Raw genomic sequence first — 547,479 nt, 5'->3', positions numbered from 1 at the left:
AATTCAGCCCTGCTCAAAAGTCCAGTAAGACATCTACCCATTATTTAATTGGTACTATACAGACCTTTCCTGTCCTCTTGTGCAGGGTGAATTTAATTTCTAGGGTATCATATATTCAGTCATTTATCTCACCACATGCAACAGCTTATGATAAGCTTCACTTCAAATAACTCTCCTGGCTTTCCATCGTGCTGGGTGGAGCATGGTCAAAGATGGAAGTCAGTGCAGGGGGAACAATATAGAAAACACTGATCAGGATGAGTTGTGGAAAACATGCAGAAATATTCAATTTATTCTAGTTTTGGGTCTTAAAGTGGTCTCTAGGTATTTAGCAAAATATTTATCATGTTGCTTGAAAATTACAAGTGGGATGACATCCTTGAAAGAATCACATTTAAAAAGCCAGGATTTCAGATATAGTCTCCAGAGAGAGATAATGAAAGCTGAAATTTTCATCTGCTGGGGAAGTCTGAGGAATCATTCTGGATTTGCTTTTAAATTCACTTCAAAATTTAACTTTTTGTTGGGGCTGTTCAGCCTGAGGAAGGAAAGGCTGCAGGGAGACCTCAGAGCACCTTCCAGTACCTAAAGAGAGCTTACAAGAGAGCTGGAGAGGGACTTTTTACAAGGGCCTGTTGTGACAGGACAAGGGATGCTGGCTTCAGACTGGAAAAGGGTGAGTGTAGATTAGATACAAAGAAGACATTCTTCACTGTGAAAGTGGTGGGACCCTGGCACATGTTGCCCATAGTGGTTTTGGGTGCCCGATGCCACTGATATAAAAGCCATGGAAATTCAACACCAGCATTTCTGTTAGTTTCATTGATATCAGATGATGTTTGGAAAAAAGATAAATATTTTGCTAAAAAACTTTAGAATCTGCCCTTTCTCCAGACAAAGGGTATAAATTGCTTTAAGAAAGCTATATACCATTACTATTTCCTTTACAAATCTGCATGAATATTGTGTTCTGCAAGTTGCAAACCATCCACTGATAGCTGTACTTACCTTCTGAGCTTTTTCTGGGACACACCAAAAGCTTTAAAGCAAAAGTACATTGCCAGGGTAAAGATAATACTATCTGAATGCTTCAGCTAAATGCAATTGAGCTGATACTTACATACAACCGTTTATGCCAAGTACAGATTTTTAAGAATTTATAATCTTTATTAACACAAGGATTATTCAATTAAAATGCTATTAGTTACTAGTAATTATGAGACTGCTTTCTCATTTAATGTCATCATTGTGGGAGAAGTGTTCACCCCCAACCTTAGGAAGATGCACAAAACAGACCAAAAATAAAAAAAAAAAAGGCATGCTTTTTGGCATTCTTTCAGCTTTCTGGCAATTCTTTCAGCTCATGGAGTGCAAGTTGTGCTATGAATCATTCCTTTTTAAAAGAAGTTTATGCTGCAATAAATATTTTGTTTATGTAGAGGCATCTTCCTATAAAAAATAAATAACTTGCTGTAAATACATAATGCTCTTTTTATTACTTGCATTTTATTTGTGCTAGTTAATCATGCTAAATCATGCACTGTTAAATTCCATTCAAACATGCACCATTAGAAGATATGGGAAGTACTACTGAGAATTATCGAAACAAGCAATTACTAAAATCTGAATTTGTGTGCCTTAAAACCATCATGCTGCTAACTTATAAAGACATTTTCATTGTGTAATAATGAAAATCATGCCATACTAGGCAGACATTGTATGACTATAAACAGACATAAGCTTCATATGCAAGAACCATATGAAAGCTTACCTTAGATGACAATATACATTCAAAATTCCTTACTGTGTAACTAAGGGAGAGAGAGAAAGAGAAGTAACAATTTAATTGCAAACACAAAAGTGGAGAGAAAATGTTGAGTGAAATTATTACAATTATGTCAAAGTGATAATTTAATCCTTAGTCATGTAAAATATGTGGGAATAGAAGCACATGAAGAGTAAAAGGTAGGGATCCAGTTCCACTTCAAAATTATCATTAATATGTAAAATCTAGATTAATAGGTACAAGTAACTATAAAAACTTCTAATTAGTCTCAAGTATAGATTGGAACCAAATTATATTTATGATAAAAGTGTCCAAATGTAGCTTCAAAGAAGCTACACACACACACACACACACACACATATATATATATATATAGTATTTTCCACTGGGGTAATTAAAAAAGGCACACACATAACACTGAAGAATATATATATATATATGTTGAAACTCTGTAAGGCAAAATAATCAAGTACAGACTAATTATATACCTGTGCATTATAGTATGTACTTGGTCATATATCCATATTTACATTACTAAAGCATGCTGTTTACTCTGTAGGAGCCCTTACGTTTAATTAAACATTTTGACTCTATAAAACACCCATTCATATACACTTATCTATGTGTATGTCTATAAAAGCACTGAACCTTTTATGTATTTGTAGCCTTTTAAGAAAAATACCTCAGTAGTTCAAAAAGCTGCAGAAACATTATGCAGTCTGGTTTCCTAGCATGTTTTAGGATTGAAATCATAAGTCTGGATGCATAATACAATGCAGACCAGTTCTGGGCATCTGTAATTTTAAAACTGCACTGTTAATATTCTGAATCTGGGCAAGATTGCAAGCAAAAGACATTTCTATAGAAGGAGTCAAATTTTCTGAGTCCAAATGAACTTGAATAAAATAAGCTCTAGAAGAAATGAAATAAATTAAGCAAAATTTTCTTCTTGTAAGTAATTGAATCAAGATTTCATCCTTAAAATTGGTTGATTAAGTTCAAGCTTGGATAATCATTCTGAGCACTAATTTGTAACCAAAGAGTAATCTGCTATAAAGAATACCTTTTAAGTGCTGCAAATGACTTTATGATACTGCTGGTCTTTCAGTAATTCTACAAACTAACTGAGAGCTGGTGTATTTGAAATGCATATTTCTCCTGGAAAGAACTAAGTGTTGTGGTCTAACATGTTCACAGTAATTAAATATATTCTTTATAGATACATCTACTTTTATGAAATTTGTCTAAAACTTTGGTAATTCTGATATTAAATACCCATATGATTGGATATTTTCTTGATTAATTTGGCCTTCTTTTCTCATGTGACATAGACAATGTATGCCATGAGACTCCAGCTAGTGTAACCTAAAAAAAGCAAAGAAATACACACTTTGCATGCAGAAAGTGTGTTTGCATGTGGAAAGAGAGGGTGGGAATGAAATGGAATGTCCAGAGGAGTACGCGCATTATAAACCTGATTATCCCCCGCCAAGCTGAGTGGTTCTCCTGGGTTAATTACTCCATGATAGATCACTGCAGAATTAGAATATTTATAGTGGTATTTATTTGCATTTGAAAATTTTCCCAGTTGATCTTAGCACCTTTTAAAAATAAAATTTCTTATACAGCAACTTTGCTATCACCAACCTATTATTAGAGTGATCACCAACCTTTATTTCACTTCTAAGATAAAGGTTCTCCAAAGCTGCTTCTTCCATTATAAAAGAGGCACAGCACCTTATCTAATTCTTTCCATTGCCCTCAGTGAATCTGATAAGGAATCAGTTTTTTAGTGCTTGTAATGGGATATTTAGAGCCAAATTTAGAGATCTACTTCAACAAACTCAAAATATACATACAGTATTTTATGTAATGAGATTCTGCATATGTTATTATCTTTTAAGATAGATGAGAAAGAGTCATCTATAACATAACTTTTTACACAAACACACTTAAAAAACAAAGCCACTAAATGTGTAATTGTACTGAGTAGGTCACGTAACTTCCATCTTTAAATTCACTCAGCAAAACTTAAAACCAAAGAACAAAAGTTGTATTTCTGAAATAACATTAGCACATGAAAAACCTCTTATGAGGGCAGAATAAGTTTTTATTCTTTTAATTGTGCTTATATGTATCACTAAAACATTTTCAGGGAATGAGCATTTTATTTACCAACATGGGGGGTTAATTTTACACCTAAAATAGTGTAAGAAAATGGCTAAAAGGTATAAAATTGTAGCATACTGATTATATTCATAGCCAGAATATTCCAATATTACACACACTCTGAAATTCTAGGCTCTTCAGATGCTTTTGGGGCTGAGCATTTATATAAGCATGGTAAATTTAAGTTCTCTGATATGTCAGAGATGGACGGCTAAAAGTAATTCTAGCCAGCATAAGGAAACATAGCTTGCTACAATAAATACTCTTGCATGGCATAGAGCTCTCTAGCATGACTTACTAGTAAGTCAAACCTACTATATGTAGTAATAGCACCATAGCTTTTATGTTCACCAGATAGGCAGCAGAGCCTTGAGCTTGTTATTCTTATTCAGACAACATTCAATTTTATCTCATCATTTTACAAATACAGAGTTGGTAGTCTGAATTGCTGGAATAAAGCTGAACCAGTTTAAAGCTGTACCTAAGAAAGCAAACACACACACACACTGCAATTAATTTCCAGTGAGTCAGAAATCTGCAGGTCTCTGCTCTGCATCAGCATGGTGAGCGGTCATCTGGGGAGCCCTCCTAAATGAACAAACAGTCTGGGAAACTTAAGAGGATGATAAATCAACATGTAGGTCAGGAGAAGAGAGAAAGAAGTAATGATGTCTTTGTACTCTGGCTGTTTAAGAGTAATTTGCTATATTTGCCTAGAGCAAACGCTGAGCCTGTCCTGGTTTGCTAAGCTTCAGCTGCTGTGTTCACTTAGCAACATAACTTGGCTTTTCAGTATAAAAACAAAGACAAAGCAACCTTCTCAGGTGATGAAGTTTTCTGTTATGCTGTGAAATAGAAAGTTTGATTGTGATTAAAGAAAGGAATCTTACTTCCAGGAAGAAGATATCACCTTTTAAAGACAGTATCTTAAAACTAAATCTAAAAAATACATTATTCATATTTTCATTACATTACATTATTTAAGTGTTCAACTTAACATAAACCAAACATCTATTGAAATGTCTTCTTGCAGGCAGATCTGAGCTGGGGACAAGATACATCAGAAAATACAGAAAATGGAAACTGAAATGCAAAATAAACACAATGGAATCCATAAAAAATTTAAATGTGGTTTTCATTATAGACTAAAATGATGGAGGTAATGTAATTAAAGCCATATTGATGTCACCTAAATTCCCTCAGAATTTCTTAGTTAGACACTTCCCATCAGCTGGCTTTAGGAAGCTTTCCTTACTTATAACCTTATAAAAATTTTTTTGAGAAACACTTAGTTTATTCCACAGTTGAAAGGAAGACTGGTGGGAATTATTCCAGCTAAATATTAACCAAATCATCTCCTAGGAAGTAATTTTCTGAAAAATATGGTCCTGAGATTATTCATTAGTCATCCTATCCAGCCATTCATGGTATCCCAGTTAATTCTAAACTACCTGAAATTTATAAAATTTTTCTATTAATGGAAACAAACCAAAATAAAGTAACCAGTATTATTTTGCCCTAACAGTTCTATTGATTTAATCCAGGAAAGTTGAACTCCCTTTTGCACTTGCCTTGCATCCTTTCATCTCTGTAGACACTGCTCAGGCAAAAGAGGGTGTTTGCAATGTTTTAAAGCCATTACCTCTTACTTCCAGTTTGCAGTCCACTTCTGCCTCTCCCAGCTCATTGACTGCTCGGCAGGTGTAAGTGCCTCCATCGTAGGGGCTGGGTTTGCGGATCTCCAAGGTACAGACACCTTGGTTGCTGAACATCCGGTACCTTGGGTCATTCATTATGAGCACTTTGTTTTTCATCCACGTTATTTTGGGCTGTGGTAAAAAAAAAAACAAACAACAAAACAACAAAAACCACAACAAACCAAAAAAGCCACAACCAAACAACAACAACAACAACAACAACAACAACAAAAAGAAAGTCCAAATGCACAATCCTGAACTGAAATATTTTATCCCCTATTTTGTGGTGTTCAATTAAAGCTGAGTAATCCAGAAATGATAAAAAACAGATGAAGTAGTGATAGAAAGGAAACTAAATCTTAAAAATAAGCATTGTCTGCATCATACATCTGATTTTTAGCGCTTTTTTTTCAGTGCAGACCTTATCACCTAATTAAAGTCATAAGTACAAGCCTGTTATAAGTACAAGAACTGTGTAATTATACCAAACAGCTGACGATTAGCTTTTGACATCCAATTACTCTAAGACAATAGGAAAAACATATTTTTCCACGGTAATTTGCGCAGTCAGAAACTGTGAAGGTGAAGAGTGAACAGCAGTCCAGATTTCTCATTTTACCAGGCCAGTTCAGTTTCTCACACCAGAAAAAAAGATCTCAAAAAGACACAAGTCAAAAGAAAGTGCAAGGTACATCATGCAGTGGGTCTGAGAAACAACGTAGCACCCAGAGCATTCCTACAGGGTGCTTACTTAGAGAATAATTAGCTCTTTGTAAAATAAGTATGGCTTTATTTTATTAACAATTTTAACTGATATATTAACTGTACAGCTGTTGTCAGTGAGAGTTCCAGCAAAGCCCAGCCTTTTCCTGAGGTTCTGCCCCTTCACTGAATTACCTGTGCATTTACTATTGTAGTGCCTGTAGCACAGGTTAGCAGCTCCTTTGTTTTTGTACTTTAGAACCCACACCTGTCTGTTAGCCTTCAGCCTGGCTCATGAGTTAAATGGTGAAAGTGGCACGTAATTTTCATTGTCAGGTTAAATTCTCTGGTGTTTTAAGCTCTGCTGTCAGAGCTGTGCTGTACCTTGGGGTTGCCCCGGACGCTGCAGTTCAGGGTGGCATTGTAACCAGCGACAGCAAACGTGTTCACCAGGGGCTGAGTGAACAGCGGCCGCTCGCTGAAGTCAAAGTCATCGTAAACTGGGTATTTGTAGACTTTACCTACAAAGGGAAAATGAAACATTTATAAAAAGAGCATTGGCAGGTAGCTAAACACCCAAGTGCATTAAATGGCTACAGAGAGTCAGCTCTGATCTGCACTGCTTTAGGTACCAACGTGACTCCAGTAGCTGCACTTGCATGGGAGGCTGGAGGTGGGTCTGCACAGTCACTGTAGCCCTCGGTCACAGTCTGGCATTGATGTCTGCGAGCTTCTCTTTGATTCCTGTGCAGGTGGCACACAAATCATGTTCATTCTGTGTCTGTATGCCCTGCTAAACAGCAGGATCCTAACCCATGTACTGCAGGATACCTGTCTTTGGCAAGCCTTATTCACTCTGCCAATTATTTTTTCAGTTTGTTCTGATTATAAATGGTCCCCATACCGGAAAATCTATTTTTTGTTCTGCTCTAAACAGTGCACTGACAACAGATACCTAAATGGATGCAGTTTCTGAATAAGAAAAACATGGTAGTAAAATGTATTTTTTCACTGCCAGTTTATCTTCACTCTGCAAGAGATTACCACCAACAAATCCTCTTCAGCCAAACATTCATCTGGCATTTAAGGTAGCCAGACAGACATCTATTCCTGTGCACAGGTATCATTACACAGCTTTGCTTCACTTAAAGCTGATTCAAGCTCTAATACTAACTTCAGTGCAGCTTAGGCCTGATACTTGCTCACATGAGAAGGGCAAGTAAGCAGTGCTGAAAAAGAATTCCTAGAGCTATTTTCTTGTTCATGACTCCAGAGTCTTTCAATCTGGCTGTGTGGGCTCTACAGGTTTTCTGTCCTCTGCATCGTGTACTCCTTCCTTTCAGGCAAACTGCTTTGATTTTCTTCCTGTAAGCTATTTGTTTTTAGAATTTCCTTTCCATAGGCAAGTTTTGTGGGTGTAAGTTTACAGTACCATTTCCAGCTGACATCATCTGAAATGTCAGGATTTTTGACTGCAGAATCAGAATTTGCCCAACCCCACCCTCAAGAGATGTGAAGCAGGGCATATGTTTTTCTGTTGCATCCTGCCTGAAGAGGAGGGAGTGCCTGCACAGCTGATGCCAAGTCTCCAGAGGAGGGCAGTGACCCACTGCTTCTAACAGAGCAGCTGCTTTACTCCTCTCCAGCTCTTGTCAATGCATATGTGCCAGTGGTAACCTGAGTCTGAGATCCAAGACCATAGAAAGTGTCAGATCAAAGGAGAAATGTCCCAGTCCTGATTAAAAGCAGTGACTCTGAGCTATGTGGACAAACCAAGACATCTCAATAGGAAATGCCTTTGCTGTTGGACCTCAGCTTGGGGCTGGGAGTGCCTCTGAATGTTTAGAGATACGGCCTTTACCTCCAGTCACCTTCCAGCCTCTGAGCACCCCCCTCCCCCTTGACGAGGCGTGGGTAGTTAACTAACCATCCTTTGCAATCAGAGCACTCTCTTTGGTCATGGTCGCATCCTCGCTGAGGCCGCACATGTTCTCAGCAAAGACCCTGAAGTAGTACTCGTTGCCTATGACCAGCTCGTTGATGGTGGCGCTGGTGCGGTGGTAGTGCTCGATCACGGTGAACCACTCCTGAAAGGCACAGACATGGGGCAGCAGCTCCCTGGCCACAGAGAGCAGGCACAGCCTTTCCCAGGCATTTTCCTGGGGAAGGCTGTGAGAAAAGCAGAGAAAAGAATGAGAAACAATTCTTATCTCCACTTGCTGCACCTGCTGTTGTGTGCATGTGGAATGTGTCATGGAGTTTACCAAAGGGTGATTTCTTGATTAGACACTAGATAGTGTTTAGATGGATTAACCAATTAGGTCAAGGCCGTATCAGAGTAGCAGTAAGGGTTACTGAGTTTCTTAATGAGTATAGCATAATAATATAGCAAAAAATAATAGAATAAAACAACTGATCAACCTTCTACAATCATAGAGCAAATGCTAATTATTACCCAGCTGAGGATCTGTGGCAACACAGACACACAGGGTGAGTTCCCCCCAGCACCCTGTGCTGCCCAGACATCCACTGGAAGGATCATCAAGCGTCTGGCAGTAGGTTCTTCTTTGAATAGAATGCAGCTAGCAATAATTAATAATGAAATGAGTGATGATGGCAGTACAGCAGAGCTCACTGCTGAACAGTGAAGGCTGAAGAGAAGGTGAGCCCTAGTGAATTGTTAGAGCTGGAAGGGTTCATTTTAGGAACTGCAGTATTACAAAGGTTGTGTGGTGTGAGCAGGGTAGGCTCCCTCATTCCTAATCCCCACTGCTGACAGAGAAGGCACAGTTGCAGATAACAAAACTACATTCCTGTGGGGAAGGCAGTAGCATGTGCTGTTCTGCAGTAATATGCACTCACAAGAGGCCACTGCACTAACCTGCCCTCTCTATCACAGGCGGAGTTTTTATGAGAAATGTAGTTCTGTGCTCTTGGTGCTCTGATATCTAAATGCCAAGATGGGCAAAGTGGCTTTTAGTGCTTTAATCTTGCAGCAGTAACAGGATGTGTGAATTCTGTCTTACACAATAACTAAACAACAGTCTGAGATGAAAAAGGTTAATGCTAAAAATGCAATTAATATAAAGTGCAATATGACCACAGCAAAGTTTTTGCTTTTCTTTACTCTGCCCTAAATAGTTTTCTTGCTTTTCTAAAGATGAACTTGTGCTGAGTACCCTGTACCACAGTTTGCATTAATATTTGGTCAGCTTTAAGAGCTAAAGTTCCTTTGGGAAAACAGTTTTTTGTAGAAGACTAGCTGTGCCAAAATTGCAAAATGCACCACCACAGATACGGTGACCTGAAGGAAAAGTGACCTGAATGATCCATTTCACAGTGAACACTAGATGCTGCTTGCTGTTGTTACTTTCTCCTTATCACAGTAATTTAGAGGGGACATTGTTCTGGTCACTGTACCAGAGACCATATCTTCTTACAGTCTCAAGAGAAAGAGAAGAAAAAAAAAAACAACCAAAAAAAGGATGGGAGGGAGAATAGTGGCATAAGAATGAATTGATCAGACCATGATGGAGATCAAAATATTAATGTGGGGGTTAGGAGAGGACAGCAAGTGAATTTCTTGGAGAAGGCATCTCCCTAAATATTGTCCTAGATTTTCAGTGTTTGAATTTGCAGTAATTATTATATCTGATTACCATCTTTTAAAAAAGTGTACAATTTCTGTTAGTTTAATGAAAATAATAAGTATTTCTGTATTGCAGTTTTCATCTGTAAATCTCAGAGCAGTTACAGGACTGTACTGTTTTGCCATGGGTAGTAAGGAATGGCAATAACTTACACAGTGTGACATTGCAGGTTTGAAAACAGCAGCAATGGAACACTTTTGTTCTGGTAGCAGCCTACTGAATTCAGAATTAGTATTTTAAGGTTTTATTTTCTCTCCTGAGGCACAGGGAAAATGCAGAATTACTTCTCTTAAATACACCTATCCTTCCCATTTTTAGTCCTCCTCTTTGGAATAATTGGAAAATATTTCTACTTCTAGGCTTAGTGAAGAAGAGATTTTTTAGAGCTTTTAGAGGATCCTGTAGAGATTTTTCAAATGCTGATAAATCAGTGCTTTGTCCACCTACATCCTTTTAAGCATGTAAAGCTTTCTGGTTTTAAAAGGGAGAATTCATGAGTACATCCAGCTTTTAAACATCTCCTTCTTACTTACCATACTCTTCTTATCTGCCTTTTGAATAGTGTACCCAGTAATGGCAGCATTGCCATCATCTTTTGGTGGCTTCCATGATAAATTCACATTCTCTCCCCAGACATCCTCAATCGTCACAACCTCTGGTGGGCCTGGGCGATCTGCAACAAAAAATGACTTATTTTACTGTTTGCTTTCTCTATCTTTTTCCCACACACATCTTACAATTAGTTTGATTTCTCTCTCTTTCTTAACAAAAAAAAAAAAAAAAAAAAAAAAAAAAAAAAAAAACCCAAACAAAACAAAAAAAAAGCCAAAAGAAAGATGTGGTTGCAAAATAAAACTTTCCAAAGAGAAGGCATGTCAGAATTACAGTACATTTAATAAAGTTGTGCTGCCAGTTTTGCCTATTATGGATGGTAAAAATGAAAAATAAATGTGTTTTCTTGTCTTTCCTCCCTTTCCTGCTTTCAGTATTTAGGATTTCTTCCACGCTGCATTTGTGACAAACTTACTATGAATTTGGTACCATTACTGTCTATGAGTACCACTCAACAGGAAAAATCTTGCAACCTGGATAGACAAGAACATGAGGGGCTGAACAGAGAAAAAATGAGGCTGACACATTCCAACAATGTATGGTGTATGGAGGTTTCCTGAGAGACCACAAATCTACAGCCAAGTAATTGGACATGGAGAGATATCACTGCCAAGAAAGATGTAGGCGTTCCCATTTTCCTGTAGCCTTGGAACAGCTGGATTTATTTTCATTTCTCCAAACATACCAACGATCTGAATATCTATCGTAGCTTTGTCCACCAAGTTCTCCACCTCCACTTTCATGTCATACTCCCCGGAGTGCCCCCGCTCTGCCTTTCGGATGAAGATGATGGTGTCCTGCTCCGTGTTGCGGATGTTGATGTCGTTCTTGTCAATTGGAGAACCGTTTTTCTCCCAAGATACTTTTGCCCTTGGTTTTCCCTGCAAGGAGCCAGGAAACAATTTTTGTATGATTTTTTTGGAGAGAAAAGGGAAGAGAAGGAAACAGGTTTATTTTGCATTTTTCCCAGACAGGAAATAAAAATTGTCCTGAAAGAAATAGAATTATTTTTTTAATTATATACCATTTAGAGATGCAATCATACAAATTCACCTAAAATTCACCTTTCCCTTTTTTTTTTTTTTTTTTTTGCTCAGGAGACTGAAAATATTTGCAATTTCTGGCTATATTGGACATTTGTCTCTCTGGCTAAATTTGACAAATAATTTCCTGTTTTCTGAAAGAAAAGGGATAAAAAAATAACCCACAGAAAATATAGAAAAAAGTATTTCACTCTCTGGAAGTGCTTGCATTCTCTACAGTGCCAGTGAAAGAGGAAAGTAATAGATTCAACCTCCAGGGATCCTAAAATCTCTCCTTTCATTGCAAAAGAAGTTGTAATAGCTGCTAGGAAGGCTGGATTGATCTCTTTTGTGTGCCATTTTTTGTGTGTCTAAGTGCCCAATATAGGTACTTAAATTAGAGTGAATTTCACCCGCTTTGCCATGGGATTTGCCTTTCACAGGCAAACAGTTTGCAGATGCTGTCTGAAAAGGGTTATCTCACACCATTTTGAACACCTTATCTTAGAGAATAACCATAAAATATTCCTTTAATTTCTCAAGAGAAATATATCTTGCAGTGTACTGCTGATCAAGCTTTTATGAGGCTTTTAACAGCCTCTGTGAAGCTGAGTTATGCCCACCCAGTATCTTAAAATGTGCAGACTTGAAAGAGAAATGAATTCTGCCGTAATTCTTTTATTCCGAAGAAGGACCCCACAAAGAGAGAGGCAGCTTCAGTTTAAAAGGTGTGGGAATGAAGGTTAACACAAAGCTGTGGGAAAACATGCTATGTATTATAAAACTAGTCATATTACAGTTGTGATCTCAGGGATTTAACAGTTGCAGTCTGCCCGCTCTTCCCCTCATTTTTCTTCTCATGACAAGGAAGTTATTAAATACTGCTGTTCCACTCTTGATACCTATATTTAACTGCTTTCAGTGCAACCCCTTTGCATTGTGCAATTGTCTCATGTGCAATGCCTACTGTGAAGATTTCTAAGTGTCTTTTGGATGACAGATGACCTATCATTCTGTCTGAGTGAGTTACCCAATTCATTACTTGGCTGAAAAGAATTTATTTGAGACATTGAACCAAAAACTTTCAAGCACCTCTGTACTTCAGAGTGCTTCCACATGTGCTTAACTTAGCTCACTGGCCAAAATTACAGAGGAATCACTTAAAAAGAGAAGTATCAAGAAAAAATTTTAAGAAAGGAAAAAAAAAGGCAAAAATAATTTTTCTGTCATTGTTTTTAATTCTTACCTGGAAAGGAATAACAAGATTCACAGTTTCTCCAACTCTTCGAGTATATGTTTGTTTTAAGTGTCTTGGTAGACGAATCTTTGGAGGTTCTGAACGAAACAAAAGTTTGTGTTGAGTACTTATCTTCCTTTCTAACCAAGGCAGCATGGTGTGCATCAGTATAAAAAGGAGACAGTGTGGTCTAAAATTCCCAGAAGTGACTAATGAGTGAGGTGTCTTACATTTCTTGGTTCCCCAGCATTGCATCCACTACACCATCAGCTTTTATAACATCAAATGCTACAATGGTAGGATTTGGTGGGAAGCATAAAAGAACTAAAAAAAACCTACCATCAGGTTCAAGTTCTGCAGAAAAAAAAAAGCCCTGAAAAACTGAGAAATAAAAGCTCAGAAATGAAACAAAATTATGAAATTTTTTAAAGACAGTTTCTTGATTTCTAGCCACCACACAATGGCTTTGTAAGGCCATATCATCAGTTACCAATAACAAGTATTAGCCTCAAAAAAAACCCCAGGTATTAGTATGGAAACAGGATATATTTGTGGGTAAGTGTAGGCAGCGGGATCTTACCTATCACTTCCTTGACTAAAATAGGCTGTGGGTGGTACTTGGGCTCACTTTCACCAGCAGCATTCACAGCTTTTACTCTCACAAGGATCTTTGAGCCAGTTGGAAGGCCATTGATGGTAAACTTTGTTTTGTCTGTCAGCTCTGGGTTAGCCACGATCCATTCATCAGCTGGTTTAGGGAAGTGAGGGGAAGAGGACAAATGCAAAGAATAGGGAATTATAAATACATCCACAGCATGGATGAGGAAAATTACAGAACAGTAGTAGATTAGTTAGATTCTTATTACTAGCTATATTTTGTTTTTCTAATTATGCTGTAACACAATGTAGATGCATTTTCATATGTAGGGAGAATGTTTCAAACTGTAAAGGGTTTCTGCTGATTATATATTTGTATATTCATATATTTTTATATCTTTATATAATTATACAAATGTTATTAGAATATGTCTATAATTTAAGTGTACCAGAGAGAAAACTTGTTAGAGTTTTTAATTCAGCTAGAATAAAACAAGAGGGACAAGGAATATATTTCCAAAAGCACTCATCATTGCTTTAACAGCTTCCCTGAAGAGAAATGTGTTTTGCAATTAATTTCAATCAGTACTGAGTACCCTTGAAAGTATAACTGAGAGATAAGATAAACAGAGACTATTTATACATTGCAATGAAATGCCATCTCTCCTCACACCTTAAAAAAAAGGAAGGCTGTGTCAGAATTGTTCACATAATTACAGCATTCTCAGATTTTTAATCCTACCCCCAGGTAGTTGCATGAAATTCGTAGAGTGATCATAACAGCACAGTCTTTTGAACAGCTTCAATTACAAACCAGACTTTCTTATCCACCCCATCCTCCCAGCACAGACTGCCCTAACACTGCTGTGCTGAGCACCTGGGCACAGGAGTGCAAGACAAGAGAACTGTTATGAACTGGAGAGCCCTGCAGAACTAGAGCGTAGTGCTGTGGTACATTTTCTTGCTTTTAGATATTAAGTTTTCATTCAAGCTTCCAGCAGAAAAGGATTTCAATCATTGACTGTTTCCCAAATATCTCCCCCTCCCCTTTACATCTATACTACAGAAAATTCTGTAGATTGTTGCCCCTAAAATTCACTGTCAGGAATTTATCTTTACTTTTATGAAGAGAGTTTTTCCTTCATTAAAGAAGACTTATATCCTTTGTGGAATACTGTACCTTCCAGGTTAAAAGGTGGCTCCCCCAAGTCCTCAGACAGATCTGTCGATATACCTTGAGAGAATCCATCTTTAAAATTAATCAGAGACACCCACTTTCACACAGATGGAGAATTTTGTCAGTGGTTAGCAATTCCTGTTAGTAAGTATGCAAAGATAGTTGCTGGGCTTTACAGATTTAGAGAACCTATATTTAGGGAGACTGCAGGGAGAAAAGAGATGGAAAGAGGGCATCTAGATACAGAACAGTTATATTTGATGCCCACAGGAAAGATAAAGGATGAAAGAAGAGGAGGATATAAAGTTCTGTGAGTTTTTGGGCTCCAGAATAGCCCTAGAAATATGAAAAGAAAGAGACAAAAGGAACACTTGGAAGAGAGAAATGAAACAAAATGATGATGAGAAAAAGTGAAGAAGGAGAAGAAAACACATCATAGAAGAGTTAAAAAAATCAGAGATAAATTCTGAGTAAGAGAGACAGAAAAAAAGGTCTTGGAAAAAACTTGGAGGAAACAGAGGAAAAGAACACATTTAGCTGAAGGAACATAGATAGAAGATTAAAGAAGACCAGACCCATGGATGATGACAGATATGATGTAAACCCTAAGGCTTTACTTCCTGAACAAAGTTACCGCTGCCCTGGATTTCCTGTAATCCTGGAGCTGGCTATTTTTGGGATAATAAAAATACTATTCTAGTATTTTTGCATGGTCCTGGATGAGTATACTGGCAAAGATTTCAGCCAACAGAAACTCTCTGAAGTACTTATTTACCGGCTATAAAAATAGATCATCTGCAGGTACAACAGCCTGTTACAGGCAGATAAACATTTTGTCATGGGGAGCATTCAGGCTGTGCTCCCCAGGCTGCCCTCCAAATGCCCCACAAGAACTGGTCAGCAGCACAATTTACTGGGGACTGACTTCTCCTGTGTCAACAGGATTCAGTCTGCTCCACATCTCCACAGCAGGAGGGCCAAAGTTGGATATTGTAAACTAGGCCTCTCTCTCTCTCTCTCTCTCTCTCTCTCTCTCTCTCTCTCTCTATATATATATATATATATATATATATATATATATATTCAATATTCATGTTATTCACACCTATGCAATGCTGGATCAAGATACTCATGATGAGGCTCCATTTTAGTAACATGTATGAAATAGTGCATAGTTAAGGACTCCAAGAATTCACCACATTGATCAAGTTATGTGGTTCTGACTAAAGGGAATTGCCAATATTGCAAAACCAAACCAAAGTTTATGATACATTATTTTTCAATATTATCTTCATATATTTTTTTTGCCTTCCTATTGTCAGCTTGTGTTTTCTCCTAATGATTGCTATGTTAAGGAAGACTCTAAACACCCCTCTTGTAAACTACTTCAGTGACAACAATGAAAGAATGGAGGATGTAAATATAGATGAGTTTACAAACAGATAACTAAGAGAAAAAAGCAGCAGAATGAATATAGACAGTCATAAAAAGTATCTTGAAATTAACAAGAGTTATTAAACATTACATAAAAAAATTAGTTTGAGTCAGAACAGGGCTGAGAAAAAAGAGGCACTAAGATATTGAAAGAAAGGGAAAAAAACAACTCAACAGAAAGAAAAAGATGAATAATCCAATAACATGACTTTAAAAATCGGTATTTTAAAATTGTCATTTTAAAATTGGTATTTTCTACTTATCTTGCTGCTTCCAAAGCATCTTCATAACATATATACATAATGTCAATTGTGTATATACAGATGTATATGCATATATAGGAGGTATATATGGATATACATAAACACTCCAAACTCTGTAAAATACATTGTACCCATTGTATTTTAACTGAGGTGGGTAACAGTAAAATGACAGACTTGGCTGTCATTTTGTTGTATCTTCATGTTTAAAACCTATCTGGAAAAAAAAGTAAAGAATTTGTTCCATTTAATAGGTATTTATTGTTCTTCTGTATAATAGCCCTTTAAAGACAGATTTAGAAGATTCCTTTTCAAAGCTATACTTTGAATTAACCTGTCTGTATTTCTCATCCTCTCTTATCACCTAATTTGCATATCACATACTCCAATGTGAAGCACCTTTTAACTTTTCCCTTCTATTCTACCCAGTGCTACACAAAGCATAATATACAGCATACACTGAAGTCCTCACATTGACAGTCCCCTTAATATTCCCCTACACCTGGCCTGTGCAGTAGAAACAAAATAAGTACACTGTCTTGATGGAAGACTGCATGCTTACTCACTCTGAGCTGTTCCCACAGCTCCCTCCCAATATACAAGGAAAACCCTTCCTACCATTCCAGCTGAGTCTGCCTTCAGGTACTCTTCTCCGGGTCTCGGAGCCTCTTGCAGTCCTGCTCCTTAAAGATATTCATCTCAATACTACAAGATGCTGAGTGCTCCTGAGAAAAGCCAGTGGTTCTTCTTCACACCCTCTCCCACTTGCCTGAGACAGAGTTGAGTGCTGTCGCACCTGACCACGTTTATGACCTACTGTTTTCTTGGATTTTCTGAATCTGAAACATGTGACAGCATGAGTGACAGATTCTGTCCTCTACCTTTTGTCTCCAGGCTATTCATAAAAAGCTTTAATTGAAATAATGCCTCTGTGGAAAAGGTGTTCAGCCCCTCACTTGATTTACAGCACCATTAAGAGCAACAGCAGTTGTTCTGCAGGAACACAAGGAGCAGCGGCTGAAGATAACTGTGTCCCCTTCATCCACGTCCACAACATTGCTGCAGTTGATATGTTGGTCCACAGAGGCTGGGTATTGCACATACCACTCCAGGCTATTTGATACTTACCCAGGTGCTGGCGGATTTATTTTTTGAAAATAGGCTTCATTTGATGTAAGTTCAGGAGAGAATGTGCTGGAAAATACTAAGTTTCTGCTGCTTGATCACCAAAGACTCTTAGTTGTAAAATATAATTTCTATTTCCCTGTTCCTTCTTATTTTACTCTCAAAAGTTAATTCAGTCTCTTTATCTTCCTCCTTCAGTTCTTATATAATTTTGTCTTAGATGGACATAGTTAAAGATCCTCAAAACTGCACTGAAATGTTGGAGAAATTAAAGATCTAGACATGGACTTTGCATGCCTAGATGACTTCTACAGGAGTTATTGGAGAGGCTGTTCTCAGTGTTGGCAGCTGGCACTTGAAGCAGCTAGTTAGTAACTTGGCAACACAGAGATTACCACACTGAGAACCTCCTGTCCCTAAAACCCAGACAGAATGAACTGGGGCCACACCTTTAGCCATTCATTATTTCCAATGCCTTTATCCACCAATGAACTCTTTACTGCCCTGACTCTCATTTAGTGTCTGAAAAAGGGGAGTTATTAGCACAGTACTTGGTACACTACAGCAGATTGAATGGCTTTGGATTTGGACTTCAAATCAAGTGCAAGAAAAGTTGAACCATAGTCAGTGGGTGACATCTGGAATACAAACCAAAGGAAGCCTGAACAAAACCCTGCTCCTTGAGGTTTTCTGCCTGATTAGTGTCTGCCTGACAGCCAGAGCACCTGATACCTGTAGAGAAAAAATGAAGAAAGTCTCACCCACTTTCCCTGTGAGTCAGGTACCCTGGGTGTTCTCACTTACTTCCTTCAAAGCAGTATTCCACCACGTAGCCGTCCAACCCCGCCGCCCCAATCTGGTCTGGTGGCCTCCACTTCATCGTCACCGAGGTGTCAGTCACACTGTCCACTGCCAGCATGGTTGGGGGGCTGGTAACAGCTGGAGCAAGCGGGGAGAAGGTCGAACACTGTTACCACTAAAGGCTTACGTTTATGGTCTGTATTGCTCTAGCTCAGTATCCCAGGTTGTTAGCGTTCAGGAGCACACTTAATCACGGGATATGATTATCTGCAGGTGCTTTTATTGAGAGCTCTGGGAATCAGGGGTCTGGACCCAAATCTGACTCCGACATGGCTTTCGAGCTGAATGTATTTAATATTCTATCGTTATATAACACATATTAATTATTAAACTATTGTATAGTTCTATTGTATACATTGACTTTATTCAAGCACAAGTTTCTCGTGATCTTTCTTAGGCCCCTGACCACAGTTTCTCATGATTATTCTTATGATTAAACAGTAATTATATTTAATTACTAAACAATCATCACATCTAACAATTATATCGTTTATCATGTACTAGCTACACAGGTGCAGTTCAAGGTACAAGGCCTTCATGTACCTAGGGTATTTATTTTTTTAGGGTTTACTAAGCTTAATTTTCCTTTTAACCCTAAATCCCCATGATTTTAAAACCCTTTTACTATCAAGGTGACAGGCTATCCTGCCGGCCAGGATGATTTCCTATCATCCCTGGCACGTCTTTCCCAATTAGGACCATGCTAGGAAAAAGCAGCTATCTCACCTCATCTCATATCTGCTCACAGCCTGACCCAGGGAAAATAAATTCCTCTTGCTGAGGAGACAGAAGGACAAGCAGCTGTGGCTGGTAGAGCAGAGAAGCTGTGAGCAGTGTATTCTACCTCAGCAAGTACGTCTGGCAAGAAGGGAGCATGCTGGAGCTGTAACAGCCCCCTCCTTCCTCCTCCTCTGCATTCTTGGGGTGCTGCTGAGCCAGGGGGGAATGTTTGTTGATCTACAGAACAGGAGACCTTTCTTTTACAGGGAGTTGTGGTTGTCACAATAGTTTGAAAATCTGTTTCTTTATATGAAAAGGCCACTGAGTTAGCCCGTCACTGTTGGAATGACAAAGCCTTCTAGCTGTCACACTAATAAAAAAATATAATTAGGTGATTTTAATAACATATTAATGGTTACTTTCTAAATGCATACCTATCTCTGCTCTTGTTTACTTACCTAAAGGAACAAAGGACTTGGAAGGCATGCTTGGCTTGGACATGCCGATGGCATTGACAGCAAACACACGGACCTCATAAGCAACACCTTCAATCATTTTCTTTGGCTCAAAAGTTGTTTCCTTACACAGTTCAAAATTCAGCCTCATCCACCTGGAGCTTTGTTTCTTTTTCCTCTCAATGAAATATCCTTTTGACCAGAAAAGATTTTATGATAATAAGTGATGGCATAAAGGCCAGTAATAAAAGGTCTATTTTTTGACTGCCCAGTGACAATTTTTTACCTGGATACATCTCAATATTCCCTTCTAGCTTCAGAGTGATAATTTTCATTATTGCAAGCTATCTGATGGCCACCTATTTGCTTTCATAGCCATATATGAGCTTTTTTTTTGACTTTACTTAGAAGACTGCTGTGTTTAGTGAAAAGGGTCTGGTTCTACTGACATCTGGGCCCCTCTGACTTTCCTCTTTGTTTGGTGTATTAAAAGATATACCATTTTATCCAGTAAATTGTTTCTGAAATTTCTTCCAACATTCAAACAGATTACTAAAAATGCCAAGTTTGGTTTTATAAGAGGTTGTCTTTCAAGTAGGGGACATGATAATGTAACAACATAGAAAATGAAAATTCTCAGAGCATTAGAAAAACAGGTATCTGATAAAGTCAGAATAGGTAGAACATTCTAGCTACTGGATATTCCAAGTGCCACTTTCCAGGGCCTGATCTAAACTCTGATCCTATTCAGTGTTTGCTTCTTTTGTCTGTATTAGACAGTCACCACCAAAAAAAAAATAGTATGTACCTAAAATGGGTGATCCACCATCATTTGCTGGAGGTTCCCAGGTCATAATACACCAGTCTTCACCCACCTCAGTCACATTTGGTGCCTGAGGAGGATCAGGAACATCTGTTGTAAACAAATTAAATATTATTAAAAAAAAAAAATCTTTCTTTTTTTTCTTTTTTTTTAAGTTGAAATTAAAAATGCCAAATAAGAAACAAATTTAAATAGTATTTGAGGTGCAGCAGGAATTCCTAATGAGGAGAGAGAGCGGGAAAAAGAAATTTAGTGGATTGTGGCTGGTGGCTCAGAATGGATGAATGCCAAGGTCTTCTGCACGGTTGAGACACTTGAGAGGCTCTCAAGGGCATGTGCCAAGACAGAGCCCATAGCCACAGGGGGAGTGGAGGACCAGGAGTGATAAGGGCAGCCTGAGGCAATCAGAGAATTTGGCCCCTAGCAGCAGCAATAATCAACTCCCACTTAAATGCCTTCCAAGCTCCTATTCCCTTCAGTAACACCCAGCTTTCGTACCCTTGCATCCCAGTTCCACACCAGGCAATGGGGACAAATAGGAAAATGGAAGTTTCCTGAGTTCCTTCCACAGTGATGAAAGACATGGCTCATGGGCACTGTTTCACATGACTTACCAACCACTTTAATGTTGATTAGAGCTGTGTCCTCTCCAGCCTCATTCTTTAAAGTGATTCTGAAAGGACCTGAGTCCTCCCTCTCAGCTGCATCAATGACCAGGCAGCTACTGTCTGGGTATGATTCTGCCCGTATTCTTCCACTGTCTGTGACCATCTAGGAACCACAGAGAGCAGAGGGAAAAGTCATATTTTCCAGATTTGAGAGTCACAATATTCAAAAATCAAAATTTGAAAGTAGTACAGGTCTCTTCAACAAAAATATTAAAGCAACTGTAAGAAAAACCACACCAAAGCTCAGCATTTTAGTCATCTAATGAGAAAACTGACAAAATAACTAAAATAAGTAAAACATAGCACCTACTATTTTACTACTACTAATAACTACTAGTTTACTACTCAATTAAGCCATTGCATCACAAAGGATGAGGCATTAGGCTTCTCCTTTGAGGTGGAGCACACTTTTGCCAACACGACATATTATTAATTTGATGGAAAAAGAATAGTTGATTCTTCCAAAAGTCAGATCAAAAGTAAGTAATTCACTTTAAAGGTCAGAGTGATTGTAATGATAAGTAGTTTCTCCTCATGGATTTCAAATGCTGTCACATATTTTGGAATATGTGTAGGAGCTCTCCTAGAATAATTCCCTGTTTGGACAGGACCACAGTGGTGACACTACAATTAATATTTGAAAAATAGAGGTCACAGATTTGACCAGATAAGTTTGATATGAGCAGTGGTGGCAAAATGTCCCAGCTTCTACATTGCACAATGAAAATTTAAATGTGAAAAAGTGACTATTTTGGTATTTACAGAGCCAGGGATTGATCTAAGCAAAATTTTTGCATTAAGACACCAGATGCAAGACCCCCATTGCCTATTGTTTCATTTGAGACTTCAACTCCATTAAAATGTATCATTCATTTTCCAAAACCAGACCATATCATGGCTTCCTCCCAAAACCTGGCAGCCATTCTGGGCATGGAATGTATAGAAGAAATAGCCATTTGGCAAATTCTCACAGCTGTTCTTCTGCATCCCATATATCCTTCTCCTTTACTATTTTTTTAATAGTAAACTCATTTTTTTCCTTCTTATTTTCAGACTTTTCTTAAAAAGATCCAAAAAATACTAAATAATATTTATCCGTTTTACCCTTCTTTTTTGAGCAATAGGGCATCTCCCCCTTATTTTCTGCCATTAAAATCTATGTCTTCAAAAGGCTAAAGATTATGTTTTTGAAAGGAAAAGGCTCCTTATTCAGCTGAAGAAACCTCTACAATGACAATGTACCTTGTCCCCTCTACTCCAAAAGACTTTTGGAGGTGGTTCACCAGTGATGGGGATCTCAAGTCGTAGTTTGTTTCCTGCCACTACTGTCACAGTGTTATTTTCCCCAAGACCATCCAGGTGAAGCTTAGGAGGATCTGAAAAAGGAGAGAGTGTCCAAGTTAGACATGTAGCTACTGCTCTGAGAGCTCAGTGACCTGGCACAGGTCTGCAACACACAGAAACATGCTCTATGTTTTATTTTCTTGGTATTTTTAAGCAACTGAATTTTGTTTTAAAGAAAACTTGTGAAGAAAAATCTATTTAAAGAATAGTTCCCTGATGAAAAAGAAATCATGGCACCATAGACATTTTGGAATAATAAGACCATATGAAAAAACCAACAACTGTTTCCCTGAGGCAGAATTATGTATATTCAGGTAACTTCTGAGAGCGTTTTCCTCTAAGTGGCTCTGGGGAATTTCAGTTGTAGGCTTTTTTATGGCACATCTAACCATGATTCATCCTTCACTGTCCTTGCAGTTTAAAAATTTATAAACTCTAATCCTTTCCTGGAAACAAGAAACTTCACTTTTGTTATGCACTCTGTGTATGGAGAACAACTGATTAATATCCTCTTGTTACTTTTTTTAACATATTAGAAATGTAACAGTGGTCATTCCCCTTTAGTACCACTTCCCTTTTGATTCTCCCTAAATCCCACCAATAGTTTTTGTAATACACATATCCCACATCTCTCAGGTTAAATTAAAAACCACGTTTTCTAAAACTTTGGTCATTTATACTGTTGTTCTTTTGACCTCCAAGCTGCTGGTTGGAGTTAGAAGTGGTGAGGTATTGCTGTGGGAATAGTCAATGCCCTGTTTTATTTTTGTTTGGAGGGCTGGGATCACTAACAAGCCTCCTGCTTTGCCAGATGAATCAAAGCTAGGCAGAAGAATTTTTCCTTCGAGACAGCATTTAATGGATAGGTAAATATGTGCTCATTCTACTACTCTCTTATCAAACTAAATCACATTTTGCAATGTTAGCAAGCCAGTTCTTGAACTCTTTATAGTGGTTTAGCTTTAGGAACTCAGCCTCAAGAAGCCTCCCCCAGGAGCTCCCCCCAGCACATAAACTATGAGCAGATCCTGAGCACAGGCAGAGAACTCTCCCAGCAGCTCAACTGCACTTTGCTAAAGCTGCAGGTCTGTTTTCTCTGGTGGATGCCCGCTCAGAGGATACAAAGTGGTTTTGATCAGGGGTATTTCACACTGCATTTAATTTCCAAAGGTCAGAGAAAGATGTTCCATACAGATCACTGTGCAGTATACTTACCCACAATATGTACTTTGCATGGAATATTAATGTTGTAGGCATCTGGCACAAACATGTATTCCCCCTCATCATCAACAGCAGAAACTGGTATAACAAATCTGTGGATTCTGTAAAAGAATTGAGAAAGAAATCTGTGTAAATTATTTTTGAACACTGCTTGAAGCTATAAGGAAAAATCTGTGAAAATTTTAGGAGCTCTGTGCAAGTGAAAAAAATTACTGACTAAAAATCCTGTGCTTGTTGCTTAGTAGTAGTTTAGGCAATTAAATACCGTGTACTTTGTACAAAATATTATTGAGACAACCACCAAATAAAGTAACCAATTCTAATATTGTTTATTTGAACACAGAACAAGGAAAATACAGGAGTGTAATCTCTTTTACACAGGGATTCTATGCTGCTGCCATTAAATTACAATTTGGTTGCTCAAGAAAAAGTATGTAGGTGATCCCATTGTGGGAATATTCTGACTTTTTTTGGACTATCTTTATCAGTTGATAAAACAGGAGCTATGAGAAGAAGAGGTATAGAAAGGAAAGAGAAAAAGAGTTGTATATTTTTAGTAATGTCTAACAATAATTTTATTCTTCTGCTTAAAATCCCATACCAACAGCAACAGCAATGGAAAGAAGAATCAGTAGCTTGAACTTAGGTGGATCAAGGATTTGATTATTGTCCTCCACAGCCAAAATACACAAGATTAAAGGAAGCAAGAAGACATGGCTTTTAAAATTACGAAAATAAATATGTCTTGAGAGACAGAGGTTAGGCTTGATTAGCAGATAATTTTTAGTGAGGTAACCACATACTGGCACAACTCCACAGTGTCATTCCACCAAAAGCCAAGCCAATACACAACGGGCTTACCTTCCTTTGTGATAAAGCTTTACACGGTCACTAGCTTCAATCAGCTGTCCATTTTTGTACCATTTCCCTTCCACATTCTCAGATATCTCACACTTCAAGTGGATTTCCTGTCCCAGCCTCACAGTCTGGTCTTCTAGTGCAAGTGATATCTTCAGAGGTCTCACTTAGGAACACAGAAGCAGATGTATTAAAGAAAGATGATGGAGTTCAGTAGCCATGGGGGGGTAGTTTCCAACTTAATAATAAATCAGCATGAATTGGTCAGGGTGCCAGTTTGTACCAAATGCCCAGAGCAGCATGAGTATTACAAATAAAAATGTACATTTATGCATAATGCAAGATAACTTCAGAGGATGGATCAGATGCATTTTCTTTAAAGACATAAGCACTTTAAAGAGATATTGCACAACCAAAGCTGAGAGGACTACACAGTCATGTGCTTGTTCCTAGCTTTGGCCTTCCTGTGAAAACCTGAAAGGTCTGAAGGAAAGCAGATACTTCCCTTGAAAGTTCACCTTGTTAATCTATTTTACCTTTGGATGGATCGGTTTGTTTTCTGTCTTAATGGAGTGACAGGAAGTTAACAAGCAGGCTGGAAACAGCGTCTGAAGGCAGGTCACTCTTCTGGAGATTCACAGCAAAAAAATTGCTATGGAAATTAAGTCTCCTTCTCAACCCCCAGAGAAAGGCAAGAAAATTGTTCATTTCTGTATGCCAGCACACTGTGGCATATGAATTTGAGAGCAAGGTAGAGGATACTCACAGTCAACTGAAAGCTTGGCTTCTGATTGCCCTCCAGTTGTCATTACTGAGTAAGTTGCAGTGTCATTTTTGGCAGCCTCCTCTATGACCAAAGTGTGCTTCTTACCCTCAACCTTAATCCGATACCGAGATTTAGGATCATTGGAAAGTTCTACACCATTTCTAAACCTAAGGGAAAGGAAAGAATTTTTATTTTCCAAAGGAAGTCCTATGCAAGACTTCCATAGACTGAAATTCCCAGAGAAGACTTTACAAGACTATAAGGCACTAGAAAAGGTTAAACAAACTCATCCATTAATGTATAAGGGTATTTTTGGTGTTGCTACATTTTTGAATAAGGTTTTATTGAGATTTTCTTAACAATTTTCAGGTTTATTTGTTTAGGAAAAGCTGCCCACAATTTTGTCCACAATTAAAAGCTTCTGGGTTTTATTTTCATGGAAGTTGTTCAAAGTGTGTCTTACCATTTCACGTTTGCATCATCCTCAGACACTTCACAGCTCAGCTCTACTCGTTCACCAACATAGGTGCTGGTATCTTCCAGGCCTTTGGTCACCAAAATCGGAGGATCTTTGGAAAGAAAAAATTACAGATTTACAATCTGAGAAGGAAAACCAAGAGAAAGAGATTTTCTAAATCATCTAGAAGGCAGCATTACTTTCAAGTTCTAATATGAGTATCAGTGCAGCCTTTTCTGCCTTAAATCAGAAAAGTTCTTGCTCCTTAGAATGCTAGTAGAAAATTTGCTCAATAAAAGTGACATTTGTTCATATTTATACCTGTTTTTCTTTGATAATCAACACCATGGGAGCAAAGAGAGTTGAAGAAGCCTGACCTGAGGGCACCTGGACAATATCAGAGTCCTCAGGAACCAAGTGTGGTGTTAGGGGAAGCCAGTGCTTTGACACCAAAATGGCTTAAAATTTTGAAGGGCACCACAGCCCCACTAGATCCAATGCACAGTACCAAGCTGACTGTATCCCCATTTCAGGCTTTTCACTAAGCTGCTAACTACAGGATGAAAAAAAAATAATGGCCAGGGATCACAGAAATACCAAGTGATCCTAACAGCTGCTAATGCAAATTCAAAAATATACCAAACCAGATGCTCCCTGATCTTTTCTGTTGCAGCCAAAGAAGCCCCGTAAATTTAAGGCAGGTGAAACAGCATTAAGCTGACATAGTTACCTCTCACAAACAGTTCTGTGGAGCATTTCTCATCTCCAGCTGTTACGTAATAGCGAGCATCGTCTGTCATCGTGCAGTTATTGATGAATAAAATTCGCTGGTTACCTTTGTGCTCAAAAATGTATCTGTTTGGATAGGAATGCAGCAAAGACACATTAGCAAAACTTCTGGACCCCTTTTGTTTTATGTATAAAGTGCTGTAGGGATTTTTAGACGCAAAACCTCTGGGGTATGTGTAGTACTGGGAAAATTGTCCTTGGAAGCAAGTTCTGAGTTTCAACAGAGCTGTCATAGACTCATAGCAAAAAATGAGCTATGGTGTAGAGTGATAATGAGCTGCTTTTGGCTTGTTCCAAGATCCCAGGTCTGGGTGCTATGAAAAGAAGAAATTAAAAAAAAAGAAACTGGAGTCAAATGATGGCAAATAAAATGGAGTCTGAAACTCTAGATGAGTAAAGCTGAAAATAACCAGTAAGAGGACACCATCACTCATTCCAACATTTTTGTGAAGTATAATAATAGCCAGAGTTAAGAGGTTAATATTATTGGTAAGCCAGATGGCACAAGATACCAGTAATGGGATATGGAGTTTTGGTAATGGGATATGGAGCCTTTCACCTTTATGTCACCAGTTTAGATCTGCTCCAGGTTTGTAATGACCAAAGCTCATTAGCATCTGACAGCTGCTTCAGCAGCCTGGTAGAAATGCACTGCAGCACTCAATCCAGCCCCTCCTGCTGGAGAGGAATCCATAGAGCTGCTTGCAAAACACCTCTGAATTGCTCATGCCAGATATAGGGGCTAAACAGAAGGTACTCCATTATCCATTTTTTTGTCAATCATGAATTTTAACCAAAATCCTTTATTGATTTCAACAGAATGAAGGAAATCTGCCTCATTTTTTAAAAAGGCCTTTTGTTAATTATTATATTTTTTAACTAGTCAGAAGAAAAATTGTCTAGGACTTCGTGCTGCTGAGAAACCTTTGAGGAACATTACATTGTTATACACATCTTCCTCAGGGATGGAATGGGGTTTTCTACTGGTTGTGCCCACAAAAAGGACTAGGCTCAACTTCCAGGCCCTGCTCTATATGTCTGCACCTGCACTTCCTCTAGGAAAAGCCAGAGAATAAACCAATGTGCAGGTGGTACAGGTGAAGAAGCTTGTGTACACTAGACCTGTTGCTCATGACTGATGGTGCAGACTGTTGACTTCAGGGTATTAGCAGAGTAGTGGAAGATGAGATAAAACTCAAACCCCTTTTCCCGGGGTTTATGAGCTGGCTGGGTAAGTGTGTGATGTCAACATCTCTGCTCTTAACACAAAATTATTGTAGAAAGATTGTGTCCACCTCCAGACACAGGACCAAGGACAAGTGATTTATTTACTGGCAGTGCTTCCTCATTTTTGAAAACTACTGAGTAGAAAATGGCACCACATTTTTTTGAGGATCTCCAAGACTTTTGTCTTGAGACAAAGGAGACAATCTATATTACATTTAGCCTACAGTGCACTTTACTGGGACCTTAGCAACACAGCATCATTTGCGTACTCTTCACATCTCATGAAATTCATCAGTAAAATTGGTGCAGCCTGAGCAAAGAGATAGATCTAGGCACCACATTTATCAAGGGAGTAGATGTGTATCCATTTTATTGCTCACATATGCTAAAATCACTTACTTTGCACTTGGTCGTATTTCTTGGCCATTTTTATACCACTTGAGTTCCACTGTTGGATCTGCTAGCTCCACCATGAATCTTACTTTGCCTCCTTTGTCCACCTGGTATGCAGGATCGAGGCCTTTGGCAAAAGCTGTTGTGGAAGTCAAATGTTGTTTTAACATGAGATCAGAAAACAAGAACATGGATGCTGAAATGACATTGCATAAATCTCATCAAACCTGTCAAAATACATGAACACAATGAATACATGCATCACAAGATATTCTCACACTGGTCTGCATGGAATCATCTAGAAACACTAGAATAAGCACAAAGCTGTACACATCTGGTTATCTTGACTGAGATCAAGCTAGCATCTCTTCATGACTTTGCAGTGTAGCTGTATTCCAAATAGGACTGGCTAGATGCATTGAATGAAATAAATTTAAAAAATGAATGTGTAGTACCATAACATATGTTATGATGTAAGGTAATGGATGAGGAGAGAGGGTGTATCAGGCAGCTGGATTACAGCTGGATTTGTGGAGGACTTCACCCACATAACAAGGATGCCTCCAGGAAACTAGTGACACAGCAAAAGGATAAACTGCATCCAGCTCTGAAATGCTGTCCAGGAACAAGCAGATGCCATAATAGTATAATGGACAGTGCATTGTATTTATATGTGTGTGCAAACATATTCTGTGGCGTATACATGTGTTTTATACACATGTGTATATATATATTTCTGTATGTTATTACAACTCTCAAACTATTCAGTAGGGTGGATGGGGAAAGACAGGCCTGAATGTCCTCACCCAGTGCAGGGTCTGGTACAGCTAGGATTTCTGAGCAATGGAGATTAAGTGCAAAATGAGATTATGGAGAGCAGACAACACATGTGCTTGGAGTGACCTCTCTTTAGAGAAGAAGATATTGATGGTAACACAAGGTCTAATTTCTGTATTGTTTGATCAGGTAACCCTTTTCCATACACCTGGGGGACATTTCTCCAGATAGAACCAGTGTTTGTCTGAGGAAGGATGCTTTAGGAAAGCACTGAGTTGGATAAGGTGTTTACTCTTCCACCAAGGACCAAAGCTGCCCCTTCATAAACTCCCTGCAGGAATGACTTGTAGTGCCAATGTTCCCTTGTGTGGAAGTGAAGCATATTTGGGTTTTTAAGGTGTAGTGTTGCATGTGACTAACGAGCACAGGAACGTTCAGCCCCATCCGTACCTGCACTCTTCTTCACCTCCCTGCGCATGCGCTTCAGCCGCTTCAGCATCCCCCTCAGGTCGGTGATGCCGTACTGGAAAGCAATCTTCTCATACTCGCTGGGATTCGCGTTCTTCAGGAGATCCCACACGTCCACCTCAGGCTCTTCCTCTTGCTGCTTCACCTCCCTGACATTAGCGAAATAAAATTATGGGAGAAGAGGTAGTGAGGTTTTATCACACTGTAAAAAATAGGTGAAGCTGAATCTATGGTGAGGCTAGAAATGTTTTGACCAAAATTTGAAGGCTGCCATCATATTTTTTTCTATTTCACTCAGTATGAGTGGAGTAGCTCAGAATGGCATTCACTCCTTACTTTACACTTCTTCAAGGCAGAATTTGAATGCAAGTTTTAATTTGTCCGTTTCTTATACAATCAGTTATAAGAATTTTTATATTGCTTCAATGTTTCAAAAAAAATACAGTTTGAAAATGTAATAGTATACGGGCTAATCCCACTTAAATCAGTTTTATCTGCTGCAACTTCAGTGGAATTAATCACAATTTATGATGGCACAACTGAGCCTAATCTGTAAATTTCAAAATAATGTAAAAATGTTTTCAAACCCTGAGTCCCTGTAACAGCTACTGGGGATGACTGGTGACAGGACATTGAAATTCAGGGGAATTTGTGTCTGTTTATAGTTACACTAGTGTTTCTCAGCATTACTTAAAATAGTTATATGAATAGGAACTGGAGATTTCCACACCGACTTGGACTTGAAGGATGAATCTGTTCGCTTCCATGTGTATCTCAGTCTTAAGAGCAGGAAATATGTTCAGAGGCCTGTGTGAGGAATCACCTTTACACAGAAATTTCAATACTGTATTTACTATCTGCAACTCCAGGCTAAGACAACCAATAAAGATAAGCATAATTATTTTCTGAATGATAGCCACTAAATGATAGAAAAATGAAAGCATCCTAAACAAAATAATATTTTTTCAGATTGACAATATCAGTACTTTTGAGAACAGAGCAAGAAAATAAACTTTTGCGAAAAAAAAGGCACTGTTAGAGTTGAGCTTTATGGAGTCAAAGAGAGGATTTTCTTTGACATATACAGAAATTGCACTAAAGATCCTTGGGATGGTTGGATGAGGAACTATGGAAACCACTTTGCTCTTTAGTCTGTGAAGTTTATTAATTTTCATAATATGTCTGTAATTTTAGAAAGGAAGAGAGGTTCTCTCTGAGTAGTCTTTCGAAAACAGTAATTCTGAGACAGCAATGTAAGTTAGACAATCTCAGGTATGTAATTTTATAATTTGTTCCTTTTATCCATGTTCATGATTTTCTGAGGGTGACTGTACAGCGAATGCTGCCATTTCAGTGAGATTCCTTCTGCATGGGGGCAGGTGGAGACCAGCCAGCCCTCAAACACTTGTAAAAGCTGAGCCACCCCTGGGGCAGCACTGTTCTCTTCCAGGCAGTGTCTGCCCATGCCAAGGAGCTGTGCACTCAGTGGGAATCCAAATACAGCTCCCCTTTAAATCAGGCAGCAGTTGAGAATGAGAATCCTGACTTTCAACCAGACTGAAAGATTCAATTTCAGGCTCATTTTCCTCTTGCATAACTGGAGAACGAATTTTGATGCGTAGAGTAAGCCAACTTTGTTCTGAGACCTCAGTAGTTTGAGTTGAGGCCAGAGGCCAAACTGACCTCTGACCTTGCCATGAAATCACTTTCAGATATCTTCCCTAAATATGTGCATTTTGTTGCAAGATGTAATTAAAAACAAAACAAAAAACCCAACAAAACCAAAAACAAACCCCCAAAAATGACAAAACAAGGACCTAAATATTTGAGTGGTTTTTAGACCTTGTGCCTCTTGGAATGTCATGCTGCTACTGGCCCACTGCATTGACAAAGCGGCGTATCCAGTATTGGTGTGGCTTAATGAGAAAAGACTTGATATATCTGCCTGCCAACCAGCAGAAAATTAGAAAATAGACAGTATATTGATTGTATGCATTTAGGTTTGTTTTGTTTTGTTTTTTTTAAAAAAAAAACATGTGTCAAATAGTATGAACCAAAAGGGAAAAGTTCTAGGTCTTTCCTTGGTCATACAACCTTAAAAAAAAGAGAAAGAATGCAATTCCAACATTACCTGTTGTAAAGATTGAAATAAAGCCATGAATTTGTCTTTGTAATAATGGATGTTAATATCCATACACATGGATATTAATATCCACACTGTGGCTTAATTAAGAATTTCATTCAATTAAGCTCAGAAATATGAGGTTGCATTTCAGGGCCTGAAGCAAGGTGAACCAATTTGACCAAAGTCAAATAATGGTGTCTAAAAATGAAATATTTGCTTTATCCATTAAACATACAACAGGTATTCCATGTTTATAAGGCTGTACAATATTTATCTCACAAATGTTAAGAGTTAAATGTTAGTAAAGTGATAATGTCTCATAAATCACATTTATCTTTCCACAAAAACACCAAGAACTCTCACATGCATCTCTCATGTTACTACTGAAACACCAGGTGATCATGAGAACCGGCATGTCAAGTTTGATTAGCAGGATGAAAAGACAAACTGAAGGTCCTAATTAGGGATGAGAAGTTTGAAAAACCAAAGACCTGGTGGACTGGAATTGGTCTGGGTAATTCTTTGTCTACTTTCAGCTTCAGCTTTTCCTGTGTGTTTTAGTTGCTTAAATGCTATCCTCACCCTCATAGCCAATGAGCCCTTTGTGACCTTTTAATGTAATTAATATTACAGATTTTCCTCTTTCAGAGTAAGTGGTAGATGAGATAAAGGATGTAAATCCTTTTCCAGTTCCCTGTGATCAGCTGCTATTGATTTCAATGGCATATAGAATTTCTCTGCTTGATTTTGAAAGATGATGGATTAACTATCTTGTCTTAATCAGGTGAAAGACTAAACTGGGTTTAAGATCTGAGATAACCAGAGACATAACTATCATAACCAGATTTTCAAGGCAAATCAGAGAAACATGTACCCCAATTTTTTTCCATCAAAACCTTTGAGTTAAATAAAACATGACTGAATAATTGTGTGTACATATTAAAAAAAAAAAAAGCTACAAAGAATTATACCAATATCTATGACTTGAAAACATGATACATGTTTTTTTTTTATATCAGTATGCTTATAAAATCAAGTGAGCATGTACCCACAGAAATAAATTTAATCTTTGCAGTTTTCTTACTGTTGCACCAGACTCAATTTTCTGTACTGCTCATCCCTGTGTAGGAAATATCCCCCCCTGCCTTCCATGCAAACACCAAAGAAGTAGCAAGTGAACTAAATATTATTGGCCTCTTTAGGCTGAGGCTCACTTTTCACAGCGCACTCTAATCTGAGCTTTCTTTTCTGCACACTTAGAGGTAAGATTAACAGAACATTTGCATATTATACTATGAGAATAAAAAACAGTTAGAAACATTCAAAAGTTGAAAGGTCATGAAATTCTTAAGGAGTTAATAATGCTACCCCTGACTGTTTCTGTGTGTGAACCTAATGGTTTGCAATCCACACCTGCTCACTTCATCACTTGGTTCTCACCTACGTTTCAGGAGACCACTAAAGTCAAGTTCTCCTGCATCCTCTTGTCCTTCACCACTGTTATTAACAGAAAAAGATCAAATCTTTGTTTAATACAGGAAGACTTAGACAACACTCTTTGCAAATGCTCTACACTTCTCATACATTCAACACTGTGCAGAAACACAAATAATTGTATAAAATCAACACAAACTTGTTTGCTTTTTCACACAGGTTATGTTTCTGTAGGCACTTGTGAAAAATAACGCAAAGGTTTGTATTGCTCCTTCTTATACTTTGATGGCAAATTTTTGTAACTGAGTACATAAATTTGCCAATGCTTGTGTTAGATTTAAGTAACACAAACAAATGGCAGCTAGTCAACACAACCAGCTTTGTTTTTCATTTCTGTAGCGGACAAAACAAAGGGCTTGTGCTGATCTCTTGCTGTGAATACAAAACAAAGATTTGCATGGCTGGGTGATGCTTTTAATAATGCATAGCTCTGTCAAATACTGATTGAAAAGTACTTAACCTTAAAGATTTTACCTTGCTCTAAATGAAGGGAGAAAACAGTTATAAAAAAGAATAAAACAGTGCATTGTCCATTTTTACAGATAGAACCACAGTCCTATCAAGGTGCATTTCTTTCTATGATGTGATCTTTAGCAGGATTACCTTATCATAGAGCACATACAGACAAAAGAAATGTGCTAAATGTTTAATCAAGATTTTACACGCAAGATATTACTTAGAAAAACAGAAAATACTGAGACATCATCATCTACTCAGGCAGAGTATTTACTGCATTTTTTAAAATGTGCTAAAGAAAGAAATGCACCCTGAATGTAATATGTTTTATATTTATCTTTGAATTAAAGCCCCCTAAATAAAAGTGGTTATCTCTGAATTACAGATTTACTTGTAAATTAACAAACTGCATTCATTGTCTGTTTGTAAAGCATTTTCATTCTATATATTTTTAATATATTTAATCTCAAAAAGATTACACCTATACCGGTTAGAATTGCTACTTTATCAGAAAGTAACAAACCTTAAGACACAGTGCTTTATCTTACATTCCCTGTAGTATACTATTTGTTATTTTTCTTACTGATGGTATTTACTGTTCACTATAACATAACAAAGCCAGATCCTGTCTTCTTGAAATCAGTGTGAATTTTCTCTCTACTTTTAATCTGTGCAGATTGGGACCAGTTTTCAGGAAACATGCAGTACTGAATGAAAATAAATTTTTAAAATCCTCCAAAGCTACATATATTTAATTGACTTAAATATTCAATCTTCCTTTAAATTGATGACACTTGTCATTTCACAGTAAGGGTACTTAATATCATATATACTATCTATGTTTTCTAACTATTTCATTCTAGGCACCACCAATTACTCTAAATCCCACTTCTTTAATCTATATTTACAAAACCAGTTTTATAAAGTACTTGATACAATTGTTGACACAAGTTCTGTGCAGGCTATTAATGTCCATTACTGAGGAGCTGGATAGGATAACTGAGGTTACCTTCTTTTGAAAGCAGATCTGATGTCAATGGATGGAGCAGCTTGGGAAGATTCTATGAAATAATGGCAACACAGGAATTAAAAACATAATTTGGATCATTTATGTAATCAGTGTGATTGGGAATATGAAATTTGTTCAGTTTCCTACTGAATGACCAGCATTTGTGCTTCCCCTTTGGCATTAGGTTCTGGTATCTGCAAAGATGCTCAGTGCTAAGTGTACCATTTCTCTCAAGTTCTTTCTGCAGTTCTGCATAGGAGACCTGTTCCTCTGATGTTTCTCTCCATTCCCCTGCCTGCCTTATTCACAGGCTCTGGCCTTTTTGCCTTCTCACTTCCTATGCTTTCTCCCCTGCTGGCATCTTGTGCTCTCTCAGTAGGCTCAGCGTCAGAAGAAGGAGAGAGTCAGTCACCTCTACAGCTACAGACTCACATTTATTGTCAGGGCAAGGAGGAATCCCTCTCGTGTGAATTACCCCTTTGAGACAGCCTGGATCAGATTAAATTGTTCTGATCCACAGACAGTGAATGGATGGAGCCAGGCTAGCCCCCATCTTGCTGACCTCTAAGCACACACACAAAGCCCTGTGTTTTGTGTGCCAGAGCCTAATTTGAGTTCAATAATGGCTTTACCTGCCAGCTTTTCTAATGTTTGGATAAATGTCTCTCATGGTATTTATTCCAATGTTCATTTAGACAATAAATTACAGATGCAAGAAAATTCTCTTAACTCTATGCTAAAAACATTCACTTTAAGTACTATTTCATCTAAAGGGTCTGAACAAAATGAAGTGTCATTGCAAATTAAAAAAAGAAAGAAAGAAAGAAAGAAAGAAAGAAAGAAAGAAAGAAAGGAAGAAAGAAAGAAAGAAAGAAAGAAAGAAATCCTTATAAATCTTTACAGATACAAATGGAACCTTACCAGTGACTTCAAGGTCAAAAGAGCAGCTATCAAATTTGTCCTTGTAAGACACTTCACAGCGATAGTTCCCTGCATAGTTTTCCTTAGCTTTGATGATCTGCATCTCAAATGTGTGAATCTAAAAATCAAGCATAGTCGTTCGTTAATGTGGGAAATGCATTTGCACAAAGCAGAAGTTAAAACATGAGTCTTTCAGACATGTACCAGAAACAAGGAAGAACTCAAATAATGGGTTCTGAAAAGAAAGTGGAACCCAGAAATGGCATCAGAAAATTTCGATTTCCCCACCATTACTTGTCCTGAGCTGGGAGAGCAGAAAATCTGCTTCTGCAGAGGGTCAGAGACCACCACTGAAATCTGTATGGGGAAGCGAGGGATAGACTCCACTGCTCTTGACCTTCTGCCTGTTGTCTTAAACTGATCCTCAAGCTCTCTTTGCAGCTTTGCCCCCATAAGAAGGAAAAGTGAAGACACACCTTAGTGTGACGCTCGAAGGACTCCTTCAGCTGCAGGTGCTTCCCCGCTTTACTGGCCAGATCCATCCATTTTCCTTTAAACCACTTAACATTTGGCTTTCGGAGAAGATCTTTGGCTTCTACTTTGGCTATAAATGTAATATTCCCACCTTTCAGAAAGAGAAAAGAATAATGCAGCTGTTGAGGAGCATGTGGTTGGTCAGTTGCATCTCTACAAGTTCCTTTTACTTCTGCTCCATTCAGCTGCCATGTGTTCTACCACAAAATTAAGAGTCAGATGGAGTCACACAGACTGTGAAAGTACTGCAGCGGTACAGAGGTTAGTGATTTTGGGCCTGGAAGCTTTCTGCTTGATATCTTGAGCTTGATCTGCTTGATCTTCTTGATATATCAATAACAGTACAGTCAACAGTATCAAAATAACCAGCTTTCTTCCCCAGAAACTTTAAATCTTAAAATTATGCTCAGTAAATGATTAGATTTTGAGCTTGTCTTGAATTAAACAATTGGGGTTTGCTTCTCTGAGTACAGTGCTTTTGCCTTCAGAGTGGAGTTCACATCCAGCTAAAACCAGAGACAGTACTTGCAGCTGAGGGCAGAACCTGAGTGCCACAGCATCTGCACACTCCATTCCCAGCTCAGCCTCTGTCTCTGGGAGTGGCTCTTGGCTTTGTTCCCAGGCACTTACCAACACTCACTGTCCCACTCTGAGGTTTCTCGACGAATAAAGTGGATCTTTGGGAGTCATCACGTTTTTCTGACTCTTCTGGAGCTCCTTCTCCAAGAGACCATACTGAGATGCAGAGAGAGGGGGAAATATCAATCATCTGAGGGTGTTTTTCTCCCTCCAAAGTACACTTACCTGAGCTTCCTAAACTCTCTAGCCCTAGAACCTTTCTCTTCAGATGTCCTGAAAGACACATGAGCTTTTGTTCACACTGACATCCATTGCTTGGCTGTCACACTGTGTGCAGCTCCTGCAAGAACACTACCTCTGTGGTGACAAAAAATGAAACTAGGGAGGAAGCGAGGGGAACCTGATCAGCCAGGATGGGCACTGAGCAACTTGAAGGGCACCAGCATTCAACCATGAGTGCTTTACAGAAGCGATGCACAAAATCAGCTCTTTGTTTTTCAGAAGAGATGGAGGCTCTGAAAACACAAACAGCTAGAAGCACAAAAGTCCCTACATCAACAGTTTCAGTGACTCTCAACCCAAACCAAGTCCATTGTACAAGCTGGTTCATCCTTTATGTCTGCAAACTAGGGCAGGAATGAAGCTCACTTGTGGACTTTCTTCTTTTCTGCCATGACAAAAGTAGAGAATTTGGGGATCTGTCATTGTCATGTCCTGCCAAGTGAATTTTATGAGGTATTTTATGGAAAAAGTAATTTGTCAGATGGAAATGATTGTGAAATATGTTCAGACACAGCAGCTTCTCTTCTGGAAACTGGGACTTTGGAAGTGAAAAGGAACAAGAGTACTGAGAGAAGCAGCAAATGAGTGTTCCTTCCAGGGCAGAGCACTGTACCAGGACAGCTGTGTGTTTCTGGTCTCTGTTTATCTGGACAGCCCTGGCTTTGTGCTATGCCATTACATCTTGTGTAAAACCATGGTCAAAACTGATTCCTAGCAGAAAGTGCAAGGAGAGAAAGGTAGTGAATGCCTCTCTGTTTTCTGCTCACTTTCTGCAGAGAGGCAAAGCTTGTATCTTATATTCCAATCTGAAGTTCAAATGCCACATCTCCATTTTTTGAGGAGTTATTGCCAGTACAGAGGGGAAACTAATTAAAGTTAGAGGTCAGAATAGTCTTTCTGATATGTAGTGATTACTGCTGTGGGAACCTTTTCAACGAATGAAAATTTCTACCACCCACAAATGGGACACAGCTCATGGCAACCATGGGAAAATGCAAACAAATTTGTTTTATTATCCTAAAGCCTATTATGAATTTTTAAAAGGTATCAAAATGCTACATAGCTTTGCTACAAAGTCTTAGGGTTTCAGTCAATTGTGGGTGGTGTGCCTAGCACCTCTGTATATGCCTGCTTGTACAATATTTCTCACAGGTAAAGACATTCACATATATACACACACATATGTACACATATATACACACATACATGAAATGATTTACACAGACACAAATGAATGCAAATATATATAGATACATATCTATATATACTCTCCAAAATCTAAATGTTTAGATTATACCTCTAACATGGCATTATATGGAAACAACATGAGAACAAGTGAAGGTTATTGGTGGGAAGAGAATGAAGTGATGATAGCACAGGATCTGGCCACATGCAGCAACAAACCTAAATGCCATGGGGTGAAATGGAAAAAGGATATTAATAAATGGAAAAAAGCTTACACAGAGTCGTTAATTTGGTACCACATAAAGGAACACCACCTCTAGATATTAACACTTTCCTATTTATTAAACAAAGAGAACGGGAGGTGCATTTGACACGGGCTGGCATAGGCGGCTATGCCAGGTCCATAGCCATGGTTGAAGTACCAGCTGCTCATTTTGTTCCAGAGGCTGCAAATCCTGAAACCACAAGAGTGGGTGCAGTGTGCGTTACCTGCCAGGGTAGGAAGAAAGAGGTTATGATGATTTTACTAAGTTTTCCCCACCGTCCTTTGAGGTGTGAGAAGAAGCCATTCTCCTACAGTCTTCTGGGACCTGTGTGTGGGATTGGGGTGAGACTGAATGTAGGAATGGAATTCCTGTAGGCTGAGGAGGAATGGAACAGCTATGTATCTATCTATACAGAAACAGATATAGATAGATAGGTATGTATGTATGTGTCAAATACATGTCCTGTTCTGTGCAGCACAGCCGTCTCTCACTCCTAGTTTAGCTGCTAGAAACCTATTTGCCCTGGTACTTTGATAATTCAGCAGCTATAGTTTGTTGCTGTCTAAACAATGAAAATAAAGTATTATCCTTGAAAGATAAAGTCTAAACAGTATTTTTATTATGTAATTTTGGGAGTGTTTTGTCGTGTTTCTCAGGAGGTCTCACCTGAATCTTTTCTTTCCGCTGGTTTAGACATCCCATCTGAAAGGGAAGAGCAATTTAGATGACACCAGCTCAGAGATCACAGCTTAACTGATCTCAGATCACTGGCATTTTAAGAACATTGATTCTTCATACAGGAGGATTATACTAAATATATGGGACTGTATCCTTGAGGAAGTACTTGAATAACAGATAAAAGTGAACAGCTAAAAAAAACCCCAGAAATCTTCCCCACTTTTCTCTAGAAAAACCTAAATTAGTTTAATTCTGCTGAAGAGTTTCTTTAGAAAGGTTACATGAGGCTGATGTTTTTTCTATGACTTGTGTAGTTCCAGGTAACAGGGGAATTTCCATTCCTCAGTATTTGTCTGAGGGACAGTATTTTGATTATTCAAACAGTATACTTATTTATTTGGCGTTGCTTTTGGATGTACTAACCAATATTTTACCTTCCACTGGGAGATCTACTCCAGAGCTCAAGACAGGACTGGAAAGGGACTTAGCTGATATAAGGGTCTTGTACCTCTGAACAGAGATTAATAAAATATAGGGCACTTTGAAAATTTTTCTAAGTCATATCTTTTGAGTTCATTCTGCTGGTTTGGACTCTTTCTTCATTAATATTCAAGAGAAAAATACATACATACATACACACTCAAAGCATTATCACAGTCCTAACCTGCTGGTGGAGTACTAACTGAGGTGTCATCTTCATCTGTGAAAAGAAATACAAATGAAAAAGCACATGAAGAAACTGAAAGCACAGGCGATCATCTGCTATAAAACAACTACATGAAAATGTAAAACCTGCAAAAAAAAGGAAAATAAATTGCAATATTCAGGAGCATTCATAATGGAAGATTCAAACTGGTGAGGAAAGCTTTGCATAATTCAGTAGCTGAAATGGTAAACCTTGATGTTTCAAGCAAGTAAAAAACAAAATGAGATGTGGACTGTGATCTATGATTAAATCATGAGTTTATATGAGAGCTGCAGAGTGATTCTGTTTGTTAGAGATGTAATCCACAGTAATTACAATAAGAAAGCCACAATGAAATGAAGGAGAATCACATATCTAACCTGAGGAAGATGTCATTTCTCTGATGACCACGTCTGCAATTAAAATATGCACCACATATGCATTCAGCATTATTAAATCAAGATATGAAAAAGTTAAAACTAGTCCCTTCTATTTATACTTTGTAATTTCTATACCATAATATTAAGTTAAAATGCAAGGAATACAAAACTCAGTTTTCCCTCATGCTAACAGGAGAATAATTATAAATAAGGAAAGAACTATTATCACCATGCTGGATTTTCCTTTTGATCACACTAAAAGTTGACTGCCATGAGGTATTAAATTGCTACAAACAATTATTACTCAGATATTTTAAAATGTTTAATCATATAGAATATGTTGAGGCTTATATTCATAAAAATCAAAAGGCTGAGAAAAACATGAAACTGGCATTAAATATAACTACAGTAATCATGATTAAGAATAAGGTAAAGACAATCTTTACAAGAGTCTCTTTGAAATTTAAATGTTGACTAGAAACGTCAAAGATCAGCTTTGATAAAAATAAGCAAAAAGGTCTTAATGTCTTAAAAGCCTAATGGTAAAAAAGTAAGGAAATAACCAAAATATCATTCGAAAGATAAAAATAAACTAGATATATTTAGGATTTTATATATAGGTTATATGAAGATAACATGTTTTTATACAGGATCAGAAAATAATTCATAAAACACTTCAAAATGGAGAACAAAGTTAAACAAGAACAACATTGGAAAAATATTAACCCACATCTTTGAAGATAGCAGTTTTGGGGGTTGGATTGTTTTTATCTCTTGCATTTGTGTTTCCGTAATGAAATTTTAAATCTGAAGTTATCCTTTGATTTTGACCTTAAAGTTATAATTTATCTATATTTTTTTCAAGGATAAATGTCATAATTATGACAAAAGCACATATGAAATAACGTTGCATTTTCATAAACACTGGCAGATTGATTTTTTGGGCTTGCTTAACCACTTAATGCTAATTAAAAGTCTGTTAAGAGAATTTGTCTGCTTCACCATAATGTTTTACTCATTCCTTTTTAATGATTCATCAAACTTTGTTTTAAAGATCCCTTGGGAGGGGAATGAGTTGTAAAAGGTCTGCTTACACAAGAAGGATTAATGTGTTATCTTGCAAATATCTTTTCTTATTGATAGAAAAAATAAAGAGTAATGGAAGGGTTCTCATGAGATCTGCATCATCCAATGCCATAAGCAGCTGTTGAGAATGCTGATTTTCAGTAAAAGCACAGTAATGATTAAGTCCTGTCCGATGTTTTAACATACTGCATTAGCAACTAAATGGATGCAAGGCTACGTGCTTCCACTGCAAATATTTCTCCATATTTCATGAAAGCATTAAGTGTACTTTCAGCTCTTTTTGTCAATGATGTCACCATTGTCATTGATGATGGCTCAAAGATCCATTTGACTGAAGAAAAATAATTAAGACCAACGTAAAACATCTGATGTGATGAATCCTACATGATGATGTATGATAATCGAGTTACGAAAGGACCACTCAGATTTCTCTTTCATTTAATCATTTGAAAAACTAAAAACCCAAAAAGAAGTTATTTGTTTTGCAGGAGGATTGCTGGGGTTTCCCCAGGGTAATCTCTAATTTTACAAACAAAATGTTAACATCAAAGACAAAAGAAACAAACAAACATGTCAGAAGTATAAGGATGAAAGCCCAATTGAATATTTTAGAAATGCAAAGAGTATGAAAGGAGTATATGCTGGAGGGATTGTTTTGATAAATGGGTAATTATCAATCCATCACTCCTTCTATCTCAGGCTTCTAGGACAGAATCGTTCAGCAGCTACAGCCAATTCAGTTTCTCTATGAATGATTGTTTATACTAAAATAAAGTCTATTTGAAGATAACAAAAATAGAAAAAATATTCTCAGTAAAACTATGATCATTAATTCACTACCCTTATCTTCTGCAAATAAACTTTTAATGAAATATGTTTTTCAATCTGTTGCATGACAAGAGTTTGGTATGGGGAAATCAATTGATTAATTTGACAGTAGGCTTATAAGATGCATTACTCCATAGAAATCTTTATTCTTTGTCTGTGGCACACTCTTATTAACATGTAGGTATTATTTATGTTTCTTTTCCTTGTTTATAAATTATAACATTAACTATGGAGCAGGCTGAACTATATCAGGAATAGATTCTTATTGGATGAAAGAACTCTCCATAACTCCAAAGAAGTTAATCTAAACACACTTGGTGTAACCTTACCATTAAAATTTATGACTGCTGGCACAGAAAATGTAGAAATAGATGTCAAAAATAAAGTAATTACCGATTTATATATAAGCTGCTGGTATCAAGAATTTTAGACCTCCTTTCCCCAATCTGAAACATCCCGCACAAAATGGAAGCTGCCATTCTGCCATCAGCTGCACTGTTGACAAACTTAACATTGGGTAGGAGTGCCAAAAACCTATTAATTGTATATTATTTTATTAAAACCTATTAATTGTATATTATTTTATTTTTCTATCTTACTTTTTTTTGCTGAAATTACAGAGCACAGCAAGACTGAGTTTCCAATTTAGTTGTCTTCAATTACCAATCTGATTTTCAAAGGGAGTCCAGCAGTCCCATCAAGGGGACTTGGTACTTTGGAAATGGTAAATGAAGTACATACCCACAGAGGGGAAGTTTTAGTAGGGAGATGAATGGATAAGTGAAACCTGGGAAAATACAAGGATGACACATGCAGTGAACATTTTAGTAGATGGTTGGAAGAAACCTAGAGGAAAGGTATCAGTAAAATATACAGGTAGCTCTCTGAATGGATGAATGTGACCTAAAAAAAGGAATGAGCAAATTGATATTAAAATGTTACTATTATTCCAGCAAGTGGGAACAAAATTATAACTTATTCAATGTGTAAGGTAATACTGAAATTAAAAATGAGACACAAGAATTTAAATTGAATGAATATAAGACAATGTAGTAAATTTGGAGGATTTGTGCTGATTCACTTTTTTTCTCTGAAAATAAAATGGACGATCACATATATCCTGAATTTTTACATTATTATAGATCTTTTAAAACTGGTTTATTTTATGAAAGAAAATTTTATGTTTACTGCTCTGAGCTACTAATTTACAGAAAATAACCATGAGATACAACGAATTTACCACACTGCTTTTCATTTCATAACTTTACAGTGAACACAAAGGAATATAAATATGTAATTTCACACAGACAGTAAGTACTAAAAAGAAATAGAACAGTAAAACAGACACACAGATAGGTATACTCTATCTTCCTAATATCTGTTGCTAATATTTTCTAAGGATGGGGGTGAAAATGATGGACTATGGGATTTACATGGACTACCAAGATTTCTTTCCTAGATGTCAGGTTCCAGCACAGTCCCATTTCAGGTTCCTACAGTGTCTACAGTCTATCTCAGAAATTATCAGCAAACAAGTCACAACTGTTGGCACACAAGTATTGCATAATTGCTGTGGAATTCAGATATTAAATGTTTCCCATTTTGTTTCCATTCAGGAAAATACCCAAATCTGCTACTTATGAAGCTGCAGAAAGTCTTTTACATATAGCTTATATAAAACCTAACATCTGGCTGGTTCTGTCATAGTTTCCTTGCTGAACTGTTCATTTTCAAGTGCAAATGATTTTGGACAGGTTGGAAGAATGGAACCTGTTCCCTTTTTGTGAATTATGCTCACAATTTTTTTTTTCTGGCACAGAAACCTGAAGGAACAAGTCTATGAAAATATGTTTTCACTTGTTCGGTGATATTCTGCAATAAAACAAGAGCTGACAGAAACAACTGCACTTAACTAATTTTTAGAGGTATTACTACAGAGTGTCTGGCAATGACATCTACTTTGCTTTGCAGAGGTGATAGTTTCACTGGAGCATGGCAGGTCATCTATCTATTAATATTCAGAATTTCACTGGAATTTTTACAGAGGCAACAGCTGCCACAAGGAGCTGAAACTGGGAAAATTCTCCATAGGAGGATCTCAAACAATATTTTTTGGTAGTAAAATCCTCCTGGCACTGAAAGGTTTCTCTTAGGATCATTTTTCCTCCTGGAAAGCACTTGTCTCCTTCACTAAATTCAAAACAGAAACATAATAATGTATAAGAAGATAACAGGAGTATTGGATAAGTTACCTACCATGTTTTTATTTTTATTCAGTGAGATGTAGGCTTGTAAGCAGTGAGGAAATCACCATTCATGTTCAGTTTGGGAACAAACATTTTTCTCATATCCAAATTAAAGCAAGCAGAACTAACTGTTGGAATAGCTTGAGGCAAGACTTTCATATCTTTTCCTATCATTAGGCATGCAAATTATTTCTGAATTGCATTTCCATTACCAAGTTGACAGATTTGATTACTCACACAAAATTTTGTGTGTGTCAAAATAATTGTTCAATGCAAGGATAACTGGCAAAGTAGCATGCACTGAAGCCTGGTTCAGCATTCTTATTTTCAAAAGGGTACTTGACTCACACATTCTTAGTGTTTATATTTTGACTCTTTTGAGAAAAATAGCCATGCATGCCTTTGCCAAATAAATCTGCAAGTATCAAGTATACACCCAGTCTGTCTAAAAGAGGATTTTGTTTGGAAGCCACCAAAAGCCAGAATACATTTCCAAGCAAGCCATTTCTTGATTTGCCATGAAAAAGCATAACCATGCCAGATGAAAAGCAAGCATTGCATCAGTTGTAAGCATATCTTGGTCTGCTTTAGCCTTTGATCAGAATTAAGCTTAAAAAAAGAGATTATTATTTTCAAAATAACCTGATAGGGTGTTTGATTTCTATTTTGGCAGGGCTCCTACAAAAAGCAGGAGAATTTGGCCCAGTTCCCTCAAAATGTATTCTCCTAACCAGAAGAATTGTCAACAGAGCTAGAATCTAATCTCAGCAGCACAAAAATACATATTAAAACTGGAGCTGATTTTTGCACACATTGCTGGTGGAACAGTTATCTATTTGTTCACAGCAGACAGTCCTCATGCACACTTTTCAGAACCTGTAAAGTGCTCATCTGAGCTCCCAATGAGGACTGAAAGATGAAGGTGAGATTGTTAACTTCAGATGAAAAAAATCTATGGGGCTTTCTGAAAGGTAAAATATCAAGTTTCTGTGGTAGAACAGAAACAGCTTAGAATGACAGTAGGACATTGTCCACTTTATTCAACAGCAACAAATGTACACAGTATCTGAGTTTTAGCAAGCTTGGTCAGGGGCAACAGCCAGGCTCATTTAAACACAGCTTTCTTTTCATGCAAATCACTTGTAATTTGATCCATTAATTGAACTGTCAATATAAATACTGTTGCTAAAGTATCAGTCTGGTTTGCATGATTTTTGAAGATATTCATGAGTATCATAATTTCCTTGGGCTGGCTAAGTCATGCAGAAAAAGGATCTAAGAAGCCTCATATCACACTTCTGAAATTTAGCACGAAAGTTCTGAATTAAAGCTCAAACAACCCAGCATCAGAACAGCATTTAGTTTTCTTTACTGCCCATTTTTAAAGTATGGTTTCAGACTTACCTTTACCCTTTTCATTTCCACCCTCCTGTGGTGTTTTTTGTTCTGTGTAGGAAGTACAAGTATAGTTTTGAGAGGATCTTAAAGTAAAAAGAAAGACTTACACAGCATTAAAAAATGCAGGTTCTGCTAGTATTGGAAAAACAACATTAAAGAATGATTGATATATGCGTATATGTAATATACAGTTGCAATCCCATAAAACATTTTACAACCTGTGAATATCAATGCAATTTCTATATTTTGAACAAGTCATGTAAGATTGAAGTTCCTGGACTCAGTGGAAAAAAAAAGCTGTTTTTTTTAGAAGCAGCAGTTGTTAGTCTCTTGTTCTTGGGCTAATTTGCAAAAGCTTTTGAAATGAGTTACATATCAATGTTAATTGGAAAGAAATTGGATCAGACAGGAGTTACTGCCACTCAGTTGATCCTTAAGAAAAGGTACCGAGGGAGTGTATTGAGGATATTCTTTAATTCTTTATCATCATCTTTATCATTATCAACATGATCTTGCCAAGACTACTTGTATTTAGTTTTCTTGATCAGAACTGCCAGCCTGTCCTCTGCTCCAAGCAGGTGAATGTGAATTATTTTTGACCTCATCTGTATGAGAAAACTTGGACTGTGTTTTAAACAAAACAATTTCCTCGCTTTCTCTATTTCAGGATTTGATAGGATTTCTATTAAATTTTTGGTTTCCTTTTGGTTTCCTACTTCATTTAATCTAGAATCTTGTCAAATCATGTGAAGTGAGCTGTCTTCAAGGTATAAACACTCAATATCTTATTGCCTGTGAGCAATGGCATTCTTTGGCAAACTTACCTGTCAACTGCCTGACAGAACATGGCTTTGGGTGATTGTCAATAGACTAACATTGTCAGGGTGGAATTAAGATAATTTTTTTCCACAGAGAAAACATCTGCAAGAGCCAGTTGATACTCTGATTATCCTGATTTCTTTTTCACATGTGTGCATCCACAGTAACTATGAAAATTAAAGCTGAAACTTAAAAGGAAACTCCACATCCTGGTAGTGTGACAGTCTCTTGGATGCTTCTGTCGGGATTCCCTAAATTCCCAAACTCCAATTGTCAGGTTGTCCATCTTGGCCAGATGTTCCTTTTTAATGGGACTTTTGCTACAGTAACATTTTCTTTTTCCAGTAGGATCTGGGATCAGGAGATTTCACTCCTGATCTTGGCAGATGGTAGCATGTCTACATGTTATTTGAAAACTTGATCAGTCAAAGTGCTCCACACTTGTGCCTTGACATTGAGATCTGGAAAGACCTATCACAATGACTTCCCAAAAAATTCCTGGTGCAGTTCAAGATGCTTGGTTATGTTCAATAATCTATTTGTAAGTTATAAAATTTGGATTCTTGAGACCAGCTTCCCTCTTTGTGTATTGGCACTTGATAATCCAAGATGACAGCATGTTGAATCAGGCAGAAGGAAGCCAGAAGTGAGAAGGAAGCCAAAACTGGGGTGTTTTTAAGCTGACATGTCCAGCTTAGAAATATCCCTGTTTGGTCTGTGCCTTACCTAATGGCCTAATGACACCCTACTTATTTTTCAGGAGAAAAACAGGTAAGGAAAAAAGAAAGGAGAAGTGTTTTTTTTTATTTAATCCTGTGCTTTAAATAGAAAGGAAGATGGTAATTTTTTGAAAATGTTAATAGATATTTTTAATGTAATGTTTCAAAGATGCTATTCTTTTCTGTGTATAAAAAGCTGTTTCTCATTTCTATTCTACTTGATAGTTAAGATTGATAAAAACTTGAATTCAAGTACAAAGTATATCAGGTAAGACCCTAAGGGTGAAATTAATTAGTTTAATATTAACTGTACAAATTTTATGGTTGAGTAAAATATCATTAATTAAAAACCAATTAACTTTCCTTACAAATTTATGCAATATGAAAGAGTTCATCACATAAAAATAATATGTGGATAATTTAACCGTGAAACTCCTTGTGGCAAATGATACTTTTGTCATTTTTTAATCAAAGTGTGTATTGTTGAAACAAAGACATCTTGAATCAGACTTGTAAAATGCCAGTTATGAAGACAGTGAGTAAAGGCAGATTTAACACTTGTAGGGTGTTTGTTCTGTTTGGAATTGCTATTTAGGTCGCTATACAGAGAATACTCACCAAAAGGTTAAATTAGACATACATATTGTAGATATATGTATTATATATCAGCATTGTCTATCTATCTAGATATACCTATATATAGATATCTACATCTATTGATGTAGATATCTATATATAAGTATCTCTACATTATCTGAGAAAATAGCTGAAGATACTCAATGGTACAAGGCAAAGGCTAGTCCATTTTTCCAGCTCCCACTAAAGAGAACTCTTGTTCTTTGCAAAGTTGCAGCTTTACCAGAAGCCCTCATGCTTAAGAGTGAGTTTCACCTCACCTAACTTTGTCTTCCTGCAACTCAGCCATTCCATTCTAGACAATTAATCAGACTCCTCAGGGCAATTGCCTGCACATGGATATCTAGTGACATTTTAGATAGGATACCTAGGAAATGCCCATTGATGAGCATGTGCAACCCAGGATATGCTCCACTGGTCAGAGATGGAGCTTTTGAACTACTTAGACATGATACATAATTTTCAAAGGGCTACAAGTAAGTGAAATTATTCCCACGCTTGATTCAATTTTATTCACAATCTACTTTTGAGGTGAAATGAAGGGGAATATTTTGGTAATTAGATGCTGCCCAGCATCAAAGAGGACAGCGAAATTTATCCACATAATTTAAGCAGCTATGATTCACCTGTATTCTGAAGGACATGTGCAATATTAAGCAAACAACTAGTCATTCACAAACAAAAACTGAGTCTGAAAAATCAGTATTCAGGCAAAGTGAAGTGAGGATATCTTACTTGAGCAGTTTTTTTAACTTTTCTTGCTGTCCTCTTATTTTTGAAGAGAAAATGAACACAAATCATATTATGGCTATGCAGTATTCAGTCTCATGCAACTGTTGTTAGTGTCACAGCTCAAATCAGCATTTTTTACACTAACCTGGAGGTGGCGGTGCACTTTCATTTTCAGTTTCTGAAAAATGAGGAAAGAAGGCAGATATTGAGCTTCAAATACAAGCAAATATTTTTAATACATTTGGTATACGTTTGTTGGCTTTGAGCTCTTTAAGATTTAAATGCAATTGTGAAATTTATTTTGCTTTCACACACTCAACATGTGACAATTTCAGAGTGACAAGGTCAGGGATCTAAAGCTCTTGTTCTGCAAAAAGAAGTTAGAAATTGTTTAGTGTGGAAATAAATAATATTCATAGAAACGTAGAATCATTCAGATTGGAAAAGATCTTTAATATCATTAAGTCCAACCACCAACCCAGCACTGTCAAGTCTATCCCCAAGAACCACATCTACACATCTTTAAAATTTCTGCAGGGATGCAGAGTGCAGTTATCTAGGCAGCCTGCTCCAGTGCTCAACAACCCTTCCAGTGATGAAATTTTTCCTAATATCTCATCACAACCTCCCCTGGTGCAATTTGAGGCCATTTCCTCTTGTGCTGTCACTTGTTATTTGGGAGAAGAGGCTGAGCTCTACTTGTCTACAGCTTCCTTTCAGGTAGTTTTAGAGAGTGATAAGGTCTCTCACTCATGTGCAAAATTAAGTAAAATTTCCACCAACTGAGATAATATCAGATATGATTTTAACTGTGAAGTGTAATGGATCTATTAATTAAGGGGAATTACGCAGAGTGAATCCAGAGACCTTCATCTCATTTTCAACCACACCATAAGATCTAGAGTTCAATGTTCTGTGCAAGCAGAAAGTAAAAAAAAAAAACAAAAACAAAAAAAGCAACCACAGTTCAGTTGCTCTGAGTAGGACCTGCAGTATGTTTGGGTTTTCTTTCTTTCAGTTATGATTTTTAATGTCAATCACTTGCCTTTCCAATGTGTGATACAGAAACCAGGTTTTTAATCCTATTTAAATACTATCCTTTTGGTATTACATGCTCTCCCATCTAAAAAACATAAGAACAAATTGACTAGCTAAAATATATTTTTAAAGCAGAAAAGGAAGCTTATTTTCAACTTTTAAAAGCTTTAGGAGTCTAGACAGGTTGAAAACAGCAATATTTTTTGGCACTAGCATTGACTTACAGTTTAACTATTTATAAAAAGCAAAGATTTAAAAGTTTGAAACCCTGAATTGTAAAAGTAGATGGCTCTTACTAACCTTTGTCATGTTATGGACATTAACCCTTGGGACCCCACCTCAGGTCGGATTCAGGAAAAAAATTTCAATCTCCATCACACAGAAATGCTGGGAAGGCTATTCCTTTACACAGTTCTAGATATAACTAAAACACAATTCTCATTCTTAATAAATCCATTTAATGTTTAAAAGGGAGGAATATGTTTAGTGCAAATATAATTTTAAGCTGAGTGTGTGAATTTGATATGGTTCAGAAACTTCCAGTCACATATACAGACACAACAGCAAATCCTTGTAGAGGTTCCAAAGAGAATACCTTGCTACAAGGAAAGAGCTTGTGTTGTATGTTCTGATAACAGCACCCACCACACAGAGTGGAAGGAAGTATATTTTCAGAGTATGAAAATAATGAAATATCTTTACATAGGTTCAAAGCAATTTTTTTTTTTTCTGGTCTAATTACTGACATACTAAATTTTGTTTTTTAGCCTAGAAAAATATGAAAAATTTTCATATGAAAACATGAAAGTTGTACCACAAAGAGTATGTCTTGGAACCTATTTGCTTTGCTACCATGATATTTCTCACTGTTTCTGCTGAGACATCATTGTGGCATGGAAGTATGTCTCTTGCATGGAAAAGTAATAGGAGGAAATTATTGATTGTATAATTTTCCTTGTGAAATTTAATAGCTTGGAACAGGGAGTATTCTTGTGACACTGCATTAGAAAATCCTCTCTGGCTCACCAGTAAGAGTTGCAAACTTATAATTAAAAACTCAACAAATATAGCACTTTCCACTCTCACATGAAGGGCTTATGAGACTTTTGAGGGATTTGCCTTGAATTTTTCTTTCATTTTGAGAGGTATTCCGTGGCTTCATCAACACTGTAATGCTGCTCAGCAGTCACACATCTTACAAGTCCTGCATCACCCAGCACAGATATTAGCCAAAGTCTATGGCACAGACCAGACCTGAAACATTATTTTTATAGTCTAAACCTTGTCTCATGCATGCAGTCTACAAAAGGAGACATTCAAAACCTGAGCACTCTCACAGGCAGCCTACTCTATTGGACCCTGTTCCTAGCAGAGAGCTTGGACTAGACTATCTCCAAAGGTCCTTTTCAACCTCAGCTATTCTGCAATTCTGTGATGGGATGATGACTGAAGCCAGACCAAGAAGTGAGTGGTTTGTTTTCTCAACCATAATTCAAGGTTGTTCAGATTGCTGCTGAGAAAACTGCGGCAATGGAGCTCAACCTGAAGTATAATGTGGGAAGAAAACACAGGCACTGTGGGTGTCAGAGACATGGGAGATACTTCAACATAATCTTTTGGCCATGTGCAACCCCTTTCATGGTCATGCCTGGCTTACAGTTCCATCACTGAGGACAGCCAGGAAAAAAACCATTAATAGCTCTGAGTTGTTTCCACCTCCCTAAAGAATGATAGCCCTCTCTGGCTGACCTCTGCAGCAGGCTTGTCAGCCAGGACAGGACTCTGTGCTCTCAACCAGCAGCTTATGGTTGTGCTCCTTCCTTAGGAGGCATGCTCCCTGGAGTCCCCACATGCCATTCCCCATAGTCTGTTGCCTAATATGGTGCTCTGTCCAGGCATTGTCAGGGCACTGCTGGTGGAGAAAGTCTCCAGCAGGCAATCCTCAATCCCTTTGGAAAAGTGCAGTTCATTGCACTGGGGTTGCAATGATGCCTCTTGAGCTAAAAGGGAATGAGGTTGTTGAGGGTCCAGTTACCACTGAATTGACACCATAATGTCAAGTGCACCTTCTACAGAATAAATAAAGTTAACTTCTGGTCAGAGTTTCTGAAACAAAAGGTCTCTTTTTTGCAGTTCTCTATGTGAGAACTGAGAATGTTGTATTTCAGTGGGTTGTGTTGTGCTAAACACAGACCTTGGGATAGTCATTGGCTGTGAAACTGGTAATGCACCTGCCCAGATGTAATTCTACAGCAAGGACAGGAATGAACTTAGCAGACTTCTCTGCATGGCTACTCAGAAAAGGTAGTGCATTAAGTGTAGTTAGCAAATAAAATGAAAGCACAACTGCCACTTAGATATCATCTCCAGAAATGCTTTCATGCCTCAGCCACATCATGAGATGCATTCAGGATCCAGTTTGACACGGGATATGAGCACTTAGAGCCAAGACATTTTTATTTGTGATTTATAATTATATATGCACACATACACACTTTAAAATCAGCAGGAGATGCAACTTGACCCATTACCAACAATTTTCCATCTCTTTTCCATATTTATAGCGTTCAGTTTTTCAGGTAAAATAAGACTTAAAATCTCTTGCTGTGTATATAGATAACTAAGCTTAAAGTTCCATGATTTTAATTGATGTGCTAAAGTTACGAAAATACTTCAGAACCATGTTAAATTGAGGCTGTCATTATTTAAATATTCAATTCCATTTTAGGTCTGATTGCACTGGCATCTGACCTGCAACAGCCAGAAGAAGCTTTGGCATGGAACAGACATAGGGATGTCAGTTTGTGTGTGTTGACCAGTTCTCAAGGGCTCTGGATTCCCACTTCCACTGGCTTTTCTGGCAGCACACAACATAGAGACTCCCTGACACCACATATATTGCCTTTCACAACGGAGTGCAATCATAATGAGGCATGATGATGGTTCTAAAACAGTCTCCAGGTCCTGCTCTGTTGCTGTGCTGAAAGCAAAGTATCCTGGAGACCTGCAGTTCAGAGCATTCAAGAACTACAACCTGTCAGCAAGCATACTAGGAATGAGGTCTGGCTGGATAGTCCTGCCTACCATTCAGCTCTGTACTCAACCAGCTTTGTTTTGGGTAGGCATAAGAACTTTCAGTAATTTTGGAAAATGAATGGTGAGTGGGGTTTTTTTGGTTTTGTTTTATTTTTTACCTTAGGTAACAGGGCTTGCAGAAAGCCTAAAGATAGCATTTCACTGACATTGGACTGGAACATTCACATTAATTTCTCCCTGCAGTTCTATACAGATCAGTTACAACCCAGAAAAGAATATCCAAGGGATTCAGAATTTCACCCAGTCTGAGCAGAGGATTTATCCCCCATTTACCCAGAAAGGAAAGCAGGACTATGGCTGCACCATCATGGACACAGGTATGATATCTGTCTTTGCAACAGCAACATATTAAAGAGATTCTCATATGTCAAATAACATGAGGAGAGTCACTCAGGGCTTTTTGTCAAAGACCTGTCACCATCAACTTGTGTCAGATTTAAGTAGGTGGATTCATCTTGTGGACCCAGCCTCAAGGGATCAGACCAATATAACTGTTATGTAGGCATTGCTAAAGGGCTGACTCTGCTTGTCAGACAAAAATAGACAAAATGCTGGTTTGGGGAGAGAGCAGGGCTCACCCCAGCCCCTGAGCAGTTGTCATGTGTAAGGATTGTCCCCTGTGCCCAGCCCCAGTAGGACACAGGAACTGTCCTGGTGGCACCAGGCTTTCTCCCGAGGTAGAGGCTCCACTGAAATAGATGGACAGGGAAGGACTAAGGATGTGGAACAGTTGCTTGACACACCTCATGTCCAGATCAGCAGCAGACAAAAGCAGTGAAGCTTATTCCTTTCATTTCTTATATTCCCAGAAGAAAAGGTGCTCCGAAGAAGAGAAATGGCTCAAAATGGTTGGACAATTTTTGTGACACTTCAGCCAAATCACAGTGGCATCAGTGATGTGGGTAAAAGGCATAGCCTCAGCTTTTGAGAGACAGGAATTTACTCAACAAACGATAGATATTACCAGAATATAAGGAGCATTTCATTGGGAAACAGTACTGTTAGCAGACCCCAGAAAACAAGCTGGAAAAGAGAGGACTTGGTTCAAAGTAATTTCTAATCAATAAAAGTGTATTCAAGTGGACTTAAACGGAAGTAAATATTGAAGTAATTATTACTAATTAAAAAAAAAAGAAGAGAATAATGTTTCACATTTGGCAAAACCTGAGCACAGTCATGCACGCAGGGTCTGCCTGGTGCCTCATGAGCCTGTTCTCCACTGAGAAATGATCTGATTTGTGTGCAACTTCCACAGACAATTTCCAGTCTGAGCAGAAGCAAGAAACTACAATACCAGCTGAAATCATTACCTTATTTTATGAATTTCCATGGGTATTGTTATTTTTAAAATATACCTAGAGAAACTGTTCTAAACAGTCATTGGTCCTAAATCCTGAAAGCAGATTTGTTCTAAAGGACTGAAGTAAATAAGCTCTGGTGGCTTATTGGTGCTTAGTTGGCTGGCCAAATGACTATTATTGTGGCCAATAGTGTGATAGAGCCAAACTGATGCATTTATAATGTATCTCTAGTTTCTGTTTCCACTTCTAGTGGTGACTTGTACAAGATAAACTACCAGGTTTGACTTGTGACAGTGTTTAAAGGTGAAAACAGCAACCTTCTGTTAAAGACTCCTTATTGTAACAATGTGAACAAATCAGCATGTTCACTGAAGAATAAGTTATTTTATATTCCAACAGCTAAAAGTGCCACAGTCCAGCAACACGTGTTTAGGTAGAAACTGAAGAAGAAGGAAAATTAACAAAAAGTTTGCTTAAAAATTTATTTTGGCATATGATTAAAATTCAAAAAGCCTGAGGATAATAACTAGTCCCAGCATGTAAACTCGCTTAGAGTAGTCCCATTTCAGGACTAATCTAAATGCTTTCCATTGTAAAGGATTTTATGGGCCACCAGAGCCAATCAAACTGTCACATGCTAAGTGTAAGAATGTTCTTTGAGTTGAGGGCTGAAAAACTGAATGAACAATTGGAACAAAAGTCTTGTAATAGGGAATTCTGTGGAATGGACTAGACACCAAAAAAGTAGTTTACAGATTCACAGACAGAGCTGCAATGTAATTGTTGAGTTCAGATTTTTCCTTCACAGTTCATTCATAGTTATAGAAGTGCATAAAACAATCATTGCTTATTTAGTGTTTTCCTTGTGGTTTCCACTTTTCTGAAATGATGCTGTTAAAACAAACCTGACTGTATATAAGCATCCATTCATTTCTTATGCTTTCACATAGGAATTAATCTCTAAAAAACACTGTAACCGTGACCTTGAACAAAAGTAATTTAATAAAATATATATTTATATGTCTATAATCTTCTAAGTATCTTCTTTTTCAGCCTCAAAATTTCATGTGCACTATAACAGGGATCTAGAAAGCTGCCAAGCACTGACAGTATTTAAGATGGATAGGTAAAGTTTAGTAGCTATAGTCTAGTTATCAAGTTCCCATGCATTCTTAAACTCATTTTTAGCCTACTCAGTCCACAAGGCACCAGCATAGAGTAATTTAATTCCATTCTATTTATGTAATATCTTTCTTCTCTTACTTTATATCAAAGAAAATAACCCATAAAAGTTAGTTCCTGAGCACTTTTGAAAAAATTAGTATCAATGCTGGTATATCACATATCACAGACTAGCAGTAGACCACAATTTGAGTGCCAAATGTTGTTGCACTTTTTGACTAAACTTTTTTTCACTGAGTGTTTTTCAATCACAGTTTTCTAATTTATTTCATCATTAAAACCATACCAAACCAAAAATCTCAATTTTTGGGCTTTTTTGACTTCCGAGACTAAAAGTTTGTGATGCTATCTAGAGTGCAAAATCTTGTAGATAAAGTTCTGCTTGTTATCCACTTACCAGACAGAGGAGTTTTGCTGAAATGTGTTACAGTCCTTAGCAATTTGAAGAAATTCAGTTTACAGTCATTACTACACCTTCATGAGAAGGCTTTGTCAGCACAACTATACTTGCAGAGCCTGAGACTATTCATGGTGACATTGATTTATCATTTATTCCACATTCTTATGTGTTAAATTTTATTTCCACATTTCGAAATACGAACATTCTATTTTGAAATGTCACTGCAAAACTTGTTATACAATGAGGTATATGCAATACTGAATGTTGCTGAAAAAAGTTCTTACGCATTTTTCTCAGATGTATGTAGTGAAAATTGTGGAAATCCCACACAAAATCAGCTTCTTCCTACAAATTATAGAGAGCCTCAAATTTTCCTCTATTATGGCATCATCTTAGTTTCTATACCACCAACTTAATGTGAGCCTGAGATGATTCCCAACTCCTGAAATTCTGCATTCCTCACCTACCAGTTTTCAGTCACCAGAGCTATTCTTTAGCACTGCTTCACATGATGCACTGCACGATTCTGACTCCAGAAAAGAGAAAACTCCTTTTGCAAATATTGCCAACGAGATGGGTGCTTATGTCTAAAGGACAGTAGCAGCATTCCTGTTTTTACATTGCAAAGCCAAAAAACAAATAAACAAACAAAAAACCCCCCCAAAAACCCCCACAACAAACCAAGAAAACAAACAAACAAAAGCAGTCCTGAAACCCCAGTGGTGGACTTGAGAAGCTCACAGGTTTACCCCTGCAGTGCCATACCTGAAAGCCCTTGCTTTTCTCAGTCTGAGGAGGTAGTACAGACTCCTGGAGGGGCAGCAGGTGGGAGCTTTGCAGAGCTCCTGTTCTGCAGCCCAGCTGGGATTATTTACTACTCCTTTTTGTATTCAAAAAGCTGCGTTTAGGTCTGTGAAAAGAGCCCCCCACCCTGACCTGGGGCTGGGCTCCTACCCTGCAGTGGGTGATTGGATCCCTGCCCTGGGGAAAACCAGGGATCCGCTTGTCCCAGGGGACATTCAGCCCTTTAGGACCTGCAGGGACATGGGACAGCCTAGCCACAGTGAGCCAGGTGAGTTCCTGTGCTCAGGAACTGCACTGAGTAAACAGAAAATGCAGGAGCTTGGCGTAGTTCAGGTTTGTTTCTTTCCATTCCTACTCAGGCCGTGGGAAATTCTTCTTTTAAATAACCCAAGTCTAATTGATCTTTGTTATGTATGTACCAAAATAAATTAATTCATTCATCAGAATAGTCTGATCCCACTTTAAAAGTATGACAATATCCAGTTTCCTATCCTTCCTTGCAATAAGTCCTTAATAATTTTTCTCTAGAGGCAAATATTTTCATTTATCTCAAGACACTCCCAGGGGCAAATTGATAGCAAAATACCACTGTGTGTTACCAGAGATAGAAGTACAGTGACTAATGTTAACATCCTTCTTGAAAGCTTCGAAAAGTAATAATGTAGACAAGGTTATTGGATAAAAAAATTTCATAAACCACAGAACTGCTGCTCAGGAATGAAAGTAATCTATTCTTCAAATTTAACAATACACTTTTAATGGCAGTTGCGCTTCTAATTACAGGATAAAAGTCAGCAACAACATTGAAAGATCATTTATTTCAAGAGATGAGTACTTAACTAGTAATGGACTTTCTTTCAGATTGCCAGATAATTTCCCAACAAGCTGAGGAAGCATTTCACCAGTTTGGAAAAATGCCTTTAAGTCTTGCTCAACCCAAAACACAACGCGATTATTTTGCTGAGCTCTCCTGAAATATTTCACTGTGAATAAAGAAAATAATTTGCAGTATTTTTTTATGGAAGTCACATTATGACCTGATGCTTTACATAATTGCAGTGAGTTCCACAAATGACTGTCTCCTATTGTTCAGTGCACCCAGAGTTATCCTCAGAGTCCTGTGGTTGTGTGCAGACAGTGGGAAATCATTCCACGCAGGGAGATTGACCCTTAGGGAAAATGATGACATCGACATAAGGCGTGGTGGCATGAATTCATGCAATCTATCTTCTTTCAGTCAGCTACAAGGGAACATTTGAGACATGCTGATGGGTTTCATCTTCAATAAAATTCAGACTAAAACATTTCAGTGATTTAAAATGGAATCCTGCTGGTTTTCCCATTCCGTGATTTTTGATCACAGACTTTTCTGTGACGTTCAGGGCAAAAGCAGACACTCACATGCTGGGATTTGCCAAGGATTTAGTGTATCAGCTTGTTATGAGCTCTTTGTCAGAGTAATATATGTCAGAGTAATATATAACTGGGTCTAAACATTGTCACGACCGTATCCAAATACCAAATGAGAAAAACATTTGCTAAACTCTATTTGACAGTGGGTGACAGATAATCTGATACTCCATGATCTTTTCAAGAAGGAAGAGTCTTCTCAGACTTCCTTCAGATAAGAGCACTCTCCTGTCATCTGCACTTCAGCCCCCAGCCTCCTCTGGAGAGGCAGAGCCGTACAGAAGGGGATTGTAACAGGAGCCCGGGCTCAGGGCTGTCAGGCGCCTACGTGATTAGGGATTGTTCCAAGTCGTTAATCACTAATAATCCATCACTTGTTCCACCCTGAATTTTCTACCCAGTGCTTGTTTTCAGTCATCACACTTGTGGAAAACGCCTCACTCAAGATGAAAAAGAAGGTAGTGGCACCCACTTTTGGTTTGCTAAGGGTAGCTCAAACCTATGGACTACAAAATTCAGAGGCTACTACTTTTTGTGAGTTTCAATATCCCAGTAGATACTAAGCGAAGTGGATTTATAATTAAGTTTGGAGAAGAATTAAAAAAAAAATAGCCTAAACTGGCAATACAGGAAAGCTTTGTATCAGAGCTGCAGTGTTGCTGGTAGTAAGCACTAAAAGAATCAGATAGTGACTTTAAACTCAGAAACTTACTTCTTTCTTGGGATTTTTGTGTACTGACTTACAGAGTTCTCTCTTTTTGTAAGCTTGTTGGTATGTAAATATTTATTGTTGCTTAGATTCCAGGGATTCATTATTGTTTTGAGAAACCTTTAGAAGTATTTTGCACATGTGGAAAGAAAGGACCCTTTCTATGGGTGAAAATTTAGGAGACCTACATGAAATCATGTATGTCCTTTTGTGGGTGCTCACACATGAAATTACAAACATCCCTCAGTGTTTCTACTGTTAATGTTTTCTACCCCTCAATCTCATCCTGCATCAATGGAGATAACTGTGACAACTATATGCCTTCACTTTAAAAAAACCTAAACACTTAGCTCTGCCTTTTGGGAATGTTTGCACACAGCAGGATGTTTGCAGACAAGCTGTGAGGGTTTGCATCAGTAAATCAGTAAGTGATATGTATGAGAGAAAGCTCTTACAAAGCCTGACAGCAAAATGCATTTAAGATGCTGTTATGAATTACACTCACAGCTCACGGCATATGGTTTCTCTCCAGCTAAAAAAGCTGTTGGGTAAGCGGGAAAACTTCACTGCAAAACATGGAAATGCAAAACAAGGGCAAAGAAAAAGGGGCACAGGACAGAGGTCAGATTTCCCCTTTAAAAATAGGGCTAAGGAAAGCTTAGATGAAAGATTAGTAAGGCTGGAGGGAATGCCATGGAAAAAATGTCATCAGGCATCTGACCCTCTGTGCCTTCAGTGAAGTCTGCATCTGTGGGGGAGTGGCAGCCACAGTCTCCCTTGGAATTACACTCTTCTTTGGGTCTAAAATAATGTTTTTGACCTAGATACTATGTTCTTATAAAAACACAAGATACCAAACGTGCTACAGTGTGTCTATGTATATCTCTATCTACATGAGTATCACAGGATGAGACTCAGAAGATATTAATTGTAAATGATTCCATTCTGCATGGCATTTCTCACGTGGTTGTTCCTAGATATCTCAAGCCACAGATATTCTCCACATCACCAGGAGCAAGGGTTTCTGTAATTTTTACAGGAACAATGATTTAATGGCACTGGAAATGAAGAAAATTGTTGCAAAAGGATGGACATGCAATGCTGCGCACATCGAAGTGTGCAAATGGTTTGAGATATTTAATTTCAGTCCAGAAAACAGTGAAAGGTCCCACCACACACACTCAATCAGCTCAGATCAATTAGAGGAAGTTTTTCTTCCTTTTAATGCTGTTGGAACTGGTTCTGGGGGCCATAGCTGGTGCATTTCTTCTCCACAGGAAAGATCTTGTGGCAGAAAGCTATAAAAATAAACACAAAAATACCTGGAAATTGGAATTCAACAGCTGTTCAGGAGTTGTTTTTCTGCTTTTTCTAGTCCACTAACACACTGGAGCAGGTGAGTATCAAGGAGTAAGACGACTCCCACCAGCTAATATAATAAACTTTTCATTTGTGGTCTCTTTCAGTTTTAACTACATTTGTATTCAGCTAATTTTGTCACAGCTTCTGGCCTTTGAGAGAAGGAAAAATCTGGAATAGGCTTTTGGACCAGATTTGCAAGCTGGTTGAAGAAAGTATGACTCCCCTTGGAGGAGAAAGTAATTATGCTGTAGTGTGAGTTACTTTTGCTCAATCACTGCCCATCATATTCCATCCTGTCCGTTCAGAACATGTGTCTGCAGTTACTGTCTATATATACAGAGCTAAGAGTTTTACAGAAATCTGTAGGAAAAGAGAATCTTCATCTTTGTCTATGGTTGACAACAACCTCTTCTTAGCACTTATGACCAAAATTAGGGAGTTATTCTGGGCCAGCAAAGACATGATGAGCGTATTTTAATACAGATCCATCTCAGGAAGCATCATGCTACTACTGAACAATGCTTTCAATGCTTCCTAAAACCACCATTTGAGCCTACAGAGAATTAAATTAGAACAGAACTTTTTGTAATAATCACCTGATCAAAATAACTTGCTGAAGCCATCACATATAAGGACAGCTGCTCTAGGAAGTAGATCACATGCTATTTTCAATTAGTAACAGGCCAGGGAGAGGAAATTATGTAAGAACTATTTCTTAATCTCCAGGGAAGGGAGAGCAGTGACTGTCTTGATCATTGCTGTAAGATACAGCAGGACTCCCTTCTTACTGTGTAGTCTGTACACTTTTGGGACCATGGAGGAGCTCTAAACTCTGGAATGAGTTACCCAACCATGCTCCCACCTTCTGGCAGAAAAAACACTTGCACTGACCAACTTACAAGTCATCATATTTGTGACAGTCCATGAAGCAATTTTTTAGGATGGTGGGGGTTTTTTTTGTTTTCATTTTTGAACTTTTCTGAGACCCTGTCATCTTTGACTTTCTGTTCAGCAGCCCTTCAACATTACTTGAGGAGGTCTAATGTCCTGAATTAGCCTCCGCCTAGCACTAAGAGAAAGCAGGGCATGCAATATCTCAGTATTATGACATCTAACACCATAATGGCTAAGTGCAGCAGAAACCACAGGTTATATTGTCACTTTGAACCAAAAATACACATAAAGACACTTGGCCAACCAGCAGAGGGGGCTGTGGGTGTGACTGGTCTTCAGAAGAGACTGTTCTAAGCCATGTGGGTGTAAATCATCCCCTATCACCTTAGTCTAGGTTCCACTGACTCCTGTGAAGATGCTGGTAGCAATACAGGCACAGGTAATGGATGAAGGAAGTCAGAGAGGAACCACTCCCTTTGGTGTAGGCTGCTTATTTTAGGGTCTGAGAGGTTTCTGAGCAGAAATTTATCTTCAGACTTCTTGAATGCAAAGTAACTTTCTGTCCCTCCAGCAGCCCAGGAAGTGGTGAAGGTTAACAGAAATTTTCAGAAAAGCATGTGTGCTAGAATGGCTTCCTAGGACATCACATCCTGTTGGACACAGAACTGGATTTTTACTTTAATTCACTCTCTTCTCTAAGCTGCTTCATCCTGGCTGAACATCTGGTAATTCAGTGAGCTCTAGGAACTAAGACTACACCAAAATATTAAGGGTAAATTCCAGAAAAGGGAATTATTGGAGTTTTCTAAATCTATATTTGTTTTGTTGAACACTTTGTAAAATATTCAGAAACTTTTTTGCCCATAGGTATAAATATCACTGATGCAACCAATCATTCATCTAACAGCATGAAGCTGCTGGAGGAAGTGAGAGTAAGCTTGTATAAAAAGGAAGAAGATTAATTACTATTGATTTGAACAGGAGTGCAGCTTTCTGTTTTCTCTCATTAAAGGAGTGCAACAATTTAATTCTGAGTTGATTAAAACACTCAGCCATGAAAGAAAACATATTGATGCCTTCTTATAAAAATAAAACAAGTAAAAGCATCAGATTCTTAAAAATAACAAAAGAATGGCACTAGAACCTTTTTTCATTGGTATTATTTTATTTTTATCAATGCATGAAGCAGATTATAGACTACAGAAAGGTGCACTCCTCTGCTCAAGGTAATCTGAGCCTAATGTACTCCCTTATTTTTGGGGAAGAGCATCTGAGTATCACATGCAAATAATAATGGAATGTAAGTCTCTCCTTGTCTTCTTACAAAACTACCCACTGCATAAAACCCTTAAACCCTCCTTCAGCAAATTGAACTAATTGTACAATAGCCCTGCATTCTTATTATGGTGCTCAGAAAAAGGGAAGCACATGAGTGTGTTTATGATGTGAGCTGGGAGTCCAAGCTGCCATTATAATGGATGGAATTAGATTTTTATTCACTGTAAAATACTTGTTTATGGCTCAATTTGCATATACACAGGGGATCAAGGCCATTCAGATCCTGTAGGGTGGCCATCTGTTTCCTAGCTGCTATTCCATGGTGTTGCAGGCTTCCCACGGGTCCTGGGTCATATCTGCCAGCCCAAGATGGGTGTTCTGTGTATCTCAGGGCATCTTATGTGGCAGTAGGGCACCTATGTTTGGCAACTGCTGGCTGGTCAGCTGAGTAGCAGCAGACTGGGCACCTCTGACTTCTATGAGCGGCTGACACCGCTGGGAGTGGGAACACCGAGTTCACTGACACATCCTTCCAGCTGGGTATCTGCTTCCTAACCCAGAGATCTTCTGTGACAGTGTAAAGACCATTAGGATCTTTGTAGGGTTGCAAAGTTACCAACACTTTCAATGGACTAACATGGACATTCATCTCAGGCGACTCCTCTCGTCCCTAACACTTAAAACACCAGCAACTGTTCAAAGCAAAAGAGCAAAACTCCTGGTATCATAAAGTGAATGATGGTGGAATGATGGAAAAATGGCTTCAACTAATGATTCTCTAACAGCAGTGAAAAAGAGAAACCCTTGTTTGAAGTCTTCAGAAATAGCACTTCATTTGTGGCTGAGAGCAAGAGAGAGAGTGGTCTGGGTGGGACGAGAAGGGGCTGTTTTTCAGTCACACTGTTCCTCAAACTCAAGAGATAAAACTGCTTGAAGTGGATGTGAGAAAACTAATTACAACTGAAGTTAACAATCCTATTCGGTTTTCTTGTCCTTCATTTTATGGATATTTACATTCAGGACAAAGTCACTTTAGTGTCTGTATAAGAACAATCCTTTTTTTTTTTTTTTTATTTTTTTTTTTTTATTTCCATTCTAGAGCAATTCTTAAATTAGGACCTCTAATTTACTGTAACCTCTGCATTCCTATGAATCTAGTATTCATCCCTATCCCTTGGGAAGTTTCCCCAGGTAATTTAGTTTTCAAACTTGATTTGCTCTTCCCCTTTAAGGAACGCTCTGCATATCCCCTGATGAAACATGGAATACATTCCATGACTTATTTTCCAAGGATTGTTGATGTGTTAGGCAGCTACAAATGTTTTCACAGCTGAAGTCCCCCCAGATCTCTCTGCTATTGTTTGGTTATACAGCCACCTTGTTTGGTAGTCCCCTGAAAGTAATATTGAAAAACTCATTCAGTTTTTCATGGAACAGAGGAGTACTGTAGCATGGTTGGTTTTTTTAGAGCTCTCTTAAAGTGATATATTTAGGAGGTATGAGGGGAAAGAACTGGGTAGGCCTTTATTTATCTTCCCAACAGGTGCAGTATAGGGAGGCACAAAGACAGTGTTTGCTAAATTCAGTTTTGCCAAGTACAAGGCGCTCTCTTATCTGCTGAAAGGCTGTTCCATGCTTTCCTCCTAAGCTGAATGAGCTTCACATTTTAGTGTGACAATATTAAATATCTTATTCTTGTGCACAGATGCGCTGTTTTTCACACAGGATGGATAAGCTTTTCAACTCAAGAACAACAGCAAGTAAGCCAGATCAATTTTTCATTATCCTCCTTCAGCAGTATTGAAGTCAACGCATTGTATAAAAAACAAAAGTTAGTGTAGTGCCTTCAATTTATGCCATAATAAATGAAAACATAATATCCCAAAGATAAATTATGGTGAATTTTCAGTCAAAATTAATTTGATCGAAACAGCAACGATGGAGGCGGAAGGTCAAAGCTTAAATCTGAGATGCTCTGGTATCTCAGAAGGAAGGGTGGGAGCCACACTTAGGAGTTGGCAATGGGAGGGCAAAGGCAACCTAGGAACAATCAGCTCCCAACGTACCACACCGTCTGAGCAGGAGGAGCTGCTCCGTGGGGCACACGGCGAGAGCGCAGCCCACCCCCAGGGATCTGATTACAGCTCTGAGGCGTAAGTTTGCTTTCATTTGTGGAGGGCTTAACATTTATTAGCTGGAGGTGATGAAGAGAAACTTTCTAAAGAATTGAGAGGGAAAATAAAATAAGGGGTTAGGGTTTCACTCTTTCATCTCCACCAAAACTCGTTTACCTGTGATTTGAATACCGAGCTTTGCAAATGATACACTGGGGCCTGACTTTGAGTGTGGTTTGGCTCCGAGACTGAGAATGAAGGAAGTTAAAAATAATGGGAGTGCATTCTACAGTCAATGCTGCAGGGGAACACTGATGATAGCAGAAGATGGATGTCTGTATGCTTTTCTTTTGCATCACCATGCAGTGAGGAGAGAGCAGCTGCACTACCCAATGTGGTGCCATATGGAATGGTTATACAGGTCCAGTCTTCTGCATGGAAAGCACCAAACAATGTTAAAAAATGTTCATATGCTGGGATCTTGAATTTTCAGGAAAATTTTCCATCAATAGTTTTAATTTGACACAAGCTAAATCTGTATAATGAAGCAGAATTCCCATTCAGCTTCTTTTTCACGTATGAAAAATTGTTTAACCTTGAAAATACAGTATTAAAAGACATCTAACTTTAATTACGTCTTAACTGTCATGCTTAGATTATTTTCTCACTGGAATGCTGCTCTACATATCTACTTATATGATTTATATGACTAAGTGACTTGTTTGACAGTGACTGTTATCTTGATACACCCAACAGTTGTATTATTTAGAATATTGTACATATAATGCAAATAAAATTATAGAAAAAAACTCACAATGAAAAAAATCTAATTCTGTTTAAAAGCAAATAGAAGTAAAGTCTGTTTCCACTGTTTGTCTTCATGAAGAGCAATGTTACCATATCTCCAAAGCAGTCTGCAGTGGTATTTATGTCTGTTTGCCTCCTTTCACAAATTGCTTCGTATTTTACAGATTGTTCTTCTAAGAAACAGTATATGCAAGTAGTTTTCTTCGCAAGTTTTGCATCTATGCTATTTGTAGTTTGAATAAAATTTTACTGAAACTGTCTAAATTTTGATTCCTTGCCAAAATGTGGAAGCTCCAGGCAGCATCATTCAAGCAGAGCTTGCAAACACTTAGAAAATGGAGTTGGCAGAGAGTCGATAAATGCTTTGGCTCAAAATTTAGAATGGTCGCTTAATTCATGGCCATGCATTATTTCCTATACTGTGGAGAATAAATAAAGCAAATTTACAGAGCTGCCTACTGGGGACAGACTTGCACCTGTCTCTGTGGGATGATGCCCACAAATAGTTTGAAAAGGTTGCTCTTGAGGGACTTGGCACTTTTGCAAAAGCGTGTCCAAATGCCATGGCCTGTGACAGCTTAAGAGGGCACCTAATTAATGAGCAGCTCTTATTAAGAGTATTGGTTAAAGGAAAGGGGGGAGAGGAAAGATGGACTGAGTGATTGCAATAAATTGTAGGAAGTAATTATATGAGGGAGGGTTATTTTATTAGTCACCAGGAAAGCTAAAGGCTGTTAAATTTAAATGCACTGGTTAAGGCATTTGGCAACTCAGTCACACCCCAGCCATCCACTGAGATAAGTTAACCCATGGATGTAAACTTCACTTTGCACATATATTTTGAGCCAGATAAGACAAAACTGTCCTACAACCAGTGACCATCTACTACAAAGAGGCTACAGCTGATCTTATATATAAGATTTGACTATTTAAGAGTACCATAAAGGCCTTAAATAATTAGTCATGGAAGCCTGTTTCTACAGTGACAAATTCCATCAGGCTGAGGTCCTCCAGCAACCTTCTCTAAGCTGAGTGGTGCATTTAATTTGGTGATCCTATTTGTTAAGAGTGCTTTGTGAGGCTACACTGTCACCAAGTCAGGAATTTTCTCACTTTGTTAATCTAATAATCTTAGAATAGCACAAAGAGAATTTGGCCTGAAAAAAAGCCTGGGAGCTTGTTACAGCACTGTCTTTGAAGAATTAAGCTATGTACTTCAGGGACTGCAGTGATAAAAACCCACAAATCTGAGATTTTCTAAACATTCAAGCCAGGTTTTGATTTCTCAATTACTTGCTTGTGTGTGTTGTTTTTAATTTGCAGGATCCATGCAAATGAGGGGTATGGGAAAATTCAAGCAGCTTGCTTCTGTTGAAAATGTCAGAAGAACTGTGTTTAGGTGCCCATGTGATGCAGAAATCTTAAGCATTTCCCCCCAGCTCTGTTTTCTATTGTAGTCCTTCAACAGGCTCACCAAAGTTTTCTCAGACAGTCCTTCCAGTGGTAATTCCCAGAATTACTTAGTCCAAGATTCACCTTTATGGATTAATTTTCTTCACCCCTTGACGCTTTGGAAATTACTATGAGAACAGGCCTGTGATGATCATATGAGGTTCTGAATTTTTATTGGTAGAGCTGGTACGAGTAGAGCTTGTATGAGTAGCACTATTGTACTGTCAATGGTAGCAAATTCTCCTGCCGCTAACATAGTAGGTACTCACACTTACAATGCAAGTATTTGTCAATAGCTCGGGGGATTTCTTGATCAACAAAAAAATCTTTGGAAAGTAGCTAATCCCTGCAGTACAATAATATAAACCTGCTACTCCCCCGACTTCCTGGCTGCAAAGAAACTGGGTGCAATAAGGAACAACTAGTGTACAACCCAATCCTATCACTTCTCCAGAGCTCACTACTCCTTGTGAATTCTGTTAAGGCAGAATGCTTCAATAATTTTTAGGTCCTGAATATTGACTCACTAAAAATCACATTTGATCCATTGTCAATATAATGTTGTTCAGAGCTGCTACACTTATTTTGTAACACAAACATGGAGCTGCATTAGTAAACACTGCACTGTCAGAATATCTTTGAAACAATCTAATTTTAAACAAAATAAGAAACATGAGCCTCCAAGCTAATTTTCTTCAAAGCACATATCTTTTGAAAGTGCATAAATATTTTAGGGTTGGGTTTTCTTTTGAGTTGACAGGCACAGAATGCATTCTGATTAAAGTGTATAATACCCAGTCAAATAACAGATCAAATAAAAGGGACACTTAATACATGTGTAAATAATTTGAATTACAAATAAGACACTCTAGAAGGGGCTTGGCTCTATGTTTGATATGGAGGATTAGGCTCTTGTATTAATACGTGCACTTGGTGTAACTATTTTCAGAAGGATACTTCATCTATCATTGTCCTCGAGCACTGGGAAGGGCCAGCAAGTAAAGTGATCACTTTGGTCAATACTGCTTACTTAAGACCCAGTTGTGCAAAAAAGTTTAGTTTTCAGGCGTCCCCAGCTGAAGAAATTGCCAAAAATGAGTAATGTTCCTGACAGTTACTCTGCTCTTGCCTTCCACAAAACCAGAAAATATTTCAAAAAAATCTTGTAAAATGTTCATAAACTTGTTAAAAGCCAATACTACTGATAAGTCAGTGTTAAATAAAACAAACCTATTCAAGCTACACACATGAGCCTGGAAGATCTTTCAGGACTGATGGAAAATAAATGCTATATATAATGAATTCTATACTTTCCATACCTTAAATATTACCTTAAAGATTAAATTCAGTTTTGCATTTGGAAATGCATAAGGGAAGCTGTGTGTATAACTTTCATTCACCAATATTTGAAAAGCACATACAGTCTGCATATTATGGCTCTGCAAGAGCTCTTTATAAGTCAATGTCAAAAAATAATCAACAAAAATTCTTACCAAAACTTACAGATTTGAAAGAAAAACACAAGAAGAACTACAGAAATATTATAAATAGAAGATGCTTATTTAGGTTAAATTTTCAAAATGGTAGAAAAATCAAGATTAGCTTTTAAATAAATAATTAAACAATAGACCCTCAATATTTTTAATCTTTTTTCTCAGTCTCCAACAGACAATTCAGTCTCTCAGTAGCTGACTACATACTCAGTTTCTTTGCTATGAACTTAATAGTACCACAGAAGGGGCCAATATTACTGACTGTAACTATCCTTCTGAAACATAAAATAAAAATTTCTGCAATGTGGCAAAATGCATTATTCCAGTTAGAGCTGTACAGAATAACTTACTACATTCTTCACTTATGCATTTAGATGTATAGAATATATATTCACCAGAACCATAAAACTGTTTCACAAACACATCCTTCCCATTCAATAACTATTAGAAAACTGCATGAAAAACATATCCATGTCCTGACTCTTTAAATCATAAGAAATGTTTTTTGTCTCTTCCAGAGATTAGATAGCTTAGAAGAGAGAAACCACAAATTGCACTACAGAAATCCTGTAGTCTAAAATATGAATACAGCATTTGCCCAATCAAGTAACTTCTCAATATCCATTCAAAGTCATAGTTTATTGTTTAAAACGGTTTGTGCTATAGCCCTGCCTGAAAGTTGTTTCTTAGTCTAAAAAGATCAGTGATCTCTAAAGATTTAGTGATGTTACGTGGCTATTGTTCCTAATATGATCTGTGGCTGATATCTGCAAGATGGTCTAAAAGTGGTTTCGTATGTGCACGTACTCATCATTCCTGTAATTAAGAAACTCTCAGGTAATGTTTTGTTAAGCTTACCATCTTTCTTGGTGGGTTCTGGCATTGTTACAAGGATTCTTTATTCCCAGAGAGTTTCAGTCTTTCAGATGCAGCAAGTAGTAGCCCCAAGTCCAGCGGAGAGTGTGAGATCAGTGTGACAAGCAGAGGGTAAGAAGAATTCCTCTGCTTTATATACTGCAGCTGAAATATCAATCAAAATAGCACCTCCTCTCTTTTCAATGCAAACATTTTGAAAATTGACAGTTATGGGAAACCCTTCACATCTGTTGTCTGCAGCTTCTGCTCCCTTGGCTTTTGGAAGGAATCTCTGCTGCATTACATGGGGCTGGATGAGAACATCTATAACTTTCTAAATTCAGCCGCACAGCTTGCTCTCTGCGTCCCTCTCTGTGACTTGCAGACACGTATACACACGCAGACAGAGGCTGAAAAAGTGACTGCCATGCTATTAAAGAGCCCATCCTGTCTGCAAAACCTGTAGGAAATGCCTGTATACATTTATGCCTCTTCTCACATAAAAGTGACAAGTAGGCACAAACAGCATGCCTGCAGTGTAACATCATTTTTTTCCTTCAAGAGAACATGGTGTGCAAAGACAGAGTGAGAAGTAGAGTGTTTCTCAGTATTAATGAAAAGTATTATTGTACTCCTGATTTTAGCAGTGAAGATACTCTGTATTTCCCTTCTGTTTACATATGGTACACTTTCTTGGGTCCTTTCCCTGTAGGCACTCTCATTTTGGCATTGGTAGAGACTATAATATTCTTTTCAGCATAAATAATTAATTAACTGGGGAGATTGCTGCTGAGAGTTGAGATATTCTCTTCTCCACTCATCCAGGAGATCCAACACTGCTTTCCTTTGCCAAGCCAGGAAACCAGACAGAAGGAATGGAAATCCTATCTGTAGCACACACACAGAGCCACTAAACTGAGCCACTGGGTTGCCCTCCTCTTAGTCTCCCACTTAAACTACAGACATGTAGGCAGAGAAAGGCAGGTCAGAGTGATTCACAAAGTGAAGCAGAGGGTACCAGGATTTACTTTCTTATGCTCTTTTAGGATTTTGAGACAAAAGTGTAATAATTAGCACAATAGATTAAGTGATTCTCAAAGGTTTTGTGCTATTGAAGCACATGTTCATACCATTAATCAGGTATCAATAAGAAATAAGCTATGAGAAAGACTGCTCAGTGTATGAATGGAGCCAAATGTTACATAAATCCTATCCTACATCTTTGAATAGGATTTGAAGATGTAATAGCAGTCATGTGCCTGGTTATTCTATGGCCAATGCATGAGGGTTTTCTCTGCAAACTGTTTTTTTCTGGCTATTTAACCTTTTTATAGACATCTTATAAAGGATGGGCATTTTGTTCCTTTTTTTAAAGACTATAATCTGATTTTTTCTGCTCTACTCAATGTGGTGCTTATCATTTGACCAATTCATATGCCTGTAAAATACAGAGATAGGCAAGATTTCTGCCTACAACAACTTAAACAAGGAGTATTAAAGCTATCTTCCTCCTTTATTTCACACCACTATCAAAGTAAAGCTGCTCATATCACTGAGATAATTCCTGTCCTTGGCAAGGAAAGAACTGCCCTGGAAAGATAACAGGGGGTTTTGTCCCTCTGGGGGAGTGGGCTGGCATGAACAGTGGTATGAACAGTCCTAATAACGTGGCAGAGATCACTTTTTATTGTTCCCCTTTCTTCTGCCAGCATCCAGACACCCAACTCTGTGATGAACCAGAGCAGGATGAGGAGCAGCTGCTGATGCTCCCAGCCTGGTGTTTCCTCAATGGCCTTTTGTAGATACAAAGATATTTTGCTTTGCATTCCACCCATCATGTGCTAAGAAGTGCTGAGAACTATGCTTCTGGAGATTCCTATTAATACAAACAGGATTAAACTGTGGTCACACTCCAGTAGTGATGGGTAAGAGAGGACCTCCACTGCAATATCGCAGTGAGAAAGGATTGGTGGCAGGTGCTTATCCTTACAGCCTTTAAAGGCTTCCTTTACAGCAAGAGGAAGAAGTATATCCAGGAAGACAGAATCTTGTTCTTAGTCTTCCTTTAAGCTACTAAATAAATCAATACTGAGATCACATTTGCTGGAACAAGTGAAAGTGTGTTGTTCTCATCTGCACAGCAAAACTTCCTCTCCATCCTTAAATCGTGAGACTTCAGACAAAATCTGTACAGGGAATGGTTATTGGATGTGCCTAAGTTGTGGTTAGCTGTAGGTGGGAGAATGTTGGCTGGTCCAAAATGGTACAAGGGAGCATCTAACCATCCCCCAGGGTTATAATCAGAGGACAACACATGAAACCACACCCTAGCACCCTAGCCCTGCTTTATTTACAGGTAAAGGCATAGGCAGAAAAATTAAATTTGCTCTATAACCTCTGGTAGGCAGGAAGGGAGGAAGATTGGTTATGAGTAGAAAAAATAGTGAAATACTATATTTGCCTTTGTAGCCAATGGAAAGATCTGTGCTTCTACAGGTCTGTTTTGTAAGGGCTAGCTGTGAGTGCAGGGAAAAGGCTCTTCAGCTGCATGATGTAAATTGAAACTGTGGACCAGCAGCCATCTGAAAATTTTCTCATCCTTTCATTCTTTCCTACACTTACATTATATTTGCCTAATTAATTACATTTCATGTAATGTTCTCATTTACTCTGATAAAACATTCCTGTGCTGCAAGTTTCCTGTAATGCAAATTTTAGTGGTACTGTAGAAGGTGCTGCTGGGGTAGATTTAGACTGTGATACCTCAGTGTTCCTCAGCACTAGCAGTGACAGTGAATGTAGATAATTTCCTAAGAAAGTAATCCATGTTTTCAGCCTAATTCCCAGCTGAGTCCTTGCTTCAAGCACCTACAGGTATTTCACACTCTAATCTAAGACATCCTAATAATATAAGTTTATTTTTCACAAATACAACCACAACTGTGACCCCATCTTCGTTGTGCAACAATTAGTACTTTGGTGCTACTGGGACTTCCATTCTTATACTTCTTCTCCACATTGGCAGAGTGCATGATACTCATCAAGCTTGCCTTATCACTGCATGGAAATGATGAGTTGGTTTTGGCTATCCATTGTCCAGGTTGCTTTAAGACTGCCAAAAAAAAAAAAAAAATAGAGAGAAATACTGAACAGAAAGAAATGCCTGGTGGTCATTTCTAAGCTTATGCTTCTTTGATCACAGAGATGTCTAAACATGCTTATAATTATCCATCCACACAACCTGTACCTTCTCTGTTACTAAGTGAATTTCTCTATTCATTTAAAGAAGTTTAAGTTTTTACCATTTTTTCTTGCCATCCTGCTCTGCTTCCCTATACATAGCAACCACTCACCTGATTTGATCTCAACTCACCTTGTGAAGGAGGTGAACCAGAAGAGGAAGCAGTTAACTCCTCTGTGCTGAGCACATGGTTTCTGAGCAAGTGAGAGGGCCATGAACCACATCCGGACTCAGCTACAAGCCTATTTACCAAATGGCTGAGCCAGGCCCTCACAAAAATTCTGAGGTAGAAAGAGCTGAGCTCCACTTTGTTTCTAGACCATCACTTGTTTCTGTACCACAGGAGCGAGAACTAAAGGGTCTTGCATCCCCAGCCATCCTTTCATTGATAAAGCACCCCTGCTTGCACAGGCTGCCTCACGTCTCTGGATGGAAATGTCCCTTCTCATAATTTGCTCTTCTCCCTGCACGCATTGCCTTGTGTCCTTGTGTTTTTCCTGTCCCAAAAAGTTAATGTCTCCTGAACAAAATTTATCCTCAGCACAGTGTGGCTTTTGTGTACCACCATAAGCCCTCTTCCTTCGGGGGCCAAACATGTGAAACTCTCTGAGCCTTTCCCTTCCATGCCTGCCTCAATTAATCTTCTGTGGTCTCTTTCCAAAGCATGACTATCCTATTTTAACTCTCTTCAGCTCCTTGAGCACTTTCCAAATGGCTGCTAATCAGGGTGTCATATAATTAAATCATTCTCTTCTGTCTGTTTTTAATAAATTCCCTTGCTCAAACACCAGAGCTGTATTTGCAGTTGCAGCTGCTAGATCTGCATCAATAACTTCATATTTGCTGCTATTTCAAGGACTGAACTCTCTCACTTACTTCAGCCTCTATTCCATTATGTGCCTGTCTGCTTGTTGTCAGAGAAAAATTTTCGTCTTGTCACTGAGTCAAAGGATCAGAACACTCTCAGAAGTCCTGAGAGACAAATCTTTCACCAGAGTATTTAACCAAATGGTATCCATATAATTTAGTTTTAGGTAGTTCTATGAGGAACAGGGAGTTGAACCTTGTGATCCTTATGGATCCCTTCCAACTTGAGATTCTCAATTTAAAATTTTTCCATTTAGAAGTTTTGTTGATATTGAGAAAAGCTGATCAGTTGAAATAGGAATGCCAGGGAAAAATTATCAATGTAGATGAGAACAGGAAAGAATTCCCAGTTCATTAATATGTGTTTATATTAAAACAAAACAAAACAAAACACCACAGCATCTTGAGTTTGTTCTTAATAAAGAGTGCAGAGTTTTGAAGTCTAAAATAACATAAAACAATTCTTCATCAGCTGTGATATCTGGAGCTTTGGAGCCTTTGGGAAACAGAGCCCAAGAATGAAGGATGAAGGACAAAAAGCAGTAGCAGATAAGCTTCTCCTCCCATCAGGAGGAACATATAAACACATTTATCCAGAGAGACACTGGAATAAGTTTTGACAGTGCCCAAGCCCTATCCCAGTCCCAGATTCTCTCCTGTGAGGCAAAAGGATGGTAAGAATGGAAAGTTTCCTCCATGTCTGCAGCAGAATTGCATCATAGTGATGACATTTTCTGCTCCAATTCTGCCTTTGCCACATGGGCTCTCTGCAATCATATGTAAGACATTATAGATTTTGGTGAATTTATTTATTGCTATTAGTAGTATTTGATATTTGCTGATAATTTTTTTTCCTTTCTTCCACAAAAAATGAAAAATACACTATTTAAATTTGTACCATGATGGCTAAAAGTGAAAAGCTAAAAGAGTTCAACCAAAAACTGTGCAACAAAAAAAAAAAGAACTTCTATTTTTGCAAGGGAAGAATGCTGCATTTTAGAACATGTCACTTTTTAAGTCTCTATCTAATTTGTGAAGGCATTTCTTTTTGTCTGGTATCTCAGCTGAACTTCCTAGTGTTGATGAAAGACACCTGGATTTACCTGGCCAGCTCAATTTAATCACAGCCTTGCACTGTAGACTTGCCAGGAATAAAACTCTCCTACCCTGTCATGCACTCTACTTTTCTTCCATGTAAATGAGACATGACCTTTGTTAAGAAATACTTTCTATATTGATGTAGCATCCACAAATGGGGCCTTACTCTATCTAGCAAGATGAGGGAAGATTAAGCTCTAAAGCCTACACTGGATTTTTTTTCCCAAGGCAGTCGGCTTGGAGACACTTCAAGGCATGTACAAGATGTCGTTGACAGATAAACACCACTTGCCAGCTTTACCTTCTGCCTTACAACGACCCAGAGGGTGACATTACTGTGTAAGCAACACATGCCCCGTGGTGTCCTGTAGCAGTCAGAGTGTTTCCTTTCTGACAGTAAATCCCAGAGCTCAGAGGCACTCGGCACCAAAGTCAAGAGCTGGTCCCTAGGTCAGGGCAGCAGGAGGAGGAAGGAGAACAGCTCCTTTCTGTCAACTTCTTGGCTGGATCAGTCAGAAAATGTTAGGATAAGGATTGATAAGAAAGGAAAAGCGATGGGAACTTTGCCACTGCTCTTCAAGAGAGGCAGACCTTATTTCACACTGTTTTTAGGAGGAAATCTGAAAGACAACCATGCAGCCAGGAGAGGAGGGGGACTTTGTAGCCCAGGCTTTTGTTCTTGCTTCCACAGGTGAAACTGGGAGCAGCTCCTCACCTGACCTATACCTGGGTAAGCAAGACCCATGATGGGTTTACAAGCTCCAGTTTATTGGAATCTGTCTGATTGGGAATGCCTAATGCAGGATATCAAGCAGAGGTTTCTTTGGCCCTGCTTTGACCTCTTCATTAAGCATGTGAAGCTACCTCAGCAGCTTACAAGGAGCACATGGTTGGACACAGCATATTATGGTGTCCCACACTATGGGACAGTGTGTCCAGCACTGGCCAGTGAAGCCTGGGGTGAGGTAAACATCATTCACCATTGAAAACCAATGGCTACTCTCTCAGAATTGCAATTTTTTTTGTTGTTTTCTGATATGCATACAGCATTTCACCATGAAGATGGTGTATTAATTTTAAATTATTTTCAGTTCACTTCATCTGTCTTATTAGTAATCTGAAAAATATCAAAAACATGGTTGAAGCCCTAAAAAGTCCTGAAATCCATAACTAGCTTAGCAATAGCACAGACTTTCCCAAATTCTTTTTCCCAGGTCTATTTTCCTACTGGTTACTTTTAACATGTTCCAGTTCCAATATTCTGCAGGTACTTGTACCCAAATATGTACACCCTCCATGTTGTGAAAGTGGCTGTTCTTGTTCAGATTACCACCATCTCAGGTAACCCTTGCATTATAAATAATCCTATGAAAGCACTTAACAGAAATATATTCAGTTCCCAGGTGTCTAAAAGATCCTAAGCAACTTTCTTAACTGGGTCATACCTTAATTCTGTCTTGGGAGACTGGGGCTGATATCCCATTCTTTAAGCCCCCAGCTCTCATCACACTTTCTTTGCTTCCTTTGGGAACTTATGGAGTGTTCATCAGTTCCACTTTGCACAGTGGAACCCTAATCTTATTGCTGCCATGATATATTATTGCTATCTGCATTGCCTGAAAGATATTGCTGCACATGAACAGATGGAATAAAAGGTGCCAAGTGCTGGGGCTGGTATTATCTTCTTTCTATTAAAACACTTGTTCTTAGCATAACTGCAGTATAGTTATAACAGTATAATACCCTTGGCTAATTTTTTTGACATATTCATTGTACAGTTTCCTGATACACACCACCCAGTGCTGCTGTGGGCTGCTGCAGTCAGGATGGGCCCATGCTCCTTTCCCTTTCCTTTCTCCTACTTCAGGCAGGAGGCCTCCTGCCCCTCTTTGTGCTGGAGTTGTGCAGGATGAAGTCAGTTCTGCTAACTGGTCTGAGTGGATCCTGCTCTTCTGGAGCAGGAGGCACTTTATTTCTGCTGGCTGAGCCTGCTGAAGCAATTCCTCTATCAGCCCTGTGATCACTAGACGTGAGGAAAAGGGAGCACACGGCAGGAGAGTGGGACTATCTCTCCTAGCTGCAACCTACACACACATAGTGCTAAGTTTAACAGGAAATTATATCCTCATTGTGTCCAAGGTCCACAGTTTATAAACATCCACTTCCTATTCTGGAATATAATAGAGATACATGTGAATTATTATGTACTGGTCTCTTAATTCCAAAAACATCTGTTTCATGGAGATGTTTTCTTTATTTATCCAGATCTTTTTTTCCTTTGTAACAGATAAAAGAAGTCAAATTCCTTTCAAACTTCAGTGAATCGCTGGGGGGTCCTATTGGCTCACTGAGGAGAGTGAGCACAGCCTGCAGGAACTTGACTGGAAAGGCAGAACTCAAAGCAAACCTGCAACAATCAGCCACGAAGCTCTGCCTTGGTGGAGGCTTTCACCTTCTCACTAAAAGCCAAAGTTTATTCAGTTTTTTTCATTTGTTCTGTGAGCCTGGCCAACCCTCAGAACTTTGTAGCTCCCCCTGAGCTTGACAGATGCTGGTGATTTACCTTCTTCCTAAGTACATTATGTGATGAAAGGAACAACATACCCCCCTTCTGCACTGACGAATGTCATCTTTTGTGTGACACACTTAATCTGAATGGCTGAAAGACAGGAACGTGGTGGCAGCACCCTAGATGCATTTATGATCATTTTTTGGCTTTAACATGAACACAGTCTCTTTCTGCACTAGTGTTTCCAAAGTCTTTGTAACCTCTTTACTCTGAGTCAGCACTAGGCTGCATATTAATGATGTCTTTTAAATAAGTGATAAGGAGATTTCCTTGGGGGAAACCCTGTGTATAAAGGATTCTGACTCAAAGGTTTTGGACATCATCCAGCATTAATGTTAAAGATAGGCTATAACTAAAAAAGTTACATGCATTGGTAATACTGAAAATTAGAAAAGACTGTTAGAATCAGTTAGTAAGGATTTACTGCATTAACTAAGCTTCACAAACAGCCTGGTGAAAATAGGCTAAACAGCCCAGTTAAAATAGTCTAGAAAGAATATTTTATATACAAATGAATAAACACAGATAAGTAATGGTATTTGAAGATCCATGTGAGGTACTGGATCAAAGGCAGGAGCCCAGAGATGTGATTTTTGATCTTTGTCCTTGACTCCTAGTCTGAGGCTGCTTCCTGGGTCTTTAAAACCCGGAAAAGAAATCCCAGGGGGATAGATTTCACTTTTGCCCTGGGTTGCCCATATGACATTCAGAACGAGCACTTGTTTTGGCCTTTGGGGTGAGATCTCTTGTACTTAAGTTTTACTGAGCGCAGTGCCAGCTTCTGCATCTGAACTCATCTTTCCCAGCCATGGAGTCAGTGGAGTTCTGGTCACAGGTCTCAGTTCAGCTGCTTAGGGATGATCTCACACAGGCATCTGAGAGTGCCCTCTGCTATCCACCACAGCCTTCCACTGCCCCTGCAGGCTGCTTGGGTCCTCAGTGCCAAATCCATCTCTGTCAGATGACTTAACAACTGCAGGCACCCCTGGTGGCACTAAACACCTATCTTGAGGCACCACCACTTATCAGATGGGGTTTACAGGGCAGTGCAGAGGGAATTTTAGGATAAGGTAGGTCATATTTTGCAATCTGATGGTGGTAACCCTTTAAAGTGACCAACCCACATGTCAGTGCTCCAGTGCAGACACCCAGAGAGCACTTCCCAATGCATCTTTCACAGGGATTAATGATTATGAGAATTTTTTAGGTTCGTAACTGCAACAATACATTGGATACCCAAAAGTAAGGCCTCTCATGTGTTATTCCCCTCAGGGGAATAATGAGGATCTCCTCTCAGCTGCGTCATGTGTACCAAACCCCAGTGCTTGTGCAGATTCTCTCTGAGCAGCCACAGCAGCTCAGCCCAGTCTGCTGTTTCAACCTGGCTGTGACTGTGAACCCCCAGAACTATGTGTGAGCCAAAGTCTTTCATCTGTGCAGACTTGAGCCACTCAGCTCCATCTCTTCTCCTCCTCCTGGACACTGCACTGTTGTCAGTGCAGTGCATCTCAGTGTCCAGAGTGTCCAGACTTTACAGTCTTGGGTCTGACTATTCCTTTTTCAAAGACGTAATGATGTGTTGGGGCAACTTTTAAATCTAATTTGTATGCTTTATTAAAAAAAAAAAAATGGTATTGCAGGCACTCTTCTATGGGAAAAATTTCTCTTCCAAAAATAAATCCTCCTGCTCAAGTTAGAGCCTGAGGCTTAGGGTATTAGCAGTCTGGAACCATAACAATACAAACACACGAGAAGCCCAAAAGGGTTGAAGAACATTTGTGCACTATGCCATCACTGCTTTCTTATTACCAGCTAAATTACCCTTCTGGGATTTCTTCAATAGGATTTTTTTCCCTGATCATGAACTGCATAAGACTGTGTGATATCTACAGGCATCTTAACATTCATGACAAACTTTTTTTTTCTCAAGAGTTAAATTTTTTTAAAAAATTGCTGTTGCTTGAAATATATCAGCAGTAAACTGATCATTTAGATGGTTGAAAATGTGTTTTTGTGCAAACTTCCCAGGCAGACAATGGCAGTCCAGCTCTTTTCCTGCCCAAAAGGCACCAGCCAGAGTCCCAGACTGTTTGGTGCAAATGTTTCTTCCTCGTTAGTCTTCCTCATCAACCACTTCTATGGGCATTTTGGCCAGTTCAGCTGGGCAGTGCTCAGCACTGAAATGGACTGAAAATAAGCAGGTATGCCAAGAGAGCTTATACTGCTCAATAGTGAATATGAAGTGCAGAATTTCTAATTCTGTCCTCTGTCATTGTCACCCTGAAGAATCCAGTCTCTGCTGTAATGTTCGTACCTACAGAGCTGAGTAAAATGTCTGAAAATTTCTATTTCCATTTGTCAGTGATAATGTAAATAATTTAACTAGGAGAAGTTTGCCTCTGGCTTCCTCATCACTTAAAGATATTAAGCCTAACAACTGGAATAGACATGGCATCCTCGTGAACAGAGCAGTTTATACAATGGCTTAGAAAGTCAACATCCTGTGTTCTTCTCCCTGTTGCCACACCAGTCTGTGGCACACCACACAAGTCAGTTTTATCCTGATTTGGGAGTTGTATCATTCTCAGGATGACAGCCTTTGTCCTGATAGTCAGTTGTCTGTAAGATGCCTGTGTGTACTGGCACACACAGCCTTAATTCAGAGAGAATTAATCTTTTCAGGATAGTAAGCACTTAAAGAAGATTTTAAACAAGAAGATGAAAGACTTATGAACTGCAACTAAGATGTAATTCTGTTTCTTTAAAAGCTCTCAGAAAAAGAGAGAGTCGTGAAAGAAAACACTTGGGTGTTGTGATAGGTAGGATGAAACAGATGCAAGCAAAGAAAGTGAAGTCTGGTTTATGGCACCTTCAGGGTTTGGGAGAGAGAGAACATGAATTGGCAATTTGCCATGAAGAAGGAGCAAATAGTGAAAAATTCAAAGCAACATAAAGTTCCAGATATTGGAGGGGTTTTGTTGATAACTTAAGCCCCTCTGGGTTATGAGGTTAAAGCATAAGGAAATATTTAGCCTGAAGACCATATGAATGACTGAATAAGTGAAACAGCTCCACTGTAAGCAGCATGATACAACCATCAAGTTCAGTCAGCCACAGTCATCACACAGTTCTGGTGTATGAGCACACATTTGCACACGGGTGTGCTCCTTCCCAGGAACTGATCCCACTGAAACCAGCAGTGCTCCCTGGTGCAGGTCCTGCTGGGAAGGGAGAAAGAAGCCCTCTGGGAATTCAAAGAGAATGCAAAAATCCATCATACTCCAAAGAAATTCTTCTACCCTCCAGGTAAGGGTATAATTTCCTAGCACTTGAAGAAGGAAGGGCAAGGGTGACCAGCTCTTGATTCTTACAAAGGAAGAAAAAGTTCTGTCAAACAAACAAACAAAAAAAAATCTGCTGTCTCTGAAGGTGCCCAGTTCCCCGAAGTCTAAATAGTTCCATCCACAATTACACCAAAAAATAAGTGTGTATCAGCCACTGTGTTTCCAGATGTTAAGGAACATCCAGCTGCCCATAGTTAACCAGAAAATTACTTTAAAATATTTTAACCCTTTGTCTGGTTAATTATTTAAATATTAAACAACATTTTAACATTCTGTCTGTGGGAACTCATAGTAGCAAACATTGCAGACCAAGTGGGCTCTGACATGACACAAGGTTCTTGTATACTTATAAAGCTGGTTTCTAATCCTGTCCTAGACACTAAATTAACCTTTCTGCCCTTAGCATTTTGCATGGAAAAACTGATGAACCTATTGAGGAAAGGTCTACTGTAAATAATACTAGCACTTAATTTTGTCACTATTCAGTAAATGGTGCTACCAGGAGCCAGCAAGCTCACACTAAGTCCTATTTAGTTACTCAGCAACTAAGAGCATATCAAAGCGCAAAGTGTGCTTACTAAGATGATTGAGGGGATCAAAATGTGCTCTCTCTCCTCCATAATAACAACATAAAACCTAAATTTGTAGTAATCCCTATCTGGGATACCCTTTGGACATTTGCATATTTATCTCAGATTACATTTATTGAGTCGCTTAACTGGTTGCCCATACCATTTGATAAAAGCTTATAATGCCAAGAACTGAACAATTATTTTACAAAACCTCATTGCTTTCTGATATTTTCTCTATAACAAAGAGTACTGGATTATGCCTTTAGATTTTGATGGGTTTAATTCCCTACATGCTGTTCTGTTATTGATGGAATAATCCATCACAGCTGCTTTTTAAACTTTCCTTCTCTTTTTTTTTTGTTGAAGCAAAAAAGTCTCCATCTCAGAATCTGCAACCTTGCATGTGCAGCCCACAACTTTAATGCAGTTCATATGTCTCACTTTCCCAATCCCCACAGATTCCTCTTTCACAACATTTTAGGCAGTGAAGCTGCTGGAAGGAGGCACTGGAGGATGCATCTCTGAGTCAGTGACACCCTTCAAACCCGCTGATTCTGCTACGAGCGGACCTGCACGTCCTCAAGCGCATTCTCCAGTGAACACTGTGCTGCAGATACGGTCTGCTCATGCAGCTGGGGAAGCTGATAGTGCCTAACCCCGCTGAACAGGTTTAAACCTAGCAACTTCCCTTCTGGGGGATGTAGCTCCTTTCTCAAGATCTGTCAGTGAGGCATATTTTGGCTCAACCTTTCCAGACACCTCCTCTTCACTGACATTGCCTTCCTCACTGGAGCTATCAGGGAGGTTGTATTGCACTGGCAGTATCCCTTGGCACAGTGTCAGTCTGACTCATCTTCCATTTCATTACAGGGTCTGAAAACAGCTGCAGCTGTCAGAGGTTTGCTGTTACTTTGAAGCATCACGATAAAACTGTGCTTGCTAAATTATTCTGGTAAACACAGCTTCTATGGTGTCAGAAGAAAGGTACAAAAAATGAAGGGGGCATTATGGGCACAATTCCCCAGTCTCGTTCAACTTTGAGCAATTGCCCAGGAACTCAAAACCACAAAATAAAGCAATAATACCCTGTTTACAGGGCAAAAAGCAAAACACTTTTGACAGAAAATATAACAGAACCAGAAAATATTGACATGGCGTAATGCAGACATCTTTACAACTTAATCTTTTACTATTACTAGAATTTATTTTTCTGTGCAATGGGAGCATTTCATGAGTATAGTATTTTTCCTCTAGTTTGTAGTATTTTTCTTAAGAGTACAATAACAGACAATACTTCTTACTTCAGCATTATTCCTGAAAGCCTTAACATCCCAGTTTTATGCATGGTAAGTACACTTTTTCATATTACTCAAATTTGCAGATATGCACATGCAAGCTCTGCAAAATTCTGTCTTTGTCCATGTCTTAAAAAGAGCCCCAAGCACAATATCAGCACCAAGTGAACACGTCAAGTGTGTGAATAACTTGGTTTGCAAGAATAGGTCCACTAACTTCAACACAAGAACTTGCACTCTAGTGAGGAGTGCACTGTAGGTCCTGCCATGTAAACTTACCTTTTTAAAGGACACCTACCTGTATTTACACTGGATAGTGGTAGCAGATTTAGCTGTGGCAGGCAGGAATAGAATACAGGCTGCAAAAGCTATACAAGGGTTAGCTAGATATTTGGAGAGGTTTTGCAGGCTGTACAGAGCTCTGTGGTACAATGGCTATACTGTAATCAATCCTCAAAATAGTTCTCTTAAAACTGACAGCCACACATTCAGACTTAATCTCTGAATCTGGAGGCTCAGCTCTAATCTGCTGTTTCAGAATTGTCCTGAGAACAGCCACAAGTCTGTTTCCACCACCTCAGCCAGGAACTGAAGAAAAGGAATAGGTATATTGTCAGTGCTAGAACACAGGTTATGCCTACTTAAGATACAACTTTTAAAACTTCAGTTTTCCTAAGTTGACCCTTTAAAATTAACAGTATTTTTCAGGAACATTTTATGCAATTTCTAACTAGGATAATTATGGTGTATCAAATATGTGTTTCTGTGAAAAGAATTCACCTTTTACAAAAATTTTGAAGTCATTACAGAAAAATAGTAACTCTTTGTTGAAGAATACAAACATTCCTATTTAATTTTCATATTTCTATACATTTTTTTGTCAAAGATAGTTCTGTCATTCAAGAATAGCCATGGGTTCCCTTTCCCTTTGATGTCAACACAAAGATTGAATCTTACTTTTTTTATAAACCATTTTCCTCAAAACGAAACTGTCTCAAGACACTCACTGCAGTGAAGGAGGAAACAGAATTTAGTATTTTTTGTTTAGGACCATTTTCTCAGACAGAATTCTGAGACAAATGAATAGGGCTTTATGCCAACAACCAGGACCAGCACAAGCAATGTGAAACTGGCTGGCACCAAGAGTTAAAATGTACGGAAAATCCTCCTAGCAGTGTGAAAGAGAAGGTAGCACAAGAAATAAAGAGCTAATTTGCTTTTAACTATTACTTGCATTGCAATATTTTACTTCTGTTTAATTTTTTAAAGATACCAGCACTTCATCTGGCCCAGAACGGAGCCGGAGGCTTGGGGCAGTGCCGTGTTCTCCCAGTGCCAGTTGACATTTATGTTGTTTCAGAGTAATATATCACAAGGAGAACGAGCAGTTGCTGTTCCTGATGATGTCAAGGTGATGGCACGATGGAAGTCTTCATACTATCCCTGGAATCACTAGGCAGGAGGCACCCACTGTCTGGGCAGCCGCAGGCAAGGGCTACTTTGCATAGTAGTCACTGTGCTCTTGGAAATCAGAGAGTCAGATATCTAAAGTCAGATAAAACAGGAATGGGTCCAAGCTTTTGCAACAGCCCTAGGCTTTCCCACATGCTGTTTTAAAGGTCTCTTTAATTTGTGTTTATCTCTTTATTCCCCACTGCTAACTATGGCCAGAGCTCTGGAGGAAGGACAGCTGCTCATTTGCTAGAAATCAGAAGCACACATTGTACCAAAAACACAGGATTTCTATTTAATGAGAGGTTTCATGACAACTCCAGCCAAGAGGCTCTGACAAGACTTGAATAATCACTGCAGCTTTGGCACTTATTAAAAGTATAACTAGGCACTTCTCTACAGAGTAAGTTTCAGAGGAAGAAGAAGCGTTTTGCACACAGCAGGGGCAGTTGTGTTCGTGGATTCGGGGAGCAGCCTTTGGTAGGGCCAGCTTGGAGCTGGGGAGGAAGAGACAGGCAGTGGTTGGCTCTGCCCCCTCACCACAGCCTGTCCTGCAGAGTGGCTAAGCTAGCATGAGAAAGCAGATTAGTGACAGATTACTTTCCCTCTTCCCTGTAACTCTTGGAAGCAAGGGTGATGCAAGGAGGATCCCTCTGCTCAGAGGTTTGCCTCCGACTCAGAGCTCAGCTCACTCCTGTCTCAGCTGAGCTCATCTCTCACCTTCTCCGAAGAGCTCTGCATAAAAGCTGCATCCTAGTCCTCTTACACCAGAAAAAGAGAAAGGAAGAAAAAAGGTGGAAACTCTAACTTTGTAGAGAAGGACAGCACAGCACAGCAGTGATGCAAGAGGATAACAGCAAGAGATTTAGAATTCGACAACTCTTAATTCTTACAAGAGTATAATAACAAAAAAAGAAGCCTAGGCTATTGTTGAAGAGAAGATAGCATAAAATTATTCTAACAACACTGACAGTTCTGTACATGTTCAGAAGAAAGCCTAAGCTTCTGTAAATATCAAAAGTTGGAAAAGAGACAAAGGGAAAGAAGAGAAATGTTATGATTGTTAAACAAATCAGAAAGAAAACTGGGTAACTCTAGATCTGGTGGTCTGACTTCAGTTCCAGGTAGAATATTAGCAAAACCTGAGAGGAGCATCTATTTTTACTTGGATAAAGCAGACAAACATATTGGCTGAAAGCCAAAGGGGATTTGTGAATGAGACAATGCCAAAGAAATCTGATAGCCTGTTTTAATATGGTATCTGAGTAGGTGGGATTTTATAAAAAAGACCTGTGCTCTATGGAAACAGTTTAAATAATGCCTGGATAATAATTCAATACAGTGACAAGCTAACACTTTACAAACAAAATGTGTTCTTACAGAAAATTCTTGTGCTTCTTTGAAGGGTATCTTTTTGCCCAGGTGTTTTCTTCATAACAAGGCAGAATAAATTTTGATCAACATAATTCAGAAAGTAAACATAGGATAGACATAATAAAAGAGAGTAGATTCCCCTGCTTGACATTTCTATTTCTTTCTTTCTTTTCCTCTCCTGTCTCTCTCTTCCTTCCATCCTTCTCTTTCATCTGTTCTCTCTTTTTCTCATTTTCTCTTTCTATTTCTCCTTTTCTTCCTCTCTCCCCTATTTGCCCTCTCTCATACAAGCTTTGCATATAAACTCATGCTTTCATGCTTCCTTCCATTTTGTTGTAATGCTGACCACGAGCTGCTGAGATGAGCTACACTGAAGCTTAGAAGAACTTTAAAGAAAGAGAAAAACTCAATATTCAGTGTCTCAAGAGGTGGAATCCGTGCTTAATTTACTAATGAATTATACCCATGGATTATTATGTTCACACTAAACTTTTTACTGGGACAAATCCTTGGCAGTACTGAAGTGAATCAAAACTGCATCAGAACAGACCTACTTCACTCCACTATGTATGGGATGGGCTTGTCGGAAAGCAACAAGCAAAATTTTGGCAAAATCAGGAAATTATCTGGACAGAGCCTGTATAACCTACCTGGACAGAGCTACAGCAAGTTTGTTTTCCCTTTCCTTGTGCATGGGTTTTGAATTCACAATGAGAACCAGACATGGTTGTTCTTGTGTGGGATCAAAAGAAATTCTTCTTTCTTTTCACAAGCCAATAAAGCAATGGAATGGCATGGTAATGTCTCCTCTTCTTTTTTTCTTTTTTTTTTTTTTTTTCTTTTTTTTTTCTTTTATTTTATTAGAAGTTGCATGCCAGGAAAATTCAATTGAAAAGGAATGTTCTGGTCTCAGCTGCTGCCATAGCTCAGCCATGGGCTGGCTGCTCTCCCTTCCCCACTCTCCTCAAGCAAAATGCTATCTGTGTGCCATGGCACAGCTTCATTCCCCACACACAGCAAGGCAGCAGCCACTGGCAGGTTCCCTCCTCTCTGCTGTGCTCTGCTTTGCTTTCTCTCTCCTGGCAATGCAAGGCCACTGCACTTGCATTTGATCGAGATCCAATAAATTTTATCAACTCTTCCTAAACCGCTGAGCTTCTCACATATCTACAGTTTCTCTGACACAACTTATTTGTTCTAATAATTTTTCACAGATGGATCCTGAGAGCTTTATATATTTCTCTAGGATTTCTGGATGCCTCTAATGGCTGGATGGATGGGACCACAGGCAAAATTTCAGAGCAGCAATGTTGTTATAGTTCATGTACTCATGTCTCCATTAGCATACACAGCAGATACAGAGAGAAAGGTTATGGAAATTCTAGAAAACCCCTTGAAATGTCATCATTGCTTATGAATTTGTATATGGAAATCTAATACATAGAGACTGCCTGGTCAGGCATAGTTTCGTGCCTAACTTCTGCCTATCAATGTCTTTGCCCTTTAGGATCTAAGAATGGGGGAAAAAAAGAAGAAAAATTGAAGGGTGAAGTTCTAAAATTGTCTGTGTCTGGCACAGAGAATTTACTCCCTGCTAGCTCTGCAAAATTTATTCTGTCCTTTCTCTGAGCACAGTGTAGAACTGCAGAGAGCTCTGACAATGAGTCCTCCTGGAAGCATGCTCACCCAGGCTGTTTCAAGTGCCAGTTTTACTTCCTTGAGGACAATCCTGTGGAAAATTGGCTTTAATGACTCTCCATGGGAAGGAGTATGTTGACTGGAGCAACTGTTTGCAGGGTAGTTCTCCCTGCCTTGTGCTTAATGCAGGACCCAGTGTGAGAAGCTGTCACAGCTGTAACATGTGCAATGGTATATGAAGGAAAGGTCGTGCTCCCTGCTCTGGAGTGAACGTACAATTGCCTTCTTTGCTTAGCAGTTTCAGAGCAAGACTTGCCACTCAGTCAAAACTGAGAGTCACAGTTCAGGCTAGAGGCGGAGATGAGCACTGAATAACTCTCCATGCATGGGGATTTTGTTGCAGAAATTGTGAGTGAAGCCAAGGAAGTTCTTTCCCCTTCTAGAAAATCTTGCAAACACTTGAATGAGAAAGAATTGTGAACCACACAGGTATGTTGCATTTCCCCTCTCCACCAAGGCTCACCTAATAATTTTTGAGCATCAGAATCATTCATTCAGAGCACCCAATCACTTCCAGAGACCAATGGTGGAAATTAAATTCTCAAATTCAAGTAGGATCTGTTAACTTTCTGAGCTTCAGCCCAGAAATGCCTTCCAAATGCTCGAGGTTTCATCCCCAGCTGATTCCCAACTGTGCCTAAGCCAGACTCAGGGCAGCCTTCTCCTGCATGTACTGCACAGCCAGGCAGAGCAGGGCCTTAGCATATTGTGAGGACAGAACCTATATTACTCAAAAATTCTTTCCTCCAGCCTCTGGTCTGAGAAGTTCATCCCAAAGGTGGTATTCAGTACCTATGTTCATACACCTATGCCCTTACACCCAGTCCAAATAAAGATCCCAATCCACATGTACATGTGTCGTGTGAATATTTACACTTATGTATCAATGGGTGCTCAGAGGTAAACAGAAGCACCACTAAGTTTCTAATGTTCCTCTCAGAATTTTATTTCAGTTTCCTTGAGCTGGACTTAATTAAATGTTAATTAAATATGCTACAGTAGTAATTTATTTAATCCTTTCAATAAGTTTCGACACATTTTCTCTTGTATTTACAGGTTTCAATGTTTATCGACTGCTCCTACCCTGCAGTTATAACTTAATATTATTTATTACTCCTATAAATTATTTGCAACAGCAAATTCTGCAACATAAAATTGCAAAAAAAAAAAAAAAATAGGGCTAAAAGGAATTTTAAAAGATTGTTTCATGCAGTCCCTATCCTAAGGCAAAATCACCCACCATTGCATGATTCCTGGGGATTTTTCCTAACCACAAACACCTCCAGGGCAGAAGGATGTGTACCTTCCCTGGAGATTTCCTGCATTGCTTCACTGCCCTCACACTCACTCAGTTTTTCATAAAAACTGAATTGAATCCTGCTTTTTAATTTACCTGCTACCATAGTGGCAAATGCTGAGTTTTATGTGGCAGAAGAAATGTTTTCAGGGAAATATACAGAGAAACTATGTAAGAAAGTAATGGACTCTTTATCTTAGCATTTGTGAAATTCCTTTTATATAATTTTTGTACCTGGAGAAAAAGCCTGAAACTTTCATGAGGATTGCCTTTTCTGAAGTTTATGTTACCACCAGTGACATTTAATGATAAGGTTGCAACAATCTAAGTTGCACAAGGAAATTTAAAAGAAATTAATGCAATTTTTCAAATTTATTTATGAGCCATCATCTGTTTTATTCCTGCAGGATTTTTAGTAGTTATTGTTATTACAGATGAGACCTTGATACTCCTAATAACACCAAATGTTATTTTGGGCATCCATTCACATAATACTTCTGTAAGAAAGAGTTATGCCAGCTTACCAGTGGGGTGTGATTTGATATGAGCAACTTATCAAGAACTGACATCAGTGTTTCTATTTTCATTGCTGAAAAATTTCTATACAAAGCTATAAAACATTCATGTCTTGCAAGAGGAAACAGATGAGGTGTGCCTTACACACAGATATGTGGTGCAGTTACTGGAAAAGGGAAATGCTGATCTGGTAGCATTGCTAGCACACTGAGCATGGAGTTGTTCTGGATCAAAGGCATGCTAAAATTTTCCCTAGGTCCATCCAATGTCAGACATGAGCCCATCCCATTGAAGGCTGGTAGACAGTGAGGCTAGAAGCTTTTGAAAGGACTGCAGAGAAGGACCATTAGCAAGTACTGGCTGATAGGAATGAGGGACTAAAAAGGGCCAAAATGTGGAGATGACTAGAGAGGAGGGAAAAGGATGGAGGAAAAGGTGTTAGGAATTATGTTAACAGTACACTGAGCTGAGCTCACACTGGCCTAAGGTTCCTTACACAAATGCCACATACATGAGCTCATGGACACAGTTAGAACAATGCCACAATTGCTTTACACCAAAAGGGGAATCTTTCCTTCCCATAGATATTTGTATTCCCAAACCTCTGAAATGAAGCTTTAGCAAATCTGAGGAGCTTAATTTGCATCCTATCTGTCCTTCCTACTGAAAATGCAATAAACCCAAGGTCCCTGGACAATGGCTCCTAATGGAGTCTCAGCTCCCTACGAACAAAACTTGTCAATTAGCTGGCATCTCACATTTTTCCTGAAGAGGATAGCAGAGCAAATTCTTCTATACGTGTCAGTAAACCCATCTTTTAAAGCTAAATCTTAAATGGCATACAAAGACTATGAAAGGAATATTAACAGATCTACTGTGATCTAATTTATGCCCTTTATTTGCAGCAGCAATTCAGCAATTCATTCTGGCAATCAAAAGGTCATCAACTTTTAAAAAATGAAGCTTTAACCAAAAGGATTTAAAGGGATTTAGTGCTGAATTTTACAGACCTTGCCAAAGTGTAATCTGAAGTCTCACATTTTTGTTCCCATCTTCAACATGCCAAAGCTTGAATCATAAAGCCAGCACTCAGCATCTTGGCTGTGGGTCAAGATCAACTGAAGTCACATGCAGGGTAAAGTGGTGAAGGTGACATTGCTTCTACCTGGCCCAGACAAAAAAAAGTACTGATCTCTGCAGCAACTTGTGAAGGACTTCAGCTCTTCAGCTCATGAGTTTGTGACAAAGGCTCTGATTCCAGTTTTTTCACATCTGAATACTCTGTTTAGTATCCAGAGTAAGAAAATGTCAGAAAAGACTGGATGTAAATTCATCACTGACCTGGGACATACAGTGCTGAGCCTTTTGATCATATGATTGACAACTGGCAAGAGCCTGCATTGTTTCTCTGTTACCTAGTGAGTATATTTGCAAGGTATTAGGAGCATGACATGTGGTGGTACTGGGCAAGAGAGAAAAAGGCTGAAAACCAGAGAGCAATAAATACTCCTATCCGAAAGAGTGCTTCCTGAGAGCATTAAGCTGAAGAAACAATCAAATGCAAACACCAATTTTTAATAAACCGCATTCACATGGAGCTGGGTCTGAGCACAGACTTTCCAATGTACTTGTCCCTAAATGGAGCAGACAATTTCCAATGCCTTTTGGAATTTGAAACATTGATTTTGTGACTCCTAAGCCAGACTAGTCATAACAAGATAATTAATTATCTGGGAGTATTCAGATCATGATCAAAGCAGTATATGAAGCCTTTGCATGCTTCTTTTTTGAAATGCTCTGATTAAACACTTGCGACTCCTCTGGGAGTGGGTAAGAGCTCCAACCCTCCTGCAATGCTGCAGCTACCAAATAGCACCCAAGAAGTGGTGTCCCTGCAAGGCACGTTATCCTCACCATCAAACTCTGACAGCCTTTCCTCCACCTTTCCCCAGATCCTGTGCAACACAGGTAAATTATAATAAAAAAAAAAATTAAAATAAACTCAAAGGGCAGCACAGTATGAAAATTATTTTCATGAGCTACAGTTCACCTATCTGATAAACCACTAACACAAACAGTTGAACAGCAACAAATAGATAGCATATTAAAGGGGTAGAAAGGGCTCAAATAACCCATGCCTCTCTCTCTTTCAGTTTCAATCTATACAGAAAATCTATTTATTCACCATTTTGGTGTCCAAGAATCACACATAAACTTTGATGTGCATGCATATGTACTGTCTTAATCAACATAAATGATGTGCATATATAAAAACTTTAAACACTTCACTTTGAGTGCTTGAGTTAGGCACATATGTATGCCCCAATTGTTTGAAAATCCACATGAATAAATGTCATATTTGGTCACGTAATCATATAAATTGCATATTTCTTGACCTCCCGACCAGCTGGATTGCATTTAGCCAGTGGGTCTCCCCTGTACAAGCCCATGCCTAGAAGGACTTACATGGATTTTCTACCATACAAAATTAAGATTTACAGATGGAAATCCCTGTAGGACTGAAGTTTAATCTACCTTCCTGGGAAGTACTGTTGCATTCCAGGCCTCTGAATATCTTTTAACAGCTGCTATTGAAAAGTTAACCAGGACACAGTAGGATGAAGGCACATGTTCCTGTCCAGTCCAAGTGCAGGCATTCATGGCCTTGGCAGACTGTGGCTCTCAAATGAGGGCTCCTCTGCTCCCAAAAGGTTCTGGCCCAAGTCTCAGGCTGATGAGTCATTTCTCTGACCCAAATCTAACATCTGTATCTAGAAGCATAAAAAAACATGAGTGGCAGAGCTTTGTCACTAGAAAGTAAGAAATTAACCTTCCTCATGGTAGATTAGTTTTCTTCCTTCCAGTCTTATTAAAATATCATTATTATAAGAGCTTAAGGTTTTAAGCACTTTTAAAGGTGTAATTTTTTTCAAGTGAACTGGTTGTTATTTTTTCTTGCCATTAAAATGAATTGAGAGATTTATGGCAGGTGGCAACACCTTTCACACCTTATGCTGGAGGGTCAGGTTTCATTGATATTTGACTTCAGCCAAGTAGAGGGTGGCAAAAGTAGAAATCTCAGCAAAGGGGAAGATTAATGTGGATACCCTGGAACACATGCTGCTGAAGCCATTAGTGCTTGGGACACTCTCCTGACTACTCTGAAGATGGTGTGAACTGTCCTCCTGCTCTTTGCAGAAGGAGAATCAGGCCCTTACTGAACAAGATTAATAGGAGCAGGTCTGCCATCGATTGTGTGCTGCTGTCCTCACCATGTCAGAGGGCAGGCTAAGGGCTGAATTACAGCTACCCAGGGACTCCAAAATATGAGAAGAAATCCAACTGGCAGGTACACAATGGAAATTAAAGCCTGCTGTATCTGAGAGAAATCAATACAGAAATCAGAAAGACTTATGTTGCCAGTTACTTGCAGCCTGCAACAGTCCAAATCCTGCAGAGCTGTTCCATTAAAACATTTCTTTAGATTTCCTGCCACTTTGACCACCGTCAGTATACTCATATAATGCTTATTACAGAGAAATGTGGATTTCTCAGAGACCTACAAGGAATAAGAACTCACACAAGAAGGAAAAATACTGATGTAACAACAGGGGTTAAAATTTAAAGTTTGGCAAATAGTTCAGCTCTGTAGGCAGGAGCTATGTACAAAGTGACTTTTTTGCACAGAGATCAGAGAAGGAATGAAATTATTCCCATATGCCAAAAAAAGCCCCAGAGAAGCAATTTTTTATCCCTCTCTGCAAGTCAATAACCCCTTGTAGTGGATAAGTTTGCCTCATTATGAAGCATGTTTGATGCCTGTGTAGAAGACAGAGTTCTTCTCACTATTCTGCATCTCTTCAAATGTGCTGCTTTTCCAGCAATCTCATATCTGCCAAGTTGGCTCCTTTTTGCAGAGTGTTAGCCTCAACATTTCTGGGTACAGATTGTAAACATAAAATTTAAAAACTTAAAAACTAGAAGACAAGCCACCTAATTCTATACTATAATAATAATAATAATAATAATAATAATAATAATAATAATAACAGTTTTTAAGCCATCTTCTGTGTTTTCTGGATCTCAGGGTGACTAGAGAGGTTAGCCATACCTGTAAAGAATTGTGTCTTGTGATTGTGATTGAATTATTGTACCCTAATGAGGCAAAAAAGTCAACCTAGATCCTCAGACTACTACATACTGCTAGTACTCTAAATAGATTTGCTGAGTTTTCAGTTCCTCTGAAAGAAAATCTTGTATGGCTTCACCATCACTCTGCTTGGAGATCCTACTGTAATGATTAGCTACATTCCACTTTGAACTGTTATTGATATTCCCCATATGTAATGAAAGCCTCTAATTCTACACAGAGATATCCTGACAAACAAGCAGCTGTCTGTCTTTTTTATTTCATTGTGTTTCTTAAACTCTTGGCTCAGGTTATGTGTTTCTGGAATGTCAAATAAGGAATTTACTTTTCCGTCCATCAGTTTACACTCTGCGTGCAGTTTGATGGCATCTTGCTAATACAGCCTGGTTGCACTGTAATTCACCTTATAATCCATTGTATCAACACTGACTGTTCAATGTGTGACTTCCTAACAAGATAGCTGGTGCCTCATAGATGCTGGGTTGCCTTGGGAGAGTTGTATTTTAAAATGTATGCCCAGTATCAAAACTTCCTGGCCTGGAGTTCCCAACTATCATAATTAGATATAACTTCCTTCACTAGAAAAAGCAAAAGAAATGCTCTGCACAGGCAAAAAAGTGTCCATAGGACAAGAGGAAATGGCCTCAAGCTGTTCCAGAGAATGTTTTGACTGGATATTATGAAATATTTTTTCTCTGACAGGGTTGCCAAGCACTGGACCATGCTGCCCAGGGAATGGATGAGCCACCATCTCTGGAGGTGTTTAAAAGGTGTTTGGATGTGGTGCTTAGGGACAAGGTTTTGTGGTGGATGTGGCAGTGCTGGGTTGGATCTAAACGTTCTTTTCCAACAATCCTACCATTCTATGATCCCACCTTTCCAATCTCATGTGAGCTGTTGAGTTACACAAAAAGCCTGTGCTGCCTCCAGGTGAGCTGCATGAGTCAGTGGGGCACTGCTCGCTCCTCTTTTGGACACTTTCAGTGTGTGGATTGGATTCTGTCAATTATTTGACTTATTTGTTTTGATGCCTCAGAAAGAGCAGGAAATTGGATCAGCACATGGCAGGCCTCACTGCTGGCTGCAGGACAGGCTCTGGATGATGGAATTCTCCTCACCTGCCACTGATCCATGCACATCTGACCGTGCCTCATGCGTGCCCTGTGCTACCTGAAGATACCATGGGAATATCAGGATTTTTACAGGGCCCTTTGAAATCTACCAGTGAAGGTGAAGGTGATGCAAAAAAAGATGGGAAAATACTGTAAGATAGGCACTGGGCTGCTGGTTGATGCACATTTATAAGCCATGGATGAGTTCACAGGCACTGCTGCCAGTTTTCGGTCCAAATTATGCCACAAGAAATTCACAGCAAGTCAGCGGGTAAGACAGCTAAAGGCTGGGTAAAATAAGATCTAGAATGGGGGTAGATTTCAGCAGAGGTCCTCACACAGGTGGAAGTGAAGCATCACTTGCAGGAGGCCTGCTGCTAACTCACAGGGAACTCTGCTGGACCTAAGAAACCCAAGAAAACGATGCCTCTCGGTAAACGCCCTCTGCTGTCACTACCAACAAGGGCTTTTTCTGCACAGTGCCCTCACTGTTCAGTTTGCCAGGTTTCCTGTAATATATGTGAGACCTTAACCACAATGTTTAAAGGAATAGTACAGAAAATATTTCAGTCTGAAATGCAGAGTGAAAGAAAAACTGAAGATCGTTGTCAAAAAAAGAAAAAAAAAATCTAAAATGCAAATTTTGTTTTCTGATCCCAGACTCTGTCCAGGTTCTTGATGGAATCTGTTCATGCAGACAGCAGCAGACACACACAATCTCATTGCCCTCATCTTCATCATGGATGTAGGAATCTGTTCCTGTAGTTTAGAGACAATGTGGGCTTTTGCCTTGACTTTTTCCATAGAAAAAATTTGGAAAGTAGGAAAATTACCTAATGGAATATAACTAGAAAATAGTCTGAACAGCCAGCTTGAGCTTCAGTGTTACCTTGATACAGCAGTGAGTGTTTGCAGTCAGTCATCTATTAGCAATTAATCTATGAATGTTTAGATGTTACCAAGAATGAAGGGGCAGCTCTCGCTAACCAAACAAAAAAGAAAGAAAGAAAAAAAAAAAAGAATAATACACAGTTTGATTTATATGTGGCACTTAGGATGCTTCAACCATCCATGGGGCAGTTTCTTGGGGAAAAAAAAGCTAACTGCTGTTTGTAGTATTTTTCATTCTTTTACATTCACTAAGCAATGCACTAATGGTCAACCCACGCATGCAGGTCTGTGATGTGACAGAAGATGTCAGATTGTAAGTAGTGTGGATTGGCCAAACTAAATGAAATCAAATTATTTTTCATCTGGAAGCTAAGTATCTCACCTGCTTTTGGTCTACTGAACAGCACACACATATCTAAGGGTTGTATAGGCCAGGCAAAATGGGGTAGTAAAATATGTTGCTGAAGTGCTCTAGTTCTGCCTCCTTCACAGAGTCTGTAAGGCTTTTGATGTCATTTTTTCTTGCAAGAATCATGAACTCTAAATCAGAAAGATTAGCTTTATTTCTTCCTCACGCATCACCCTCAGCATGCCAGATTTATTTTGGAGAAGACACTGAGCTTCAGCTGTAGAAGTGACCACTGTCCAGGGCAGTCAGCACAGAGCCGTGATCTGCTGCCATAATTTATCTGCTTTAGTTTGTGGGTTTCGTGTCACCATTGTGTCACAACACTCCTGTGTCCGCCACAGCTGGAACTGGACAAGTGGTGATTTCCAAAGGCACAGTGCTGCTTCTGCAGCATCTGCAGGAAGATGAAAAAACTGAACATGGTGGGGAAGTCAAAAAACCTAAAGGGACATTGGGAGAACAAATGACCTGGAGTCCTGCAAGGGCCACAGCCCCGGTGTGAAAAGCTGTCCACTGGTGCCATCTTGTGGGTCCGGAGCCACCGCCCATGCCAGAAGCAGAGCTCGCTCCACCGAGGTCCAAGCCCCCGATTTAAGTCTGAGTCCCTTTTGAGTGCTGTTGAACGTGCTTCATATTTCTAAGAGCAAACATTTTTCGTCTTACCGAAGTACCAACTCTAAACCTTGGATTTTTCTCAGGCAGAGTGCATTGCATTGTATCTACCACATAAAATTACAGCCCTGTACAAGTAAACAGGACTCAGAGCAAAGGGAAACTATCATAGTCAGTGGGTTTCATCAAACATATCAGCCCACCATTTATACCTCTCCACAGAAATTATTTTTGTCTTTATTAATATCCAGACCTGCAAAATGAAGAACTTGGAACTGAACAGAATTGAATGGAAGTATTTCAGTACAAAAGACAACTCACATGGAGACACAAGCTGATCAGGTAACAGCAGTATGAGAAAAAGTAGGTTTATAGATATTATCCTGACATAAGGGTCCGCTACTCTCTTTTTGCCTAAATTTAGTTCTTCTTCCCCAGGAAGAGAGTGTAAAATTACTGAGCCTTTCAGCTACATTCCCATTTAGAAAAAGAGCTGGAGAAGTGAAATTTTATTTATAAAGTTATGACATCTAAAACAAATGGCAAAGCTATGTTTTTTAGATCAGTACAGAACTGCTGGATAAAAGTGGAGCTCCTCATATTAATGGGGGAAGAACATGCAAAACTTAATGAAAAATTAATCAAAAGCACAATCCTTTAGTAATTCTCTCATGGTCCCAATGAATCCACTGCCAACAGTAAAATGTACACCTGGCAATCCTAATACCCCATGTCAGGATCTGTGCTAAGACGTGTTAATTTAAGTGATTAAGGACTAACAACTTGGTCAACAGGTGCACCCTCATGTGGACTCTATCACTCAGCCAGGCATTCAACTCAGAAAATGTACTTTTATAAAGAACACTGGTGAAAAAAGCAGACAGTAGCTTCATGCAGTTGGCAAATCTCTTCCCTTTCTAGCTTAGGGATGCAGCAACCATGGTACAACATTAACTAAATTCTGATTGCAGATATGCATGAAACTTCCAGTGAGTGTTGTCACAATGGGATCTTTGATGTCCACTAACAGACAAAAGCCTTGATCCTATTCTTGAATATATAATCTTGAAACTACAATAATTCCTTTGATTAGCATCATGCAGAACAGAATGTGTTCTATAGCTGCTAGATTTCTTCAACAGGCAATGACTGTATATCACTAACTTCAAAAGGAAAAAAACTAGGCCAATATAATTTTTGACCCTTCCTCTTCATGTGTTTGTATGAGATCTTAAAGGAAAAGCTATATGGAGGGAAGAGTTTCTGTGCTGGAAAGTATTGCTGGATAACAAAGGCCTGTTCATGTGACAGGTAAGTCTAGCTGTTAGCATGCTGTAATGCATAACCATTGTTGTACATGTAATTATTGTAACTGGTCCAGTCATCTGTACACTGATATTCTTGATTAGACTGAATGTAGGGATGATAAATTGTTTCTTTTCCCAAGAAATAAGATGGAGCAAGTCTCTTTAAAACAACAGCACTGAACTGGTACGTCAGCTTCCTACGGATCTTAATGATTTCACCTGTTCTTCCATAATTCCTCAGTGCTCTGGCCATTTTCTGGTAAGTCATGATCTTGCGGTTTCCCTTTCTTTCTCCCCACAGTTCTGCAAGTTTCTCCTTGTTTTTGGAGACAAACTGGAAGACACCATTTGGCTTATCCACCCATTGGATGCAGCTTGCCATAGCTGGATCATAGAGAGTCTCATGGAGGTATTCAAATAGTCGAAGCTTTTTTCTACCTATTAAGAAATAAATCACAAAAGGTCAAAACAGAACTCGGTCTTCTTTTAAAAGATGAGCAGTTGTCTTTTTCCTGGAAAGGGTCTTACAGGCAAAAGCATAGCTAAACCTAGTATGCTGTTCCAAATGAAAAGATCACTATAAACTGTTCAGTGGAAAACCAGCAACAGCAAATGGGATCACAGAGATGTGAGCAACACAGAATCACAGGATAGTCTGAGTGGGAAGGGACCCAGAAGGATCATCAATTCCAACTCTTAAGTGAATGGCTCATACAGAGATCAAATCCACAACCTTGACATTATCAGTACCACACTCTGGTTCTGAAGGGTGTACAGATCTGTGGTGACAGAAGGGGATTTGGTCATTACCACATCAAGAGCAGGTTATGTGGGGATCATGACAAATATCTGGTGACTTCACTGTGTGGTAGGTCTCAGAAGTATCAGTCTCTAGACACATGCTGTGCAGATGCACACTCAAGGAACTCACATTAGGAAATTACATCCTCAGAGAGGGCAGGAAAGACGTTCTGGACAGCCAGTCTGAATGTTTTTGAATAAATGGCTTCCCTGTTTATTCAAAACTCAGAGATTTTGAGATGGCTTAGTTTTGTTTGCTTTGTTTCAGGGATGTTTTGGGGATGCAAGGTAGTCTCTGATATAAAAAAGGGTAAGTAGGTGAGCAGGAAAAACAGGTTAGTTTTTAACCAGAAACTTCATGTAGTCAAGAAGAAGCTAGATCTTCTGGTACCCTGTGATAAAAATCTGTAGAAGTTCCAGTTTGCATTCCCATGCAGAAAAAAACAAGCTTGGTTCTTAAGTATTTGCCACTTATCTAAGTGCTTCTCTCCACAGGCTCAGTTCTTAAACTTCAGTTTCCTAGTGAGGCTTATTTAGTTTCACATAGATCTGGTGGATTCTCCTCTATGAAGTATTTCTAGTTCCCTTCCCAAAGCCAAGGGTGATCAAGCAGCTGCTGTAAGGAGGAAGAATTTAAGATTATCAGACAAAGAGGAACATTTTGCAGAAGAGAGAATCTATGCAGAAGAACATCTTCCACTTTAACCGAAGTGGAAATAAGCAGCTGCACCTAAAGTTCATAAAGTCTTGTCTTGTGTGGCTATTTTAAACTAGGAACAGGGGAAAAGTGACAGTTGCTAAGGAACACTGAGGTCAAGCTAAGACATCTGTCAGGGATGACAGTAACTCTGTATCTGGTGATAAGGAAAGAGGAGAGAAGTAACAGTCAGACTGGGAAGAAGAAGAGCCTGAAATCAGAGGTACTTTCCAAAAAAATTAATAAAGTTTCATAATCTAAGTAAAAATGGGCCTGTGGCTGGAAGTACATATTCTACTAGAAATACATATAGATCACTAAGAAGTTCAAAAGGAAACAGTGAAGGACACTGCCTTGTCACAGTGGACACATGTTAGTAGGTGACCCCCTTAGGCCCCCTCCAACATGAAATGTCCTACAAACTGATAGCACAACAAATAAGACCAAGGGAAAATCCATGGACTACTATGGACTAAATTTCTGCTGGAAAAGGATAATGTAGCCACGTCTGCAGCAGCACTTGATTTAGTGCTCTTTGGCCTCTTAGTTCATTGGTCATTTCTGCTCAAGTTTCTTGTGAGGTGATTGGAGACAAGCAGGTTCCTCCAGAAGGTGTTTTGGAGCATCTACATTAGATTTCAGTGCTGAATGGTCCTGAAGCCACCTAATTGCCTCAGGGAAATGCATCCAATTAAATTCTGAAGTGCCTCTCTTGACTGCCTCCACCCCACTGATCATTAGTTCAGCTCATGGAATGGTTTTGTCGTGACTGAACTGGACTCTTTTCAGAGGAAGCCTGTCTCAAAAGCTGCTTTCCAAAAGCATATCTACATCAGTGTACCCTTCAGAACTTATGACCAGCCTAAAGATTGCCCTAAGTAAAATTTTGTGAAACACTTTGAACACAGGATTTGGGCCCTCAGTGCTGATGGTTTTATCTACAGATCTATTCCTAAAAAGGCACACTGCTCGTTAGTGTACAGAAAACCTCTTATGTCTCAACAAGAAACTAGGAGGACTAAATTAATTTAGTATAGTGAAAATAGTCTCCCAAATCATAGTTTCTGGCAGGAATATCACCATGGGCACAAGGAAGTCTGTAAAAGGACACAAAATGACCCGATAAGAATAGTTAATCACTCTGCAAATATGTGCAGGTTGTCTTCTGGAAAAAAAGATTAATGGTAGAGTAAAAGAAATAGGAAACAGGAAATGAAGTTTAACAGTACAGAAATTACTGAAGGTCAAAGCAGATACTGACATGTAGAATTCCCCAATGCAACACTGGATAAGACTTGGAAAAGCAACATTTCTGTATTTGAAAGGTTTTCATTTGCAATGGTGTATTTCAGATATCTGAAGTAGAAAACTGAGAAACAGAGGCTACTCTTCCCACCATCCCAAAGAGTCTATGGTAGCAATAGCAGTAGTATAGTAGCAGTAGCAGTAGCAGCAGCAGTAGTAGTATTAGTAGTAGTAGTAGTAGTAGTAGTAGCAGCTATTAAGCAACAGAGACCACAATGTTCAGCATCAATGGGCAGAGACAACATCAAAACCTGACACCATGTGGTTAAAGCTGAGAAAAGGGATTTCAAAAAACCAGCTAAATCAGGAAGCTTCTTGAAAAGGCCTCATGGTCAAAAGTAGGTACAACAGCTCAGAGCTGAAGCTGTGAAAATCTCATCCAGCAGTCACAGAAAGGATGCTGAGTCCCTCACCACTAAAAACCCAAATAATGAATGCAATAAAAAAATGGAGTACTGCAATGACAATGTCACACGACCAATTCTTGCAAAATAGATATCAATTCAAGTAAAGTCAAGCAGAAGGATCAGAAAAATAGCCATAAAACTGCACACTGGAAGTGACAAAACCTGAAAGGTGATTTGAAAAGCAAACTAAGAAAGGCATAAAGTCTGGTGTGCAAGAATATTCATGTATGTAAAAAACCTTTAAGAAAATCACTGCTTGTTGGGCTGCATGAAATAAAATAAGTGGTATAAATAGATGAAGATGTTATTGATAGCTAGATTTACTTCACTGCATCAGACTTCATCCTAAATTATTTGAAGTGAAACATATCTCTGGCTTCAGTTGTGTCCTAGTCACTAGTAAATGTTCACTTTTTTTTTCCTGTTGAAACTTTAAAAAAAATAGGCAAAGGAGAAAGCATGATTTGCCAAGAGATTTTTTTAAAGTAACATGAATTACACATCAAGATATGATCCCTTTACAGACCTTTCCCTGCTTTTGGCTGGCCAGGAGCAGCATGCATCGCTTGACTTTCTGGAGCATTCTGCAGTGTATGGTAGACAGTCTCATCTGCATAAAAATCCGCTGTACTGTTCTTCAAGAATTAAGACAATAAAAAGTTACTAATAGAGTACATTCTCTGAATAAAAAGAAACTTGTGGTAATTAATTGCCTGAAACCTTCAAAATGCAACTTTTCACCACCTTACCCATGGAAGACTTTTCTCAGCCATGAAGGCACTCAAGTGTTGTGAACCACTAACAAGCAGCACTAATTCTTGTCCAGGGGCAAGAGCTGCCTACCAGAGGAAAAGCTGAAAGGGAAAACAGCTTAACTGCTTCACCCTGGACCTTCAACCCTTTTGTTGGAACCAGAGCAGGAGCAACTTTCAGAGCTAGGAAAAGACAAGGGCCACCTGGACAGTAGCCTCTACAGACTGTAGTTCACATGCTGTGTTGTTGTTAATCTGCTGGGTAAAAATGGGCTTTTGTGGGGTCTGTTTCTCTGAAATTATCTCCCTTGTAATATTAATTTTCCATCACTCCTGGAGACCACACTACCAGTGCTTTTAAGAGTGCATATGGACTCTAAAGACTGAGGCTGTCCTCAGATAATGCTGGTCTTTCCAGAAATTTTAGAACAAACTGCTGTTGGAGAAATCAAAATCATGGTTCTTTCTCACAGTGGCAGAAGCTACATCAGATTTTGGAAGCTGCTGTTCTATGCCTGTTCACAGGTAACACAAAGAAGCGTTTTGTCTTATAACTAATTCTCTAGTAGGTTTGCTTGTTAGTTGTCATGTCATGTGATGAACCACAGAAGACCATCAGAAGCAAACTGGCTCCTGAAAAGACATTATTAATCACATTTTGCAAATATTTCCCAAGGCAGTTTCATCTGAATCATGCCTGGCCAGACTAAATTTCTGTTAGTGTTAGCATAATAATTTGTATCAGAAATCCCAAATAAGCAACCAGTCTCCCAGTTATGTCTGACTGTTATTGGAAATGAGTTCACTCACAATCATGTTTCTCCAGCTATACCCTTGCTCCTCCACAGATGGTGCTGGACAGTAACTGGGACTTGCTCGGAGGTGGTGGTGGTGATTGATCACAGTTAGGCAGTTTTTATAACCTGGGAATTAGGAGGAGGGAGCAAAAACCAAGTGAGCAAAAAAAAAAGAAGGAAAAAAGAAGGAAAAAAAGAAAGAAGGAAAAGAGAAGAAGGAAAAAAGAAAGCTATAACAGCAAATAATTTGACATGGTGCTGGGCCTGTCAAAAAGCATTTATCCTGTGGCTGCCTTCTAGATAATAAAGTGTCCAGAGCCAAAATGTTCCAAATCAGGAGGTTATCCAGCAAAATCTGTACTGCTGCTGCTGCACACACCCTTGGGCTGGTTTTGTTAGCCCTCAAAATGGAAAGCAATTTTTTAAAGATAAAATGTCAGATATTTTGTAGCATCATTAAAGTCTTTGGTTGCTGGATAACAGAGGGCCATACAGACCATGAGACATAGTGAATTGGATAAATATAGACTATAAAAATACACCTAGAAAGGAAAAGGGACTGTCAGGCAGTTCTGCAGGCCATCAGTACAATGCAAGTTGGAGTCTCCAATGGTAAATGAAGTAAAGGAGCATCAGAACATCTGCAGTGCCTGAAAGAAGGACACAGAAGGAACCCAAGAACTTGTGATGCTTAAAAGGAGAGTACAACACCAGACTAAAGACATTTGAAAAAATTACCCACTGCAGGTTATCAGAAGAAGATATTGGAGGGCATGGGTACATCTGTTGCAAGTGGAAATGTGGGTGCAGCTGGGGGCAGACTAAACACTGCAAGGGTTTAATAACTCCACCAGCCCTAACAATATATATATAAAGAAGAAGATTACAAGTAGTTTTATATAATGAATCCTTCAGCATGTGTAAATTACAAATGCAGTGGAGCCAAAATATTGTTAACAACAGCTGAAGATACTGCCCTACTGGTCTTATTTACATTTCATTTTATAATAGATAATATGTAAATCAACTTCCTGATATGAAAGGCATTTCACACAAAAGACAGCAGGTATTTTTTTCTGGGCTTAGAGGGTTTGTGATGTAGCCTCCTATTTTCCTTTCCTTGCATTTCTGCTTACAGTGTAAAAACAAAAGCATAAATTTAAAATTTTATAGCAATTTAGTAACCAAAATCTTGCCAAAACTAGAACAATTTACAGCTTCCTTGCATTGTAGGTTTTGTAAAGTATACAACTCTTGAAGTCAAGAAAAACAGTTTTCTATTAATTATCCAGACTCAAACAATCCTTTTTGCATTAAAATATTTAAGGTTCATATATTAGTGCTCAAAAAAATTAAATGAGGAAATTAATTTTGCTTGCTGGTCTTTTTTTCTTTTTTTTTTTCTTTTGCATTGGGATTCAGGGCATAACAGAAGGGCATTTTGAGGTTAAAAACATTTAAACTGGAAAAGGCTGTTGCACAACAGTCATGTATCCTCTGACTATAAGAAAAGTAAGCTCAATACACCTGGGCTGCCGCTGGGAAGAGGGTAAATAGGGCCAGTCCAACAGTTTCCCTGTGCTGTGACCTGGAAGATATTCACCACACTGGGCAGTTCTCATGAGCAGGTGGAAACCCTCCAAATAATTTTCCTCCTTTTCATCCTCACAAGATATCCCATTAATCCACTTCTGGGGAATCAGTCCTCCACCTGTATGTTTCAAAAGGTGCTTTCCTGTAAAAAAGGAGCTGGGAAACAAAAAAGGGTGTTTGTTACCTGGTGGACACTGCATTTCTCTGTCAGAGTGCTGCTGCAGCACTTCTAGAGCATCTTCGAAAGCCTGGCCCAGCACGTCGTGGTCAGGAAAGCTCTGCAAGAACATTTTGCTGTCAAGACTCAGAAAAGACCAGGCTGGTTCTTTCAACGTTGTTAATCAGCTCATCCTAAATAAATACAGTGATGCTATAGAGTACACCTCTTCCTGGCACAGATTTTGGCAGGCACCAAGGGATCACCATAACCTTTTACTATTATGAGAAAGTTCTCACTCTTTGGAGGTCAGTGGGACAATTCACACAGGCAACATAACTCACTCTATCAAATGTTTCAAGGTTCATTTCCTTAATTTACAGAAGGTGTTTACATAAAGGGTGTTACTGCTGGTGGAGAGTATTATAGTCTGTAATACAGAGATGTTTGTATCAACTGTGCAATATTGTTTATGAAGCCAGAGATATCTTTAAATAACATTGACATGACAAAAATAATGACACATAATTTCTGAAGCAGTTATGCAGAGAAAATGCTACACTATGCCATTATAGGAAACAATTGTAGATTTTCAGAAAACTGTTCATTATGATTTTAGAACACATTGTAAAAAGCAAAAGACACCCACAAATTTGAGTTTGACAGAGCCTTCTGCAGCATATTTGAAACACTCAACAATGAAAGGGAATATAGGTGTTGTAGACTTACCATTGTTTAGATATTGAGACTTGAATCCTGTTTAAAAGAACCAATATTTTTAATATTGTATGTTTCAAAACAAATAATAATTCTCTGAGCATTAATTAAAATAACTAAATGAAACAACCCCGTATTGTTTCTAGTTACAGAGTAAAATATTTTTAATAACACAGATAAAATGGATTTATTATTAGAAGATTATATTTAAATTAAATTAAATACTTGTGACATTGTAGTTTTTAAAATACAAGTTAGTTTTTGTTAATAAGTTTACAGTTTCCTTAATGCTACACCTTTATATTATTATCTACACAATTGCAAATACATTTTTAAAGACAGTATAAAGTAAAAATGTGTTATTTTAGACATTGAGTCTTAGTCAACATAATTTCTAATTTGCCCAAGAAAATACTGACCTACATTAAATGCATGTGTTTAAGTCCCTTTGGTTCACAACCAGTTGAAACAAGTTTAGAGTTTTTTTCTAATATAGATTAGCATATGACTGTATATGAACATACATAAATGCTCAGCCTAATTGTGAGTCCCAGAAGAAAATATGGGACTGTTTAATAAACAGTGTAAATTTACACATTTTCAGCCAGTTTAACATGAACAATATCACTCAGAAACATATCTTTAGTACCTCCTCTTTAATTTATATTTCTTAAAGAAAACCATAATCAGGTTTTGTTGCCTTGCAGATTTTTGTCCCCCATTATAATTTACATTATTATTTCAAAGCTGTAGACATGATAATCAATATACCAGTATTTTACATATTAAATACTTGATTATTGTGCATTATGTTTCAAAATACAAAGGAGAGATAAGATACATAAATATTACTGAGGAAGAATTTTATCCAACATTAACCATAGACATTCCAAACTGGGAATTTTGCCTCAGGTAAGTATGTTATAGGGTACAGTCAAAATTTGCAGAAGTGTTTTTAAATCTTGACAACTATATGGTGGAAAATCTTAGCAACTCACTGAAATCAGTGGAATATTTCTCTCTGAGTACAGTGCAATAAGTATTTGAATCATCAGATCCAAATCTAATCTAAAATCAGAATGGGCAATGTCAATCCTTTAGTTGCAATGGTGGCCACAGATTCCTGGGGCACAGGGCTATAGAAATTAAAGACAGGAATCTGCTTTGTAAAGATCCCCACATATTTTCCCCATAATGTTAAGTAATTCCCTTCCCTTAAAGTGATTTTTTCTAACTCAGACTCCAAACTGATATCTTGACAGAACATCTACAGCCACCTCAATGCTTTGCAACATCTAAAAAGCACAAGTATAGGCAAGCCACTGTTGAATGGTCATACCATTTGCACCAATGAATTCATGCCAAAGAAGAAAAAGGCACACCTTAAGTAATCTTCAAAAAATAAAAACAACAAAAAAAACCCCAAAAACTGGACACTTACCTAGAAATTCAGTTCCACACACAAGACAAGAATCTGTCTGGTTTTGGAAATGAAAGAAAGACTGAGTTCCCACAGCAAAGGACTGGCAAAGGGGCTGCATTAAATAGCTGATTTTAGGGAAGTGTTTTGCCTAGGGATTTTTTTGAGAGTATAGGTATAGTAAACTGCTGGCATGTCCCTTCATTCTGCACAAAAGAGGGTGATTTGTATGGATTTAAATAAAATTAAATGTTTTAAATATTGTCCAAAACGTGTTTTTTAAGCATTGGGAGAGATTCCTTTTGTCTATGGCACCTTCTAACAAATCTGTCACTGGTATCTTGGTAGGGTCAATCTAAGGCAAAACCCTACATCCCTCATCTGTCCCACATGGACTGCAGTGGATGTTGAGCTTTTATCTGAACCTTCTTGTTAGTTCAGTGTAAGAAGTGGACCAGACTAGATCTAAAAAGAAGAGTTTGAAGGAATTTCAGAGTTTTGCTTCAAAGCTCAGGTTTGTAACCCATGCCTAGCTCTAAAACATTGACTGCAGCATTCATTCAGTACAGACTCAGACAAGCTGTAGTTGATGATCTGCCAAACACTTTTTGAGCTGCTCCAAGACATGCTGTTGCATCCTACAAGAGCAGAACTCTCTGGTTTTCAACTCAGTGCTTCTTATTGCTGACAAAATCTAGTCTGTGCCGTAGCTCTTTCCAGCCAAGTCTTTCAGAAGTACATTTTGAAGAATTTCCTCAGCAAATGCCACAAAACTGATGTAAAAAAGTAATTACCTCTTAAATTATTTGTTTATATTCTCTCAACCAAGAACCTAGTCAAGAACTAGCCTGGTTATGAAAGCTCAATGAAACGTCAATTAAAGCAATTTGAATCCATCAACCATTTCTGCTGCCAATTTGCACCAAAAAGTTTCAGGATATCTTTTTTTTTTTTTTTTTTTTTTTTGTGAAATACATTAATATATGTACATCTTTTTTTGAACTTCAGGTTCTATTTTGCACCACTTCTCTGGTCTGACTTGGGCCTATAACAGAGGGGACAAGGGGGGAATGTGACAAGGAGAGAAATAAGGGAATGAGGGAACAGCAAAGCCAGAGGTCTTGGAGGTTCTCCATAACTGAGCAGCCACAACACTAAAGAGATTGTGGCCTCCAGAGTGACCATAGTAGAGTAGAGGAAATTAGTAAGAAGGAAGCAGCCATGGAAGAAAAGGGTGAGAAACAAGGAGCAGCAGAGAGAAACCACAATGTCTTGACCCCAAACCCCTATGCCACTTATTGCCTCACTAAAGGAACTGAGTATAACCTGTGGAGATAACAAGAGGGGAGGAGATGTGTCTGGAGTGCAGTTGAGCCTGGGAAAGGGGAAGGAAAAAGGTTTTAATGTTTATCTTCTTTGCTTCCCAATACCCAAATCAGAAACACAATATATTATAGCAGTAAGTTAAGTTAAATTACCAAGGTGCACAAGCAGTGCTGAGGGTGTGTAGCTGCTGGCTGGGCACAGTAAAAGAGGATGAAGGTCAAGAGAGGAAAGCTAATGGTTTTACCACCACTAAAATGATCCATCTTACCAAATCAAATTGCTCTGTCAGAAAGTTCTTGTTTCATATGAGAGGCTACACCAGAAGGCAGGCCAGCAAAAGGTTTGTTTTCAGAGGAAATGGGAGAGTGCCATACATGTCACAAACACACAGCATAAGAACAAGAGCCAATGTTGCCTTGTAGGGGAGTCAATGCCCATTTGTGCATTGACTCTTTGGCCCAACACAGCCTCAGAGCAAGAGCCCAGCCCACCTCCCTGTAAGTGTTCAGAAGAGGCAGAGGAAGGTGCAGCTGAGGACTGAGTGTCAGCTGACATTCACTGCTCACTCCTCAACACATCACAGGGCAGCCAAGACTGGCAGCACGAGGACCTCTACTAAGTCATACTATTAGAGGAGAAAGCCTCGTTTGATTTCTGCATTGAATGGGAGGATGGATTCCAGATAGAAGTCTGAGAAAGAGACTTACTCTTCACATCTTAATGTCTCAAACAATTGATGTGCCTGATAAAAAAATTTAAGTATCTGTTAGAAACCACAACATCAAGCTATTCTCCTTCCTCCATGTTTTAAAAATAAACTTCAAAGAACAGAATTATTGTTTAAGTTTTAGAACTTTCTTCTATCTCTGCTTGTCTTAAAGGATACCTCACTGTGATGGTACAGTAGAAGCATTTTCACACCTGAATAAAACCCAGAACTAAATAGTGGACTACAGCACCTATCAGAGAGTTTGAGAAAGCATAAAGATTCTTGAATGAGGCATTGTTCATATACAGACTAAAAACAAGTCTTGTCCTTCCTAAAGAAATTTAAAACTTGAAATGGCAAGTTTTCTCACCCAGCATTTGTAGATTGCTTGAAGTTTTTTCAACATCAGGAAATTTTTAACTGCCCAAATAGACCCCTCAAAACAGAGAGCACTTCATAAAAAATATCCTGAATGTGACAGCCACAGAGATTTTCTGTGTTTCCATACTTGTTCTGGCCCTTGTCAGATGCCTTTGCCACAGCTCTTCCGGTCAAGCAGCTCTGTAACAATCTTTGCCTTGAATCCACATGTAGATTTACAATAATTACACCACCACAGATATTGTCTCCCTGCAAGTGGAAAAGTTGAGGGATCACATGGCTGTGCTACCTCCTGAGTCTAACCATGCTGACCAGTGAACTTCAAAATCTCTGCCATTATGCTCCATTCAAGGCTCACAAGAAACTGGAAAGTTTCTTGCAGCAAGGATGAAGCCTTTGCTCTATGCAGGAAGAACAGGGATCAACACATGGAGAGGCCTCTTTTTTTACATGTAGTATGCAATGATAATCTAGGCATTAATACCTCACAGTGAATGAGTCTGCAGTCTGAACTTGAAATTTGTGAACTCAGAAAATCCCTGAATTCACATTCCCAGCCCTGGAATATGAAGAAAACTTGCCTTTAAAAATATCGAACAAAACAACTAGAATCAAACCTCCAAACAAACACAAAAAAGGAAATAAATGCAGATTTTTACTAGCCTCGGTACTATTGTTTACCATGATTTTGGTCAGATAATTTAGTATGGAACATATACATGCAAACACATACAAAAATACCCCAAACAAACTGAAAGGGAAACATAAAAACCAACAAAAAACAATTATAGCGTTATATCATATTAGCAAATCAGATTATGAAACTGACTTTAAAAGTCTCCCGTTTGTGTTGGAAAAGTTCAGTCTATACATAAAATCACATAGGTTTTTTATTATTTCAAATACCAAAAGATGAGGATGTATCATAATTTCAAAGTTTCACTTGCCTTACAAATAATACTACAAATGGGAAACTCTCTGCAATGCAAAATATAGACTTTTATTGTAATTGATGGAGTTGTAGTATTATTTCTTTAGCCGGTGGAAATTGGTATAGATACACCAAAGCCAAAGGATCAGTGACGATTTCTGCAAACAGAGGATGACACCACTATTATGTTCACTACAGTAAGGGGAAACTTGCAGTGCCAGCCTTAATGCTGCACATACTTCCCTGGATTCCTGATTTGGTTTAATTTTTTGTCTACCTTATAAAACATTGCAGTTGGTTACCAAAAGAATGTCATTTTGGCATTTAAATTCCCGTAAGAGCTCTTTATAGTAATTTACTGGGCCTCATTATTTCAAAGAGATTTGCCTAAAAATTATCACCAAGTATATCTCATGTGTGAATCTTTTTACCTTAAAATAGACAAAAGATATTGAAAATATTTGACAAATTTAATTTTAAGCCTAAAATGAGAGATTATCTCCATCAGACTCACTTCCTTACCACTAAATATGAAACATTTGCATATCCCATTGGAGGCCAACTCAATGTGGATTGTAAGTTATGATCCAACCTTAATATTTATTTATTTGGGTAGCATTAGATCTGTAATAGATTTCACTAAGAACCATTGAGTAATTACAGTCATAAAATTAGACATTTGGATAAATAATTGCAGATGTTTATTCAAAGCATGGAATTACCTCTTCTAGGACTTAAAATGAGAAGAGCAGCATGGAAGCTGAAGTTGCATGAGTGGGCAGATCAGCTTTACAATGGAAAAACCACTTCTAAAGCTAGACCATCTTACAACTAGAACCAGTGTATTGGTCCAAATGCTCATGTCAGCAAGGCTTCTCAGGGAGCTTCTTCTTTGGCTTCATTTAACCAAAGGAAGTGAATTTCTGATGGGGAACTCCGTTGAGATATAAAACCAGAAACCACAACAGAAGCACAAGGAACTAATAACAAAAAGTGCATTGGGGAAAAAAAACAAGAACCAGCCCTAACTAAAAGAAGACTCTGAAGTAAAATATGAACAAATAATTTTGATTAATTTACAGGTATAGTGAGGTACTGTCAAATATTGGGATAAATAAGACACAATAATACTTCAGCAGAAAACTATCAGAGCAAGATGGGAATAATATGACAGTATTTCATAAAACTAACAATGAATAATGGGAAGAGTTCTACTCTAGCTCTTTCCAACCCAAACCATTCTATGATTTGATGATTAGGAGGTGAGCCTGATAAAGGATAAAACTGAAAGTCTTTTCCTGAAAAAGAAAGCAGATGGAAAGAACACAGTTTTTAAATAACCCTTAATAATGAAACTGGGGAAGCCAAATAGAAACTAACAATTTTCCAAGTAACTGAGCTATTTGTGGAAGAAACATGCTTTCAGATTCGATGGGCACTTAAAATCACACAGGATTAATTCAACACTCCATTTAAATTCCATTCCCCCTAAACCATAAAGCTGAGAGTTGAAAAATGTTAAGTCTAGGTGACAGAGCCCTTTCAGCTACAAAGAATGGAAGGAAGTAATTGTGTTAGTTTCTGGAAAAGCTGGAAAGAGAGACATATAATAACTGCTGTAACATCTGCAACTATTTAGAATTAAAGACCTGTAGTAGACATATAGAAACAAATAGAATAAATGTAACAGAGTTCTAACATTTTTAAGACAACATACATCCCAAGTTCAGGCACACAGACCACATAAGCATCTATTCAAGCACTGCATCTGTTGATGCACAAGCACTTCCTGTTGAACAGGAAGAAAAATCAACTTTAATCATTAAGCAGGTCCTAAATTATCTTTAAATCCCCTGGAAATTACCAGCAATGGAGGAATATGCCCATAAGAAAAAGTGGTGGAAGTAAATCAACGGGCCAGCCTGAGATCCCCAAGTCCATTGAGGATTGAAATAAAAAGTACTATCAATGAAAATACTGACATTATGAATTAAAATAATACAATATTACTTTTAGAATACAAACTGACCTCCACCTGAAATGAAATTCAACAATCTACAGGATTATAGCATAAGGCCTATGAAGTGTGTTTATTTCACTTATAGCTTCAAAATAAGCAGAAATTGTGTGAAACAGTATAAAAGGAATAAATTTTCACTTTAAAAAGTAGGAAATGATAAGTTTTCTGCATCATCTTTTACAGAAAATTAATGATTTCATCAGAAGAACAAGAATTAGAAAAACCAACTGTATATTGGCATTAACCTCTTCAAAATTATAAAGAGAAAATATTTAGGGCTTTTGACCAAAGCATGAAATATTACATAGGAGTTTTTCTACAGCTATTCCTGCTGCAGGTACTTTTGTATTAAATAATTATAAATAGGGTACCCTGGCAGGCTGGACCAAATTCTGGCACAGGCAACAGGAAGGTCAGCTGCCCTTCCCAGGCAGATCCACTGCAAAGCAGATTTTTTTTCTCCTATTTTTCCCAATTTTTTTTCCTATTTTTTCTCTTAAAGGAAAATGTGGAATCACGTTTTCACATCACCTCCATGGAAGTTTCTACCATACTACATGACTGGTACCACAAAGTTAAGAAAAGATTTAAGCATGCAACTAAAAGCAGAGCTGTTTGAGCCTCTGACAGAATCTCCATTTTCAAGGACAGACATTTACATTTACTCCCACCAGAGAGTTGGGCAGATCTTCCCACACAGGGCTGAAATGAAAAATATTAGTCAAGACTTGAAAGCAGGTCAGCTAGAATGAAGGAAGCTGTAAAGCTGTGAGAAAGATGGTAATAAATAGTTGTGAGAGCTAACCAGTTGACAAAGTTCACTTGTGAATGTAAAAATATATCATATGCTCTCGAGTCAAAGTAGTTAGAATACAAAAACTATTAATAGCCATTTTTGGTGTTGTAATTGTTATATAACAAAAAACAAAACAAAACAAGAACCCAGCATATTCTGTCTTTGAAGGAGTAGAATGATGTCAGATTTCTGCCAGAATTGTAGAATAAAAAAAAAAACCTTAAGGAACTGCAGAACAGCAAAGGAAATTCTTTAGAAATAGAATTCCTGTCACTACTAAACTCTGAATGTGACTGAAAAACAGCTGTCCCAAATAATGGGTTTTTATGCTTTGATGAGACAAACAGTGATGTGGGCATAAAGTGCTATGACTAGCAAATTATGCTTCCTATATTATCAGGAAAAGGCTGAAGAAGTACTTAGACTTTGGGGATTTTTACAAACTGATGATAAAGAAATCCTGTATCTTGACAGTAAGGTGGAAGACATGTCAGTAAAACAGTTTCCTGGCCTGGAACTTTTTTTGAAAGAGGATTTTCCAAAGCTGAGTGGTTTTTAATTTTAAATTTCAAATGAAACTGTCATTTAGCAATGGCTTCACACGCTTTTCCAATGCCATTTGAGGTTCCTGCATTTTAAATTATCATTGGATTCAACAAAAAAAGCAAGAGGCCTGGAAGTTACACCACACCTTGTCTTAGGTATGTCCTGAAAATGTCCTCCATGGAATTCCCCAAAACCACATCTACGTGATCTCAGTGAGTTTAGCTCACTTGCGTTTTATGGGATGTATCTACTAAAGGCAGATACACAAGAAAATTTAAAATAATTTAAAAATCAAGACAAGGAATCCTTGAGAAGCTAAGGATCATGACTTGTTATTAAGCTGTTAGGCAGTCAAGTGCATAATTCAGTCATACATGAAAATCTTCAATACAGGAAGGAGAGGTTTTGATTTATAGAGACTTTTTTAAAGATCACTTCAAAAATATTTAGAGCAAGGTACCGAGTTCTAGAAAACATTCAGCTATAATCTTAAATTCACATGTAATTGGAAGCATATTTTAACTTAAAACTGATCAGGTGCTTAACATGCCTGGGCAAGCTGAGCTCCTGATTAATGAGTGGTAAGAGGAAATGCTTTGCATTATAGCTCCCCAAAAAGATGTCAAGCACCTTCCAGAAAAAAAATATAAACAGGATTCCAGACAATGCAGCCTGCAAGTTACATTGTTAACACAATACCTCACAGGAGAATGACAAACATGCCACATCAATCTTCAAATCAAATTATATTTCTCACCTGCCATACTTATCTAATTTTAAGCCAAGCTCTTAGCATTACCTCTTTAAAAATGTATTGAACAACTTTCAGATTCAGGGAATACAGCACCTATTCAGTAAAATTAAGTGCAACACCAGCATTACATATTTCACATGCACACCCTAAGAGGTCAAACTTTACTCCACCCCTCATCAGGGACTTATAACAACTTGGGTTTATTCTAAATATACATTGAAAAAGGTCTGTAAACACAAATAATGACAGAAATAATGGAGTAGGTGTTATGTTTTTATGCCACTGCGTGTCTCACATTAAACATTTGCTCAGTGTTAACTTAAATGCATGGGAAGTAGAATGTCCTTTTCCTAAAAAACATCTTCTTTAAGACTCTCTATTTATGCTGTTGCTTGGATGCAGGAAATGTCTTGGTCACAGTACAGTTAAAGAAACACTCGCAGTTCACTCATAGTTCAAGAACTTGGTTTTTTTCTGCTCTTTCAGATCAACTTTATCTTCTACTGACACCTGGACAGTGCTGAAACCTCACAGGATGAGTTTGACTGGAACACAGGCAGGAGAAGGGATAAATCTGGGAGAAAGCAGTGCCAGAACAGTAGCAAGGATTGCTGTGTAGGACACCCAGAAGGAAACTGCAACTGATAATGAGAGAAGCAGGAGATGCTGGGAATTAAGGCTGAGGTCATTGTAATTGGGAGGTGACTGCACAGACACTGGCTCTGAACTCAAGTGCTCAGTGGAATCGTGGGGAAATGTGGCAGAAGGTGATTTAACCAGGATTTGAGAAGAGAGGATTGGTGCCTGTTTGACAAGAAGATAAAATAAAGGCTGAGATTCATATAGGAATCAGCACTAATTTTGTGAGGCCTGACTGAAGAGCATGGGATTGGGGATGAGAAGCTTGGACCAATATATCTTGAATTGAGGGGGCAAGAAGAATAGAAGCCAAACACAGTGGAAAAGAAGACTGAACTTTGAAAGATAAGTGAAGAAGGGAGTAAATGGAGGGGGAAGGACTAATGCCATCTTTCCACTCCCAATCTCCCAAGACTACAGTGAAAGCCAAGATTTTATCTGGACTCAGAATATTTCCCTGCTGCAGCAAATATTGGTGAAATTCTTCAGTGAAGCAAGAGGACAGCAATCTCCTATTGCTATCACCTCAGCAGTTAACTCAAATGGTGGAGGTGCAGGTGGCAGACTGAAGGGAATTTTTTTTTTATGTTAGGTTTTTTCCAAATGTTATTTTTGTTAACTAAAGCATCTGAAAGTGAGGCATGAGGGATCCTCTTCCAGGAGAATATGGGGATACTCAAAAGGCAGAAAATATCAAATCAAAACATAATAATCTCCCTTTCCTCCTCCATGGCTTTATATTTTAACATTTTCCTTTGAAGGCCCTTATTTTTTAATGTACATGGAATAAATTTTGCCCTAATAGTGAGTGGTTCTGCTCAGTAAATGAGACTATCACACGCAGAAACCCTGTTGCATCTGTTGCAGAAGTTATAAACTGTCTGGTGAACAAGGAAGGGCGAGGATGCTCTCAAAGTTAGAGCAGCTGAATGCTACCCTGGAGAAGTGGGTTTGGGTTCTGAGCCTGCTTCTACCACAGAGTTCCCAAATGATGAGAGGCAAGTCCCTTTGAGCAAACTTTCACAGGTGGTCTCTTACTGTGGGTTCCTCATTTATGGGACTTCTGACTCGAGACCCCACCATCAAGTTTGCAGAAATGCTGAGCAGGACCAGCTGCAAGTATAGTCACAGAGCGCTGGCCTGACCCCACAAACTGTCCACAAATGCTGAACTCTCCAAAACAGAGTTCTTGGGTATAATAGATCAAATACACAAAATTAGTGGGTATTTTCCAATTTAATCTCATTGTGCCATCATCCCTGTAAAGTAAGGATAAAAATTGTCTTCACATCACAATGCACTTATAAATGTTTTAGTCCTTATGTAGCATTCACACATTGTAAGGGAGGAAGTATAGAAAAATCTATAAAGAGGTTAACAATTCTGTCTTGAAAGAAGTATTTGACTATGTAGTGGATAAGGCTTGGGGATGCAGTCAGGATTGAAATCCCACTGGCTGATTAGTCACTCAGAGAGCACTGCCTTTTTATGTACTGAATGAAAGAAAGAACCTTGTAGCAGAAACTGCTGGTTATCATGTCATAATAGCACCACAATGCAAATTAAAGTTCTACAGTCAACTTAATTTGGCCATGTTGTAATTAACTTTTGTTGCAATTAACTTTTTGATTACTTTATTTGCAATCTTAATATCCTTTTGAAGAAGATTTCATGTGTGCCAAGACATAAGGACTGGAGATTTTTACTAGTCTGTTACTGTAGAATATAGTTTCATCTTCCTTTAAAAAAAAAAATCAGGGGCTTCACCAGAGGTGCTTTAAAAGCAGCAATATTTTTTCCCCAAAAATATTTTGAAGACTTTTGAATCTGAATATATTCATATAAAACAACATTTAAAAAATTGTAATGAACTAAAAATTCCTTTCCCTCAGTTCTTAGATATTCAATATTCATCTCTAAAAATGACTAATACAACAAAATCTCTGAATAATTAGAAGCAAAGAACACATAGAGCATAATCCAGAAAGCTGTAGGAAGGGGAATCTTTGGGAAACAACAAATACATTGCTAGTGTTCCATTTGCAAAATGGTCTGGGCTGATCTTGCTTTGTGGAAACTCCAGCTGGTTATGGGATGCAGGTGGAGCTTGAAAGATGCCTGTGGCTAAGAAGCCAGAGAGTTGGTACATCTGCTTTCCATATTTCATGTTTTCATTCATTTTCAGCAGCCCTGTGACTTCTGACACAAACATAACATAAAATATCTTGATATGTGTAGTGCAAGATCAAGCAATAATTTATATACTGATGAAGAAAAAGAGAAATAAGGTATTTTTCTTTTAATAAGCAAAATTAAAAGCAGAAAATCCAGATGTCTGTATTTCCCTCTGTGTGTCATTTCAGAGTAACCAGACTCTCACTCATTACTATATACCTACAGTTAAATATTAGGCATCAGTGATAATAAATCCAACAAGTGGCCTGTCAGACTTCTTTCTTCTGCTTTCTAAGAACACAAAGACTGATATAAAAAACCCATTTGCTTGAGAAAATTACACAGACCAGTAATAACTTGGAAACTGAAAGGCACCAAATGAAAGGAAAATAAGCCTGAAAAAACATCATCAGCTTTGATTAAAATAATCACTGTTGCAAGTACAGAATTCCCATGAGAATGCTTGGAAATTGTAAATCATAAATCTACTTTTAGAAGACTTATATGACTCAATATAATGCTTATTGCAAATCAGTTCCTCTTTTTTTTTTTTTTTTTAATGGAGTTTAAATTTGCTAACATACAGTAACATGATTCTTGCAGAACAAAAGCAGTATTTCCACTGCTACATTTCAGTAGTGTCCTGGTTCAGGGCAAATTTGGGGGAAGAGCCCCAAAAGGGTTCCTTCAGGAAAGTAGATTCAATTGGTCCCTCCCCACAACCAGTTCGGGAAAGATACCTCTTTGGAGAAAAAGTGGAAAAAAAAAACCCTGTTTATTAAACAAGCAAATTTAAACAATATTAAACAATAAAACTTCTTGCCACTCCAAGAGAGAGACAAACTCAGAGAGATCCCCTGGGTTGCAGCTGGGCTCGCTCAGTCTCTGATCAGTCCCTCCGGCACTGGAAATGCCACGGCCCAGGCACGGCCGCTGGGCCACCGGCGCTGCTGCTCTCCTGGTGTTCATCCAGAGCAGCTCCAGAGAAAGGGAAAAAAACACAGTCCAGGGAACTTCTTTGCCTCAGCTAGCTAAAACTAACTAGGAAAAGAAGGAGAGCTCTGTCTCGTTGTCTGTCCATCAGCAGACACTCAGTCCAGGAGCAGGAATGTGGAGGAGGGAGTGCAGTTCTTGAAAACAAACTCCGCGCTTCTTCCCCCCGTCTTTCACTCCTGGAACAAGTCTTAAAGGTGTAGAACTTATTATTCAACATAAACAGGGCAGATGATTGGGGATAAAGGCATCATACAGTCAACCTAGAACAAGTAGACATATTACTTTTATTTTGAGAGTCTTTTGAAGGTGTTACACCAAAAATACACAGAAAGTATTTTTATACAGAAATTATAAGATACTACATAGGTAGATTGCCCTTGTGTGACAAAAGGGTTAAAAAAGGGCTAAAAGCAATTCAGCTGACAGCCATGCTTGTCATGCTTGCTCTGTGTCCATGTAGAACACTTACCTTGCACAGATCTACCACTGATAATTTATATTAACCAGACTATCTTACTAGCTGGATGGGTACCCAGGAAAAAAAAAAAAAAAATAATAACAACAAACCTCTTTCACGTCTCATCATTCAACAAAAAAGACCAAAAATGCAGAAGACTTCTCTGAAATTATGCTTTTTTTTTCCTACACCAGCAGTGAACAGTGTGTAAGAGATCATATTGGCTTTGGTCCTACTGGAAGCACTATTCTGCAGAATGTCCTTTATCTGATGAATATCTCCGAATAAACTCCCATTTCACTTCTACACTTCCAGTTAAACTATACACTCTTGAGTATAATGTGCTCCAAGAGTGGTCTCCCTTTACCAAGCCTCTGTTTGAATTGTTAATCTTAGGCAGATATTTAAGACAACATGTACATCCAGTACATTGTTGCAAGAAGCTTTTGAAAGCAGCTGATTGTTGCTTGCTTTTGATGAAATCCTTTGCTCCTCCTGTTTATCCCGTGCCACCACAAATAGCTGCTGCTGGTCTCCAAATCAATACATGGTGACATCCTGGGTGATGTGTCAGTGCACGAACATTTATGAATTTAGCTGATGAACACAGAGAAAAGAAAATTAACTCATAGAAGAAAAAGCCACAAGACAACCTTGGGAGTTTTCACTGCAACAAGGAAGTTTCAACGAAAAGTAGGGATTAGCAGCTGGAAAATAAAGCTGGAAGTTTCTGATTTCTTGCAAAAGCAGTTTTAAGTTGGGTTTTTTTTTTGTTTTTTTTTTTTCCCAATCAGTTTAACCTTATAAAAATGACAACCATCTAGCCATAATATAGCAAGGGTTTTTTGAGCTACTACGTGCAGACATAGCATTTTCATTCATAAGTATTGCCTGATATCATGAACATATCTCTTCATAGAGCTGATAGAGGTTAATCCTTACCAATGGAATTTCATATTTTGTCCAGCAGAGGATGAAACACCACATGATGAGGGCAACTTTTGTATTGTTGCTAATTGCAGTGCAGAATGAAATGTGACAGGATTCAGTAACTGTCCTGGTCCCTGACAAGTTACTTTTTATTTTTTACTCCCAAGAAACTTTGAAAAAACTTTGAAAAACAGTTAAGTTAGGTCTGAAATGTTAGGTCTGCATGCATGATAAGCAAATCATACAAAGATAAGCGGTTTGGTGGCAACTCCTACGTTAATGAAAATAGAGTTGATGTTCACTATCTGTCAACAGGGAGGTCACTCCCACCTGAAAGTGGAATGCTTAAAGGAAGAATTAACAGACACATTGAGATTCAGTTTGTTAAAACTGTAGATAATACAGACAGTGGATAATACAGTAGCAAATGCAGGAAAAACTGCTGCAAGATCAGCAATAGGCTTCTGACTTCGGCCAATTTACTGCTCATTTGAGGATCACTGTAGATTTAAAGAGGCTTCTTAAGATGTTTCTGAAAGGTTGAGAAAGCCAGTGTACAAGATTATGGGTATATGTGAACACATTATCTTTTTGAGAGTATGAAAAAGAACAAAAGCATAAGGCTTACACAATAAACAGACATTTACAGTGGCACAAGCAATAAAATGTTCAACAGAATAAGACTAGAAGTGTGCCAGTGACAAATAACAGCATCATTAACTGTAGAGTGAATTTTCAGCCCCAATTTTTTTTTATTTTCACAAGCAAGACCTCTTGAAACTTATCTAATTAACCAAACTGTATGCAACACAATTTTTTGCATATTATATTAGGCTGGTTTATTATTATAAAACAGACAATTCGTCCTAGATGCTGCCCAGACTATGTGCTTGCCTGTGAAAATATATGTTTACATTTGTATCCTGAGGCAAGAGCAAAAAATGAGGATTTATCCTGCTCTTTGCAGAGTCTGCAAGATCCCTGGGACAGCCAACAGCCCCACAGTCTGGTGCTTTTCACATACTGCAACAGAACTGAGTTTCCTGTTACTTGCTTTCAAGTTGTGGGTGCATGTGTTACCTGTGGGATGGCTGATTTTTAGGTTAACATGACACTAGGAGACTCTTGGGATGGTAGCTGTAAGGTCCATATGCTGTCAATTAGTACAGATTTCAGAAACACTAGCTGTAGGTGAAGAAATTAGAGAAGTACACAGAAATAATAGGTTGATGGAACTGATTACAAGTATACAAGACCAAAGACTGCATGGCCTTCGTATACAAGACCAAAGACTGCATGGCCTTCAAATAAAACAATCAAAACAAATCTGAGCAAAGACCAAATTAAATGTGGAATCCCAACATATCAATTATTTGGAATAAAATTTTACCCATTTTGATGAAGGTGGATGGGACACCTGTATTTAACCCAGAAAAGGAACATATATAAATTATATGTGTTTGATGAACAGCAAATACAAGCCATAATAAACCAGCCAGTTGCAGACAAAAGAATGGAAAGTTTAGCTGTGTTTAACTATGTTGCCAGACCATCAGTGGGACAACAACTAACCCTCAATTGTGTGTTTAAATGTAGGTTGACAGGCAACCAAAAACAGCTGCAAGCAAACATATCACACTTCTGTCTTCTTCTGCCCATTTTCTTTACATCTCCCACAACAGACAATACAAAGCCAGGAGTTTCACCATGCTAGCTGGAAGGAAGACTGAAATACGTGGATGGGGTGGGAAGTGGAGGCATCATGCACCTAGCAACAATGGATGTTTTAAAGATGCATATGAAAATTCACAGGAAAATCATTAAATTACTACATTTTGAATATTGATGCAAACAAGATTAAGAAATGATGCCACAGTTCAAATTAACACAACTATCCATAAATTGTTCCTAAAAATAAAGATGTCAGTCTAATGACTGACATCTGCTAATTTCTAAAGTAAAGTTTTCATAGCGCAATACATCAGATTTTAACAAAGGTGGCTCACTAAAATTGCAGTACCTAAAGTCCCACAGTTATGAAAACCCCATGTGGTCTGAGTTCAGCAGCTGTTTAGAAGCTTTAGGAACTGCTTAGAGGGAGTTTATTTCAGGACCAATGTGCACAGCAGTCATTACTGCAGGTAGAGCAGCTCATATGCAATTATGCTACAATGACATTTAAGAAAACAGCCTTACCTTTAATTACAGTATTTGAGAGATGAAGAGGAGCCACTTTCCTTAGGTGCCCTTCATGGCTAATGGCAGTTAATTTTATAAATTAAAATTGACTTTTCTGTTAGCTGATAATTCTTCTTCTGAAGAAGAAAGTACAATTTTGCTTATATATAATTCATAGGTGGGGAAGTTGTATCAAATCAAAGGGGTACTTTTATTCTTCCTGAGGAACATGCCACAAAACAAGCTACAAGAAACTTGTGTGAGAAAGAATAATTTATGATTTATTTTGGGTATGAATTCAGACTTGGGAAGGTGCTGTAATTCAAAGGCATCTCTGCAAACCCTCTCTCTGCATCAATCATTGCTTGTTTTCATACTTTTACTTTTGTTCTCCATGAGAAAGAGACAGAGTTATAGCTCTACTCCACAGCCTCAAAAAAACTCACTCAGGAGTTCCTGCAGAGCAGGAACAGCCATGTGAACTTCCCTGTGATACACATGCCAACATTTTGGAATGAATTGCAATGGTGTAAAGCTACCTGAAATCACCCCTCCAACCCTGATCTTACACTGCTCTTCTTTCTTGGTACTCCTCTCTACATAATGTTGACATTGGCATAGTCATTCATACCAATTTTATCATTAAAAAATCACCATATTTCTGCCAAATGAATGGGGTTTTTTAGATGCATGAGGAAAGAAACTCTGAAAGGAAGATACAATTGAAACAGCTACCTGGACTGTACAGTGATGTTGGGACAGATCTTTAAGATGTAAAAAGTTGGGAACTGGCTTGATAGGATGGATTTTGGGTCAGAAAAAGTAAATAGATGCTAGGGAGAATTAGAGTTATTGAGTACAATGCTGCTTCAATGTTTTTTATGCTAAAGTGTTCCCTGAGTTTTGGTTCAGTCAAGATATCTCCCACTGATGGGGCACTTATCTAATGCATCTATCCAGTAATTTAAGACCATTAGACAAAACAGCAAAATAAGGAGGCTTCCACCCATATTCTCTTTCAGTGATGAAACAGCTGGATTTGGGTTTGGACCAGATGACCTCCTATGGCCTCTTTCCACCTCAACTGTTCTGTGATACTGTCAATCACTATCAGTGGTGTGTGATCTCTCTCTTTAAAGTGCCTTACCACCAGGTGACCGTCAGTGACAAATGTGACCATCTGCAGGTCTGCCCCTCAAGGAAAGACTGTCTTAAGGAAGAAAGGATGACAAAGACACTCCAATCTACGGAATTACTTCCACAGAACATGTGACTCTCCAGCCTCTCATGTTGTCTCCTAAACATTTGTTGATGGCCTGTCACAGGCAAGCTACAGATAGATCTCTGTGAAAGAGTACCTGTACTCTGGCTGAGTAGAGCTGGTTTTCCATTCAGTGCACTTTTCTAGATTCTACTTTTTGTCATTTCCTTCCTGATCTCACAGGGCAAGCAGGAAGTAAGATGAGGCAAGGGGAAAGGCACAACTAGACTGGCAAAAGAAGAAAGGAGACAGGACTCTTGTTCGATGAGAACCACCATCAGTGAGAGTCCCCATGGCTTCCACTGCTAGTCTGACTGAAATGATGGCACTTTAGCATCATTGTTCTGCCACCATTTAAAGCATGCTTCTGAGTGACTGTTGTTTTAAATTTGGTCCCTATATGTCCAATTTAATAAACCACAAGATTTAAAATTTAGCAGCAATTTTAATTGAGGCATAAAATAATAATGCAATCAAATATAATTCAGTAGTTACAAAAAGAAATTTGGCAGTGGTGTGGATAAAGCATAAGCAAAACTGACCAGGGTACAGGGAGGACTTTCTACCCTGCCTCCCATACGAAGGATCCAAACACAACGTATATACTGTGTGCTAATACATATTCATCAATAGTTCCATAAATCTCCTCCCATTTTTCATTCTTGAAATCTACATCACTCTACTGCACAGCGCGTGCTCCCATTGTTGCTATGGGGTCTTTTGGTCTCTTCAGGGCTCTTCTAGGAGGAAGGCTGAAGGTCTTCCTCACATGTCCTCTGGGATAACCTGGCAGGTGGCACATGCACATTAATCTTGGTGTTATACAAGTAAGCACTATGTTCCAATTAAACCTCATTTATTTCATAGATAAGACCACTATTTTAGACTCCCTGTCTGGAATGGTCCCAGCTTTATTCATATTCAAGGTCAATCTTGCTCTGGGAGTTGTCTTTTAACTTCAGTTTATGCCAGTTTTGGTTTGGGAGTCAGTTCCTGACTTCCTCCATTTCCAATGCCAAATCCAACTCCTGCACCCTATTTCCCACATGTATTCCCATCTGCTTCATAACACTAATCACATATACTTTTCCAATTATTTTCCCAAATTTATTGATATAATTACGATTTTGTTAGCACAGATCACAACCATTTATAACACTGTGATGCAGAACCAGGAGTGTCAAAACGACCCAGGAAAAGGCACTTAATTAAAAGAAGGGCACCCTTCTAAGGAGTCTGTGACTTCCCAGAGGATGAGGACATTGCTTGGCCGCACTGGTGCCATGGCTGCTGTGCAGGCAGAAGCAGTGGTGTACCACCGTGTAGCAGGTGCCACTACGAGCACTGCAAGCAGGGCAGGGCAGTGTGCCTACACGTGTGACCATGACCGAGCTTTTAATTTAGATGTTGAAAGAAGCGTGAGAGCAGCCGTCACGATGTATCGTCAGGAAAGTGGCACAGGTCAGAAACCTTAACTGAGATGTTTTTGACGGCAGAATTCACACACCAGCCTTCTCCCTGTAACTTAAGGTTAAATCACCTGGCTGATGCTCCATTCATCCCTGGGTCCGCTTTTTCCTATAGGGAATGTGTGACCACCCAGCTGCCATCCCTTTTTGGTGACATGTGATTGAACACGGTCAATACATCCTGAAAGCCAGGCACAGGAGGGAGGAGCAGGGCCGGGTGCCGCTGTCCGTGCGCCGCATCACCCACAGCAAGGCGCTCCCCGGCGGGGGCAGAGCGAACGCCCCGGGCCGAGGCGGTCCCGCTCCTCTCGGGCTCTTTCACTTTCGTTTCCGTTTCCGTCGCTTTCCCGGGAGGCGCTTCCCGGCCATGGCGCTGGCGGTGCAGGCGCTGCGGGTGCTGTGCGCTAGCGGCGGCTGCCTGGAGCAGGGCGAGCTGCGGCGGCGGCTGCCGGCGCGGCCCTCGGCCGAGCAGCTGGCGGCCGTGCTGCGGGACGCGCAGCGCTTCACGCTGGTGCGCCGGCCCGGCCGGGCGGCGGCCGCGGCCGAGGCCGAGGTGGCCGTGGTGGTGGCCACCAGCCCCGTGCGGCTGTGCCCGGAGCACGTCGCGGGCTGCCCGGGGCAGTGCGGGCAGCTGCACATCTGCAAGTACCACCTGAAGGGCTTCTGCCGCAACCAGCTGGCCAGGTGAGGGGCGGGCGCGGCCGCCATGGCGGGGGCTCGGCCTTGGGCAGGGCGTGGAGCGATCAGGAGAGGCCTTTCCGCGTGGAAATGCTCGCTGGCCGTGAGCACCCCAATTTATTTGTGCGTGTGTTGTTGCAAAGGAGGCAGACACAGGCGGTTGTTTCATAGCTTTGGGTCGCAGCACTTCCTCCCTGGCTCGTCACCCTGGCGCTTCCTTGTCCGTGGGCAGGGCTGTGCCAGGGGAAAGCTGAGTGTCCCCCCGCACATCCCTGAGCTGCGGGACCCTGGGTGATGTGCTAAAGCTGAGTGTCCCCGCACATCCCTGTGCTGCGGGACCCTGGGCAGTGTGCTAAAGCTGAGTGTCCCTGCACATCCCTGAGCTGCGGGACCCTGGGTGATGTGCTAAAGCTGAGTGTCCCCGCACATCCCTGAGCTGCGGGATCCTGGGTGATGTGCTAAAGCTGAGTGTCCCCGCACATCCCTGTGCTGCGGGACCCTGGGTGATGTGCTAAAGCTGAGTGTCCCCGCACATCCCTGAGCTGCGGGACCCTGGGCAGTGTGCTAAAGCTGAGTGTCCCTGCACATCCCTGAGCTGCGGGACCCTGGGCAGTGTGCTAAAGCTGAGTGTCCCCCCGCACATCCCTGTGCTGCGGGACCCTGGGTGATGCACTCAGGGGCTGAGAGGGGATGATGCTCTGGAGCTTTGGTGGTTTTGTGGTTGTGAGCTGCAGGTCCAAAATGCCGATATTGTCAGAGTGCACTAAGGCTATAATGACTGTGAATCAGAAGCAGCGTGGCAATTATCCTCAGAATAATTATGTAATCTGCTTTGCAAATTACATAATGGCTTTATAGAAGAGCAATGTGGGTTTTTCTGAAACGAGCTAATTTGGTGTGCTTTTCCAGCTTTCAGTGTAATGCCCATGGGGTGTCAAAATATGCCAGTCATTTTGCTGTTCGGTTTCTTGAGTTCTAGGAAGGGATGCAGGTTTGTTCACAGCTTCCACTCAGACCACAATCTCCGTGTTCTAAAGCAATATGGACTTGAGAATTTAAACCATGATGAACTTTGCCAGCTTCTGCTTCAAAATGACCCTTCCCTCTTACCAGAGGTGAGTATTACTGTAACAGCTTCTTAGCCTTGTGTTTCAGTGGGCATGACAATATGGAAGAGGCTTTACAGAGATGGAGATATTGAGTGTCAATTTAGTTAGCTTAATGCAAATCTAAAAATAAATCTGCATCCTCTGTTCTCACCTGTGGTGGATTGACCCTAGCTGGCAGCTAAGCTCTTGAACAGACCCTCACCCACTCCTCACTCCCCCACCACAAGCAGAGGAGATGAGCATTAACTAGAAGAAAAAAAGTGGCAAAACCTGTGAATGGAGATAAAGACATTGTAGCAAGGGGAGGAAAGCAGGGAGAAGTGTTGCAAAAGAGAACTTCTGCTTCACCACCTCAGAGCCCAACAAGTCTCTGAGCAAGTGCTACCTTGTAAGAAGGACCCATCTCCCCCTTCTTTCACCTTCCCTCTGTCCCTTTCCTCACTATTTTTTTTTTTTTTTTTGAGGATGACATTATGTGGCATGGAATATCCCTCTGGCCAATTTGGACTATTTCCTAGTTTTGGCTGGAATACAGTTAATTTTCTTTCTAGTAGCTGGTACAATGCTGTGTTTTGAATTCAGGATGAGAACAATGTTGATAACACTCATGTTTTTGGTTTTGCTGAGCAGTGCTTGCTCTAAGTCAAGGACTTTTCAGCTTTTCATACTGCCCTGCTAGCCAGTAGACTGGGAGTGCACAAGAAGCTGGAAGGGAATGCAGCCAAGAGAGCTGACCCAAACTGGACAGAAGGATATTCTATACCATATGAAATAATTCTGAACAGTGAAACTGAGGGGAGGTGGCCCAGGGATGGTGGTACATTGAGGGGTCCGGCTGGGCTTTGGTCAGTGAGTGGTGAGCAGTTTCATTGTGCATCACTTGTTTTGTCTATTGTTTTATCATTATTATCTCCTCTTCCTTTTATGCCATATAAACTGTTTACCTCAACCCTGGAGGGCGGGAGTGAGAGGCTGTGTGGTGTTTATTTGTTCTGGTTTCAGTTAAGGTAGAGTTAATTTTCTTACTGGTATCATGAACAGGGCTGTATTTTGGATTTAACCCACTGAGTGCTTACTTTCAGTCAAGGCCTTTTCAGCTTCCCATGCTCTGCTAGTGAGGAGGTGCACGAGGAGCCAGGAGGGAGCATGGCCAGGACAACTGACCCAAACAGACCAAACCAATACTGTTTTGGTCACAAACCCAAAACATAGTGTGGTATGGTCTGCTATGAAGAAAGTTAACTCCATCCCAGCCATATCCAGTATGTCTTACCATCAAGTTGGGATGAAAAAGATTCCAAAACTATTCCAAAACTAGAAAATCGAAGAAGTGTGACTTAGCACTAAGTTCCATCTTGAGAATGTCTGTAAGAATGTTTCTAAACATTAGCAGGGCAAAGGAAAAGCTATCAAGCAGTCATTTGGAAAACAAGAAGAAAGAAGAAATGTTTCTGTCAAAAGCAAATGTATGCACATTGTAGCCAAATAATGGATTCAAATAGTCTAAATAAGCACATTGTACTTTGATGTTTAAATTCTTTTTTTCTTCTCCTTCCCAAGGTCTGCTTGCATTATAACAAAGGTGATGGACTTCATGGATCTTGTTCCTTTAAAACATCTTGCACCAAACTTCATGTTTGCCAGTACTTTTTGCGGGGTCAGTGCAGATTTGGCAGCAGCTGCAAACGGTCCCATGACTTATTAAATCCAGAATGTTTTGAGAAACTGGAGAGACAGGGGATGAGCTCAGACATTATTAAGAAACTACCTTCCACTTATAGAAACATGTATGACATAAAAAATGGCAACAGAAACATGTATGACATAGAAGATGTCAAATCTTCACCATGCAAAGGTAAATAACATGATCTTTTGAATTCATCAGAAGAGTCATGGTAGTGAATTTAATATTTTTGCTGGTGTCATTAAGAAAACTGAATTTACATTTTGGTTTGTACCTATCTCACTGACAAAGGTCTTTGTCTTGACAAATGAAATCAAGAGTGGTTCCTGAGAAATAGAGTGCTGATGTTAATGAAATTCTTAAACTTGGGATTAAAAAAGAGTAACAGGAACTGGAAATAGGGAGCGCTATAATTTTGGAGTTTTTTAGGTAAAATACATAAAGGTAGAGACCTGTTTAAGAATAGGAGTGGTGGTTGTCTGATTATGAGCTATTTAATTCTTTGTCTTTAATGTAGTGATTGTCTAGCACAAGAATTCACAAACAGCACTATCCTAGTTATTTCTCAGAAGTGTAATATTTTGTTTGCACTTTTCTTTTGAAGTTTTTTAGAATTGTAAGTTAAGTATAATTTAGCAGGCAAAAAAAAGGGTTAACAGAATGGAGAAGTCAAGTGTGTATGCTCATCTATCTCTTTTATTCTGCCTGCAGTTCCTTCTTCCTTTGCTTAATGTGCTTTAATTTACAGAGTATCAGATTTTGAAACTTTGCATTTTATAGCTGCCAGTGTGATCAGCTGTGTGCAATGCACAATTAGCTCAAGTCCATCTAGAAGCATAAAGGCGTTGGATTCCATTCTTGTTTTGTGGTGATAGCTAAAAACTGTATCTGAGGAATTCAGCAGTTACAGGGAAGTCAAGTTCAGAAAGGGTGGATACAGGGAGGGACTTTGAATATATTAGTTTATTAAAGGCTTCCTTGTCTTTCTGGAGCTGAGTGCAGTTAGGTAGTTACAGACATTGCCTTTAGGCTTCTTCTCTAGGGATAGGAGCACTTTGAAGAAGCACTGTTGATATTAAGTGTATTAATAGTTGCAATTCCCCCCTCTAGATGGAAAACCCAGCACTAGACGGGATTCCTCATCTTCAAAGGAGGATGAATCAGAACAGATATGCTTACATCATCTGTACAGAAGTTGTGGCTTTAAAGGTAGGTTGTCTCAAGTATCAATATTTGTCAAGTCCAGCCTGTTTTTCTGTTGTCATAAAGAGGAAATGGTAGACATCTTTCACAGAAAGGGGAAACTTTCTGTGAGTTTATGCTTCTGTTTAGTTAAATCTCACTGCTATCTTGACTGCTGTAGGAAAGTGTTTGACCTGGCATACCAAACAAAGGAGATGTTTTGTTTTGCTCTGGAATCTGCTTTTGCTGAATATTGGCTACTCCACCTGTGTTTACCTAAGAGATTGCTCAATGATAGGAGTCATATTTCCAAATAGGAAAGATATGAAAGATACTCTGAATTCTACATTATCCATTGTTTCTTCTAGTACTCTTCTGTTCCACCTGTCTTAGCTGTCTCCCTTTCAAAATGTTCCCAGGTGTCCAGGAACAAGGCTGCTTTGCCAGTGTTTTTGTTGATTTTGTCATTCTTTTTTTTTTTCTTGATGTTCTTGACCCGTGTACCAAACACGTCCTCATTTGAACTGCGTGGTGCAGTTTCTCCTTGACTTTCCCTGTATTTAAGTTTCCTTTTGTTCTGCTCTGGAAATTTGCCTTGGGTTTACGCACATGTGATGTCACCTTCACTCCAGTTGAGGAGTGACTGCACACTGACACTTTGAACTCTGAGTAACATTTGTGATACCTGGCTCACTGCTACATTGCTCTAATTTGTGGAGCCTGGATCTCTTGGAGACTTACTGAAGGGCAAAGGACTTTGAGACTAAAGGAATGATGTCTGTGTATTTATCAAAAGAGGGGAAAGGTGATGGTTGTTAACTGGGTTGTATTGGAAGGTATGGACTTAGACATGGTGTAAATAGTATGGAATAAGTGGTGGATACATCCCTGCTTTCAGCTGGGACAGAGTTAATTTTCTTCCTATAAGCCAGTACAGTGCTGTGTTTTGGATTTAGGATGAGAATAACATTGGTATCACACTTGTGCTTTAGTTGTTGCTAAGTAGCACTTACCCAAAATCAAGAATTTTTCAGCTGCCTGTGTTTTGCCAATGAGGAGGTGCTCAAGAAGATGGGAAGGAGCATGGCCAGGACAGCTGACCTGAACTTGTCAAAGGGCAATTCCATACCATTAGAACATCATCCTCAGCATATAAATTGTGGGAGTTGGCTGGGAGGGGCTGTTTGCTGCTTGGGAAGGGGCTGGGCATCAGTCAGTGGTGGGTGGGCAATTGTAGTGTGCAACACTTGTATTTCTTGGGCTTTATTCTTTTCTTACTTTTTGTTAGCTTCATTTTGGTTATATGAGAGTGTGTGTGTGTGTGTGTATATATATATATATATATATACATATATATATATATATATATATGTATGTATGTACATATACTTACATTTACTATATTGTATTTTGTTTCAATTACTAAACTGTTCTGATTTCAGCCCACAGATTTACATTTTTCCTGTTCTCCCCATCTCACTGAAAGAAATGGAAGTAAATGGCTGTGTTGTACTTACTTACCATCTGAAATTAAACAATGGCAGTCCTTCTCCTGTCTTAAAACTAAGCACTTCTGTGCTTTGGATTTGTCCTCAGTAATGCCACTTTGTGATTTAGTGGTTAATCATAAATACACTTTTTTTCAATTTATTAAATAATAGCCTTGTAGGAGCCGGTGATCATTTTTTGTCTCTGAAACTGAGAATGATCTGTGCAATTTTAGTGTGCAAAGAGAGTCTAATACTCACAGAACCTGAACTTCTACTTAAGCCCAAAAATTCAAGTTTTGCTTGCTTATGCTGAAAACTTTTGAACTTCTGCTTGTAATGGTGCCATAGGTGAACACTTTCTGTAGCTATCCTTTTGATGATTTCACCAGCTGGGTACACAGCCCTGAAATGTTGGAGTTCTCTCATAGCCTGTCAAATTAATGCATCTCCTACTTCCTTTTTTTTTTTTAAACTTTTACAGAAAAGTGTATCAGAACCCATTTTCACTTGCCGTATAGATGGCAGTACTCTGAGGGTAATACCTGGAAGGACTTCATAAATATGGAAGAAATAGAAGAAGCATATTGTGACCCAAAAAACGCCAGGTATAAACTCTTATAAAAAATTATAATTGTAGTTTGTTGTATTGTACCAGAGCCTTAGTGGCTATAAATTGTTGCAATTCTAATGTAGTCATTACATAAGTAGTTTTATCTGACATTCTTCTGCTGACCTCACTTTGCATGAGATTTGCCCCTCCCTTCCCCTTTTACCACAGTCCATATCATGGAACTTGCAGAATACCTGGAGAAAGGGACCAGAGCACATAAAGAATATAGAAATACCTTTCAGAGTTTGGAACTGGTTATATATTACAAAGAGAGTATTGGAAGGGGCTCATACCAGTATGCCACATCCCATGCTGGAAAATTACCTGTTCCTCTTATGTTACAGGCTCTTTGAAGCCCTTCTTAAGTTATGTCAATGTTCTCTTTAGAATATAGCTGGTCAGCAAGAAGGCAGCAATGCCTGTTTTCCATTGTTCCTGTTCATCTTATGTAACTTACTTATTTAGGAGTGGGTTATGATTATTGCCCACAGTATCAATGTGAGACATAATACTGTTAATGTATTATATTAATACATTATACTATTAATGTATTATATTAATACATTAATGTATTATATTTATTATATTATATTAATTACAATGTATTATTTTAATGTATTATATTAATACATTATGCAAAATATGTACAAACACGAAATAGAGCTAGCATACAGGGTTGTGAAAAGTGCAAGTTGCAAAGTACACATTGTAGTGAAAAGTGCACCTTTGTGTTCTGCTTTTGGGTGAGATTGACTTAATTTGCAAATTTGTAGTGGGCTTCTGAATCTATGAGTAAAGCTTCACAAACAGTTGATTTTCTTCCCTCCTTTTTTTTTAATAGATTTGACTATGCTTTTACTGAAGGGCTTTTTGTCCCGTTCAGTATCTGTTTTCGTGACATGTGCTGTGAGTTCCAAAAAGTCAGACGTCTTTCTACAGCTTCCTCTGTGACCAAACCTCCTCACTTCATTCTTACAACAGAATGGATTTGGTACTGGAAAGATGAATATGGCATGTGGCAGGAGTATGGAAAACAAGTAAGTGTGGAGAAATGGAGAGACTCCTAACTCTGTGTGAGAAGTGCAGAACTACAGAAAAGTACACAGTGCTTACATCTTCCCCCCCTTTTGTCACCCTCTTCCTCTCATACTGTACAGATGGACATTAAAGGCCTAATGTGGTCTTTTCCCTGTGATTTTGATTAGTTCAGGTAGGGGACTGATGTGAGTCACAAGTATTATCAACAGGTAACTATTCAGTCAGTCCTGTCAGATAGGATCACAGTAATAATAGATTTCCATTGGTTCTAAGAAAAGCCTCCTTCTATAAAGATCCAGTAGTACTCTGCCATCTTTCTTGATCTAGTTGGTGGATGTGTCACTCTAAATCAAGGATTTCTCACATGCTGATACATCCTGCAGCCACGATACTTAGGAGAGTTGTTGGTTTTTAGACTTGCTTGTCTATAAAAAACCAGGAGAAACTTTTTTTTCTCTCTTTTTTTGCCATGACAGGATGGTCTTCATGAGGTTGCTACTGTCTCCAGTGATGACCTGGAGAAAGCTTACTTGTATGACAGTTCTCCAAAGATGACTTTCAAAGCTGGAAGACATGAATATGAAATAAATTTTGTGTGTAGGTTGCATTTTCTTTGTTTTTCTGTTTTGTCCCTCCCTCCCACATCTCTTGTGGTTCTGACCTACCTTATTACAGGAGATAGAAGAGAGAAATTTGGACTTTGAATTGCAGTGCTTACAAAGACAGAGTTTCTATCAAAATTCTCAGGATAAGAGCTGTTCACATAAGCAGAGTGACATTCTATTCTTTCAAAGCGTTTATTTTTGAGTTCTTGTGCTAGGTTTCAAAATGTCTGCCAGAAAGTCCAAGTATGACACTGATGCTGGCATCAACACAAATAGTGAGGAACTTCTAGAAGACTTGACAAGCTAGCTTCTGCTCTACTTTAATAACTAGTGTCCAGAAAAATAAACACTTGGACAAGGTGTAGGGTCCAGACAATCCTTAGCATTACAAGATTTTTGCACATATTTTCTTTTCATCCTGTCTGGAAAGGCTGAGAGAATACTTTGACTATGTCAAAGTAGGAAGAAGTGTTTCCCAAGAGTTCAGGAAATACAAGCCACTTGTGATGGCACTGTCCTCTCTGAGCTGTTGCCTTTCCTGGCATCCTTTTCAAAAATTATGCAGAACAGTGGTAGGAATCAGCCTGCCTGGACTGTCAATTTGGTGTAGTTATCTTTGATCCAGCTTTTCATTACTATCTCATTCTGCATGGAAAAAAGCCAAACACAAGAACCCCAAACTAAAAAAACCAGAAAGAGCATGTTATCTGTTGTTTGTGATTCAATCAAAAGCAGTTCTGGGAAAAATTGTCTGGCTTAGAAGTGAAAATTGCACAGTGAATCAATCCTTTCTCTAAGGTTTGGGCTTTTTTAGTAACTTAGGCAAATATATGCAGTGTAGGTGTCTTTTAGAACTTAATTTCTAGGCCTGCTGGTGTCAATAGGTATTTTTTTTTGTTTGTTTTCCTGTGTATCTTGCTCTGAAGATGAGGCCCCATTGTCCTGGCTGGTAGCGACTCTTAATTGTTAGTATGTTGTCACAATAGCTGCAGAATTTCCAAGAAGGAATGGTTCTAAAATTCAGGTTACTGTAACTTGTTTCTCTTGGTGGTCAGTAAAAATAAATGGTTGGTGATAGATGTTGGGTTCTCTTTACAGGGTTTGAAATCTACATCTAAATGTAGGAAAAAAGTGTCTGAGTTACAAAATGAGGAGGAGGGAGTATTTTTGTCAATGTTTTTGACAAAACAACTTAGTGACAAATATGTCTGTAGTTTGTCAAAACCGTCTTTGATTGTTCATGGGATTTTGTTTGGTTGTTTTTTTTCCCCAGCCATGCTGCAGAAAAACATTTGCTACAAAACAGAGAGGAAGATTTGCAGAAGACCTAAATTTGTCTCTCAGGAAGAGGTGGAAAAGATAAAAGACAGGTAAACCACAACTGTTCATTTTGAGGTGATGGGTTTGGTGCTTTGTGAATGCTGAATCCTCCATGGGTGCAAGTAGGGTGAAGAAGTAGCTATTGAGGCAATTGTGAAAGACATGAAAAGGGAGAGGGACATACCTTTCCTACAACCATGTCTAGCCAGGGCAGTGTTGCAGGCTGACCAGCAGTTTTCACCTCAGGAACCTCTGTGGTGAAGACAATTTGGGCTTGGCCACAGGAAGTGTGGAAACATAGGAAATAATTCAACATGTAGCAGTGCGTTTATGTGTACTAGCTCTTTCTGAGATGAGTAATTTTCAAAGCTAAGTGTAAGTTCAGAACAATTATTTTGAGAGCAGACAGACAATCTGAAAGGAAAGCAGTAGTTGTTACAGGTAGAGCAAAAGGTGAGAGCCTGCAAGGAGATAGAGTTGCATGTAACAGCCAATTTTTGCACATTCCCTTGCAGCACACAGTACTTGCTTAAACACTGAAAAGAGCAGCTAATTAAAATTGGGGTGGAAGTACAGGGGAGGGTTGTATCTATCCTGTTTCTGTCATACTGATGGGATACTGGATGCATTTCTGTTTACCTCCCCTGGTGCAGCAGAGCTTTTATATATACTTTCAACTCTGCAAGAGAAATCCTTATGTGTTTAGTTTAGAGTATATATATATATTTTTTTCTTGTTTGGATTTTGCTTTCTGACATAAGTCTTGACACAATGACTTGGAACAAATATTTTCATTTGCTGAACAGAAATCACAGTTTTGATATATTTTTGAATATGTTCAGTTGCCTATATTCTCCCTAAGCTTGACAAAAATGTTTAGTATAATATGTACATAAAATGTCATATTTAGTTTTTATTTTAATTGTCTATTTGTAATGTCTTATAATCTACAGGGGCGTTAAACATACAGAAGGGTTTAAGAACATTCCAGCTCACTGGGACAAATCTGCCCTGCCTGAACTGGGATTCAAGGTTTGGAGCTTTTTAGTTTTATCTTTCTGTCAGTTTTGTCATGTAAGGTTTGTTCCATTGCAAGTTCATTGTTTTTTCTGGCTTTGTAAATGACTGTTTCTGTGTAGCATAATACAGAAGTATTGGTAAATTTAAACCTGATACCACACTGGGCAGACCTGGAGCTGAAACTAGACCCAGATTTAAACAAATGGTAGCAGTAAAACTGTGGCAGCAGGGACTTCCACTGCTACTATTAATCCCTTGGCTTGGCAAATTTGCTGAGTTAACAAGACTGGTACTGGTGCCCAAAATACACAGTTTTGAAGTTCCAACATGTGCTGAAAGCATCAGAGGTAAATGATGCCTCTGAACTTCAGAGTAGCCATTCCCTTAGCTGTAGGCTGTTGTATGTCCATGGAGAGGTGCTGAAACTGGGGGAGTTCCCAGAATCACACAGAATGGTTGAGCTTGGAAGGGGGGACCTCTGAAGATCACAGAAGCCAACCCCCCTGCTAAAGCAGGTTCAACCAGAGGAGATCACACAGGATTGTGTGCAGGTAGGTTTTGAATATCTCCAGAGAGACTCTACAACTTCCCAAGACAGCTTGTTCAAGATGGGATGTTTTATTATTTTATTTCTTATTATTTTATTCATTGCAGTGGAGTAAACTTGTTTGCCTTTGTAACACACCCGATTAATATATGTGTGGCTACCTTCTCTGACTTCCTGTCTGCTTCCACCAGCTCCTCTGTCAACTCCAGTAACTGTACCTAGAGAAAAGGTGTTATCTGATGCTCAGAAATCACTAACTTGCAAAATGCAAATCCTCAAGAAGTTGTCACTAAGAAATAAGACCGACATTGACATTTTTATGTCCCTAGAAAAATTTGCAAGTAAACTTTGCTTTCTTTCAGAACTGTCATGTAAGGATCTGATTTTTAGTAGTGTGACCATGCTTTTTCTTAAAATTGTTTGAATAAAGCCTCTTCAATTGATTTAGAAACACAAGAGGCAGTGCAGTTTGTGTTCACTGGCTGTAGGGAGGATAAACTGAAAAAGATTCTCAATTCCTTTTTTATTTATGTGCTCATTTCTGCTATTTATTTAGATACTGTTTGATGCATACAAATATATCTTGACACAGATATTAAGAGGGATTGAGTGGCTGCACAAAAGCATGCAAAAGTAACTTTTCAAACTTTTCCTTGCAGCTGATTGAGCTTGACTGTTCTTCTGAAGAATACAAGAAAGTCAAAGTGGACTTTCAGCGCACAATGCCCAAAGCTCCTATCAAAAAGATTTGTAGAGTTCAGAACCCATCCCTCTGGGAACTGTATCAATGGTAAGTGTAAAACATTGCTCTGGCATGTTATTTATTGTTTCTGTATAACATGTTATGCATGTTATTTATTGTTTCTGCAGTTAGCTGTATGTGCTGCGCTAAAGATAGAACATGCATTCCTGAAATGCCTCTGCTACCACTCTCCCACTGAAATACCTACCTAGTATCAACATTTAGATAAAGAGTTATCAACAAGCCCAAAACTCAGTCAAGACACAGAGCTTAGAACAGTCAAATTCAGGGCTGTGTGGGAGGAATCCTTGCTCCTGACTTCTGCCAGGCCTGTGTCCATGACAGCTTCCTTCCAGTTAAATCTTGAAGCTGGTAATGAGTCACATCTAGCACAATGTTTTGCAGCTGGTCAAAATTGAAACAGCCTTTGAAATTAAATGCATAACTCATGGAGGGCAGGCCTCAATATAAACTCCTGTGTTCAGATAAAAAAAACCCACTGAGATTCCTCCCTCTCTCTTCAAAGGTAGTGAATGAAAGAAAACATTTGTAGTTAAAGCATTTATGTATAATGTGAAAGCATGTTTGCATGCCCAAATTAGGCTGTAAAGATTTTCAGAATATACTCTGTGTAAAATTGTTTCAGAGTGGCTGGAACCTGTGGGGACAGCCACTGTGGAACTGCAAAGATTCTGCTTCTCATTGCAGGCAGAAGGACCTAATGCAGAAGAGCAATGGTGGAAAGGCTGCAGATGAGCGATTTTTATTTCATGGGACCAGTAAAAAAGACATTGATGCCATCTGTCAGCAAAACTTTGACTGGAGAATCTGCGGCCTTCATGGGACAGTCTATGGCAAAGGTTGTTTGTCAGCTCTTCCTGTAATCCTAGACTTGCTAGAAAATTCTCAGTACTCACTGCAGAGGGGTAAAGTTTGCAAGGTGATACTTGGCCAGTCCTGAGCTTCTCTCTGTCATGATGTGGGCAACAGAGCTGAGTTTCACAAGGGTCATTTGGAGCTAAGGCACTGTGAAAGGCCTTGGCCTCTGCTCTCCTAAGTACTTGAAAGAAAAGACAGACTTAGGAGAGGTTATTTGTAGGGATGGTTTCTGCTAGACTTCAGGCTTACTGCTGTTCCAGTTTGTCCCAACTCCATGGCTTTTTTTCTTTTTTTTTTTTCCCCAAGAATCTAAATGCCATTCTGGTTACAGGTTGGCAGATTATATCCTTCTATATTGTCCTATGTAGAGGAAATTACCAGCACATCAAGTGGAATAGCTGAGACAGGCTGACTGGCTGACTACATACCTTTCTACTTGAATACTTTGAAACTCTCAGAAATGTTAGAGAATCACAGTGTATTTTGAGCATGGAAGGGACCCACAAGGATCATCAAGTCCAGCTGTGCTGATGAATATTAGTAGTCTCTGCCCAGAGAGGAAATGTGGAGATAATGGGGGAGGTGGACATCTAGAGTCAGGAGGATATCTTTTAGAAGATTATGATAACATTTTAAACATTGATTTAAATATTTAAACATTTTAATATGTGTGCTGTGCAAACGAAAAATTGCAGAGTGGTAATTTCCACTAAGAGGGACATAGAGGGTGAGTGAAGGCTTTGGAAAGGCTGTTCAGTGCTTAATGGATTTGTTTGTTAATTCATTTTCACACAGTATCACTTTGTTCCTGCTGTTTTAGTGTCTTAAACTCTGTCTTGGTGTCTCTTCTGCAGGAAGCTATTTTGCAAGGGATGCATCTTATTCTGACAACTACTGTGGGACAGACTCAAACACCAAGACCATGTTTCTGGCACGAGTGCTGGTGGGGGAGTTCACTCTTGGTAGTTCTCATTATGTTCGGCCTCCGATGAAGGACAGCCAAAAATTCTATGACAGTTGTGTGAATAACTCTACAAATCCTTCTATCTTTGTCATCTTTGAGAAGCAGCAGATTTATCCAGAGTATCTCATAGAATACCAGGCACTGGCAAGACTTCTATAGCAACAAAACCCGTCATTCTTGCGTTTAACTGGTTTAAAAGTTTTTTAGTTTTGGCTTAAGAGAGAAAAATTGAGTTTGAAGAAGCTGTGTGATCAGATAGGTGAGTGTTCAGAAACATTTTTTCTCTGTCTTTTCTGTGTAATAGAAAACAAGGCATAAAAAGGCATAGAGGATGTTTTAGAATTCCTAAAATCCTGTTTCTGTATCTTATTTGTATCAGCTTTCACATATACCCTACATTTTGGGAGCCTTTCATAAATTTATTAGAATAAATTGCTGATGGTTGTAGCATGAGGATTGGCCATGACTGCCAAGTTAAAACAATTTTAAGGTATTGTTTCAGGATAAATTTTTATATGTGCTCATTGGTCAGAGGCACTATCCCTCTGCCTGTTTTTCTTTTAACTCAAAACTGGATAAAACATGTTTTTTAGTAATCTGTCTCCTGTAACAGTAGACAATGAGGTGTTTGCAAATGTGACTGTACAATCTGTGCTCAACTCATTGCATAAATTCTCAGTAGCACTCTTCTTTTTTGTCTGCACCAACAAAACCTCAAAAATTAAACTTGCTTGTTGAAAAAGAGATGTATTTTCACTTGCTGAGTTTCTCATTTAAAATAATTACCAAAGATACAAGCATAACAGGGGTTGCTTGGTGCTGTGGGACTCAGTTGATTTACTCTATCAAATAAATACTATATTTTATGTCTGAGAACACAAGTTTTTTGTTACTTTCACTGTGCCTACAAACACAAGAGTCCTGGCAGGTGTTGTGGAGGAAGCAAAGGAGGCAACTCACACTTATTTCATACCATACTTAGGAGGGAAATATACTGCTTGTCCTGCTTGATTGTCAGTACCTTCTTTCTGTGGATGAACCTTATGGTTCCCTTACAGCTGTTGGGAAGAATGGGGAGTGACTGTCTCTCATTAGGTGTTCTGCCTCTTTGGATGCAGGACATTCACAGATTTCCTGTGTAATCAAGCTATTGCTGGACTTTTTTCAACATGCTTACCTGGGAATTTGTCTTCAGCCACAGAGCTGAAACCTTTAAAATCTGAAGATTAAGTTGAATTTTTAATTATTCTTATCAGAAGAAGATAGTAGTGTTGAGCAGTCAGCTTACATATGTGCAATCAAAAAACTTGAGCTATCAAATATTTTTTTAATATTAAAGTTGTTGATGCATAGATAGATAATTTATCATAGAAATAATGTGCTAAAGTAGCTATAAGTTAGCTACAGTGTGCTGCAGAAGCCTTAAGAAATACTTTCTATATTACCTAAAAAAGCTCATCTTCAGCTGCATTCCATATACTTCTTTTTAACTCTTCTGGATGATGATTGACAGGTGTTCACTGGGTAACTCTATTACTTCAGCATTGTGAGCCAGGAGCTTGACCATGATTAGCTGGATTAAAGCTGTGTAGACCCCTTTTTTTGTAAACTGCAAATATAGCAGCATGATACCTAAAGGAAAATAACTCCTATTTGTGTTTAATCCCAGTGAAACACAGAATAGGGAAAGGCAAATTGAGTGTATTATTTCTTTTGAAAGATTTGTAATAGAACATAAATTATAAATCTCATGTAGCAAATGAGCTTGTCAGCAAATAGTACATTAATTGAGAAGGATAACAGTTATGGAGGAAAGACTTCCTATCTGTGCAGAATAAGGTTTTTCTGCCAAAACAAAAACCATCTTTATCTACATGTTAATGGCAAATGAGAATACTGGTTGTATGAGTTTCTTCCTCTGAACATAAGCAGAATTTCAGGTAAGAATTAAGATAACTAAAGTCGTGTTAATCTTCTGCCAGAAAATTGAAATGAACATTCTTTTTCAGGCAAAAAGTTGAAATATTTTTATTGACATTTTTTATTGTATTTTTAAAACCTCTAACTTGATTCTTGTGTGTGTATGAGTGTAAGTAAAACAGCAAATAAAATGCCTGGTTGTTGTATTTTGTCATCTGTTATTTCTCCATTATCACAGAAAGAGAAAAGTTGCCATGTTTTTTCCACTTTTTGAAAGTGCAGGGGTAAAATTCTTGTGTATGTTAAATAAACAGGTACTCAAACTAGTAAATTCCTTCTGATGATTTTCTTTCTTTCAATACCGAAATCACAATGTTTCAATAAACTTGTGAGTTTAGAGGCTGTTATTAAGCAGTAGGAGTCCCTCTACAGCTGTCTTGGTTGCATTTGGAAATGAACGGATTAAAGAGATGTTTGCATTACATCCAAACTTAAGGGGAAAATTAATATTGAACCTCTTTTCTGAGTGAGGAGTATCTCTTTTGGCTACTTAAGACAAGCAACTGAGCAGGAAGCTTGCAATAATCTGTCACTCACACCCACACCATGTGAGGAGAAAGATAAGCTGTGAAGGTTGTTTCCTTTTCGGTAACAGGTCCATCCTGGCAAGGCAGGCGGCACAGCCAGCAGAAGCCAAACAGCTTTGCTGTGCCAGCAGTGCGGTGTGGAACATGGGGGTTTATGAACCCTGATCCGCCACCTGCTGCGCTGGGGAGGGGGCTGGCAGCCGACCAAAGGCAGGTCACTGCACCCTTCCGTGAGGGTTACCTGGAGCCAGGTTGGTCTTGATATGCTGACTGGGTTTTATGAGATGTGGGTGCCAAAATCCGAAGTGCTGAGAGCAAGGGAGTGGCAGTATCCGGTTTGGATACCTGCAGCCTGGCCAAGTAGGGGCTGGTGAGTGAGAGGGACTTGGGTGGATGGCAGATACCAGGTACTGTGATGTACTCAGTGCTGCTGGCCTTGGAGAACGAGCTTTGCTTCTAGGAACCAGTGCTCAGGGCTGCCTTAGGGCCAAAGGGCAAGTGAGAATTGCAGAAATGCTGCTTAACTTTGAATGCATCCAGCAGAAGATCCAGGTGGGATGGTTGTTGCATGGGCAGCATGACTGGTGCTTCCCTGTTTGTACAAGGGATAGACTTCATGGCCTCCACAGGTCAATTGCACTTCCTGCTTCAGCTCCATCACAAATTCATCACTGCATGCAGAAATCCTAGCAAATGAGGGAGTACTCCCCCCTTGAAAGTAGTGCAGGGAGATAAACATCTTAGAAACATGAGATTTTTCAAGGTCAGAAGAAAGTGAATGGGGCCAGTATAAACTAAGCAGTGACAGTTTATAAATCAGCTTTAAATTCTTTCACCCTGCTTTCTGCTGTAAACACATGGAAGAGTCTGGTATCAGGTGAAACTATGTCCAGGATGTTTAACAAAGGGAAATGAGAAGGTGATCGTTGCCTGGAGTATCTCACACAGGGTGTTACAGTCAGCTCATGGGCACTCTATTTCCCCTGTCCCCGGGACCCTGTGACTCTGATCAAGATATCCCTGGACCCCTCCTTCCTGCCCCAACGGGGTTGGCGGAGAGCCAGGGAAGCCCACCCTGTCCAAAGTCTATATAAACCCCTGACATTTCCTGTTCGTGCTCTTTTGCCCCACTCTCCCCTTGAACACCACAGAATAAAGATTGCTGAACCAACGTATATCAGGGTAACAGCCTCTTTTGGAAATCTTTGCCATCTCCTGATATTCCTCCCCTCACAGCCTTGGATCTCTGGGCTAGCCTGATATTCAGGGGGCTGTGTGAGGGGGGGAACATCAACAGAGAGGAAATTCTGCAATTTAATGCCAGGTAAAAATAGAAAGTCCCAATTTACAATCGAATGAAGCATAATAATTTCTGCCACCCAACTCTGTTTTTCTAGGAATACTATTTTTAAAGCACAAAACTGTAAAGCTTCTTTTCTATCAGCAGCTTCATTAAAAAAATACCATTTTACACTGACAGCTTTCTGTCATCATTACAAAGACCAGAAGACATATTAATAGAAGCTTTCCTTTACCAAGCAGCCTTTGCTTCGTATCAGCTGTCAGAGAATGACTAAAACCCTTTTGTAACACAGACGTGCCCGATTTTAAACAAACTCGCGGCTCAGCAATGTAAGACAACACACTTGCTGTTTCTGAGGAATTTTAAACCAGTTTCCTTGTTCCTCCCTAGACCCAACTGCTGCTGACTGAAGCATGTTGTACCAGAATGCTAAATAGTTACCATTACATAAGATATAAAGCTATGTTTTGCTATTGCAATTATAAACATAGTGTTGGGGTGGGATTTTTGTTGTTACTGTTTTGCCTTTTTCTGTAGGGGTTTTTGGTAGCTTTCTTTTTGTGTGTTTTTTTTTTTTTTTTTTTTTTTTGTGTGTGTGTGTGTGTTTTTGAGGGTTTTTTATTATTATTATTATTTTTTTATTAATTCTAAAACCAGCCCTGGTCAAGACTGGTTTGGAACCATGTTATATAGGTGGACAAACACACCGTGATTACAGTGATATTACCAGTTTCTGTTTTGGACAGCTGCCGGCAATCTAGTGCCTTGTTTTCCTGGAAATGTGTGCTTCCAAAAGCTCACTGATCCTTGCTCACTCTGTAGGTGTGTTGCTGAGCTCACACAGGCAGGGTGAGGTCCAGTGCCACTGAGTGTCCTGGTACAATGTCTGCAGTGTCTGGTGAGTGTATCACCAACCCCTAATGAGAAATAGCAAATGGCTTGGGGCTCTTCCTGGGTTACTGGAAAGCAGGCAGCCTTTTTCCTGTCTTTTCTAGCTGTCTGTCTTAGCCTGCATGTAGAACAAGGGTTGATGCACTTCCAGAAAGCTGATTTCAAATGCAAAAATAATTTCTGTGTTCCATAGTGCTACAAACTGACAGGTGAAAACACACAACACTTCCTAACCAGAAGCCTGCAGAATGGTTGAAATTCTCTTAGCACAGACTCAAGTGAGTTTACTTGAACATATGCTGTCCATGTTCAACATAGATGCAGCTGAGAAAGACTCTTGGTTCATTTTCCTAGCCTGTAAAATGTGATGCACACTAGCAGCCACTTCAGGACTTTCCAGAGGCATCAATATTTGAAATTATGTTGATGGAGAGGCACACCAATGCATCCCAGTCATATCAGTTTGATGCCAGTGCCAGCAAGATATGCTGGCCAGCAGCAGAGCTTGGAGAGAGTTCATAGTTCAGCAGGAGAGCACCTGAAGAGCAGCACAAAGGAATTCCAGCCACTCCAGCCCTACTTGAATGCCTCTCTGCAAGTATATGCTCATGCAAAATAAAAAATGAGGTTAGAGATGTGCACTCCTGCAGGTCAGTGATCTCACTGGCCTCACACAGACATAGTGGGATGGCTCCTGTGACTGGAGTCCTGGAATGGAAATATACTGGAAATATACAGGAAATATACAGGCTTTGAGGAAGGACAGAGGAGATGAGAAGGGGGGGGTGTCATCCTCTGTCAATGACCAGCTGTAGTGCATGGAGCTCCACCTGGGGATGGATGAGGACCTGACTGAGACCTTACAGGTCAGGATTAAAGGGAAGGACAAGGCACTTAAGAAAGCTTGTTAAAATTCAAAGTTCACTTCCTCCAAGATCAGGAGTCATGCATCCCAAAAAAGAGGAAGTGAGGCAAAAATACCAGGTGATGGATAAGTAAGGAGCAAACAAAAAAGAAGTCTACAGAAGGTGGAAGCAAGGCCAGATAGCCTGGGAGGAATACAGAGAAATTGTCTAAGCAGTCAAGGATCAGGTTAGCAAAGCTAAAGCAAGCCCAATTAGAAATAAATCTGGTCAGGGATGTCAAGGGCAATAAAAAAAAGTTCTACTGGTATATGGGTAATAAAAGGAAGATGAGGAAAAATGTGGGCCCTCTCTAAAAGGAAACAGGAGCTCTGGTTACCCAGAACATGAAGAAGGCTGAGGTACTCCATTGCCTTCTGCTTCGACCTTCACTGCTAAGTGCTCCACCCACACCACCCAAGTTGCAGAGGCAGAGACTGGGAAGAAGAATTTATACAAAATCATGGGTAAGAAAGGGAATAGCTTGATTTAGGCTTGGCTTATTTTGTCAAAAATGAAGCACATGACAATTTTATGATTCACATAAGGAATACAAACAAGCCTTTGACAGATGACTTCAGATGGAATAAACTTCCTGCTCATTCTGGTAGGTGGGAAGTTTTTAGGTAAGGCCCATCCAGCTTTTTTGTCAACTGTGTATGTAAGCTACACAGTAAATCAACCTCCAGCACTGTTTCTAGGAGGAGAAAAATTATGCATAATGTGTAGAAACTAAGGTAAATACAGCATGTTGCTTTTCAAATAAATAGCAATCACTCCATCAGCAATTCATATAATCAGTCTGTTGTAACAGGGCACTTCTGTTTAGCATGCTAGAAATGCTCCATGGAAAAAGGAACAATTCCAAAACTTCCCCAGTCAGTACTTCATCACTATTGCCTATACAGACATGTTTAAAAAAACTGCATGAAAGAGGAAGAGACAGTCTTTGAGGAACGAGATCCAGTAATTTGATCAGTGTTCAGGCAGCATGTGGGGAGAAGGCAGCAAAAGATGCTTTCTGGAGAGAAACTCAGGGACCTAGCCAGGCATCAGTGAGCAGATGGCTCCATCTTTGCAGTGAAGCTGAGCAGTCAGTCTCTTCCTCCTGCTGCTGCAACACTTCTCTGTGCACATCACCAAGAGAGATGCTGTACCTAAGGAACTCTCAAGCAGACTATGTCAAGCAGGCAGAAGAACCAAAAGTGCCTCCTTATTTTTATGGTGCCACAAGAATTTTTGTTATATACACAAATTTAAAAGAAAAAATACAAGAATAAATGAATTTTGAAAACGGATCTTGGGACTGCACCAATCTCTTCTCACAGTTCTGTTGTGGTTTAACCCCAGCCAGCAGCTCAGCCCTTCAGAGCTGCTCATTCACACCCCCATAGTGGGATGAGGGAGAGAATTTTAAGAATTAGAAAACTCATGGATTGAGATAAAGACAGTTTAATAGGTAAAGCAAAAGCCACACACCAACAAGGAATTCATTCACCATTTCCTATGTGCAGGCCACCCCATGAAGCAGAGCTCCAGCAGGCAAAACAGTGACTTGGGAAGGCAAATGACATCACTTTGAATGTTGTCCTCCTTCCTTCTTCTTCCCCTAGTTTTATGTGCTGAGCATGGTGCCACGAGGTATGGAATATCCCTGTGTTCAGTGGGAGCCAGCTGGCCCAGCTGTGTCCCCTTTCAGCTTCATGTGCAACACTATCTGTATGGCAGAGGAGTAGGACAGAGGGAACATGAGGAAGCTATGGCTGTTTTGGCTGGGAAGATGCATGAGCACAGTCACACAGCTCCAACAGGTCCATGGGGCTGTTGCAGTTCAATCAGACAAGTTCCTTCCTGAGGGGGTGAGGCACTCGGGACATGACCTGCTCCAGTGTCACAGGAGCCAAGAGAGCTGCTGGGTCTGATGATCCTGATCCCACTCCTTTGCCACCAGCTCTAGTGCATGCATGCTCTTAATTTCCTTGATTCAAAGAGCTAGACAGGAATGGTTCCAATTGCAATGCTTGGAAAGGAAAGGCCTCCGCATGAAGCAAATGTGGTACCAACACCTTCTGATTACCTTTACATTTCATCCAGTCCTCCTGCTTGCTTTAAATTAATATCTTCTTTGTCTCTTCCTTTCCAACAGCAGTTCAGCAGCCAAAAAAATGGCTGTCACCTCATGTCTTTGGTCTTAGCTGCTGGAACTTTACCGGTTCATTCTTCTTCTGTCGTGTCGACAGAATGTGCCAAGTGCAAATTGTTAATCCAAGTTTTGGTATTTAAAATCACTTCAAAGCATGGAGGAGGTACAACTTTTCTGGCTTTATAGACACAGGTGGAAATTAAGCATTGTAGCATTGTAATTGTAAGCATTGTAAGGGGCCTCAGCTTTGATTTGTTAGTGGAGTTCACAAAAAATCCAATGCACTGCATCCCAGGTTTTCTGCTGTAACTGTAGTGCCTTTGGGGCTTTCTCTAAGGACTCACAAGTGCATGAGAAGAATATGTCATATGATGAATTGAAATTAAAATCTACTGTAAATTGTGGAAAAGGAGCATGAGGAAAGCATTCTCATAGATAAGGGAAAAGAAATGCCATGAAGAAAAGCAAATGAAAATGGGATGCTTCTTTATAGATACTATTCACAACAATTTGAAAACATCCAAAAAAGACTGTGGAGCCCATTTTAAAAAGTGATTGGACGCTGTCCCACAGGAGGGCAGTGAGACAGCACCTACTGACCATCAGTGGGACTTAGGCTCCTATCTTGGAGTTGGAGTTTTGAAAAATAATTATACCCAGTGACTTACTCAAATGTCTCATTCCAGAAAGCTTCAGGATGTACATTGCCTTTTAGCGTGATTCCAGCATGATGTAGACTCCATTTTTTGGTCCAAGTGTGGCTTTTGATTTGAGCTGCAAAGGAATCTGAAAAAGAAAAGACCATTTTATGTGCAGTTGTATGTGTTTGTTTATGTGTGTATGACACCCCTACATACAAACAGACATTTTTGCTGGAGGACCAGTTTGTACCAGGATTACTGTGGAAGCTGTAAAGTACTTGTTTTACAGTCAGCTGTGGTAGTATAATATTAAAGAGAATTTACAGCCAGAGGCTGAGGCAGTGGTTACCCAGGAATGCTGTAGACCTGAACAGAAAGAAATTAACTCTGTAAACTCTAGAGCTGGGTGCAATGTCCATAGCAATAGGCATATACCAAAGTGCTGAGATCCTGTGAAATATGTACACATATTCTCACCCTCTATGAATTGTGACATTTTGCCTGTGGTCCTGGCACACTGCTCTCCACTAAGGCAGGGCTGTGTAACAGTACTTTTGTTGGAAAAATTATATATCTGAAATCACATTTTGCTTAAAACATGCAGTCCATGCCTCATCTCTCCTTATTATGGAAGTGTCTCTGGCAGTTTTCTCAAATGAAGAGAAGTCACAAAGGAAAACCAGTTGTCCTGCCTAAGACACACTGTCAACACCCTCAAGGTAACAAGTGTGATCTTTAAGCCCCTGCATGTACAAACCTCAGTGTCTGGGCAGGTTTTGAACTGAAACTTCTGCAAAATCCTCAGCAGAGTCATTTTTGTCTCCAACAAACCCATTTTCATGCCAAGGCACCCGCGGGGTCCTGCCCCAAAGGGCAAGTATGCAAAGGGATGTCGTTCCTTCTTTGCCTCCTCTGTAAACCTAGAAGGTGCAGAGATGGAAAGCAGTTCAAGAAATGCTTTTTGCTTGATTCCATGTCTTTAATTTAAATCTCAAAAGCTGGTTATTTCAATTGATCTTAATGGACAGGTCACAGGGACTATTGATAGATATGTGCTGATATCCTAAGTAAAAAGGTAATTGACTTATTGTCAGCTGGTGACTTCAGGAGAGGACATGGAGATACGAGTTTTACTTCCAATCTATCTTTAATGAAAATTTCTCATCTCTTTGGATGCATTTTCCAAGAACTTTAGACTGCTAAGGTCCAGAGAACTCATGCAGGGTAGAAAGAGATGAGAGGTAATACAGACTATTTGGAGCTTTGGGAAAAAAATTGTGTATTTCCACTAATTCCATCCCCATGCTTTGAAAAGCTAAATAAGATTGAGCCACTACTCCAAAAAGTACTGCAGAGGCCCCTAATTTGAGATTGAAGGACCATTAGCTCATGTACTAAGCAATGTTGCATATCCCATGCAAACAGGTTCAGATAATTCTTGCCTTGCTCATCCCCTTATAACATCCTGGCAAATTTAAAGTCTCCCTTGTTTTACTCCTACTGCCAATTTCAAAATGAAATAATTTGGGGAGGGGCGGGGGGAAGGCTGTAGCTGAATTATTTTATTTTATTTTGTTATGCTCTTATTTTATAATTCTTGCTAACATTACCAACTATACAAGCTGAGCAGAGTGCTAGTAATTTTGGATCATTCCTCAGGGAAAGTTCAAAAGGAAATTAATCTCAGATTCATACTAAACAGCACTGTGTGAGTCAAGGGGACTGCAGCCCCTACTAACCATTTTACCCTTTCATACTACTGGTTAAGTGGTGAATAAACAAGAAAACATTTCTAGATAAGCATTGCTAAAAATGCAAAGACTTCCAGTTGCTGCTAAGATTCCTCTCCAGCAAAATCTCTGGGCTTCTCTAACCCTGGCATTGCTCTTCTTCATGGCCAAAAGATTCTAATGGAGCATATGCCTAGATTTGTTCCAGAAGGAGCATTAAGCAAACCCACCTACACCACCACATGTGTTGTCTTACTGGCAAAGATGGTTCTGGGCTGCCAGCCTCACACCCAGTTGTTTATGGAGCAGGCACTTCTTTTCTTAGTAAACTTCTGAATGTAGTGGTAGCTTAAAATGCATCTGCCCACTAAACAGTTTAAAAATATAGCTGCCCCCAAAACTAAACTGTGCTTCCACACCACATCAGCTGAAAGCTCAGCCCAGCACCTGTAACACAAGGCAGGTACAAAACCACAGTTTGACAAGGTTCCCCCTACCCACTGAAGATATAAAAGCTCCATGTGAAACTGTCTTGCCAAGCAAGAACCAAGGATCCTAACTTACAGACAGACAGCAAATTACCAGTGGAAGATGGAGTAGATTCCCCACTCACAGAGTACCCACTCTGTTGTATTTCAGATAAAAAGGGTGCTCTAAATCAGTGAGCAGCTGGATAAGTTTTCCAGGTACAGCCAAGCTAGTGAATATACTGTCCCATTTCAGAATTTCTGCAGCCAGAAGCAACATTATTCACAGGATCTCACTTGGAAACACGTCTGAGTTATATAAAAGTATACTAAATATTTCCATGGTGAAATTTCTTGTATTTTTGATATAGAAACTTCTAGTCCTGCATTTTGAACTTCTGTGACTACCAGAAAACCTCTGCCCCAGTTCAACCTTGACCAAACTTCACACCTCTGTGGGATACACCACTATCATCACTTGTCTGATTAAATAGAAATAGCATGTTTTTATGGTTTAAATAAAACTGTGCTCCTCTTGGTGGAAATGCTGCTTTGGATGAATAGTGGGTGACTGTGGCTGTGAAAGAGCAGCAGAATCTGATGCCTGCACTGGACAGGTTGGAGTTCTGTGCCCACAGGCCCAAGTAAGAACCTCAAACTAAAGGTGAAAAGCACTACTCCACACACCTCTCAGGAATGAACTTCTCAGGCTCTGGCCAGAACTCAGGGTCATGGTGAAGGTGTCCAACTGCAGTTTCAATGACAGCTCCAGCTGGAATATGCTGCCCCAGCACTATGCAGTCTTTAGCTGCTTCCCTAGTGAATCTGAAAAAAAAATCATGCATCCCAGATGATTAATAAAGGTTAAAAACACAGCAGGGGAGATATATAAAAGTATCTGTCTTCATCTGACCAAACAATTTCTGGGGTAACACTTTCTCATAGATAAATACAACAGCTGTTGCTGATGCCAGTGTCTTCTCAGGTTATAGTCATCTCCACTTAGAAGTCCAAAGCTCCGGTCCAGGTGTTTGATTTTTGCTCCTTCACAGGAAAGCATTTCTGGTTGTGTACTGTTTTCCAAAGCATTAACTGCTAAACAGCAATTTTATTGTTGATGTTGGGTTTGGACTAATTTTTTATGAAAATTGCTGATTAAATGTGTCAGTCATCTCTAATAACAGGTAGAAAGAGTATGCTGGTTTGCCTCCGTAAAAAAAAAAGGTTATTAAATAAAGATTTGAGTCTGTTTATTTGAGAAGCTCCCCACTGTTGGTGCAGCACCCGAATCTTAGCAAGGGATAGTTTTAATATTAGGGCTGTGTGTTCTGCTGCTGCTGATGCTACTCTGGAAATACAACCAATTCACAGGCCTTTAAAAACCTCATTTCACATATATTCATCAAAGGCAGGCACAATGTTAACAACAAAACTCTGTTGTTTTCTCCCAGCCTGTGGTGATAAGTGTCCTTAGGAACCTCATCATGACAAGACTGAGAAAAGCTGCCTGCCAAAGCCCAGCTTGACTCTTGCAAAAGATTGTGTGTGGGTGTGCATGTGTGGTGGTAGGTTCTGATCCAGATCTTTTGGTGCTTGGGTGGTCACTGCAGATCCTAAATCAGTCCAGACCCAGGTGGGTGCCCTGCTGTCTCAGTCTGGGAACTATTCTCTGCCACCAGCTGCAAGTACAGGGGAGAGGCAATGTACAGGAGCTTCCTTTGCTGCTTCCCACACTCTGCTTAAAAATTGAACAAAGATTTCAGCTTCAGGGCTGTCAGTCTGGTATCATTACAGAAACACATTCTTTCCTTGCTGTCACCCATGTCCCTTTTTCATAGACAAACAAATAACAGAGGCTCCAAACATGGAACAAAACACTGGCATGCAAAAAAAAAAAAAAAACCAAACCAAAAAAAACCCAAAAAAAACCCCAAGAACCCAACCAAAACCAAAAAACCAAACCAAACCAAAACAAACAAAAAACAACAGCAACAGCAACAAAAAAAAGAAAAACCACAAAACCACTGACAAGCTATTGTTCTCATTTTTACATTAATTTGGTTATAAAGGAAACATGAGTTCTTGAGGAGAAAGTTGTCGGGATGGTAAGTTCATTTAAAAAAATGAAACCAACTCATTTTATAACAAACTTGGCTGCTACTGATTTTTCACTTAACTCAGCATTATCCTTGTCATAGGCAATTAACATTTTTCAGTGGCCTGGGCTGTCCTATCCATTCCATATCCATCAGAGTAAAAGCCAGATCAATAAACAGTGCTGACAACACCAAACAAAACTTCAGAAAAACTTTGTCCCATTCTTGTTCTGCCTCCCATCTGACAAACATGGATTGTTTCCCAGTGATACAGCCCAAACTCAAAGACCCCCATTGCTTTAACCAGCAAAACAGTTTCCACTTGTACCCCGAGTATTACACAGTAAAGCCTCTTCATCTCATCCAGGAGTAGATCTCTGATATTTACTCTCTGAACAATCCCACAGATGCCCATGAAAAAAATCTTCACTTCCAAACTTGGTGAACATATAGAAGAGAACATGATTTAAGCTTTTTTGTTTTTTGTTTTAAGGTGCTTGCAGTCATGGGTTAAATTTTTCAAAAGCTTTCACAGCAAGCTCAGCTTTGGCTTCTTTCCAGTCATCTGGATTTTTCCCTGAGCTTCATGAGAAACATTGCAACTGGCTGATCACTTAAAAATTGTATTTCTTAATATTTGTATTTATGCTGGTGATAACTTGGAGCTTTAACAATCAAACAGTTTTCTAATTTCTTTCTTCCTTGTTTTCAGTTCATTAATACAATAGAATAAGTCATGTGTGATTTGGGACAAAACTTTCAAATGTTAATGGATGTTACCATTAGTTTAGCTGTATTAGTACAAGGCAGTGCTAAGTGTAAATGGGCAAAAGTTAAACACACACGTAAAATACAGTTTTCAGAATGTGCAACCTTTCCACAGATCAGGGCTGTAATAACCAACAGGGCCCTAATGGGTTTTGGTGCATAACCCCAAAGCCTGAGGCACATGGAAGCAGCAGCCTCTGGTTTTCTAAGGCCAGACCTGCTCCAAAATGGCTCCATCCTCTAACCTTGGGGGATGTGAAGAATGGTGAGGAAGCAAGCTTGGCCAATTCACTGTAAAAATGTTCTTTAGAAATACCCAGCTTTCCTTCAACAGGCCGCATTATATCTTTCAAATGCACAAAGCAGTATTGATGTTGGCACAGAGACTGAGAGACCATTGGTCTTCCTACAGCAGATTTCCATTTTATAGAGCCAGGGAGCTATCCTGTGTAATCAGAAGAGGGAAAAAAAGATACCTGAATGCAGGTGGGTACATGCGCAATGTCTCTGCAATCACCATGTCCAGATAAGGAAGTTCTTGTACATTTTGGTGATCAGGGATCATCTGAAAGGGCAGGACAAAAGGAACAATTATGTTTTCTCACATGTAAGTACCAAACTCATCTCAGATTAGATTTTAAATCATCTATTTTTTGCTGGGCATCTTTCCTGTAGAAGAACTCAATGTCTCATCTAAAACAGTAAATGATAAAATTATACAAAAATGTGGGCAGTAATTAAATGTGTGTGTAACATTCCTTTCATCATCAAAATGCTTTGGTGCCCAGCCCAGCTGAAGATATAATAATAAATCAACTTGCTTAGGAAGTATTAAAAGCAGGTCATTACAAAGAGCATCAATAGGTGTAACAGAGCTATTGTTTTACATGTGTACTAAAATCTGCACAGGAGCCTTGTTACTTCCCAAGGGCAAGAGGCTCACTCTTTGCTCACAAGAAACAGCAAGGCCTTCAGTTACTCTTGCTGATGTTGGAACAACCCCTCTGCACTTTCCCAGCTATAGAAATAAAGCAGAGTGCTGGTGCTGTGATGCCTGTGGAGGGGTGGAGATGGCACTGGAAGATGCTGGAACCCCGATGAGGAGCAGCACCAGCACTTAACAGTGGTGAATTGCTCTGCCAAGAAGTGAGGTGCCGAAATATAGCTCAAATCCCACCTGGCAGGACTGCAATAGTGCCTGAGTGGAGAAGCCTGTTTCTTCCATCCCTAGCTTAATGCTGCTTAATTTTTCATGATGGTCAATGTCTGAGCCCACGTCTTCACAATCCTACAAAGCCATCCAGCCCTTGACAAGGAGTGGTGGGCACTAAAAGCCCAACAGGGTTGTAGCTCATAAGACTTTGCCCTCTGACTGGCAACAAACAGATGAGAGCCACTAAACAGCAGCACTGACAAGACAGACAAACAGGGAATTTCTTCCACAGTTACCTTCCTCGGAAAAAGGGCATCTTCCCTGTTTTATTCAGTGCTCTCAGCAGAGGGCAGCCAAAGTATATAGAATAGCTTAATCAGGAAAGTACAGTTTTGTTTTAAATTAGACCATCTCCTAAAGACTGACACAGAGTAAATTGGAGAAAAGCACAGACGTCAGACTAGACTAAACCTTTTATGAAGATTTGGGGCCCCTGCCGTTCACAAAGGGGACTGGATCCCATCCTTCCTTTATTTACTACAGCACTTTTCATGTATAATGCATATTTTATTGAATTTTCATGCAAAAACATATGGTACATACTGAAAATACTAAGCAGAGAACAACTCCAGATGGTACGCAGAAAAGGCATACAATAGAACAAGGATACCTTGCTGGATTAGGGTATCCCACTTATTCAGCACTAAGCCACTGTGCACCATTTCACATTAACAGATCTTTTCTAGGAAGGAAATAGATACATTCTATTATCCCCATTTTCTGGCTCAGGAAAGAAAAGCAGAAGCAGAGCAAGTAATTTGCACAGGCTGAGTAGAACCAGTGTGTGTGCTCCTCTCTCAGGGGAAAAGATGCAACTCAGCTTGTCAATAGATGAAGTATTTTGTCAGTATATGACAAATTTTATCAATACAGGAAATATGGACTGCACTTACAGCATTTCAGTGTGACTTTTATTTTTTGGTGGTGCTTGCTAACTCAAACCTTTGGCTTAGGTCAGTGGTTATCAGGGTTATCAGACAAAGGACTAGGAGCCTAAAAGCTACGTGAGAACCATGGCTGACAGCTGAGAGAAGCGGTGCTCCAATAATTCCAATAGCTGAAACCAAAGCCAGGAGGATGATTTTTATCACCCTTGTTTTACAGAAAGGGATCGGAGGGCTGCCTTTTTGTGGGGGAAATCAGTAGCAGAGGCTGGAAATGCAGTCTGAAATTTCTGGTCTTCACAGCACAACTCCCTTTCGCCATGCCCACAGAGGTGCTCCACACTTCAATGCAAATGCTTGCTGTGGTGTGCATTCTTTTTTTTTTTCTGCCAGTTTTACAATTATCATTCAGAACTTTCCCCTTGCCTTTTTATACTGCTCTCTTGCATTTCTTTGAAGCCTGAGTCAGCATCTGAGTCCTGTTCCTGCAATCCCTCCTGGTTTCATGGACATGCTGGCTGAGAGAAGAGTCCAGCCTCAGAGAAAATGAGTGGTGGAGCCAAGAGCACATTGAGATGTGTTTGATTCTCTGAACCATGCTCTTTCCACTGGGCTTTCCTGTTTCTCTCATAATCCCCCTACTTGCTTCTGGAGTCAATAATTAAGATAATTATATGGTAACCTGATATAATAAGTAGCCACTAAATCAAACCATACATCAACGAATAATATAACACTAAATTATTGGAGCTTTGATTTGCTCTTTCAAATAGCTTCTATACCTTCAGGGGATTAGCAGTTCAGAAAACAAAACAAAGGTGTAAAAGCAGCTGATTTTCCTTAGAAGAAAATTCCTTTTGCTTACATAAAGAAGGAGGGGTCAGTCAAATGGCAGCAGAGTGAACTCTGCTATCATGAGAATGACAGACACATCAGTCATTTCCTACATCTGATGCAATTTAATTATTGGCACTTCTATGCTTTTAGCTTCAAAGTAGCTGGACCTAATTTAGTAGTTGTTTGCAAGGTCTGACCTGCAGCTGCATAAAGTACACACAAGCCAAGCATCTCTATTTAGGAAGGACAGTTTATTGCTTTTTTTTTCCCTTTCAAAGAAAATATTTTTCATTTGTTTTTCCACTCCCTCTCTTAAAAATATGTCCTTAGCCAAGCACATTTCAAAGGAACATAAATATGCTTTTCTCCCTAAATGAACCTATTTATATCTATCAACTGCTGGCAGGTTTGCTGGGGTGAGGGTGGTGTTGTGCAAACATGCCACTTTAACCCCCTGAAAAAAAAAAATCTAAATTGCCTTGTACTCAAGATGAGGAGGTTTTTTTCACTAAGAAAGATTTCTGTCTTTAACAAGAAGAGATTGGGGGGGGGGGGGGGTGGGGGGAGGGGGGTGAGAGGGAGGATTGCATATAATAAAACATCCTGTATTTTAATTTTGCAGCCACTGCTTTGCACAGCAGTTTTTCTTATGCTTTCCACAGCCTTGTAGTGTCTTTTCCTGTTGATGTGGAAGTGAAATGGCCATGTAACATCTTGTGGCATTTCTCTGCATGCATGTTTCCCCAGTTTGGTTTCTGGAGGTGAGGTGGTACACCTTACCAATCCCAGACTATTCAATCACTTCTGGCATCTAGTTTGGCCACAGACTCTCCTTTATGATTGGCAGAAAATCACAAGCCTCCATTAGCTAGAAAAAGATGGGAAATTAATTCTTCCTCCCACAGAGTACCCTGAGGTGAAATACCAGCAGTGATTAAAAAATTGCCTATGTGCTACAAGGATGACGCTTGTTTTAATCCCCATATAAACTCCAAGAAAGATGACTACCTTCAGATCCACCTCTGCTTTTCAGGATTGGTTTTAGCATTTTCTAGGCAGGCAAGCCTATTTTTTACCACCGCCCTCAGTTAACTTTTAATTCCTCAATGAACAGCAAGGGAATCCAAGTGCTGACAGGAGCGGTCTGGCCAATCTCTGCTGCAGTTTGAGTTGTTACTGTTCCCAGTTGCTGGCTCTTCTTTGCTGGCTGTGGCTGGTGTCACCACAGCCAAGTCAGCAGAAGGGAACATATGCCTGCATCTCAGTTGCTTCCATACAACGTCCAGCATGAACCCATCTTCAGTGACAGCTCAAGAAGAGACACTAACTTTTCCCCAAAGCAGCTGATGATCATCCTCCTCTCCTGCCTCTGTTTTGGGAATGGTAATTCAAAGTACACGTCAGTGAATAAGAGATTTCCACTTATCCTATTGGCCATGTTCTTGGCACCCAGTAATGAAAAAAAAAATCAGAGAAAATTTTGTGCAGCTGACAGTGTGATGTGCACCTGAAATCAATTTAAAAGCAGAAAGCCTGCCGAGACCACATTCCTCACAAGGAGCACTGCTGAGTCATGGCCTGATACTGAATCAGCTGAGGTTTCTGAGAAATTGCAATCCAAATCCAAATGTCTCACGGGCAGGTGTGGCTGTGACAAAGTCCAGGTCAGAGAGATGACGTGCAGATTAAGCACAGATTCAGATCCATGAGTTATCTGTGTATGCATAGCTACACAGCCCACATGGGCTCTCCCCGAAAATGCAGACTTTGGATAGTGATAGGATAGGAGTAAAAAAAAAGCCATCATCACGCATTAATCTCACCCAACTCCCTTTCAAATTGTCAAAAGGGCTACTCAGACCACACACAGCCATTGACAAACAGGTCAATAATGTTTCTTGATCCAAGGGGTACAAAGCTGCCAATAGATCAAAGAATCTGCCTGTGGTTTTGACCTCTCCTTGGTCACCTCTAGGAGCTGCTCATACTCTAACAGAAATAGAGCCTGTGTGCCTTACTCGGCCTCAGAGAGGGGGAAGAAATGCAAGAACGTGCAGTACAAGAAAGTTAAATTAGGGCTGCCCCATGACACCTTTGTCAACAACCTTATCAGGAAAGGAAAGGCTAGAGACTGGACTGCACTCAAAATGCAGATCAATGATAAAAAGGGGTGGGGTGATTTAACAGATATCTGTCTTTAACTTGCTTTAAGAAAGCTTGTCTCATGTTTGACCACTTTCCTGACAATGTGCTGGAGCCCCTGTAAAGCACCAAACTAAAGCCTCCTCAGGCAGCAGGACAGGGCCAAGTTGATGATGTAAAATTTCTTAGCTTCATCCCCAGAACCTGGACCAAACACTTAAAAAATGCTTATGGCATTCCTCATGCAATACTTACTGCAAATTCCTCCTCCCTGTTGTCTGCACCTGCCAGGTGAGATGTGTCTCTGAGCCAAAGCACCAGGCACAACCAGCCCATGCTGCTTAGGAAACAGGACCCCAAAGCTCCAGAGTCCCACTCACTCTGAGAGGCAGATCATGGCCTTAAGATGGAGAAAAGCCTGCCTAAAATCACCAAGTGTCTGTTGTCCACTTCCAGTGACAGAGGCCTACAGAACCTTCTAGCGAAATATTAAGTTCTTGACTACAGAATTTAGGACAAGGTTCAGGGATAAAAAATAGGACAACAAGCCTGATTTCCAGACTGCCTGACTCTTTCCAGACAAAGAGACTTTCTGAGCTGCCCAGCATCTCGCAAATCCTTAGAGCACACCATGGCAGCACTAGAGCCTCTGCCATCCACATTGTGCCTTCTCACATGCTCTCAGAAATCAACAGTAAAGCTCTCAGCTCCATCCCCTCTTGCATCTTTCCCCAGAAGCAAGAAAAAGCTATCCAAAACATGTACTCCCAAGATTTCCATTTATTTCTTTGTTCCATGTGGGTTATCTGCCACCTCTTTCATCTGCTTGGGTTGTTATTCAAATGGAATTTTGTCAGGCTCTGACCCCCACCCTTGGTTGGCTACTCGCCAGGTTTGACAAAGTTACTTTGCTCACTGAGGCACATCTCAAGATGTGACAACACTCAGTGCTTCAGACACCTCAAAACAAAATCCTCCCAGCTCCTCCTAAAGACTGTGAGTGCCAGATAAATTTAGTCTTACGGGATTTTGTTCAAACCACCTTCCAGTCACCCTCACCTCTAAAACTCCAGCTTTCTCTGGTTCACTGCCATGCAAGCCAACTGACCATTCACAGAGGAAGCTGCTGATTTGCAAGTTGAGTTCAGAGCTGGTGGGAAAGGCTGGCACACCAGTTTTGCACTGATAACCACATTACACACAGACCTTGCAGCCAAATTCTCTCCATCACTTTGGTGCAAATCCACGCAACTCCCTGGGGCTGTATCAGTGTAAGAGAGAGGAAAATGTGGTTCTAAGGATGCACCAAATAGTGCTGGGGAAAGAGCCAGAAGGTATAAGGTTACACTAATGTCAATTCACTTTAATGTTACTTTGCTTTTTGAATCAAAAAATTCAGCTCCTGACAGAAGACAGACCTGCACTACCTTCAGTAGCTTTCACGGTGCTAAAACAAGGTCTTTGTAGCATCACTGCTCACAAGGAGACTTCTGCAAGATAAAAATACTTCCTGAAACTGAACAGTGTCCCAAAGCCAAACAGATAAACATAAAAGCTGAAACCAAAACAGTCAGAAATTCTCTCCCACCTACATTACTACTGACACATGGTGATCAGCAAGAACAGAACGTGTGCCATCAGGTAGAAGATCCAGAAAAAGGAAAGTCAGGAAAAAAGAAGAAAATCTCTAAGGAAATATTTTCTGACGTAATCTATGAATGAAAGGAAAGGAGAAAACAATCTGTTTCTATTTAAATTTTGTTAATTTGTTAACTTCCTCTAGTCCCAGACTGCCAAGTGTGTGTCCTCGAATGAAAATTTATTAAATACCTCTAAGTGAGACTGGGTGCTTGGAGTGCTGTCACAAAGGAAGGTGCAGTTCCCCAGTGTGATGACACTGCCAAGCCAGACAGTGTTTCACACTCTCACTATGCTAATTTTTATTATTTTACTTAGGCAATGTGGGGAAGAGTACCACCCTTCTAGAAGTGTCTCCCTACCTCTATGCAATGCATGTCTTGCTCCAGCTATTTTTGATGTGGCATAATCCCTGCCCATGCATTGCAGCAGGCTAAGATCATCAGAGGCACAGAGACTGCCTCTTTCTTGCCTCCTTAAAAAACACTCGGCCCCCAGGAAATCCGCCCCGGGTTCCCTCCACAGCCCACTGAGGCTCAAAAGTCTCTCTTTCTATACTTGTCTAACACAATCAAAATTTCTACTTGGGTGGCAGAAATGCTGAATGGTGAAGGATCCCAGTGGGAGGGAAGCAAGGAGGAAATTAAACAGGAGAAAGGACTGCCAGAGGCCCAAAAGGCTGAGAAAGAGAATTATAAAACTGGGGTAGGTCTGTCCGAAGGGCATGTCACCAGTCCAAAGCACATTAACCACTGAAATTCGTGCAAGACTTAATCCTTCCTGCTACAGAAGTGTCCCTTGATGGTTGCTGCAGATCTACAGGAATAAAGAGGAGGGATTTTTTTTCCCCCTCTCAGTAGACATTCATGGTATCACATAAGAGCCAGATAATTTAATTTAATCATTCCTGCTCCAGCTGGTATTTTCTATATGGAGGTGACAGTGCTTTAAATTAGGGCCTTGAATATGAAAGGCCTGTGTGTTTAGTTTAATCAAATGTTTATTTCCTCATGTTATGTTTATATTAAAAGACATCAGCATGAATTTTCATGCTGCAAATAGAGGCCATCTTATGGTCTACACACTGAGGTTGTTTTTGGTTGTTCTTCATCCCTATGGCAGCCTTATGGACTGAACCATGACTCGGCCCCAGGATGCAGTTTGGGGAAATATGCTCTGGAGAGCACAGTCCAGCCTATGAGGAAATCAGAGCTTTACACAAAATAAATTATTTCTGTAATTTGCCCTTCTTGAGCCAGTGGCTGCTTAAGTCACTGGCTTCAGCAATTGCTGGATGAGACCTTTTCTGAATTAGTAATCAGGAAAACATTTGTAGCAGAGAAACAGCAAGATTCTCTCATCACTCAGTGTAATTATCATTTGTCCCGACAAGGCCAGGTCAGTTTTAATACCATACAACATTTATGCAGTGCTTGATGCCTTGGAAACATCTAACGTACATTAAGTGCAGTACAATAACAAGACTTTGCTTTTCCATAGTTGTTTTTCCCCTGAGGCTTGCGAAGCGTTTAGCAAACATTAATTAGTTGGTCATCTTCCAAACGTGTGTGTGAGGTGTTCCTGGTAAATAATCCCTCCCCTACACACAAGGGGCCAGCAGAGGTGCTGAAAACTGAGACCATCAATTTACAGCCTTAAGAGTTGAGCACCCACCAGCTCAAGTCTTCATAACTAGCCTGATTTTTATTTTTCAGCTGCAGTGTGACTCCTGTTCATAAATTAGCAAATACTGCTCTGAATGCATAGGCTTAAAGTGACCGAAAAAGAAAGAAATCCATTGCACAGCATAAACAAAAAGGAGCCTTGTTTGCTTCAGCTGCCAAAATCATAATTCAAGGTTCAGCCTGTCCTTGAGAAACTGATGGTACTAAAAGCACAGAATGTAAAGAAGTGCTTCTGGTGCCAAAGCTCCAATGCCTTGCCGTAGACTTCTGCACCTCCTATCCTAATGCAGGTAAAATTTACTGGTAAAGGCCACTTCCAGTCCTAGCTCCAAATTTTAGCATGCAGCCTTTCTACAAGGCAAAAAGGCAAAGTTTGTTCCCATTGAAACATCTCACAGTTTAACTGAAAATACGAAAAATGCACAAAGAAAGGGGAAAAACGTATTTTCTAACCAAAGCTATTCAGTGCCATTTCCTCTTTTGCCCTCTCTGAAAAGCACTGTCTGCTTTGGGTACAACAAAGCAATTTACAACTGGGACGTGAAAAAATTTGATAGCACTTGAAATGACTTTTCTGTTTTCTTCCTCCAGTTCATGAAGAAGAGCTCTGAAGAAAACAACATGACTTGTCAGCCCAAAATGCACTACCCGAAGCTCAGTGGGGAGATGGCTGTGAGCAGGGGGATCTGCTACTGTGACACTAACATACAACAAACTTCTCTAGATGTTCAGATAAAGCTGTCTACAAAGAATCCTGGCAGATGCCTATTCAAGGATCTCTCTCCTTTTATTCCCTGACTCTCCATCTGGGAACACAAAAATTTCCCTAAGCCTGTTCACGCTTAGATTTAGCGAAGCTATCGTGGTGTCTTGTTCTGGTGCTGTTTTGTGTCTTTGCTCTCCTCTACCCTTTGTGGATCAGCATGGCATGACTGTCCATCTGTTTATGATTTACTTCTCACAATGACTTGGTCCTGATTACACTGATAAGCACAGTAGGTTATTTGAGGGCCAACTGGACCTCTGTAATGACACTCAAACTGTACCCAAGTTGCAGGAATGTTTCCAATCAAAAAAAGGCCAGTGGAAAAACTCCACTGGATCCTCCCCAAGGAGAGCCTTCCTGTCTTTAAGCCCAGGAAATAAATGCAAAAGTTAATTTTTTATCTGGAATTCTTTTGCAGTTATCAGTGTCCAAGTTATCCACAAAAACTGAAGAGAAGACAAGAAAAGAAACCAAGGCCTGAGCCTTTCTGACATTTGAAGATGCATATTTGAAAAGAGATTATAAAAAACAGTAAGCAGCTCAGGGGCTACCTGTTTCATGGTCTCCTTTAGCTCAGATGTGAATCCCTGAGTTAGAGGACCTGTCCCCACATCAGCAGGAGCTGAGGACAGAGCCCGGAAAGTGCAGCTTCCAAAAACAGCTTTTTGAGGGGCACCATGTGCTGCCAGGGGTAATTCAACCCTTCCTCGTGCACTGACTCACTGGCCCCTGTGAGCACATGGAAATGAGGGGGGACAAAAGCACAACTCAAAGAGCTGCAGGATGAAGTCACAGGATCAGCAGTGAGAAAATACAGAATGCATTTGTAGTCTGAACAAGATCATTTCCAGCATGTTTTAGGATGATATAAGGCTTTACAGGGAAGGCAAATGGAAAGTATTGCTCACGATTTCTTCTGCTTTATGAGTAAGCTGCTTTGGCCTTTATTTATTTATTACCTCACAGTTCCACAATGGTCCTGGTGTAAAGACCAATTTGCTGCTCTTTCTCCCTTGCTTCTCAAAGATACTTTTGCATCTTAAACCTGACCCTTTCCTGTTTCAGTGCCTGGCCACATCACTCATTTACCTCTGCATTTCCAAGAATACCCTTATTTTTAAAATTTGCAACACCTCACATCTGTGGTGTCATTTCATTTACGACCATGTTACTTTAATGCCCAGTATCTTATCCTTTATTCTTATTTTTCAAAGCTCAAAAGCATCAAGTCTCAAAAGTTCTAGGGTACAGGGGAACCTGGCCAAGACAGTGACACCCAGCTGCGTTCGAGCCAGCCCTGACAGGGAGGCCACTTGATCTGGACACCACTGAGTCACAAAGGTGGCACCCACAAACTGACACATTTGATAGAATCATTCAACACGAAAGAGTGCTTTTAAGCCAGGCAAGTGCATAAAACATACTGTTCTGCAGGGGGTTCACTACCAATTTTACCCATACAAAATACCTCATAAAGGATGGTGCACTCTGCCTTTTTATCATGAATTGAGGCACAAAGAACTGTAGATATCTATAGATGAGCTAATTTGTGGGGAGGGATTTTCTGAGTACCAAGACAAAACACAGCTGTAGGCTTTTTCTGTAAAGGGCCTGTCACACACACGAGAGCAGCTAGCATGTTGCCAATCCCGATCGCTCAAACATTATGAGCAAGGCCCCAGCATACTTTGAAATTTGCTGGAAAACACAGGAGATTTATGACAAAAAACAGTATTTTGAACTTCATATGTCTTCTGGCTTCTGAACTGGGATTCATGTTTTCAGTCTTACCTCTTCAACTAGAAACCTTTTTTTTTTTCCTTTTTCTTTACTGGTTGTCTCTTGTTTTAATAATGAAATATGAGATTCTGGTTATACACCTGACTTCAGTGTTGAGTGATTTGAGAGAATACAAAACCAATAACAGAGACCCGATGACAGGATGCTGGTAATATTCCATTTACTGAGCACTATGAGCCATCCCTGCCTGCCCTTTGGCCATCTGCTGCTAGTACTCAGCTAGAATCATGCAGACTTTTTTAAAAAGGAAGAAAAAAACCAGGAACTTCATGTGAATAAACATCAGACAAGCATGAGCTGCCCCTCAGAATATCCACAGTACAGTAGCACACATTTTGGGGGTGTGTGAGGGGTGTTACTATAAGAGGGGCCTCAAGGATTAATCATCCAACTCCCTTTTGAAGATGCCAAACTTGGTACCTTGGCAAAGCTTGACACAGAATGAGATTGAAACATGCAGACAAAGTAATTGGGTGGGGGGGCGGGGGGGAACTGTGCTGAGTTTATATATAGCATTTTGTTTCTGCTGAGTACTAGGGAGGGAGGTGGGGAAGGGAGGAAGTGAGGGGGAGAGAGGGAAAAGAAAGATAAATTTTGGTTGTTGCTGTCAGATGAAGATCCACTTATCTATGGCAGAAGCCTAGACAGCTGCATGACTCTAAATGAAGAAATTTAATTAAACAGTAAAAAAAAATTAAATTAGAAGAAAAAAAAAAAAGAAAAAACCCAGGACTTCTTCCTTTTCACACCTACCTTGATGTATAAATAGAGACTATGTGACGGATGAAGGGTGCTTATTATTTTTGACTTTTCTGTGCATAAAGAAATCTACAATACTCTGTAGTGAGCCAGCAGGATAATCAAAAAGCCAATGGCATGTTGCTATTCCAACTTTGCTGCTCTGGTTTAGACCATACCTTGCAACATTTTGGCAGCCCAAGTCATAATCCCAGTTATATAATACCTATTTCACACAAAAACAAAAAAAAACCAAACAACCACCAAAAAATCCTGGGAGAAAGTTGGCTCAAATATGAAAGAAAAGATTTTGGAAAGCAGATTACTTGGGATCATATTCTGCCAGAGCTACACCTCTCATAAGAAACATGCTGATAAACACTGTGAATGGATGTGATCCCCTTTTGCACCCCTGGCGTACTTTGACCTGTCTTCTGCCAGCACAACTCAGAGCAGCCTCATAGCTTTTCCTGCCTCAGCTCCCAAGGTATTTGCAACATGGCTCGGAAGAACCAGAGCATCTTGCACTTCTGTCCATACCCACTGTTTTTGCTAATACATTGGCTTCCTACTTCACATTATGGCACAGTAAGAGAGATTGGTCTTAGTACTTTTGCCCTCTCTTCACATGCATGGACACATGTGCATGTGCACTTTCTGTAACACATCCACCTATTTGAAGCAGTATAAAAATGACTAAAATATATATCTATATTCTTCAAGTCTCAGAAGACTCAAAGTGTCACTGCTGTAAAGTCAGAAAATTCATTCCAAGTCCTATTTATCTAGGTCAGGATGTAGGAAGACTTTTTTTGTGTTCTGCATATGCACGCCACCACTTTTGCTCCTTGGTACTACACAGGCTGGGAGCTGAAGAGCCAGGGAAGGTGACAGCCTGCTCCCTGCTTCCAGTGGACTTGATAGAAAATTCCTTTTTGTGCTCTTTGGAGTCTTGTCTCATTTTTGCCACTAGAGATGCTTTGGCCAGTATATTACAAACACCATGCTGACAGTGCCTATATGTAGCTCTGCCTCAATGCTACATCGCCACAGGCTCTTCTTTAAAGCAGAAGAGAAGAGCACCCCACAAAGCAAGGAACAAGTTAACAAAAGGCTTCATTTATCTCCAGCTGATACCAACACGACAGTGGGAAATATGGGGTCAGATTCCAGGCACATTATTGCAAGGGCAGGAGGAGTGTGGGGAGTAGCCCTTGTGTGGCAAAACCACAGGGCCTGCTAGCAGAAGGTCAAGTACTGACGCAGCTTTCCAAGCAAATTTGGGGAAGTCTTTTCCTCTCCTCCACCACTCTTCATAAATAAGACTGATAAAGCCTAATCATGTGGATACTGCTGGCATGCTCAGAGGACAGCAGCATATGATGATCATGTTTAAAGCCTGATCATGATTTGGTACTAACAACAATCCCCTGCCTTAAAAAAAAATGTCATGAGTAAGGTAAGCCCCAGAAGGTAATACTGATATTATACAAGATAAAGGTAAATTCTGAAAGGAAAACAAAATCGTGGACAGACTACTAGAACAGAAATTTTACACATTCCTTCTGTGTAAATAAAGAAATGAACTTAACCCACCATTAAAGCTTTGTTTTACAATGTGCAGTTGCTGGGGGAAAATGGTTGTAATATGTGTTTTACACTTACCGACACACCAGCAACAAACCAGCAAAGGAACACACTCTTTGCCTACCTTTGCATGGAAAAAATAGCTGCAATTTAAACTTTAAGGGATCTGAATTCAAGATTTATCTAGCTATGATGTCCTTGGGGTCCAAACAGAGGCTAGGATCCATGGGAATTCTCCCTGCACCTCTGCCCTCTCAAATGATGAATTGGGAACCATACAGGGAAACTACTGCTGTTATTAGACTTGTGGAAGAGAAACTGCACCAAAACTGCTCCCAGAGCAGACACCAGGATGGGTTCCTGCAGCCAGTGTCAGGATGTAGAAGGCAGGCTTGTGCTGCTCTCATGTCCCCTGCTCCCCAGTACCCAGAGGGTCAGCTCTTGGGACAAGGCAGTGCCACTCCCCCATGTGTGGAGTCAGCCCAAAATGCTCTGTCCTGGATGGTGGTTTCCTATTTTAATATTTTTTCCATTTTGCATTTCTTACTTCAGTAAGGGGAGTTATTAATCATGTGTCCCAGGAGTGGTGGGGCTTCCATTTAACCCAGCATTACCACTGTGAGGGATGGAAACAGTGTTTTGCTTGGGGTTGGAGCACTCCCTGCTCTCTCAAGCTGAAAGATGGCTGGTGTTCAGAGTGCTGTGCACAACCAGGCTCCACACAGGATGCAACACGCTCAGCTTGGTGGGAAATGAAAAGGACATAGACTCTTTTGTCAGCTTGACTTGGTCTTAATAATGTTTAAATATCTGAAGGTCACCAAATTAGAGTTCAGAAACTTGGCACAAAAGCCTTTCTCTAAGATTATCTAGGTTTGCTGAAGTAAGACAACAAAAGAGAATAAACCAAACTGAGCAAAACCAACAGCTGCTGCTGCTGAAATGTTATTCTTCTCATTAAGCCTATATGCTGAGCCTATAGAGGAGGCAGCACTTCCTGTCTCTCTTGCTGACAGTTCAGTATTAGGGCACAAAGGCGGGTCACTGTCCTTGGTGATACGGTAAACAAAGATAAGAGCTGAAAGCAACAGAATATTTTTTTAACCCTGATAATTCACTCAGTATGAATTCCATTGTGGAGAGATTTATTGTTTACTTAGAACTCCTCAAAAGAGCTCCTTGAGAATGTGCCGGACACAAAACACACATTTCAGCTGAAAGCACTGGCTAGGCCTGCTCAGGGCATCTGCTGCTTGTCCCTGGATTCACGTGTGTGAAACATTAGTGAACCTAATGCAGCCCCAAACCTTTGCCCAGATCTGCTTGCTTCCCTGGGCTGGGAACTCAGACAGATGTCTTCAATGGGCAGTCATGCTCATGAAAATGCTTTGTCAAGATGCCAACAAAAAAAACCACATTGCTTTCCTTCTCCACTTGCAAAATGTCTGCAGCACAGCAGCACAAGAGTAAAAATCATTGGTATATTTTTCTGACACTCTTAGGAAGGATCAGTCCTCCCTCTGCCTGGCCCAAGTAAAAGTCCCCATTGCCTTCCCCTCCCAGCTCATATCCCCAAATGCAGGCACAGCACACCACTACAAGGGGAGGCAGGAACAAACATCATCTCTGCCAGCAAGCAGAGACTGCCTTATCTTCTCTGTGTAATGGCTCAACAGCTTAAAGCAAAGAAAGAGTTTAAACATTTGCTGATTAGGAGAGTAGAGCATCAGATGAGAATTTGGGAGATGTGAGTGCTGCCACAGATTAGGCCATTTAATCCTTCCATGGCTCCCCTTCCCACTTGGGAAGCAGAAATAAAACCTCTCCTGCTACTTGCCTGGGACCTCTGAAAACTACATTGGGTAGTCATATCCCAGGAAGACCAGGCATAATTGCAAACCCAACCAGATTAGATTTAGGAAAATTGCCCTCCAGAAGAGTATAGTCAGGACTGGAAGAGCAACCAGGGGTTTCTCATGTTGGTGCTATACATTTGACCTTCCCTACCTTTTCATAGGATCTCTGGGTTTCAACAGAAGCAACAATTATCTTTTCAAGGAGGACACAAGAATTGTTGAAATGCTATTTTTCAACGTGTTTACAGAGGACATCCTAGCATTGCTAGAGATGGATTACCTATAGCCTTGGGCTGAGCTATAAAGTGGATTGTGAGTTCAAAATGTTTCTTTTCCCTTTTCTGAAAGAGCTGTAAGCTTAGCTGTTGCTAAACTTTCCAACAGCGTTCTTGGGCTTAGCTTTTGTAAGCTGATCTCACCTCCAAAGCCTACATTAGGTCTTGTCCATTCTGACTAGCCCCTCTATATTTCTCTGAGCAATTAAGAACTCTTTTTGGCTCTCACAGCACCACAACACCCACACGAGGTACATGTTCATATTCCTCTCGTGTGTTTTCAGATCACCATTACTCTTGCTCAGTGGTACCAGTTGCTCTATTTCTTCCAGCAGGCATGTACTTGCTCTTTTTCAGCTGTTCTCAGAACCTCTTTTTAGCAGCTTTCTTGCCAGATAATCTGGCAACTCAAAGTACAGAAGCGAGTTCTGTTATCTGTTCCAAGAGAAGTTTTTCCAGGAGCACTCAAAGATGCCAAAATCATGGACGAGTTGTTTACAAAGGTTAGTGCACACTGCACCAGCATGCCAACCAGCTTCTGATACTCAGGTCAGCCAGGGTTTATCAATGTAAGTAGTGGTTCTTGTGGGTTGTAGGAAAGTCATTTCAGCGAGCCCAGACAGCCCACAAACAGAAGCTCAGTGGCTGTGGAGTCCTGAAGAAAAGAGCAGCACAATTAAGCCGTTCCAATGTATTGTTGTGGTCTCATGGAAAGGAGAGATATGCCAATCTATGGTCATCACACCCAAAACATACTGGGGATCTTATCTGCTGTCTCCTACTCCTCATTCCACGTGCTCAAGATGAGACAGGGGCCCTGCACCTATGCACCTCTACCCTGTGCTGTCTGTACAGCATGCAGTGTGTTTGTATTGATATGCCATCTGATATCTGTTAGAGCAATATGGACTGATTGGTACATCGGGGCTGGGGCTACACCTCACTTTCAGAGTTGGAGGCAAATTCAGGCACAGTCGCCTAAAAACCACTGGAAATTAGGAAAACTCCATGTCAGTACAAGCACAATTCTACTGACCCTATTGTAAATGTAGGTGAACCTGGTGGGAAGAAACGATGGTGTTTGATTCTAGTTCAGAAGGCTGAATGATTTTTTTTATTATAACTCTACTACAATACATTAATATACTATTTAAAGGAGATGCTAAAACTACAAACTTATTTTTTCTAACTACCATAGCTAACTCACAACTTCTTTCTGTCAGGAGTCTAGACACAGGTGGATTAGATTGGCCATCAGGCTCAATCCTCACCATAATCTAATCAAGTAATCACCCTAGGTAAACAATTATTCAAACACATTCTACATGGGAAAACGAGTAGAAATAGAAATTGTATTCTCTTCCTTTCTTTTCTGTTCTTTTATGAAAAATTCTGAAAGAAAGAAAAATGTGCCTGCAACAGAATCCTTTCCCTGGACCCACTTATCCCCAAAAAGGGTGAGGAGAATAAACAATATTACCAGGACACTTTTGCCAGGGAACTGTATCTATGCTATGGCACATCTCAATGCAGATATACAATAACTAAAGCTGGTTATGAATGCTGGTGGAAGAACCACACTGTACATCTGTCCTTTGTAAATGTGAGGGCGCTGAAAGCAGCAAACAACTTTACATCCAGATAGGAATATGGCACAAATAGCCCTCACTATTACTGATGGGTATTGCTCCACCAGCGTCTGCCTGTTCTCATGGATCAGCATTGGAACATGTGACCATACCTTGTCTGCCATTCCTCAAAAAGAGCTTGTTTCTTTTTAAAGCAGAAACAAAACTACAAACTTCAGGGCAGTATCTGAAAAAAAAGCATGGTAAATGGATTGATCTAATTTCTTCAACTTAGGTAAATTGTAAGTCTATCTCTGCATAGGAGAGAAAATAAATCAGTCCCCTTTCAAATAGTGGCAACAGAAGAAGCCACAGAGCACATTTCCTGATGGAACACTTGACTAATTTGACTAACAGACTGTTTTAGAATTTGTGTATCAGACAAGAAACAAAATAAAAATATAATTTAAAGGCATCAAACTAAAGATGCTTGTACTGAAGAAGTTATGTTGATAGAAACAGTTATATATTTGTATACTTCCACATATGCTAAAAAGTTGCACAACCAACTGCATTGGTTTCTATGTTAATACAGCTATCAGCTCTAGCTATATGATGTGTATAGATAAGTATAGCTATATACACATGTGTACACCCACCCACATCCTGTTCTCCCTTCAACACCATACACAGAAATGCACTGTTCTTTTCTGTAAGAACAGCCATTTCTGGAATATGGAAAGGGCAATTTATATACAGTATTTTCCAACAAAGCTCTAATTTAAAAACAAGACCAAAAAGAGCATAGATTATAATAAAGCACACATCCCCACAGTATTGACTAAAGCACTCTATCACAAGGCAATTCAGAAATAAGCATCAGAGTCCCGCACCACGACGTACACTAACACAAACACATATGCGTGCACACATGCATACACAAAGGCAAGACTAACAGTTATTTGTATTTCCTTCTTTGAGAGACAGGAAACCTCCCTTTGCATCTGCTTTTTTCTCACTAAGAAGAATAATTTTAATTACAGACACTTGGCAGGGAGCCAAGCTTGATTTTTTTTAAATGACATCTGTCTAAGCATTTTTAAACTTCCTGCTCAATGTAACTTCCTTCATTTTATAGACCAACACCCAGTTACAGCAAAAAAGAGAAGGGAGTAGCAAATGATTTATTCATTTCTCATGTTAACTCTTATCAGGTATATCAAGCAGTTCATTGTTCTGAGAACTGATGGTACAGAAAGCAGATTTACAGGGGGAATTTAGGACTCAAGCAGTCTGGGAAAGAAAAAAAAAAAAAATAAAAATCATGCATGGAAAAAACGAATACAGTTGTAACTTAACCCTAAAACAATTCAACGGTTCCTGTTTTACAGACTTATTTTCCTCAGTATGGCTAGGCTTTTTTTTCAGGGGAAAAAAAAGGAGGGTTGAGAATGGGTAAGAGTTAGGGCAACATTAAATACTCAAAATATGAGGCATGAGGCTATGTTTGCCAGCTAGGTCAGCTTGGCACCAGGCAAATTTCTGCTGCATCAGTGAAGCTCATCTGGGCTTGGGCAGTACCACAGAGGTAGAGTCTGGACTCAAAATCCGCATCCCAAGCTGACACAGCCTCCTGCTTCAGTCAGGTTGCTGGGACAGGAACAAGGAATCCTGAGCATCTCTAACAAAACTGACTGCAGAAAAAGCAAACATTTCATTTTCAGATGCTGAGCATTAAGTCTGCCTTCCCTCCTTTTCCTTTCATTCTGTCATTACTCATGGCTCACAAGGCTGTATTGCATGGCTTGCCATTTTCCTCCTGCATACGGAGCATGGGGAGCTGAGAGGTGAAAAAAAGAGGGCAAAAACACTGCCAGAGAAGTAAACCTGAATAATGCAGGAGCAGGGAAAGGAGAGAATGCAACAGCAGAAAGCAGGAGAGATGAATTCAAAGTGAGTGCTGTGGAACAGAGGGAAGGAAGCAAGGACAGAAGCAAAGGTGGATGAGGTGGCAGGGAAGCCATCCTGCCAGTAATCACAGCTTTTCAGGTATCTCAGCCTTCCCCTGAGATTTAGCAGGGAACCACAGCTCCTGGACTAGGAGAAAGCTGGGTCCAGGCTGCACTGGAGGAGAGAGCAGGAGAGCTGGTGAGGAACATGGAGGTCCTTCTGGCCACTCATTGCCTGCCGTGTTGGAGCTCAAGCCACAGGCAGATAGCCATAGCTGGCTAACAGAAGTCCCAGAGGGATGGGATTTATAAGGCACATCAGAAATGCAGCTGGTGTCAGCTGTAAGAGTATCTGTCTGGTGTTGGCCCCACTGCTGGGACACAGGTGAGCCTAATGAATTGTTAATGCCTTGACACCAAAACTGCATTTCCATTCTTTGCTCCAGAAAACCTAGATTTTATTCTTTTGACTTACATATTTTCTCGAGCAAGGTAAATCATCTTTCAGGAAACGCGAACAACATAAAACAAATGGCCTGGGAAAATTAAGTCTCCCTCCTGCACTTTTTGCTCTGTGGAGATGTAACCTACAGCCACCCTGAAAACACTGCAAAAGTTTCCATGTGATTTTTAATTTCCTGATCCTAGCTGGAACCAGAATTGTGAATGCTGCAAGCCTCTGGAGAAAAATTCGGTATTGTCAGATTCTGCCCTAATTTTCCAAGATCCAGGGGTTTCAAAGAATATCTCAGCTCTTTAAGTGTTTGGAGACCTCAGTCTCACAAGTGGCTGACTGCCTTCTGACTTGAGTCAACACAGCTGGAAAATGGAGCAAAAAAAACCCAATCCTGAAACCTCACTGAAAACCAGATGTTGCCATTGAGCAGAGCTACTGTGTTAATAAAACACTAGCACCCCTGCGCTCCCTGAAACAAAATTAATAGCCCTAATAGATTTCCCAAACTGTGCTTTGTGCCAGAAGGAAAGCGGGAGAAAATTTTTTTATGGCTTGAAGGAACTGTGGAGAGGTATGGTTTGGCGCTGGCACCGGGCTTACAGTGCAGTGGGAAAGGTCTCTGTTTATAGGGAGGACAGGCTGTGTTTGCCATTTGGCAGGAAGTGATCAGGACCAGTGATTGCAACATTATTGCTGGATATGAATGATGTGGCACAATACAGGGCTTGGTACAGCACACAAATGTTGCTGACGTGTGTCCATGGTTGTATGCCACACAGTTTAAGCAGGGTCAGGAGTTTATGTGTACCCTTGGGGCATACATTATTCTCCAAGTGGTACTCATATTGTAGCTGTAAAAAAAACAAAGCATCTCCATGCTGTGGGTAGTAAAACAAAGTTTTCTGAGCAGTTGCGCTTAAAAAATAGTGGAGTTGGTTCCATCAAAGTTATTTTTCTATCAACTATGAATGTCCCACAGGATGTAGATGCATGATGTGATATGGTACATACATAGGCAAGCAGGAATGCAAGCAAGGACTGAAAAGCAACAGTGGTTTGTTTAAATGCCCCGTTCCATCTCATCCAGCCACCATCCCATTATGAGCCACAGGGGGCCAGCTTTCTGAGGCCACCAAGATGTCAACAGTTGAAGAAAACGTTTGCTCAAATGCCCCTGGGGTTGCTCCGAAAGCAGTCAGTGACATGACCTCTACAGCCCTCTGCAGCAGAGCAGCAGCGCCGATTTGTTAGCATGCGACTTGGAGCTGCCACAAAGTAGAGAAAGCTCATGTCTTTGGAGGAAAAAGCTGACCTCCCTTTCTATCGTGCACAGCATCCCTATCTTTTCTTCTCTCTTTCCACAGCAGATAAATTTGGAGATGATGAGGAGTAAAGACAAGACCTATACTCCAAATGGGCACAGCTCATGTGCCTCAGGCCCTGCACAAGTAGGCCCATGTTGTTTTGGTGTGGACCAGAATCCAAGAGAAAAATGGATTTCACCCTCCACACTGCTCTGTTGTGATGGAGCCCGAAGACCACTGGTAGTACTGACTGCTTTTAGCACTAATTTTACATTGAATGACTGATACGACTTAGACTACTATGAACACCAGTGCCCTTAATCTATGTGGGTTGTTTATGTTTAGTAATGATAGCAAAAGTAAAGCCAAATTAGAAGTGTATATATGATGAGGTGTTTCAAATGCAGGGATGTACACTATAAATAATGTGCTGAATGGATCCTGTGCTCTGGTGCTTAACAAAATAAAAATATGGCATATTTCACCTATTAATCTCCAGCCATTTAAAAAAGAAAAAATAGATGAGGAAGCTGACTCATAGAAAAGGGAAAAAATTTTGTGAAAGGTCACAGATCACAAATTCAGTGCTAGAAAAAACAGTTCCTTAAGCTAATTCCTTTGCTTTGTCACCAGATTATATTGGCTACAGTACACTTGAGCAATAAATTTGACTTCAAAAAACTCAAGGGCATTAGAAAATTATAATTAAGCACACATTCTGCAATGAGATGAATTGTTTTTATAATAAGAAGAAGCAAAAACTAGTGCTTATAAATTACACATTTCAGGAGAGCATTACTCCTTCTTAGAGACAACAACAAATACTTTTGGCAGATTTTGAAGATACAGATGTGTGTGTATGCCTGTGCGTGTTTAGAATACAGTAAAAGTAATAACAGCCTGGCTGCCCTCTCTGCTGTGCACCTTGATGGGGAAGATAAGTGTTACTAGAATCAGAAAACACTTCAGGGCCTGGCTTAATTCAAAAATGCGCAGTATTTTTTACATTAAGATTGCTAAACATGTGAATTGTATTTCTTGGAGTGGATGATATATGCAGAAGCCCCAAAGAAGCACCAACTGTCTTTGATAACTGCATAAACTGCATTGACACTCAGCTATTGTTTCTTTGCAGTTGGATGCTGAATGCAAAATCAGCTATGACAGACCATATTCAAACTTTGAATGAGATGCCAGATTGGTACAGCCATCATAATTTTTTTTTGTGTGTGTGTTAAAGGCACTGAGCATGTAAAGCTGTCTTTCACATTGGTGGAGACTGCTGGTGGTTGGTCCTTTAACAAAATTAAGCACCTATTTAGGTGCTTAAATATAGAGTTAGGGGACTAATTTTAGGCACCCGTGACTGAAAATACCACTGCTAAATACTATTTGTGTAGGCTGATGCTGAAATACTGCCATGAACTTTCCACAATATCACAAAAACGTAGGATATATACTAAAATTGTAATAATATATTCTCTTCCCTAATGCCCCTTACCTGAGAATCTCAAACACCATTAAGATAAATATAAGCATGCTCCATTTACCACACGAACAGCCCGTGGTCTTAGAGCAAGTCAGAAGTTAAGAAAGACACAAGGAGCTCAATTAACATTAGCCAACTACCACTTCCCTTTCCCTTTCTGTTCAGAGGTGGAGAACACCAAGACTCTCAGCATGCTTCCTATGGTCCATCTGAGGAAATCAAGCACTGGAACATGTTTGGTTTCGACATGGAAGAGGTTGAGTTACCATCCATGGACATATTTAACAGATGTGGCACTTAATGACATGGCTTAGTGGTACCTGGCAGTGTTAGGGTTACAGTTGGACTTGATGATCTTTAAAGGTCTGTTCCAACATAAATTCTGTGATTCTATAGTCATGGATGCCATGGTCAGACCTGAGGGCATGCCAAAGTTGAATCAAAAGGTAACAGTATTTTCAGCTTGGAGTTTACAAAAAAAAAAAACCCTCCTACTGACAAAGGAAATTACTCTGTTGCTCACTGTGCTCTTTCCTGATTCGTTCCCCTTAAACCAGCCCAAGGTACCACCTTCCCCTGGCAGGGGGGCTGGTCAAACATATGCTTCTGCAGATGATCCAAGTGCCAGTTGGCACAGGGTAAGAATGGCAGTCATGCTCAAAACCTGGCCCATGTCTCCTCCTGACTCTGAAGATGTCGCTGTCTCTGTCACCCACTCCAGCTCTGAGCAGTGAAATGGTGGGTCTGTGTCCTGACTTGCCACTCTGCTGGGCAGCCATCTCTCTTTTTCAGGATTAATCACTTAGATGCCACCTGAGTGCAGCTACTGGGAAAAGCTCACTACAGCTTCTGTTGATTAAGCAGTTAAAATACATGCTGCTATATCAATCTAACAAGCAAAGGCCATGTTGCTCTTTGATACACTGACAGCACCAAAGTGACATGCATCAGGATAGAGAAGAGAGCTAAGGGACATCTCAGCAATCATTAACTTTACAGCTACATGACTTCTTACATACTCTAGAAACTTGAGACACATGGGTTTACCCCCCCAAAATCTTACTCTCTTCCCACTGGAGCTGTACAATCACAGTTTGACTGCCAGGAGCTTACAGCCAGAGCTGCATGCAGGCTCCCACTCAAGGTCATTGCTGGCACCTTCCTCCTGCCAGGAGGAAGGGCTGGGTGTGACCGGCCTCCTGCCAGAGGTCTCTGGGACTCTCCCTAGGTCAGTGGAGGGACAGTTGCAGTCCTGCCAGACAGTCTTTTCCCATCACAAACCACCTAGGCTCTTTCTGTGGGAGCTTTAGCTCTGATTAGTTTCAGGGAGTGAGAAACTAGACAGAACTAGACAGAAGCACCCTCTGCCTCTGGGGCCAGGACAAACCCCTGCCACTACAGCAGTGTGGCCCAGAGAATGCACTAAGTCCTCATTAACAACGTGATAAATCTCATGTCAGCTGGAAAACAGCATGATGGACAGAAGAAGTTACTCCCTCCCAGTCCTGTCTTTGCCAGTGGTTACACTGCTGCTGAGCCCACTGGCTCTGATAACTCAAACCCAAATGGCGAGTTTGAACTCCCCAAGTCCTGCAGGGACCCTCAAAGAGAGTGAAGAGTGTGCTGCACACCAGTCCTGCAGGGCTTTTGGAAAGCACAGTGCTGCTCCACAAGGCATCTGGCTATTTGTTCTTGAAGCAGGGCAGTTTGGGGTGATGGGTATTGTCAGCCCTCCCTTTCCCCTTTCCTCCCTTTTCCAGCCCTCTCTTCTGCTCTCTCAACCCTCTCCATGAACAACACACACGGATCCTGCTCAGTGACCGAAACTGCTGCAACAGAAATATTGAACGAGACAGGGAAAAACTGCTTTTGTGAACTCAAAAACCTAATTTTTAATAATATAAACAGCTTGCCTTGCTGCAGCAGCAAAGCAGACATATTGATAAATATGTCTACTTCCATTTCATAGAGGAATTAAAAGATCATTGGCACCAACCTTTGAACAGATGACATTTGAGGCCTCTTTATCTGAGCCGCTGGGGCTGCCACTGTGGGCACCGAACAGCTGGAACAGAGCTCTGGGGGTTCAGACCTGCAAGTTCCTCTCACCTGAATGAACCCCTGAGCCTGCAAATCATTAAATGCTGATAATCCTGCATGGATTCATCCTATTTCTTACTCCCAACCATGGAGTGGGCTCTTATCTCTAAGCAAGGGGAGGTCCAACACCACCAGAACTTTACAACCTTCTGTAAAATCTTTGTAAGCTGCATTTGTAAGTCCCATTTTCCCCCTGAGGGGATACAGTGCCTCTGGTAGCACCCAAGCTGGCACCACAGCAGTGGGAAGGAGGCAGGACCTGCAGAGCAGCCCACAGCAAGGTTTTCCCTGGGCACTTCCAAGCTCGTAAAGACAACATATGGCACCATGGCCTGAGCCTGAACATGGCCCACTGCAAAACCTTACAAGGTCCTTTACAAGACTTTTTTGGGATTTTTTTATTCCTGTTTGCCAGCATATTACAACAAACTATTCTCATCTTGCTTACAATATTTGCATAATGAATAATATGCATGTTTTTGTTTTGCACAGTAATTCTTTCTCAAACCTCCATTGCTTTATTTGTACATACATGCAAGCACAAGATCTGCCACAAAATTTGCTGGCGAAATCTTCACCAGTTACAAATATTAGAGCCACCTCTTGTACCACATGGAAATGTCATATGGGGTTGGCTCTCACAGCTGAGCTTTATTCCAGTGGTAAATAAAGTTATTAATACTTCAGACAGCATAAATAGCCGAGTATCTATTTTTAAACATCTGTAATTACCAGTCTGCTAACTAACAGCTCACTTCTTTAGACTTTTCCAAACAGGCTTAACTCGGACACAGACAGAACTTATTTCTCATTTAATCCCAGCTATTTCAATTGGAAAAAGGTGTCTGTAAAAGGTGATTTATTTGCAATACCCCAGTATCTGTCAATATGACATTCTGATTTAATATGGAGATTGTATGGCAGGTATGCTTTATTATGCTGTGGCCATTTCGTGACACTTGCAATTACAGAAGTAATAGTGTTGATCTTATGAATTAGAAATAAATAATTGTTCATTTAATGATTGATATCCTCTGAAAACAAGATTGTCTTTAATATAATTGAATAATTAGTTATTGATGAATGGCTCATGATTAATTACAATTTACCTGCCTTAGCAGGATTTCAAAGATCAAGTATTCATTGTTTTCAATGACAATGAAGAAAGAAAGAATATGACTGTTAAACTTCATTATTTCAACACTATGATTCTAAAAATTAGTTAAAAGATCTCAAAAACCTTCCTGATACATTAAAATCAAAGCCTGCCTCAGCAAAAATGGTAGATCTCTGCCTCTGGGCTACATATCCCTCTCCATTGTGAACTCCCTGAGCCTGAGGCTTTGGGGCAGAGTTTCAACTGGTGCAAATCAGCATAGCTCCTTTGAAACCAGTGACACATACAGAAAAATTTAATTTAATTGGGCATCTATAGAGGTCAGTGAAATAATTTATACTTTGTAAGGAACCTGGATGCTGAAATTATGGCATCAATGGAAAAATACCAGCTAAATACTGAACAGTTGTCATCTAATCAATCAACAATGGATGCACAAGGATTGATTTATATGACATTTACATCACTGTATCACATTGACGTTAATAGTATCCAGGAAGGGAAAAAGGAAGTGCCTATGTTTACACATGTCAACATCTTATGAAGACAGATGTTGCTAAAAGCTTGGCTAGGTTTTATCCCTGTTGCTTTCATTTCTGCTTGCAAAAGGAGGTATGAAGGGACTCTGATACTGGCTAAAGAAGCTGTTCAAAAATGTTTTCAGGCTTACAGATGCTGCATGCATTATTTTTCTTAAGACATCCATTCCTTCATTTTGGCTTGCTAATCAGTGTCCTCATTCTTAGTAGTCCTTAAGCACCCCAACAACCTCAGTGTGTTTTCGTAAAAGGGAAGAGGAATGTCAGATTCATCACCACAGATCTCATCACTGGCAAAAAAGCTATTAATTCATTTAGCACGAAGCATCACTGGCTTTTTATCTGTAGTCAAGAAAGAAAAAAGTGATGTGATCCCTTCCAAGAATGTAAGAGGGGATCAACTTCATGGAAAATAAAGGTGTGAACACAATAGGTTTTCAAAAAAGCACTTAATCGGGCTGAAAAAATAACCCTGATGCAGTTGACTCAAAACCTCTCTTAAAATTCTTTTGTCTGCAGGACAATTTCTCCTTATCAAACCTGCTCTATTCCCTGTGTTTGGATTGAAAGTATTTCACTATGCTCCTTTCTTCCCTACACCCCTTAAACACCAATTCAGAGGTGCACCTTGTCCCTTCCCTCCCCTTATCTCCCCAGAGCATAATTTAAAAAAAAAAAAAAAAAAGGAAAAAAAAAGTAATTTACAAGGTGGAAGCAATATAACAAATGATGCCTTATGGGGAAACCCCACTGCTTTAATAAAGAACCAGTAGGATCTTGGGATCATTCCTTGTTGGGGAGGGTTAATGGAGGCCCTGCTTCTTTGCATCACTGTATTAAACTTGACATTTTTAAAGGAGAAAACCCTCCCCACCACAACATAAAAGGTTTTGCCCACAGCACAGCCTATATGTGCCCCTGCATGGTAAGTTATAAACTACTCTGCAGTCACTGCCAGTAGACAAAGGACTTTCTTCAGAGAAAGTCAGAGACTGTGGCAGGAGTTAAACCAAACTGTTAAGATTGCACAGTTCATTTCATTTTCCCTTAGGAAACGGAAACTTCCCTTTCATTCTACTCCTGCTCTCCCTAAATTAAGTTCAACCCACTCATATAAAAAAGCCACAATATAATATCCTTAAGGAGAACATACTCCAACTGTGAGGTGCACTGCTCCTATCTGAAGACCTTGGAGGTCAAGGCTGTACTAAAAGAGCAACCAAAACACACATGAGCCTGGAGACTTAAGCAAGAATCCTTTGCAGCAGCTGTCGATCGGAATCCAAAGGAAACCTTGCATAAACTGATGGCTTTGGGGAAGTCACTTTGGATTGTGTGATGGCAGATTCAACCACTGCCTAATGGGAGCATCCTGGAAATTAAATTTTCAGAAAAATTAGCACTCAGAAAAGGCCCCCTTATTATGACTTGCATTGATTTAGTAAGCTGTGAATATATAATTTTCCACTGTAGAAAGATTTCACTCACTTTTCAAAGGTTAATGTGAAAATTAAAACCATAAAAAGATATCTGTACTCACCAATGTACTAATAACAGCTTTGATCATTAAAGATGAGGTTTATTTAACAAATGCCCTGCTACTACCAGGACTTGAGATCTTGATCTCTTTCTTTCTTCCTGTGATACATTATAATTGCAGCTAGTGATGTTTTAATAGAGGTTTCTAATTGTTTATGAAGGCTTGGGACATCAGTGATCCACAATATGTTGGTGCTGTGTGGAGAAGGAGCTTTGTGGATCTTTTCAAATGAGATTCTGAGTGTCTGCTTTCTCATGAAGGCACATGCTATGATGACCCATGTGTTCTTCCTGACTTCATAAGAAAGGAGTCTAAAAATCTAAGATTGTATTTTCCCTTCTTGCTACTTCTAAAACTTTCTAAATCTGTTCAAGGCACACTGCAAATCTGATTACTTGTTGAGGGTCCTAATCAGTTCAGTGTTGATTTACTGAAGAGCAATGGCCCACCCATCTTCTTTTCCTGTGTTAGGAAAAGAGTCAACATCTCTAACATCAATACACAATCTTAAATCCACATTGTTTTGTCAGTTTAAGTACACACTGTAAGCTTTTATGAATCTATGTCCTATCAGGTTTTTTGAACATCATATACTACAATAAAATCCAGATCTAGGGTGGAAATTCTCAGTGGTACTGTACCAATAATCACAGGAATAAGGATTGCAGTGACATTCCCTCAGGAAGTCTGCTTTGCTCTCTGGTTCCCATGCAGCAGGGATGTGTAATTTATTAAAATGTACCATGCAGGAAAAGAAGGCTTGTATGAAAATAAGTACAATTGTTATTTAAGAAGAGAAGGAAATAATGAAGAACGGGCTTTTAAAAACACATCCGTAATTTTTCCACAAAGCAACAAGTGGAATTTTTACCCAGAACTATTTACTGGGAAAGTCAACAGACTTGTTTTGCTTTTTCTATAAAAACAGGTGTTTTTTAAAATCAGAAACATCAGAAACAGGAGTGCAAAGCAGGTATGAGGGAATTACAAGCAAAAGAGTAGATTTAAAATATGACAGTAGCCAAGAACCTGTTCACTTATTTTACCAGCACAGAACACTTCAAATTAGCAAAGCTCATTTTACTTGAGCTTGCACCCATGATATACATTTCTCTGCTTGTTCTGGCATGCAAGAGAAAAACAGGGAATTACAACTGACCTGGCACAAACCTTCAAACTAAGTCCATGACAGCATTTACAAAGCTAATGCTGTGTGACATGGTTAGGAGGTCAAATGAAAGCAAACCAGCAAGTGGAAGTAAATGATGTAAGAGAATTATTTAATTTGGGGAGGTAGAACAAGACTTCAATTGCTGTGTTGTTGCCTTAAAAAATAATGCAGAATGGATTCAGAACTCTAAATGGAAGAAACAAAACCTGCCAGCAGCAGCTGCACTTTACACTTGAGTAGCCACTGGGGAAACTGGGACAGGTCCTCAGCCAGGGTAAATTGCCCTCACTCTGAATGGGACATGAATTCAGTGGGAGTCTATCTGTTCACCGACTTCAATGAGCTGTGAATTGGACCCAAGAGTGCCAGGTTTCCACCATTTCAGAATGCTCTCTTCCTCATTAAAATGTACTTACTAGTGACAGCGGCCAATGTAAAACTAATGAACAAGGAAGTTCATTACTGACAAAAAGTGTTAATGCATTTTTATGTACACTCATGACAAAATCATCTTTGAAGAAAGCAGAGCAAGTTCCTCACCCCTGGCTGGCTTGGACAAATTCCTCATCCAAACATTATGGAAGATCTCCAACAACTGCCTTGCAAGCCTAAATGCAAGTACCACCTTGCTGAGGAAATCTGTGAAGTATTAGTGCTGTGAAGAATTTATCTGGCCTTTTCCTGAAGATCCTGTGTTCAGTCAGATTTCCAAAGTCTCTCAATATTAAAGCAGGTGTAGCCCTTGCCCTGGGGAAGCTGAAATAAGGAAAGGTGCTAAAATAATGTTTTGGGGATTTTTTTTAGCACACAATTTTTAAAGACTATTTGATTCTACCTCCTTTGTTCTGAAAACCACACCAAGTTTAAAGTCTATACTGCAGTTCAGGCCACTACTGTTGTGGATGTACCAGATGAGGCAGCTGTGAGTCAGCTAAGAGTAATGCAAACCACACCAGAAGCAGAAAGATCAGTGAGAGATGAAATTCACCTGAGTAACTAGAGTAGTGCTCAGGTAATTAATTCGTCCTGTTGTCTGGACCATGGTTACTTAGCTAACCAAAAGCTAAGCAAATCCTTTCTCATGGTTATTTCACCACACACATGGGTTGTGTAACTAGTGGCAACTAAATGAGGACATTGCAGGGGATTTTTCAAGGCATGAATGCCTGTTTGTCTCCCCAGCTACCACTTCAGCTTTTAAGAAGTAGCTGGTAAAATGTCTGTCTTGAATCTTCTCTGTCCAGCACCCTGTCAAAATAGTGGTACTTTTACAAGCTGAGCATAAGACACACCCAGATGTGCTTACCTCAGAGCTGCATAAGAAGGAATTACACAAAAGACATACTCCAGGGCATCAGGCTCACCAGCTCCTGAATGGAAGATGAGTGATAGCAGAAGTCTGTAAGTGAATCTTAAAAAGAACTTGAGTCACCTCAGGACAACTCAATTCAAACAGCCCCTGACAGGCTGCAGAGTAAGAAAGGATTACGGCATCCAGACATATCCTTCAGCTCTCCAGCATGCTTTCAGTATGGAGCACACTGCAGGCAAAAGGAACAATATTACTGTACCATACAGATCACACCCAGAAGCTGGAGACACCTTGAAAGACCCCTGGTCGTATTTTTGGCTTGTGTACCAATGATAAGGAATAAAAGATAGGACTCTCTTAAATACAAATCCAAACCTTAGCTCCACCTTCCCAACACCAAACCTTTAACCAGCACTGGAAGTAAGAGTGCTAATTACTCTACATCTCCAAGAACTCCAGCTCCTGAGAGCATTACATGAAAAGATAATTCTGGCTACCATCTCACAGCACTGTGCTGAGCAAGAACCCTTCACAGCCTGCCATAAATGGAGAGGAAATACAGCATTGCTGTAAATACCATCATGTCTCTGAGCAAAATCATAATGACAGGCACTCTGGTCTGCTGCAGTTTACAATTGCATGAAATGGGGGTATGAGTAGGGTACTGTAAAAAATAACAGGTATACATTTCAAAACAGAGAAACCCATTATTTGCAAAAAAAATGCAGGCAAAAGAACTGAAAGGCAAAGAGTATTGATGGAATCTTACGTCTCTGAGTGTTGATCTTATTATGCTAGATAATTACTTTATCCCCTTATCCACCATGCCATGTTTACTTAGCAGGCATTAAAATAGGAGGAGAGGAAAAAGGGTAAAAGAACAAAACCTACAATGACTGAATCTAAATTTATACGCACAACAGAGACAGATAAAGCACCCCAGGGGACCTTATCGGTTTTACACAATAACCAACAGGCTGTTTCCTGTATATAGCAGCTTAAGGTCGGCGGATGTTTATTAGAGGCAGAGGGGAAAGGAAATGCAGTATCTTTGACTGACACAGCATGGATATATGAGAAGTGCTATTTGTGCTTTTGACTTGAATGAGAACCACAGTGACTCACAGATGTCTTATACTTAATACTCCCATTAGTGCTCCAGGAACACTGAGCAACTCTGTACCAAAAATGTGGGGCTTGTTTACTGTTCCTGCCAAGACATACTAGAGGGTAGGAGAAATTTAGGCTTCTTCAATCCATTACCATTCTTCAGTTAATCACTGGGATAGATCAACCTCTTTTCACCCTCTTTGATTTTTAAAAAGAGACATTAATTATTAAACATTTGTATGGTGTCCAGTGGGAATCCAGTCTAGGTTAAGGCCACACTAAATACATCTCTGTGGTGTGCTAGGGAAATCAGCTGTCTGTGTGCTAATTCCTTTCGTTCCTGGAAGCCTTGGGGAAACATGAGAAGAGAGGTAGGCATTTGGTCCCCTGTTTTTCTATGAATCAAGCTAATTCATTATTGAAGTGGGAGTTTTGGAAACACAATGGGCTGGGGGGCAGGGATATCTTGTTTAGAGACAGCTCTCTCTGCTGTGTGGTTGTGCTGAGAAGCTCAAACCAGAGGTGGGACAGCAGGATGGAGCAATTAGGAACATACCGAGGATTTAACTGAGACGCTTTCCCAGAGAGGCCAATAGGCATTCCCTTGCTATCACTATGCTTGGTGAGCTCCAAGAGAAGGTCTGAGGAGCCCCACTGGCACAATTTACCTCTGCACAGAGCCTGGGGGACAGGCCATGGGTGTAATACTTCAGTCTCGGAGAGGCAACAGAGCACACGATGCTTCGTATTTCATGAGGAAAAAAAACATATGGAAAACCACCTTGGCAAAATGGGGCAACTGGTTTCTTGGTTGGAAGAGGGGAGATAAGAAGCCAGTGTCTGCTGGAGATTTGAAACTAAAAGAACAATATTTCAATTTAGAGAACATGAACTACCCTGTTGTATGCAAAAAAAATGTTTTCTTTGCTTTCCCCTCCTCTGCAAGACAGTAGAGCACAATGACACTTGTTTTTTTAAACACCAACCACTTCCCAGAGTACTGTACAGAGAAACAAACAGTGGCCACACTGCTCTTAGGGCTGGCTTTACCTGTCTTGGCAAAGGACATTACTTTTTTTGTGATTCCATGCAGAATTGACATAGCCCCTGAGGTAAATGGCGCAAGATTTTCCAATGCCCAAAAGTCCCCAGAAGGACACGACAATGAAGGCAGGAACAAGGCAGAAATGGAACAAGCAGTCTTTCCACCCACCTCCACGACAACACAGGCTTGCAAATAAGAAAGGGTGTATGCTGCAGTTCTAGAGGGGGTGTGTAACTGGACACAATGTATAACATTTGAAAAAAAAATAGCTGATTATTATTATTCTCTGCAGAAAACAAACAAACAAAAAACCAAAAACCCTCTCCTCCATTACAGTGGACAAAAAGACAAATATCTACCCTTTGGCCTAATTACCTTCCGCAAAAAGTTTATGTGTAGAACTGCACACGGTTTAACCTTATTCTAATACACACTGGTGCCAACGTATCTTTTGGATATGAATCATGCTTCCTCCATGGTGGAGGTGTGTGGAGGGGAGGAAAGCTGTAGCTGAACATTTTTTAAATATTTCAAGTAATAGTCACAATAAATTGGATGAAAACTTACTTGCCTTACAAGAAGGACCTCTGCTCTAATTAGGAACACTGACTTCTAATCCTAATTCCTCAGTTTGGAATTTCATGTTTGTACTATGATCTGTGTTTGCCCTGGGCACTCAGGGGGCTTTATTTCTGCAGAGGGTTTCCAAAGAGAGGTCACCTAGATGTCCTGAAACTGGCAGCCAAAGATCTGAGACTCAAAGGGCATACTGGTATCACTGTGTGCTCAATGCACAAAGCTCTCCTGAAAGCCTGAGTCTCATCTGAGTGCCTAAATGGGGAAAACTTTCAGAGAAATCAAGTACAGTTAGGCTCATACCTTTCTTGCTCTGCCCTACAAGCTGGACATCACCTGGGTAAAATTGCAGCAGGATGGAGCTTCAGAACAGCTTGGAATTAGCAGCATGGTCCATAAATACTTGATCCAGAGATCAAGTACTCCGAGAGCCCCCGCCACCACTTATGCCCTGACAACCCCTCTAGATTCAATTCCCTGGTGGCTTAAGCCCATCTGGATGCCAGGTGTCCACCCAAAGCTTCTCTATCATTCCATTCTTCCACTAGATGGGGAGGGAAATATAAGGAAAGACTGTTGGATCAAGATAAGGACAGGAGAATCACTCAGCAATTACCATCACAGGCTAGGGAAAATGAATTGAATTTAACACTAATCAAAGAAGAGTAGGATAATGAGAAGTAAAACCAAATTTTAAAAACACCTTCCCCCATCCCTCACTTCTTCCTGGGCTTAATACTCTGGAGCTCCCTACCTCCACCTCCTTCCCAGCTGTGCAGGGGGATGAGGAGGGAGGGGTACAGTTGATTCATCACACGTTGTTCCTGCTGCTCCTTTCTCCTCAGGAGGAGGACTCTCACACTCTTCCCCTCCTCCTGCATGGGCTCCCTCCCATGGGAGACAATTCTACATGGAATTCTCCAAAGTGAGTCCTTCCCACGGGCTGTGGTTCTTGATGAACTGCTCCAACGTAAGTTCCTTCCATGGGTGCAGTCCTTCAGGAACAGGTTGTTCCAGTGTGGGTCCCTTATGGGGTCACAAGTCCTGCCAGCAGACCTGCTCCAGTGTAAGCTCCTTTCTCCATGGATCCTGCCCAGGATCCTGCTCTAGCTCAGGCTTTCCCTAGGTCACAGCCTCCTTTGGGCACATCTACCTGCTCTGGCACAGGCTTCCACAGGCTACACATGGGTTTCTGCTCCCCCATGGACTTCCACAGGCTGCAGGGGCACAGCTACCTCACCATCATCTTCACCACAGGCTGCAGGGGAGTCTCTGCTCTTCTGCCTGGACACTTCCTCGCTCTCATTCTTCACTGACCTGGCTGTCTGCAGAGCTATTTCTCTCCATATTCTCACTCCTTTTGTCTGACTACTGTTTCTATTGTACAGGTTTTTTTCGCCCCCCGTCTTAACTTGGTTATCCCAGAGGCACTACTATCAATGCCAATGGATTCAGAATTGGCCAGCTGGATCTATCTTGGAGCCAGCTGACATTGGTTCTGTTGTACATGGGGGAGCTTCCAGAAGCTTCTTACAGAAGCCACCCCTGTAGTCCCCTCCACTACCAAAACCTTGTCACACAAACCTAATAAAAAACCTCATCTCTGTTCTAGCATCCCACATGGACACCTCTCTAAAATTTAGGCCAATATTTGTACCATGGAAAGCTACCAAGCAAATATTTGGAAAAAAAAATCTATTCTCAATGGCAGATGCCAAGCACTGAGTGGAAGCCAGCTCCTCTGACTGGCTTGGAAAGGGAAGGCAGGTGGAGACCTTGACCTATGAAGCAGAATGCTTTGGCTGCACATCTCCAGCTTTTCCAGCAAGAGGAAGGAATGCATGTCTCCAGCTATGTCCAAGAGCTCAGCCTTGAGAAACACAAATCATCCAGTAGCAACAGCACTTCTTGACCCTCACAGACCTGCTTTGAATAAGAACAGGGATACACTGAATTGAAATGATTGAGGTAGGAGATGGGAACGAGTTTGCTGTGAATCACATGGCTGCATAAAGGGTATGAAGCGCACAGCCTCCTGTATGGCACGGGGGAGGGAAGACAGGTATCTCATGAATTATGAGTAAAGTGGGACAATTTAGGGAAAGTTTTAACTTTTAAAAAAGAAAAAAAAGAGGAGACCAAAAGCCATTAGATACATAACCTTGTAGTCTAATATGGCCATAAATTAACAGCTGCACTATATTATGTAAATTTATGTTAAATTATTCACTACCTGTCACCATATCTCCATAAAAAATCTACATACTGACATTTACGAAAAATGACATCTTCTGATAATAGTTTTGCTACGTATTTCAGTGCCTGCAATTGCCTTTTAACCATCCTGACTGCTGCTGAGGCAAACACTATTGAAACAGAGATGCTTTAGGAGGTCTAATGAATTCATTAGTATTCACAGATTCACCCTCCAGGAGGGCACTGTCCATGTAAGTCCATGTCCTTAGGCATCACACCTCTTCCTTCAGCTTCAGAACTTGCTGGAGAGGAGCCAGGAAGGATCACACAGGTCCCTCCATCACTCCAGCTATGAGCTGGAATGGGATACCTTTAAAGACCCTGGCTGCACCCACTCAGTTTCAAATGTGCTGGTCACTAAGCACAGCAGAGCCACGTTGGAGGGGCCTCCTTTACCCGTAGGAATCAAAGCCATCATCCAGTTGTGAAAACCTGAATCTGAGCTCTTCTTGAGATAAGATGCTTTATGAATCACACCTGGTTTGAGATGGACCTTCAACTGCCCAGCTGTGTGCTTCTGCTGACTGGAACTGACACACACAAGTGGGGTGCCACAGAAACCCTGACTGCAGTGAGGCACAGCACACAGGAACACATTACCCACGCTTATTCTAAATACATACATACACTGAGTTTGGGAACTGGTGTGTGTCTCATCCTCCACAGCTTCTGAAGCAGTGGTGTCCTTCCCCAGCACTTTGTAATTCACCAATTACAAAGGCAGCTCGTGATGTGGCTTCAATGAGCCTCACACTCACCCCGCACTGCTGCTCTGCAGAGATGGGGAGGCCTGAGCAGCAGGCTCTGCTGCTGCCCTCCTCCTGAAGGGTCTAGGCAAGGAGTTCTGGCTCATCCCTCCAGTCAAGAAGGAAATCTTCATGCATTTGCTGGCTCACCTCTAACATCCAGCTAAAGCACAAACAGATCTTCACTCACAGAGCCCCTGTTTGCTACAGGTGGCTCTGCTGTGTCTTAAGGTAACAGCAGCAACTGTGGTTCACTGAGACTTCCAGTGATTCACTTTGGAGCAAGCCAAGGATAAGGAAAAAACCTCTGTAGTTCACTAGAAATGGGAAAGAAGGTCAACTTCTTCTGCTTCTTCCTGATAAATATTGAGTACAAACTAAGAAAATAAGAAGAGGGCAAAAGAAAATTCAAGCACCCTCCTATTAAGCCAAAAATCATGCTATAAACTACTAATGTACATCCAGGGCCACTGTCTCTAATTTGACCTTGCAATTCGGCTCAGAAACATTAAGCCAACATTTCAGAGATGGGAGAAAGGAAGAGGGGATAGATGTTAAAGAAAGGAAGAAGGGAGGGAGAGAAGGGAGGGAAGGCAGAAGAATAAACAAGCTTTTGCAACAGCAGGAAGCTCTCTCTTAATTCTGAGATAATGAAATGCTTCTAACCAGGCCCAACTGCTGAATATTACAAGAGCCATCATCTCATGTGGATTGCATGCAGCTTTATTTTCTACTCCCCTGCATGGACTGAGTATGATTCACAGCACAGTCACAGGAAACAGTCATTACTATTTATTTGGAGTGAAATGAGTGACTGCTCTAAACAGCATCAACTGCACCTGCGATAGTGCAGAGAATCTTTTTTTATTAAGCACACCCATGCCCTCTTTTTTCCCTTCTGCTCTTCAATATTCTCTTCACAAAGAACATTTTATTTCAGTGCTGGCTGCATAGTTGAAAAAGGGAAGAGGCAAATTTACAGCAATCATTAGAGAAGATGCAGAAGCATGGCAGCAAACCCTGGCTTCACCACTTCATGTGCACAGAAACATCCCCACACCATGCACATGCCACAAAAACAGTCTGTACACAAAGAGAAAGGGACAATTCATTAAGTATAGCCACTTACAATAAAATTATAATAATTGCCTGGCTGTGGATGAGCCTGCTTGCCCCCATTTTGCAGATTTGCTGCAGCTGGAACATGTCAGAATACCCTGAACTTACTCTGCTCCAGACAGCCCTAAAAACCAGCTCATCTTCCTCAACCTCTGAGCAGCTCCTCTGTTTTCTTTACAAGACACTGCTCACAATTTTGCTGCAGCAATTTATCTCTGGCTGCACAGCGAGGTGGGCAGACGGCTCCCCGGCTTGCTGCTGCTCTTTTCTCCTGCTGTACTTCAGCCAATGCTGAAGCCTCCCCGGCCCCCACATACTGTAGCTAGGAGGTGACAGAGCCTCAGTCAATTCCCACAACGCTTTATTCTCCCCTTTATCAGTCTCTGCTGATGAAGGTACTCTTCAGACTGCTATTTTGAATTTAACACACAGTTATAGAGAATCCAGAGCACTCAAAGCACAGACCTCTCTCCCTTCTATAGCCTTTATTGCCCAAGTGCATGCACCTGATGTGCTTACAAAAAATGTCCTTACTGGCAAAATCCTCTTAAAATGGCTCAGCTCTGTTTTTGCTGGTTTCAGGCCAGCAGCAAGAAGAAGCTAAGGCCATTCCATCCCTCTGCTGTAGGTATCAGCATCTCAAGTACCTGTATCCTGTGATGCCATTAAAAGCTTCAGGAAATTAAAAGTGTGGGTTTTCTTGTTTGTCTAACAAAGTAAGGTACTTCACAGTATAATGGATTGCTCTTGAAAACTAATACTCCTAATAGCAGCAAACAGATGTACAGACTGGACTGTTCTATCCATACTGAAGTTGGGTACTTATTTTCTGTAAATTATGTGTGGTCTCTGGAGAGAGTGTGATTTCAGATCACAGTAATTAGGGGAACATTCTAATTTTTTCCTTATTCTCCTATGTAATCATTCTGATGTCACATGTGACTGACATATAGAAAGCTTCCTCACCAAACTGGGAGCAGATCAGAGCCCAGCACCTTCATGGATGAAGGGTCATGGTGAGATCAAAAATACAACAGGGAGCATAAATGAGGTACAGAAGGAGCATAAATGAGGTACACTACAAGTGGAAGTGAGGATAACAGGGAAGAAGGGGCAGCAATGACTTCTACACTGTTTACAGTGCAACAGTGTGGGAATCACGTGTATAGCCTCACCCAGATGCTAAAGCAATTGGTATAGATAAAAAAAGTGCAAAAAAAGCAAGTTAGGAGAGTTAATACATAAACCACTAAAAATGCTTTTGACTCACTACTGTTCCTAGCCATTACATCACATGCTGTACACTTTTCCCTAGCTGGTATTAAAAAATCTCTTCGTACTGCTTCTCTCACCCCCACCTACCAAAGGATTACTAAAAGATAACTTACTTTCCACCTCAGGTGTCAGCAAATGCAGTCGCTGCCCTATGAGGAGAGCATGACAACATTCTTCTCTTCTACCAGGATGAGAGATCTGCTCCACCATCCACATCAGCATCCAAGCAGGAGGCGTGGCCAACCAAGAAGTGAGGACACTCATTTCATTGTTGCAAGAGTATATAGAAAGTGAAAGCAGTATTATATCAGGCAGGTGAGAAATATATCCTGGAGCATTAGGTCTTTTCCTGATTCCAAAGAGAACATTTTAAATCCTAAGGCAGGAGGATCACCAAAGGCAGTCCAAGTTATGCCACAGTTTGTTTTGCAATATAGATATTAGCTCACTAGGCACTGATCCCAAACTCTTATCACTTCACTTTTTCCTTCAATAGCCATTAGTCAAGCATTACCTGGGGACAGATTCTCCTTCTGGCTAAAGCACAGTAAACCCCTGAGCTGACAAGGTTATTCCATATTTATACCCCCAGAACTGAGAGGTAGGTCTCATATTTTATTTTATTTTGGCAGCTGGAGGGAGCTGAGGTACAACATGGGAATAGCCTCGTAGACAGGAGCAGCACAAGTCTGTGCTCACAGGCCTGCATGGAGGGAAAGGAGCTCTGACCCAGCTGGGAAAGGAGCTGCTCCACATCCTCAGCCTGGGGAGCTCCCCAAGGGACAGGTCACAGTCACACCAGCATGGCGAGGGCTCGAGTATCCATCCATTGCACCTGCCATTGCTCTCAGAGCCTTTCATCCTCAACACTGTAAGGGTGCAGCCTTCCTTGTCAAATTATTTTAAGTAAAAGCCAGGGTTTGAGACAGAAAGTGCTTCTTGACATGTGAACTTTCAGCCCACAAGCAGAGTAAGAGCTACAAAAGATTCACAGGCTTCTTCCTCCCCCACGATGTTTAAATGACTAATTAACAATTTCTAGAAAGCAATTCATAAAAGGAAAAAGGGAAAATTTTCAAAACTATCAGCTTGTAAATTAAGTAGAGCCAATTCTCTGGCAAACTTTCTAACAAGGTTTCACATTATTTGTTTTGTGCTTCCTAAAGATCTGTCCCTAACCTGAATCCCAGCAGGAGGAGATGCCACTGGAGTTTAATTACATGGGAAACATTTAAGAAACAAGGATCTGAAAAACCCTACAACTTGGTCTAAAAAGAAAAATAAATAGAAATGAAAACAATAATCTGATTAATGATATGAATGTACTGTACCTCCCAACCACAGGTTAAAACATTATCTTCTCACAAGTCTCAAGGCAAAGAGCCAAATTGTCTTTGAAGCAAATTGAATAGTTATACCATTAATTTACAACACACATTCAGCATTCAGGTCTATGGCTTAAGTAAATAGCTATGAGACATGGCATTTTAGAGGGTTTTGGTGCTTTGGTTTAATTTTTCTTTGTTCCTTTTATATGAACTAAACATGCCACATACTATGTTGAAAATCCTTGATTCAGGACAAGTTTTATCTTAGAAATAAGCTATGTTAGGTGTTTCAAGGGATTAGCACATTGCCCGGGCTCTCCTGGCTGTGCTGTGTGTTTGCACACCCACCTCACAGACATATGCCTGGCCCCCAGCAGATGCTGAGGCACATCTCACCCTGACCAGGAGGGTGGGCATGAACTGAGGATGTGCACAGCAAAAGAAAAAGGGGGACTCACTGATCCACAGCCACGGCACAGGAACCTGCTGCCATCAGCACAAGTGTGAAGGAGATGGAAGGAAAACTGCAGGCAGCCTCCTCCAGGTATAATTCTTTAAACCTGGGAAACCCATCTAGCTGAAATATCTTTCTCTGCAGGAATAGGGCAAATGACTCCTGTGCATTCAGCTGGGACACCTGAACAGTGGACTAGGCAGTGAAGGAAAAATACCACATTCTAAGCTGAGAGGAAAAACTAGGTATTGCCACTGTTCCCCCTTCTGGTACCCCCAAATCACCCATCTCAGAGTTCTGTAACTGGCCATGATGAGAGCCAACCTCCGCCCCAGGGAGGAGCTCCCATGAGGGGTTGCAAAAGGAAGAGTGAGCACCACTGACTGTCTGGAATCAGCACCATGTCCTGCCGTACACAACACAGAGACTTGCCACTAAAGAAGCACTGAAATATTTAATCATTCGAAACATTCAAGTGAGACAAAATTATCAATGAAACTAATTAAGAATCTTGAGATAATAAGCACTGATGACAAAATGTTCCACTCTAGTGCCTGCCATCAGGCAGTCAGGATTTATAATATCAGTCATTTATAAAGCTTATACCCTGAAGGATCTCAGTGCACTTTCAAAACATGTGCCTCCACACCCACATAGCCCTGCTCCCCAAGGTGACTCAAACTACTCATGCATATCCAGCAAAGGTTCCCAATTAGGGGTGAGGATTTCAGATGATGACAACAGAAATGTGACTATAAATGGCAGGGCAGAGAAGCAGGGAAGGGCCAGCTTTGGTGTCTGCAGGGCCAGGTCCTGAGGTCTCAGCCAACCCAGCTCTATCACAGGCACCCAGAAGGGCAGGACACAGGAAAGTGAGACAACAGGGCACAGAGCAGAGTTGGGGAGGAAGAAGGTCACGGATGGAATAAAAAGAGCAGGGCGCCAGTGTTTTATGCACTGGGATTTTTCAGCAATTTAGGACAGGAAGTGAACTGGTGTCAGGCAATCAACACTGCAGATGGATCTTTAAGCAGCCAGCATGTAAATGGCTTTTGGCAAAGCTACCGCAACCAGCAGTCTTTTTTTTTTCTTTTTTGTGAGAAATGCCATTTTTAGGTACAGTCAGAGAAATGTTGCCTTCTGCCTGCTACGAGCAGGTGTACAGATGTCGACAGCGAGTTCAGGCGGGTGCCAGGTACTCGAGAATTGTCACTGAGTATGTGAGCTGCCTCACACCATCCCCAAGCTTTTGCAGGAGGCAGGTTTTATTTTCTGCTGAGGTTTCCAACGAGCTGGTTCTCCAGCAGACCTCGTCTCAGGGCTGAACTGCTCAGCACAGTCTGATTTTTATTTTGTCTTTTTTTCTGAGTGAAGCCATCTCCGCCAGGCCAGCTCCTCAGCGAGGGGAACGGTGGGTCCCTGTGAGCCACCCGCGCGGCTCCCGAGGAGCTGCCCGCGAGACAGGCGCAGCTAATCTGGAATGACGCCTGGTAACTGCAACAGCTAATTTCAGACTCAAGGCACCAATTTCCCAGTCACTTTGTAGCTACACTGTGTTACCATAACGGGTTCTCTGCACAATTATCGCAACACTTAGTGAGTTATTCATTTGCGAGAGAGCTAAGAAGCCTTGTAAATTATTTTCACTTTAAAAGAAGCAGACATAATCCCCTCTGGAGGAAGTAAATAGCAAAGTTTCTCGCCCGTGTTTTGTTTATTATAAATGTTTGACAAATAATATTATCTCATCATTAGTAAAAAAATACCTTTACTTCAAAAGAAAAATGTAGTACACAGGCAAGAATTTAAAACCCAGGTGCACGTGCCATTGTGGCAATGGCATGCATCAGGCACAGGCAGTTTTAATATTTTATGCTTCATAATTTTTTTCTTAAATAATTAACTACCTTTAACTAGTGATTGTCCAGCTCTACCACTGCTGTGGGTTTAACTGCATGTTAACAGCTTTGAGTGTTCCTTTGGTGGTTCCTCTTCTCCCTGCCCCAAATCCAGGCTGACTACAAGCCCTGCTTGACTTTTAGGTTAGAGATCTGTTTCCTGCCTCACCCTGTAAAATCCATTTTCTACAGCTTTGCCACCTGCAGTAAACTCAAACAGGTCCAGTTAAGATCTCTAGCGTTCACTGGTTGGACCAGCATTCAGTCTAGTATCTCTCAGCACAGTGGAGAACCCTGCTCGCTCCAGCTGGTGATGTGAGCTTGTTTCATTCTCTGTTTGCCTCTTGCAGTGCAAAAATGAAGACTTAAAATCCCATACCTTGGTTTGATTACTGCATTGCTGACACAAATGCAGATTTGGATAAGGAGACAAGATGTACTGAGCCACTAAAGAGTTGTACTCTTTGGACAACTAATTGTAATTAAACTTGTTCTCCCAAAAGCTTTTTTTAAAAAAAAAAATGTACTGCCAAAATGACCTGGTCTATAATTATCATCTCATAGCATCGTCCAGTGTTGAAGGATATACAAGTGTACATATATTTAGATGCATAAAGATGCACATGAGGGCTTGATAGCATTTGTCAGTGCACTCACTGCTTAAAATTTGCATATCCGCAAGGGTCTCATGGCTACCACATTTCTCTGCAAAGTCTGAGTGTAAGTGGGATTAAAATTATTATTTTCTTAACCTGAAATGCTAAAAATGCAAAGGACAGTATTCAGACTTCTATTCAGTTTCAAGCAACCACTATGGCCATTAGCTTTGACTTGATAAAATATCTGGTAACAATGTTTTCCTACAAAACAAAACCTTAACCCCCAACTTAAGTGACACTTCCTGTCTAATTTCTCTTTGTGCATTTATAGAACTATAGAAACAGAGAATAAATATATCAGTAAAAAGATCTAGCAATGCTTAGAAACACTTAACTGCAACAACTACAACACTTGAAACCTTAAGGGCACACTGAGCAAAACCAGGTCTGTAAGATAAGCTCAGTAAGATTTCACACTGTTGGAAAATTGCTTTTAGAATGCTCTATGAAATTCTAATACCCACATTCTTCCAAAGGATGTTAAAAACCCCCAGGAGAACTTCTGAAAGCAGGTACACATACTGTCCAACTTCTAAAAAATATATAAATAAATTTTAAAAACATAAATAATTTTAGGAACACACAGTTTTTTAATACAAGAAAACACTAGCAGGTTATATACTGTGGTTTACAGGCGATATCCTAGTTATTATTTAGGAGATGGATAATTAACTTGGGAGAAGAGATTAAACAAAACTCTGGTAAATTCACAAGAAATTTTTGCCAGAAAGATTTGCATAAGAGGGCATGACATATTCCCAGCTATTTTTATGTAGGATGTCAAGACTGATGGTGAGATGAACACATGAGCACCAGTGGGGACCAAAACAGAGCCCAATTCCAAAGGTCACCAAACATTAAAAAAATTTCATACCTGACTGTTTTGGCCTGGATCTATCTATGGTTTTTCTTGTAAAATCAGAGCTAGGAAAGAAAGCAAGAGGTTCGCTTAGCACCAAGTCTCTGTGTCCTTGCATTGTTCTCTCATTTAAGTGCACTGCTAAAGCTCCACTGATAATAAAAGATTGATTTAAAAGACCATTCCACAACCTAAGCAAAAAGTGAGCCTGGCTAATGTTACATATCATATCCTCTTGTCATTTACTGCTACTCTGTGTGTTTACTGTGCCTCTCACTCCCCCTCAGTACCAGCCCAAATTTGAAGCAGAGCAGCTGGTCCTCTGGGGCTGATGGCACAACTGCAACTCTGAGCCCGGCAACAGCAGCCTCCTGATTGATTGCAAAAGCACAACTCTGCTCTCAGGCTCTGAACCAAAACAACCACCTCCCAAGGCAGTGGGTCAATTCTTAGCAGATTTCTAAATGGCAGGCACCTCTACATCACAAGGTGAACCTTACCTCTGGTAAGATCCAAAATTTAATCACATTATCTACATTCCTCTGTCAAGATTCCTAGTTCAGCCCAAAAATATTATGAAAGGAGGTGGTGTGAACAAAAAAAGCATTAAAAAAATTGTCTCCACTCTATCTTTAACTTCTATCAGAAAAGTTATTATTTTGCATGGATCGCTCTTATGGTAAATTCAGTACACATCATGAAGAAAACATCCACGCTCTTCCCATTAGTACAGTAGGAAAACTTAATGAAGTGTGTTATGTTTTGTTTTGTCTTTCTCTTAGCATTTTTTGAATTACTGGTTTCACTTTATGCTCCTAGCCAACATGATGAGTATTGCTCCTTTCCTTCAAACAACTGGACTGTGAGAACAAAGAGGTGTGGTTTTGGAGCCTGATTCTCAGTTTCACTAAGGTTCTACCAGGGCAGCAGAAACAGGCCATACCACAGCTGCAAGCCCTCTTTAGTAGAACATACCAGCATAAATGAGGTGATGTTACCCCTGCTGCAGGTGAACGATGAGGCTGATGTACCTTGATGGTCCGTTCCTGTTTCAGCAACAGGAAAGAGAGCATAAATGTAAACTGAGAATCTGGCTTTGCAGTTACCCTGGATACAGTTTGTAGGATTTATATCTTTAATTAGAGCAAAAGGTAGAAACCTCCAAAGTCATATGAAAATTATATGTTAAACAGTGTTTTGCCCAACATTTTTAGAACATCAGATCTTGCAACAATGGAACAAGAAAAATTGAAAAGATTACTAAAGCATTTTGTTTCTCTTGTTCTTCTTGGGATCCTTCATTTTCAAGTCAGGAAAGACATTTTATGCCACCTAATTAAAACAACTAGGAGGGGTTTGGGTTTGTTTGTTTTTTAAACAGATACACTGATTAATTAATACAAAGAAGTCCTGTGTCTTTGGTTGTACACAAGATTAGACTGCCCAATAGCAAATTCCTAAGCTTAAAATGTATAATTTAATGAATTAATAGACAGTACCATTTTCCCCCCACTGCACAATGAAGAAGAATGTGCTTAGTAAGAAGTACACAAAGCACTCTTTAAAAAAGTTTGCATTTCTGACTTTGCAGAGGGTGATGCATGTACATCCTTCAATTTGTGATCTGATCTGATGACTTTTGTGTTTTGGATCTCTGATGAAAATCACTGTATTTTCACTTAAATCCATGGGGGAAACACCAGATGATCTTGCAAAGGATTTCTAGTGGGGTGTAAGTTCACCAGAAAATGCAAATACTGTTCTATGAGTTCTCTATTTCCCATGCCAACACCACAACTTTTAAATTGTCTGTGCCTCCTGAAGAAACAGGACCATTAATATTACAGAACTTGTAGGTGCTTTTAGAGGTTAGTATTTATGTACCATTTGGATGTTAAAAAATCAAAAGTGCTAAAATATCCTAGACTATTTAGAAAAGATATGATATCTTTGCTCCTGCTGTCACAAGTCTGCTGTGCTAAAGTGGCACCAGCTTACCAAAATTAAAGAAAAGAAAATCAGTTGTGTGACAGTTGCTGCTCAGGTTAAACATTGTTGAAACCTGTAGAGTAAAGCAACCACTTGATTCTGTAATGGAGCTTATCTGCTTGTTATATTTATCCAGAGGGACTGGTCAGGAAGGTGACAGCCCCTGTGCAAAGTCACAGGCGACTGTTGCCGTGCAAAATCACCAGCAAGGTTTTGCACAGCACCTGTGGGCAGAGTGGTTTGTCAAGGTAGCACTCTGCACAGAGCTGTGTGTTCAGGGGAAGAAGTAAAACAATCAGAAAAGGAAAACAAGGGAGAAAAAAAGCACCAGGCACCATCTCAGTATAGCAAACACATTTTGGCGAGGGACTGCCACAGTCCACGCTGCTCCATGGAGCTGTGAGCGCAGGAGCCACGTCCTGCTGCTCAGTTCCTGCTGGGATGGGCAAAAGGAGAGTGTGCAGAGTTCTTGTAAACAAGTAGGGTCACTTCAAAGATATTTGGCTCTAATCCAAAGAACCCAAAGGCCCTGAAATTTCAGCTGGCTGCTCAGCTCACCCCAGGTGAGCAATGTAAACAGCCAGCAAATTACGACATGGCACAAAATCTGACAAATGTTGGCATTCTTCTCAGCTGACAACATGGCCACATCCACAGAGGTGCACCTTTCAGTATGGGAGTTTAAACACTCTTTTGGCAAGGGATCAAGCACGCCCATTTTGCACCCAGATTGTGCATTTTGTCTCACATTGAGCTTGCTCAGGCAACAGGCAGTATTTTAGGTAACTACTATTTCTTGCTCCTCAAGTTTCCATAAGAAATTGCTGGTAGCCATGACTTTCTTATTACAGAAGGCATCAAACACATACAAAAGTTTTAAAATAACGAGCTGTTGGGGAAAATCCGCACAACACAACCTGTGACACTATCTGAAGATACCCATGCAACTGGTGTCAAGCTGTGCCACTTAAAGCATGTTTTCAGCACCCACCTAAGACAGCCTGGCAGTGCATAATTGTGAATTTATCACAGGCAGGGAGTAAAATGCTTCTAAACATTATCTTATTTCCCCAGTGAGTGGTCCTCCCAGCAGGGAGTTCTGCTGGCTGGTTTCTACCAGGCATGTTGAGCAAGACCACTTCTAAATAATAACTTCTCCCACAATATGATTTCCTTACCCTGAAGCCTGATGACATGCATCTGAACACTGGGATGCCAGCACCACAAAGTACCCACAGCTCAAAGCAAGATATGCTGGAGCAGGATGTGACACCCTGGACTACCCCAGGGGTCTGGTAGAAACTCAGCCTTGGTGCAACACGTTCAGAGACTTTGGTGGTAAAATCCAAGGAGCTTGAACATTTCTGGAACATACATCACAAGAAAAGCTGGTTGTGAAAGATGTACTTTTCTAGAGTGGAAGGGAACAGTGCAAAGCTGGGAGAGTGCTGTAGTTCAACAAACTGCAAAAGAGTAGCTGTGCCCTCCTCCTTAGAAAAACAGTGGAAAAAACTCACCTTTGGGTGAAGGGGCATTCATACAGCCTGAAAATTGTGCAGTGAAATTCAAGTAACCCCTTGTGACTACTCCCCCATCTTCCCTGATGCTGAAACAACATCAGAGCTATCTGCTGGTGGTGCTTAAATGCTTGTGTTTTTCACATTAAAGAGGCAGGAGTTTTGGACCCCCCAATTCCTATACTTACATACCTTTGGAAATTAGCATAAACATCTCAGCTGGCTACCGATGTGATTAAGATGTACCTCCACTTTGCAATCTTTTCTTTGAAACAAAGCAAAGGCTTTCATTTGTTAAGTGAAAATTCCCCAGCGGAAACCCCTCTCTCTCTCTCTTTCCCTCCCATTTCTGACCCCATACTGGGCACTTTAATCTAATTTTGGTTTGAGGTTTTAGAAGCTGAAGGCTGCTTCTGAAGATCACTGAGGGAAAAGAAATCACTGGGAGGAACACCACACTTTGAACTGAACATCCCTGGCACAATGCATATTGGAAAAAGAAAGCACTAAGAACTTTTCCCAATCAATGTAGCTGTATTTTTCACAACCAGTTAGAAGAAATGGAAACCTATAGTAAATAATGCTGCTTTGTACAAGTCCAATTACCCTGAATGATAAATTGCCTAATTATTTCAGCTCTAGAATCTTTCTCAAGCTCTTTATCCTTTTCTTTGTAGTCACTGTCTGCAGAACAAGAGTGTTTGACTGTTACTAATTAACAAGAGAGAAACATGCAGGACATTTAGTAAATTCACTTCTGTTTAAATCCATCTTACATTATTTTTCCTCAACAAAGGGGAAAAAAAAAAGTAATAATTTATTTAAAAGCTGCTCTGATGGAGAAAATTTTTCTCCATGACTACTCTGTGATATTAAAGCAGTTCAGCTTTTGTTTTTTACGCTCTCCAGAATGCCAAAAGATTAAAGGTACAGCAATGTTAGATTAGCACCTTGAAATTATCTGTAAAGTTCTCTACTTATCAAACTATTAAATCTAAATTCATGACTGCACCAAATCATCTTCTTATTGTATCCTGTGTGCATATGAACTTGATGAAACAAGTTCCAAAAAGATAAAGCTTTTAAAAGTGTTTTGTTCCAGTTCACTATGCAATGACCTTCTGACATAATGTTTCTTCCTTTTTCCTTCATTTAGATCAACAACAGCAGCAAGGGGTTGTGGATAATAGCCCCATGTTCAGAACTTTTTGTCTTCTTGATTTTCTCCTTTAAATTTTAAGTATAGCTAGGCGTATTGAAAAAGATATTAAAGTTTATTCAAAACCTCTATTGAAGAAGATCAAAATCATCTGTATTACATTTTAAAACTTGATGGTATGTAAAGCATTAAAAACCAAACAAAAAAACCAGAAACCTTTTTTTCCCTCCTGCTTATTAACAGAGTCTTTTCTGAAATCCATTTTTTAAGATGTGTGTAAAAGCAGAATCTTTTACATATAAAATAATAGGAATATTTTGTTTAATTCTGAAAGCACAGTTTCCATACAGGTGGAAAACATTGAGTCAATAGGGCCAAAGAATGACTTGCTTGCACATCATGCCTTAATGTGCTATGCCTCAGTGAGAGCCAGGGAGGATAATTCCTTGGACTGAAAAAGTAATCAAGTTCTCAGACTCACTACATCTGAGACCTGACTAAGGATGGTAAGCATGCAAGCATCTATTTATCTACTCAGTCTTGGTTAGAAGCCCAACATTCTACTCCATACAAGCAACTGGCATTTCTAGTGTAAAAAAGTTTGAAGTCTCCCCTGATCGAGGCCCCAAATGCCTATCCCAGTGGCTACTGCAGCAGTTAAATTCCACTTCTGGCCAGACTGCTTGCATAGAAAAACCCTTGTGGGGCACTGAGCAAAACATTCAAAACATCACCAGTCACATTGATGTACAGGTGGATTTCGTTGCTTTAAAGGATTTGATTTTGGAAAAGTCCCATAACCTGTCTTATGAAAACCAGACATCAAATTAGTTGGTAAAAAGTAAGATTACAACCATGGACTTCAGAAGAGCTAACTTCAGCCTCTCTGGGGATCTTCTTGGAAAGATCCCTTGGGAGCAGACCCCACAGGGAAGAGGGGTTACAAGGATCCCTTCCTCCAGGCTCAAGAGTGATGCATCTGAATGAACAAGAAATTGTGCAAAGGGGGCAAGAGACCTGCATGGATGAATAAAGAACTTCTTTCATTACTCAAGCACAAGCAGAAAATACACAGGAGATGCAGGGTTAGCCCACTTAGAATGAATATAAAGAGGTTATGAGAGTAACTAGAAATGAGAAAGGAAGGCCAGAGACCAAAATTAAATCTGGCCAAGAATGTCAAAGACAACAAGAAAGGCTTTTTCAAATACATCAATAACAAAAGGAAAACAAAGGCAATGGGCAGAAATTGATGTACAGGAAATTCCACCTGAATTTGAGGAAGAGTTTCCTTACTGTGACCAGGTACCAGAATGGATTGCACAGAGAGGGTGTGGAGTCTCCCTCACTGACTGGATGGAGATATTCAAAAACCATCTGGACACAATCCTGTTCCACTTGCTCTAGGATGGCCTTGCTTGAGCATGGGGGCTGACCAGAGCACCCCCTGTGGTCCCTTCCAGCCTGACCCATTCAATAAATATTAGTGAAAAATTGTTCTGTGACACAGTAAAATATAGTAACTGATTTGAAACGGAACAGTCTTCAGACAGGATGTGTTTCCTACGTTCCTTTGTGTTTTCCTCACTACTCCCTTTGCACCAGTCTTTCTAGCTGATTAAGTAAGGAAACGTTCACTCATATCACTGGAAGACCATCACATTTCTAGAGTAAGGGCACACCCAGAAACACCACCTTTCCTTTCTTTCCACATTAAGAGAGAAGCATAAGATGAAGCAGGGCAAACAATACAAAAGCCATCTGATGTTGATTAAAAGTAGCAAAATCATATTGTAAGAAATGGAAATTATTTAAATACATATGTTCTGCCAGGGTGGTAAAGAAGGGGAAAAAAAGGGAGAGGAGGTCACAAGAAGTTCAGTCTACCAAAAACTGCTTTACATAATCATGAAATGCAAACTAGTTTCCACTCCTTCTGGCACCAGCTCATTCAGCCTTCACTTCATATGCTTATTGACAAATAAATGGACTGGTTACTTCCTATTAATGCTTCCTAATTTATGTACATACCTGGAGGAAAATTTCCATTTTGACCTCACATTCATATAAGCTAAGATCATTTTTAAGCTATGAATATGATGAATACAATTTTAATTTCTTCTTGGTTGCTGCTGGGGATTTGCTGTTTCTTAATAAATTAGGCATGTGTTCTCCTCAGCTCAACTTTTGCACCTTATGCATTTAATATGTGCAATTAAGGGGTCTGTGTGAAACTTCCAGATGAAAGACCTTCTTTTCTTCAGTCATCATTCATTCTCTCCCTCCTTCTCTCTCTCATGCAAGCGCAGGTGCACAAACAGGATTTGTTTTATCAACTGTTCCCCAATGCTTCTCCTTCTCTTCCTCTGCCCATAGAATCATGCAATGGTTTGGCTTGGAAAGGACCTTAAATTTAAAGTAGTTCCAGCCCCTCTGCCATCACCAGGGATATCTTCCACTAGACCAGGCTGCTCAGAACTCCATTCAGCCTGGTCTTGAACATTTTCACTGATTAAGCATCCACAGTTCCTCTGGGCAGCCTGTGCCAGTGCCTCTCCACCCTCACAATAAATAATCTCACCTAAACCTACCCCCTTCTAGTTTAAAGCCATTGCCACTTGTCCTGTCACTACAGGCCCATGGAAAATCCTTGTCATGAAAGTGGCACTTGTTTTCAGAACTCTCAAGAGTCACTATTATCCTTACAAGGTAAAATGCTGTTAAAGTAAGATTTTACCCTTTGGTCTTGAAAGCCTCACAGAAGCTGACAGTTCAGTGGAGATTCCTGCAGCAGACAAGGATGGCACGACTGGGCCAACACACCTTCACACTCTGAAGAACCTTCCTGTCAGTCTGGGAACACAGAGGGGTCTCATCCCAAATGAATGTTAACTAACATACAGCTTAAAAATGCTTCTCTGCTTAGCTTAGTATTTAATATTTCCCAGGAGACAAGTTCCTGCCTGATGAATGCAACTGGCTGCTAATGCTGAGACACAGTGTGGGGTCCTGACACAGATGTCCAAAGCCACCCTCTCTCATTTGTAAGTTCTTTCAAGGGCCAGATGGTTTAGCTTTTCTAATTTTTTTGCATTGAGGTTGTGCCTATTGATAGCTATTCTCTTTCTTTGCTAAGTATTTATGATACAACAGCACACAACTTATGGAAACTTTTAGTGCCTAACTTCCATGAAGAAAAAAAAAATAGTATGATACCTTACTGGGCTGGACTCCTACTTTATATTGAAAAACTCCTGAGGGCTAGACAAGCTGCCATTCAAAGAACAGGCACTTACACCTGTGAAGGCATCCCCATTCCTGAGAAGTCATGGCCTGTTCACTTCTTTTCCTACCATATGGCTAGCCTGGTAAGAACATGTCCCTCCCAATGTCATGGAGAAGAGCAGTGGTGATATTTACTGTGGTTCAGCTTATCTCCTTGCTTCTTTCTACAAGGTTCAACTGCCCACTGAAAAAATGGGATCTACCAAGCCTACCTGGGACTATGTTCCACCCTGCAAATGATGTTACCTGTCTGCAGCTAAAAGGTTAACCCTGATATGAATATAAAAATTGATTGGATATTGCTTTGATATTAATTTGGCTTACTTTGTCCCTGGAGGAAGCTTGTTAATCACCATATACAGGAGCAGTTTGGATACGAATCCTGGAAAAAATTGTGCCGCGCTCCCGCCCCAGACCCTCGATCTCTCTAGCCCCGGCTAGCTCTCCTTGGGGCGAGAGTGGGCAGTGGAGGCACCCCCCGCTGCTCCGTAGTAGGGTTTGGAGGGTGCCTTGTGGGTTCACGGGAAGGCGCTGGCAAGCCTCGTCAGTTAGAAAGAAAGGCGGATCCAGTTGGGGGCTGAATCTTCTTTATTGAAGGCCAACAGGGCCAACTGCACAGAAGGGGTGCCAGCCAACTGGAACCCTGGGCTGGGCTTAACATGAACCTTTTATGGGTTATGGGCGGGGTGGATCATGAGGGGGGAACCAATGGGAAACAGGGAAGGGAGTGGCTCCGGGATGGGGTGATCCGACCTGGTCCAATGGGGAAGGGGCATGGGAGTGGCCCCAGGCCCTCGCCCAATCACTCGGTGCCCTAAGGAGAAGTTTCTGGATAGAGGGGAAGGAACACCGAGTGACGGACAAGGCACCCGGGAGGGGATAGGGGAGTGACTCAGCACTTTCCAGGTTGATGGATGGGTACTGGAAAGGCGGGAAGGGAGGACCAGGCGGGAAAACAGAACAAAAGGATGTACCAACTTAATGATAGGGGGAACAGGGATGAACCATTAGGGAAATACAGTTATATAAAACCGTACATAAAATATATAAAGAAAACGCACTACCACATCTCCCCCTTTTTTGTTTAAGAAGAAAAGAATGGGAGGAGAGTAAAAATAAGTCTTTAAACTGGGGAGTTACAGTCTATGGTCTCGTCTTCGAACCATACACTTTCTCTGTCGGAGAGATTTTCTTCTTTTGGCTCTGCAGCATTGAGGGGATCAAGTTCATGTGGTTCGGCCAGTGTAGCGTGATTAACACTGATTGTAGTGTTGATGGCTTTCATTAGTAGTCTTTTAATTACGCTAAAGCCGATGACAAAGGCAACGAGTCCCAACAACAGCATTAGTCCAGTCTGCATGATAGATTTGATCCACCCGGAAAGTCCCCATCCTTCTAGAAGAGAGTCCAGCCATCCTGCAGTTTCCTTCTTTAGATGATGGATCATGTCCTGCATTTTAGTGATGGAGGTGCGGACATCTTCGGCTCTGGAACTCAAGTTCATACAACACAGGCCAGCAAATTCTTCACATTTATGGTTATGTAATAACAAAAGGAAATCAATTGCGGCTCGGTTTTGAAGGGTTGCCTGTCTCGTGACTTCCTCGTCTGTTAGGAGGTTGCTTAGGGCAGTTGATGTAAGGTTGGCTTGCTTAGCTACCCAGCATTCAAGACCGGCCAATTCATTGAATGCTTGAGCGATTCCTATCCATGGTAAAAATGCAATGGTAGCAACGCTCTTTGCTTTTGCCCAATGAGTGACCTCATCGTTACAGTTTTCGTCCCAATCTGTGAGCCCAGTATCCCTCTTTTGGCGAGCCAATTGACCTGTCTGATTTAGCTGTTTCCAATGTGCAATGTGTGTTTTATTGGGAGTAAACAAGCTCAACTGCCCGAATGCGCATGGCCCTCCGACCAGGTGAGGGGGGATGCCTGCCCAAGCCCGATTTCCACAAATTAAAAACACACCCTTAGGAAGGGAATGGGGCTTGTTGTCAGGGGTTGAAAAGTCTGAGATATAGATTACCTTTTTGCACCAATTTTTGTCTTGGTATTCTATGATTGTTTGTTTGATGATTCTTTTGGGATGGGCATATGGATTATAATCAAGGAAACGGAAGCAGGTATAGGCTAGGGAAGAGCCGAGTAGTTCAAGTTCCTCGGGCTCTTTGGCCATAACTGGGAAGGTTCTGACCCACGCTCTCCACGCATCTGGTGGGTTTAGGGGTTGGGAGATGAAGGGATTGGTGTCATTTTTTATGCGGAGGGCGGAGGTGTTTAAAGGCAGGGTGAAAGGAAACTTAACTATAGGGTATGGGATCCCCACGAGACAGGACAGAAAGGGGTTGGCAGCGGAGGTGGTTGACAAACATAAATGGTCTTGATTAAGGGATTTGGCAAGGGTGGTCCAAACATTTGCTGGCGGCTGCGGTACAATCCAGGCTGGCAGGGGTCTCAAGGCGATGGTAAGGCCGAGAAGGACAAGGCTCAGAGATGACATCATTCCAGGCGGTTTCACGGAGGAGTGCGTGTCTGGGGAGTAACTGAAATATAAATTAATACTCGAAATCGGGGAGGTTTAGGTGGGAGAGGAACAGAGATTCCCAGGAGCCGCGGGAAGGAGAGGAGGAGTTGGGCAAAGGGAACTGGGGACCTGGTGAGAGGGACCTCCTCCGCCGTCGGAGGGCGGCGTGCCCAACCTGAGGACTGTCTGGCTCGCGTTTCTGGACCTTGGGGACATACGGCCGGACGAACTTGGAAGGGACCCATCTCAGGCCTGAGGGCGTGGATACGCAAGCGTATCCCCGTCCCCAGGTGACTAAGTCATAGGGTCCCTCCTGCCGCCAGGTCTCAGGATCTTTAATGAGAACTGGCGGCCTTTCCCTGACCTGGCTCTGTTCTGAGGAGTTGAAATGCCTCACGATGGGAGGGTTGAGGCATTCAAAAGAACAATTAAGGAAATTTAAGGTGAAAAGGGCCCGCGATAGTTGAACCTGGGGGGACTCATTTTTTGATGCTGAGTGCTGTTGTTTTAGCATCTTTTTGATGTTCTGATGAGTCCTCTCCACCACGGCCTGACCTGATGGGGAATAGGCGATGCCGGTTTTATGTTCTATTCCCCATTGCTGCAGGAAGCCTGCGAGCTCCCTGGAGGTGTACCCGGGGGCGTTATCAGTTTTGATTTGTTTTGGGACGCCCAGCATAGAGAAGGCTTGTATTAGGTGTTTCTCTACATCTTTGGCCTTCTCCCCTGTGTGGGCAGAGGCGAAAACTGCTCCGGAGAAGGTATCCACGGAGACGTGGACGTACTTCATCTTCCCGAAGGAAGAGATGTGAGTGACGTCCATCTGCCACACCTCACAGGACCTCAGACCCCTGGGATTAGCCCCTGCGCTCACCGATGGTAGTGGGAGCGACTTACAGGACGGGCATGTGGCCACAATGGCCTTGGCCTGGTCCCGGGTTAGGTGGAACTGTCGGACCAGACCAGGCGCATTCTGATGGTAGAGCTGGTGGCTGATCTTAGCTTGTTGGAATTTGTCTGGGAGTGGCGTCAGCTGTGCGGGGGCGGCAGCGAGGGAATCGGCACGCCGATTGCCCTCGGCCAAGAACCCCGGCAGGTCGGTGTGTGACCTGATATGCATCACATAGAATGGTTGCTCTCGGTGGGAGACTAGCTTTATCAGCTTGGAGAGCAACTTATTGAGGGCATCGTTGGAAACACCCTGCAGGATGGCATCCTGTGCCCTAGACACTACACCTGCTACGTAGGCCGAATCAGTAACCAAATTGAAAGGTTCAGAGAACCGCTCAAAAGCTCTGACGACTGCGGCCAACTCAGCTACCTGAGGGGATCCTTCCACCTCAACAACATCTGCCTCCCACCGCTGAGTTTGAGGATCTTTCCAAGTCACTACTGACTTGTGGGACCCTCCGGACGCGTCTGTGAAAATTGTCAGAGCCTTTAAGGGTTTTTTACTCTGAATTTGTTTTGTTGATAGTGCGAATTGAACATCCGAATTGAAAATTTTGTGGGCCGGTCTCAAAATGGAAATTTTCCCGGTGTAGCTGTCTAGTGCAAACTGCAACGATTCGTTTGATTGCAGTAGGTGTTCCAACATTGCCTTTGTAAAGTGGCCCGATTCTAATTGTAAAGGAATGTGAATGCATTCGAAGTCACACCCTGCTAACTCCCGAATCCGCATTCTGGCTTTGCGGATTAATTCCGCCACCAGCTCCTGTGGCTGCGTCATTCTTTTGGATCTGGAGTGACTCAGGAATACCCACTCTATGATGGAGAGTGGGTCCCTTTTGTCATGATCCTTGCCCTTCTCCAGGGTGTCTGTCCACTGGAAAATGACTCCGTGGAGGTGTGGCAGTCTGCCCAGTATGATGAATTTGAAGGGCAGGCCCGGATCACACCTGTGGGCCTGCCTGGCAGACATCGCCTCCTGGACCCTCTGCAAAGCCGCTCTGGCCTCTGGGGTGAGCTCCCTGGGAGAACTAGGCTCGTCCCCCCCTTTCAATAAATCGAAAAGGGGGGCTAGGTCTTCGTTGTTAATACCTAACCAGGGTCTCACCCAGTTTAAAGACCCACACAGCTGCTGCACGTCTGCTAGATTTCGAATTGAATTTCTGATAGCCAATTTTTGCGGAACAATGGTCCGCTTGTTTATTTCCAAGCCCAGGTACTTCCAGGGTGGCATCTTTTGAATCTTATCTTCTCGCAGCTCGAACCCTACAGCAACCAACGCATTGGTTGTCAGTTCAAGCGCGTGTGTAAGTAAATCGCCGTTGGGGGCACAAATAAGGATATCATCCATATAATGTTGGATGATCACGCCCTCGGTGGCTGCACGCACAGGGGACAGCAATGAAGAGACGTACCACTGGCAGATACTTGGGCTGTTCTTCATGCCTTGTGGAAGTACTTTCCAGTGGTATCTCTCCATTGGGGCTTCTCGGTTGATGGAGGGAACCGAGAAGGCGAACCGTGGCGCGTCATCAGGGTGCAGGGGAATTTGAAAGAAACAGTTCTTTATGTCAATCACCGCCAATTCCCAATTTTCGGGCAACATCGTAGGGGACGGCATCCCTGGTTGGAGAGAGCCCATATCTTCGATGACATTGTTTATAGCACGGAGGTCGTGGAGGAGGCGCCACTCGTCTTTGCCTGGCTTTTTCAAGACAAAGACGGGGGAATTCCAGGGGGATGTCGTTTCCTGGATGTTCCCTTTGGCGAGTTGCTCCTTCACGAGCTCCCGGAGCGCTTTTAATTTCTGTTTATTGAGCGGCCACTGCTCTACCCACACTGGTGTATCTGTGAGCCAATTGAGCTTTTGGGTAGGACGCTCCTCAGTGACCGCTGCCCGAAAAACCTGGGGGGTCGGGATGTCAATTGTGACCCCCCACTGGGCCATCAGGTCTCTCCCCCACAAGGGTTCCGTGTAATCTAAAACGAACGGGCGTAAATAGGCCGATTGCCCGTTCGGCCCCTCAAATTTTACGATGTTTTTAGACTGTTTGGCCAATTGAGAACCCCCTACACCTTGAATTTTTCCCGCCACGTTTTGCAATTCCCATCGTGACGGCCAATCCCGCTCGGGTATGACCGTCACGTCTGCCCCTGTGTCCAGGAGTCCGTTAAGATGTTTGAACTCCCCATCCTTCCTCATGTAACAGGATAACTTTGGTCTTTCCTTCCCAATGACCTGGGCCTGGCACACCTGGTAATCTTTCTTTGCTGATTTTTTCCACAAATCCTCAGGGTGTGCCGGAGGCCCAGAGATCGGAATAGCTTGGGCGATAATTTGGCCCTTGGGAAGGAAGACCGGAGGATGGGAGCAGTGCAGCCACAAAACCAGTTGTTCAGGGTCTCTAGATGTTAAACAGGGTGCGATGGTAATGTCGAGTGGCGTGAATTTTGTGTCCCCAAGAACGATATACTTACTGCGGATGTTCCTCCAGGTTCCTGGGTCCCTTGTGTCGACTGTGATGAAATGCCAGTCGTCGTCCTTCAGATACAGAGCCTCAGTCAGGGCCAACCTATATGGGGAGAAGCCGGAAGAGGTGTTAAGGACCGGCTTGGGATGGTCGGGGTCCCGGCCAAGCCAAGCGGCAGGGATAAAATCAACATCTTCCCGCATATAGGTTGGTTCGCCAGCCGTAGTCTGATGTGTCACGTCCGGTGAAAAGTCCTCAGGTGGGCTTTGATCACAATTGTCCCTCCCCTCCTCAGTTGTTAAAGAACCCACCACATTTGTGTCTTTGCGCAGGGAGGGACTGCGCTGACCCTCTAGTTTTTTTGCTTCCCCCCAAGGTTGGGGGCACTCCTCCCCTGCTGTTGCTGCTGGAATTTGATGAATTCTTCTCTCATTGGGCATCGAGAAGCCCAATGACCCCTCTGCCTGCATAAGTTGCAGGCCTGCTGCAGTTGGAATCCCCTCGGGGGTGCCCCTGGGGGGCGGCGGTCCGAAGATGGTGTGGCTGGAGGCGTCACAGCTTCCGCAAAGGCTACCCTCCTGGCTGGTGTTCGGGGGGCCCTTTGCGTGTCCGGAGCAGGAACCGTTACCTTCTTTGCGCAGACCTGTAACATATTCTGCAAGGTCGGCTCAGGTTCCAAGGGGAGGCTGAGGATCGCCTGTCGGCATGCCTCATTGGCGTTTTGCTTCGCCACCGTGGCGAGCATGCCTTCCCTCAGCCTCTCATCCGGGACCTGAGCCTCCATTGCGCGGTGGAGCCTATCGACAAAGGTGACAAATGGCTCACACGGTCCCTGTTTAATAGATAAAAAGTCCACTGCTGTTCCACTAGGTCTTAATTTTAGCAACGCCTTTTCTGCCGCCCTGGTGCTAATTTGCAACGCCTCCCGCGGGATTTTCTCCGCTTGCTTCCCCCCCTGCTGCCAATCCCCCTCCCCGCACAGATGGTCCAAAGATATCACCGCCCCATCCTCATCTCTGGAGCTGTCTGCGCTGGCCCAGAGGTCGGGTAAAACTTCCCGAATCTCCCGCTTCCATTCGGACTCCCAGATGAGAAACTCTCCATGGGTTATCAAACAGGAGAAGAGAGTCCGAATGTCAGCGGGGACATGTTCGGCAGAGGAGAGGGTTGCTTTTAGCAGACCCCTGAAATACTCGCTCTCTCTGCCGAACTCCTTCTGGGCCTTACAGAGCTCCTTGATTGTTTGCTGAGAGATGGGGGACCATTGTGCTAGGGGCCTGCCCCCCCGCCGCGGGGTATAGGTGACTGGCGCGGCTGAGAAGGCAGGTAGGGGTTGGGATGAATCAGGGTTCCCACGCTCCCCCCTTCCGGAACCGATGGCGTGGGAACCGGAAGTGAGGTCGTGGGAACCAGGGGGCGGAGCGGAGGAGGCGTGGCAAGGGGCGGAGGGAGTGGCCTGGTGGGAGGTCCCCTCCCCGGGGGTGGAGCTGAGGGGCGGGGTGAACCCCGCGTCACAGGGGGAGTGGCTAGGGTAGGGTGGAGGAGGGACGTGGGCGGGAAGGTCCGGGGAGGGGGCGGAGCTTCGGGAGGCGGGAAGAAAGGGATTGTGGGAAGAAGAGGCACAAGTGGCGGGAAAAGAAGACATGCGGTCACCGCCATCTTGTGCTCTGGGGAGAAAGGGAGAAGGGGAGCCATTTTGTGGGACTCGGGAAGAGAGGGGAGATGAGGGATTTTCGGGGTTTTGGGGCTCCTTAAAACGAACAGAACTCTTACGGGACGGGGCTGTACATTGCGGGGAAGAAGGGGAAGGGGTAGAAGCATGGGCAGTGCCTGCACTGCCCCGCGGGGAGTCTAGGACATTCTCAGAGAGCCCAGATTCTGCCTGCGGACGACGCCGGGATGACTGTCTGAGAATGCCCGACTTTAGGGAAGAGGGAGAGGGAAGAGGAGTAGGATTTTTTGCGCTAAGCGCAGAACTGGGGACAGGTTTGTCTTCGGCTGGCTGTGGCAGGCTTTCATAATGATTCTTAATAATATCTCTAATTTGTAAAGCCAATAGGGTGAATTTGGAGAGAGAAAGATCTTGCTGTCGCAAGATCTCCCTCCCTACCTGATCCCAAAAGGGGATCTGATATAATTTAGCTGCCGAAACGTTGGGAAAAGCCTGCGACAGCCACCGGACAAACTTTTTTATATCAGATTTCTTAACTTTAACCCCCCCCATCAACAGGATGCCCACAACTTGGGTATATAAGCCTTTCTGAGGCACGGACAGTTTTGCACCCATACTGTCGGTTGGAAAATGTGCCTCAGAGCGTACAGTGGGAAAATTAACAACTAAAAGGAGAAGACTGTCCCTCCCGCTCTCTCCCTAAGCCTTCAACCTCCCGCCCGGGAAGGGAGGCACCAAAGAAAAGGGATTCTTTCCCCACCCCAGGGGAAAAAGAAAACCCAACCAAAGAGGGAATAAACCCTCAACCGGGAAGGATAGGGGAGTGCCGGGGGAGCCCAAATAAAGAAAAACCAAGGGATCCCCAAGGGAAGGACAGAAACGAAAAATCCCACTGTATCTCACCAACGAGGGGGAGCCGACTCCAGCGGTGCTGTCTGGAGCTGCCGGATCCGTCCCCCGGGAGCGCCGCCCACTAAAACGCGGGTCTGCTCCCACCGGGGGTAGCTGACGGCCACGAGGATAAATTCTTCAGGTCCCGAGGACCCTAAAATCCTCTGACGAGGGGCCCAGCGCCTAAAAACGGGGCCCCACGTTGGGCGCCAACTGCCGCGCTCCCGCCCCAGACCCTCGATCTCTCTAGCCCCGGCTAGCTCTCCTTGGGGCGAGAGTGGGCAGTGGAGGCACCCCCCGCTGCTCCGTAGTAGGGTTTGGAGGGTGCCTTGTGGGTTCACGGGAAGGCGCTGGCAAGCCTCGTCAGTTAGAAAGAAAGGCGGATCCAGTTGGGGGCTGAATCTTCTTTATTGAAGGCCAACAGGGCCAACTGCACAGAAGGGGTGCCAGCCAACTGGAACCCTGGGCTGGGCTTAACATGAACCTTTTATGGGTTATGGGCGGGGTGGATCATGAGGGGGGAACCAATGGGAAACAGGGAAGGGAGTGGCTCCGGGATGGGGTGATCCGACCTGGTCCAATGGGGAAGGGGCATGGGAGTGGCCCCAGGCCCTCGCCCAATCACTCGGTGCCCTAAGGAGAAGTTTCTGGATAGAGGGGAAGGAACACCGAGTGACGGACAAGGCACCCGGGAGGGGATAGGGGAGTGACTCAGCACTTTCCAGGTTGATGGATGGGTACTGGAAAGGCGGGAAGGGAGGACCAGGCGGGAAAACAGAACAAAAGGATGTACCAACTTAATGATAGGGGGAACAGGGATGAACCATTAGGGAAATACAGTTATATAAAACCGTACATAAAATATATAAAGAAAACGCACTACCACAAAATTGTAACAAGTTTCTTGCTCAGCAGTGGTATTTTTCCTTAAATTAAGAGCAAATATGCTCTCTTCTCAATAAAAGTCTGAAATGTAAGGGGGGAAAGGAGGGGGACAAGGAATAGAAAGACATGGAAGATGCATCCTTCCCTTTATTTTCTTTTTAAACAAATCTGTCTAATCACATTTAAAGTGCTACATTATTAATATCTTCACCATTAAATGTTCCATGCTACTAGAAAAATTTATTCTTTACCATGAACCCTGCAGCAGTGATAGTGGGACAATTATTATGAGGATGGCAAAATATCAAGAAAATTCAGGGGTGAAAATGAGTATCTGTCTAGCATACATTACCTGAGACACAGTTTTGCTCAAGAATAGCAATAAGGCAGAGTCACTGAGCAACATGTGACATTGCAAGCAAAAGACAAATTAGTCTTTATGGACAAGAGATTGATAGGCCTGAACAAATGGAAAAATGAAAGGTTTTTTTTTTTTTCTCTTTTTATTTCTTTTTCTTGGGTGAAAAGGGGTAAATGAACTCTGCAGTGTCAACAACAACAAGTTCTTTAAAATAAAGGTACATTAATCATCTCAACAACACCTCTTTCCAGGCCATATAGAATCACCTACTCTCAGCTGTGAAAAGGATTTTCCTAGAAAAGAAGTAAGGTTTGGAAAAGTCAAGGAAGAAGTACAATGTCAAGATACAACTGGAGTTTAAAATGTGGAATTTGTTCCAATAATCTAACAGTAGATTTCCAAAATAGCAAAGACAAACCATTCCTAAAAGATACTCTGACGTACCAATTGATTAACTCAACTCCCTGCATATCATAAATAAGCTGACTCTGAAAGTCTTAACTGTCTTTTAAAGTCTTTATCTCCTTTGGAGAGCAGGCATCTGTAGATACATGGTTAGAACTACAAATACATGGCAAGCAAGAAGAATTGCTCTCATGCAGTTCCTGGCTGGTCACACTCTCGCTGCCTGCTCGTGCTTCAGCCAAAGGGTGACTGTGGCTGCCTACAAAGCACAGGAACAAGAAACAGGGATCTTCCAGACAGGCCTCCAGGACAACTTCTCTGCCTAGTGCTCAGAGGGTGCCTGGGATGGAAAGCAACCTGTGCAAAGAGCTACCTTCTACGGCTTGCACAGTGAGCAAACTGAGCCCAAACCTTTCCACCTCAGAGTTTCCCTCAGCATTTAAGGCTAGCAACAGGTTTGGGGCAAAGTGGACAAACCCTTGGCAAGCTTGGACTCAAGACTTTCCTCATGATACCTCTCTTTATAGAGCAGAGACTCAAGATGGTAGAGATACCAAAGCCCTGAATCTCAAAATTGCTTAAGTGGCTGACATTCCATAAGACTTACAAGTCAAAATAACCTCTGCCCAAGAGAAGTGACTTTGGGTCTCTTGAGGACAAAGCCTACATTTCAAATCAGTATATTCTAGATACTTACAGCAGAGGGGAAATTTGGGGAAAGGCTTATTGTCTTGTCCTAACTTAGCAACCTTTGACTGGTATGTACAGAAGCACCATGGGACTAAGATAAATAACTGATTTCAGACATTGAGCAACTGCATGAAGAACTGCAGAAATATAACCTAACAGTATTCAGTCCCTACATGTTTAAAAGCATCTCTCTATTTGTTTAAAAAAAACCAACTGATTGATGACAGCTGACATTCATAAATGATGGGAGGCTCTGCAGCACCTTTTTAAACAAATAGAGAAATCAAAGAGTGTAATTTCATTCAAGAGAATAAACAGCAACAACAACCAATATTGTTTGTGCTTCCTGCTTCTGTATGTTTTGTGTGTGTATGTGTATGCATGTGTAACAGCAGCTCTCTTCTGTAGACTTTTTTTCTGCACACTATTTACAATTCAGTCTCCCTTGATAAATGCAAGCCTTCACCGTCAGCAATATTTCCTAAGTGAAGCTCAGTCTCTGTAGTTGCAAGCTTCTGAGAGCACAAAGCCTTGAGATAGTGCATGAAAGGCACCAAACTCATGTAAATTGTTGTAGTAATTCCCTGACAGTGACATCTCTCTGACTTTCACCTCTCATTTTCACTAATGCTCAAAGAAAACCGTCTGTGCTACCAAGGAGACTCTCTGCATAGACTGCTAAAAAATCCAAAGTACTCAATCAGGCACGGAGACACCATAAAAATAGTCCCACCTCTCTTTGCTCTAGAAATTTTATGGGAAGGGAAAATTTTGAAATGGCAAAATCCCTTTTCAATAAGCCATCTCCATTAGACTGCAGAGGTATTAGTGAAGGAGGTTTTCAGTGTGAAGAATAGAATTATAAGCCAGTGTAAACTTTAGTATGATTCCACTCATATCAGTGAAGACAACTGCCCCACCCAGTATGTCTGATGAATTACAGCACCAAAATCATCAATCATAAATGAGGAGATTATGCATCAGTCCAGTTCAGCCTGGGCTATTCACAACTCACTACACACAGCAGTTAAAGAGGAATGAAAGAGTATTTTTTCATATATGAAACTATGGATTGCAATGACTTTGAAGTAGTATCATTCAATACTTTTGACATGAAAGAATACAGACAAAACAGTCTGGTCAACATTTTCAATAAAAGATATTTAAAATATTCCTGGGTCCTAAAGCTATATAAAACCAAGTCTTTATAGAAACAGAAAGATGTCTTTATATCAAAGTAAAAATCTCCATATCTCCATTTAAATAGAGAGAGAGAGTATGATGGCAGGACCTTAAAGTTTCTTTAAATTTTACAGTCTCTAGACAGAGGTGAAAATGTTGGTAAGTCACACCAGCACTGAATTGTTACACTAGTACTTTGTGTGGATAGGAAATTTAATGGAGTAGAGACATGCTGTGTCTCATCCTGTTCTTCATTCCTCTCGCACCGATGTTTCTAAATGTCATATCAAGCAATGATAAGTAAGAGTAGTACAAAGCTTTTTTAAAATAGAATGGAAAACACAGTTAGTCTTGCAGTCTCCAATGAATGCTTTATGGTAATAGCTGCTCTTTCACGTACTCACTTTTATTTACTTCTCCTGACTCCTGTGCTCTCCTTCACCTTTGTCAGGGCTCCTGGAAGTATTTATAGGCATCAGCAGCAAGGAGTAGTGAGCTGCTACTCTTTGCTTCACCAGACCTGAAGCCTTACATATCAGTGCAGCAGCACATCTCAGGTTCTGTAATGCTCAGTGCAACGTTTTTCCTGTGGTTCTTTAAGTAATGACACCTTTGTATAGATATGAGCTAAAAATCCCCAAAACTTGTAGCACCAAGTCTACCTGTTTGTTAATGCAAGGCTTGGTTTGAGAATATGCAGTGAATTATTCCTGAAGGCGAGATTAGAATTCAGGGAGCTCTCGCTACAGGCTTTTCTATGCTCTGCATCATCAAGTATGGATTTCTTTACTGCATGGAGACAGAGAAGATAATTCTCATGCCTCTTTTGCCCTCCTTAGCTGCCCCAAGCATGCTTGCTTTTCCCTCTCAAGAAAATGACCTCGTTTCACTGGTTTAACCTGATGTGTTTACTTTGCAACAGATCAGGAGCACATACCTACACCCACTCACCACATTTCACCTCAGGGTAACAAATGACTTCTTATGAGACGTTAGTTTGGTCACCTATATTTTTTTGCACTCTGTTTTATGCCACTACTCTTCCTGTCTAAAATTATGCAGTCCATTAAAACAACAACAACAACAAAAAAATATAATTGTGAATTATTCAGGCTTGAGAGCAGGGACAAGGAAGGGAGAGAGATTTTAGCATTTTTAAATGCTAAAATGGGAATAGAGGAAAAAAGAGAGTCCCCACATCTCTTGTGAGATGGGAATCCCCCGCATGGAAAATGCAATTTTTCATGCCCTAAGCTCTGTGGCTTAGCAGCTCAGAGCACACAGTGGCACTCAGAAGCAAGTGTTCAGCTGCTCAAAATGAATATATGTGCTCAAGGCTTTCTATTATTTTGCTAAGCACCCACACACACATGAAAAAAAAAAATCAACTTGCTTTTACAATAAAATAATCAGTCACACATGCAAAAACTGTTCCTAAATGTGTCTCGTGAAGGGCTCTTTAAAACCTCTGCACAGGGATGATTTCTGACTGAAACGGAGAGGTGAAGACCATGGGTGCATTCTTTCTCACTTGGTGAATGTGGATAAAAAACATCTCTTTCACAACTGTATAGCCTCTAACAGTTCAGGGATGGTTAGCCACAAACGCTGTAAAAATAATCTGGTCTTGAAATAGCAACCTTTCTCATTTTTTCCCCATGCCCTCCTTTACTGGTACATACCAGTAAAGGCATGTACTGGTATACTAGTAAAGGTATACCAGGCTTGCCCCCCAGCTGATACATATCACCATTCCTGTACTAATACTAAACATGTACCAGTTTAACCCATCTGGGGATCTGACCCCCCTCTGCTGTCCCAGATCTGTGGTCTCTGCAGAAAGTAATATTATTTTATACAGACACAGAGGTAGGCGTCCTGCCCCCACTAGTTCATATTTAACTCTCTTTTCATCTTGTTTATTTTGCTTTCATGGTATCAAAGCAAGCTGCATACCCAGCAACAAGCTTGCAGCAAATAGGTGCATCTTATTTTTAGAAGATTACCCTTCACAGGGCACACACTACACTCTCAAGGGATTTATGAAGAGGGTCAGGTCAAAGTCTCTATAATTTGAATTTTTATTTGTGTGCTAGAAGACTTATACTTGGCTTTTCCAGTACAGTTGGAGCACACACAGGGATTCAAAAGTAGTATGGGAAGATGCAGTGTGTGGTGACAAGTAATCACCACTCAGTATTTTGTCTCTCTGCTTCCCCAGAGATGAAAAGCTCTGCCCGCCCTTTCCCTACACCCTAAAGACTCAGACAGAGGTGAGGGGGCAGAGTCCTGCCCTCTACAATAACTGAGGCTAGAGGCTTCTCCTGCCTGCCAGACTCTAAAATGGGGCAGGTGCCTCTTCTCACTTTGAGGCAAAGAGACACCACGAAGCCTCAACACTGAGCTGTCAGTCAAGAAAAGACCTAAAATGTCCTCTAGCAAGGAGATGAGGATGGTCCTGGAGGTAAAAAGAAAAAGATGACAACCTATGACTCACTCAGACACTGTTTTCTGAGGACACCTGCCAGGAAGTGCTATCTCCACAGTCTATTCAGGCTGTGCAGTGGAGATTGGCAGTGAGATCTCCCAAGACAGCTCTGAAACAAAGTTGGCTGGACACAACAGAGCAGGATAACAGGGTCCTGTCTTCTCTAACTCCCAGCACTGGGACTAGACCTTCCAGCACCAAGCTTTGTATTTCTGTACCACACCTGCCCAGGGATCTCTAACACAGCATTGCCTCAGCTTTCTCCATCCCCTTTGTGCTCTCCCAATGTACCCACAGTGCAAGACACTAAAAATGAAAATCACACAGGGGTGTCCTCAAGTACAACACCCAGAGCCACCCAAATGCTGCTGTCTGCCCAGATGGACCAACCTTGCTCCATTACTGGCTATTACAAGGTCACCATGCTTTGTGTTTTTGACTGGTGTGCCAAAAAGCTGGAACTGTGCTTGTCATTTATAGCACCTTTTCTCAGATGGCTCTCACATGTCTTTATAAACTTTGGTAAATGAGTATATAAATCACTCTGTCCACCACCAAAGTACAATCATCTCTGGGATGATACACAGCAGCTGCTGTAAAATCAGACTGCAGCTCCACACCACAGATTAGGGCAATAAAACATGCTGCATTGGCCAGCTGAAATGGATGGAGGACAGAAGGGGGATGTGGTAGAGGACATTTTGTAGTTCTAATTACCCAAGTATAAATTTGGCTGAAGAGGGTACTGTGTTTAATCCTTGCATATCTGCAAATCAAAACAATCTTCCACCACATGTCAAAACAATCTGACTGTACCATTCCCCATGCTTTGGCTTTCTAAAGCCCTTCCTTTCTGAAAATTGCAGAGCACCTTGATAAGAGCAAAGCTGATGTGCCGCGTACAAGCAATAACCTAATCAAATTTCTTAGCAACTGACTTGATAACTGAGTCTGTAGCTTCTGTGTCCCTCCTTTCCTCTCTCTTGCATGACAACTGAACACAGCATCTATATATACCCAGTTCTAAAATAGCTTCTGCTCCTGTAACTCACAAACCGTTCACATAGATCTCATTTTCTAGGCTAAAAGTAGTTAATTGCAAGTCACTGAGGGGACTGAACTGCTGTACCCTTTTCGTTATTCTGGGATGGACTCCTTGAGCACTGTAATGCCCCCTCCCACCTCCCTGCCAAATCATGAACTGTTTATAAAAGGAAATCTTTTGAAGGATGGGGCTGCACAGATCAGATCTACAAATTTCCTGTTATCGGGGACTGCAGATGAATCGTTATCCTTCTCTCCCTCTCTTCTCCTTTGCCATACAGCAAAAGCTAAACCTGACAACTCAGAAAGTATAGGAATTTATTTGAAAGGTACTTCCAATCAATATATGACATGGGACAGCATGGTTTGGGATGAGGACACCAAATTGAGTTGAGCCTGATACAGACTTTGCACAGAGCAGAAATTAATCTGAGTGCAAACTCTCTGCACAGATTTCTCTGCCACAAGTGTCCCTAGCTTCATAACCTCTCCTAGACAGTGCAAAAGCTGAAATTATTAGCAAAATACTCATAGAGAACCAAGAGAGTCAAGAATTAAGCATTTGAATTTGATTATTATTGAAACATTACTAATAGTGAATGGCAGCTCAGTTGGACCATACACAAGACAGGGTCCGTTTAGTTCTCCAGCTTGAATCAGAATCACACCCACATGTAAGCCTCTTGCACTGGCTCACACTGCAGCCTCCAAGTGCAGGGGTTCCTTTAACTGGAACTGGACCAGACCAACTGCTAAGGGAAATTTGGTAGACACAGAGCTAGACTTTAACTACCCCAGAATAAACTCCTGAAGTGCAGAGAGTGTGTGCCCAACAGCCCCCACTACCAGCTGTGCTGGATGGTGAATCTGTGCATGCAGGAGTACACTACTTGTCCGTGTACACATGCCTATATGTGTGGACTCCCTGTGTGGAATATCTTTAACGAACCAGCCAGCTAAAGACTGATTTCACTCAGATTTCTACACACTTTCACTGAAATGTTTACTATTTCACATCCTCATCAAGAGAGAGTTGTCATATGAATGGCATCACACACCTATCCTGTAGGATAGCTCTCCCAGCAATTCCCCTTTGGATTCCTAGGCTGTCAGCTTTCAGGAACTGATGAGATTAACCATACTTTCCTTGGGGTTGCATAGTAGGGTGTCCTGTGTGCAACTCTGCCCCCAGCATCACCCAGTAAACTGCCCATACTCCAGGCCACATTGCACTTTCACATCTTGGCAGGCCTTAAGGAAGTCAGCTGAACTCACCAGACATGAGGGCACAATTAGGCCTGCCATATATGAATGAAACAAGTAAATAACAAAAACGGAAACAAAAATGGCCTTGGCAAATACAGATAGTGGTGAAGTAATTTGAACGTAGTATAAGAGAATTAGATACCATGATGTTTTTTTAAAGCTTACACATACATTCTGCTGCTAGATGGAAAAAAAAAAATATGAACATTTAAAACAATACTTTGAAGTTTATGATTTGTAAGAATACTATTTATGCTCCTACAATCTTCAGTAAAGAAAATAGACCAGAAAAACAATAGAAGCATTTGTAAAAGAGGAAAAATAGAAATGTGTAGTTTCAGAGCCTGACAACAGCTGGTTGATTTCAATAATGTAAAATATTTTTTAAAGGTTAAGCATTCACTATGACACAAAGTTTCTAGGCCATGTCTTGTGCTGATACATTTACATTGACTTGCTCCCTGCACAAAGCCCCAGACCAGCACATCATACTCACGTGTTTTGCAGAGAACTCGTCCACCTCCTGGAGAACTTTCTCCTGGCACTCCGGGTTGGTGGCCAGCAAGTAGGTGGCAAAGGACAGCGTGCTCGTGGTGGTCTCATAGCCAGCAATGAGGAACAGGAAGGCTTGGCCAGCTATCTCATCCTCTGTTAGCATCTTCTGAGCCTTTTCAGATGGGGCTGTGCCAGCCAGAGGTGCCTCGTTCTGTCTGGGAACAGCAGATGGGCCCAGCACATCTGAGCACCCAGCTGCCAGGGAGTCGGCTGAGTCACAGGCATCAAGCATCCACTGGAGAAAATCTCTGCGCCTCTGCAGGACAGGGAACATGAGGGATGGGTCACACAGCAATGCCTTCCATGGGAGATGGAAGCAGAGAGCTACTTCCTATTTATAGTGCATGCTTGGCTCCTACAGAATGGCCACCAGCCTTGCACTGAATGAGGAGGCTTCTATAAATCAGGTGGAAATGCCATAAGTAACAGCCTGTCATTGCTTTCTTCTCAGTGAGATGAGACTGATCTGCCCCCAATTCACAAGAGGTATGTGATGTATCCTTCACAGAGGATTCCTAATGGCCAGCTCTGCACAGAGATTCTTTTATTCTGAGGCTGAGTTCTTGGCACTTGCTGGGAATCAGGAGATTGACACAGACACCTGCCAGATGGAGGCAGCACAAATCATGCTTGGAGGAGCTGGTCCATCTGCTTGGATGGACCATCCTCATTTGTTCTTATGGTCCAAAGCATGGAGCTCACCATCTACATTCAGGGTTGCTTCTACATTGCCTTCTATATTAGCTTAGTGTGACAGGGCTGGAATCTAATCTCAGTAAATTGGGACATCTTTTTACGAGAAAGTACAGTTATGAACACTTGTAACAAGATAGTCTTTTTTAAAACAATTTTTCAAGAACATATTTGCAGAACCATATTGAAACACTAAGCATTCCCCTACCACAAAACCTGTTTGGGCTGCTTGTCTTTGCAAAATGCCCGCTGAATGATCCTCCTGTTATGAGAATTGTTTCTTTCACACTAGTTTCTGACACAAAAGCTCTAATAAACAGACCTATGGCCAAGAGTGAGCTGACTCTCAACCAGTGTGGACAGCAAGCTTGATTAGGCTTTGAAATATAACCCCAAAGGTTTGAATTGACTTTTGCAAGTGGGCATAATAGAATTGTGCTGAACCTAAGCCATAAGGCAGTGTGATTGATTTTCAATTCCTCAAATACCAACAGAATACATGATAGCTCAAGGACTCAGGAGTGACTGCAGTGTGAGAACATGACAACTTGTGCAGTGGGATGGACAAAAGAAGGGACCAAGCTTTTCTTCAAAAGAAAAGAATGTGATGTAAACTGTATTTATCTGTTAAAAATTAATCATTTGAATGATTTCTTGGATCTGATGTTTGAGAGATAAAGTAGAAAAAAGAAGGGCTAGAGAAAAGGACAGGCAAACAAGATAAGAGTAAGGAAGAAGTAATTAATTATAAATGTCAGACGACTTAATCAGATTATTTATTTTTCGCACGACATGGGGAAAGAGAGCAATGAGACAAGAAAACAGGAGAAATACTCAGTGTCCTGTGCTTAGCTCTGCTGCCAACAAACTGTTCTGATCGATCTACAGGCACAGAGGAATGGTTATTTTGGGGTTTGAATAACACAGGGGATTGGCACAGTGCCTCTTTACCAGCTCCTTCCCTCCACCCTACAGAACCTTTCCATTTTGTACCTTGTACCCAATGAGCATCCTGCACCCTGGTACACCCAAAAATCAATGCTCTGGATAGCAGCCAGTGCCTGCTGAAGGACTCTGCACATTCACCAGTCAGACTGAATCACCCCCAAGGCATGGGAGACATGCTTTTCCACCAGTACGTGAAGGCACACAAAAAACCTGTTACAGATATTGTGCTCTGCAAATGAGCTGCAGCTCTGAAAACACTTCCCTGTGCCTAGACTTAGGCACAATTCCCACCAGCATGATAGGAAACCTCTGCTCCATTATGTTCCTGTAGATTGGAGGAAGTAAGACTTCATGCAGACTTCAGCTGTGAATAGCTCAAAATCTCGTTTAATTTTTCTGAGAAGGAGAAGTTTATTCACATCCTGGGAGTTCACGTATTGCACAACTCAGAGTCCAACTCTTTGACATAGCCTGTGCTTCAGTGATTTCCCTGGTACATATATTTGTATTAGGCCATTTCTAAAATTGAAAAAATCAAGCAAACAAGGAAAAAAAAAGCTAACCAACCAACCAAACAAAAAAAAAAAAAAATCCAAAACCAAACAAATAAACAAACAATAACAAAAAACAATAATAACAAAAAACCAAACCAAGAGAGTCCAGTTCCAGTGTGTTCATTAGTGTGTGGATAAACAAATTCAAAGTAGTAATGAATCGCATCTGTAGAGACAGTCTCTTTATCTGCAAGACTAGCCACTATCACCCAAACTACCTTCATAACATAAAAACGTATAATTACATTCCTATTCAGTGGAACTGTAGCACTGTAGCATCCTGCAGCTCAAAAGGTGTAGCATTTGCTATGGTTCTGCACCCATCCTTCTCTAGCTGTGAATTTTCTTGTACACAAACCCATTGCCCTCTAAGGCTTTGCTGTTTCCAGTCATGAGCTGTTAGATGAGCCTGGTCTTATATTTAGACAATACACTCTCTGGAGACCCTGTAAGATGTTTCTCCAGCCTTAAACAAAATCAGGTCCTGGCCTTATACAAAGCATCGAGTTATTGCTGTGATAGCAAAGTAATAACCATAATGACTACTGAATAGAATTTCATTCATGAGAATTTTTGCTGAAAGCAAACTTAATGAATACCAGCACAAGTGAATATTCCCAGGAATGTGCTCTGAAATGCCTCTGTGGCCATTTTGAGGAGCTCTTTTTATTACTCACATAATATATTTGGTTAGGAATTTAAAAGCTTGTCTTGTTGCAGAATGTTTTTAAGGTCATCCTATCCAGAAAAAACTGGATACCTGATCTGTTCCATGTAACTTGCTCACAGGTGAGCGGGGGTTGCTAAGAGCAATGCCTTCATAAACAAACCTTGCAAAAACAACATTCATTTGTAAAAACAACTTGAATAATGGTGGGGGGCGGGGGGGAAAGCATAACATTAGAGAGAAGCAAGCTTTCTTCCAAGATAATTCTACACATTGGAAGGAGCTATATTTCAGCAAAGCTTCTCTTCCTTATGCTTCATTCTGCTTCACTTTAGGCATCAGTATCGAGTGCCACATAAAAAATCGTCCTCAACCCAAGCGAGAGAAAAGATTTCCAGGGTTATAACAAGTCATAATGAAACATATTTTTTTCCACACCATCAGGATGGAAAAATCGCTCTGATTCCAAACCTTAACAATGGCAATAAAGGCAAATACTAGCATAAACCCAAATATAATTGGATTGTTAAGTGCTAGAAATAAGGAAAAAGCATCTCAAGAAAATTCACAGGGGGGGTTTCTCCACTTCAGCTGACAGCAGAAGGAAAAAAAAATATTTACAAATTACATTATTTTCTTAATTTAACAACAGACCAGGTACTTACAGTGCCACTGCACAAAAACATTCTTTGGTCATCACATCCAGCTGCTGGCTTCCTTTTTCCATTGGGGACATTTGTTTGATATTCCTCACAAAAAGCAGAAGCCCATAATAGCCTCCATCCTGTCCTCTGACACTTGCATAGTTATGTTACAATGGCCTCAGAGACAAATTCCTGCCACAAAAGAATGGCGTGCTAATGCGATGGACTCTTGATTTGCCCCTGTACAACACAGACCCTGTCATTAAGCCAATGATAATTGAATGGAAAGCTAGGATTTGAACAAAAACCATATCATTTGAATGCAGCGTGGGACAGGGTGAATGTCTAACTTGGCGGTGACACAGACATCCCCTCTGAAATATATAATAAGACAAGCTCCGCTTACAGCTTCCGCAAGACAGACACCTCGCAGTATATTTCCTGACACCAGTGTTCTGGGCCGTATCATTCCTCTCATTAGTCTCCTTAAGCATCACCTGGCCACGCAGAGAAATGGCTCTGCACGGAGGCGGAACGAGCGGCGCGCTCGCGCTGTGGAACGGACCCGCGCCGTGCCGGGCAGGCCAGGCAGCCAGGATCCACCTCCCCTCCTCGAATCACGGCTCCCAAGCTCTGCAGCTGTCAGAAGGAGGGAGATGTCCCACTCACACGCGAGATGCAGCATGACTTTTCTCACAGGAGGCAGGGTGATGTCTCCAGCTCTCTCCATCCTAAGCAGGGAGTTGTGGTTTCGTATCTGAGGCTGGCATGGCAGCTGACCTTCTGGGAAATTCACCGTGCTTTGGGGATCCAGGAGACCCTTGGGTCATGCTTTTGGTAGAAAGATTAAGCTGTTCAACTGTAGGAAATTAATTTTATAGATAATTCTCAAATTCTTAGTTAGCTTCTGATTGTGATAGCATGAATTATAACATCTTTATTGTCTCACCCTTCACATAAGACTGAAAATAAAAGTTTTTAAAACCTCTCAGTTGCGCTGTCTCCGAGTCAGAAAATAACTTAATCCAACATTCACCTTCTCTGCAAGCTAAAGTAAAAAATTACTTAAGGAAAACTACCAAATGATATATCCATTTGAATTTTAGTTCCTAATGTTTTGATTTCAATCATATTTTCTGCAAATTATATTCAATTTTTGTACCACTCTGATAGTTCAGATCTGCATTTTGAGTTCTAAAGAGCCCAGAAACACAAAATCTAGTTCATGATGAATCAAGGATTCAAAATAAATGACATAATTGCTTGATAGTCTGTAAAGCACTTGCTGTGGTTTAAAAGTCATGCAAATGTGATGCTGCTAATATAATACAAATTACAATAAACTGTAGAGTCCTTCCCAGTCTTTCTCAAATGCTCCGATTCAAACTCAAAATGATAGATTTCAGAATCCTTAGCTGTCAGGTAGAAAGCTTGCATCTCATTTCAGCAAACTTGTACAAAAACTACTAAGTCAATGTATATCCAGGAAGCTTTTTATAAGCTAGATTTGGCAACCCTCTTTTTAGGTAAGGCAAACCTGTGTCACATTGCAGTGGCTTCCCAGATCCTTTAGAAAAAGAAGCACAGAATGCAGTCCCACTAAAACTATTACTTAGCCAAATTTCTTTGAAAGGATCAAATTCGACCTCTAACGCTTGCAGGCTTCATTTGGTTTCTCAGTTAAATCACAAAAGAAAAGCCAGTTTCTCTGCCAATACATCCAATTCCAAAACATTTCAGAGACCGTGTCCTTTTGCCTTGTGCTTGAACACAGAAGCTCAGATCAAATGAGACGCCTTCAAATTTGTGTGTCTGAAGGTTGAAGATGTGGTGCTCTCACAGGTGATGCTCAGCTCTGGAAGGACTTGGATTCTGTTGGACTGTAGGGTATGACCATTGGTCAAGAGAGGCTGGGAGGCTTCAGTCTGGCAGATAAAACTCCTTTGTTTGCATTTGTTAATATCAGCAGAATTAAAATGCTGCAGTGTTTTTATTGTGAGTGGGCAGGCAGGTCTTACAAAGCAATATAACTCGCACTTTAAAAAAAAATTACTAAATTTAAAGCAAAAAATAAAAATTCACTGGGTGATGATTCAGAAAGGGGAGCAGACTTTGGCCAGTCTGATCTGATCTTAATATTTATAATAAAACCCCAGACTGATAAGATTTTGTATAACTTTGGACTTGCTGTTTTCTTATATTATCACCATTAATCTTGTATGCAATTCCTTTGCAGTAGTTCACATCTATAAGAGAACACTGTGAACATTCAGTAACACTGCATATGATGTCAGAAGCCACAGCAATGCCTTTTCTTACTACTTGAAAGAAATATGTCCCTACAAAAACATTGCAAAAAAGCAAAATGAAAGCTGCCCCCAGGAGAGGCAGGCTTGTCAGCAAATAGATGAAGGCACCTGAACAGAAAGCGTCAAACATGGCAACAAAACAAATCTTCTCCATGTTACCAATGTTCTTCTAAAAATAAAAAATAAAAAAAAAAAAAAAAGCCAAGAGTAAGCCGGAATTAGAATATGATATAGATTTTATTGGCCGAGTTTGCCACTAAACCTGTTAAGAGGCCAATATGATTTATTGGTTAAAGCACTGCCCTTCCACAGAAGCTGAGATGCTTTAAACTGCACTCTTCTTTTTGCCTGTAAAGCACAGTTACAGCTGGTGCAGCTTCTCCATCTGTAAAATCGGTACAACAGACATCAAATCTTATAAAACACCGTGAAGAGAAGCTAATGGTGATCTCAGAAAACCGTTTAAGACCTAGGATAAAAACAGATTTACACAGACTCGAAGAGTTTAAGGCAAAAGCATCATCATAGAGGGGAAGGAGCCCTGGAAGGAACTCAGCAAGTTATCTGCTTCATCCCCTTGCCACAAGGCAACATCAGCCAAACCAGCACTGACAGCTGTGTGTCTAACCTATTCTTAAGGACCCAGCAAACCCTGACTTCCCACAGCATCCCCAGGCAGGCAGTCCACCCCAGCACTGGACCTTTTCCATCACTGCACAGGTTTCCCCTCCTCCAGCGAGTCACCACAGATACTGTAAATCATTAGATTTCACCAGCAACACCCATAATGTCTGTGACTCCACAGCCTGTACCTGTTTATAGTACGTATATATATGTGTGTGTTTTAAATAGATCTTTAATAAAGCATGCTGCTAACATAAAAATCAAACTGCTGAAAAATACAAAATGATTTTCACATAGTACTGCCTCCATTCATGAGGAGAAAGAGTGCACAGGTACTGGTGGTTTCTTCCTCATCATTTTTGCACCTTTCTGACCTTCAAAATGCAAAAGTAAAAGCATTAGTAGCATACAGAGGGATTAAGCCTAATTCAACCTGAAAATAAAGCTGGAGGGAATTCTTAAAACCAAGATTTTGTTAGTAACCCACCTCCCCTCAGTTTATACTGCTGCAAGTTGCACTAAAGGGCTCACATCTTGAAAGACAGCAGCCTGTTTCTCTATATGGTCCCACATAGACCAGGGATGAAAATCAATTTGAATTTCAGATCTGTTAAAGAATTAAGAAAAAGAAGAGAACTTTTTGTAGTTGATATAATCTTAATACAGATGTTTACAACTCTTTCAGAATCAGATTGGTTTTTAGATCCTAGCCAAAAGCCAAACTTGGCTGAAGTGCTATGTAAGATACAGAGATACCAGAGTTACAGGTGGGGAAAAAATAAGATACACTACTATTTGGTTGTGTCATAAACTGTGTGGGCCCACAGAGAAACCCACATCTTTCCTTGAGAGCTGGAAACCCTTTCTGTAGCTGTTCAGTGTAAAATCAAGGCATTGTCTGCAGCCAGGTCTGTTTACACCTCTAAGGAACTGGCCACTGTCTCTGACTCTGGCTGTTTCCCCTGGTACCAGGCTCAGATATCTAAGACAAGCACTAAGTTTTTCACCATGAAATTCAATCTAATGGTAAAGAAATGTCATGGAGTTTGAGGCATGCTGCTGCTTGGCAGCTCTGCCACACTGGGCTGGCAGCGTCACCCCAGGTCACAGCACAACCGCATAACCAGCACAGCTCCCTCCATCACACACACACTTGGGGAAGGATCAGAAAGAAGCCCAAAATTCAGCGGCTGGAGAGTCCCATCCAGCTTTCCCAGTCTCTGCATTGTGATGAGCAAGAGACATTGGCAGCAACTATCAGTGGACAGCAACCTCCTCATTCTGTATTAGCAAAACATTTAGGATAACACCACTCTGATAATGACTCCTGGCATTATCGCAGTGCAAACAATAAATATTGGATTTGTGCATGTGGTAGCTGAGCTTCTCCTGCCCCACACGTGTTTTGCTGCTTGAAGGGGGGAGGAGTGACATTATCAGAATGCACAGTGTGGAAAGACAAGAAAAGAAATAACTGAGTGAAGGGTGAAAGGATAGCTCAGGCCAGGCCCTGCCGTGCATGCCAGCGTGTGGAGCAGGCACCCATCCCCAAAGCAGCAGCAAGCTGCCCACTGTACTTCACACTGCATGCATGCAGTCACTCCCAAAGCTCATCTGGCCTCCCACTAAACCATCTGACACTCCTCCCCTCTGGTATTTGCTCGAGGAAGGGAGGATGCAGGAAGGGAGTGTTTTAGGCTGTGTCTGACACCCAGAAGCTTGACCCTCAGCTGACTCAAACTGCTGACTAAACGCTGCTGTTGCAGGCAGCCCTCTGTTCTTTTCCACTTGCCACAGATTACAATTTTATTTACTTAAATTTAATTCCCAATTAATAATAATTTCTTATTTTAGCAGTTGACTCACATTCAAGAAAATGCACAGGAATCTCATTATTTCTTTCTTACTCTTTGTTCTTCCAGCCCCATATGCTCCTGTTAACATTCTTGCAAAGCTCCACCACTCACTTTGAAGAGCCATCAGGACATTTTGGGGCCATTTGGGGAATTTACTGCTCACATCCTGCTCTCCCTCATCTCTTCTCAGGGTTTGTTCAAGATCCTTTCTTTCTGCATCAGACAATATATAGATTACATATGTTTTGAGGGGAGGAACAGCTCATTATTTGGTTTTGTGATGCCCTTAAGTAATTTCAGGAAACAAACAAAAAATATTTTTGTTTTAACTAAACTAATCATGGTTTTGAGACTGACATAAATGGCATGTACTGCTAAAAAAAAAAAAAAAAAGTACAGCTAATGTTATTTATATTCTGTATTAACAATATGGGAAAAAAATTGTCATTATCACTTCTTCAAGCAACTGCTTTCCACTGCTGGCAGGCAATCCTACTGCCAGCTTATCCATTCATGATCACACCTACACCCTACATTAGGATTTATCCCGGATTTTCAGCTATATTAAACTGGCTTTTACCTAAAGTACATAAATCACATCTATATCTGACTGTCATGACTTGTGTGCATGAAGGAGTTCAGGCTTCTAACACAGTAGGTGAAAGCACTGGGAAGGAAAGGATTATTTTCAACTAACCAGTGACCAATAACAAACTGTGTTATCCTCTGCAGCTTCATGGGTGCTCAGTTCAGTTATGGGTTTTATCCAATAGATGGCTCCTTGGTAGCAGGAAGGATTCTCCCCCTGCTCTCCTTTCCTTCATGGAGTTTCAATATGACTTTCTAATATTTACACAGCTATTATCTTGCAAATATAGGCATTTTGTGCACACCGATAAACACACAGAAGCAGCACGTGTGTGTGAATTAAAGAACAAAAGAAAAATTAGATCACATTTTATATTACTGCCTGCCACTTTGTCCTCTGCTAGTAGAGGGATGCATGAAAAATGATAGCCTGGAATGCTTCCTAAAGTCAAACTAAAAATAAAAATTTAAAAAATGAGACTATAGAAACATTAACAGCGTGCCAAATAAAAGCTGTCTTTCTCCCCAAAAATATGAGGACATCTCCCACATCTTTCATATCTCTGACTAAGCAATACTTAAGGTACTTACAGGCATCATTACTACTCTGTCAACAAAAGATTTTTCACAAGAAAAAAAAAATAAAATCCTGTGTGTAATTGTCAATATAATGACCCAGAAGGGTTCTGTGTCATTGGCAGGGTGCAAGTTAGCATCATCATGAGTAAGGTTAACATTTCTGAGACAGTGAAATGAATACATTTCTGTTGTTTTACAGAAAAATATAAGTAGAATAATAACCCCCAAGATATCCAGAAAATCAGGTTTATCCCATATATAGACACTTCTCTGAATCAGAAGAGCAGTTTCCAGACATTTCTGTCCTGAGATCTGTCTTGCATCTCAGTCAGATCTGTCAAAACCTGGCAGTAACCCCACTTTGGGATTGTGACCCTCTGGTCTGACCACATGATCAACAGAAAACAGAATAATAAATTGCATAGAAGCCAGACCATGGCTGTTTAAATTCCCATGATTTAACACTTCAGTGAGGCACAAGTACAAGCCCCCTATACCCGCTGTTATCATCCAAAATAATATCATTCCTAATAATAACCTTTTTTCTTGAAATATTAAGCTGCTTTGAAAAGGAGGAAGAGGTACCATTTTACTACAAATACACATATAAATATGTAGCATCCTAACATTAGCACAATTACAGCCATAATAACTGTCAAGAAAAAAATAACTGTCTCATCCCTGTTCAAAGCTGAGCACAATCACTGGTCTCATTTCAGCATTCCAAAAAGACTTGCCTAATTCCATGCCTCAAGTCAGCTTTTTTCTGGCTAAAACCTGGAAAATTCAAACCAGCTGGCACCTTGGTCGCTCCAAAATAAGCTCAGCAGCAGCATGCTTGACCATGGGGCTGTGACACTGTTGCTCTCCCTTAGCCCTGAGCAGACACCCCAAGCAGCCCTCTATCCTTGATGTGCATTATGCAAAGAAACAGCACTGTGTAAAGGCAGCCTTATGATCTGGGGATCCTCCTTTGCATGCTCAAAGACATCACTCTTAAACTGCATGGAGCAGATTTAAACCCTGGCAAGTCCCAGTCATGGTGGAGCACCAAATCTCCATTTTCCCACTTGGCTCTCTCTCTCAGGACACTGCAGGCAGCAGAACTCACCTAGCCCCAAAGCCAAGCCTGCAGACTTTCAGCCACTTTATCTCTCTTTAAGGGGCAAATATACATGCACGTCAAAAAATCAGAGTTCACAACAGAAATACTGACAATCATTTTCACTGTGGAGCAGTTTAAAAGAGGCAGCAATGATATTCATTAAGCTGTTAATAATGGATTGTGGCACAAAGCAATTTATCAAGTTTCCACTGTAATTAAAATCACTGAATATTCGGGCACTTGCAATGCACCTAGCTCTCCCTGCTTCTGAAGCTTTACATTTTAATGTGAATTATAGCTCCCTCTCCCCAGAGAGCTACTAAAAAGCCCATTTTAATTGGTATGTTTTTAATTGAGATTACATTATTAAAAAGTGTAAATTTCTGTTGAAGAGAGAAAGGAGGTGCTCAGCTCCCCTTTAGTCTCTGTCTCCCTTAGATATAGCTTGCTTATCCCAGTGGGAGGGAAAAATGAAGGGTAGATGCTGTGAAGGAAGAGGAGAAAGCCCTGAACACTCACAGGCTGTGAAGCCAAGGCAAGGCAGCATTGTCTGCCACAGATGCAGGAATTTCTAGGTGGATTTTCAGGAGGGAAAGGAATCACCACCAAAAGGCAGACAGGAAACCACTACACGGGGATTCCTGCCTCATAGCCAGCTGACATGGAGGGCACATTTCAGCAAGCCTCTCCTCGAGGTTACCAGTGACTTTGTGGCTTTCCATAATAAGGAACTCTAATATGAAATTCTCCTCAAGATCCAGACACTGTCATGAGCGGATGGGGTCTAGTGAAAGCCTCTGGTTCTGCTGGCTCCAGAAGGCTGGGGGCAGGTAGGGAGAGGCAGCCCCTGGGGCAGCCTGGACACGATGGCAAGAAGGGAATTGCCCCAAGCAAACAAAGCTGGTTGCCTTTGTGCACTGAGATGGTCAGACTGACTCGTCACCACATTAAAAAGAAAAGCAGCTTCATGCACTTGGCATCCAAATGCTGGCCACTTAAACGGTTCTCCTGCTGGCAAGATGGACTGTCAGTGCCTCTTATAAGTAGGAGTATGGATCTGCTAAGGTAAGTAGACACGAGAGAAAAGGGAGAAATATCAAAGGAGTGCAAAGTAGATGGCAACAGCTGAGACGGATCAAGGGAAAACCCTCCAGAGATCAAAACACGCTAAAAGATGGACAAGATGGTTGAACAAGAATGAAATATCATGGAACAGCTTTTTCATAACTGCTTCAGAAAAGGTCATACTGTATTGCAAAAAAAAGGCAGTGCATGGGGTGGACAGAGGTCACTGTAGGCAAATAGAGACACAGAGAGATTAGGAGAAAAATTCAAAGATTACCCACTAATACCACAAATGCTGCAACTCCCCTTCTAGTTCTGGAAGTGGCTCAGGAAGGAAGAATGGTGAACCAACAGCATATAAAAGGGGAAAAAAAGGATGACATGTGGAAGATAAAACTGAAATTGTTAAAACTGACAGAAATAGGGAAAGCTCTGTTACTACAAATGGGTCAGTAAATCTGTGATTTTTTTCTAAATTAAGATTTTGATGTTATGCTCTAGTTACACGCATCAGAGGAAAGCCTGCTTGTAGTGGGAAAGTACCCAATCATGCTATTGCTCTGAACAGCAAGGTAAAATTAATATATGAAATTCCCAGTCCCAGTAAATAGGCCCCTTGCAGAATGAGATCAAGAGTAAGTAAAAACAAAAAAAAAAGACTATGTAAACAAAGATTAGATCTTATATCCTATTTTGGCATTAAAGACCACTGCTCTGCTGAGCTGAAAGGTAATCTCCAGATTATTTGATTTAATGCAAGGTTCCTTTTGATTGCTGGTTTGAAAACCCCATGCTCAGAGCACAGATGAAGCAGGAAAAGGAAGGGCTTTCAGAGACCTCAGGGAGAACCTTCTGAGAAACTTGTGGGAACACACTGTAAGGGTAATATAAAGAAGAGATGAAGAACAGTAAGAGAGACAAGTTACAGAAGAAAGGGAATGTGCACAACCTCAGGGTAACAATTTTCCCTTTCAGCTGAAGGGGTGAATACTGAGACCATACCATGAAGGAAAAAAAATGACAGGAAGCAGGAAAAGATAGGCTGGGCAAGATTTGCTTTATGCCAACAGAATCACAAAGACAAACTGTGCTTCCAAGCCTATAGAAAGATGACCCTGAAAGACAAATTTAACACTGCTTAGGCTGGCTATTTTGCACAGATGAAAACATGCAGCAGAAAGGCCAGATTGCTTACTGATTTGGCATGTACCAACAGATATATGACCACATCAGATTCTACTCTGAGTGCTATAAAAGAAAGGCAGCTGGATGTGCTTTACTCCCTTTCCAGAAAACAGAGACCTTTTTCTGAGCCCTGGACACAACAAAGCCTCATTGGTTACGTGAAATTTCTGTGGCTTCAGCATCCAGGAACATTTCTCCAAATATATACAGTGACCCACCAGGTTTCAACGGCCCTGGTTCAATTATTTTCTCTGATAAGAGTATTGGGAAAGTTGCTAACTAACCAAGGGTACAAACTTTATGTCTAAGGTCATGAAAGAGCAGCATTGAGTACTAGGTATAAAAAGTATTAAAGCCAATGCCACATCCTCCTCAAACAGATGGCCTTTCAGAAAGATTTAATCAGACACTGAAATGCATGCTGCGAATACTCATTACTAGCACAGGATCAGGCTGGGACAAGTGGCCAGCACTGACGTTATTGCCTACAGGGAATTACCACAGGCATAAACAGGATTTGCAATGTTTGAACCTCACTCTGGATAGCATGCATGGGGTCCCTTCGTGATCATAAAGGAGGGTAAAGCAAAAAATTTATGGTGAAGTGATCCAGGTCTACATTGCAGAGACCCAGGCCCTGATAGGAAGCAACTTGCTAATTTCTTTTGCTTTCTTATTATCTGTTTTTTTGCTTGTACTCATGACACCACCACAAAACTCAGTGGCAAAGGCCACCTTCAAAGCACAATGAGCTCTTGCTCACCTTATTTTACTGGACACATAAAATAGAGCTCTGACCATTCCATGCCCTTCAGTATCAAGAAGATGAAAAATAGGATATAGCCACAACAACCAGCACCTGGAAGAAGGAAATCACCCTTCAGTGATAGGGATGACTTCTATGAAAAGGCAGGTTTGCCTTTCAATTCTTTCCTCTTCCAGTTTTTCAGAGAAATTTTACTGCAAATATTACTTGGAAGAGTCCTTAAGCTATCTTTTGACATGGATTATCAATAAACAGTATTTTAAGAGATTGATTTTACCATGCAAACACAAGTCTTAAAAGTCATTAAAAACCCTGACATTACCAACAACTGAACATGTGAGTTAATTTATTTTCACTCTAGATGAAAAAGCCTTTTTTCGGTGCTAAATATCCCACCCTTCTCAAATAAAAGGTGTTTTTCATATGCTGTAGATCAGCAAAGCCAAATGTCCATCTTCACTTTCCACAACAGCTAATGAAAACAAGAGGAAAACACATGCAAAGCTTATTGACAGAAGCACTTAAGTCCTTCCTCCTTTTACCTCTGAAGGCATCCTGTTGGTTTAGTGACTTCCTGCAGATTAATGCTGCTACAGGGAGCTGAACCTCCCCTGTTCTGCCCAGAAAGGGCCAAACTTACCATTTTTTTGAAGGCTCTCTGAAGGAGCTCCACCACACATCTCTTGGAAAGTGAATTAGCTTTTCCTGCATAGATACTCACATTTTCCTGGTACTATCTGGAAGATTATTCTTGGCAACAGTGGATATGCAAAGACTTAACCAGATTAATCACCATGAACACCCTGGTGCTCCAGTTTAACTTCTGTCCATTAGCACATGTCTACATTCTTGCAAACTGAAGCATGGTCATCGCCCATACTCAGCACTGCTGAGGCTGCACCTCAAGTGCTCAATTCAGTTCTGGGCCCCTCACTACAGGAAAGACATTGAGCTGCTGGAGCATGACCAGAAAAGGGCACTGGAGCTGGGGAAGGGTCTGGAGCACCAGTCTAATGAGGAATAGCTGAGGGAGCTGGGGTTATTTAGCCTGGAGAAAAGGAGGCTCAGGGGGAAACTTATCACTCCCTACAGCCACCTGAAGGGAGGTTGGAGTTAGGTGGGGGTTGGTCTATCTTTCCCAAGTAATATAAGAGGAAATGGCCTCAAGTTGTGGCAAATAAGGTTTTTGATTGGATATTAGGAAAAATCTCTCTGCCAAAAGGGTGGTCAGTTGTTGGAATATTTTGCCCAGGGAAGGGGCTCAATTACTAACCCTGGAGGTATGTAAAAGTCATGTAGATGTGGCACTTGGTGAACATGGTTGAGTGGTGGACTTGACAGTGCTGGGTTAATGGGTTGGATTTAACAAACTTAAAGGCCTTTTATAATCTAAATGATTCTGTGATTCTGTGTGAGAAATTCTCCAAGAATTCATGGTGATGGCACTTTGAACCCCAGAGGGCAGCTGAGGTGGCATGTGTAAATATGAGATAGAGACATCACTCCTGTCACCTCCTGAAGAAGATGTGGAGCTACACTGCAGTGCTTGAGAAAGACCAAAAGGGAATGGAGAGAGGTGGAGGCATCAGAGAAAGAATCACAGATGCCAAGATTATGTTAGGGCTGCTGCAGAGCTTGCTGGAGTGGGTCAGATAATACATACATCTGCCTATTCCTTGTCTAGAGCCATGACCAAGGAGACAGTAAAGCACTGCCCTAGAGCAAAGGGTCAGCAATAGCAAGCAGAGCTTGCTGGCAGCAGGTGGCCAGCAGACATTTGCTAACTTCTCGTGGCCATAGTGCCCATAAAGCCACGGGTTCACAGGTGTTCTGAGCTGTAGAACTGGGACAGATGCAGCAGTAATGCAAAACTCTTCCTGCACACCTCAGGGAGGCAAGAAAGGCGCCACTCTAGCTACTTATTCTGTCCTTGATGTCTTTTGAACAGAGAGACCACAGAGCTGCATTTCATGATGAAAGAACTTCAGCCAGACACTTCAGCCCAGGCCTGAAACCCAAAGATCACATTTGGTAAGCCTGCACTTCCTCCTTGGAAAGATAACAACAGGGTGAGCAAGCAATTTCAACAGGTGCCCAAAAGCAATGGGGATTTCCAGTTAATTTCCATTCAAGCTTTGTTATGTTTAAATACCCACTTCAGAAATCCTGAAAAAGTTCTAAAAGTCATTACATCTTTAAGAAAAATAAAATAAATACTTTAAAAAAAAAATTTCTTCCAGTGTAGGAAGGAAGACAAATCACAAGCAAATGGCTTGACTTTTAAATGAAGGTGAATAATCAAAATTCATTTTCATATAATGCTACTATTTTTATCCTCAGAATAACTGCATGCTGCCAAAGCACAGACACCAGATTTAATCCTCATAAGTTTTTTAACATATTCTAGAGCAATTATACCCTTCTGCTAAAAGAAGCAGAAATAGAGCTTTGAGAACTGTGTTCAACTCTATATTTACCTCACATTTGCTCTATTTAAAACACATATTTACCTTTCTGGAAAGTCCACACTTCCACCTGACAAAGGCAGTGGATAATGGGATGACCAAACTCTGAGAAAGCCCAGCAGAATAAAATCACAGCACCCCTCCAACAGACTTTGAAAAACAAAAGAACCAGACTGATCCTTTGTTTTACTGACTTTATTAATCAATAAAATAGATTATTTAATATTGCCATATAGTGTGTATCCTTAAATGGACACCAACTTCTTCCTAACACAAATTTTGCTTGGTTTTTAGAAAGGCAAGAATACTGCACACTATTAGAAGGTATCTAATCCTCCCATCTGCTGTTTTCATAGAAAAATATTTACTTTTAAACATCTGTATTGCGTTTGCACAGTTCAAACACACACATAGCTCCTAGAATGTACATAGTATTTAGCAAATTTTTAACTAACTTTTCTTTGTAATTGTATAGTTTTCCCTTGACAAGGAGAGGATCAGAATTTTTCAGGAGGATTACCTCTGCTCAACTCATTTTAAGCAACTCTTGAATAAAATAGTTCATTAGTTCATGAAAAGGAAAGACTCCAGGGAACTACTGGGGAAGGAAGAGAAAAGAACACAGAGTGTCACAGTAATTAGGTTTTCAGATTGTCGCTTATCCTCCAGAATGCAGGTACACACACACATGTCCCTCTTCCCCTTAGGGGAGATCATTGCACGTTTATCCCTGGGAATCAGTGTACCAGAGATTAAAACTCTAACCCAGCCATAATTTCCCAGAAAGACACTAAAAGTTACCTCTTCTTTATAGCACAATTCCTTAGCTAGTCTGTAGAGCAAGAGAAGCCCATCCCCCTTTGCAGGTACTTAAATACTTTAGTTTCAGAGTTACTCAAAATTTAGTCTTCTGAACTTTTTAGGCTCCCATGGCTGACGCTGAAAAACCAAAGGATTTTCAGCATTTTTTTTCCACACACTGGGAATCTCTCATGCTTGCCCAGGTGTATGGGCAGCCTGGGAAAAGCAGAGCCACTGACTGTAGCTACTGGTGATCAGGGATGATAACTGGCCAGGAATGAGGATGGAAGCAAGGAAAACTGGAGGAGGTTGCAATTGTTGACCAGAGGACAACCTCTTCTGATCTATACTGGGCACAGCAGACTACAGAGCATCCCAGAGCCAAACCAATTCAAAGGAGGCTAAATCATCACCAGCACTGACACCACTGTACAGTTTCTGTGTGGCTTTACATCACAGCACTCAAAGGGAAGCAGGGTTCCCAGCAGCACAGCCTTCACACTCTTCTCATGTTGTCCCTTCTGTCTGCTCTGTGTTTGCATTAAAAGCACTCAAGTAGTCTGTAAGTCTCCAGCCAGACTGACTGAAAGGCAAACTGAGATGCCAGTGAATAGTTCTAGTGATACTTCCCTGTACTTTGCCCACCAATTGTCATTCCAAATTCTCTTGAGAATACCAAGAAGTAGCTGATGGTCATCAGAAACATCATCAGATCACTACTGGCATGGATTATGTGACCTTGAATTATGCATTCACAGCAGACAGTATGGCTGGAAAAATCAGGAAATATCAGAAGAATTTGTTGAAGCCTCTCTGAATTTTCCAATTCTCCATGTAAAAGAATGCTTATTTTCAATAGTGTATTTTCCCACACATCTGTTGTGCTTTTCCAAAAATAATCAATAGCCTTAAATTGTTACAATACAGTTGTTGTTATTACTTCAGAATACAAACGAAACTCTGTACTTTCATCTGCTGACAGGGGGCTTATTTTCAACCCACAGTTTTCAAAAAGAGTCTCAGTTTTGAGCACTATGTTAAGACTCCTTCATCTAGATATCATAATTTAAAAGAAACCAGTAGGTTAAGGATATAAAAATAACTCTAACACAAAACCAATCTGCATATCAGATTATTAAATTAAAATCTATCAAAGTATCATCTATTGAAGTAAACAAATAGTCTATCTGCCCTGTCTCTGGAAATATTTTGCCTCAGGGAAAAACTTAAACTTGTGTAGATAATCAGGGTAAGGTATCTGAACATTTAAATCTTGCTGGATTCTTTAAAGTAGGTGTTAAGTGGTGCATTAAATTTGTGCTGTTTCTTCTGAGCTGGGTAAATTTGCTCTTCTGTAAATAGTGGGGAAAGTATTTTACAATAATTTGAATCCATGAATAAATGTAATGTATTAAAATTTCTAACGTACAAGCATTAAATGTTTTTGTACATAAGCCAAATGAGAGAAATATCCAGTATTAGAAGTATTGAAGTGACCACAGAAAGATAATATATAATTAAAATGACATCTGCACCACTAACTGAGGGGATGAAAGTGACATCACAGATCTCATATAAGCTCCAAGTGTATTATTAGATCTAAACCTGGCTGTAAAACTACTATCTACCCAAGGGATTATGTTTAGGCATTCAGAAGCATTGTTTCATTTACTGATACAACAGGGATGATAACAGGCTGACTTTGCTTGTCACATTGTTTTTTGGACTTTCTTTATTCTTTGTTCACATTAGCTGTAGATAAGAGGAAGACAAGTTTCAGCTGAATCACTGTCATAGAGCTTTTCATTGTTTTACAGTTTGTTCCAATGGCTTTTTTTATCCTCCCTTCCCCCTCTCCTCAAGAAAAGAACCCCAAAGCATTTTTAATGGTGATAAAATCAATGGGGAGTAAAAGATGCACACAATGTAACATCCAGGAATGTGGCAAACTAAGGAATACCCATTGGCCTAATGCACCTCAGGGAGACCATAAGACTTTGCTTATAGCTCTCATTATTAGCACAAAGAACCAGTGGCTGCTAGTTATATCTTGGCCTTATTAAAATTCAGTGCCAAAACTCCAACTGGTTTCAGTGGGTACATTTCATCATTTGAAACCTAGGACAGAGGATGTAATACTCCTTCACGTGCAGGGCTATCTGGGACACCTCATCTCTACAGATTTAATTTCTGCATTAAACTGAAAAAAGTTGCATTTTCTTCTGTTTCTTTCACACACCATTGTTATGTCTCTGGCATAAATATTAGCTGCCTATATTTATTACAAGACTCATGTGCCACCAATCTAAAACATTCAAAATTCTAAAAGTTTGGCAGTGAAAAGGAGAAAAAAATTCTAAAATCAGGCAGTGAAAAGGGAAAAAAAGAACATTCCAAGCTTTCCAGTCACTTTTGAACAATAGTGATCCTGAACTGCAAAGGAGACTTAATTTGCATTGAGAAATCTGTCCCTAATAGTCTAACTCCTAGCACTTGAAATAGCTCCCATATGCCGATTTTGCAAACTAAGCAAAGGTCCAGGAGCAGACGGCTCCGCAGCCAGCCATGGAGCTGTGCAAACACTGCTAAGGCAAACACGGACCTTGCACCTTCCCCCACCTTGTCCTGGTGTTGGGCACCCAGTGCCATGTGCTATCTCTTACAGCACCTCCCAGTATCCCTTCCCATAGAACCCAGAGCCTCGGGTCAACTGCTGTAACCTGCAAACGGGCTGCGTTATGCAGATTTCTGCCTCCTGATCTTGTCACTGCAGCTTTGCTTTTTTCTGTGCTGTCCCTTGTTAAAGGGAGTGACTAGGTCTAGCACAGAGAAGGGTTTAGCCCATGATTGATCCCCTCAGTGCTAGGGCCACAGAAACACACTGCATTTCATTAATAACAGTTAATACAGCAATCACTTTTAATCCACATTAGGTTGTTTCATTGTCCCTTTTAAGCTTTCATAATTCATACACAGAATAGACTTTCCATGCAGATCCCTTTGGCATGAATCTTTGATTTAAAACTGTCCATACCTACAGCCACATCTGTAGGCCATTAAAAGTTCACACTGGACCTATGCAGTAGAAATGAGGTGCCTGCAAGCAGTTTAAACGCATCATCACTGCCAGAAAATATTCCTGCAGCAGTCAGCCTGGACCAGGAACCTTGTTTATGAATCATAAGTTTTTTTGTGGCCAGTCAGTGGTGCTTACCATCCTTCAGATGAAAAGAAAAACAAAGACTGATGAAGGTGGGCTGAAGGAACAATAAGCAGCATGTAGTGATAAACAGCAACAAATGTAGAAGGGAGACATCACTGCAGAAAAAGCCAAAGAGCAGCAATGTATTTGAACATAAATTTAATTTTTAAGTGTGTCCTGGATATAAGGTAGGGTAACGCAAAATAAATTTTATCCTGAAAAGTGGCAGCTGTGGGGTGAAGCTGTGAGAATAATTTGGCAAGATCCTTTCTCACCTGTGCTGTTACTCCATCAGCATTACTCTTCATCTCAGAGGGGTAAGAAGCATCTCTTACACCTCCGTATTAACAGCTTCCTTCATGTGGATGCTGTGTGTTTCATGCCAATTGTTATGCAAAAATTTGTTTCAGTTACCTCAAAAATGGAATTCTCACCCATATACTTTGTTTCTCACAACACATCCATATTCCTCCATGAAAAGAAATCCAACTTCATGCAATAAAAGGAAATAAAAGTGGAATGCAAAAAAAATTAAGTGAAAAAATATGAAAAGAAATGAAAGGAAACCTCAAGAAATGAAATCTTGATATTTCATATCCTTTAATGAAATGAAAATTCACTTCATGAAATAAAATGAAAAATCAAATAATTAAATTAAATATCATGGGATAAAGGGAAATGAAATTTATAAAGAAAACCAAACTAAAAATAAAAATAAATTAAATGAAATAAAGAAATTAAATGAAATCTTGGGATTTCATGTCAGGAATGAAAATTAAATGAAAAGTCAAGGAATGAAATTAAATTAAATTAAATTAAATGTATTGAAATGAAATTAAATTAAAAGAAATTAAAGGAAACATACCAAAATGGAATTACATGAAATCTTGAGATTTCTTTTCCTTTCCTTTCCCAAAATGAGTTTTCATTTTGTGAAAGGAAATGACATGCCAAATCAAAAAATGAAATTAAATGAAATTTAAAAACTGAAATTATATTAAATGCAACAAAATTAAATGACATATTGGGATTTCATTTCTTGAAAGGAATGAAATGACAAGTCAAGAAATGAAATGAAATTAAACTTAATGGAGAAAAAGGAAAAGAAAGGAAAAATAAAATGAAATTAAAAGAAATCTTGGGATTTAATTTATTTTCATGCTTGTTCTTCTTTTGTCCAAAACAAGCTTTTGTATCACAGAAGTGAAGCACAGGCCTATGTTCCAAATGCTTCATATACTAACAATAGAGAGACTTTGATTAAAGAGTATGTGCCTTCACATACTTCATAAAAGAAGAGTGACTAAAAACAAACACAGAAAATCTCCTCAGAGTGCCTTATGTTCGAAAAAAAAGAAGTAACAAATGATTTCCTAACAATGGGGAGCCATTTGTTTGTACACTTCAGGTGGTATTTATTGCCTTTCTATTTAGCCATCTCAGCTCAGTGACTGCTCTAACCAGACATTCAGATTCTTCCCATGTTCCAAAGCAGCGGGAACTGGCACAGGACTCTGAAACCCTCTTCAGCTCTTAGGGAGAGATTGGGTTGAAACACTCAGTGCGGGCTTTTTTTTTCCTCTGGTCCTTGAGGAAAAGTAGTGTACACATGACACATGACTTTAGGACAAGAAAAAATCCCACAGGCTGAATCCTTCCTTCTGAGTCTAGAAACTAGGCTGAGAAATCATCGCAGATGTAACTTTTCTGCATTCTTACTTGAAGAGAAATACTAAGAGAAGCAATATTGGAATGTGTTAACAATTCTGCCTGATGGTACATAAAGCTAAAAACCAATCAAATCTTCACTAAAACACTTGGAATGTTGAAAGAGATTGAGTTTGTTTTTCAAAGAGGTTTATGCCACTTCCAGTTTTTTCTGAAAACATTTACTTATCCATATATTTATCACAGAAATAGTCTTACCTGAGCTGCATCCTGTTGGTGTCTGTAGACAATTGCATTTTTTATGGTTTGGATAAAAAATCCATTCAGTTCCTTTTGTTTCTTATTGGGAAAAATGCGTAGCAATGGGATCATTATGGATGGGAAAGAAACTGTAAGAGATTTTAAAGAAGAAAATATTGAATCAGACTGTGAGGGCATATAATCCTTCCCCTTGCTCTACCTTAATATTATAAAACTTATCAACTGGGATGTGTTCCTTTTATGAAAACTTATTTTTCCTCTCTCTCTCTCTAGCAATCTGTGAGGATGGAAGAGAAAGAGGATTCCCTTTTGGAGATGTCCTGCTGGCCATGACTCCCTTTCCAGACAGATGCCTTCCAAGCTTGTTTCCACAATGTCTCAGGATTTTGGTTCAGATTTTTGGTGTCACAGAGCTACCACAACAAAGGGGATCATTATTTCTCCTACCTGCTCAGAAAATTACAAAGGGAAAGTTGAAAATCTTGAACTGGCCTAGCAGCTTATGGCACCCCCACGTAAAACTGGGTAGTTTTCATTCCTGTTTGACAGGAATGAGCAGGAATTCATATAGGCCCCCAATACTCTACAGTATTAGGGACTTAGATGAAGGATGGGGCTCTTTAGCAGGGCCCCTTGCAGCAGGACAAAGACTATGGGGTTTAAACTAAAAGAGAGCCAATTCAGATTAGATATAAGGAAGAAGTTCTTTACAATGAAGCTTGTAAAACAGGGGCACAGGTTACCCAGGGAGGTGGTGGATGCCCCATCCCCGGGAACATTCAAGGTCAGGACGGGGGAGCAAACTGACCTGGTTGAAGACATCCCTGCTTATTGCAGAGGATTGGACTAGATGACTTTTTAAGGTCTCTTCCAACATAGAATACTGTGTGATTATGCTTCTCTAAACAGGCCACACATTCAGGAAGTGGGATATTATCACAAGGATGGTCTTCAAATGAGCAGAAAGAGATGAATCAAGGAATCCAACTCCAAACACTACAGAAACTTTTCTTTCATGAAGGACACTTTGCTCTTAGATGTATAGGGGCACATTTCTGTCCCTTAAGAATTTGATTTCAAATCAACATTTTGCAATCAGGTTAAATGTTAACTCCAGGGCAATTTGGATACACAATTCCAGAAGGAAACAGTTGTTGTGCTGTGAGTACAGGTGCAATCTGTAATGCCAGCAGGATCAGATGGGCACAGGAAACTTTGCCACTGTGCCACCTGATACTACTGTTTGCAGGTCTAGATAACAAGATGATAAAACCTCAAAAGCCTTGATTATGCTGTGGCTTCCTCAGCTGTGATTCTTACTGCCCTTGAATTATCAAGATCATCACCACCATGAAGCCTAAGCTTTCATGCCTTAGAACTACATGGTTTTAAAGCCCATTCTTGCATTGCCTATCTATTAATCTAAAATAAATGCATTCTCTTCAGGACACTTGTGTTCTTTATCCTTCAGAGCCATCAAGCAGGCTGTGGACAGTGTTCAAAAAAGAATTGGGAGTACTTACACAGTCTGTTTCTACTCTTCCACCTTTTTTCTTTAGTGGATTGTTAATGAGTGAGATTTCAATCTCTACTAAACAAACCAAGTGCACAAAAACTTTACATTCAGTCCCAAAGAGCAATTACTCTGTTTTCGTGAGAAGCATGCTAAAAAAAGTATTATAGAAACTGCAGGACACAGAAACTTTCCTGTCAGATGAACCAGGAGCATTGTGTTCCTGAACTCTCAGTTTCTGGAGTAAGTTTCATTAATGATGACAAGACCTGTAGAGCAAGTGGTGGAAATCTCAAGGGTAGAAGTGGCCTGTGGGTTGCATTCTGAATCCCTCTGAAATAATGTCAGCTATAATATTTCCTACCCTGGCTTCAGCATATTTTGCAATTCGACAATGACTTTTATGAAATTATCACAAGAAAGTAGACAAACATAGACTATACTCACGGATTAGAATGAGAAGAGGCTTAAACAAAGACATTTCAAAGAATGTTCTGCAATTCTTAACAAAGGGGTCATCAGGATTCTTCTGAGAATCCACCTCAGTACCAAATGCTACGCTACCAACGACATCCAAGGTAAAGCAGTTGTAACACCTGCATTTAATTGAAGAATGATAAATTATTATCTACAAATATCTACAGTCTAGCCATACCCATTAATCTTGCTTCTACAAACATCACATAGCATTAGTTTTTGCCACTGAGTTTCCTTTTGCTTTTAGATTTGAGCTTTGCCAACAAGAGATGTTTCCATCATTCTGACAAATGGTGATACTTGATAATGATCACTTTCTCCATACCTACAAAGTGAACATATTTTCATACACCTCAGTAATTCCACGAAAATTTTATTAAAACCAATTTAATTTGTTTTGACATAGAAATTGAATGCAACACATCAGAGATGCATAAGCATTTTCTTGGTATGCATCCTAATAAATGAGACCATTCCTTCCTCATTTTTAACTGCAAAAACCACACCTATTTCCAGTCCAGTCTGAACGCTCAGAGACAAGAGGTTCTTAGGTAAAATTAAGGTCCTGAAGGATTTCTTTCTTTTTCTTCTTCATACCTCCTTTGTAATGTAACTCTGTGGATAAAATCAAGAGAAACTGATGCCAAGTGAAATCTGCAGAGGAGCCGCCAGTGCTCTGAGAACTCCAACTGATCTGTGAACCATGATATAGAAAATGCAGAACTTACTAAATGGCTCCCTGAATATCTCACCATCTATCCATTTGTCTTACCATCTTTATTTTCCTAGTGGGCTTTAGCAGCTCTATTAAATTTTAAGGTAAGTGGACTGAGAATGTAAAATATCCTTAGAATTTGATTCCTCTGATCCATGGTGAAGTAAGCAATGTGTGTACTTCCATGAGCCTTACAAAAGGCTAATATCAGTCTCTGGTGTTTTAATCTGAGTGAGCATGTATGAAGAGAACAACAGGAGTCAGGCCCATTATATCCTGCATATATTATGTGAATCAGTATTTCTAAACTACAATCTTTGTGAACTGCCATTCTGAACACACCAGAGAATAAAACTGATAACAAAAATAATGCAACACACTTCTTTTGGTCTTCAACTCTTACACACACACACAAAAAGCACCATTGGAAGTTAAAATGTTAAGGGGGGGGGGGGGGCATTGCTATGAAACAATAATTTCAGAAGGACTCAATCATCTACCTCTCCAAGGTACTGAAAAAGAACATTAAAAACTAAATTTTGAGTTGTTGGCAAAACACAAAACAGCTAAAGACAACTAAGGTCATAGGAGTTTACAGATAGGTCTTTTCATCCAAAAAAACAGCTCCCAAGGCAATTCTATAAAACTGCAGTGGAATGAGAATCACATTTATAAATACATCAAACCTGCTGAAATGGTAGTATGGTAAAACAACTGGAAATATCATGTTCCCAGACGATCAACATCATTCATTTATACATTCAAAGGGTCTTTTCCAAAGTGTCTCTTGAGAGGTGAAACCCTATAATGGATCAATAGCTAAAAGACCACTCAAAGACAAAGGACAAATGGAAAAATGGAAAAGACTGAAAGGACTGAAAAGGTCAATTTTCATCACAGCACTAAGCTAGTACAATGTATCTTGAGGTTTCATAGTATCTCTTCAGCTGAAGAGATCTCTGTGCACACATGCACATGCACATGTACGTGAAAAAAAATTAATAAATTGTGGCTAAATATGCATTTCTTCTGATGAAACAATATTATTTGTGCTGCTTCAGTTTGGGAAAATCATGAAAAACTTCAGAGGGCACTGACCAACCCAGCAAACAAAATGAAAGCAAAATGAAGCAAAAATAGTGCCTGTTAGAAAGAATGTATTTGAACTACTATCCAGGACCTTAGAGGAAATGCAGCTACTCAGAGAAAGGACTAGACAGTGTTGTGAACAGTTCAGTGAAGACCTCTGATGAAAGAGCAACAGAAACGATAATAGGATATTAAATGCATAACAAATGAGAGAAAGTACAATATGGAAAATATTAAAATGTAATTTGATAAATCAATGGTGCATTTTCATCTGGAGTAGCGATCCTGTTGCTTCCCCAAGCTAGCATGCAGTGAGAGGGGGTTATGAAGAATGTGGTAAGAATAATTAACTGCTCAAAAAAGCCTCATATAAAAAAAAGCAAAAGAGTGATGGACTAGATATATTTGATACTAGACCAATTCTTATGTTTGTACATTATTGGCAGCCTGCAGAGAACAGACTGGACAGGGACTGATGCAGGTTCCTTTGTCCTTCCAGCTGTTAAAACTTCATTAAATAACTGCCAGAAATACATTAGATGCTTTACCAAAATTACTTTTCAAGTATGCAATGGCTGTCCCAGGAAGAAAAGGCTTTTACCAGACACACCCTCCATTAAACTATGATTTCCATTTTTCAAAGTAAGGGAAGAAAAAAAAATCTTTTCTACAGTAAGTGTGAATTTAGAATAACTGCTGCTATTGACATTTTTTCTTGTTTTTTTATAATTTGCTACTAATTTTTGGCATGTTTAACATACCTCTGGATATCAAAAGCTTTGCCAGAATCTGCATAGACTTTCAAGTTACACAGCAAGATGTCACAGGCCTGGTTTATCAGCGGTGTCATCTGGAAAGGAACATATTGAATTGTGAAAAAACATTAAAATGTTAAGAAAAAAACACCAAGCAGAAATAATAATTTTAAAATATTTTTTATCCAATATATGGGATAGAGTTCTCTGTTTCCTCTGCAAGTTTTTTAGGCACTTATGTACAGGTAAGATGAAATATTGTCACTTTCTGCTCAAAATAAACCTACACATTACAGGGATGCCCTTCTCCAGCTCTGGGCCTAAATGCAAGAGGCTGTGTCACCTACCTGACCAACAATGCTACATACACAGAGACCTATCAGGCAAATATATCTCCCTCTCTGTTTAATAGTTACAAACAATGATTTATCATGATCTTCATTTGCACTACAACATATTAAGGTTACGTATGTTCCAGGGCAGAAGGAATAATGCTTTCCAAAGTCCTGTAAACACATTGGCGTCAGTTCTATCCTGCCATCTCTCAGTTTGAGGGACTTAAAACTTAACTGGAAAATGACCTGGGATACCACTACAAGCTGCTGAGGGCAAACTGCTATTGGTACATGAGGAAAGGCTTTTCTCAAGTGATGATGCCATTAAATGGACATTTGTGTGAATTTATTAATCTAAGGATTCTTTCCAGTCACTGACACATGATGGTCAGGTAGACTTAACCACAGCTTGGCTGTAGCCACCGGTGCAATAGTCTCTTCTTTAGGGCTTCATGGAAACCATAGCACAGGCAAACATCAAGGTCTCATTAGAGTCTCACTTTCTGTCTCTTTAGCTTCCTGAGGAATCAGACACTTCCCTAAATGTACCAAATGGGGGGACAGAGGAAGGGAGTAGCAGCAATCCAGCCATGAACCAAAAGCTCTTTCCCATACAGACTACCAAGAGCAGCCTATATCTTAATACCAGGGTCTTGCCTCAACAACTATGTCAAGCATCAGCAGTGTACACACTTTCCTTCCTGAACTACCTCCTTCAGCATACGGATGTCAACAAACATGAGAACAGACTTATCCTACTCCTCTGACATTCTTGTTACCAAAAAAGACTTACTGCAGCCTCGCAGCACACTCTGAGAGCTATGCAGCCTGCCCAGCCAAGTCCATTTTGCTTGGCACTTCTACCTCTGTGAAACTGGCATAACACTTTGTGCACAGGCACACTGCCATCTTAACACATGGGCAAGACTACACACAGTCAAAAGGCCAACGCGGGAGCATCCAATATGTTTTCCAAAGGCACAAGTCTGACTCAAGAATGTGTCTAGCTGCTCTTGAGGTCTCGTGCCTATATGAGAGAAATTACATTGAAAAGTCAGGTCGATCTGGGCTTTGCCACAGTCTCACAAGGCAACTCTGGTGCCAAATTAGTGTTTGGTAAAAGTAGTTGTTACACTTCTGGGAGGTGCACACCACAGTTATGTGGCAGCCTTTTTCATCTTTTGGCTTTCTAAAGAAGGTCCCCTGCAGCAAGCTTCTTCTCCAAAGAAGCTTCAACCAAATTAATACATCTCTGTTCAACAGATTGAACCAAGGTGAAATATTTTATAATCTCTGGGTCCAGGCTCCCCCAATGAACCGAACCAGCCAAGGAGAACAAAATTAAAATCAGTTTTTTAACAGGTATGATGTTTCTGAAACAGATGGTGATCATTTCAGATTTTCCTTTTATTGCCTTATTTTCTCTTTTATTCTTCATCACATCACCAGATCTGTAAGCAGCCAGCTGGTTGCTATCACTTTTCAACAGCTGGCAGAGACATCAGGGGCACGTACGTCTGGCCAGGGCATCCCAGAGCACCTCTGCTCTTTGCACATTCCACCAGCCTTTAGAAATACTGTTGCAATTCATTCCTAGCCATAAGGTATTTTTATTAGTAAATCTTACCAGGAAAACAGGGAGGCAGGCACATGGATTTGATCTACTGTTAGCATGATAGTAACAGAGTCACGTCAGTAAGACAATTATTTGTATATGAAAGCTACAGGGGATATCTACTCTGGAATCCTAGGTTGGGTTTGGGTTTTTTATTTCCTCAGGGGACATAAATTAGTGCAAGATTGCAAACTAGAAAAACCACAGACTGAAACATTCTCAAGTCTCGTAACACCTCAAAGTCTTTGTCCAATTGTCAAAAAAAATAGTGTCAGGGTAGGTGAACTATACCAAGCATAGAAACTTGACATGTTGATCTACACTGCCTTGGGTATCAGTTACTTCCCATACATTCTGATTTGCCAGTCAGAACATAAAACCTGCATAACCTGCCTGAGATTCAGTTCCTGATGGGTAAATAAACCCCAGATGCTTTGTGTTCAGATTGGCTGAGAGTAACAGGATGAAGAAAAATCTAAACAATATGGTCCCTGTAAATATTTGATTTGACAGTTATCTAATAGCAAGAGTAGCCCAAAGTCCAAATTTCTTTCTTTCTGCCAAAGAAGAGCATTTGGGGTTAGGGTTTTCATGATGCCAAGGGCTTTGCTGTATAAATCCTGCCAATATGCTATTTGGCACATAAGAACAATTAGCTTCTGCTTCTGCATATGCACAGTGCATGTGGATCTTTGCACTATTCAAAAGCATCAGAGTCACATTCCTCCAGTTAGATGTGGCCCTCAGTATTCATCAGTATTATTATTCCCCTTGTTATTAGCATCCAAACTAAAAACTAGAAGGCTGGATCATATTCACTGTAGGCAGACACACTGGAGACTTTACTGTTTACAGACAGCAAGCAGAAGTTGTGTTGGACCTCTTGTCCCACAAATGTTATAAAATAGAAAAGAGGGAGAGGAGAAAGAATATACCCCTAACACAAGAATTGCTTCTCTTCCAAATTTCAAGGCCCTGAATAAAACCAGGAAAAGAGCAGAGTGATAAAAAGATGTTTTGTGAGAGGATTTGTTTCCACCACCTGAGAGTGCAGCTGTGCTATTCCTGGGCACAACTTACCAACATGCAACTCAACAAGATATTGTCCTGAGTCTCAAGTTTATGCACATTTCATGTACCAGTTTTCACATTAGTGATTTGCTTTGCCTTATGTGAGCACACTTGCTTTGTCCAGCAACAGCAGCAGTTTCTAGAGACTGCTGGAAACTCCCAAAATGCCTTTGACCAATGTGCACAGACTAACAGCAAATCAAGGAAACCTTAATGGCTGGACTGTCAGATCTTGTGTCCTAGTGGGACATGAAAGATCTACATGCCTGAGAGTGACACTAGAGGATTTTTCTGCACTGTTCTGCCATGTTATTACAAGCTCTGCTTTCTGTCTCTCTTTGTTTGAAAGAAGTGCCTCAACACAAACTTCACAAGTTATTTAGGACAATGCCACATTAAACTGTGCTCGCTTTAATTTTTGTGTTCTGATTTGTTTAAATGGTTTGTTAGTGGAGGAAAGAATCCCTGGCATACTGATAGAAGATGACAAGACTACTGCAACACCATCAGAATAAATAAAAATCAATAGGTTTTCTGCTGGTGTTGGCTGTAAAAGAGAGGAAAGCTATTTATCAAGTCTGACAAGGGGTCCAGAACTGCAGGATCATCATAGGCATCACAGCAAAAAGAAGAGGAACAAAATAAGAAATACTAAATAGGGAATCAAGGTTGGTACAGCAAGATCACTAACATGTCAGCTTGTTTCAATATATAACAGCTGAGGAGAGCATGACAGGAACACTGGGAAATGTTTCTGTTATTTAGGGCCTCTAGGTATTATAATTCACTAATTCCTCATGAATTAGATCTTGGATCAACTTTCTGTGATTGGTGTTGTTCCCACTCAACAGATAAAAGTTGTTTCATGTGCAGAGAATTTAAGTAGCTTCTGTCAGATCACCCACGGGCAGTCAATGGCAGAGCTGGAAGTGACATTTCTTGGGTTTCCTGCCTCCTGTCTCTCATTTCTCATTCTTAGTGCTTCCACAGCAATGGCACTATGAAGTTCATTCAGGGGTCTTACTAGAAAGAGCTTATTATTAGATCTGCTACCAACTCCAGTGGCATCTCATGTGGGATGCACTGCAGGATCAAGCTTACAAGTCTATTGCTTTATTCAACAACACTATAGTATTTGTGTTCCGTGTTATCCAGAGCCAAACCTTCCTTCAGCTGAAGTGGACTCCTTTAGGTATCTTTACATGCTTGTTAGAAAAAGAGAATTTAAAAGGGAGAGCACCCAAGACATAGAAATCCATACAAGCAACAGTGAAATGGTGCACAGCTTTTGAAGACAAATTGAGAAAAGAGAAACCTGGAGTCAATGTCAGAAACTCTTGAAAAAGGTTACCAAAACAACTCAATGCAGACATACAGAAATCATTATATTGGCTACCCAACAACTCTATAATCTCTAGTTTCAGTTCATTACCTGTAACTTCGAAAAATTCAAAATTTATGGAATCATCTTTTCATCATTTGCTAGCTGGCTGTTGGAGATATTTGCCATACTACAGGGAAATTCCTCATCTCAATTAACTTCTCAGTGACATTACAGTGCTTCTTTGAAGTGACAAGGGCAAAGCCCACAGCCCCAGGTGCCTCTATGAAGCACTGCAGATTAAATCTCAGCAACACACTTTAGCTCTGTCTTGAGTCCAGTCCTCCAGCAGCCAGGCCAAAGTGGCTTCTCACTTGTCACTCTTGCAAGCCCTGAAACTGTCCTTTCTTGGATTTCTGAAACGGAGATATCAGGAACCTGTGTCTCAGCAGTCTCTGTCTCTTGGTGCATCTTTTGTCTAAAGTGATTGTTATGGGGGCTGCAATGAGTTGTTAGCATTTATTGCTCTGTCACAGGCTAACAGCTCCCAGTTCTCTCAGAGCATGCAGCCAGACAAGCCTGTGTTTGGAGTGGCACTTATGGGCTGCAGCACTCAAGGGGAACCACCCTCCAAAGACACTCATGAGGTCTGCAGTCTCTCCAGCATCACCGTGGACTCTGCATAGAGGAACAAAGCTAAGGCAGTCATCCAGAGTGAACAGAGTGCAAGACTTCGGTGTGGGATTTTGTCAAAGAACTTGATATCTTGGAAGGAGAAATAAGGACTGTCCTAGTAATATTTATAAATATACATGAAATATCATATCTAGGTTCTTACACAATAAATTAGTACCAAATTTCTGTTTGTAATTCAAAGCAGAGAGGAAGGGTTTATTATAAACAGGATGTCTTGCAGATAATGCTCTGTAGTATGGCCAATACAAGGACATGGTATTTTTGTTTCCATGCTGCTGTAGAGGTTCTGAGAGAGTACCAAATATGGGAGAGTTTAAAAGTGAAATCATAATTAATGAGCATTGATTTCCTTTGTGAAGTGTTGGTATAGCTTCTAAATTAAGCAACAGCAGGAAAAGCACATGGGCAAGGACTTAAGTTACATTAACTTCAAATCCCAGGATTGCTAACATATTTGGGTAGAAAATGAAATGTAAGGCTGAGGAGAACATCCATTCAACAGTGGTTCTTAATCTCACATGGGCTTACTGCAAGTGTCTGTCTGTGTAGGGATGGACAGACTTCTGGTGAAGGTGTGGGAGAGAAAAGCAAAGTTGAACCTTTCAGGGAGACCTGCCCCACTCCTCTTTTTCCCACTTGCTGTTGAATGGGAGGAGAAAGTGACAATTTCCAGGTCACGCTAAGCCCATGCACAGTCACACGCCTCCCCACAGAGCTTGGAAGAGGCAGCATGGGCAAAGCTGATTATCAGGCTAAAAATAAATGCCTCAGTCTTTGCACGCAAGACAGCTACCAGGCACTGGCCAGCCCTCCATTCTACCTCCTACCATTATTCCTGCAGTCCACCTCCACCAACAAGCCGTGCAAACAGAGTGCCACATCTTCTCCTCCCAGCCCGGTTGGATCAGCCAGAGCCTGCAAAGCCGTGCACGCCCAGCCCCAGAGCAGGATCCCTGAGGCTCCACTCTCTTGCCCTCACCGTGCTCCTCAGCCAAGCCTGCCCGGCAGGTGCTGGCAGAGGTTGCTCTCCACAAATTGAGGGGAGTGCAGCGTTATCTTTTGTTAGTCCACAAGCAAAGAGCCAATGACCTGCAGTAAGGCAGATTAATTTCCACCAGCAAAATGCAAAACTCTTCTCTCCCCACCGTGCTTTGTGCAACTAATCACTTGCATATTTAAGCACCCTTGCCTTGCTGAAATTTCGTGATGGAGTTGGTGACAGAGCAAATGTCAGGGCGCATAACCAATGGCATTGTCAGTCGTGATTAATCAGCATCTCCGCCAGGCTGGCGGCCAATTAGAATTTACCATAATAAGGAGGTGACAGCCGGCGTTGCTAGGCGACCGCTGTCTATAGAGCTGGGAGAGCCAGACACATTTAGATGTTACTGTGGATTTCGACAGCGGCATGTCAAAACAACACAAGCGTCTGCCCAGTGGAAAATTTTACAGCCCAGGACTGGGCACCGGAGTGAGGCATGATTCCCTTTCAGAATAAAACATAAAAAGAAAGAGGTGATTTTTGTTGTTGTTGTTGTGGGGTTGTTTTTTGTAGTTCTTCTTGAAAGAAGACTTTAACCAGTCAATCATTTATATACATTTAATTAAGAGATATCGTATCACTGGAACAGGACTTTGTTACTGGGTAATGGGTTCCCATGGTTGAGCAAATGCTGATACATTTATAGGAAATTAGCAGCAGGTCAGCACAGAGACATTTATTTTCAGTCAGAGGTATTTATCTGGCAATGACATTCTGCTCCAGTGACTTATTTTATTATATGAAAGGATTAAAGAATAAACGGAGGAGGGAAGGGGAAGGAGATGGAGAATTGAAAATAGATTGACAGCAGTTCCTATGCTAACATGAGAGTTGCTGACTCTGCACATCAAGAAAAGCTATGTTCCAACTGGGATCAATAACCTTTCCTGGACTTAAACTTACTCCTAATAGGGCAGGGGAGAGGAAGGGGTAAGGTCCTTCTTGAGTATGCTACACTTTAATGGACAAACTGACTTAAACAGAGGAAGACAGATAATCATATCCTCAGATGAGCTATTTGGATTTTTACCAGTCTATGATCTGAACCGTGCCATATGGAAGCTCTGCTGCATGTGCTCTTCAGGTCTAAATAAAGTGGCATAAAGTAGCAGGTTTTACCTATCCTTAATATGGACCTACATAAAGCAGATGCCTGAACAAGTCTTCTAAATTATGAAAGCAGCAATGTCTACACCTTACCTCTTTCAGTTTGGTATCGCTGAAGGCTGGGGTCAGGAGGCTCCGCACATACTTCCATCTGTCATCACGAAGACAAAGGATGCTATCAAGCATTGGCTTGGATACCAAGTTTGGTTTCTAGGTTGAAAGAAAACATAATTCAGTTTTAAAACAAATGCAACTACAGCTACTCAAGACTTTGGAACTTGGGAAGATTGCTCAGGAATGGCATTGCACTGCTGTCCCATGAAGAGAGGTTCAAATCAGTCCCAAACACCAAGCTAAATGTGGATGAGTCTGGAGAAAATTTCTCTTTTATTGCACTCATTTTCTCTTGGGCTTTAAAAGTCCTGGACCAGTCTCCGGCTCCAATGTTCCTGGTGCTCTCCTGAGATCATCTTCACTCAACCCTGGCTTCTTTCCTATCTTTCTAGGGCAAGAGGACTTGTCAACACTCCCTCTCCCAGTGACATGAGTGCCAACGCACCGCATGCCGGTGTTGGTGGACGACAATTTCTGGTGACAGCTGGTATGTCAGACTGTTACATGCATTTTAAAAGTCTTCAGAAAATATGTTGATTAGAAAGCAAGACCCAGTCCTTACTCTGTTTACAAGGAACACTCTCACTAAGAAGTTGTGGCCCGTGACTGTTATAGCTGCAGCATTTGGTCAAATATAGTAGCTTAAAGCACTGCTCCATGAAGTTCTATACCAAAATGATTACTCTGAATTTACTAAATCTTCCTGCCATCTAAGAAATTCTTGTCCAGAAAACAGGGATATTCACCAAGGAGTGAAAGGATACCAAAGACAAAAGAGAAAGCACATCAGAAAACACACTTCTGCCTGGAAGAAGAATCGGAAGATATCCAGTCCCACAGCACAAAATATTACATTTTATGCTATGTCAGAAGATGTTTCCTAATTGTTCCTGAAGACCTCCAATAACAGAGGTTCAATGACCTCCCCACTCAAACTTTTCCAGTGCTGTACTACTTTTACCATGGTAGAACAATATCTCTCTCTTGCTGGAACTTTTGTCTTTGTGCTGTCCAGGCATAGAAGTCAGCTTATGCTCCCTATCTTCACAGCAGTCCATATATACAGAATGCTATAACAACCACTAAACATATTGCAGCCATCTACCCCACATAACACCATTTCACTCAATGCATATTTATCAGTTATGCTATTTAGGACTATTTGCTCAGTGTTGGTAGGGCTCCTCTGCATAGTCTTCCTGATTTACTGCTTTCTTAAGGTACAGTCCCTGTGACCCAACACGGTACTCCAGGCAAAAAAGGATTTTATTTCCCTTCCTCCCCCAAACCCAGACATTCTGCAAGCTATATTACTCTCTATTCACCCTGGAATATTACATACAACAGCATGGCACTGCACTCATGAACTTGTTTGTGGTTCCCTGCAACTTCCAGACTTCTTTCTGAACAATCACCCCCAGGAAGTTATTACCTATCTTTTATTCTTAAAGCTGGTTACTCCCCAGAGTCATATGTAGAACATGATCCTTTGAACTATGACCATTCCCTTTAAGATTATTTGTTCAAATGAATAACACCACCTCGAATTTTAACCCTTTCTTTCATAGCCTCTTTCATCCTTACCAGCTTTCAACATAAATTGTTAGCATTCTCAGCGCCATCATCTAAATCATTAACAAAATTACAGAACAATTCTTGCAAAGAAGGCACCTTGTACTCCTCCTTTTGGAACAGTGGACTGTTCCAAAATGCATTTTAGGCATTGTACAGCAATGTCCTCCAGAACAACCACCCTAAGATAGATTGGTGCTGTGGGCAGGTCTACACTTTTCTGGTTACAGGAGGTACAGAGACATTCATTTGTGCATGTGAGATCTGGATACTGCAGCAGCAGTACAGTTCCCCATGTCACCAGTAGAAACAGTATTCATTTTACTGGGAGAGACTCAAACCAATGATGCTTTGGCCACCCCAATGCCATCTGTTGACTTCTTTTTCCTCTGACCTTTCCTTTCAGTCTTTTTTTCATTACTACAGTACATGAAAAATGAATTCTTACAACCTGTTACACACCTGGATACTTTAATATAATTTTGTGCCTCACTCTTTCTGATTTTATTGCCACTACACGCTATTTTTTTATAATTTTTATTGGAAATCTGACCTACTTTCCACTCTGTAAAAAAAACAACTTGTCTTCAGGAGCCATGAAGAACTGGCAATTTAGCTACACTGGTCTTCCACTACACTTCCTTAACTTTCCTCCTTATTGGAAGAGATTGCACTTAATATCGTTTCTTTAAGGAGTTGCCAGCTCTCCTTAACACCTTTTTCCTTTACATTTGCCAAATTCTTACTACACTGCATAAGCTTGTAAAATGCAAAACCCTGTTTTATATTACGCATAGGCTAATGGGATAGTTTTACATTCTCAGCAACAACATCCAGTGTAGTAAACTAATGTCACTGGGACAACACTACAAACCAGTTTTGAGCAAAGATGATCAGCTTTCAAGTAAAAAAGTACATATTAAACTGAAGGAAGAGATTGACTTAGGTACTGTCATCAGATGACTACTGTACAACAAAATAAGGACACTTTTAAAATGTATGTATAGATTATTCTATTTTGTACAATAACAGGGAAAACCTTGGACAGGCTGTCAGAGTTGAAACATCTCGGACTGTTTTCTCTGAATAGCCTCTTTAAATAAATAATCTGTTTTCTAACTTGTCAGTAGGTATCTTTCCTGAAGATCACAAGTACAGCTTGAAAGACCATCACTCAGTGGAGCGCTGTGTCATTTGTTACAGATATTCAAAGGCTCAGTAGAATCAAAAGAAAGAGCCTCTAGACAGCTGGATGATGCTTCCCAGCAGAAGCATCATCCTGTCAGAAAATCCTGTATGCTACCTTCTGCTTCACAGTTCTTCTGTGCTGCTAGGGCAGCCATTTACACTAGATCTTGACTCAGCTGGTCACTGAATGAGTATTCCTTAATTCCTTCATTTCAAACCCTGACACCCAGATTGCAGTGCTCCTGAGTGCTCACTGAAATCAACAGCGGGGAAAGTGCCTTGATCCTGTGAAATGCATTAGTCCAAGAAATCAGGTCATTGAGTGCAGCCCCCTAATTAGCAAACACTCTCAGACCTGTGTTTCAACCACCAGCTTTCACTTCTGCTTTATAAAGTGGATATATCACATCACCTCCTCAGAAATGCTAACGATACATTAACATTTCTGAGGCATTCAGAATGAAATAGCTGAAATACAATGAAAGAGCAGAATAAAAATTCCCACAAGGAAATGACCAATTTTGTCTTCCAAGCAAGGTTTAAATAGCATATAGTGAAAAAAAAAAAAAAAGAAAAAAGAAAAACAGAAAAAATTACAGGGCAACACTTGGAAAAGTATTTTGCATCCAGTCCTAAATTGAAGGCTGCCCAAACTGTGCACTCTATAAGACAAATCTTCTTTGCAAGACAAAGCTCCACTTAGATAATAACAGATGTGATATAAATCTCACTGCATTTGTCTTGAAAGCAAATTCCCTTCCTAAAACCAAACATTCACCCTAAAATGCTCCTAATTGCATAAAGACTGTATACAGCACATTCACAGAGGGACCCAGTTGCTGAACAAAAAGCCTGTTAACTATAATATTATAACTACAACACTAACTATAGCATTGCCTTTTTAGCACTCTATGACAGTAATGCTCCTTTAACGTAATTTTGGTGTGCACAGTATTTTATATATATATATAAATGCTGCAAGTATGGAAAACTAGCTTTGCCCATAAATTATTTTACTCTGCATCTTTAAAACCGGACACACAAAAATATGTTTGTGTTTATTAGAATACCATCAGCATGACTGACAGTGTATAGCAGATTTCATTCATCAGGTTTTCTTTATTGTTTCTGCAAACACTTTATTTCTAATTGCATAACCTGTGTTACAGATTCATACAGCAGGAATGAAAATGGATTTGGTATGAGAATGAGCCTGAAGTATCTCAGTGAAAGATGAAGTGTCATCTTTTTCCAAATGGACAAAGTACTAGATGTATCTAAAAAATCTTGAGCTTATAAAAATCACCAAAAAAATTACCAGAGGAGGCAGCCGTAATATTTTCAGGGGCGGTACTTTGGTTTTTGGGCAACAAAGGAGGTTGTCTTTAAGTCAAAGGAAATCAGGATCATGTTCCATCTAGCATAATCTAAATACTGAACAACAGCTCTGTGCTTCTTTCTCCTGTGTAATCAACCATTTCTGGTACAGCAATGCTCCATGAACACTACTGGCAGCATGGTAATCTCTTGCAGTGTACCTGCAAGTGCTGCTGAGTTCCCACAGTCACAGACATGCCATCAACCACAACAAGGAAAATTGGATTGATTTGCTTGCAAACAAATCCTTTAAAACATGACTGCTTTTAAAAGAGAAAACAAAATAAGATTTGCAGATGGGTGGCATCTCTGCAATTAATGCAAAAATTCCCTCCCCCATAAGGTGTTCCTCAGGATGAGCCCTCAGACCCAGTTATTGGCTTATTTGTCATAGTTCAATTTGGCTTCCTCTGTGTTACTAAATAATTCAGGCAAGCGAATCTTTGGCTCTGAGGCCAAGTGGAACAGAACACCCCCTGTCCCCAAAGTTAAATCCCTTTCCCAAAAACAATGGAGATATCCAAACTGCTTCTGGTCATGGTACATGTTCTTCTCTTGAACTGTGCCCAGACCATGCCTGGGAGACAACTAATCAATACACAACACAACTGTGCTAAGAAGCATGTCAAATGGGTATCTGTAGGACATATTCATGCACTAATATCCTGACCCTGTATCTTGGAGTAAAACTGTAGCCTTCTGTGATTCATACAATATGTGTTCCTTTCCCAAGTTTGTCACTAGCAGGGTAGACTGAACCTCTGGCAGACAGCAATGACTGAACCTTTGGCAGAGAGCAATGGCTGCTTAGAGCAGAAAGAAGGGTAACAGTACCATTATGTTCCCTTAGACACCTCTTCTCATTTATTTGGCAGAAAAATGAGGGATAAATTTTTCCCAGCAGAAGGTGGTTAATGCAGCCATGCACTCTTTAAGTATCCTGAAGAGATGAATCTTCAAAGAAGCTAAAGGGTACCTTTAAAGACCTTTAAAACACATTCACCTCCACAGAACCAGCTGCTAATCTTCTCCATATGCTTTGACAACACAGTGAGAAACAAAACTCTATAAAAAACAATATCTCAGACACTTTGTTATTTTAAACTTAGACTTAATGATAGCCCACTCCTAACAAAACCAATCAAAACCAAATTTCTTCTACGGGAGTCAAATATTAGCACTCAGTCTGCTCAGATTCAAACAAGGAAATAAGCTCTAGAGCACCCAAAATCCCAAATCCAAACAGTAACTCCAACACTAATTCTGGCATTAGTCATCCCTAACAAACAGCATTTGCCTTCATGTAAGCTTTCTTCTAGTCCTGCAGCTGTTGTGGGATCCAGCTTTGACTGGAGTTCCACGTCCACACTCTCCTGAACTTTAGCCCCAATCTCAACCCTAAAACCCACATTAATGAGAGCCATTTGCTCCTCCTTCAGCCTTTCTTCAGTACCCACGGGGACTTCAGTATCCAGAGTTAAGCCTAAATCTGAGTTCCTCCATTTTCGGGAGATTTTTGGGATATAATCGCAGTGTGAGGAGGGGTCATTCCTCTTCCAGTCTTCATGAATGCAATGCAGTTATCTGTGTTCGCTCTAGTGGGGGATGGCTTTCTCCCCAAGACAAATTCCAGAAGTAATGAGCAGGCAGCAGTGCTTGCACATCACTGGGTTAACTTGTTCATCTTCTTATTTTCAAAAAGGGTTGATGTCCTTTTCTTGGTAAGAATGCCTTTGTGATTAGGCATTACCATCCTGTTTAAGAATTGCATTTTTAAACTGAATTGAGTTAAATGAAAATAAAGGAAAAATGAGATGGAAAGTTCATAGCTTGAAGAGAAGACACTATCCCCATACCTCAGACAGGAATTATAATAAAATCTCTTCTTAAGATTACTCATTCAACTCCCCTTGACTGAGAGGTCATCACCACCAGTTCAGCCAGCAGGTGGAACCAGTAAACCCATGAACTGCCCATAAAGTATTTCATCCAGTCAGTGGCAGTGCTGTGACACTTAACAGATCAACATAACACTTGCTCTTAAGAAGAGCAACAGAAAAAAAGTCCCTGAGATATCTCCAGGAATACCTCTTACTAAGCTTGCAGTAAGTGGATCATGAAAGTGGGAAGGCAGGAGATGCCTCCATATATTAGCTTTAAAAATTCCCTGTTGGTAAACTGATACATTATATTCCTTCCTGCATCCTTGGTGTTTTAAGTCATGCTCAGCTCTCCCTGTATTCATGACATCCAATGACATATTGTGCAGTGGCTTTTGACTGAGCCAGGAAAGCATTGCATGCTTTCAAAACCCAAAACAGAGCTCATATATGTCATATACCCTGTAGGTTATTGCTGTTTCCATCTGGAAGGCCCTTGCATACACAAATGTTATAGTCACATCTCTTCAAAACATGTAAAATTTTTCTCTGCACAAATCATCATCTCATAACGGAGCAAGACCAAGTCCTCTCCCCAAAACTAAAGCCTTTGCAGAGGGCAAAGGGCTGGCACTGCCCACTGAGGGCTGTGTGCCAGTGTGGGAGACGACTGGGTTTCTCTCATCCCTCTGCTGTGACTGTGAGGGGCCTTCCATCCATGAAACATCCAAGAGAATTGCTACACACAGGAGCTGTATCTCCCAAAGCAGGTTTGCTCTTCCTTTGCCCTTCCAAAACTCCATTTCCAAATCCTCAGATGCCACATATCCCACACTGCTGCTCCCAGGTAGCTGAAATCAATCCTCCCTTGCCTTAAATTAAAACTATGGACAAAGACACTGCTTCACAAACACATTGCCCAAAACCGTCCCAGATTGCAGCTCTGCTAATAGTCTATTACACTTTAGTCCCCTCTTCTTTGTTAGACTAAAGCAAGTTTGATTTTAGTATATATGATCCAGAAGGTGATCTTACAGGTTCAGAGAGGGGGAAAAGAAATCAGCAAACTTACACCAAAATACATATATTGCTTTGCAGTTTCATAAAAGCATCCAGTAAAAGTTTTCAGCTTAATTGAAATCAACATGTCTGCAGAGAAGAGGAGAAAATGTGCATGAATTATCTATTTCATTAAGCTTTTAGGTTCTCCTTGGTCATTAGGGTTCTTCAAAAGCGTGTGACAGGGTAGAATTGGTTTCAGTGATTACAGCAATTGTCTTTCACTCTATCAATCAGACTACACAAAAAGGCATATCCAAGCAGGTTCTTTTGTTATCAAGTCAGGATCTTCAGCAACTAATAACTACTATTCCTAATTACTCATTGGAAAAATGGCACAGCCAGCCCCAGCTTACAAGCAAATACTGGCTATTTTTCCCCTCTGTGGCAAGCAGCCTGGAAACATCTGTTCTTCTCTCTGCAAACATTCTCTTAAGCCATGGTTTTGTCAACAGAAACCAAAGCAAGTCGTTGCAATGAGGTAAATATAACCATCCATAACTGCTAAAATAAACACATATGGCTTCCTACAGCCTGACCCAAACTGATGCAAGTCACACATTCCATTTGTTGGTGTAAGCAACACCAAAATTAAGTCCATGCATTCATGAGTTTGCATATGGTGGTCAGTTTGCACATTTGGGATCAAAGCAATCAAAGCAAAGAAAAAGTACTTGCTCTTAATTAATTAAGAATTTTGGTATTATAAAGAAATTCATGTTGTACTATAAAGCCTATACTCTATAGACAGTTTCTGCTGAGAAGCAGTTTTTAAACATGTTTAAATCCACTTTCCAGCTGACATAACTGGATTTTTTAATATTGGATAAAGTTATAAGACTATTAAAAGCCTCTCTGTTTATACAGATTTCTCCTTAAGGAAAGGTTGAGAACCAGAAAGTTCCTTTTACAGTATGTAAAGAGTATTTGGAACAAAGCAGTCCCCAATAACTTTTGGTATACATATATTACCATGCTTTCAGTCTTTGCCATATGTAAGAATTACAGGCAAAGGCTATAAGAATATTGTCTAGATCTTTTATTTACACAGGACCATTGTATTCCATGCTCTGCTCATCCAGAGACATGCCTGCAGTAACCTTAAAGCTTCTGGAGACTTCCAAGAGAGATTTTAAGTACCACTCACCATCCCACTGCATGTCCCCTTGGCTGCTGATTTAAATGCCTTGGGTATGCAGCTAGATACCTCAGAAAACGTTCACCCAAAATGAGCACAGTGTTGCCCAAGCTGTCATGACAGCAAGGTAGGAAGAGTCCTACACTTCCTTAAGGTTTTACCACCTTTCTTCTCATGGACATAATAAAATGTATTCCAGAAGAGAGGTCACTACAGCTGGGATCAGGGATGACTCCCTTTCTTACAACTGCAGAGTGAAAGAAGCCATGGCCACTGACAGAATAAAACTCACAGTGGAGGAAAACCTTGTAACTCCTTCCTGTGGATAAGGGTAGGAAGAAAAATAAGGAAATAAGAATAATGAAGGAAAGAATTATTACAGCAGGAGTATAGGTTAGGGGGAGGGAGGGATAGTCTGAGGCTGCAGAGATTCACTAACTTCTCTTTCACGAATACCATGGACACATAGAATTTGGCATTGATTCAACAAATAAGGTTGCAAGTGCATCTTCTCAAAGAATCACCTATAAGTTTCTAGGTGGGGTACCTCACAGAGAGATGAGAGGAGTGCCTTGGAATGATTTCCAGCAGGTAAATACATGAAAGCCTTTCTCTTGCACTCTGGGCAATTTGTCATGGGGGACTGCACTGGAGCAGCCTGGCTCCACCACTTTGTGATTCAAAGAACCATGTTTATTGCTACTACATTTTCCACAGCATCTGAGTTGCCAGCCCGTTTCAAAGGCACACGTGAGGGCCATCTCCTCTCAAACATCATATGCATAGATCTCCTACCTTGGACAAGGTTCAAAACTGCTAAGCTTCCATTTGGTGATTTCAGCTGCTGAAATCAGTAGCTCCAAGGGATTCAAGGCACCTCAGAACATTAGCTATGGCTTAGCAAGAGTTTTAAATCTCTATTGTCAAATTAAGCTCCTGAGATAGAGGTTAAATGCTTAGGATCTTCTGGTCACTAGCAGAGGTAAGCAAGGCAGGTGAAGGGGAGTCTTACCAATGGCTTAGTTTAAAAATATCACATTTTTACTTGGAGAAAGTATATATAAGACATGTCACTTCTTCACGTACTTCAAATTTTATTGATAATTTTAGTTTGACTTCTTCCACTCAGGTGTTGCAATACAGAAATAAAATTATATACAGGCCTGTAGAGCTTAAAATCTCAAAGCACCAAGAAACACTGAAAATAAACAAGTGGCTAAGTAGCTAACTAGGACCTAAAGGTGAAAGACATTTCAAAGTGTTTCTATCAGTCTTCCAAGCTGCCATGTAGCACCTCAAACTTGTTGCCTAATGCCCCATTTCCCATGTAACAACATCCTGATACACAAAATATACTTCAAACTGTCATTTATCTAACTTGAAACAGAAAATTTGGGATTAATATAGCAAACTGATGATCTCCAATATGTGCAAAACAACCCAAGGAAAAAGTATTTCACCTATTCCCTCTAATGCCAAAAAGAAAATTTCAAAACAATGTCAAACAAAACTGATAAAAGTTTTCTTTTGAGGCCTCCTAATGGTTTAAAAAACAAAAAAAAATGGGTTTAAGATGATATTTAAATCAAACTACTGGAAGAAAAGGGCTATTAAAAATTAAAAACACGAATACAGCTTTCAGCTTAGGAAATCAACCATGGGCAATCAGATGTTAGGGGGACATTTTACGGGAAATACTGCTCTGCACTTGCTCTGTTCTTCTGCTCCTTCTCCAAGCATAAGCTGCTAGTCAAACTCAGAACACTCCTTGGCTAAATACTTTATGTTACCTTTCCTTTGAAAAGTCATTCAGAAAGAAAACTCCAGGTCAACTGTAATGGCAGAATGACAAGCTGTCAACAAATCATATTTGCAGTACCTGCTCAGCTGAAGAATTTGAATTCCCTGCCTGCTACTTCACAATTCTTTCTAATTACACTAAGTGGATATTTACACATCAGGGGAAAAAAAAAAAATTCCAAGTTTCATATAGTAAGATTTCTACATCTATCTGTCAAAACATTAATGTATTTTTCTGATAGCAGTAGCTGCTTTCATTCATCATTTATTTGTCCTTCAAGAAGAGCTAAGCTATAAAACTTCCTCAGGAGTTGCACAGCACATTTTCAGCATTTTAGCTTCCAAGATTATCATATTTGTGGTTATTGCCTAGTTTCAATCAAATTTTAAAAATCCTAATTTATGAAAACATGTTTTGACATGCTTATATGAAATAATGTTTGTGCATTTGCCTCCTACAAATTAATTTGAGCATAGCTAGAATTAAATGTTTGTCATAATTTCAACAATAATAAAGTCCTATTGCGCACAGATAACATTACAGGACTTATGAGTTCCCTGGAGCTCACAATGTCTGTAAAAAGGCTTTAATTCACAAACCACATGTAAGCAGAGTGTTGCTTACATCACTGTTACTGATTTCTCCAAGGAGAGAAGTTGAAACACTCCTCTGAGTATCAGCAAGTACCTCATCCAAATAAATTAACAGTATCAGCTACTTTTGTATCCTTAAACACTTAGACTTGCAATATGAAGCAGTGTGGATTATGAAACATTAAGCATATCACCATTATTTTAAGAATTCTAGGATAAAATAAAATGTTAAAAACAACAAAATGTTAAAATCAATAAAATGTTGAAAACAAGAGTTCTAGGATAAGATAAAATGTTTAAACCAACAAAAATAACAAAACCCCACAAACTGGAGTCCACACCCCAGAGCTCAGAGATCTCTTTCTGGCCAAACAGGCCTCCTTCAGGTGATGGAGCATTTAAGGAGCCTTTCCCACAACTCTTCCTTCAGTTTTAGTGCACTGTTACCATGACAGGAAACCAGAGGGATGGTTCAGAGCCTGAATTCTCCCCACTCACGGTGCCCCAAAAGCCAGCACCAGCATTTTGGGCACTGACAAGCTGGAAGCTCAGCAAACACACACAAGGGCAGGGCGAGATTTGGTGTTTGGAGTCTCTTTTATTGAGTGCCCGGGGAAGGAATGTGTGCCAGCCATGAGAACCAGACACCCGCAACCTTGCACTGAGCACTAACCCCCAACAGCCAGACCCAATGGAATGGCAGTCAGTAACCTGGCTGGAGGTTCAGCCTGCTGGGATTTCCTGTGTGAAAAAGGAAAGAGGTTTCACTCTCTGGAAGGACCAGACACCATTGCCGGGCTGTAGCCATACTCAGCACATGCATCACACCTGACCGCATGCACCCAGCATATTATTTTTATTTGCAAGTTATTAGAATCTGCACTTCCAAGCCCAGCTTTATTGGTGGGTGGGAGCTGTAGTTCCCAACCATCAGTGCTGGCCAGCACAGCACACATTCCCACATCACAAGAATTCCTTTTGCATCTGTACGTACAGCTGCTTCTCTCACACTTGAGGTTCATGCTGAACACCCCCAGCATCCAGCAGCCTGAAAAATAAAAGGGATCTTGAAATGGAAAAAAAAAATCCTCTGTGACATGTGTAAACCCTGCTGATTTTTTTTTTTTACTTAGAATAAATCTTAACCCTAGGACAAACCTAAGTCAATATAAGATAAATGCTGCCACAAGCACAAAGGGAAGAACTGAAAGAAGTGAAAAAAGAGAGCTGCCCCACTTGACTACAAGGAGGGTCATACAAGGGAGAGCCATCCAGCAGCCAGGGCATTTAAAGAACATGTAGGGTGACACAGTGAAACACCAGCTAGGGAGAGTACATTCTTTTTAAAAATTCAAATCAGACATTAAACAAAAATAAAACCAGAGCTGGTTAGAGAAACTTAAAGTCATGAGGTTTGCAAGAAACTGTCAATATTGAAAAATCAATTTCTTTCTCTAGGCTTTCTGGAAGAAAAGAAGGAAAAAAGTTCTAGAAACTACCTTTTTATCGATGTTCTCCCAACAAAATAATTTTACCTTGTATATTGAAACTACTTTTTCTTTACACTAAAAGCTGTAACTGAAACAAATTATTTCAATCTACCTTTTATTTTTATTTTGGCTTTAAACTGTTCAGAATCAGATATGACATGAAATATCTGTTTTCCACACATTTCCTAATCAAAATCACTAGGGCAAAGGTTTATTGTTTGTAGGTTTTTTTCCCTAAATTTTTACTGTTGACGTACAGTATAGGATGCCAACAATTTATACTGCAGCAAATTACAGTTATATTAGGAGGATACTAGAGAGCAAAATAAAGCATTAAGAGGTTTGAAAATCATAGGCTTAGTGCAGTCTTCATATCCTAAAGCATATGCAGGAATGGGTCTAAATGGATCCAATTCTTTAGTTATGTTATCATATACTGTTTTTCCCCCACAGGATCTCTATTTGATTTCTCAAATTTAAGATTTCTAGAGGAAATAATATCCTGAAATATTTTAACATTGCACATAAAAACCCCCAAAACATTTCATGTGAAATTAATCAGTCACAAACTCAAGATTCTCCTCCTTCAGACATAAAGCTCACATGGTCACTTGTAGAAATTCTTAGTAATTTGTAGAGTTCTGTCAGCAGAGAGCGATAGCAGTAAGTCAATCTCCGTTAATAATTTTTTGTTGAGTCTGTGTTTACTCAGATTCTTCAGGGGCTTATAAACTTAAGCAGTTTGGTCAGATTTTCAAAATGGTTTTTATATCCAGCCCTTAACACTAGAGGGAACAAAGCCAAAGCCAAAGAAATAGACTGGGTTTATTTTCCTCAGAATAGATAAATAACCCTAACTTTTCTCTAGGCATCATCACCAAAATAGCAAGACCATTTTGACTGAAAAATTCTAAATGAAAATACTAATTGAAGCAGTGAAACTATGATAATCTACAGAAAGGAAAACATTGTAATGGGAGACATTGGGCAACTTTAATTATAGAGCTCACCATTGCCTCTGCAACAGTACAGCTTCTTTGGAACTGATGGAATACCAATATAGGCCTGATGACATTTAAACTTGACTGAAGGTCAATGACTGGTTAAACTGGAATGTTTCTGAGCCACTGTTAAATTATTCAGAATTATTTTAGGAAAGCTGCATAAAAAGTGCAAGAGTGCAGTTTTAGCTTCATCTAAATGCACACTGAGAATGGAAAAGGAAATGGGGAAACTGTCAGTTGCAATTGCCTTGAAAAGGGAAAAAATAATATCTTGTGTACCTTCAACTTAGAATTAATCTAGCAGAAGAGAAGACTGCAAGACAGTTCTTGTTTTTACTACTTATTTCCCCAAACCCTTTATTCCAAGAGCAAGCATGAAAGAGAAAGATGAGGAATGAAACATTATTTCAGCAAAGAATGTGATTTTTTTTTGTTTCTGTTGCTTAAAACCAGTGAGAAGAGGTTGGCAGGAATAAATAATTAATAATCAACAAAGCCTTACTTTTGCTGCAGGACAGCTGTTTCCTTATCTCACTATATATGTTGCTGAATATGTATCTGTGAGGCTAAATGGAGTCTCCTTGAGCCACCACCAAGCCATCAGAAACAGGTGAATGAACATGGAAATGTGCAGTGGCCACGTTTGCTCTAAGTGAGGAGTGCTCACTACACTGGAGAGCTGTGAGACACGCGTGACATTCACATTCTCTGGACAGAGAGACATAATTCTGTCTCTCAGGAGAAGCACAGAGAGAAGAAGAGAAAACAATCTTTATCTCTGTTCCTTTGTTTTCCCCATATGGAATGTGTTATGGGGATTGTGTACCTGAAGTGATTGCTGGATTGGATTCTGGTGAAGGTTGTTTGGGTTCAATGACCAATTGGATCCAGCTGTGCCTCGGACCCTCAGCAGAGAGTCATGAGTTTGTTAGTTACATAAGTAAGAAGTAATAGCATAGTATCTCTTTAAATAGTATATTAATGTAACATAGTATAGCTTTAATAAAGCAGATGCTTCAGCCTTCTGATCTGGAGTAGACATCATCATTTCTTCCTGCATCTGGGATTCACCATGTTTTTACTATAGACATGCAGCGTAAAAAATTGAATTTTACACCCTTCATCCTCGTCCCTTTCCCTTCTAAGGGTGGTGAATTAAACGCTGACAATACATCAGCAGCAGTGGCAAGTGTCCTGTGACTTTCCGTGGTCGTGGTCAGGAGCTGTGTGCTCACAGTGCAGCACTTCCATGACACACAGCAGCACCTTCCCTTCCCAAGGCTCAGATCAGCCAACTATTTGCTACCAATTATTCACAACAAATGGTGCTAAGATATAAGGTGGTTACTATAGAAAGGGGAATTCTCCCTAGGGAGTAAAACAATAGCTGCCGACTCATTCTTTACTTGTGATCCTCCGGATTTGTAGCTGTTACACGCAGTCAGCGCTGAGGAGTGCACAGTCTCTGAACATCCTTTCCCATGGAGGTTTCATTTTTGCAGAATGAAACTTACATAGTGTAGGTCACAAGCAAAGACAACAGAGTGGCAGAAATTTTCACTTAGCACAGATCTACCAGAGTTAATTGATAGGTAGAAGAGAACTTTCCAGGCTGTGGTCAGAGAACCACTGCAAATTAACTGCATCAATATAAGATGCTACGACCCCATCAGCTGTTTACCACTCCCCCTCTATTGGAGATAACCACAATTTAAATGGAACTGGTGGAGAGCCCGTGTGAACACTCGTCTGCTTCAGTGCTAAGTCAGCCTGCATGGTTTTGGAAAAGTCCACTTTGACACAAACTAAGATGAATTCGCTTCTGAGCTGAACCAAAGGAGGAATGCTCATGTGATCTATGTTGTAGGCCTTGCTATGGAAACAGTGAGTCCAGTTAAGACATCTTAACAAAAGGTTGTTAGCATTGTGCTAGGTAAGAACATTATCATAAAATAAAAAAGGACCTTTCATACTTTTAAGTTCAAATATAAACATAAAGGCAGGCAAATGGATTAAGATATCCGAACAAATGTCTAAGGAGAGAGCTTTTCCCACTATTTTGAAGGTATAATTCTACCTTTAAAATGCTTTAAATGAATGGCAAAATCTTGCAAGGATTAGCATAATACTTGTCCACATGTATCACATTAATTCTCACTGAACAGGAATGGACTCGTGCACACACAAGAGCCCCCAGTCAAAAAAAAAAGCTTATCCATGGAAAAAAAAATAATAACCCAAACCAAAAACCCCCATCTGCTGGCATAAGAGTTAAGAGAAAGGATTCAAAATGGGATGGGGTATGGTTGGGGTGGGAACAGATCTGTGGCCAATGGAGTGAATGAGTGAAATGATGCTCAGATGCATTCTCTGGCACTGGAAGCCACCGCAGCACTGTGTGCTGGAGGCTGGGCAGGTAAGCCAGAAGGAAGATTACTGTCGCTGTCTCTTCTGCTGTTCTGAGTTCTGCTGCTAGCCACCTTTGAAAGAGGACACTCAACCAGGCTGAACAGATCTTAGGCATGATACATGACAACCACTCAAATATTACATATTGCCATATCACATCTAGTCCAGTGCTGAATTACCAGACTCCCAGGTACGTGCATGTAAATCACTTCTCTGTGCTGTGAAACATCTATAGACTTAAAAGTGTTCCTGTATCATCAGATGCTTCAAAAGGACTTTTTGTACATGAGCAGACCAGTTAACTCCAAATGTGGTTAAAGACATGAAAACAAAGCAAAGTACTGGGTCTGAACTCTGACTGCTCAAGCATGTAAAAAGGCCAACTCAGATGCTGTGATCTGAGCCTATGTCAGTTCTGGAACAAGTGACAAACTAATTACTCTTCTAAACAAAAGCAGACTGAGAAAGGCAAGAATCAAAGGACATGACACCCTACAATATGTCAAAAATAAGGAAAATAAAGAAAATTGTAAACAAAACAACCAATCTACTACTGTCAAGTAACAGTTTCAGAAGTCAGAAATGAGGGACTGTTAAACACCTGTGATATTAAACTGAATAAGCTTCCCAAAAAATATTCTCACAGCAAATGTCCAAAGAAGTAGGCTAAGTTGAATTTCCCTTTTGAAAAAAAAAACAAAACAACAAGTCAACAGAAATCAAAGGTCAGGACCAGCAAAGACCAGCAAAAACTGCATTTGCACTCCACCTACTCATAACACAGTTAGCTAAGGGCAGGATTAGATAAGGAAGCAATAATGTATTTAAACAAGAAAAAATATTAATCAGACTTAATATTTCACAAATTTTATCTAACAGAAAAACATGTTTTTTAAACAAGGAACAGAGCCCTAGGAATAGATAGTCCTTTCCTGACTGTAAGTGTTGTTTCCCTTCGATGTTATTATTCAGTATTTAAAAAAAAGTGCTGCAAACCCAGTAAATAAATAGCCAATGCAGGTTTGATGAAAGATTGGTTCAGAAGACTGCTTTTGGCCTGAATAGAAAGATATGCTTTCATCCTGTTTTGACTATACTCATACATTTACCTAACATAATTGGATGTAGTTAATATTGCAGGAGCCTTCAAGCAGCGCACATTTCCCTCATTAGTGGGTTTAAAGCCTTAATGATATCTCCTGTGCTGCAGAAAAGCCCAATGTAGGCTTCAAAAGTGATTGGCAAGTTTCAACAGGAGAAAAAACTGGGGGAAGGGAAGCAAATTCTAGTAATACCCTGATCTTGTCCTCTTCAGTTGTTTAGAAAAGGAAATCTTGCAGAACAATTGAATAAAGAAGAAAACAGAGGTGAGAATAAACAAGCCAAAACAGATAATTTCAAAAGCTGACCTCACAGTAATTCAAATATGTGAAAGGAACGGGGAGTGGGCAAAAAGAGGGAGTGACACTGCAACACATAGACACACACATAGTTGGTCGTATACTAACTCCTCATGGCACAAACAATGCATATGCACTTCATCTTGTCAAATCAGCATTTTCATGCACCTGCAGCAAAATCACCTTTTTGTAGTTTCATTATGCAGTATTTCCCACCCTCCGCCACCCCACCCTTTCAAATCTCAACAGTTTGGCAGGGAAGCCTTGCATTTAGGAAACAGAATGTCACAGTATACCATTAACTAAGCACATGCAAAGGGTTTGGGGGTTTTTTTGTTTGTTTGTTTTGTTGGGTTTTTTATTGACTAATTTTGACCATTTTCCAGGAACAGAAATTTCACAGGCTGATTTAGCTTCAAAAGAAGCGTAATTATGTACAGCTGTATTCAGTATTTCTTGACTGCCTTGAACAAGCAGTGAAAGGGAGATTTGCACACATTATCAGGCACTATCATTAGTGCTGTAAAGTACGTAATCCATCTGGTGTTGTGGTGTCTACCTAGGAGCAGGTATTGAACCACCGATGGCTGCAGTGTATCAGCAGAAAGGGAGAGCATTAAGAAGTAACAAAGCAACAGAGCAACCCAAGTCACTTCTTGATGCTGGATTGTTCTTGAGTTTGTGTTCTCCCATGGTTTTGTAAAGCATTTTTATGTGTACAAGCATGGAGAGTGGAGAATTAAAAATGTAAATTTCATCATGTGCTTTTGCTGTCTTCACAGGGGAAGAGGTAGCAGGATACCATGGTGATGGCAGCACTGCAGCCCATTAATAAACCAGAGAAAGACTCAGGGATGCATTCAAATACTTCGAACCATGCTGAAAAAGAAATCATTTCATAAATAACTCCTGTGAAAAATAATATGACTCTGCATTTCACCATCAGCTGCAGTCTCAATGTGCTGACTCATTGTTTCTCCATGGGGGTGCAAGGAAAGAGGAAACTTTTTTTTAAGACTTCTAGCTTCCTTACAGTCAACTGCATTGCTTTTATATTGCCTAGGTTTATGGCCCATAGCATTGGAAAACAGACAACCCATGCCTGGAAAAAAGAAAAAGTGGAAAGTTTTAATTTTGTATTTCATCTGTGTGTAACCGATCTGTTTCCACCATCACCGCCCGCCCTTCACACAGGAGGAATCAGTTTTATTTGCAATCTTACCTGGAAACATGAAAATGATTACTGTTTGTTTACTCAATTAGAGATTCATAACTCTTAAGAAAACAAATTTGTATGATCTACCTAGACAACAATATGTTAGCCAGTAAAAATACCAGCCTCACTGGAAGTGTGGCTTTCTCCGAACCCAGCTACAGTCTGGCACCACTGCTGGGGAATAGGCTGAGAGCTTCCTCTAGCCACAGCAACACAGGAAACCTTCCTCAAACAGCAAACTGCCTAAGTCTCCACTCAATGTAAATACATTGTCTGTTAGAGGGTATCTTCAAGTCAGTCAACAAGATCATTCTCAAATTAATTGGACTTTACTACAGTCAGTGTTTAAAGATTGACTTAAGCTGTAGAGCTGTTCTGTGGCACTCCAGCCTACTGTTATTTACAACTTCCTAAACTTTCACAAGTCTTTATTGAATATTCAAATGTTTGAGAAGAGACTGTATTCACCATCTTTTCTATGAGAGGTAAAGAGAAAACAACATCTTCCATTTAAGGGAATATCCCAGTTCCAGACAGAATTAACATATTTATGTAAATACACAGTCATGGCCCACTGAATTAAATGAGAAGTAAGAACGTGAATAGATGTAAGCAAATGCTGACATCTTTTTATGAATTGTGAAGTTGTGGTTTAGGAGTGTTTCTCCCCAATTCTGTGCCCCCACTGAGATTCCCCAAACCATGCTGCCACCTTCCTGGTCCCCTGCTTTCCCCTCTCTCTTTCCCTGAAGCAGGATGCAGATGGGAACTGGAGGCAGAAAAGGTAAAAATCATGGGTTGAGAGAGAGTAATTTACTGGAAACAGCAGTGAGATAAGAAAATGAACAGTAACAGCAACAATACCAGTGAGAGGGTACAAGAAAAGAAAGGATTCACATGGAAGCATCCCGAAAATAGACAATACTGGATGGTTCCTTCCACCACGTTTATTTGACCAGAAGGAACCCCTTCTCCCCAGAAGAGAGTACCTTTCCCCCACCCCTGGCAATGGTGTGGCATAGAATAACCTCAGGGTCCTGACCATGCCCCCTGCCAGCTACTCAAAAAACTTAACCCTGTCCTGGCCAGAACCAGGACAAGAGGTCAGCAGAAGCAGGTGCCAGGTGTTCTAAAGGTAATGACAAATGAGTTATCCCACAGGACACAGGTTTCATTTGGTTTCCTGTTCTAAATTGGAATCACAAATAAAAATAACAAATTTGAGATGACGACCCTCAAATACACTCAATTAAATCTGATAAAGCACTTTTCATTAAAACTTTTTAATCTGCATTTCTGAAGCTTCTTTTAAGAACAAACATAAAACCCTTCCACCACAATCATTTGAATGAACAGATAAACCAAATCCCAACCCATTGCCATCAGTCCTGAAGCACTAACATTCACTAATGATACACTTCAGCTGGAAATTCCCAACATACTCTTTTACATTTATTAAGGTGACAAAGCACTTCCTAAATGGTTTGCCCTTGTGAACACAGGAATTCTGTAGCAAGGCTAAAACCTGAGCTCAGAGCTCCTAAATCCTGACCTAGAGCCCTAATCACAAAACCAGACCTCATCTCAACTGGGATTCAGAGTATCAGGTGGCTCACAGAACACAGTCTACTAATACATCAGTCCTTTCTTTAAGGGTAACTGAAGCCAAAGTCTGATTAATTTTACAGTCAATAGCAGTGATCATTTGATAACATTAGTTTTGTGCTATTAGCTTCAGCATATGGGGAATAAGGGACAATTTGTTGTGCATGCATAAAAAGACACAGTGTGAAAGAAATGACCCTCTAAATATTTATTATTTTAATTTTCAAGTGTCTACTGCAAGCATATGCACTTCTACTTTAAAACATTTAAACAAAACTGAATTTAATTGTTCAGAAAAATTAACCTGAAAGCTCTCAAAGCAAAAAAGGGAAAGAAAAAAGGAAATACAGAATTAAAAGTGGTTTTATGAGGTATAGAAGGCAGTAAAATAGTTACATATACATTGAACAAGCTAGAAAGGTATTCTAGTATATCTAGAAGACAGCCATGGAGACACACTTGGGAAAGAAAGCAGATGTTAGGGTTGTTTACCCTCAGTGCTCCTACGCCATCAGGTCAAAACAAGGATAAGAGCCCTTGCTCAGCTTGCTGGCACTGGAAAACCATTCAGGCATCTGGGCTCACATGGCTGTACAACAGTACCCACAAATATGCAGTCAAACAAATCAATATTAAATAGAAAAGTGACATACAACCAAATTCATTTCCTGCTAACATGATTCCCTTTCTATACTGATGCTGTACCAGACAAAATTTCAAACCAGCTATAATGTAGAAGCTGTACAAAACTGGTAGGCAAAAAAAAGTAAATCTTAATAAATTCACTGCTTGGACACCTTTTCACTTATCCGTCCAAGGCGTAGAATGATTTTTGGAAGCACCAAATATTCTCAGCTCAGTGAGACCAAGGCTTACTGCACATGTGGCAGGATTGATGCTTGGATTTGTCCTACAAGGCCAGGGAGGGAGGGAAGAACATCACAGCTCTGTATCACAAACAACTGGATATTCAAGGCACAGCCTGCCATCAGGCATGATGACTTTACTGCATCAGGAACTGAAATGCCACCATGCCATGCACAAAGAGGCATATTTTGTGACATTTCCATAATAAGATGTGGCACAATTGATGTCTACAGAGACATGGAATAGAGACTCAGCCTCTCATCAAATCAAAAGGAGATCCTGAATCAATATATGTGCATCTGTATGCATCCATAAATACACACAGATATGTATTCAAGCTCACATGCAGACATAGCAACTAATCATGGGACACGCTGGCTCCAGAGGTGTTATGCCAGTCACCTTCCATGTCCTATATTAACCAAACAAAAAACAAATGAAACAGAATGAAGGAGGAGAAAATAAAAAAAAAAAAAAATCTGAACAGAGTGAAGCAATGAAAAAATGTAAAGCACAATCCTTCTCTCTGCAGCCACAAAACTCAGCATGTATTCAAAATTAAATATCACAATCAAAGTAATCAAACCATTCGCACACACCAGATCATCACTTGTGTACTAAGCCATCCCACTGAATGGTCATTTTAAAGTAAGGAAAAATGAAGATCTCATTGTGTATATATATATATATATATATATATGTGTATATATATATATACATATATATATATATCTGCCATGTTTTCTCATTTGTTTGAATAATTTTCCAAGTACTGACTTGCCTGCTGTCACACTGTGTCACTGGTGCTCCAAACCCTGTGCCCATGCAAATGTAAGCTTCCAGCAAAGTTCATTCATCATCTGTTTACAAACTGAGTTCATTGAACTTTACAACAATAATTTCTAAGTAAACAAAGAAATTCGCATGAAAGGATGACGATGGCATTGACACAACCAGAAATAATCCTAGGAAGTTTAACTTGAAGAAAAGAAACATTTCTAAACCAAACAGCCAAAGGGTACAGGGTCAAGGCAGCATGCATATGTGTCTTTTGACAACACTGTAGAACTCTTCATCCCTTAACTATTTCTACATTACATGCCTCCAAATGAGTATGTTGGTGGGTTCATTTTTCAAAATAAACTGTATTTGTGAGAGAGATGGAAGAAACAGCCCAGTCCATAAGCTGGATAAGACTCAGGGTTTGGACACACAACTGAATTATCACTGTTTATTGAAAGTCAGCACACCAGTGGGGCTGATGCCTGTTCTCTGAAAGTCAAGGCAGAAGGCTACAAGAAAGATCTTGCACAGGACATGCAAATGATTCTTTACTTGCAGAAGGTGAAGAACACAGATGTGCACCTCCAGTTCCTGAGCAGAGCTATTTGAGGCCAGTTGTAACATCCCAGTCCTGCTCTGGAGACACTTCATCATTATCAGTCAGTTAAAATATGTTGATTTCTGCTGACTGAGGTCCTGACCCAAAATTCACAGAAGTACAGGATGGCTGAGGGACCTCTGGAGGGCATCTTGTATCAAATTTAGATAGATCTTTTGATACAGTAATATACAGTTTTCTTTCCTCTAGCAAGAGACCAGAAAGAACAGCCAGTTCAGGGATATGTCAGGAATCCTGGACCACAACTGAACAAAATGCAGAATATAGGTTCCTTCCTACTTGGTGGTTGCATTTTATTTAATGCTCTAGATAAGCCTAAACTTTATAGGTTTACCAAAATATGGATGATGATGATGAAACAGCTTAATGTAACAGACAAATTATTAATGTGAAAAGAATAATCATATCTTATGTGGATCAACTCAAAGATGAAGAGGAAAAAAAAGAGACAAGCAAAAAGAAAAGAAGCTCAAGCAACTCAATTTTCCTTCAAAAGGGATACAAGGATTTTGTATCACATTCTATTCCTGGTACTTTTTTATTCTTATTTTTATCACCTCATTGTTGTTTGCTGTTAATCCCTTCTTATTTGTACCACTGTAGCAGCAAACTTCTGATGAGAAAATGATGATATTTTCTTACAGCAACTGGAATTGGTGTAGATTTTTGAATTTAAAAGTGTCACTCTCCTCCAGCTGGTTGGCAGGTAGATTTAAGGATTTGGTCTGAATTAACCACTAGTTTCCACTTGTGATAGCCACATGAATCCTGGCAGAGCAGCAACTCCTGGCAAGCTTAGCCAGTACCTACCTTTGCCTTGGGGCTCACTGAATGCACATTTCTAGGAAATATTTTTACAGCCATCTGAATTATTTTAATTATGTACCAGGTAATGTTTCTCTCCACATTGTTCCATCTTAACATCCTGTCCCTACATTTTTAAAAGTGCACTTTAATGATTCTCAAGTCTTAATTGAAAAACAAATTTTCAATGTAGAATTAAAAACAATCTGAAAACAGATTATGTATCATTATCCCACCTGGAAGAATGCAACAAACATCATAATCCTATCACACTTGCAACACAGTAATGAAGTTAAAAATGGTCTTAGTGCTGTTAAAAGGAAGCTTCTATTCAAGAGACAACACAGTAGTAAGAAAAAGGTATCATTTACTCCAGCACAGCCCTGCCTAAATGCTGGCTGAGGTTTCCATGGTTAACCTAAATTAAAATTAATTCCATATTTTTTGACAGAAGGTATATAAAGTAATTTTCATATTTTCTTCTTCAACCATAATTAAAAACATGAGGAAAAGGCTTCATATGCCTCAAGTATGAAGGTATATTACAGCAGACATTTTTGGTTTTGAATGGCTCTAACGCTTATGTTAATTGAGACTAAATTAAATGGGAAAGCAGAGTGTCATTATTGCCTTCCTGTGATTATACAGTTAACAATATATATACCCTTTGCCTACAAGGCAGTAACAGCCTGTGTGCTAGACTTGGTTGCTTGCTCTAAAAGGAAGTGAACCTTAATGCAGATTTGATCTGCAGTCATCAAACACTTCTTTTGCAAGAATTATTAACCAGTAATTCAGAAACAAGAGAAGATTGTGGGGGAATATAAAAGACTTTTTGTAGCAATTTTCAAAAGACAGCCATAGTAAAGATGTGAAACATACAGTATCAAAGGGAAACATAAAATGAAGAGTAATTTAGCTTGTGTTCACATGCAAGATCTACTTTGTCTATATAGTGAGTGAGCAGGCAGGTTCAATGTGTGAGAAGAGCACAAATGGTATGGGTCTATCAGGATGCAGAAACATGACACAACATGCTTCCAAAAGAATCCTCTCAGCAGATTAAAACCATTCTCATTCCATAAAGGCCTTCTTATGACTTCCCAGAAGGGAGTCCACAAGTGCACAATCCCAGATGAAGGTCATCCTGCTTATGAGCACTCAAAGGCATGACATCACATTACAGACAGCTTTAAAAAAAGCTGTCAGAATTCAATGATTCATCATCTTACTGGCTTCTACTAATAAATACACTGTTTTCAGCCCTTCACATGTTTGATTTCCCATTGTTTCTTAATCAAATATGTATATATTTTACAATTAATTAAAAAAGCAGAAATTTAAACATGTAATATAAGTTTTTCTATACTTCGCTTTTAGAATTAGTCCTGAATATCCTGAAACTCGCTGACAATTTGTTAACATACAATTTCTACAACTGCTACAGAGAGAATAATCTCTCTTCGAGGCATTCTAGGTTAGATAAATCACATTTCACTCTGGTGGATGAAGTACAAATCTTGATTTTGGAAATACACCTGGGGAGGCCGGAAAAGAAAAGCACAAGTGTGTTTTCCTAAGACCTGTTCAAACCTTATGGTCTCACCTGCTTTCCCATCCTCTCAGCCTAGAAGACTGATACTTTAAAAAGTAAACTTAAAAAAAAGGCTTTGGGTTGAAATAATAGGCATGTGCCATGTCTGGACTGGAATATATTGGCCTAGCTTTGTGAACAGCACTGACTCCAAAGTCAGTTTTATAATCACTCTTCACTGGGGAAAGAATTCATAAAATAAAGCTGGGGGATCTTTTTAGCATTTTGAATTCTCCACTAGCAAATAGAAGGCTTCACTCAAAGTAGAGGAGCTTGCTTTGACTAATTTTAAAATATACAAACAGAAGCAACCCTATTAAAAGTCTTAAAATGACATTTATTCAGTCAATGTGATAAGAAAGAATTCTATTACTTAGAAAGTGCTTTTCTCACTCTCACCTTTCAATCATTATTTGCATACAACCCAAATCACATCTGAATAAATTCCACTGGCCTTCCTTATGTACCATCCAGCATTATTTATATTCATGTAGGATTACTAGTGTACAGAATAACCAAATGCTTCCCCAAGAGAGCTGACTGCAAATTACAGAGGAGACAGCTTCCTGTGGGAAAACTCCAGAGGAGGAAAGATCCTCAGGTTAGATGTGGAAAGACGCAGAAATAGAAGGCTGCTTACCTTCAATAAGTGAAAAGCAATGGCTGGAAGAGGAGAGAACAAAGTGCAAAGTGAGAAATTATCAAAGATTGTGGCTATGTGAGAAGACCATAGAACAAGCAGATGAGAGCATGTAAGATTAAGGAAGTTAATTTGATTTAGACTCATGGGCATTAAGCAAGACAGAAATAGCAACGCTGCATGGGGGGGAAACTGCTAATTTTGCTAAAGGGAGGGGTAGGAGTTAAATTTTCTCATCTGACAGGCTTTCTGGTTAATGACAGGGATGTCACTCCATCTATATCTCAGTTCCTCATCAATAAGGCAGGATGTTATACAGAAAAGCCACAAATGATTCAGGGGACAGTCAAGTGATAAGGGCACTATGTGAACCTGCAGAGACAGCTCTACCTAACAGATCCCTAATGAAGAGCAAGAAAAGGAGAGAGAAGGAGAGAGGGCCTACAGTGACACAACCTACCTGAATTTTAGAGAGGAGCACAGATGTTACAGACAGACTGTGACAGATGGATGCACAACCACAAGAAAAAGAGAGAAACCTCTGAACAAAAAAAGGCCTGGAGAGGAAGAAAAATTTCACCAACTAGGAAGTGTGACAATATAGAGAAGGATAGATCCAAATGACCAGGCTGACTAAAGTTAAGAGCAGAACAAATCTCTGAGTGTCTCCTCAAAGGAAAGCTTTCTAATTTCAGAAGAGCATTACTTGATCACCAGCTACTGCTAGGTGTAGTGGGCACAGTCTATTATTACCAAACATAAAGAAAAAAAGCATGGGAAAGTTACAGACAGGAAGAAATAGGGTTCCTGCTTGGGGTGGAAGAAGGGAAGGGATGGAAAATTTCTTCAAGTATAGAGAAAATGGGGAAAAGCCACATGTCACATATAACAACTTCAGCCTAAGAAGTCTAAAAATATATTCTTCCTTTCAAGTGTGAGCTATGGGCAGAATGGGGGGCAGCTGATACCAGAAGTTATTAAGTAAGATATAGGCAGTCACAAGGTGAAACTCATGTACCAAAAGAAGCAAGCAAAGGTGATGAGCAGTTTGCAAACAGACTGACTGGTTGCAGAGAGGATCAGAGGGACAGAGGAGACAGCTGATCAGAGAAAAAAATGTTTCCCAAGGGCACAAAAAGCCCTCCTGAACACATGGGAGTTTGTTTGAGCAGGTTTGAGTATACAAAGGGTCCAGAGGGAAGCTGGGAATGGATGGGACCGAAGCAGCACACAGTGGCAGTATTTCCTTGTAAAATGGTGAGCAATGCTAGTCATTCACCCTCATTATTCCTTCTAACCACCTCCTGAAAATGAGCTTCCCAAGGTGAGTGTAATCAAGAGCATATGTACAAATTCTTGCTAACTCAAACTTCCTTCTTTGCTATTTACTATTTTCAGGTATGACTAATATACAATAGCTGTGGGAGGCATGTCCTGGTCCCAAGCAGACTGCTCCTGCCCTGTGAAGTCTAAAAGCACCAAACAGATCATGTGTGGGAGAAAGCAAATAATAACATCTCCATGTTACAGACTGAGAACTGAGGAAGAGAGCTAGTAAGTGATTTTCTAAAGATTTCAAAGGAAGTCAGTGGTAAGACTGGATATGGAAACCCTCTCTTCAATAACCACCTGGTGCTTCAGTCACAAGGACAATGTGTCTCTTCTAAGGACACTCCTTTTCATCCTCAGAGTGTTCTGGTAACAAGAATCTTTGACTGAATGTTTATATTGAGTGTATATAGCTTAAGGTCTTATTGAACCATGTTGTAATTTTGCCTCTATTTCCAACTTCCTTGTAGCCACTTTTGGTCTGAGCTGAAATTAGCAGTGCTACCAACTCCATCCACAAAGCCAACTTTTATATGTACTTACAGCTCTGTTGGTGAAGTTACTAAAATCTGCCACTAAGATTTGCTTGATCATCTCTGGTGAGGAAACCACCACAAACATCTGGCGACCAATGTAATACCTAGAAAGAAAAAAAGAATCATTTTAGCAGATGGTGACCACAGAGAACTATCTCATTCCCTAAAATATCTCTTTTTGCCTGAATATACATGCAATGAACAAATATCACAGAAAATGTATTTCCTTGGGTAAAGCAGTATCTTTCCAGCCCTCACAACTGTTAAATAAGGATGCATGGACCTGGAATTTAAAGGAAACAGCTTAAAATCTTTTACTGATTAATCATTACTCAGCCAACATTTTAACAGAAAGGTTTACATACTCTATGCTCATTCTGAATTCTGTGCAAAGTGCTGTAGTATCACTAAACCAAACTGTAGAGGAGCAAAACATTAGAAGCCAACTGAAATAATCATGAAAGTCCTACAAAATTGCATTTCTTAACATCAGCCACATGAAATGTCTTTTCATGGCTAAGCCCTACCCCTAATGAGTCCCCCCAGTGTGACTGTAGTAAAGCACATTTCCACCACTTCTATTAGCATTGGAACTGAGTGCATCTCAGACTCTGCATTGCCAAGGACAAACCTTACATTACATTAATAGGGAGGGGGAAAAAAGTCTAAGGGAATTAGTAAAATTTCAGAATAATAGGTGATAGGGGTGTCTCTGCCTGTACACCCTTTATCCTCCCTGCTCCCATTTCAGTATGACCTTGTGGAGCCAGGTTCTGCCCTTCTGGGCCTTCACACCATTGTGGATGCTGCAGAGTCACTGGGACCTGTCCCAACCCTACAACTTCTAGGGGTGCAGAGCTCCCTTTCCAGCAGCATTCCTTCCAAGGCACACAGGCACTCGATGGTTGGCTGCTCTGCTGGGGGAGGAAGAAGCATGACCAACAAGTAGAGGTCACTTGCAGTCCCTACCTACCTCTGTTGATCACTGGACCAGAAAAATCTATTCAGGCAGTGCTGTCTTTTCTCCAGCAGAAGAGAGGAAGAAGAGGATGGAGGCAGGCACAGGAGGGCCAGGCAGCTCACAGCAGAATGCAGGAGCAATACCACAGAAGTTGCAATACCACAGTAATATCCATGCCTAATCATTTTGGTATGATAGAGCTCAGTATTGAAATATTGCTTATCACCTGTCTACACTGCAACAACTGAATAGACAAGCAAACCCTGGACTGAATTAAATATAGTAACTAGGGGTTCCCATGGCAATGAAGCTGCAGCAGCCTGATTTCTTCAAGGGCAAACAAATTAGACAAATATCTTGATTCCAAAGCAAGGTTTCACAGTCCAATTTGACCACCCTACCACCAAAACTTGTAACAAAAAAATGGCAAAGAACACAATCCTTCCTTCAGGAAGGAAAACATAATCTTTTCTTCTTTTGTGGGTTTCCAGAGGGAACTTTTATTTCCCAAGTGCAACCCACAGACTCTACTGGAATATTAGACATGGGTGGTGTGGTCTATGGGGGAAAACCTTTTTCACCTCTCCCAGTTTGTTCAATCACAGCAAAAGTAGCTGTCTGTAATGGTCAAACTTTTATTTAGAATCTTCATAGGTGCATAAAAAAGAGTTGATGCCTCAGACTAAAAGAGAGTTTTGATCACAGACTTTAGCAGAAGAGGATAATGTCCTACATGCAACTTTTGTGTGTACTTTGTACAGTTTTTCTAGCATCAGAGAGGCAACTCAAACTCTCAAGACAAAGACATGTGCTGCTTTGAACCCACCCAGAATGACCAGCCACCAATACTGACCTCTCATGCTCACACCTGGCTTTTCTTTTTCTCTCTCCAAGTTAAGCAAGTTCCCTGTCACATTTACTGGTTAGTGACTGATGGTCCTGCAACAAACAGCTTTTCACAGGGACCAACTTCCTGACATCACATTCCAAATCTGAATCAGAAGCTGATTATGTCTACCCAGACAGCTTAATGCTGACCAGCAAGGGGCAATGTATGATACATCAGGAAAATATGTGTGTAAGAGAGGCACACTTTTAATTCATTTCAAACCTGGGGAATTGTAAAGCTCCAGCTCCTGTCCACTGGGATAACAGGATGCTACTCACAGCAGGAGTCTTATGTCACAGTCTGCTTTGTGCTTGAAAGCATTCAGGACTAAAAATTTGGGACAGGAGCATCTCCTACTCAAACTGCTTTTATGAGAAAGTGACTCACAAGCCAAGCTTATGCAAACAAAATCTATTCATCATCCTCCAACTCAGACCAGTCACCCAGTTCTGTTTCCACAGCTAAGCTCACTCTTTTTTATTTACTCTTCGCTAACTTTTTAGCTATAGGCACCTGCTTCTCCTTTCTTTATGCAGTTATAAATTAAGGCAGAGAAGGAAAAGAAGGGGTGGGGGAGAAATCCCCTACACCTAATAAATTGAAAATTCTAGGGGAAAAAAACAAACAACAAATTACTTAAGTTGATCTTTAAGCTAAGTTCTGCCCTTTTTTAAGGAATGATTGCTAAAAAGTACACACATTATTGGATCTCAACCAGCAAAAGCTCTCTTCCTGCCTTTTTTCCATTCTCCTGCTTTCTGCATACAATCTTTCTAGCCTTTTTTAGGACACAAAAAGATGAGGCTGTATATGGGCATACTCTGGAAGTCAAAACTCATAAGTCAAAAGCATTACTTCCATGGTCTTTCCCTGAAGTTAAGAAAAAAGGACAAATAGAACTAAGTGTGAAACAAGATTACATGAGCTATTGCATTCAGCAAACACAGGTTTGGAACCTGAAAAGCTGCCAGAAAGATGCTTAACTGAGTTTTAATATATTTTAAATCCTTTGCAGGATCAAGGCCTCAATCACAAAACAAGAGGCTATCTCCCAACTAGGTGTTTTGGGTTTTTTTCCCTTGTTTCAAAATAGCAAGTAAAAGATAAAATCCTCCTGAACAATAATCTATTCTTTCCAAGTAAATAACATATCCACCCCTGCCATGTAACTTAATTTTGATTCTGTATTACTGGATGAGGATATCACTAGTCTCCTGTAGATTTATATTTATTATTGAACAAAACCTGATATTCTTGTCAGATTTTAATAAATAAGTAATTGATAAAAACAAAAGCCTCTGGGCAAGTACATTGCAAATGGATTCATGAATAATTTAGTACAGTACTTTTTAATAACTTTTCCTAGGTTAATCTTTCCACAGGGCTCATTCACACATAGAAGTCCTACCTTTAGCTACAGTACCATTACACTGCTTGACCCAGCACTTTATAATATTTTCATCTAGGGCTTTTAGGGTGTAACGCAAATACTTGGAAATACCTGGCCTGCTCCTGCAGAGAAGCAAGAATTCATGCTTGTAGTATGACACCCTTGGGGTGATGCATCTCTGTCCACATGGAAATCAGTTGTAACACTACCACACCAGCAAAAATAAATTTTGTAACCCACACATGGAGACAAATTTTCCTGTGTAGACAAGGCATTGGTTAATTAAGTTATGCTGTTGAGGCAATTTCTATTATATTTCAGTTTAAACTGCAGCCCTCCAAAACAGCAAAAGAAATCTGCATTTTAGACCAGTAGCTTTAGCTCCATTGGAAGGTGAGGCAGGAAAGACCTGACACCAGTACATAAACAGCACAAGTACAGTGTGAGCTTCCTCCAGCAGCTGAAAATGTGGATGAGGAGCCATTGTCTCAGCAGGCTGCCAGTGCACAAGCCAGCAGCCTTGTGCTGCATCATGCCCAAAAAGACCAGGCAAAAGGGCTTTCACAAGCATTCAGCAGAGGGCATGGGTCTAATCCCAGAAGCTGTGAAAAAAGTAAAGACTGCCAAAGGGCTTCCAGGTCAAGGAGGTGGTTATATCACAGGGTATTGAACAAAATAAGCCAAACTTCATCAGAAGTGTTTCAATAACAAGAGGGTACAAACACCCTCCACACCCAGCTGCAGCAGTTTCACTCCTAAGAGCAGACAAGCGTCCCTCTTAAGGCAATTAATGGGACAGAGATGAGTACCTTGTGCTCAGGGTTCACCCAGGATGTTGCAGTTCTCTTTACAATGATTTAGTCATTCGCTAAACACATCTTTTCTTTTATCCACAAGAATAAACAGCAATCCAGCAATGATATCTGCAGGTTTGCTCATGTACCGCTGTGGCTTTCTGCAGAGATGTGGCCCAGATGTCTCAATCCCACCTAGTGCCTGCCACGGCCAGGGCCACAGAAGATAACCTATGGAGGCAAGAGATGCCTGCCAAGCCCAACTCTGAGCTGAAGTAGGAGTGATGAGACAAGGAGTACATTGGACTGCCCGGTCTCTCCTAAAACACTTCAGCCCATCATTTTCCTTCCCAATGTTTGACAGGGATTCCCCCCAGAATGCAGATTTTTGCTCTCAGATGACACAGAGGATTAATCAGCTACTTTTAATTTGAAAGACCAATTTAGCATCATGCTCCCAAGATCATCCCGGCCACACTGCATGGTCATCTGCTGCCAACAGCATCTCCAAGCTCCTGAGCCATGGCCTTGCTCTCTGAGCAAAGCTCACAGTAATGTTGCCTTGCTGCACAGGAGAAGGTGGAGAGTACATACAATACCTTATGGCAAAGGGCCATATGTTTTTGTACAACATCCATGTGGGAAACACCTGCAACCCTTTCACCTTGTTTACAGTGCTGCTGTCAATTCACAGAAGACTTTGATCTTCCTATCTATTATCAGCCCCATTTATTATAACCACATAAATCATAAAACATATATATGCTGTTAGGCAATAAGCAAGGCTTTGTTTTCTATGCCGTGGTCTGGTAAAGTACACAAAGATCACCTGTAGAGCCATATGAAAATAGAATATTTTATTATCACTATTTTCTTCAGGGAAGAGCAAAGAACAAAGAAAAAACAATGCAGTGGGGGGAGAAGGAGAGACAAAGACACAGAGATACAGTGGGAAAAGGCTGATTTCCTTAGGCAATTTTTCCTCAAAAGAAGTTCCTCGATCACTCTCCCTCTTTTGTTTAAAGACACCCTTTCATTGCATTACAGAAATGTAAAAACAAATAGCACAATGCTTGCTTAAAAGAGGCCTGAAGTCCTGACTTACTGATTTAATTATTTCAGAGACCAGCAAATTGATTTGTCATAGCACTATCCCCTCGCAGTGCTCAAAGCCAATTCAGATGTGGTAGGACTAAGCAATATATAATGAACAGCTGCAAAACCCAAACACAATCTGCACAGAAGGGGTTAGTTTGGGCTGAGAAAAGGAAAGGAGTGGGACAAATTTGTGAAGTATCACGAGTATTATTTGTGTTATATTAGCAGTTAAAGGTCTCCAAGAGCCCCACATCCTAATTTGACAGGAGATATTCATACACAGAAATCTTATTCTAGGCCTGTTATTTACAACTTAAATAACCTGAAGTGACAGTGAGGAAAATAACATCTTCCATTTTCCATCTGAGGAACTGGGAGACTGTCAGGTATGGAGGAGATGGGAATTGCCAGCAATCACCTTTTTTTTTCCTGTTGATACCCTGTGGGAACAGAGCTTCTCAGCTGCTACGTACACCTGGAAATCACATGCCAGCTATCTTTGGGAAGACTGGGAACTAACTCCTGGGTCATTTGTTCTGCATCCTAAGCTGTGACTCTAGTTGGCAAGGTGCTTCCCTGGACTACCTTTACAAAGCCCTCACAAGTTGAGTATCTCCAGATTAGAGAACCATGAAACATCCATTAACACTTAAAAGAAGAAAAACAACAACAACAAAAAACCACCCTAAAAACACAACACCCTAGAAACAGGTGAAATTACTGCACATGAAAATGAAGCCCCAGTAGCACTGAGAAGTCTCAGGCACAAAGAAAAGTTTCAAAGCACAGCTCTACCAACACACACACACACACCTCATCCAGGGACTAATCCAACCCATTGTATAAATTCATGACAAGAAGAGACATGGCCACACTCATTTCTATTTAAGAATAAATTGTTCCTCGTTTCCTTTTTCAATGAACTACATTTCTTTCCATGTTATGAAAGCTTTAAAAGAAGCACATAGGACTATTAGTTTATTTCCTGGGTGCATTAAAAATATCATGTAACACAAAATGCTTGCTCACACATACTTCCTGTGCTCTGCATGGTTATGCACCCAACTCTTTGTCCACACACCTGGGATTAAAAATGCTATCCTTCTACATACCAAGAACCTCTGTGCTATCTCAAACTCGACCTTGCCAGAAGGCCTCTGCCTTCTGACATGCTTAAGGAAGTATCAAAAAGAGGGAAGAAAATTCTGGGATTATTTATCTTCTCCCCACCACTAAAAGCACAGCTATTTTTAAAGGAGTTCCTCCTTTGTCAGGTGTAGAAGAGACTTGTGGTAGGAAAGTAATAAATTTAATGTTGACAACAAAGTGAAGGAGGGATGATTGAGGTCATTATAATGTACAGATTTGGTAGAATCTTTCAAGTAACTTATAGCAGGGTGCAAAGGAAATATGTTTCTGAGCATCTCTAACCCCAGGGTTTAGCAACTTGAGGGTGTCACACACATTTACTAATCCCTTCCCCCTTCCAAGTGAGCAGTGCAGGAGACACAGCCTCTGCATGGCTGTGTTAATTCATTCATGAAATGAAGTAGATGACATTTACCCACATATAAGAAATGACAAAGATTAAATTAAGCTCACAAAGTGTCACGAAGAGAAAAAAAAAAACTACCTCTGAATTATACAAGCATACTCGGCAATCTATATCCATTTGGTTTTTGGAGGCAATCTGAGTCCAGACCTAAGTGCAAATGCAGTAGCTCAAGCCTGTGTTTAGGGGTTGGGGAGAGAAGCAGTAAAAGGGATGGACAGGGATAGCAATTGTTTCTTTTCTCTGTTCAGGTGGTCTGCAGCAGAAGCTGGGTTCCAGGGCAGCACAGAGCCATGGGGTCGTGGGCTGTGCTCTTCCACAGCCAGGGAGCCACCACTTCTCAGCGGCAGGGGTTATTTTTATCCTGCCAACTGGGCTAAGATGATTACCACTGCTGCCGCCGCCGCTCCGCATGCTCGCATCACACCGCTAGCGCTGATTAGCTACATCAGTATTCCACTTCATTAATGCCAAATGAAAGCTGTAAATAAGGTACTGCTTTTACAGGATGCTACTGGAAATGAGAAGTACTGTGATATTAATAAGAAACCAGTCACCTCCTCCTGCGTGGGTGCGTGGTGCTACTGTGACCAGGTGACACGAAAGTCCTCACAGCTCTTCACCCTAGCAAGAATGCCAGAACAATGCTTCTAAATCTTTTCCCATGGTGCTTCCCACCAAGTTGGGCTGTATTAGTCTGTGTTTTGTTACTTCTGTTTAGACTGTGGTATTTTCACCAGAGCTTGTTTTGTCTGCGCTCGCTAAAGCGCGCTACGCCTGACTGACCTCATGTGATGGTGCAGCAGGCGTTTCCTGTGGGTTTCAGCGCATTTCTCTGCCTGGCCTTTCTGGGGCCTTTTGAGATGCAGCATGAGAACAGTCTCATCTTTTAGTCTTTGCACCTAATTCACTACTAAAGTACTCCTTTTCCATCAGGGGAAAACCATCAGGTTACTTTTTCCAGAACACTGGATTATTATTTCTAGGGAAGGCTACCAAGCTTTCTGTGTCGCCAAACTTTACTTGCTACTATGAACACAGTGTTCATTTGTATGGATTTGTATGAGCCTATTCTTTATACTCAACAATGCTACTTATTTTTACAGCAGAACAGAAAGAAAAAATTTACAAGATAGCTGAGGAGGGTAAACAGACAATGATACTTGGTCTAAACTAGGATAAAAATTTTTCCTTTTTTTTTTTTAATCTCCCCCCACCCCCCCACTTAAGGAAGGAATAGAGATCTGCTGAATGCTTATCCTGATTTCTAGTTAGGAGCTCTAAGCAGCTTCCTTTGACAGACAGGTAAGCAATTTCTGGGAAACAACAGGCAGCATTACCCTAGCAGAGCTAAAGCCATTTCATACAAGATAAATGGAGACAGAGCAGCACACTTGCAGAAGATGAAGGATATGACTGTGATACTACATCGAATAATATGGCTGAGAGAACATGTAGAGGAGGGGAATGCAATGCAGGGCTGCTTTCTAGCAAAGTCTGGGGAACCTATCTGAACACACATCCGTGGAGACAAGGAGGATCCTGTGTTCCAGAATACAGGGGAGCATGTGTGTATCACAGCGCAGGATCCAAGAAAAATTTGGGGACAGGAGACAAAAGGAGGAGAGCATATGTACGACCATACAGAGAAAATGAAATGGGAAGGTGGCCAAAGGATTTAAATATAATTTGTGATACTACAACATCACAAAATACAGCAGGCAATAAAGAAGGCTGATATAATAAAACAAGAAGTGCAATAAAGTTTATAGTCACACACCCATCACTAAACTTCATATAAGCAAACATTCCAGGGTGAATAAAACAAAACCTGTGTGATCTGACTGCTGCCTCTCAAAGTCTTTTTGACCATGCTGAAATTGAAGTTTGCATTATTTTTCCTGCCTAAGACCTGACATCAGGGTACACAGAAAAGCTATCCATAACTCTGCCTTTCTGCAAGTTTCATCTCATGTATGCTTTACTTATCATGGCCAGAACTCAAGTTGACTGGAGTTCTTCACTTCTCCAGTTTTGCTCAGCCATTTTAGCCCTGGAGGAAAGAAAAGGCTCTGAGAACACACCGAGTATCCCTATCTGCTGAAAAGACATGTTCTCATACGTATCTTCAAAAGCAGCATTCAGAACAAAGACATTCAAAATCAGTAGGCTGCTTCTGTTTGTTTTAATTCTGCACTTTATCTTTCATTTCTTTATGGGCAAGACAGCTCATCTGCCTCCTGTAAATAGGATCAGCAGTGGTGGACAAAACAATACTTTATTTTTGAATGTATCTGAAATAAACATGTACATAGTTCTCTTTCAGTCTACTCCTTCTTACTGGAATTTTGGTTTTAAATCAATGAGAGAGTTACATTATATTGTACACCATCCCTCTTAATACCTTTGCTCTGCTTATGTTAATGGAGATGCATGCATTTCTGAAATAATAATGTCTTGATATTAGACTATTTTAATTATTCAATAATAGATAGGATTCAATAGATAGGGTTTTTTTGCATCATGAACATAGCATGATGGAATGAGTAAGCAAATTGAATTTCATGTAACTACACATGCAATAGACCATCTTGAAGAATAAGAAGTGACACTTTGAATTGGTCATGGTTACTAGCCTGAAAATATCTGAAGTTCAAGCAACTGAAAGTGGGGTTTCATAAGTGGGAAGCCACGAGCCACTCATTCATTTGGTTTGTGTGCAATAAAGACACAGATCCCAGCCAACAATGGACAGCCTTACTCAGGGAAGGAAAGGCTTGTCAGACAAGCCATGAGAGGGACAGTCACTGGGACTCACTTTTCTTGCACAATCTGCCTAAAAAAATATGCCTAAACAAAGGAAAAAAGATAGTAACCACCTACTGAGCTCTTGGGAATGTACTTTTTTATGCTACAGCATACAAAATACACACATGAGAGATTATTTTTTTTACCTATAGCAGCATATACTTTTTCTATACATTCTAAAGATAAACACACACACAAGCCCATTTATTTTGTTAATGCATTATTAAATGTACACTAATAAAAGTAATTTCTCAATGCTTGATGCATTTATCATGAAACCACTAGCAGAATTCCTTACAATAAAAATGCTAGCAGTACACATGGCCAACCTAAATTATCTAGGGAAATGGCTAATATCTGACCATGCAGAAACATTAGAAAGCAGGGTTTTGTTATAGGATAGAAGAAGAAAAATAGATGTATTTTCTTACAGAAAAATTGCAATGATAAAATTATTTTTAATAGAACAATGCTACAGCTCCAGGAAATTTTCCTGAATCAATTCAATCTGTGTCGTGCTAGACTTTAAAAGCCCATTAAAAATAACTGTGATAAATTTCCCAACCTCTTTCAGAGCACCACACAGAAGACAAAGGAAACTGCAATTCAACAGAGATAGAATAGAAAGAAAATAACAGAAAAACCTGATAGCTTGTGTATCAGCAGTAACACCCTCACTAACAACAATGAGCAAATCTGTACCACAAAGGACAAGAAGAGCAGGAATGATGTGTACAGCTGACAATGGCACTCCAAAGTAATGACTTCCAGGAAAATCTGCTGTTACAAATGGACAACGCACTGCTGAGAAGTAGTTGAGTCACGGCTTTCATAACATGGCAAATTATTTCAGCCTAAGAATGAATGTACCAAACCCCAGGGTGTATATGGCTCTGCTAAGGCAACAGAGGGATTACATCCTACAAACAGCTAATATGCTCACGTGGTTTAAATTATTAAACCTTGCTGAAATCCATGCAGGTTGAGGGATTTTTTCCCCATATTTAATGCGTAGTCATAAGATATAGATCATGTTTCAAACTGTAATACTTGTGAGAGCACTGCCTAGTTGACCTATTTTCCATTTACCATTTTCTACATATCATCAGTTGTAGCAAACACACTTCCTTTGCTGCTCCCTTCTTTGTGGTGGGAGAAAGGGGGCAATTGCATAACAAACAGCACACACATCACTTTATAATGAAACAACCCAAATCCCTGGGGATGGAATAGTACATGTAGCCCTCTCCTCCACAGCCATATCATTTCACCTTCATTGGAGATTCCTGTTCACCTGCTCCTTCTAATGACCCCCAGCTAGAGCACAGCAAATCGCTCTGACACTGCTCTACACATGTGTGAGCTCTCTTCACAGCTGCACTAAACAGCTGTCCCAGGCCCACATCTGGCTGCCTGGGGACATGAGTGAGATGTAGACTCAAGAATTTCTCCTCTCTGCCTCAGTCACTGCTTGGCTGGAGACCACAGGATTCCCATGGACCTGCCTCATTTTTGAGTCCATGTTACCATTCTGCCTTACTATGCTACCCCTGAAACCCTCTGGGTCTCTGGAATCTGCTAGAGCAGTTTCCTAGAACCCTTGCCCCCAAACAGTTCAATGTACATGAAACACTAGTTATGATTAAGATTTCTGAGAACTGTTCTGAAAAAAACAGCATTTCTAATTGCTCAAAGTTTACTTAGAACATGGGAGAAAAACAGTAGATTTGAAGACAAACCAAATGTAAACACCTCATGTTCCTTCTAAATATAAATGTATTGGGCCAATTTCAAACAACTTGATCCTCATGCAATAACAGAGGTATAGCAGAGATACAACCTCCTGAATCTATTCATAACCCCTATAAACAAAGCAAAAAAAAAAAAAATACAAGCAGGAGGATGAACCATCATTGAAGTAAATATATTGATCTATCAAAAATGATTGAAGACTGACAATAAAAGGGTTATAAATTCTTAGAAGAAAGAGAAAGCAAAAAGCACAAAACCAACCCACTGAAAAACTCCCACCTACATTCAAGGGGAAAAATAGACTGGAACAATAAAACACAATGGCAGTGCCTGTACATCTTTGATAGCTGCCCCTCCCAAAAGCTGGAACAATCCTGCTATAAACCAAGGAAATGAAAATGTAAATGCATGAGCAATCGTCTGGCGGATTCAGATGCTTTGTGTCCTGTAGGCAAAGAAGGAAGGGGGGAAAGGTAGGAAAGCACAAGAAGGCACCACTTTTAATATCTGCAATTATTGATTATGCTCTTGTCACCTGAAGCCTTTTAAATCCAGCAGAGATCTTCCAGGACAGAGGCAAAGCTGCCTGCATGGCAGGGTCAGTACTGCCAGCAACATCCCTCGTCCTCTGACCTCAGTGTAATCCTCTGCTTCCACTCCTCTGGCAGCAGGGACAGCCTGTGGATTTCAGAGGTGCCAGCCTCTGAAAGTGAGAGTACAGCTGCCTGCAGAAATCCAATATCCAAAATGGTGAGCCCAGAAAAGGCAAAGACGGGGAAATACACTGAGTGCAATGCTCAGAGCAGTCCCATTGGTAGGCATAAACACAGTAGTGTATCAAAGGAGTCTGCTCCAAGGCTTACAAGTTGTGTTGTTGTTTAAATATTTTGCTAAGGAAATGAACAGGATGAAAATTACGGTACTTTTACAAACTTCTGTCCTTCACCACTGATGAAAATCCAACGCATTAGTTACAGGACAAAAGCAAATAAAATGCCACTGAGACAGGAGAAAATATGGGTCTGTAGTAAGAATAAGTTTAGGTATTTCAAATATTAATCTTCCCATTTTGTAATATACTTCTCTCTTTCAAAAATAAAAATTTAAATTATTTTAATGGAATTTAATATTTAAAAACTAATGCCTTTCCATGTAATGTTACATTACCATCTGACCTACTTTCACATTTGTCTCTGTACTGCACTTGGAGACCTACTTTCTCTGTCTCCTGCCCCAAACACAGCTTATTTCCTACTGGCCGAAATGGACAGTTGATGAATGTATAAAATTGTTAGGCTGCTTTGGTAACATTTTACTTTGGCCCTTCACAAAAGTATTTCATAAGATGTTCCATACAATAAAAGGTCCCAAAGAACCAAGATCCTTTCATAATGTCACTTTGAAAGACTCTTCAGCAAATCCCAAGTGTCCTTGCCAAGATCTTTTTTCAATAAAATAGATTCAAGCATTGACAGAAAAGCTTGGATTATTGCTGAGTGATAAAATGTCTGCTGCTAGACCTTACAGAGTCAGAACATTGCTCCCAACTCACTCCTTTTTCTGTAAACTACTTTAAAAGGTCTGGGTATGTCTTCAGATTTGCTGTACAAAACCTAATTTATACAGTAGGTACCATCATCCAAAAGCTCAAGTTATATAACATGAGAAAGACCTAAACATTTGGCCAAGATCTTCAAATAGTCATGACTCTATGCCTGTAATGAAGCTACGCTGAAGTAAACAACAGCTTGAAGGTCCAGACCACTATTTTCAGGCTTGTTTGCATGGGGCAGAGAGGAGATTCTGGGACAAGGCAAGATTTTAATCTTAATAAAGTTAGACTAGAAAAAACTCTTCTGGGAATGTACCCCAACAATTGCCAGAGGACATGGTCAGTCTTTTCCCTGATGTAGTCATTGTGTTTGCAGAACTGCAGTGTCTCTCTGCGAGGGAGCTTTCTTTGACATTACTACAGCTTTTTAATTATACTTGTAGAATTTTATTGGTATGACTAAAACAAATTCTCCTTCAAGACCAGCCTTCAGGTTTAGCCACTAAATTTACTGGAAGCAAAGAAAGATTCACAATCCCCAGGGTAATGGTGGCTCAGCTTATCCCATGTTCCCCAAGATAGGAAATAAAAAATGAACATAGTAACAGCTGAAAACAACTTCTTCCTGTGCAGTGGGGTATACTTTTGCCTATTGCTTGATGAAATCTGTGGTGGTGTGTCTTTTCTTTAATTTGATATTTGTTCAATATCTGTTCACCCCCCCCCTCCCCCCCATCCCTAATCTCCTCCTCTCCCCAGCTGTCAGTATTCCCTAGCTCTCCCCTATCCCCCTCCTCTCCAAGTTGTCAATCCTCCCTTTCCCTGCCCCTTTCCCTGGAACCTTCCCTGTCATTCCTCCTAGCTCCCTCCTCTGCTTCCAGAGCATTCCCTGTCTATTTAGTGAGGCTCGAAACCCTATTGCTTATTTTGTGTTATTCCACTCCCCTGCTTCTCCTGATAGGTTTGTGATATGTTAGTCCTGCCCTAAACTCCTCCTCTGCTATTCCCTTATTGGTTACTGTTCCTACACCCGTCTTCCTGAGTTCTTGTATAAAACCTTTGTTCCTCCTCCCAAGGGGGTCTTGGGGCTCACTGAATAAAACCATCCTGTTCACCCCCAAGGCCCGTGTCACCTCCATCTGTCCCTGCACCACCAACTGGGGCAGCAGAGCTTCACAGGGGGAGCGGCCCCCCTTTCTCTTCCCTCCCGCCCAGCACGGCACCGCTCGGGGTACTGCGGCGAGAGGAGCTGACCGCAATACAACAGAAATCAAAATCCAGTTCAGTGCCAGCAGGTCTGACATAAAGCAGACTCTTCAGGAAAAGAAAAGGGGTAGTCAAACAGAAAAAGAGGGTAATTTTAGGATGGTGCCAAATCAACAAAGAAAAAGATATTTTGTTCCCCTTTCTATTAATAAAATGTAGTAGACTAAAACTGATCCCCAGACTAATAAGGGAGAGGGAAAAACTAAAATCTATATAAGAAAAAAACAATAAAAATGTAATTAAGAGATTTATGGAATTACATAAAATCTTGGAATGATGTTAAAATTGTCAGTTCACGTTACTGTTTTCAATTCAACATGGATAAGAAAAATAGGGAGGAATAAAAAGCAGAGCATGGAGGAAAGATAGCATAGCGCTAAAGACAGCAGAGAGAAGTAAGAGAAAGAAAAACCCAGAGCAAATATTTAAGGGGTAAGGGGAGGAAGTATGAAAAACATAAACATAGAGCCTACAAGTCAAGGTCATGGATAGAAAAAACTAAAACCAGAACAAATCCCAACAAAGTGGTGGCCCCAATTGAACAAGAACATTGAAGGCACCGCTTGATAGGAAACAGCTCTGTAGATACCTGGCAAAGTGTAGTCATCCTCACAAAGGAAAATACTAACTACTATTTTTAAGAAACTAAGTAATAGACATCCCAAATCCATTCCTGTGCAATGTTATGTTAGCCTACGGGGCAGAGGCCCCTCTAAGGGCTCCCCAGCATGGGCAGAGAGGGTCTAGGCAGCACCTGCATCCTGGGGCTCCTGGCTGGTGGCGTGAGAAAGGGCCAGGGCTGTGGATGCTCCAGCCTGTGCCAGGCTTGCAGCAACAGGCACATACAAGAGGCTGCTGATTTGCAGTTTCTGCTCTGGATCCTTCTCCAGACCCAGTGTGGGATCTGTGGAAAAGGGAAATCCCTTTTGCTCAGTGCTTCTCATAGCACAGTCACAATACAGTAACAAGCTGCTTTTGGATTTATTTGGGCTGCCAGAAAGAAGGGGAAACTGGCATTAAGGAGTGACCTGGAGAGGCAGTAATTTGACTCTCCTGTGAAATGACCAAGGCAGGCAGGAGAACTGAGCATTAAAATTGATCTGCTTCAAAGGCTGCCAAGAAAGGGGACACACGCACATGCACACAGAGAGACAGGTTGGGAGGCATGATGCATTTCCCTCCCTCTACATACAGTGTGAGGAGAAATTATTCAAGAAATGCACTTAAAAATTACAATGCATGACACTGGGAACACCAATTCATAATCAGAAACATAGTGAGTGAAGTCAGAGACCATTAATTGCTACTGAACATTGCATATTGCATGTATCTGCCTTAGGTTTGCATCAATACTTCTGGAGTGCTGTAAGAAATTCTAATGAAAGCATTTAATATGCACAGCAAAATACACAACATTGCTATTTTCCCATACTTTCTAGGATTGGTATATTGAAATAATGCCTCAGATTTTTCAGTCTTTTAGAAGCTCTCTTCACCTGCTTCTTTCCAAATGGTGGGAAGGGATGGGGGGGAAATTACAAGCTGGATTTTACAACTTGTTAAAAAGTTTAACAAATACAGGCTCCAGTAGATAATGAAGGTAGCAGAGCAATGTGAAATTGTGTCTATGGAACTAAATTTTGTAACTCAGAATATTTCCTCCCCCTTCCTTGAATGAGGATGACACATTGTGGTATGCAGGTGTAATATGATAAGAAGAAGCAATCTGTTCAGCAGTTTCATTCCCCTTAAAACTATAATTTTAACCATTAATTAGCAAAGAAGCAGGCAGCAGAGATCAAAGATCACCTGTGCTGTATATTAGCTGTAAAACACTCCTCAGGTAGCACATTTTAAAAAGAAGCTTTACTTTTCAAATAATCCTAGGATGAAGCTCACAAGGACTATGCTTCAACAGCTAAATGCTACACAGTACCAGCATGCAAGGAACCAAAAAGGAACACTTCTGCAGGAGAAAATGGAGGTGAAATATTCTCCTAGCCAAGGCTGCTATATGCACACACACAGAAGCAGACCAAGATTTAATCAGGTTCCTCAGATACTTAAATATGGTACAAGAGCCTACTTCTGCTTCCATTGTCAGTCTTAAGAGCTGACACAGTTTTGGCCAGTCTCTCAGAGCTGTTCCATGTCTGGCCGAATCTGTCAGTGAAGCCATACCAGGCAGGAGATGTTCCCCTACACAAACAGCCATTTGCTGGAGCTACAATCACTGCAGTTTGCACACACCATGAGCACAGAAACAAGCATCAGAAATGTGGTACAGGTGACAGGCAGTGTCCTTTGTTGCCTTGCCAAGAGCACATAAAATGCTGTCTGCCTCATATGGTTGGATTTCACACTCTCTTTCCAGAGGTGTAAAAGATTACATCAGTTCTTTGACTTACATTGGCTTAAACAGCTGCAGTAGAATCACAGAGGGATTGGATGGAGGAAACTTGGGAAAAAAGCACAACAGTGAGCACATGCATGCAGCTCAGCCACCCCAGGGCAACATTTGGAGCCTCAGAGAGGAGTGGGAGAGCTTTGCACACAGAAGAGACTACCACTTGGTCTCAATCCAAATGGCTTTGTCTGCACTGAGGGCTGGAACTCTGATTTTTTTATAATCTTTTGAGTTCTGTCTATGAATATATAGAACACAAATGTCCCTGGACCTTCCTGGGGCAGCCAGAGGCTACAGTACCAAATCAAGAACCATCACAGAGTACAAAAGCTCAAGCTCCATGGTTCTCAAGGGAGGTCACAGTCCACACAGCAGATTTTTCCATAGCAGTGAGGTGCTCATTGATAAATACCTTTGACATTACTAGTACACTAGGTATCAATTTCCCATGTTCCACATACCTAAGTACATTTGAAACATGCTAGAATTAAACTGGTCAACTAATTTACTGTAAATTTTGCCAATAACCTGTAGCCTACAAATCGGCATATGCAGAATGTAAAATACTCCAACAGTGATCAGGTAGCCACAAAAACTATTCCACCTGTAACAGTGGCACAGATTACAGCTCTCAGAAAAGTGTGCTATGCCACCTTTTGGGCAAGTCTTTAGGCATCAGTCCCACAGAAGGCTATGTTCAGGACCAATTAACTCTAGAGACACGAGGAGAAACTGGTGATGATATGTCCAAAAGTAACTCACAAGACTTGTTCAGCAGCTTGATTTAACCACTGGAGCCAACTATAACCAATTGTCATGGTTTGACACTGGCACAATGCCAGTGCCTCCATGAAAATGCAATCTCTCAATTGAATGCTGTGAAATGCAATTGAGAACAGAGCAAAGCAGGCCTAAGCTGAATAACAAAGAAAACTTTATTAAGCTACTACTATAAAAGGAAAAAAAGAAAGGAAAAAAACTACACAAAGATCAAAATGAAAACCTTGCAAAGCATTCCTCCTCTCACCACCCAACTCCAACAAACCACAGTGAGACACAATCTGGACCCAAATCAGGTTTCCACCCTCCAGACAATCGATACTCAGCCCATCGAGGGAACAGAGTCTCTCCTGTGCCACAGACCCCCCAAGAAACACAGCTCCACATCCTGTGTTTCCATGTCACACATGGCACCGCCTCGAGAAAAAGTTTGCCATGGTGACCCTTCTCCTTTCCATGCACAGTGCTCTCACTACCAATGCATGGATGGACAGACTGCTTTAGGATTTTTCCTTTCAAGGATGCCCTGCTAAGAGGGGAAAAAACGAACAGTTCAGTTTTTTATTTTTTGGGATTACAGTCTCCCCCATTTTCCGCTAGGGCCGAGGGTCTAGGAACAGAGATCTTTTTCTCTTCTTCTTCTTTGAGGACAGGAGACACCACCACAAACCCCCTAACTTTTCTCTGTTCACTCCACTTCTGTCTTTTCCCAGCTGAAACATAGTCTCTCTGGCTCACTGGCATCCTCCTAAAATACAGTCTCTCTTGGAGAAGAAAAATGGGTTCAGTCTGTGGCCAACAAGGAAAAGTCTAGCCAAAAAACCACTCGTATCTCCTCCCACCTAGAATTTCTTCTTCTAACATCCCAGCGTCCAAGCTGTCTCTCTTCCTCTCTTTCAAACCGAAGAGGAGAAAAACTTTACAAAGCTTTCATTTCTCAGGAAGGGTTAAAAATCCTGACTCCCAGGATGGCTCCATGCCCAAACTCCAGCTCCCACAGGCAGCTGGGCACCCTGCGGCCCCCCTCGCTCTTCTCCTTCCCCACGGTGAAATTGCTGATAAAAACTGCTGCTGTCTCTTTCTCTCTCTCTCTCTCGACTCTGGGGGGGAACGGAGACATCCCAGATTTCTCCACCCTTCCATCTGCAGGGGGTTCCAGTCCCTCCACCCTTGGGCCCACCTCAGTCAGGCCATGGGCCTTCCCCTCCCCACCCAGCCACGCCGGGCAGGGGAGAGGCTGCACTGCGGCTGACCGGAACCAAAGAGAGCGAGTTCTCCTGGGAATTCTGCTTTTAACCCCTCTGTGTTCTCAGAGGCGTGTCCACCTTCAATTGGTCAATATCCAAATTGGCCTCTTCCTTCCGAGAAAATTCTTTCTCCGTGTCAAACCATGACACCAATACCTAATTATATTTAACTGTGAGAATTCAGATGGAGATGCAGCATTGTACCATGAATTCTACCCTGGAGTTTCTGCCAGGAGTATTGTTAGGTTTCAGTTCTTTTTTGAAAAACAAATATTTTAAAAATAGATTACTATTTACATATTCTCATAGTGATTAAAAAAAGGCTCCTGAAAGTTTAAATAAAAACATTAAGATTGTCCTATTGTTCTGTCCATTCATGCAATAATATTTTCCATTTCAGAGGGAATGGCTGACACATTTCACAGAAGAGCAGCTAAATTGTCTACATGCAAAATGCTATCAAAAGAGAGGGTGGGGAGGGAGAATAAATATTTTTCTCCTCATTAACTTTTTCCAGGTACAATAGAACTAGGAGTTTATGTGTACTAACAGCACTAAAAATATTTTTAAGGCACAAATGCAATTGTTGTTTTATGGCCCTGATTCAGCAAGGTAGACAGACTTCTGGTTAACTTGAAGCATGTTGAGCAATACCACTGACTATAATGTGATTACTCATGTGCTCAAAGTTAGGAGTTCTGCTGTACTGTACAATTTGCAGGTAGTTAATGGAAGAAAGAGATAACTCTAACCCACATCAGCAATTCTGGGACTGGTCAGCAATCTTACAGAGTCAAAGAAACTTATCTCTACACATAAAGGAGAAAGCAGTGAGAAGAAAATAAATCTTGATGAAATATGGAAGACCTGACATCAGCCAAAAAATATACTGCTCTTTAAGAAAACAAAAATCAAGGCAAGTGAGGCTACCAAAATTCCCTATCAGGTTACATGAGTATCAGATTATGAGGAGCTATAAAACAGTAACAGGAAGCTTATTTTTCCCTATCATTGTCCAGGTATGATTTCCTTTAGCTGAAATATAAAAAGTAAATTATTTAAAATAGCAAAACAAAGGAAGTATCCCAAGAGAGGGAATAAGTCCAGTAGACCCTCACCACCATCAGTGTAAAAGAGAAAATCAAACAGGATACCATTTTTTCATAAAACTGAGTTATTTCTTTCCATGAGCCTTTAGACACTAAAATGAAAATACTTTTCCTGGAATCACTTTTTCCACAGAAAGCAGAATGAGGCTAGAAATAGAGGGGTTAAAATTTTTTGTGACATTAAAATAGCAATAAAGACATTGTTTCTTCAGTTAAATTCATCCCATGATGAAGACATCAGCTGCTCCCTGCAGCAGGAGATCCTACGTTAGGCTTGTCCCAAGGTATTTGATGATGGCAGAAGGAAGAAAAAGGCTTTGAGTAAGGTTCCACATGCCCAAATCCCAGAAATGCATGTCCCTCTTCCATCCACAAAAGGGGAAAGCCCCAAGTCCCCATGCTGACAAACCAGAGCTTCTACTACGGACATCTTCAGACTTCTCACAGGTTGAAGTTGAATGTCCAAGTCAAGGCAGAGTAAGAATAGGGGTTGACCTGCTGCTATTTCAGATTGAAAACAACAAGAAGATAGAGTGTCACCCCACAAATGACACAGAATTTCAATCTGTTCTCACTCTGTGGTTACACACAGTGAGGTCTACGTAATGACTTCTTACATTCTTCCCCACGTCCAAATGCATCACTACAGTCGAAGGCAGAGTAAGTTCCTTCATCCCAGGGCAATCAACTGCCCACCTGGGGCTGTGTCATATTTTCTACAATCACTGGTAGTATATTGTTGGGCCAAGAATATATTACTTATTTTGGCAGATTTCTTTTACTCCAAATCAGTTCTGTAAAGCCATAATGATTCAATTGCAGCAGAGCAGTCAAATGTGTACAAGTGCATACAGAAAGCAAAACTAACTCACTCTCACATTATAGAAATTGCTTTACTGATTCCATGAAATATGTTGTCCCTCTTTATTTCTCTGTCTGCTTTTATCACCTATTTCCAATCAGCAGCTATTAACCTACAATTGAAATGGAACAAGTGGATTTGGTGGAGATGAAAATAAAGTAACACAGCATTAATATTCATCCAAAAAATGAGTGGTGTAAATCACTAAGTTCCACAGTAAACAGGGTTACTCTCCTGCAGAACTCTTATGTGAATAGGGAAATATTCAAGGCATACCTTATTAAGTATTAGTACACTCTTTTCCAAATAGGATTGTTTTCAACTTCATTCTTGTTATGAAGAAATAGCACACATGTTTTAGAGAAAACATTTTTATAGAAGATACCCCAAATTAAAGCTAAATCAAAGGTTTCCTCTGTTGCAGGACCTCTTTGAAATTCACATCAGTGGCTTGGATCACCCTGACGAATAGAAATGCTCCATCTCTACTTTTGCACCAAACCCAGAGCTGTTTGTTTCTGCCTTGGCCTCCATCTTGGGCCACCTCTGTATGAAAACAGTTTTCACAGCACAAACTCACAACTGATGACTATTTGCATTGTCTGTCTTTATAAAATATCAGTACCATCACCTCTCCTTTGGATTTGCACACGGGAGCGAAGGGAGAAAAGCTTTTGTGACCTACAAAAGCCTTACTTGAAGTAATTCTCTCCGACTTGAGGCCTTTTGGAATGGAAGGGATATATTGTTTTGACTTGATTAAAGCTGAAAAGTTGATTTGACATCCTGTTGTCAAGGAAACCAATTCACACACAAAAGAAAACAGTTGTGATGGTATCATTCAGACTATTCAAGTGACCTCAGGAAAAAAAAAAAGCTTCAGTTCCAAAGATTTGTATTCAACTCACTTCACCACTGTAGAAATAAAGATCATTGCTCTTTATGCTTATTGGAAAGCAGTTTTCAATCTGGGGAAAGAAAAATGCCACATCTTCCATCTGCCAGATCCAATACTTTGCTGGGAATATATATAAACACACCTACCATTTATTTGCCTGTTTCAAAGAACCACATAAAGAATCGCACTGAAGACTCACAGGGAAGGACAAAGAATTTCTTTAATTGACAGGACTGTGATAAATACCCCCTGACACATACCCCACCTATTGAACAGCAGCTTGCAAGCCAGGTTTTAAAACGTCCTACTTCAAATAGACCTTACCTCAAACACAGCATTGTTTGCATCCAGTTTTGTTTTCCTGGGAGACATGAAAAAAAACAGCATTTTTTTTTCTCTGCCAGTCTCCTAGATCCCTCAAAAATTGAGTTTTCCATGCATACAGTAAATGAAGTTTACCTATGCTCATTCTTCCTACCTAGAGAATCCCAAAGAGTCCTGGCTGACCACGACCACCATCATCCAGCTTTGCAGTCCATGCAAGTCTCACAGAGGTTTCATTCCCTAACAGTCGGTAAGTAAATTGGAGAAATGAAACTTTCTATTTGCTCACACACTGTAATTATACATCTCTTTCTCCAATGACATAGCCTTGCCTGGCTGAGTGAGCAGACAGATGACTAAATAGCAACTTGTCTCAAATTCAGCTTAGTAAAAAAAAAAAAGAAGCATGATATTAATAAGGAGGGAAGTATACTGAGGAATAAATGCCAGTGTTCTTACATTATTGTCATTTAAGGGCATCACACCAAAGGTCACAGAGATAATAAGCCTCGGTCACTTTCCATTTGTTACACAACATACAAATTTCCACAGCATTAATGAATATCTTTTCCCATTCCTGGCCAGCCAAGACACTGCATTATTTCCTCCTAGACAAGCACCTAACCCTTGGAATTCATTATTTCCATCTCTTCTTGCAGCACTTTGTCCTTAGGGTAGAGCATAAATGCCACAAGGTGGCTGTGACTGAAGCATCAAATGCTGAGCCTGACTTCTTTCTGCTAGAGCATTTTTGCTGAAAGAGCATACAGAGCTCATTGGTATCTTTTGTAATCAAATATGTATACACACAGACATCCATATGTGCTCTCTTAAAAGTATCTCAGACTCCTTGAAGACCATGGGAAAAAAAATCGACATTTTCATAATTTGTGGATACTGCCTGATACTTATATATTGAAATAATAGTTATGCTACAAACACCAACTGACCACAACAATATAAGATACCATGGGACAACTGCATTTATACTTAAAATGATGACAGCTGGAAAGTAAGTAGTTCTTGGGATAGAAATGACATTCATGGAAATGTGAAAGTGTTTCTATGAAGGAATCTATTGCTTAAACCCTCTTTACTTTTAACAGACTGCTAAGATAGCACAGCTGAGCTATAGAGAGAGAAATGCCTCATTTCTAATCTGTACTTCATTGTATTTTAAGTTTAGGAATTTCACATAAATATAGATAGCAACAGCTGAAACAAATTCATACTATTTCATAAACTGAGGGCTTTCTGAGATGACAAATTATTATTTCCACTGTTCACTGAAAGTATAAAGAATATGCAGATGAAAAGAGAATATTGAAGGCTGGTAGCTTTGTACAGTTCTGAAAAGGGCTAAACTTTATGTGCATAATTAAAATAAGAGAGCGAAAAATGAAGTCCAATCCCAAATGTTGAACTAAAATAAGCCAAGGATATTTGCTTCATGCAATCAAACCACCTCCACCTCTGTCCTCCAAACTGAAACACTGCACTCTGCATTTTGACAAACACCTTATCTTGGTATTTTCTCCTCTCCCACCCAACAATCCCAAAGAGCAAGAGCCAGAAAGAAGAAAGCTGACAGCACTACTAAGCTTACCCACAAATAGGTCCATACTCCTTTATGAGTTTTGTGTGGTTTTCCCAAAAACCCTGGAAGAAAGAAAAAAACCACAGTATTTTAGAGAAGTGCTTAGCAGAAGCTCTATTACACATTATTTCTACCACTGACACAAAGCTTTGAACTTCAGCCAGGAGAACCATGGTATTAACCCATAACCTCACTTTTCGAATATTGTCCCTATGTGATGAACATAGAGTCTAGAAAGGATGGCTGGAAAAACAAATCCCAACCCCAAAAAAGATCTGGCAAGACATGAAACATGTTTTCATCAACATTTTATTCTCCAAAATTTTTTACCATTTCATGATTTATTATTTTTAAACTAACTTCATTATTTTGGTCCTAAATCAATTTTTTTCAGATATGCAAATGGATGGAAAACTAATACAGGAATTAATAAGAGGATATTACTTACTACACAAAAGGGAAGAACAGGGAATATGGCAAGGTCATCTTGTTTTGGTTTTAGTCATATTATTAAAAAAATCCCCAAACCTGCCAAGTCAGAGCTTAGCACAAGGCAGTCAGCTGGTACATTCCACAGAATAGTAAGCAGATTTATTTTTTAAATTCTTACCATTTTTACTGTCATTCATTTTCATAATTGAAGAAAATTCATATCCATTTATCTAAATAAACCTGCCACTATACTCAATTGTTAGTGTCTTAAATGAATTCAAATTGATTAATCTAAAGAAAGTGCGCAAAATATATCCCTGAAAATGAACGATAAAAAAATCTGTTTTAATGAAACCACAATATTTGAGGACCATGCTCCATTGTGTTTGCAACTTGTCTATGGAAAAAGTAACCCATTTGATTGCATTAATCTGCATTTATATTAATGGAAGATGGACTATCATGATCTATTTTTGTTCTTAAGAGAAAATTCACAAAAAAAGTAGAATATTTATGTCTCATATTGAATCTTTGTTTTTATGACATAGCACAGAATATTAGCTAGAACAGTACAGCTACTGTAAATATATCTACTGCTGACATAAATAAACCACCCCATGTAATGTGTATATGCTTTAAGAGCATTTTCCACACTAAGCAAGGGAAAATGTGGTAATTATCTGACTTAACACCCTTGGGTGTTAACTTATTGTCCAAATTAGCAAAGCACTTGCCACCACCTACAATCCTCCTCTCATAGAGTCCCTCAATTTTTTTTTTTTTATTTTTGTTTTTTTTAATCCTGGACTTATAATACCTTTATTCTGCAGGACACTATGTCCCCAGTTTAAGGCAAGAACTATAGGTTCTCCTTTAGCTACGAAAACCATGGGATGACGTGTAAGAAAACATGCTAAAGATAAAATTATGAAAGAGGTGGATTAGATGACAGCCTGAGGAGAATGTAGAAAAAAATATATATTCTCCCCCGAAAAATTCTTCACTACTAAGGTAAGCAGAAAAGCCTCAAGAGTTAGCACACAGAAACTAAGGCCTTGTAATACCACAAATATAGACAGCTAGCTCAAAAAGGCTTTTGCCTGGAGACACTGTGGGAGGGGAAAAGGCACATATACATTCACACCAACTTGCATTTTAGCTATAGAGACACTCCAGCCATTGCAGGACTCCAGCCTGCAATTGCTATAATTTCAGCATCATAAACGCTGTCTACTGATGCAGGGGGGAGTGCTGGGGTCCGATTCTCCAGGTGGCCATTTCAGGCTGGTCCAGCAGGCTCAGCCCACTCAGCTCTGACCACTGTGCCCAGGAGAGCAGCCCCAGGCAGTGCCAGCAAACACCGCTGACATTTCCAGCCACGCAGGGCACAGCTCGAGGTCACCGGGCACAGCCCCACCAGGGTGCAAAGCGCTGCTGTACCCCAGCTGCAATGCTTGGCCAGGGCAGAGGAACTTCCAGTCCTGTGGGACGATGCCAAATCGGGTCTGCTCTCCAGTCCACTTCCCACCCAGCCTGAGCCTTCAGCGAGGACACCCACACTGCAGCCTGAGCCCTGCCTGCTCAGTGTGCTTTGGATTGCAAGCACGTACACAGGTATTGCACTTGCTGTACCCACCAGCTGCATTCCAGTGAGCCAGCAGGATATTAACATTTTCAAGAAGCCTAGGCTTTAAATGATTCAGTGAAAAAGCTTTCCAGCAAGCCAGCTCCTTGGAAGAACTGCTTCTGGCTCACTACATTAGAGGGGTCAGGCAGAGCACGTTTCAAATCAGATCTGTTAACCAGTAACTGGTTTTCTACCTCCAGGACTTCTAAATAATTGCACTGGCTTAAAATTAACCACACTTAATTTTTTTTCCCTAAAGCGAGAAGTACTAGCCTGCAGGCTGGGGGAAGAGAAAGAGTTGGAAAGCACCTGGGAAAGACTGTGAGAAAGCATCTCAGGAGTAAAAGAAGCCATAATTCTCTACACTCCAGGACACTTTCTCAGCCGTGCAGTACTGCACCCACATACTTGTCACTGCCAGCCTGGGACCCACTGCTGTCCTGGCCTCCTTCAGAGCCTGTTAAGCACCTGGCAGCAGGTCTCATGGCAGCAGGCATGGGAAAGAGAAGCCAACAGCACACACAGGACCCCATGCAGCTGTGGTGGCTGGACTGTAGGCAAGGCAGAGGGCATGTGCATGTATCCCTTACATACCAAGGTACACCTTTCAGCTGGAGGAAGCTAGAGCCATAAAAAGACCCCTGTGTTTACTCTTGATGGCCATGAGAAAATCAATGAACTTGCATGGTCACAGAGTGAAGGGATATGCCACATCCACACAGCTCTGCCAGACTTGCAGCATCATCCCCAAACATGGCCTCCAGTAGACAGGTACCCTGAAAATGTCCTCCTCCTCCCCTGAGTCATGTTTGAAGCACAGAAAGCCTTATAAGTGCTTTTGGTAACTTATTTACACTGGCTGAATTTGGTTTGCTTCAACCAATTATTGCAGACTTGTCCATGTTTTATAATTGCACTTGTACTTAGTATCTATGACATAACCAAGCACCTACTCACAATCAGCTGCTGTTTTACAAGAAAATGGAAGTAGAGGCCACCTATCTTCACTTTCTTTCCTTGTATTTATCCACTGGGTGATCTGCAATCAAACTTAGAAATGGCACCAGCTGACTAGTACCCAGTGGCTTTAATCTCCCTAAAGAAGAAATTATAAAAGAGCAACAGGGTGATTAGGAAAATAATAATTAGGAAAAAATGGAAACATATGTATTCTGGGGTTTTTTTTGAAAAACAGAAGGAAACAGAAAAGCAAAAACACCCAGTATTATGGTATGACACTATGTGTATCAGGAAGAACTGTTATGGATTAAACACTCAGTAGTAAAAATTAAAAGCATAGTTAGCAATGATGTTCCAAGTTTAAAAAAAAAATATCACTTAGGGTTTTCTTTGTTTGGAAGCTGCAGAAAATGAGCTATCGTCATCAAACCAGAAAATGGTTGGGCCAGGGTGACTTGTCACATGTGGCCCGTACAGTGAGGTACTAGCCTGAGGACAGTCCATCATCGAGCAGGATAATGCAGGAGTAGGAAAAGCTTCTTCCCTTGAAGAAAGCATATTTTACAGCATCTGGTATACCATGGAAACAGCAGCTCAAGTGGGCTGACTGCTGCACACCGAGAAGGTTCTTTGTTTACATATCTGGCAGTTGCCTCCCTGAAGGGAATTTGCATTCTTCCCCTTCCTCTGAGTGTGTATCATCATCTGGATCTGTGGCTAGAACCACTCACAAGGCCAAACCCTGCTCTCAGGGATACAGGCACAGACCCCATGGAAGAGAACAAGATTTGGGTCTGCATCAAACAAAGCAAAGTCTGGTCACTGCCAACCATTTTTCTTGAGATACTGAATGTAGAAGATTCAGTTTGAGCTGCATACATGAAAGGGCTGAAATTGCTCAAATATCCCCTCTCCTTTTTTTTCAATAGACTCTGGCACTCCAAGACAGATACTTCAGCAGTTTCCTCCTCATTGCATATTCACCTTGCTAGTTCCTCACAGCAAGGAAAAAATCTGCGGCAATGTCATCTTCCCTCCTTGCTGAAAATGGTTATAGGCACTAAGCCAAAGTTTTCAGAAAGAGGCAGTATTTCAGAGAGAAGCAATACATTTTGAATTTTGGGGCGTTTAATATGAGGCATCTCCAACCTATCCCTTTTAGTTGCTCGATACCTGCAGATCTCATGGCTTCAAATGGAAAATGACTCAGATTGTATGGAGGATGCTTTGAGCATTTCAGCTCACTGCAGGTGAAAAACAAATGATGTGGTTTATGAACTTCACTGTGCTTCTTCGGGGTCATGAGATAAAATGGTTTGAAGAGAGCCACAAAGCTGGGATCCAGCAGATGCCTGCCCCTGACAGTAACTCAAAATCTGGACTCCAAAATGGGTCCTAGAGAATGCAGTGAGGGTAGGCCACGAATTTTGTAGTGTAGTGAATGTCACAAAAGCTACTGAGCTCTTTGGAGATGGATGTGATGAGCCCATCAAAATTCACTGAAAGTGGGAAACATTACCCATGCAAGATCAGCCAAGGGAAAAGGCTTCTTTTGTTGCTCCCTTCTGATGTCAGTCACTTTACCAAGACACCCTGGATTCAAACTTGTGACTCAGAAACCAAAGATGCCATGTCCCATAACTAGTCCCATATATGCTCCACCTTTATCACCCTATATCAGATGTGATTCTTTGTTTCATTGTGATATTAACAATAACAGTATCATTGTTCAAGTGCACATGTCATATCAAGAGATTAAAAAAGCTATACAGATATTTATGGTACATAAAGACAATAAATATTTTTGGAACAGATTTTTAGCATTCAATGGGCTTTTGCACATCCTTTTTCCTTAGACCACCTGAAAAAGAAAATTGCTAATAACCTAGTACCCAAAATGATTTTTTTTTAAGACAAGCTAACATTTAATTAAAGTAACCTTGTATCTGCCTCCAACCCTCTTTGAAGGAATGACCCCAGACTGAACATCAGCTCCAGTAATAATCCTAGTGAAATCACTAGGATGCCAGCAGACAAGAGGGGGAACACAGCATGAACTTCTGAGCAGCCTGATTCTGAGCTATGTACATAGTTTGTTTCTTTTGATCATTACCATTAATGGTCGTCCTCTGTGTATAATTTGTTTTAATTTATGTGTGTGTCATTTCAGATTTTAAAAAACACATATAGCCCTTCTAAATTTATTAGAGGCAGCCTTTGTACCCTTAATAGTTATTAAGAGAGGTTAGTGTTATGTAATTAAGTTAATCTCATCTGTAAAGGCTAATTAACTGAACACTAATTGAATCTGCATATGAAAATTTGGACAATGTGTTCTCATTACACAATTAAAAAAAAATTACCTGAGCTAAATACCAAACAAATCATAAATTTCTTTCCTTCTACCTTTTCAGATCTTTAATAAAAATTAAGTGGGCAGGTTATTTCTGTGTGCTGTATTAGTCCTTGTTGTCCTTAACAAAGAGCTGTTATCTCACTTGAGAGAAACAGCTTTAGTCCCTTTCTGAAACAGGGATATTTGCCCTCTTACATAAGCTCTTCCTTTCTCTCTTACCCTATGCCCTTCATTGCCCCCTTTTTCTTCTGTCACCTCTCCTACTCAGAGAGGACAAAGGTTCTTGGGCTGAAGTCATATCACACGACGGAAGGCATCCAGATATCACCTTAACCATATCACCCAAAAGGATCAGATGGCACAATACAATCCAGTCATGCCCATTCAGCACCTCAGCTTAGAGCCACCTTGGCAGCTTTGGCAGGGCACTACCTTTATGCCCCCAAAGACCACTCAACAGTGAAGTACTCATCTCATCCTTCTCCACATGAGTGTGCCAGCTTTACAAATGTAAGACAGGCTTTGGACCCTTTTCTGAGGTTTGTCTTTTCTTGAGAAATTTACTGGTTAAAGAAGTCAAGTTTCTGAATGGGAATTAAGAAAAGCACATCATCTTTTCTGGTGTTTGCTCTTTCTCCCCATTAGCCAGGTTAATGGCTGATTCTAATAAGCTGGTAACTGAAGAGTTGAAGGGAGGGGGAGCCAGGGAAGCAAACACCCAGTGGAAAGCCTGACCTCAATAGCATGCAATATTTCTCAGTGCGTGGGACCCTGAGTCCTCAGACTTTCCTTGGAAAAGCCACCATATGTCTTTAACATCAGAGTTGAAAGCACCTGCACTGCCCAAGTAGATGGCTGGATGGAGTTCCAGCCAGTTCACAATCCCTCAGGTGCCCCACGGCAAATACTTTATGAAAATAGGGTCACAGGAATGGAAAATGGGATATACTGCTTGTTTTCTTTCTTTAGGAAAATAACATATTTTCTAGGCGAGGCAGCAGTGAAAGATACACAGATTTCTGCAATGCATTTGGTCTGGTGGCGGGGGAACCACTGTCACACCCAAAAGGATGAAAATCAGGACAAAAAACCAAAAAAGAGTAAACATCAAAGCTGTAGGGAAGTGAGTATGAATGGAATATAAAGAAAAGGTGCAGCCAGGAAAGGAGGAAATCCACAGTTTTCTCAAGGGCCAATCCTGGGACAAACCTTGTTCAATGTTTGGAGGACTGACTTTGGCACAAAAGGGAGTCAGGCTTCAGTGAAGTACATGGTTCTGAAAAGACAGATCCTTTCCTCAGCAAGCAGAGAGACTGAGATTGTCATACCAGAAGAACTGGATGACTTGAACCAACTGCAACAGAGGAGAGACTTTAGTTGAAAGCAAAGCTTCATGCCCTTAGAGAGAGACTATGTTAACTCCAAGAACTTCTGCAGTAGTAGGTAAATGCTTGAAATTAAGACGGAAGTGAAAAACCTGGATGGACACATTAACCATAAGATAAAGATGATGGAAAATGTATGATGGAAAAAAGTGTGATGGAAACTACAGATGTAGTTTCTGGGATAAGTATCTCGGATAAGCTTTCTATGTATGGAACACTGCATGTAAATCTGATGACCTGCCACATTCAAAAGGAATGAATTAAGAATGGAACAACTGGAAAAAAGGGTTACAAGGATCTTTGGGGAATAGAAGGCCTGTCTTACAAGTCATAATTAGGAGAGTCCATTTTAGCTAACCAAAGGTTAGTTTTAGTAGACCAAAGGGAGGAGACATGTTTGCTGTCTAGAACTGTATCGGGAAGAATCACCAGGGAGAGAAAAATATCTATTTAATATAAAGGTCTACATTACTAAAAGATCAAAGTCGTATAAACTGGCTGTGGATAAATGTTGCTTGAAATGAGATGAAAATTATTGACTATTGAAGTTGCAAGATTTTAGAAGCCTTTTAGTCAGAACAGTGGGGACAGGAACCAAGATGTGCATACTTATAAAAATTAAGTGTAGGATTAATAACACAGGTCATCTACACCAGACCCTCAAGGAGATCTACAGTCACTACTAGAATAAGAGAGACTCTTCTCATGGAGAAGATTTACCACACTTTCACATGTGCACACTGCATTCACACTTCTTGTTGACTCAACTTTCCAACTCATTCTCATATAGATATAGTCTCATACATTAATTTGGCATACTGCAGTGAGATTCTTGCTTTCTTTTGGTCTATTTTTTTAAATTTCATTTAACTTTATAGACTTCATTTCCTCAACATCTCTGGGCTGTTAAATGCCAATCTGTCACAGGTGGGGAGCTGGAAGTACACAGGATTAAGCAATTTGCCAAATGCCACCCAAGAAGTCAATGGCAGAGCCAGAGACAAGCTGAAGGTTTCACAGTCCTCCTCCTTGGTAGCTTACAAAAATATTCCTTCTCTGCCACAGAAACAGAGACAGTATATGAGAGAGGAAAATAATATCAACAAATTTGATCTTTTTCTGAGCTTTCAGACATATCACATGCCTGAGACTTTGAAGAAAGGCATGAGGAAAAGAACTGTATATGCACAGCTAACTCTAAAATTCTTTAAATAGAGGGAGGTTTCTTCCTCGCCCAACTATTACCTTAAGATTGAGTTACTCTTATAGTATGCATACTACAAATGTAATTATGTCATAAAATGATCCAGACCCTCAAATTATTCCAGCTGCTGTATTCGATTCTCTGATTATTACAATGATGAATTCTCCAGTCTGATTACACCGGTTAGAAAAATATTTCTTTTTATCTATTTGAAAGTTACCTGCTGTTAGCTTAGACCTTGTTTATATCTAGTATAGAGATATAATTACAAACTTATTATTTTTACTAGGACTGTTGTCTAGATAACACTTACCCCTGCTAGGCCCTTATTTTACTTCATGGTAAATGTCACAGATGACACCCATTCAGCCTTCTAGGAACCTTTGTCCAAACCAGAAAACATGTCATTATGAAGACATGTACAAAGAGAATTACAATTTGTTCAGTGTGTGTTCATGAAAGGCTCCATATGAGGTCTTACAGACTCACTGCAGTTTCTGATCCTTTGACAAACATATATTTATAATAAGTCAAGAAACTAGAAAAAATAGAAAGGAACAATGGATTTATTTCTTTTTACTAAAGTATGTAATTTCCACTAAATGTCTTCTAAGTTGTCTTCCTTCCAAACCAAGTGTAATTCTCTCCTACACAATCTCTACTTACATGTAATTCCACTGGATCACTAACAACCTTTGCTGCCTTAATATTACTGCATCCTCAAATTACAGCAGGAAAGCAGAGAATTACAGTGCTCTCTATAGGAGGGAGTTCATTGTACAATAAAGGACCACTGTAATGTGGATTTTCACTGTGAGCCCAATGTCTCAGATGACTTAGCATAAGCATTCAGCACATCTCACTAACAGTGAATGAACTTTATTCATTTTCTTTGCTGGCCTTCCTTAAGAGAAGCAAAACAGTCATTGCATAATTTGAAGAAATGGAAACAACTTCTTGTAGGACATACAGATATGGCAGCTAAATCTAATGAAAAGAAAGATTTGGGGAGTACTCTAACAACACAGCAAAACACAACCAGGGGTAACAAAGTGGCATTCAAAGAAATGAGAGTTGACTTCTTTCCCAAGAAAAAGGGAGGCAGGGACTCCTTCCTCCAAGGAACTTTTCCACTTCAGAAGAGTGTCCTCTTCCTTCTCAGACCCATCAACAGTAGATTCCTTCAGACCATGAAAATGCCATTTCAAAGGATAAAATATATTAACCAAACCCATTGAGAAAAAGTCTGTCTTGGGTGTCACAGAGTGCAAATAGACTTTGAAATAAAAAAATTACAAATTCCGTGTGCAAATCTGGCACCTTCACCTACAGAATAAGGATGACAATGATTAAGCTTTCTTTTATGATGCAAACTGTGGGCCATCTCATACTGCTCACTAGTGCCTAAGTGGGCACAATTTAGGTGGGATTCAAGAAAACCTCATCTATGGGACGCAAGATAACTCATTCAGTGAGCAATATCTTGGCCTCCTCAGAGATATGCCCCTCTTGTAGTGCTAGGGGTCTCCGCCATTGTTTATGAACTCTTTATAAAATCCATGCCACCTAGTTTTCTGTGACTGCAGGGTTTGTAATTTTCTCTTCTATCCTCCCTTAGGGGTGGCATTGGCCGTGCCTCCCCGGGCGAGATGCAGTGCACCCCCTCCCAAGATGGTGCTGGCCACGCTACTTGGAACCCATTTTCCCACCGTGACCCTTCTCTTCCGCCCCAAGTTTTCCCGCTGGCCCCACCCTTCCCCCAATGGCCCTGCACCATCCTGCAGTGTGGCCAGCCCCTACTGGGGGGGAGGTGAGGTTGGATTAATCCCTCAGTCCTTCTTCTGGACCCCTCTCTGATGGGAGGGATTGCTGGAGGGGCCCCTCCGTTGGAGGACCTCCCTTTGTAAGAGAGCTTTCCCCTTTGAGGTGGAGGGGGCCCCTTCGATGGGAGTGGAGCTGGAATCCTGGACCAGAGCTCCACTGTTTTCTTTCCCCTGAAACAGTGGTGCCCAGGTTCACCCTTTATCCCATCTCCTAAATGTACCTTGCCCAAAGTTCCCTTATTATTACAATACAAGTTTTCCCCATTGCTTGTAATAATTTGGAAATAACTTCTTGGATTGAGTTATATCTTATAGAAGGAAAGATCATCCTCTCTAATTACTACCCACAATGCTATGCCAACTTCGCAATCAAATAATCAAATTGGAGAAACCACATCACTGTTCGCTGCCTGCCTCTGCTCTGCTAGAATTCGAAAGACCACAAGCATCGCGTCATGAATCCTGCTTTCATCCTCAATACAGAATGTGTTTATGATAATTTTGTACCCTTTATCTTAAATTGTAATGTGGAAAAGATTTTTGCCCCATTCATTGTAACTATGATTGGTGTATCACTTTCTGATGTCTCTTTGTAACATTGCTAATTTGTTTTTACCTCAGAACTCCCTTTCCTTTATGTAAATGCAAAAGATTGAGCTGCAGGGTTTGTAATTTTCTTTCCTCCCCCCCATCCCCCCTCCCCCCTCCCTGCATGTTCCCCCTTTTGTCCTGTGTTCCCTTATCACTCCCCCTCCCTCTCATGGTTCTTTGTCCTGTTCCTGCGTTCCCTTATCACTCCCCCTCGCCACACAGTCCGGTCCCTGTCCCCCCCCGCCTTCCCCCTCACCACGCAGCCTTGTCCCTGTGCCCCCCCGCCTTTCCCATCACTGTTCCTGCGGTTTCCCTGCCCCTGTCCCCTGCCTCCCGTCCCATTGGCTGCGGCTCACGTTCCCCCCTGCCCCGGGGTATAACCGATGCCAGGTCGGTGCCCTGCGGTCTCGGGAACACGCTTCTGCAATAATCATGTGTCTGCACCCGAGCCCTGTGTCGCTGTTTCGTCTGTTCCCGCGCTAGAACTGAGCCTCGCAGAGCCAAAGGGGAAAAGCGGCCGCCGCCTCTCCCCCTCTCCCACTGTGTCCCACCGGCGTCCACCCGGAGCTGGTCTCGCACGGCAACATATGACCACCAAGTTTAAAACTATGAAACATATACTTTAGATAATCATAAGTGAAAGAACTTAATGTAATCACAAATTCAGCTCTTATATTTTGATCTTTTAATGTGATGATGCTAAGAAACAACAGTATCCAAATCAAAGCACTAAACAGCACACAGAGTCCTGCATCAAGGAAAGAGACCTGGAAAGATCACTGCGTGTGACAGAATTAATCATGCCACTTAATGCATTGCTAAAAGATACCAGGACTATTTCTGTACTTTAACATGGCCAGACAAGCTCAGCTTCCTCTTGCCTAATTCCCACCTTGTATGAATGCAGCTCTCAAGCACGAAAAGAGAAAAACGTCCCCGTAGATTGTAGTGGCCTCTGATGGAGAGCAGAGTATGCTGCTATCTGCAGCATGGACAGGCCAGGCATAGGCATGACAGGTCCCTTTTGCTCCCATCTATCACATAACACCTCTGTAAAAGCCACAAGGTTAAGGGCAGACATGTCAGCTTGACATACACAAGGCTTGAGGTGAGCCCATACATTCAGCAGGGCAGGAGAGGGAATGTGTCTGCACAGCAGCATCTTCAGCCTAGCCATGGGAACAAACACTCCCAGTGCTTCATCCTGCTCCCAGAGTGACATGGCACCAGGTAGGACAGACCACCCAAAGCACTAGGGACAGAGATGGGCTTCAAGATCATTCTGTACAGAATGCTTTTATCCCTTTGGGAATACTGTAGCCCCCCACAGCCACATTGCAGCAGGCAGTTGACTCTTACACCTATTTTAAAATAACTGGTCCAGCAAAATCTCCTTGTTTTCATAGGGGAAGTTACACTTCGTGTTCTGTCTTGAAGCCAAACACTGTTTAAGACCCAAGCCACCCATGTGGCACCTTTAGGGGCTGAGCACAAAAGCCAGAAACACTAGAAAGCCATATCAGGCCTCCCTGGAAAGGGATTAGGAAGAGGCAGACAGAAACACACAATGCCAATCCCTGTTTGGGCTGGGGAGAGGATTGCAGGGAGCATCAGGAGCTGATATAGCACAAGGAAACTAAACAGGAGGCTGCAGTGGAATGAGAATTTGGGAGCTCTAGCAATCACCAAGATCACTGGCTAGTACTGGCTATGTCAAGTACAGTCACAGTTTCAACTGTGATAATTTCATAAACAGAAGAACTCAGGTTTGGAGATGAGGATTCAATTGGCTCCTGTCAGCCATTCATTTCTGTTTCTAGATCATCACTCAGGGCTGGATTCTGCAGCAGCATCAGGGAAAAAAAAAAAAAAAAACAACAATAAAAACTAAAACAAAACAAACAAAAAACCCACCACCTTGTTAAGCCATCTGGGCTTGCTTCTTCTTTTAATGAATGATGTTACACACCTGCAAATACCAGATATTTTCCAGAGGAAGCAATGCATTTAGCCGTCCTTTCATAACCGTATTCATCTGCACATGGGAAAGGAGAAAGTTGATTGGCACCTTCATTCATTACAACACTTATGCAGGCCTAGATGCTCAGCATAAAGCCAAAGTTGAGGGCAACAATTCCTCCTCCATATCCTGTGAATTAACAACATTCCTAAGAAACTGGGCCACTGGCAAAAAGTAACCACTGCCAAGGATATAAAACAACCTTTCCATTGCATCGTCCCCATAAAGCAACCACCTGGAGGTACTGGAGAGGAAAACAGCACAACCAAGCTCCTGATGAAGACATCATCTCAGATGGAAAACTGAGCACTCTTTCACTCTCCTGCTTTTCTTATGTACACAGCACACCTGTGCAGAGCAGAGGGTCTGCACATTCCCAGGCCCAAGAGGGTCACTTATTTTAGGTAGTGCTTTCAAAGCAGGGGCTTTCTTCTGAAGGTCCTCAAAGGAAAGGGGACCCCTGTTTGGTAAACAGAAAGGAGACAAATTATGGGACGTTTGAATGACTACATCTCTCCAGAAGTAAGAATCAAAATAAAATTATGTGCAGTTAGAAGAGGTGCTCAATGTTTAATCTCTCTGACATCAGTGTTTGTCCCACAGGAAAAGGCATGGAGGAGTGACCACTAAGCAATGTGACATCCATTCATACCCTTGGAAGTAAGGGGGCAATCCCACCATACAACTGGGAATAGCATGGGGTACCCTACAAAAGCTATGGGGAAGCTTCTGCCAGTGCAACATTTAGCAGCAGAGCTAGCTGATCTCTAAGCCAAACTCTTGCTCAATATGAAATACTGGCATGACCAGAAGGAGAAGGGACTCCAGATCTACTTCCAGGACCCCAAGGACCTTTCATAGACACAGGAGGGTTTAGCTGCTTAAACTTCATGGATTAAACTGGGAGGTTTTACCAGTTGTGCTGGTTTTGGCTAGGGTAGAGTTATTTTTCTTCACAGTGGCTAGAAACACAGGGTTGATAATATAGAGATGTTTTTGTTCTTGCTGAGCAGAGCTTACACAGAGCCACTCTAAAAACTTGGCTTCTTCATCATGGATTTGTGTTAATGCCTCTTTTTAACTCAAGATATAAATTACAGGGTTGATGTGGAAGTAAAGAGCAAGACCCAGATGAAGAGTGTATATATCAGTCCTCTGACTCTCCTGCCAAAATTTCAGGCTAAAAATGTTATACATGCACCTCCTTACTTACATATAGGAAAGTATCTCTATATATTCATAACAACCTCAGGTTATTATTTATATGACAATGTAGGATGCACAAGAGAGCCAGGTTCCCTAAAATACAGGCAAATACCTCAGCTCCTGCAGAACAAGTCATTTCTAAGGATGATAGATTAAATTCAATTAAAGGACCAGATATGAAGCAGTGTCTTTAGAGCAGAGTTACTCTCCCACAAATCCTTAACATAGTAGCTGGACTTTTCGTTACATGCCAAAAATCTTTGTGCCTTGTAAAGAAAGAGGCAGGAAAAGGAATGTTAATGACCTCTTTTTACAGTAGCCAGTTGTCAGAGGGGATGAGAGAAAACAAGCCACATGGAAAACAATTGCCAATTTGTGGTCTTGACCATTTAAAAATGGATCCCAAAATAGTCTGCTGAATTGTTTCACCCGGAGCAAAATTACCCATGAATACATATGCATGCACACAAAAACAACATCTCTTGACGCAGTGCTGATGGCGACTGCAGTCAAGGAAGAAGCGTTATTGCATTCCACATTGTGAAAAGACCACAATGCAGTAATTATTCTGAAAGGTTTTCACAAAGCACAATTATTAAGCTAACATTATCCTATTATTGTTTGTTGCTATGGAGATAATATAATCAATATATTTTCTGGATTGATATTTTTAATACTACTAGCACACTGCCCAATATAGCAAGATTTAACTCAATGCATTAACTGATTTTAGTTTATGATTGGCAAAGTCTTGAGGCAATAGATGGCAATCCATCTCATGCCTATTATTCTATCAAGACACTTAATGTCAAAATCTCTGCTGCAAAAGCAAGTTTACTTGTTGAAAATGAGAAAAAGGATAACAACTCTGTCTGAAGAGATGCAATCTTTTAAGCATGAATTTAACACTTATTTCTATTTTTCCTAAACCAAATGAAAATTATCAAACCGGCTACAAAAGTAGTAGGAAAGCAAGTTGGGTTTGAACTCTCAATTTAAGGTACTTATTTATTCCAGTGGGGATGTTTTGAGGCATCATCCTCCTACAGGTAACATAAGCTTTTCCTGCAGCAACAGGGACTCTGGGAAGGTGGCATTGATTATGGCACTGTGCCAGAGCCCACTGGGTGCCGATGCAATCCACAGCCCTTGTCACAACCTCTGCCTGCACAAGCTCAGGAGTCACTGGATACCTTCCCCCATGCCCAGTGAACACAGAGGGCACTTGGTTTTTGGTCTCAATGAGTGGTGAGGCAAAATTGTTACAGCCACAGCCCTCAGTGTCCTTGCCCGTAAAACTGCAAGCACACTTACTTTCAAGTTCCGCTCTCCAGATGATAAACTTTCAGCATATCAAGGGAATGCTCCTGTGTTAGGACAGTGGTAAGTCCACACAAACCCAAGTCTCAGACCTTTGCAAGACAGTAATATAATATATTAAGAGGCTTCAATTCTGACACTTGCTCCAGTCTGTTAAGTTGCATATCAAAAAAGGGCTCATCACTGTGAAATGTCTTAAAGCCTTTTAACATATATTTGCTATAATTGTTCTGAGAAGGATTTTATCATGTTTTCCCCTCCCATATGGCCATACTGTGATGAATTACCTTTCCATCTTTTCTGGTCATAGAATAGCTTGGGTTGGAAGAGATCTTTAAAGGCCTTCTAATCCAGCCCACCTTCAGTCAGTAGGGACACCTTCAACATGATCAGGTTGCTCAGAGCCCTTTGTCCAAAGTTTTTAGGGATGGGAAACCTCAGTTTCCAGAAACCTGAATCCCAAAGGTAACCATATTTTTTCAGCATAGTATATGCTTAAGACAAAATTAAGTGCAGCAGGCTAGACTTTGCATAACTAAATAAAAGGAGTTGTAGCAACATTTAGAAGTACCAATACCTGTTAACTCCTGTGACAAATCCTACAGTGACAATTTGGGTACCAATGTACGGCTTTAGCTGCCTTGGGTTAGACACCAGTATACAAGCATTTTGTCCATGGAGCATACAGATACTTGATAAAATGTGAAATCACAGCAATTCCACTTTCTCCCTTCCGTAAAGGCACTGGATTAGGTGGTCTTGTCCTTCTACATAAAATAGGCTGGGGCTCAGTAATGTAACTTTTGGACTATCTGGAGGGGATCCATCAAGAATAATTATTTACAGATTAAATATCTTGCCTATGCAATGCAACACATCTGGCCCTTCTGACCCAGGGGATAAGTAATAGAGTAAAGAATGCGCATTCACGGCCCATCCCTGTAAGTCTACTGTGCTGACACTAATCCATCCAGATTTAGAGCTGGTTTGTGAGCCACCTCTGCCCTCCTTGCTCAGGCTGGCACATGTCATTTTCTTCCATCACATTTCTCAGTGATGCCACTTGTATTCCAAACAATACCATTGCTATCTGGGCACGTGCCACAGTGTACAAAATATCCACATACATTGGTTGCTTGCCTTCCCACCTTGTTTATTTTTATGCATATTTATAAATGCTTTTTCCGCTGGATGGGGCTTAGACAAGCACGCTAGATACTGCCCTGGTTACAGAAAGGGTGTAGAGTTTCAGCACTGTGTGTGTGTGACATGGCTCTGAGGAGCACTTTCAGCAGCAAAAGTCAGGCACCTTTCTGGTCCCTCCCTTCCTGGAAGGAGCAGGGGAAGGAAAGGGCTTATTTGGACTTTAATTTCCTCCCTGTACTAAAGCTAACATGGATACTCATTCAAACAGGCTACTGTCACATGTACAGCCTTAAAGGACACCATCTGCTAGTGCATCCACACAGTAAAGTGCTGCTCAAGACACACCTCTCTGTCAAGTATAAAGAAAAACCTCATTTGTTTCAAACACCGACTGCCGGCTGTCCAGCAAAACGCCTTAGCATGCAACAGCCCAGAAATTCTGCAAAAATAAAAACTCATTTAGCTAGAGACAGGCAGAGAATATAAATTTTGGTAACAGGAATGATACAATTACATTCCTAAGCAATTAGTCTTAATAATAGACAGACAGTATCTCTAGTAAATTGTCTGCAGACCAGATTTTACCAGTCTTATACATACTGAGCAGGGCCTACTAGCAAGACCTCCTTCATCTCAAGTGCTGAGGGACTAAGATACTACTTAGCAAAAGTAAAAGAAGCAGTGTCAAGCTGAAAACGCTGAGTTTCATCTCACTTTGCTCTGTTAAGTGTTGTAATTGCCGAGTGTCTCTTTCTAGCCACTTCTTTTTTTAATTGATCAAATAATGAAAATTATTATTATTAATCCACAGCACAGAGGTTGAACTTTGCTGTTGAAGGGTAACCTTACATGTAGCAGAGCCATGCAGCAGCAAAAGACATGGCACTGAGACATCTGTTGGGGGGGAAGTCCCATCCCTGCACAGCAAGACTTCTCCTGGAGCTTAGATTTGCCAGCGTACCTATCCCCAGGCACCATATTGACCAAGGAAGATACTGGGATCCTCCAACCTTAACTCCATGACTTTTCCTTCACACACTAGGAAAAATTCCTGCACCAAAAGGGCTGTCAAACACTGAGCAGGCTGCCTAGGGAAGTAGTTGAGTCACCATCCCTGGAGGTATTTAAAAGACATGTAGATGAGACACTTGGAGACACAGTTTGGTGGTGGATTTGGCACTGCTGGATTAACGGCTGGACTCGAGAATCTTTTGCAACCTAAAAGACTCCATGTACAACACAGCCTTAGTGGGAACAGAGGAAGGACATGTTTACACAGGTCCAACCATGCTGCAAAAGGCTCCTGTAAACTGCTTTCTCTACTGCCTCCACAGCTAAATATAATTGAACCTGAAACACTTGGCCCATGCTTATGCAAGAAGGTGGATTTGAGATGGGAGGTTGGAGGGGAAGCCTGCACCACACGTTGCAGAGCTCCCTTGCCGGCTCCAGAGCAGTGCTGTGCTCTGGGAGACAGGAGCTGTTCAAATGTTTTGACAGAAGACGCCGATTCCTCGGGAATGTTTTTATTCTAGTCGATGTGCCAATTCCGCACAGATTTCCAGCAGAAATCAGGCAGACTGTCTGGGTCTGCTGAATTAAAACGACTTACCCAGAAAGAAGAAGAAGTTGCATTTTCAGACTATTTTTACTCAATCCATCATTGTATTTGTTTTAGTCAGTTTGTTGGATTGTTTTCAATTTTACCTGCAAATTCCATTTTTTAGCAGGATCTAAAGACAGGCCAAAAGGCATCAAAACACTGTAGAAAATTAAGCTCAAGCAAAAGACCTCTGAAGACTTTTGAGATATAGTTTTGTATGTAAACAATGCAAAAAGATAAACAGGGAAATCCAAAATTTAACCATATTCTAACTTGAACTGCTTAGTCTGGTTCTGCAAGAACCCAAAACCTCCATTTTTGCATTTGCGGTTGTCTTTCAAACACTTTCTATTTTTCCTTTGCCTTAGGGAGTTATTTATAGGGCTATTATAATTTGAGGTCTGGTCTTCTTGTGGCAGGTCCTCCATCCAGGAAATGAAATAGCATTAGAAAATGAAATCTCACGTTTATGAGGTCTTAGAGATGGCTCCCTGGGGCACTGAGGAGGGAATAAAAGAGGTAGGGAAATATAAGCACAAATATAACTACAAGATACTTGCAAGGTGCCTAATTCTATCTGTGATGAACTTTATGAGACTCTTTATTAAAATAGAGACCTCTGGTATAAGGTCACCAACAACTTTTTTTTCACCAAAAGCTCTCCCATTTCCCCTTTCTCTGTGATCAAGTGCCTTTTCCACTCCACCTTGGCTGCAAGGTGCTTCTGCCCTAGATTGCCTTCAGAAGTGGAACAAAAATAAGGATAAATCAAGTGCTACTCTTCTTCCTTCCGCCTCATCACACACTTTTCACAACATACCACATGTTGCACTGTATTAACAGATCAAGGCAGATGTGTTCCCATCTCTGCAAAAATCAGGTCTCAATCACCAATTTCTTATTCATAACCCTTTGTGATTCTTTCCTAGACTCACAACATCCCTTATCCTATCTAGAGCTTATCACCCACTGCTTCCTCTCAATATATGGAAATAAAAGTAAATAGAGGCAAATCAGGGAAGACTTTGGGGCTCACAATCCCCTTTCTCTGTGTGTCCAAAGAGAGACTTCCCTCAATATCTTTTACCTCAGCTTACCTTGACAATAACCCTAAAACAATTAATTAAGTTACAGTACTAATTAAGTAAGCAAACCAATACTAATTCTCTTTCATTAAGTAGTTTATTAACTGATGTCAAAAGTGTAAGACATACAACCCTACAAAACAGAACAATAAATTTTCTTCTACTAGTACATAAACATAGGTGTGAAAATTTTGATGGAATATATTACATAAATCTATCTAATAATTCAAAATCCATTCATAAGAACATACAACAATTAAAGGAAAATATAACTAAAATCAGAATTGATGATAAAATATAATTAAATTACCTGATAAACCTTACACAATAATAAAAAAAATAAAATAGGTGTGTATATATTAATTATCATCATAATCATAACAATACCTTACCTATTCCAATACATATAAAAGATAACAAAACTATCACAGGAATATTGTTAATACAAAAATAAGGGGGAAATGTTTGAATCCAAAATGCAGGGAATTCTAAGAACTTCAGGCCTGTAAGCCAAAGTTTAGAATTAAACACTGGATTTGATCTGAATCCTTAGAAAAGATAGGTACTAGAATTGAGAATGTGGATTTATAGTGTTAAGCAGAAACACATTAAGAAAATTTAGAATTTTAGAGTTTAAGGCATAGAAAAAATAAAATTAATTACAAAGGTAAACAAGAAGCATAGAATACAATACTGTAGCTTTGTGTATCATAACATGATTAGCTAAGAGAACTTACACTGTAGCATGAGTCCATACAACTGAATATTCAAGGATTGTATTAAAAACATAAATATCCTTATTAACAGTGTTTTATTAGTCAATAAATCCTTTAGAAGTCTTATGACTAGGGGTCTTATGACTTTCTGAACCATATAGTAAAAATGTAAGCCAAATTCACCCTTCCTATCTATATAGAAGATAGGAAAATAAACCATATAATCTAAAAGCTCAGAGGTCCCGTCTCTAACTTATTCAAAATTCCTTGAAAAATCCCCATATTTTCCCTTTTGAATGGAACAGGGAAAGCACCATTCAGCAGAAGAATAACAACCATGTTTAAAGTCCCACTCACCTTTGCAGAGAATATTTCAACTCACTGTTGTATGTGACCTCTTATGTCTCCTTGACCCTAACTTTCACTAATTCTACCTAAATCAACCCAGGCATCATCCTGCCTATGAAAGTTAACAGTTTTCTAGACTCACAGAAAACAAAAAATGCCATCAGCTATAATGCTCGAAAACTATGAAAATTCAGTAAATAGCAAAGACTAATTTCCAATTATTTTAATGTTTCTTTCTTCCATACTTTATCATGAAAATACATAGTTGAAAATATTTTGAAACACATAGATAAATTTCTTTTTCTCTTGTTTATAATTTTCAATTTTCTAGTAGTAAGGTAAAACAAGTTACCAATGTTCAGTGAGTTGTTTTTGCTACCTGAATATTTATAACTGTCTAGGGCAACTGTCCAAAGAACACTTCACTTTTCCCTCTGCCTTATTATAAATCTCCTAAAATTCATAGAATATTACAAAATTAACAAAATCTAAGCAGGAGAAAAGGCTAATAGTTAATAAATAAAATGAACAGATAGAAAGTCCAAGGAAATCCAAGACTACATTTCAATTCACTCATCCATTCATCAGCATTGTACGATGACAAAGAAAATACAGTAATTTGAAATACATTTCTTTTAGGTTTGTTTAGGCTTTCTGTTGATTTTTCTTTTCTAAAAACCAACCAACCAAAAAACCACCCAACCACAATAGAAAATCCAGTCAACTCTCAAAAAACCCTGATTAGATTTCAACTCTAGTTGATTCTTGTTTCATGTTACCCTCTAAATTTAGACATGCGTCGAGGCCTTTAAGGCTGGGGAGAAACAGATTAACTTCTGAACTTGCTACCTCTCTGGTAAGATCAATCCTTTCTTACTCTTCAGTGTCTTTCTAGATCAAGCTGCAGAAATGCTTATCAAAAAAAAAAAAAAATCAAAATATAAAGCTCTCCAAAAAATAGCTTTTCATTTACTTCTGAGAAATTAAGAGAACACTGAGCACACAACATCCAACTTACACCTGTGCCACTTTGCAGCTACTGAAGCCCTCATAGCCCTGCACAGTGCCCACCCTACAAACTTGCCCTGCCTTTTCATCACCACATCCATTTGACTAGAGGCCATGAGTATGACCTAATTTCACACTCAGTACCTCTTAGGAAAAGTTGTATTTCAAGTCTACAACCTGCCTGGGAAGCAGGGGAAAGTGAGAAGAGCCCAGAAGGTCATGAGTCTTATAAAGCATCACCCAGTGGTGATGCCATCCAAGGTGCATCACAGGCAACCAGAAGGCAGGCACACAATGAATACCAGGGATTTAGCAGCACATGTTTGAACAGGCAGTTCTCCAAAGCCTTCTATTATTCATTTTAATACACAACCTTACAGAAACCAAGCCTAGCTAGATGCAGCAGATCAGACCCACAGCAGCTGTACCCGCCTATTCCCAGAAAGGACAGGGAAGTATCTTGCTTGTCAGCCTTTCGGGATGTCTTGCTGTACAGAAAGCTAGCTTCTTATCTGGACAGACATGTCATGCTGTAAACATTTCTAGTGGAGCTTGGGTTAGTAGCACTTGTAAGAAAACACTAATGAAAATAAATTGTTATGTATTTACCCATATGCTGAGGAGCATATGGCTAATGCATTTAGACACTGCTAATGAAGCTAAGACTCTGCTAAATTTGTTGGCTCATGGATAACAACTCTTCACAATACCCAGTCCGAGCCTTCTATAATTTTAGAATTACACTGGCCATTATTATACATACTGGTCTTGCTGACATAGAAGAACTGGATTTCTGGATGTGGTGTTCTCCACATGCAATAAGAATGTGAACAACATGGGATGCATCCAAACTCCAAATTGACAGTAATGTGAGTGAGTTACAATGTCAAGTAAAATAACAGAGTTGCTCTTGTTCACAGTATCCCTAACTCTGTTGCTTTCTTAATTTCAAGGACTAGAAGATTTTATCTATTCCTCTCCTTCCAGGCCAGTGCAGCTACAGGCAAAACTGAAGAGAAGACAATAAACAGTCCTGGTTTTTTAAGCTCACGTGTAAAAGCCTATTGAGTTTACTACAATAGCTACTGGAATCCTCCTGTTCAAACATCCCTACTTTGCTGCTTTTCAAGATGAGGATCCCTACTTCTGGAGCCTAAGGTAAAGCCCAGTTTGTGACTGCACTGGCTCTACCTGTATGCTACCACGTTCGCAACTACACATTATCCCATTCTCTCAGCCCAAACACTGTGTAGCTCCAATATTTGGGTTCACTGCTGCTGCATGTCAGGCCAGAGCTGGCTTTAATTTAGCAGTACACACTGCTTGAAGAGCAGGCTGCATAGCAAATTCCAGAGGGTTATGTGAAACGCTCTGGAATGTGTGAATGATGATGACGAACGTGCAAATATACTCTCCAAAGGACATAATATGTGGCAAACTTCCCTAGACCATTCTCACGAGCCAGGTGTCATTTTAATGATGCAGACCTCTGCTCCCACTGATCTTGGGTAGTCATTTGGCAGCTGCCACCAAAAATTCATCACAGGATGGCATAGGATGATCAAGGATGGCATAGAAGAGAAATAGCCTTCATCACTGTTATCTTGGGGACCACCTCACTCAGCTATCTTCATTCATAGGCCAGAACTCAGGCCTGGCATTAATTCATAGCCCCAGTTGCTCTGTGAGTATTGCAAAAAAACATATAAACTCCCTCTGGCCTTGGAATGTCCCAGTCCAGTGGAAGCAGTGATACCAGCTTCCCCAAGTCTAACAGGCCTCAAAGAAGTGTACAAACTGTTTCACCATAACCTGATCAAAAAGCAGGCCTATCAATTACAGATCATCATCTTTACTGTTTTGCAGGTGGATAAAAGAAGCCCAAAGTGAAGCAAAACAAGAGCTTTGCTTACTCAGAAAAGAAGAAAGCTTTGCCTCAGTTAGATTTGCCAAAAATCACAGAGTCTGAGGAAAGCCAGGATCATGATTAGGGAGTCTCTTCTCACTCAATGTGCTACCACAGACAACATCATCCCCTTTCCACTTAAGAGCTACCAGCTGCCTCAACCATTCCTTCTTCCCGTCCATGCAGCATTTGATAAGGCAAGCATGAAGTATGTCAAAAAGAACAACCAAAGCACGGGTTTAGGGATACCAAAACCATGATGATGCTCATTAATGAAGTCTACATCTTCTAGGGGCAACTGCCAAGATCTGTGGGAAGCATTCACACAGTCCTGCACAGAAACAAATGTTAGAGATGCTCTAGGAAAAAACACCATCAGTACACTACTCCTTGTAATACAAAAAGGAATTGCTTCTTCCCTCAAAGGAAAAATTGTATAATCCAGAAGAGCAAAAGCATCTGCCATGACCACTACCACCTTCACTGCATGGGTCACCATTATTCACCAGTAAGGCAGTGATGATTCATCCCCTTTTTCCATCACATGAAAGCTACCAGTTGCTTTGTGCACCCTCTCTCAGCATTCATAAATGTTATATAAAGTTGGTGCCACATTCAGGTGTATCTTGCAAACACAGTTATGGGAAACACTGCAAGTGCAAAGAAGCCAAGGATGTCACGTCTCTACAGAAGGGTCTCTGAGGTGCACCCCAGACACAAGCCCACCCTGCTAAGGCCCCACCAGTGCAGGGACAAGGTGGGGTGAGCTACAGCACAGCTCTGCCTGATGCTCATCTCAGAAATTGAGGTCCAGCCCTTGCTGAAGGCTGCAAATAGCATTTAGTCAAGTGGGAGACAAACAATTGTCTTGATTTCCTGCTTTAGGTTAACTAGGAAAATACACATCTTAAAAGGGGAGAAAGACTAGCTTTATAGATGTAGAAATATACACATAGACCCACATGTAACCCCAGGTTTTCTGTCGTGTTGCAGACAGTGAAATGGCTAGGTTTAGATCATATGCATGCACCACATATATATATACCTCCCAGTCTAGGGTGATGGCATTCCAAGGATGGGAGAGAAGACCTGGATCACCCCAAGAGGTCTGTTCTGGCAGTCAGCAGCCCACAGCAGATGCACACAAGCATCTGGGGGAGATGGAGACAGGTTGGTTGGTGATGCCACAGCCAACCTTTCTGGTTCCACACAGATAGCTATCAAGCTGCAAACCACACACTCCCTATCTCATTCTTCTGTTGTTTGTCTGCACAAAGAAACATAAAACCATATGCAGGCTTTCACTGTCAATATAAGTCATTTTATTCTAGTAATTCAATCCAGGTCCAGAGCCTGAGAGCTCCTTTTCCTCCCTTTCCACCCTTTTTGCTCCCCTTACTGTTTGCCTCTCCCCAACCTTGTTTAGGTTTGAATGCTGTGTCATTAAATTCCAGAACAGTAAACACTGCAGCTTCTCTAAGCACTCAGTGCTTTCTAGGCTAAAAATTAAACATGGAGTAATTTCATTCCTGCAAGGACTCTGCCTTTCATTTTCCTTTATGTCCAACTTGAAGGATGCTTTTGGCAGATGCATAGTGAAGGGGAAAAAAAAATGTTTGCTCTCTGCTTCCTCCCTGCACTCCCCCCTTTTCCACTCCCACCCATCAGCCATAAAACAACACAGCCCAGCCAGATCCCAAACTGAAAGCAAGACAAAGCACCCACACAGCCCCCACTTCCATTCAGCAGAAATGGGCCGCTCCGGGGTAGCCCAGGATCTACAAGTAGGCCAGACTGGAATAAACAGAGTAAACAAAGGGTATCCTGTCCAAGCTGAGAGGGGCTAAAGAGAGGGATGTCTTTCATTAACATGCAAGGCAGGGATGCAAGCACACAGACAGTCAAAAGCATCACTGGAGCTTGCTATTAGTAATAGGAGGAAAGCAGCACATGATCACACCACTGTAAGGACCCAAAGCACATCACTCAGCTGCACACAACCTCATATCCCACCTACCAAGAAGCAAAGCAAGGCAACCCACACACCCACCACCACCCCAAAACATCAGGGGCAGCCCCAAAGCTGCTGCAGCACAGTGTGGCTCTCCAGGAGTCTGGGCAGGGAACAGTGCACACAGGTACAGCACCAGGCGACCAGGGCCATGCAAATGTCAGAGTCAATGACATTTAAAAACAGCACATCTGTCATTTTAGGAATGGGAGAGAAAAGCACAGCACAGCCGTAGCAACAGGTCAAGTGTTTGCCAGAGAGAAAGGGTGATGCATGTAGCTTCTCTGTTTTCAGAGCATTTGTCATGTAATAAAATCATTAGCCTGGGAATTGATGAAAGAGTTGGGTTTAGTTTTTTTCTCTATCCTGCTGCTATAAAGCCCATACAGATCCATGTGTGAAAGTCCATGATCTGTATATCCCTGCATCAACCATTACACAGCTATCACAAACAACCCTCACGTTTTTCCAGACTCACAGGAAAAATGCAGCACATGGAGAGGTGAGCAAACAGTCAGGAATTCGTAGCAAAACAGCAGCCTGTCGGCTGCAAGTCTGCTCAGTTATTGGAAAAAATTGAACATGCTGCTTTTTTTAAGCAGCCTGATCATATTTACTATTACATCAGACTTACACACCACAAATTGTTCTCATGCAATGGAAGAATTTTTAATCTAATATCTTGGACTCAGATAATTTTCCAGCTGCAGAACTGCAATAATTTCCTATCTTCTCATTGTTGAGATAAGCCGATTAACTTGGATATGTTTTAGTTTCAAAGTGTGATTATCTCCCTTTATTTTACTTGAGAGAGAAAGCTTGCTTACAGTAAAATCACTTTGTTTTCCCCAAGCCAGCTCTTAAACTCTCCTTTTCTGTGTCTTTTCTGTTGCATTGTCCTTAGCCCATTCACTTTCCACACTTCCTCTCTCAGAGACACTATATGAACAGTTACTATTATTTTACTGAAAAAATTACACTGTTCAAGAAATCCCTGAAATAATTCTTAAAAACAACTAAAAATCTCATTAACAAAATATTTTCTTTTTTAGAATATGTTTGAAAGCTTATTAAATACCCCACAACTCAACACTACTGGTAAAATCCTGTTTGTACTGTTCCTTTGCTTTCAGGCATATTTGAAGAAGAAGAATTGCAAAAAAATGGATGAGGCCTGAAGCTCTGTTTACATGCACAGTGCAGCAGAACAGGAAGCTCCATTTATTTCAGTAGAAGTGATTTATGCTCAAGTAAGGGAGAAGGCAAGAAAACCCTTGAATTTATACCATTACAATTTGTAAAATACTGCTTACACCATCTTGGTGGGATTTTTCGACATTTAATGTTTTTTCTTAAATTCCCAGGTCATAGATTTACTCTATTATGTCAATGGGACTTCCTCTCCTGCTTTATTTCTTTTTCCTTGCACTTCTGGCAATCGTATTCTAGGAGAAAAGCCTGAATTCATAAGATGAGGACAATTTTTGGACTGCTAGGTTGCATATGCTGAAGCCTTGATTTCCTTTTATCTCCCAGATCTCACTTGTGTTCAGGGCTTTTCAACCTGTGTTAATTTGCAGACAAAATTCAACACTGGAAATGTATGAATTACACATATGCAGATTCCTTTACAGCACATATCAATTCATTCCTCTTAGTCACCATTCATTAATTCCTTTGAAATAAATGTTCATGGTTGAAAAGCACTAGTTTGATGATTTAATGGGAATGTGGCTCATGTGTTTTCCTGTACAAGATTAGCAATACTAAAAAAGAGCCAGCCTGTTTAAAAGGGAGACTCTCCAAACAGCTATTTTGGTGGAAAGAGAATGGTTATATAAACATGAAAGGGCAAGAACTTCTTAATATTATAGATGGAGCAACAGAACAAATGAACATTTTTTTACTTCCTATAAAAAAAGTATATAAAGTAAACCCAACCCCTATTCATGCACAGCAGTGTTCCTCACAGCTAAGCCCATAAAACCATCCCTATTCCCAGTAAGGTGATGGGCAGGCCCTGGTTCTCCTCTGTAGGAAAGGGAAAGCAGACAATGTCCTCTACTGACTGCAGTGAGGGCACTTGTGTCCCTGAAGACATTTGCACAGACAAGAGCTTGCAGTATAAAAGCAGAGCTCCCATTACTGGCTCACTAATATGGGCACTATTCTAGGAAAGCAGCCCTAGGAGCAGATCCAGAAAAATGGTAAAAAACATGAGAGGAGGTAGAAAAATTACCAAGAGCCTGGGCTCTTCTCTGCTCATTCTTACTGGCAGTGACAGCATGGTAGAGAGGATGGGTGGTGAAATGCTAGAGTGCTGGACATACAGCCTGGCAGTGCTTGTGGCTTTGCACCACTCGACTCCGTTTCAGAACAATTATTTCTTGACATCCCAAGATACAATTTCTCAGCTACCTTTAATTTATTTTTTTTCCTAAAAGGTAGTAAAATCAAGGTTAAATTTTTTGCATTAATCTGATTTAAATTTTAGTAATTAAATTTGCCTAACAGATCATATAATTATTTTGGGTAATTTCCCAAAACCTTTACACTTCTACCCTGCTACAGAGCAAGCCTATCCACAAAATACCAAAATAGCTTAGTCTCCAGGCACCTTTACCTAACAGCAAGTGTTAGCAGGTAACTAATGATGTCTGGATTTCACCACTAAGGAGCTACAGAATGAGTGGCTTTCTGCCACCCAGCTGAATTGAAACCTGAAGAGTTAAAGTGAACAGGTCTGCATCCCATACCACCAGAATCCCTTGTAAGTTAAAGTCATCCTGCCAATTCCAGTTCAAATTAATCTAGAGCGGATTAAGTCAACCTTTTATGCTATTTTCTAAATGAAAACAGATGTACATGTAAAACTGGTATTTAAAAGGGTTTTACCTAATAATGAGTCTGGTAGTGACAGAACAATCACCATGAAGATCAAGGTAAGAGGCAATATAGTCTCATTAATAATTCAAATCTCAGCATGGATATTGATGACCATGCACTTAGGGAAAACTGGGCAGCAGCTGGAGCTGGCCCAGATTTCCTTAAAAGTTGCTGGGCTGCAACAGAGACACACTGGAGAGATCTTACTGTAAAATCCAACCAGAGAAATGGCAGGTCCTTATTACTGAGGTATCTTGGACCCTCAGCAATACCACTTAAATGGAACAAGGAATAAAATACAGCATTAGAAGTCTATTGAAAGACAATGGGTGAGAAAAATAAGGGAATAAAATCTGGAAGCAAAATGTCACTACTTTCTCTTCCTCACATCCCTAATATTTGCAGCACAGAGCAACAACATTCAGCAGTATCTAATTCCAGTTACTGCTTCAGAGCAAGGAACATTAAAGGCTTTAAAATAAATGTGTACAATCGGCAAAGTGCAAACAAACAGAAAGGTTGTAGGAGCCAAAACTCAGAACAAACCAGTTGGGGCTAGTTAACATAATCTGCTCTATTCACATAACTAAGTTTGTTTCACTGAGGGCATGAACTTTCTTGGAAAAGCTCAAGTAATTAACTGCAGGAGCTTACACATTTTCTTTCCCTCAAGTTTACTTTACCCTGGAATTAGAGCTGCTTACACACAGCTACTTTTACCATTTCATTCAAAAAAGCTGAGTTTTGCTTGTCCTTTCCAGAGGGACATGCCTGAAGAGGTGGTACCAGTGAACTGTGGGATTCCCTTCAATTCCTCCTGCCTCCTATCCACTCTTCCCATCACTTCAATTGATACAAAGAAAACCATATCCTACCTCACGGAAAAAGATCAGGTTTCCAATGAAAGGAAGAGGTGGAGGATGTCGGATCCCTACTCTGCTTAGTTTTGAGAATGCAGATGTGGAGTACCTGGAAAAAAACAAGGTAGTAATTTAATTTTGGATCTTGTCATGATAGGACTTGCCACAGTAACTAGCTCAGATTACTTCCCTGTATTCAGAGAGGGAGACGAAGCTTTCTATGTTGGTCAGACAGAACTGCCAATGTGGTTACGTTGCTTGGCAGCTCCTCAGGTCACAAAGTAAATGCAATACTTTTGCTTCAGAGAGGGCAAAAGGACCAAGTGACTCAAACACAAGCCTGCAAAATTGAGCAGTGGAATGAGAGAGCTGCTCCTCTTCCCACAGAGGGTCTTGTAAGTCAGAAGTAACTCTCCAAAGCTACATGAGGTTACAAATGAGATCAAAATACACATTTGAGGCTTGACTTCTGCGGCATTGCTGGGAAAGAAACTAGACAAATTTTCAGATTATTATTTTCTTCGTCCATCACCTCTACCTATACAGGTCACAGAACAGAAATTCAAACAAAAATTCACTCTCAGTTGTCCATGAGCCAAGACAGTGTCAGTATGTTCAAGTCAAGCCTAGTATTTGGGTTAGATATGTTGATTGAGTGATTTTTTTAGAGCTGCTAGTCAGCAAATTAAAAAAATATAAAAAATACAGGGAAACAAAACCCAGAGTGAAATGCTTAATGCATCCCTTGTTTCAGATAAAACAGTGGCATGTTGACAGGGACAATACTGGAAAAACGAAGACAGGCTCTGGGGTTGGGTTTTTCTTTTTCCTCCCCTCCCCCTTTCTTAATACAAACAATGGATTTAAGTCAATGGACTTCAATTAGTGAAACCTGAAAGAGCAGGAGCTAGCAACAGCAGCTTTGATTACCCAAAGACACAACTTTCGTTGTGCAGTTCTGTTTGCTGAGATTTCCTGCAGCACAGTACCTATTTTCTTAATGAATTTTCTTTTGTGAAGACATTTTACAAAAATCATAATCAGGAGATTGAGGTTTAATAATTTTTAAATAGCAAGAATTTTCTTTTTTAACAAGGCAGTACAAACCTTCACAAACACAAACCCTCTCACAAACTCAATAGAAATTATGTGTATTCAGTCTTTGCAAGGACACTGTGTCAAGTATGACAAGGTATTGTGAAGTAAAGGCACAGAAGTCAACATTTATTACACATTTTATACATATTATTGATTTCTTGGCTTTAAAAATATGAGATTTTCCTCACCTAATACATTTGGGAAAAGAAATGTTTTAACTTTAACATGACAAAACAGCCTACATGATACATTTTCATCCCCAAAGAGAGGATTTTTTTTTTTTGCTGCTGCTTGAAATCTTCCTGAAGTGTCTTTGTGTCATAGCAAAGTCCTTATCTTCAGTATGTAAACAGTGAAAAAGATTAAAATCCCTGTCATTGAAAACCTGTCAATTTTGCAGTATTCTATCCTGATGTTTTCACTGTAAAATACATGGCAGATCACAAAACACCAGGCTGGGCTACGGTTAACTGCTCATTTCATCACACACCAGACGGTCTCTAGACTCCTGGTTTTCATGTACAGCAAAGTGAAGAGTGACTGCAATAGAGGCTTACACCAGACAAAGTAAATGATGTGATCACCAAATATTTTAAAAGTAAAAAAAAATAATAATGAGTACCCTTTCACAAGGCAAGAAACACAGAGACTGTGAAGACTATTTATACTTAGATGAACAGTTCATCATTGTCAGCTTCTGAACATTACTGGCAGCCTCATACAGCTGAGGATTTGCTTTCCTTTTCCCTCTCCTAATGTGGTTTTTTTCTACTGCTTTTTATTCAGTTGCATTTGAAGTAGGTTTTTGAAAGGTAGGGAGCGACACTTTACAATGAGTTGGGAGAGAGAAGCAGTGTCGTCAAGCTACAGACTGAAATAAAACAACAAAAGGGTGAAGCCAGCAGGAGAAAAAAAGAATCTCATCAGTAAATACATCTATCTCTACTCTATGATTTTACAACATTTCTGGTGTTGTTTAAACACCTGATGTTTTACAGAAAAGAAAATAGTATGTACATGGCCAAAGACTGACAGGGCAGCAGGCGCAGAAGAAGGATCTAACACTGCACATGTAGCCTTAACTTTGGCCATTTTTTACTTTCTGCAGCCTTAAATATTAAAATCTTCTCCCCCATCTCTGCAATATTTCCATTCATTCTGAGTATTTTGGGTGAGGGAGAGAGAAAGAAAAGAGTGACTTATGGACTTTAAAAAAAAAGGAAAAGCATAATTGTCCTGTATAACACACAGTGAACACCAGCAATACATGAACCTGACAGCTTTGTAGCACAAACCTCTGCCTTTTGAGCCAGAAGAGGCTGATAATTCAAACAGGCCAATTTATGTCATTTGGTCTCTCAGCATCTCCAGGACACACTCTTGGGCCAGTAACTCAGAGCTGCATCCTAAGGGCACTGGGAAAAGAGTGTCCAGGTTTTGTTGCTGTGAGGACAAGGTGGGCTAGAAGCTGGGCAAGTGCAAACAGGCAGTGTGGCCTCGTAGGCAAAGCCATTAGTCTGGAGAAGCTGTACATCTAAATGAAACAGCTCCAAGCCTGCCTTGTGACCAGTGGGAAGTCTTATTTCTCACTCTGCCACTTATTACACTTCTACACTACTTTATCACAAAAATTAATCTGGTATCAGGAAACCCCCTGCTGTTGCTGTGGGTACACAGTGATGGTAGAAGATCAGCCAATGGACTAGAAAGGCTAAATCAAATGCAAAATCTAGAAATAAAAGATAATAAGAGGTAATAAAAAGATACTAAGAGGTGGCCAAGATAACCAAGAAATGGAACCACTTCCATACAAGAAATAAGCTAACAGGCTATGATGTTAATCATGGTGGGGGGGAAGCAACTGATGCAGATTATGACACATATATTTTAAATCATGCAAGGCTTAAAAAATAAATGAGGAATTATTACCCAAAAATTTAAACTACAGTATGAAAATCCACAAAGGAATATTCAGGTGGCAGGATTAGGCATGAGACACTTTTCCAAGAAATAAATATACTAACTATAGAACTCCTTACCACTGATGATTTTCTACTCCAGAAATTTAAAAAGCTTCAAAAGGTGATAGAATAAACTAATGGGAGGTGGAGGAAGAGAATCTGCAGATACTTTTAGCTAGTAAATTTAACAAATGTAAGAGAAATATATGGAAAACATTAAAGGAAAGGAAAGAAAACAAATCAAATTTATTTTCTTAATCAGGGAACTAGTCTGTAAGCTTCTAATTGCATAATAAGATATTAGACTTTTATAATAGCTAAAAGATAAGAAAGCTGAAGTGTCTGGGGTTTTAAGAGGAATGAGTCTGTGTGAAGTGAGGGGCATGAAACAGATAAAACTCTGATGGCAGCAACTTTTATTGGACAATCTAGTACATTCTCACTCAAAAGAGAAACAAACCCTAATATTTACACAAGTACGGCTTCCTGCACAACCCTTAATTTAAAAGCTTGGCATTATATTTTGAATTAAGTGACAAGACATCAAAAAGAACAAGAGGAACAGCAGCAATGAAGTACATCAATAAACAATTCAGAAACCCTTTGAAGACATCAGATGGCCTCTGAGAGCAAAATGCTCTCTGTATATATTAAACACAACTGTCAAAAGAAAGTTAACATGCCAAATACATTCCAGTAGGCCAGCATGGCAGATACAAACTCTGAAATACTAACTTCTCTCCACAAAATACCATTTAAAAAATTTTAAAAAGGGAAATAGATAAATAATATAAGTTGTGAAGGATATATAACTAACAGAACTAGCCATCTGTCCCAGCCAGGTCAGTACTGATAGAAAAATTATTATGTCATCTACCATTAAGGGTGATCAATCTGTGCAGCATACAAGAGTTTCCAATTACAGAGTTTCCAATTCTACATCCAATTCTGTTTCCCGTTCAACATCCTGTTGAAATTATCCCAGATTTCTCCCAATATGGAAAATGCATAATTCCTTCTATATCTAAGTAATACACAACCTAATAATATCTAAAAAGCTATAAACTGGGACACAGAGATGTTATTTAATCTCATTGTTGGGAATTGGAAGCTGCGTTATTTTGCAAGACTGACTGGGAAAACAAAATATTTTGCTGAGATAATGGAAATCATTCCTGCCAAACAAGAGACAATAGCCATGCATTTTTACCTATTTGCCCCTATTTATGTATTACCACACCAGATTCCAGTTAACACTGGCATGTATTTTGCTCACAAAGTAGTGATAATGCACAAAACAAAGGTAGCCTCCCCAGCATTACAATGACATCTTGTAAAAAAATATACGAAGTATGCAAGCATCCCTGGGAGACCAGTCTCACCACAACATCATCCCAAAGCTGGCTACAGACTTTCAGCTCTCAGCCCTCCCTGGGAAATTTTGTATTATGAATACTGCAGCACAGTCACTGGAGAGCTGCCATCACGTAAGTCTTTTCTCTTGTCTGCTTCTCAGAATATTTAAGGTAGAAAATCATTATCGGGTCCCATTCTGACAAAGGAACACACAGAAAACAGGTCTTGCAAGTGGGTGAATACTGCAGCCAAAGTGGATGCCATGCCAGGATATAGCCTGTGCTGATTATTACCTCCAGAAATGTACTCACTGAAAGAAAAAACAAAACCACAAAATTAAGTCAGCTGTCCATCTCCAAAAGATAATCTCTCAGAAAACAGGAGCGAAAACTGGGGAAGGTAAATCCCTTTTCCTTGGTCAAGACAAGCTACCAAATTGCCTGTTATTGTTACCCAGCAGTAACTCTGGTGGAAAAGGAGAGATTTGCTGAAAGAAAATACACTAGGATGTGTAGAATATCAAATTCAGAGTATGGAATTATTACTGTACCTCCAAAAAGAGACACCAAATATCCACAAGTATACCTCTAAGAATGAACTGAAATTAATCTTCAAGAGACACTTTAGTCAGTTTGGGATAAGGATATTTGAGTACTGCAATTTGATTTTCAAGCTCAACAAATCTATACTTTTTAACCATGAATTTGTAGGGCTGTAATAACAGTTTCAGGGATAATGAGAGCTTCCATGTAACACTTGCTCTCTTTAATGACTTGAATGCACTCACAGAACCTTAATTTTGGCATAATTGCACAAGAAAAAGAAAGACATTGCAAACACTTGCACCATCTGCCTCCACAGGGGCAGATGTTTTCCAGCTGCAAAACCTAAATTATCATAGGACATTATTTCATTGAAATATTCACTAATACATCAGGAATAGTGTGCAGAAAAGGCAAGATTATATGCCCAATATCAAATTTATGCCTCATCAATCTGCTAGCAATCATCCTTTAATCCATACTATTCTGGTCTGTCAAACAATTTCCTTCAAGTCTGTTAAGAGAATTGATAGTATCAAGAGATTGGCTGTAATAAGGCTTCAGTTTGTCACAGTGTATTTAAAGTTTTGGGGGTTGCTTTGATTTAAGTTCTAAAAAAATTAGCAGTGAATCAAGGCCAAATAAATGAAAAAGCCAAGACAGAAAAAGCAACACTTTTCACCATATTCCAGAGTAGCCCTGCGAGAGACAGATGGTCTGTACAGGAGGTCAATGACAATATTTCATCACCTCTCTCAGAGTGCAACCTCTTCACACTGGGCAGTGACTTTTCCAAATAAAGAGCAAATGAACAAGAGTCATAAATCCACAGCTTCAGCCCTTCTTTGTTGGCTCAACACCTTTAAACAAAATGATGGAGGTCAACAGCAGTAGAGGCTGTTGGCTCCTTATAGCAATATATAACCTTGGGAAAGGAGGTGGGAGCTCCATCCCACATGACCACAAAGAGGACTCTCCTCACCAGGAGGATTGTCCACAGCAGATCTGAGGTCTGGTGCATCCATGAGGCCATACATGATGTCTGCAGGAAAAGCTGGGTCAGAGCTGACAGCAAAGATCAGCTCATGTCCCAGCCCCACTGCCTTAACCATATACCAAGCTATCCTTTCACTCCCTAGGGCCACTGGCACCATACCTTTATTAAGAAGTAGTTTCTTCCAAGTGTATATTTAGTCAGACAGATATTGTGGGGCATACAGAAGAAAATGATACCACCTCTAGGCCTTAGATGTTCTTGTTTCAGCCAGGAAGAATGAAGTTTGCAAAAACAGGTACATTGCTAGAAACACTGTGTTCAGAAACCAGTAAAATTTCATTACTTTTTTTTTTCCCTCTCTCCTCAACTAATTACATCTCTTAATTTTGCAAATGGACACTTCAATGAAAAGGACATGAAGTTTCAACCTTATCAGCCTTTCTAATTGTTATGCAAGTTCCTGTCCTAGTGATGCAACTCCATTTGCAGAAAACATGGCATCAGTTTTTGTATGCACTTCAGCTATTCCTACACACCAAGAAGAATTGTATAGATGCAGGAAGCCTTTTCATATTTAAATTGAGAGAGAATATTCTGCTTGGGAGCCTAACCATTCTGGCTTTTCATTGACATAAAGAAGACATTTATTAGGCCACTGTCCCATTATTTCATAGGGCTGAAGAGAGACTGCAGTGTTGTGGTAGCTGAAGTCCCAAAATGTTATTTAGCAACACATCAAGTAGTGTTGTGGGTGCAGCAAACCCACATTGCATTCCCTCTAGAGCCCACCAACCTCAGTTGTTTTAAAACCTCATGTTTTATTCCATGGACTCGTGGTCTATCACACAACTTGCCTGGCGCCCGTTGCTGTCAGGGAACTGGTTTTAGAGTTCAGCTCTTGTACCACATTCCACAACAGCACATGCAGAGCCACTCAGTGCCATTAGGAACCAGCTGGCACAAGGTTTGCAGGAGGTCACACCCTTTCAGGAAAGCCCTGGGGAAAAAAATGCTTCAAGAGGCTCAGTGCCTCCCAGTGCTTTAGGGCCAGAAACATCTCCCCTAACTGAAGGTGAGGTGGGGAACACAGTCTTATGCCCTTTTTTTGAGACCAGCCTGTCATGTGCCAGGTACCAAAGGACAGACAAAGTAACTGGAAGAAACTCCAGGCATTTTCCCCCATGTAATCTCAAATGAGCAGCAGTGACAGACTGCAGGGACAACTCACCTCCCTAGACAGTTCTGGATAAATGCTCAGACCTCATGATTACACAGCACATGAACTAATTCTATTTATTTATTTTTAAGTTAACAGCAAGGAACCACCATCCATCTAGTGCACTGAATGTGGCAGAGGTCTTATCGACCAGAGACGTATGTGATCAGAGCACCAAAGATCATTTCATGGTGCTCAGAGAGCCTGAATTAATGGTCCACAGCCCAACTTTGTTCTGGCATTTTCTAACTTGTGTGGGCTTGACTTCACAACCTCAATAACGTATCTTTAATGCTATTTTCTTTGCAAGTTCTACTTTAAAGAAAAAAAAAACTCATTAAAAATACATCACATTGCATCCTTTTGCATCCACAGGGGTCATCAAAAGACCCTAGACTGTGGCAGAGACCTTTGCCAAGTAAGCTAATGGAAGAGCTGAAGGAAGAGGCAGGCTGTCTTTCACACAAGGGAGCTATGAGGCACAGCCTGCCAGAATGTCTCTCAATACTTGCTCAAAGAGAAAAACAGCAAAATTTAAGAGCTCCTAAACCAAAATGCCAGGCTTCTTTCTAGGTGCTAACATCTCACCAGTGAGCCCTCATCTGCTCCACTGGCAGTATGGCCACACCCTGTTCTTCCTCATCCGTGGACCCGCCACCAGCCCCAGCCTCTGCTTCTCGCTGGAGCTGAGTGCACTGCCACCTTCACCCAGACCCTGCATCACCTCCTACCATGAGCTCCCCAAATGATCCCTTCCCAACACAGTCCCACACTGGTTTGTATCAGCCATTCACCCTCCTTCAAGCAGCAATTTACCCCAGATTCTCCTTGCCTAACCTCATTCCTATCAGACTGTGCACAGGCTCCCCACTTGCAGTTCTCGTGCCCAAATCTCACTGCTGCCATGACACCCCAACACAGTCCCACTAGAGAAAGGCTTCTCTCCATCCCTGCACTGAGAGCAACCAACTGCTCTCAGGGACCTGCTGCCTGGTCAGCCCTCCACACACACAGAGGGTGGGACTATGCTGAGCAAAGACAAAATCAGAAACATTAGTGAAAAATTATATATCAACAGAAAATATTCCAGTGAACATGTGCTAATTGTAATTTTTCAAACACAATTTGCCCAAATTTGCATGAGAAAGGCAAAAAGTACATCCAGTGACAAAAGCCCACCTCCTCTCAGCAAATATTAAAACCCTGCTTTAAAGCTAATATAAAAATCAGAATATCACTTTTAAGAATAATAAGATCATTAAAAAAACCTCAACACCCAAGAGATTCCCAAAATAAAACCAAACATTTTTCTTTTGCATTTGTCTCAGAATTTATGGAGCTCATTTTAACTGAAAATTTTCAATAATTTCACCTAAGACAGCAGCCCTGGAAAAGTTCAATCCTAGCTGCTTGGAGTTTGAAAAAGCAATAAGGAATTTAAAACAGGGTTGTATAACAGGAGCATCACACAATCTTAATTTGTGATGCTCGCAGACCCACCTATAATTAAGTAAGCCAGACTTAAAATAAAGGAAGTGCTGACTCTCAGTCTGAGAGCGCACATAAAATCTCAGCTCATAATTAGTTATTTTATGCAGGGTCTAATCCATTATAGCACAGGGGTGACAATGACAACATTATCTGACCCATAATTACAGGAAAGATGTTATAATGTCTGTACATACCAGACAGCATACGATAAACTTGAAATTAGTAATGGAGACACTGCCTGCTTCCCATGACTGGAAAACCAGGAGCAGTGTGATGCCATGAGGAGATAAGATATTTATCTTTCTTGCTCAGATTTTCATTCCCCCATTTCTCTCATCTTTCCATATAACAACAAATTAAAAAAAAAAAAAACCACTACCATAAACAATTAAATTGTACTTAACACAGATGCATTTCATTTTCAAATCTTTAGGGTACAGAGGAAGAACAAGCACCTCTGGAGGAGTGATCCCATGTCCTGGCAGGTGGCTGACCCAGTCACACAAAGTTGCATAGAAAGACCCACTGGAAGTGAGACTGCTTCAAGGAACAAATGACAATCTGCTTCATTGTGAAATAGCACTGGTGCTGGCTGCAAAGCCTCAGAATTGAACAAGAGTAGCTACCACACGTGCATCTAAATAGTACAAGTCCAGAGCTCTGCTTTGCTACATGATTTAATACCACTAGAATTAAAGTAAAGGGTGTATGGAGCTCCTTTCATGAAGAGCAAAGCACAGCACTGGAGTCACCAGGGAGAAACATCATTAGTTTCTGAAGGGAAGAAGAGAAAATCCTCCCAACCTCAGGGCTCATGCACACATGAACAGTGAGAAGTACAGAAGTGGGGTTCAAAGCCTTGTGGCAATACAAAAAAGTAAACTCAGCCTCCTTTTTTCCTTTGCATCTTATTCACAACTTCTTGAGTACCTGTGGAAAGGCAAGAGTTGAGCTCACAGAAAATACAAGTAATTCCATCCCTTCCATAAAGTGAGCTCACCTTATAAAGAGACACAGTAGGTAGAGCAAAAAATATGCATAGCATATTACCTAGCCCAGAACAAGGGGAACACCCTTTAGTAACCACATGAGATAGGAAAACAGTGAAATTATTTCAATTACCCTTCAATGCGCTTGAGCAGTCTATCACCATCACCAACCCGAATAAGTATCATGGCCACTAACAAAGGCAGAAAATTGTTCCTACAAAACAGAAGATAGTTGAATAGATGCCAAACAAAGCCAAAGGAAAAGCAGAATTTCAAACAGACTGGATGAAAGGATTGCAGGAAGCAAACTTCAAGGAGATCCTCTGAACTTGAAAAACTGCCTAAAAAAAGCAGGCTCAAGTGTTACTCCCAAGTGCCATCCAGATTAAAAGCAAAACAAAGGCAATTGGGGTTTCCTGGAGTTCTGAATCACCCATTCAAGCCTAAGGAGACTGAGCAACTGACTACACACAGGAATAGCAACACTGGGTTATGCATGAAATGTCAATCCCAGAGCAGAATGGACTGAGAGGTGTTTTACTTCTTTAATCACTGAAAAATGCAGTAACGCTGTGCATTAGTTGTAAAACAGCATGTTGGATGGTTCAGACAGAAATAAACTTCTTAATCTGGTGTGCTCCTCTCTCTGGGCTGTTGGGTATTAAAAAAAGTGCTTGTTTCACATTATATCATCTTTTCACTACACTTTGAAGTCCATTCTGGCCATTTTTCCATGACAGAGACAAATTCCAATCCTTAGGAATAATTCTTTTAACTTCATAAAGAAACCCTTGTTCAAGTCAGATAATTTTCATGTAGAGGCTGACATGGAAATGGCTTTCCTGGAACAGAGTTGATTTGCATTACGCGGTGTCACAGCACATGACAGCTCACTCCACAGCCCACTTGTCTGGATCTTCCATAATCCAGACATTTGCAGTCCCCTCTCTGTGAAGCAGTTGTGCACATGACAGGAAGAATTAATTTTAATGCAGAGTCTTTGCTCTTCTATTGGTCATGTTCTCTCTCAACCTGTGTATCTGGCAGGTTCCTGGATGCAACTTGTAATCATTTCTCCCTGCTAACAATGGAAAAGTCTATTACTGTTGGCTGTCCCATTGACCCTGGTGTTTTTAGCATCTGACATAGCGCTGCATGAGCAATGTAGCATACAAATCCATTAAAGAACCCCCTTCCCAGCATCTCTCAAAGGACCTGCTATTGCACCCCTGTCCCAGCTCACCCTCTCTCCTCCAGTTAAACAGCCTCAAACACTCCTGGCACATGAAAGCAAAACGCTTCAATGCCTCAACCGCAAATTCACCGAGACAGAGACCATCTTCCCATTACATCTCACACCCTTCATGTGCACAGCAGAGCCCTGATCTTTGACAGGGATTTGCTGCTCCTGCTGAAACATAAATGATAAATAAATCATTAGCACCAGGTCCTCTAAAGTGGAGGGAAGTCCTGTGCACTGTCATTCTATTACTTTTTAGCTACCACAAGGAACCAAAATTCTACAGGGAATTTTAGAGTCATTAGCATGAGCAATTCACCTTCAAAGAGAGGTAAGAGGAGAGCTGAAGCCCAGAGAAGCTGGTTTTCTTCACTCTCTCTGCAACCACCTGGGTGCAGATCAGTGATCTTTTCCAAGTCAGAACAAAGACACTAGATGATGATACACATGGGTGTTAAAAGAGATTAGAAAGTTTATAAAAAATAAAGGGCTGACAACAGAACTAGGATTGAGAGCAGAAGAGAATGAGAGCAAGATGTGATACAAATGACAGCAATCCTGGCAGGAAGCAAGAGGCTCATTGTGGGAAAGCAAAGGGCCTCTTAGGCAGATAAAGTCTTAGAGAAGTCACCTACCTACTGGAGAGGAGACACAAGACCTCAACACCACCTTGAACAAGGTATGAGGAAGAGACTCTGATATTATGAAATACATTAATTACTGCAGTTGAATTTGTGTATTTCTTTTCCTAACTAAAACAACGATTTTTTTTTTTTTTTTTTTAAGGCTCATTACAGATCTGCATCATTATTTCCAGCTTTACTTTGTCTCCAGGGAGCTAACTGCAAGACCTGAAGTTGGATGCCTGAAGAAAAAATACTTTTACTTATCTCTGGGGAGTTGAAGTTTAGTGCCTGCTGTAAGAGAGGCTAGATAGAAAGATCCAGTGATGGCCAAAAAAAAAAAAAAAAAAAAAAAAAACAATGGACAGAAAACTTTGGAAGAATATGAAAAAAAGACACTTAGGAAAGCATTAGCAAAATCTGCTCAAACCATAAAAAGCATAGTGGTGCACAGGTCTAATACACCATGTGCAACCTGGAAGAAGGTGACCTTCCCTTGCCACCACCAGAACTCTGAAAATAATCTTTACTTTTAATGTCTTCCCCAAGTGATAAGTGGGGTTGCAATGAAAAGGCCCACATAAGGTGGTATAGTCCCATACTGGTACACCACACTGCACAGTGGCTGCTTTATCTTGACACTACTCTAGGAATAGCTAACTCGAGCTGAGATAGTTTTAAATCCTTTAGGAAACTGTACTTCTATATTTATTTATATACCCATATATTTACATTCATGTGCATACATACACACACTCTAAATCCGTTCATTTTCCCACAGAGCAAAATTAACATTCAACCATCTTTTATGTTTTTTCCACAAGAGTTACTATATGCCACTGATGGGTTTTTCACTCTGAACATCCATCTTTAACATTAATCTATCCCTCATAGATGCATCCGCAGCAGAGGTGTGGATGATACTCTGTTATATATCATTCACTCCACGCCCCTCCAGAATGGACTGATTTCCTCCTCCTTGGGAAGCTCCCTTACTGAGCATTGTTCAAGAAAAGCTTGATATGCAAGGCTGAAGATCTTCTGTGCTATGGTCCCACCAGTTCCAGTTAGTTTTGTTCTATTCTGTTATTTGAGCTGCCCAATGGAAAACCTAATCCTTTCCAGTTCCTGATATTTCCAACCCATGCAAAGGACCAGAACCAATTCATGACTACACATTAGCCTAGGATCTGCAGTTGGAGTAAAGGCCCCCTACAGTGGCAACCTCCCTGTCCTCCAGATAAAATAGAAAAAAAAATAAAAAATAAAAACAAAACCAAACCTTAAGAATTCTCAGAAGCGAAAAGGGGAAAATGGAAGCTGTGTGAGGAAGGAATTGGGTGGATGACTTAATAAATTGGTTTAGAAGATTGATTGATTTCTTTTTTGCATCTACAGGCATGAGTATGCAGACAAAACTTCCAAAATTCATTTCTTGCACTTATACAATAGAAAAGGTACAACTCATAACTGAAGAATAAACAAGGCAGCATCCTGATAAAGATGAACATTTTCGAAATTAAGTAGCATCACATAACATACACCTAACAAAATATCTAAGGTTCTCTGCACCAACAATACTGATCTTTAACACTAGCACAATTCAGAGCATTTGAAGGACAAGCAACAGAATGCCAAAATCTAAAGGGGCAAGAGGAAAACAGAGGTAACAATAAACCTGACATCATCCTTAGGTGAAATAATAGAACTATAATTTTATAATGCAATTAACAAGAAGTTTGAGAAGAAATAACTGAGGAGAATGTAATTAAATGCCTTTCAATACTGTCAAACAAGCCTTTCATTTTGAGATGGGGTGGGTTTAGAGTTAGTTTTCTTGACAGGTGTATGGGTATGGATGATAACTACAACTCTCCCAACAGCATCTGTTTGGGCTAGTCCAATGTGCTGGAAACACAAGACCACATAACATCTCGCCTGCAAGACATTTTACACACTACACTGAGAACTAACATGATACCAACCTAGACAAGCTAAAAGTGGCTCCATGCTTGACCACAAAATGGGACTTTCATGAGGTATTGATCCACAGGACTCTTACTAGGAGGATTTGAGGATTTACAGACATTCTTACTTACAAGTAAAAGAAATCATTAATCACAGCTGCTTAAATCTGACCCCAGATTTTCTGTGCTAAGGATGTGTCCACAGCCTCTCTGTAGCATCCTGCTGCCATGAAGCCATGGACATAGGCACGGCCATATGGCTTCATTGTAAGAAATCTGTTCCAGCAGCTGTTTGGTAGCTATGGGGCATCAAACATCACCAGCAATGGTCACACTCACCTGAACAGTAACCAATCCACCCTGACCATGGCATTGCTAAGGGTACAATTCAGGCAGCAGGTCATCTATTAGAGTAGGACTTCAGAAGGCAGCTCAAGCAGTCAGAGACCTGACTGCTGCTGAAAAAAGTTGAAACCTTCTCCCTACAACCCACCTCCCCATATTCCCTCTTGTTGCTTTCTCTATGTTCATCTGATCCCTGCTCAAGCTGATGCAGCCACTAAGCCAGCAAACTGTCCATCAACCCACCACCACCAATCTCACCCCCAGCCATGTCCCTAAGCACCCTGTCTATGCTTTTTAAATTCCTCCAGGGATGGTGACTCTTCCTCTTCCCTGGACAGCTTGGCAATCCTTTCAATGAAGAAGTAGTTCCTAATACCCAGCCTAAACCTCCCCTTGCACAACCTGAGGCCATTTCCTCTTGTCCCATCACTTGTTCCTTGAAAAAATAGACTGACTCCCACCCCACCACAGCCTCCTCTCAAAAAGGGGCCACCAGGTGCAAGTGAGGAAGCAACACGCAGAACACTGGGGAAACAACTACCCTACTGCTACACAAAGTACTGTTCAGGAAAGACATGGGAGTAGTGGGTGGAGCTCAAAGGACATTTTGAAAGAGATCTAAGGATGGGGAAGAGAAAATAAAGCAAGCTTTTAAATGTCAGCACAGTATATTGAACAGAAAGTTGAGAAGTGCCTTGACTGCTGCCTACAAATACTTACACTGGAATGAGCTCTAACAGCAAGCAGCTCCCCATCTTCCAGGACAAAGCCAAAATACTCACAGAGTTGGGTATATACACTTCAGAAATGAAATCCTGAATTCAGATGCCATTTCCTGTGGCTGAGGGCATGTAAAGATTGAGGCAGTCTACCAAGAAAGCTAATGGACTTGCTGCAGCTTTCAGCTTTTAGAAGAATCCTCTTTATTTCTTAAACAAGCAACATAAAAAAAAAAATAGTAAAACCAAAAAAAACCCACACCACACAGAACTTCCCCCTACAAAGTCTAAAGAAAAATACAGAGCCTTAAAAACCAGGAAGCCAAACTAGATGGAAGCATAGCTCATTCTGGTCTATAAGAGAGGGATTTGTGCTACCAACATAAATCAGTCATAAGTCATTGCACTGGCCTCTTCCACAGCAATATAGTCACACAGCTAAAGGCAGCTACAAAAAATATTTTGAATAGAAATTGCCCACAGATTATTTGCAAAGACAAATACTTTGCTTCTTTGAATGGAAGCCTAAGCAAGGACACCAAGCCAGCTAACAATTAGCCAAGCAGTCCCAGACATGTTTAGGCTTTTCTGTATTGAAATGTTTAGCAGAATCTAGCATTTGTTACCTTGTACTACCACACTGTTTCATTAAATGTATTTCAGGACAAGTAGCCTTCTATCAAAAAGTAACACAAAAACCTCTAGGAGAAAAGACAACTCTCTCTTATTCCAAATAAAATGTATTTGGGATACAAAACATTCCACAAGTTTTTCACTCTCTTCATAAATAAATAAAAAATAATTAACAAATCTAAAAAAAAAATAGTCATTCTTTGAAAGGAAAAAAAAAAGAAACTTCATGTTCACAGGGAAATATCATTAAAGGGCACAGTTAACGGACACAGAGATGCCAGACCACAATGTAGTGACCATTTTTGATGTTTACAAATCTAGCACATCATCACAGGATACTGTACAACCCTCTAGATGCACAGAGGAATGAGCATGTGTGGATGTATGAACAGCTGTAAAGAATCATTTCCAACTTACAGTAACTGCCAGTAACCTAAAGCACCTTTTAAGGAGGAGGGGAAAAAGCAGAAAGAACCTACCACTTCAAAGTCAGCCACCCAAACACACTCTCCAGTACACAGAGCACTTTCTAAAAGACATATTGATACAGTGAATCTCTAAGAAACTTTCCTCTCCAATATAAACTGAGAAATAGCTCATTTGTCAAAGGCTTAGTCTCACCTTCAAAACACGAGCGTCCAGGGCAGACCACATATCCTTCAGCACCTATGCCTGCACTGGTTTACTACTTCAGGAGATACAGGCAAGCAGGATTAATTATTCAATTAGCAGCATGTATTGCACCTGAGACTCGTTACTTGTGGCTTAAACCTCCTGAAAATTCAAGTTGAATTATTACTCTTCTCTCCTGACAAGTCAAAGGCAGAAGAAGAGTTGCTTTTTGATTCTGGAGCAAGTCTGTTTGAACAGAGTTGTATTTTATGGCAGAGCACAGCCCTTTTTTTTCACATTTGCCTCTGGTTGCTTGAGCACTGGCACAGGCTTTCAAAGGCACTCAGCTTATTATTGCTTCTCTTGCTATGGAGCACAGCAGTAAAAGGCTGACCTGTGAAGTTAGAAACCAGCATCTGGAATGAAAAAAAAAAAAAAAGGAAGAGTTTGATGGCAATATATGGCAATGGGACAAAATCTGGGGACCAGCTTATCTGAATTGCTTGTGGCTCAGCTTGCAAAAAAGAGTTTTTTACAGTTATAGCTGTTGGCATGTTGGTCAAAGAGTGACTGGGACTTGCCTGCACCTGGCTGGTGAAACATTACAACAAATAGATGGGGGATGACTCAGAGGCCCTATGAAACATCCTCAGACCAGTCAGCCGAGGCTGCTGTGGTTCCTTTTGTTCCATTAGCAAGTTGTGGCTGGTGATAAAATAGGTTGTATCTCTCAAATGCTGCAAGCATGTGGCAGCTTTTCTTTGTTCTTAAAGATAATTTAGTACTTATGGAAGATGGCATGGCAGCTCAGGAAGCCAAGGAACTCCAGGCATGCAGTAATTACAGCATCCATATTAGCTGCCCCAGCTTATCCACCTTGCCAGTGAGTTGGATGTGGTCTTGTTTCTGTTCAGGCAGCAAAAGAGCAATTCTGCACACAAATGGTACACCACAGTTCTCAGCTTACAAGGATCTTAAGCAAAACAAACTTTTCTGGATTTAATTAAAAAACAACAAGAAATAACCCAGAGGCTGCATATTCCACATCACATTATCCCCACTTATTAGAAACGTATTTCAGTGTTTCCCTCATTATAAAGGAGAAAAATTATATAGGTTGCATCGCTGCCTGCAGCCACATTTTTAAAACTTGGGTGTCAAAAGACAAAGCTCCTAAAGCAACACTCAGCTACCCAAATAAAGAGGCTCTCTCTTAATCAGATATTGAACAGAAATTCTCAAGAAACAAAGGGAAGTGGCAGGCACACAACTTTTTCTTAAGAAAAAAAGAAATCATCATGTTAGGTACATGTATGTGCCCAAATACAGGTACCTGAAGGTAGCAGAGGGAGTAACTTTTTATCACATTGGCCAGAAGTGTTGACAGAAACACCCAGATGAAATCTCTGGCTGCTGCGCTAGCAATACGAGGAAGAAATAACATGTATAGAAGGAAGGGGAAATGCAAGAGAGGAAGCATGAGATGAACAATGAGGGATTTGTCTGCATCTGAGAAAGGGGGACAGGGCTTTGAGAGAGCATCCCACCAACTCACAGGCCTGCAGGTCACCCCTGAGAAGCGCCGAGTCAGCAGGAAGCAGACTGCTGCCTGTCTGCTGAGTGACTACAAGGCAACAAGTGAACTGCTGGGTTTGCCCTACCTGCTCTGTGTACTAAATTTCTTTAGCCCTCAAAAGCTGTAATTGGAAGAGTAGCGACACAATGTTCACACAGCTGAAACTCACAACTGTCTGTACCACTCCACTAAGCTCGTGCCTACACAAACCCCTAATTATCTGCACTGTCATGTGTAATTAGTGAGTCTGAACATGTAGTATTCATCAATATGCGAATGTTAGGCACACTTCATACATTCAATAGCACACTATGTTTGTACACAGGCAACTCCCAGAGAGTATAACTACCATCATATGCTGAAAGGGGCAAGCAAAATAAACAAAAGATTTAGTGTCTGTCATTTATGCCAGGACCATACATGAAGAAAAAAAAGAAAATTTCTTTCTAAAATATATAATCAAGTGTTTTCTATGGGTTTTTTCTCTCAAATAATTGGACACAGTGTTTCCATGGCCTGCACTGGAGAGAAAAAATTGAAGCTCATTATTCAAGCCTGCTGTGATCAATACAGAGAAACATGAGGACAGTCATGAGCAGCAGTCCTATCACATGAATTTTTAGGTTACTGAAAATTATTGTGCAATTATCTCTAAAAACACACATCATGAGAAAAATATAAAGGTAGAAATGAGGAAGGAAGCACATCTCAGCACACCTAAACAGTCTTTCAAGAAGTTGAACCTCACATTTACAAAAATCTGGAATTACTCAAACACAAAACTCAGCATATAAAACCAGGGCTAACTGAATTGAAGCATGAAAAGCTGACTAAATCTACAACAGCCAGATCTCATCCATGTCTTTCTCTTCTTCTGGGTATCAGAAAGATTGAAGTGTTAATAGCTGTCTTATTGACTCATTACCTTACAAGCTTTAAAAATCTGCATAAAAATATATTTTTAAAAAAAATCTTATTCAAATCAAGCACATTTGACTGCAACTACATCAAACAGAGTCCTAGTTTTATCAGAGATATGCTGCTTCATGTCAGTGAGCTGCCACAACCACGCGTCTGCCTCTGCGCTAAATACGTGTGCGCACAGGGAGGAGGGGAGAGGAAGGAGGGGAGCACAAGCGCGTGTGCAAACATGCTGTGATCTATTTTTTACCAGTTGGGAAAAAATTGTTAGCACAGCTCAATCAAACCTATTGAAAAAGGATAGGGACTCACTCAACCATCCTATTTCAACAAGCTCTGTACCCTGAACCTTACAGCAAATGTGCTGAAGACCACAGGAGTTCTGCCCCTAACCTCAGTGGGGTTTGGATCAGACCCAATCTGCATGTAATCTCATTTGATATGGTTTTGTTAATTGGCTGTACTGCTAGAATTAAAAGGGCTGACAAAATCTGATTTCTGGAAAGCAGCAATAAGCTTTAGCATCATAAAGGCAATATAAGGATTTTGCCCTTGGTATAGAGGTCGTAAAGTGTCTGAGGGTGAAGCACATGAATAACTTGGGCAACATGAATATTACTTATTAATTAACAAATAAGTGATTTAACTCACTTCTTAAATTTACTGTGACACACTGATCACGTTCCCAATACCTCTTACTTTATAAATGCTTTAACCAGATGTAGAAATGGACAATGCCAGCACTCCAGTTTCACCTCTGTGCTCAGCCATATCCCAAAACAATTTGAAGAAGTCATTTTAGCTCTGGCCTTCTCTGATGGATGAAAATCCCTATGCAAGACTTTCAGAGAAGTAATGTCCACAGCACACTGCAGATCTGCATTTAAAAATGTATTGTCCAACTTGTCATACTGTATCTTACCAATTAATTACTTCTGTTTCTGAGTAGAACATTTCTGATCACATCCCTCCAACATATGGTATGTACATATTTATAAATTATATACATGTAGTACATAATTAACAAATTATGTACATTATAAAGCATATGCAAAAATGGAAATTAAAAAAGGGTGAGATAAAGATGCATTAATCCTTTTTTTTTTTTAGTTAGAGATACAAAAATATTTTCTTCATGCATTCTAATGGATTATTTTGTATATCCTTTGGGGTGAACACTCCCCACTTTGGTACCAATATATGGAGGTAATATAGATGTCTCAGATGTGTTCCCTTCTCCACTGCCAGTGACATTTCAAAGTCTTACCATATACATGCAGACCCTGCCCTGTTCTTCAGGCACAAAGCTGCTCATGGGTGCTGGGCAATATAACAGATGTTTGCTTTTTGCATCTGCTGGCTGTCACATATCACACAACTGCTCCACAGTGCTGGCTTCTGCTCAGTACTCAGCTTTCATGAGACTGTGCCTGAATTTCCAGCTATAATCAGTGAATTAAAAACCCCCTCCCCTTCAACATGGTATTTATATTCTGCAAACAGAATTAAAAATTTAAGTCTTCTCATCTTTGTTTTTATGGACTGAAAAATCACACAACACTTTCTTATATCTTTCACTTACTCTCTTTTTGTGTCTTGTCTCTTTTCTACTGAAGGCATCAGTCTTCCCATCTTTTTTTTTCCTGTTTCCATAGATATGAGAAAGAAATCTACAACTCTGCAAAAGTTTTCACAAAATCCACCCACTATACTGAATATTTTGGCTCTTTTACTTCTTTCCTAACCACATCTCTTACTGGTCTCCTAAACAAATTGCCTCAAATTAATGAGGTTTGAGGCATGAAGACAAGGACATGTTAACCAAGCTTATTTGTATAGAGGAGCCAAATTCACCTAATAAGATGGAGCCTTAAAGTTTTATGAGTTTATGGAAAGACTTAGGTGCCTGCAGTCACTGGGCATTTGGTTCAGCATCTTGGGAGATTCCCAGACTTAATCTGACACTCTCTTTCCCATCCATACCTTTGACTTTCTTACTGCTGTTTATTACTGCATTCTAAGCAGTGGAAAGCAGAAAACATGCCTTCATTTATATTTTCATAACCATACCCATTCCTATATTTCACAAGCTATAAAAAAGCCATGTCAAATTTAGCCCACCACACTTATTACCATTTCCAGCTGAAGGCAGGGCCTCCACACTTGTCCTCACACTGCCTGCTTTCCCTGTAAGCCATCCCTCTATTAACATCAATTGCGACTCCAACCTCAGAGGTGAAATTAATCACTGTGCAAAGAGTCAGCAGGTATCCTACTTCAGCCCATCAAAACAGGGCTTACATTAAACACTAAGTAGTGCTTAAGTCATGTATTAAGCCTTTGTAGAAGGTGTGCTGCACTTTTTTTTAGTTACATTTCATGCAAGCCATAACACCAGGAAAATGCACTTCAGCACTTAGGCACTATGCAAATATATATTACAAGAAGAAAAAGACTTTGACAGATAGGTTAAGGGGCACTATAATAGGAAACACTCAAATGTTTGGGTTTTTTTTTTTTTTCTATGCAGTTTTATTCTAAGAATTTGATCTTTTTTTGAGAAAGTTATAAGGGATGTGATCAGATAACCTGTGATAAACACAATATGTTCTCAAAAACAGACCTTATTGAGTGGAAAATGCCTTCAAGGCTTCTTAAACTACATGAAATTCTAAATGCTTGTCTGTTACTGACATACCAACAGGAACACAATCTTAAGAAAGACCTGGAAAACCCGACTAATACCAGAAGCCAGAGTCCAAGTATGATCTCTCTTAATATGATTTTATAGCAACAGAGCTCCACTGACTTCTGTGGAAAAAAAAAATTACCTGATACTTCTATAAAGGAAAAAAAAAACAAACAAAAACATATCAGCTTCTCAAAAAACTATACAACCTCATATTATCTAACTCTCTATGCTGTTTTCTGTTGAGGATTTAACCCAGAACTACAGCTGGCCTGACCCTGGGGTGGGAGGGGAGGCAACCTACACTGTTTTCCTGTTGTCCTGCATACAGCCAAGACAAAAGTATGACTGCAGGACTAAAAAGTATGACTGCAGGACCTGTATCCATTATCTGTATGACACAGGTAATAGAGGATTACCTGTATGCAAAATTGACCACACACCCTGCCCTGTGTGCCACTGCAGCATAGCCAAGCCACCTGCCCAGGAGCAAGGGGAGCTCTGCTAAGGGAACCAGAGCACTCAAAGCTCTGCCAGCAGAGCTGTATCCATCAAGGACCACACATCTTCATCCTCCCTGCACATCACCATCTTCTAGTACAGAATCATACACAGTTTATTTCTCCAATAGCATGATAGCAGCACTGATATGAAAAGGTGGGACGTCCTACCCTGGACACTTCGTGCTTCTCTTCTGGCAGAGGGGAAGAAAAATCCAGAGCTCCTTTAATCACTTAGCCTCAAATTAAACTACTCCTCCACCAAAGTTTGAACTCTAGAGGGGTGACACATCTCTGCAGAGCTTCAGACCCAGGCCCAGGCTCCCATTGGCAAAGCCAGTGTCTGCCTCGGGCATTTCATTACCACAAGTTCTCGCTGTCTCTTCTAGAAATGGACTCTGTGCCCAGGAGGATCAGCACAGCCTCCCTTTGTGGAAGGAGAAATGTCCATGATGGTGCCTTAGTGGATGCACAACCAGGCTGATTCATCTGGGCTGGTAACACTGCACTGGCTACTGATTACTGAATTACTGCCTCTCAGTTAATTCATCATGTTCTCTGCAAGCAAGAGAATCTCACTGATCTTAAAATAAGATGCAAACAGTGAGAGTAGAGCAGAATACAGGAGTGTTAAGCATTTAATTTCAGTAGGTCTTGTCCTTCACATAAAACTTTCACTGAGTAAATTCATAACAGACAAGATAGGCACCACTTCTAGATTAATTTACACTACTTTGGCTTTCTATAAAGGGACAGATAAAAAAATTGCAAGAACTTTTCTCAAAATTACAAAAAACCCCGTGAAACTATTTTAATTAGTCAGCATAAAGAACATCAAACTTCAAGATAAACCTGTGCAGAATGTGCATATTCACAGGAATAGAAAGTTTCCACAAACTGCTTTTCCTGTCCATATGATCCCTTATTTATTTCCCCAAAAAAAAAAAAAAAAAAAAAAAAGGAAGAGTGAAACACATCAAGTCCTGTTGGACTGCTGATAACTAGTGTGACTGTGCACATGAAGTCAAACATCATGTCCCAGTGCCACCTCCCTCAAGCACCAAGAGGACAGTGCCTGCCCAGCAGGCACAGGACAGAAGTCAGAGCTGACAGGACAAGAGGGGGCAATGCTTTACAGACACAAATGTGCATTATGTGGCAGAGTTGAGGCTGGTGCCTGGACTGAGGCTTCATCAGTCAGTAGAAAGTACACAAAGGAGGCCTCAGCTTAAAAAAACCCTCAGCCTACCTCCCGTGCTCTTCGTAGGTTCTCCCATAAGCACACCTTCAGTATTTCCTCCTGCTCTGTTTGCATGTATTCCTCCTCCCCATGCTGAGTGCTGCACAAGCCCATCAGATGAATGAGACCTTTATAAAGCTCACAGGTGCTCTTGTGCCTTGCTGTTCGTGTAAAAAATAGGGCAGTGAGCCAGGAAAGCCAAATGATTATATATACCTTTAACGGGTTTAGGAAGGATAGAAGGGTGTGGGAGAAGGGGAAGGAAGGAGGGAGGTAAGTTTAACACTACAGCATTGTTTTCATGGATAATTTTGTTGGGAAAAAGCCCCAAAACACTGATGTGTATGTGCAACAGAGCAAATGAAAACAAGGCAGGTTTCTGGATTCTTTCAGCATGTGATGTGCTAGGTGAGAGTTGACACTATGCACACAATGAAAGAAATGCACAAAAGGATTAATCACACAGGCAATTGCAAACCAGAGCTCCCACAGCTGGCTGAGAGTAAAGACTAAATTGAGTTGTAGCAAAAATATGTTAAATCAATATTAACCACAGACAGCAGGAGCAAATCTTTATTTAGAGATGGTTTACACAACCCTCCCCCCTCTCTCGCTCCACACCCCCCAATCCCATACAGATGCTGTTTGTGAAAGGTGTCTCAGTACTGTGAGGCATGGTTGGAAGTGCACCAGCAGATCCTACTAAGGAAAGGACTGGTGAGGCAGGATTCATGCCCAGCTGGAAGTGACACCTTGGTGCTGAGGGATGGGCACTGCTGTGCCAGAGCTGCGAGAGCCAGCGAGGACACAGACGTGGCACAAATGACACCTTGGAGAGTCTGTGGTGGCTCCTCTGGGCAACTCACATGGGTAAAGAAGCACAAAGCCTCCTCCTTTTCCCATCATGGCTCCAGACCACCTCTTCTGGATACCTACCCCAGACTTCCAGGATAAATGCCTGTGTTAATCATTCAACAGAGGGGCCCTCGTGGGGAAACAAGCTACACAGAGCAGCAGCAGATGAGAAGGCAGTGAAACATCAGAAAAATATGTTTTCTCTAACAGCAGCCATTTAATGCTGGCAATGCCTTTTCAAAAACAACCTAGGATGGGCATTAAGCTTGGATGAGTACTGTGTATCCTCCCTTGCAGTTTACATCATTTACATGGAGACCAAATATGCACCAAGCCCACTAGGAACTTGCCTGATTCCTTATGATGCAGGGCAGGAAAGGCACAGACAAGCCAAGGCAGCTTTCAGACAGTGACAAGGCATTCATTGCTACCACAACTTTCCCCTCATTCTGTAATCACTCTCTGCAGAACAACTGAAATAAGGCTCCTGGAATTTATTACAGAGGACTCACTTTGTTGTGAATGTGCAGGAAGCACTGCAGCTACACTGGAGAGGAGAGATAGTTTCACGCTACTTCTTCACAGAAGCCCAATATAGTGCTTAAGGGCTAGCACACTGCCAAGAAAGCCTGAATTTTGGGTCCATGCTTAGCTCTGATGTGGACCTGTGCATCAGTAGCAAATAATTTCTCTGCGCACAAGCTCTCCCACTCTTAGATGGGAAAAACCCCACTCTTGCAAGAATTCCTGATTTGTCTACTGAGCTTTAGAAGACTTAAAGCAAAAGGCACTGTATAAGAAGTACAATTCTATGCTAAAGCTCCTTTAGAGTAGCTCCTCTTCCCTAAAGGACAAGCACTTCTCTCTTCTTTCTTGATCACCACACTCTCAAATCTAAACACTTTTCAGTATTCAATTAAATTTTTAGGATCAATAACTTGGAAATGTGGACAAAACCGGTCAAGCCTCTCCTATGCTTCCTGTCTCCATGATTTACAAGGAATACCTTGTAAGCTCTTGACATTTGTCATAAGCATCCATTTATCAAGAGTTATTAAAATATAATCTGGTTGGATGAGACAGACTGCAATCCAGAAACAAACCCAGGCACAGCCTATGCAAAATTTAACCTAGATAGAATGGCATGCTTGTATTTGGACATACTACAAGGTGGGTTTTTTTGACAGCAGGATTTTCTTGGAAGTGGAGAAAGAGGAAACAGGGAAGGAGGTTAACAAAGGTATTTTTAAACATGCTGAGTTGCCAGCTTCAACAGCTAAATTCAGGACTGTACTGCAACCAACCAGACCAGATGACACACACCTGAGCTAATGGGAGAAGCTTACCACATTGCTTTAGTTCCCCAGCTTTTGAAAGCAAAGACCTGTGGGGGCTGGATTAGCTTGGCAAAATAAAAGTATTCTTGGAATCTGATTTACTTTTTGGGAAACAGAATTAACTTAAAGATATCTCAGTGCTTACTAGCAAGTGGTATGCCCCATCAACCCCACCAGTTCCCTACCAGGCTGTGTTTCTAGGAAGGTGTCACTGAGGAATCTGGAAGGTACAGATGGATTGCTTCCATGTTTATTCTTTTATTAGGAATTTGTTTCAGTGAGCACCTCTATCATAACACAGCCTGATTTATGCACACCTTGCAGCAGGGAAGACAAATGAACCAAATTTTCCATGGAATGAGATGACCTCATGCTTTTAAAATAAATTTTATTTTAAGAATTTTTGTAAGGGACAAGACTTTGCCCTTAACAGCAAGCTGCAACCCAGAACCTGTGTCAGTCTAGATGACTAACTGCATTACAATCTACTGACAATGTCTTATTTCAAAGCTCTTCATTTCAAGAACCACCTTTATGGTTTACATATTTCTTGGGAACAAGCCAGTAACTTGGGGCACTGGCAATCTTTATTCCCACAGGACCAAGGTCACGATTGCACTTCGTTAGGTGCAAGAAAAAGAACACAAAGCCTTTTCATTTGCCTTTATGTGAGCAGCAAGGAGAGGCTTCTGCACTTGCTTCGCAGCAACAGAATTTCAGAGGAGAAACAGATGAGGGAGAGGAACCTGTACAGTGCTGCTGGATCTACCATTTCATGGCAGGGTCTCAGAACTGCTTTGGAGAAAAGACCCCTGTTGTATTGTGTTATTTGGTTTGTCCCTGGTTTTCCCTTATTTATGATTTCATCTCAAGTTGCCTCCCCTTCCCTGAATGTCGATCCCATCCCCACTCCTCCCAAATCCCTAGAAATTTCCTTGTCGATCCCCATATCTCCTCCCTGGCACCTTGTCTGTCACTCGACTGTCCAGCCCCTCTCTCTAGAAGCTTCCACGAAGGGTATTGAGTGATTGGCCAAGGGCCAGTTCCCCAATATGTTGTCCTGCTTTTCAATTACTTCATGTCCCACTCCCCTCTATCCCCCTGTTGGTGGATAGCCAAACCCCTCTCTTGTTTCCACCCCCTAAGAAAAGGGGCTGCTCCAGTCTCCTTGGGGGCTTTCCAGCGTTGTACCCCTGAGGCCAGGAGCTCCTGGGAGCTACCAGGAAACCTTGGATTTATACAACCTGGATTGTCTCCTCCCAGTTCCCTCAGTGCCTTCTGAGGAAAGGGCTCACAACCCTTAGCCGCTCTTCTGCGCTCCTGAGCACAGAACGGTGTTCCCTGCAGCCTGTGTTGGAGCTAGCAGGGAAGCACCAAGAAGACTTCTGGTGGACACTGTGGGAGACCCCTGTAGTAAGCAGACTAGCAGTTAAAGACTGCAATGGAAAATCTAGATCAGCTCCACTGACAGAGGGAGCGAATTCTTCCCCACACCCCTCAGCACTACGTGCAGAGATAAAGCTTTGCCCCTTGATGCTTAGCAGAAGTCTGACTTTCAAATCAAAACAGTACTGTGTCATCTGGCTGTCTGGGCTACACTGTACATGTGGCGTCAGCTTGATCTTCTCAGACTGGAGAAATGCTGGAGATAAAGTGCATGCAAATAAAAATAGTTTAAAGAAGAATGCTGGTGATAACGCCCAGTTGTACCTTGTTGTTTCATGCTCCCAAACGTTCTTTAAGAGCTGCTTGTGCCTTACAGGGAAACGGGCAGTGCTTTCTGCTTATAAAAATAAATTAGTCTCCAAATTTCCTTCTGCCTAATGCTATCAGAGGAGACACTGAATCAGGATGAATATGTTCAAGGGGCTTTTTGGATCAGTAGCAGACCCTGATACCAGGGATACCAATAGCCCTCATGCTCCCTTTGTAGCACAGGGACTGAAGCAAAGGGTCAAAATGGGAGAAAGAACTGTCATAATTATCTGTAGCCTAGATGATTGTAAGGTCTGAGGGCTCAGATTTCAGGGAAAATGAGAAGTATGTGACCCACAAAACCCTCAAGCAGTCCAATTTCTATTTTAAATAGTGAAGAAGAATTCAGGCTGTGTAGAGACACCTAAAAAGTGAAAAAAGGAGTGGTCAGGCATACATTTCAAGAAAAGCAAGAGCTGTGTCGCATCATGTGCAAAATAATGCCTTATCTGTATAGCTACCAACACCATGAAACAATAGAAAGAGGAAAAGACAAATCATTGTCTTCCATTAAGGGAAGAAAAATACTGAAATAGTCTTTTCAAAGTCTCTAAACACCAAAATAATTAATGTGGGTGTGCTGGCTTTGACTGGGATAGAGTTTACTTTCTTCACAGTAGCTGGCACAGAGCTCTGTTGTGGATTTGGGATGGAAACCGTGTTGATAACTCTGGGATGTTTTGGTTATTGCTGAGCAGTGCTTGCACAGAGTCAAGGCCTTTTCTGCCCCTCACACCAGCCCAGCATCACGGAGGCTGGAGGTGCACAAGAAGCTGGGAGGGGGCACAGCCAGGACAGCTGAGCCCAGCTGACCCAAGAACATTCCATGGCACAGGGTGCCATGCTCCGTGTACAGAGCTGGGGAAGGAGGAGGAAGGGGAGAGTGTTGGCAGTGATGGTGTTTGTCTTCCCAAGGCACTGCTGTGTGCTGGGGCCCTGCTGTCCTGGGAATGGTGAACACCTGCGGGCCCATGGGAAAGGGTGAATTAACGCTCTGTTCTGCTTTGCTTGTGTGCATGGCTTTTGCTTTCCTATTAAATTGTCTTTCTCTCAGCCCACGAGTTTTCCCACTTTTACTCTCCTGATTCTCTCCCCATCCCACCAGTGGGGGAAAGAGCAAATGGCTGCCTGGGGCTTAGGTACCAGCTGTGGTTAAACCACAACAATAGGTCAACAGCAATAAAAAATACATCTATAAGAGAGAGAATCACATGAGCCCCTCTGATGATGTGTTTTCCCAAAAATAACCATGGGCACTTCTTTTGCCCCCGAACCCAAAGAGCTGAATAAGATTGTGTTACGGCTGCACAGGCATGTTGCAAGATAATACAGGATGTGAGCCAGATTCTCACCTCACGTAAATCAGCAGAGCACTGCTGGAGTCACTGCAGTTATTTTGAACAGTCCCAGCGGAGGATCTCGCCACACATTTTTGTGTGATATACAAAGCTCACAAGCAGCGTGACCAGCTTTATTAAAGTTCATATTTTTCCAATCGCAAGTGTCTCACATGCTTCATTATTCAAATTTTATATAAAGAAACCATTAAGATCTCAAGGTGCCCGGAGGACCAAAGACATTTTAAAGAAAAACTATTAGAAGCAAGGCAATGAGTATTAAAAGTTGAGGTTTGTTGGTTTTTTCCTGCTTGTTCTAGTTGGGTCAGGAGAGCTAGCAGGTTAAGGAGAGGGCGACAAAAGGCCCACTGGAACCATTTCCTCCCTTTCTTCCTAAGTAGATCAGAATGAATCTGGTTTGTTTAATTTTTCCTCTTATAACATGGGTCAAAGTATTTAAAAAGACTGAGAATCACAGACCTCTTGCTTAAAATCTTTGGGCTCACACATATGACAAGACTGGGCAGAAAAGGTTAAGTTCAAATCAGCTTGAGCCTCTAGGGACACTTTGAAGTACTTTAGGATAATCGAAATTCTTAAGGACTCCTTTAATGCCTAAGTAAACTAACAAATGCTTTTGGAACAGTCTAGCATCCCCTAAGGAAAAAGAGCAGTGTAGTAATAATCACTGAAATACCCAAATAGTCTAAAAAAATTGTCTGATAAAAAAATCCTATTAGAGCTGCTCTCTTCCATCAGTAAAGGTAATTGCATTTTTTTTGCTTTCTAAAAACAGCAGCCACCATCTTCCTCCCAAAGAGAGTTAGTCTTCAAAGAGAAGTGCCATTCCTGGTAATTTGTGACAGACTATCCAAAGGAAGTTAACCATTTAGGGTTGGACTGTGTTCTTGCTGCGAGATTCAGACAATACCATGATGCCCTGGTCCAGCCATTGGAGAACAATGAGGAATTTAGCTCCTCAAGCAGCAGTCATGAACAACATGCTGTATCCTGGCTTTGGACAAAAATACACTTGAAAAGGAGTTGAATAAACAACTAGTTTGGAAGGTGAGTTCCTTCAGAGCTCTACTGCTATGTGTTTTGTATATGCACATGTCTAGAAGCAACAGAGGGAACACTGTTGTATCTCCAGAAGAGAAACAACAGAATATTTTTATGACTAAGTGACCCATGACATGTTACAACTGGGTACCATGCTTCCTCCTCAAAACAAACACTTATGTTGTCCAAAGTTACACATAGTTGCTAGAAAAAAATAGAATAACTGCTCACAAACTTGGAATTGTGTTTCCTAAGAAAAAAGATTACTTTGGGCAGGGAAGTGAAATTAGAGCATGTGATACAACCACAAGAACATTATTTTACATCCTTAATTCTGTGTAATTTCAGAAGGGATCTACTGACCTGCCAGCATGTGGTCAGGAAGGCAAATTCCCTCTCCTATTATGTGCAAGGAGAAAGAATAGAGAGGCTTGAGTTTTTTCCATTTTCTACAGCAATGTTAATTCATTTAGGATGAGGCAAGGAAGTTATACATCACACGCTGTTCCTGGGAAATCAGCATGACATTTTCTCACTGCCTCTCTTGCTTAATCCAGCATTTACCCAAATTGGATGGATGTCAGTACAGCAGGCAGAGCCTTATCCAGAATTGGACAAGGCCAGCAGCTATTGGCTGATAGCAAATACAACAGCAGCAGCAGTCCTCTGCTCCAGACCATGGGATCTACAGAGCAGGAAGGTCTCACTGCTTTGTGCCTCACACAATCTGACACACAGGGGGCTGACAGGATCCTCATTACTTGCAGGAGGGACTGGAGACCCACTCTGAGCTAGTCCTGTCAGCAGGGGCTCTGACCCAGCACCTGACACAGGAGACCTTGAAGAGGTGGGAAATAGAACAAGCAGACTGCCTGTGACTAGATCCTTGCAAAGTGGTAATAGGGGGTGAACAATCCCCTGTGAGGGGAGTCCAGTTGGGGTGTGGGAAGAGCACAGTACAGAGCAGAATCTTGAAGTGAGAGTGAAACAAACATGGCAGTTTTGCTAATTTTCTCCCCAAGGTAATATCAAGACTTCCACTCCTTCACCTGAAGGTGAAAGCAAAAGGGGTTGGTAATGATGGTCTGGATCAGATTCCCATTTAAAGCGGCCTCTAGAGAAGTACAGGTGTTTCACATCAATGACCAAAGCAGCTGTGGAACTAATTGCAACACTTTTCCCAACAATTCATCAACTGCAGTAAAGACACTATGTCCATATTCCATTAATAAAAGTCAAAAAGAGTGAACAATTAGTACCCAAGTGTGTTAACAACTGGAGTGGGGGAATTATGACTTTTGCTGAATCCTGGTAAATTCAAGGGGTGGCTCATAACTAGTTAAACTGTCTGGGGGAGAAGGATCTCTACTTTGGCCAAAGACAGTGGCTAAATCAGTGAAAGGACTTCTAAGTGTGTCAGGTTCCGTGCTTGTACAGTACCAATCCCCTCTGCACACGAGCTGCTCAAAGCAGAAGCACAAACTCTGCCAGATCTCCCTTCATGGAGCAGCAATGTCATGTACTCACAACAGTTGTGCAACTCACACACAGTATCACTGCTGGAATTATGCCCAGACTCAGCCCTGGTCATTCATAAATATGGACAGAGCACAAGTCCTTGATTATAAACACTCTTACATGCAGTTATGCAAGTGAGTGAATAATTCAGACTTTCTTCCCAGATACAGCATTATATCAAGCTGTGTAAGAACACAGCTCTGCTCTGGCACAGTCTGACATCTCTGCACATCGACCCTTTTCTCCAGCACAGCTTGTAAACTGGGGAGGAACAAAGTGTACAGAAAAGCCTGCAGAAATGTGACCTCTCATGGCATCACCCTCTCCCTCCTGAGTTCACTCCCTCTCCTGCCTGGCTCCCACTGTGTTCACTTTTTGACTAACACCAGGATCCCAAGAAAAGAGAGGTATACCAACAGCCTGCTGGGCTGACACATGCCCAAGGCTGGCAGTGTTATGCCAACAAGACTGTGGCATTTTGAAGTCCAGGGAGGGTTTCAGCAGAAGCACACCCATAGCCAAGTCCAGCTGTACTGGCTGCAAAAATGCAGCCCAGAGAGAGAGGATCATTGTGGGAAAGTGAACTCTAATCTCACAGACTCCATCACAAGCCATCAAATCCATTTCAATATCACATATGCACTTCACAGGGTTGCTATAAGAACCAGATAGCTGAAAGTTAGAGGAGTTTAAATTTAACAAAGTGTTTCCATCTTTAGTAGAGCAGAAAATACTACCAGCATTCCCCACAGTTACCCAACACTCTCTACAGAAACACCATTTTCTCAGTGACTTGCTCAGGCACCTCAGTATTGACTGACTTCCTTCCTTCCTTGATTCTCCCAATTTTCCCTTGCCTACACCATCTTTGAAATCCATTTCCTTGACTCATACTGTGTCATGATACCATGTGTTACAGACAGAGGGTTCTACAAAAGCTCCTTCTAGGTCCAGTGAGAAGTACCCTAGGCAGCCCAGCCTCACCCTGCACTGCTCCAGGACCCAGCTCCAATTTCCTGCCCTGCAGCCATTTAACAGAGCTGGCTGATTTAACACCTCAAGAGTCACATGTGAAAGAAAATGCTCTGGCCATATCTTTCCTGCTGTATGTGTGTGCATCCAATTTGCATACAAGTAATAAAGCAAGTGAGTGCAAAGTGGTCATTACTTTTCAAGGTGACTTTCCAGCCCCAGTCAAATTTAGCCTTTAAAAAATTTCCTTTGAAAAGTACACGATTATCTACATGCATCCCACCAGAAAAACAGACAGCAGCTTTTTGCAGGTTTAGTTATTTGATCCCTGCAGCAACACACTCCTGACACAGTTTTATAGCACTCTGTGGAGTTTTCTAGCAATACTTCTTCCATCTCTCTGTAACAGACAGTGGAAGTGGAGCACGCCCCTCGTACGGGTGTAAGCACGTTTCCAGACTTTACAGCCAGCCCACAGCTGCATAATATTAAACACAAAAGTAAATTATCATTCCCTATTGCATTATATGAAAGGGCAGAATACAGCTAACTGCTTAAACCTCTACATAATTCTTTTAACCTAGAAGAGAGAAAGTGCATGCTTTGAAAGCTGTTTTTCTTTGAAATGTTCAACTAGGTCTGCTGTTCTAGGTGAGTATTTCATATAGATAGTGCTAAGCAGAAGAAATAATTCCTTCCACACTCTTTCATAATACAAATTCTGATATAAAACCACATTAGAAGTCAGCCTGATAAGAGCTCAGACAGGTACTTTACAAATGCTCAGCTGATTCTTCAGATATTCACAATAAAGTAAAAAATTTTACTTGTTGCCTTGCTATGAATTTGGACTATGTTTGACAGTTTTGCTTTGGTGTTGTACTATGTTTTGCAAATGTTCAGCAATTTGGTTTGGTGCTCAATAGTTAACCACAGCAAGAAACAAACACAAGGAGAAAAAAAAACCAAAAAAAAAAAACCAAAAAAAAAAAACCCAGAGCATTTCAATTATCTAATTTTACCATAAAGTATCTACACATTCATGAATAAAATAAAAAGCTCCCACCTTAAAGTAATTTATTTTTCTGCAGCTAAGGACCATTTTGTGGCCAGAGGAAAAGGTTCCCAAAAGTGCTTCTTCCAGAGCTTTGTGCACACTGTAAAAACCTGACAGTGCCTGCAGAGACTGTTCTCCTGATCACTTTTTATGCCTGCACTGTGCAAATGCTACGTACAAAGTGGGTGAGAGTGTTTTTTAAAAGCAAACAGAAAAATCATAAAAAGGAGGTGCTTGAATTCTTTACTTCAGTTTGGATGAAAGCTTGAGGTATTGTATGTCTTCCTCAAAAAGCAACCATTTCTCTTCTAAACACAAAACATACTTTAAAGACCTGTAACTTGTTGCTTATTGTATATATGAAAGAGAGTATGAACTAACCTTCACTTCAATGTATTCAAGATTATTGGACCAGCAACCATCTTTTCATCTTTAGTTTAGTACTCAGTACTGTGGGGCCAGGTTTGCTTACCCCAAAGACAGTCTCCATGGAAGTGTTTGTTTATGGGGAGAGAAAGCATCATGGAATTATTTTTGCTTGACTTTATAGGGAGTTGTGATGCCTCTCTGGATGTACTTTATATTTCTAATGCCAGTTCACATGTCTAATCAGCTTTAAACCTCCCAAGAATATACTCTCAGATCATGTTCAGAGGGACACAACACTGACACTCCACACTGTCTTCCTCTTTATTTTTAAATGCTTCTACTCTTCTGCCTGTGGGGAAAGGAGACAAGCCAGCATGCCTGCAGAGATAGTGTTGTGGGCTCCCAGCTCCTGCCAAGCTCTGCAGCAGTCTGGGTTTTTTGCCTGGCTCCAACTGAGCTCTCACTACTCACCCTCTCTGAGCACTGCCTGCTACTGCTGAGTTCACAAAGATCCCCAAATGAAGAGTTAAAAGCTGCACAGGAAAGTTGGAGCAAGCCTGCAAAAACATTTTGATAAGCATGTGTGCAAGTGAAAAGGCAACAGTACACAATAGCCAGGATCCCACGTGCTCTGCCCTGGGCTAGACATAAATTCTCCATCCCGCTCCTCTGCTCTAAGTGATTCCAGGTCACATCCATACATCATGGAGCTTTACTGTTGTGCTCACGGAATTTAAACTTGGGGCAGGAAGCAGCTGGGCTCCAGTGTATGATCTCATATGGATCTGGGCATATATTTCCATGGGACCATGGTACAGCTTTAGAAGGCTTAATTTCAGCTCCATATCTATTTTTCTGCTAGGGAAGGAAATGCCATGTGGACTCTGGCACAGGCAGTGGAGAGCTGATGGCAGAGTATCTCCAGGGAGAACCACTGTGTTACAGAGATGTTGAAAACCAAACAGCTACCCAAAATTGAGAGAAATATAAAATTTGACAAAAAAATAGCAAAGCGCAGGCTCATCCCTGAACTGACCCAGAGCACAGGCAGTTTTATACAGAAGTAGAACCCAGGGCAGACGGGGTCCTACACTGGAAGCTCAGTTTGTACCATGGGCTGCATTGCACAGAAAGATGCAGAGGAAAGCTGGATTGAGGAATTGGCATTGAACATTGGCATGGGGCATCCATCAGTCTCTGCATGTAGAGCCTGGGAGCCAGAGAGTTCTCTGCCATTGCACACCACGAGTCACAGCAACCTGAAGTCACTATTAGAAGAGACTTTGATCCCCAGAAAGAATATGCTGAAGTTGGAAGGGACCTACAAGGATCATGGAGTCCAGCTCCTGGCCCTGCACAGGACCATCCCCAAAAGTCACACCATGTGCCTGAGAGTATTGTCCAAATGCTTCGTGAACTCTGTCAGGCTCAGTGCTGTGACCCCTTCCCATTCCAGTGTCCCACCAGTGGGAAATACTCATTTTTATAAACTGACACCAGAATAATTAACAGAAGTGTCACGAGAAGTTCCCGTAATGCCTACATGCACACTAACATGCAATACCCAGTAAAAGCAGCTGTGTTTTCACACAGTTAGATCAAAGAGCCTGTGGATCAAGAAGGTCATGGTTTGGTTACAGTGTCTAAACAACTAAATCAGTGGGTACCATTGGGCCTGTCACCTGATCTCATTACCCTGATCTCACCAGCTCTGGAATTTAGTGACCTTCCCAGATCAATATTTCAGAAATTACTGAAGTTTTATAGTATGCAGAGATTCTCTCAGAGTTGGCTACATAATTATATCAAAAGTTCAGGAAAGGGGAATACTTGTCCCCCCTTTCCTGTTAGCATACATTTTTCAATTGCTCTGGAATACAGCACACACACAGAGGGAATAAGGATTTTCCTTTGCAATTTGAATCAGAATATTCTTTTCATTAGAACATTTTGGAGATTTTTTTTTTTTTTTTCCTTCAATCAGATTTGCATTACAGGCTCTCTTACAATTTTTTACCTCATGTTTTCCAGGACAGTGTAAAGACATATAGGAAGCTTTACTCCCCAGGTTTTTTTTCTCATTTTCCCCTCTGTAAACAGAAAGTCAGGCTCCTTGGCTGTCAGCATCTAATCATGTGCAATTGTATTGCCTTTTGCCAACTTTCATTGTAATATCAGGCAAGAAAGGAAGAGGAAGCCGAGATCAGTTCATAGCCAACATACTGATACTACTTTGTTTTCTATGCACCCGACACGTTTGCCTGGTTCCAGTTCTCCAAAAAGCCAACACTGGCCACACAAATTAAATTAACTTGAATTTCAATCTCCAAGCTTTGGGTTTCTTTCTTTGTTTTTAATTTTGTTTTACACAATAAAAAATAACCTACTTTTAAAAACTTGGCTAAAGCTTCTTCCTTAAAGTTTTATTAGTTCTGCTGCACAAGAATAAACCTGGCAACAAAATATCACAGCTTTATCATGAATCCCTCATTATTTGGATTTTTCTGAAAGCATCAATATTAAAATTGCATGATTGCGTAAGGAAGTGAAGCTTGGACACAGATAAAGAGGCCCAACCAGAGTTTATTTCTAGGCTTGTTTTTGCTTGGTAGAACCAAAAGCAATCTCAAACTCTTGAAACCTGTGAGCAAGTAAAAACACGCTTATGGCTTGAATAGCAAAACTGGGAGTCAGCAAGGTTAGGCTTACCTTCACTCCTTGCCAAAAAAACCAAAACCAAAAACAAAAACAAAACAAAAAACAAACAAATTTCTTCTAAAAGGTTGCACAATATTTTGGAGTTTGAATAATGAATCTAAGCATTCAAAACCCTGCAGTTGCGCATTCTGCCGACGGCAATGGCATGCAAGCATGAGAGGCTTTCCTTGCCACCTGGAAATATAACACCCACCCCCAGCAGCACTGCAGCACAAACTGCCATCCCTCTGAGATGGCCAGATGGCTGTCTCAGCAAAGAGACAGGTCTTGAAAAGCAAGGACTTGCGCCAGTGGAAAGTCTCCTGTTCTCCAAGAGACACGTTTCCTGCCAGAACTGCGAAAGATTCCCCCAACACTTCTGTTCCCAGCATTCACACACTGAACAGTAGGGATGATGATTATTTAGGAGGTTTGGCTGTTACCAGAGCATTCTGTGGAAGAGCAGTGACATTTCTACTGCTAACTAAGCTTCCCAAGCCTACCTACAATGCTGGGATATACAAGCCCTGAAACTGATTGAATGCAGTTAATCCTGCTGGGACTGCCACACTGACTTCTCCAAGTTAAAGTGTATAAAGTTAATTTATTCTGCTCTGTATTTCAGAGTTCACACTTCAATTTAGAGCAACTCCAGGAGTTCAGAGGTGCTGATCTTGCTTTACAGCAAGGTAATAAAGATCATAATCAAGCCTTCTATGCTGCTAAGGTATTTCTTACTCGACCATGTTGGGAAAGGTATATTCCTCTCATCACAAAGGTATGCGTAGCAAGATACCACATTGTGTAAAGATTATTTCTCCTGATGTGGCTGTCTCTGACCTTAACTGGGGCATTTGAACACCCTTACAGACTAAGCATAAACAAGAGAATGCTCTTCAGAGACAAAAACTAATTTAAAAGAATCCATTTAACTTGTATTTGACAGCTAGAAGAATGCTGGTTGCTTGCTTGCTTTTAGATAGTGAGCTTAATGACCCTTCAAAAACAACTCCAAAATATGCTGTGGTGACATTCCATGAACAGTGAGGGCTGGGAGTTCCCTTTTAATTTCTTTTTTGGTAGTCAACAGTGAGGGAAATGATGGTTTCAGTAATTTATCTCTCTCTTCTTATACATGCATATACAAGTGCCAAACTTTATATACTAAAGCAAAACTAGAGCTGCACCCATATTCACCTGTGCCACTGCTGAACTCGCTGTTTTACCCAGGGATTCCTCACACAAATCATTAATATCTTGATGGTTAAAAAAAATCATATGCTTGCATATCCAAGTTTATTAACTCAGAATGAGTCTGTAAATAATGTGTAAATGTTGGAGGTAAAGGAAATGAAGCTGTAAGTGAAGAGCACAACAAATGAGCTACTGAAAAGATACCCTGTTCATGCCACTGCTCCTTGTAATATTGAAAGAAAAAAAAAGAATGGGAGCATACTTGTTAGAAACACGTTTATTAAGAGACACATTTACAAGAATCAGTGTTTTACACAACTTTCTTAGGCCAAATTTCAATTTCAGTTTCTGTGGTCCTTCACCAGGATAAGACTTCGACCAATCCTCTAAACCATAACTGTTTCCACCTTATTCTGAAACACAGTCAAGATTCAGCATATAATAAATTCAGGAGCTGAAGAAACAATGAGACCAAAAAATGATGTATCATCTGAGACTTCAGCTGAAGACAATCCCAGTTTGTTTTTTGCTTCTGCAAAGATATTAAGTCACTGCTAAAGGAATGACCCTAATTACTGGGCCTCTACTTTGATTTTTTTTTTTTAGATACAGCATGCATAAAAATATTTTTAAGGGGGGGAGAGAGAGGGAGGGGGAGAGACAGAGGGAGGGAGGCAGGGAGGGAGGGAGGCAGGGAGGAGAGGCAGAGAGATAGGGAAAAGGGAGGGGGAAAAAGAGAGAAAGAGAGAGAGAGACAGAGAGATGCTCATAGGAAATGTAAACAACAGCCAGCTAGTAATTGAAAGAAATAATTGTTTCCCATTATCTCTGACAGGCAAAGCCTAGATTTAAAGTGAAATTGCAAAAACACAAATTATGCAAGACGTGGTTTCCATCTAAGCAAAAGAAGTCTGTTTCTCTGAATGTTGCAGTTTTGGAGTTGAGTGCACTCACCCTGGGACAAGCTGCTAGCCAATTTGGACCACATGTATTCCCACTAATTTTTTAAAACTGCTAAAAATGTTTTTGATTTTCACACTAGTGGTAGCCAAAGCTTTGTCTGAATAGACATTGTCTGTGCAATGCACACATTTAATTTAAAGTATATTAGTCAATTTGAAAACTGCACTACTCAGTGAGTTAATACCCTGTAGTTTCAACAGAATAAGGTTTCATAAGCAGTTCAAGGAGAGAAAGGCTAGTGGGAGACTAGTTTGAATGAAATAAAGCCTGTGAAAATAATTAATTACACCATGTACTACCAAAACCTCCTAATAAAAACAGAACAGTCAGAATAAGTCTCAAGCAAAGTGGCCAGAAGATACTCCAGGGAAGGGATCTGGCCCCAGGACTGTGGCCTGGTTGGCCAGTAGGAAAGTGCTCTGGGCAAGCTGGGAGCTGTCCAAGGGCACAGGCAGGCATGAGCAGGCTTGGCAAGATTAGGTCAAGTGAAACATCACATAAACATGACTGTAGAAATCACATCACTGACAATCTCCATCAATGTATCAGCAGGTTGAGCATTCAGAGTTCCACCAAACTTCTGCAGATCCCCAGCTGAATAAATAGGCACAACCTGCTGAGCTGTGGTGCTGTGGCTTCAGCAGCGCCTGTGCTACCTGCAGCCACTCAAGTGAGATACTACTCTTACATGAAGGGAACACAGTTGGCACCTACCTCAGATCCTGACCAGATCAGCAATGCAGGAGGTGTCTCCACAAGGAAGGAAAAGAGCCATTACAACCCCCAAAGGGTTAACTTAGATGGGTTGAAGCCATGGCCTTGTCTCTGCAGTTGGAAGCACTGAGCTCTACACTTGGGCTGTTTCAAAAAACTCCTGCTCAAGCACAGACTGAAAGTTCTCCCAAGCTAGTTGTGAACTGGGGTTCTTCCTGTTCAGTAGTTTTAAAAGCTTGTACAAATAAAAATAGTAAAACAAGCTGTGGTCTTGGCCCACCGTTTAGCACCTGGTTGCACTTCATCTCAGTTCCAAGCAGAAACTGCTGGAGCTTAAGGGTCAAGAGCATGGGGGAAGCTGTGATGGATTGAAGTTTAATTGGGTTATCATAGATCTTTTGATATCCAGCCCCCCAAAATTCTGCAGTAATCCAGAGCTGCTCTCCAGATTCAGTGTGACAGGACTCAGTGATGTGCTGCTGTCAATAGGTACATACACTTCATGCTTACTTGCTTTGCCTAAAGTACAAATCATAAATAGTTGTATGTGACAAATTCCCCTGTATTGAACCTTCACGGCTGCCAAGCAGCATGCTGCAGAACAGAACAAGGAGGGCTATAATTTTCTTTTCTTCGTTTTGTTATTTGACCTTCAATTTTTCAGTTGCCCTTGGATTGGTCTGGAACTAAATATAGTCTTTTCAGCATTATTTATATGTTTAACCCAAAGCTCCCCGCATGTGCCAGGGGACTATCACAACACTCTTCTAAATTGTTTTAACAGCTTATTTTAAATTGAAAAATGTCATTTTTGAAAAACAATTGTCAATTAATTATGATTCCACAAACTCCTACCAGCTCTCTTGTGTTTTATAACAATTTGCTCACAGCCTACAAGACAAAGCCTCCAACTTGCTCAGAGAAAGCTCTTGAAACTGCCTAGCCCTTGAAAATGCTGACTGATCTTTAAATTAACACAATGATAATGATTTTGGCTACCAGCTATTTACAAATGCAATGCAATTTAAAATTAAAACCCCCATAGATGGATCAGCTGCCTCCTTGGGGATCAACAGTCACAGGGGTTGAAGCATCCCTCAGTTTGTGGAGATACAATTCATTATTTAGAATTGGAACCAAAACCCACCACAGTCAAAGGAAGTCATTAGTGTTTGGTTACATACAGTAATTCCTCCTGAACTGAGCAATATATTTTTCAGTCAAAAGGTCTTTCCCAAGCAAGGAAAAGACAAAACAGTCACTGTAATGATCCTCTGTGAAACCTTGAGAAAGGACATTTTCTGCCTCAGGGAGGAGGGGGTGGTTCTCTGGTGTCTATATCATCTACAGAGCTAACCAAAACAACAAAGAGCCGGGTGGGGGGACAGGTACAGGGGCACACATGGACGCACACAATTTCTATCACAAAAGAGAAATTTCCCCTATATCATCACATTCTGCAAACAGCATTAATTTTCTTTTATTTACATAACCAGTGTGAGCAACTTCAGAGAAGGATTTATGGTGCAGCTTGGGTTTTTGTGTGGGTTGCTCTTTTACTATATCAATATTATGTTTAACAACATTTTTCAGTCAGAAAAATGTCCATGTGAAAGTTGAAAGGTGGGAGAATAATGTTCTCAGGTAGGAAAGAAAAAACCCCACAATACTGTTTTATCACTATTCTAAGCAATGCAAGCCACATTCAGCCTATGAATTTAAAGGGCTTGCACTAGTAAATCAGCTTAGAGCTGTTATTTAAGAGTTCAGAATTCCTTGGACAATTAATGAGAGGCTGTCCATGTAAACTTTACCAAAATGGTTTTACATCTTATAGTCAGCTCTGTAACTTGACCCTGAAGAGTGCCACCCAGAAAAACAATCAGACACAGCTACCAAAAATTGCAACAAGATTTCCCGTTGCGAACCACCCCCTTTAAGTCCAGATTTTCAAAAGAACTAAGCACCTAAAATATTTCACTTCTGTGCAGGGGGAAAAAAAAGTCAGCTATGTTACAACACAGCTTTCATTTCCTTAAAGCTTGAGTTCAAGCTCCATAGATACTGTGAGCCTAAATGCTCAGACGTAAGCAAATAAACTTGGGAAACACTTTCACAGATACAAGGTTTTTTTAAAAAAAATTATTCATGTGCACTTGTCAGTCAGGAAATTTCTATTGAAATTTTTTTGCTGTTCCCTAACTTTACCAGGACAATTTAGCAAAGTAAATAGAACTTGGTTCTCACACAAGTTTGAGACCCTGTTTTGATGATTCAGTAAACTCAGGTTTAGAGCAAGAAGCCTCTGATTTAAAACCATCTCAGCCATACCACACAAAGAATTGATTTGGTAGAAAAAGGTTCTTTTAACTGAAATTTATTAATATGGAAAAGTGAACTTCAAGGCAGGTACAGCCTTTGTTTTCCCTGTAGCAAAGCAGAAATTGTATCAATTACCTATCTTGCACCCCAGTTAGATAAATCAAAATTGTCACATGTGCCCAGCCCTGTCCCGATGAGCTCTGCCTGAGAGAATGATCTGGTGCTGATGAGTGTGAACCCACAGCCTGGTGCTGCACTGACAGATCCTGGAGGGCTGGGGAGAGACTGCAGTTTTTCAAAAACACAGAACAACAGATCAACACCAGAATGAAGATATACAAGGCAAAACCCAGGCACTGTCATAAAATACACTCAGGGTCAATAGCTGACGTCTCTGTTATAAAAATTCTATGGGTTTTACCCAAGGTTATTTCCTTAGCTGCCAGGAGTCATTTGGCTAGAGATGGGATAAGGGGGTTGCTTTGAGCACTGAACATGATCTCTCCAACAATCAGATCACTTACGTTTGGCTGCTTATTTAGAAGTTGTTTGTCCCAAATCACCTGCTGTGTGTTTATATGTAAATGTCAATGTATACATACATGGATACTTGCAAGGTGTTTACATGAAAGCTCTCAGGAGATTTTTGGATGTGAAACCACAATATTCTCCTTCAGTTCTAGGCTGTGCTTTATCAAGATGACCAAAAGTAATGTTGCCAAATTTTACTGCCCTCCTGTTCCAACACTAGTTCCAAGTTCCTTCACATCTCAGAGGCTACTCTTTATGGCAAAAGGACAGCCTATTAACCTAGCAATGTTCAAACTTTTATCACCTTTCTCTGCCCCTGCATAGATAGATACTACTCTCCCAGGCTCCAGCTTAGGAACATCTGGCTTGACCACCCTCCTCCTGTACAGAAGCACATCTCAAGAGAGGGAGTTGAGCAGAAAGATTCTGCTAAGGTAAGATATACCTGCTGCTGCACCTCTGCCAAGGGCTGACCTCCGACTATTCCCAAGCTTCTTGAGATCTTGCCATACACTTTACCTACCAGCTCTTCATCCAGACAACCCTCTGCTCTTTCCTTTGCAAGATCTCAACCCCACCCCCTCTGCAACTTTTGGCCATCCACCTCAGCCTTTGAGGTGTTCGCCAAGGCCAAACTAAAGGGAAGCAAGAGGTGCCATCAGCCAAGGGCTTACAACGGGCTGAAGAGGCCAATTCCTATTGCCTTCCACCAATCTCATGCCTGCAACAAGCTTGTGCCCAGCCACAAAGCTGCTGCAGCACTGGAGAGGATCTCCTCACTGACACAGGGACACATGCAAGCACACACAGGGCAGCAAACTCTAAAATGAGCTTTTTTTGTTGTATTCTCATCTCTGCCATGTTTATGAGGCTCTCAGCCTCCCTCAGATTATTTCTGTCCCTCATCCTCCCATGGACAACAGTCCAAACCCATTCAGAGGGAAGATGCAGTGGCTGTGACTGCAGAGTTCCTCCAGTATATCCTCTAGCATTGCTAAATTACACACTATTAAACAACCAAGCATCTCAGCTTTATTAGTAACCTTATTATTACAGCACTGTAAAATAAAAAAAAAAAAAAGTGGGGGTTTTTGGTGGTTTTTGTTTATTTTTTTATGATGAAGCTGCTACTGTGTGGAGGAAACTTGTTCTTTGCACACACAGGCACGTATTTCATATGGTGCATTGCAAGCTGCATGGAATAGAAAGCAGCTGGAGGAAAATGGCTATAGAGAAATGGTTCTCCTGGGCATCATCTGTTGATTTGTTTTGTTTATAGAAAGAATGAGATTTTTATCTCTGCTCAAAATATAAAATGCTTTCATGGCACTGAGCTCACTGCTTGGCTATGCTCTCACTCAGGAACGTAAATAAAAAGGGGGAGAATGAGGGAGAAAAAGGCTTTACTGCACATAACCCTTAGAATGTCAAAAATTAAATAGGAAATGTCCACCATTGACACAGTTAAAGCCTGAAAGAGGAACTAAGTCACCAAGCTGCCATGGAAATAAAGGCCTTCTTACCATGTTTGTTAATGGTTAGAGTCTCCTAAAGCTGAGGAGGCAGGTTAGGGATAAACTACCCAAATCCCAATTCTCAAATCTCAGACTGAGTCCTGGCAGGATGAACATACATACATTGTAAATACACCAGCCCTTATGAGATTCATGGCCTGAGAAGGCAGAGGTTCCTGCAGTCCTTCCACCAACTTGTGCCCACCATTAAAATTCCAAGCTCGCTCTGCAGCCTTGCTTGGGGAGGTCACTCACTCCTCTGTGCCTGACACCCAGGATCTGATGGTCTCTTTCAGTTAATAACAGACAACATCTCTATGTCCTAGGAGAACACCAGATGGCTGCTTTTCCACTCAAATTGAGAGCACTTCCATTCATATTAAACAAAAGTTACAACTCAGGAAAGAAAATATATTGTGAAACCACTGAATACTTAACTACTCCTAAAAATTTAAACTTTTTAAAATTTTAAAACACAACTACCAAGAGACACAACTGTCAAGAGACACAACTACACAATCTGTGAGAAATTATGTGAGGACTAAAACTTTCCAGTAGACAAACAAATTTTAAAATACTATTATTCTGAAATAGGAAAAGCTCAAGGTTTGTTGCCATATCTAGGAATAGTTAGTAAAACTGAGGATTCTTTATCTTTGTACTACCAATTCCTACCTCTGAAGAAGGGATGAGAGAGAGCAAGCCAGATACACAGAAGTGAAGGCTGCTGAATATTACTCCAGAACAAGCCTGTTTCACAAGCTACAGGAGGTGATCCAAAGCCTTTCTGGTACCACCAAGAGGTGTTTGCTCTTTCTGAAGCTGCTGGCCAGAGCTCTGACCTGAATGACTACTGAGCAACTATTTGTCAACTCAGGGTCCCAAACTGAGTTCAGCTCATCACAGCATTCAGAGACATTAATCAGTCCAGTACAATAATGTTACACCCACTGAAATCTATCCTAACATAAATATGCAGCTTCTCAGTTTTGCTGCTATGAAGCTTGTACTGAGGACTCTGTTGGGAGAGCTTTCTTCATCTCAAGTCATGAAGAGTATTTCAGAAAATTTTAAAACAGATTTGTTAAACTCTTTGGAGATCAAACAGGTCATATAGATATTTTAAAGATGAAAGAGGGCCCTTGCAGTTTTTGACCACCATCACTCTCTGTCTGTCATGCTAGAATGCAATCCACTAAAGATCCTTTAGCTGCTCCTTCCTCTCCCAGGATGGCTTTATTTCATGTCTTTCCCACATTTCAAAGCACATGCCTTGACAACCTCTTCAATTGTTATAGCTCTACTGAAAGGGTGTTTACATAAAAGCTCTTTGGAGCTTTTTGGATGAGAAACCACAAACATGCATGCACAGACTATATCAGATTTATTGCCACCAAGTAAACTAAAACAATACCAAGGGTTACAGGTTCAGAATTCTGCCAAGAGTTCTCATCCAAGAGCATTCATTCAGCAGGAGCTTGTGATCATACAATTACCAATTTCTCATCTTCTGTAAAGTCTACTGCCTTTTCATCCTTCCCATGCCCTCAACTCGTAAAAAGCATCACAAGGTTTTTAGTGGCTGAAAAGAACTATTCTTTCCAAGGAAGTAGACTTTACTTTGCCCATATAAGCAAGCATACAGACATCACCCCATTTCCTAATCCCAACACACATCTCAGTTCAGCTCCTTTCTTCCAGCCTCAATTTGCCCTAATATACTTGACCTCAATCTGTAACAACCATCTGCAAATTCATGGAGTCATATCTTGCTGTCCCCAGTCATTCTTTCCAGTCTTTTCCCAGCCATTGCTGGGCATCCACCTTCTTTTCCTAACCGAGTCAAAAAAATAATATAATGAGTTTTGCCCTTTCCTGTTTGCTGCTTCCTTGCTCCCCTAACAACTTACACAGGTTTTGCAGAACCACAAAAGCAACACCTAGCCAGGAAATTACCAAAGGAATGCATATAAAGAATCTCCCTCATGCTAGATGATCCCTTCATTAAAACTCTTGTATTCCTATTGGCCTGCACATAACTCCAATCATAAATAACACATGTCAAATAAAGAAGTAAAGCTTCAAAGAAATTGTCACCAATGTAAGCAATGGCATATAAAGCAAGGGAAGGAAGAGGCAGACATGGAACATCATTTTCTCAAGCTCCTCTGCTATTTCCAGGAAAGTGAAATAAATGCATATCCAAACCCAAACCAGAAAATATTTTGAACTCTTTCAGCTGCTTCACAGCAGTTAGCACATACTAAGCTCATGGAACAGTAAACTGTTTTCAATAGGGAAAAAAAACCAAAAAGAGAACTAGGGAGATAAGAGAGTGAAAAATCCATCTAAAGATTCTGTGTGTGTCAAAGGGAACTGATAAAAAACAATCTCTCAATAATATGTAAATATTTTAAAGCATTTTTTAGACAGCTCCATTAAATACAATATAAAACTCCCCTACAGAAGAGCAAGCCATGGCAATCAAAGCCATAAATTACCTGTGAGCCAGCAGCGAGGACAAAACAAACATTGGTATGGATGAAATCTAATGCAAAGACAAAAAGGAGTGAAGAAGAATATGGGCAATTTTTTTAAATAACGGGAGCAATGTTAAAGGAGACAAGAAAAAGAGAGAGCAGAGATCTATATTTCAGCACTCTGAGGAGTTCTGACCTGTCAAAACTACAAATTGTTTTAACTTTTCATTTAAGAGGGAGCACAGGCATGCTGGCAGGACACTTTGTGTGCTAACTGAAAGTGGAGTGACAAAAATCCACGCACCCTGGAGCACAGGAGCAACAAGTCCTCCCAGTGCAGGGCAGTCACAGGAACTTCAGTATGCACCCCTGGGGTTCAGGGAAGAGCAGAGCTCATGGCAGTGTTTGCAGACTTTGCAGCAGACCCTCTGAGCCTGACAATTCAATGCAAGGACACAGCAAGAGACAGCCCCAGTGCAATGGATGGAGTGCTGCACTGCTTGCAGAGCCTTCTCTCTGAGGAAGTTGTTCATATTGCCTTCTCCCATCATCTAATTTCAATTCCTTTTAATACACCAGCAGGGTATTAAGTTCCTCATGTTCCTAATACTGTCAGTAGATGGAGGCAGGAGCTCCTAGAAGATAATTTGGAGTACCAAAAATCAGTTTGAGAGGGGCCCAAATATCCCCAAGTTAAAGAAAGCAACCTGCCCAAAGGCAAAGACCAGATCAAAAGTTAAAATCAAACTGCAGGCCCAGCAGAGCTGAGTGCAGCTCCAGAGCAGGCTCCCAGGCAGAAGTTGCCTGATGGAGAAGTCAGAGTACTTCTCTCCCTTGCTGGTCTCTCCTGCCTATGCAACCCAGTTGAGACCAGACTCAGGCCATTCCAAGCCCCATGGGAGGTGGAAGCAGAAATTGGATGGCTCAGGGGCTGACTCCAGCTCCTGTTTGCTCTTGAGCTATTTGTGTGTATTATCCAGCTTTGCAGTTCACTCCATTGGACTTGGATCTGGAAACCATAGCAGAACACAGATAAATATATCAGGTTTGTGAAAGGAAGCCATCCTATCCCTGTAGGTATGCCTTTACATACTATTAAGGCTCCAATCTCCACTCAATAAAATCAAACTATACTTTAATTTGGGATTTAATGGGGAAAGGCATGAAAAAGTTCAGGGAAAAACAAAAACCACAAGGAATTAATAGGCTGGAGATAGAGCTTTTTACAGAGTTTTTAGGATAAAGTGCACCTTCACAAAAGCAAAAAACTCAACAACCACTTGAGGGCCTTCAAATAAACACTGCTGGACATGTAATCCCTAAATTGAAGACAAAACAAAACAAGCAGAGGCAGTTTCTGAGTTTTGTAGTGTAATGCAACAAAGCAACACTACAGATGCACAGCCTGCAAGGCCCAACACTGGATAACCAAGGGGTTATAACAGCCTCTGAGTATACCCCAGAGAACCTAGGGACTGAAGCTGCAATAGCAACAAGAGAAAACTGTTCTGCTTCTTCCCCCAGAAGTAAGATAACTTTGTTTACCTAAAAGCAGCATCATCAGGGCACTGAGTGAACTTCATTCTGGATGATCAAATCTACACAAATCTACCTTGTTTTCAGAGGAATAAAGTATTTAGTTATATGTGGTATGGCACCTTTCCCAATTATAACTCAGTAGTTTATTCTGTTCCTTCTCAAACTCACCTAGAGATACTTGATTTAGGCAAGGCCATATATTGCACAATTTTGGGATCAAATTATGTTTGACACATTAGTGCGAATTACAGATTTGCTTGATGTGAAAATGCATGACAAAGATAATTCAGAATCTTTGAGATTTTCTTCTGTCATCTACAGTGGTTTGCTGGTGTTTCTGGTTGAGTCAGATCCTTCTAGCTTTTCTGATGGGACATTCAAATGAAGGGGAGGGAAGCAAAATGATTTCCACTGATAATGGCCATTTTAGGGAAAAAATTTAAAAAAAAAAAAAACACCAGCTGGGGTTAACAGAATATTAAAAACCCCAAAACTTCCCATCCTTCTTACCCTGTAAACCTGATGCTGGGTTCACTGCTAACTGAGAAGTTACAAAAATGTAATAGGGGAAGCCTCATTAGGGACCATAACCTGAGATTCCAGCTCAGAGGTCAGGCTGTGCTGGTCAGAAGGATGTGGGAGACAGAGACAAGTCCAGAAGCAGTACAGGAGCAGCAGCCCCTGAGTATTCTGTGTCTAGAGCTGTGCCTTCTGCCAGAAAGGGAAATGAGAGGCTTTGACACCTGAGCATTAGGATGCCTCTCTGAATCTCTCACCTCGAAGAGCCTGAGCAGAGCTCTACATCCCTCTGAGTGTTTCCTGATGCTCCACACCCAGGCCTGTTTCCAGCCATAGTGGTCCTAGCAGCCCTGTGCCTTTGATGGCAGCAGTGTCAGGTGAAAAATTAGGCCTACCTACCCAGAAAGGATGCAGGTTTTTTAGTGCCTGTCCCTGAATCTATCCAGAAGTATTATGTGTTAGCGAAAATAATCTACTTCCCTTATGCCTGCACTCAGACCATAAACCTAGAGCTCTAGCTGCCAAATAACTTTTGTAAATAGTGATCTTTTGAGGGAAAAAGTTGGTCCAAGATGTAGTATTATGAGGCATTTACTTTAGAAAAAAAAAAAAAGGTAGTTTTAGCTAACTCAATCCCAAACAGTAAGGTTCTGCAAAACCTTATGACCAGAATGCAAAACCTTAAAACCAGAACAAAGTTTTTGCTGGAGGAAGATTAACTCTAAACTTTCCCTTTAGAGCCCTTTCCAAAACCACAGATGCAAAGTAATGCCAAACAAGCAATGATGTTGAAATGACCTGTATGGAAATACTACCTTGTCCTGAGATCAACTCCTGATGTGGTTTACTGCAGGTATGGCACCAGCTGATGAACTCAAACACATGTGCCCCAATGCCTAAGTGTGTCCTCATCCAATTATATGCAAATGACTTAAGGTCAGAGGAGGAAAAATACTAAATTTAGTTTTCATTCTTTTTTATCAGAGACTGCAAATTCTTTGGGGCAGAATTGACTTATTCTGCACTGGGTGGGTAGTACCTTGATCTAGGGATACCCCAATCTCTAAGTATCTCTAGACTTGTCTCTAGCACAAGTAATCATTAATATTACTTCAATGTGGAAATGACATGTTTCTGAATTACTTAGCTTTTCAGAAAGAGACAGGAACACCACTAGTTTATGTTTTGCTATGTTTGAAAGCATGCAATTAGACACAGATCTTACAAACATAAACAAACACTTCCACCCAACCTCCATGTTTCTAAAAAACCCCAGGTTTGTTTAGACAAGAGGTTGATAATCCAGTTTGAACACAGGTATCTGAATGCTATGACAGCTTCTTCATAATGCTCAGCTTATGGTACATTAAACTTTAAAGCAAGATAAACTCATGCTTTCATTTTATCAAACATCTACCCAGACAGCAAAAGGAAAGACACAAAGCAATGTTTGCAGCTACAGCCAAGCATGGGATATCCAACTCAGCATATGTTTGAAATGAAAATGAACAATATGTTGCATAGATATAGTACTCTATTTTTCAATAGAGAGTATCACTGGGATTTGTAAATGTTAACCTCTTTCTTCCCTTAAGAGTTTGATTTTATTTCATGACTAAAAAAAACCCCCGAGATTCACAGAGATTAGGCAAATAGACACAGCAGTGCTTGCAATTGAGAAAGAAAGTGCTCTTAAAAGAAACTACTCTGGTAATCAGTTTGGGTGGAAGAAATCACAGGGGAGGACACAGACAAGACATTTTTTAAGAGCACTAAGTGTTGTGCCACTGGTATTACTGAACTTTGGTAGTTAGCCATATTATGCCTTTTTGTTGTCAATAAAGCAGCAACCTGTCTATCACAATAATAATGATGTAGTAACAGAAATCAGAGAATCCATTATAAGAAATCTTCAAGAAGAGACTTCTACCTACAGAAGACAAATAGCAGGAATGGAGAGGGTAGCAGATGACTAAATCCTTCAGGAATGGGGGATAGTGAGGTGGCTTGAGCAGCCTCTTAATTTAACAGATTACCAAAAACCAACTTCCCATTCAAATCCAAATAGACTATGTACCCAAAAAGCTTCACGGCTCTTTCTACTCCCAATATTTAATCAACTGCCTTACAACGCCTCTCCTTAGAGCTGACTTAAGGTCGTGTAGCAGACAAACACTGAGAGGTTATAGTTGCTTCCACTGATTTAAAATTGACACATTACACTACAAGCATCACCTTCATATTACACTGACGACAATGCATGAGAAATCAGAGATGTGTTATTACACAATTTGTTATAAAGAGTTATTGATGATCTTCATTGTACCATAAATAACAGCCTAAAAATTATCAAATCATCCAAGTTTCTTCCTAAGACTCGCATCTTCCCTGTAAGTTTATTTTTATGCAGCTACAGCCTTCCTCCCTTTCCCAATCAACCCTTTCTTCTCTCCCTCTTTCATATGACCTCACCATACCCAAAAATGTGAAGAGATTGGTCTTATCGCAGTTTAGCAAGATACCACCTGCCAGATGAACTGTGACAAATCCCAGCTGGCCTTACAATATACACACTCACAGGGACTGAGGCTGAGCCCATGGACAGCAGCTCAAGGCTGTCATTTAAACCTCTGAGTACCCTCATCCACGAAAATCATGCTAAGGAAAGAGTTCAATAACACCAGTGTTGCCATGAACACATTCCTATTCTAGTGTGCATTAGATCTTTTTACTCTCTCCTCTACCTGCAACTGCCTTCTGTTGAGCCTTACTAAGCCTTTTGCAGCCAACAAGGTGGACAAACTACTTGTTCTTATTTTCACACAACAGTTGACACAACATGACCCCAATCAATCATACACTAACAAAATAACAATAAATAACAAAATTTACAACAGCAAATATTCATTCCTCCCTTTCCCCAGGACTGCCCTTCTGAAATCCTGGAAGAAAAAGCTGAAAAAAAAATTCAGCAGTTATTGAAAAATTAAGATAAGGCTTATAAATAAAACCTCAAAGGAACCCTAAGAGTTATTACATTATTATTACTCCTGCCATACACAATACTCCTGTTTTCTAAGTCCTAGAAGAACCAGATAATCAGGTACACAACACAACAGCAATAAAAACATTCTCTAGAATTAGAGACCTGCCTTTATATTAGCAACCATTTTACATACAGTTTAAATAATTCCTTGAACCCAAGGTTTCAGTCATGAATAAAGGAAGATGCGAGCATGCATTGAGTTTTACTGATTTGTTTAAACACACAGGTAGTATAAAAATTTCAACAAAATAGACTCAAATTAGAAAGTTGAGAAGTTTGAACAACTACCACACTTGCAGATGTGATTCAAGATTTTAACCTTACAGGCACATGAACTGCACTTTACTGAGATAAATAGATGTGAACAGCTCAGACATCAGGAAACCTACCAACAGCCCATGGCTTATTTTATTGCAAGTTTAGTCATTGCCAGCTTCCCATTGAAAGAGTGATCTACAGGCACCCATATTTAACAAGCTACTTAAAAATAAACTTGAATCTGTAGATCAACAAGATTGGTTAGTAGTAACCATTGGCGGTTACAAGTATAAAACACTTTTCCCATATAAAACTTCTGCTGCCTTTTCTTGATGCTTTTCACAGAGCTCACCTTCAGCCAGAAAAGCAGACACACTGAATGGGGTGTCTCTACTGTTAGACAATTTCCCACCTCACTGCTAAGCTGAACTTTTTGAAACTTTTATGGTAGGCCCTCAATTTAGGAGTAACTGACTACAGCCACGAGTCTGGTTTAACTCTGCAATTAGAGTTAGCTTTGTTAATGGCAAGACCAAATGTGCACTAAACCACCATGACTTAACTTCAAGGGGAGGAACAGCCTTTCCTAAACTGAATGGGAAAATGGGGCCCTGGGCAAACACACACCAGACGGTGCCTAAGATTTACAAGGAGCAGTTCCAGGTCTTTGGAGATCTTGGCACATCTGGACATGAGCTATGTGGAAGTATCAGGCTATTTCAAATGATTCACAGGTGGCTAGATCTCACCAGCTGACCTGCTGCTTTTCTGAACTGTGGATGTGCCTCTGTCCTCCCTCTCTCCCCCTTAAGCTCCCAAAGATGCACAGGTCTACAGGTGAACAACATGGTCTTAATGAAGCTACTGTTCTTTTTCCCAATAAAATTCAGAGGATGTAGGACTTAGATATTTAGAATTATTTGGGCATCTTGTTAAGAAAGATCTTGTTAAGAAAGCAGGCTCACCCACCTATTTGATACAGCAATACACATCAAGTATGGGTTTGACTCTTTTTAGTCTCTCTAGATCGTCTCTGAACACAGAAGGAAGTTTAACAAAGCTCAACAGGGTGAAAGAATAACAAAATATATGCAAAGTGATCTGTAATTTACATTGCTACCACAGTTGTGCTAAACTAATGGTGCCATCACTATTCTCTTCCAGATTAGCTTTGGATTTTTGCTGGGTTTTTTTTTTTTTTTCTGCAACAGTCCCTAAAACCTTTTATTGAACACTCATACAATTGAGAAAAGCCCCATTATTTTACTGGAAGGCAGGATTTGAAGATAAATGCAAGTGAAAAGTCAGAAAAACACTCCCAGTTCAGCTAATATAATTTCTGAAAGAAATTGTCAGGACAGGGGGGAGGTTGTTGTTTTTTTTCATTTCAGCACAGCTCACTGCATTGCCTACTGTGCTAACCATTACAGCTGCTGTTATTCTGATTTGTGTCTACTAGTCAGTGTGGAAAGAACAAGAGAGGAAATTCAAGCAGCAGTTAAAATAAGTGTCTGTACGCTTCAGCCAAAGAACAAGTGTGCAGCACAGTAGAGAGAAGAGGTCCAACAAGTACTTGGTTTCTTTTTGACCTGTACCAATGTTCCTGCTGCCCAAAGACATTAATAGGAAACCAACAAATAAGTTCTTAACTTAGAAGACAATTTTTGTTAGCAGTTGGTAAAGCACTTACAAGACAAGATTGCAAGGAGAAAATTCTCTAAAAGCATAGTGAGTTTTGTGAGTATTTATTGCACTCTCTGCTTCCAAACCAATTCCCTCTCCATTTCCCTCCTAGGAAATTACCTTCCAGTTTCCCCTCATGGATGAGACTCTAGAGATGCTGGGTTTCAGCAGGGTTTGTGTCTGAAGTGCAACCCATCTCACCACTATCACTTACCAATACAGCAGGACCAGGAAGACTGCCAGCAAAGCCAGGGTGACTGTGGTGCTGTTCATTTCTAGGGAGACAAGTGCCAGAAGATCTACAGGCTCCATTTTCCTCCACTACAGCTCCAGCCTTGAGTGCTGTGTGCAGGGGAAAGCCTCCACAAGGGCTGATAAAGCCTTCCACAGCTAAATGAATGACATCTGCAACAAAACAGGAACCGAGAGAGCAAAAACATGTCAAGCACAGACTGCAAACCTTTCCTCTTCTCATCGACTGCACACTCTGAGACAGAACTCAAAGGTTCCCTGAATGGTAGAATGTAGCAATTTCCCCCCTCCCACTGTTGTTGACTGTCATGCCAGTAAATATTTACATATCCACTGCTTGAGACATCAGCGTTGCTGAATAGGTTTTTAAACCTCAAGTATGGGAATCTGGGGAGTGTGTGGGGAAAATAAATGGGGGAGACAGCCTGACCATGTTACAGATCATGGAAGAAAAACATAAAGGCGCTTCAGGGGTGCCCTAATATACAAACAATGGAGTTCACTAAAGTTACTAAATTAGAGCATTTTTGCAATATGAAACTTCATTAGCACTTCATTTCCAAGCTGGTTATACCTTGTAAAATGGAACAAGTAAACTTTAAATTACCACAAATAAAAGGAAGAATTAGAGGAAAGCTGGTCTAATGTGACTTCTAGAATGCATGCAAATAAAGACCAAATGAGCAGAAAACCCCAAATTTCTGGGGTAGTACCAGATCCATAAGTCAGCATCTGCCACGCTGGTGAGTCCACACAGACAGCACTGTTTGGCTGTATCATCTCAAGTTCATGAGGGCTACAGCAAATTTTCCTGGCTCAGTGCACTGTCCCCCTTGGAGGTATCACTAACCAGTCTCTCCAGAGATACTTTGGCTACCCCTATGTTGTATTTCTAGTATCAGGTTTAACACCAATATGGTAAAATCTATTCTCTCTGCACTGTGGCACAGTCAGGTTGCCACAGGCCCTAGAACAACCTGCACACAACAATCAAGTTTTGACTGCAGTTCCGGAAATTGTTTGTTCACTGTATATTAATTCTTTAGCTTTCTTCCATATTTTCCTGCCTGCAAACCTCAAGCCTGTTTTAAGCATCTGATCCAGTCCAGTTAGAAAGGTAAAGCAATGTACACACGTTGAAGCACTTCTACAAGAGAAGACCATCAACCTGTTATACACAAAAGTAACCATTACATGATCAAATAAATCTTCAGGACAACAACATCAGAAGCAGCAGCTTGCACATAAATACCTTTGCCCATGACAAAATTCCCTGAACTGTCTAGTATTATTTGATACTTATGAAACTACAAATTCTCATATACGTGCTTCAGAGTTTCCACCCATCGTAAACAACCTATTTGAAAGATAAGAAAATCAATGCTATGCAAAAACTTGGTTTATGAATTATATAGTAACCTTGAGAACCAGAAATTCTGTAAAATCTGATTCTCTTAACACACCTGATAAAGAGTGTTTTTTTCTCTTACTACCCCAAGACAATAGGTTAGATTCAATGTGCAAGGTTTCTCCAATATCACTGTATTACACTTCCTGCTTTTATCAGAGAAGTTAATAATACAGGTATCAAAAAAGTAAAGTCTTTAACACAATGGAGTTTAATTTTGAGAAGATTTGGCTCTTCTCTAAGTGAATCACTGCTATTTTGGTTCTCCGTGCTTCACAGCTGCATTAATTCCCTTCCAGCCTCAGATCCTTACAGAATAAGTAAAAGGTGTTAACCAGCTCATCAGCTCTGCAGAATAGCGACGAAGCTCACAGAAAACCTTGCTTCAGGTATTAACAACTCCACTGCTATTCTAGGTCAGTAACAGCTCTGATGGTTTGCTGCTGCTGCTGCTGCTGCTGCTGGAAAGTTCTGCAAGAACAACTGCAACAAGATTTAGCACCAGTGACACAAGGAATTAATCAGTGGGCACAAGCTAATCCCAACTAACAAGCAATCCTGTGGGACTTTCAGAAAAAGAAAAAAAAAATCACATATTGATATACATCAAAGTATTTTCTAAAATACTTTTCTTCTTTTCTTTTCTTCTTTCTTTCCTAAAAGACTTGTCTTTTCTTCTTATATCACAGGGGTAGAAGACAAGAAATAATATTCTAATTTCACTTTAATTTATTTGACTTTTTAATAAAAGGAATTTTTCTGCACATAGAGGACAGATGTTCTCTTATTAAAATCAACTGCATGACTCCTATCAGCACACACAGGTCAAGTAGAAACCTCACTTGTTTTTTAAGAAGGACTGGAGTCTTTTCCCAGTCACACTGAAACAGGAGGTATGAATAGCTCTTAAACATATGCTTAAGAAAGAAAATAGGATCTCACATCAGAATCCAATTTGGGAAAGAACACATAATCAAGCCTTTTTTTTTTTTTGCTTTTCTTTTCGTCCTTTTCTTCTGTTGATGGTGGGGTTTGTTTTGTTTTACTTGTCAAGCCTCATCACCTGTTTCTTGATGTGGGATTTTAGCTTGGCACCCCTGACCATTAAGAAGGGAGGCAAGCATTGACTCTAAAACCTGCCTGGAGCACCTCTCATCACAGACAGAGGCATTTAGAGTTATCATCTTGGAGTCAGGGACCTCAGCTCTGTGAAGAGCCATATAAATCCACAGGATACTTGTGGGGGGAAAAGGAGTCAGGGATGCAGCGAGCAATGCAAACAAGATACTTATCAATCCTGAGAATTCTCTTTACAAGTTTTTTTTTACGTGAGAAATATCATCCTAATTAAGACTTAACAGCGCAGATATTTTTCACCAACCTCCAAGAGTTCCTTTTGTGGAGTCACGCTGGCCAGTATGGTAGCAGTATCAAAGAAGTAGTGAAACAAAGTCGTCCCTAACCGCAGGCTGGAGGAAGCCAGAGACAGCAGAAGCCTTTTCCTGTCAGCCTGCTGTGAGCCAGCAGCAGCGCCTGCGTTTGCATCCACCAGGCTTCCCTCAAGACTGCATCTACCAAGGTTTGAAGCTCCTTGACGCAGTGCCATCCACGCCCTTTTCTTCTGTAGCAACTAAAATCCACGGATCACCACCTCATCCATCACAAACAGATGTTGACTAAAACCTCCACTGAAGGGACCCATCTCACCCTGCCTTCCCCACCACTGCCTGGGAGCTCCCCAGCAAATAGCAGGAGTTCAGTGCTGAGCACCAGGGCTGCAGCCTGCACACACGCTCACAGCAGCAGCTATTGAGCAGGGAAGTACACAACAGCATTCAAAGTCTGAGAGGCTGAATTGTTCCCCAACTGAAAAAGAACAAAAACCTGGCACCCAGACAACGCAGGTTTTACAGGAAGCCTTCATGCCTTACAGCCCCGAGTCCAGTAATATTTTCTGTAAATGCTCTTCCAAAACAATGCATTTCAACTTCCAAAGGAATACAGCTGTGGCTGTGAGCCTCAGCAATGCTTGACATACACAAGTGTTGTTCCAACAAGAAATACAGAGTTTATTAAAAAGCAGGAATATAGACCTTCCCAGTAAACCTAAATCATGTTAAGGATTTTGACCTGTCTTCAAAGCATATCAAATGGAAAGTGTAGTCCCATATTTCAGGAGCTACTGACTACACCAGCTAGACTAACCACATACTCCTGTTAATGACCAAATTCAATTCCCCTTCTGCTATTCTACCTCATATATTTTAGGTCTATAATAATCTAATTAAGTCTGAGCCACACCAACTTTATGATAGATGAAGGAAGTCCAGGAAGATGTTACATTTTAATTTTATAGCAGTTTGTGTCTATAGAAATTTATAGCACAGTCTTCAGATCAACAAAATTCTGCTACAAACAGCTTAGCCACAAAATACTGCAGACAAAATACCACAGAACAGCTTAAAAAAGAGATTAATCAGGAACTAGTTTATGTATAAGCTTTAACAAAGCCCATGTAACAAAATTTGTAAGTATATATGATGATAATTTATCTTAAAGCAAAAACCCTTCCAGAGCCAAAATGAATTCTCAACATCCTGAAGGTAGACTGATTAAAAAAAAAAATCCAGAGGCACATTTCAAGAGGTTTTTCCTTTTTTTGTGTTTTTTTTTTTTATTTTAAAAAACCTTAATATTCAAAGTACTTGGAATAAAAATGCATTGGAATACAGGGATTTACAATGGCCATCTGTGACTTAATTATTGCTATATCTGTTCAAGGATTGATTAAGCAGTTTAATCAGATGATTCTGTACTCCTGCATGATAAACTATGACAAACTACCCACAGGCAGACCACCAAGGCATCAGAGCCTACTAATAAACATCCTGCTCTACATTCAGAACAGACAAGAGCACCAAAAGGATACCATGAGCTCACGGGAGATTCTTGAGTCACCTTGAATAAAGTCACTCCAATAAAGTGGATCTCAAAAGGCAAACACAGTGACTGTAAAACCACATCGAGGAGGCCACTTTCATGGCACTTCCAACTGAGAAGCAGAAAGACACACTTTTACACTTAAATTGTTTTACCAAGTCAGAATCTGGTTATATTAACCTAAATGCTTCTCGGGAAACAGGCATACAGTTTAAAATTCTAGGAGAGCTAAAATATTATGCAAACTTGCACTTCACTAACAAATTTAATCTTAGCTGCCTAAAAGTTATGGTACTTCAAACACAGTCAGTATCTTAGAGGCTAAAAAACTCATTATGCTAACTAAATGTAGTGCCACTGTACTAAGTCCCCTCTAAAGAAACAAGCTGTGAGATATCCTAGTTATTTCAAAGAACTCCTCTTAGAAATAGCACAGATTTTGTGGTCAAAAGGAATGACAGTTTCTTCTTCTTGCTGTGAGAGTTCAGAATGAGTTTCTAAAATAAAGTTACCTTTGCTAATAGTGACATTAAGATCTTGCAGCCCCTGTGAAATGCCAGAGAAATCAGGAATTAGTATAACATCTGCTGCCCATCGCCAGGCATTTCTAAGCAAATTTACTTTATTAAATAATTGGTAACTTGTTTATATTTCTATAGCTTGCTTTAGAAACATTGATTGATTCAAGCAATCCTATTATTTCATTGTCCTATAAACTTGACTGGAGATAAATATGGATTTATGTTCACAGATCAATAGCACCACATTCACAGCAAAAGCCAAAAAACCCTGCTTAGACTAGTCTTGTAGTTGCAGAGAGACTTACATATCAATGTTTGCAAAAATATTATGGTAAGAGCTGTGAAGTTATAATTGTTTTTCTGAAGCTCAGTTTTTAAACACCATGAAAAATGCCTAACCTTCTCTGTCTGACTGAAAAGCTACTCTAGATGACAAATTCCAGACTTATATTCTCCAAATTGTGTTTTGGTGCTGGATGACAGGCCTAAAAAACAGTGGAAAACTTAACAGAAGTACCTTGTTCTATAACTTAATTAAACAAACTTACAGACTAATACAATGCATTTATCAGTACCCTGTCAAAATTCAAAATGACAGAGGGGAAATGCACAGAAAGTCTCAAAAACCTTGAACCTCAGACAAGGTAAAAAAACTATTCTTCACCTGAGGACTACCACTGTTTTTTTCAAATCTTATGCTCCCAGAAGAAACTCCATAGATGTGAATGGAGAATGTGCCCATGGGTTATGGCCTTCAAGCTGACAAGAATGTAGAATTCTTCCCATCTGGGAACTCTGGGCAGTATCAGCTGTCCCTTTATGCCTTATCTCTAACTAAACCAGAGTGTTTGGATGCAATTGTCCCTCTGAGATGAATAAGACAGAAAAAAAGAGAGAGCAAATGAATGCATTAGATTATACAAACATGCCAAAACCAGAACAGGTACGACATCTCACTACTGCCACTAGTCTCTGTATTGAAGAGGCAGTAAATTGGCAAAAAGGAAAAAGAAGGGTGGCAATGAAGCAAGTCAGACTAATACTCTTGCCACAGCAATAATTCTCATCCCCAAAAAAAGCCCAGAAGCTCTTAGTTTGCGTCCACATGTAGGAATGCAACTTGACTGCGAAGAAACTCAAACTGCCACCAAAAGGAATCACTGAGGACCAGTTCCCCAGCAATTCTTTAGTGGCATCTACAGAACCACTTCTTAAGATGCAGAAACATCCCTTCACAGGATCTCCTGGAAATCACCACATGCAGGGTTTGGTAATGCTGCTCTGACTCCTGCAGATGTGGCCGGGGAAGCTGTTGCCCTCTTGCCTCTCTTGCCTTGAAAATGTTCCCCATGATAAGCATTTCAAAGTGACAGTAACTGCACTCTGAACGACCATGATGAATATTCTCAGATTGCAGTAAAAACATAAAATGTGTGGGGTGCTGGAACAAGCAAAGCTGGGGCAGGAAGACACATCCAAACTTCACCCTATGGGGCAAATGCAGGGACAGTATAAATGCCATATTTTCACTCATGCTCCTGTACGGAGTGTATCTGCTGCCTAAATGTATGCATCACATGATGAATAATTCTTGGTAGATCATGCCAGAGATTCCCAAAGGCCTTCTTACCCATATGAAAGGGAGCACAGAAAACTAAAGTGCAAATTGCAGCCCCCTTGTACGTGGCAGGGAAGCACATGCAACATATGGGTAGCTTTACTCTGGTTCAGCCTTTTGTGCCTTCCCATTCATTGGGCTTTCTTACTGCAGACTTTTCTTCTGACCACTTGTACACTTATTCACCAAATCAGAAACCCCTTCAGCTTCATTCTCAGCAGATATGCTGTAACACAGACATGCATAACTGGTGAGGGCAGTGAGAAAAAAAGAAAAAGGGAAGAAAATTGAAATTATGCAATCACAAAACCAGCACTTCAAAACCTCAAGCTCTTTCTGAACTCTTGGTTTAGTTGAGTTTTTTGCTACAGTGCTGGTTGTTCATTTGTGCAATTGTGATAAATGCAGGTTTTACTGGGGGCAAGGACTGTCAAGCTCCAAGCTAGGAAAAAAGTGCTCAGAAGCTGTGAAACTCAAAGGATCAGGGCTAAAATACTAATTAAACTATTTTAATTGCTCAATTTAAAAATTGCATGTTTTTCCTGCAGTTTCATGGCTCTGAGAGTAAATCTGTGATTTTGGAATGCTTGAGGCTAGCAATACTTACAAAAGGGCATGAACTCAATAAGCTGACCTATTAGCCAAGGGAAGAAAGGTTAAGTGGAAGACTAAATAACCTGATGTTATGAGTTGAAACAGCAAGGAAAACTTACTCTCAACAAGACTTCAATCCTGCTGACACTCCTTTCAACTTCATCTCTCAAAGTGCACTGTAGTTGGGATCTGAGACTAAAGTTTACAGTGTCCAGACTCCTTCCTACCTTGATGCCTCCCACCAAGTGGCAGATAAGCCCAGCCTTAATATTGTAGCTGGACTAGCACAAGAAGAAAATATGTTTCCTTCTCAGGGTATGGGGAACTTTCTCCTCAAGAGTCCCAGCTCTGTATGTGGCAGCTCAGGCTAACTAGAAATTCCCAGGGACAAAGGGAGGTTATGATGAGCTGTAATTCAGAGGGAGACTCCACAGATGCATGAATATTTTAAGGGTGTAGCAAAGAATTTTTGGAAGTCTGGTGCAGGTAGATTGTCTCTGCCCTCATGTGATGCACTCAGCTCTGTGGATGGAGAGCACCAACTCCAAACATAAAATACTTTTTCTCTCAGTATGTGTAACTCCAATGAACTTTATTGGAGCACTGAGGGTACACTGAGAAGATTACACTCCTTAATGTGCAGTTACAGCTGTACTGTAAATGCAACATAACACACTTTCTATTATGGTTCAAGACCACTCCGCTCTTCAAGACTGTTATAAACCTCAGAAAACAGGGGTTTATAATGGAAACACTGAAACACACAACTCTAAAAACTCCAGCAGAGAGGAAATATAGCTATAAATTCAGCTTTTTTTTTTTCCAGCATGCACATTGGCAAGTTATGAATAATACGTATTTCTACACTTACAGCAGACAGACGCACACACTGCTCAGGGTAACCTTTGCTGTAAAGGTGGAGGATGGAAAGAGCTCAGAGCAGAAAGAGCAACTTTTCATCTTGGGCTTTACAGAGTTACTGCAATTGCAATGATGACATAAACCCAGCAATTGAAATTTACTGCCCTGTGATCCAGGGCTGAATTTCAAATGCACTTTTATTAGAAAGGGTGGGTTATGTTTCTATGGTCAGCAAGAAAAAGACATGAGCCCCCTCAATTTCTCTCAGCCTTCTTTGTTTTTAAAAACGTCTTGGCTGTTAGGATGCTGTTTAAATGACATTGCAAATCAGCTTGCTATCCATGCAAAATCAGATATTCTATATATATTCTCTGCTGTATATAATCTGGTCCCTGTCTTCTTAACACTACCAAGAAGTAAAATTTGCTTGTAATTAGTGAATTTCTTACTGTAAAAAAACCCATCTCTGTTTGGCAAGAGAAAGATGGGCAGGCAACCATACTACCACTGAGGCATTTGGGGATTTCTTCAGATATTAATAGCAACTGCAGAGGTGGGTCAGTATAATCCCATTAGCCATATCATGCTGTGTGATTTCTGATGTGTATGAGGAAAGGAAAACTAAACCAACATAATTGCTATTTGGGAGGAGTGCTGATCTTGGGTAAACAGGGAAATCCATGACTGTTTTAAATATTGCAGCCTGACTGTCCGATGGGGAAAGGTAGACTAGGGAGGTCCATCCTCCTTCAGCACCAGGAGGGAGGGGGCACAGGGCTTGGTGCCACTACCACCATTCTCCTCCTTGGTCACCTGCCCATCAGCAGCATCCTCAGCCATCACATTTCTCTGGAGACATTCCTGTAGGAGTTCTGACCCCCTGGCTTAAGCTGCCATGTGTACTGTCCATGTACAGACAAACACTCAAAGCTCAGCAAGGCTGCGTGCAGGTATGATCTCTGGTTTTTATATCAGTCTTGTGCACACTTAAGAAAGTTTTTTGAATGTGTAGGGAATGCTTTCAGATTGAGATGCCCCTATAAATTAATTTCTATTTCAATTCAGATGTGCCCATAAGTTATTTTCTATTACAAATATATCAGCAGTGCCACTAATTGGTCTATGAGGGACATGAAAAACTTCACCTGGAAAGCAGCCCGTGAGACCTCTCCATTACAGCTGCTAGGATTTTTAAGGTAATCGATTAATTGGTAGAAGGTTTAGAACTTCTTACCAACACCTCTGACACTAGCTACATCATCCTCATTTCAGATCTAAGTGCGCTGCATTTAACCTTTCTGCATGTTTGATTCATGAAGGACACCAGCTCTTCAGCTTTCTGCATGACAGCAGTCCTGATGCCACTGTGTGCAAGCCTGACACGCCCAAAACCATACCTCTCACTGACCCAGAGCTGCCAAGCCTCTCAACAGGAAGGGAATTCCCTCCTTGTCCAGACCTGTTCAGTTCAGCATTTGGCAACTTCTGCAGAGACCAACAGCAAAGCTACTTAATTGCCATTAAAAGGCCAACACAATTCCCAGCAGGACTGAGAACTGCCTTTCAGATCTTCTCTTGGGTGACACCTTTACTAGAAGGGTCCCCTGTCTTCACATTCACCTTTTTTATTTAAATAGGGTTCTTCCACCAGTAGACTTAGCTAAAAACTCCCACTCTGCTCCCACAATTTTCAGCCTGTTCACTGCCTGCTGCTTCACCCCAGTACCAGTAGCTGACAATCAGTCTGACCATAAGTAATGCATACAACAAACCTATGGTCTTTAGAATAATAAGTAAATTATTTGTAGGAAAAGACCACAAGGGTATAATTGTGTCATTGAACCAAGTCTTTACACACAGGGCTTTATTATCTCATGTACAGTCAGCCCTGAGAAGTCTGCAGCGTGTCCTTTTGCAAGGTATTTACCACAACTCTCTGGCAAATTTACACTCAGGTGTAAGGACCAACAGCAAGGCTGGAATAGTTTCCCAGGTGCCTGCTTGCCAGATGGTCACAGCCAAAATGTTCAGAAGTGTTTTACCTTACCCAGGACACACACAAAATCATTTCTCCTCCCTCTGCTATCCCACCACTGCTCTGTTTTCTTAAACATCAGGGTAAAATTGAAGCATTTCCAAGGATTTTCACTGTAGCGATCTTAGCAGCCTGAAATTTAGAGTTGCCTCTGGTTGAGGAAACAGCAGATACACTGGAAGAGAGAAATGTACACAGGCAGTCTATTGCAGCCACATATGCAAAACGTGTATATGTCCATTTCTCTCTACTAATGCCTAGAAAGTCAACGTAAAAGGAAAAAGAAGGAAAAAGGAAAAAAAAATACTTTAAAGGCAAGATTAAATTTAGCAAAAAGCTGGATGCTATAAGACCCTTATTCACTAGAGAAAGATTTACAGCCCTCTAGGGCAGTAGGATTCCAACTCTCACTTTTTCTGAGACTGCATGATTATTTATCCCACTAACCTTTACCTAAAGGAGCCAACACATGGCACCTCACCCCGATCGCACAGGCTGACTCTGCAGACAGCGCCAGCCAAGCCAAACTCCGATGCTTTCGCCCAAGGATGCGCCACAGGAGCGGCACGGCAAAGCTTCCCAGCTAAAAGCACGGGGCAAGGAGGACTAGGATGGAGCGCAGGACTTACACAGAAAATCCCAGGAGATCCTTACCTTCAGAGGCGTCCCGTGCCTCCTCCAGCGGCTCCTGGTTGGGGTGCCAGCCGCAGCTGCCTGGCAGCAGCCTGGGGGCAGCAGCGGGGCGCGGAGCCATCGCCGCCTCACGTAACAGACAGGTGCTGGGACAGCTGCCAGGTAGGGCCGCGGGACTACAACTCCCAGGAGTCTCCGCGCCTCCCTGCTCGGTCCCCGTGGGCTGCCCCCCGCCACGCCCTCTGGGGGCTGTAGTTCCGCGACCACCCCCTGCCTTCTCGTCTGATAATCTCTTGCTGGGACAGGAGGTTTTGCGAGGCCGCAAAGGAAGTTAACACTGTGAGACCTTTAATATGTTTCTTTTTAAAAAAGTATATGTGTGTATGTCTGCATTACAAATAATAATTTAAAAAGGCATAAAACTCAGTAAATATTTTTATCTCTGGCAAGGGGAAAATGGGAAGTTAGTTTACTTCCAGTTGTCTTTCTGCTTCTGGTGGGGGTTCTTCGGTTTCTGTGAAGGAAAAAGGGAAAAAGTGAAAAATAAAAGCTCATAAACAAGTGCTGCCAAATAGCTTTGAAAAATCAGATGGGAAAAATTTAAATGTTCCCATACTCTAATTAGTTAATGACTGGCCTCAAGCCTGCAAACATGCTGATACTTAACTGTATCCTCCACTGAAGTGAATGCAATCAAATCTCATACTCCAGTTGTTCCAGAAACTCAAGGCCTCTAGAAATTATAAGCATGGCTTAGTAATGCTGAGATTTTAAAAGTAATTAAGGGCTTATCCACATTGGGAGTTGCTGCAGAGTAGCTTCTCTTGTGTAACTCCCCTTCCCCGTGCTGGACATGCACTTCACCCTAACACTGCTTTATTCTGAAGCAGTTTGCCCTATTCAGGCTTTCAGTTCACAAACTACCTTTGCCCACATTAACAGACACATGCCAGGTGAGCCTAAATTGCATGTTCTGTTTTTACCCTTGTGTTCAAACATTCATTTATGCATTTGCTCCCAAAAACAAGGTATTTCTTTTGAAAACTAGAGGTGAAGTTTCTTACACAGTCCCTTCTGCCCTGAATTTGGGAGATCAATAGAATCACTAAATGCCATGAGAATCACAAAAAACCCCTTTGGGAGCATGGCCCTATTTGCTTAACTGTGAATGTTTGTTTTTCTAACACAAGGCTGTGCAAACTAAAGAAAGTTTTCCTTTCAGAGTAAAATCTACTCTTAGTAATTAGTCCTTGTGGGTAGCAAGTTTCAACAATACATCACAGAGAAAAAAAAATCATAATCTGTCCAGAATATAGCAAAAAAAAAAAAAAAAGTTTTGCCCAATTTTTATTAATTGCTTATGCATAAAAAATATCAAAAATGTTAATGTACAATGAACCAGAGAATTTCTACCAAGACCAGAAGGTATTATACCCATGGATATATCAACAGGTCTCCTTTATTTGAGGTGAAGAAGAGAAGGAAAGGTCCTAAGTAACAGGAATTAATAATACATGAGTGATGCAGGTATCCATAGGTGGCTTCTGTGCAAGCCCATGCCACAGCCATCTCTGTGCAGTTGCAGGGCAAGGTTTGTAAACCAAGAACACTTCCCAGATGAGGAGCTCGTGATGTAGAGGCAGATTCTGAGTCCTGCCAGAGCTGCAGAGGACCCACATGGCTCTGTGGCTTCCAACTCTGAGAAGCTCTGCATGGGACTGCAGGGAAGCTGCAAGACTTCTGCACCCAAATCAATCCATTGAATGGCTTCTGGATTTCAGCTGGCCCAGGGAACTGTTCAGCTGCTTTGCAAGGCACTACATCTCATCTTGTACTTCTAGAGCAAATTGGCAGCACATGAATAGCACACTTAAGCCATAACCTGGATAAGCCTTCCAGGATAATTGATATTCTACAGTATGTGACTTTTTTATAGTAAATTTTCATAGACTTGCTAGAAAAATGTGAGTTTTGACCTAGCACTTTTCATTCCAAGAGTTTTGAATAATCTATTTTAATGCAGGTTTAGAAAAGAAAAAGAAAAAGAAAAAAAGTATGTTCTTTTGACTTCAAGTTCAATCGATAGAAGATTTATTAATCACCATCATGCAATTTATATCAGCATGCCTGTATTAAAGCAGATACATGGAAGAGCTGGGATTGATTGCTTCCCAAAATCTTACGGCATTAAGAGTGGAGTAATGTTTGCTTTCCTTTTTTGTTTTCAACTCTCTAGCACTTGTTTGACTGAAACAGTCTCTCTTATTAAAAGTGAGGTTAAGAGAACTGCTTTTGTGAATGCACAGGGTTATTACTTATTCCAACAGGTATTTTGCTTGTTTCTGACTTGCATAACTACAAACACCATGAATAACTCTATTGAAACTGCTAAGGCCCATGTAATGTTTTCATCTTCCTACTTCCCAAAACAACAATGGTCTCAGTCATCTATTATTTGCAAGAATTCACAGATAATATCAGAATAAAGAGGAAGCACAGATAATACAGCACAAGACCCTCCCATTGTTTCACTGGAATAGGGAAATCCACTGGAGACTAAACTTTCTGTAATCACTGGTCTGACGCTGGCTGCCCTTCTTTCCTCCCTGAGACCCAGCTGCTGTGGGGAAGCTGAACCCACCCTGTTCACCTGACTGCCTGTAACCCAGAGCTGAAAGACTTGCCATATGTAGGGACCACAGTGGGATGAACACACTTCTTTTCCCATATGGAAAAGAGACACAAATTCCAGGTGCAGATGATTTCCCAAAAGCAGAAGGCAAGACAAAAGGAAAAAGCATTTAATGCCCGTGCTGCCAGAGCTGAAAAACCCTTCCATAGGGGAGCTGTGATCACCGTGCATCTCCAGGAACAAAGAGTAAGTCAAATTCACAATGCCATGCAGGTTCATACATGACAAAAGCTTCCATGTTGCTTTCATATTTTGGAAAATATCAGAGCTTTCCTCAGCCTGTTCTCTTAAACACTTAGTAGGCAAGGGAAAAATGGAGGCAGAGCCAAAATAATACCCTTGCAAAGTGCTGAGCAGCAAAGCAAAGAGCCAAAGGACTCCTGTTTCGTCTGAACACCTTTCAGAGCTGTACCCTGGTTTCCTGGGCACTTGGCTGAGGCAGCAGCTGGTGCTGCCATCTCACTCCATTCCCACCAGTATCACCATGTGCAGCCTCAGGGGACTTGCAGGGTATTTCCATTGGGTTTGACTGACCACAGGTGAGCAGGGGAGTCAACTTCCCAGCCATCAGATCAGATAGTAAATACACGGCATGCAGAGTACTTAATTTGTAACTTTGATGACATATTAGAGGCTAAAACAGAGGGAAACTCATGGGAAAGCAGGGATCCAAAAATAAGGGTTGTTCTCCCTCCTGTGTCTGGGGGAGGCTCTGCTCTTCTCTCCCTCGGCACTTGTGTCAGATGAAATGAAGACGTGGAGGGAATGTGGGCTCGGGAGGAGGACAGGAGGGGCTGGATCCCGCGGGCAAACAGCAGCGGCTCCGCATGGCTCTTGCCAGCAGATGGAGCAGGGCTGGCACGGGAAGGGTGAGCGACAGGAGTGGGAGGCCCTCCTGCCTCCATCCACGCCTGTCCTTCTCCCAGGAGCTTCTCCTGAACTAGATTGACTTCCCTTTCCTGCAGGAGGTTTCTCGTTCCCTCTCCTGACCAGCGGATCCTTCCAGAAGGTCTCTCCCGATGAAGGTCAGCTCCTGCAGTGATGCAGAGAGTACAGCAATGAGGGCTGATGAGTAGAAAAGCACCTATCTCAACTTCTCCACTGGTGTCTGCATATCCATGCTCACATGCCCACAAACACCCACTCTTTTGCTCTTAAACTGTGGTCTACTGTGAGTAGACAGAGACCTTCTATGTACCCATGACCACCTTCCATTTCTCCTGAACTGGTTCAGTGTCATTGTCTAGCTGTCAGAAGGGTTATTTTCCACTCTTGTGTTTCTGCTGAGTCCGAGCCAGGATCAACATGAAAGATGGATATGTTCGTGTCAGGTCAGCAAATTAAACCTAGTGAGCTAAGAATAACCAGATTTCAAAGGTGAAAAAACAGAGATAGGGTGGAAATTGAGAAGTACTGTTTTCCTGCTGAGCCCTGGGCACAGGAATGAATGGAAAAAAACCACTATGTAACCCTCCACCTCCCCTTAGAGCCCCTCTCCATTACCAATTCCCCTTACACCCAACACCCATTTCTTCATTCTTTTAATTTGTTTTTTTGTCAGCTTGTGAGACAGAGGTCCTTCTGCAGCTCCCACACATCCTATATGATTCAGGCTTTTAAAGTCAGAGATAATCATGGTGGTTCCTGGATAAGCACCCACCACTATGTTGTTCCCATCCCAAGATTCCTGCAGGTGTGGGTCACACAGGGGTGAGAACAAAAAGAGCACAGGCCACTGCATTTTTTGTCTGCCAGTTTTAAAAAGGGCATGCAGGTAGCAGGCTTCCTCATGGCAAAGCTGCCCACTTACAGTTAAGACTCAATGCCTATGTTTTCCATAGATATTTAGATTTAGATTTAGATTTAGATTTAGATTTAGATTTAGATTTAGATTTAGATTTAGATTTAGATTTAGATTTAGATTTAGTAAATGTGGACAAATGTGTCTGGCTTGAGAAAGGACAAGCAGGCACTGATGGGTGGGCAGTGCTCAGAGAGCATTATAATCAGGCAGTTTAATGCAGATGTAGTGCTGCTGGTAGGGCATCATTCAGTGCACATGAAGAAACAAGGATACAGCAAACTATACAGAATAAATACTTTCTGGTTGGCAAAGGGAGACATTTGCAGGTAACTCCAGTATCTACGTCACATCCTTCTTTTGCCTTTCGGCTTTCATTATTCTACTTTTTGGAATCAGTTAATTCTTTCTCAAAATATTCTGAATATTTTTTTTCTCATTTTTTAAATTGTTGTTAAAAAGCATCTCTTTTGTTTATGTCACATATATGATCTTCACCATCACTAATTAAGACATCATCTAATGTTATGCCCGTAAAGTTCAAGCTTTTGTAATTGGAAAAGTACATCAGTGTCTCATTTCCTTTATAATAGTCCACTCATCTGAAGCCAAATGGTGGTTGTGTATCCCTGGTATGTTCCAAAACTGTCATTACGGTGTAATTTATTTTTGTGTTTTATAGAATAAAATAGAGATGATTGAAAATTCTAAAGCTCATACCTGAGAATGGACACCAAGAAATCAGCATGGATTGTAATATTTCTTACACTTTTTTAGAGGCAGAAAGATATTTTTTTGCAGAAAATGCCTTTGACATAGATGTTTGACTGATCTGCTACATAGACAGTAAAGCATAATATTTTGTAAGGTTTTTATGGGGTATTAAAAGTCCAAGGTGGCCAAGTTTTCTAACAGAAAAAGCAAAATATCTCAGGGGTTGAACAAAGGCACCATCTGCACCTGAGTGACCCCAGACTAACTGACTGTGAGTGTGCATGTCTTTGTGTGTGTGTGTGTGTACACGTGTGTGTGTGCACTTCAGAAAGACATTCTTTGCTTCATTTCCATTATAATTCCTTTAAATATTTATTACTGGAATGTAAATGCTGCTGAAAACTGAGGCCTCTGCTCTGGAAAAAATAGACCATCACTTAGCACGGATGTTGTCGCTCAAGTGAAATGACCAAGTCCTTTTTGGAGAAACAAAAGGATTTGGTTATATAAACCAAAGTCGCTGCACTGAATTATAAGAGTGGGGGAAAAAAGAACAAAAACCTGCTGACTGCTGGTTGAACTACTCCTTGGCTACGTGTGAACTGAGGTTGTGCAGATCTAGCAAGAAGCAGGAGCAATATTAAAATGAATTGGTTACTAATAGTGGAAATAGTCCAGCAAGCACATTTACAATATCCAGCGTTAAGGATGGCTTTGTTTTCAGATTCATTTGTCTTTATTTTCAATATAAAGCATTAATAAGCTTCTTAAGGAGATTGGGGATGGGCGAAAACATTGGCTGATCACCTTAAATCCCAAGAAAATAAAAAAAGTTCTCAGGTTGCTGGATGAAATAACAAATTAGAATAGCTTTATACTTCTTACACTGCTATGAAAGCTTTACTTCTAGATCATTTCCAGACACCAGAAAGTTATTAAAATTCACAAAGGGAAAAGAAATTCTACATTTAAATGAGTTTTAAAACTTATTTTGGGACTTCAGCTTGATACTAGTGTATAGGAGAATAAATCTGTAATGTAAAAAAGCTAGTCAAAAAGAGGAACCAAGGACCAGTCTAGCACTACAAACACTTGGGAAGGGATTTATCAAATAATATTTGGGGTTACATTTTATTCTGAAGGGTCAAAACTGGACCAGACTACTGTGGGCAGTACCAGCACTTAGGCTCAGGTATTTGTATCACTTTAAACCCTACTGTCATTTCAAGGATATAAATAGGCTTGGAAAAATCAGATTATTGGAAGGATTAAATTGGGATCAGTGTCAGTAATAATCTATTCCTTTGTGGTGACACCAATTGAAACAGGGAAAGTTTGGGGGATGGGAGTGACACTATACAACATTGCCTATGGATTGTGTGGGAATGAGGAACATAAACAAGGGGAGGGAGGGTTAAATAGCACAGCTTTTATGTGCCCCAGAGGCCATGAATTGGGGGATACATAAGGCCAGAGAAATCCTCCCTGGAAAGAGCATTGGCCAAAGGCACTGCCTCACCAAAGGCCAGTAACAGTGATGGAGTGCCAAAACACATCAGTCTTTCTAGTTTGTCAAGTTAATAAAATCTGTCTGTGTGCTGTGCTTCCACACTTCCAATCCCACCCAGCATGCTCTATGAGCCACAAAATCATAGAGGAATCATAAAGGAATTTTATTTCCTTTTTTTTTTATTTTCAATGACTTTGCCTTAATCTTTCCCCTACAGTGTCACTCCAGTTAACTCCTAACTGGAAAAAAAGGCAGCAGGTACCTGTCTGCCCTGTCTCTGGGGATTCTGAATTATCCCAGGCTGAGGAATGTCATTTGGTCTCCAAGCACCAGCTCCTCCATCATTAGCTCAGTGCTATTACCCCATCCAGCCCTCATTCAGCCATCCCCAATTGCAATCCATGCAAGTGTTGCCTACATAAGAGCTAAGTGAGCAGCAGCTGGCCTAGGTTCTTTGTCATTGTCCAAAATACATCTCTAAAAGTACAGTCAAATTTATTTTGCTCTTTTGGATCCAGAATTAATTTGATAGTGATGATTTTAATTTGGTGACAAATTGCCCACTGAATTTTCATTCAGCCAGAAATATGTCAGCAAGGTACACAAGGTAGCTTGTGGCAGTTGAGCAAAGAAAGTCTATTTAGATTTGTTTTTCTTCTTGTCTTTCAGAGAAAGTTAAAGACTGGTTTTTCAGTCTGAAGCTCTCTAAGTGAAATCCTGCCTCCCTGATAAACCATTTTCTGCTTAATCTGAAGATGATTAGAGGTCTGGAACACCTCTTCCATGAGGAAAGGCTGTGAGATTTGGGGTTGTTCAACTGGCTCCTGGGAGACCTTATAGTGGCCTTCCAGTATCTGAAGGGGGCTTATTAGAATGATGGAGACTGATATTCTAGTAGGAACAGTAGCAACAGGACAAGGAGTAAGGGTTTTAAATTATAACAGTGTAGATTCAGACTTGATAAACAGAAAATGTTTTTACAATGAAGCTGGTGGAACACTAACACAGGTTGCCCAGAGAGAGTGATAGAGGCCCCATTCCTGAAAACTTTCAGGTTAGGTTGACAGGTCTCTGAGCAACATGATCTAGATAAAAATGTCCATTTCTGTGGAAGGGGAGTTGAAGCAGATGATGTTTAAAGGTGCCTTCCAACACAAAGCATTCTATGATTCTATGGGAAGTGGTATTTCCCTGGATAGGAGTAGATTTATCCTTCCACTGATCATTGAGTGGACAGTGCTGGGAGACTGGTGGCAGTGCATCTCAGGTCTTGGAGCAGGTTTCTATAAATACACTCAACTGTAAGCAAAATAGTGGTGAGAAGAAAGGAATGCAATGTTTCCTGCATAAATAACACTTCACCTATACTGCCCTGTGACAGGAGCAAAAATCATAAGGTGGACAATTCCCAGTATTTTTCCCAGGTGCTTCTCCAAAAGTTTGCTTTAACTGTACAGAATTAATTACTTGGGAATTTTTACTGTTGAAGAAGAAATGGTTGATATTTGGAAATGTGCACTTATAGCTTTGTCTCTTCAGAGCCTTCCTCATAAAAGTGGTTCTTTTCACATTTCCCATTGGATGTTTTTTTTTTCTAAATATGCATTTAAATTTCTTCCTCCATTTCTTTAGATGTAAAATGCAAACCTCTGCATCTACACAAAAGTTCATTCACTTCCCTTTTCTTTCAGCCTTTCAGTTTCACATTTTTACTTCTGCTCAGTTAATTACTCATTTATAATTATTTCCCTCTTTATTTATGTGGGCATGTATTTTCTCTGGGAAGCAGCTGCCTGGTCCCTGGGAGCCAGTGTAACCTGTCTCCAGCCCTGCTTGCTCTCTGTGAATCTCCTGGCATCACAGAGCAGCTCTCAGCAATCCAGGGGTAGGATCACTGGCTTGCTTGGCCCTGGGCACTGAGCACTGCGTGCTGGGTGCCCATTCCCTGTTTGCCAGGTGCACCTAAGCATCTAGAAATGCTCTATCATCCCAAAAGAGCTGTCTTCAGGTGGGTTGTGAGGCCAGAAAAACCCATGGGGGCAAAGCAGGAGGGGCATGAGTGATTTGGGGAGGCAAGGAGGGGGAGAGCATCCCAACATTGCAGCCTCCATCCCTTCATCTCCCTCTGCTGCTGCTCTTCCACCAAGGAAACCAAGCTGGTAGCAATAGCACTTTGTGCATCAAAGGGCCCCAACAAGCACATCACTGCTATTTGTGTAATGGGCTGAAATTCTTGAGTGAGCAGTGGTACATAAAGGAAAAGTCTCAGAGTAATTGCTGATCCTTATGGCTTTTCAATCCTGAAAATTTGAGGGTAAGGCAATAGCTGTAAGGGTAAGCAGGAGATAAATGTTGGTTCATGGAACATTCCTTATTCAAATATTTTCAGAATGTTCCGTGTTTGCTGTCCCAAAGGCAAAGCTTACCAAGGGTGCGATCCCTTTCTTCTTCATCTCTAAATCACCAAGCTTTCTCCTTGGACATCACTTAGAGTCATCAGAGCTGGTCAAAAAGAAGGGGAAAAAATCTTATGCAGATCCTGCATCACAATTTCCTTTCTAATTTTTTGTTTTAATTTTCACACTTTAAAAACTAGTTTTGAACACTTCTTGGAGTTGTGAGAAAATTTCCATTTAGCTTCCCAGAGTCAAGTAATAATAAAACCAAAATACATCCCCTTCTATATCCACATTAAAGAAATTTATGCCTGGTCCCACTTAAGAACTAGCTGCTACCGTGACCTGCATTTTTTCATCTCATCTCCACTTTCTTGTGGGTTCATATTAATTTCTCTGTAGTGGTAGAAATGGAGTTCCAGGCATGTGCTTTTCTCAGAATCAGGCTGAGACTGACTCTGGCCACAGCTTTGGTCAAGTTGGTCAAAGGGCTGAGTTTGTATGAGAAGCAAACTGTCTCTTTAGTGCCAGTAGCCAGGAGAAACTCTTCCCATTATGACCAGCCAGGCTCCAGCAGCCCTCTGCTTCATGGCAGTCTCTCCAAAGAGATCAAAGCTTTCCATGCTGTCTGACTGGGACACCTTCCGTGACCCTGCACAGGCTGGGAAGCAGCACTTAAATTGATTTCCACTCTCCCAGTTGACACAGTTTGCTGGATTTTGGGAAACCTTCAATGGAAAAGAGTTCAGTAGCAGCTGGTGTGCAGGCCACAGGCTCTGCGGGCTCTGCTCCCAGTGCCACCAGTCACAGCGCCGGTGCCTTGGGTCACATGCCAGCATGAGATGGAAGCAGGATGTGATCTGAGATGGAGCCACAGGTACAGCCTGTCGGGGCTCACAGGTCAACATTGTTCCACAGCAAAGCACAAACCTCACTTCTTCTCAGGTGCCCTGCATCTGAGCATGAGTGAGAGGACAAAGTCTCCAAGTCAAAGGGGCCAAGCACTATGGGTGGGAAGAGCAGAGTCCACAGTCGATAACTTACCTGCTTATCTCAATATTGTACCTGGCACCAGGGTGCTGTAGCAATTGGAACCCCATAAATACTAATGACAGATAGTAATTAGCACCCCATACATACCACCAACACATGATCTTGCCACTAAGAAGCAAGAACAAGTTTTTCATACCCAACTGGCTGAGCAAGCTTGAAGGTGAAAATAACAGGAAGATGTAAAAAATACTGTTTGAAAACAACGATCTTCCTTTGGAGTCAAACTTTTTAATGAAAACAAAGCCTAAACCAGCAGCCTTGTACTAGTAGCCTTTGGCTCCAAAATGCCCTAAGTCAGTTTATATATGGCTGATAAAAGGATAGTTGATTGATTCATTTCAGCCAAAGGCTCAGCTCCTAGGAATGCATGGTGCTTAATATTTTTTCTGGGATCTCTTTGATCTCTGCTGGAGGTTGAGGAGCAGGCTCCAAATTATAATGTATTTTTGGAATTATATTGAGACCATTTTTCAGAAAAGTGACCTTAAAGTCTCCAAGATTCTCTCTGGAGACACAGGGATGGTAGAAAAGTTCTAGCATGACAGTTTTATCTGAAGAAAAGGAATATGACCAGTCTTAAAGGAATGGTAATCCAATCACATTGGACAAACACTTGAATGGGAACCTAGGACCTAAAGATTTCTACACACTAAACATAAAGCACAAATTTCTCTGAGGGTATGTGGAAGCAATAATAGATTTACAAATCTCTGTAGATCAGCTAGAGGATACAGGCATCCTACAAAAAGCACATGGGAGAAACTCACCTTTAAATTCAGTCTGTTAAATTAAATCCCTTCCCATCCCCTCCTTGTACCTTAAAGCCCAGCAGGTCTTTGAATTTGTCCTGTCTGCCAGCTCCTGGTTACATTTGCCAGGCTGCTGGAGAGCTCCTGCCATCAGAGCAGTGGCTGAGAGTCTGCTGGAGTCTGGGGGTCTCCTCATCATGGATGGTGGTCAGCAGGACTGGAACTTTCAGTTCAGTATCTGGCAAGTGCTCTGCAAAGCAAGTCATGGAACAAGGAAACCTCCTTCAGCAAAACTCTAATAACCTCCTCCACAATACTATAGAAACATAGAAGACTCTACATTCACTGACTGCATTTACCCAAGCATTACAAAATATTAAATAGTATATTTAGCAAAACAAAAGCTTTCAGGTATTCTCTTTGGTAGGCAATTGTCAAGGGCAGAGCTGCATGTCGAGTTTGTATCTGCGTTGAAACCTCCACTGACTTAATTAGGGTAAAATGCATGAAGTGTAGTCATTATAATCTGCTTTGCAATGACACAAACATATAAAAGCCATGTTCATATGACAGGAGTGTCCAGATTTTGCATCCAAGTCTTTGACAAGATTTGGAGGGGGGACAAGGGAAGGAGGGGAGAAGGGAAGATGGTAAGAATTGCTGAGCTGATATTTCTAAAACCCTTGGAAACAGCCGCTAAGTCTTTCACTGCCTCCACCCTTCCCAGTAGTCTCATTATGGTAAGTAATGTTGCACTTATTTGAAAGCTCAGGTTTTCATGAGGCTGGCTGTGCAGGAGAGCCAGCAGCACAAGTGGTGCTGGAGATCTTTGCTCCCAAAAGCTGAACCCCAGCACTCGTGCCCCTTCGGCTCCCAGGAGCATTTCTGTTTTCAGGAAGCGGCTTGAACTTCTGCCTTAAAGTAAAAGCATATCATGACAGATACTCTAATCACCATGTCTAAATATACAGGGGAAGACAATTCAAGGGAGCTCAGCTACTCTTTTTAAAGCAACTGTCAGGAAACTGACTCTGTGGCTTGCTGCTTTAGAGTAAGATTAAATGAATCAGTCTCACCATTTGAATGCGTGGGAAGTCAGAGACAGCAAAGTGACAACTAAGGACAGTTTATTTATAATTGGGCCCTCCTTCTATTGCTGTTTGTGCACAAGGCCTGTGCACTAAGTCCAAAAGTACCTGCCCTTGATGTAAAATTACTCACAAGTGCTACATGTACATCAGGTAGATGGCTATGCTAGTTTAGCTGATTACAAAGTTCATGTAATTATAAAACTGTCTAGTGATGTTTGGGAAAAGAATGCAGCAGCTACAAAAGGATCTGACTCCATGGTCCTTCAAACAGGAGTCTTTCACAACAAGGAAGAGCCTGAGCTGGGCATTGCTGCCAGGAGAAATCTGGAAGGATGGCATGGGGGCTGAGGCGCCATCAGTGCAGCAGCTTTGCAGCCAAGGCAGTCTGAGAGGGCTGGAGGGTGACACCAAGGCAGCATCAATGGATGCTTTATGAGCAGGGACCTTTGATACTTAAGCTGCAGATCCCTACTCCTTGGGCTAAAAGACTTCTAACTTTAACCCAGAGGTTTCCAAAACAAGGCTTGTCACCGAGGATCAAGAGTGCTGTAACTGCAGATGCAATCATGAGCTTGGAAGAAATTCAGTAGTTTATGGTGCTGTCTGAATAATGAGCCCAAGTGGAGCAGCATCGCAAAGAGAAATGGGTTTGTCAAAGGAAAAAAAGGTGGGTTTTTTATATCTGCCTCCTCAGGATGTGGTCTTCATCTTTTAAAGTGTCCTTCTGAGTGAGTGAAAGGCAAAATCCACAAATCTGAGGGAAAGCTGCTGAGAGAAGTACCAGGGAGTGGTTGAGTGCCTTGGAAAAGGTGTAGCATTGCTCTTTGCCCAGCCTCCAGGTGGAAAAGTCAATGGAATGAAGCTGACCTCAAGCTTTTATTCCTCCCCACTTTGGCAGGCTTTAATCTATAGCATCAGCCTGCACCCCTAACTGGGAAATATTATTAAAATGACATTAAATATTAAGAGAGACAACACAGCATCTCTCGCAGTAAGGGAGCTCCTGACACAGCAATCTCTTCCTAATAAACTGCCTTGACAAACAATTTACTTATGTTCTTATTTCAATTAGATGAACTACATTGCAGCAGTAAGGATGAGTGTGGCTGGGTGTTATTTTGCGAAATAGTAAATATTTATTCTTCTCTCCCTGTGTGGAAGAGGGTGGGCAGCAGGGTCGCAAGACAAGACCTCATGATCACATTTTTTCAAGCTGTGATAGTCACAGTTTGTGACTAATCAGCAAAGCATAATGCTTTTGTGTCCAGCTTTCACCTATATCTTAGCTTTTGGTACGGCATTAACAGTGATGGACATCATGGCCAGGTTTGGCTTTCATAGAGATTTGGGCTGGAAAAAGGGATAATATCCACTGCATAGCCAAATAAGTAAATCCTAGAAGATTTTTCCACCCCTGGACAGAAGGGTCCCACCAAGCTCAGGGTTGTGTTGTGTCTGGCACTGCCTGTACCAAATGTACTCCTTGGCCCACAGTACCTGAGCACACAGAGTCTTCAGACAGGTCCATGGTGAGGTCACAGGCTCAGATCTCCAGGCTCCCAGGTGAGCAAGGGAGTGGTGCAAAGACAGGGAAAGGTTTGCTGGAAGGTACTTGGAAATTTAAAGCAAAGAAAATCTCCTCTCTGCTTTCTTGGAAACTGCCTTCAATTTCAAGTATTTTCTGTTGATGGCATGAAAGGTGTGGAAGTAGACATGTTTGCTTGTCTTTGAAACACTGCTGGGCTGATGGCCATTTTGGGAGGGGGATAAAAATGTTTAACTTCGGAAAAGCAGTTGCTTTCCAGAAAATTCCTTGAGGCTCTACACATCACAGAGGTTGGAAGCCACGAGGTTTCTGTCAGCACATCCATACTTATCCCTGAAGTATAGCATAGAAGATCAACTCTGGCAAAGTGCCACAGAAAGTTTTATTACTTTAAAGACACTATGTTTGTTTTATAAAGCCTGACCAAAATTTTTACCTCAGTCTGTATAAATTTTTTCCTATATAATAAAATGAATCTCTTTGAGAAAGCTTTTTCAGAGGCTGAAGAGTAGAGGGAAATCCCTTCCCTTGTTGCTGAAGGCATGTCTGAGATGAAATATAGCTGCTCTTCACTGGAAAGGCCACGCAATGGGATTTTTGAGGTGGAGAGTGAAGTGGAATAAATAAAGCTGAACAGTGAGGTGGGTACATGCGGGGGCCAGGCAGGCATTGCCCAGTATGAATTTGGCTTGTAAATCATCCTGTTAATAATACCATAGAGCCTGTAATGATAAGGAACCTCACCTGATGCCTCATCAACACACTTTGCAGAACTGGGCATCCCTCATACAACCCTCTACAGCACTTTATAGAGTGAATCACAGCAGATTCAATACAGAATATTATGGAACTTTTTCTTTTCATATGTGTTGCCATTTTAATCTGAAATAGTCCCTTCCTTTCTCTTTGACTGGTGTTCGGGAATGGATTTTAAATGGGCATTTGTTCTAAAATTACAGATCCAGAAGCAGAGAATTCGGAGTGCAAGATGATTCATCACGTGTGCATCCACATCCCTACAGAAATGATTTGAAGTCTGGAGAATGTGTTTTAGGAGGCTGAGCCAAACCGTCCACTGAGTGATTGCCTGTGTCCAGGGGCATCACAGCATCACCAGTACCAGCAGAGCCACACAGGTTGGTAGGAGCTCAGGCTCTGCCCATGGGGCCCTGATGATGCCACTGGCCATTAAAAAGGTTAAGTTCCTCCTACAGAGACTCTCCCTCCATTGGAAATGGCATTTTCAGTAAGGAAGCGTGAGTCAAAGTTTAGGGGATACACTGATGGTTTCACCAAAGGAGGATGAAGAATTGCAAAGTGAAAACAGGGTAAATTTACAAAGAGATAATTTGAAAAAAATCCTGTTTAAAAATGTGAAAAAAATTATTGAGGGAAAAACAAGTATGGAGATAAGTACAAGGACTACATTTAATTTTTTATTGTATAGAATGGGAAATTCTTTTCCTTGCTCTAATTGTACCTTTTAATACAGCTTTGCTGGTGGAATAATTAACAAAGCCTGCATTACAAATGTGGTGCTCTCAGGAGCTAGGTACTGATGTGCCCTTTCCCACTGCAGCAGAGGTAGGAGGCTTTCCAGTGAGCTCTTGGAAGCAGGAGTCTCTCAGGATTTTCTCAGCACAGCAAATGTACCAGTAGGTGCTATAGGCAATTTTTACCAGAAGGATTTTCTTCTGTAAGTTTTTCTCTCTTCCAGCCAAGGACAAACCTCTGACACTAGCCCACATTATTGTTTGAAGAAAGATTGAAATCTTGTGCTTCTGACATAGTTTTATTTTTAATTTCCACACTGCAAATGTCAGGGGAAAAAATACCCTAAAAATTATACTTCAGAAAAGTCTATAATTGCTTCCAATTAAATCATGGCCCTGGTTGTTTGAAAGACAACCACAGCTAGAATTTCATTATCTGATAAGCACTTTTCTTTAAAATATATTTCAAAGTTTCTTTTATTAATAATAAGAAGAAAGGGATCCAAGATCTTGCAACAATACCTGAGCTAACTGCAAAAGCGCGATGATGGGAAATTGTGTTTAACCCCTCAAATGGAGAGGCCACATCATTTTTAGGGCGTTTATTTCAGCGATACTACTGATGGGGAAGCAAGCTGAGCAATGTGATCAGATGTGGTGTTGGGCTGGGAGAGGTGACCCAGATCTCTGCCTTCCCCGGGGCCCTGATCAGGCTGTGCACTTGCATCGCACCTTCCCTCCATCCATGATACCCAAAGCGTTTTACAACATCTGTCCTGCTTCTCGTCACCACACTCCTCAGTCCATCAGGGTACATCTGTTGAAGCCACAGAGGTTTTATCAGCATCATCTGGTTTCATAGTGGGAATTAAGTCTCATCCCTCTGTATGCCTGCACTATAGATCCATTTGTTACCTCCTGAAAGGGGCATTTACATCACATGAGCTGCATTGAGGGAGCCACTGATGTTCCAGCTGAGTAAAACTATCTGAATTCTTATAAAGCCCCACTTGCTGGTGCATGGGATAATTGTGCTGTAGGTTTTTGTGGTGTTATTTTGAACTTCAGCTGTGACAGGGCCATCAGACCCCAGCCCTACTCAAGTATGCAGCATATTTTCCATATGTAGTCAAAGATAAGGGCCTTCCCTCAGAACATTACAAAATAAGCAGCTACAGTCCCAGCTTGGTACGCTGCCTGTTTTCTGGTGTGCTTGGAAGTCCATCTGGATCATTTGCCGTGCAGAAGAGGGACGCATGGGCTTGAGGGAAGGGGCAGGGGGGCTTCCACAAAACACCTGCCTGCAAACAGGCTTGTGCGTGGAGGGATAGGTGACACTAGCAGCAATCCAAATCCCTGTCACAAGGGACAGGATTTTCTCCAGGTAATGCCAAGAGGTAGCCTACAGTAAATGTTTGCTAATGATGATCCTTGTAGGTCCCTTCTAAATCAGAATATTCTCTGATTAACAGAGATTTAATGGGCATATCATAGCAGTCTGCCTGGACATCCACAACTTGCACACAGAACAGACATTCCTGCTATCCATGTTAAAATCCTTCCCCAAATATTCCACATCACAGTGGCTACTCTCTGAGCTAGTCTTACTAGGTGGAAAGAAATTAAAAATTGCAATAGACTCACCAGTAAAAATATGTGAGTGTATCCAGCAAATAATGTAGATTTCCTCAGCACTTAGCTAATAATTTTGCTTTTAATTAAACTGTCCATTCCCTCACTGATTTACATTTAAAAAGAAAACAACTGCATGTATTTCACTGGGAAGCCTTTCCCTGGTGTTCAAAAAAAAATATTTTGCTTTGCTTAATGTGAAAGATTTGGGGCCTGATCCTTGTTAACAACTTGCTGCATTTCAGCTCCACTGTGAAGGCAAACAGGTATGAAAGGTTGTCACTGAAGGGGACATGCTCACCCTGCGTGCTTACAGCCTTTCTCTTCTGCTTTTTTGAGGCTTTTTGTTTCTTTGTTTGGTTTTGGTTTTATTTTTGGGGTTTTTTTTTTTGTTATGTTTTTGTTGATGGTGTTGTTTTTAATGTACTGTACAATCTTTTATTAGTACAGTTTTAGGCTCAATCTCTCCAGAGAAATGAATGCAGTGGATGGACACTGAACCAAGAAATCTGGGAGCCACAGACACCTGAGCTTTGGAGGGAAGAGGAATAAATTGCATCTCAGCAGCAGGGTCCACAGGCAGGGTCTGGCTGAGGCACCAAAGAAGAGGAGGTGATACCACTGTAGCGTTTCTGGCTCTGAGAGACCAAAGAGCATCCGCTCAAACATCTCACCTAAAATGGGAATGATGACCAAAACTTATGTTTTAAAACTCATTTGCCTTTCTTGTTAAACTTGACTTTTAAAATCCGTAATAATTCTAAGGGAAAAGAAAAAGAAGCCCAAACTCTCTCCAATTCCATCAAGAAACAGTAACTCCTGCTGGTCCCTCTGCAATTAAGTATAGGCTCAGGTTGTTACCAGCAGGCCCCTGAGACACACCAGCGAAACACCAGGTGCCTTTCTGGAGGAGTTACATGCCAAGACCACCAAGATTTCCATATGTGGGGCAGAAGTGGAGATTATTTGAGTGCCAGCCCAGTGCTGTAAAAAGGCCACCCCTCCTGTCCCTGGCTTAGTGCCTGCCACCACCACCTGGCAGCCACATCAGACATAGTTGGGCATGCTGCTGCCTTGATGGCATGTGGTGCTCCATGACACAGCTGAGCATGCCATGTACCTGCACCCAGACTAGGGCTGTGTTTATGGGAGACCCAAATATGCAAATAGAGAAATTAAAAACCCTGCAGATGAGGCATTAAAAGGTGCTTCTCCAGTGCTGGCTTGCCATCCTCTCACAAAGTAAAGGGGACAAAGAGGTGGGAAAGTCTCTCAGGATGCAAAATTTCAGTGACATCCCCTGAAGCCTCAGGCAGGAAGAGAGTGGACCATGATCTCTCCAGAGAATGGCCTTGCTCTGGGGCTGTTGCAGCTGCACTGCTGATGACTGGCTCCCAACAGGTATGTTCACACCACAGCTCTGGCCTTGGCTCAGGGACCCAGATGACAAAGGGTATAGCATCCTGGGGTGCTCAGTTTTGGGGAGAATGGGAGGAAGGTTGTAGGCTCAGAGCTGGGTCAGAGTGCATCCCCATCTGTTTACAGCAGTGGGAAAGTAGAGCAAGGGGTTGTACCCCCTTAGCTCCAATCACGTGCCCTATGTCCTCTCCAAAAGAGACACTCAGGAGGAGGCCCCTGGGGAGGAAGGCTCTGCCTGTTTAGGCAAATCCCTGCTCCCTCTACATGCCCAGAAAACACCAACATTGTCTATGCACCATGTTTTCACAGCCAGTCTGGGGCCGAGGTCAGGACCTGTTGGGGTGGGGTTTTATTTATGTTGCCTCATTTGGCAACAACATTTAAAAACATGTTAAGATCAGAACAGTCCTTGTTGGTGAAAACATACCCATTAATTTTCCTATCTTGGGAGAATTTGTAAGTGGATGAGAGTCTGTAATGTCCTTGGCGATACCAAACTTGAGAGGCATTCAGGAATTGCAGTCCTGGACCAGCCAAGCAGTCCATCAAGTTCAGCACCTTTTCCCTAAGACAAGCAGATTAACCCATGCTTTGAAGCCAACAGCTTTAGCATTTCCCTAGGTATGTCACACACAGGTTTGGATGTTCCTGTGTCACCCTTCATGTTCCACCCACCAGCCACAGGGCCAGAGGGCACCACTTCCATGCCCAGGCCACCCATGGTGAGTCCTGCAGACATCTCTGACGACCCCTTCCTTCTTTTCTTCCAGCAAGGAGTGGATTTGGTTTCTATTTTAAACTTTTGTGTCATCCCAGCTTTGATGGATGTGGAGTTAACACAGACCCTACAAGCTATGGGATAGCCCAGCGTGAAAGAAAGGGAGAAGAAACTATCGGTGCAGTCTCACACAGAAAAGACTGGTATGTCTACTCCCATTCTGCAGCTGAGAAGAGGGAGGCTGATGTGACTGACCTGGAGCTATGCTGCAGCAGAATGCAATGCCAAGAAGTGAAGCTGGTTCCTGTAGCAGCCCACTCCTCTATGTTTGTCCTCTGCTCTTCTCCAACACTTCTCCACATCTCTTCCTCTTGTGTCTCGCCCTGCAGGGAGGCAGGCTGGGATCAGAAGCATCAGTAGCCTTGGGGAGCAGATAAGGCTCTCCATCATAAAGAAGGCAGCAGTGCAGAATTACAATGACTAGAAACACGTTTTAGTAAAATATGAGGCTTTCAACTCATGCCTAGAGCTGAACCCTGAGGGTGGCCATAGCTAAATAAAAGAGGGACAAGAAACAAGTTCAAATGCTGTGTCTGCCGTCATCTGCACACTTGCCCTCCACCTGTGGCCTGGACTTCCCCAGTGGTCCAGCTGAAGGCAGATCCATTTCTTTCCAAGATTTAGCGATGGTTGATCTCGGGATCACTTCTCAAAATGAACCAGGGATGAGACGGGAGCAGGTTTTGCTCCCTCTGCTGTACATACTCCTCCAGTGCCATCCCGGCCCGCTTTTGAGCCCTCAATCACCTCCACCAGCCCTGCGTGGCACTCCCTGACACATTTAAAATGTATCCTCAGCTTCATGTTGCAAACAGAATGCTAATGGGGCGAGAGACAGCTCTTCTGTAGTTTCAGGCCTTTTTCAGGGGAGGAAGAAAAATCATGCAAAACACTGAAGATACCTTGCAAACAAAGATGGCCCACAGGAGCCTGGGGATCACATCCTCCGCAGCGCAGCCGTGGCCATCCTGCTCCATCGCCTGGTCAGCATGGGTTGTTCCCTGACCTGCTTTTGTCTGCCAGCGTAGGCACCCGCAGCACCCCGAGACAAGGGCCACGCTGGCTGGAGTGCTTGACTCGCACTGAAATCCCCAAGTAAAAGTTACCTCTTGCTTCGTCCTCGAGCCATCAGTGGGTGTTGAGCCCTGCTGCGACCAGGTGCTGCGGTGGCAGAGGTCTGGGTGGCACCAGCAGCACCCAGAGGCAGCTTTTCGGGGCATCAGCAGTAACAGCAGGCACAAAGGGAGTTACGTCTTCACCGGTCCGCTCCCACACTGCTCATCTGTAAGGAGCTCCAGGCAGGCAGATCCAGACGGCTGTTAATGCAGGATCACAGCCCGAGGTTTTGTTTCCACCTTTGCCAAAGTCTTTGCATGAGTGTCAGCTTCCTTTGCCTGCGTAATGGGTACTTGGTGACTGACCTTCCTTTGTAAAGCTCCTGTCAGGCAAAGGGGGATCCTCTGGCTTCACCTACAGCTCTCCTCTATGCACCAACAAAAATGATGCTCGTCGGGTTGGTGCTCCTACAGCAAGAGCTCAATCGGAGAGACGGATGATTTAAAATTAAAAAAAAAACCCGGGGGGGGAGGGGGGGGGCTGGGGAGGGGGGGAGGGAAGAGAGGGAGGGGGAGACTAGGCTGTCAATCTCAGTTAGTAAACACTTCTTTGATGTGGTTCCTTTTAAAACAAAATAAAACAAAACAAAACAAAAACACAACCTGACTCCTAAAAGCAGCAACGTATGTTTATTTTAAATGCATCCGCTAAATATTTACACTGCAAGTAAGCTAAACGGAAAAAAAAAAAAAAAAAAAAAAAAAAAAGATTAATCGGAACTTTTGTCAGCGAACCAGATTGTGAAATGTCTTGAGGGAATAGAAGATTTATTTGGGGAGAGAGGGAGAGGTAGGAATTTTCCATGCTATTGTAAAACATGAGCACAAATTATATGATCCCCACAGCCAGTGAGTTGCAAAGCTTCAATCAGCTGCCTTTTTTATTTTTTTCCTTTTCTCTCTTTTCTATAAAGAGGAGGGGGGGAAGACAGAAGTGTTTCACCAACTTCTGTTGACTGTTCCTTTTTTCTCCTGATTGAAATGTGTTGTTAAACAAGATCCCACATAATCTCAGCAGAGGGTTTCTCTCGCTCGCTCCCGCTCCTTCTGGGAAGCCGCGATCGGTGCCATCGGCGCTTGATTATTTGCAAACTCCCTTCGCTGCTTTTTTTTTTTTTTTCCTCCTTTTTTTTTTCCTCCTCTCCGTCTCGGTCTCCGTCTCCCTCTCTCTCCCTCCGTCTCTGTCTCCCTTTCTCTCACCCCCAGTGCAACTTTTGCAGGCGCCCCGGTACACGCAGCCATGCCGCGCTGAGAGCGGGGGCACGGCGCCAGCCCCCCTCCTTCCCTCCCTCTCCTTTCCTCCCTCCCTCCCTCTCTCCTTCCCTCCCTCCCTCCCTCCCTCCCTCCCCAGCGCCGCCGTCCCGAGCCGGGGGGGCCCCGCCGCCCGCCGCCCCTGCCCGGCCCCGCGCCTCGCCCCGGCCCGGCCCGGCCCGGCTCGGCCCGGCGCCGCCGCCCCCCGCCCGCTCGCCCGCCCGCCCCGGCCGCGTCGGAGGGCCGGCAGCGGGGCTGGATGTGCCCGGCTCCCCCCGCGCTGAGGTGGGCAGCGATGCAGAAGGCAGGCGGCAGCTTCGCCTCCGCCGAGAGACACCCGCTCAAGATGGCAGATGTGTGTTGAGTTTGGGGGGCTGCGATCTCGCGTCGTTCGTGGCGGCGTTGCCATGAATAACAGGCGTCCTTGCACCGATGGCCCCCATGTACGAAGGTAAGCCCCGGCCCGGCCCGCCCCGCCGGCACCCCTGGCCCGGCCGCAGGGGAGGAGGGCGGGGGGAGCAGGGGGTCCCCGGCCGCCCGCCCGCGGTTCGCCGTCCCCCGGCCGATGTTGCGGGGAGGCGGCGGGGCACCATCGCCCTACCGGCGCCCGGCGGGAGCGGGGCGAGGCGCGGGTCGCCCCCCGGCTCTGCCGGTCCCCGGCCCCGCGGTCCCGGGCGCTCGGTCCCCGGCGGGGGGCGGTGGGTGAAGTCCGTGCCGGTGCCGAGAAGAACAATGAGGTGGACGGAGCTTGCCCTGCGCCTCCGTGTGTGTGCGTGTGTATGTATGTGTGTGCCTGCTGCCTGCCTGCCCCTCGCCGCAGTTCGCATTCCCAGGACAGGCTACCCCTCTCCGTTCGCCGGTTTCCCGGGAGTTCCCCCCCCGTCGCTCCTCTCCTCCGAGGCGCGGGGACTCCGCGGGCAGCGGCGGCGGGGGACAGGGCTGCTGGAGCCTGCTGTCAGCTCCTCTGGCTTCTCCTTCAGTACAGCCCGGGCTGCGGCGAGAAGCCCAAGTACCCCAACTTAGTTTCTTTCGGGTTAAAAAATCACAATAATTATATATATATATATACACACATTTATATATATGTGTGTCTCTGTGTGTGTATGTATACGGCTGTGTGCGTTAGATCGAAGTGTAGTACAGGGCGTCTGTTTAAAAAGAAAATGCAAAGATGTATCGAGGATAATTTAAATCCCCTCGCGACGCATTTACCCTTCCCCGTCACCCTTCCCGGCTCGGCGCTGCCCGGGGAGCGTTACATAAAGCGGAGGGACATCCCCCGGCGGCCGCGGAGACCCGGGCACGGAGGGGAGCGGGGGGGGGGCGGCACGAAGACACGGCACTTTCCTCCCCATGGCGAGATGGCGAGGCCGGTAAAACTTATCTGAGGAGGAAATCGAGCCCGGGCTGCGGCGCCCGCGCGGAGGGCGCTCGGCGGGCGGTGTAAAGTTACCGGTGGCCCGCCGGGTTATTTCTGGGCAGCCCCGGGCTCACCCGCTGTTCGGAGTTCGGACCCCGCCGCAGGCGGGCAGACAAAGAGGAGCATTTTCGCTAGCGCGGGGAGCACAGCCGCCCTCCCCGCGCTCTCCGCGGCCGGGCACGGGGCCGCCGGGCGCGGGGCCGGCGGGCAGCCGGGGGCCGCGGCGGTGCCGGGGCCGGTGCCGGCGGAGGGGCCGCGGCGGGCCCGGGGCGCCGGTCGAGGCCAGCCCGCCGGCGGCGCCCTCTGGTGGCCGCGCCGCGCCGCCGGGCGGCCCCGGCCGGGCAGCCCCCCCGCCGCTCCCGCCCCGCGCCCGGGCCGCCCCCGGCGCCTCCCCCGGCACGGGCCCCGCCGCGGGCGGGGGCAGCCGCCGCCGACCCCCGCCGCGGCGCGGAGCTCGCAGCCCGGGCGCGTACCTGCCCGGCCCCCGCCCGACGGCCCCGGGGGCCGCGTCTGGCCCCCCCGCGGCGTGACCGGGCCGGGGAGGCCCGGCCGGCATCGCGCCGCCCGCCGCGGAGCCTGCCCTGCGGGCGCCGCCGGCCGCGGGGGTCGTGCGGCGCTCGCTCTCAAGTTCGCTCCTCGCCGGGCCGCATCCGGCGGGCGGTGCGGGGCGGTGCGGTGCCCCTTGGAGAGCGGCGGCGCCCGGCGCGTCCGTAGCAGCCGGGGCGGAGGGGCCGCGGGGCCCGCGGTCAGCCCGGCCGCGCTCCCCTTCCCGGCGCGCCGAGCGCCGGCACGGCCGCCTCCCCGGAGCCGGGCAGGGCAGCGGAGGGGTGGGGAGAGGAGAGGACACGAGGCCTCGGCCACTGCCGGGGCGAGCAGGCTTCTTCCTGAGGAGGGGGCGGCGGTGCTGCACCGGAGCGTGCGATGGAAGTTTAGCGGTTCCTTAGAGCATCCTAACTTCAGCGGCGCTCCTGCTTCTGCCTGACTGGAAAAAAAGAGAGCAGATGGAAAAAAAATACCCTGAAAGTGACCCGTAGAAACAAATTCCCCGCAGCATATACGGAAGGGTCTGCGGCCAGGCTCTGCAGCATGCCTTAAGCCTCAGAATAGGTGAATATCCTAAATGGCAGGAGCCGGAGATAGCATAAAGGCTGACAGGAATTGTTTTATCTCTGTTGTGTTGCGTTATGCTTGCGGGTTAAATTGCTGCTGAGTGGCTTCGAGGGAGGTGGAGGAGGGGTTAATGATTGTTTTTCGCCTCCTAGTTGCCATGAGAGGTCCTTAGAATTCCCTGCAATATCGCAGTGCATAGATAAAAACTTATTTATCGCGGGGGATGCAATTTCCTCCTTGGAGGGAGGCAAGGACTGCCATCCTCCCCTGCGAGCCTCACGTTATGTGCATAACCATTTCGGTCTGTAGCCCTCCTCTGGAGCATCAGGTAGAGCCAGGCCACTGAGGAGAGCACAGGAGCGGAGGGCTCAGGTCAGCACTGTGAGGGGCAGGCACAGCTCTGCTCCTGCCCTTGGCCCAGCGGTCTCGGGTGGCACACATGCACGCCCACCGCCACTACCGCAAGGCAGGCGAGGGGAGGTGAAACCTTATCCCCGCCGTACCGATTTCAGAACATAGGCTCTTTGACAGAAAAAGCACCCTGGGAGGAAATGTGACACCTCAAAGGCCTTATGAAGTGGTTCCAGTAGAAATTTAAGTGAGTGGTAACATAGAGCACAGGCAGAAAATCACCCAGCATTCTTGGCATGCAGGTGAGGGTGGTGTGTGCTTGTGCAGAGCAGCTGGCTTAAATACCATTTCTGGGAAGCAGAATGGTGCCTCACCTGATATTAATAGGCAAGGCATGATAAATAAGTGACTATCTGGTGTGAAATCCTCTCCCACACACAGTGTGCCAGGAGAATTTTCCCATTTGTTTTAAATAATTTGGAGGTTTTGCTCTTGTCTTCTCCTCTCCTTGGTTTTTCCTCATCCTCTTTTTTTTTGCTTTTTTCCTGGGTGGTGGAGAGCTTGGCAGTAAAATGAAAGACATAAAAATATAACAAGTGAAACAAAACAGAAGTAACACTGCTGCGCAATGTTTGACCTGGTTTTTAGTTTTGTTTGTGAGCTGTACAAGGAAATGAGTTTCAAAGCAGACCTCATCAGGTGTAATCCTACATGGCCTCTGCTCTAGACTTGGGGCAAACTAGGGGCTGCCATCCTTCTGAGCACCAGAGATGTGGTTGCATCAGGAGTGGCTGTACTGTCTTTAGAGGAGGTGAATGGCTTAAGCCAGGCAAGAATCTGGTTCTCTGGACCCTCCTCTACGCAGTGTTACTCTCACCTGTGCACTCCCCTTGTGACATTTCCTGCTGTGCAGAGAACAGAGCCAGGCTCTATGGTCCGGGGGAGACCCCAAATTAAGAGGGGCGTCTGCCAGACATCACAGGCTGTGGGAGGATTTTTGCCTAGGAAGGGTGTCTCCAGTGATTTCCTTGGAGTCTCGTACCTGGCATCCTTCAGAATTGTGTAAAGAGAGGTATTTATATGTATTAACCTTTATTTTCTAAACAGTGATTACCTCTGTTTTGGTTTTGTTCCTCTTCACTTAGCTTCTTACTTATTCTTGACAACTTTGTTGCAATTCAGGGTGTATTTTTAGCAGCCACATCGGTAGTTTTCTATGTGGGTGGCTCATGGAATTAATCTGGGTAATATTTGTAAACTGCACCTCGCCACCGGTGTGGCTGCTAGAGCTGAGCACAGGCAGGGACCTGCCTGCACGCTGTCTTTGTCACACGTGGGGCTGGGAAAGCTGGAAAATTTGACCCTTTACTCGTTGGGGAGTAAAGAAACAGGCAAGAAACAGGCCAGCCCTGCTGGGTTTTGAGTTCATCCTCAAATCTCACCAAAGCACACAGAACTTGCTCATCAGGGAGGTGGCCCCAGTGAGGGAGGCAGAGTAAAGGTCTTTACCCCAAAGTTCATGCAGGGAGATCATAACTCAGAGACACTTCCTGTTTATGAAATAATAATCAGAACTTAAGCTATTTCAGTGCTGGGACTAAAAGCCTAAGTTTTTAGTCGCTCAGGATATGGCTATAGCCAGGATAACAGGAAGCCCCCTCTAGTTAAAATTATTGTTCTTATCATGCTGCTGTGTCTAGTGATTAAACAAGTTTGCTATATAATGGGTGAAAAATGCTGGTTTGTTTTCAGAAGGGGAAAGAGCATTGCTGGGACTAGAGGCTGGGGTGAGCAGACAAAGAGGCAAGCTCAGTTGCTCACCACAGTCATCAGCCCTTGGACTCTGTGCAGTGCATTCCTCTTCGTGGCTGTAACAGGTGGGGAAGACCAAGTTGTCTTCAGTTGGACACCTCAGCTGGCCTAGGAAGTGAAGTAATTTTCATTTGTCCATCACTAGGTTTCCCCATTTGCTCAGCGGTTGTTATTTACTGCCCAGTTTTACATGGTGCTTTGAGACCACTGGATTTGGTTCCATCCAAACAGGATAAGAGTTGCCTGTGGTTGATGTTCAGTGTAGGTTCTTCTACTGTTGGGAAACAGCCTAGAGACCTCCTTGATGCCTGTGAGGCTTTTGAAGTTAGTTCAGCCCTGGGAAGTTAGACTGTGTATTTGGAGATAGATAATGGGCTTGCATGGCTAAACAAATAAGGCCCGATTTTGGCCACATCACAACAGTAGTGCATAAAAGTATGTGAATGTTTGGTCAGGAGGACAGCTGGGAAGTCAAATCATGAGAGGATTGATGACCTGAGCCTGGAAGTAAATCCCTGTCCCGATTGTGGATCTCACCAAGTGGGTCCCAGGTGATGGTGTTTGAGCTGTCCTGCCAGATGGTGAGGTCAAGGGAAGTGCAGTCACTTTCTGCTCAGACCAGGCTAAGACACCAGTATGAGGCAGATGAGACAGCTTCTAGATGCAGGACTCAAGGCTACTGTGATAGTGCTGCCCATGGGCAAGACCTCTGAGAAGAGTTTGCAAAGGCATTCAGATGTGGGCTTACAGCTGTTACAGTGTCCCCATCCCTGTGTCTGTGGTTTACAGGTAGGCTAAGACTGGTTTGCTGGAGTTTTTTTAAGGTTTGACACTTTTCCTCTCTGATCCCAATTTAAGAAGATATTTTCAGGTCTGTACCTAAATTTAAGCTCACAGATAGTGCTGCTGACTTCATTAGGATTGTTTAGTCTTTAAAGGTGGCCGCACGCTGAAGTACCTTTCTGACTCATGGCCTCTATAGCTTACTCACACCATTTATAAAATGAGGTTGTTTCCTCACCCTTACTAGGAAATCTCTGCCCTCTGAATGTGAAATATTATTTATAGGTATTTCTCTTACTTTTGGAAGGATAACTGGTTGATAACAAGAAGTGAGAATTGAACATTGTTTAGAGAAAAGGTTGTTTCTTGATCTGTTTGAGCTAATGTGGACCAAGGTAATTAACTGGAACCCTTCTCTTTTGAAACTATTTCCCCTAGCAGTGCAGAATTCACCTTTTCTTTTGGAAATAAACACAGATGATAATTTCACTCCAGACATGGCATTTAGCAATTTGTTTGTCATGCAGGAAGAGTAGAGGCATGTTACTGCTATCCCTCATTTACACCATGGAGCATCCCTGATGACTTCCTCATTTGGCCATATCAGGAAACTGAGGTCCATTCTCAGGAAAGCACAAGTGTCTCTATTTTGGGACCACTCCTAAATTAAGGTAGCCTTCAGAATCAGGTAATTTTGATGGCAAAAACACTTCCACTGAGACTTGCCCATGCACGTGAGTGGAGGAGCAGCCTCTGTCTTCATAGGCCAGCAAAGGCATTTCCACATCTCAAAATACCTGGGAAAATCCACAGTCAGGACTGAATTAAAAAGCTGTCTGTGCCATTAGGATTTGTTTATTGAATGGAAGTAACAATAAGCTGTAATAGTGTGTATTTATACAATGCTGTGTATGTTCAAGGTGCTATATAAAGAGTGGCTCTCTGATCGGGTCAGTGACAGAATGATGCCAAAGAACAGTTTTGCTTACTCACAGGACATGTGTAGAATAGCGAGAGAAAGGGAAGCATCTTTGAGAAGTGAACCCCTTGAGCTGCTCCTGTATCCTGAGATTCTGAAACAGATCAGCAACAGCATCACTGAAACCCAGGGAGCTACACAAGGGGAAGTACATGTGCTCATCTATGTGATGAGCATTAGCCTGTCAGTGTCATGTTCTGGAGGGAGAGGGAGTTTTATGCTGAGTGAAGGATGCCATAGTTTGCTCCCTTGGTTTTCCTCAGCGTCACCACTGAATGGGATGTATGTTTGGAGAAGCTGAAGCTCACTCTATTTACATGTTGTTCTCCGTCCTGCTCACCTTCCAGGGCCTGTGCTGACATCTTTCTCTGGAAGGACAAAGTAAGAGCAGACATATATAGCTCCTTCCCTGAGGAAGGCACAAGGCATTGATATTTGCTAGAGATATTTGGGAAACCACGAAGGGTAGCTGCCTTCTCTGTTCTTTATAGATTTTAATCCGTAAAGGTGCTAGCAAGACCTGGAGCAATGGTGTGACCTGGCAGAACCCTACAGGCTAACATCTCCTTTGGTCCTGGAAGCTTGACAGGTTGGGCTCTGGGCTATGCTGAAATGCCAAAGAAACTTATCTCTCACCAAAAACATTTAAATCATAGGAAATGGGCAAAGGAAAGGTTTCAAAAAGTGTTTTAAGGCAGAATATCAACTGCCTGTCCAGCATGTTCTTTAAGAGGCTTGCCCAGCATATTCCCCATGTATGGACAGTCCACAGCATGTCCAGGCTCTGATCATTGCCTTTTGCTTTGTCATTGAAAAGATCTTATCCCTTCTGTAACTCCTGTGTGCTTTGCTTGCTCTGATTCACTGTCCTTTCAACTGTGGGTGTTGGAAAACTGTGTCTTTGTCATGTCTCTCCTTTGTGTTCCTTAGGCTAAATTATATCTTGAACCCATTCTTCAGCTCTTTCTCTTGTATCTTTTCCCCTTCAGTTCTGACCATTCTCCTGGTTCTCTGTGCTCCCTTCAGCTGGTCCATCTCTCTTGAATGGCACTGCTAGACAACAGTGCTGTATTTGGGTCCTGTGCTGGCCAAGGAGAGCAAAAGTGTTCCTTTTGTCTGTTACAGTCAGTGCTCCTATTTGGTTTAACTTCTGCATCATAACATTGTTCATCTCTGTGCAGCTTGTGATGTGTTGTGGCACACTGATCCCATCCAAGAAATCTGATGCCTCATGAGCCATTTTCTATCCTGTATGTGTGAAGGTAGACTTTCCTACCTAAATGTGTGATTTTTTGATGTGTCCCATTTGAATGTCATCCTGTACCCTTCAACTTGTCATGATTGTTTTGAATTACCTAATTCCCCTGATTTTGCAATCCTGCTTGATGTCACCTGCCAATTTAAAAAGCACAATCTCTGTTTCTTCACTGATGTATGCTTTGTTGCCAGTTCTGCAGTCCCAAATATAAAGTACAGAAGAGAAGGAATGGTTTCATATAAACCAGAAAGAGAACCTTGCCCACAAAATATAAAAGAAACTGGAAAACATACGCAACACTTGGCATTGTTTTCATGCCTATTCTTTTACTCTCCTTTGGTGCTTTTAAGGTGTTCCTAATAACATTTGCATTTGCTGTGCCAAGCAAAAGCAGAACCTTACTGTACTAGGCATGACATTGACATGAAGGGGTAGATAGTTACCACCCCAAAGGATTTGCATTTCATATAGATGCAGATACAGGAGGGTGCAACATACAAATTGTCAGGACACCTTGAGGAGAGGAAATCACAATGTGTGGGTTTTCCACAACATTTGTGACAGAGGTTCCTCTGGGAAAGGAAAGGGTGGGCTGAAGATTGAGGAGGAGTAAGTCAGTAGATCAGGAACAGGAGAAGAGAGACGTGGGGAACAAAGATGAGGGCAAGTGACTGTAACAGGATAGAGGGAGATGATCCCTGAGATCTTCAGGGGCTGAGGCTGTCACAGCCAAGGCTGGCAGGAATGGCAAATTGAGTGGAATACTGAAGATCCCATCTTGGACTGTTTCTGCAGTTACCCTTAATGACTTCAGTCTCTCCTAGTTTATTCCCCTGCAGTTGTCTCTAACATCTTTGGAAGAGAAGGTGAGCGAGGACAGGAGACACTACCTATATCCTAATGCTCACAGGCTGAACAGAAAGCCTGTCTGGGGATTCCGCATGTGGAGCTGACACCAGAGGCAAAACTGATGCTGTGGCATTCACTCAAAATCTCTGATCCTGCTCACTATGCTCAGGAAACTCTGATGGGATAGAGATTATCTGAAACACCAGCATTTCTCATTGATCTGAGAGCCTTGTGGTTTCCTCCTCTGCCATTGCTCTTCCCATGACAACAGTGTCTATGCAGGACAAATCTTATATGCCGTCCTCCTTGTTCCTCCCCATTAGGCAAATTCATGTTGAATTTTCCCCTAGCCTACACATGATGTCTTTAAGGACATATGCGACTGCCCCACCCTCTCTATCATCATGTCTGCTCTACTCTCACCATCAGTCAGGGTGGCCAAAGAAAGTTACAAGCATGGAGACCCAGTCATCAGCACATGAGCTCATGGGTGAGACCCACTTGTGCATCCTCCTGCACATGGATGTAAATGGCCTGGAGGCTGGGCACATCTCAAGCATGTGAGGCTCAACACGCTGTTCTCTCCAGGAGTATGTCAGGTATGTCAGTGTGTTTGGCAGCGAGTCTGTAAGGTTATGGTCTTTCTCTTGGGTGAAGAGAGCAAGAAGAAAAAAACTTTCTTTGCATATCGTTTGGGGTCAGGTTGTTTATTTGCTACTGGATGTGATCCAGTGGATTCAGTATATCTTTGCACAGAGAGGAAGCAGCAGAGAGGAAGCAGTCTAGGAGGCTCCTGGAGTGTGTGGAAGATAACTTCCTGGCACAGCTGGTGAGTGAGCCACCGAAGGAAGGCTCCCTGCTGGACCTGTGTTATGCAAACAGAGAAGGACTTGGGGGTGATGTGGTCTTTGGAGGCCGCTTTGGGTACAGTGGTTGGTTTTCAATGCACAAGAAGTGAGGAGGGGGCTCAGTAGAAGGGCTACCTTAGACTACTGAACAGGGCAAATTCTGGCCTGTTTAGGAGACAGATTGATAGGGTCCCTTGGGACAGACAAAGGAGTCCGGGAAGGCTGGATGTTCTCCAAGAAACAAATCTTAAAGGCACAGGAACTCTACAAGAAAGACATTGAAGTGTTGGTGTCAGAGAAGGGCAACAAAGTTGCTGAAGGATCTTGTGCGCAAGACTTAGGAGGAGCTGCTGAGGGTTATGGGTTTGTTTAGCATGCAGAAAAGGAGGCTCAGGGGAGACTTTATCTTTCTCTATCACCAGCTGAAAGGAGGTTGTAATGAGGTGGGGGGCAGCCTCTTTCCACAAGTAACAAGTGATGGGACAAGAGAAAACAGCCTCAAGCTGTACCCTGGAAAGTATAGATAGGATGTTATGTTTGTCAAGCACTGGAACAGGCTGCCCAGGGAAGTGGTGGTATTTAAAAATCTCTGGAGGTATTTAAAAGATGTAAAGATGTGATTCTAGGGGACACAGTTAGTTGTGCACTTGGCAGTATTTGGTAACTGTTGGTCTCATTGATCTTAGAGGTCATTTTCAACCTAAGGAATTTTATGGTTCTGTTTATTTTTGTTTGAGGACATGAGGCTTTTTTCTAGTTACAGGTTGTAGAGGCATACACAGGATGGGGGATAGCCAGCAAGCTTGCTAACTATTAGCTGCATTGATGGGGTGTTACACTTTGGGAGGGAATGTTACAGCAGATGATGGAGTGGCTTGGTGGAGGCTTGGACTCCAGCAGCAATACGCAGAGAATATCCAGTCCCAGAAAACTTGCTGAACATTTCAAATAAAGTTTGTTGTTTGTGTTTGTTTTTTTTTTTTTTTTTTTTTTTTTGTTTGTTATTTTTTTTTTTCTTTCAGGAAGGTCCTTTAGCTTGCTCAGAATATTTTTACTTGTAGGCAAAATTTGTAAGCATTCTTTATTTTTAAAGTGCAGTTTATATTCTGCTCTTGTCTGCAACAACTCCAGCACGTATTTATCTTTTCCTTGTTAACACTTACCATCCCTGGAACATCTCCTGCTCAGCAGCTGTTTGTAGGTGTTTTTTTTTTCCTCTCCCATCATCTTGTACCTTTCCTTCCTGTTCAAGGCATCTATAAACCTCTTGTAGTGACATCATAGCTGTTTCTATAGCAACAGATTATGATACTAGAACAGAGGATAATATCAAACAGGAGGAGGAAGAGATAAATTATGGTGTTTGTGTGCATGTGTCTGAGGGCTTGATTATATTCCTACATCTCTTCCAAGGATGTTGTCTGCCTAGCTTCTTCTCTGTTTATCTTACATGCCTTTTTTAAAGGTTAGGAAAATGTGAAGGAAAAAAGATCTGGAGGTCAGAACAATACAGACGCATATTTTTGATGTCCTCTATGTAAACCTGGTAGGCTGAGATTTATTTTTTTACCTCTGATAGCTCTCCTGTGTCTCCTGAGAGTAGTCTGGAGAAAACTTAGAAGCACAACAATCCCCTAGTATGGCTTCACTTTTACTTTAATTACCAATTATTCATAGCCACTGGCAGCTGGGATCTGAAGTCAAGGATCTCTGTGCTGCAGATTTTACAAAAGGTGGACAACTGCAACATGGCATTGCCCCAGAGAACACACAGCTGTATTTGAGAAGGGATGTGACAGGTGCTCAAATCAGCCAGAGGTGGCATGGGGAGAAGAGGGACAAGTACCCAGAAGGATATTAGGGGGACTGTGATCTCTATACTGCTTCAGCCTCCCCAGAGAGTGGTCTGAGTCTCATCCCAGGGTTAGCTTTTCACAGTGCTGTTTGTGGAAGAGCTGTGCCAGGATGGGTTGTGGGCTGGTTTTTGACCATCTGCATTGTTCTTCCATGGCTTTGGGCTGTCCCTCTGTCAGGAGCTGACAGCAGCAGGATTGCAGAAGGGTGAGTGCCCATATTGCTCCATATATGTGATGGCAGGAAGGCTGTTTGCATAAATCAATAGGCTGGAGAAGAAGAATGTCCAGCTAAAATACATGGCATTTTATTTTCTCCTAGGCAGCATTTAGTGTTGACAAATTCCACATAGCTTGGCAAGGATTTTCAACAGGTCTCTGGTTTACCTCCAAATAGTGGTAATTTCCAGCCATCATTGCTACTTTGCTATTTAGATGTTTGACTTCAAAAGCTGGAGAAAAATTTCCAAGAAAAACATCTTTGATATCCTCGTAGCTCCATGTGTGTGTGCAACCTTTAATCTTCCTCTTGTGGCAGAATTTCTCAGTAGTTAAATAGCCATTACTAGTCTTTAAAATATCTGGAGCAGAGTTGTCTCTAACTTGAAAATCTCTGGTGGCACACTTGAGGTCCTTAACATTGACATACAGAAGTGATCCCACGATGAAGTACTGTGATGCCCCAGGGAGGAGGGAAGTGGAGGGATCTGAGCACAGCAGTGCCAGGGATGTGTCAGCTTGCCTTGGCAATGCAGCTGGCTGGGGCAGTGTGTAATGGTCCTCTCTCCATTATGGGAATTCACAGCACAATGAGCCCTGGGTCAGTAGTGCTGGAATGAGGTGATGCCCATCCTCCAGTTTCCAACATGTCAGTGCACAGGAACTTTCTGGTAGCTGGGCAGGCTGCTGTTGTGCTTGGTGGTGATGCACAGTGAAGTTTTTAGTCAAGCTTTGTGTTGCCAGGATGGAGAGAATATGGTAGATCACATGAATTGCTGGAGTCACTCAGACTCTGCAAGGCCACTGGTAGTTAGATCTGTATAGAAGGCATGTGAGCACACAAGGCCTTGGCAGGAATTAATGGTTAAGTCACCTTAATGGAAGCTTTTTAGGAGCCAGTAGAGACTACAGAGGACTGGTTGGGTGTGCTCCCCCTGCAAGCACCCACACAGCACACTAGGCTCAGCTTCAGAACAGGCTGACAGCATTGTTCTTTGGGGAACACACTGCCACAATCAGGCCTCAGGGTCATGGAAGCTAGGGAGCTGGCAACAAGGTCCTTTGTGGAGAGAAGAGAGATCACAACCTTTTTTCTGAAACCAAATTAAAACAAAAAAACAACTCTTGGCTACAACCAGTTTATGGATAGCATGGAGAAACCCAAGATCTCATAAATCCTCCAAGTCTACAAAGAAACTGAGGATCACATTTTTTCATGAGTACAACAAAAAAATTTCTTCATCTCTTCTAGCACAATCAGTGGCACCACCAGAAACCTTCCTTCCCACCTAACTCCCGCTCTTCATTCTTTCAATATCAGAATATGTGTGTATTTAGCCAGTGGAGGTAAGAAACATGTTGCAACCCCCATTTTAAAATAGCTGCACCACCTGGAAAGTACATGTGAGACCCAGACACAAGCATATCCCATTGATGATGACAGTTCTTTTCTTGCAGTGTCATTTTCCTGTTGCTTATCTGAGGCTGTGAGCACCTGTGTAATGAAAGTGCACCTTGCAAAAGTCTGTGCTGCCTGTGCTGCCTGAAGCACGTGCGAGTCAGAAGGGACAGCAGGTGCTGTTATTGAGCTGTGTGTGTGAGAGCACAGGTGGAAGAATGTCTGTGTGTATGTGTGTGTGTGTATGTGGGACTCCTTCCATGTTTGTAGGCACCTTTGGGAATGTACACATGTGTTTGGTGTGTCTTCATCCCCTTTATCTACGGAAGACAGCATGGGCTTGATTCTGCTCAGTGCTGTTACACCAGCTTTCTAACAAATTGTATTTGTAGCAGGACTCTATTCCACTGCAGTGAATGAAGAAGGGAGATTTATTATAAATATAAATTAGGCTTTGTGTGTGTTTGTGAGCTGTCACAGCCTGTGCAGGAGAAAATATAAACAAGGTGAATGCAGGGTGTTTATGTGAAGTGATGCTGTGGAAGTGTATGTGTTGGCAGGAGTGCTGTCTGCAGTCTCTGCATAAGGGTTTGTGTTCCCAGTGTGAGTGTGGAAGACTGTAAATCACAGTGTGTTCAGGAGAGGACACTGCCACTCTGCCTTTAAAAGGCAGGAAGAGATTTTTTTTTTTCAAACAATGTGACTTTACAGGCTAAACAAAAGGGTTACTAGAAATCCAAGCTTGAGAAAAATATCATTCAAGACATTCTTACAAATGCGCATCTCTATCCTGCTCATCTCTATCCTGATCCAAAACAGCGTCATGGCAGGCATTTTTCATGCATCTTCTTCCAGTGCCAGGCTTTGGTGGCCCAACTGGACCCATTCTTGCATATGTCTTCAGCTCTGCTAATGCATCTCAGGTGTGTCTCTGTATCCTCAATTATCTGAGACTTTAGCCAGTGGTGGGGTGTAACTGGGGGTCTGTATGCAAATACAGTATCCCCTCGGGAATCTGTATCCCTTCAGATGGATTTACAGTATCACTTACAATGTATCTCATGTAGGTGAGACTGCCTCAATAAAGGAACTGTATCTTTTCCAGTATCTCTGCTGGTGGGTGCTGAATCCTGGCTTTATTCATGCTCAACCCTGAACTCAAGATACAGAGTGTGGAGTTCCCCTCTTCAGGACTAGGCTTGGCTTAAAAGTTATTTCATGTTCCTCTAAAATCACTGCTGTTTCCCAGAGGAGCACTTGAGTCATTACCAATCCTTGCATTTCCTCTCAGCCAGGAAGGGTTGAAGGGGTTTCAGGAAGAGGATGCTTTACAAGGAGACGTCTGCCTTCCCTTGCCATGCCCTGTTGCAAACAGACACAGAGACTCCTGCCAAAAAGCTGCTGCCTGTAGAAAATAAAGTGCAAAGGAAAAAGAAGATGGGATGTGAGTTAATGACAGGAGAGGGCATGATTTCAGGTGGGGATGTCTGATGCTTTTCATACTATGTACAATAAAGCAGATGCTCGTGGCAGCACTGATGGTGAGCTAGGAAGTGTTTTTCCTAGCCACAGTTGTTACATGGCATCACTGGAGCAAGTTGCAGGTCATAGTTTTTCATTTGGGTTTTGTTGTGGTTGGTACTCCTCTCCTTCTTGCCTTTTTGTTATTGCAGGGCTTGTGAAGGGGAAGGGGTTCTTATTCTCCTGGTGTGTTTTGTGTCCTTTCTCTTGTTCCTGGCAGCCACCCCCTCCCCAGCCCAGCCCTGTCATATTCAGCTGTCCTTGCTGGAAGGTGCCCAGCCCACCTGAGGTGTTCATGGCCAAGGACGTAGCATGCCGTGTATCGAGAACATGCTGACTTCACGTGGGAACTCAAATGCTACATGTCAGGCATCCCAACCCGTGGGCTGTGGTCACCCTGGGGCTCAGGCTGAGCTGTGGGGTGAAGCAGAGATGTGGAGGAAGAAGACCACAGGTTTGATCACAGAGGTAAAACACTCTGTAGTTACCACAAAATGCTTGCTGAAAAGATGGATATTGGGAGTTATTTGGCTAGCTGAGGCAAGGGAAACAGAAACCTGTCCTGGTGATCCCAACCCTCCTGTTTTACCCTCCAGGGATATGGAAGGGCTGGTAGGATCAGGTGCTCCCCATCCCCTGCTCAGGGTATCTGGGGGGATGGACTTCCTGCCAGGCTGCCTGCAGGGCACTCATCCCCTTTTCAGTGGGAAGTGGCAACCCAGCAGCACATGAGAGCTGTGAAATCCAGCCCTGTGTTGGGACAGGCTGCATTTAAGCACCGTGTAAGCCCTAATTTGAAGGCTTAAAGGGAGCTGAAGTGTGACACTGAATGCTATGTTTGAGCTTCACCCTTCCTGAGCCACAACAGCCTATCAGGAGAGAAACTATGGGGCAGGACAGCCTCTGCCTTCCCAGCTGGGCCATGAACCTTCAGCTGAACTTGGTTCTAGCAGAAGTGTTGGATTTGGTTGGGTTTTAAACTGTAAATGTGATAAACCATGGCTGGCAGTTCTGACTGCTGTGGCTTGTACTGTATGCCCAAAGAAGCTGTTGCAGTAACAGGCCTGTTCTGGCAGTCCAGCAGGTCTCCATCTGTCTAGGTATGTTCATCCCTATAGTTCTGCCCCTGACAACTGCTTTTCATCATTCCAGCCTGGTCACTGCTTCTCTTTGCAGGCCAGTAGCAGTTAACAGCACCCCTGTGCCAGGCTCCTGAAGGCCACATAGTGTGACATAGTATGCACCCTCTTCTCCCAGCCAGGGCTGTGGGACTTTGGCCAGTACAGCAGAGAAAATATCACTTTACAAGAAAACAGATTGTTTTTAAGTCAAAGCTAAGACTGTAGCACTTGCTGGAGGCTGGAAGGTAACTGTAAATCCTGGGTCTCATTTGCACAAACACATTTGGTTCCAATCCTTAAGGGCATTTTCCCTTCCCTTGCTTATGCCTGTGATTCAGAAACATGTAAATTTTGTTTGGATTTGTTTTTTTCAAAACACTGCAAAATGTGGGAGGGGGGCTTTTAAATTACACTTGGCACAGAAGGGATAAGGAGTATTCTGGATGCTCCACTGGGTAGGAATCTGTGGATGGTTGTCATTTAGGCTCTGTCAGTAGGAAACACTGAAGAGACTGGATATACCAGGAGAGTAGTAGTGAGATTTGCAGTCACTTACTTGTAAGTCTGCTGCTCAGATCAGACCTCTCAGCTTTCTTCTGGCCCAGCATATGAGACCCTACACGGTGGGTCTCATTTCAGGTGTGAACCTTATGTTCAGGGTCATTTGATGGATAAATGTCCTGTCAAGTCAAGAGGGACAGGCTCTGCTGCAGGGTTGCCACAGGAGTGGGAGGTGACACTGGCCAGTCAGGCTCCTTCCAGGGCAGAGATCTGCAAGATGCCCCTGCTGCTGTGGCTGTCCCTTTTGTGTCAAGGTCCAAGGAGTGAAGAAAAGTGGCTTGATTTATGCCCTGAAGAAGTTGGAGGTACAGATCTACCCAAGGGTTCAGAAAGAGGCAGCATGGCAGTGATTGCTGGCTTTGCTGGGGGTCACCAATGATGGCACATTTATATTGTTGAAGGCCTTATCCCCTAGCAGAAGTTTTGTTCACATTTACTGTCTGCTTACCAGATCTCAAAATTATTTAAAAGAGCAACAAATCAGCTAAGACAGCCTGCAAGGTGAAGATGAGGCTGGGCTACCCTGCTGTTGTTCCCTCTGGGAAGGCACAAGAACCATGCTGGCAAGGGTGTGTGCTGGGAGCTCTGCACCAACATAGGCCATGCAGTGTGTGCTTCATGCTCTGTTTCCAGAACTGCCAGCTCGGTGTCTTTCACCTGCACTGGCTCCCTGGGAGGAAAGAACCAAAGGAGAGTTGGTGGAAAACCAAAGGAGAGTCTGTCTACACAGAGACTGGCTGCTGTAGGAACCACCCCATCCTGCTATGAGTGTTGGCAGAGAAGAGGGAGAGGTTTGTGTCCTCTCCCACCTTTTAGCCAGAAGGAATGCATGTGCTTGGGAGCTTCTTCATGCTCTCCTGCCATGCTGATGGATTTCATGACACGACTTTTAGCACCTGAGGATAGGTGTGAAAAGGGAAGAGGTAGAGAAGTAGGAGGTGGAGGTGGTGCGAGTTAATACAAGACCCAGTGGGAAGCAGCAGCAGGCAGTATTATTTCTGTGGTTTGAGCCAAAACTTTCTCTCTCTCTCTCACACACACACACTCATTAAATTACAACTAATGCAAGTAGCATTGTGAAGGAGGAATTTGGGAACTGTCATTCATCATCCAATAGTTTGTAACAAATGTGCTGCTCAGTGCCATAGCCCATAGCCTCACTGAGAAGTAATTCACTTGGTATTTGCAGGCATGACATGCATGCCATAAGAATTCCACTGTTGTATTATGCCAGCATTAGTGAGAGGATATGAAAATAAATGATGAGCTATTGTTTTTCATTATTAAGTCCAGGCTTTTTGCTCATCTTGCTTTTTTCCTCCCTCCATCTGTGAAAGGAGGAGCCTCTCTGTTCTTTTCACTTTCGGATCAGGCAGGTTGTGCTCTCACTCATCACAGATCCCCCATCTTCCTTCCAGACCAGCACCCTTTTGCTGCTCCCTCCAGCTGTCTCCTGGGTTTGGAGATCAGCTGCAGCAGTCCTTTAAATTGCTGTAGGGTATTACCACAGAATGATATGGCATCAGAGGGGATCTCAGTATTTTGTTATGGGTCTACAGAACTGTTTTGCCCTCACCATTCCTCAAGGGGACCAAGCCCTGCTCTTCATTGTTGCACTGGAAGGTTCAGACTTGAGTAGTGGGTCAGGAGTTGGTACTTTCAGGTCATCCACAAGCCTTAAGTAACTCTTCTATTATTAAAAAAGAGGGAGAACTCTTGAGGCAGCTGTCAATCTGAATGAGAGCAGGAACAGAGCTGAGCAGCCTCTGTCAGGGACTGCTGGCAGTGGCCAGCACTTTAAAGAAGTCCACAAGGCAGAACAAGAGAAATCTGTGACCCACAGTTGTGAGAGGCATCCCTGTCCATTCCTGTGGGCTTTCCTGTGTTTCCTCCAGAGTTCTGTAAGTGCAAATGACTTAAACATTACAGGGGAGTGAGACAGTTAAGTGTAATTTATCCCTGTTTTCTAGTGGGGTTGACTAAAGAAGAAATCATAGCAGTTTCAGAGATGACCCCTGTTTCTGGAGTCATCAATTCATGGGGCTTTTTTAAGCTGTCACATAAACACCCACCTGCGCAAAATAAAAGACTTCTTTGGAAAACTGGGCTTAAATATCCCCATGAAATCCTTAAACTGAGTCAGTACCAGCACTATATAGGACTCCTGTGCTCGTAATCTTATTCTTAAACAACTAACCCAGGCAGTCTTTCATGTCAGTGAGTTGCTGCTCACTCCAGTGGCCCCAGCCCACATTGGCTGTTCAGCAGAAAGCCTGGCTGAGCTGAAGGCAGATGGCAGGGTAAGAGCTTGTGCTGATCCTACTGCTATTAACTCTACCACTCCTCTGCACAGCAAGCTGCTCCCTTTGAACATCAGCAGAACCGATTTTAAAAGCCCTGCGGCCCAGCCATGTGTGACAGAATAGCTCATTTTGTCAGGGAAAAAGATACCTTAGTAAACTTTTGAGTGGAAGCTGTCAGGGGTAACCTCAAGATGCTGGAAGAAGCAGCCATAGGCTCTGGGAAAGAGCAGCAGCCAGCTGCAGGTGTCATGTTCCCACCTGAGAGGGGACATGTGAAAACAGATGCTTTTTTCCTCCGTCCTCTTTATTCATGCTCTCACAGCAGCAGCGTCAACACAGGAGCGTTCTGTGACGTCGCTTTGCACGTAGTCGTGGTTATGAAATCCAAAGCTGCTGGGTCACTGTACTTGTCCTACCCCATGCTGTGCTGCCAGCACACCCTGGCACACAGCAACTGGCCAAGTGTAGCCATGACCAGTGGTTCTCCCAAAATATCTCAGGCCAAGTGGCTCCCTGCCCCGCTGTCTGCACTCACTGACACGCGCAAGCACACACGCCTTTAACACCCACAGCGTGTGTGGCTCTCAGCAGGTCACTTCAGGGCAGTGGCAGAGTCCCACGTCTTGGAAACAGGGAGGATGTGTTCCTCTGCCCAAGCTCCTCCACACAATCCTCTCACAGCCCTTGCAGTGATTTAAGTCCTTTCCACTGGGAAAAGATCACTGCATTTGATTCTTGAATTTTGCAATATGCATAAGTGGTGTGGTGGTGACACTGGGCTTGAAGCCATCAACTCATATTTACTTGTGATCTAAGACAGTGATTTCTGTTCAGACCTCAAAGGGCAAGTTGCTGTGTGATTTAAAGTCATGCTACCAGCAGAAGCATATGACCTCATGGTATGAAAAAGCAGGAGGAGATTAGCAAAGAAGTTTCTGAGGTACACAAATGTCCATGGGAAAAAATAAAAGAAACACATTAACAGGAGAGTCAGTCTGTCTGTGTAAGAGAAGGCTGGGGAAATGACTAATATGTGCAATTTGATTCAGATGTTCCCTCTTTGATTCAGATGTTCCCTCTTTGATTCAGGCCCCCTCCTTTGCTTTCCCTACCCCTTACCTCGCCTTGGATTTTTCTGCCTTTTAGAAGAGAACGAGCGAGGGAGAGTGGAAGGACTCAGTGAGGAAGGAGTTAAGGGAATGCTCACTGGGGATTATAAAACAGCCAGGCACTTGGAAACAGTTAAGAAGAGAGAAACAGATCTGCCAGGAGGGAGTGTGGCACTGGAGCCGGTGGTTTATTTTCATGCCTCTCTACACAGCAATGCAGAAGTCTCTCCTACCATGGGGACGGAGGTAAGGGTGGCAGGAACAGGGTGGGTGCCAGGGTGAGGGTGTCAAGGTTAAATGGGGAATAAACTTCCCCAGCACCAAGTTCACCAGCCTTCCCACTGATCCCTGTTGATGGGCTCTGCTCTGGATGTGGATTGTTCCTGTGTGGGTGGCAGCAGGTAGCACCTACCATCGGCTGAAGGCATGGCCTTGCCCTGGGGACAAGATGTCCTCTTTGCATGTTGGATGTAAGGAAGAGTGGTCTGCGCGCTCTTGGCATCACCCTGGAAAGGTGGACACAATGAACTTGCTGTGTGCGCAGCACCGAGAGCACAGTGTGGGCAGGTCTGTGGGTATGCCTACGTGAGCATGAGCTGCATGCGAGGTCTTCTGTGAGTGTGGCTGTGGGTGGGCAGCCTGTACAAGCCCACCTGGCCAGGAGGAGCCTTCTGTCATGCTCTGATGAGGTGTCTTTGAGTCACAAGAAGCTGTGCTTTCGCTCACCCTGTATTCGTGTCTCAGAAGCCCAGCTGAGGCCTTCTGCACGTCGTGTCAGGCACCAGGCACCGTAACAGGGGCAGAGACTCCTGGTCCCAGGAAGGAAAGGCTAATGCAAAGGCAGTGTCACCTGACAGACCAGGGCTGCGAAGAGAAGCCAGGTGGCTTCAGGCTTCCTCCACTGTGTTCTCCACATGCCTGTGCTTGGAGCAGGAGCTAACTTCTCCCTAGTTTGAGGGACACTGCTACTGTGATGGTGGGTTATGAAGTGACCTGAAGGCAGGCCCTGCCATCACCTCCTGGCTCTTTGGATCTGTGCATGAAAAATGGTGTCATTTACAGCCTCCTGGCAGCAGGAGCTTACAGGGAGTGACCTGTTACCCTTACAGTGACCACAGGGAGAACTGCGCATGTGCAACACTGAGATCCATTTTTCTTGAGGAAATAAAAGCAGATGCAACTATTAGAACTGAAGTGTGTGCAGAGAGGGTTAGTCACTCTGCAAGTGTCAGGGACTTGTGAGGAAATAGCAGGAGTTTGCTGACTAATACCAATGATGCTCAAGGAGTAAATGAGAAATACAGAGGGAAAGCCCTCTGTTTCTGAATTTGGAAGAGAAAAAAGACTTGAGGAAAAAAAAAAAGGAAGGAAGATGTATAGAGTTACTAATCAGCCCCCAAAGTCTCTGACCTATATCTCCCTCCTTTCCCTGGATCCATTCTTGAAATGAAAAATTAATAGAGAACAACCAGGTTTTACCTCAAGGGTACCCTTTCGGGCTGCCATGTACTACGGCCTGGGATGAGTGGGTAGGACTTTGGAGTCCCTCAACACGATGCAGAAAGCAGAGTAGTCTCAGTCCAGGATGTTGAAAGGATGTCCAGAGAGACTGAAAGCAAGAAGGTAATCTCCTCTCTTGGAAGGATGGTCTCTGGCTTCAGATGGTTGGGAAAAGGATGCTGAGCTGACACACTAGGTTAAAGCAGACCAAGGAAGGATAGTCCTTGAAGTTACTGTAACTTTATCAGGGGAAATGGAGGAGGGAAAAAAAGTATATCAGGTCATTAGTCCTCTGAGGACAAAGTTCATTCTGTCTACAGAATATTCCTTCCTCTTTTCCCATTTTTAGTTTTTTAATGAGGGAAGAGAATCCTTATGTAAGAAGCTAAAACCTAGGTTTGTGGACCAGAAGGTTTAATTTCCCAGTTCTGTTGCTGCCTTGCTCTTAAAGCTTAGGCAAGTCACTTTCTTCTGGCTCCATTTTTATCTCTATAGGATGTGGATTCTGATACCCTTTCCAAAATACTTTCAAATGTATTGAATATACGTTCTCTGAGGTGAGGAGGGCCTGGGCATTGCATCTTGTGTGCTGTGTGTTGTGCAGGAGGAGGAGGGCGGATGCTGTGGGGTTTTTGCCTGCACTGGAATAGGCTCTGTGCCCGCAAAATACACCCACAGCTTTGGGCACTGCTGGATTTGCCCTCCCACATGACATGGGAGGGATGGAATCATGTAGCTGTGGAGTGCCCTGAGAAGAGGTGTTATCACCCACTGTGCTAGCAGGGCTAGGCTAGCTTTGAGGGGATCTGAGCAAATGTGAAAATCTGGGCCTTTACCATCTCCTTATTTTGGATGACCTGAATTTAGGTGCCCAAGACTACTAGCTATGTTTTATGTACAAGTCTGGATGCATCATGTTGTCTTTATTGTGGTCCTTCAGAGCCGATCTCCTTAGATCTTTGCAGGATACCTCACTTACTACTATCTTCTGTGATAAATGTCCTCCATAACCCTGAAGGGCCAGAAGCTGAGCCATCCATGCTGTCTCTGCATGAACTTCTGCCTCTTCAATATTAGGATGCCTTATGCAGCTTGAGAAACTAGGTTATATAGCAGCTTTAATGGGGCTTTTTCCAGACACTGATTGACCTGATTCCTTGGACCAGCTGTTTTATTTATTAAGCAAAATAGGAGAAGAATGAGTCTCCTAGATAAATTTGATTAATTGTGGAGTATGTTTAGACTATTTTTTTTCATAAATTGATATGGAGCTCTTTCTTTATATTGATTTTATAGATATTAATTTATGCACTAGGAATGAGAAAGATTTGCCTCTCCATCTAATCCTATTTCTAGAGAGAGATTTACTTAATGTGCAGTGTAATTTGTCTAATGTGCAACTTTGTATGTAGAGTGTACCCAGATTCAGCAGAAACAGTGGGTATAATAAAAGAGAGCACTGTAGTGCAGTGCTGTAAATCCCTCTGTAATTAAAAATACTAAATTAGTCTAAGTTAGTGCAGTCAGGAGACATGATAGCTCAAAAGCAGGGATATATGGTGAGAGTTTTCAGTGCAGGACAGAGAAATTTGGTCTGTGTTCCTCTCCGTGTGGATATGGTGTGTATCAGGGGAAAGAACTATTCATAATACCATTTGCCAGGAATACAGCTTGGGTGGTAAAGAGGAATTGTTAGGAGTTATCCTAGGGTTGTCCTTTCATGGTCACAAGGTGATGGAGGAACCAGTTCTGCCAGTTCCCACATTGTCTCACATTGTTGTCCTGTGTCTATGTCTGGGTGTCTGTGTGTGTCTGGGTGTCTCAAGTCCTGTGCACAGTTGCAAAGCTGGATTTTACGCTCCTACAGAAGTGTCTCTAAAATTACTTCATTCCTCTGAAGAAGGCTGGCACCAGCAGTTGGTTGAATTATTCCCACCCCCCCACTGTCTGTCTTTTTGTCTGTTTGTCTTTCTTTGCCGGTGTCAGCAGAGATAAAATCACTGCCTGAAATTTTCAGACAGGCTTTTTTATCTTATAGGAATTTGTGAATCTCCCTGCAAATAATCAGAGGAAGGATCAGTTTATACCAATGTAAGATTCACTACCTCTGAGTACTGTCCATCTGCCTGTCCTATATCCAGCTTATGACCAGCGCTGCCTGCAGTGCCTGACACTTGCTTTCTCTTTCTGAGAGAACAGGAGGAAAGGTGGGGCTTATGGTCTAAGCAGAAGTCCCTGTTTGGAATTGACTAACAAGACTTTGTTGTGCATTAAATTTAAAAATAAATGGATCTTGTTTATCTGAACAGAACCAGGATATAAAATAAAGTTCTAATTACAGTTTGCATTTCAGTTTGACTTGATTGTGTTAGTGTAACATCTGTTTCTTCAACAACCAAGAAGAGAAAAAAAAGTGTATGTTACGGCAATGACCTGCCATTGAGGCCACCCAACAGCTTCCCTATTTTAAGACCTTCATTTTCAGTTGTTCACAACTTTACTGAACTTAAACTATCTGGGCAGAAATTTTCCATCCCAGCTACCTGCCTCACAATGCGTATTTAGAAAACAGCTCTTTTGTACCTCTCTTGTATTTTTTGATGCATGTTAAATATAACAAATGTACAAAGAAATGAGAAAGTAAGCCTCCACATTAACAACCCAGTAAAATTTGAATGGTGTAAGTGTCAGGAATACCACTTCTGCTATCTCTGAGAGCATCAGCCCAAAAAAATCATTGTCACCACAGCTTCAACTTGCAAAACATATCTCTGAAGGACTTGTACCTAAGAGTTTCAGTTGAGCATTTAAAACTAGTGGAAGCTTTTCACATTAATCTCCCTGTGCTTTGTTTCCCTGCCCATGACATACAGATAATACAGCGTCTTACTTTGTAAGGGCAGTGTGAAAATACATTCCTTTATGTTTGTGAAACATTCAGTTACTCTAATGATGCATACTGTAGGAAAGGCCATGAGTAAATTACTAATTACATCTGCAGAGCAGAGCGTGGCAGGTACACAGTAAAGGAGGCTCGGAGCCGCACCTCCAACAGCACTGAGAAGATGAAATAGTAACTGGGTGCTTACCAGGTGAGCACCCTGGATTCTGCTGCACTGGGTGAGGCCAAGGTCCTGTGGAAAAATAGCCTGTGATTATGTGATTAACAGCTCTGCCATGGTGCACAGGCAAGAAAGAGGGTTGAAGGTTGCACAGGCAGCCATAAAGCTGAGTTTTCCTAAGTCTTGCATTCTTGATTTGCAGCTTTAAATAGTCTTGCTTTCACCTATCTCTTGGTCATGCAGAGTGGGAATGAGGAACAATAAACAGCTGTTGCTCCTGGGAGAAGAGACAGGAAAGCGTTTGGCGCCATTTGTCATCAGAAAGAAAAATTGGTGAAGCCTTCTAGCCAGACATTCTGTGTAGGAGCAAGTGTGACCCTCAAGACAGAAGTTCAGAGTCGGAGGAATAACACAAATGAACTGAGATATCTTGTTTCCCTTATGACAACTGTCTGGTTTATGCTGTTTTTCTCTAATAATGCTCTATACCATTAAACAGCAGTGCCACAAACCAACAGACTTGCAAATTATTTTAAGGAAGAACAAGTTCATGCCATTGCTTTTTCTTTGGGTCTTGCGGGAAGGTGTTTCCTGATTTTACCCTGGGTACTCCCAGCTCTGGTTGCTCCTTCTCCCAGGTCCTGCCCTGTGGAAGTCCCAAATGGTACACTCATGAGACTGTAATCTTTAAGCTTGGGAAAATGATCCAGATCTGACTCACAGGCAGAATCAACCCCAAATCCTTCTGCCTTTGTTCACTTCATTATATTTTGCTTTCCTTCCATTTGTGTTCTCTGCTCAGGTGGAAGGAAGCAGTGCTGCCCACAGCCTGTTGAGTTGTATGATGGGCAGCAGCAGGGTAGGAGAAGGCTTTGGTTGAAGGGTTGCAGTTGGGATAGTGATAGTGGCACCAATGAGCAAGCTCTGGGGTGCCTGTGGTGCACACCTCAGAAGCTTGCCCATGTCAGTTGGGCATGGAGAGCAAAGATTGCCATCAGCTGGGAGCTCTGAGAAACAGGAAAGTTGTACAGATACTGTGACTTTAAAGGGTTACATACTCACTGAGCTGTTTTTAAGTTGAGGAAAGTTGCTCATTCTCTGCCTACATTATGAGTCAAACTAGGATGCACATTTTCTTGAAATCCCTAAACCCTTCAGCCTGTGCATAAGAGCCTCTTCTTGATGTGGTTTTCATAATTGATGTTTGGCTATTTCACAGTTGCTTTTCCCCATGGAATTTCTCTTTAAAATACCTCATATTTCTTTTTAATTTTGACTGTGCATGGCAAGTTTATATTTAAAAAAAAATTCAAGCATAATTTTTTGTAAAGCTAGGATGTCATTAGGGTACTTTGGGGAGGGAAATTTTGCTTATTATTTGTGATGTCCCCTGAGAAGGTGGTAACTGAAGTCCTACCAGTATTTCCCCCTTCTTCTGCATGTGAATTTTCAGAAAGGTTTGTCAAGACAGACATCAGTATTTGCAAGTTGCCTTTGGATTGATGAAACCTTTGGAAATACGTGCATTGTTTCCTGAGACTTATTTCATTACACAGCAATGCTGATTGCTTATTTTGGGACAATGACTAGACAAGGTTTTAAAAACAGAAGTAAGAAAAGAAAATAATAGAAAACCTGTATTTCAAAACCTAAAAGGGTCTAATTTCTTAACAGAACAGAAACAAAATGACAATTCCTTGATACTTAGTTGGACCTTTGAGATATTTGCCTAGAGAGAACTCTATTTTTCATATATTTTTACTTCTTCAAGAAAACTGTAATTGTCAGATGTTTATATATACTTCCTTCTTTTTTCACCCCTCTTTTCTGTGAAGGCTGTTTACACCAAAACAATATCTTTGTTTCCAGAGTTCATCTGCTCCTGCTGCTCCTTTTCCAGCTGAAATCACAATACTCGGTCTGTGACATCACTGTTGGCTGCCGTGACAACGGAGAATTTTCACTCCAGGTGGAGAACGTGCAGCAGCAGCAGCAGCAGCAGCCGCAGCAGCCACTCTGTCAGGAGCAGAGAGAATGTTTTTCTATGCATATTGCTAGTCATGGAGAAGGAAGGGAAGGAAAAATCTGCAAGAAAACCAAATGTAGATTTTCTGAGTGTGCTGCTTGTGCAGTGGGCACAGGTACTGGAAACTTCACCTTCCACAGGATTTCTTTTGAAATCAGTTAACAGCAGCTAACTACAGATTATACATTTGTTGAGAAGAACTTGCTTTTCTAAAAGGGAGAGTGCAGGAGAGGGGTTTAATTTAGATTAATGCATCACTTGGATACCTGAATTGTATCCACAAGTTTTATGGAGGTCTTTTTTGGGTTTTTTTCCACACAAATTCCCTTTCAAAACCCAAGGGCAGATGATTAATGCACTGTTCTTGCTAAAGTTTGCATATGTAGTGGGCTTTCAGTGTGTGAGTTGTCCTGATGAAGTCAGTTCAGACAATTCATGTGCTTAAACTCAGACACAGGCACATGTGGCAGTAGTGTGAGGGTCTAGCCAGCAGTCCTAGGGGAACAAATAAAGATTTTATAGAATATTTTGTGATGCAGACACTGTCTTGGAAGACACTTGTCACCTGGAAAAGCTGAAGTCTCTGACTGAATCTGCCAGGAAAAGCAAACAGACTGGCCATAAACCTTCTCCCTGTGCTTTTTTCCGCTTAATTCATCTCATGGTTCACAGCCTTGCAGTTGGTGGTTGGAAAGTGAGGGGTGTCTGTGGCTTAAGAGGCGACACCTCAAGATCATTAAATAGCAGGGAGGAAAACAGGATGGAGAAATGGTCACTATACCCATTGACTGTATTGCGGTGATACAAGTGAAAAATACGTGTACATCCAAAGTGTAGTCACAGGTTCATGGTATGAAATGGTATGCCCTGATGGTTCACAAGCATGGATGGAGCAGTCATCCACTGCCAAGGCTGCCCTGAAGGACAGAGGCAGCATGCAAGTCCCTCAGGTGCAGTTATAACATGATTTCCATACTTCAGTTTCATGGCTGTACCAAGGACTACAGGAAAACCTTAAGCAGGAAAAGATGCTCTTGTTCTCCTGTGTAACTTTCTAGCCAGTGTGAGAAGTAGCACCTCCAGCTGACTAATTGCAGTTGGAGATATGTTTTCCAAAAGACCCTGAGCAGCCTCTGCAGCCACATCCCTCGGTGACTGATGAGCCTTTGCTACTGGTGTTTTCTCTCACTTCCAGCATCCTGGAAAACCCAGGCATTTGCTTGGTCAGGGTCCAGTTTCTCAGTGAGTCCTGTTGATCCTGCTTTCCCGTGGCTCCCTACTACAGCTCTGCCAAAGCATTTCTGAGTTGTCACAAGTCAGGAAAGAGTGTATTTTTCCAGGAAGCCTTGTAGTATAAAGGCACCGGCAGCCTCAGAAGAGTGTCTTTTACCTACATCTGTGTTTTGAGATGTCTTAGGATTGTTTGTTTGTTTGTTTGTTTGTTTGTTTTAGCACACGCTGGGTTGCTGTTGTGGCAGTCCATATGATTCATGTCTCGCGCAGTCTGACAGGTTTATTGTAGCTCGAGCGTGCTGAGCTGCGCGCTGTGGTTGCTGCTCTGCTCGTGCTTGGTGCCAGGCCAGCCCGTGGGGCCAGTGCAGAGTTCTTTGCAAGTGCCAGGACCCAGAGGGTGAAGTGTGTGGGAGGGCCACTCGAACGAGCTGCTTGCCTTAGCTTTGGGAACTGGAGAGGATATGAGAACACTTGCTTGGGCTTTATTTTTTAAAACAGGAACAGCATGTTCTTTGGAGCATGCAGACCAGAAAGCGGGAGGGTCAATTTTGGGATCTAATGGTGCTGTCAGGATCCAGTTTCACATTTATTTTCTGTCTCTGCAGAGCATGGAATAAGTTAACATTTCAACAGCTCGGAGTCTCTACTACTGAGCCTTTAAAAGACTAAATAATACCAAGTTCTTATAACTCTGGGATCAAAGCCCCATGGATTTTAGATACTTTAATAGCTTCTGTATCTTTTTAACTGAGTTTCACTTAAACCTGGTTTTTACACCAGTTTATACCCGTTATGCCTGCTTATGTCAGGTGTTACTCTGTCTTGTGGAGTTCATCATCCACTGATGCCCACCTGAACCTTTCAACTCTTCTTTTTCCTTTTTTTTGTTTTAAATGCTTTTTATTTTTTTGGCAAAGGAAAGAGGAGTGAAGGTTCAGAGGGCTGGAAGAAGAGGCACAGAGAGGTGAATGCATCATGGCCTTGCTGAAACCCAGGGATGAGCTGGCGGGAAGAATCAAGACAAAAGAGTGACATCATTAGTTGGGAAATTTTGAGTAGTTTCATGAAAACCTGTTTGGTGCCATTTCGCATGTAGTCCCTGAGCACCATTTGCTGGTGCTTGGCCAGGTGAAAGGAGTGTCTCTGGGAGCCTCCAGCCTGTGGATTTTCTGGGTAAGCCACAGAGGGACCTGTACTATTGATGTGCCACTTGTGCTGTTCTTGTAACCCCCTGGTGCTTCAGGGTCCTCCATGCTTGACTCAGCTGTGGCTTGTGGCATGAGCTCTGCAGGGTGACAGCGAGCTGTGGAACAGGGTTCCCTGAGCAGCTGTGCAGTGCAACCCAGCCCCTGCAAATTGGGGTTGTTTTTCCATGACAGCACAAAGAGAGCAACTGTCCTGAATTTGATTGTGTAACTTTTGTAATCACCATAAAAAACCTGCTTGGTAAATACATTTTCTCTACCCAAAAGAAACTGCCCCACTCCTTTTTGTTCTGCAGATAATAGACATAAAAATGAAATATGGACCTGTGTTCTTGAAAGGTCACATTTATTTGGTTGTCAAGGAGATTGCATATCGAAATAGGTTTTGTTAAGATCTGATGATATGCTAGAGGAATTGAATTAATTGGAACTTCGGTTCATAGAAGTTGGAAAATGGGCTAGGAATAGCTTGTGATCTGGAATATGGAGATGGCCACCCCTTTTTCCTAATGCCTCTGGAATGGGGAAACTGGCTTTGGGTTTTGTGTCAGGTGCAGGACCAGTGGCCATAGAATCATTAAGGCTGGAAAAGACTTCTAAGATCCTCAAATCCAGCCTGTGACTGGACATCACCATGCCAACTAAACCATAGCACTGAGTGCCAGTCCAGTAGTTTCCAGTAGTTTCCTGAATGCTTCTAGGAATAGTGACTCCCCCACTTGCCTCGGCAGCCCATTCTAATGCTTAACCACCCTTTCAGGGAAAATATTCTTCCTGATGTTCAGCCTGAATCTGCCCTGGCACAACTTGAGGCCATTTTCTCTTGTCCTGTTGCTGGTTGACTGGAAGAAGAGACCGACGCCCTGCTAATGTGCTACAATTTCAGGTAGTTGTAGTGAGTAATGAGGTTCTCCCTGAGCCTCTTCTCCAGACTAAACAGCCCCAGCTCTCTCAGCTGGTCTCCATAGGACTTATTCTCTATACCCTTCACCAGCTCCACTGCCCTTCTATGGACATACTGCAGCTCAGTGTCTTTCGTGTAGTGAGCGTCCCAAACTGAACAGGATTTGAGGTGCACCACCCTCACCAGTGCCAAGCATGGAGGGACAGTCACTGCCCTGGTCCTGCTGGCCACACTGTTTCTGATCTGGATGCCACTTGCCTTCTTGGCCACCTGGAGCCACAATTAGCTCATGTTCATCTGCCAGTCAACCAGCACCCCAGTTCCTTTTCCACTGGGCTGTGTCCTGGCCATGTTTGTCAGCTCTTGTTTGCATTGTCCTAGTTTCATTCAAGGCATTCTTCTGCGTGGCTCAGAGTAACAGCTCATAGTGTCACTGGTCTCCAACCCTTTCTGCCTAATGCATGGTGGGTTGCTAGGCGTGCTGCCGTCATCCACATTTTAGTTGAGGATGTGATGACCACTCATTTTGTATTGCTTTCCAAGATTTGACTGAATGACTCAGCTGATCCTCTGGTGACTCATTTCAGTCTCTCATGAGCCCAGGAAGGACTAAAGAGGGAAGTGGGGCTATTTTCAGATATGAAAAATGACCAAAACCAAGGACTGTGTCCACAAAGGAGTACTGCAAACATGGAATTAATTGGGCATTCATACTGGGTGTAAACTTGCTGCTTACCACTGAAACTCTTTCCACAGTTATTGTGCTTCTGCTGAATCTAGTTTTCAGTCTCTCTCTTCTTACTTCTCATCCATATGGATATTGGAAAGCTTTTATTGAGTTTTGAGTACATAAGATGTGATGAAAGTTCACAAGACTTTTTAGTACTAAATTCCCCTGGCTGTTTTCTTTTGTTTTATTTATTTTTTTTTTTTTTAATGGCAGTTTCCCCCTCTCATTTGCTGAGAGTGTCACAGTTTTTCTAACAAAACCCATAGGCCCACCTCAGGCCGTTTTACCCTCTAGTTATTCTTATGACTATGGCAAAGCTAACATGTCCAGTATTCTCCTGGACCTCCTGAAGGCTCTTGTGATTTCACCACAAGTTGTTACTAATATGTTTTTTTCCTAGAACCTGTGGAAACAGTGGTATATTTGCTCCTTGTGAGAAAATCATACACAACCTATTTTCCCAGAAACTTCTTTCCCCCATTACTCAGTTTGGCCAGACTTCCCTTACATCGTTAGTCAAAACCCATAGGTGTGACTGTGGACAGCTTGGCTGCAACATCACCAACACATAAGTGATTCTGAACTCATTGTCCCACTTCATCTAAGCTGAATCCTTTCATTTCATTGCATAGGAAAAGGAAATAATTGAATGTTCTGAGTCGAAAGCACATGGCTGCAAAACAGTTGTAGTAGTGCCAAAAAGATGCTTCTGAAGAGGCTGGGCAAGTGGCTGCATGCTGCTGGAAGCGCAAAGTGACACATCAGTTCTTAAATGTAGCATCAGGAATAAGAAGAAGGCTTGACAGCCCCTTCAGCTGGTTTGTCATCTGCAGCCATCTCTCCTTTCTACTGTGGATTTTTGGTTCTGCAGGTTTGGTTTCAGCAGGACACAGCAGGTACTCATGGTCAGCACTTGAACAGGGCCTGAGGTGTGCTCTGGTGCCTGGGTCTCTGCAGGGTGCTGTGCAGGCTCTCGAAAGCACTGGGTGATCTGGAGCAAAGTTACACCAAGGGAGTGTTTATTGTCCAGGCTGGACAGGGCTGGCTGTGGGGTCCCCACTGCAGAAGGCATTTGGCCTGTGTCATACTGGATCTCCATGTTTAGCTTCACTCCCCTTCTGTCATGCTCTAATTTTGACAGTGCAAGAAGCCCAGCAGCCATGGTGTTAAGCACTGCAGAGCTGAGTAAATACATATGTCAATAAATAATCATATCCTGCGCAAAAGAGAAACCTGGAGGAGAGATTGATGGTAGCCAGGGAGTTCTACTGGTACAGGTGGAGGTTTTTATTGTTTTGTTTCTCTTAATGACTTCCCTTGGACTGATTTCTTTTCTTCTAGAGCTTTGAGGGGGTGTAGGCTGTTAGTACTGTCCCTGAGTTTCTTCATCACACACAAGGGCCTTATATCCTCCTTTCTCAAGTAGATAGCCTTTCCTGAGCTTCTGGATGTTTACTCTTCAAGGCTCTGAAATCCTTCATGTAGTTTATCCTCATGCCTAAATTGGGGGGGGTTTCTGTGTAAGCAAGAGCTTTGTACATCACCTAGGCTGTCCTTCCTTGGCCAAACAGGCCTCTTCTCTGTACGCTGATCTGGCCTCTGTCCTATTAGACCTTGCTTGGAAGTGAAGCTGATGTGAAGACAGTGGGAGATCAGGCATGCACCAGCCCCAGCAAGCCAGCCAGCAGTGGGGCAGGCAGGTGTCCAGAGGCACTTCTGTGGGATTGCTTGGGGTAGCATCACTCATTTCCTTGGAGATTATCAGATTAATTGCCTTCATGGGTCATCTGGCCATGCAAGTGTTTACATGTCTATGTGTGCCTGACTGTGACCTTGTGTGTTGTGTGACAGAGGTCAGTCCAACCCCAAATACAGCAAACAGAATCATTGGTTCCTACAGATAAACCTTTCAACACACCGTGTTCTCATGGAGGCTGCAGCAGCTCCCTATAACTGTCTCATATGAGAGCCACTCACCAGTTTCAAAGGTGAATGGACCAAGAGAGACAGGTGTTTTGGGGAGAAATGAGTCCACATCCCAATCCTGCACCCTGTGTCTCCATGGTGATTTTTGCTTTGGGCCAGCTGGCTCAGTCCTACTGTGCTTGTTCTGGTCCCAGCTCACAGCCTGTTTCACATCATGCGTTTCTGGGTTTATAGTCCTACTTTGGAATGCAAACCAAAAGCCACAGGTGACAGCAAGAATAGGTTTCTGACTATTTGGCCGTAACTTTGGGGATGTTTTCTTGGCCCAAAGGTCTGGAAGACAAGGTGAAAAACGCTCAAGGTGCTTCCTTGAGGAACTGAAGGCTTTTGTCTCTGCAGGTCAGGTATGATGATGAGAAGGCAGGTTATTTACAGAATTGTTGCAACTCTGTAAACTGGAAGTCAGGTGATCAACTTGCACTATTCTTTCTCTTCAATTCCTAAAATACCTCACACGCTCAATGTTTGAGAGTACTGTAGGTCCTGTATTTGGTTATTCCTACTTGAAGGTGGTATGTGGCTGTCAGGAGATCAACAAATCAGTCTGTGTCAATTTTCTGTTTTGGCAGAGCCCTGTGCCCAGCTTCTCCACCTTTCTCCTTGCATCTTCATCTTCCTTTGCAGGACAGATCCTGTGTATTTCATCCAGATCTCACCAGGGGCTTGTTTCTCTCCGACAGGTCTGTATCCTGATAGAAATGCATTGAAAGAAGGGGCTTTGTGAATAGGCAAACTGATGTTTTCAGCTAGCTAGAGCTTGGTCTGAGTTTCAGATTTTGTAAACAAAGCAGGGGCTAAATGTTGTTCAGTGGACTCTTCACAAATAAAACAGTTAGGAAAAAATCCTGTGAGAGGCTCAGCCAGAGACTCCAGTAAACCTTGCCCATGACTTGCTTTCACAAGTAGTGCTGTTTCTAACAAGTAAGGTATGCAAGATGCCAGCCATTCCCTGTGGTTTCATCACACTTACACACCAGTTGGAGTCATTGACATTGCAAAGTTAATATTTACAGATGGAAAGTCATCCAGGTTGGGAGACAGCCATCATGGAAAAAGCCACAAGATCCTTTCCACTAGGCAGTTGTGGGAAGCCACAGATGTGCCACTGCTGTGTGTGTGAGGGGAGCACAACCAGAGCAGCAAAGGAAAATGATTTGTTTTGGTTCTATTTTGAGAGGCCTTGGTACCCTTACCAGGAACTAAGATAATGGAGGGTCAGGTAAGATGACCACTGAAGTCTGGAGTCAGGAAAGTTGAGAAAGTCTTCTCTTTCTCCTGTAGGATGGGGTACTGTGGTCAACCCCTGTTTGGAAGATGAACAGCAGTGACTTGAGTCATGCTGCCTCGAAAGCAGAACCATGCCAAGGCCATCCTTCTTTCAGTTCTGCTTTTGAGGTGTAACTCTGTCAGCAGGTAGCAATCAGAGATGGAGCTTGTTGGAATCTAGAGGCTCCTGTCTTATAGACCTGTTGGGAGGTTAAATGTAAGGATCCAGACATTAGGCTGGACTGCAAGGCAAGCTGTGGCCAGTTTCATGTTTACTGCAGAGACTGTCTTGTTTAGTTCTACAGAGGGAGCTTTGGGTGCTGTAGAAATGCCATGGTTACTGTTTGTTCCACTTTGTGATGGTGGAGGACAAATGGGAAGGAGGAAGATGCCCAGAACACATGTGGTGTTGCCAAACAGTCCTACCTGGCATATTGATGTGAGTAACTGCTTTTGGACTCATCTGGTTCCATTTTGGTTTGAGGATGAGGAAATATTCCTTGGTAGCTTGCTTTCCCCATCTCCTCTGGCTGTACCCAGTGCTTCAGGAGCTCATTCAAGCATGGCATTATAGGAGCCTCATCATGTCATGCCTTATCTTAAGTGGTGCTGTGGGTGTTGCCGCAGTCTTCAGCTCTTTAAACAGATGTGGTGCTGCTCGTGGGTTCCCCAGCAGCCTGAAGCACAGCCCCAGCCAAGCATTCCACACTTGCCTCAGCTCTGCTGGGCCTTCTCCAAGAAATCTGAACGAGGGATTTCTTCAGCAAAGCATTTAGTAGACATCTTTCAGTGTCCTCCAAAGATAAAGCTTCAAAGCAGGGCTTCTGTCAATCCCACCTCTCTGATTTCATCTTTTTCTTTCTTTCTCATTCCATCTCTGACTCCCAAGCAGACTTTCTTCTCCTCTGAGGAGAACTGATCATTTGCTTGTAAAACTTCTTTCTGACTTTACTGACACCAACTTTCCTAAAATCTCTTTATGCTTACATTGTGCAGAAGTTCCTTCACAAGCTCATGCAGACCTTGGAGGCTTTCAGGTGCTGCCCCCGCCTCCATCTTTATTATTCACCACCTCATTTTGATCTTGGGACTCCAGAAGTCCTTCCTGGCTTGCAGGACTGCTGCTCAGCCAGGTACCTCTAGCAGGGCTATGATCAGCCTTCTCAAGCCCCAGAGACCCGACGTGGGCACTGCAGACTCCCAGGTTTCTCACTTCATGTCTGGAGAGCACTTTGACATCTTGGTAGGGCGCTTGCAGTCTCATTTTTTGATTTCTGTAGAGGTGACAGTCTTTCTGTCAGCTTTGACAGATATGCAGAAGGGTGTTTGTTTACTGGGGTCTAACTCTATTTTGTCGAGGCTGGAGACTATTAAATTGTATTCACTTGCTGTCTTCATTTACTTCCCACACAGCAGCACTGAGGTATCCCGAAGAGAAGTTTTGCACTATTCCAACTGTGCTGAGTTTTCCCGTAAGAAGTATCTAGGGGCTATCTTTCAGTTCAGGGGAGCACGGACTGGACTGCTGGACCTTCTCACAGCAAGACCTAAAATTTGTGTCAGGTCCAGTTACTGTAGCATCTACAGGGAAGTGACAGAGCAGCCCCTGGTGAGGTATATTTTAACCTGTGTTCTCAGGTGTTGCATAGTTAATTAACTATAATGTGAAACATAAACTAGTGTGATTAACTGAGGAAATCTGTAATATCTCTTGTCATTACTACAGTACATTCCAGTGGGAGATGGAGGTGACCCTGAAAGAGTCTTCACTGAAGTGTAATAAAGTGTTCAAATGTAAATGTATGTATTTGTCCCTGAGATTTTGCTTCATGTGCCTAAAACTACGGATATGTCTGAAGAGCCCACAGCTTGTTATTCAGGTTCATCTGCCCCTGAGCCCACTGCAAAAGGATGAATAAGAATTGTAATACTTCTAAATTACAGCTAAGAAAGCTTTCAGTAGCCAGCAGGTAATTTGCCCTGGATTTAAGGAGTTAAAGGGAGAGTGAGGAAGGGAATAAAGATGGTTTGTGAGAAAAAACAGCAGTTATCCTGAGCCACATGCCAAAATAACCTAATCAGGCTGTGATAGGGAGTAACTGCCTACAACACCTCCATGCTCAAGAGTACTAAGTAGGTCCTGGTTGATAATTTTCATCATGCCTATAAAGGAAAGTCATGTGCAGAATGAAACAGGAGGCAGGGTTGTTGATGCTATAAATGCAGGAGAGGGATATATAGGAGGGCAGTTGGGGTGTCAGGGAGATAAGGGATTTGAAGATGATGATGGTGACAAAGCCCTGGCCATGGCACTGGAGGGATATGCTTTTTGGGTGGGGATGAGAGGGAAGGAGATGGATGCTTAGCTTTGTCCATTTGTCTTTGTTTATGGTTACTCTGTGCATTGGGAAGTCTTGCTTTTTCAATTGGCCATAAGACATGGATCAAACTTGGCAGGTTGGAGCCATGTGAATCCAGGTCTGGAGCAGTGCAGGAGACGTGCTCTGTCACATCTTACATCTTTGGGAACTGCTGTGCACTACATTTAGAAAACTACTAATTACCTGAGATGGTTTTACTAGCAGGACAGGAAAAGCAGAACAGGAAGGCAGGGAAATTTTCACCTGGAACAAGGGCTCCCTTGACATTTTAGGCTCACCAGGAACAGGAAGGAGCTGAGGCTGTTGAGGTCTGAGCTTGGCTTTGAGGTTGTGTCCAAATATTTGGTAGCACAAGGGAAAGAATTTGTGTAGCCTCCAGGGACATAAATTTTCAGGAGATTCTGAGAGTGCAGTGGTGCTGGGGTCAATGCCTCAAAAGGAGCCACACAGAGGCCACTGTGAAGAAGAGTGCTGTGCTTGAGACATGGCTATTTTGAAGGTACACTGCATTAGCCATACCTGGCAGATCCCCTTTTCATTGCCTTCTCAGCCTGGGCATGTATATGGGTTTGTAGGCTTGTGCCTCTCTGGGGAGAAGTGGAAGATACTTATTTCAGTATTCTGTTGCGAGCATCATTTATATGCTGAACACACTCCATGTGCTTTCTACAGTATTTTTCAAGCAGGCACTGCCATTCTGGCAGCAGCCAGGAAGCAGCCTCTGGTTACAGAGCACTGGCAGCTCTGCAGGTACTGCAGAAGCTCTGACTTCTTAATACAGGGCACTGCCTTGGTCTCCCGCCACCTCAAAGGCCACACTTAAAAATCAGCAGTAAGTGCTGGGAGTAAACTAGAAAAAAAAATCAGAGACTTTCAAACTGTTCCGTCTTTAGTCCCCAAAGTGTATTTTTTGCCCTTTGGGGTGACGTGGGTGGATAAGGAACTTTACCTCATTTGCTTTCCTGAAACCTGTTAGAAGTACAAGTGAGGCGGCTGCGTGATTTGTGTGTGCATGCAGAAGAGGGCCATCTGAATTGTAAATAGCACCTGCTAAATTATTATTAAGTGAAAGCTGACGTGGGAGGAGTTCTCAGGAACAAAAAACCTCAAGTCTTTAAATAAAAGTCATTCCAGCTGTTTTAACACTGTCCCCTGGCTGCACCCTACCTACTTCAGCTCATGTAGATGCTATGAGGAGTTATGTGAGTCATATCAAGGACAGGGAAGGCCCCATTAAATCAAGGTACTATCAGTTTTGTGAGAGCTTTAAATGACTGCACTAAACTCATTATTAAAGTAAGGAACTGTCAATTTTATTTAATGCATGGTGCCCAACCCTGATTCTGCTCCCAGCCCAGAGATTTGCCGTGTTCGGGGGCGATATAAAACTTAGGCTTACACTCTTCAGGACATGTATTCAGCTGTTGTGGCATCCTGGCTTCATCCTGGCTGGCTAATAGAGGCCTGCCTTGCACCCATGCCAGGGCAAGGATCAGCTCAGTTGGAATTGCCACTTGGCTTAGCCCAGCCAAAATTTTTGGTGATGTAGGTAAGGTTGCTGAGCTGGGCTTTAGGTGACCAGGAATGCTCAGTGGGTGAAGCTGCTCATGCCAAGTATCCTCACTCCCTCTACTCCTGGCAGAGTGCAAAAAGATGAGAAACCAGGTGCCAGCCTTGGGCATTCCATGCAAAATTCAAAAAGGTGACTGCTAGGATCTTCCTGCAGAGAAGGGAAGTGATATGAGAGGCCCAGCCATGCACAGGAGGTTTCTTGTCAGACCTGTGAATGGGGGTTTAAGATAACTTTTCCCAAGTGAAATATCCCATTTTCCATCCCTCTGCAGCTTATGGCCCCTCTGTCTTTCCAAGACCCCAAGTGCAAGAATGCTCCTCGGGGGTATTCCCACTGTCTCTGAGACTGGTGCATTGGGCTTGGCTGGTGTGGATCACCCCATTACTGCTGGCTTGTTTCCTCATGGATGTTGTGGCAAGCTGTTGTCAGCCTGTGTAATCAAAACGCTGAAGGTGTAACTCATATTACAGGCTGTAATGAGGAATTTGATTCCTGTAACAAAACCATCCAACTTTTATTCACATTTATTACTATTCCTGCTATTGCCATGGAGCAAAAATCCTTTTTGAAAGAAACAACATGCCACCAGCACAGTTTTATTGTGTCCTCAGGAAATTTAGGATTGTGTTTTTCTTGCATTAACTGTACAGGAAAATTTGTAATAAAAATTACTTTTCTGCAGAAGACACCTTTTTCCATCACCAAGCTGTCAATCAGCCTGTAATTTCTTGGCATTGGACTATGCTGAAGAACTCACTGAGTTATTTTCCTTACAATGCATGCCCTTAAAACCTCAAACATAAGAAAATAATTTTGGATGTAAGGAAGAAGATTCCATAGTTATTTTTTCAGAGAAAAAGAAAAAACCTTTTCTGTGATGAGATGTAACCTCTGAGGAGGGCAGCACTGGCAGCAGAAGAGTCCAAAGTCCTTGCTTTATCCACACAAGCTCTGCTTCCTTCATCCCCTCCATTTTTGGGGTGAATCAGTGTTTATCCCATGTTTCTGTCCTCTGCTGAGGCTGCCAGCAGTGTTTCAGGGACAGCAAGGGGCTGGTTGTTGATGTGGAAACCAGTCCCTAACAACAACTCGTTTCACCAAAGGGCACAGGCAGCCATCTGACATTGACAATGTTGAGTGACTGCTGACCTTGTTTTTAGCGTCAGCTGATAGCGAGTGGAGCCCTGCCAGTTTGCACCAGTTGAAAGCCTGTCCCTTCATGGTGGCGATTATCCTGATTTTTACAGTGGCGCTGAGAAAGTTGCAGCTGCTGTGCTTCACATGCTTGACTTTAATTTGCTGTGCCTCAGTCTTTTGGTGTTATCTTTAGAAGAGAGTGCGAGAAGAACGTCTCTCCTTGTTCTGCGTCAGTCGTTTTTTTTCCCTTTTCATTTTCTACAAAGAGAGATTGCTCAAGCACACCGTGGAATGAAAGCCATAAAACTATAAATTACACCTCTGCTAGGTCCACAATATGTTGCCAATTACATCTGCCATATTATTTGCGTCCAGGGGGAAAACATACATCAAACCACCCCCTCTTTCCAGGCAGGTCAGTACTGTACTAGAAGGAACACCGTGATTCTTCTTAATCTGTGGAAAAACAAACACAGTTTTGGCTCACTCACACACGATCTTTGTGTCCAGGATGACAAGTTGAGTAGCACTGCTCTGGTTCTCTGAGCTTGCTGCCTTCGTGACAGCATCATTGCCCTGGGGAAAGGAGAGAGGAGAGAAGGTACTTCTCTAGTACCTTCTAGCAAGGAGTCTGAGTATCCAGTTACAGGGACCATGGAAATTGCTGCCCAGGAGGATGGGGGAGCAGGGGTAATGGAGTTAGAAGGAACAACAGCAAACAATCATAAATCCATTTAGAGACAGGGGTCATGTCTGCAGAGGGCAGCATGCTGTGATTTGCAGGGCTTTGTTACTAGACTGGGACCAGTGGGGTTTTATGTACCATGTTCAACCCTAGGTGAGGGTTTCCTCCTGTGTCCTGAAAGGGTTTTCTTCTGCATCTGCTCTGTCCTCAGAAATTAATCATCGTGGAAGGGGTGAAGGCAGGGGTGTTGAAGCAAAGTGGAGACATTGCTTGGCCTGTTACCTCTGAGTAGTTTTGGCTCACCACAGCACCCCTCTCCTGAGCCACTCCTGGCCTTTGGGCTGCTGGGAATTAAGTGGAAAAAGAGTGCTGGGTGAGTGCTGGGTGTGTTTAAATCTATTAACTTGACTACTGAGCTTTGTGAGTACGGAGTGACATTCACATTTTTCTATATGAGTAAGTTTATGCATGCATGTGTGTGAATGTGTTTGTGTACACATGAGCTCCAGAAAATTTCCTGAAGAGGAAGGTGGACTAGTGAAGTGTGAGGAGGCCAAGTCAGATACTTTCACGCCTCCACATGAAGAAGTTGTCCATGTGCATTGCAGAGTTTGTTGTGGTTTTGTTACTGAAGCATTCATTCAGCTTTTAACTTTTTTAAGTTGAAAACAAGTCAAGGTTATGTTTGTGCTTAATAATTCAACAATGGTGCCAGCTCAGCATATTGTCTTTTTTCTTCCCTAGTCATTCTGGTTTATTAAAAAGAAACACTGATGACAGATAGAAGGGTGAAGGAGGCTGTGCCTTTCTGCTCTAACTCCTGCCGGGTGCTGATTCCTTCCCTAGAAGTCCCCATGGATTTGTGTTCTTCACAAAATGTTTGCCCCAGCAGTACTATCCCTACCTGGGCAGGGAAAGCTTGGCAGCAAGTCAGGACTTAGCTGTCCCCTTCTCCGTGCACCACATCTTTTTTCTCTGAATAGGCACATTTTCTGTTTCAGTGGAATATTACTCAGAATCCTTCAGTAAGTCTGTCTCAGTGATGCATTATTTTCACTTTGGTTATGAGGTTGTGGGGTTGTTTTTTGGTGGTCTGGGTTTTTTAAAAAATATTTAGAAGATCATTAACTCTTCTGAAGCCAAATAAGCTTGCATTAAAATAGGTTTTTGTCTTTCCTGTAAAAATAAGGCTATATTAGGAGCTAATTCTGCCACATGCTAATGTGTATGTTGCTTCATAAACAATGCTGTTCATTTCCAGGGGATCTGCTATCTGCTTCCTGGTGATGGTATTGTCACAGCAAATGAGAATAGATGAACACAATTTTATAAATCTGGGAGCACTGAGAGCACACAGTGAAGCTCATGTTTGTGTAACTCCCATCTCCAGTGTCTCTGAGCACAGACTAGCATTGTGCACAATTCCCACTCACAGACTTGGCAAGCAGTCTGAAACATCATCTTCTTCTGTTCTGGCTCCTCAGCTTTATCTATGCACCTCCATTTGCTCACAGTGTACCATCTCCTGGTCCCATCTTCTCTCTGTGCAGGCCAGAAGCTACACAGTAGTTTTATGGGCATACAGTGGAGGGCTTAAGTCAGATCCACTAAACTGCTTAGGATTGGATGAGCCTGAGGATTTGAGATTTAGCTTCTGTAGTCAGAATACTTTGCAGTATTTGACATGAGTTCCTCCAGAGAGCTAGATATATTCCTAGAGACAATGGGAATAGGAGTCTCTTTAGGCAGAGGAGGTAAAAATAACATGTACATTCCTATTATTAAAAATTGAAACGGGGAGAACAAGAGAGCAGAAATCTTGTTGTTAGTATAGTCCCACCTGGGGTAAGGATTTATTTTGGAGCATATTTTACTTGTGTTGAATACGTATTTCTGGAAGAACTTGGTTTTTGTGTGTGTGTGTGTAATGTATCTATAGCCTGTATCCCATTTCCCTTTCATGCCACTGAGCAAATGAAAAAAGCTGGGGAAAGCATCTTGACACAGTGGTTTCATTCTGATGTTGTATTGCAGGTATGGCCTCGCATGTGCAAGTTTTCTCTCCTCATACCCTTCAGTCAAGTGCCTTCTGTAGCGTGAAGAAACTGAAAGTGGAGCCGAGTTCGAACTGGGATATGACTGGGTACGGCACACACAGCAAAGTCTACAACCAGGGCAAGAACGTGCAGTCCTCCCAAGCAGCCGCCGCAGCAGCCGTCAACGCCTCCCTCCAGATCCCCAATCCAAGCATCCCTTACGAGCAGACCATCATCTTTCCAGCAAGCACGGGGCACATCGTGGTTACATCTGCCAACAGCACTTCTGGTGTGGTTGCAGTGTCTGGGCAAACACTGGGCGGGCCACACAACCTGATGCGTCGCAGCACTGTGAGCCTTCTGGACACCTACCAAAAATGTGGACTTAAGCGCAAGAGTGAGGAGATTGAGAACACAAGCAGCGTGCAGATTATCGAGGAGCATCCACCAATGATTCAGAACAATGCCAGTGGGGCCACTGTAGCCACCGCCACCACCTCCACGGCCACTTCCAAAAACAGTGGCTCCAACAGTGAAGGGGATTACCAGCTGGTGCAACATGAGGTGCTCTGTTCCATGACCAACACGTACGAAGTTTTAGAGTTTCTTGGCCGTGGAACCTTCGGACAAGTAGTCAAATGCTGGAAACGTGGCACTAATGAGATTGTGGCTATCAAGATCCTAAAAAACCACCCTTCTTATGCCCGGCAAGGCCAGATTGAAGTGAGCATCCTGGCTCGGTTGAGCACGGAAAGCGCGGATGACTACAACTTTGTCCGTGCTTATGAATGCTTTCAGCACAAGAATCACACATGCTTGGTATTTGAAATGTTAGAGCAGAACCTCTATGATTTCTTAAAACAAAATAAATTCAGTCCATTGCCCCTTAAGTACATTCGACCGATTCTCCAGCAGGTAGCAACTGCCCTAATGAAGCTGAAAAGCCTGGGACTGATTCATGCTGACCTCAAACCAGAAAACATCATGCTGGTAGACCCATCCCGACAGCCATATAGGGTCAAGGTCATAGACTTTGGTTCAGCTAGCCATGTGTCTAAGGCTGTGTGTTCTACTTACCTTCAATCCAGATACTACAGGTAAGAGACTGGGCTCGTGTAACACTACAATACAGGATAAGTAATTTACCTAAGGGAATTTTCTTACATTCATTTAAATGAATGAGAATCATCCCTTAATTCAAAACAGAGATGGCTCTTAGAATGACTTGCTGATGATAAGAAAAAATTATGTCCTAACGCCTCTCTTGGAGTTTACTTTCATTGAAAACCATTATAAGTTCGTAAATAATCATAAATTGTTGCAAAAATAGAGTTTGCCAGTTACAGTTTAGAAAGTCTTTCACTTCTATCAGTTTGTTCTCGCTGGAACTGTTTCCAGAAGAGCTGATGTACACATTTCCATTACAAGCCAAATGATACAGGTTCTTGGTTTCAGAGCTACTTCAACCTAAACAGTCAATCCATACCTCAAAAGTGTTTTCCAGTCAGTTCTCATATATGAAACCAGGGACTTAAGAAGTGTAAGGTTGGCCCACAGGAAAATTGTATGGATGCAGAAGATGATTTGTTGAGGATTGGTTTTCACACAGGCTCTGAGACAGTGGGAGTCTTCTGGCTGGCCTCTTGTCAGCTCTCCTCCAGGCAAGTATTGTCAGTGATTTGGTGTTGGAGTGAGGACCTGTTGTTGTCTGTTGATTCTCACTCACAGTGCTTTGTTACGTGCTAGGCTGGAGCTGTGACCTCAGCACAGGTGTGCCTGAAGTGAAATGTGTGAATCAGGTATATCCCTCTTCAGCCTGTTGAACAGTTTCATCAGAGCAGCCTCTTTTCATAACCCCTGGCAAGGCATCCTCACACTCTGTCTTGACTCCAAGACACAAAGTCTCTCTTGTAGATGTTCTCATAACCTCTCTTTGGTACCAGTCAGCTTGATTCAGCATCGTAGGGACCGAGAAAAGCAGTTCTATTGCTGCTTCAGGGGTGGGGGGAAATAGAGAAGGGGGTGAAGGGAATTTGTCTTTAGATAACAGCTGAATTTAGAAATGTTCAGACCACATTTTTATCATTGTACTTCTGTGAAACAGGGGCAAAGAGAGAAAATCCGATCCTCCTTCATGATGGATTTAATGAAAATCAGTCCTGGCAGCATCTACAGTTCATCAGATGGGTTACAAAAAAAACCAGGGTAGTTGATATGTTTGTAAATAGAGAAGAAATCTTTCTTATACATGGTGAGGACTGGGGTTGAAAAACCAACATGGGTTGGTAACAGACCCTTTTCCTACTTCATTAATTTCACAGCGGCAAAGCCTGCCTGAACTCTAAGCTTGGAGAGGGTTAATTTTCACAGGAACAGGAACTTTGACAGTGTAGCACTGCAGCAGCTGATCTTTATCTGCTTGTCCTTTGCTCTGAAGGAGGCCGGGGAAAAATGCCCAGCCCTAGTTTATACCTTAGAAGACGCTTATTAAATAAGATATTCTACCTGATGACAGTCCCATCCTCCAGGAGAGACATGTTTCTGTGGTAAATATGCAAAAGCTTTTAGAGTTGCAATTACCTGACAAACTAGGAAAAAAGAAGAAAGACAATACAGGCATTTTGTTGTTGAGTTACCTGTGATTCTGTGTTAGCAGCCTAGGTCCCTTGCCGAAAGACAGAAGGGGCAGCCAAAATGAAATATGTGGCAGAAAGCAGAAATGAAAGAGAAAAAATGGTTCATTCTCAGTAACAAACAAGGAATATTTTTGTGGCAGTCACCAGGGAGGAAAAAGCTTTGTAAAGTTTGCTTTTTATATTTTAAATGTTATCCTGCCCAGTCTGAAGTTGGAGCTTGGTAGATTGTAGGTTCTGTTTGTCTAATTTCTCCCCTGTTTTCCATGCTTGAATTGGTGGGAGGAGGGGAAAAGGGGCAGCAGCTCACCAGGTAAGAAAAAAAAAAAAAAAAAAAAATCTCAAAATCTTATTGGGTTGAATTACATCAGCAGGGGGCTGCTGATTAAGCTAAATTCAAGTCATGAGGAAAATTTATGTTCTTCTTTATTTTCTGATGGGGAAAGTATAGCACAGAGTAAAGACCCCTTTCCACTCTGAAATGAAAGAACTTTCATGCTAGGGGAAACACTGGGCTTTATAAAGATTTCATGTGTCTTCCATTTAATTTACACTTGTTCTGCTTGCTAGAGTGTAAAAGACAAGGGGATGACTTCAAGAAATGGCACATTTAAGTTGTATGTGAAGGAAAAGCTTTCTCAGACTGGTGAAACCTCTCAGGCTCTAAGCAGTCATGTTCAAGGAGTGACAGAAGCCCTGTGCCCCATGCATTTAAGGAAAGATGAAGCAGAGCACAGGGAACTATAAAGTAGAGGCTGGATCTCAGCTGGAGGTTTTTTATTATGGACTTTTTCAAGCAAATTCCTAAGTTGTCTCCATATATTATTAACAGCTTGCTTTTTCTTTTTCCTATCACTGCTTTTGAGAATGTGATGGCCAAATCCTTTGAAGGATTGAAAAGTGTGTGGGATCCTGCTCCTTCTCAGAGCAATGTAAGACCATTCCTCTTCCATTCCTTCCTTCAAGAGGAACGATAGGTCCATTTTCTTCTCCCGAACATAGATGACAGAATGTCTTTAAACAAACTGTGCTTTTTCTTGACCTGAATCTGCATAACCCAGCACAAACCAAGAGAACTCCACGGCTGCTTTCATGGAAAGTCTTTTCCATGGGTGATTTGCCATTGCTGCCATGTAACATGCTCTGAAGATGAATGGGATCCCTTGGGCCAGTTTCTTGTGGGAAGAAAGAATGATGAGCAGACTTGCTCTTGTGCTGCTGACACTGCTCAGGGACCCTCCCTTGCTGGAACTCCCAAACCCAGAACTGTTTCTGTCCCACCAGGGATGTTTCTAAGCAAATGCGCTCTGCAAGGGTGGAAATGGTATTGAGATGACAGAGTGGATGAAAAATATCAAAAATGGGATCGAAATGTCTTTAGTTCAGCAGAATTTAGCTCCCAACCCTCTTAAGAGGATACAGCTTCCTCCAAGCTAGATCTGCTACTACAAGTGGTACTCAGGAGATCTTTCTCCTGTGCTCCTGACTGTAGGGAGCCCGTGGGAGGCAGAACCTGACAGCCTAAGGTGGGCTTTGCAGGAACTGCCCTGCTGCCAAGAATCCCTCTCTGGGAGGGCAGTGCTGTTGTGTCTCCAGTGCCTGCTGCAGGCCTCGAGAGAAGGGAATGAGCCCCAGCAGGCTCACACCATGGGCCCTGCCTGACATGACAAAGGACATCTCAGCCACAGTCAGAGTTATCTTCTAAAAGGGGGGGGTGCTGTGAAGAGGATCATCCTCCTTCTGCCCACCCAGCTTCAGCCTGTGGTGCAAAGTGTTTCTCTCATGGCATCCTTAGCCAGTGTGTGTAGGACCTTACTGGTAGCCACCCAAACATCCCTTGCTTAGGAGAGGGGCTCCAGCCTGTCCCCCTGGTCACCGTAGTCCTTCATCTTGTCGCTTGCCATCAGCTGCATCAACCTGGGCCTGATCACTGACCTGTCAGGGAGGTTTATGGTGATGCAGCCATGGTCTGGAGGTGCCTGGAGGAAAAGGTGAGGAGCTGAAGCTGATGATGGAGGGCTGCTCTGCTCAGCTTAGAGTTCAGGAGCAGGGCTCTGCACTTGGCAGTTTTAGCCAGACATGCTTAAGTTAGAAATGAAGCCCTGTTCACAGAGTAATGGATCAAAAAGCTGTGATAGCCTCTGCCTCACAATGTATCTTCCTGGGATTTTATTGTAGTTCTTTTCCTTTTCATGTGGCAGTTGGAAGGGGAGATCATTGAGGCAGATTCTCTGATCTCCCTTTGCAGAGGGTCAGAGGAATGAATGACCAGAGAGATCCCTTCTACATTGATCAGCTATGTATGAACAGCTTCCCATATCCTGGGAAATACAGGGCTCAGGCTGCAACAGATGGCCCCTTTGTTAGAGCCCCCATTCATGCACCCAGGTGGAAGAGGGGGTACAGCCCTCTGGGAAGCTGGGGTGGCTGGGGTGGTAGAGGGAGAGTTGAGGTTGTCCCTCGTTGGAACAAGAGCACTTCTCTGTCATGGGGTGACAGTGTGGGGGTGCTTGGAGCAGTTGGGCTGCTCACGGGAGCACTACCAGTTTTGTTACCTTGCCCTCTTGGCTTTTCTTTGCTGTTCAGCTGAAACAGCTGCTGTGTTGGCACCTTGGGGATGACAGTGTTCTGCTAATTAATGGTGTAATCACCTTATGAGAATTTAGTCTTTCAAAATTTGCCAAATATTGCACATATAAAATAACGGCTGTCACCCCTTCACTATTAGCAAATAAATTCAGGTTTGGTTCCTTGTTTTCAAAAGGCTTTTGGTATGTGGCTTGTCTGGCTTGGGTTGAGATGTCTGCTTTGTAGGTAAGTGGCCTTTGATTAAATGTTTGGATAACAGAGAATGAAGCTGAGTACCAGTTTGAAGAGGTGTTTATCAGTCTGGTTTCAGACACTGCAAGAAAATATGCATGCATAAAGGCTGCGTGCATGTTCTCAACCACCCCTACAGAGTGTGCAGTGAGGCTGTGTGCAGGCGTGGCTTCTGACTGCCTCTGCATGCCTAGCTGGATGAGAGCAGGTCCTGAGGGATGCAGGGGACGAAACTGGATCCCTCTTGCCACACATGAACATTGTGCCATGACAGGTATTGGTCTTTCAGCCATGCTGACAGGAAGCCAAAGCAAGGTAGATTTCTGAGCAAAGTCACTATCTGTTCCCAATTGTGTGACTCACAAATGTGTCATTCCAGTCAAAACTGCCCTTTAAATAGGCAGTTGTAATGACACAGGGATGGGCTGTGCTTTTTTGTTTGCTCACTGAATTGGCATCTGCCATGTCCTTGTATAACACTTCTATTTCAATGCACTTGTATTTCAAAATCTTCTGCCATTCTGGACTTGCAAAAACATCTCTATCTCAGATTTGACTGCGTTTGCAGCTGTGGGAGCCACATTGTTCTGCCAGTCTGTTTCACTCCTACCTGCAATGTTCACTGCTTTACAGACTCTGCCTCTCCAAGGTAAAGAGAGGATTATTTGAGGAGGAAAGTTTCTTATGGGGACTGGAGTGAAACCATGAAGTTCATTGCTGAAGTCTAAGCTCGGTTTCACTTGGTGACGATCATGCCTGGTAGGACTGCAGGCTTGCAAAACTTGTAAAACATTGCAGAGACTTATGTGGAGAAAAGCAAACTTCAAGCTACACTATTTTAATCAGTTGTTAATTTCTTTCCCAAGGACCCTTGGAATTTGAAGTTGTTTTTTTCAGAATCAAAATTCTGAAGGATTTTTTTTTCAAAACCAAGATCAGGATTAATTGAATCTCAGTTTTATTATACCCAGACTACCAAGTCTTGGAAAGCAAGAGACAGTTAGCTGAAAGATTTTGGCTTTGACCCACCTTTGGGATGGTCAGGCCAAGTTGGATTTTGGTTTTACAGAACTCAAGCAAAGATAGTTATTTGCTAAATTCCTTTGTGTGTAAATCACCTCAGAGAAGGGATGGCAAACCAGCACTGTGCTCATGGTGCATCCAACAGGAGAGTCACTGTGCCTGTACTCCCTAACTGGGGTCTAATTTAAAACAGAAAAACCTGTATTTCACCTAAACAATCTCCTCAGACTAGACACTCCCTAGTGTTTTCTCTGCTGAAACTTTCTTACTATTTCCCTAAGTATTTTTTTATTTTGCTCTGAAAAGACAGGCCAGCTCCTCCTTTATCTTCTCAAAGCTGGTGATGTGCCCCTTTTCCTGTGCCACCACAGCACCTTCCTGCCCAGCTCCAGCTCGTGATGTGGCCCTGCTCTGAGAGGAGCCTGCATCCCTGTGTGGAGTCAGAAATGCTGTCTGTCACAGGAGGGCTCTGTTTATTTATTAACCAAGGGGATAAAATATGCCCAGTTACGTTCCTCTGAGCCAAAGAAGATTTGTAACAAAGGTCTGGTTGCAAGGAGTCTGACAGGGAGCCTTTCCTCAGCAAAGAGAAGACTTTGGTAGTACAAGGAAGGGAGAAGTCTCATGCTGTTTCCTTTTACCTCATCGGCGTCCAAGAGGTGGAAAATCTAATATCACAATTGAGTGCTGAGCCAATCCCTTCAGTCCCCTCTCCTCTCTCTGGAAACAGCTCCTGTATGGCAAAGATGGGGCACTGACAGTAATTACTCCTGCAGATCTCAGTTTTGTCTTGGTGGCTGGAAAGGAAGGAATCTGTGTGTCCACAGGCAGGGATGAGTTAATTGAGGGTGTTTTGGATCAGAGATGTGTATGTGAGCAGCAGCCAGAGGTAGGTACCAGGCTTGGAAGCACTGCTCTTCCATCAACTGGTGCTACTCCTTGGGTGAGGGGCTCTGGTTCTGGTGTAAAAGAGCAAACAAAACTTGGGGAGAAAAAGGTAAATGCAATTTTCCCAAGGCTGCTGAAGCTTTTAAACTCACCAGTGATCCCCACAAAGGGAAAGGCAGTCCTCTGGATTTAAGGAGCCCCATTCACCCTCAGGGGCACTGCCCACAGCCCCAGCAGTGCTCTGCAGGCAGGGAACAGAAGCAGGAGCAGAGCCACGGTGATGTGGCTGCTGACCAGGGCTCAGTGTCAACCACCAGCTCTGACACAGGTCCTGCCCAAACTGGGGTAACTCATCTCATCCTTCTCCACGTGGCCTCCAGAGGGACATGATTTTAGAACTGTGCTCCCCTTTCCCTCCACCTCTCTAGTACATAACTTACCCATTTAAGCAAACCTTATCTCTGTGGCCATTTGCACCACCCAGTCCCACACCCAGGGCTGACCTCCCCAAAAGCAGTACCTTACGTTTGGAAACAAACAACACTTCAAATGGGTAAGAAGGAGTTCCCATGTGCTTTCTTTCAGGGCGTGCAGAGAGGAGGCAAATACACTTCTGATCAGTCCATGTACTACCACCTGAAGTCATCTGGGAACTCCAAAATGAACATCACAAATCTTTTAAACCCCGCAGAGAATCCTAAACTAATCCCTACCTTCTTTATCCTTGCTGTCAGAGTAGTTTCAGTAACATTGTGAGGATCAGGGAGTGGCTTGGAAGTCACGCTCTCCTCACTTGTAGGTTGGCTACAGGTGTTGGGTTTATGGGTTTTTGGGTGTTTTTTTTCTTTCTTCTTCTGCTACTGTTTCTTTCTCATCACCACCAAAACAAGCCTGTCACAGGATTTCCTGCTGTTTTCTTCTCTTAAGCTTTATAAGCATAGTAAGGCCTGTTAAGGCAGCAGCCTGGTGAAATTATGTGAAAAATCAAGGTCACTCTTGTATTTACTGTATCAGGGCGAGCCTGAAACAGGTACAAATAACCAGGTTGTTTTACTTGAAAATAATTGTTTACCTACAAGAAATCAAAACCCTCCTATTGCAGCTATTGGCTGTAGCACTTCAGACTATCTCTGTAGTACATAAAAGACACAAAGGTACCTGTGCTCAGCTTGGGGGCTGGGACGTAATGAAGCTCAGTATGGTGACACACAGCTGCAGCCACAGAGTGAGTGAAGGTACAACTGACAGAGCTACAAAGAGCCAGCTGCAATCAGAGCTGCCTGTTTGTGGTGTGTGGAAAGCACAAAGTTTGGTCTCTGCTCCTAGCTGCTTACTTCAGTGGTTTTGTGTTTGCCCTCCATTCTCTCCTCCCACTCAAGTCACTTCCTCACCAAGTGCAAAGGAAGCAGAGCAGGTAGAGGGTGCTGTGTTTTTTCAGCTCCAAAGACAAAACAGCAGCAGCAGCTGAAAGGAGCAGTGGTGTGGGCCCACAGATGTTACTCCAGCAATAGGTGACCAGTGAAGGAGAGAGTACTGCAGTCACACTTATACACTAGTAGCATTTTCTATGTCTTCTTGCATTTACTTCAATGTGTATTTGGGTCAGGGCAGTAGCTGACCAAGGGCTGAGGATTCTGCTGAGAAGCAAAATGAGGTGAGGGGCTGTTGGCATGAGATCACTGCTCCAAGTGTGAAAATAAAAGAATTATGAGCAGGGAGATTCCTCATCCTCTCCCAAGTATGAAAAAGCATTAGCAACACAGTTTGCGCAGGATTTCAGGGATACTTTACTCAAGTACCGTGTATTTAAATCCTATCAGGTTTTTACCTCCTCCTGTACATTTGCTCAGTGCAGGCAAGAGATGCAAATGTAACATGGGGGAAGCTTACTATGTGCATTCATTAGGTTCACAAGTCTTAGGCCCCAGCACAGCAGTACTGGAAAGCTATATTACACTGAAGAGCATTTTCTGGTTAGAAAGTATTTCTGCTTTGCTGTTTATTAGAGATGAGGTTAGAAAAGTGACTGGTGTTGGTTTATAAATGAATGAATAATTACCAGAAGAGGAAAAATTACCTGAAGATGCGACAATTAATATAGGGTTATACATTCCCCAGCTTCAGACCCCTGAATGTCATGACTCCAGTCCCCAATTTCTGTCTTCTCAAACCATTTGCTGCACTGATGCCTCAAATTAGCCTAAGCTTATGTAAAGGCATCTTATTTTCAGGTGGGGGCTCAGTACCTACCTCCTTCTCCAGGCCATGCTGGAGAAAAGGAGTAACTTTCAAGCAGCTGACAGTGGTTATCTTGCTTGAAAAATACTAATCTTGTGGCCTGACTTAAGCTGAGTTGTAGCCACAGCTGTTACCTGTTTAGGAAGAAAGGTCAAGGAAATGTCTTTTGCCTTTTAGGATAGATCACATAAGAATTGTTCTGTGGTGCTTTACAAGAAAAAAAAAAATGCAGAAGAGAGGCATCCATACAAGTGTATATATATCTATATTTATCTATCTCTATATATATATGTATATATATATACATACACACACTGTGAGAGATTACAGTTCTAAGAGAAAGAAGTTAAAAGGGAGTGGCTCTAGGGGCTGAGAGAGGGGAGGGGCAGAGGAGGAATCCCCTGACAGACCATGGTTACCTGGAAGTTGCTGTTTCCCTTATAAGGAAAGATGAGGGATGAAAGAAGATGAAGTTTCACCTTACTTGCTGTTTGGAGATTTCAAAGCCAGAGACAGTCAATTTCCAAACAGGGCAGCATCCCTTTCCTGCCAGGAGCTGGAACATAATCTGTGAGTCTCTGAATGGCAGCTTGACCTTTTCTTTTTGCTCATTGAAGGACAAAAGTAATTGCAGACATTGTTTTATCTGCACAGACATGAGTCATTTGGCTTTACCTTTAATTTTTGTTTTACCTTTATTTTGCCTTTGTGACCATGTGGGACAGTACTTGGGTGGACATCCAGGTTCTGTCCCTGCTTCTGTTGGTCTTCATTAGCCAGAGAGTAGCAGACTTCTACCCACTAACAAATCTAGTGTTTGTCTCCAAAGGCTTCTGCTCAGGAAGAGAGGCAGGGTAGATGTGGGGGAATTGACTTGAATCTAGCTGAAGTGACTCTGAATGGAAAAATCTGCAGTTTAAAGAGTAGGGTTAACTCCTTGTCATTATTTTGTTTTTTTGTCAACCACTGCCATTTGTAGCTTATTTGAAGCAGAAGTTCTCAAAAGCAAGTATAATACCCCAGGCCTGATAAGACATTAAAAGTGTTGAAAGTTTTACACTATCATCACTGAATTTCTACCTTTGTGAGAGGCTTGGGGCAGTTTTCAGATAACTCTAGTGACTTACATAGCTTCAAGAAGGCCACCAGCTGAAGCCTTTTGAGGAAAAGGAGTATTGTGTGTTCTAGCAGCTGATGCTTGTGCTCACATAGAAGCAGACAAGGAGACATTAGCAGTGTTTCAGTTGGCATCAGGAGGAGCTGCACTGCACTGAGTTGTTTTAACTGCACATAGGATAGCTGGATGGCTTGTAATACTGCTGGGCAACACCATATTTTCTGCCTGTACACTCCAGTCTAGATGGAAGTGTCTGTACCATTTACCTTGTGTTGTTCTCCTGGAATGCTCTGCTTGCTGAAGCAGGGCTGTGTTTACAGCACCTTGTGCACAAAGATTTTTGTGGCTGAGGCCCTTAAACAAAAGGGTAATGGGGTACAAGAGTGCACATGACAAAGAGGGGTAGCACACATGCTAATGTGACAGCTGGCGTACAGAAGGAAAGCTGATGGCCTTTTTTGGATTCACCAGGGTAAGAATTTGTGTTTCCAATAGCTGCTTCTGTGCAGAGCTTTGCACTCAAAGTCGGGGAAGGAGCATCTGATGACTTAAGGAAAGTTTCAATATATTTAGTTTTACAAGTGTTTTACTTGTCAGTGGGAGACTGCAAACAGAGAATAGTCATTGAAGAGGAAAATGGAGTATTTCTTTGATGCTCACAAAAGTAGTAAGAGGGACAGATAAAATCTAAAATATAAACAGGTTCAGCTGAGGCTAGATGAATTTGCTGGTTACTGTGCTAAAAGTTAATGATGAAATATTGGCAGTTGATTTCAGTAGGTAAAAGGAAGTAATGGTGAGGGCCTGTACCAGAAATAGAAGCTTATCTACGTGATCTCATCCCCATATTGTCAAAAATACAGCTCATGTTGTTGTTAGCCTGTTAAATTAATGGACTGGGTTCTGAAGGGCTGCATGAGCACAGACAAGAGCGGGAGGTAGTCATATTGCTGTTTCTGGAAATGTTTTTCTGGAGGTTCATTTGATAACCTATCTCCCCTTGGCAGGTGCATGAGGGAGCAGGGAAGAGAATGGTACTATGGGCTGGATTTCACTTAACAATGCCAATATGGGTGCAGGGATATGGTGGCTCCAAATGTATTCCTTTGTAAGGAGGTCAAAGTACAGCTTGATGTGTAAGATATATAATGAGGGACAGAAAGAAAGGCATGTTAACTGTGTTGGAAGATAACATTCTGTCTTTTGAATGGATTCTTGTTATTTTTGCTGATGTTACTTTCAGCAAAAAAAATTATGTTGAAATTATTCTTTCTTCGCCATTGTTTGGCTCTTGTTCTCAGCTTTGTTATGGCCACAAAGAGAGGATAAAAATGGATTGGCACAAAGTTGAGTTTCCTGTATCATTTAGAGTTATGTTTTCAGCCCTTAGCACTTTGGTAGTGTCTGTTCTTCATTTTGAAAATAGCAATAAAAGAGCAGAGAACATAAGAAAACACAATTCCATCTTTTTTTTTTTTCTAATGAAATTGTCAGTGCTAGCCTGAACTCTGCCTCTGATCTGTATGAAGTCTCTGAACTGTGCCATTGGAAGAAAGCAGATCCAAAAGGAGAGATAAAATATCCATGTGCCTGGCTACTTTAGAAGGTAGTAAAAAGCTCCCGACGTCTTACTTGTTTTTAATCTGTATGTTTATGTCTACATAAATCCTTTGGGAATGAACTTTAAACATTTACATTGGATTTAGAGAATTACCTTCCAGCATCAGTACTTATGATCCAGCAAGAGTAACTAAAATTAAGTTTATGTGAATGGCCCTCTTGGCTTTCAGAGGCATGGGTAATGTTAAACTATGTGTTGAATTGCTGCTCAAATGGGAAGTGGTAGTGATGAGCATGGAGCATTGCAGTGGATTTGCTGTTTGTGTGTGATTGTTGGAGATACATGGTTTGCATGGGAAGATAGCTCATGTCTTGAAAAGACAGGAGTCTGTGAAGGAAGGCAAAAGCCTCTTGTGAAATGGAAAAGGTAAACCCCCTCCCTCTGAATTACTACAATTGGAAAAAGGATGTGTCTGCAGTGTGTGGCAGCTAAGCATCAAGACACAGCTGACAGCTCCCACCCTGGGCCACTTTGGTGGGGAGCTGCTGCTGAGTGGCCCTTGAACAAACCCAAGCCTTCAGCCCCCTCCTCTGAGAAGGGAGGAATTGCCAGCTGCTTTTCCAGCAGCTCTAGAAGTGCAACAGTGTCTGCCCTATGTACGTTGTCAGGATCTTTTCCTAGCACCTTGATGCCCATCTCAGGCTCTGAAGAGCTGCCAAAGTAGAAGTTGGCGAGAGAAAAACAGCAGCAACCCCAGGATATGAGAGGCTGGTTCAGATGAGAACAGAGGATGGCAAAGGTCAGAGTCTCTAGATGGCCAACAGAGCCAACAGATCCCTCCTTGCAGCCCTAGCCTGTGGTTTGGTCTTACATGGGATTGTGAGAGGTTTATTTCCAGTCCGAGGTGTGTGCTTTGGAGCAGCTGTTGAGTTCTAGCTCCTAGACACACTCACAGCTTTTATCTTAGCCTGGGGGCTACAGGATCTGATTACTGCCCACAAAATGACATTTGAAGTTGTGTAAGAATCCTGCATGCAGGATATAACTCTAGTCACTGCTTTTGTAAGGGGGCTGTCACAGCAGTGCAGTGACAGTGCAGAAAGCAGAGCACGGGGCTTGGTTTTCCGCAGAAAATGTCCCTGACTTGCTGTATCACATGGATCAAATTGCAGGGCAAGTGAGGGGAGGGTTGCAAACTTTGAGGTTTTTAGAGCCACACGTATGCTCAAGCATCTCATGAAGTGAAATGGCCACTTCCATGATATTTCCTCCACACTTTCGCCTTTTGAGGGATCCACATGGCTGGGTTTTTCCTTCCCCTCCAGGAATGGTGCATTTGCTTGATCCCACGTTGCCTTGCCTGGCATTTTGGAGCTGTGCCACGCTATAGCATTTGCTGCTGTTGTGGTGCTGGTCAGCAGCCCAGCCAGGCACTGGGCTGCATTTCTGCACAACACTTTGAAACATCCGCCTTGCTCTGACCATGCATGCCCACATGCCTCGCAGTGAGCCAGGGTTCCTGCATGCCCATGTGGTGGCCAGAGAGATGGCAAATAGCTGGCATTGGCATAGCCCCCGTGGCAGCCAGAGGGGAGCAGGAACCCTGGCAGCAAGGGCAGGATGCTGCTGTGGCTACAGCCTGAGCTTGCTTTGCTTGAAGCTGGCACACGATTTTCCAAAGTGCCCTTGACTGACCAGGAGCTTAAAGGCTTTCTTATCTGTGGAGAGTGCCATAGGCTGGTGGCAGCCCATAATAATAAAGATACTAACCCTCCTTATGCAACCAGGGGATGTCTGACAGCGTTACTAGGTAGTTGCTCAACAACAAGGCGTGTTACAACTAACCAGCTGGGACCAATTATTAAAGCCTCACTAATGCTAGCAAGCACTTGCCTGTTGGCATTGTTGGGCTGAAGTTGAACAGATGAATGACTGCTGTGCAGTACACGGGCAGACTCGTGGTGTGCAGCTGAAGCACACCCAGCACATCGAGCACGGAGTGCCTCTGCTCTGGGATGTGTTTGCTGGGCACGGATGAGCCTCATTGCCCAGCCACTGTCTGTTGCCTGTGCCCCTAGATGCAGGATGAGGAGGCATCCTCAGGGCTGCAGCACCATCTCCCTCCCCATCTGCAGCTTCTCCCACCCCCTTGCTGCTGCAGCAGCACTGACATGTGCCCAGTACCTCCTCAACTGCTTGCTACGGGTAGGAAAAGGGGAGGGAGGGAAGCGGGGGCTCCTACTTAAGGCTGCTTCATGAATTTTTAGTCACTACATGAAGATTTCAAGAGTGTGCAAATAAAACATAAAATGAAGCAAAAGACTAAGTGGCACTGCACAAAAGGAGAAGAAAAAACTCCAAAACACTGAATCATTGTCCAAAAGGTGCAGCCATTAGAGAATAATAATAGTTTTTGTGTGCAGTGCAGCTGGGGCCACAGTTGCAGAAGGAAGATTCTCGGTGACCTGTGCGATGGCTCTGTTTGTTTAATGTGCTAAAACAAAGAACTGAAAATCAGACAGGGTCCTTGCTGATAGTTGCAGGGCTTCTCTCGCAGTTCCTGTGTCTGTGCCCTCTTCCCTCTGTGTGTGTGTATGTGTGTCTTCATGCTCCAAATGCAACTAATCACAGCTCCATGCTCTAGGATGCCTTCCTTGTGCATCCCTTGTCACTGTGCCTGGACACTCCCTGGTTGTTGACTTGCTGTTTTTGTAATTTAGAAACTACAACAAATAATAAAAGTCAAATGGTTACTGTTCAATAGTCTGGTTTTGTAATACTCTGTCCTTCAGAACGAGCTTAGTGTAATGACATTATTCCCACCCCTCCATCCTGACTTCAGTCTTTTTCTATCCATTTAGCAAATGCTGCAGTTTGCTCTGTTTTTAATGGGTGGGAATCAATGTGGCTTTTTAAAATTGGATTCTCTCTGCCTGCACAAACAAAATCAATGGGGCTATTGAGCATGTGCAGGTCTGTGTGAACGGGAGCAAGCCAGCAGGGTTTGCCACCTCAGCGAGGCTGGGGCAAAGCCTGTCGTTCACATAGGGAGGATCACACTTTATTTCTCTGTCATTTTGGTAAAGGCTGATGAGCAGCTTGGTACTGTTTAGAAAGTAAAGCCTAGGGTGTACTTTCCACCAGGTTAATAAGAGTTTTGAAGTGGTCAGTGCAAGGTTGTTAAAATGGGCTAAAACCAGACTAGTTTGAGTGCCTGTAGGAGGTTTGAAGATCCCAGTGAAATGAAGTTTAATCCAAAGCATGCTTTATTTCAGTATAACTTTACAATTGGTTTTGCCATATCTTTTGGGGTTCTCCAGCCTGATTGGACCTTTGCTCTCAGAAATGAGTTTCAGGCAAAATAGGGATTTGCTTCCTTATGGCTAAGTATTTATATATAAACAAACAGGATGGGGAATTTATGTTTCTATGTCTGTCTTTTCTGGCAGACTGAGCGTACTAATATTGACCTGATGTGGGAAAGTTGACTGGCAGGAGTTGGTCATGGCCTTGGGAGATAGAGGGAAGGGAAGATTCCAGATGGATGGTATTGTTTTGGGGTTTTTATATTTACTACTTCTTCAGATATGATCTTCAGATCTAACAGTATCAGGATTTTATTGCATGATGTGGAAGGAACGGGTTCTACTAGCATGTTGTCGTGGACACTGAAGTGTCATCCATAAGATCATGAGGCCGTAGTAAATGATTTGTGGGATTGCAGGAACTGGTAATGTGGAGAATATTTTCAATTAAAACTTAGCTATGGAGAGTGGATCTCAATCCATGCCACCGGTGTTGTCCTGACGGTGCAGAGCACCCCACAACAGCGTGTATATTTGTCTCCCAGGGGATAGAGTGATACTGCTGACTCTGTGAGATGGAACAGAGCAGTCTTCCTGCTGCAGCCAGTTCCAGACACTACTGGCACAGGTTGGGTTCAAACTGATGACTTTAGTTGTGTGTGAAAGACTCCAGAACCTTTTATCAACCTGCAGGGCCATTCAGTCATCTCACATAAATGCACATGCCAATGCTTGTTTTGAACACTGCTTTGTTGGGAGCACAGCGAGCTCAGTGTTTTTAGTGAGAGCAGAAATTTCTGGCTGAATGGGTTTTCTAATGCTCCTGGCAGCTGAGGAGCTCTGGGTCCTGAGCAGGAAGGGTGGCAAGAAGGGACCTTTTCCTACTGACAGCACCACCAAAGATGTTTGTTCAGTGCTCTATGTTTCCAAGATGAAATAAGAGTTCATTTTAAAATGCTGGAATAGTGATGAGTTGAAAGGAAGATTTTGTGTCTAATGTCTTCATATCTCCACAAAAAGGAGGAAAACTTAAACTGGTGTTTGATCCCTGACAGTGACTTCTGCTGGGGTGACAACCCTGCGATTTGTCCAGTGAAATTCTCCGACTTTGCTTTTCCTGACCCACTTCTAATTTCTTGATTGTTTTTTGTTTTAAATACTGTAAATCCCTGTCACTCCTGGATTTCACTTGTAAATGAAGCGGACGGGGGGTGGGGGCACATTTCTAAGAAAACAAGGAAATTAATCTTCTCCGTCTGTTCTCTGTTTGAGTGAGGATTTCTTTATGGCCATCCTTTAATTGTGTGATTGTGAGTGGCCTGGACAAATGAGACAGTTTAAGCATCCTGCACTCAGTATAGGTCATCCACGCATACATTATGAAGTACACAGAGCTGCCATAAATGATGCACGACTCGTTTCTCAGTGCAGGGCTGGGTGCGTGTGTGTGTGTACTGGTGGACCCCCTTTTTCACTGTGCAAATACAGCTCTATCCATGCAAGAAACTTGGTGATCATTAAATATCGTTTAAAAGAAGCTAAAAATGTATTTTTATTGGCTTATTTTCTTTCCACAGACAACAAAGATCCTACTTAATTATTTTCAAATGTTGGCAGGAGTGGGGTTTTCTGCAGCTTTGCAAATCAGTGCAAGAAGCTTCCCTTGGCTGAAATGTGTTCAGCAAAGGGTCTGGTCATATAGCAATTTTTTAACCACCTGATTTCCACATGCAGTGTTATTTTTAATCAATACAGCGTGGTTTTTTTCCATATGTGCTGATTAACTCTGCAAACAACTCAGTGTATTCTAGAATGTGACAGGATGTGCTTTTTTCTCTTCCTTTGTGAAGTCCCTAGGACAGATAGGTCATTTTTATTGTGGAGAGGCCTCTGTTAACTATGAAAGGAAGAAGATTCTCGTGCTGCTTCTCTCTAGTGACAGTGTTGTGCTCTGCTGGGAGGGCTGGACAATGTTTAGACCTGGGCAGAGACTTCCAAATGTCCAAGTAGGAGTTCTTCTCCTTCCCGGGCACTCCTGCTGTTCAGGGTTCTCTATGTGCTAGTATAGGAATGAGTGAAATGTGTCAGTCAGTCTGTGTGAAGAGGAAAAAATAACAACAGATTCTTTTGTATTTTGGGTTGGGAATTATTGGGTTGGAGCCTTTATGATTAGAAACTTAATTAAAATGAAAAGCTAAGCTTCTTTGATGAATCCACATCTGAGAATTAAAAAAAAAAAAAAGTAGTATTGACTGTAAGAGCCATCAAATAATAGTAATAATAATGTTTAGGCTTCTCTAACTTGTTTTGATGTGAATAAGTGATCTCATATAAGGCTAATCATAATGTGAATTCCCTCCAAAATCCCACTTCATCAAATTTTCTATGAAAAAACAAATTCCAACAATAACAACCCTATCTTTTTCTTCCATTCTAATTGAAAACCTGCCACTGTGAATGAAATTAGGTAAATGAAATTTTGGGTTTGGCTTTATTGTAGCATTTTTGGTAGTTGAAAAAACAATCCAGTTTTACTGTATCAAAAGGATAATGTTTGCCTTTTTTTTTTTAACAAAGCAAACCAAACCCTTATCCTCTTACTATCTTCCAGACTGTATGCTTAAACATTCTTCAACATTCTTCATTTTTAATTTTTTTTTTTTTTTTGCAGTGGAGTAAAAATAATAAGCTGCAGTCTGAAATAGAATTGTTGCTCTTCAACTTCTTAAAGCAGTAAGGGAAAATAGATCACACAGCAAGTTTTAAAAATCAGCCAGTGTGTGGGATATGCTACACTGAACCTCTTTTCAGAGAAGAACTGGATTGCAGCCTTTAGGAACTGTGTTTACTGTAAGAGAAACTGAATTTAGACTAAGCAAAGGATGTGGGAAGCACCAGCTTGGTACTGCTGTGATGGCTATAAAGCAAAAAAAAAAAAAAAAAGAAAAAAAAAAAAGCACAGCCAAAAGAGGGATTTTCCACCATGTGAAGAAATTACTGGAAATGTCTGAAAACCATTTGTTCTGGGAAGGTGCATGTCATAGTCATTTCTGCTCTCCAACAATCCAGCAAAGGGTTAAAAGTTTGAGTGAGAATTGATTGGGGAGAATACTCTGCCACAATGCTAAAGACTCATTTATTGGGAGAGCGTTATGCTGCTTACTGTAATTGCAAGAAATTAAAAGAAAGCAAATTAGCTGGGAGCTTTTCAGAAGTCTTCCTCCTTTTGCTGACGTTAATGAGATTTTCCCCGTACCAAAGCTGCATTAATAACTTCTGCTGCGTGGCTTCTGTAAAAGCCGCCGCTTAGAAAATGAAACAAACCCGGTGTGACAGCGAGCTGGGGAGCAGGGCGGGACGAGCACGGGGGGCTGAACCCTTTGGGTGGGTTGTAGATCTTGCAAATCCCGTGCGAGGGGAGCTCTGGGCCGGAGCGGTGCCGATGGGATGGATGGATGGATGGATGGATGGATGGATGGATGGATGGATGGATGGATGCTTGAGTGCAGGCTCCTGCTGCTGCTCCAGGGCACCGCGGCTCTCCCTGCATCCCATTGTGGGCTGGCTTGTGGTGGGAGGATTTTGGCCAGTGGAAAGTTTATGTAGTAAAGGGGGAAATGTCACAGGCTGTTCTGAGGTCTGTATTTATAGCCAAGACATTTCCAGGAAGGTGAATTTCCTAAAGTGGGGTGGAGGTCGAGGCAGAAGGGAAGGGCTTGATCGGGATCAGCTTCCGTAACAGGAATTCCGATCTTAAGCAAGAATCTGCTGCTTTCCAAGAAACTGGGCTTTTCCACAGCTAGCAGAAGGGATGCTTCGGAGGCAGGGAAGGAGAACAGTGAAATTATCCGCATTTGGAGGCCCCTCTGTGGGGAAACGCTGAGTTGCAAGCGAGTTGCATTGAAGGGAAAGGCTTTCAGCAGATCAGGAACCTATTCTGCCCCTCCGTCTGCCCCAGGAGGGAGGTGGCCAACAGAGCTGTGCTGAGTGTCATCCCTTTGGAAATGAAGCACAGATGAACTGGGATCCCAAAGTACTTTTGGGATGAGGGGAGTGAATGAAAGCTGTGAGGATGTAGCTCTTGCTCTATTCAAGTGCAGTCCTTCCCTGTGAAGGGATGGAAAAATACCTTTGTTTTTCTGAAAGCTTATGGATGCAAATATTTGTTTATGGTGGGCATTTCTGTAGCTATGTACACACAAACCTAATGTATACACACTCGAGTGCGTGTTGAGTGGGAGTAATATTTTGTAATTTCTAAGGCACTCCTACATGAAGAGACGTGGGTGCCTAAGAAAACATAGCTGAAAGCAAAATCAACATGACCTAGTAAACAACAGCTATCTAGCACATGTGTGCCTACTGTAAAGCAGATCCTGCCTTCCTCTATGGAAGCATATCCTGTGTGGGCTCTACATGCTTTCTCAGACAGCGAGAGAAGCCAGAGTCATTTCCACTGAGAACTCTGTAAGATTTTACTGAACTTGGATCATTTTTCTGCAATTTTTCTTTTGCATTCCGCAGCATTATTTTGCATTTAATGCCCCGGTGTCTGAGTAGAACAAATTGACACCCAACAGCTACAACTCCTGCTTTGTGGGAAGTGATACCTGCTTGGTGCAGTGAAGTGGAACTGGTTTTTGGCTGTTGCTGCTTGGCACAGGCACCTTTCTGCTGCTGTCCTGTGGGTGACAGCACAATTTGCAAGTTATTAAAAGTTGAGGAGGATTCAGAACATCTTATTCCAAAAGTTTCTAAGTATTTCATGCTTGTCATCTAAAGCAGTAGTGCTTCAAAACAGCAGGGGGAAAAAAAATCACGCATTGCGTATTTAGAATACATGATTGTTGATATCTGTTGACATTTATCTCTGCTCTAGAGAAGAGTCCGGATAACTCATTTGTGTCAGGGAAGCTAAATGTCATAACCAGGATAGCTTGTTACAGATGTATATTAACCTTTTCAATTAATTTTCTTTATCCTTTCATGGGCTTCATGAAGGATCATGCGATAAATCTGGCCTGTGCTTTTGTTCTGCCAAGTAAAGGGACACACGAGAAAATTCACAGTGTTCTGGGTACAGGCGCAGAGATATGAAACATAAAGTTACTCTCAATGGATGATGGCAGGCAACAAGGAACATGTGTGAGACTCCACGAGTCCATGGCTCTATGTGCCTTAGCAATCAGTGTGGCCAGGTAGGAGGTTGTTTGGAGAGCAAATCCTTTGTCAAGGACCCAACAGCCATGTCTGGGACATTCCAAGGGTGGCTGATTTGGACTAGGTCTTGTTCAGTGGGTGAATGCACATTTGTGCACTCTGAGACCATTTTGCAGTGGGAGCAGCTGAGAGGTTTGCCTTGAAAGTGCCCAACTGGAACACTGGTGTAGATGCACTCAATTGTTAGTTTATGTTTTTATCAAGTCTTATAATCTGCCTTGTTATTTTTGGGATTTTTACCTTTTTCTTTTTTGGGTTTTTTTCAGGTAGGACAGTCTACCTATCTGAGAGAATTTGGATTTTAACTTTAAGAAACAGTGAATTATTTACAGATCTCAATGTTACTGCAAAAAAAGAGTTTGAAAATAAGCTAGATTTTAAAAAGTATGTTCCTAAAAAAATGTTACAATTTCATTATTTTGGTGATTAGCAGGTGACTTTTTAGGTTATTTTTTCCGGGGAGAAAAGCTTCAGGAACAGCCTGGATGGTACAAGAATACCTCTCTAACTCTCTATGATATGGAAGTTAGAGGAATTGCTTCTCTCTTGATTTAAATCCATTCATCTCCAATGCAACAGCTGTGGAGTTATTTGTGGTTCAGGTTCACTAAAATAACAGCTCTTGGAAAATCTGCTTTCAAAATTCTCCTGAGTTCTGAAAAGGAGCTGCTGAGGAAGTCCAGATTATGGTTTTTTTGTTTGGTTGGTTGATTGATTGGCTGGTTGGGTTTTTACGGGTTCTTCTGCTTTTCTCAGTTTTATAGAACAATCTCCCTTGGTATGGGGGTTGTCCCAGGACCAGTGTTTTTGCTACACCTTTTGCTTTGAGCAGGTTCTGGGGTATCCCCTGTGAAAAGGTCTTTGGGGTGGTTGATGTTATTGCCAGCCCTGGCCTTGGTGAGTGGGAAGCTGCCCAGGTGGGCATCCTTCCTCAGTGCACAGCTGTCCAGAGCCTTTCAGATTCTTAAAATCCTCAGCATCCATTGAGGGGAGAAAGTGAGAAGAACCAGGGGAGAAGGTGATAACCCCTGTGCCAGGAATCCCTCACGGTGGGGTAGCCAGGCGCAAGACAAAACCCTGGCACAGGAGAGAAGTGTGGCAACGTCGTGCCTGCTCTGTTTTTTTCCTCAAATCTCCCTGTTTGCAAGTGCCCAGTACCAAACCCTCCACTGCCTCCCTGCACTTGCTGCTTCTCTCAGAAACGTGCTTGCAGTAAGGAGGAGTTGAGGAGACCAAAGCAATGAAACACAGAAACCATGGGCACCCAGGAGGGACAAAACCACCCCACAGTAGCAAACCAGTTGGGGAGGAGGGGTTTGGATGAACATGGTGTTACTGCATCTGGGCACTGGCCATACCAGGCAACACATGGCTTAAAACTCAAAAGAGAAAACCAGAACAGGCTGTAGTGGCTTCGAGGGATGTCACTGTGGTGTGGAGAGCTGCAGCCAGGCACCAAAGTCCTAGAGATGGAGAACCAGGCTGGATTACCATGACCTAGATCATTAAGAGATTGCCAGTGACTTATTAAACACATACAGTTCTCACTAGGGATTTTTGCTTTTCCTTTCTCCCTGCTACTTTGAAAATGGGGATTTCATATGTAAGATTTGGGCGTTTGTACCTTCCTTAAATAATACAGTAAATCAGAAGTCCAAAATGCTTTCTGTCATTGCAGATCAACACCCATCTGCAGAGATAATTTCTGGAAAACTGTATTTTATGGCCAGGGTTTTTTAAAAATATCTCCACGTACAATTTTTAAAAGGTGTTGGCAGTTCAGACTCAAAAGGCATCCCAACTTCTAGCTGTCTGGCTGGTTCTCTGACTCAAGAATCTAAATGCATATTATGAAGTTAAAATATTTTGTATATGTATTAAATACTTTAAATATTCAGGGAACTTTTTTTCAGATTAAATACTTCATTTGAGAACTCACCTGAAAGAAGTAATTATATAATCGGGATTTTTTTGGTGGTTTTTTTGTTGTTGTTTTGTTTTTTGGGGTTTTTTTTTGCTATCTGTGAGGGCAAGTAATTAATAATTTGTATTCTCCAAATAATTTCTAGTGTGTTGTAGTGACGTAAACTACAAAGTAATACAAAGTTTAACATCAAACTTCAGGAAGAGCACAAATAGGGAATAGGTATTTGCTGAATGAAGTGAATCTGTATTTTGAAAATTCCCAGAGTACTTTAGAGATAATGTTGAAAAGTTAAATGTCAGAAAAGGGCATTTGTACCAAAGAGGAAGGTAGTTCCCTTTGACTTGTAGCTCCATTAGTTTTGTTGAAAGCAGCATGATGGTGGGAAGTATAAGTCGACACTGAATTTGGGTTAGGCATCTTCTGGATTCAAGGCAAGCCTTTCCACATCTGTAGTCCCTATTAATTTATTCCATTAATAGTGAAATACAAGTGAGGGTTCATGATGCTCTTGTCAGTGCAGTTACTGTGTGCCAGGCTGAATGTCGGCCACTTCTTATTCTTGTGTCTTTAGGGGTTTTTTCCCTTCAATTCACATATCTGACTCAAGAAAAGGAGCACTTAAGAGCGTGGCCCATCACGGCTGGAGCAGCTGCCCACACAGCTGGGGTGTGACTATGCTTGGTTTCACTGGTTTTCACTTGCTTTTCATTTCATTCTGGGGTGAGCACTCACCCTATTGGAAATCGGGCAACCCCGGATGGGAAGAAATGATGATGTCTGCTCCAGATCAGAAGGCTGAAGGGTCTGCTTTATTGAAACTATACCATAATACATTCATATACTATTTAAAGAGATATACTATTCTATATACTTACTTCTTACTTACCTAACAACTAACAAACTCTGATAGTCTGAGACACAGCCTGATCTGATTGGTCACTGAACCCGAACAACTTTCACCAGAATCCAATCCAGCAATCACTTCAGGTACACAATCCCCATACCACATTCTACATGGGGAAAACAAAGGAGCAGAGATAAAGATTGTTTTCTTTCCTTCTCTCTGTGCTTCTCCTGAGAGAAAGAATTATGTCTCTCTGTCCAGAGAATGTGAATGTCACACTCACCCCTTTTCTTGCTCAGCTCTGTTCGTCATGGTGTGATCCACGGGGGTCAGGAGGGAAGGCTGGGGTTGGGGCAGACGTGGGCTGCAGAGGGATCAGGCTGTTCCCTGCTGCTTTACCTGCTCCCATCCCATGCCCCAGAGGTGACAGCGAGTGCCTTGTGGTCCTCCCAGCATTGCAGGAAAGTGGGCAGGCTGTGATGGGCCACTTCCTAGGCAGCACCTCTGTGCAGGAATGCAGTGCCACAGCTCCTGTGGAGGTCACCACGGGTACTGGGGAAGAGTGGGGACAACCACCCTGCAGCAAGAGCGACCTGAGCGGCTGCTGAGGTCAGAATTGGTATCAGTACTTGCATAAACTTGGAGAGAAAGAAGGCAAGTGTAGGATGTGAGAGAAGCCCGGAGGCAGAGATAATCTGTAGGATTAGTTTTGTCAATTAAGAGAGAAAAGGGAAGTAATATAGATGTTGCAAGTTTATTCAGAATTTTTCAGTCTGGAAAGGGCCCTGCCTAAATCAAATATAGCTTCCCTTTACGGAAGAGGCTTCCTTGCTCATTCTTTATGTATTTATATCTGACTTGGGCTGGCTCAATGGACAAAATGTTCTGTACTTATTTCCTCTTTTTTTTTTTTTTTTTTTTTTTTTTTTTTTTTTTTTTTTTCTGAACGAAGGCAGCCGTCAAGTGCAGGAGAAGTAAAGCCATGGGAACTTGCTGTGTGTGCCGCACTAGGGCTGTCCAGTCCTCACTGACCAGGGACAAACACGCTGTTTCTAGGGCAAGAGCTGGCACTTGATGGAAATCTTTTGTCTGTACCTTTGTGCCTTTGCCATCAGGCGGAGAGAAAAGAGCTCTTCCTCTGCTTTTTTCTGTAGGCTTTTTGCTTTATTAGCCAAAGACCATCCCCCTCTGCTGTGGTGGAAACAAGGGCAGAGGTGAAGGATGGTGAGATCAGCAAGGCCAGTGTGAGGTAACCCTACGGGACTGTGAGAGAATGTGTGGAAATCTCCCCCTGACTTCTATCAATTAAGGGGAAAAGGGGAATAGTTTCAGCATTGCAATTAAAAAAAGGTAATAGAGTCTGATTTACATTTCAGAATGTATTAGCTTGGTTTTAATTGGAAAATAATTTGAATTGCAAGTGAAATAATTAGATTAGAAAGTCACTCAGCAAATTACTGTTCATATTCCCCAGAACTGGACTCATAGAATACTGTTGAACATTAAAGGAGGTGTGTGTGATTTCCTTCTTTTTGCCCTCCCCTTCACTCCTCTCCTAATGAATTATGTTCTGGAAGTAGAGGCACATCTTCATTAACAACTTTATTTTATGTCTGAGCTCTTGGCTGGTTGCAGGTGCTTTTTGGAGGTATGAAATTTGTGAGGACTTGTGAAAAAAGGGCAAGGGGAGTTATTCGGGATTCCTCCAAGCCATTTATTCCAAATCTAGGTGGTAAAAGAAAAGTAATCATCAGGCTCTCCTCGATATCCCTTCTTGAAGTGATCTGGGTCATTCTGGAGTTATTAATTGCAGGAAAACTGGCACTGAAGACATGTAGTGCCTGCAGTGAATACATCCAGCAGCGTATATGTGTAGCTGGTGTTTCATTTCCAAAAGGCATAGCACATCCCCAGCACACTGCAAGCCAGGAGCCCTAGTTCCATGCACTTGTATGCATGAGTGAGCCCAGCCATCATTTCACTCCTCCTTGCTCTGGGGCAAGGACTCAGGGTTGGGGACAAAGATAGGCTGCAGAGGGTTTGTGTCCCTGACAAGCCCAGGACTGCATTTGTGGTTACTGGATGGTGCTAATGGTTTTGTGAGATTCACTCTTCCTATTAGAAAGGAAAATCTTTTCCATCCCTGTCATGGGGAAGTACACAGGGAAATCATACTTGGGGAACTTACCTATTGCTGCTTATTAATGTTATAAATCATTGTTTACTGGCTGATAAAAACAATCTGTCATAAATTACAGGTTTCAGAAAAAATCCTCACAGATGTGAGACAGAAAGCAATCCATTACTGCTGCTTTTTCTCATTTCTTCTCTGATAGACCCCAGCAACTGCACCATCAGCCTATGTTTGTTTCTAATTATTTATTTACACACAAAGCCCCTGCCTTTTCTTCCAGGTCAAGAATGCTTCTTTCACTTGAGGGATAACTTAAAACAAATTTGATTGGGCATGAAGAGTAATTGGACGTCATTTGGAGAAGCAATCCCCTTCTATAATCCATCACTGTTGCCACGCTAACCTGTCTCTGAGGCAGAGCACCATTCACTCGTGTTGTTCCTCCAAAGCAGAGGCCCCTTTTCCATACTGATTCTTTTCCAGTGTCTATTTCTTTAATGACTGAGTCAAAAGCAGATATTGTTAGATAAGTATCTATAAATTATTCTGGCAGCTTTGTATAAAGGCATGTGATAAATTTTCAGGAAAGAATTTGTTGCTTCTGGAGCCAAAATGTTGATGCCAAACTAAATGGGAAGAGCACCATATGAGACACCAGTTGGAGTGCTTCCCTGTGGGGTTGCAGTCTTTCTTCAGGTGGGCACACATCTTGTGGTGATGGGACAATGCTCTGGGCCCTGACCTCTTCACCAAGGCCATGATATGCTCCTCTTCCTGCTGTTTCCTCGTTCACTTCAGTATGTGCAGTCCTAGCTCATTCTTGGGGGCTTGTGTTTTCTTTTTTCTTCCTGCCCCAGCAACCCTTAACCCTCTACTTTGATCTCAGAAGCTGTGCCAGAAGCCCTCTGGGTGTGCGGGTGGCATTTCACAGACGTGTCCATTCCCCGTGGTGGCCTGTCCGTGTGGCTGGGGTGTGACTGGGACATGGACCACATGGGATGAGGATGCTGCAGGTGCCCTCCTGGAGCTGGGCAGAGCTGAAGGAGGTCCAGCAAAAGGCAGTAGTGGGCTGTGTCCTGAGCCTGTGGTTCCACCATCAGGAGCTGCTTCTCCTGCCTTCCCCGGCATAAGCACCTTAACCCAAGCCTCGCAGCATTGCAAACTAGGCAACAGTTTGAATTTCTAAGCTCAAAAGCTGCAGATTCCTCCATCTTAAAGAGCTATTCTTCCATCTGAAAGCTGGGAACTAATTTGATTTTTAAATCGTGTTTTCCTGTTGAAAGTAGAGACGCAGGGGAAAGGCCCCCATGGCAGGACCCTCACCTCTAGCAGCAATGTGCACACATTGTAGTTTTCTTGTCCTCTCCAAGTGGATTTAACTTTCATTTTTAAATGGCAGCATTTGAAAGGCATATAGGGCTGAGCTAACCATGTAAGTAATTAGACTAGGAATGCAAGCAGAGGGGGCCATCAGCACTCATTATTTAAGAGCCAGCTTCATTATTTTTACTGCTTGGATGCTTATCTTAACATCAGCAGCTGCTTTTATTTAAAGGGGCTTTGCCTTGCAGACTTGACGTGCCTTGCTGGGCTTGCCTGGAAGGACACTCAGAGATTGCAAGCCTTCCTCAGAGAGGTGAAACCAAACTAGTTTGCTCCAAAAAAGATGCTTCCTAGTATTGAGGTTTCCAAAGTATTTACACCCTGCACAAGCTTTGTGCCCCCATACCTTTAACAGTGTTCTCACCATGATAAAAATAAGATGCTCTTTTGCAGCAGAGGGTGGTTTTTTTAGTAAAGCACAAGGAAAAAAAAAAGGCATGAAAATTGTCCTGGGCATCTAAAATTGGAAGATTATGAGTTCTGTAGAGAAAAGTAATGTAAAAAAATACTGTTGCAGTCCCTGCATCAAAGTGCTTGCAGTTAAATACCCACCTTTGGTGCCAAGCTTCCATTGAATCTGACTTAATATAAGGGATCTCAAGTGCAGTGGTAACTTTTATTCTGACACCTTTCATTATGTATGCATGTGCCTAAAGCTGTATTTGGGTGAGAGAGTAGAAAGGGGGAAAATAATGCAATATTGTATTCCAAGTGGTTGTACAGTGTGCTGCTGCATCCCTTCCCTGAGCCCTTTCACTGTCTCCCCTGGCTTTTATCATCATTGTGTATGTGGTGGATGCCTGGGCTCTCTTTCTGTGCTTCTCTTCCTGCCTGTAGACAAGAGTGGATCATGAAGGAAGAGGGATTTGCTGCCAGTCTTCAGTAGGAAAGCCTAATCTAAAATGCTGAACTCCTTTGTGAGGGACTTTGAGATCTATAAGCACGTGTGATGCTCTGGAGTTCTTGTGACTCCAAAAACTGCCTGGAAATTTGAAGACCTCTTGCAGAAGATGATCTGGGTGTTCTTTCAGCAAACCCCTGGGTGCTGAGCAGTGTATTTCTCCAGGCATCTAGGGAAAGGAGAGAAGATTCTGTCCCTTACCTTTGCTGTTTCCTGCATGCTCTGGTCTTCTGCAAATTTGTGCCCAACCCGGCAGAGTTAAATGCTGCCGCGTTGCGTGCAGGGCTGCTTTGTTGCCATGTCAACTGTGCATGTCATTTGTTTACATTTGATTTGGCAGAACGTTTCATGATAAGAACCAAGGCCTCCGGCGACTTTGAACTGGGGGGTGACTGGGCAGGGGCACAGCAGGATGGGGAGCAAAGGGAGAAGGTCTGCATCCATCTTCTGATGGTTTCCCACCAGATGAGCAAAGGGAGATACTACCTGGGACCTTGTCATTGTAGTTTCCAGGAAAATAGGAACAGGGGAAATAAGTGTTGATTGTCATATTAATATCGATAACGGCATACATGAACTCTCAGGTGGCTTCTTGCAGTTTGACCCATGGAGTGTGAAGGTTATTTCACAGCCTGTTGCGGCCAAGGTTGCCACAGCTAGGTAATTTCTGTGATCCTGCCAAATTCCCAACAAGCAGATCTTGATTGTTTTCATGTGTTAGTCAGTGATGGGAAGAGATGAAGCTTTACAGGCAAAGACCCATAATTTGAAACAAATCTGTGACAGACTTTCCTGAGGACTTTCCCCAAGTAAAAAGAATACCAGGGCTTGGCCCAGAGCCAGGGAGAAAATATGTCTGAAAGAAAATCTGCAGAGACTGGAGTAGTATGTGAACTTCCAAGTCAACGCTAAAGCAATTCAAGAAAAGTAGATGCAAAACTAATTTTTCAAAATTCCAACAATGACAGTGAATTGATTGATTTTTTTGTTGTTGTTGTTGCCGGGCTTTTTTTGCAAACAGAAGCAATCTGGGAAGAGGTTGGTAAAGAATGAGAGATTTTCCTCCAAAGTACTTATGACTGTTTGGCAGGGATGTTTTTCTTCCATATTTGTTACCGATCAGGAGTGGTAAATTTGCAATTTCCCTCTCAGTGCTGTTCTTTGCCTTCTGAATGTGAAATGCATTGTTGGTGCTATTTGTGGGAAACACGTTCGAGATGCAAGTGCTGGGAAACTGGAGAGGTGATGAAATTCCCCCTTCCTTCTAAAAACAAGGAGATTTAATTTACTGTATGCTAATATGAAAAGCCAAGCTCACCTCTGTGGCGGCTCTGCAGGCAAGTGCAGGGGACAGCACCAAGTCTGGGATCCCTTATGAGGTGCGTGCCTCTGCCAGTCCCTCTCCTGGGTGCTGGGTGAATCACTGTCTGCGCTGGCAGGCTGCCTTCTGGGGGGGTTTTGTTTTCAAGAGAGAAAAAATACCCTTCATCTGTGATTAACATCCAAACCACCAAGCACCACCTGAAAGACCACGGTGCCAGAAGCATTGGAGAAATGAGCCATGGGCTGGCGATGTGTTCCCTCACTTTGATCTCTGTCATTCTGCTCATTGCTCTGGCTTGATTTTTACATACCTGTGTGTGATAGCTTGGTCCTGAGCTCACCATGTTGTCTTCGTGGGGCAGGCTCACAAACATGCCCTTTGGTGACAGCAGCTGCCTGAGCACTGCTGCCTCCCTCTCCCCATCTTACCTCCCTGGTGCGTCAGAGCCAGTCTGCCCTCCTGTGATACACTGAGACTTTGTACCAGCTTGTCATAAGCAGTAGGGGAATGTGGGGTTTGGGGCAGGGGCTGGTTAAAACAGCAGTGCCACCAGGAAGAGATGTATCTGCAAACCACAGCCCCCACAGCAGCCAGGCTGGGGCATTGCTTCCCCGAGCTTTGCCTGGAGGTGAAACTCCAAGTCTGCAGGTGGTACTTGCTCTTAATGTCTGACTAGAGCTGCACAGGAGTTGCCTGTATTGGTACCTTCTTTGTTACTCATCTCTGTTAATCAGGATGTCTTCCTCCAATCCAGAACAGCTAAGCTCCTGGTTGGGATGCAGACAGGAAAGGTGGGGACTTTGGTATCATGACCAGTGTTGGAGCAGGGGAAAAATGCCTGTTTTCTTTTTTGTCTTGCATGACCTGGAGGGATCGTATCTAGGTAAAGAGCTAAGCCAGCCCTATGATTCTCTTGGCTTTGGCCTTTCTAGGGCTGCCCAGCTGTGCTACCAGAAGTGACTATTCTTTAAGGTAGGTCCAGCCCTTGGCCATTGACCAGCCATTTGTTGATCTCCATTCATTCTGGTCTTGAAACAAAGCACTGAAGAATAAAGCCTGTCAGGTGCTACCAACATGCAGTAGGGCTCAGTCTGGATCCCAGCTTGTGTAAGGCTTTTATGGGGCACCAGTGATAATACAGTATGCTCCAGTTCTTGCTTTTTAATTTTCTACTCAAGGGCGAGACTAGGTGCTTTCCTCAGAACATGAGATTCTTTAATTTTAGACATGAGGTCTGGCACTCTTTGTGGCAGCCAGCTGTCTTCTCATTTTCTTAGCAGTGCTTTCATTCTTCTGCATTGCAAGCCAGCTCTTTTTCTGTGTGGGATCCTTCTCACCTCAGCCCTTTCTCAGTTACATAAAGGGAAAATGCTAAAAGACTGGTAGCACTGAAATTTAAAAAATAAAAATAAAATTGTTGAGGCCCTTTCTGACATGTTGCTACACGCCAGATGTCTGCCTATGGATATTTATAAATAAAAGCCCTGCCCATGGAGCAGGCATGGATCTATAGCATTATCTATAATAAAAAAACAGTATGTGGGATAACAGTATGGAGTACAGTTAACAGCAAAGTAACACATCTTGGGCTTAATCAATGAGCACCAGAGACATCATGTTGCTTTGTAAATATTTCATTTGTTATATTGTTTTGTAACCTTCTTCTCTCTCTCGTTTTGAAGTTGTTATTTGCAAAAACTCTAAAACCCAATGCCTGGAAGAAGCATGTGGAGATAGCTTGTACAAGCCCTTCCTTCAGGCTTACTGATGGTGTCAGCTGTAAGAGATGCCAGTAAGGAAGGGATGCAAGGTGTTCCTCTCAGTTCTTTCCTGAGCTCCTTGGAGACTCACGGTTCCTGTGCTAAGAGCAGGGACATTTTGTTTCAGTATTTATTGGGCAAGACAGATGCCCTCGTTCCTTTGCCATTTCCAGCAGATGAGCTTTCCAGCTGGGATCCTCATTTCCAAATAGTTCTTCAACAAAAGTCACATTCCTTGGACTGCTTGTTCTCAAAAAGTGTACTAAGTGACCTTAATGCGTTCTCAGCTGTCCTTTGCAGCTGAAAAGTATTTCTGAATGCAAGGTCACCAATTGCAGTGATATGCATTACTATTAAACTTGGCACTTGTATCCAAATATGATCTTTTGGCTAACATACAAGGCTGGGACAAAAGAAGATGTTTTCTTGTTTGCTTCTATGAACTTGAAATTATTTTTTGCTCCATCTCTTAGGCTTTCCAGCCATAAAGTGGGATTAATCAATTGTACTTGCCTTACCTGAGTATATTAAAGTTTCTGAGAATCCAGCAGCTGTCTTCATGGAAATGGAAAATACTGGAGTCTTTCTGATACCATCCACACCCTAAGGGCTGACCTGCTGTCTTGCTTCTCACAAATAGAGTCAAATGGGACCTCATTCTTCTTGCAGGCAGCTATGGTAGGTACCAGCAGCTCTGAGAGCACCCTTAATCTAGATCCTGCTCCAAGGGGTCAGACAACAAATGTGTCAGAGTAAAATTTTCATTCTGTTCATTGTCTTCAACACCCTCAGATGAAATACTTCTGCCCCCTGTCAGTGTTATACCTAGAGACCTGTTGATTGCCAGCAGCAATTAATGCAATGCTGGTAGCAGTGCTGGGGAAGGAATGGAAGTGATTGACTTTCAAATTCAGGGATTCTGTTTGCAAGCCTGTGCTTTGGGGAAATTCTGTAACAAGGCTTCTGTCTAGAAACTGAGTATATCTAATGTGAAGTACTAAACAGAGAAATAATGTACAGGAAAGCTGACTCTATTCCTTTAAGTAAGCAGAGTTGTACTTCTAAGTCCACTTTAGAAATAGGTTTTGCAAGACAGAGCCTTAGATACTTAAGAGGGCAATCCTCTCAGCATCCCAAAGAGAACATTGCAGCCTCTAATTAAGCAAAGTATTAACTACCTTATCTCCTTGATGAAACTTAGTAAACTCTGCCCTGACAGACGTGCACACATGGCTTTCTCCCTGGAAATTTGGAAGCTAAGACATGTTTTCTCTATCATCTATGTGATTTATTTTTCCCCTGGCTGTTCCTCTGGAGTTGCAGTAAGGCACTGAACCAAGTGCAGCTGTCTTTGCATTGAGCTGTATTTGCATAGAGCTCTATTTGCATGTTGGCTTGTGCTGCTGTATAATATTAATAAGGTATTAAAGGAGAGCAGGGAAGGGGGAGGGGCACGTTAAGATTTCAGTCTTGTCTAAGCAGGGCCATGCAAATATGTTTCCTTTTATCCAGAATTAATGACTAATACGTTAACAGGCCTCAGACTGGGGTTTTGCTTTCTTGGGAAAGACATCTGCAGCAGGAGGCTGTGTTTCCCCTCTCCATCTTCCACGCCCTTGGACCCATGAGTGGGTTTGTCCATTTTGGATGGAAGCTGCAAGACTGCTCAAGCAAGGAAATCACTCTGTTTACAAGCATGCACGTCTCTGGAAATAAATGCAGCCAGTAGAAAGCCACAGCACAGAAATGAGTGAGAAGGAAGAAAGAGGAAAGGGGGTGGGGGTTGGAAACAAAGGAAAAAGTGTGGTGGCTATCTTGACATCTCGATCTGTCCTTGCCCCAGAGTTAGCCTGGTCTAGGCATCTGTTCTGCCTGTTGTGCTGGGCTCAGCAGCAGCGTGTGCTGACTGAGGAGATGGTGCCTGTACTGCACTTTGCACTGCTGGCTGGGGAATCATGGAGAGTGGGCATGAAGCTGCAGTGGAGGTGGATCCCTTGCCTCATGTGTTCCCAACAGGGGCATGCCACTGTGATCAGGAGAGCCAGGGAGAGACCTTGGAAACTTAGATGGTGATGACAGAGTGACTGCAGGACCCTGGGATCCCAAGCAGTAGTGGCTGTGGGGGAATAGGGTGATCTCCAGGCAGGAGTCAGCTTCAGTCTGCAGGGAAAGGACTAATTCTGGAGCTGCCACACCTAGTTCATTTTTATCAACAGCCTGAAGAAGAAAGGGAGCTGTTCTAGAAGGACCTGTTTATAATCAGGGCTTTGTTAAGTTACTCTGTTCTGAATATATGGATGATTACAGGGGGGCAGAATTCCCATGTGTAGGAAGAAAGGTATCGTAGCCCCAAGCAGGTTTTACATTACCTGTCCTTGGGTTTGGTGGGCCAGAAGTTTTCCAAATCTACCTTGTCACTAGTGTGATTGCCTCCTGTGCTAAGTCTGAGACAGCTTTCCTCAAGGTGCTGTCAAGATGAACTGGGTTGGATTATCCCAAAGTCTTGGTGTTTTAACTCAGAATGGAAAGATAGGAAAGGTATGGGCTCCTGTCTCCATGGTCAGTTCATGCTGTGAACATTTTGATATTAACCTGATATTCCCACAAGTCACTTGTGGAACAGTTTGATCTTGCTGTGGGGATTGTGCCATATTATGGGGGAAGATCTGTTCTTAATCAGTGCAGAAGCCGTGAGGGGAAAAACAAGTCTGCAACATCACTTGGCAACACAATTATTATAATAGGGTTTGCTTCTTCCTACACTGCCCAACTGAATTATTTTCTCCATATGGTGGAGCTACTCTGTTTTTAACTGGTTCTTCCTGCCCCTTCACCAGATGGCTGTTTTTCTGCAGGACCTCTCAGCTCTTGCACATTGTGCCTGCCTTGCTGAGCTGGGAGCAGGGAGAGGAATTCTGATGAAAGCAGGTTCAGGACAGGTCCTGCCAGCTCTGCCTGGTCAGGGGGAAGGAATATATCCAGTGCTGGACTTTAGGCATCAGTGAGATGAATATTCAGTGTTACCTAACAGGATAACTCAGAGCAAGCATCCTGTTTATATTTGGTGGTGGTGAGATTTTGATGAGATCAGGGAGCTGAAGGAGCTGTAAATGGGTTACACATGGGAGTCTTTCTCTTCTTGGTTTCCAGCTCATTTCAGGCCTGACCTGTAAGAGCTTCATTGTCGTCCTTGTCTTGGGTGTTAAGCACAGCTTGACTAATACATTGCAATCCTGTCTATCTTCTTGCTATTTTTGTCTTCCTAGGGCAGGGCACCCTACCTGTAAGCTTCTTGTTGCTCTCCACCTGCCAGGGCATCCTCGGCCTCCCCACAGCAAGCCTCTGCTGCTTGAGTGCAGCCTCGTGATGCCAAAGAGGAGAAAAAAAAATAGAGACATACAGAAATTCCAACAGGAGGTAGAAAGTGTTTAAGAAAGATAAATCACTACTGTAATTTACACTTCAGGAAAACATAGCCCACCTGGGTTCTGGGTAGCCGGACATTTTGCATCTGTATTCAAGGGCCTTCCTCATTTGCTTTTAGTCTGCTTTTCTACAAAAACAAGGTGTGTGTGATCACAAAGCTGCTTTGTTCCCCTTAAGTTTTGAATCTGGTGAACAAGTTCAGCAAATTTGATGCAGGGAGAGAGGTCTCAGTGGTATTGAGTTGTACATGTTCCATGAAAATAGGAGCTGGGTAGAGCCCCTGTTAATGGATGGCCCAGAGGAAGGGCTGTGGTGTTGGCTTGCTGTTTAATATATGGTGTTGGAGGAGTGTGTCTGTACAAGAGCTCAGTCCTGAGACCTCTCTCTGTAGGAAACAGCAGAAATCTTTCTCTGGCCTTTTCTTTTTTGATTTTTTTTCATTTGGTGAGACTTGAAAATAAAAATAACGCTTTTCATCTTCAAAGAGCTTTAGAAACATCAGCTAATTAATCCTTCCCTCATCTAGTGTACTGCTTCAAGGAAAAGTGGGAAAGCAGGGATTTTTCTAAAAATGAGTGAGACAGATCCTCAGCGGACCCATCTCAGTTCTGAAGGGTCTGTGGCTGTTGCTCCACTCCAAAACATGTGGCTCTGTACCATGTTGTTGATTGTTCTTTGCTTCTGTAACAAATAAGTAAACAATGGGATTCAAGGAAACGACCAAGAAGTGTCCTCAAGTACATATGCCCCAGCTTAGGGATAAACAATCAACCTGAAAGATATGTAAATGGCTTAATCAGGAGGGCAAGAAAATGCCCATAATTAAATTTTAGGTTTTTTTAAACAATCATATATGAGATAGTAACATTTTCTCATAAATTTTCTTGCAATAAAGGCATTTCCTCTTCTCTTAATGTCCCTGAGGATCTTGCAGACAGTGTCAAAACAAGAAGCTTTAGGTAATTTTCTGGTCACTCTTGGGTGTTCTCTTCCCCCTTAGTCCAACAAACCATATGTGGGCACAGTGTCAGTCCTGACACTCATGTGACAAGTCAGTGTTGCCTTATGGATTCAGGGGCTGATGAGCACTGCACTGACAATTGTCCCTCTCCACAGGAAGAGGGAAGTTCACTATAAACCATTCTCTTGCATTTAAATGAGCTCTGTTTTCTGCTGATGGTAATTCTGACTTCTGGTCAGGAGCAACATATGCCTTGTCTGTGTGGGATGGGCATCAGTGCAAAAAGCCAGTGCTTCTGGTGGGTCTTCCCTTGCTTTCAGCCATCAGCCAAGTCTGACAGAGGTGCCTGGATCACCTCCAGTCTCAGGGATGTTCTGGAGCACATTTGACACAGTGAGTTAGCCTTGAAGGGGAGCAGATCAGCAGGTGCCATGCTTTTGGTTTTTCTTGGCAGTGTGAAGGAGGACTACACTGCCTTGGTTTCTCTGGATCCTACTTGTGCCAAGTACTTTTCTGTCAGGATCCTAAGGTGAGCATCTCCAAGCTCAACAGCATCAAAGACACTGAAGAAGCTTTCACTCTATGTTTCTTTCTCAAGAGCAATTCTGTAGTTAATTTCCTCTTGAGTCTAATCCTACTGGTTTTCTTTTTTCATTATCATTCAATGGGTGTGAACTTCTCTGTGGTCCAAAACAGAACACGCATGCAGCTCTATGTTATTGTGCTGGCTTTTGTCATGCAATCTTTTTGCTTTTGTCAGCACTTTTTTTTCTACTCCACTTTGCATCAACCCTGACTTCTATTGCAGAAATGGTTACAATTAAAAAATAATTATTTTAGAATTGTTAGAACATAAATTAATTGCAGTTTCTGGTGCGACAGGAAAAAAGCAAGAACAGAAAATGCTTCCCAGCAAAGCAGAAGTTTTCCCTGTTTTATACTTTATATTTTATATATTTACTATTATTCTACAACTGGAAAGCCTGGATCCAGAAATACTGCAGAAGGATGAAGTGGTGATTACAGGATGCATGTTCTCAAAGGAAGCTATTTTAGGTTTCCTCAAAGCAAAAAAAAAAAAAAAAAAAAAAAAAAACCCACAAAAAAAACCCCCTGAGGCTCCCCTGAATCAGGAATGTGATGCTGCACTTTGAGTAGAAACATATCAAGTTCCATGCAAATTTGTTGTCTTCAAATCATTGTCTTACACTTCCCCTGCCCATCTCTGCATAACACACATGTTTGTGTGCATAAATACGCAATAAATTAGTCCAGAGCTGCTCTTGAAGCCATGGTTGGGTTTGCTGGACTGGTAGATAAAAAAATTCTGGTTTTTCCCTCTTTTTCCTTTTAAACAGAGGCATTCAGTTTGGGCATCAGGAAGACACAGTAAACAAGGGGCCTGGCATTGCTGTTCTTAGACAGGCACTGTTCGGAGTAGGATTGCGCTTTAGGAGTTGCTAAGCATGTTCAGCAATATTGGCATTTTGTTTCAGTTGGATGAAGAGCCAAGAGAAGTCAGAGCCCTTCATAAATGGAAGCAGTCTTCCCTCATATGCCCCTACATTACTTCTCCTTCTCTCAGGGCAGACGTAAAGAGCTGCATCCCTCCCACCTCCATCCCTCCTCTATGGGATATGGAGCTGGTCATTTCCCATCTCTGGTGAAGGGAAAACAGGAAAGCCCTGCAGCTCCCTTTCCCTGGCCACACCACCCTGCAGAGATCACAGAAGTGGTACCACTTAATCCTGTTGCTGCTGTAGCGTCTTGTGGGGTGGTGACAATGGGCATGAGCAAAATAGATAATTAATAAAGCAGCAGCAGTTGGCATTTGCTGCCTGGCGATGGGTGGGATGCGAGGAGAAGCGACAGGGTAATTATAGATGTGAAAAATGAGGCAGGATCACAGGGTAACCTTTCTAGGGTAGCTGTCCCAGTGATCGATGGGCCTACATTGTTTTCTCGCTAACCTTTTGGTGAACCTCCCCTTAGAACAAAAGGGGAAATACAGTTATTCCCTTTCCCATCTTGTTTCTTGGTAAAGCACTGGTCTACCACCTTCTTATTGCACCCTAAATATTGCTGTGTGCTGGTAGTAAATCACAGGTGGGCAGTGAGCTGCCCCTCTGGCAGGGCCCTTCAATCCTGCCCCCATCCCGCTGGAGGCTCCTGCCCCATGTGCCGCAGGCACCAGCTCTGTCACATTTTTTAAACAAAAATGATGGCTTTCCACAGCTCCAGTGGGTGTGGGGGGAGCTGCAGGGATAGAGCTGGGGAAGGGTGCAGTGAAGGTAATGAGATGTACACTCAGGTTTTTTGATGGAGGGACGGGGAAGCTCCAAGACATTGGGGCAATAAATTCACAGGCTTAGAACTGGATGAAAGTGTCTTTAAAGGGAAGCTTTGGCCCATTTGCATCCCCTGCTGCTTGAGCAGACTGCGGTTTTACCTATCAAAGCCAAACCTGCTCTGTTTTCAGTAATTTCTAACAGAGCTCTCATGTGATGAGGTTTCTGAGAGCTGCAGTCAAGTGTACAAAGCCTGAACTCCTCTGTCAGGGGGAAGAGGGTTCGGTTCAGGCATTTCAGGGGGAAGCATATGATACACACCAGATAAAATTGCAACATGTAAAAAAAATGTAAAGAATGCCAGGAAATGTTCTTGAACCCTGCAGTTGACTTAACAAAGAGCTAAATGTTACGGCAGTGACAATAATTGAAGATAGGAATGTATACATAGGACAGCCCCTTCTTTCAAGAAAGGGTGGATCTTTGCCTTCGTGTCCTGGGAAGTACTTTGGATTGTTGTATTTATTTCTCTGGAATTAGTTACTGAACTTCCTCTCAGCCAAAAGCATTCCTGATATATGGGGATTTCTTTGCCCTTTACAAGGACAGTACCAGCTACTTACAAAACAGTGAAATTGAAAGATGACATCCGTGCTGCAGTGTGATCCAAGGACAAATTAGAAGTTAATCAGATGGGAATCAGTTCAAATTACCCCCGTGTATAGTGAAAAGTTTATTTTGTATTCTTTTTTTTTCTGCAAGATTTGTCTTTCCAAAATTTCTGTCATAGCCACCTTAGATTTTAACATGAAGAAAATGTTTGTTTTTTCAGAGCATCGGGATAGCTTTAAGAATTTGTTTTGGCAAGAAAAAAATGAAACAGTAGAAGGAGACATTTGAAGAGTCCTAGAAACAAATATATGACTATGTGTTGACATGTTATGAAGGTGTTGGGAGCGACTCCTTACTTAAAATTGTGTCGAAATTTGCACTTACTATGGATTTAAATTCATCAGTTTCACACTTTAATGACTGAATTTAGGTTCCTGATTTGGTATAGAGATGCGTTAGAGAACAATTGAATTTTCTATGTGATGGTTTTAAATAAAGAATGAACTTAACTTTGCAGAATACTTTATTTTAAAAGTCTTTCCTCTGAGGAGATGCCTTTGTTCCTGCAGACATCATTGTTCATTCGGGACTATTTGCACACCACGCTTGCATTGTTGCTTGTATCCTGGTTTTCTGTCTGGCTTTGCTAAGATGTGTGACATTAGCGGTTAAAGTCAGAGTTGTTCTTCGGCTACAGTTACAAGGGCCCTCTTCCATCTCTGGACAAGGGGGAAATTGCAGTCCTTTGTCCCTAAAATATGGTAGCTGCAGGATCTAGACTCATAGTGGTCAGGGACTGCATTTTGCTGAGGCTTGATTGTAGATCCTGTCTTAGCAGATGCTGAGCAGCAAGTCCCAGAGTTTTTCCAGGATAATGAGGGATCCCAAATTAGGCTGAAAGTTTTTTTTGTGCATGGACTGGTTTCTTCCATTTTTTTACATCATCTAGTACAGTAGGGCTCTACTTAATGCTTCCAGATGTTAGCCCTAATATAAATGTAAATAAAAATAATTTAAATTCAGAATGGATTTGTGTTTCCGCAATCTCTGCTGTGCCCTCTGCTTGTACAGGGAAATGTTGTCACCCGTTCTGCCAGCTGTGCTGACTCAAGTAGGGCTTGAGTTGAAAGTGGGAATTTTCAACTCTCTGCAGCAGGAAGAGGCAACTGGGGCAACTCTGAGGTGTCCCTGCTGTTCCCTGCCATGCAGATCTCCATGTGTGGATGAGCAGGCATTCCCAGGCTTTTCCTTAAATTCCTGCATGGACCAAGCAGGTCCTCAGAGCATAGGCAGGATGCTGTGACTCACCAGGCAGGGCTTAAAAGTGGATTTCGGATTTCGTGTGCTGTTCCTAGCATGGCTGCTGTCTTGCTGGGTGATATCTACAGGTCATTTTGACCTAAAATTTGCCTCACCTCGGTAATACCCGTCTGTTTTGATAGAGCCTTCAAATCCATGTTGTTATTATTATTGTTATTGTTGTTATTATTATTGTTGTTGTTCCCTGCTATAATAAGTAGAAGTTGTGGTCTGACAGATACAGCACACTTTTCACAAGGACCCTGCTTCTTTTCTTGGCTTTGCTGTGCTTTCACTGTATGATCTTGGGCGAACTGCTCCACCAATCTGTTCCCCTGTCACCACACATCGTCTTAGATCATCAATTCTCTGGAGCAGACACAGTCCCTTAGCATGTTTTAGCATCTAGCATTGTGAAACTCTGGGCTCTGCTACAGCTTCTCTGTGCTGCAGAAATACAAATAGTTGTGGCTAAATAATAATAATAATAATAATAATAATAATAATAATAATAATAATAATAATAAATTTGTGTGCCTCTTCAGAGATAAGTAAAGGGCAATGCTCCTTTCTCCAAGGAGCAGGCAGGTTAAGTACTTTATTTTTGTCTTTGTCTTCTTCTAATTATAAAAAAAGAAGGCAGCCAGTAGACATGATTAAAAAAAAAGAAATAAAGGAAGGATGCACTAATTTGATATTTTTAGCCTCAGACCTGCTACTTGTTCTGTGAAGCCAATCATTAGGATCATGGCCTGAGTCTGGTTCGTATCCGTGTTTGCCAGGGATAGAAATCTTTTGGAGCCTTATATTGACAGTTGGCTCAGTATTCGGGCTAATCCTATAAAACCACCGTGCAGCTTGGTGCAACTTTCAGTATTTGCTGTGAACAAAAGTGTCATGAGTGTTGCAGATCAGACATGAGCAGCTTCATTTGGCCAATACGTGGCAAGGCTCTGGGTTGGGATGATAAGGGCTTGGGATGGAACTGAGCGTGGCAGAATGGCTGGAAAGAGGAGAAGTCAACTTTTGTTTGTTTCTGTGTGCTGTGGGATTTTTTTCAATTATTATTTCATTTCCAAAGAAATGCAACAGCAACAACAAAAGCTCTTAAATATTCAGCAGTGAAAACAATAGATTTGAAAAGGAAAACAAAAAGTTAGAGCCAGCTCTGGCATTGGTGGACACTTGGCTCTGAGGGAAGTGAGAACAGCTTGGATTTGCATAAATTGCATACTGCGGGTCAGAAAGCAGAGTCAGAATTATGCTTTCATCGCAGTGGCATGAATGGGAGCACATAATTGGCATTTTTCCCCTCTTGATCAGATGCCTCCTTCAGGGGATTTCTGCACCCAATACGTTGAGGCTCATCCATTCACTGCCTGGCATAGATAGGGCTTTTGTTTTCAAATTATGATTTTTCTATTCTCTGATTTCTTCCATAACCTGGGAAAGCCCCAACCCTCCCCCCATACATGGCTCTTTGTTTGGGAGAACAACCAGAGGTCACACTGCTGAATGTAGCTGTTGTTGCATCACCCCCTGTTCGTGTTTTTATGATTCTGGCTCAGCATGGAGCTGTCAACCCCCGGGGCGATGGTCCTGGTGCTCTGTGTTGGGCCCCTCCTCTCAAGTTTATTGAGTCCTGCATTTCTGAGTGAAAAGAGGTGAATATGATTGTGGTCAGTAGGGCTTCCTCCGGGGATGTACAAAGATGCTTGGCTGGGACAAACTTAGTAGGCTCTTGTCAAACCCAGGGCTTGGCTTTCTTTTCCATTATTTGATTTATTATCATTTTTTTGCCTTTTATGATTTCCAGATCAATCACAGCAAGGACTTGCTAGGGGATTCAGGTTCAGCAAAACATGAGTTCATGTTTAACCTGAGCTGCAGGCTCTTGTCAGGATTCAGACAGTATTTGCTTCAGATGATGTACTTGGTAAATGCTTCCAGCAAGTTCATGTGGTGCTGCTAAAAACTCACAGAATCACAGAATCACTATGTCCATCCACACCCTGGTAGCCACATGGAAACCTTTCCAGCTGGATGCCAAGTTCCAGGTAACCCGCCCAGTGTGGTTCCTTCTCAGCACTGCTCACCCAGCACTTCCTGTCTCCCCCTGGATGCATGGTTGCAGTTTCCTTCTCCACAGAGCCACTGGCCAGACCAGGTGCCTTGTGCCCCTTTGTTCTGTCCTTTTCTGGTACCATGCCCACCCTGCTGTTTATCTCAGATCTGTTCAGCAGCAGTGGCAAAGAGCAAACAGCAACTAACAGCTATTGATGACTGAGGCCTGCTTCTTTATTTATTCACAGATAAATGTTTTAACCTGTCAGTGTTAAGAAATCACACTGATTGCAGAGATTTAGTTTTTATTCCTTAGGTCTGTTAGTCAAAAGGGCAATTCCTCCTTTAATGTCTTCCCACCATGGGCTCGGTTCCACTGTGCCTTGTCCAGAAAATCTTTATTTTCAAGGCTCAGGGAAAATGATCTTTATAAAATATAAACTATGGGAATTTTCATTCCCCTCTGGCTTTAGGAGGAGGAGAGCAGCTGGTAGAGAGTGGATGAGAAAAGCTTTATCTGCTATATTTTGGTTACTGCGCTTTGAGTGATGGGTTTAATAATTGATAGAGCAATTTAGCAATGATCCATAATCCTGAAAGAAGCCTACGCTCCCCTCCCTCTCCGTCTCCCTCCCTTTCTCCTTCCCTTTGAGACTGACAGGCTGCTCTCAGTGGTTTTGTCTGCAAAATTTCATCCCTTGGTTTCTGTAAACAGCCTGACATGGGAGAGGGGGGAAAAAAAGCAAGTGTTTCTAAATCTTTTGTCTTGTTTCCACAAACAGCTGCACTGCTTTTTCCAGCTCTGGGCTTCAGTCATTTATTTGCTGACACGCTCTTGCTGAAGAGAGCAGGAGGTTTTCTTTAAGGCCCTAACCTAAATGAAGTGTGTATGTACAATGTAGATAGGAGAGCAGAGAGGTGCAGAGCCTCCCAGCAGGGACCCCTCCCTCCCTGTTTAAACCCAGGCTTTGTTCATGGCCAAATCCAGCTTTCTTAATCCCAAGAAAAGTGCATAGGGATGGCAAGTGCTTGATATGTACGTGTGGTTTACTTGTAAGTCTTCCAGGATTAACCTACGGAAATTGCTTTTTCCAGGAGCCTCGTGTGGATGGTGGCAGCGAGCAGGGGGATCCTGTTGGAGTGCCTGACACGTGTCTTTGTGATTCCCCATTTTTCAAGACAGGTGCAAACCCATAGTAGCATAGGGTTGTGTTTCCAGATGCAGGGTGTGCACCCCTTTCACAGGGGTAGGGGGTTCCTGTGTGGGACGTCCACAGTAAGTGTGGGAAGAGAGGAAAAGATGAAGCAGGAAAAGGAGACAGACAGAGTGAGCAAGAAAGAAAAAGAGACAAGGTTATAGGGACTGAGTATGTGTTGAGGCCGAGGCAGAGTGAGGAGAGGGAGGAGGTGCAGCCTGGCAGAAAGCCAGGTATAAGCAAAGTCAAGTGAGATGGATTAAATTATGTTTTTCCATATGTATTACATAGATGCCAGATTGACAACAAGTTGCAATTAAGCATGACATAAAGTCAGCTATGCACAGCTGTATTATTCCTTAACATTACAAGGGATGAGGTCCCTTGGGGCACAGCAGAGTTTATGGATGCTCCACCATGGGAGGTCTCTAAGACAGGCTAGCTGAATGCTTACCAGGAGTGACACAGGCATTGCTGGGATGGCCCAGGATTGGGGCAGGGAGGGAGTGGATGACTTCCCTCTGCCTCTGACACCATCCTCTGGAATATTTTTCACCCTTCCCAGTCAACACCCGGATGGAAAATGAGCAGTGGCCAGGGGTGGGTAGTCTAGTCTGCTTCTATGAGTTATTTGCTATTAAATACCCTTAGCTAGCAAGAAGAGGCTCACAAGGCTTGGTTGATAGTTACTCCAGTCAAGCTCAGAAGTAATTGTGTAACTTTCTCTCTGTTTTTAAAGGACAGAACTGTGTACATGTACACTTGATTAAAATACCTGGGAATCTACACCTGCACCATAGAAAACACTTCCAGCTGTGTAGGATCTCCCTGTATAGGAGGATCTTGGTGATCTTCCTATTGAGAAATGTATGGTTACTGGACCTTATAGAGCTAGAGAAGTTCAGGTGACAGGGAGCCCTAGGAGATAATTTAGTCCAACCTGATGGTCAAGGTAGAGTCTGCCATGAGATCAAGATCAGGACTTCATTTTGCTGGGTCTTAAAAGCCTCCAAGGTTAGCAACTGCAGAGTCCCTCAGGGCAGCCTGTGCTGGTGGTTCACTTATCTGCACAGTGGAGGTGTTTTTCCCATTCCATCCCTAGAGGGATCCTCTCCTGTTTCAGTTTGTCTGTCATCTCTGCCTTCTGCTGCCCACCTGAGGGAAGAGCCTGGCACCATTTTCTGCATGTGGAGGCAGAGGAGGAGGAGCAGGCTGCTGTCATGGACACCATGGTTCTCCCTCCCCCCACTGAGGTAGCTCCAGTTCACCTTCCCACTGGGATCCCCAGACCAAGAGTGGTGTCCAGACGTGGCTGGAGATGGGTTATCACATTCCTTGGTCTGCTGGCCCTGTTTCAGGGATGCTGTTGGCCCTGCTCCTGCCAGGGTCTTCCTTTCTAGCCCACTTCCCCTTGAGTCAAGGTGCTCATGGCCATTCCAACTGAGCAGTTCCCCACTTGTCACCAGTGTTTGTCTGCCCCAGGGACCAGACCTGGCATTTCTCCTGGCTGTATTTCAGAAGGTCCCTATCAGGCCATGTCTCCCGCCTGTCCAGCTCCCTCTGGGTGGCAGCCCTGCCCTCACATCCATGGCCAGGTATCTCCAGTGTGGCATCACCCACAAACTGTTTGAGAATGCACTCTGCCTCTTCCTTAGGTCAGGGATAAAGATGTTAAATGAGATCAGTCTGGGATAAACCCCTGAGGTACCTCACTGGTTACTGGCCTCCAGTTTATATTTATGTCCTGTAACATAAACCATCAGCAAGGGCTGAGTGGATCCAGCTTCCAGTCTTTTGAGCTGATTCAGATATTTTTTGAAGTGTTGCAGACTAATCTTGAGGGATGGGCAAGAGCAATGTGAGCAGCGCAGTGTTGGAGCTCCCTTCTAGTGGTGGTTGTACAAGCGTCCTGGCAGCCCTGGAAATGGCTCTGGTTGCACCCACAGTCCTTCCCAGAAACCAGGTGTACCTGTGTTCAACCTGTGAAATACAGAGCCTGCTAGGAGGCCCTGTAGTGGCACTGTCCTTCCTTATCACTCAAACCAATACATCTTTGTGGGCAAACAATTAATACACTATGACCAAATGTGTGGCATTTCTCTGTGGTCCTTTCCCTCCCTCAGGAATAACCCTGTGCTGACTGACCTCTCTATGGTTGGAAATTTATGCTGGAATCTGAAAGGCATAGTGTGCCTGCATATTGTGGGATGAGTCCAGACTCCCAGGGCTGTCCCTTGCTCAGGGATGCAGGAGAAATGCAGAAGTCCAGCAATGAGAATGAGCCCAGCATTTCCAACAGGAGCTGTTGGTGGTTGTAGGTGTGTTAAGCTCTGGCCCTGGTGGCTGCCTTTATCACAGATGCAAAAGTCTGCAGATGCCCAGCCCTGGAGCCCTGGGGATCATCCATATTTGATATCTGCATCCCTTCTGGGTGTCTGTGAGTGGAGAGGTGGAAGGGTGAGGGAAATAGCAACTGGAGCATTTTTACTCCCAGAATATGAGCCTGTCTCCTTTTACATCCATTCACTAAAAAAATTATTTAGAGTCTGAGAAGTACAGAGGAACAAAAAAAAAAAAGGTTCCCTGTACATTCCACCTCCATTACCTAAGAGTTCAAGGTACTTTGCATTCTATAGTACATGGCAATAAAAGGTGGACACCTCCACAAAATACAAAAGAGTCAAGTGAGCAGGTATGAGAAAGAGTCCATAAAGATGCCAAAGAAAGTGTTCATCTGAGAGGAAGATAGAGCTCCAGCATTTGAATAAAAACTCCTTTGTAAGACACACAAAGGAGTCTTGTCCTCACAAGAGGTATTTTGGTGCATGGGAGAGCATGATGTGCTCCTCCTGAGTGGGGTGAAGTCCTGGGTGTGCAGCTGGTCAGTGCATCCCTGCTTGGGCAGAGGAGCTCAGCTCCTGCCTCTCTGCCTCTGCCCAGGGCTTCCTGAGTGGAGATGTGAAAGCTGCTGCTTCCCAGAATTGAGGCTTTAGCGAGTGAGACAGGAGCTGTGTGTACCAGCTCAGAGACCTCTTCACTGGAGCTCTGTCTGCACTGCCTGCAGCTGCCCCCAACCTTCTTCTGGAAGCAGGAACACTCTCTGCTGAAGGTGCCAGCAAGTATCCCATTTTGAGTTATATTTTTGTCTCAGATATATACTTGTCCATGAGGGACTCTGCTGAGACTATCACACTTGGCCATGGGATCCTACCAGAGGTGGTAAATTATCCCAGAGGAGGGCAGTTTGCAGGGAAGTTTTAAAATTCAGAAAGAACCCAGCTCTCTTAATCCAAGTCTGTGGAAATGAATTTTTTTGGCATTTGTTTTTAATGTCCTGTGATGTGTGGGTGAAAAAGCCAGCAAGCTAGACTAGTAATTAATTTTCCTGACAGAAACACCAGACAATGAAATTACCCTGCCACAAAGCAGGGTTGCTAAAGTAAATACTCTGCCAGCAGCAGGCCTGAAAGCAAGACAGGGTCATGTGTGAGGTGCAAGCAAATGGTGAGATGGCATTTCTGCCTCTGGGGACCTGCTGGTGCTGCCAGCACGGGGACCCTGGTGTGCTGGGGCACTGGCACTGGCAGCTCTCTGGTGTACACAGGCACATTCAAGCTGGGCTCCAAAGGATGGGGCACTGACTGGACTCACTGCTGAGCTGAGAAGCAGGTCACCCTTTGCTGTCCAGGCAAGTAATTTGGTTGGAAGCAGGTAGGAGGTGTGGGAAGTGGGGCTAGGATGGCTGCTTTTGTCCTGGAGATAGAGGCTCTTGGCAGGGCTCTTCAGTCTTCCCCAGGCTGGTGGCAAGTGGCTTCTAAACCTTTGGTCTGTGCTGGTGTGATTTGTGTGAGCTGTAGAACAGGTTGTGCCTGTGCATGCCGAAGGGGAGTGCCTTTTGTTGGAAGACATTGAGGGCAGCTCATGGGAGAGGAAGGACAGGAGGGCAAAGTTTTATGTTTTCCTTCTGCGTGCCTTGTACTGGAGGCAGGAGTTACTGTGCCAGGAGTGGTGCAGATGCACAGCCAAGCAATGGGTGGAGGGTGGGAAATGGGGATGTTCTTGCATGTATTGAGGTATCTGGCAGCTGGCTCCACTGTGTGCTGTCAGACAAGATCCCTCACCACAGTCGAAAGGTTTGGTGAGTCTGTGTTAAAAAACCTGTATTGTTGGTACAGAAAATACTTCTCTGTGCAGTCATGGAGAGATCTGCTGAAGATCTCAGTGCTGTTTGGGAGGATCTGCTGCCGTGTGAATCGTCCTTCCGATTTATGATTGCAATACTCGGATGTGCACACTTTCATAGTGCATTTTCCCTTGTTACACAGTGCTAGCAGCTGCAGAATGGAGAAATCCCACACAAGGACTGTTTAGGACATGGATACTGTTTTCTTTCCTTTTGGGAAAGAGAATTACACCATTTTTATTGCTGAGATAAATCTGAGTGCTTTTAGGAAAACAAGGGTCATTTGTGGAGTGGACTGCATGCACATTTTAGGACAAGAGTTATTTAATGTATTAATTATCTGTAAAAAGTGCTGGACCAGTAGTGAAGTGTTTAAACATGCAGCTATCACATACTGGCTTAGGTTAGACTGCAGAAAAGAGTGAGGGGCATTTAAAGGACTTGATCTAGATTACAGAAAACATTATGCCAGATCAGTGCAGTACCGAAAGGCAGTAAACACTGGAAGAGAAAAAATGAACTATTTCTGCATAATTCTGTGTCCTAAATTAACTGCAGCTTCTCGGGAGAAAGTACTGTGTGTCTCAGAGGATCTCCCAGATAAAACATCTGCTGAAATGCCTTGTGTCACTCCAAAAGCAAACAAAATATTAAGCTTAGGGAAGACTGGAACGCGAAAGCATTCTGCAAATAGTGTAAAATAAGTCTGGGGAATATCCTTGTGTTTAACTCTTTCTAGGTCTGTTCAGCCTGTCTCCAAGCAGTCAGGAAGAGGAGTTGCAGGGTCAGGCAGTGGAAGTGGATTGAAACATCCATGGGATGGTACACTGAGAAGGCAGAAGTTGCTGCAGACGAGGAAGAACAGGGCAGAGATGTAAAAACAGCTTGTGGTAAAGGACAGGTGATTCAATCACTTCCATCTTCACCTTTAGACCAATCTATGTGAACATAAAGTGAGAGGTGACAAATGTAAACCTGGTGAAGGAAAATCAAGCTTTAAACAGCTGAGCTAAGATGCTACTGAAAGAAGAAGGTTGCATGTGGAACTTTGTGCCACAACATGCAATGGAAGTCAAGATCTCACCTTGCCTTTAAAAATTGACATACTTACGTTAAAAAAGAGAGGAGTTGCACATGTTAGATACCATGTGCAGAAAGATGTATGCATCCATAACTGAGTATAAAGAATGATATCTACCACAGTGGAGATTCAAAGGTATTTTATCAGTGGACAGGTTATTTCATTACTGAGCTCGTAGCATCCTGCACCAAAATGCTTGGCATTGGCCATTTCTTTTTTACAAACAGGCAGAGCACTGCTCCTGCTGACTGCAGCTCCCTCTTTCCCACAGCAAACAGGAGGTATCTGCTGGCTGAAAATCTGGAATCCTGTGTGGTGTCCACTACCTGTTGTTCTTGAGGTGTCCTAATGATTATTTAATTAACAAGATCTTTTTGTCTTAGGGTCACTCCCTCTCCATGGAAAATCACGATGATTACATGAAGGCTGATTACATGAAGCCACCACAGTAAGTGGTGGCTGTGGTGTACATAAGGCACCATATCACCTCAATCCAGCCCCTTCTCACAGACATTCTCACCATTGTTAGAATTCATAGAATGAGTGGTGTTCTATTTAGTTGCATTCTTTGTGTTTAAATAATATGGACATAAGATTTGTGCTTTTCTTCCCAATAGCTAAGATGGAAAACTTCTTCTGCATGTAAAAAAGAAATTCTCTCCTTATTACTGCACTCCAGAAAGTGGAGCTTTCAGGAAAACCCACTGGACAGCCAAAGACTCAGGAGAAAAAAAATTAAGAGATTTTGGAACCTCAAATTCTAGGTCATCCCTTCTAGCAGGGGTCTGAACGTGTTGGCAGCATAAGTGTGGGGAGAGAGGAAGGGAGATGTGTGCTGCATATGACAGCAGTGCAAGTGATTTTTATGCACAAGGAGTTTTCCACAAAAAATCATGTTGGGAATATCCCTGTAGTCCACCCCTCCTCTTGAGTTAGTGGGAGGGATTTGAAGTTGAGGCGATTCGTGGCTGAGCTCTCATTAGTGACCAGGGACATTTCGTTCACAATGTGGAAGGCAGGCAGGGAGAGGCAGATGGCTTTGAATGCAGGATTTACATAGTAATGAGATTCAGGTCACCATAGCTGTCTTTTTCTCTCTGCATTTTGTCTAGGTGTCGAGTAATGTGTAGGGATGACAGGGATGACGGAATAGGGAGGAAAAGAGGAAAATTAACCCCTTGTTCATGAGGAGAGATTGCTGTTAGAATAAAGAGTTTGTCACAGTGGGTTAAAGAGCACAAGGATATGACAATGATAAGCATAGATGAAGCTAGAAGGACTAAAGTTAGCTACTTTTTAAGTTTCTGACTTGTTGGGGTTTTTTTTGTTTTTTGGGGTTTGTTTGTTTGTTTGTTTTGGGGTTTTTTTTGGTGTTTTGTTTTGTTTTGTGGGAATGACACTAAGAACTCTAAAATCTCAGAATTTCCTGTAATTTTTTACGTTCTGCATTGCTGGTTTAAGAAGAAGTAGTTTGGGACTTTTATCATTACAAGTCCCCTCAAAACTAGGGGGGTTTGTGGCGCATGGATTCTTGCTACAGGGTCTTTGCTTCTTTGGAAAAAAAATACCATTTTGCTTGGTTTCTTGGCTAAATACTTGTCTTGACATGACTATATAATGGCGTGATTAAAACATAATATTTTCCACTGCAATTGGTAATCCTTAGTATGATTTCACTAGTGTCAGATCTTATCCTGATGACAAATGGGGAACTGGGAACCATGGGTCCTATTTCGAGCTTTGGATGGTGGCACTTCATTTGCTCAATAGCCAACCTCAGGCATTTCCAAAATATGCATAAGAGCTTGAGAAATCCCAAGGCTATATTTAAAATGATGAAAGATTTAAGGCAGTGTGTGTTTCTTTTATCTGTCTTTTGCTTTTTCTTTCTTTATAGTTAGAGGAGTATGGGCAAGTAAGTTATTCTTCCTGCTGTACATCCCATGAAACCAAAAGCTGGGGCTTTAGAAGCATTGCAAGAACCGGAGAGAAGCTTTAGGAGATCCTTGTATAAATAGGAGCTGTGTCATATAACTGCATGTGGACATCTAGGCAGAGGTGGGATAAGTAAGGAAGGTGTTTGTGTGTATAAGGTTTTCAGTATTTGGGAAATATTTTTGATTCTTTCACACCGAAGTTTTTGAAATGCAGAATGTTTGGGGCACATAGGTCAGGATTCATCTTGTCTCACCTTGGCCACTGGAGCTGAGCAAGTTCGTCTAACCTCATCCTACAGACCTTGTCAGCATCAGTGGAGGAGGATTCCAAGCAGCTCAAGGCAGTGGGACAGATTCCTCCTGGAAGAGGAGGGAGCAGAGGTGCTTTGGTGGCATCTCCAGGAGCCAGCAATAAATGCATAGCCAGAGAGCTGCTGCATTTTGGCTGTTTGGGCTGAAAGTGAAAAAGAAATCTAATCAGGCGCCTGGGACAGACTGGGAAAGGAAGGCTTCTTGGCTACTTCTTCCTGAGGAAAAGGCTTAGGTCTAATAGATCTAATTACATTATTTATTTGTTTTATTGTTACAGCCATTTGTTTAAAAAGTCAGTAATCCTTTTATACCAGTCCTGTAATGATTATTTAATGTCTGGCTGCTTGTGAACCCACGGAGCTGTGTGAACAGAGGATGCTTCACAACAGGGGATCTGCACAGTTCTCCACAGGACAGGGAGCTGGGCCTGAGAGCCTCGAGTGGGGGCCTTGATTGGGTGCCTTCATAATCCCACTTGCTGGATGAAAGCAGTTGTAGTTCCCTTCTTTACAAAATGCTGCCAGATGTAGGGCTGTCTCTTGGCTGTATATGGCCACAGTACTCTTCTGTAAGGCTAAATATTCACCGACTAATGTTTGGTTAGCAGGCACTGTGCCAGTGACCAGTGTGTCCCCCAGCTCTGTCAGAGCAGTGACACTTGTTGGTGGCAGCTCTGTGAGTGTCACAAAGGGCACCAGCTGCCCAACACCCGCTGAGAGCTCTGCTCCCCTTGCTGATGTTTTCTAACCTCTTCCTTTGCAGAGCCCCTGAAATCATCCTCGGTTTACCCTTTTGTGAAGCAATCGATATGTGGTCATTGGGATGTGTCATTGCAGAGCTGTTCTTGGGCTGGCCCTTGTACCCAGGAGCTTCAGAGTATGATCAGGTGGGTGTGGATATTGCCCTGGGTGCTGGTAAGTGCACACATCTTTTCCCCTTCTCTTGTCAGAGTGGGCGAATGCCAACTTTTTCACTTTTGCCAATGATGGATCTGTAATTCTAGCTCTCCCAAGTCAACATTGTCATTATCCACCTGGGTATTTGTTCCAGGTAACCAGTGTGCAGCTTGGCATGCTGGCTTTTAAAAGACTTGAGTGAAGTCTCCATGAAGATTCAACGCTGCCATTGACTGAAGAGCTCTGTACATGTCCCTCCTCACTGAGCAGAGCAGGCACCCGTTCTCTGCTGTAACAGCAAGTGCAGTATAAAGCCTTATTTGTTAGAAGAAACTGCATGAACTCAGCTGCATTTCATAACCCCTTTTATGAGAGTGCATATTAAAAGCAATGACAAGAAGGAGAACGTTGGCATTGATGTAGGTTTCCAGTTAATATAAGCTGTCGTCCCTTTTCTCCCTATAGGCTTTTATGCCCTTTTTGTAGTCCTAAAACTGATAATGCAGCGGCAGCTAGAGCCAGGGCTGTAGAATACTTTGCATTCCCATAGTATTCTTGAGGCTGATCTTAGCTGTCTGCAAATGCAGCCTGAAAAGCGTCTTTTTTCTTTTAGGAAAAAAATGTTTAAGAAAGGGGAAAAAAAAAAAGGCAGAAAAATACATAAGTTTTTCACATACTGAAATATTTTCTTGACTTTTCTTTTGAAACCAGTATTTTTTTAATCAGAGCGCTAAAGGTAAAATTCGGCAGGGGAAATAACTTGCAGCAAAGAGCAGGGCTATTAGTGACTCTAAAGGAAATCAAATTTAGCTGAGAAACTTATAACTGTTTGAAAATCACATACCAAGCATGAAAAGTAGATTTCTTTCCCTTCCCCATTACACCCCAAAAGCCATAAAACACACAGCTGGAAAAGAAATCACCAATACCTTACTGGCCAGCTTAACTGCCCAGCACAAAGCTTTCTCTGGTAAAGTGTGACAGGGGCTCCTGGGGAGCTGGGAAAGAGATAGGAGCTGATCCTGGCTGCTGGCTGCAGCACTGGCACTGGGTTGGAGGCAGGATCCTGCTGTCTCTCAAGTGTGTGAGCTCTGAGGAGCTGAACAAGCCATGCACAGTGAACTGGGACCTGAGTGCTTGGAAGTGACTGAAAGCACGGCTGCTTTTTATGCCTTCAATTTGTTAATGTTTTTATCTTTCTCTGTTTCTTCTCTCAAAAACACTTTCCATTCTTCCCTAGCATTTTTGAGAGTAGGTGACTGGTTTTAATAGTTTTGCAGAGTTTGCAGCAATTTTGCAGAATGAAGCCATGCAGGAGTCAGTAGGTGCCAAAGTTAAGGTTGTGTGTGGCACCTCAGGCATGTGTGACATCGGTCTTTAATTCTGTAATCACAGACTCTTTCTCCTTTATAAATAAATAAAGGTTTGAAATCCTGGAAACACAAATGGAGTATCTTTTAGCTCTATGGGTGCCAATGAGGTCAGACTTGTGGATGCAACCCAAATAACATCATGTAGTCAGTAGAGACAAGTACTTTCCATACCATGAGGACGTCAGTTGGTTTGAGTATATATTTCACCTTGGTTCAAAGGCAGTCACTTCATAATCCTCTGTTTGGAACTTCAAACTGTTCCTAGGACAGGTTGTGTTCTCAGATGGAAGAAGATTGAGAAAAATCAGCAAAAGTTAGAGAGCAAATATCAAATTGCTGAAATGACTTCCTGGAGAGAAGAGGGTGCAAAGTGTTGAGACATGCCATTGAAATTGCTGTTTGGGTCCTTCTCTTTGAACTTTAAACATTTAGGAACTTTCCACTTTTCATCCATAGGCCTTGTGGGAGTGCACTCCAAGGGTGAGTTTCCAGTGATGTATGTGATAAATGGAGGTAACTCCATTCAGAAATTTTCTTCCTCTAATTCCTTGCACTAAGTTTTTCAGGGTGAAGTTTCTCTACATGCTACATCTTCTTTTTTTGTTGGCTCAAATGCCTCCTGAACTCCTTCAAGGAAGACCTCCAGAGATCTCCACAGGACGAACAGTGACCTCTCATCCTTCTCTTACAGATTCGCTACATTTCACAGACGCAGGGCTTACCAGCAGAGTATTTGTTAAGTGCAGGGACAAAGACAACGAGGTTTTTCAACAGGGATACAGACTCACCATATCCCTTGTGGAGGCTGAAGGTAGGAAGACATTCCCTTGTTTCTTTTACCTTGCAGTTGTTGGTTGGAAGTGAGGAGACATTCAGGTCACCTCAGAGCCTAAGTTTCTACTTGCATTGCAGCACAGACATAGGGGTGGGTACTGCCCAAGGTAAAACTGACATCCCCAAAATTTTGAGCTTATAATACACCTGCTTGGCATTGCAATGTAGGAAATTTAAGTCCAGAGTTGACCTGGAAATCTCTCTCTAAGTAGTCAGTGATTTGGTGTGTAGTGGGCAGACTTTGCTCTAACTCAGTGTGGGGAGAAAAAAAGGCAAGCATTTTAATTCTACAGTCAAAACCTCTAGTAAAGCAGGTGGGCCCTGAGTGTCCTATGCCAGTGGGTTTGGCTGCATGCTGTCCCCAAGGAGAAAGGCCAGTGGGCTTCTGGCTGGGATGGGATGCTGTACGTAATGCCAGGGTGGGTGTAAGAGACCACCATAGTTGGGAGGACCCTCAGAAGTGAAATAGAAGAGATAAATCACCTTGAGACATAAAAGGTGTCACATAACCATGGTGGAGATCATGTAAATGGTGTCTGGTCAGGCAAGAGAGGCATGATGGTCCCTGATAAGGACAGGATGAGGCACATGTGGGAAGTGGCACATAATGTGCCCTGGTTGCAGGGCAGTGTTGGTTAATGCCCGTGTCCTGTTTTGAGCAGACACCAGATGATCATGAGGCAGAGACGGGGATTAAGTCAAAGGAAGCAAGAAAGTATATTTTCAACTGTTTGGATGATATGGCACAGGTAAGAGCATTGGTGAGTAACCAGCAAGACTGTTCACATACTTTCCAGCAACACTAAGAAAAGGGAATTATGGAAGTTCTCTGTGTATCCTATTCTGGGGCCAGCTCCTGAAAAACACCAGGATTATGCCTACCAACTTCGCTGTTACGTGCTGCTTTGTAGGAGTGACTGCACACAGGGGGATGTGTGCTGTAGTAAAGCAGCCTTGGAAAGTGGCTAAGGCACGTCTCTGAGAGTTGAAATCCTGCGTTTTCTCTTGTCTCTCTAGTGCTCTTCTGTATGACTGTTGGCAAGTCACTTGCTTTCTCTGTGCTTTAATATTTCCATTTGTTAAAGCGTGACAGTGGAAATATTCACCATGGCCACAGAAGAATGTGCTTGCTGTAAAACGTGGCTGGCTGGGGGAAGAATGGGAAGCACTAATTCACTGTGTCAGGTCCATGTCGTGAGAGCTAATCCCAGCATAACCACTCCTGTGACAGGAGTTTGTGCTGACAAACCAGTGTGCAAAACTGATCCACCACTAGCACCAAACTGGAGTTTGTGCTAGCAAGGTCTAGATGTTGTAGCAAGTAAAACATGTAAACGTGCAGGAATGGAGGACTCGAATCTGAGGAGACTGGATAATTAATGAAATAATAGAACAAGTATTTTTTTTTTTCCCTGGGACCTGATACATGAATGGGATGTTTCTCATAAACCTACTGACAATTTTTATGTATTTTATATATTTTTTGCTCATAGGACGCATATATAAATATCTGATGGCACAGTATATGATAAATACTGTGATTATCAGAGCTTGCCTGGTACCACATGGAAGCTGTTCATCTTCAGTGGAGGGTGACTAAGTGTTTCATTAGCCACTGACCCAGGCGAGCTGAACACTTAACAGTCTGTCTGGGGATGTGACATGCACAAGCCAGATGAGTGGCCACCACGGAGTCTGGCGTGGCTCTTCAGCAGCTACTCCTTTAGACAGGGAGGCTGGCAGGGCATGTGCTCCATGGAGGAGTAAACACAGTTTTCTGGACACTTGGCCATCTGCTCTTCCCCTTTGCTCTCACTCCTGTCCCTTCTCCTTTAGGTAAACATGACGACGGATTTGGAAGGAAGCGATATGTTGGTGGAAAAGGCAGACCGGAGGGAGTTCATAGATCTGTTAAAGAAGATGTTGACGATAGACGCGGATAAGAGGATAACACCCATTGAAACTCTGAGCCACCCTTTTGTCACCATGACACACTTGCTCGACTTCCCTCACAGCACACAGTACGTGGCTTTTGTTCCCCTTGGGTTTTGAACTGAGGGGTGAAAAGAAGAGCTGGTTGTGGTGGAGACAAAGTGTATCTGAGGGGCTTTGTTAAGATGTTTAATCCTTACGTTTTAATCTTTTCCTGCTTAAAAAAAAAGACGATTGCCAACTCAAGGTTGCAAGAATTGTGTTGTAGGTGCTTGGCATTTAAAACGCTGCACTGTGTGCTACATTAATTATGTAAATATTCAGTAATTACATATTTTTGCATTAAAATGCAGGAGAAATTATGCAATTAGTGCTGAAAGTATCAGTCTATTTCAAAGTAATATAGTCCTGATTGTTACTGGAGTAATCAACCTTATCTCCTTATCTGCAGTGAGGAGCCAGCCCTTCCTCCCAGAACCTTCCCATCGCACTAGGAGTCAGCTTGGGGCTGTTTGCTTTTTAAGGGAAGAGCTGTTCTGCAGCAGGCTGTTTTATAGGCATAAGCACCAGGATGAGGAGTTAACTTTTAAGCTTGGTTGTTGTCCATCTGTGTCACCTTAAATATCACGTTCTGACCTCATCTGACACATGTAGAATGAGGACAGGCTCCACCGCCTGATGGAGATGAGAAGAAATCATGTCTTCAAGCCTGACTGCCCTTCTCCTAAGGCTGCACCACAGAGCACAGCAGCCTGAAATGCAGGATGCCTGTCCCCAGCCCACTGCCCATGTCCAGTTCACATAGGGGAACAGGCTTCTCAGGTGTAAGTGGAGAAGGCTGACATATAGTGGGAGTTTTGCAAAGCCTTCAGGACACTTAGCTTTGAACATCCTGCTTTACAGCACTTGGCAGTTCCAGGTGCTTTCACAGGCTGTCCCTTCCCCTTGACAGGAGAACAATTATTGGCACAGTGCTGTACTTCATTGGGTGCCACTTCTGTGTTTTAGAGGCTGTCAGGAGCTCAGGTACAAAATTAAAGGGGGCTGCTTGAAGAGCTGCAGAGTGTGTTTTTGTGCTGCAGAGCAACAAGTAACTGTGTCAGCTCTCCTGCCTGCATGGGAGGCTGCAGTATTTTGAGTTTGTTTAAGGTAGCTTTACCCCTTTAAAGGAGCTGTAGCTGCCTTTTTGTTACATTTATCACAAGATAAGAGCATCTGCTTGCCAGAAGGTAGTGGGTGCACGATCTGTGTACACCCAGACTTAGCCTGCACAGCCATCTTTGAGCATTGTTACCTATAAATAGATAGTAAGTGATAAATGAAAACAAGATGGGATATGATTGTGCTAAACAGGAAAAAAGTAAAGTTTCATATAAAAAAAATCATGAATAAAATATGACAGCAAAAATACTGAGTGAAGATCATAGACAAAAGTATTTTAATTTGCAGCAGTCCTTCAGACTGTGCAACAACTGATTGTGTAAGATAGGAGAGATTTGTGACATAATGCATTGCCATCAGAAATCCTTCCACTAATGCTACAGTCCATAACCACATCTTCATTTCTGAAGTGTTCACTTGTGGCTGCTCAAAGCCCCAGAAAGATTGAAAATATCACTGGGGCCAACAGCAGTGAGAATTTTAGCCAAATAAAGAATTCAGCATCACATCTCTGAATACCAAGTGTGTGCCAGCTGGGTGTGTAACCCTGCAAGCCCCTCCATGCTGGAAACAGTGACTGGCAAAGAGAGAAATAAGCTGTAACCAGCATGGCAAGTGGATGGAACTTTTTTCTGTGATTACTTGTGCTTTAGAGAATAGAAACTTCAAAGCCTTGAAAGATGCAGGGAGCTGTAATCTCTCTTGAAAATAAATTGGGCAGGAGAAAAAGTGAGAATATATGGAAGCTGAAGCTTCTGGTAGGAATCTCTGCTGTGGCACTTTTCAGAGAGGCTGCAAGTTCAAACAGTGCAGGAGGGGCTGTTCTGCTTTCTTACAAGGAGCAAGCAGAGTGAGCTTAGCTTCCCGTTTCACATATTTAACTTCCTGGCTCTTAAATTGCTGAGTACTTCTCAGACTTTCTGTCTGTTTTACTTTGTCCCTGCTGGTTTTTGCTCCCACCTTCTTTGAAAGTAAAGCCAGAGAACATGGTATTGCATTTGTAGAGCTTACATCTTGTTAGACAAAACCATTTAGTAACACATACTATTCACCATGTACAGAGCCTATACTCTTCCCACTGCTTTCTTCTTTGTGCAGGGAGAATTATAGTCATACTTGACTGAAAAGAAGTGATCCAATAGCCTTCTGCATTTATTTGATAAGTGTTTGATTTTGCTGGATGTTCTGTGACCAACAGGTATAGTTCTGGAAGTGAATGCACATAATGGGCAGCTGTACACAGTGTCCTGAGCCTGGCTTGTCTGCAGGTGTTTATGGCCCAGATCGAGTTACAAAGATATTACTTGTAGGATAAGAGAGGTGACCATTTGAGTAAGAGACAAGACAAGGATAAAAAGATCTAGGTCCTCTTCATCAACCTTAGGGATCACAGATGTTTGTTCCTTTTAAAGGGACACTGTTTCTTAAAAGTGATGTGAGGATGTACCCCTTACCTTAAACAGTTTAGATCATTACAAAATGCTCAGCATACAGCCAATTTTTGCTGCTTGGAATTTCTCTTTCTCCATGTTGGGATAATAGAAATAAAATAAATGCCTTTATACTTTCTGAGGTTATGTTTCAGACTCTGAGGTTACATTTGTAATAACAGTTATTGTGGAAGAATTGTGGAAAACATGTATTGGTTTTCAGATATCAGAAGTGAGTTGTACTAAAAATAAAGTGTTGCCCAGGTTCACTGTGTTGTTGACTCTTAACCTCTGTATGCTTTGGTATTCTAATTAATGAAATATGAACAGTTTCATCTACCAGATGCCTACTGTGCTCTAGCAATGTAGAGAGAATTTAATTTCCTTTACTAGGGCACAAAATAGGATACTTCTCAAAATTTATATTGCTATATCAATAACATTTAAGGAAAAGTCATTGTAGGAGAAGAAGATGTAATCATTCACCCAGAGATCCAGTTCTCATTGTGAGATAACCTCAGAGCCAGATTCCCTCAGGGCATTGAGGAATTTGCTTTGGAATAACTTTTTGATATGAATTGTCCCATTGACTGCAAGAGGATATGTCATACTTCAAGATAAGCATCTGCACAAGCGTTTAGCCAGACAGGGGCAATGTTTTAACTGCTTAGCTGGACTCAGCTGTTGGTAAACAACTGCTTTAAAGGAACAAGGATGAGTTTTTAGGGGGTCTCGGTGATCAAGAACAGTAAAATTCTTCCTTGCAAAAGACATGTAAAACTATCTTAATTTACACTTAAACTGAGGCAAAAAGCATGAGTTTTCTTTTCCTCTCAGGCTCCATCATCATGAAAAAAACAGTATCTTTCTTTCTGGCTTTCAGTCTCTTTCAGTCTTTTAATATATAGCCACTTTGTATTTCCTGCCCTGTCCCCTAAGGAGAAACCAATTTCCTTTCATTTGTGACTTGTATTGTAGTGCAGAAACTTGTGGGAGACCCAGGAGTCCCAGGGCAGCTCTCTCAGCTTGGCATTTGTCAGTACAGTGTTAATCTGACTCTCACCGGTTAAGAGAAACCTGAATACAACAGCAAAGGGGTTTAAGAGCCTAGAAAGTGCTAAGCCTGCCATGGAGACCTATTGCAGGGCCACTGTGATGAACTGTTAGCTGTGTGAGACGCTTGGTTGATTTTCTCTGCCTTCCTTGCCCCTCTTTCCCTGTGCAGTGTCAAGTCCTGCTTCCAGAACATGGAGATTTGCAAGCGGCGGGTGAATATGTACGACACGGTGAACCAGAGCAAGACACCATTCATCACCCACGTAGCCCCAAGTACATCGACCAACCTGACCATGACTTTTAACAACCAGCTCAACACAGTCCACAACCAGGTGAGGGCATCAATCACAAGCAGCCAGTGCTTTAAACATTTATGTCAGGAGGGCCTAGAAGATGAAAAGCAAAGTAGCATCCTATTTAACATGCCTGCCAAGAGATGGTGCCTTTTACTCTCCTTCCTCTGCTCTTCTCCTCATTCTCTTTTCTTCAGGCAAGCAGTAATCTTGTGACATTTTGTGTGATGGTGAAATGTTGCCTTCGTTGTTTACATTGTTGTTGGGGTGATAAATCCTGCTTGCTTGGGAGGTTGCTATGGGGAAAAGCTCATTAGTCCCTTAATGCAGCAAGCAGTACTTCACTCCCTGGGTCAGGCAGAAGTATTTGTGATCTTACATCTCTTCTTCAAATTGGCATTGAAGTAAAATGAGTTTAAACCCTCTGTAACAGACACAGCACTGTAACTGATCAACAGGAAAGAAGAGTTTAGCATTAATATTTATTCTTATCTGTCATTGCTTTTACTCCAGGGGCCACAGTTGATGTGGGGACCATGTGCATGTGCCCCCACTGTGAACACATTGCACTCCAGTTTGGTAGGCTCTGGCTTTATAATCATGCATTGTATTAGTTTTACTTGCCCCAGTGTTGGGGCAAATTTGCTGCGTTAGCAAATTTGATGTGACTAACAGGCTAAGTTGCTGTGATACTGTATTACAGCAGCAAAAGGAAACTCCCCAGGGAGAACACTCTAAGAGACTGAAGCTCAAGAAATAGCTGCTGCTTTGAAGCCTTTTGGGAACAGGCTGCTCATGATTCACTCTAGAGATTGCAGGTGGCATTGCGGAAATGGTGTTTGGAAAGCCAGGGAGCTAAAGGAGTCTGTGCAGATGTGCAGGATGCTCCTGTGTCAGTGAAAAAACCAGACTTCTTGACTCAGGTCTTGATACATGTGATCACAGAAGGCCTTTTGAAACAATTCAGGCAGGCACAGATATAGATAGGTCATGACTTGGTGTGAGAGGGTACTAGTTACAAACACCAGTTCCCTTTCTAGGCTGTTTCTGAGATGCTGACTAAAGAAATGCATGCTATGTGCTCCCCTAGGTCCCAGCTGCAGGGCAGAGACACTGTACCACAGTTACTTGTAGGAAAGGCAGACTTGCTTTCATTTCCTTGCATTTCACTTGACATTAAGTTCAGCTGTTGGCTGGGGAGATCCATGGTCATTTCTGAATTCTCATAAGGGTTGTGTTGTTCTGAGCAGAACCAGTATGCCCAATGTTCCTAGAAGAATTGGAAGAAATATTTCCAGGAAGGGTGTTTTAATTTGAACAAGCTCTAAGTCTTTCACAATTCTCTTCAACATACCACTTGTCTTGGCTTTCTTTTGTTTCCTGTCTCTACAAAATATCTGGGGATTGCCTCCTTCCAGTTATGGCTTCTGCGATTACGAGTATGGGAGCTGCTGTGGTTGCTGCTCAGAGTGTTGCACAGGAGAGCAGATTGCACTTCACAGCCCCTGCCCTGAGGGGGGATCAGGAGAAGGAAGAAATATTTTGTTGTCACATCCCTCATGGCTGTGGCAGTGCAGCGTAGGTCCAGTGGCAACCAGGGCAGTTCAAAATGCTTGGTCTGCTCTCTCCTGATCAAAGCCTCCTCCTGGGTTCGTACATTCACCATGAGAAAATTTTGTCTGATCAGACTCCAGCAGTGTTGCTGGCGTATTTGGACAGAGGGGAAGGATGGGCTCTGATTTGGTAGTGTCTGGCTCCCTAGCATAAATGTTAAGAACATATATTTGGAGCACTAGCAGACCTTGCTTGCAACAATTAGACCCAGTCCAAATTTTAAAAAAGAAAAAAAAAGTCTTCAGATTTCTAGATTTTTGCAGAACTCTGGGCTGATTTTTTGGCTTTGAAACATCCCCTACTGGAGTTCCTGCTCTAAGAGATTTTAAAGACAATTTAAGTAAAGTTTGGACTTTGCAAGTATTAGCATTACCTCCTGTTATGCCTTCTGAGTACTTCAAATTTCAAACATAATTCAAGGGGCATGTGCCATCTTAGATTCAAGGTATCTAAGAGGAAAGGCAAGGATGGATTTTCCTTCTCAGGATGAGAATTCACAGGGCATGGAGGTGCTGAGTTTATTTTACCTAAGAAATGTGAGCAGCTTCTAGAGCTACATATGTGACAAGTGAACAGTGTGATTTGTGGATAGCAACAGTTTCTGAGCTCATCTTGATCATGCATGCTGTGAATCAGAGCCAGTTGGGTGAGGAATGGGGCTGCAGTCCTGCTGTAAGGAATGTGCTGTGTCTCTGAGCAGTACAAGCAGCGTGGCCGGGGGTCCCGTGGCATGGCACGGCCATGGCGCACTCAGGCAGATTGTGATCCTTCCCCCTTGTCTCTTTATTCCTCAGTGTCCTGTTCTCCCCCTTGTTTGCTGTTTTGTCTTGGTTTTTATTTTATCTTACACTATTTTACTTTATTATTTTTTGGATTTTTGCTTCTTCCAGCGTACCCATCTCCCTCATTTTTTTGTTTGTTTTTTGTTTTAATTCCCGTCATTCCTTTAGACCACCAACCTGGCTCCCACCTCCTCCAGTGCCACTATTTCCTTAGCCAACCCCGAGGTCTCCATACTAAATTACCAATCTGCACTCTACCAGCCCTCAGCGGCGTCCATGGCTGCGGTGGCCCAGCGGAGCATGCCCCTGCAGACGGGAACAGCGCAGATCTGTGCCCGGCCAGACCCCTTACAGCAAGCCCTCATCGTCTGCCCACCAGGCTTTCAAGGTAAGTCACAACCTCACCAGCTCTTGGCCCACTGCTTCGTCCAGCTCTTGTTGGAAATGAGTTTCCTCAGTGCAGGTCATGTGGCAGAAAAAAGGGCTGGCCTAGTAAATCAGAGCAGCGAGGTTATTGCAGATGGAAGTGTTTGCCTTGGCAGAGGGTCTTGCAGGCACCTCTAACAGACTGAGTTGGAGGCAGCTGCTACTGACAAGGGGATGGGGGAGAATATGTACTTGTCATTCTTTGCCCTGAACAAAGTTTAAGACTCTTCTGCCATACTTTGGTAAACTTGAAAGCTTTCCCACACAATACCAGTAAATCAGTAAATATGTATGTAAAGGGTCATCATCACTTCTCAGTGACTTGATTGCTAAAAGGGGAACTCGGGAGGGTAATGCAGCAGGGAGCATGGTGCTGGTGGATATGAGGGTTCTCCCCCATAACAGATGCCATGACCATTTATGAGGATAATTCCCTCAGCTCCAGCCCTGCTGCAAACAGCTCTGCTTGTGTATACTAGTAGTAGGAACTATTGTCAGACAACTTGGGAGATGCTCAGTGTTAACCACTTGTCCTTCTGTTAACTTCACATGCTGTAGCAATTTGGGAAAACTTGCCAAGTGTCTGTAGGAAGTGGTCTAAATAGACCTCAGTTCAGCTGGTGCAACTTCTGCTCTTCATTTCTACAAGCCTGTCTGTGCATTAGTCTCCAGGCACTTGTTAAATGTTCTGCAAGATTATCAAAGCTCTTTTGAACTAGAGAAGTTTAGCTAGACCTCCTCAGCGTAGTTAAAATGCATCTCATGGGTTTGACTTCAGAAGTGGAGTATGTAAGTGACCATCCTCAGCTTGCAACTTTGAAAAGGGTCCAAAGTAGAGGAGGCAGCATGGCTGTGCCATGCACTGAGGTGCTGGAGAGGGAAGCTTCCTCCAGCTCAGGCTAATGTGGGGCTCAGCCAACAGTGGTTGGAGTTTGGAGTGGGCTAGGGCCTTTCAAATATGAGTCTCAAGAAACTGTGCTAGAGAAAATCACCTCTCCCCATCAAGGCTGAGGGAGTATGGAGTTCTGGATTCCCATCCCACTGTGGTGTAAAGAGATCATTCTCATACAGAAATGGATTTTAGCTGATAAAGACCATTTATTGTTGTTAAATCAGAGAATATGCGGAAGAGAAGCCATTCACTCCTCTGTTTTCTGCCTGTGCACATTGTAATATTGCAGTATTTTCTATGTGCTTGAGGTACCCTAAAATACAAATTCAGCTAATCCCTTAGTGCCTTTGGAAATGTCTTTTCTGCACCCTTATACCCGTATCATGTTTGTGAACATTTGATGGACATCTTTGGGCCAGGGTAGCACAGGTAACACTCTGAGAGCTGATTATTCAGAGGGACTGAACATTGCAATTTAAGTGGACATCAGTGAGTGCCTTTAGGCTCCTCTGAGAACCATCCCCTGTTCCTGGCAATGCTGCTGGTGGCTTATGCTGGACCTTCTGTGCTGGTGGAACAGGGTTACAAGCCTCGCCTTCGAAGCACGCTGGGTACTCGGTTCGGATGGAGAACGCCGTTCCCATTGTCACTCAGGCTCCTGGGGCCCAGCCTCTTCAGATCCAGCCAGGACTTCTTGCACAGGTAAGGAACTGAAAAGGCACCAGGCTCAGCAGGTATTTACTGTGTTGTTTAGCTCTTGGAGGCTGAGGAGAGAAGCTTTCTCTGAGGGCCTTCTGTGGTGCAGTTTGGAGACTTGGGCAACTGTATATGGATCTGCAGCTTTCTTTGAAATGTCAAAATCTCCCCCAGCTCATTGTTCAGCTGAAAGACTATGTCAGAGTTGCAAAAGCCACTGGAAAAACCCTTTTTCTTTCTGCTTTTCTACTGAAATATGTGGGAAAGCCTTAGGGAAAGCAGTGTCAGGCCTCTGCTGAGAAGGAACCTGTAATAACCTCCTACATCCTCCTGAACTCAAAGTCTTGGTGGTAGTTTACAGCCAGGAATTGCTCTGATGAGTTGCATGCTGCTGATAAATACCTTTCATGCTTTAAGTTTTCACTGTTCTGTTTTATGAGGATCTCTGCTCGTGAAGTATGAGAGAGATGTCGGAGGCAGAGGCAAGGGCCCCACACTCAAGGAGTTCTCCTTGTCAGCAATTCTTATTGGCACAATTGTCTGAAATGTTCTCATAGGAAAAGCATGGTTCCTCCTAAAAAAAAAAGCCAAACAGGAATGGGTATTACTAATTACATGCACATCCTCGAGGGATACCCCAGCTCCTCAAACCAGAGGAGGAGTTCATTCCTCCTTGTGCAGGCTTCAGTGAATCTGCCTCAACTCTTTTTGAGCTGGCACCATGGTACCTCTGCTGATACCAGAGAGGGAAAAAAAGACACCTAAAAAAACCACCTAGTATACTTAAAATTAAGTTGTGCAAGCTGGAAAAGATGACCAGCTAGTTACAAAGGCACAACTCTGTCTCAGGCTTGTTTGGTCTGCCATGCCACTTTCATCTGCAGCCAGGAACCAGCAGACTTCAGGTTTTATGCCTGTGTGTTGTACTGCTGGGGTAAGACTGTAGGTGCTCTTGCCTTCCTTTACCACCCACCAGTCACACTTATCTGGTGAAGACAGATCAAAATGCAACTTGCAGTCTGTGTGATTTCCATCAGCTAGTATGCCCTGCCCCTTCCCAATAGAAGAGCCTTTGTCAGAGAGCTGTCTGAAACATCAAACTGATCTCTGCTGCAGCCTGTTGTAACAACTGACATGAGCCACTTCCCTTGTTTGGTGGGAAAGAAGAGCCCGAGAGGCAGGGAAACAAAAGCCATGGCAAAGCAGGGAGCAGTCCATGCAGGCTCAATGGCTGGCACCTCTTGCTTGTTCAAGAAATCAGCCAAGGCAGTGAGTGAAGGAGGTCACTTTACATGCTAGCTTTACATGCCCCCACCATTCTGCCAGGCCTCCAGTGGTGTGCTGTCCTTTGGGGCTTGAAGGGGTGAGGGCTGGATCTGAAACATCTCAAAGACAGCAGGATCCTGAAAGATCTCAGTGCCTCCTCCTTTTTTCTTCTCATGGTGGCCTTGTTGGGCTCTAAGCAAGTGAGGAATGTTTGGTAGTAAAGCTCCTCCTGAGCACCCTCCTGCCCACACGTTACCAATTTCAGTGCTGCCTCTGCCACGTGAGCACCCGGTTCATGGGCATCCCTTTTCATACTTTTTACTGACATTTCATTCATTGTCACTTCCAAAGGGGAATTCAGACTGTTTCTGAGAAACACTCCACACTTGTACAGATTTTTAATTTTTGATGTAATAAAAGAGAGGAGATGTGCCTGTTGCTGTGCCAGTTTGTCTCACGCGATGAGAAATGCAAGCAGTCTCTGATGGCAGGACACTCTGATTGATGCCGGTGGCATCTGGTGTCCGTGGGCCTCGCTTGGTTCGGGCTGAGCAGCTGTCTGATAAACAAATCTGTACCCAATTCCAGTTTCCTGAATGGAAAAACACAGCTTCTTTGTGATGCATTGTAGTCACATCTGATCTCGGCGGCTGCGTGTCTCTCTCCCAGCAGAGAGCTGCTCCTCTCATGCACAGCTGCTTATCTAATGTTCTTCAGCCTGGGCCGTGTGACTGCTGCAACTGTGAGAGGGATTGGCCCCAGCAAAGAGTGCAGCACCTCCAGAGTCCACTTCTGTCTGTCCCCTGCTTTATTTGTCCCACTGATGAAGCATGATGCTGCTCCTTGTGTTCCCAGAACTGTGTAGCACTATCAGGCTTTCTCCCCTGCCTAACACAGAGCACAGGTTTTTGTGTTTGCACTCCTCAGGATGCTTGTGGCTGGTAAAGCCTTACTGCATCCCAGTGCAGCTGGCATCAAGTTCTCCCTGTGCATTTTGTCCCAGACCAGCTGTCCCAGATGAGGGACAGAGGGATCCAGGGCAGGAGGCATTGACAGAGCTTGAGCATCATATCTGGCAGCTGTGTGTCTGCAGCCTGTGGCACAGAGCTAGGCAGTGCAAGGCAGAGCAAGCAGCCTGCAAGATGCAGGGTCACTGGCTAAAGTAACTTGTTTGTAACTTCTCTGGGTCTCTTCTTCATCCTCTCAAGCAAGTGTGGTTCACATATTTTATGCACAGAGACCAGTGAAAGGAGACTGATCCTGTCTTTACTCACAGCTCACTGCAGCTTCCGATCTCTAAAGAGGCAAAGCTGCACAGTTTTCCAGCAGGCTTCCATGGTGTGACCCAGAACTGTCCCTTGCCCTTGAATAACATCCTGGATTCTTGATTTTCTCTCCTTTTAACTCTTTCCCAACATCACATCTTACAGAGGTCCTGCCACTAGCTTCCAAAATGTTACTCCATTAGTTGTTCCTGCTCCATATCCAGAGTATGAGCGTGGTCACTCCAGGGGACCCACCAGCTCCTGAGGACAAGGGCCAGAGCATTGCTTCACCACCCCACCGAAATTTCATAGTAATGCACTGGCTGGGAACAGGTTGCAGCTGCCAGGACAAGCCTTCTATGTGTAAGCACAACACACAGTGCTGGTGGATCAGCCTAGACAAGTCTTATCTGCAGATTAAATGATTCAGTGGTCCTTACCTAATAAGTGAGGAATTTGTGCCTAGGCCCTGACACTGCATCTAAATTTATGCACTGCAGTCAGACAAGGAGCTTAGATTTGTTCCATTCCCTTCCTGAAAAGGGAGGAAGCAGTTTTGTCTGCAAGTAAATCCAGGTAGTCCCCTGGGATTGACTTCAACGGTAGTTCAGTCTCCTCTTTTAAAGCAAAGCTGAGGTAAAAAAAGAAAAGAGAATAATAAGAATGCTTTTTTCCTCCCTGATCTTTTTGTGCCTTTGCCTTATCCTTTTACCTGCTCCAAGCATCACCAGTCTATGGTAGTTGCTCCTTAGATGAAGGGCTCTCAGGAGCCTTGTGACTCTCTATCCTTTGCAGATGTTGCTGAGAGGCCACACCATAGCAGCCTTTTCATGTAACTGAGCAACACAAAAAGTTACAAAATGATCAAACTTAGGATTAGAATTGGGAAAAAAAAGTTTTTTTGCAGGGTGGACTGTTTTGGAGTTTATGTACTGGGGGAAAGGAGGGAATCATGGGGACAGTTAATACAATCGTTGTGAGTGTGGGGAAGGGGATAAATGCATGCCTGGAAGAAGTCTCCTCTCAAACTTAGCTTCCTTAGAGCAGTGAGATAACACAACATGGGTCCAGTACAGTAGTGCAGGTTGGGACTAAGGTGGGCTGTAGCTGGTACCCCTGAGTTCTTCAGCCCAGCAGTAAAAAGCTGCCAGAGCCACATAGCTAAGAAAGTTTCCCAAGTCCAAAAAACAATCATCTGACTTGCGTGGAGTCACTGGAGCAGGACAACCTGAGTCATGCCTGTGGCAGCACAGCTGGAAGGGTGATTGCATAGCAGAATGATGGCTCAACTCAAAAGGCAGAGATTTTCTACCCTCTAAGGGTGGGGGGGGGAAAGTTGAAGAACACATGGAGAGGACAGGTATGCAATGTGTAGCTGTGCATTTCTTGAAAAAGTAAGCTGGATGTAGAAAGGGGAAATTAACAATGGAACCATAGCGCCCAGCTGATCTGGAGAGTCAAAATTAGAACATGCTAAAAAATTTGGTGTTTGAGTTGAAATGCCAGCAAGTTTTGATCCCTTCCATTCCCTGTTTAACCTAAAACACAGCTGCTGCTTTGTATGGCAAGGATTTTTTTTGCCCCCTGCTTTGCATTCTCTATATTTATAACTATTCCTGCTTATACTGTGGTTTCCTAACAGTGTTTGTCTTCTGTGACTGAAAGGTGGTAAGAGCTGTGTAGTATGACCATGATCACTATTAGGGGCTCCAGCTGAGCGTGGACCATTGCTCGCGTTCAGTGCTTGATGCCTTTTGCTAAGGAATTGCTTTCCCTTTTCCTGACAGCAAGCATGGCCCAGTGGCACTCAGCAGATCCTGCTGCCTCCTGCCTGGCAGCAGCTGACTGGGGTGGCCACCCACACTTCTGTCCAGCACGCGACCGTCATCCCGGAGTCCATGGCAGGCACCCAGCCGCTGGCAGACTGGAGGTAAACTGGGGGTGCTTGGAGGCGCCCTGAAGTACCCACAGCTGCTGGAGGAGGCATGAGGGCTGGGCTCTTGCAGGGCTGAGGGGAGGAGGGCAGCAGCCTGTGACCTCACTGTCTGATAGCTGTGGGACACTTCTCTGCTCCCTGCCCTTGGAGTGCAATGCTGTGCCCACACCACTCCTTCAGCCTGTTCCCTGGGGAAAACCCTCTGTCCTGGGAAGGCTGGGTACCCAACAAGTCCTGGAGGAGAGGGCACCCGGGTGGAGGGTGTTGGGAGGCTGTGTGGAGGAGCCTGCCGAGCAGCCGCCAGTTGCATTCTCAACATGTGCCTGTGTCCCCGCTGTGCAGGAACACGCACGCCCACGGCAGCCACTACAACCCCATCATGCAGCAGCCCACGCTGCTGGCCAGCCACGTGGCCCTGCCCGCCGCCCAGCCCGTCAACGTGGGCGTCGCTCACGTCATGCGCCAGCCACCTGCTGCTGCCTCTGCCAGGAAGAGCAAGCAACACCAGTCGGCTCCACGGTGAGTGCCGGGGCTCCCGGCCCGGCTGCTTCCGACCGCGGCCTGGCCGCGCTGGCGTGCTGGCAAGAGAGGTGCTCACTGACTCCTGTGGGGCGAAACAGGTTTTGTTCCACAGCCCGTGAGGGATTAGGTCACACACTGTGTGAGCGGGCTCTTCACTGCCTCGCCTCTTTGGTACCCAGGAGGTAGTTAGGGGTGTTTTATACCCCTCAAGCATCATTTTGTGTGGGAGTTAGTGGCTGGAGAAGATGCAGAATGGGAGGCTCAGACCTGTTCATACAGCTTGTTACACTGCTGCAATTACCTGGAGCCTTGTAGTCATGATGATTTAAAAACATAACTATTCTCAGGTCAGTGTGATGCAGTGCCCAGTTGGCACACCTTTTCTTGCAACATCCTCTGGAAGAAACACTCCTGAAGTGCAGCATTTGCACGTTGAGGGGGCTGCATTTTCAGGAGCGTGTGCCTGATGTGTGCACACAAGATCTGCCCTTTCTAAAGCAGTGGGGTGATGACAGTCTTCTGAACTTTATTGCCACAGGGAGTGGAGGACTGGGGTGGCTTTGGGCCACCTGAGCTCTCTTGCTCCTAACGTAAGTGTTAGCCCTGTCTTCAACAGTCCACACCAGTAACAGATACCCATTATTATACCCTGGCCTTATTACAATTATGGCAGCATAAAATAGGGAGCATTTTATAAGGATATCTCATACAGAGCAGTCCTTAGCATCTGGCATCTCTCAGTAGAGCCATTTGGCTCTGGAAGGAGTCTGGGGTTTCTTGCACAGCTCAGATGGTAGGATGGTTGCAGTGCCTGTCACAGCACTGTAATCCTGTTTTGAGGGCAAGGCTGTTCAAGGTGTATGTGCAGCTGCTCTGGAGTAGGTCCCCTGGGCTGTGCAACTAGCACACTTCTTTTTTAAAAGAAAAAACATAAAACAGTGCAGGAGAGAGAACCAAAATGGGTCACCACTTGTGCAGTGGCAAAAACCTGAGCTTGTGGTTTTCCTGGGTGACTGGACTGGTGCCAGAGCGGCTCTGAGTTCGCAACCAGTTCAAGTCAAGTTAAGAGGCCACTATTTAAGTCCTTCCCATTTATCTGCTCTCTAATGTTGGATTTACTTTGGGTGGGCTCCAGCTGTCTTAGTCTATTCATAACATAGAGAGGCAGCTCTGTCCCCAGCTAGCCAGCAAAAGAGAGTGCCTGTTGCAGCCAGTGTGCCTGTGCAGGGCCTCCCCTCTCCTGTCACTTTAGGGTGGGGTGGCTGTGTCCAGGAGGAATGGGGCACTCTGAGAGCAAAGGGTTTCTACAGCTTCATTGACTGTGACTCTTTTTGTGCCAAATGAGGAACCATGCTCCTTTGGAGAGGAGGGTACTCCATGCTGCTCATTGGTATTCCAAAAGCACTTTGAATGCCACTGTGCAGCCATTTGTTATGCAAAAGAGCCTGTGTAAGTTGGTGTAGTGTGATATACTGCCAGGGTGACTTCCTTTTGATGGATGCCACCTATTCCTTTTGTTAGCTTTTGGGCCAGGCTGAACATGCAGCCCAGGCCCCACAGTAGAACAAAACCAGAACTTTGGGGTTTTCTTCCTTTTTAAATCTCCAGATGTTCTGCAATCGCAAAAAAGAAACACAACCAAGAAAGGAAGTGTGGGAAATGAGTGAAGTGGGCTTTAGTCAGTGTGCTTTGGTAAATAACCCCATCTGTAGACCCACACTGCACTGTTTGGCTGATAGTTTTGTGCTTGGATCCCTGATCCAAGTGGCACTTTTCCGACTGGTCAGACAGGGAAGACTGTTTCTCTACTGTGGGAATGTTTCTCTACTGTGTAATAAATATATGTTTATTTCTTTCTGATTTATATATGTTATATGCTACTTCACACAGGAATGAAACTTAATATATGTCCTCCCATCCGCCTGCTCTCATCCATGGGACACCACTGTCCTAGAGGATAAAGTATTGAGCAGAAAATGTTCATTGAGAAAGATTCTTAAACAGCAATTTATTTCTGTTTAAAAAATCAGTTTTCCTGATAAGTGATTGTGGTTTTCCACAACAAATTCTAGTTTTACCTCTAGTTTTTTTTCTGGCCAAAAAGTATCTGGTCATGATGCATTCCATGTAGGATGCAGGAGGAAGGGATTATTATTTGGGTGGTTCTTCCTCTTGTGTCAGCCATGCTGTGCCTGCCTTTGTTCTGTATGTCTGAGCTTTGTGGCTGGCCTTTACCCCCCCAGTGCAAACTCCTGAGAGGCAGCAATTCTCATCCGGAAATTTCTAAGGAATTTGAATTTTTTATTAAAAGAAACTACTTTTCAGCCAATTATGCGAATAAGTCGTGCAAGGCACTGTCTTTGAAGAAGTGACTGTGCCAATTTTACAGTTTTCTTAGACTCCATAAATCAGTGCTACTGAATCAGAGACCAGGACTCACAAACCACACCAACAGGCGACTTAAGCATGCAGAGTTTTAACCAACTAACGCTTCTCCCCATTTCCAGCAACGCATCCACCTATGAAGTTTCATCCTCCCAGTCCATCAGCTCGCCCCAGCGGTCGAAACGAGTGAAGGAGAACACCCCTCCCCGCTGTGCCATGGTGCACAACAGCCCTGCCTGCAGCACCTCGGTCACCTGTGGCTGGGGTGACGTGGCCAGCAGCAGCACGCGGGAGCGGCAGCGGCAGACCATCGTCATCCCCGACACCCCCAGCCCCGCCGTCAGCGTCATCACCATCAGCAGCGACACGGACGAAGAGGAAGAGCAGAAGCATGCACCCACCAGGTGAGCAGTAGTTCTCTGCTCTTCTCTGCGTGCAGGAGAAGGAGAGAGGGGTATGGTAGTGCTGGAGTTGCTGTAGGATTCCAGGAGCTACGTTTGCATCTCATCAGCCTGGTTGTCTTTGATTTGTGAGGAAAATTGCTAGCTGAGGACTCTACAGATTCGGGTGATGCTCCATTCTGTGCTGTACATCTGCTGTGTTACCTGGGAGAAGTGCAGTAGTCTCTCCATACCATAGTCTCTCATCTATAAGAGGAAATACCAGTTTTCTCTATCTCTTTTTTGTGGAAAGAAGACTTCAGATAGCCTATGGTGATGAGCCTTTGTAAGTTAGACATCTGCTGAAAACAAAGACAGAAAGGCTCGGGAAGAAGGGACCTTAAATTTGCCTTTTCTCTTTCTAAGTGATCCAGGCATCTCTAAAGACCATTTAAATGACATCTTCCATATGTTCCTTCCATATTTTCTTAAAAAAGCTCTCAAAAACAGTGGTTCTGTCATAAACACTCAATAATGATAAATAGAGAGTTGCTCAATCTTGATTGTGATGCCAAAATATCCTTGAACTATAGTAAAAGTGGCAGAAACTACTTTCTGTCTGACTCTGCAGAGAGGCATAGACAAGGCTAGAAAGTGGTGGCTGAGTTTACTCTTCAGAGAATTAATTCATCCAAGTGAACAGCATGGCCCAGGATGGCTGCCATTGCTGATCATCCCTTGTGGATCAGAAAGGACTTAATTTTCTGGGGCTGTCCTTTCAGCACCTTTCATCACATGCAAGTGCTCTAGGTTTCCCATCTGATGCCAGTCACAAGACATTGCTCTGCTTTATAAGATGTAGAGAGGTAACTTTGCAAACAGCTGAATAATTATGCCATCTCCATATTGGTAACTGAGATAGGAAACTTTTAACCTTATTCTTCCAGTATTTTCAAGAGAGGATTTTTTTTTTACTTATTTAGAACACACTCCATGGCAGATTTTCCTTTAATCACCAGAGATACCTCTCTGTATCTCTGCATCTTTGCAGTGTGGTGATAAATGAAACCTTCAAATGTACACAGAACAGATGCGACACATTTGGCCTCCAAGAGCTAAAAATCTGTAAAGAAAAGCCATAAGATTCAGGCATCCAGGCTGGAATTTCAACATGCTTCCCAACAGCCACCACTGCTTCCCATTCCTCTCTCTGTGCTAGCGAATGCCACTGGGCAGCAAGGGCTCAGTGCCTCTCAAAGTCAGCAGTGGTTCACAGGACAGTGTAGCATACTTCACTTAAAAAAAAAATAAAATTGCTACAACATTCCTTGCTTAGATGGGGGAAGAAAGCACATTTTCAGAAAGAGTTGCATGAAGACCAGAGTGTAAGTCAGGGGGACTATAAAAAAGGAGCCCCTACTTCCTGGGCTCTTCTGGGGAAGGAAGGGCAAGACAAAAGAAATACTGAAAACTCAAGGGTCGTGGGAGCTCTTTTAAAGCATGTTTACCCACAGTACTGATTCCAGGCTTTGGAACATTATGTGCAAATCCTTACATTTACCATCTGGGTGTCATTCTTGGGTCCAAAGAGGGGTGAAGGAAAGAGCTGGGATACTGCAGCCACTTCAGCCACTGGCTGTCTCCTCTGCTTCAACTTTTCTGCTATCTGTCTAGTTTCTTTACTCAGCACCTCTCCAGAAAGACAGACAGAACAAAGTTCAGGAACATGTCTGGAAATAGAGTTGGGAATCTGAGGTATTAAAAGATTTGGGCCTGCTGAAGGGCTTGGAAAGTTGTCCTGGGAGCCAGACGTACATAAACAAACTGGCTTTGATATGACTAAAGCATATTCCGGACACGTTCCTGCCTGGGATCAGATCCCTGGCTACTTTTTGTATCCATATGGCGTATCTATAGAGTACCAGGGTGCCAGCATTCCAGAAAGGCCAGAGCTTAAGAGATAGATTTAATTTCTGAGCCACGTAGAGATATTTTGTATGGACACGAGTGAGTTAAATTGCCTGTGCAGATGTAACCAGAGCAAATGGATAATCAGAGGTAGAGACACAGGTGGAAAACAGCATGGCCAGAATGAGTATTTTTTGGTTAAAGTCTCCAGGAGAGCAAAATCGATTTGCTCAGTACCTTTTGATATGGGTAGATGTAAGGCCAGGTTCTCAGCTGGAGTGAGAGTGTAGCTTCCACTCAAGGAAGCTGTATCAGCATTTAATGCCAATTAACTTTGTCCCTGCTGAAGTTGAAGTCTTTCTCATTGAAAGTTTGTCTCATTCAGGAAAATGCCTTTAAGTTTCTTACTTGCCTATTTTTTTGGCTCCAAGAAAAATGGGAGTGACAATGAAGTATGTGTTTAATGTAATCAGGGCCCAAAGGTTCAGGATCTGAGTAGAAAATGAAACCATGCAAAGAATGCATTGTCTGGCTCACATATGCAAATATTACCATATTGGGTAATAGCTGTGGTGTGGGGGGGAAAATTTCACTGGAATCACTTGAAACATGCTATTTTTCACATCCTAGAAACATTACCTTTTTCTAGGTTAGAATATAGAAATCAAATGCCATTTGACAGATCAAAGATAATCGTCTGATCACAACGTATTGATAGCAGTGGTAACTTTGCATTACCTTTGCTGTCTTTGAATCAGCTCCTGAATTTGCTATAGCACCTTCTTCTTTTGCTTCTTACAGGGCTAGAAATTCCCTATGAAATTACAAATGTTTATTTTATTGATTCCTCAGTGAAGAGAGATTGGTTGTGAGAAGTAGTAGATCCTTTGACGATGTAAGAGTTTGTCAGTCTCAGTTTAAGAAGTACTGGTAATGTTGCTAAAATACAATACTGCTGATGCAGTAAAGGAGTCCTACATCTTGGATTTACTCAGAGACAAAAGCCTTTCTGTAATAACAGAGCAGGAGAGAGAGCTTTTCTCATACAGGGAATGCACAATTTTTATTGGTGAAAGAAAAATCTGAAAAATTGTGATGCGAGTAGGATTTTCCTTTTCCTATTGAAGGGTAGGAAGTGTTACAGGTTTATGAAATACCAGCTGATCAGGAAGGCAGGACAGCACATTTTTCATTTTGTACTGTTGGTGAGTGTAGCTTGGTGTAATCTTTATAAAATCGATAGTCATCTCAAAATGTTGGGCTCCTGTTGGGTAGAGGTGCTGGGGAGGTGGTGTGAGATGAGCTCTGGAGGACCTGCTTGGTGGAGCCTTGTCAAAGGGGGCCATCTACTGGGCCCCAGCCCCATGCCTAAGGCACAGTCACCGATGAGGAACCTCAGCTACAGTTCAGCAGAGCCTAGCCTCAGAGAGATGGCCAGAGATTTTCAGGGGGAAAATGCCTGATTAGAAAAGTAATTTCATCAAAAATAAGGTGTTTTTGCTGGCTACAATGAGTTTTTTTTTTTTCCTAGTAATACCCTAAACACAGTGAAATATAGAAGAACTTCAAAACTGCAAAATGTTTCAACCTTTATACAAGGGAAGAAAGTGTCAGGGAAATAACTAATTAAGTAGAGGACTTCTCATTTCTGGTTTAATGGAGAGTCGTGTTCCTTCAAAATGTAAGCAAATAATAGGAAAATTAAATTGAAACAGTCAAAATAGAAAGGGAACCTTTTTACCAAATTCAACTGTTTTTACCTGGTTTCTGCTGCTCACAAAGTTTTGCATATGATATGTTGTCCTATAGAACAGTAGGGGAATAATGGCTTATAAAGAGCATTATAAGAATAGGAAACAGTTTTGTCACCCTGTTTGTTTAATGAGCTTGTACACTCTCAGCTCAGACTACTTTACAGAGAGATTTCACATGGTAAAGAGACTTTCAGTGCTGTGCTGCAAGATAATAACTCCAACTGTTATTTATTCTGAATGGAAGATATTAGGTTGTAGGGAGCGCTGTGCTCTAGGATGGTTTAGGTGAATGAAGACGAGAGATCTCTGAAGGCTGCTCTTGGGGTATGAGGTTTATTAGGGATGCAGAAAGGTCCTGCTTCGAGCTGCCAGACTCAGCACGTGGCGAGGCTTAAGGAGATGGAGGAGGGGAGAGACAGGAGGATGCTCTAGGAGAGGGTGGAGGTCCTATGAGGGGGAAGATCCAAGAGAGGGTCTGGCCCCTCAGAGACCCCTTATCAGGGGGCTTCAGGGTGGGCTGGAACAAGGCTTGGGCCAATGGGGTTACAGCACTTGATGTTTTAGGGAGGGATACAGGTGTGGGGTGAACCATACATTTTGGGGGTGAGATGGAACAATCCACTTGACCCCTGGACCCATCCGTAGGCAAGGGCATTGTCCGGCTAGCAGGGAGGACTGTTCTTATCCTGGCTGTATTATTTATGAATAATTATATTTATCCATCCTTCCCAACATTAGGTCTAACCATTACTTGTAAAGAATTGTGAAGAGAGTGAGACAGAAAGTAGATTGATTTTTATTTTTAAAAATGTTCTCCTTTTTAGTTTCTCTACTTGCTCTTGCAAGAAGGTGTAGTGGACAGGGCAGCTGACTGATAGTGCAAGTGCAGTCGCAGTGGTTGGAGCACGCACTCAGCAAGTAGCATGTAGTAGGGGTTAAGTGCCCCCCAGCATGCAGCTTCGCCTGCTGCACTGGTTTAAATGTAAACCCTCCCTTGATTAAATATTTCTGAAGCTTAAAAGTGGAGAGAAAGCAAGAGCTGAGACATGGAACAGAGAGGCACAAAGGCACCTTGGAACTGTGGCAGGGAGGGAGAGCACACTAGGTGTGCTCCATCCCTGGGGAGGGATGCAGTGGGCTGCACTGGTGGCCACTGAGGGATATTTCTGCATCCATGCATTGCAGAGTATGGCAGAAGGAAGGGTTGGAAAGAAGGGGAGTGGACATGACTCTTGTGACATGCCCAGATGACCTTCCCTCCAAGCAATGAGTGCAGCAGCCAAGGAAAACATGACTCTTCTTGAGACAATACAATGATGGCCTTCAGCTGGGTGGTTTTGGGGATGCTTCCAAAGAGGCAGGAGAGCCCCTCAGTTCCCCACTGCCTGTGCTGGTGTCATAGGTAACGTCTCTCCAGTTTGGTTTTCCTTGGGATCCTGACAGTAATCACTGTATTTCTGGACAAGGCCAACGGACCGCTGCTATTGTGTTGGCATATTGAGGAACTGCCTCATTGACCATCTTCACTGGCACAAAATCCTTGCAGGTTTTCCCTTCCTTCTTAAGATGGGAAGCTCTGTGTTGTAGTTTCTGTCTCAGTCTCATATCTGTAACAGAGTGTAAGCAAGTTTTTATACTCCTTGTTCACATCACAGTGCAGTGGTGGTGGAGCCCACTTCAGAAGACTTACACATAGAAATTGCTGGCAGGCACAAACCAGGTGTTTTTGTCAACTTGCTGATGTGCATGTGTGAGGGGCAAAGCACCATTTGTAATTCTCTTTTGACATCTAGCCTGTTGTGGCTGTGTTCTGCTGTGCATAGTAATGCAGTGACTCTGCATAGCAATACACTGACTAACCACAGTCATTTGGTTAAAAGATTGCTGCCTTCCATCTCCAGAAGACACTGACATGCAGCTAATACTTAAAATTACACAAATAGACAGTAGCTCTGTCAGCAGACCTTCAGCAGCAGGACCTTTACAACCTGCTCAGCAATTCAGTTTATATGACTTAAATAGCAATGACACATGCTGTATAGCCTAATAAAATGGCCTCAGTGTAGTACTTGATAAATATTTCTTACCATCACAAATTCAGAAAGGTAAGAGCAGATTAACAGGTCAGGATGGAGGCTGAGCTGAAGAGAGGGGGCACGTTCCCAACATTGAGCCATGCATGGCATAAGATTTCAACCTGAGGAGACTGATTGCAGTTGTGGTGTGAGTTTTTGTTGGCTGACTCCCTGCTTTCCTAGAATAGGTGTATTATTCTGAAGCATCAAACTAAAAGGGTTGCATGTTATTAAGTTTTCAGAGACCTAGAACAGAGTTTTTTGTAATGTGAGGTAAAGCTAACATGCCCTGGTGTATATGCACACCAGTTCAAAGGTACAGTTGTGCTATGGCTGCCTTCATCCCCAACGCTGGTGACCTTGAGAGCTAAAAGACTGTTGCTACAGTGTCAGCAGCACTGAAAGGTTTGTAGCTCTTGGAGTGAACCATGTGCTGAAGAATTACATCATTTGGTTTTTCTGTGATTCTGTTGTAACTCAAGTTATTCAGGTAAAAAAAGATCGTGTTCCTGCAGTGCTGCCACATACCAAGCTTTTGAGCTGGGACTTCAGGTGGTAAAAGTCATCTCAATTTGCATTGTTACAGGGAGTTGTTGTCTCTGTCCTTGTCTTTGGCTATTGAGGTGGATTCAGTATTGTTTTAACACCTAGTTCGGCATCTTCCTTTCCTTAATTTCCACTCACTTCTTGTTCTCAACATCTGTCTTCAGCACCTTTCCATTAACAGTATCTCAGATGACCACCTTAGTTTCTTGCAGGGTGCCTGGGCACAGACTGTCTTCCTTCCTTTTCCTCTATCAGGTTTCTCCTTGCTGGAGCAAATAGGGACCCTCATCCATCTCTGCTGGGCACTCACAAGGGTGGTGTATGTTAGAGAGCCATCTCCAAGACCTGCTTCAACTTAAAAGGCATGGTTGTGGTCTGTGTCTGCACATTGGACAGACATGAGCTGTTTTGGGTCCAAGTTTGAGGATAAGCTCTTCAGGACCAGGTGGGAATGGGATATTACTCACAAACTAATAATAAAAGTACAAAGCAATGCTTATTTTATCTGCTGTTCCAAAAGGGGGGACACAAACCCAGGCAGTAAGGGTTAAAAGGCCTACCTGACTCAATGCTTTTTATTCTATGTGGATGGATTTGCTGCCAGTTCACCAGTCTTTCCCCCTCTGTCCTCTGGAGATTTAAAAAACACCTCCCCGCATAATGCAGGCAGGCACACAAACTGCCCAGGACCACAGACCAACTCCCCAAACTACTGAATCACATTTGCTGCTGCTTCTGTGCATGCAGGAGGGAAAGCAATTACCAGGCTTGGAGAGTGCTTAATAGGAAGGGGGCAAGACTTCTAATAGTATTTTTCTGTGTAAGCACAAACATCCCCAAAAGCTCTGGCTGAGTTATAGGAATACAGTAAGCTTGCTGAGTAGGCAAGTGCTGTGTCAACAGGTAAAAAGCTCTCAATCCTGATAGTTTGTGAGCAGGGAAGGCAATCCATCACCCTGGGCCTCACACAGATAACTCCTGGATTACTGCAAAGTGGGAAGAGCAGCTGAGAGGGAGCTGGAAGGGAGAAAGCTGCTGGCTACCCAGAAGACTTTGAGCAGAGGGAATGCTAACTGCTGGGCTAAATTTTCAAAAGCCTCCATTTTGGATTAAAGTGTATCTTTATGCCTGTGAATCAAGCAATTTTCAGCATGAGTTGGGCCTTTGATGTTTTTGAAATTCCCACCCTTAATCTCTGGGCAGGCTCTGATACAGCAGGTGCTGAGCTCTGGGCATATGTGATTACTCCAGACTGAGGACTTCTCTGCCTGCAGTAACATTCACCACAGTTGTTACCTTTCCTAGAGAGAGAAATCCAGCTGCTTTTGGTGGGACTCCTTGTGTGCTTGAAATGATGCAGCCTGCTGAATTGAGAGGCTGATCATTTGGACCCTAATCCTGCAAATATTTACCCATGGGCTTTAGCTCTGTTACAGGAATAGTCCAGTTGACTTGGGAAATTACACATATTAGCAGTGCTGAGAACTTGCATAAGGCCTGGCAGGACCATAGCTCCTTTTCAGATTCTCATCCATTAAATGAGAGGTGGTCCCTTTCCCTGGAAAGGTTTGGCTTTGGGGGGTCACTTATTTCATCCAACAGTTATACTTGATTTTTTTATTGTGACCAAGGAGTTTTAACACTTTGAAGGAGAAAACTTCCCATGGTCCCTGCTTTGACAAGTCCTCAAACTGGTGAAAAATATGCCCATACTAAAACAGTAAATAGCACAGATTACACAGAAAATTACCCTTCCAGTTCTACAGCTCAAACTTCTCATGTCAATTGTCAGCTGAGAGCAAGTATTTCCAGTTCAGCAGCTCAGCTACTTAGATCAGGAAGGGACTGTAAAAGAACAGTTAGACCTTATCAGTTGTCAGAAAACTCTTTAGTGACTTGATTTTTCTTTATAAAATGTAATAACTGTCAGAGATAAAGAATATATCTCTCTTCCCAACTGGCAGCCAAGGGTAGCTGCAAAGGGCAAGCAGCATGGATACTCATAAATGTGTGATTACAGGCCTTTCTACTGATGGAGAGGGGAATATTCATGCAATATTAGTCATTTTTATTGGCCTAATATTCTTCTTTCATAGCAGCATATCCAAACTGCTACATCTTTCTACACACACAGTCATTGTCCATCTAAGATGCACTGCTGCTCTTTCCATTTCTAATCCAGCGTTCTCCAGCTCCTTGTGAAAAGCCAGAATATGAGAGTTTGCTGTTGTATATTTTCCTTGTTAATCCATCCCTGCCCCTGGAAGGATTTCTTCCCAACTGCTGTGCAATAGCTCCCTCTCCTTCTCTATCGTCTGCCCTGTTTCAAATTATAATCTTTTAGGGTGGCAGGGGCCTCTCAAAATGTGTTTTTCACTGTGAGTAGAACAACATGGTCTTTTGTCCTCCTCAGTGCACACCAGAACCCTGTGATGATAGCCCAGGGAACATCTGTGTGATGTGAACTTGTTTGTGAATGCAGCAACCCAAGATGTTCTTTAAAGGGAAAAGAAAATAGATTTTCAATCTTGAGTCTTGGGATAGAGGGGCTGAGTTGCAAGTTGAGAATGCTGACAGAGAGACTTTGGGATGGGCAAGTTGAAGGGAACCCACCACTGCTCCTTTAGGACTGTGAAAAATAAAATAGGTAAACAATGTCCTTGGAAGGAAACTGTTCTCAGTGTCTGCTCCACCTTCCTTTGGGCAAGAAGCAATGCTGAGACCAGAGAACAAACAGCTCTAAACAGCAGAGACCAGGGAACAAACCAACTGAGACCAGATTAATCAGCTGTTCCCTGGACTGGACTAGCCAGACTGAGAAAATGGAGAGGACGCTCCATGGGAAAGAGATCTCTCTCTGTTTAAAGTGCACACTCATGAAGTTAAGATTCGTTTTTCTCCATGGCATTTCTGTTCCTGTTGGGGCTGTTTCCACCATTAAGCCTAATTACTTAGCTTTTTATGTGCTATCCATTTCTTTTCATCATTTTAAAAACTTCAGTTGCCATAACAACATAATGCAATCAGTGAAACATAACAGCTATTTTCTGTAGTCAAGGTCTGTGCTCTGTCAAGGATGTGAGCCATTTAAGCAAATCTTCACCATCCCCCATCCTCCCTCCTCTTTCTTGCTCTCTCTTTTTCTCCCTAAACAAGCTCATAACAGGAAGTAGAAACCATGAAGAATAATTAGACACAATAGCCTGAGCAAATCCCAGTCGCACTCATGCAGTCTAGTCTAATGAACTTCCAGCACTAATCTTGGAAGTGTTGATGTGCCTTTTTAATCACTTTTTTGATGTCATAGATAGATTAGTTGCAGCAGGACCTTGATAATCTACACTAGAGTCAGGAGACCCAGAGCCTGTTCAGAGAAAGGGAAGAAAATCCAAAAGCATACTTCATTCATTTCCTTCTCACTTGTTCCTCATTTTCAATGCTTATTGAGAATGTATGCCCATTGTACCGTCTTAGTAAATAGAATGGTGTGTGTTTTGTAGATTCATGGAATTTAAGCATGAAAAGTCATAGCATCTATTATTAAATCATTGCTGAAAGGCTGGGAGAAACTGCCACGTTTTTGTGTGGGTGGTGAGACTTGCAACAAAGCATAGTATAACTGCTGGGCTTCTACTGCACACATACATAAAAAGCAGTCTGAAAATAAATCTGGCAGTCTGGTTCAGTGCTATTCTAAGCAGTGTGAATATAAGATCTATCCACAATGTCTTACTCACTCCTTGACCTCCATGAACGCTTTCCTGGAATAGTAACGAGGGAGTTTTGAAGCCCAGGATTTGGCTTAAGCAGCGTCTCCCCGGCAGAGGACTGAAGGCTGTGCTTTGTCCTTACGGAGTTCTTCTGCCGCGGGCAGAGCCTTCTAATGGCGTTGAGTCGATCATTGCCTGTTCACTCTTTCCACTTGTCTGCTTGTGTTGCAGCACCTTGTCCAAGCAAAGGAAGAATGTCATCAGCTGTGTCACCGTGCATGACTCCCCCTACTCCGATTCCTCCAGCAACAACAGCCCTTACACCGTGCAACATCGCACAGGGCAGAATAATGGGAACAGCTACGACACCAAAGGGGTTCCAGAGACTCACTGCAGTGGGAACCCCCGAACGATCATCGTGCCACCACTGAAAACCCAGGCCAGTGAGGTGTTGGTAGAGTGCGATAGCCTGGCACCAGGTAAATTGCACCTCTTCCGTCAAGAAAATTAGTAAGAAATAAATGATTTATCTTGGAAGAATCTCATTGTTCAGTTTCATTTTGTTTGTTTGGTTGGTTTGTTTTCCAAAGAAACTGTGCTCCTGCACTTCTCTCGAGTGACACGTCTGTTCTTGGTAGCCATATTGCATTATTTATGTGTCCTGGTTCACTCAGGAGTCATGGGTCAAGTGTCAGTCCCAGTTAGTTCTGTACAATCCCAAGAATAGAATGCAGCCTTTAGCTCGACACTTGATATGAAAGGCACCCAAATGCAAGTGTGAACCTTTGCTACCTTGCCTTTCCATAGGCTTTCATTAAAACGGGTAAGAGATTGAAAACATGTGAATTTTCATCCAAAGTTGCTGATGTTCCTGGGAAGAACATTTCCCAGGATCTTCACTGTGGACTTACGAGGTTTGCTCATCCAGAACCTCTGCAATGCTAGATAGTGTGATGTGTTGAAAAGGGCTTTATGGTGGAAATCTGGCCTGAAGCTGTTGGCTTTGAGCTTCTTGGCAGTCCTTGCTTTGGATGCTGGTGAACACAAAGGCTCAAAGGGTGAGCTTGTTCTCCCTCCCTTCCCACCTACCTGACGTTAGGCAAGCCAGGGCTTTTTTAAGCTGTGCACACCATACTTTCCTTCCTCTCCTTGGGATTTGTACCTGCGTTGTACAGTTCTGCTGGCAGAACATTGTCTCATGGTTCTGAAGGATCTGTAAAGCCTGCTCCAGACCTGCTTTGGGTCCAGTTAATGAGGTCTGTTTGTCTGTTCTCTAGGATAACAGGCCTGTCATGTGTATCAAGCCCTTCTGAGGAATTCTGTTAATTGAGAGAAACAGTTTTCTTAACCTGCTTCTGTTGTATGTCTCCTCCCAAAAGCCACTCTGGAGGAGAGTCGGTGAGGAAAAGGTAGGGTGAACAATTAAACAATGTCATGTAAGCTACAAATGTGTTTCCTTTCCTGGCACAGTCACCACCAGTCACCACTCATCCTCCTACAAGTCCAAGTCCTCCAGCACCGTGACCTCCACCAGCGGTCACTCTTCAGGGAGCTCGTCTGGAGCCGTTGCCTATAGGCAGCAGCGACCAGGAGCACATTTCCAGCAGCAGCAGCCTCTAAATCTAAGTCAGGTAAGTCAACCAAGACTGATTTTGGTGGTGCATCATCCAGCTATTACCTACCACTCCTCCAACATGGGCTGTCCTCTTCCAGTCTAGTGACAGTTGGACCCTATGTTGAGTTTGATCAACTTGTTAATATTTGACTGCAGACCTTGATCTTCCAGCTCAGGCAGCAGAGGTAGTGCAGATAACACCTCTGAGTGGGCTGGGGGTACTCTTCCTGTGTGTTCTGAAGTTTGATGACCTAATAGTGTGAGTGGGAATAATGGGAGAGGGGAAATGCAGTGGCTTAGCTACAAAAGAGTGGAGCAGAAGCATGTAGGAAGGATTGAATTCTTCTTAGCTGTAAGTAACCATGGGGAGAATATCTTCCAAGTGAAAAGAGCAAATAAGCCCAGCTGTGGGACTGGGAGAGAAGTCCCCATCAGGTGGGACAAGGCAAACCAGAGCCTCTATATATATAGGTGACCTCATGTAATGAGTTTGATCCATCCTGTGATAAAGCTGGGCTGAGATCTGGACAAATCCCATTTCTTGGCAGCAAGCAGTTCTTGAGACGTTTCCCAGTCTGTGATCAGAACTCCTAGGGAGCTTCCCAGGAGCTGCAGGAAATAATGCCTTTTTCACATCCTGCACCTGGGGCGCCTCTCTTCCTGAGGTGAGTTGAGAAGAGTAGGGAAGTTACAGCTCAGTTACCAGTGTTTCAAGAGGAGAAAGTCTGGAGAGCTCAGAGGACAGTTCTGGGTCTGCATCCAGAGCTGGATATTAGCAGAACTGTTTTTTAAAAAGAAAAATAACATAAAGGAGAAGAGTGTCTGTTCTCCTTCAATATGCAGAGGAAATTTTAAAATGTGAACAATTTTTAAATAAAAGTGTGTTAAAATGGAGGAAGTGGGCAAGATGCTCTTTGCAAGAGTCGGGGACGAATGTGGCTACTATATTTCCACAGTAACAGCACAGAGTGTGCTTACAAAAAGGATGAAATGTTTGGAAGAATAGAAGGAAATAGCGTGGAGCATTTTCCTTCTTGTCTTCTAATTCCTGCTTTATTGGTAATTTAATACTCTGACTACAAATGACTGGGAAAACTCCCTACAATTTTGTGCAATGCAAGAAAACAACTTAAAAAATCCCTGGAAAAAAAAAAGTACATTGGTCCATTCCCACTGCTAGAAGTTTCCTGTGCACAAGTAATTTTAGCTGAGGACAGTGAGGGCACCAGGCACCTGCAGGATCTAATCAAGCTGAGTGTTTTCTCTTTAAAAAATAATGTGGTTATTTTTACTAACCAAGGAAATCATTAACTGCAAATATCCAAACTGAACAAAAATAAATTGCCTGTTCCAGGCATAGTTAGGCAATCTCATTCCCCTGAGCTATCTGCAGACCACAATTTGTCATCAGAGTGTTCACCAACAAAAAACACTTGTTGCTCTGAGCAACTGGACTTGAGGAGGATGTTCTTAGGAGCTGGGCGTCCAAGGTTGTGTCTTTTGGTAGTTGTGTCAGCAGGCTGTAGCTCAGACTGGGGGACTTGCTTACCTTCTGGGGGTCAATGTATGAAACTACAGGGTTTTCCTGGGCTTGTGAGGGACCTAGTGCTGTCATTCATTTCCCAAGGGAAGACTGGTGATGCTGAGGGTGTCAGGAATATCTCAGGAGACTTTTTTGAGGTTGTCCTGGTGTTGACGGGAGGATCCCAGACACTACTGAGGAGGTAAAGAGCCATCTCTTGTCTTGTAACCACCTATCACTGTTGCTGTCTTTATCCAGGGCCAGCAGCACATCTCGACTGACCGTACAGGGAGTCACCGGAGACAGCAAGCCTACATCACTCCAACGATAGCTCAGGCCCCGTACTCCTTCCCGCACAACAGCCCCAGCCATGGTACGGTTCATCCCCACCTGGCCGCGGCTGCGGCTGCTCACCTGCCCACCCAGCCCCACCTGTACACATACACCGCCCCCGCCGCCCTGGGCTCCACGGGCACCGTCGCGCACCTGGTGGCCTCGCAAGGCTCCGCCCGGCACGCGGTGCAGCACACCACCTACCCCGCCAGCATCGTCCACCAGGTCCCTGTCAGCATGGGCCCGCGCGTCCTGCCCTCGCCCACCATCCACCCGAGTCAGTACCAGGCTCAGTTTGCCCATCAGACCTATATCAGTGCTTCTCCAGCCTCCACAGTCTACACTGGATACCCACTGAGCCCCACCAAGGTCAACCAGTACCCTTACATCTAAACACTGGAATAAAGAGCGGGAGACGCACCCAGCCCGGGGGGAGTGAGGCAGCCACTTTTGTATTGAAGAACATGACAAACTAACAATGCAATGGGAGGCTCGTGTGAAACTTGAACGAAGGAGACTTTAGGAAGAAAAGAAAAAGAGGAAAGAAGGGGGAAAACCAATTCTACAATTTTTATTTAAAAAAAAAGAAAATGGAAAAAAAGAACAGAAAAAAAATAAACCACAAAAAAACCAACCATTCTGCACCAAACTAGAGAGAAAGAGAGAAGGAGAAGGACCCTCCAGTGGGTCCTGTCTTTTGAAGATCTTCACCAACAGACTTTTAAAGGTTATTTTCATCCAAATAGTGAGCTATATTTAGAAATTTGTTGTCCAGAACACCTAAAATGAAATCCATTAGGTTTTTAATCCTGTAGGTATGTGGATTAGGGATTTATCCAGCATTTCAAAGGATTTATACAGCAGTTTTTGTATCCCAGGATATACATAGGTTGGGGGGATTTTTAACAGAAAAAGAAAGTGGGTAAGGGACACTGAGGGTGGAGGACAAAACGTTGTCCCAGTGCTCTGAATTTGGGCCTAACACTGCTAAACTTAAACACACCTGGGCAAAACAGGCCATGCAGCACTGGTTGAGAGCAGAAGCAATGGGGATGTTTCTTCCTCTTCTTGAACACACTGGATAAATCCCTGAGAAATGCTATTCCTAAACAAGATCTCTAAAAATGTATGTTGGATTTCAGTTGTATTATTTTAGGTTTGTTTTGTTTTGGTTTGTTTTTTTTTGGAAGTGTTCCTTTTCAATCCCTAGCCATTTTAGTATAGGAGGAGACATTTTAGCTGCCCCCAACCCCCCTGCCCCCAGCCCCGGTAGAATGTAGCACTATACAGGTCATACCCCTTTTTACTCTTTTGTGTTGAACTTCAACGATACCAATAGACTATTCCTCAATGTGATTGCACAAAGAAAAGTGATATAACATAGGCATGTAACAATGTGATTGTCCAGGTGTGTGTGTGTGTGTGTGTGAGTGCAGCTGCTGCCTTCTCTCTGTGATGTGTTCCTCGGCACAGCCATTACAACTGTCACAGTCTTAGTTTTACATCATTCCCTCGTAGTGCCTTACCAAACTACAGACGCGGTTTAAGGGTTTACTTCCACTGGTACTCCTAGAAACTGACTGAGGCTAGTTGGAATTTACTCTCAGCTCTTTTTCTTTCTTTTTCTTCTTCTTCTTCTTCTTCTTCTTTTTTTTTTTTTTTTTTTTTTTTGGGGGGGGGGGTTGGGTGGGGGTTGGGGAGGGGGTTGTTACTGCAAATTTTCTCCTGCTGGTGATGTTGGGTTTTTTTCTCACGTCGTCAATCGTAGCTCACTTGGCGAGATGTTGGGGTGGCTCGTTGGGGTCAGAAGAGTGTATAACTGGGTGTTTTGTCAAGCACTGGATGGGCTGGAAGCAACCAGGTCAGTTGTGAGGACCCAGAGGGTCTGGGGACTCATTTGTGGACTGGTCTGTTTCTGTCCTGTTAAAATAGCAGGTTTCCTCCCTGGAAACTGAATTCTCATTCTGCTGTTTGCTGATGTTCTCCATAGAGTGGGAGGACAGTGTCCACCCTCATCATCAGTTTGTCCTGATCATGTGTCTGAAATGGGAACAAAAATTTAGTCCTTTTTAGGGGGAAACACTAGTTGTTGCCAACATCTCTCACTGTGTCTGTTAATGAGAAAGGGTCAGGAAAGGGCTGGAGTCCCAAAGCAAGCATGAGAAAATCCAGTTGAGAGAGTCAATCTCAGGTTTCTTAAGTGAAAAAAGTATTGTAATACATAGAGCCTTACCCACTCTAACATAGCTGTGACACTGTGTGCCTCCCCTGCTCTCTTTTCACCTACACCCCAAAAAACTGCCTGCAGTGGCAGAGTGACCCTGGAACTGGAGAGCAGGTTGGTCCTCCACATCAAGGAATGCTACATGGTTGTTTTGTTTTCCAGCAGGTTCTAAAGAGAGCCTTTCCTGTCATTGGTTTGGTTCAGCAGGGAGTTTCCCTGGTAATGGCACTTGCACTGGTGCATCTGTACCATCTTGCCTATGGATGTCCTGAGGAGGAAGGAGAGAAAGGAGTTCCGTAGAACGTTTCCATGAAAGCTGAAGTCTATGGGGCTGCTCAGTTCCACTCTACATTTCCTTGTAACTAGAGCATGAAGTAGTCAGGTGTTTTGCAAGATGCTGGAAAATAGCAGGTTTGCTGGCAGGGGGGTGAGGGATGGGCTCCCTGAGTGGCACTGAGGAAGGAGGCTCTCTCAGGTTGGAAAAGCTGGCAGAAAGACAAGCACAAATATACTGTTTTTCAGTAAGTGCTTGGCTGGCCTGGAAGACGAAGGGATCCTGCTGTTGAACAAGGCTATTGTCTTCTGACAAACCACCAAATAACCTTCCTGGTTGCTAGCTCTGGTTCCTGGGCTACTCTTGCACAGTTTTCTTTTCCTGCCTGTCCTTCATTCCAGCTCAATATACTGTAGATGAGGATACAATCTCCCAGCAGCCTATGCACCTTACCCCCACTCGTGTTTTGGAAAGACATGTCCCCTTTTGTCTAAGGCAGGAAAATAAAGCCCTGCTCTCTCTCTTGCATTCCTCTCCTCTCTCACCAGTTCGGGAGCGAGAGCGTCATGCTGCTTATGTCATGAAAAGGAAAGATAATGTTATTTTATTGTATGGTGGTTATGATTATTATTTTATTATTATTATATTTTACTCTGAATTTTAATTGCACACACATTCCTTAACATTTTTGGTTTTTTTTTTTTCTCTTATTGTTGTTATTGTTGTTAATTTTATTTCTCTTCATCAGTGGCATTGGAAGGGTTACTGTGATTATGAGAACTGCAGGAGGAAGGAGAAATGAGATTATTCTGATGATGAAAACTCTGCCACTAATCTGGGGAAGTGGGACCGCTCAGTGAGAGTGGTTATGGCCTTGAAGAACAGGAGTTTTCCTCTGGGTCACATCTGCATTTCAGGATAAGTCCAGAAACGTTCATTCAGAGGCCAACACCTGACAGCAGCTAACATAATGATCTGTCAGGAGAGTTGGATCAAAAGCAGGTAAGGACCTTGGTGCTCCAGGGTCCAGCTCACCATCCCTTAGTTTGAAAGGACGGTTATATAAGATTAAGACTCATTTATGCTCAAAGCCAGGATCATTGAGCCCTTGCAAAGAACACAAGGCCACACTATGTATTAAGGGTTTGGTTTTCCTAAAGGAGGACACGGATGGATGGATGGCTCTCCAGAAACAGGGCTATGGAAGGAGCTGCAGCAGAGCCACAAGGGTGGCTCACAGTCCCATCACTGGATAAAGAACACTGGCACACACAGACGGCATTAGCTGGGTAAAGCATGGCTGCAGACAGGGCAGTGTCCCTCACCTGCTCTTCCGCTCTCACTGAAGACTAATTAGGTGTCCAGAGGCCAGGATGCTTGGTTTGAGTTTTTTCTTTGTTTGTTCCTGATGTAGATTTTCCACTTCTTTTACAATTATTTGTTGTGGAATTTTGTTATGCTGTTCCGGTTGCTACGGTTTAGGTATTTATGGTTTGATTTGCATCACCTGCTCTTTTAGAATAAGGGGAAGCAGTGACTGAATTTAAATTCCATCAAAAAATTATAGGACTTCAGCAAAGACTAGAGGTTCACCATGCACTTGAGTGCTTTGCTGAAGAACTTTGAGTTAAATACTTGTTTGTGTGCTCCTCTGGCCTAAGGTTAGTGAAGCATGGAAGGTTGCAGTCTCAGTTACAGTAGTGTTTTACTTGTATTAATTGCATTTTCCTGGCCTGCTCTCCCACATGGGCTCAGATCTGATTTTGGGGGGTATTTGGCAGTGGAACTTTTACAACAGCACAGATTGGCAGAGAGAAGGTTTATAGTCCATGTCAGAGGAGCCATCTTTCACATTGTCCATCCTGGAGTTGCTGCTCTGCCAGACAGTCATGGTGATGGGATGCTGATTACAAGAGATGCACAGCACAGCCATCAGATTGCTTTGATGGTGCAGCACTGCATGAGAGCTGTGTTTTCTGGTAGATACAAGGGAGCTGAGCAACACCTCCTTCCTCATGCTTGTATAAAGGAATTGTACGGATGAAGGTGTGGTTGGTCATAGGGGAAACACAGTCATTTCAGCAGAGGAAATAAAAGCTTTGCATGCTGTCAGTACCACACACATAATAATAGCCAGCTGGTTTCGCTTGCAGAGTCCTTGGAGAGGAAATGGGATTGGCATGGTTTGGTTCAGTTGGTGTTCCTTGTGTGCATGGAGTACATGGTGTGGAAGCTTGTGGGGGTGGGAGAATGTTTAGATACTGGAAGTTTTATGGGTGGCTTATGGCTGGCAGAGTGAAAAAATGGTTCTTTTGTCCATCATGTCCTCTTGCATTCTGCCTGTGCAGGAAGCAGAATGGAGCAGAGACATTGTCTCTCCTCAGGAGGATGTTCTGTTGCCTGCTGTGAGGTCAGAATGCAGGAGGGAGGGCAGAGAACCACTAACATGAGCAGACTGGAAAACCCAAATGGAAGTACATCTCACTGTAGAGTGGTTAAATCCAGTCATTTGAGAGAGCAAATGCAAGTGCATCTTCCTTGGCAGGTTTTACCTGCTTGTACCAAACAAACTGGGCTTTGGCAGGTCTCTGATTCTCTCTCTTTCTCTAGTAGTTTTGGTGTAATACACAAAACATTCCAAGAAAGGGACATTTTGACTGTGACATTTTTCCTTTTTTATATATTCAAGGGATTATGTATTGTAATTTGGTTTGAAGGCAATTCCATTAGCAATTTGAAGGGCAATAAACCTGTTTTTTTCTTTAACCAAAGATACTTTATTTTTTTTAAAAAAAGAGAAAAAGAGACGCCCATCTACTCCAGAAATTAAATGAAGCCACGAGTCATGAGCACCAGACAATGAGGATACACCGTGGAACTCAATCTTTCCATTCATTTCTTTTTTTCTTTCTCTCTCTCTCTTTCTCAAGTTTCTGACATCTTTTCGAGTAGCTAGCTTGATGAGCAGAGAAATTCACACTAAATATTGCTGCTATCCTAAACTGTAGGGGATGTCAAAAACTTTCTTCTCTTGTTTTTGTTCACATTAATTTAAGTGTTTTAGTGGTGACATTGCAGTGTGCAAATGGTGATTTGTGTAGTGGGGATAAGCTTCTGGATGCTCTGCATGCTTCTGTAGTGTCTCTAGATTTAGGACACTGATT

The 547,479-nt window shown here is 41.8% G+C and overlaps 5 protein-coding genes across 9 annotated transcripts; 2 read left to right on the top strand and 3 right to left on the bottom strand.

Moving 5' to 3' along the window:
* Positions 1-1,790: 1,790 nt before the first annotated feature.
* MYBPC1 (myosin binding protein C1) lies at positions 1,791-46,294 on the bottom strand. The gene is made up of 32 exons (XM_077783110.1): positions 46,272-46,294; positions 45,454-45,530; positions 39,489-39,524; positions 38,813-38,848; positions 36,465-36,569; positions 35,777-35,925; positions 35,301-35,418; positions 34,380-34,431; positions 32,861-32,917; positions 29,278-29,444; positions 28,057-28,189; positions 26,372-26,496; positions 25,648-25,753; positions 25,185-25,351; positions 24,422-24,584; positions 23,555-23,661; positions 22,238-22,371; positions 20,942-21,098; positions 20,313-20,417; positions 19,508-19,696; positions 18,273-18,407; positions 18,120-18,200; positions 14,653-14,721; positions 13,456-13,623; positions 12,885-12,973; positions 11,302-11,497; positions 10,538-10,677; positions 8,282-8,441; positions 6,739-6,875; positions 5,598-5,784; positions 3,261-3,319; positions 1,791-1,811 (listed from the first exon to the last, which is right to left on the bottom strand). The coding sequence occupies exons 1-32, from the start codon at positions 46,292-46,294 to the stop codon at positions 1,791-1,793; spliced, it is 3,648 nt and encodes a 1,215-aa protein (XP_077639236.1).
* Positions 46,295-96,362: 50,068 nt separating this feature from the next.
* Positions 96,363-102,994, bottom strand: SPIC (Spi-C transcription factor). The gene is made up of 4 exons (XM_021536659.2): positions 102,889-102,994; positions 101,125-101,237; positions 100,089-100,197; positions 96,363-96,790 (listed from the first exon to the last, which is right to left on the bottom strand). The coding sequence occupies exons 1-4, from the start codon at positions 102,992-102,994 to the stop codon at positions 96,363-96,365; spliced, it is 756 nt and encodes a 251-aa protein (XP_021392334.1).
* Positions 102,995-122,925: 19,931 nt separating this feature from the next.
* On the top strand, positions 122,926-138,685 carry PARP12 (poly(ADP-ribose) polymerase family member 12). Of its 2 annotated transcripts, none has more exons than XM_021536467.2 (12): positions 122,926-123,250; positions 124,224-124,359; positions 125,914-126,208; positions 127,148-127,246; positions 129,191-129,314; positions 130,161-130,356; positions 130,834-130,954; positions 132,236-132,332; positions 133,236-133,314; positions 134,509-134,639; positions 135,300-135,451; positions 136,325-138,685. In XM_021536467.2, exons 1-12 carry the CDS (start codon positions 122,934-122,936, stop codon positions 136,591-136,593), a joined length of 2,016 nt encoding a protein of 671 aa, XP_021392142.2. In that variant the 5' UTR covers positions 122,926-122,933; the 3' UTR covers positions 136,594-138,685. The 2 variants fall into 2 exon arrangements, with proteins under 2 accessions (XP_021392142.2, XP_021392136.2); XM_021536461.2 differs by having other exon boundaries at positions 124,218-124,359.
* A 4,788-nt stretch (positions 138,686-143,473) lies between these two features.
* On the bottom strand, positions 143,474-394,461 carry TBXAS1 (thromboxane A synthase 1). The gene is made up of 14 exons (XM_021536482.2): positions 394,340-394,461; positions 383,671-383,861; positions 331,035-331,128; positions 302,536-302,588; positions 279,248-279,344; positions 252,316-252,432; positions 245,042-245,130; positions 242,447-242,595; positions 240,484-240,614; positions 218,448-218,762; positions 150,359-150,447; positions 147,706-147,843; positions 145,579-145,741; positions 143,474-144,966 (listed from the first exon to the last, which is right to left on the bottom strand). Exons 2-14 carry the CDS (start codon positions 383,766-383,768, stop codon positions 144,892-144,894), a joined length of 1,608 nt encoding a protein of 535 aa, XP_021392157.2. The 5' UTR covers positions 383,769-383,861; positions 394,340-394,461; the 3' UTR covers positions 143,474-144,891.
* A 21,314-nt stretch (positions 394,462-415,775) lies between these two features.
* Positions 415,776-542,946, top strand: HIPK2 (homeodomain interacting protein kinase 2). Of its 4 annotated transcripts, none has more exons than XM_021536531.2 (15): positions 415,776-416,009; positions 456,777-457,875; positions 507,978-508,101; positions 510,176-510,295; positions 510,981-511,067; positions 512,155-512,339; positions 516,067-516,229; positions 518,848-518,974; positions 520,485-520,606; positions 524,919-525,061; positions 525,410-525,586; positions 528,097-528,378; positions 538,579-538,826; positions 539,818-539,978; positions 541,743-542,946. In XM_021536531.2, exons 1-15 carry the CDS (start codon positions 415,991-415,993, stop codon positions 542,208-542,210), a joined length of 3,525 nt encoding a protein of 1,174 aa, XP_021392206.1. In that variant the 5' UTR covers positions 415,776-415,990; the 3' UTR covers positions 542,211-542,946. The 4 variants fall into 4 exon arrangements, with proteins under 4 accessions (XP_021392206.1, XP_021392176.1, XP_021392199.1 ...); XM_021536501.3 differs by having other exon boundaries at positions 518,755-518,974; XM_021536524.2 differs by lacking the exon at positions 415,776-416,009 and adding an exon at positions 417,863-418,085 and having other exon boundaries at positions 518,755-518,974.
* Positions 542,947-547,479: the final 4,533 nt, after the last annotated feature.

The sequence above is a fragment of the Lonchura striata genome, chromosome 5, assembly GCF_046129695.1.
Source record: "Lonchura striata isolate bLonStr1 chromosome 5, bLonStr1.mat, whole genome shotgun sequence".
Lineage (NCBI taxonomy): Eukaryota > Metazoa > Chordata > Aves > Passeriformes > Estrildidae > Lonchura > Lonchura striata.
Note: the sequence above shows the minus strand (reverse complement) of the source record. Positions and strands in the feature narration are given on the sequence as shown.

Excerpts from the sequence above, each read along its gene's own strand:
- TBXAS1 (XM_021536482.2), bottom strand. The coding sequence starts at position 383,768 with ATGGAGCCTGTAGATCTTCTGGCACTTGTCTCCCTAGAAATGAACAGC. Across the intron at positions 245,131-252,315 it reads GCGATACCAAACTGAAAGAG|ATGACACCGCTGATAAACCA; the intron begins GTAAGGTGTAGA and ends GTTCCTTTCCAG. Across the intron at positions 240,615-242,446 it reads GCCTCTTCTCATTCTAATCC|TTTCTTTCCCATCCATAATG; the intron begins GTGAGTATAGTC and ends AATCTCTTACAG.
- MYBPC1 (XM_077783110.1), bottom strand. The coding sequence starts at position 46,294 with ATGTTCTGTCAGGCAGTTGACAG. Across the intron at positions 45,531-46,271 it reads TTCTGTCAGGCAGTTGACAG|ATCCTCTCAAAACTATACTT; the intron begins GTAAGTTTGCCA and ends TTTTACTTTAAG. Across the intron at positions 29,445-32,860 it reads AGTGGTCTCCTGAAACGTAG|GGAGGTGAAGCAGCAAGAGG; the intron begins GTGAGAACCAAG and ends CGCTAATGTCAG.
- SPIC (XM_021536659.2), bottom strand. The coding sequence starts at position 102,994 with ATGTTCTTGCAGAGCTTTCCTGACCACGACGTGCTGGGCCAGGCTTTC. Across the intron at positions 100,198-101,124 it reads ATAGCTGGAGAAACATGATT|AACAGTACAGCGGATTTTTA; the intron begins GTGAGTGAACTC and ends TAATTCTTGAAG. Across the intron at positions 96,791-100,088 it reads CCAGCCAAAAGCAGGGAAAG|GTAGAAAAAAGCTTCGACTA; the intron begins GTCTGTAAAGGG and ends ATTTCTTAATAG.
- HIPK2 (XM_021536501.3), top strand. Across the intron at positions 518,975-520,484 it reads CTGCCCACCAGGCTTTCAAG|GGTTACAAGCCTCGCCTTCG; the intron begins GTAAGTCACAAC and ends CTGGTGGAACAG. Across the intron at positions 525,587-528,096 it reads CAACACCAGTCGGCTCCACG|CAACGCATCCACCTATGAAG; the intron begins GTGAGTGCCGGG and ends CCCCATTTCCAG.
- PARP12 (XM_021536461.2), top strand. The coding sequence starts at position 122,934 with ATGGCGCTGGCGGTGCAGGCGCTGCGGGTGCTGTGCGCTAGCGGCGGC. Across the intron at positions 130,357-130,833 it reads GGCAGGAGTATGGAAAACAA|GATGGTCTTCATGAGGTTGC; the intron begins GTAAGTGTGGAG and ends TTGCCATGACAG. Across the intron at positions 132,333-133,235 it reads GTGGAAAAGATAAAAGACAG|GGGCGTTAAACATACAGAAG; the intron begins GTAAACCACAAC and ends TATAATCTACAG.